Raw genomic sequence first — 454,020 nt, 5'->3', positions numbered from 1 at the left:
CTCCAGGCTTCCATTGCTCACACAGGAAATTCTGAGAAGCCTGCTCAGTGCACTAGCGCTGAGTGGTTAATGAAGGTTGTTAGTTACAGTTCACTGAAACTCTTCAGCTGAATTTCTTTTTTATGAATTCTGCAGTTTTGCTTCTCCTGCACAAGTCTTGAAAGATTGCTAATAGCCACACTTTGTCTTTGGGGTATTTAAATCTACAAGACATCAAAGAAATGTGCCTTTGATGGAGAAATTCAGTGCATAAGGCAAGAGGAAATGTTACACATACCTCTGCCAAGGTCTTTGAATTAGGCATTGCTGTTGATCTCAGACATCTGTTAGGAGAACCCAGAAGTCTTACTGTCTCAAGATACTAGCAAAGCCTGAAGATCTTAGGGAAATGGTAAACTGCAAGAAAGCCTGAACATCCTCCTTACCTCATTTCACTTGCAGGGAGCAATACCTTGAGCTGTAACTCCTTGAAAACTTTCTAGTACTATCATTTTCACCTCATGTGATAACTAGTGTTGGGTTCATAGGGCCACAACCTATGCAGAACAGTTATCTGATATATACAACATCAGCCTTCACTTCATAGAATGGGAAAAGACACACAAAGGATGAATTACTAATATGAACCTTCTTTCCTCTAAAAGCAGCAAGAAGGTTACTCAGGCCTCAAAAATCTTAACTTCAGTTCGATATTGTAATTGTGCCTTACTTATCGGTTATTAACATTGGAAAATTAAGTGGTGTTTTTGGCCTGGAAACCTACGATGTTGAGATGCCTGATAAAACAGGGGATTCCTTTGACTACGTGCACATCTCTGGCCCAGCTTATATCCCCCAAGAGATACAGGAGGGACACAAGGCCATGCAGGGCATCTTCCCTGACACATAAGCATCTAAACTAGGTCAAGAAAGGATAACAGAGACGAACAAGCGATCCTTTGGCAAGATCATCCAACAGCCCAGTTCAGTGCAAGTGCCATGGCTGAGCCATTCCAGGTTCAGTTCCTAATACATACAGCTAATTAGCAAGTAGTACCACAAGGAGTAGGGACTGGTGGTACACAGAAAGAGCAGCTCATACAAGGTAATACAGAAGGGATAGTTTAAATATTGCTTTTGTTGAAGATTGAAGGCTGGTGCCAGTAGATATATTTGTAGTCGGAAAGTTGAATAATTAGACTGAGGAGTCACCAGTAACAAAACACACCACTCCCTGGGGTTTGGAGAAAGGTCATCTAGATTTACTGTTCCTACTTGATTATGTAAAGTTTAACCACCTCTTCCTTCTAACACAGTGGTTTAACATGCTATAGTTACACAGGTTTGAACTGAAATCTGATGTTAAATACAGATATATATGTTAAATATGTTGTGGATATAGCATTTATAAGACCAGAATGCAGATATACTACAATGCTTTGTAAATGGTAAGGTAAATTTAAGCACAAGCACACTATTGCATTGCACATAAATAATTTTCCTCATTGAAGAAAATGAGAGATACAATGCTATTTATTCACACTGCCTATTCCAAGACTGCATTTTTCACCTATATTGACTACGATGATTACATCACCCGTGGCCTCATGCTAAAATCTGGTGAAACCAAAAATAAATGATAGATCACTGCAAAGCCCTCTCCCCTGTCTATTGGCAAACAATACTTTCTGTTCACTTCCCAGTGATGACTGAATGGGAGGATGCAATATAACAAAAAGTAATGAAAAATGCAGAAAATGTAAACTTCCTGTCTATGAATTCCAAACTGTTAGGACAAGCTGAAGCAATGGGTAGTTACAAAGTACATTCCAACTAATAACAGGAAGACTAAGCTCCCGTAAAAAAATTATTACAAGAGAATATACAAGTGGCTGGGAAACCTACCCAACATTGTTTGGAATTTAGCTGAAATGGATGGAGTGATGCAGAGAAAACTATACCAGCTCATCTTTCCTTCGGAATGGACGGCAGATGGATTTATCATGCTTGTAGAGTATTAATTATTTTCAGGCATGCAATGTCATATATCATGTCATTTGTAGCATGGATCATCACAATTGTTTCTAGAGATCATTCTATAGCAAAATCTCAACTCCCAAGCTTAGTTTGGGTACACACTCAACTCACAGCTTGATATTTCTAACTGTTATTTCTAATCCAGCACAACTGTTTTGCTCCACTTTTTCAGGTCCTTCCATATCAGGCAGCGTTCAGAAGCATGATTTCATTTCACTCCCATCTCCATAATTTTTTTTACCCCATTGGATTCAAAAGTTAACTGATTCTGGTCCACAAAGAAACAGTTATTCTTTCTGTTGTAGTCCTGCTGATTATTTTACATTAGAACTTGAATACAAGAAAGATATTTTGATTAAATGACAGGGCAAACCTCTCTGTGCAATTCAGAACAGCCATGCTTCACCTAAACCGAAGTTTTTAGCTTGTGCTGAGTATTTATTTATATACATCAATGTGATATCATCACGAGCTAGAAAAGCATTCTAAGTACCTGTATCCAAAAATGAATACAAATCAGTGTTTCAGTTTTCCCAGCTTTCCTGATGTGTGATATTAGTTGGAAAAATAATGAAACTTAGAAACCGTTGTGATACCCTCCCCACAAATATTTATATTCTGTAGAGGTTTTCCTAAGAGGTTGAAGATAAGATCTTACCCCAAATCATTTGTCTAAGAAAACCAGCTGAATTTTAAACGGATTCATTTCCAACCTGTGTACAGCAAGGGACTTCAAGCCCTGATCACACCTACTGTCCCTGCAGTGACCTTGCTCGGTCAAAACTCATTGGCCTTGGCCAATGCTCACTCATGAGCAATGGGTGCCAATAAGACCAATAAAAACTGCTGAAAAAGGCTAAACTTCAGAGCACTCAGGGAAGCTGTAGGTATTGCAGTGTAACGACAGAAAGCTAGCACTCACAAAGTTTGTTGTTTTTTGGTTTTTGTTTTTTTTATGTGACATAGAAGTTCTGATGCTGGTTTCAGAAAATTTTAAGCATATATTTATTTATGTATTTGTTTATCTGGAAGCTATCTAGTCTAGCTGATTACAAATTCCCAGTCACATTAAAAGATAAAGTGGATATTGAAAATCACCTTTGAAAATCTAAATTCCTGTAGACTCCTAATATCTTTATTTACTTAATGTTGGGCCCACTGGAGTGTGTGATGCATCACTACAACCCCCCAAAAAATAATTCAGTGGGATAGCATGGAGAGGATAGGTGATTTGAATTTGAGAAGATATTTTAGGTTGAGGGAATCCACGGTGCAGTAAGCCTGAAAGACCAAAGCTGTGATAAATGACTCCCCATGACATTCAGGTATCACAGAGGGTAGAACTGATCTTATTAGTTGAGGAATGAGTCAAGTAGCATGTTATAAATTATTGTTTTGCCTTCTCAAAAATCTCCTCTGTGCTTCTTACTGTGCTAAAGAAATTCTAGATTGCAGAGAAACAAATGCTAGAAGCCTTGCGGGAATTAAAGAGTTACTGTGGCAACTTATTTCTAGTGCTGTATTTCTTAGCAGCACTGGCAGCGTGATAGAGAAGATAGCATTGAATTTAGTGCTGCTTTCAAACTGTAGAGAAACTGGATTAATTTTGTTTTGATCCAGTAAACAGAGACAATTTCTAAACCCTAAAAACAGTTTGTGCTATGGTTTATTTCTTTAAACTTTTTTTTTAATTATACTTAAGTATCATAGGTGAGCTTAAAAATATTACCTGTGCAAATTTTGAGATGGTAAACAACATTAGCCAGAAAGCCCACTTGCAAGAACTGTTCCACAATTAGATAAAAATAGCAACATGCTTTTAATATACAGAATATGTAAAGCATCAGGGTTCTGCAGTTAAAAAGATTTTGGATTTAAGATATAGCTTTAAAGTAAAAGAGAAGTGCTGCAGGGTTAGAAGAGTCCAAAAGCTGGAAGATGAGAAGAAAATTCATCATAAAATAGAAAAGAGGTTAATTTGGGTGCTGTTCATTCTGGTTTGGTTTCACAGAGCTGAGCATGTCTAGAGGCTACAGCTTCAGTCTCTGAATCTCAAATAGACTTGTTTATAACTGAAATTCAGCAAAGCTTGTGTATAATTTAATTTCTTGAAGGTAATGAGGTTTGGTAATGTTGTCACTTTGACTCAAGACAGTCTGTGCTCCATCCAAAATGCTAAGTTCCGGTATCTTTGATATCACTCTAGTGGACATTAGTTTCTTCTGCTTCACCTCCACTGTTGTTAACACTTCCACAGTCATGCTGTGAGCTAGATTCTGGAAGTATCTGGATGAAAATTAACCAAAAAGAAAACAAATCACAATCAGCTCTTTGAACTGGTAGGAAAAGCTGGCTGAGGGAATACAGTACCACTCTGTTCCCTGACAGCAGAGTGCTATGCGTGTTCAGTTTTATATTCTTGCATTTGGAAGTAAAATCTTTATCACTTTTTTTTTTATTTTAATAATCAATTGTTTTAGCTAACTAAGCTGAAGGTTATTGTTTACTGTTTACAGAAGGAAGGAGGGAGGGAAGGAGGGAAGAAAATTAGAGGGACACAAAAAAAAAATCAATGCCTCAGAAAAGAGCTGCAACTGCATGAAATTATTCAAATTCATGGAAGTGAAATGGCACAAAGTGAGACGATTTTGAACAACTGTAAAAATCCAGCAAGCTGAAAAAAGTAAGTGTTCAGAAAATGATCAGTCTGGCCTTAATACCCTTTTGATTACAGCTTTGTGATCCGAGCAATACCACCTACCATGAGGAACAATTGCCAGACTGGGCATTAGTGTTATTAATAAGATGTGATAATTTTTATTGTTTGAGTGTTCATAGCAAAACACATAGGCATTTGAATATGTAATTAAATGTTACCTGCCACCCCTGCTGGCTGCTCTGTAAATAGTGCCAATATCTCAATAAATTTTCTTTGACTAATGCTGTGCTGCAGTCAGCAAATGATTCTTAAAGCTCTGCAGTCAGAAGAAATATGCTGTGAGTTTCCCACAGTCTTTAAAAGAGGTAGAAACCTTAACCACCTTATTAGTTGCCAAAAGCATACATTACCACTTTGGATTTTGAGGCAGGACTCTGAAAAGCTTGCCAAAGAAGAAATACTATCTGAACAACTCGTGCCAGAGCCCTCCATAGAACCTACAGGAATTTACTGCACACAGGAGGGGGTGCGTTTTATTGATGTGATTTCATTAAGAAACTTTATCGTATACAACATTACATAAATGATCTTTTTCTCACTGCACAAATCCCCATTGAGATCAATCGGGCAAGTGTCCAACTCCCAGACTTGGGATTCTCTGTAACAAACAGAATATGAAATAGCAGAAAATAGTTGTATTTCAAGCAAATTTTGATTTCTAGCTAGCGTCTGGCATTGCCTTGGGAAGGATCCTGTTTTCCCACTGAAGTTCAAAGTGACAGTTCCATAGCCCAGAAAGGCCTCTGAGTGCTCTCAGGAGTGTCTCAGGGCTCTTCCACTCAAGAACAATGCTGGGGATTGCAAAAGAAATTCTATGTCAAGCGGAAGGGAAGTTTTCAGGTTAGGAGATCCCAAGTAATAGGAAATATCTTTTCTGCTCATACTCCCTGTGAAAAAAGTAAGAAGCTGTAGTTAGATAATGCTGTTAATGGTATTGCACTGTATTGTTTTTATATGCACCCCATTATTCTTCCCATATGGTGTATTTGATGCAATATCAGTAGGTATCTAGGTAAATCCTGTTAATATCAGTGATTTAGGCTCTCTATTCAGTTCTGTAGCATTATAAGAAATTAAAATACTGTGCTTATGTTCTAATACTAAAATGACAGCTATGTGACTTATTTACTGTGATGGAGTCAGCCTTGCCCAGATGAGTAGAAGCCAAGTTCATTTAATTTTCTATATGGATGCTGCATTTTATTGAGTTTTGCCATCCCTCTAAAGATTCCTCCTGACTCCTTTCCTTTCTGAGTCTATCAAAGAGTTCTTTTTGTCACCTGCAGTTTCAGCTGCTATTAGCTCTCTATTTTATATTTTGTATAACAGCACTGCATGTATTTCTAGGTTGCATTTTGATAATCTCCTGAGGTGTCCTCTCATCAGGGCTGTACAGGAGGAGGGATAGCTCTGATGTTTGCAGGCACTCTCATTCTTACAATGGCCAAAATGAAAAACAGAGATGAGTACAGCAAAGATGGATCTTCTAAATCGCTACAGAGCATTAGATGAGAAGTTTGATAGCAACGGATGCACCTTGATCTGCAGTCAAGGAAATCAGTAAAGGACAGTTTCCATTTCTGCATTCCATTGCAGAGCACAAAGAAGGAACATATTTATTCAAATTAAATTTAGGCATGGAAGTTCAGAATCTGTGTAAACCACAGGATCCCTCTGTAGTCAACAAGGGTGAGATTCAGTTGATCAGGTGTAGATGTCTGTGACATAAGCATCCATAATCATATCAATTATAAGAATGTCCCATACATAACCAAAGGAGAGAAACAAGCAAACAGAAGTGGATTTCTACATTTACTCAGAAGATTTATGCCTCAAAAATGCCTATTTCCCTACATCAGTTTTAGCAGGATTCTTAGTATATGCACTGTAGACCTCTAACAACAGATGAGATGAATCCTACTGTAAGAGTCAAAGGTGCCACTAAGGTGGGATGAAATACCTGCTGGAGAAAGGGGTGTGTGACTGGAAGTATATTTCTCTGTTCGTGTCTTCCTTTGCTGAATTTACTAGTAAAATACCGCTTTTGCCTTAAACACCTACACCAAGTATGTGACTTTAGAAATTAGTGCATTATCTGGAGACTGTACAAGCCATAAATTTAATAAATAATATAACATTTAATCGCAAAAAATTAGCACAAGTCTATATTTAAATTATTCTTTTTTCTATTCTTTCAAAGTTACTGAGTTTACCCATCTGTGAACATTTTTCTGTGGAAAGCATATATTCCCAGAACTTATGCCTAAACTGCCTTTATTTTGTTTTTAAGAGGCCTGTTGAGGTTAAAAGTACGCAGTGCTTATGTAATCTGATACAAGTGAACAAATTATTGAAAAGGAAATAATGTAAACCAGATATGGCAGTGAATTCTCTGTAAGACTGTAAACATGGCACCTAACCCAGAGGTCAGTACTAAGGCAGTCTTGTTTAGTGTCTTCATCATTGACCTGTATGCAGAGAAAAAGTAAAACCTTAGCAAATCTGTGAATGATACTGAATAGGAGGTGGAAAAAAGTAAGGGACTGTGTAAGTGCATTAATCTCAGTCCAGAAGGACCCTGACAAGCTGAGAACTGGGTCAGCAGAAATCACGTGGAGTTCAGAAATGGGAAATGCAAATCTCTAACCCCATCCACCAGTACAAGCTGAGAAATGACTGGCTGGATAGCAGCTGTACCTAAAAGGACAGAGAGTTACTATTGGCACCAGGGTGAACGTCACCCAACTATGTGCTCTCAGAGCAAATAGCACAAACTGCATCCTGAGATACCTTAGGGTGACTGTCATCAGCAGAAGAGAAGGTGGTGTCCCCCCATATTTACCACTGATGAGGCAACACCAGGAATCCTGTGTCCAGTTTTAGCACCCCCAGCTCAAGAAAAACGTTGAGAAACTGGAGAAAGTCCAGTGGAGGACTACCAAGATGGTGAGAGACCTAGAGCTCATGGCCTGTAGGGAGAGACTGAGGAAAATGGCCTTGTTTAGTCTGGTGAAGAGGAGACTGAGGGAGAATCTAATGGTTGTCAGCTGCTGCTTGAAGGAGACTTATAGAAGCAGCAGAGCAAAACTCTTCTTGGTAACACAGATGGTATAACAAGGAGCAACAGTCACAGTTCCTGGCTTGAGACATTCTGCCTGGAGATGAGGAAAATCTGTTTCACTATTACGGCAGTGTGGCCCTGGCACAGGCTGCCCACAAATGCGGTCAGATCTCCATCCTTGGAGGCTTTCTAGACTCAGCTCAGTAAAGCCATGCAGCCATCATATAGTGTCAGCAACAGTCCTACTTTGAGCAAAAGGTTAGACCAGAAGACTCCAGAAATTCCTCCCAACCATTTAAGTGAGTCTCTAAGACTTCCATGTAGTCCTGGTACATAGGAAAAATAGGAATGACTGAGGACTTAATTTTCAGGAGATCGTTAAGTAATTTCAAAACCTTTTAAAAACTGATCAGTTATAAAAATGGTAAATGATTTGTACCCTTTCCCTCTTTTTCTACCTTCCCTCCCCTAGGACAGATCAACTGATCCGTAAAACATAATGAGTAGAGTTCAGTTGCCTGAACACTGGTGTTCAGGCCCACATTTCTCACATGCTCTGTGGTATCCGAGACACCCAGCTGGGACCAGCAGATGTGAAATGGGGCCTGCAGAGTCCCAGGCCCTACAGGGGGGACAGCTTGAAACCTATATTTAGAAGACTGCATCCCACCCTGTTAGTCAAATAATTTATTGTAGATCTGAGAAAGCACAGTGCCAGAATGGCTAGAATAAAATTTTGGTCAAACATTTTTGTTTAAGTGTTTCAGTTGTGACAAACATTTAATGCTACCAATAATTTGCTAATGCTTATTACAGCATAAAACTGTAATATCTCATTTAAAACTATTTGCAGGGTCTTATGACATTTCCTTGAGGTGTTTGTCATCGAACACAGACTAAAAAGGATTTATGAATATCCTGGAGAGCACTACTACATTTTAACCACTATTTTCCTTTAACCCTGTAATCTGTGCATTGAAGACTGAAATCAGTGATTATAAATATCAGTCACCCAAATTAATAATTGTAATACTACAGATTTGGGAGGAAAAGGAAGAGAGTATTATCTGAGCAGGGCTATAATTTGCTGGTGTACAACTCAGAATTTGAAAGAGAAATTAAACAGCCAAAGAAAACCAGAAGACAAGCATAGATCTTTATTTTCAGGATATTGTGTTGACAGTATGCTTCAGCAGTTTTGACTGTTAAGACTGGAGTTGCAACAGTTAAGACATAAAGAAAATATTTATTATGAAAACCTCAAATTCATAATGAATTAAAGAAATAGCTGGTAGTATGCCCACATTCCAGAGGGAAAAAAGATTTGAGAGTTGCCAAAGAAACAGAGGAAATATAGGGATTTAGCTAAAATGTAGGCACTGCTGGAATTTTTCATAATTAATTCCGTGTTTAAACACCTGTGCCCTTTTTTCTTCCTTTGGTTGTGGGTGGTGAGTTTTTTTATTTATTTTTCTAAAATATGAGTCATCCAGAGATCAAGAAAGACATGAAGATGTAACTCAATCACTGCTTATTATACCCAGCAGGAAGCACAAATGCAGATACGCTGGTACACATATGCACTACCTAGTTGTCAGTTGTGCTTATTTATCCTTTTTTTTTCTTCCCAGGCTGTTCTGTTTCTGAGTCTGATTTGGTTCAATTCAATAAAAGAAGATATTTTCATGAACTCGTATCTTTGGTTTGACTAAATCTTTACAGAGTATTTTATTGGACCAAAATAATGTGAGCATCGGGCCTGCTCAGTTTCATTGCCTGGACTCTGGAATGAGAAACCACAGAATGCACTACTATGAATGACAGCCAAAATACATTAAAAAGTTAGGAAAGGTAAAGACAGCAGTGTACAAAGAGAAGAGATCTCCTCAGATGGGGATACCAAAAATTAAACATCACATTTTAAACAGCAACACAAACACTTGTGGCTGCGTACAATCACCAAACCAGTGTTTGCTTTTTAAAACTTCTCTTTGAAACTGCAGCAGTAAAAAACAGCTGCTAACTTTCAGTGACCTTTAGTGACAGCACTCCCATCTTTAGGGAATTGAGATTGATTTTCCACAGCTACCAGTGTAAAGACCTTTTGCCTGGGAGCATACAATGATACCAAGGTCAGAGGATTTGAAGGCAGCAACTTTTACAGGGTTAGACTTTAGCTGTGTGGTGTTTACAGCTACCAACTAATGTCTGCTGTTTTACGCCCTGGAGTCACCTGCAGTTTCAAAACAGATTAAGCAAAGTGGTCCCCTCAAGCTCATGGGGGCAATTCTCTCAACTGAAGTATCTGAGTCAAAAGAGTCTGGCAGGGCGCAATACATAAATCAAAGCTAATAATGAATTACCAGTGCACTTAGTGCTGGATTTGAAGTCTTTGCATGGTGCAGCCAAAGTATGTGCTGTTCTCTTTGCTCCTAACACTGATGCTTTTGGGGAAAGTGGGCTTATGCAAAGGAGGAAAATAAGTTGAATTGGCTGATGGATGGGCTTTCAGAGGAGGCCCAGTTGTATTTCCTTTTTTTAAGAATTATTTAGTCTCATTTCTTTCTCTCCCTCTTTCTTTCACTCTCTCTCTCTTTTTTTTTTTTTTTTTTTTTTTAACTCATGGTCCCACACTGAAGCAATTCTTGCCCTTAGGTAGACAGTGTAAACATACCACATCCTTCCTCTCCACCACCACGTTTCCCACATATCTTTAAAATTCTGAGCTATTCTACTGTGAAACTAGAGTATCATTCAGCCAGACAGGAAGAAGATAGCAGAAGAAAAATCTTACGTTGCACTGTACAAACCAAAGCAGAGGAAGGACTACTTATACACAACATAATGAAACACACAAGAACACACAGAAGCAGTTTAGTCCAGTAACATCCCTGTCCTGAAGCATAACCCTTTGAGCCTGATATAAAGCTGATAATGTGACTACTGTAATAGAGTTTGGAAATTTAGCCCCATCTTTCCTTCACCTGCTTTCCATCCTGTGCTGCAAACCAGACGATCTGAGGGGGTACATTGTCTCTCATACCTGATAGCAAACATTGAGACCTTTCTATATACTTTTTCTGGGCTGAAGTCAAGGTAAGACTAAATATCTTCAGGGTCTCTCTGTTGTCAGTGGAAAGAAATTATATTGGAAGAGGACTGGAAAGTGATTTATTGTATTCATTCTACCACACAATGTAAACTGCTGTAGATGCAGCAGTTATGTGAATTAATATAAATTAATAAATTAATTTACATGTGAAACATGGCTTTTGTAATTTTCTGAAGAGGCTCTAACTTAATACCTTTAGTAGTCTCCTGAAGATGTTGCACTGGGTAAGATGCTTATCCAAAGTGATCAATAGCCCAGTAGAAGCCTTTGAATTCAAAAGTGTTAAAGTAGCACACAAATCCATGTAGATGTATTTTTAAAAATTAGTCTGCCAGCTGGAAAAAAAAGATGTAAATGGAGAGGCTGAGAACTGCTAATTATTTGAACCATTTAAATAGTGGGAAATGCTGGGTTGCGTATTTAACAGTTTTGCATTGTGCTAATCTCTGCTGGCAGCAGTCAATAAAAGTTCTACAGGGAGTCTGAACACAATGTGATTTTCCGAGCCAGATAAATCTTCCCCATCCCCACTATTCCTATTATCCTTCTGACAATGCATCTAACAATTGGAATAAATGTGTAGTCGAGATCTATGCTGCAGAGTGAATTTGCTCTGAAAACATTATGCAGGGAACAGCCACAAGTGAAGGCTCAAGTTTTATATGGGTGGCATGCAGTTCTTGTTGCTCTGGGGGAAGGGAGTCTCGTTTAGTGCATCAGTCAGGAACCTGTTTGACTTCCAAATGCATTTTTGATTCCAATTCAATAGCTGTAAGGCTTTCCTGAAGAAAAAAAAAATCCAAATGCTAACAGCTGTGGGATTATCTCAGGTGTTTAATGCCTATGTTCATCCTGATTGAAAACAAGAACAACAAAACCTGATCACAGGTATCACTTTGGATGAGAAGGGGAAATGAAATGGCAGAAACAAGGTAAAATAGACTGGATGAAAGAGTGATTCCCTCATAATCTTTCCACATAGGCTGCCAAATCTTGCCCCAAAGGCACTTACTAAGATTATGTCTGTAAGGATATAAACCAAAAAAAGCCTTCCTAAATCACTCAGTGCAGTTTCTTGCTGTTACATTCAGCCAAGTTATAAGTGTCGTCTTATTATCTTTGACAAACTACCTTAAACAGAGTTGGCTCTCTCTCCCTAGGTGGAGGAACTTTGGAAAGCTCTACCAAAGCTTCAGTCTTCAGATGTTCAGAAAAATGTCTTCTAAATTCTGGCCTATTTTTAGTTATGACTGACTTATACCAATTTGTTTTCCTGCCAGAAAAGTCTTAGAGTTCAAAGGACTCTTACCCACCTTGGAGAAATATCACCCCATGTTTTTACACAAGCCCACATCAGTCCTGTTTGTTTGCAACCTACCTATAAACCATCATTCTGACTTATTGAAGTTTATCACAAGCAGAGATTTCCTTTTCTATACACTGCACACACCGGTGAAGTAATTGGAGAGGATTTTTTATATCCTTCTTCAAAGTCCCAACCCTTTACAAAGGAGTCTCTTCTGGGTATCTTCTGAATATATTTCTGCTGTCAATCTCATTTCCAAGTAAGACAGCTGTCAGTTTGTGTTACTGAATCTAATACTTTAGGTATGATGATCTGTATTCAGGAAGGATGGGAATATGCAAAAAAGTCAGTGGCTCTATCAGACATCAGTGGTAGAGAAGACATATTTGTTATACCCTTCCTCTCCCTCTCCACAGTGCTCTGCATGGCTGAGACAAGTTACAGTGAGAGAAAAAGGCCTGCCCTTAAGGTAAGCCTGTTACTTATGGATATCCAAAGTCATAAGAGCTTGTCCTTTTCAGAAACTAGAAATAAACATTTTGTGAACTAGTGATGAAATTATGTACTAGACTGATCAAACATATTAGATGCTAGAAATATGCAGATCACTCACACTACCTATCCTTCATTAAGTACAATCAAACCATTACAACCCTTGCTTGGATAATGGAGAACGCCAGCTTCTGAATGAATACATCTGCACCAAAAAGCCCTTCATACCAATGGAGCAGAAGTGAAGCTTCCAGCTAGCCAGGCTGAGAACTGATCTTTGACTTATTACTGGTAGGTTTGCGCATCACTGCATCTACAGTGTTACCCATCTTGAACTCATTAGAAGACTCTGTCTCACTCAGATGAGCAGTGAGTTTGTTTTCATTATTTATTCCCATGTTACTTCCTTGCTAAACAACAGCAAAATGTGAGCATGAACTTTCAGCGTGTAGGAAATTCTAGCTAGTAGAGACCAAGGTAGTGTGTCTGTCCTGAGACCTCAAATTCTGTTGAGTTTGTCCTAACATACGTAAGTAAGTGGGAACCTGCACTTCAGAAAAGCAGATAAAAAGAAAATGTTCAGAATTACTTGAAAAGCAACACAAAACACATTATACCTTTGAATAAAACTGTTTCAACCATATCTAGACTGCCGGATGCAGCTAAGGTTCCTACAGCCCCAAAAGGATGCTGCAGAACTATTAAAAGTTCACGAGGACAATCTCGATGGCTGAAGAGTCTTCTATCCAGAAAAGATATGTTTAAGCCGGCAACTGATCCTGGGCAGCACAGCAGCACCTTTGGCCCTTCAAAATCTTGTCAGAAGAGGTCTGCTTTGGAAGAGTACTTATCAATCTTATTGCTGACCAGAAAAAAGGGGAGCTTTTTTCCTTTCCTTCTCCTTAGGCTTTGGGGGTTTAATCCTGAGTTCTTGAGTCTCTCCTCCTTTCCCTTCCCTTCCCTTCCCTTCCCTTCCCTTCCCTTCCCTTCCCTTCCCTTCCCTTCCCTTCCCTTCCCTTCCCTTCCCTTCCCTTCCCTTCCCTTCCCTTCCCTTCCCTTCCCTTCCCTTCCCTTCCCTTCCCTTCCCTTCCCTTCCCTTCCCTGCCCTTCCCTGCCCTTCCCTGCCCTTCCCTTCCCTTCCCTTCCCTTCCCTTCCCTTCCCTTCCCTTCCCTTCCCTTCCCTTCCCTTCCCTTCCCAGAACGTTCTCCAAGTTCACAACAAGAGCCACAGCACTAGCAGAACTGTGGGGATCCTGCAAGAAGGCAACTCAGATTCCTACTGACAGGACAGAAGTTGTCCAGGCGGGAGCCCGACTGCTGCTTGTGCTCGTGTCCAGTGACTTGAACACCAGCCTTTCCCTTCCACCTTGACAAAGGAGACTTTGGCACAAGTGTAGGACAATCGCCTGTGTTTAACAGTAGTTGTAAAGAGTTAAGACCCCTCTGCCCTCTCTCTCTTCTCTTTGAAGGCCAGTGCAGTGCTACAGCTGATGTCCCACGTGTTTGGGAGGTGCGAGCAGACCACCTCAGCAGAGGTGTGTCAGTAGCAGTGTGCAGATGAGCCTATCAGCCTCAAACACCTCTCCAAACACATATTTCTCTGCTGTTCATGCAGGTACTAAGGGGTACCCTCGTTCCTGTCCTAGCTGTCTGGAAAGACAGCCAATTGTTCATTAGTACTACAGGGGGGATTTCTAAATTTTTTGGTAAATGTATTCTTCTATCTGTGCCTTTTGGAAATACTACAAGTAATGGGGAAAAGGTGCAAGTAGAGATAAGTGAGTGTGAAGAAATCATGCTGGTCAGCAGAGGCAGAGGTCCTTTTCCTTGTGTGAAATAGGAATTTTTGTCTTGAATGATTTATAAACTAGGTTTCCCCACCACAAATATTGACCAGTCATACTCTAATTACTTGCTTTTGATTCCTTCAGTTGGATAAATGTCCATGTAGACAACAGGAGTAAAGAATCAAGTTTGGTCTGTACATTCCTCCTCCCAGCTGCCGGGCCCCCACTCTACTTCCAAGGTTTATGTAGGCAGATCCCGTCAATAGCACAGGTCTGCAATATTTTGGTGCACCAGCTGTAATGTTGTACCGCAAGCTATTCCATTTTGTGAAATCGCTGTATAATTAATTGCTACATTAAAATAAAATTTGCATAGGGGTACTTATGACATTCCCATTAAAATCACATTAGTTCATCATGATTAACACTCTTTTACTGAGCATGGAACAAATTAATCTGTGGACGCTTTGTTATACCTGCACCCAGAAAAGCAACTTAGAGAAGCAGTTAGGGCACATACATTGTTTCTGTTGTGGGATGACTATTCAGCATCAGTTTCAAACCAGAGCAGGTAGAAAGTGAACTTTGTCAAGGCCCTGTGTAAACAAGAATACAATAAATTAATAATTCACAAGAATGGCCAAGTGAATCAAAACCATACTTACTTTCTCTATGACCAAAAGAGTAAAAGCCAGAAACATTTCCAAAAATATTTACGAGCTTTTTTTTTTTTTTTTTTTTTTTTAAACAGTGATGCTAATTATTTGGAATTTGCTGAAAATCTTACTGTTCAGGCCAATGACAGCAGAGATCAATTGATGCTGAACACACAAATCCTTCACTTCTTCAGCCAGTGTTTAGGTGTGACCCATTGGTGTAATTTTTTCAACTAAGCTTTGCAGAGTGCAACTCTTGAAAGTGAGGGGAAATACAAAAAATAAAAGTTCTCTGCTGATTTCAGTTCCCAAAGATCACAAGTGGCCTCAGTCTATGGGGAAGGGAAGGGAAGGGAAGGGAAGGGAAGGGAAGGGAAGGGAAGGGAAGGGAAGGGAAGGGAAGGGAAGGGAAGGGAAGGGAAGGGAAGGGAAGGGAAGGGAAGGGAAGGGAAGGGAAGGGAAGGGAAGGGAAGGGAAGGGAAGGGAAGGGAAGGGAAGGGAAGGGAAGGGAAGGGAAGGGAAGGGAAGGGAAGGGAAGGGAAGGGAAGGGAAGGGAAGGGAAGGGAAGGGAAGGGAATACTGCTGTGATATTAAGGATTACTGTTACAAGGGTTTTCCTTAGTAAAAGAGACATGGACATAACAGAGTGAGTCCAGCAAATGGCCACAAAGCTGGTTTACGGCTTGGAGTATCTGTTATATAAGGAGAGGAAGAGTGAGCGTGACTTCAGCCTGGAGAGGAGATTGGAGAGCAGGGGACCTTATTGCTCTCTACAGTTACCTGATGTGAGGTATAGGGAAGGTGGAGCCAGGCTATTCTCAGACCTGGATGATATTTCATGCTGCACATAGACATTAGCTGGTTGAGCCTGAGCCCAAACTGACCCCCAAACAGTAAAAAAAGCTCTGATAGCAACTAGCCAGACCAGAAACCTGTCATCCTCTGCAGAAAATGTTTCTTTAATGCCATTTCTTTGTCCAAATTGCTTTGAAGGGAGGTAACATCTCAGTATTTTTCATTTGTTAATTTGCTTGGTGAAAAAATGTTCAAGGCTACTGGTGGGAAAGTGGTGTTTCCTAAGTAAGCTATATTGTTTACTCTCCAAACCAAAATCCTAAAATTAATTAAAAGAAAAAAAAACCCAAACAAACGCAAAACAAAAAAAAAACAACAATGCAAAAAACAAAACCAAGACCCAAACAGCTCACTATGAGGCTAAAATAAGGAGTACAGATCCCTACAGCTCAACCCTGCAGGAAATCAGTAATATTAAACAAAGAGTAGTTTGTTCACCTCCAGATTTTTTAGCTATGTTAGTATTTCCTCACAAATATACTTTACAGTAGGTTTTGAACTGGTCAGCAATTAGGATCCTGAAGATTAACTTCCTGAACATGGAGCAGAATATATTTAGACTAACATGTTGACATGTTAACAAAATGAAAGAATTAGAGACAAGATATTCGTAGATGATACAGAAGCCCATGGGAAAAAAGCAAATAGCAGCAGTAGAATAAAAAGCAAGTTTAAACTTTTCCTTGATCATGCTTTGAGATATACCACTGGGGAAATCATGCTCAATTTATTCATGGCAGGTATAAATAATTTGCATGTCTTTTTTGTATAGAATTAATTTCAACTTCTGTCTTCTTCAGTAGCAAACCAATCATAGAAACATTTTGGGTGGAAAAGACCTCTGGGATCATTGAGTCCAAGTCTTAACCCAGCGCTGCTAAGGCCACCAATAAACCATGTCCCTAAGCACCACATCTATGCCTTTTTTTAAACACCGCCAGGAATGGTGATTCCACCACCTTCCTAGGCAGCCCGTTCCGATGCTTCATCACCCTTTCAGTGATAATATCCAATCTAAACTTTCCCTGGAGCAACTTGAGGCCTTTTCTTCTTGTCCTGTCACTTGTTATCTGGGAACAGAGATAGACCCCACCTCCCTACAGCCCCCTTTCAGGTAGTTGTAGAGACCAGTAAGATCCCCCCCGGAGTCTCCTCCTATCCAGATTAAACAACCCCAGTTCCTTCAGCTGTTCCTCATAAGGCTTGTGTCATGCATTATGCAGCAAGTATCATGTTGGCTTGTAAGTGTCACACAGCTGAAGAAAAGAACCACATGCAAATGACCCATAACCTAAAATCTGCTTGAAAAAAATAATAAATTTAAGGAAATACCTTAATAAAAAATATTATTATGTTCATAGAAGTTATGAATGCAAAGTCAAATCTGAATTCCTGAAACAAAAATAATCCTTTCTTGGAAAAAAAACATGCTGTATTTAAGGTTATGAACTTGGGCAAATGATTATCATATACTCCTAATTTTTCTCAAAAAGTTGTCTTTGAACCTGGAGTTTACCATGTTTATTTCTGACAAGAGGTAAACTTGGGGAGAATTTGAGCTAAACCCCTTCAAGGTCATTAAATGGTAAAATAAAGCCTTTGTGGTTTGTGGTTGTTCTTTGTTTTGTTAAATATTAACATTTTCCATTCATATAGACCACTTTTAAAGAGATAAAACTTTCTATGCATGATGTTTCATTTGTTTCATGGTAAAAGTTTAAAAGCTATAGTCAGGTTAAATTTACAGCCGTGATAATAACCTCTTGAGTCAGCAGTAAATTCAGAAGCCCACCAGGCAGATATTGTCTCTTTCCTACACTTCCACTGAATATATATACACACACATAATTGGTATATATAATGTAACAATATATTGGTATATATAATACAACAAGATGCTCTCCTTTCTTGGTTTTCTTAGTTAGTTATTCTTGTGTACAATAAATGAGGGAGGTTTTATTATCTATGTCCTTGTGAATCCACTAATCCTTGGCCTCACTGTTCCTGCTAAAATTTTCTCATTCTCTTCCCTTGTATCACTGCGTAGTTTATGTGAGCTCTTTAAAAGCAGTTTCTAAGTTTCAGTGTGAATTCTAAAAGCTATTTTATCTATCCATCATAATAAAATCAAATCTGCAAAAATCTGCAACCTGATTCACTTCCCATTAAAAAAATGGCATCTTCTATTAATATTTCTGAAGGTATTTTGAACATTTTCCTCCATGCAGTTATATAGAAAACTAGCTGACTTTTCTCCCAAGTAATACCAAGCACATGTACAGCTATATAGTCAAGCAATGTTCAGCCTTTCATTTTATCTGGCAGCGCATTCCTAGATGATTTGGATGCTTGTGTATAGAAAGTGGAAGGACAGTTGTTCAGGACAGGTTTTTAAGGACAGGCTAAGGACTTTTTTGGCCGACACCAACATATTAGTCCTAGGGAGGGAAAACCTCCACTTCTTGGGACTGGCACACATTGCTGGGTAAGGAAATGGTGTAAAGCAAAAGGCGCAGGTGCAGATCAACTCAGAGTCTGGAGAGTGCTGCGCACTGTGATTACTGTGCATAGGTCTGCACAGGTGCTTGAGCATCCATCAGACTTCACTTTTCTTCCTGCCGCCCCCTCATTATGCACTGGCCCCTAGGAAAGTCCAGGACAGCTCAAGTGAAGCCAAGTTAACAGGGAGTTCCTGAATCACCTGCAAAGACACAGGAAAGTGTAGAGCAGCCTTCAGGTTTTTTATTCATAGGACTAGATCTAGCTCTGATACTTTCTATCCTGCTTGCATCCTCCATTATGAGGCAAAACAGTGACAACCATTGCAACGATGACAACTATCCAGTGAAATTGCTGTTTATTCCAAAGGTACAACTGATACTTAAATGCCAAGCTTCTTCTGAAATTCACTTGGAAAAAATGCCTGATTCTGGTTTGTGTGACTGAAAATATCCTCACAGAAAAGGTATTATGGTCCCAAAATATTGTGGCTGTATTGTAACTCTTGCTGCTGGTGTTTGTTTTAAACCAAGCTATAGTTACTACAACAGGCTTGTGACATTATTCTCTGTCCCCTATGGGATGTGCCATCAGACAAACACTGCACTCTAACAGATAGAGATTTGTCTCACCAACATCTACAAACAGCAGAGTGATAATATTTTACAAATAACCAGAATGGAAGAAATGTGTTTGACTGCTCATTATATCAGCATCCTTGTTAGAAATATGCCTCAGCTCTTAAAAAATCCCCCAAGGTATGCAAGATTACAAAATATGACACAGTATCAGTCTATTCTCCACAGCATAGTGTATTGCTTGACAGCTAATGTGCTTTGCTGCAGTTATTAGCTGTCTTGCTGCAATGCAGTATGTTACACAGAGTTACACTGGTGTATGTGAGTCTGCCCTGCTCAGACTATGAATTTGCAGAGGAAATGTTGATTATCTTGGAATGGTAATAACATGATTTTCCAGTACAAGCCACAACTGCGATCATATAGTTAACAAAAGCTGTGACTGTCAGCCAAATTGCATACTGAGCACAATTATTTGAGCCATTAATTGGAGTATAGCTTTTCCTCTCGAGATAACAATGATTAAAATTTATGCTGATAGATAACTTCAGGGTAGGACTGAAAACAGAGATTTTTAAATACAGATGCAAGTCACACCTTCGAGGAGGACTTGCTGATAACCCTGACCGTTTATCACCGCTGTAATAAGGAGAAACAAAAGCAGTGTCTATGTAAAACAGCAGCATCCAACACGCTGAAAACCAATACTACATTTTCTATGCAGCTCCTGCAAGATTTGTGCTGCTGTCCACCTGCAGATGGTCTGAGCACCTTTTATGTAAAATCAGCAGGCATAATGAGGCGTTATTAGACACTCAGTGGGTGACTCTGTCCTTGTTTTTCAGGGGGAAAGCTCCACTTGCTGAGCTGATGAAGCATTAGAGTACATTGGCCCAGATCTTCAGAGGTGCTCAGGTATTAACAAGTATCGATTTCAATGAGCACTGTGCATCTGGACACCAAGACACTAAATCACTGTCACTGTTTAATTGTCTGTCTGTAAGGGTCATATACCATCATCTAGTAATGAATCTGATCGTGCCCATCACGATAATGTCAGTACCATGGGCTAAGATTTTCTGACTACATAAGCTTCGTCCCTGTCAGCCACTTGTGTGAAGCAGCCCCTGCCTCTCCATAAAAGATGAGCAAAACCCAAGAATGTCACAATTTGCACTTGCTCAGCTTGCCCTTCTTTTAACCAGCCGTGAGTTTGGTTGTGCCAGTGCAAGCTCATCAGCAGAGGCCTCATCTGTGCCAGCAGTGCGCACTGCCCTGGCTGCTGGGAGCAGGTGGCCAAGCCATGGGGCTGGGGGCAGCGCGGCAGTGGCTGGATGGGCTGGCTGGGGGCCACAAAGGAGAGCCCTCCTAGTCTGAAATACTGAGATCATCATGGAAACTCCCCAAATTAACAAAGCTGCAGAATTAACAAATCACCATGCCCTGGCCAAACTGCACACGCGGGCATAAAAAACTGCAGACACGCACACAGACCCGCGCAAGTTGCAGCAGTCAGCAGTGCTCAGCGCAGTTAGTGCCCATTAGTCTGCTGCAGGATGAGGATCAGGAGATTAACCTTGGGTCACTTTTGCTAACACATTCTAACCTTCTAAACTCTCAAACATCTGGTAGATATGAGCATTCATCATGACGAAAGAAACTGCTGAAATTCAGTTCACATTCCCCTTTGAAAAAGAAGAGGGGAAAAAAAAGTGCCCAAAGACCCTGAGAGTGACATATCCTATCACATTTTTTGAGTGACATTTTGAACCCAAACCTTTATCACGTAACACAATTCTGTGTGAGTGCAAATGCCCAAGGCCCATACTTTAGATGCTGTAATCTGTATATTGTTCTGAAACTTGATGAGTAGCTGATGCAAGGAGAGAAAACAGACATCATGCTGCCAGAGCAGAGAAAGCTTTGGTGAGCCAGTCCTATGGGATGTGCATATCTTGGGAAGTCAGGGCAAGGGTTGCAGCTGGACTGTACTTTGCAACAAAGCATTCATTCTTAAGGACATTGCAGCAAAAATCGGCAGGGCGGTAATAAATTACTCTAACTTGTAAATGTTAAGGTCTATCTTATAAGGTGTAATGACTACATGAGGATACTTGGCTCCCGAGCATTTCCTTGCCTCTATGCACATAACTGTCTGAGTACTGCAGTATTGCATCACTATATGATACGATAAAGTCACCAAATGCATAAAAGACCTGCACCCCCCACACCTTTTGTATTTCTTTTTTTGTCTAAGCAACATGTGGCTTCTTCCTGAGGCAGGAAAGACAGTCCCATTTTTCCTGTGCTGCACAGAAAGCTGAAGTGCCTCTCCCAGGTGCAATATTCTACTTACCAATAAGCTGAACGTATTACTGCTTGGCCCTTGCTGCATTTGTCTTCAGGAGAATATATCAGTCAGCCCCTTCAGCCTGCTTTAGTTCATAGTTTAGACTGAAGAACAAAGGTTTCAAGACATGGGTTTCCTCCAGGCTTTGTAATTAAACGAGGTAAACCACAACAGAATAATCAGACATCATGTCTAAGGATATTGTTACAAATTTGAAAAATAGTGCTCAGGAGAGATACAGAGCAATAATTGTGAATATGGAATGTCAAAGAGATGTTGTATGATCAGGATTTTCTTACTGTAGGGGGCAGAAATTATCATTGTGTTCTACTGGAAATCTGAGGAATGTGAATATAGGGCATTATACCCACAGCACCGTGAGACCCAGAGAAACAGGAAACCATTTGACCTTTATTTTTAATATTTATTCTCACATCACTGAATTTCCACTGCCCATTAGACACCAGTTACTAAATTAAACCAGTATCCATGGACCAGATCTCACATGTAACTGCTTGCTAGCTTTTCCTGCAATCCGGCCTCACTGGAAAAGATATGGTGGGTCTTTGAACAAGCACCAAACAACGCATAAACTATGTCTATAAAATGACCTTCTTGAGCTTCTGTTTGGTGCTGGACAAAGGTTTCCTACAGAGGTGCAACCCAGCTGTCTGCTGGTTCCTGCTCTGCTTGTTATTTCTCTCTGTGTAGATTGTTCATATTCTCTGTCACTGAAGCAATCTGTCACAGCTATCCATCTTGCATGTCATTAATGCTGTTGCCATTCAGGCAGCATGACATAAGTAGAAATATGAAATATAAAATGACCCTCTTCTCTCGAGGAAAAAGGAAACTGAAAATTGGTCATTGTGCAAGTCTGTTGTTCTCAGTTCCAGGAATCATTCACTATTGTCTGGTGCAGAGGAAATTGTCACATCTGTACATCTAAGGTACAGGATAGAAAAAAACCTTTGATAAATGTCAAAGCTGCATAAAGGGTTTGACCCGAGTGTCACCCTCTAGGATTTCAGCTTTGTTTTCTAGCAATTACTGTCATTCTCAAGACAATTATTTGCACTGACTCAGGAAACAAAAGCAGAAAACACAGATAAGGAAATTACCATGACTTGGGTTTTTGATTTGTATACTAAAGACTAGAGTCAAATCAGGGTGAGGACTGCTAGCACAACCTCCTGCAGATGCACCTTATCTATGTGGGGTTCCCAGTGACTTCACTGGGAATGGCTCTGTGCTCCCACGCATGGAAACCAGGCATTTCCTTATTCACCTAAGCTGCTGGGCCTCACATCTCAACTCAGACCATACACCAGTTTGAGTCCACTGAATACCAGATTTCTTGTCTCAGTAAAAAAATGTTTAAGGACAACTTCTTCAATTTAAACTTTGATTTTATGTGAGGGGAGCAGAGTGCTGCCTTGTTATTAGCATTTACAGGCAGGTGAAGCCACACGTGATGTTAGGGGGGTTGCTAAATCCTGCAGCCCAACAGAGACACATCTACCACATCTCCATATCCCCAGGTCCAGCCAGCAGTGAGGCTAAACCAGTATTTGTAGAAGGCACACATGCACAAAGCACACATATACCTACCTCGCCACACAGATCAGCACAGTTAAAAAACACAGCACTCCAAAAGACACAACACAATCATGCAAGCTGGATCCCTCCAGCAGCTGGGCTCAGACAATCAATCTGCCCAGTAGCTTCCCCTGGATCCCAGTCTCCCCATCTGCTGGCACCTGGACATCCTAGCCCCCAGGGCTGCAACCCTGCTTCAGTTGTTGGTACAATGTCTCTTTGGTGAGGAACCATACACACACACACGCATGTGCAGGTGGGTCTCAGAGGACCCCCCGATCCCACAGTCTCTCAGGCAGTTAGTCTGGAGCCTCTGGTTCCTCCAGTCTCTCCAGTCTCTGGCACCATGGACACACGGGTCTCCAGGCCCTGGTCCCCCCCTCACATAACCCTGCACACAGGACAGAGCCCCTCACCCGGGAAAATGGCTACAAATGGGGTTTAGTGAGAGGCCAGGACAGACTGCGCTGGTCACACCCAGGGCATGGCCAGGCAGGTGCACTGACCAGCCCCCGCTTGCACATCACCGACCCTTTTTGCCCCTTTCTCCTGTTGTGTTCCATCTCTCCCCTCCCCAAAACACCTTCATCCTTCCTTTCCACATCCTCCCTGGAACATCCCATGATAAGTCCTGTGCAATCTTGAAACACCCTTCCCCTGCCCTCCCACAGTGGCCCCCACACTGCTGGCAGTGACGACCTGTCAGTCTGTGGGGTGATGGGGACCCTCCCCTGCTGGCTCATGATGGCTGTCCTCTGGCCCATGGGGGTGAGCTGGGGGTTGTGTCTGTGATGGGGTCATTGGGGGTCTCCCCATCCTTGTGCCTCAGCGTCCTTCATGGTGGGGTATGAGACTCTGGGGGGCTGGTTGCTATCCTTCAATAGCCCGAGAGCATCCAATGGGGGTGTAAGTCAAGTCCCCCACACTGATCCTAGTTGTTCCTCAGTGCATGGGGACAAGCTTCTTACCACATAACCTAACACAAAAAGCATTACATGATTTGCCTAAGGCCACACGTTTACAGTGGATCAATTACTTCACTGGAAGTTTTATGAGGTTTAGGCGTTTTTGAAGACTTACCCCATTTTTACTTACTGAAATCTTGATTGAAAGAAAAAAAATTCTATATTTGAAAATACTTATCTGAAGAAAGTAATTTCCTAAAATGTATTCTCGAGTTTAAGTGGGTTTCTTTGGAAAAATGCCACTCCAGAGGAAGTACGTTTCCTGTGATATGGCATTTCTACCTACAGGACTGATACAAAGTACCTAGTTGACTGTAAACTTCACCTGTGCATGAGCCCTCTAAAAAGCCAAACTAACTGAGAACAAGTTGGCAAAAGTGAATCCATTCTGATGTAACTGAACTCCTAAGTACACCATATCTTTATATTCTTTTAAGCTCATTTTAATAGGAAGCTATTCTTTTTGTAATAATAAAATACAACAGGGAGCTGCTAGCAGAATCATAATTTAGTTACAGAAAAAGCTTTACTGCAATGATCCAGTAAGGAAAGCTTTTTATTTAAACTTAAATGCTGTGCTCCAGAGCTCATATCATAGTACATAATGCTACCAGAGAGAAATTAAACGCATCTTAGCTTTGCAAAGAAGAATGATTACAATGTGTGAATTGGTCATTTAAAAAGTGATAGGCTCCCTATGGTCTGAGGAACTTCAGTTGCTTTGCAGAACAGCTAAGCTATTTTTAGAAACTAAGATACATTATTTATAATGTAAAGAATAATTCTGAACAGTTACGGGTCCAAGACTTAGATCTAAGTCAGAGACGAGAAATCACAATTTGGTAAGGCAGTATGACTGTAAAAAACACTTGGTCTTCGGAGTTTGTTTAGCTAATGAAATGTCCATAGCTCAGGCATAAAAAAGGAACATTACTTTCACATACTTCACTTGTTCTTTTTCTTTTTTGGGGGGTTGTTTCTTTTTTTTTTTTTTTTTTTTTTTTTTCATTGGAAGTTCTTTTACCCTATGCTTTGATCCTGGCAGTTTCTATAATTACACAAAGTTAGACTGTTGTAATATTTAGGCAAAGAACTATTACAAGCTCCAAGAAGACCCTCAGTTATTAAGCGCTATCTCCTCTGTTCTGCCCTGTGCCTTGAATTTTTCCTGTCACTATCATATTTTTCTTTCACCTTTCTTAACATTTCTGAAATTACTCCACACAGCTTATGGGAAGATGATCCTCTTACCTTCTGCTATGTTCAGAACTTCACTATGGGCAGAAAGGAGAGAACACCTTACATGTGAAGACAAGAATTACATAGTTAGTAGAGTTAATGTTTTAACAGGCTAATAATCCCATGTATTAGCTTAATAACACCACTGTACGCTAACAACCCAAATTAACACAGAAAACCCTCAATATCTGTTCAAGATTTTATACAGAAAAACCTTCTTAGTGTGTCTTCCTTTTCCTTGGTGTTATGCTCTCCCTGCCAGTGCTGTTCTGGGTGTGAACACTGACAGCCACTATCTGGGGGTGTCAGCATCCTGGGAGCTTTGCATGGAGGAGGGCTGGGAGCAGAGATGTCTCTTCCTCCTCTTCTCCAGGAAAGGCTGAACAGTTATCTTGATTGTCTTGGGATCCACATGGGGTTATTTTTATATATTTTCTTATCCTTTTCTCTTAATTAATTCCAAGTATTTAGGTTTTTTATGTTCTCTTTGTGACCTCAAAAACTACTTTTTCCTGAACAAGACCGTTAGAGCAAGCCAGAATTTTTCCTCACTTCGTGTTGTCCATAGGATAAATTGTCCAGATGTTACCTTTTTTAGATAAACCACATACATTTACACTAGGGTAAACCTTTACACTTACCTTTGTGAAAGAGTATGGAATGGGGGATGTGTGCTTTCTTTCCAGCCCCAAATCATCACTGGAGCTGTTACATTTACGTTCAGATCTCACGTCCTCTGCCCTTTTCCTTTCCCCGCCTCAGTTTTCTTAATTTAATCAGAGAATAAATTAAACCATAGTCTCATTAAACTACTGGATGTACATGAATTTAAGTAAATTATTATCATGTTGTTTGACACTGAATAAAACACTTGGGCAATGCAATGTTCCAGTACTAGGAACTCGCAATGCACTATACAATTTGCAATTGGCAACCACACTTCATAGAAGCAAGATATGAGGGTTGGGGCAGGAAGGGTAACAGCCATTGCTTTTAAGTATACTTAAATTTTAATATTATTTTTAAATTTAAAGTTGCAGTTGATTTTAAATCAATAAGGATAAATGTTCCTTTTCTGTGTTGTTGAAGGATACATAAAGAGCTCTACAGTACAGTGCCCTCATTGTTTAAAACAAAAGTAATTGTTACCCAGCCTTTTCATTTGCATTCTAGTATCTATTTAAGCACCTGTGCCTCCATGCTAGAACATTTTAACAGGCCTGTACAGGAGTAAAATAGGTAATCAGACATCCATTGTATATGGTCAGCAGGCTACACAATCTTGGCTTAACTGGAAGGTGTCTGGGTCAGAGTTTGTTTTACATCATGTCTATGCAGTGGAAACATGATTCCTGGCTAACTAACATGGCTGCAAAATACACCACGTCATCTAGTACAGTGTCATTTCATGAATTTTGCACATGCCAAAGAAGCTGCAGATATTTATGTTATGAAAGTTTAAGGATGTTTAAAATTTATTTCGACTGGCCTTCACATCCTTCTGGTATTAATGTCATGTGTCCTCATCACAAGTACAATAAAGCCAGACTCAGAGGGAGCTATAAAACTTGCTGTAAATGATATGAAATACCTTTGGTTCCACAAAATGTCATCTTTTAGTGCCCTGATACTTAGGCTAGAAATAAAGCACGTGTATATCTCATAGAAAAGTGGGAATCACTCCTACCATTTCATGAAATTTCTGGGTTTAGCTGCATAAAAATGGGAACTGCAGGACCTTTACATCACAATTTTTTTATACTCTGGTTGTTACCATAGGACTGAATTTCATCCATCTTGCATCTCAGACAGTTAATATGTTTGTAAAGATAACAACACCATGGAGGGGGCAAGCACCTGCCATCTTTCTCCTTGCTTATTATTTTACACTGATATGAAGATTTGTCACTAGTTATGTGGTGACCACAACCTTTCTATATGAAGCATGCTACAAACACAGAATGGAGCAACCACTCCTACTAATTACCTACCCAATATATCTCTTCTGGTGAAAAAAAAAAAGAGGCACAGGCCTAAGCCCTGCTCTGCAGCCAGCCAGGATTTGATCACAAGCATGTTCCCTGGAACAGTTTTGGCTCAGACCTGCTAGTCCCCTGCCTGGCAATGTTCAGGCACATTTTGGAGGTGGTAAGTGCCAGGAAGTGTTTCTCAATGGGTGGATGGATGGATGGATGGATGGATGGATGGATGGATGGATGGATGGATGGATGGATGGATGAGGCCACCCTGTTCTGACAGGGGAGAGAGTTTAGCTATGCGGAGATGAACCACGCCATGTCCTATGTCCTGTGGTCAAAGAACAGTCCCTGGCCCATTTCATTCAGTAGCATAAAGACAGCCAGAGAGTTTGATCCCTCTTTTATTTAAATAAATAGTAGACTTTAACCACTTAACATAGTTGAAAACATTATTTCATGATTCTGTTCCACATAATATGTATTGCTAGTAGATACAGTCAGTCCAGACCCACACACATGCCGGCCTTTTCATGCCCCCCTTCTGTGTCTCCCCCATCCCCAGCATGCCAACATTACTTCTGTCCTCCTCCCACCATCCTGCACGCAAGACATAGCTGCACAGGGGTTCCCAGAGCTGGGGCGCAGCAGGAGCATGCTGTGACGGGTGCCATCCGAAAGCCGTCCTGGGCAGCAGCCTGCACCTGCCAGCCCTGCCCGCGACCTGGCCTAGCTTCAGCCTCCCAGAAAGCCGTCGGTCTGGGGAAATGCTGACTTGCTCACTTTGCACCAATGAGTAGTGACTGAGATGGTTCAGGGAGAGTATCCTGCACTACTTTCCCTTGTTTGTCATGAAGATGTGTACATTCAGAGTGATTTCCTACAAAGGTTGTACACCACAGATGCATCTGTGTGCCGAGGTAATGTATGTGATATCAGATTTGTTACAGTCTAATTCAGTAGAAAACCATTCTCTGTATTTAGGTTATCCCCATATATTTTTGTCAAGACCAATTCTCAATCTGAGTCTTCCAACAGGTTACATGCATCTATGTATGTGCTTTCAATAACTATCATGCCTACAGTGTCTCATAATCATTAAAAGACTGTAACTTGATGGCATTCTTTAAAACAGTGAGGCACTGTTATCCATATTTTATAAATGAGGAAATGTGATGCAGTAGCTGACACAGGCCACTTAGGATGTCCATAATGAAGCTGTAAAATGATGCAGGTCCTCTGAGTCCCAGCTTGCATCCCAGGCCCTGAAAACGCTCACTCCACCAGCCCTACGTTGTCCACCCTTGTGAGGATACAGGGAACAGCCTAGAGTGAAAAATACTGCTATCAGCATTTTAATTTGTATCAGAGCAATAAGCAAAACAGAGGTAAAGTGTTCTCTTTTGGCAAAAACTGTACATGTCAGAACATGCACTAGGCTTGGCAAAATTTGCCTTAAATCCACTCTCAAATTTATATTGATTTATATTGATTTATTTTGATTCTGTTGACTCGTTCTTTTTAAGGAACAAATCTTGCTTTTTTCATTGCTTGCCTGCGTTTTGAGCTGTCATCACTCCGCTGCCACACAAGCTTTGAAGCATGGCCTCTGTGAACCCAGAATGGATTCAGCAAAGCTTTTAAATACTTGCCTGAAGTCAGTGGGATAACTTGAGGTGCAAAGCTGGTCAAGGTGAATACCTTGAGGAGTTGTAGGTTTCAGGATCACCCTCCAGCAACCACTGAAATTGGCAAGAATCCATTCACTGACTGCAGTGGAATTTGCTTCAAGTTCATTTTCACTTTAACTTGCAAAAGACATGAAATACAAGCAGTAGTAAACAAGGGAAATAGTTCAACCTTTTTTGCTCAAGCCAGTCAGCTCAGAAGGTCCATACTTGCAGTGGATGGATATCCATTACTCCATGGAGCCACTCCTGTGCTAAGGGGGGAGTCCCCGCTCTCTGAGAAGTCGTGAAAACTCATGGACCAGAAGTTAAGTTCAGGGACTGCCAGCAGCTGCAGAGGCAGCAAAGGTGCTGCAGAGTCTGGAGCGCTGTGGCAGAGGTCTGTGAGCTCAGCCAGGCTACCAGGAGGCTTAAGGGGCTTGGAATGACAAAGTGACCTGTCATTTAAGAAGATGTATCATATCAATTATAGTAGAGCAAAAAGCTTGGCCCAGAAGTGAAGGAAGAAAAACACATATCTGGTTCAAAGAAATATGAATGACCCAATAAAGACAGCTGCCACTTTACATCTCCCAGACTCATACTAATCCATCAGAAATTAACTCAGGTGTTCTGGTTTTGACTGGGATAGTTAATTTTCTTTACAGTATGGGGTTATGTTTTGGATTTGTGCTGGAAACAGTGTTGATAACACAGGGATATATTCATTATTGCTGAGCAGTGCTTGCACAGAGCCAAGGCCTTTTCTGCCTCTCACATCATCCCGCCAGCGAGTGGGCTGGGGGGGCACAAGGAGCTGGGAGGTGACATGTCTGGGACAGCTGATGCTGACTGATGGAGGGAATATTCCATACTATATGATGTCACGCCCAACAACAAAAGCTGGGGGAAGAAGGAGGAAGGGGGGATGTTTGGAGTGATGGCATTTTATCTTCCCAAGTCACCGTTACCCGTGATGGAGCCCTGCTGCCCTGGGGATGGCTGAGCACCTGCCTGCCCGTGGGAGGTGGTGAATTAATGCCTTGTTTTCTTTTGCTTGTGTGTTCGGCTTTTGTTTTACTTATTAAACCATCTTTATTTCAGCCCACAAGTTGAAACACTTTTACCCTTCTGATTCTCTTCCCCATCCCACTGGTGTGTGTGTGTGTGTGTGTGTCTGTGGGTGTGTGTGACAGAGAGAGAGCAGCTGTGTGGGGCTTGGTTGCTAGCTGGGGTTAAACCATAACATCAGGCAACACAGTTAACAAGATCTCTTTCTCTTCATCACACATGCATCTTGCTTTGCTCATAGAAGTGTGAAAGAGAAAAAAGGAAAGCCTAGTAAAGTTTTCATTTGCTTAACTAAAAATAAAGGTCTGTTAACCAGGGGAGTGGTTGAGTCACCGTCCCTGGGGGTATTTAAAAGACAAGTAGATGTGGTGCTCAGGGATGTGACTTAGTGGTGGATTTGGCAGTGGTAGGTTAATATTGGACTTGATGGTCTTAAGGGTCTTTTCCAACCCTTTTCCAATCCACCTTTCTGTGATCTTAGGAAGCGCTCACCCTTCAGTTGCTGCTGGTACACTTTCTCATGCTGCTCCATGCTGAGCAGGTGGCTCTGCAGCAGGACAGTGGCCCACGTCAGTGGCAGAGCACGGAGGGGAAGCTGCGGAGACAAGGGAAGCAGCACAGACAGTGTTAGTCATGCTGGGAGGCAGGCAGAGGAAATGAAGCAGGAACAGAAACAAACAAGCAAACCCAGCTCAAGGCTGAACTGTGCCCAGAACAAAGGCCCAACTACAAAACAATTTATTGGGCTGTAAACAAGAAAGGCAAACATTCTGTGCATGGAATGAGGAAAACAGCTGTGTCCATTGCTGTGTTCTCACACCCTCCCAGGCAGCGACATCCCTTTGGTGGCGTTTCACAAGCATGCACTGAATTCCCCTAGGAGGGAGGTAGTGACTGGGACCAAGGCTGCGTTACTTCCCAGGACCTGTGCAAAACCTGATGCAGGTCAGCATGCACTGATGCACTTGACATGTATTTCAGCACCCATGCCAGGCTGGCTTGGGTGTCCACATCCTTTGTATTTCCCATTCCAACTCACATGCTAAATGCTAAATGGAAAGAAGCAAACTTCATAGCACTCTGCGTATCCTGTGAGTTTTGGTGACGAGTCATTGGGGTTTGGAAGGCAAAAAACTTTAGCTCAGAAGGCATATGGTAGTTTCAATCATGAAAAAATGTATTCCCCTGCAAAGAGAGCACAATGTATCACCTGAATCCCAGTGAAAAAGAGACTGAAATGTAAAATTGTTTTGTCTCCAAGGCTGAGGACATGGCTTTTCTATATCTGAAGAATCCATGTAAAAATCCATGTAATGAAATAAGCACATATATATATATATATATATAAAGAATCTAAAACCATGGTAAAGGACAAAAAGCAATGACAATATCTTGGGTACTAGACACTGCCCTAGGAATTGAGTATTTTACACTTTGCATATTCTTCCAAAGTACCTGTAACTCAGCACTGCCAGAGATTCATCAGCAGAGAGGACAACCAGTAGACCTGATCCCACTCACTGGTTCCCATATTTGAGGCTGCTCGCCCACTGGGGTCACTGGCGTTTTCCCACTGGTTCTACAGCAGCCAGGAATCACCACAGACCACAGACAGTGCTGCTTTGCTACAAAACCCCCCTCAGGTCCAAGAATAAACCTGTAACATGTAGATTCATGCAACCTTCACACCACCAACAAAGTTCTTTGTAAGACCTACTTAGCTACTGTCTTCCAGTGCTTTAAAAAAGGAAAAGAAAAAAAAAAAAAAGAGGTCATTTCAACTTCTTGCATCAATGTAAATCCTCCTTCTTCCTCAAATGATACAGATTTCTTTTTGCTCTAGAAAATTTTGGCTCAGTTCTGGGAAACCACACACTCGTACCATGGCAGACAGGTTTCAGGTCTCTCTGGAGACATATTGGACTGCCTAAGCACTATTTCAGTCCTCAAGTCCTCCTCCCAGCTACTAACTAACTTTAAAAGCCTAATTTACAGTAGCCTAGAGCCTAAACAGACAGCAACACCCATCAGGTGCTTATGGACATGCCTGTGCAGTTGTTCCAACCCACCAGTGATGTGTCCCTGCTGAGCTGCTCAGAGTTCACATCACAGGCTCAATTGCCTGTTGCTGACCCTATTTGAGGCTAAACATTGCCAGTGCCCTTCCTGCCCTCACAAAATGCAGCCAAGTAAATCCCTTGGAGCAGGTTCAATCCAAGATCTCAGCAACTTGAGGCAATATCATAGTAGGAATGTACCTCTGCTTTCCTTCTCTCTGGAAGGAAATATGGGAGCACAGGCAAAAAGCAAGGTGTAGATTATTCAAGTATGCCCCAGCAGAGAGGATGGGAAAGGAGAGAGAGTACAGACCTCATCTATCAGCCACATTGGCAATAGCCTTTGAGGTCCTTTATGGTAAAATGTTGACTGCATCAAACTCCTGCAGCCAAAGAGGATGCATTGACTAGGAATGTCAAGTGCAGCTGGGTATCTACTACTTTTAAATGGCAGGGATTCCTGAGGAGTCCTCTCCTATTACACATATCATGTTTAACTCGTTGTCTCTGAAAATTCCCACCTTATATGCCTGTATACCTCCTTGCATTACACAGAGGAGTCAGCAAGTTGTACTGAAGGTAGAGGGTTTTCATGGCTGTCAGTAATAAGTGGTCACTGCAGCAGCTAAGGTCCCAATTGATTCTGTCAAAGGAAATACACTAGAAATTAATTTAACCCAAAAGGCTCAAAAGTCAAGAAAAAGACAACTAAGTCTCAGAAGTGCAAGAGCAACAGTGCTGATAATTGTAAGAATACTTTGCATTAATTTGGAGGGGTACGAAGAGAAAAAAAGGGGGAAAACAGACTGAATCTCAACTTGATGCTTTAGTGTGATTTTCTTTGTAGTGAGGTCTGCCGGACTGTGAAAAGCCTCCCAGGGGAAGTGATGGCAGTGATGGCAGCTCCATCAATCAAGTAATATAGCTACTGCATTTTGTGCGTTTGGTAAAGCCTGAAAACCTGTCTCTGAACTGAGTACAATCCTGAGCACGCATTTTTAAAGGAAGCAAAACACTTGATAAAGCTGCCAGAATATTTGCTTAATTTTTGCAGATTTAATGCCTCTATGTTGAACAAGCATTCCATATACTTGTAAGCCAAAGCACCCCTTTTATGTTTTTAACTAGAGCTATTCCTTGAAGTATGGGCAAACTTGTAAAACCCTGTCTTTATTTTCATCCCCAATAGCTGTTTTATTCTTCCTCTCTCCAGACCCTCATTTAATTAGATGTTGGACTTCTAAGTAAATCTTTGCTACACTTACTCTTCCCACATCTGGGATCATGGCAGCCAGTGCTCATCACTCAGCTTTTGATTTCTACATTCAAGGGGGGGATGAATCAAATAATGCACAATAATTGCTAATTGTGATCATACAAATATTGTAGTCAACATCTAGCACCTGCCTATTCACATGTGCACACAGGAAAATTAAGTCAAAAACATTCAAAAGTAATCTACAGAGTAATTTCAGCAAACCTCTTGGGTGATTAAAGAATAACAGTGAGAATAATCATGCCTGGATCTTAGCTAGCATATTTCATCCATAGAGCTTAGAGTTTTATAAAGGAGGTATCAGAAGCTCACAATTTAAAATGGAGAAACAAATGTATAGACTCTTCTGTGATGTGATGTGAAAAAGGTATACTGTGGGCCCTTGTGGAAAAGTTGCTCATGTGAAAACAGGTTTTATATTTAGGATCTATTTTTCAGATCTCCTTTTCTAGAAATCAGCAATTTCCACCAGCTCTAGTAAACTATGAGCAAAATGGCTTTACCATTCCCACTCAAGACAGCATTGACTCACTAATTTTGAGCATCAGCCAGCTTGTAGGAGTCCGGATTTATCAGCTTCCAGGTGGCTGTGGAAACCTGCTTCTGAGCTGTTAGACCTGTCTCACTACAAGCTGACGTTCAAAGCAAAAGCCTGTTCCGCATCCACTATCACACAGGAATCCTGGAGGTCCCGATGATAGCTGCAAGCCTGGTGTAGCCCCACTGCTCTGTGACCCCAACCTTCTGGTGAGCACAGGGGAATCCACAATCATCATAACTTCAGCCAGGCACCTCATACATGAAAATGGCAGGTTACATGTAGCTGGATACACTGCAAAATTTGAGGATGGTGAGTTGCTGTCAACACTCCGCTCACTTCATTATAAACTCCGAATTAAATTCTGCTACTGGTATGTGCTTTGACTTGCTGCTGCTACCTGGATGTGCTGTCGGTTGAGATGGAAACAGTGGTGAAAAAAACATTTGTGTCTTTGAGTGCTTTGAGACCTCTCCTGCTTAGGGCTTGTGAAAGCTTTTGTGATTCAAAGCAGGACAATTCACTGAAGGGCACACCTGAGGACTCTGCAGCATGCCCCAGCACAGAAGTCCTAGCAACTGGCATTGTGAGAAGAGTGCAAGCATGAAGGCAATTGAGAAGAGTTTGAGTGGTGTGTGGCTTGCAAGCTTGAACAGTTCTGCCTGGGCGAGGCTAATGCATGTCTTAAAGTACGGTTTTTAAATGGAACCTTTCTGTGAATGAATACACCACATTTCATCTTCAGGCATACTGCACATCCTGGCCTAATATTGTTCTCTGTGTTGAGTCCAAGATCTACCTCACATTCAGGGTTGCTTTTTTTTCCCTGTTATATCTCCTACAGAATCAATTTAGACTAGTCAGGGTTAAGTACAGGACACTCCCAGTACTTTGCAAACTACATTTCTGTTTACCTGCCTGGCTCACCCTGGGGTATGTCTCTGTGTAACTATGGGTGGAATCATTTCTACAAACAACATACAATCAAAAAAGCCCATTCTGCCCATATTTGTATTTTGATGACAAATTTTGGTACCTCTTTGACTGGCAAGCTTCTGGCGTGCTTTGTGTTACTAAAGACAGGACTTGGCTAATTTAATGAATCTTGAATTGGATGTCTAGTCAAAGCTGGTTGTCTGAGCTCCTTTATAGTCAGTGGAAGAATGTAAGTACATCCATGGAGCAATTTGTAGTCTTTGGAATGGTCTTCCATCTCTATCTCTACAGTGACTCCAAAAGAAACTAAGATAACCTGAAACAAGATGCTTTGGACACCTGGAGTTAAAGGATCTGAATTCCACCCACCTAGCTGACTGCCAACAGTCTGTTCATACCTGCCCAGTTCTTTGCTTGTTACCAGATCTAGGCTGAGAAAGCTCCTTACATTTCCCAGCTTATTTTTCTTTTCCAGAGCAAACCCTCAAAACTTCAAATATTTCTGAACAACAGGAGGGGCACTTGGTTCCTGTACCATGTTTGGTTCATTGCCCCACAACCACGCAAGCTGAAGCTTGCTTACTGCATTTGATCCAGGCAGGATCTTGCCCACTCTGGTTAGGTTTTTGAAGGTGTTCCAGTTCATTCCAAAATGATGAGGGAGAAAATTAATTTATTTAACTATTAGCATTCCAAATCCTCATCTCTGTCACCTGACCTCTAGTTAAATTATTCCCCAGATGATAGCAGGTGACCACACTATGTCAAGAGCACAGCTCTTCACAGGTGAAGTCTAGCTCTACTTTGGGAAAATCACAGTCTTTGTGTATTATTGTTCCTCCCCAGCCATTTCTTCCTCACTGCCATTAAATGCCCAGATTCTGCTTACATAAATGGTCTGTGATCTGAGCTATCTTGACCTTATCTCTGCTTCTGTGTAAATAAACATGAATATGATCAGAACTGAAGAGGGAAACCGAACAGGGGAATCAAATATTGTTTCTTGTGGTATCTTTTAATACTTGGGAGAGTTTACAATTCTTTTTTCTAATTAACACTATCGGACCAAGCTATAATTTTGCTGTATCAATGCTTCTTCACTTACTGCACTGCATTTCTTTGTGTTTACTTAGACACCCACCCAAAAGTAATAAATTATTCTATCTCTGAGAACTACAGCAGCTCAGGATGTAAGAAATGGTCCAGCAATTCGTGTCAATGGTCCAGCATTACGTGTCAATAGAGTGTTTAAAAGGTAAACATTGGGACCTGGATCTAGGGGACAGGAGAACAAAGGAGTTCCAAAATGACTGTTAACTATTGCACGGGATGCTACACAAGTCTCTGAGATCCAGCCAAGAGATTACCAAAGGAAGAAAAGGAAACTGAAGGACGACTGGAGGACAAAGCCTGGGAGGAAGACTGCGAGCCTTCAGCCCAAAGACCCCCATAGAGACCACCGAGAACTGGTACGCATGCGCCAGTGAAAGGGGTCGAATTCCGGAAACTAATTGTAATAACCCTGCCTTTCTTAGAAGTAGTGATGAATATGTATTACCTTAGGAACATAAAAAAACAGCCGTCCAATGTAACGCGTGTTAGAGGAGCCTGGACTCCTCACGCACCCAGAGCTGTTTACTTCCCTTTTATTAAATCATATAAAACTGAAAATTGACTCGGAATTTATAACAAGGACAACTGATTTAATCACAGCTCTTGCTTCTTACGGTGTTACTCTGGCTCTACGCCACCAGTCCTGTGCTGATGACTTAGATACAAGCTTTCTACATCCCCAACCTGTTTTGGGGTTTGAGTTAATTTACTATTCGATGTACAGTTATGACAAAGACAAATACATGGCTGTGCTCATAGTTGGCTGTGTCTGCACTAAGCTATTAATTTGAAGCAATATACTTTGTATGCAGAAACTATTCTGTTTACCTGATTTTGTTTACTGTTATGTTACCTCTTAACCAACCTCAAAATGTTTTTCTCCATTTTTACATCACTGGTATTTCAGGTCCTTCTACATACCTGTTCTTTCCCTAGGTAAATACAATTCTGAATGCTGGATGTGCCCGTTTGAATGGAAGCAGAATCACTTTTAATGCACTTTTTTCAAGTGCCCAGCCTTAGTTCCTCCATAAAACATACCTAGTTAATTACATGCAGTATAAATTCCCTCAACACTGATTATATTGAAAAAAGGCCTTCAGAGCTGGCAATCGCTTATAATGTAAGAGGCAACTACATGGCATTTTTAAAAGCTTTCCTGTTTTGCTAATTTTCAGATGCCAGAAACATCCAGATGCTGAAGAAACAGTTTCAATGGAGAGAATGCCCCCCCTCTGGGAGGAATGGGGAGTGATCAGGAGGACACATTAAAAAGACAAACAAAATGAAAGAAAGTGCAAATGACTGAGAATGCATAGGTCCAGCAGCAGCATGCAGAAATGGTCTTGCAATTCACTGATGGCCACATGAGCTGGAAGAGCAGCCAGCAAAGATAAATGAAAAAATAGGATTCAGCTAGCATTCACATTGCTGAAGAGATTGGCTTGTCTTAGGTGCACTCACATATTACAATTTAGGTCAGCACGGATCAGCAAGTGTTAGCATAAAGAATATTTTATTCTGCTTTTAAATGGTAAAACTTTTGGATCATGCTTTTGCCTGTGTTAGTACAGACCCTGGCACTGCAGCATGTTGATGTACGGCAGGTATTCTCTGAAGTTACTGCAGTAACAGGAATTACAATAGCAATGGTATGTTAGACTTCATGGACTGAGTGCCTACTTCTGGTGGTCGTGGTAGACTACAAGTCAGTCCTTTCTCCATGGACTATATCAATAAACACTTTTACCACACAATTTCTCCTGCCCCTCTTGCAGGACAAAAAGGAACAACGACTGCCTGCTTTCCTTCCTGCTTACAGCAAAAGTAGCAAGAAATTTTCTAACTATATGTAACCTTCATCAAGAAGAAGCCCTCTTTTTTTTTTTTTTTTTTTTAAATGTTCTAGGAGTACATCACTTGTTTTTAGGTATCTGTGAATTTAGAATCTAATGTAAGTTAATGACCTAGGACCCCTGTAAGAGACAGGAAGAACTTCATCCTTTAAATGAACTATCACCAGACTTGATATTGACTTACTTAACGGGTTGTTCCACAATACTACAAGGTTCCCAGATCATCCCCAGATCAGGGATCTATGGGGGTCCAAATGCACAAGTTGCAAAGGAAAATCATGCTTGTATATGATCTTGTAAAGTGCAGATAGTTTGTAATTAACACAGTTTAACATGTATAAGGTATCCTGTGTTAAATAAATTTGATTTCACAACATTCTCTTACCAAGTTTATTTGCCAAATGTCACATGTACAGGCAGAATGGAAACTTTAAAACAAGCAGGAAAGTGACTTGTTGGACTAAGATTATAAATAGGTACTTATTTATGATGTACTGAGTTAATGGGTCTTAGATTTTGCTATTTGGTCATTCAAGAAAAAATCTGATTATAAAAATACCATCTTGCTGTTTCTGAATAGTGACAAGTTTCCCTGGTATTGAGATCGTCCCACTAATTACTGTAAGAATGCTTAGTGCTGCTCACCTCCAGACATTAATTTGCTTTATACCTTTGTGCTTTTACAGATCTTGGAACTGGAGATGCCATGGGGCCTGTCCATACACTGAGACCCTGATGAAGCTGTGACCTGAAGTAATCTGTTCCTCCCATGGCGGGCTGCCTCTGCTACCCACACTGTGGCTCTGCTAGAGGCGACAAAAGTAGCTGCTGCAGTGTTGCCCACCTCCATGCTCGCAGCGTGGTGCAGTGCTGTCATGCAGTGCCCCATCAATGTCACAACTGCATTCACGCTGCACTTCCCCAGCTATGTAATTTCAATGCGATATGGGTATCCCTCAGCTAGAATCACCTCATGTATGCCTGACTTAGCAATGCTTTCCAAAAATTTGTATCTTATTGCCCCTTTAACAAAAATAATGCACTCAAAATCATCTTTCACAAAAATTTTGCTTACCAGCCTTTCATTGACTTAGATGGTCAGGAACTTTGTTCTCTCCTTTGCTTTCATTACTCTTGCATAATCACATTTTGACAGTAGGACTGACAAGAACAACAGTCCCTAATGAGAGTGTGAAGAGGCATGTGCAGATCCCAGCTATGCAGCTGTGGATAGCACTCCTTATTGCCAAAGCCACCTGGAGCTGGGTGAGCCAGGGTGACAGTCTACTCCAGCCTGAAGGTTATGGAGGGACCTGACTCATTAATGCACCAGGTTAGCACACATGGTGCACATGTATCAGTGAATTACACGTGCCCAGGGTCTTTCTTTGGCCTTGAGACCAAGACACCTGGACTAGCTTGGATCTATAGAGCAACCTCTCAGAGCTTCCAACGTCAGTTGGCTGCACCCAGGCAGATCCTTTGAAATAACCCTTGTGCCATATCCAGGAACAGCATGAGTGAGGGTAAACTGGCACAAATGAAAAGCGTATCAGGGTCCCTACTAACAAGTGAATTAAGATCCTGTGCCCACAAACACTTTTTCATCTCTGTTTAATTCACAGTCAACTGTGGCGAAGGAAGAGGCATCTGCTAAATTTTTGCACTTCCCATTGCACTGAAGCTTCCTTTATCTTTACCCTGGCAGCAGCAAGCCTTGCAGTGTCTTTGCAACAGATATTTCCCTGTGAAAGCTGTTAAGGAGAGGGGAATGCCTACACATAGCTTAGCTACACTGAAAAATGCTGAAAGCCGTTTCCGTCCCCACCTGCTCCTTCTCTTAGTCCTCTGAGTTAAATCATACCGTGAGTTAAATCATAAATGTGTTAGCCAGTACTGCATTAATCCTCCCTGTGTCTGTGGAGGAGACTGCAAACCCATGTATGAGACATGACATTCCCAGCAACAGTAAGCTCTGGTGGTGTGGGTCTGCCTGTGCCTAGGAACAGGTTTGGCAATATTCATTTTTAGAGGCAGCTGCCTGACTTTGACTCACAGCAAATCATGCGTGTCCCTAAAAATCATGTTGAAGAATTATGTATAGTCCATAATAATGAGCATTATCCCTTTCTATTTACCTCTAGTGTGCAGGGAATGAGACTTTCTTTCTAATCTGTGTCAGTCTCACCTTTTTGCCTTCTGTTTCAGTCTGGAAGGGTGCACTGCTGGTCTTTAATCCCTGAAGGAAACATAAATAGGCAATATTTAACATTTTGCAATCATAATAAGACTTTTCTTTATTGTTGAGATTCTGTGAACAAATCTGGAAGGACCTGAGGATCTAACTCCCCAAAACACTTGCTACACAACAGAGGTGAAACAGTTTCCAGGCTCCAGGAGCCTGTGCAGACTAATCCACTGTTTTGTGCATTTCTCACAAATAAAGCCTCTTTTTACCCCTCTCCCCTCAGAGCCTTTAAATTAGGCTTCTACATAGGAAAAGCTTTCCTGGTTCCTGTAATTTGTATGAGATTCATGCAGTGGGATTGTTTTTTCCTGTCTTTAATTACTTCCTCATCAGCTCAGTTCACAGTGCTCCAAAAACACAGCAATAGTATCCTTCAGCATTTTACTTTATCTTCCTGTAACAAGAAAAGCTCTGATCTGATTCTACCCATGTCTGAAAAAGATAGTGGTTTATTTTACTGCTGCAGAATGACAGCGTATGAATATAGAGACTTATCAAATAGTATTCACACATGAACAAGCAATTGCAAGTATTGGCACTGTCAAAGGAAAGCTGTCAGGGAAATATCACATTGTCATAAACCAAGAGAAGCTACAAATCAAGTTAGGTGCTGAGCATATTGAACACACAACCAAGAACCAAATGGTTCTTTTCTTTTAAGAAACCTGAAATCTTTATTTTTCTTATGCTAAAATACACACATCTTTCAAATATTACATTTATATATGATTTAGAATTATTTATAGTGTTGAGAGCATGCTACAGGTGTAAGCTGAATTGTACCAGAAGGTTTTAAGTACATCATGTACGTAAGTACCATGATAATGGGCAAACTGTTGACCTGATGAGGTCTATAATATTTTTTTATTTATTGAAATATCTATTAATCTTCCTTTAAGGCCTTATACACTATATATGAAGGTTTGATAAAAAGGATGAAAAAATGCCTCCTTTCCTACTCAAGCAGTAACGACTCAGAACATAGTTTACAATGCTATTTAATAACATTTACTATGGAGCAATGTAGTACATGTTATGAGATGATCTGGAAAGAATATAATAATAAGTATTTCTATTGAAGAGCTGAAAAGGAAAACACAATATGGTGGTTTTCGTGTTGATTTTTCCTTACTAAGAACTACACCGTGAAACTGGAGGAAAACTAGAAAGTAGAAAAGACAGACTTTGTCCTTCATGGGCAATTCTATCACCCACTAGCAGAAATAACACAAGGTCTGGTCACCTCGTTGTTCCTCACACTTGTACAAGGAACTTTAAAGCAATAAATACTCCGGGAAATCACAAATAGAAATGTGTATTTGGAGACACTATGCAGTCTCCAGCAGGGTTCTTTCCCTTACATGTTTTGACATACCATTCAACTTTAGAGCCATCATAATAATTTCTGTTTGCTAGGTACCTTTTATTCCAGAAGCTCAAAGCCCGTTACAAACAGAACTACCCTTTCACAGTAGGCTGGATGATTATATATTGACATTACTAGTTCACAGGCTGGCAAAGAAAACTAGCACCTTGCTCAAAGTCACAGAGAAGGGCCTCCCCAGGTATTCTGAGCACTGATTCAGAGCAAAGCTTCAGCAGATCCTTCAGCTGCCAAAGTGCTTCATGCAAATGAAGATGGGTAAAGATGCACCCCCACTCGCTGAGCCTACCAAGCAGGCTCCTGCCCAGCCTCAGGACTGTTATGCCTCCTTCTTTTCTCAGATGTGATGCAGATGTCAAAAGAAAGCGGTTTCATCTCTCAGCTGCTGCTCCTGCTGTATATTATTCCCCTTAATAATGTCAGGCACAGTTACATCTTGAGGTCCCCAGACAACAGCCGGCATGCCACTCACAGCCACACAGAAGAGGGAGAAATGCTACGTGTCTGCAGATAGACAGACAGCTAACTACTATAATTTACATTTCACCCCTACACCCAACAGGCTACATATAAGATAATGTAATTTAAAAATACTTTTGCATGTTTTAAGAAAAAGCAAATATGCAAGAACTGCCTAATTAGGCAAGGAGCTAGGGCTGTGCAGATGTTTTCATCTGTTCTCATGCCATCAAGAAACACTGAAGAACCCCGTCACAGAAACTGGGAGGTCATTTTTTTAGTGTTCTTTATAATTATATAACAGCTTTTTGGAAAACAGCCCCTATTAACGAACCATAAATAAATACCTCCCTGAGGACATGTTAAAGCACGTTGTACTCATTGTGAATAGGACACTGGTCAGACGGGGATTCAAAAATTTTCAGATAAGCTTTTAAAAAAAGATCATAAAATGCATGTTTATGATTCAGTCTTTATTATAGCAATGTTTATGATGCATTGAGATATTAAGTAAACCTGTACTCTAGACCTGTACAAGATTCTATTCTAGATTCTGTGCAAGACAATGGGTCTGCAAAATGCAAGTGAGAGACAGATGTAAATAATGTGCTTTTTTTAAAGTTTTGTATTAGTCCAGGTAAGCTCTTATTTTTATTTTTGTCGAACTTCAGGTTAATATTATTTATTCACATCTTTTGGAAGTATGTTACAATAGGATACTACAGGCACTGTATCCTTTGTAGTTCCATGGTTACAGCTTTGATGGATTCTTAGTTCTGCTTTTAGACACACACAGGCCAAAACAGCCGAATAATAGTTTCCATTGTCAAAAGGCCAGTAAGCTGCCCAAGTCTTTCTGAAAGCCCTGGATTCCTGCATCAGTTCTAAATATGGCCACTTAATTTCTCTCATCCCAGATAGCTATATTTGTTTTAGAAATGCTACATATTCTTGTCACCCAGACTCTGTCTTCAGTGCCCAAAATTACTTCTTAAACCTCTCCTTTGTTTGACTATTAGAGACTTTGGCTAACAAGTCCCATTGCATGGTAAAGGAGCTTTAGGTGCTTGGCATATTTCAAAATGTCACGCTGCTTTTACCTAAATACTAATTAGATACTTCAGACTAGATAATTGAAACTCACATCACTGAAAAATATGGTTATCCTTATTTTCAGTTACTAAGCAATATCCAAAGACAAGCAAATAGTATAGTTAGCTGACAGTTTTCTCAAACATATAGCTAAAAATTACATTTGCATCTTTTCCTTAACGGCTCTTCCAGACAGTCCTTCTCACAACCTTGTCAGTCAAACCCAATCCATCTATCACTCTGAAAGACCAGTGTTATACGCTGTGTAGGAGGCTTGTGTGTCTGCTGGACATATTCATACTGAATATGACTTTTCTCTACTCTAAGCAGTAGAACAAATTCTCTGCTGACAATATATACCAAGGGACTAATAAGTCATCTGAGTAAATGCCAATATCTTGAATTCAGATATGTAATGGCCTTAGACTCTTCTCGTAATCAGTGAAGAAATTAGCATCTCTAGTGTTTCTGTGATGGATTTCATCCTGAGTGGATGTCTAGAATGGACCAGCTGATGCACACCACAGATTACCATTTCCCTCCAGTCATTATGAACACACTAGAGGGACTAACTCAGCTATAGCTGTTAATAGTAGAGAAGTCTACAGCTAGGTAAGATGAATCCCTCCTGTACTTCTGATGAATGATGTAGAAAAGCTCAGGCAACCCTACTAGAATGAATCGAAGCTTTGCAAGAGGGAACTCAAGTTGTCTAAGAAGGAGCTTCTTTGATCTTCTGCCTTTTAATAGATAGTGAATATTCAGATAAAAGAAGGCAGAAGACTTTATGTATGGCAAAGTTATAAATATATGCAAGAATATGCTGAAGCACTGCAAAATAGGAAGACTATCAGCAGCACATATTTTGGGTAGTAGTGCAGGCTTTATTGAAAATTATGATGATCATCGCAGACACACTTGACTAAGTAATCTACCTCTTACTCAATACAATCACCCTTAATCACAAAATATGTACAATGAGGATGAAAATGGGTTAACACAGGAGTTCCTGCGTTAAGTAGTCTGGGAACTGCAAGTCAGCTAAATGTTTTGTATGATCCTTTCTAATAGTCTCAAACACCCTGGTGTTTAAAAAGCATAACTTAAGCCTACATGCTCTGACGGAACTCTTTGAAGAAATAAATGTATCTCTTGAGTATTTGAGACTACATTTGACTTTTGCATTTATATCTTTGTAGTAACAAAATCTAAGTTAAATTTAAAATGAAAAATTAAATTAATATGCAATCACTTGATTCCATCAGCTGGTTCTTTTTACAACAATGCAGAATTATTTTGAATCCTCAGGTCTAAATAGCTGAACAACTTCTTTTGCCTTGGAATCAGAAAGACCATGAACTCAGGCATTTTGGAAAGCACCTAATACACTTTTTGGTGCTATAAGATCATAAATGTAACATTGCAACACCAAGAGAGCAGCCAAGTCAGGAAATTTGTAAGATATTTTTTGTAGGAACCTTTTTTATTATATTCATATAAACATTATTTTTTGGTAACCGCAACCTTTCTGCAATATGAGAACCACTTCTGATTATTTTCAAGCTGGTGGGAAGCTTAGTCAATGAATTGACAGGCAATGGCAATATAAGAACATTCCACCGACCCTGAAGACATCTCAAAAACTAGCCTTTACCTTGTTATGACTACAGCAGGATCTTGACATATTTAGCAATATGATATAAATAAACATAATGCAGATGAAAATCTTCTTATATAATAAACTGGTAAGGTCTTGTCAATATCTATGCTGGAGGCAAAGTTTTGGAATATGTTATCCATTAATGTGTATGAAGCTTACACAATTGATTCCCAAGCAAGTAATCTATATTTATTCTAAGGAGGCCTTCCTTGAAAAAAATCCTTAGGTGTACAGATTTTACTTGCTGGTAGTGACTGAAACAAAGGTAGCAACAGAATTTCAAAACTCAGTGTGGTTTACAGGCTTTAATTAGAGTGCCTGATGTGGCTTGCTGAAATAATCAAAACTATCTCCTGAGCTAAACATCAAAAAAGCTGTCAGTGTTGTGTAAGAGCCAATGCGGACTCAAAACAATTGTAACAAAACCCAAGAAAATAGAGAAAGGATTTTGAGCACTCTCAAACTGGATTTTAGTACTAGAAAACAATCCACAATAATTTGTATATCTTCACATAATGAACTGAATTTTAATTTTAATTACTGTTGAGTTATTAGTATACTGCAAAAGATCTGTTTCATATATATAACCACAGAGCTGTCTATCTCACGACTGAACAAAGTTTTCTTGACTAGGATAGTCTTACCATGATGCTCTGAAATTCAGGTTGGCTCACTGTGTCAAATGTTATAATGAAATCCATAAAAAATGCTCAGATCTTTAGACATTGCCTTGGGTACACTTCCAGGAGTTTTCAAACCATAAAATGGTGCTTGTTTTTCTGCACTTTATCCAGTGTGACATTATGATTCTAGAAGTTTCTTTTCCACAAGAACACCACTCAGCCCAAGACTTCTAAGAGAGGACCAAGGCAGCTACTGTCAGGTTCTCCTTTCCCTTAAAGTTTTTGATGCGACTTACAGCTTATGAAGTCAGACATGGCATTCACCAAGATCAAATAGCTAGAGAAGTCAATGCAGCCACATAGTTGGGAGGTTGCTGCCTGAATCAAATATCCAGCCATCTTTCCAGGTTATCATGAAGATGCTGAACCCCATTTGCCCTAGCTTGTCTAGCACCAAACTCCTCAAATCATGCACTTGTTTTGCAATCACATCAACACAAAGATACTGGACATGTAAATCTAAGAATTGACTTATGTCTTCATGGTCTTTGATCTTGACTACTCTTGACCATGGTCTTGACTAGTTCCTTATAACCAGTGCTTTTCCAGAAACTGCCTCCACCTGTGCTTTATGGTTGTCAGGCTATACATACAATTCATCAGCCTTGACACAAAACTACATTTCATACAAAGTAACCCGATTCAGGCTCAACAACAAACTTCTGTAAGAGCCATCTTGCCACTGATTGAGTCTATGATACTTAACACAACCTATGCTTCTTATTTAAGCATCTGTTGACCAAAACAACTTTTGTATCACTTAAACTAGGAATTTGAGCAGGGCAAGGGGAGATTATCATATAATGTTTGCTGTTCTTCCTAATATAATCATTCTTGGAAAGAGTTTCAGAAGCAGAGGCAGCAGCTGTCAGCTTCAGACCAGCTCTTTATGATTTCCTGCCATGTAACTTTTTCCAAAACTAGCCTCAACATTTGCTTTGCAGCTGTTAGGCAATAGTTAGGTTGACTTTTTGGATGCAGCTTTGTGTTAAGTCCTGCAGTGACTCATCTAACAGTAACAATCACACATGCCAGAGGTTTTTCTAATGTAGCTTATATTGCTAAGGTAGCTTTGAAAAAAACTTAGATGCGTTGAAGATCCTTTTTTAGTGTTCAACTGTTGGAAAATATAATCAAGTTCACAAAGGACCATATAGTGCTGCTGTTGGTACTGTCCATCCCATGAGGTCAGGGAGTTGTATCCTGATTTATACGTGCATCCAAATATAGAAGTATAACAAGATTGCAGGAAACAGCTGATGAGGTCACTGAGCTTAGGGTAGTAGTAGCTTTCCATTTCCTCTGAGAGGTCAATCACAGATGACATCTAAATGCTTATGATGATTTCACAATGTTCTTGTAGAAAGAAGGAGACACACACATCAAGCAATTATTTCTGCTTCTCGGTAGGTCACCCAGTTTAGCAGGAATCTCAGTATGTATGACAAAGCTAACAACTACTGGATGCCATTTTCAGCAGAACAGATTATTCATGAGATAGTTATATACCACAGTACACTACACCACACTATACTGTACTCAACTTTTTGTCCTTTTGAGTATATAGTCTGTCAAAAGTTCTTTTATTTTTTCTGCTCCCAATTCTATTCCGTCTTTACAGCACATTTTAAATTATCCTTCATTCTCCTACTCATAAAAAAAGAAGGAATGCAGGTTTTTTATTAAAGGTCTATAAGCAAGGAAGCTTTTTTTTAAAAAATGGGATGTATATAAGTTCATGATATTTGAGAAGACTTTTTGAATGAGTATGGCTTACTGCAATCTTCAACCAAGATATATTTTATCCATAAAGTCATGTGATTTTTTTTTGCAAGGAATAATCCATGAAATAAACACAGTGAAAGAAAAGGAAAATTGCAAGATGTGTATCAGTGAAATTTAAGACTACAAAGATCACCGAAGAAAAACGGAAAACAGTGGAATGAGAAATAAACAGCTGGAGATTCAGAGCAGCATCAACTGATAGAGACAAACTAATAAAGAAGAGTAGTAGTGACCAATAATGGAATGTTAATCAAGAAAATTTCCGAATGAAGTTTCACCAAGAGCTCTCAGATGAACTTAAAATCAGTAGTGCAGGGCAAAGGGTCAGTAGCTGACCTTGCATGACATTTTTAGAATGAAATGGAATAGGGTTAAAGTAAAAATAGGACAGGACAGGACAGAACAGTAGAATAGAATAGAATAGAATAGAATAGAATAGAATAGAATAGAATAGAATAGAATAGAATAGAATAGAATAGAATAATTTCAGTTGGAAGGGTCCTACAACGATCATTTAGCACAACTGCCTGGCCACAAGCTAAAGTATGTTACCAAGGGCATTGTCCAAATGCCTCCTAAACACTGACAACACTGACAGGCTTGGGGCACCGATCACCTCTCTAGGAAGCCTGTCCCAGTGTTTGATCACACTCTCTGTAAAGAAATGCTTCCTAATGTCAAGTCTGAACCTTCCCTTCTTTTGGGGGGGGTTTGTGGCTTGCATTTTTTGTTGTTTTTGTTTTTTGTTTTTTTTTTTTTTTTAAATATAAATAAGGTTCAATAATATGCTTAATTTTTAAGGATTTCAAGTTAATTTGCATAATGATGACATTGATTATGAAGGTTTACTGATGCAGAAATTCTGGAAACAGCAGTGTGCGGTACAAACAAAACAACATGCACATATTTTCAGGCGAGAAAGCTGTCACTTTCTACATGTTTCTCAACATATCAGCGAAAGAGGTTTAGATACCAAAATTCCTGCTTTAAGTCCAATTTGATACTTCCAGGCTCTCAGATACAAGGTAGAGAAAAGATATATTGGGACAGGTACAGAAAATTATAATCTCACATAAGAGATAATGGATGAGACTGTTTACAGAATATATAGGGGCATGCTCAACATAGGTTGATGTTCCAGCAAGCCTTATTGACTTAACCTGGGTTGTAGAAGATGCCTGTAAGCAGCATGTTTCCTAGTTTCTGCAGGCACATTAGACTTCCTTTGGGTGAAGGATAAAGAAGGGTCTGTGTTAATGGAATGCAAGTTTAACTTCTGATGCTTAAGACTTTCTAGCTACAGCCTCCTTTTGAAACATCACTGCAGGTATTAGCCAGTCAACAGTTTTCATTTGCATTGATCAGTTGACACAGTCTATTCTCAGGAGTATTAAACATTAAATTACATCCAAAGAGATACAGGAACAGCAAGCTCTGTGTTAATTTTATGCCATTCTTAATTTTTCATATCTCCTAGGTGCTGCACACTGTGCACATGAGAGTATTCATGCATAACTTAGTAATGAGACCTATTTCAGTTGCAGAAATTTCTTTCTCATTTTCTGTATTCAGGTAGTGTGAAGGCTGCAAAATGCCAGATGATTGCTGCACAGCAAATGCTGCCTATGAATATATAAGCACATCCTACCAAAATCAAAGAAAATCTCCTTGGTTCATAAAAACTTTGGGGTCATTCTGAATTTCCTTTCTTACCAGTTTAAACTGAGAGTAGTACCAGTGAAATCATCATACCAAAAACCCAAAATTCATACCCTAAAAGACAATGTCAATAATAATAAATAAACATAATAATCATTCACTGTCAGTTTAATACTGAAACAGATATCAAGCTTTAGCAGCTGTAGACACCCATGAGCAAGGTCTGAATGGAGGAACAACACTACCAGCACGTTATGGTTACTGTAAAAACAAACTTTGAGTACTCGTAGTGGGTGACTCTGGTAAGAGGCACATGAGATATGCTCCTTCTGGGAGCTAAGGTCCAAGACGTTGCTGAGAGGGTGCCACAATTTGTCAAGAACATGGACTGTTATCCTCTGGTTTTATTTCATGTGGGCATAAATGACACCACAAACCAGAACCTGGGCAGAATCAAGGAAGACTATAAAGCCCTGAGGATGCAAGGGAAAAATTTGGTGTCCAGGTTACTTTTTCTTCAGTTTTACCAGTAAAAGGAAAGGGTGCAGCCAGAAGTAGCCATAAAATGCACATCAACTTCTGGCTTTGTGACTTATGCTGCCATAAGAGCTTTGACTTCTGTGGCAACAGGATATTGACTGTAGCCTGTTAGGGAGGGATGGGATCCAACTCTCCAGAAACACAGGGGAATCTTTGGCAGCAGGCTGGCTGGTTTTGTAAGGTCTGCTTTAAACTGAAGGACTTGGGGGCTGGGGTCCACAGTGACCACACTCACACCATCACATCTAACTGGGGGATAAGCCAGGCCAACCAGAGCAGCGATACGTGTTCCTTAGCTGCCTCCCAAGATGAGAACCAGAAGGCCAGCCACCTCAGTGGGGTGTGTGGCTATTGTGGATCCTCTTGCATCCCTCCTGGGAAACCTGCGCACTCAACTACCTCTCTGAAATGCCCGTACACCAACACACCCAGCGTGGGGAACAGGAAGAATCAGAGCTGTGTGTGGTCACAGGGCTGTGATCTCATGGCAGTTAGAGAGAGATGGTGGGACAGCTCGCATGACTGGAAGGCTGTCATGGATGCCTGTGTTCCTTTTAGGAAAGACAGGCCAGCAAGGTGAGGTGGTGGAATTGCTCTTTCTGTGAGGGAGCTCTTTATGTGTATCGAGCTCTGCCTAAGGGTGGATGCAGAATGAGTCCAGAGCTTATGAGTAAGGATTAAGGGATGGGCCAACATGGGTGACACTGTTGTGGGTGTTTATTAAGGCCACCTGATCAGGAAGAGAAAGTCAATGAGACCTTCTGCAGACAACTGGAGGTAGCGTGCCAGTCACAGGCCCAGGTTTTCATGAGGGACTTCAACCATCCTGATATCTGCTGGAAGAACAACATGGCAAGTCATACAGTCCAGGAGGTTCCTGCAGAGCACTGGTGATAACTTTTTGCCACAGGTGGTGGAGAAAGGAATGAGGTGCAGTGCACTGCTGGACCTTGTACTCACAAACAAAGAAGGACTGGTTGGGGATGTGAAGGTTGGGGGCAGTTTTGACTGCAGTGACCATGAGTTGGTGGAGCTCATGATCCTGCGTGGAGGAAGCAGGGCAGTGAGTAGGATTGCAACCCTGGACTTCAGCAGAGCTAACTTTGGCCTCTTGAAGGACCTACTTGAAGAAAGCCCATGTGCTAGAGCTCTAGCAGTTAGGGTGGTCCTGGAAAGCTGGTTAATATTCAAGCATCACTCCCTCCAAGATCAATAGGTGCATCTCTATGGGATCCTATGGGAAATCCAGCAAAGAGGGAAGAGGACCTGCATGGATGAGCAAGAAGCTTCTGGCAAACCTCAAACCAAAGAAGAAAATTTACAGGATATGGAAAAAGTGACAGGCCGCTTGGGAGGAGTAGAGGAATGTTGTCAGAACATGCAGAGAGGCAGCAAGGACAGCTGACTAAGCTCTTTCTATCAAGCTAGTTGGGTACTTCAACTCAAACCCATTAAATAACAGGTGGAGTGTTCATCACATGGCCGAAGTATGAGAGTTCACATTTTACCCATGTCTGAGGGCTTCTGAAGAAAAAGGGCATGAGGGAACATGCTTATGCAGACAATTTTTTCTGGAAGGCTGGATCCAGTGTCCTAAACAAAGGTTGACAGCTCCTCTACGCAATAAATTTTTCAACAATGGCTTTGTGGGTACAGTTTTGTGGGTGCTCTCTATTAAAATGTTTGAAATTATTTGAGACCACTAGATATAAGTATGAAATATATAAGAGAGACTATAAATGTCAAAATGTAGCATTAGCATTCTTGCTCTTTCCTGATTAGCCCAGTGATAATTTATTATGGCTTCCTTTGTAAGCAGCCAACACAAAGATCAGAGGCAGAGGAACACAAATTATTCAAAGCCTGAAGTAATGTCCTTTCATGCAAAAATTCCATGGTTACAAATACATTTTTAAATAAGCAACTGAAGGTGAGGAATTGTCTAAAAACGCACATTTAAAGCTAAGCCCAACCAGCTCACCTCCCCTGCTTTGCCAGCTCCACTTTTGCAGATTCATGGCTTACGGCAGTTCTCTGTTGCAAAATTGTGTTTGTACCTTCAAGTTTTGAGCTGTCAGAGCACAACAGATTAGCCTGGGCAAAGGAATAACCTTGTTATTTTTTTAATAGACTTTGTTTCTGTTTGATAAGTTCCCAGGAAGCATATGGCTGCAACTTTTGCCCTTCTTAGCTTTCCTTGCTGTAAATAACTCTGCATAATCTTAGCATGCTCAGGCACAGTTTAAAGTGGGTTAGTGGTGCTGTGTAAATCCTAAAGGTATATATGCCAGTTAAAGAATATTCAGTTGTAGCTAGCTTGGCTATTAATTAAAAGTCAATTAACAGTTTCCACAGTATCCAAACAAAACAAAAGAGTAATAATTATGTTCTGAAGTCAGAGAAAAAAGCTACAATAATTATTTCTCCTGATAGGTCTCTTTCACATTTCAGCAAAAAGGGACAATACAAAATGAGCAGAGAAAAAAGTTCTGAACAATCTGCAGGGCAGGGGGTATAACTCACTGGAAGAATGAGTTCCAGGTGAATATCTTAGCAGAATGAATGAGAAAAAAAGTGTTAAAATGTTGTCTGCAAAAGCTGCTTTGGAAAAGCTATATTAACTCTTTGGGCATTTTCCAACCTCCAGTGTGGAGGAAATTTAAGTGGGGCAGCTCTAGTTAGTTAAGGGGCATTTTTTCATTCTCAGTTTTAAATTTATCCTCACATTTTCTAATAACAAGAGCTGTTCAAAAGTTTCATTATCCACTTGACAAGTTGTTCAGTCATCCTGAAAGACCTACTGAAGAGTGAGCCAGCCAGCCATTCTGGTATCATCTCTTCAGGCTTTCTGACCTCAGCCATCAGCCTGAAGTCAAGCCATCACGTGAATATAAGAAAAAGTGATAGACTGTCTCAGAAGTAAGCACTTAATTAGCCTAAATGGTATTTTTAATTGTTAAGGGGCTTAGAGATAGTACAGGTTCTGCCATAATTCTAACATTGTTTTTTTCCCACTGAAGAGGAGGGTCTCCAGCCCATTTTTTGTTACTGTACAGGCTCACTTAGACTGGGGGAGAGACATAGACCTCAGAGCCAACATCGGCATAGATTTGCTGATATCATAAGACAAGGCTTTCAGGTGACTAGTATTAATGGAAAACCTAAAGGTCACAGTTATTACGGCGAGAATACCTCAGAAAAATAACCTGCAAAACCCAGGTAGTGAGCAGAAGCCACACATTAAGTAATAGGAGTTGTTTCACACAGGATCATATCTGAAATCCCCTATTTCTTTAGGGCTACAAGACAAGTATCTCTTCATATAGGGTCCAATACCCAAAACTCATTTCTACATTAAGCACTTGAACATTGTATTTTAATAGTTGTAATGGCTCCCACAGTTTTCTAAAAATAGCTGGCAGGAGGTAGGAGTTATGATGGCTGCCTATATGTACATGTGTAGTGATTAGAAAGCTTAGGAAACTAATTCAAAGGAAAAGATGTAGCAAGTCCAGGTGGATCATGGGCAAAATTCTTAGTACCCTGTCCTGGATGTCAGGAACTAAGATCCACCCCAGTCCCAGTGGATTGGTCTATTTTGGTTGCATACCTAGACTCTCACCCCTAGAACAAGGGGCAACCAGAACCCAGTGTCCAACTCCACAGAGAGAAACTCTTCCACTGAGTGGCCAGAAGCAAATTTCTTTTAGTCCTTACAGGTCCCCATTACTTTTTTTTGTGGACTTTGCTACAGTTTCTGCTGAGTCAGCTGTGCAATTATAATGGCTGAACAAATTTTAATTCATAAATGAGCCATAGTTCCTTTGAAACTGAATGACACCTAAGTAACTGCTAAAGGTGCCTGGCACACAGCTGGTGATGTCTAAATGACAGCAAGTTTGGCCATTAATGGTGTCGGTTCCTATTGACAGTGACAGAGCTGAAAAGATGCATAAAAGCTGCTCAGTGACTCACTGAAAGGAGTCCTATGGCTTTACCTTACAGAAGCCACCACTAAAATTAGTCTTTACTGGAAAACTAACTGCAAGTCTTGACATAAAGAACTGGTCAAGGAGCTTCTCAGAAATGTTCACAGTAGGATAGAGGGATTTCCACTGGTGCTCCTTATGCTGTTTTATGGCTAGCAAGTCGCTCTTGTCTTGAAGTTGCCAACAGGCAAGCAAGTCCAACTGATGCTTAATTCACGTACAAATGAGAATAAAAGGTGCAAAGAACATTTGTTTGTTCTTTGGCCAAGCGGAGGCAATGCTATGGTCTTTACCTAGGAAGGAAAGTAAACTGGTATTGTCCCCCTGCGACACCAAAGCTTCAGGGTACAAACCTCATCTGGCTGCATGACCTGCGGTCTTCAGACATCACCTGCACCCACTGAGCCAAAGGCAAATAGTTTGATTTACATTCACCAGCAGGATAGATAAGTTGAGAAGAAAAAATGTGGACAAAACGCATCAAAACAAAAATTTCTTTGGATATATTTTAGTAACAAGGAAAGTTGCTTTGGGACAGTCTTTTGCTTTGCAGTTAGCATTTGTTGTATCTGTTTACCAAAACCATTCATTTCTGCACCAACCGCAGGGAGCTGTATTTAAAGGTAGTGGATTTACATGGAGTACTGAAGGAGCTTCAGCTGCTTCATCAACTTGTCTTGTGGCACAAGATAGACTGTATTTACAGAGTGAGAAATTCAAAACTGATTAAAAAGGTTACTTTTGTTTCCCATAAAACACATATTTATGGAATTTATAGCTATGAGGAGTTTCTAAAGCCAAGAATTATGAAGAATTATGAAGGCAATTGAGTTAGCAGAACATTTAGTAGGACACATGGATTTTCACACTCCAGAGGCTAGAATAAGACCTCATTCTTTATGCTGTTTGTCTTGTATTCCTCTGCTAAAGATTCTTCAGACATGTCTCTGAAACACATGCTATTACCGGTCCATTGCCAGTACTGAACATACTGAAAATGCAAACATGGACTTGGAAATGTAAGTTTGAAAATTTCTTGCAGTTCCCCAGGTTATAGGCATCAAAATGAAAAGATTCTCTTTGTCTAATCTGCTCTTATCTCGCATTGGCTTCAAAGTTTTCTTCTTTCAGATTTTTGGCTGTTTCTTTTGGTTTCTGATATATAAAATTTAACATAAAGTGAGTTTTATAGGCAGTTCCAGCAGAAGCAAATAAGGCACATACTAACTTGAAATGATTGTCAAAGCTCAAGAAGACTGAAGAAAAGACAAAAAGACTATTCTCAACATCAAGTGCCAATTAGAGCTTCTACAACATGAACTATATTTCTGTGACTCACCGTGGAAACAAAATTTACAGATTAGAAGTACAAAGTCAGCACGCAGATCTGGGAAGGGAACAAATTGCTAATACTTGTTCACAGACACAGATATCTCTTGGTGTAAAAACATTGTATTACAGCGTTAAGTGTATTCTGTAAGCACTTGTTAATCGCATTGGTTTAGAGTTGCTTCTCTTGAAAGAAATAAAATTTTGCCATTCCCCCTCTAACTTTTTGTATAGGCAAATAAAATACTCTGAGTGCATCTTACTCAAGGAAATCTCTTGCTGAAGTCAAGTTTTGTCTGTGTAAGCAGTTCTGAACTGAAACCTTGATAGTGTTCCAGAAGGACCTTGGAAGGCACCTTGGTGTAACAAAATTTGCATACAAGTGAACATACAGAACAACAGGACAGAACAAATAGAGGCTCCATAAACTACAGCCAAACAGAGTGTTGATGAAATTTTGAAGTCTTTGGTTCATTTACATATTATCCAGTTTATAGGACAAAGAAGCGCCTGACTACTAAGCATGCCATTCATGACTCATAGGTGCTTTGTGCAAATTTGTAATTCATGGCAAAGTGTGCTACTGAATGAAAGAATGGAATTGATCAGAATACTCCATTTGAACCTAAAAAATGCATATAGAAGTCTCTCACAAAGTAAATCAGACCATAATTTTCTACCTACCTGGTTTGCCTCTCATTTTCCTTTCTTTTAGCTTACTTCTCTGTACATGAGAAATAAAAATCAACTCCACTGGAGTTAATTTCAGCCTCACTTAATAAACCAAACCATTGCAATGCCAGGCACTGATCTCTGTTAGTTTTCTGCTAATGTGAAATGTTTTGTGCATGAGGCCTGGGGAACATTTAGTTTAAACAGGTTCAGATGTTTAAAAGGCAGATGAAAAAACTTAATTTCTTTCCAATCATACCTTGTAGATTAGGACTCAAGAGAACAGGGGAATTGGATGAGAGAAGAGAGAAACTTCCTTTTTTTTATTTTTTCCCAGGCATTTGAAAGATAGAAGCAGAGGATTTGAGGCTGATTGACATGTTTATTCAGACACAGGAAGCTAGGAAACAAACCAAATAAGTGATTTTACAGTTTCAGGTCTTTTTTTGAAATTCAACATAAAAAAGGGAGGAAACACTGATAAAACAAAGGTAGCCTTTGGCTACTTCCCATATTCCAAACCAAGAAACATTCCGTGACACTTTTGCCTTTGTGAAGAATCCATGCATTGTGAACTAGGGAGTACAAGAACCAAGATTAAAAATCAACCACACAGAAAATGTCTCCCTCCTTGACACTTTTTTCTATCATTATAAGCAAGATTCACAGAAAGACTTACATAGAAAAAAGCAAATGCAGAAGTTTTAGGACACAATAATATTTCTGTGGCATTAAATCAACCTGAGGAACAGCCACAAAAAAATCACCAGAATCAAGAGTTTAAAAAGATTATTTTATTTTAATTTTTTTTTAGTAGCAGGTAGAATGAATAAAAAAAAATAATCCCTGAGTTGCACTAGGATAGTGTAAAAATTATGGGGGGACATAAACTTCCATACTTCAAATATAAAATACAATCTCAGGTTAGAAAACACATTCCTTTGTGCAATGACTATCCTATTATTCTTTATTATAGGCTTGTGGCTTCCCGTGAAGTATCTGGCTCTGGTCAATGGCGATGAAAGAAAGAAATCATTTTGCTTCATGTCTTCCAGCCCAAATACCTGTGAGTATTCATGAGCCTCTTCCCAAATATTGTTAGCACTCACTGACCTCCTGTGGCACACCCCATAACATCTCTGTAAGTTTCCTGTCCTCTGTTGTTTCTATGAAACCCTTGACCATCTCAGGTGGGAGAGGATGAGACAGACCATATAACACAGAAAATGCTGCAGTAGGGAGTGTTACTTTACAATACCTGCACTTGCCTGGGGCACCTACAATAACAGAAATAAAAATCTTACCAAACTTTTCAGAAATACCATGAGGCCTTTCAAGATCTAAGGTAGGTATGACCATTAATATTGCTGCAGGCTGCCCTCCCCTCCTGGCTGTATTGCAGGCAGATGTAGCTTGACAATAAGAATTCATAAATGCAGAAAGGTCTCTAAGCTGGTTTGTTTAAGTTTGGAGCGTGAGCTTTTATAGAAGAAAAAGGAGCCATTTTACTTCCCTCAACTACATCACACTGTATTATAGAAAACCTCAGAAACAGCAAGGATGATGCTTAGAACTTTCCGTTGAGACTTCAGGTGCCTGAGCTACTGTAGTAGCTGCTAGCAGTACTCTGAGGTGTAGTTTCTGCAGCCCAGTATGAACTGTGAGACTGCTGTCAATCTCCCACACCCAGCTGAACACACTGGCTGCATCCCTACTCCAAACTCTTGTCAGGCACAGACATGCAATGGTTTCCCTTCCTCATGTTCTTGCATGTTGGTCTCCACAGAAAGGAAACCCAAGCACTCAGTACATGCAGCATACTCTCACCAACCTGAGAAACAACAAAATAGGTCCTCAGCATGCTGCAGGGTATACATTATAGCTTAATTTAAACACAACCTATATCAAAAAGTGTAAGAGAAGATGAGAAACAAGCTTCCTAACAGGTTTCACACATTTCTGTTGATAGCTGAGATTTGTATATTCACCAGATCTGTGCTCCATTTCTCACATGGAGTGAGAAATGGAGCTTTTCCCACAAAGTTTGATTCACTTTCATTTCTTCCATATCCTCATTCCAATCTCCTCCCTTGACAAGCGTGTGCTAGGTTTCACTTCTCAGGCTGCCCATCCTCAGCTTGGCTCTTTACCTGACCAATTCCAGTTACTGCTAACTCATTTCACAGTTTGTTAATACCTACTGATGCTCAACAATTTTCATATGCTTCAGGCTTGCCTGCCTGTTCTTTTCCCAACCAAAGTATCCATTTTTTACACACTGAAAATGGTACCATTGTTTTCTCTTTGCTCCCAGTTCCCTGTGCCACTACTGACGTTTTCCTCCAGCAAAACTTAGAGCTGTGCAGCTTCTTTCATAATGTGTCAGTACTCCACTGATGTCCACACTGGTGCACCATTTTTGTAACCATTGAGTAAACAGAAAGTTATCCCAATTATATGACCCACAGCTTAAGCTTCACAAATAAGGTTTCCACTCTGAGAGTGATCTGAGGTTACTTACACCAAATTATTTCTTTTCTTCTCTCCTTGTCTCACTTGTGTCCTGCTCTTTTTGAGACTGATGAATTCTTCTTTACACCACCCAAACATAAGCTGGAAGTCTGATGAATTCTTCTTTACACCACCCAAACGTAAGCTGGAAGTCATTAACTGTACATTTATAGAAGTAGGTAAAAGATGGATAGGAAGTAATATCTTGATCTTGAGCTGGGTGGCATAGAATGAGAAAAGATTAAGTTGGGAGGGGTTTGCAGAGACCACATGGTCCAAACTCCTGTTCAAGGCAGGGCTGACTTCAGATTAGGCTGCTCAGGGTCTTCTCCAGAGCAGTTTTGAACATTTCCAGAGCTGGAGATCTCACAGCCTCTGTGGGCTTTGTCACACTTAGTCTAAATACTTTTTCCCTTGTGCCTAGTGGGAATTTCCTTTATTATGACTTACAGCTGTTGGTTCTTGTCCTTTCAGTGTGCACCACTGAGAAAAGTCTAGCTCCATCTTTTCTATAATTCTTTTCAGCAGATAAAGAGAGCATCAGATCCTGTCCCTAGTAATTTCTCCAGGCTGAACAAACCCAGCCTCCTCTTTTCATACATCTTGTGGTCCAGGTCCCTGAACATGTAGTGGGGTTCCAAAACCAGACATATGTGAAACAGAGGGCAAAAAGATATCTAATAATTATTTTCTCTTGAGTTTTGTTGTTGCTGAAGGAGCCCAATATAGGGCTGGCATTCATCACTGCAAGAATCACTGCAAATCTTCCTTGGTAGCCTGTTCCCACTTCTACCTCCTGGCAAAGCTTCCACCCAAGCTTCCTTTTTGTATTTGGATTTCATCAGGAACCCCTGTTCAGCCAAGCTGACCTCCTGCAGTGCCTGCCTGTTTTCCTGCTGATCAGGACAGAGGAAAGTCTTTAAGGAGAGAGGCTGTATCCAGTCTTCTACTGGCAGTACAGAGTTGTCACATCCATACTACATAGTACTTTGTTTGGGGTCTCCTCTGGACCGCCTGTGGCTGTACAAGAGAATTATTGTTTTGTGTTTAAGTTTAGATTCTTTTTTTTTCTTCCCTAGTTCAAATGATTTGAAATAATGTGAGTTCTGTAAATAACAGTGGGTGGATTTTGCTTGAAATTTAGAGTACATACAGCATTTACTGGGTGACAGTATTCTTCATGGGATTTGAGAGAGCAAAGTCTTTTGGGACACTCTTGGAAGACAGGAAGGCCTAGTAGAGACCCATTCCTACTACCTTATAGAAGCAGTCCCTGAAATGAGCAGCCTACTGAACTGCCCAGGCTATTACCTTGGAATACGTTAAACAGAGCCATCTAAAACAGAGGCAGCAGAATTTACAGTAAAGCAATGTGAATGATCAAAGCTATAGGGCTCAAATTCACTCTCTGAGACTTAGTTTGCAGAAAAATGCAGAAAAGTGTTTCTTGGGTTGTTCTAGTATATAGCAGCACCCTGGCACAGAGCAAAAGGGAGGAGCAGTAATGAGAAGGTCCAGCTTTGCTCCTGAAGTATATTTAGGGGTGATAACAGCTTCATCATCTAGAGAAACAAAGTGGATGAAGGATGTTCAGTTTCCTGGAATGCACTGAGAGTACAGCTGCTGAAAGGCATCAGGTCACTGGGGAGCGTGTGGGAGCTGAATGTTTTGTGAAGGCATGTAATTCTGCCACCACTGAAACAATGTCCACAGAAGTAGAAGAGTCATCTCTGGCATAAATACTGTACCTGACAAACGTAAAGCCTTTTCTCCAAAACAAGGGGGTTAATTTCAAGGAATTGATGAAGTTCTAAATAAAAGAAGAATGATGCTTTTTTTACCTGTGTCAAGGCAACTGCTTATCTTGGATTAATCAGAAAATTTTGGTAAAAACATTTAGAATTTAGCTTTGCTCTAATTTTGCTTTGGCTTTGCCAAATTCTTCTTATAGTAAGTTTCTGGACATGCTTATTTTGCCAAGTACATTTTGCCATGAGTCATATTTCCTATAATTGCATTTCTTTTGTGATTATTGTCTCTTTTCCAGTAAGCAGAGTCCCAGAAAGTATGGATACACAGAAATTAATAAAGAAAATAAATCAAAAAGTAATGGTAAAGTCCACACATAAATACAAATTATGGTGAAATATTTAGTATTATTACACACATGAAGCACATTTCCTGACTAGCTGAAGCCAGCTGAAACTGTCTGTGTTCTTTCAGCTCATGAGTAACAGTCAATAATAGGTACTGGAAATACATTTTCCCAGTAATTATACTTCACTCAAACCTAATTCACAACAGTGAACTTTATCAACAGTAACTTATTGCTGACTTTACAGAAGAGAAGTGTAATTTTTGGTCTTTCTATGGTTTTTATTTCAACTCTTCTTTAGAATTTTCATTTAGAAAAATAAGTAAAATGACTCATTAATTCAGTTAGGAAGTCCAAATCAGATGCATCAACACAGAAATATGAGTATGGTGATCATTATATGTAGCAAGGCACAACTGAGCAGATTTTACATTTAAATACACACAAATATAATGGATTTCAGTGATAGCTGCACATATACCAGGGCAAAACTTCCATTTTCACTTCTTGTTTTGGTGCATAGCAAGATATATTGCTCCTTAATATTTGCATTGATTTTGAAGTTATCAGTATTTAATTTCTTACTTAATATATATTGATTTTTGACAACAGAGATCAACTTCTGCTTCTTACTTGATATCTGGATTCAAATTTGGGTTTCCAAAAAAGGAAAGAGCAAGCCAAAAATATAATAGGTACAAAATTTTTGCAGTGTAAAATTAAATAGGAGAAACTTTTCACAGTACATCCCTGGAGAAAGAGAAGCTTGTATAAGTCTTATGAAGAGAACGACAATCCACTAAGATTGTGTAAAGCACTGTACAGAAGAAAACAGAAGACATCACACCTTGGTTTTAAATTTTATTATTTTGGGAATCTGGAATATTCACTTTCTGCAAGGTTTACTTAAGAAGATGATGTCACTAATGACAACTGAGCTGAAGTAGGAAGGCTCTGGTTAGAATTCATCTCCTGTATCCACACATCCATCTGAGACACTTAAGGGATGAAACACTGTTTTATGGTGCCCACTTTCTCAACATCAACCATAGAAGGAAAATAGTTTGAAATTAGTTGCCTGTAGTTAGCTGGAATTAATTTAAATCTGTGGTTACCCAGGCAGTAAATTTTAATTAAAAAAAATAAATGTAAGAAAGAATGGAACCCAACGAGTTTGTGCTATGTGTGTTATGCACGTGTACATATACGTATGCACACATACTCACTTTATCTTTAAATTGCTTTGAACTGGCAGTGAGTGACTCGTTGCCTCATTTTCAAAAGAATCCATGCCTGTAATGACAAAAAAAACCCAACACCAAACCATAAAAAAAAATCATGCTGATTTCATCTTCCTGCTCTTAATTTTTAGCCAGGATGGTAGGCTGAGGATGGCTGTCAAATGACTGATCACTATCAGACCCTGAAAAGCCTAATTATGCCTTCTATGGGCAGTGAATTGCAAAAATATAGGCAAAAGGGTCCTATACCAATACTTGTTCAGCTGCAGCCAAAGTGGAAGCATTATATAAGATTTTGCACCCTCTTAAATGATTAGAAGAAAGAACTACCCTATCATTTGTGAGTGATGGCTGTGGCTAGTACTGACTACTGAATATTGATCATTGCATAGAAGCTTTGCAGTTTCACACAGTGCCAAGAAGCAGAGGTTTAATTCCCATAACTGTGCTGTGCTCTATTTCCCTTGTGCAGTCCAGAAGAGGCCTTTTTGGAAATGATGCTCTTCAGTGCAGACACAAGCAAGTTCACAAGGACTGACTTGAAGTTTTCTGGTTTGTATTTATTACCATGCCATCGAGTCTTTCATGAATCACCATTTCCTGACTTAGGCTCTCTAGTTGCAGATAAATAAGAAAGTACAGCCCAGAAGAAGCAGACAAGAAATACTAAGAAGATGAATACGAGGTAAATCCAAATGAATCAAAGCAATAACAACCCCCCAAATCAACCTGGCTGTTCACAGATGGGTTGCTGGGTTGACATAATGCAATCATAGTCAGCTAAAATGACAATACACTGGGGGTTTCTGCCACATAACAGATATCCACAATGGGAAGATTTCATAGAATCATAGTCATCTTGGGTTTAAGGAACATGGTGAGACCACCTAGTCCAATGTCTCACTCAAAGTGGGTCTGTTGCCAACATGTCAGTCAGGGCTATGTCAAGCCTACACTTCTAAACCTCCAAGGATGGAAATTGTGCAGTCTTCCTGGGTAATTCATGGTGGTGTTATGCTATCTTCCTAATAAAAATATTTCCCTATGATTTCCTAAAAGCAGAAGATTTGATTTGTTAGATTTACTTAGTCTTAACAAGCCAGCTCCAGAAAAGGCTAGTAATACTGTATGTGGGATGTGGGTGAATTTTATCTATCTAAATCCAGAACTATGCTTACTCTGGCAAGAGAACTAACAGTGAAAAGAAGGGCAGTGTTATCTCGCTGTGCCTGCATTTAAAAGTAGATTTCAAAGGAAGGTGCAGGCCTGTTTTCCAGGACAAACTTAGAACTATGAATCCCACATGGAGACGATATGTCCTGCACCTTTAAAGAAGGGGCTTAAGAAGCAAGCTATCGAGATTCATTCTTTTGCCTCAGTATTTCCTGGAATTATTTTTGGTTGTTCCATATTCAGGATGTTTTTACTGAGTCCTAAAATACGGTTTGAGATTCCATTCCAGGGGCCACCACACCTAAAAAGTTTATCAGCCTTTATTGACTGTCATGTAATCACTTCACTAAGGTATAACCAAGGAAAACAAGCTTTATACCAAATTCAGCTCAGTGTTTTCCATGGGAAGGCAACGGTAAAAAGGGATGCCAAGATTTTAATGAATATAATAAAAGTTTAAATTACAACCCTAGGCTTCTCTTCCACAGGGACAGGTCATGAAATTTAATTAACAGTCATATGCTTTGAGATCCTTTGATACCAAGCACTGTGTAACTGCAAATTAGAATGATTTCTTTACAAAACGTAATCAGTGAAATTCATTCCTTATCTAATTTTGGTAGGGTTATTAAGGGAATAAATTCTGCTGAATGTAAACCTGAATAATTATTTCATTGGCATTAGAAGATAAATAAAATTTCACTTGCAAGCTTCAAACAATATTACAGTCTAAGTACCCTTGTCACTGTACAAGAATTATCACCCATAATTCTTACATGTTATTAGCTATGCACAGATTTTCCACCTTAAAATACATGATAAATAAATTTGCATTACATTTAGAAGATTTTTTCCCCATTTGTTAGTATCCTTTCCATAGCGTTCAAACAGCTGAGAAGGAACATAGCACACGGATACCTGTAAAGTACACTGAATTTTTTTGAGTAATCTTCTGTCTTGATCCTATTTGTATTAGTTATAACTTTCTTACTGTCTTAAACAGGTATCCTAAGCATATGCTATATATTGTTAAATCTGGGATGGGGTTAGGGGTGTGGGGAGGGGTCGATTTGAGGTGGATAGAGTAAGTAAGAATTAATGCATATGAGTTTCGAATTTTCTTTTGAAAATATCTAGTAGTTTACTTGGAGTTTTGTTGAATGCTGTTCCTGTAAAATCCTTTTGCCGTGAAAGACTTCTGATCAGAATAAGCAAGAGTGTATTTGTTGTTTCTGCTAAAGTGAATATTTAAAGACATTCTGAGAGAACAAAAATACACAAGAACTATGAGCACAAGGAAAAAAGTCACTAATGATTATACTGAACGTGGTTTGTAAATACAGAAAATTATAGAATCTTCAGTTATGGATGTGTCTTTACCTGAGGCAGTGACTACCTTTCTGTTCTTTTCCATTCTCCCTTCCTTCCAACTCTACAAGTACCAACTGCTCTTTGATTTGAATACTACTCATCTAATGCATATCTCAGTAAACTCTGAGCAATATTTTTAAAATTCCCTGTTTCTACTGCATATCCGGAAAGGGACTTTTCCATCTGAAAGTCTGTCACATTCTTCCAGCTATACAAGATTGTCTAATAAGTCTATTACCTCTGCCTACAAATACTGTTATGATATTTTCCTGAGTATCTGTAGAGATGCAAATGTATGTGCTTGCATATTCAACAAATGCATAAGAAGATCCTTATTTCTGGCAAACACCACAACTCTGTGTACCACTTTAACTTAATAAAGTAATAGTGAAAAAAAGAAATCTATCAGAAACCTTTAAAATAAAGTTAAGCATTGTGTTACATTGAAGCAAGGACCAAGGGTTAACTGTGTAAATCCCTTATTGAATAGGAACCTTGAAACTCCATCTTATTGCATAGCAGAGAGTAAGGGAAGCAAGTTACATTATTTTTATTTCTGTAATTAATAATTTGTAAGAGTTACTTACACGTAGTAGATTCTCATTAAGTGAATCTTAACTCTTGTCCAACACTGGTGAATAATTGTTAATTCCATACTTTTGTTAATCCATCAGCTCATTGATTACACTTCAGTTATCTTAGTCTGGAGGAAGGCATTATTCAAATTTAGTTAGTTTACTTACGGTTATAGAATTTGAATCTGATTTTGATAGATTTTGGGTTTTTTTTATTTAGCTATTAAACCCATAAAAAGGAAAAGAGGTTCTGTGGGGTTTTTTTCCATTCCAAATTGTAATAAGGATGACCAAACCAAGAAAACAAAACATGATGCTAGACAATAATTTTTCACTCTCCTTTGTTTTGTTTCAAAGCTTCCATACTCATATGCCAGAAATGAAAAATTATATCCTTAGATAAAGAAATCATATGTGAATAATCAAGAATTAATATAAAATCATCTTGTTTACTACTTGAATTTAAAAAAAAAAAACAACAAACACTCTAGAACATGTAAATACCCATGATTGGATTCATCACAATTAATTCCTTTTGGCTAAGAGTTAAATCTCTAATGGAGGTTATCATCTAAGATATCAGCAAAGAGAAATAAGAAACATCATATAGCATTTTATTTTATACTATGAAAGCTGTCTTACATAGGCAAAGGTCTCCATTCTAACATGATGATGTCCTTGTCTCCATTAGCTTTCAAGGGAGGCCACAGAATGAGTTCAGACTAGGCATTTAATGTTTCACAGAAGGTGAGCAAAGTGGAGTCCACACCTAATATATATAATTCTCTAGAATTTTTAAGCTTTGTATATTCAAGGGAATTGGTTTGAAATCTTAGAAAAGCAGTCTTTTAAGTTATCAGTATTTCTAGTTTCAACACCAGATCAAAATCTTCCTAGATAATGAAAATAAATGCCTATTTCTACACATCTGTTAGAAGAAAAATACAAGGCACTTCAAAAACAGTCACCAAGCAGCATGAGCAATATTAAGATAGCAGTTCAGTGGGAGCTAAGACCTGACTGAAAACAGAAAACCCTGATCCTTGAGCTGAACTTTTGATTAACACCGCTGTCACATGCATATGGTACAAACACTTTCCGATGTGAATTTCCACATTGCAGAAACACCTAGGACTGCCAATAAATGGAACAAAGCACTGTTCACCATGGCTGGTCCAAGTCACAATAAGGCTCAGGACTCCCAGAGATTACAGTGGGAGCAGGAACCCACCGCAGTTACTGTGTTCCCTTGCCCAGGACTGGAGACATTTCACGGATTCCTCTTTGTGGATTTTGTAGTGAGCTATAAAATGCAACCCTAACCACACATCCAAAACCAAAAGAAACTGCAAAACAGAATAAAAAGTTACCTGGATTTGTTTTAAAACTTTGGGTTAGGACAAAGGTACAGGCAGTTTCATCTGGGCTTCTTTATATGCAAGCAAATGAAAACTTATTACTAGCCAAATTCTTCTTGATATTCTATAAATAACCCCTGTTCAGAGGCAGTTTCCTTGAATAAAGTAACTTATATTATTTCTTCCTAGTAAGAAAGTGTCTTCTTAACCAAAAATCTTGAGCAGAGCTTTTGCTATGTGCAAATATTAACATGCATTTACATTTGTTTGTAAAGGATTAGGGTCACCTATTGAAGTCATGTGGGGGGAAAGATCAAATGCAAATTGGTTGAAATACATAAACTGCAAACAAAACTGTAGTATATGCTAGTTACAAAGAATATTTAACTGTGGCAGAAGTCTAACTAATACATTAACTTACAAGTCAGAATACAAATTCATGGCATCTGTGATTACAGTTAGGAGCAACAACGGAGCAGTATTTCACTATCTGACAGCTTATGCTAAATATACACCTTGCATTTAACTGCTGTTGCTGCTTGCCTGCCTGTTCTTCCCTCCCTGTCAGGATGCAGGTAACTTTTCCTGACAAGCAACAGTGATGATAAAGGCTATGGACCACAGTGAGCCATTTTAAGAAACCTCCTCCAGCTATTAAGCTGCGATGCTCAGACTGGCTTAGACGATGGTCTTTCCTCATTTACCAGTTCCAATCCACTTCTTTCCTGCAGGCGTGTAGCAGAGAGCAGCTTCTGTCTTCATCTTAGTCTGGTGACAGTGAATACTTCCTTCTGGATTGTATTTAATCTGTCACTGATCTATCTATCTAAGAGAGAGAAATCCTGCCTACATCCCAGGCCATCTTTGCACCGGTAGATCATACTAGCAGAAACCACAGGGATGGACTATATTGTACTTTTTAATAAGTCTTGAAAGCAGTCAGACAGATGAAGGTGCAGAATCAATTTTTTATGCTTGTCAGATAATGCAACCCTTTTGTCTGGCATGTAGATCACCAGAAGACCTATATTTTTAACAGCTTTCACAGTGCCAGTGAGACTTCTATGAAATTCTTGGTAGCGCTATTAGTTTGGAAAAGATCACCACAAACTGACAGTCATTGAAGGGAGTCCCCAGATGGGCTTTGATATCCAATGAGGCTCTGGACCATTATACCTCCAGACACATATTATCTTGTGGAGATTACCCCTTGGGTCCAGTTATGGATATCTCTGGAAGCAGGTGTGTGTATAACAGCTGCTATTGCATCTGAGGTACCGATACCTTCACAACTAAAATACAGCTGCCTTTAACATGCACCACTGGGGGCTGTGACCCTCAAGTTATCTGTGGATCTGGCACTGAAGAGAGAGCACAGCACACTGACTAGGAAGCTGAATTTTGTGATATAAGAAGTAAGTTAGTATTAGGGAAATGTTAGGACAAAAGCTACATAAAATGAACAGAGCAACTAAATGCCTGTGAAATGTTAGTTACTTTTCACCTTCTTTGGGTGAGGGGTTTACATTTAGGTTTCTAACTTTCACTGGATTTAGGATTTAAGCTGGCTGATAGGCAGTTTCCCCTCATTTTCAGCAGCCTCTGTCATCCTAATCCAAAGTATTTTGAAATCAGCTTCAGACTTTCTTGAAATTCAAATTCAAAACACTGGTTTTCTGATTCCTTTCATCTGCGAAGGCATTGAAAATGTCACCAATCAGTACAACCATAACAAGCAAAGCAGCAGCAGAAGGCACTGATACAAGAGTCAAAAACATTTCCTTGCATGAGTATATATCAAAACCACTCTTGAACCACCCCTGCCTTTCCATCTCCACCCCCTAACCTCCAGTCCATGTTTCCTCAGGCTACAAATCCTCCAAGAACTCCTTTCCCACCTCCACCCACAGCTAAGCCCTGATGCTTTCCTTTCTTCTCCCTACCCCTTTCCCCAAAGGTAGATCCTTCTTCTACTGCAAAGTGCCATTTAACCACGATGCATGCAGGAATCATGGGTTGAGGATAATCCACAAGCCACCTTGGCTGTTACCTCTGTCCTTCCAGTCTAAGTGGGCTAAGTAGGTCTGTGCCTCTACAAGGGATGGAGCACAATTCTGTGACAGAGGACCTGCAGCCTACAATTACACTAGAGAGATTATCAAGCTTTAAAAGTCAATAAACATAGTTATTATGGGATTAATTTGCAACTGTAGAGTAGTTTGGGTTCACGTGAATAAGTTCTGTAAAACATATTCCAAGTGGGTTTCTTCAAGGTTTCTTGTAGGCTTCTGCAGATATAAAGGAGAGTGACTTAAAGAAAACAGCACCACTAAAGTAAAAACTAAACTATAAGACAAATCCATGATAAATAAATAAATATATACACATGTATATTCATATATGCAAAATAAATGAAAGTAAAAAAGAAAGGAATACATATGTAACCTGTACAGCTAATTGCAATATGTATTTTCCCTCTGATGGATGAACTGTCAAGACTTCAGTGAAAGGGATGAGTGTCTTCAATTGAAAACATAATTTGTCCCTCAGGGTAATAGCTGTTGTATGGAGACAGAATCAGCCAGCACTCTGATTAGATGTATTTCAAATTGGCCATGTCTGTAGCCATTAACAGCTAGAGAAAGAAGGGAGTCCTAATTAGGAAGAGTGTTGGAAGTTTTTAAAAATAAATGTTTGAAAACTTAGTGTCTGCCTGAAGAAATTACAAATTAAAATCATTTTGTGTTCTACTACTGTCTATTTGTGAATAACCTATGTCATAGGAAAGACACTAAAAGACCCCTGTAGAAGAGCTAGCATTTGGACAGTGATTAAGTATAAACTAGAGCATTCCCTTCCCCAGTCCCTTCCCCAGCTCCCATGAGAATTGACCCCAAATACTGGGAATACCACAAAAGCAGATAAAATTATCAGATGAATGTTGTCTTGAGTGTCAGGAACCTTCAAGATATGGAACTTGGAAAATTGCCTCTAACAGGTGCAGAAACTACACAATAATTGAGTTCCCATGAGATTTTTAGCAGCATCCAAGTTGTGGTACTTCTTCCTGCTTGGGGTTCAACTCAGAGAAAACACAGTGGCCATGCGGCTGGATCAGTAGACAAAAATACAACCTCCTTCTTCCCGCAAGGTTTAAGGCCAAAAATAGCTCATTGTAGACTACTAGGTACCCAAAATGCAGAAAGACAATCAAGACTTTAAAAAGACAGAGGAAGAACTGTTAAAAGATTTACAAAATTTTGTCCTGGTGACACCCACTTCTCTATCACATTTTCTCCCAATTACATTCTAAAAAAGGGCTCTAAAACTCTGCCTTTTATTTATAACCTTATCAAAGTAGGTAGAGTTAGAATGCTTCCCTAATAACATTCTAATTAATTTCTTGATTACCTGCAAGTCTCCTGTTCTAGAAGATACTCAGGCTTGAGTGGTGATCTAAGCAGTAAGACCTTCCAACTTCAGGTATTGGCAACTTCAGAGTAAAAGCAAAGTGCCTTTTCTTCTGTTTCAGAACAGTTCTTCTATAAAAATGTCATGCCTCAGGTAGATCAAAGTTTATTTTAATGCATTTCATAGCAGATGGGAGTTTAGATATTTACTGAGAGCAGAAACAGGAAGCTTAGTCCAAGATACAAAGCATATAAAGAGGGCATAGCAATGTAACCCTTCTGGCCTACCACGAAGCAAAAGTATCTTCGGTGCCAGTTAAATTAATTTGGAGCAATACAGTTGAAGCTCACAATTGCTCATAATACAACAGAATAACTTCCATTAATTTTTCCAGGAATAGGAGAGGATGAAACATCAGCTTTTCTCAGGATCAAGTGTGATGTACAACAGAGAGGGGAAAGTCAACCTAGCTTAAACAGAAGCTGCCCTTTCTGTTCTTAATGTCTCTACAAAGCTGTATTTCCTTTGCTTTGAAATTCCAGTTTTCAGTAAGTGCCTTTTTTTTTTTTTTTTTTTTTTTTTTTAATGTGCTATGATCTAGGAGGGAAAAAAACCCAGAAAACCTGTCCAGAAATGTTGCTAGACAGGCTACTTACCCCATACAGCTTCCAAGTAAGCCATGCCAGAGAGGATTGCCTAGCTTGTAATACAGTCAATTTGAATTTAGGTAAGTCAGTGTCTTATAGGTTTGCATTTTAAGCAGCTTTGTACTTCTGCAAAAAAACTCCTTTACTTACAAGAGCTCTAAATTTGTGAAACAGTTTCACTCTTTGTGCTGTTATTGAGCTAAGACTTAAGTGCACTTTCATCAGACTTGCAATGAAAATTTGAGAAAAGACAAGGGCACAATTTGGTATTTCTTATGTTAGACAGCACCTATTTATGCAAGTGGTCCAGTCAAGAATTATCCAGAAAGAGTGTTGTACATTTTGAAATTTCACCTATACATTCAATGAGTGACATACCAACCCTTAGAAAGAAAACTTTCCAGCTTACTTTGTACTGGAGATGAGGTTTGCATCCCATTTCCCACATGACAATTTAAAGACCATATAAATGAAATGCAGATCTGGCATATAGAGGAAGACATAAAGAAGATGTTCAGAAACCTACATGGAAAGTTTAGATCTGCTTCTGGCAACAGTCCAGGTATCTTAGAACATCTTCCAGAAGAACAAGCAGTACTCCAATGCTGCTTTAAGGAGGACCAGTAAGATTAATCTTCAGCAAAGCAGTTAAGAGTTAGAAAGTTTCTTTAACATCAGTTTAAGACTGGATAAACAGTAGAGCAGGCTAATCAAGAAAGATGGAAAATTCCATTCTTTGGATTAAAAAGAAACAATTAAAATTAAACAACACCATAGATATCTATTAGGAATTATCTATACACATTTATAATTCTTCACTGCAGACAAATGTCCTAAGTCAGCTTTTCTGCCATCCTATGATCACAGTGTTGTTGAGGTCTGATTGTTTACATGGTCATTACTGTCAGGTTGCGTGATTTAATATTCATCCTCACACACGAAGGAACAGAGGGGCACATTGGCAGGTGGGGGAGCCCCAGTCGCCCCCTCAGACCAATGGAAACCGCTCACTGTGGAAGGAATCACTGCCTACAGGTGTGGCCTCATTATGGGATGCAGGGGAAGAACATTTCTGGATTGTACATGAGTTATAATACATCTGCTGAATACTTCAGAATTTAGCATCAGATCGAGGGCATGCACCTATCTAGAAGAGACAAGGGAATCTTTGGCAGCAGGCTGGCTGGTTTTGTAAGGTCTGCTTTAAACTGAAGGACTTGGGGGCTGGGGTCCACAGTGACCACACTCACACCATCACATCTAACTGGGGGATAAGCCAGGCCAACCAGAGCAGCGATACGTGTTCCTTAGCTGCCTCCCAAGATGAGAACCAGAAGGCCAGCCACCTCAGCGGGGTGTGTGGCTATTGTGGATCCTCTTGCATCCCTCCTGGGAAACCTGCGCACTCAACTACCTCTCTGAAATGCCCGTACACCAACACACCCAGCGTGGGGAACAGGAAGAATCAGAGCTGTGTGTGGTCACAGGGCTGTGATCTCATGGCAGTTAGAGAGAGATGGTGGGACAGCTCGCATGACTGGAAGGCTGTCATGGATGCCTGTGTTCTTTTTAGGAAAGACAGGCCAGCAAGGTGAGGTGGTGGAATTGCTCTTTCTGTGAGGGAGCTCTTTATGTGTATCGAGCTCTGCCTAAGGGTGGATGCAGAATGAGTCCAGAGCTTATGAGTAAGGATTAAGGGATGGGCCAACATGGGTGACACTGTTGTGGGTGTTTATTAAGGCCACCTGATCAGGAAGAGAAAGTCAATGAGACCTTCTGCAGACAACTGGAGGCAGCGTGCCAGTCACAGGCCCAGGTTTTCATGAGGGACTTCAACCATCCTGATATCTGCTGGAAGAACAACATGGCAAGTCATACAGTCCAGGAGGTTCCTGCAGAGCACTGATGATAACTTTTTGACACAGGTGGTGGAGAAAGGAATGAGGTGCAGTGCACTGCTGGACCTTGTACTCACAAACAAAGAAGGACTGGTTGGGGATGTGAAGGTTGGGGGCAGTTTTGACTGCAGTGACCATGAGTTGGTGGAGCTCATGATCCTGCGTGGAGGAAGCAGGGCAGTGAGTAGGATTGCAACCCTGGACTTCAGCAGAGCTAACTTTGGCCTCTTGAAGGACCTACTTGAAGAAAGGTAGGGGGTCCCGGAGAGCTGGTTAATATTCAAGCATCACTCCCTCCAAGATCAAGATAGGTGCATCCTTATGGGTAAGAAATCCAGCAAAGATGTCTGGTGGACAGCACGTTGCCCATGAGCCAGCAGTGCGCCCTTGTGGCCGAGAAGGCCAATAGGATCCCGGAGTGTCTAAGGAGGAGCATGGCCAGCAAGTGGAGGGAGGTTATCCTCCCCTCTGCTCTGTCCTGGTGAGGCCACATGTGGAGTGCTGTGTCCTGTTCTGGGCTACAAAGATGACTGGGGGCTGAAGCATTTCCCTTTTGAGGAAAGGCTGAGAGAGCTGGGCCTGTTTAGCCTGGAGAAGAGAAGACTAAGAGGGAATCTTATCCACGTCTACAAATATCTTCAGGGTGAGTGTCAAATGGATGGGGCCAGGCTCTTTTCAGTAGTGCCCAGTGACAAGACAATAGGCAATGTCACAAAATTCAACACAGGAATTCCCATCTGAATATGAAGAACAGCTTTATTACCTTGAGGATGACAAGCGAGCACTGGAACAGGCTGCCCAGAGAGGTTGTGAAGTCTCCTCTGAAGACATTTAAAGCCAGCTTGGACGCAATTTCTGTGCGACCTGCTCTAGGTGAACCTGCTTTAGCAGGGGGTTAGACTAGATGATCTCCAGAGGTCCCTTCCAAGCCTGATCATTCTGTGATCCTGTGATCTGCATTAAAACTGGCTCCTAACACCCTGAATTTTTTGATGTGTCTTCTCCCTGGAATTTGTTAAGCAATTCACTTTGTTGCTAGCTCTCAAGATCTTACCTCAGACATTCTGCAGTTTAATGTTTTTATTTGAACTGAGCTACACACTTATAGCAGAAACTCAGGTTTTGGTTAAAAATATATAAAGTTAGTTTCACCTTTCAAGCCTGAAAATATGAGTGAAAAATTACAGAACTCAGAAAACAAAGGAAAGTCCTGAGGATATTTAATACCTTCTGAAAACTTAGAACTTAATATTCCAAAGTCACCCATGAGCTTGGCACATGTGGGGCTGGTGATTATCTACCTCTTAATTTTAAGTGTTGAACCTTTTCTGAACACCTGACCATTTTTTTTCCCAAAATTGCCAAGAGCTTGTAACCCCTGTCCTGCTGCGAATTGATTCCTCAGTGAAAATCTCCAGTTCTGCATAATGAAAATAGGACAACACTGGAAACCATGGAAGGAGATTGCAGGGTTTATAAACCTATTATTTAGGACTGTTATTCTTTGTGATTGATAGTCTATTTACTTAATTAAATAGGCCTGCAGTCTTTAGCTCACTTAACCTTACTCTGACACACTGTAGTGCTAACTTCCGTCGCTTCCTCACAGTAATGACCTTGCTGGTTTTGCTATTCAAAGCAGCAGTGCTCTGTCTTACATGAGTTTTCACATGGGATTCATCCCTGCCTTTAAGGCTTTACAAAAATTTGCTACCCAGGAGGGCTCATTGGAGCTGTGTGCCTTTTAAACGTCTGCAGTTAGGCTGTCCTAAGGAAAGCATCTCTAGGTAGTCAGAATTATTTCCACATGGCATGTACGGTAGAGATCTAGGCAAGGGATTTTCAAAGGCACTAAAGACAAGCCAGGGGCCTAAAACTTTCCCAAAGAAAAGTCACTGACAATTAGATGTCTGACAGACACAGCAGGCATTGAAAATCCTCTTCAGTCCTGTCTTAAATTGTCTTCTAATTTTCCACTTCAGAAGTTCAAAGTATGGCAAAAGTCTGTTTCCTTGTGAGTCAAACTAGGTTCAATTGAAGCAGCTTTTTTATTATTCTTCAGATGGAAATATTTGTCACTGTTTGCTTCTAAAAATAGACACACCCACCACAGTGTCTCTAGGAACAAGTATACAGAACGAATACACAAAAAATTGTTAAGATAATGAACAGCGGCATAAAAGGAGATGCGTCCTGCTACTGAACCTTCAAGCCAGAGATCAAGTGTACAAGTAGGAAAAACTGAAAACTAAAGACTAATCCTCAGAGTAAAGCGGGAATTGAAATGTTACAAAACTTCTGGTTTAGGCACCATAAGGAAGGACAGGTGACTTCAGTTCATTGATGTGACAAAGGGTAAGTACAAACTGAGCCCCAGAAGTTCCCTGACACTGAGAATTAAACCTAAAAATTAAGAAGCCAGGCATGCATTTCAGATTTTAAGGAATATTTCTCTTTGTGTGTCCTCGCACATTTTATAAAACAAAACAGGCCCCAAGTGTTAGGCAAGAGTCTTTCTGCCAAGGTTGTATGGTAAATACATAGGTTTATCATGGACATATATCTGATATATCCTGAAGTCTGAAAAATAATCTAAAATCCCATTATCTTTTCCCAGCTGAAGCACAGAAGCCAAAGGCAAACTGAAGCCGAGTGAATTTCCACTGTAGCTCACTTAGGGCTGGTGGTCTTGCATGACAGGTCTGCCACATTCCTGCTGTTTTCAAAGTATGTCTCCCTTTGTCAAATCTCCATTGCCCAGAGCAGGAGCTTTATTATTTATAACAACTATTGGTGTCAGAATTATACTGCTTCCCATACTGCTTTACATGGGGTAAAGCTTCCTGTAAGAACGACTGTAGCGAGTCTCACTCTTGAGCAAGGCACATGTGCCATTTCAGTACATCAGAGCAAGGCCCAGCAGGGGCAAGTTCAGTTGTTTTCCCTCTGTTTAGCATGTAGGGAATGTTGGGGACCATTGTTTTAATTAACTATGTAACATCGCTGACTGAGCTATCACATAACTCAGCTCTTGGTCTCATTATTGGAAAAAATTGCTGGGTTACTAGACAGCTCTTGCTGACAACAGCACAAAAAGGTGCATTTGGCTATTCTTACCCCCACGAGCCCTGCAGAGTCTGAACCTCTATGAATATGTATGTTGTGGTTCCTGTTCCTCCTTTTACATCACTGAGAGGAGCCCTACAGTACCCTATAACTGGAAGGTAATGAACCTGTCACTCACACCTATAAGACTTACTGACAGCAGGGTTATTGCAGAAAGCACAGCCTGAGCTGCTGAGCCCCACAGAGGTACCACCAGGAGGGAGCCTACCTCAGCTCTGCCTGTGTGGTTTGCAGCCAGGAAGGCACTTCTTTCTCTGAAACTGAGACATGATAATACTGAGACTCGATGGAAAACAGACACCAGAATTAGGTGTCTATATGAGATGTTTGTCCAGCAGAGCCACACGCTCTGTTACAGAAAGCAGAGAAGCAATCAGTACAGCCAAGGGGGTCTCAAAGCACTTCAGCACATCATTTCCAAATTTCCTTGGAGAAAAGTATCAAGTGTAAGCAAGCATGTCACGTTCATGGGAGCTTTGCTGGTGTGATCTGGTGATAACCTTTGTAGCTCAGCTTTTGCCAAACAAGGTAAACAGGGGTGGGGGTGGGGTTTCTACACAGCCATTTTAAGGCATCATTTACAATCAGAGTGTAACAGAGGACTTTTGATTGAATAGAATGGTTGCAACAGGGACAGGTAGCCTGTTCGCTAGACAGGCAGCCAACTCAAAACCCTACTCACACGACCACATATGTAATTCAGGGTGTTGTGGTTTAACCCCAGCAGGCAACTAAGCACCACACAGCTGCCTGGCTGCTTGCTCACTCCTCCTGTGGTGGGATGCAGAAAAGAATCAGAAAGGTAACAGTGAGAAAACTCCTGGGTTGAGATAAAGACAGTTTAATGTAAAGCAAAAGCCAAGCACGCAAGCAAAGCAAAATAAGGAATTCATTCACCACTTCTCATCACTGGGCAGGTGTTCAGCCATTTCCAGGAAAACAGGGCTCTGTCATCTTTGATGGTTACTTAGGAAGACAAATGCCATTGCTCCAAATGACCCCACTTCTTCCTCCAGCTTTATGGTATGGGATGTCCCTTTGGTTAGCTGGGGTCAGCTGTCCCAGCTGTGTCTTATCCCAACTTCTTGTGCACCATGTCATGGATGGAGTGACGCACTTCACTCATAAGAGAGAAGCAGCAATATGTTTATTGGTATAAAAAAGTAATTTACCAAAGTTTGATAGTAAATGCAACAGTGACTAACAAAATCTGATGGCAAGGTACACCCAATTATTTACTGCACAGAGGACAGGGTCAGAAAAAAACTGTCAGGGAGACCCTCCTGTTGAGTTATGAGGTTCGGAAAGGACACCCTTGTGTTCTAAAGTCCTCCCCAGAGGGGAATTTAGCTGCTTCAAGTTCCAAATGTAGTCTTATACTTGGTCAATGGTTTGTATCTAAAGGATTACACATGCACAATCAGCCCTTTATACCACTTAGCTAAGATTTCAAAGTTTAGCACGCTATTATTCATTTACTCAGAATCTGTTTTGGCAAGGAATCTCTCAGCCTCCAGGAGTAACCTCGAGAGGTGTCCCTGCTCAAGGGGAGACCCTGACATGCAGCCCGCTGCTGTGCAGGAGAGCTCAGTGGGCTCTGGGCTGTCCACTATTTATGGAGTGAGATGATTGACTCGTAGTCATATTTGCACACTGACTACAGAAGTTAGTTTCTTTCACACTTAGCTTGAGTCAGACCTTGACCAGCATGGTTAGGTGGGCACATTGTTCAAAGTAGCCCTTGGCTATAATGATGTTATCTGTCTTCCCTGAATCTACTTTGAGTGGGACACAGCAAATCACCACCAGATGCAGGCATGCTGATCCCCACTGGTGGTTATCACTTGAGCACTGTAATGAAAAAAGGTCAGGATCTGTAGGGGTGTGGGGGAACACCCGGCCACACACACACAGCCCATTCACTGGTGGGGTGGGGTGATGAGCACAAAAGGCCTTGACTCTGTGCAAGCACTGCTGGGCAATAACAAATAGATCTCTGTGTTTTCAATACTGTTTCCAGCACAAATCCAAAAAACAGCCCCATAGTAGCTACTGTGAAGAAAATTAACTCTATCTCAGCCAAAACCAGCATGCAGGCTCATTCTCACCCTTACCACAATTGAGGCAGTTGTGCCCATACTAACAAATCACCTCATTTACACAGACACTAGTCAATTTGTTACCCTAGGTGCCCTGAAACAGATGTAAACCTGAGTGACATTTAAACTGCTTCTGTCCAGTCCACAGCTCTAAAGATGCCAATTAAAAAGACAGCAGGGCATTAAAAAGATGTTGCTTTAGGCTGGTTGCAGTGAGAATTTGCTATTTGTTATTAAAGCTTTCCAACTGGTTGCTGGAAATGATTCCCCAACAAAATGCCAGAAGTTTCTTGAAATTATATTATAAGCCATAGATGACCAGGACTTTTCACGTGACACACAGGTACATTTTGTACCTAAGTCTTTTTGGGTTTCCTTTGCATTTAAATTTAGATTCCATTGTACCTTTGTATGTATTTCAATGGCTACGCAGATTTTCTAACAGCTTTCTCAGAATCACAAGCCAGGGGTTAAATACACAAATTTGCTTCGAATAACCATACTGTAACAGACTATGGAGATGAAAAAGACCTATTAGTTCACCTACTCCATTTTTCTGGCCACTACAGAATTGTTCCCTAAAGTGTATTTTGCAATACTTTGCCCAGACTACTTTATTTGCCCGAAGCGCTGAGCAGCTGACCACTGCTACTCTTGGGACATTTTACCACAGCTTAATGAACTTCACATTTAGGAAATGTTTTTCCAGACATTCAGTCTTGTAGGATTTTTTTCCCCTTTTTTAATGTTGTCTGTTTATAACATACCTCCCATAACTAATTGAAAAGTTTACCTAAATTATATTCTTACTAAATGTGAAAAGCATTCCCAACTAGATAAACAGTATATTTCCTTCTGCCACAGACTCACCAAAAATCACATTTCCCTTTTCAGTGGCTGGTCAATTTTAAATATAAGAATCTACTGTTACCAGAAATTCTTGGGCAATTCTTTTGGCTGATAGTGCATGAGTTTTTCAGATATATTAGATGGCCAGAAACTCAAAAAAAAGGTCTCTGGTACCTAAGTAGCATTTAGGGAGAATGCACTTGGGAAAGTCCTAAAAGGAAATCCTGAAAGCTTCTGGCTCAGCTGCTGTGTAAACCTGAAGCCACAATCTTTGTAGCAGTGTCTCATCCAGCCTAAAATGTCTCTTCCTGAACGAAAAAATCTTAAAGTAGGTCTGTCAATTTAATTTCAGGTCTGAATTGTCTCAAAATGGAAGTGTTTGAATCTAGGATTTTAGTTCATATCTATCTGTAAAGTTAGAGAAAAGTTTTATAGTTTGTCTACATTTTCATCAGGGAAGTCTCTGCATTTCTTAAACTCTCACCTAAAGTTGCTCTGTCACTTCAGACCTGGCACACCAAAAATGATAAATAAGGGAGGGAGGGAGTGGGGACAATCCCTTCCACTTTGGCAAAATTCGTTGTGTGATATTCTCCAGTGGAACACACGTTTTAAGCCAACAGTGCAGGAAACAATACTGAAATATATATGACATGTGAAAAGCAAACCAAACACAAATAACAGTGATCCCCAGGAAACTGAAATAAAAGGAAAAACAACAACAAAAAACCAACAACAAACTCACGTGTCTGAGTGGTATGTTACCCTAGAACCCTAATAACTGCAGCTGCTGCTGCCCACCCTGTGTGTGCCCACTGTGGTTGAAGGTTTTGCTTAGTCCCAGATCAAGCACCATATTTTCCCTCAAGTTTTTACTTCCCATGTGTTCTTAGAAAGCCGTATCCTGTTAAACTAGAACTGCAACTTTACATTCATCTAGAGCTAAAATTCAGATGCTTTAAAAAGGCAGGCATTACACAGCTGTTCTTTGCAACTTGCACTTCCCTTGTTACTTTTTATTTACTCACTTTTCTCCCTGTGTCACTGTGATAATACTCTCTTCGGGTTTTTTTTATCATTTTGCCAAATTTGGATCTTACTTTCCCTTCATCCCATACTGACTTGTCTGTAATTGATTGTTTAGTAGCACCGTGCACAAAGTGGCTCCTGAGCTCAGGTAGAGAAGTTAAACTAATTTGTGCTTTTAGGAAGAGATTGTTTGCATCTAAAGGATTTATACAATACCTCCAAGGGGTGCTTTTCTACAGCAGAAAAGTTTTTACACTGAATTTTTTCAAACAGATATCATAAGGCACAAAATGAAATACTATTTTTCTGGTGCACAAAGTACACACAAGACTGTATTCATGCTGGTGTTCAGCTTGCTTTCATTTTTTTTTTTTTTTTTATTTATTTCATTAGAAACAGGATTTAATCATGGGATTTCCACACAGGACCACACTTGAGTCCCGTGAAAGAGCCATAAAAGAACTGATGGCAATTGAATTAGGATAAATATGTGCTGCAGAAGTCACAGCTGTGGAAGTGTCTTGCAACTGGAGTCTATTGGGCTGCACAATACAGAACTATGTGTTGGGTTGCCCCTGTTCACACCACAGCCTGGAGTAGGCAGGAGGACAGCTAGAGCCATAGATTTCTACACTAACATCTGAAGGTGATCCCAAACCATCAGTATCAAAGGCAGTACCACCATTTTCAGGCTGCATTAACAGGTATGGCTTTTCACCTGAGCTGTGCTGGAGGGAAGTTCAGCATCCCCTGCACAGATGATTTCTGTGCACAGAGGGAGCAGCAGTCATTGAGGGTTTGCTCCACAGCATACAGTGGAAAACACAGTGAAATCCTCAAGAATTTTTTTTCTTTAGCTTGTCTGTCCGAGGTAAACTACAGTATCCTCAAGAACTGTTAACCTCTGACAGAAAAGAGAAAGGTTACACAGTGAGCCGTCCTTTTTTATTTTTAGTAGACTTACTCATAGATGGAGAAAAGAGATGTCTGTATGTGGTATTGAGTCTTGCGGGCCTGGAAGCTTATCTGTATTTTTAGCTGCATCTAGTAGGCCTGATAAAAGCTATAACCACTCTCCCCAGACCTTGCACTGTTTACATCCTTAGATCTTCATGGCTATAGGACTGCTGCTACATCAACAACGTTATTATTGTCATTGCCAGATCACAGTTGGAGTAGCTTGAAAATAAGTTCCACATCGATCTCACAAGCACCATGAAGACTGTCATTGCTCCTAATCAGGTTATATGTGAAACAACTGGAGAGGGCAAGTAATTGTACTAATCTCATGGCTGGTGTGCCATCATCAGTTACTGAAGTTGTTAAAAGTGGATCAGATGTGTAGGTAGATGAACAAAGAATTCACAGTGCTAAATAGATTGGCTCTGCCTCTCCTGACAGAGAGAGATGTCTAATTGAAAATGCCCACATTGCTTGGTGGCCCCGCATGCATGGTTTCTGAGTACAGTTTGGTACTGGGGGAGCAGGGATGGTGGCACGGGGAGGGGTCAGTGGCTGCTGCTCAGCTTTTCTCCCCCCAGTGCTGCCTACCCTGCACTCACCCAGCTAACAGCACCACAGGATTTCCTACAGGCTCACTTGAACTCCCTGTCCAGTGGTAGGTATTAAATGCCGGCTGAAGAGGTTAAGTTAGGACAAGGGTTGCAGCCCCCTTTGATACTACCTACATACTACCCACACAGATGCTGAAAGACTTGTCTTTGTCAGCAAATGCTTATTTTGAAGATGTCCCTGTCATTGCAAAGCATTGCTTAATTCATCCTTTCGAAAGGGAAAAATATTTAGAGCAAAGTTGAAATGCCATAAAAAGCCTGCACAGATGGAAACTGCCTCTTTTTTCAGCTGTCCTCAGCTGAGCTTAAGTCTGCCTTGGGGACTGTCAGCATCTCCCAGAAACGTGATGCCGTAACTCAGGGGAAGTCCAAGGGAAGCTGATTTACAGAGAAAACGATGCAGGGGATTTTCTTGTTAAACAAAACATGTCCTCTTTAATAAGCACTCACCAGTGCAGGGTGAGGATGCAGATGAAGGGCCATCCAGCAGCTCAACACGCAGGGTCTGGGCAAGGGTGTAGAAGATCTGCATAGACTGTGTCACCTCTGTCTCTCTCACTTCAAGAAACATTTGGCCCTTGAAACAATGACTTTGATATGAGTGTTTCGCAATTCCACAAGAATCTGTATGTCCCATTGTGTTTTGCGCAATCAAGGAATGTTGCCTCTTTATGTTACTTTCCAGGTATTTTGCAGAAGACATGGAAATCCCCATTGTGACACATTAGTTCAGCAGCCAGCGTGGGGAATGTGATTTGTGCCTCATTTTTCCTAAATTGTTCTCAGATAGTGAACATTTTTATAGGTAAACCACTTCCACCATTTCTTAATATATGTGAACAGAGCTGCCCAGAAGAATGTTTTGGCACATGTAGTAGCCCCTGATTTGTCTTCCTTAAAAGTCACTAACATTTCGGGAAGATGCTGCAGCTGAGCACACAAACTTCTACCCATTTGGCTAGCATATGATTTTATGGACAAGTACATGAAGTTACCTATTTTCCATTTTTCCCTTCAGATGCCATATCAGTGGAAGATTATGCCATATTTCACCTCAATGCTGCCATGGTGAACCTGTACATTCAACAGATTGCCAAGAAATTTCATAAAGTGGTTCAGTTTGCCAAAATAAACCTCAAACCTCCAAACAACACACAGCCAGGAAGTGCGAGTTTCTCATTGACCTTCAAAGAGAAATTTGTGTAAGCCTAAATCCTTTCAAAAGTCTTGCATTTGAACATGTCTTGGAGCGTGGGCCTCTACTCTTGTCCCATTGTCTTCTTGTCCCAACATACTTTCCATGAGTTTTTACTAAGAATGGGGCACTGATGCACATATTTATAGTCATCCAGAGCTACACCAGCCACATTTAGATTTACTGATTCAGAAATTCTGCCTTTGATGGCTTCTTTGGAAGTACTTGACCCTGTGGTAGGAAAGTAAAAAAACCCAAACAACCAAAACAGACAGGCTAGCCTAAAACCCAGTATTGCCCAGTAATTAACCAGCAGTCTATATTCATCCTTTCTCTGATATTGAGTCACTAGGTAATGCCATGTATTTTATCTGCTTAGAACCTATGTCCTCCATTTTAGAGAATAAGTGCAGGGAGCAGGACCTCCAGTATCCTTGTTTGTACAGTGCAATAAAGTCTCCAGATGCAAAATGCAACATGATTATTAAAAAAGACTATCTGGATTTCCTACTTATTAAGCATTCACAAAAACCTGACTTCTGGGAAACATCTGTCTACATTGACTTCAAGCTGTAATAAAATTGGTTCTGTACTAAAACTGGTTCTGTACTACTCACTAAGGCAATAGCCCCGCTGACCAACTGGACTGACTCATTTAAAAAACAGGTCCATATCATCTCATTAAGACTTTACATCACATAGGCCCTCTGTTACTCTCTGGGAAAACAGAGTGCAAAACTTAACTAAACCAGAACAGCTCCTGTAAACAACTGTTTTCCTTGTTTAAATTAAAGCCAATTGCATTTTTAAATATACAATTGAAAATTCATCCAAATTCTAACAAATGCCCCAATGTCTTGTATTCATACATAAATTATTTGGAACTAGCCAATCTGGCTGCTTCTAAGGAAAAAGTGCAGATCTAAAATTCATGTACTATGTTAGAGCAGCAAGTGAATTTTTATGACTGAAAACAGAGGTTTGTACTGGAAACTGCAACTCATTCTTTACTATGCCAGTGTGAGCATGCTGTTCTAATATGCACAGTAAAATGTTATAAAATAACAAGACTGAAAAGTTTATTGCAGCAACTGTGCATTAACAGGCAATAAAGCACACATCATTTATAGCAAATTCAGTCAGTTATAAATTTCAACACTTACTGGTATTTTATAGTACCTATAATGAACACAGAGCTGTGATTTGCATTCAGATTATGCATGTAAGAAGCAATTCAGGAAGCCATGCCGTGCTTTCATGAACACAAAGCATGGTTCTCTGTCGGCTGCTGTGTAGAAGTTGTACAAAGGGATGAGACAGAGTTCTTCCAGCACTTCCAGTAAAGCATAATTCCTCTCTCTGTTAACAGAATGCGTTGTACACCCTCACATTCATAACAGTTGTATCACAGCTGCTGCTGGAACAGCTTCTTGAAATAAAAAGTCAGTGCAAGTGAACGCAGATCTGCAGAACTGCTAATGAAAGGTAAGGTTGTGTCAAGCTATAGAGAAAGTATTAAACAAGATCTCAGCATACTACATTGACTCATCAATTCTCTGAATCTCCTGTTCCTTTCCCTGTGTACAAACTTGGAATTATACTTTGGTTCAGCTACAGGCTACTGTCAATACTTGACTTTAGGTCGCTCAAAGTATTTGGGTGGTTGCTGTGGATGAGACTGTCCTCCAGCTCTGAGTCTACCATAGGATGTCGGCTCATTGCCAGTCTCAGAGGAAATAAAGGGTTTTTTGGACTACATCTGTACCACAAAACCAAGAAATGTCTTTTTATTTCCTGGAATCAAGCACACAGCACAGCTGTGTTCTAACCTCACCACGTGTGGAGGCTTGAGCACAAAACAGCTCCTGCTTCTTCTCTCCTGCTCCCAGGACACACATGCTATTCTCCATAGGCAAGGAGCCTGCCAGGAGGTGCTGGTCACTCTGAGTGGTTGTCGTCTACATAATTAGTAGAAAAATAGCAACCTATAGTCATGGTCTCCAAGAAATATGCAGTACTTCCTTTTGTAAGATTAATTTCTGCCTTTCATTCACTAAATGGATTTAAGTCTAATTCCAATAAATTAGGCACTAAGCTCTCTGTTTACTTGTACTAGAGCTGGCATGGATGGAGTTATTAAGTTCTGTGTTTTGGAACTGTTCCTTCACTTTTAGACTGTTTTTATCTTGACCTACCAGTTTTCTTACTCTTGCTCTTGCTATACTCTCCCCCAAGACATGGTGGGGTGGGCAGTCAGCAAGTAGCTGTGTAGTTGCTTAGCTGCTGGCCAGGGTTAACCTACTGCACTGTACCCTGCATGACAGTAAAACTGGTTCTGAATTGATAAGCTGTGTTAGAGCTATAGCTGACCACTAACAACTACAGATTTTGCTGTATGTTGTCATCCATCTGGCTCATTTGAAAGACTTTGTGGTATGTGGACCCATTTTTCTTTAGCTTACATTAGCACAAATAATCAACAGAACCATGAAGAGCAGAGAAAATATGAATCCAGCATAAAAGCCGTTATTAACAATTATTGAACAGACTACTATGTTATACCATTCTTGATTTCATACACATTCTGGAGTCTGGTTGTCTTTTTGGTTAAATAGTATCAGATGGTACAAAACTGTTATGGAGAACCAGGAGGATTGAATGTAGAAGGCTAGTAAGATTACCTGTACGTTGATACAGCAATTCTACACTTTACTTGTACAGACGACCTGTAGTGCATAAAAAAGTGAATCACATTTCCAAATTACATATACAAAAAGAAGGTATGCTGATGTATAATTAAATTTGTGCCAGTTTCCAGTGCTCTAAGAAGTCTTGGTGTACTGCCTAGATAGAGTAAGAGCAATGACAATCACTAACAAACACTCCTTATACCTTATTCTCAGTACTCAAACAGCTTAACATAAACCTGGGAGGTGTTACTGAAGATAATGAAGGCTTCAGGGATGTAGAAATGTAACATTATAATATATAAAGTGAAGTTTCCTTACTGGAGTGGTGTTCGTTTGCATAGGAAATGGGAAAATATGGTGGGAGAAAGAAAACATTTCAGAAATAGTGCAGAAAAAACCCTCATCTAAGCTTGACAGATTTCTGACCAGCTCAGGACCACTGCTTTTGCCACTGCCAAATCTAAGAGCCAGTCAGAGGTTTTGGACTCTGACACATCACTTGTGAATATCTGTTAAAGTCTTAACAAGTTACCACCTGATAAGTGAATTTCTGCAACTGAGCATGTGCACGCTGTTCTAGTAGCAATGTGGAATGCATTTTTTAATTTCTATGTAAAAGAGAATATATAAATGGTGTCTGAAATGTATGCAAAACATGATTTCAGTGATTCTGACTTCAGTATAGGAATTTAATCTTCTCTTCTTACTAGACACTTGTAAGTGAGCTTGCCGGAAAATTAATAGTAAAAAAAAAGATTAAGGTTTTGTGGAAAGATGGGTCAGCTGAAACTTGTGTACACCCAGAGGAAATTGATGGCAATAATCAGAATTCAAGTAAACTAAGTTTACAATAAAAATGTGTGCACATAAGTCCCTACCTGTTTTATTAGAAAGTATAATCAAACTTTTGAAGTTCAACAAAACTTTCACATGATTAAGATAAAACACTGACAGAGCATGGACTAGTGGAGAAAAACAGTGATGAAATTGTCTTTCATTTTGACATATGAACACATTTTGTTTAGTGCTTCACTCCCCTCCATAGCTGTAAAGAACTAGGTTCTTTTGGATTTGTTCTGATATGCACATCCTAATAAAACTAAGAACATTTACTGGACTGAAGAGGTGAAACAATTGCAAATAATGAATACTTGACTATTATTTTTTCCCTGTTAGAACTGCCTAATGGATAGCCTGGCTGACCAACATAGTCCTGTAAATAGACTCTCCTCTTGTTGCTAGAATTAAAATTATTTCCCCATGATTTCATGTTTTCTGTGGAGCAGGGTCACTGAGACATCACACATTATTGTCTGGCTGCAATCTATCATCATTTGCAATGATTCCAACATTTTAAATAAACACTATCAACTGTTCAGTTTCTTGAGTTTGCAATTATATGTAACTAATCCCTGGCTGTTGGTGTATTTAGATGACAGCATTGCCAGCTCAACCACGCACACAACGTATATGAGAGTACTCAGGGCTCTCTGCTGTGGATCAGGCTGCCCCACATCATTTAACCCGGAGCAGTGTGATACAAATCATGAAATCCCTGATCTTCCCTGGCCAGGCACTGGGCATAGGTTAAATGCAAGAAGTACTGACAGAGCTATTGAAGAGGGGTAAAAATCTCATTTAACATCCAACAACTGAACTTTAGTACAATCATTTGGTTGGAAGGACAGAATTTGACTCATCATGAGGGATTTGACTTCTCAGCCACATGTGCACAGTGAACAGGTATTTGCTTTTCACAATCAGCCTGCTTCTCTTACCTTCTCTGAATAGTCTGGAAGTACTTCTAAGGAGCATTTCATAATATTTTCAGTTTTCTGTCTTCATTAGGAGACCAACTGAATTTCCAAACCTGGAAAGGAAAAATGGCTTTGCAATGTAATGCCAAAGGGAATTGCTGCACATTGAAGATGTAGAGAAAAGATGGACACTGCCATACATACTGGGATCAGTGACTCATACAGTTTACAGGATAATACATATTGCTAGGTGTAAGCGCTAGTTAAAGCTGTTCCAGCTTGATGCAATGCTAACAATACAGATGCAGGAACCACTGGTTAAAATCACAGGCACATGTATAAAAGATGATAAAGCGGAGGTGACTTGAATAGATGATATCTACTGGTCATGGACCTTCATATATTTTATGGACTGCTGGTTTCAGTTCCTTCAGGAACCTTTTAGTGCTTGGACCAGTGTTAAGAGGGTCATAGGGATTTGGCTAACCCAGCTTTACACCAGCTGCTGGAATGACTCATTGCAGATTTTCCCTTTTGGAGAAAATAAATGTCTCAAACTAAAAATAGTTGTTTCATTTTGATAATGCTTTTGGTCATTTTTTTCTCTCAGAGCTGAAAAACCCTATTTTTCTCTATAAACACACATTTTTAAGAAACTATGTGTAAGGTTAAAGATTTCAAGATTCTTGCTAAATCACTTATTTTCTTCAGGCATGTGTCATTTAACTTCACTACAACAGTCTTACTCCATGCCATTAAATATTATCTCAAGGTTTTCACTATAATAGGATTTGGCAAGTTGATGTTCAGCATCCTAAGTCCCAGTCTGAACTGAATATCAATATTCAGAACTTTGGGAAAACTTATGGAGCACATCAGCCTTTAAGGGGTGCTTTTAAAGAAAAGAGCACAAACATTTTATGTGCACATTTTCAACCTTTATGGATCTAAAAATATCATGCAGAAAGACAAAAACAATTATGGTCATTGTATGCAGGTCAGCGTTGGTAAGAGTCGAATCACAGTCTAATTGCTCTAATTTGTTTCCTTTGAGCTAGGTTTGTAGGGTTGTTACAGTAAGGTCAGGTTATATTCCATACTGGAGAGCTTCAGCCAGTTTTTCTCCAGAAATGGCAACACAGGGATTGAGCAAACCGCACACCTTTCATATTTTGTAAGAAACAGCAACTCTTGCCTCCATATGTAATGTTCAGCCCATTATTGTTATGCCATGAAACTGTAATATTTTAATGGAAACTGGAGATAGGTTTGAAGTCTCATGTATTTTTCAACATATTGAAATGTGTCTCAGCATATTTTACTAGCATATGGCATTGTCATGCTCCATCAGGTGAAGAACAAGAAGCAAGGGGACATACTTTCCTCCTACAAGCACTGTAGTAACAACTGCTAAAATCGGAATGAGAGGCACTAATTGCATTGAGACTAGCCCTATTTATCAATGCTTGATTTGCTGCAGAATCACACTACCCCTCTCTCCCCAAAATCCAGTTATTCATTCTAAAATGCCGTTTAAAACCTAGTCATGTACTAAGCATGGTCAGACCTTTAACTTCAGTGTGAGTGAGAATTGCACCAAGATACTCAGTACAATTTTTTCCTACATGCTACCATATGACTTGTGTTGATTTCTTTTTTATTCCTCAAACACAGAAGCATGAGACATCATGTCATGTTTAATATTTATAGGTAATTATAAAAGCTCTTTTCTATCACCAGGGAAGACTTACCTAGGTCAATTGATCTAAACCATCATTTTAATCAGATTTTGCCTCTTCAGCATAGCCTCTAAAATATATTTATTTGCCATCTAGTGCAACTTCAATGACATATTTTATATTTTTTGCTGAGTAAAATGGTATATTGTCTTCATATATATTTATTTGTGAAAGTGAGTAAGTTGACATACATTGTTAGAAACTTGATTTTTCTACTGATATTCTAGAGACTGAAGAGTGGTGCATTCCTTGCTCATGATTCAATTTGAAAGTCGTCCTCACACTCCATTAGGCTGAAAACTGCAACTGAACTGAAAACAACCAAAACAGAGTTGTTGCATTTTTTAAAATTAATTTATGGGGTTTTTTCCTCTGCCATACCCATCACATCTGAAAACATATTTAGAATATCACATATATCCATGCTTGAATAACAGTTATCAGAATTAACAGAATTTAAAAAGTTTTGGCCAGTCATCCTTGGCCAGAATTTCAATATAGTTAGATGCTCAGATATGCATATATACATTTATGTAGCCATACTGAACAGCTAACTATATATTTGGATATCTAAACAAGTTTGAAAACATAACCCTATGACCTTTCAGTCTTTGTAATGAGGACTTCACAATCTTTCTAACTTCTTTTTTCCCCCACAAGGTAGGAAAAAAGTAAACTTTAAATGTTTCAGTTACAGCTTGGTCTTTTTATTTCAAATGAAAAGCTATAAATGAATTAATCACTTTCATTGTGGCAGAGAGCTAGACTGATAGAACATGTAAATAAACAAAGAACTTCCTTTCATAGCACAAACAGACTGAGCTTTGGAAAAAATTAATACTAGCAGCATGATTCTAAAAATTTGCAAAGGGGTCAGTTGACCTTTAGAAAATTGAGATGTTTCCCAGTTCTTCACAAAAATAGAAGCAGGAACACTCTTGGATTCATTAAATTTTGAGATTGCTATGATACAGCATTAAAAGAATACAAGTATGACAAGTATCTATTAGAACAATGCAACCCTTAGTATAGTTTAACTTCAAGTTTCATTTGCAGAACTGTAGTTCTACAAACTGTATTAAATAAGATGGATTTGTTTTATTGTTAACCAAGGACACATCTGAAAACTTCAAGGGAAAATTTCTGGTATTGTCCTAGAAACAGGACATTTCAATAGGGTGGGACAACTCCCAGTGTCAGTACAGGCTGGCAGAAAATGGATTGAGAGCAACCCTGAGGACAACGACTTGGAGGTGCCGGTAGATGAGAAGGTCAACATGGCCTGACAATGTGCGCTTATAGCCCAGAAGGACAACAGAATCCTGGACTGCATCAAAAGAAGCATGGCCAGCAGGCCAAGGGAGGTGATCCTGCCCCTCGGCTCCACTCTCGTGACGCCCCACCTGGAGTGCTGCATTCAGCTCTGGGGCTCTCAACTTAAGAAAAACATGGACCTCTTGGAGTGAGTCCAGAGAAGGGCCACAAAGATGGTCAGAGGCTGGAGCACCTCTCCTATGAAGATAGGCTGAGAGAGTTGGAGTTGTTCAGCCTGCAGAAGAGAAGGGAGACCTTAGATCAGCCTGACAGTACCTAAAGGGGCTTACAGGAAAGCTGGAGAGGGACTTTTTACAAGGGTGTATAGTGATAGGACAAGGGACAATGGCTTTAAACTGAAAGAGGGTGGGTTTAGATTAGATACGAGGAAGAAATTATTTACTGTGAGGGCAGTGAGGCACTGGCACAGGTTGCCCAGAGAAGCCATGTGAATACTTAAGTGATTGTGAAGTGTTTAACTCATCTGTTAGCAGGAAGGTTTTAACATAACATTCCCCTGAACTGACTGATGACTTCAACTGCTATTGAGAAAAATAGTGTCATTCTTCCATGTTTCACTCCTAGAGCTCTTACAGAACCGTGTACAGGACTGACGTTCTTGGTTATGTTAGCTGGATTTACTATCCACCTAAAGTATAAAACTAATATATTATATCTTATGTTAAAAAAGGCCATTTATTGTTTTTACCATATAAATAAATGATTTAGCACTTTCTCAGAGCCATCAGGCAAGCTGAATCACTTGCTATGATGGGTAATGCAAAATTGAATCTCTAAAGGCAGGTTTTTGTTTGTTTTTTCTTGAACGCAAGCAGGTTAGAATGGTGAGATGAAATTTAGGGTGCATAAAAAATGAATAATAACAAAACCCTCTTATTTCATAACAAAAATAAGTTGGTTTTTATTAACAGAATTCAGAACATTTCTCCCATAGGTTTATTTAATTTTTATGATGTTAATGTATTTCTATTTAATTTTGCATAGTTTCTTTTCTCATGTTTACCACTACAGATCCTCAATGTCTTCAGTCTGTTATATCATTACATATTATTTGTTATTCATATTCTCCTCCTCCAAAGAGCACTTGTAATTTTGCTTGGCTGGTGATTAGGCTACTGCCTAAGATACTGGTATGCATTTCTGTATGAGAAGACAAACCAAAATACATACACCTTTATTCTGATGCAAAAAGACAATAAGACTCCTGACAGTTCATGAAGAATACCTCACAGTACCGACACCCACTTCCCTTGTAGGACTGTCTTCCCTATTATTCTCCATTGTGCCAGAAAAAATTAGCTACTGGCCAGAGCCATCATCTCTGTTCTTTGACTCCCTTTTCCTTTAACCCACAGACAGACCACTAGCTCCACCACAAGCCAATTCTGAAAGAACATACATTCTAGTGTTGCAATAGCCTTTCTTTGAGTGTGACGTTGGACTAGGTAACCCTTAATGGTCCTTTCCAACTATATTTGGAAGGCATGGAGCTGTTGGAGTGGGTCCAGAGAAGGGCCATGAAGATTATCAGAGGGATGGAACACCTCTCCTATGAAGAAAGTCTGAGACAGCTGGGGTTGTTTAGATTGCAGAAAAGAAGGCTCTGGGGAGACCTTACTATGCCCTTTCAATACTTAAAGGGGGCTTATAGGAAAGATGGAGACAGACTTTATAATTGGGCCTGTAACATTAGGACATGAGGTAATGGTGTAGATTCAGACTAGATATAAGAAATAAATTTTTTGCAACGAGAGTGATACAACACTGGGGCAGGTTGCCCAGAGAGGTTGTTGATGCTCCATCCCCAGAAACATTCAGGGTCAGGTTGGATGGGACTTTAAGCAATCTGATCTAGTTGAAGGTGTTCCTGTGAATTGCCAGGTGGCTGGACTAGATGACCTTTAGAGGTCACTTCCAACTCAAACCATGCCGTGATTCTATATTTCCATGATTGTATATATTACATGTATAAGGAGATTAAGTATCATTGAGAGATGTGCTCGAGTGCTCTATGCTGGATCATATTGAGTGGCATGCAATGGAGCTATTTATTTAGCTAGCTAAAAGTGACAGAAATTTAGATACAAGTGCTACTTTGGGGGAATTTAACATTAAGAAGAAAATTAAGACTGTTCCCTGACTACAGATTTTTTCGTCAGCCGTAGGGCCCTGTCCTCAGCCAATGACTGCAGCTCATTTAACATGCACTCTGGTTTATCAGGTTCATCTCCTACAGCCTGTTTTTCATCTCCAAACTGGTATGTCTTTGATAATCACAATAGAAATAAGACCACATGTAATGGACAGGTGCAAATTAAAGATCAACATAGTGCAGGTAGCATAATTATGTAGATCATTCAGAACTGAAAAGTCAAAAGACAAAGAGGCTACTGCTCAAATCCAGAAAGCGCTATATATGTGTATGTAGGCTGAGAAACAAAACATTTTTGTCTTTGCAATTTTCACTCCATTCTTTTGTAGCAAAGCATTAGAGTCTTATGCTGAAGCAGTAACATGTACAAGCTGTGTGTGTAACTCTGCAAGTCATCAAATATCAAAGATGCTAATTATTCACACAAATTTATCCCACCAGCAAAAGACGTATTGACACAAAAACTTTAAAACTGTATCAGAGACAAATCATTTTACTTGTGTACAGGCTTATCCATGAACAATTTTATTATACTATAGATCTCCAGTTTTGAAAATTTTCAAAAATCTGCTCCATCCTATCTCATTAAACACAACTGATATAATAAAAAAACCCAACCCAAGTCAAGTAGCATTATGAATGTCCTTTTCATTTATGCCTCATCCTCACCAAAGAATCGTTGAGCAATTATTCCTGAAGCTGAAACAGAACAAGGTCTTAAAATAAAAGATTAGTCAGGATGAGTTTGGTACAATGCTCTGGGTGATGCTCTGTTTAGAAAGGAATGTACTCTGAATAATTAGAAAAGATAAGGTGGGCACCTAAGGAGACCATCAAGTCAGGAAATAGTTGAACAAAGAAAATTGAAAGGTCTACTCCACCTAGATCCCACCTATTGTGAATGGAATGATTAGGTGTCAAAATCAAATGAGTATGTATGTAAAGATGCTGTGTAACCTCTCAGGAAAACTGTATAAAATACCTAACTTTTCACTGAAAACTTTGGAGCTTGTTTGTCCAGTGCGAACCGGCTAGCTCCCCAACGTTGCACAAAATAAATACCTTTGCTGCTTAAAGACAAAATTAGTCTCTGAGCAGTTACTCTGTGCCATTTTGGCATCAAAGTGATCAACCAATCAGTCTCAGAACAGCATTTTTACAAGCATGAGTAACATTTATCAGGACAAGCAACTTTGCTCAGTAAACTTTCTCATGTTGTGTAAAAGTATTGGTGTTGGATACTTGATGGTCTTTTAAAACAATTCATAAAAGCTTAAGGACAATTGCACTCTGAAGGAGTGTTCCCATAGGTCTTATAGAAACAAGAACTGGAATAATACACACCTATTAAAATGTAATTTGCTGACACCCTTTCAAGCAACGGTGCTGCATTTACATACAGAAACTTTCCAGAGGGCTCCCGAGACTTCAGAAGAATGTTGTCTCTACTGACATTTTTATGTAGTATCAGAAACCAAATTCACCTGCAAACTCATCATTTGAGAATCCTGAGGCTGTAAGGTGGGCTCCAGATGCCAGATTAATTGCTTAGGGTAGCTTGAGGGCAGTTCAGTTATAACTGCATGTCATGGGCTAGGTGGCCCTGCCCGGGGACTCATTTTGGCCTCAGCAGCACCAGACTGGCAATACTTCCTCAAGGTAAGGCTCACTATTTCAGAGTTCCAATGACTCTAGCAGAGATTTTACTGTTTTATGATTTTCACACTAAAGGGTACAAATACTGTACAAATAATGGGTACAAATAATGGGTACAAATACATTGTAATCCTTAATTAGTGTCTCGGAAATCCAAATTCTATTAGACTAGAGAGTCAAAGACTGCTGCTAATGCAAAAAGCATAAAATGTATATGAAGCATGCTAAAGAGGATGTGGAAATGCTAATACACTTAGACTTTTTTAAAAGGCTGCCACAGTTAAGATAAACAGCTAAAATTGTGTCCTAGCACCTGCTCAAAAAAGAAAGAAAAGGATGCCAAAAGAAGAATGAAAGGAAATGGCCATATGTGGCAAAGGGTTGAATTTGTGCTTGCACATCTAGAATAAACCACAAAAGAAGATTAAATGGGCTAGAGAACCACTGAAGACAAAATTTGGGTTGAAGGTCAAATTTAGTTTGTCAAGAGACAGATGATTAGTACATTCACTTATCACATTTGTAATAATGATCTTTTCTGTCAGTGATTAGACCATAAAAATTCCAATCTGCAGCTGTAATGAGATACTCACTTCTGTCTTAACAGCTGAAATTTGGACCAGATAAAGCCTTCATAAGCAGACCACCCATAAGTGTTTCTTAATTTTTAAACCTTATAGGAAGAACCTTATTAAAACTCTGTGTATTTACACAATTTCAAGGTTTATAGGTTTCTTTCATGAAGCATTTGTATTACTTATTTGACTCATTTAATGTTTCCGTAATTAGTACTTTCAGAAAAATCCTTGACCTTCAGAAAACCTTCACATGAATTTCCTAAGCAAAATTTGAGTCCTGTAGCTGAGTGAAAAATGAATTTGCTATTACTGGTAAGAGGCCACAGATTTTGTATTAACCCAAGGATACAGATTCTCTGGACTTGTCTGCAATTCTCTTGGCTTGAGCTGATTTTAGCATGTCAGAGCTGTGACAGCAATTGTCTAGAGGTCAGATAGCTATATCCTAAATTGTTTTAGCTTTAGTTTAGCTGTGTGCAATTATACAGTGCAATGCTTACTGCTGATAGGTAATGATAACAAGTAGTTACCCTGTGTAGAGTGAATTGCCTATGATCCTAGTATAAAAATGTAGTGTAGTATAACAACAGATACCAAAAACCCCAGGACTGTAAACACAAATGGCAGTGGTCAATTACTGGGCACTGTAGGAATGCAATCATGTGTGTCTGGTAAAATGTTTTAAAGGATAATAAAAGAGAATAGAAAAGCAACCAAAATATGAAATTGGGAATCACTGGAGATAAGAGAAGCAAGCATATTGTTTTAGATCATGTATAAAAATAATCCAAGCAGATCCCAGGTTGAGAAATGCCAGTGTCACACTCCTCCCTGCAAAGAACTTGGAACACTGCTCACTTCTTGAAAACGTCCACCATCACCCGGAGGGGACTGTGGCAAGGGGGAAGGGGGAGAAGGTGGGTGTGAGGAACAGCAGGGAAAAAGGGTAGGTACCAGAAAGTTTGCATACATCAACCCTAACTGTATTGTTAACAGTGTTAGTACTATTGTAACTGAACCAAGAAGAACTTTAGGTTGTTCAGATTTTAATTAGACTAATGATGGATTCTCAGCTTCACCTAGGAAGCTTAGTCCTCGTCAATATTTTCAGTGTAACAGGATTAATTTTGGACAATTTGCTTTTCTTCTGTACTTCAGATTTCATCCTCTCCTTCTCTCTTCCATCTTTTCCCTTCAAAGTGTACAAAACTGAATACAAAACTTCGTAGAATATTCTCTTAATTCCTTTAGATAGTTTTTATTGTTTTCCAGTTATGCAAAGTTGAAAAATGTTGAGAATACAGTAACATAGGTTTTAATGTTTGCTAAAAAATAACCCACAATACCCTAATAAACTGAAATCTTCAATTTCTTGTAGCATATTTTTGGAAAATAATTGTACCAACTTGACTGTTCCCCAAGCAGTTCCATAGTGTGTTGCATGACAAAAAGAATTACCGAAAGTGTAATTTAATCAGTTCATCATTTTATAAAAGCTAGTGTGATATGACTCTGTTTACCAACAAGCACATTGTTTGCATTCATGAGGAAGGCAATTAAATCACTGAAATGTCTGGCATATTGTTCCATTAAAATCTATGGAGTCAGAAGAAGGAATTCTGTAAAGTATCTCCATTTGTCCCATGGAGAATACACTGACACAGAGGCTGTCTCACCATGCCAAGAGAACACGACAGTTCTCTGCTGGTGGGCAGCCAAGAGCAGAGGGACTTCTCCCATGGCTAGACGCCAACCCGATGTCTCCTACATTGTGCTGTGGCTGTTAATACTAGACGGAAAGTCAAGGCCAGGGCAGCCCTGTGTCAAAAAGTACTCGCGTCACTGCAGCTGCTGGCAGTGGTGAAGGAGGATGGAGAGAAGTCAGGCTATACAGACCTGTGCTAAGGACCAGCCTGGAGAGCAGCTAAACCAGAAACCAGATGTTGCGAAGGGAGCTTGCAGCCAGCTCTACACTCCTCCACAAAGTCTTAGTATCGTCCCCAGAGGTGCAGTCAAGAACTGAGTCCGAAGTCTGCTGCAGTGTGTTTCCTTGCCCAGGATATCAGCTCTTTCAGTTTGCGTAGTACCTTTTTTTCCCAAAACTACAAACACAGATTTCCTTAGGAGTCATGCTCAATAGGCGTTCTTGTTTGTATTATGCTGCACATGCATGGGACAGGAAGCCACAGCACTTCCAATGCATTGATAACAAAAAATAATAAAAAGATACATTTTGTGCAATGAGGTGTAATTTCGTACGTCAATGAGCAATTGTTACTAGACAAAAGCTTCACTTGACTCAAAAATTTTTACCATTCTTTGTACTTATGGGAAATAAATGTAATTTCCCTTACTTGAAACGGGTCTGTAAACACTGGGGGCATATTTGTAATGCCCAAACACAGGCTTAAACACTACCTGAGTTGCCCTGATGTGCTGTGGCCTCCAGACGCTGCCTGTACGCCTTACATTATGCCTGCAGCGTACCTGCCGGGCCTGTGAAAGGGTCACAGACACCGTAAAGTATCTCATCTGGAAAGAGATGGGTTTCCATGGTTGGGAATGGCATCCTGCCCCACAGTCTGCCAACACCTTGCTCAGTGCAAAGAGAGGTCTCCTCTGTACTGTGATTTTCAGGTATATGAGAGCTATTTGGATTACCTGCCCCAGAAAAGTCTTGTGTGGAGTTAAGTAGTCCTTGCCTCCCCGTTGGAGGTTTCTTCCCATGCCATTACCTCACACAGGACACCAGTGTAAAGGAAAGATGTTGCCAAAAGATCTGTGTCAGTTTAGTTCCTTTGCTAATAACAGGAAGGATGAGGACTTGAGCCAACTACCGCTGAGTCAGAGTCTGGCCCACCCTGCTCCATGCTGTGCTCCTGCCCTTATCCATGCTGGAATCAAGGGAAACTTCTGTGTTCTGGGGCAAACAATTTAGTGACTGACGAAGTAACTCTGGGTTAATAGCTTCATCCCCAGTCCATGACTGTGAAGACCTATGGGGTACCCATTACTACTGAAGTCAGATCACTCCCAAAGCTCCCAGTGCCAGCCATCCTGTGGGTGACAGGACTGCATCCTCCTGAGACAACTCCAGGCCTTTAAGAAGCCAGAAGTGAATGACCACAATGAAGCAGAAGATGAGCAAAATCTTTATTAGAAGTGGGAGTGTAGAGAATTTTTATTCTGAGCAGTAAATACACAGAGAACAGAGAGCTAGCCAGTGAGGAACAGGACAGCTATTGCAAGGGTCGTAGGCTGTACAGAAAAAGGTCTGGAAACTTTGGAGAGAACAGCACAGGGGAGAAGATGGACAAACATACAAGGAGGGAGGAATGGAGTGAGAGGGGGGGAAAGAAGCTGTCCAGAGACAGCTATTAAACTACTTCAAGGTGACACCAAAGGTGTCCACCCAAACCCAAAGGTTCTTTCATCAAAGTTCCTCTCTTATTTTATGTTTTTTAAGCTAATGCCCCACACTGGTAGCACTGAGTCAGACACCTTAAACAGAGAAGTCAGTGTCTGTTGAACTATGTGATTATTTGATCTTCATAATGGAAGATTTTATCTGAAAAATAAAGTGGCTGAGTCTTTTTCTCTCCAAGTGTACCTGCACAGGACTGTACAAGTTTTGGCTTGCCTTCTGCCTCTCAGAAAATATTTTCTTTGACATACTTTAAGATCCAAAGACTCTATCTGTAACTGAACAAGTAACTGAACAAAACTTTTATTAAAACATTGTTCAACCAAACTTCCTGCTATTTAACTCTGATCAGAGTTTTAGGAATCATCATCCTTATATCTGAAGCAAAAAAAGACAAGAACATTGCTTAAAACACTGGGCTGTAATTTCCCAAAACGAGTTGTATAGGAGAAGGTTTATTCCGCAAAACAAAATGACTTGTGGTTCGGAAAGCTAGGTCATAGCAACTAACAGAAGAGATACTGAGCACTGTTAATATATGTAATTAATGTCTAACTAATTTCAAAATAATATTATATGAAACCTGAAATACATATACAAGTCCCATCTTTTCCATCTACCCCTCAGCTGTAATTTTTTAAAGACAAGATTTGTCTCCGTATATTGCTCCTAACAAATTTTGGCAGCTGCTGTAATATAATCTATCATTACACAATGGAATATATAGAAAGGTGGGCAAGAAGACAAAGGAAAAATGGTCGGGTACTGAGATAGGATTGGAGATTAGGGGTGGTGAGGAATTAATCTCACCCAATATTCACTACATACAATGGAGATGTCTCCATTTGAGCGTGTCACTCAGTGTTGCCTCTACAGGCAAAAGAGAGGAAGAGACACTCCAAGAAAGGTTAATCTCACTGCAATGAAAGCATTTATTGTAGGCAAATCTGAAAAACGGTTAATCTGACCTAATTTTCTACACTGACTACAAAAGGAGCCATCCCTGCAGGTGACTTCAGATTGAGAGGACTGTGGTTTAGACACCTAAAAGAGATCTCAGTCATGGTGACAATCCCCAACAGCTTTATGGCTAAATTTAGGTTAAAATTCTCATTAGTCTTCACTCACTTTTTGCAACACATTAATATCCCATAATAAAAATCCAGTGGCATTCTCACCTGATCATTCACATTCATTCATACCCTTTCCTATGCAGATCATTGTTATTAACCATAATTAGTATACAGGAAACAAAATGTTTGATGAGTTGTTTATAGATCAGCTTGTTTTCACATTTTTTTTTGCTTTGCCAGAGTAAAACAGACAAATGCTTCTAGCTTTTGAAGGAGTTCCCACGGAATCAGAGAGCACATTAATGGAAAATCATATGGCCTGTGTTACCAGTGAACATCAAAGTGAAATGCAGGAAGGGACATACTCCCAAGGTCACATGGAGGTACAAGAAGCCAAAGTCAGCAGGACAGTCCCCACTTCTTAGCAAAGTACATCTACCCCTCCCATTGTGCAACAAACAGCATTTGACATGTTTATTACTTCAGGAGTTTTCCCTTCCCTGACTTCTTTAGAAAGTGGTCAGACTTAGGAAAAAGTTATCCATCCCTTGGTTTTATGCCCGCTGCTTATGTGACTGAATGACCCAGTACTTCACAGAGAAACCCACATTTTTTCTACCGTGACAGTTTAATAATTATTCTTTTCAAAACAGGATGTTCTGCTCATTACCGCTCTGTGTGCTTAGACTGACTAAACCCAGCAGTGAGTTTCTGACTCACTGAGAGCTCTGCGAGACATTACTGTTTGGTTTAGTACAATGGAGCACCGTGCCACCAAAAAAGAGACCACCAGTTACTTGGTAAGCATTTGCCACTAAACTAAAGGCAAATATTTTCTGGATTAGTCTTTCAACAAATGTCACTGCCAGAAGAAAAGGGATAAAGTGGGAGGAACCTTTCTCCTTTGGGTGCTCAGGTACTCCAGATAGTTCAAATTGGAAGATCTTTCTTAAACACCAGTGCCCATTTACCACTTAAGAGAATTCAAAGTAATTAAGCAAACAATAAAAATATTCTTAATTTATATGATGATACCATTTAATCTCATCTGGGACTTGAATTGCTCTGTGCTAAGCTTTATACAGATGTATATATATACAGGTGTATATAAGACAAGACAGAGGAAGTCTGGCCTGCAGGCTGGATATTGTCCATGGCACTGGCTTATTTGGCCCTTGGCCTGCCTCTGACATATTTTCTTCCAAGCTCCAAGTGTAGTATAGTCATAAAGGTAGGTTCCATCACATGACATACTCTTTCATGGGACCAGAAATAGTTAAGAAGACATGCTACCTATGAGAAACTTCAGATGAAACCAAAATCAAGCTTTTTGCCAGGCTGTCACGTAAAACCAACCTGAGACATTGCATTGCTGCTTGTGCAGAGGATCATACCTCAGCAGTGTGTCCTTCCAGAGCAGGCCTGCAACCTCCTTGGTGACTGGTAGAGTGGTCCGCTCCATCCTCCGACTGCCTTGTCAGGGTAAATCTAACCTTGCATCCCTTGTGTGGGATTTGAAGAGAATGGAACTTGTTCTCTCACTTGGTGTTCTCTTCCGTCTCCCTTCCTCTTCTTTCATTGGGCCTGGTGTCAATGGCTAAATTTCAGTTTCCTTGATTATGGGTCAGTTTACATGGCACCAGGCCTGCTGGCAACAGATGGAGTCACCTGTCTCAAAGCAGGAAAAGGATCCTAGGTCAGGAGTTAGCAGGGCTTATTGAGAGAGCTTTAAACCAGACTTGAAGGTGGAGGGGAATAAAACCAAGTTTGTTAGAGATGAGCTTGGGAGTGGCGTGCCAGCACTGGAAGAGAGATCAATTGTACAACTGAAGTGCATCTATGCCAATGCCTGAAGCACGGGCAACAAACAGAAGGACCTGGAAGCCATCCTGCAGCAGGAAAATTTATTGTGCTTATTGTTCTCTACAACTACCTGACAGGAGGCCAGATAACCAGCCACAGGACAAGAGCAAATGGCCTCAAGTTGTGCCAGGGGAGGTTTAGATTGGGTATTAGGAAACATTTCTTCACTGAAAGGGTGGTGAAGCATTGGAAGAGGCTGCCCAGGGAGGGGGTGGAATCACCATCCCTGGAGGTGTTTAAAAAAAGGCATAGATGCGGTGCTTAGGGACATGGTTTATTGGTGGACTTGGTAGTTAATGGTTAGGCTTGATGATCTCAAAGGTCTTTTCCAACCTAAATGATTCTATGAATCTGTGATTCTATGTGCCTACGAGTCTGATGCATTTAACAGAAATCCAACCTGAGGAACAGCACTGATTCCAGCTACCCTGATTCACACTTCCCAAATCCCCAACACTTTGCTGAGTTCCTTTTCACTCTATGGGAGTTCCTCAGGTTTACATGCCTGCCATAGTCCTTATAGAGGACTTACAAGTACTTCTGGCTACAGGCTTTTTTTTTCAGATCACAACTTATCCATGACTGTTATAGCAATTTATAAGCAATTTATTGGAAATAATACCAATGTGCTTATGTTCTACTCAGTTTATAATCTCCATCTTGATAGAGGCTTCTCATAGAGATCACACATGCATATTAGTAAAATAAATGGAAGACTTGGCCCCTGAATTACTTTTCTAAACTGCTTTTCTATTGTCTCTCATCCCTCTTAAGCAGGGGATGATTGACTTTGGTGAATCCAGCCATTTCAGGCAGATCTACCCCTGGCCACATATATAAAGATGATGGCAGGGTATACTTCCAGAGTGCCAGATAGACTACATAGCCTGTCATTCATAAATCCTCATGAACAATGCTTTTAATTAGGTTCTTTCATGATAAAATAAAAGAAAAAATGAAGGCAAAGGAAAAAAAAGCTAAGTAGCTTTTCAGTCGTGCTTTGTCACCTGTTAGACATAGGCTAGACTTCTAGACTTTGCAGACTGTGTTTCTATGTGCACTGTTCCTGCTCAGAGTTGTGCAAGTTGACTATATTTTCCTGACAGAAGTGTCCTAGTGTACACTTGTTGTAGAGCTAAGCCTTCTCTGCAGCTCATCTTCCTCATACCACCTCTTATTTATTTCACCCTGCACTGCCAAAGTGGTAGGTATTTAGTGGATTTTGAGAATTTTTCCATGAATACAAGTCAGTCTCAAAAACTGAAGCTTCTGCTCTAATAATGGACAACATAAAACCCACAAATCATTCCTCACTTTAAAAATCTTCTGTTTTAAAACCCACTTTCTCAAACCCATTATTTTTATAGTTACAAGCTCAGGTAAGATGCTCAGGTAAAAAGTTCAGGACCACTCTAGTCCTGCATGCTTTAAAATACTCTTTTCAAATACCTTATAGTTATTAGTAGGGGATATTTTTTAGCCAGACATAACTTAATGTTTTAATGTTTTCACCTGATTACATCTTTATCAAGCTTTAAAGATCCAGATTGATATTTTCTGTTTCAGAATGAATGGATCTGTCAGTGTCCACAAAACATTGCCATTTCTTAGAGGACAAAGTCAAAGTCTTGTTCTGATCAATGCAGTTTCACCCCAAGATTTCTGATATTTTGTGTTAGACTTTTTGAAATGACAGTGTTAGGTAGGACAGGATTAATTGCCTCAGTTTTAAGAATGCATATTTTACAAATCTGGGGATGTAAAGGAAGGTGTAAAGACCGATGCATAGGGTGCTGAAGAACAAAATCAGCCAGTGCAGCATTATTCTTTCTCTGAAGTCTCTGTCCTTTATCCTTCCAATTTTCCTCTGCTGACCAGGTTGTGGCCTTTGTATGAATGCTCAGTGACCAAATGGGTTCAGCCAAAGGCCACCCTGGCTCAGGCACTGTCCCTCAGTATCAGTCCCTAGCTGACAGTGCTTTTGGGTGAGGTGGAGTCTCTGTCTGTTCCCCACTGTCACTTCTTCAGCCAAATTCCAGCCCTTCTACTTGTCCCAAAGAGGTGATGAAGCTATTTAATTCATACATAGAGCTCTTAGGAAAAAGAAGAAAAGGAAGCTAAAAATTTGGGCATGAACTGAAAGTGAAGAGGGGAAGAAGAAAGGGAACTTCTAGGTAGGAACTGAGAAGGTAGAAGAAAATCTAGGCAGAAGCAGGGAGGAAAGATGCAAAAGTATTTAACTGCTGCAAAACTTGTCATTGAACTTGTAATTTTCAAATCTCCACACTCTCTTCTGTGCTCGAAGATTGTCAGCAATTTCACGGTAATATGCCTCTGTGGCAGACAGCCAAAACACTAGAAAATCACAGAAGGCTATTTCAATCTGCCAAAGTCAACCTTGCTGATACCTCATCTATGGTCAGCATTATCCCATGTGAGATTTTCTTTTTCTCTTTTTCCTTTTTTCTTTTACCTTTTTTTTTTTTTAAGGTAATTGCATTCAAAAAACATGAAAGCATTGCAAAGGGAGCCATTCAAATGTAAAATCTGAGTTCAGTCCTCATGCAGGCATTCAGACAGAAGACAGAAGAGAGTTGCAGGTTTCATAATCATAGTTCCCCCTGCAATATCCCTAACTGACTTTGTGCCTAGAATGAACTGTGCTGCCTGAATAGCAACTATGCATAATTTATCACATGCTTCCTCAGGAAAAGGTACACTGAATTCTTTACTGTAGAACTACCCAAAAATATATCTACAGTGGGGCTATTGCTACAGCATCTTAAACATGCAGCACTACATGTACCTTTGTCCACACAGAAAACTGTGTATGACTAAAGCTGAGTGAAACAAGAGAACAGAAATGGGGTGAGGGAAGAGCTTTTTTTATTCAACAACAGTGTATGATTTGTAGGTACAAAGTTTCTTCAGAAGTGATATTTTACAAATTTCAAAGGTTACAATGAGATTAATTTCTCACAAACGAACAATTCCCAGGTCATTACAAGAGTGGACATTATTATTAAACTCCCAACCTACTGAAACTTTTTATTCTTACCCAGGCAGACACCAGAATATAACTCTGTTTTAAAGGGGGTACAGAGGAATTCCATGTCCCTCTGACAGCACTAGATGAGAGGGAAGATCATGATCCCATGGTCTCCTGTCTCCTTTCTGAGTATTTTATGAGCAGAAGTTATAAACATTTTGCAGCGTCTCTGAAACAAGGATGACACAAAGCAGAAGTAATGTAATGAATGAATCAACACAGCTAGGATGTAAAAATGTTTAACCTAAATGGCTATAAAAGTTTTAACGACAATCAACACACAGTCAGCGTTGGGTGGTTTATCTAGGTTGCTGAGGACTAGCAGAAATATTTAGCCCAGCTCTCTAGAGCATAGCTGGAGACAAGGAACTGCAAGGACTTGCTACCTCTTATTTTCTTGTTAATGATGTTGAGTAAATATGTGCAAAATATTCTTTCCATATATTAGAAATTTGTGTTTGATTCCGCACAAAATAAAATACAGATAAAAAAACCATACAAACTTGAACAAGCTCCACCTAGATCTAGAAGAGGCAACTTGGTACCATGCGGGGCAAACACTAGAATAGATCTGCAGAAAGTAAGTGTGGGACCAGCATGACCTGTGAAAGCCAGACCTGTGCTGGTGCTGGACTTGCACCGTGTGCAGAGCAGCTTAGTGCACTTCAGCACCTCCTTCATGGAAACGCTGATGTTTGTCACACAGGGTGGATGTTTAACAGCTAAAGGTAGTAGCCAAGAAATCAGGCAGAAGGCAAGGTTAAATAAGGAAAATTAAAATCTAATTAAACATGTAAAATTAGAGCAGAGGTTAAGTTATTGTCACCTATTAAAGACAGAGGTGGAGCAATATGTATTGTCCTGAGGTCCTGACGTATACACTCCAGGACCAGAAAGGAGGTTTTGCCTTGGACTGGCTGTGGTCTGGTGCTGTGGACTGAAAGTCCCCACATATGATTGCCCCAGCTGTGTCTCAGGCATGCACCACCCTGTTCTGCCTCATCTCTGAGGGTTACAGGTCATCTCTCCACAACCGCTCTGCCCAGGGAGCCAAAGCATCAGTAATGGGCACAATCAGGAGGTTTTTACTTCAGAATCCAAACACACATGGTGACACAAGTATGTCTTTAAAAGGCTTCCTCAATGATGCCGGAAAAAAAGAATCCCCCAGAGCTGTAACTGTTTATCAGCAGCCTCTGTCACCCATTCAGGTTTCCTTACAAGAGACTATAAAGTACTACAGACACTGCTTGTGTGTATCACTTCTTGAATTGTCTTGGTTCAGCTCAGCAGTAACAATTATTAGCAAATATTTACTACCAAGATCAGTGATTTATTTACTAATTCAAAACATTCCATCAGCTTTTCCGCTAAGGAATTTTAAATGGATACCAAATCCTGCTCAATCACACCATCTTGAACTCCAAAAACCTGATTAATTATTATAATTAATACAAATTACAGGTTAAGTGATAGCCATCTGTCTTCACTCCCATTTTTTGTAAGCATTTCAGATCTGTAAATATCAGGCAGGGAAAACAACTGTTTAAGCTAAAGGCCATGCTGACACAAGGACAAATGGGTATAAATTGGCTATGAATAAATTTAGGCTGGAGATTGGGAAAAAAAAGTTAGGCATTACAGCACTGGGGATCTAAATGAGAATTTTTATTGGAGCAATGCAGGACTAGAAAAACCTAATTTTTAAGGCCAAGCCAGATAAATTTAAGAAATGTACAAAGCTATATGGAACTTGTTAGAGCATGGAAAAATATGTAACCCCTTCAGAGAATCTCTTCTGAAGCCATGTACACGACAGTGCAGCTACAGCCGGATCTCCATATGACCCAGGAGCAGGGAGACATCAAGCTCCAGATAACATTGAAGGTTTCTCAAATCAGACACCATTACTTGCTTCACTTTACCTGGCCTAGGTAAGATGACCTAGAATATACATCCACAATATTTTGTTAGAAGTTCAAAATATGTAAGCTTTGCTTGAAGCAGCAAACATATTTTTAAAATCTAGAAGGAAATGTTAGTGCAGGTGAGAGTATTTGTAACTTAGGTAAATCAAAACTAACTATTGCAGCTTTTGATGTTGAAATACTTCTTTTCTGTTGTTACCACTTTGGGGTTTCACTTTTTATCAGATTATTTATATTATATAGAGAGGCTAATATTATGCTGCACAATCCTTCCCATAACTTTATGGTACCTACTGAGATCTAAGAAGAAATTCAGTACACAAGGCACCAAGGAAAGGAAATCTTTCATGGGCCAGTGACAGATGAAAATATATACCCAATTCTGGAAAGCAAAAATTCCATTACATGGTTTAATTTAGGCAATGACTAGTGAAACAATGTAAGTTTTAAATATATTTGTGAAACTATTTCTTATGCTTTCCACAGCTTTTGTACATATCACAAATTCATAATAAAGATTATGTGGTTTACGGAGCATATATATTAAATTACCTCCAGTTCCAGCCTCCCCTGCAATCTTTTCAGTCCCCATCTTTTTTTCTCTATTTGTATAATACATCTGTAATCTCCTATTTGCATTGCAATTTACTATTCAGCATAAGTAAAAGGATTGGACTTTCAACTTAAAAATGTTTAAATTACTTACTCCAAAAGAATTAGAATAACAGTTTTTAACTGCTAGAAGCTTATTGAAAATAAATAAAATATTTTTTAATTAAAAAAATACATGAAGTTGCAGTTTGTCCTAGGGGATACAATACCAGTAAAGAAACTGAAGGATCATTTAGCTTAAGAACAGCTAGAAGAGAGCAGCTTTATTTGAATAGAACCTACTTTTTATTTTTGGGTGGCTGCAATTTCATTTTTGTCTAGTTTGCACACATTCAGGAGAATTCAAATTACTGATTCCAGTCTCCAATACCTGCAAAAAAGAATACTTTTCAACGGGTGAAAAAGAGGGAAATATGATAGCCTGAACACTAACAGCATTTTCCAGAACTGTGAAACATACCCCAAAACACCAAACAAAGCAGAAGTGCAGATGCTTAGAGGCTATCTCCATTAATTTATTAACTCTTTAATGTTGAAGGCAAGAATATGGCTTTGTGAATCTATAATATAAGCAGTCAGCCTCAAAGTATGGGCCAGTTATACTTCATAGATTTGCTAAGAAATTTCATCAGCTTTACTAAAATAAATAAATAAATAAATAAAAATTGTGGGGCTTATCTCACCTAATATTCCTCCAATTGGAAATGCTAGCTACATCTGAAACCTGTGTGCTGAGTAAGACTGAGCCATACACCTCCTCTCCTACTCTCTGAAGCTGACCTTGTGTCCCAGCTCCCCAGGGGATCTGGATGGCTGCCGTGCACTTCTGAGTCAGATGCCTTTTCTGGTGCAGTCCTGTGCGTGATCATCCGTTAGCTCCAGACAGCTCACTGCTCAATGTGTAAGAGTGCCGAATTGCTCCACTGAAGTACAAAGGCTCCCAGTGCAGTCAGCAGAGGCAAGTAAATGCTCCGCTCTGACCGCTACTGAGAGACCTTCAGGAGTGCCTGTGCCTCTCCAGGCTATGCAGGGAGTCTGGGCACGTACCTAAGTGCTTTGCATCACACCGGCAGGCTGTGAACTTGCTTGTAGGATATTGTAATGCCTGACTGACTTACAAACTTTATAACTATGGAACCACAGGCACAACGGTTTTGAACTGGGACTTCAAGATTGTGACCTTTGGGTCCATGGGAAGACTACTGAAAGCCAGCCATCAGGAGCACACGGCCTGTGAGAAAATGTTGAGAGACACAGGTTTGTTTAGTCTGTAAAGAGGTGGTCTGCAGCAAACATGCACATGGGAATTATGTATGCTCGAGGCATGCTCTTCTTGATCATGGTACATGTTACACATATACAAGGAGCAACAGACACATTTTGTGGCTTAAGAGGTTCATCTTCTGCTTTAAGGAAAACTTTTTCACTGGTGGGTGATACAGCACTGAAACATGTTATCCAGAATGGTGGTGGTTCCTCATTACAGGCTCTACTGACCTTGTCTGGTGTTGGTGACAGTGACACTCTGAGTGGGAGGAGGGAAAAGTTGACCACTGATGTCCCTTCCAACCAGTACTAGAGGGGTTTTGTGTTCCCATCTGCACCTTTGAACTTGGCTTGTAAAAGCAACCCTTGGTTCACGCTAATAGCCATCAGAAAAATGTAAGGACTCCAGTGGTATGAAGTAAGTTCCCAAAAAAATGGGAAGACCCTGTATCTTATGAATTCTATCATCATATGTTCAGAGTTCTTTCCATTCCCTGGTTGAAACAAGTAGAGGATCTCAAGGCTTGTGCTGTGTGTGATTGCAGTAACCATAATGCTAAGGACAACCCACACCACAGTGTTCTGAAGAGTTATTTCCTGGGAAGCGGAGGGCATTGGAGCTTGTTAAATGCTTAACCTGTAAAGGACATGGTGCTGGATGCAAGATACAAACCAATATTTCTTACAGTGCTGATTTCCCTACAGCAATAGTTTTCATGTTGCTCTGAACTAATTACAGAAACTCAGTTGATATTCAAAAGCAGGAGTAAGTGGATTTTCTTTTTAGAAAAAACAAAGGAGGAATTGGCAACAGGACAGCCGTGCTGTAAGAGAGTAAGAACATCCACTGAGATAACCGTATCAAGCAAAAGATTCTTTTTTCCATCAACTGTGTAGGCTTAAAACATACACAAATGCAAAAAGAAAGTTAAAATCAGCTTTTAACAAGCATTTCCATTCGGGTGAAAGATGGAAGGATTTTGAAACATTCAAAAACTGAAATATATTAGAACTTTGGAGAGGAGAAAAGGTAATTCTTGGGTTTTTTTTTGACAGAATGATGATGGGAGGAAAAGTGATTAAAATCACTTAGAAGGCTTTAAAATCACTAATTGGAGTCCAGATTTCTCTTTCTTCCCTCAAATACACAGATTTTGTGAGACCTAAGAACTCAGAGAACTTGAAACACTGCCTGCAATCTCTCCAGTTAATAGCTATAGATGAGCAGCAGTTACGGAGAGCTATATTTTTAAAGTCAGCTCCAACACAGGGATGCTCAAACCAATAGAGATGTGAGAGTCACTGTTGATTTAGGTTTAAATTTGGAGCTTTAATCTAACCACATTGGTTCTGTTATGACCATGTTAATGTACATTCCTGCATTCAGTCTGGCTCCCATCCTTCCCCAATTCTCTGTTTGGTGTGACATCACTTCTGAGATCCATGCAAGTATGCTGAGCTCAAAACTTCTGGGCTGCGTGGCATAGATATGCCCAGCATTTGCAAGAAATAGAATTAACACTATCATCCTTACTAGTGCATCTTGTTTTGCAAACGTATGAACAAAGGTACACTGGTAGAAATCATTCAGTCCAAAACCTTTTTGTTCACAGAAGAAAAGCAGATCCCAACTCAGATCTGAGGGGCTAATTCTGAAATAGACTTATGCTACGATGAAAGAATCTTTTATTGTTAAAGGTATTTATTGATGACAGAAAGTTTCTGATATTCATATCTTTTCACTTCTTAGTGCAGCAAATCAGTTAATGTAATTATAAGTGATGCAAACATAAAAATAAAAACTGATTCAGATGTTACAGTACTGAAATGTTCAAGATTAATTTGATTTAGTGTTAACATCAAATTAAGAGAAAATCAGTCAGCCCCAAAAAATTGTAATTGCATTACATGTTTTAGGAAGTTTTGAGGTCACAGCAAAGAGCACTTGCCTACTGCTGCCAGCAGTTGCTACATAAGCAAAATGACTTTTCATTAATTTTCCAAAGCTGTTTTCAGAAAAACATACAATAGAGCACTGTAACGTTCTAAAAAGACATGAAGCTCACAAATATAGCATTATGTTTTGCTACTGGGTAAAAGAAAGTGGTTAAGAACAAATAAGCAGGGAATAACTTCTTGTTATGAATTACATGTGTAAGAAGTGATATGGTTCAAATTCCACACTTAAGTAATGGTAAGCCTGGGTCCAGCATCTGGGAGTAGCTTACAGGGAATAAAGAGCTATTAAATGTGAAAGAGGAGGGTAATTAATAGATCTTTATGGCAAGCAGCAGTGTATTTCTTTTTCTTCCAGACTTTAAATGTCAGCATTTGATATTTAGATTACAGATCACTAGAGGCTTCTCAAAGTTTCTGAAAATGTAGCAAAAAATACAGGCTAAGAGCTAACTGCACACACCACCAATATGAATTAAGATTATTTTGGACTGTGATCAAGTACCACCTCATTCATTATCCCAATATTCAGCTGAAATTAAATTTGAACCAGAAAACAAGATCAATCTTGTGAAGGTGCAGTAACAGAAATTGATTATTTACATTCAGAAATCAATTATTTACATCAGCCCCTAAGTTTTCATCAAAATTTGAAACCTTTGTAAAGTCTGGGCACTTAAAATCTGGCATTGAAATTCCACTGCCCACCTTTAACACCCCCTGGTGAAGTTTCTCACAAGCAGTTTCTGCATCTTCAGTTCTCTTCCCTAGAGACTGTGTCCATCAACATTGATGACCTCTTTATGGGCACGTTCTGCACTGGCAAGAGCTGTGCGTTACCTGGGAATGTCAAGGAAGGCATTGTCTGCTGTGCCTAGGTAGGAGAGCCGAAGCGATCTTCAAAACACCTGAACATGACCCTATTGAAGTCCTGTACAAAACTTTACCTCATTCATAATGTATCATGAAAAGGTGACTCCGTTCCCAGAAGACTGTATCGCATGCAGCAGCAGGTCTTTGGGCAGCCTGGTTGAACACGCTTCCTAACACTAAGACATCAATATAACATTGCTAAGGGATGAACAGGAACCTCCAGGGCTTTGTCTCACTTAGCATAAAGTGAGGGGAGACCCTGGGTCCTTTTAGATTAGACCAGGTGGGAGTTTCCATGGAAGTCACGGAAAGACCCGAGCATTTAAAATTTGACTGCAAAGTACACTATAGCAGATAATTCTGCAGCAAGGGGCAGAGTTATGACTAAATGGACTTTGAATTTGTAATAAAGCACTGTATGTGGTACACAGGTGTCGAACAAGGAAAAATAAAATCAGAACGTCAACATCTGCTGTACTGGAAAAGTGGCAGATTCTTAACAAATGCAAATTGTTTCATTCTTTCATGCATTTATCTGACTATATTTACTACAATAAGGATCTATCCAGTTGAGTCTGATGTAGAAGAAGTTACAAATGAGCCAGAAATAGATTCCCAGGGGAGTATCTCCTTTAATAGCAACACAATGCAAATTCAGCCAAAACCCCAGCCAGGACCCAGATGAGCATTTCAGTAACAAGTATTAGAAACAAGGAAGGGCTGTGTATAGCAGCACACTAGGGACTAGTTAAAGATCTGTGACTGAGAGAAAGAAGTCACCACCATACTGTGGATGGTTTTTATTACATGCTTCTCGTTATTCATCAGAAGGCACTTAATAAAACAGATCAGCAAATAAAACAACAGAGTTTAAAGTCAGTATAAAACCAAATAAGCAGTAAAAAGTTGATGCTAAATGATAAATTTTTTCAGCCCTGGTACTGCAAATGCAATAGATGGAGCCCTGCACATTGCAGGCAGAAATATTTCAGAGGAAGTCTGAAGCCACATGCTGTCTGCAGGCTCTTCTGTCATTCTTATGGATGAGACCAGGAGCAGCTATGCATCTTGGCTTAACAAATACTTGTCGAAAAGCTGCTGTGAACATAGCAAACCAAATTTTGCTTTTAGCCATGCTCTCTAAGACCCCACTGGTTATAGCAAACAAGCTGGTGTGTTAATGGGAGCAAATTTTACTCAAAGGGATAGCAATTTCTTCCAAAAGGCAGAATGAAAATCAAGCTGCAGTTGCATTTCTGTTATTCTTTCTATCCCAACTACCTAGGGGCAAAACTGTAGCTGAAATCTTATCACCCAAACCAACTGATTAAGAATAACTTTAGTCTAAGCTAAACTATGTATGTATGTATGTATGTATGATGTAACTATGTATGGCTAATGACTGCATTTCAAAATATCATTGGAGGAAAATAAAAGCAGAGGCAAAATTGACTGAGTGATGTGGCACTGCTCTCGTTGCATTACCTTAGTTCTGTACCAAAACAGAGGATGTTTTAGGCAAGTGAAATAATAATTTCTCAAGGTCCTTTCTGGTTCTCCTTATTTCTGCCTCCATGGAAGTGAGATCATGCAAACTCCATGAAGTAAAGCACCTCATGGTCTTCAGATGAAAAGTATTTTGGAGAGGGGGTTATTATTTTAGACAAATAAATGCCATAATTTACTGTGAGGCAAGGATGATTTGACTGCTATTGACAGAAATGTATAGCAGCAAGAAAAAGACTACCAGGTGATTTAGGAAGGCGAAGACTCATGCCCTTTGATTTAAAAAATTCAGATTTGTCAAATATAATAATGTTAACAGATTATGGTCCATATGCTTTAACAGCAAAGGGTAGAGTTCCTCTTGCTGACAGTGATTGGCCTATAGTTGGGTTAGTGGAGGAATATAGCTGATTTAATGAAGTGCAACAAAAGATAAGGAAAGCCTAAGATATATTCCAGTAAGAACGAAGCAGAATAATTTTTTTGCATAGCTACAATATCATACAAACAGGCAAGTCTTCTAGAGTAAAATCATCAGTTTAGCTGTAACAATTAATATGACATGTATTAATGATTACCCAGCTTCCTGCTTCCCTTGAAATTAAAAGGGAGATGAAGTACTGTAGACAGAATATGTTAAATTCAGACAGAGGTCTGCTGAATCTAGGGACAAGCTTTAATGTAATTTACATCACCTTCCAGGCCATTTACCAAAAAAATTATACTAATAGATTCTGACTCTGTTACTGAATAGAACCGTAAGTATCTGTATTACTGTATAGTCTTATGTGCATCTGTCCTGGTTTTGGCTGGGATAGAGTTAGTTTTCTTCTCAGTAGCTGGTGCAGTGCTGTGTTTTGGATTTAGTATAATAATAATGTTGATAACACACTGCTGTTTTTAATTGTTGCTAAATAGTGTTTACACTAAGTCAAGGACTATTCAGTTTCTTAGGATCTGCCAGCGAGAGGGCTTGAGGGGCATGGGAAATTGGGAGAGGACACAGCCAGGGCAGCTGACCCAAACTGGCCAAAAGTGCCAGATGGGGCTAAACCACAACAGCATCTAAAAATTATTTGTGCTGTACTTCTAGATATTTTATTAGTTTAACAAAAGAATGTCAACGAAGAGCAGGTTTTCCAGTTCACTGAAAATTTCAGTCTTTCGGAATCTGTTTTCAGTCCAATTCAGACAACACTTTGTTCCAAATTCTTTCCAGAAAGCAATCATCTAAAGTGGGGACACACTGCCCTAGGTAGTACTAGTTGCTGGGAATGGTAGAAGGAGTACTGTCATCCCTGAATCCCTTTGAGTCCATCACCAGTTCTCAAAATAAAGAAGTTCCTTCTGCTTTTCCAAAAGACCTGTCCTGGAGTGCCAGGCCCTGGAGGTGGTTCACAGGAGCAGCAGCTCCCAAGCTGGCTCCACTCACTGCCTGCTGATGAGATGGGGCTTAGACACCTATTTCCATAGCACAAAGCACGGCAAGGCTCTGCCTCCACAGATGAAGGACAGGAAGCTATAAAACCATGGAGTCAACTCAGATCCTTGCAGGAGAAATATGGGTCTTGAAACATCATGTTAGGGATAAGGAAAATTGAGACAAATACCTGAAGAGCATTTCCATAGACTTGGTTAACTTGCTTTGTAATGAGAAAGTCTGCAAAGATCACTTCAGGCACAATGTGATATTCTCACATATCAGCACTCTGAGAAATTCTGCCTTGTTGAAACAAGGAAAACTTCCTTCATGTAAAAATGACATAATTTAAAGAAAATCACAATTTTGTATTTCTGGCAGCAAATTCCAGGAAAAAATACCAAAAGAGAAAAATAATTTCATGTCAATAGGTAATTTACTGACACACATTGCTGGTCCAAGGGGGCGAGGATTTATACATTTTAATATGAGAAGATTTCTGGGAGTGACAGGAGTTAATGTAGGTGCCTTCAAGTAGTAAACAGAGATCCATGGATTCAGCTAATCTTTCTTTTAACTACAGACAAGTCCTGGCCCCACTGAACACTTGTTCTACCTGTGAACACTTTGAGCACGTCAGCCCAGAAAGAGGTTTACAGCCAAGCTCCAGCCCCACACAGCAAAGACACCATGGGCACAATCTATTTTGCCAGATTTTAAGGGCTTGCTACAGTTGCCCATGTCTAGGTGTCTTGTGACATTAGGATGATACCCTACCTGGCCTTCAGCTGCTGATCTTGAAGGATATGGGCATCTGTGTACACTGTAAATACCCGTGGGCACCTCAAAGCCACAAGGCATATGTAAATATCCCCATCACAGATTTCTCAAGCTGATAAAATGAATGCCATAAATAGACAGGTCAGCAGTGAGCTATCAGAGCATCTTTGATTGATGTACCCACAGCTATAAAAGTTTTATGTCTGAGTCCTCTCGCTTTGCTGAGGAGTCTGACAAATAAAGCACTGACTAGAGGTGCATAAAAAAAATAGTAGAGAGTAAGGCTAGTAGGAGATCTTTGTCACCACAAATTTAAAGCCAGCTTTCATTAAATGTTCTTTTGTTTTCATTCATTTATTTAACCATATAGTCAGTTAATATCTAGCACATGTACAGGCTATAGCCATCATTTCCTCTGAAAGCATTCAGGGTGAAAGATGGGGGGACAAGTCCTTCTTCTCAGTGACATAATTCTAAAACCCTCCTGTGAAATTATTTTTCCCTTGTCAGCAAAGAGCAGCAAACTAATAGCTATGTTAAAGCAGTAGCTGCATGTTTCTGACAAAATTAAATAGCCAGCCCTCAAACTGACAAAATAGGTTAGTGATGTACTACAGAAGGTGTTTGTCAATAAGACCAAACAGCAGCAGAGGCAACTCTCAGAGACTGAGTCTTAGTGTTACGATGGGAACAGGAAAACATGACAATATCTTTCCATCTTTCCCCTTTTAGTCCTCAAAGCTTTTATTTCCCGGGGGGGAAGGGGGGGGGGGATTAAAATCTCATATTAATGTATATTTGTTAAATATGACCTTAGCTAAAAAATTCCCCAAAGGCTACAGCTTCTTTCTTGCTGCAGCAGTAATAACAGCAGCACCTGCCCCAGGCCCTCCACCTTGACAAAGCACCAGGCTGAATACGTGGAGTTGCTGTGCCTTTGCTCCAGCTGTCATTGCTATGTTCATTGAAACCGCAATGGACCGTGGGGGTCATTGCAGTATCACTCAGACCCTCCCGTGCTGAGGATACCCCCACCAGGTGGCTCTTCCCAAGGGACCTTCTCCAGTGGCAGCACAGGTGGCAAACATAATGTCACCACCTGCTCCGAGCAGCTATGTCGGATGTCCCACGTCCTCTGTGGAGTCTCGTGTGTCACCCCATCAGGCGTGTAAACCCCAGGTTCTGTCCCTGTTTCACACCCAGCTCAGTGTGTCACACAGAGCTCGTCACAGCCTGGGGCTGGATTCCGGGCGCCTGTTTGCAGCACCCCTGTGCTCTGCCTAAGGCAAAGCCAGCAAGAGAGACTGAAGTGCCCGTGCTGGTGTCGGACAGCCCTACGGAGAGGGGACATGTGGAGCCAGTGGAGAAACAAGGACATGGGGACATCCTTTGTGGAGGAAATTATTACTAAAAGCAAGGGGGTGTGTGGGGTGTGTAAGAAAGAGATAGCAGGACAAAAATCAGTCTTTTCCTTATTCCAGTGTTTTCCTTGTTTTCTTCCTGCCCTGATTACCACTGTTTCCCCCTCCCTGTCTCTGATTACCTCTATCTGTCCACAGAGCATAACTAACAGGTAAGATAACCCAACCCAGTGCAGCATGTGTCAGCAACGCGGGGGCACTTGCTGTTTATTTCGTACCTAGCTTCACCAGCACCACTTTGGCATTCAGGCATTAGCCTAACTCTGCCTGGAGACCTGAGAAAAAGCTGCAGGTTGATCTGGCAGGCAATATCAGCTCATCAGCATCCTACTTTAGTTGGATTTGAATGCTAGAGGAATAGCCATGATCACAGACGAGCTTCCCAGCAGTATGCTTTTTTCCGTGCTTTCTGCCTTAGCAGATTTTATAGACCTGCCAGTGGCCTGGGCTTTGTTCATGGAAAAGGGACTCCAGGACCACGGCTGGAGTTACTAAACCAAATTATTTTCCGTAACAAGATGCCATTCATTTCAGACAAAGGCAGATGTAATTTGTAAAGTTTGGATCTACTCAGTAAGGGACAAACCCAAGACCCTGGGACTGCCAATGAACTTAGAAGGAAAACTGCTTTGAATTAACAGATCGGGATCTAAGGAAAAATCTGAGTAGTTTGAAAGCAGACAACAGACTGACATCTCATTATAATTTTAGTTATTTAATTGAAATATTGGCAAATATTCTTATACAGTGGTTGTATTTGTAGCTGTGGACATCTCAGATGGGATCACCTAGCATCAATTTCATCCATCGCCAAAGGTAAAGCTTTCCCAGATTCTTGTGTCTCCTGCACCCTTACTTCCAGAGGCTTATATGCTTCTGCATTTGTAAGTGCTTCCTATCCAAGCCCTGTTTGTGATGACCCTGGACAAGCTCTGACACTCTGGCTCCTGCTCACACAACGCAGTGTGAAAGTCAGAAAGTGGGGTGCAGCAGAAATAGCATGGAGGTTCTCATCTGGGAAAAGTATAATGCCCAGTAAAGACAGAAGACTTACATAAAAAGTCCTAGAGCCCAGACACCCACCTTTTAAATATCTGAAAAATTATTTTAAAATATTTTTAAAAGATAGCTAGAAAATCTCCCATATTGTGGAAACATGAGAGAATGCAGCTTTCTGGAAGCCAGGCACTGTGGGATGACTGCCAGGGGTGCTCAGACACAAACCCACTTTTGCTGAATATTTTTCATGGACACACATACATATGCATGGGTGAATTTAGGAAAGAAAGAGTGTAGAGGAGATGCAATTCAACACTTCATTATGTAATTAGCAGCTGACCAATCCTGAAACCTCCTACACTAAGGTACTCCTACACATTGCATCTGCTGAATGCACACATATCACAGAAAGCAGAATAAAGAGCAAATAAATGTACCATGAATAGAGAAAGTGTCCTCCTATACGGGAGTCGACGTTGTCACCAGAGGGATCAGTGGGGCAACAATTTATATTCATTTTTATTTTTATTTTTACTTTAACCTTTATATTTACATTAGTTTTAGTTCAATTGAACATAGGAAAGAAACTGACATGACTTTTTAACCTGTGAAACTGCAAAAAAAAAGTCAGTGGGTAAGATTTATAGAGAAAGATCAATAACAACGTACACAATAATGAAGTGACTTAGTATAGCAATTAAAGTTCATCAAGTTGAATAATCGTTGTTAATGGATTTTATTAACAACAGAAAGATCTTAAAACTCCATAGTAAAAATCTCTTGTCAAAACACAATACTCCTCAACTTCCTGAGAATTTCAGGAGGAATGCAAGAACGCAGTCCCAGTTTTCTTACTCAGGCTGATCTCACTGCAATAATACCTTTAGTCAAAATACCCAGCTGGAAACCCAATGGCTTTAGAAATACAGATATTTTTCAATGACAGCTACTAATCTCCCACAGGTATGTCACTATAACAGACAAAATGCAGTCCTGTCCTAATTAAAGGTCATTTCAGGGTTAATGTTATATTCTAAGCCTTGCATGCAGTAGCAAGGCCAAAGAGAAACAGATTATGAACCCTTTGTGCATGCGGGAAAGTCTTATGAGAGACTCTGTTTATGTTTTATGCATAGTTTTTATATCATTAGCTCTCTAATCTTTTTACAAACAAACATTCCTAACACAATTTGTTCTCACAAAACAGAAGTATTTAATAATACAGGCTATTTCTATCCTGGTCTCGCACCTGAGATACTAACCTTTCTTTAATTATGTCATTTCCTATATTGAAATAGTTTAAGTAGCGTGACTGTGGGTACACTCAACCTTGAAAAGCAGATTCTTCCCATACCTTGAGCACAGCTATTGTGGCACTGGTACAGCGTGATGCCTATAATGTATATAAGGCAGGAATACTGCAGAATATACTCTAAGTGCATGTGTTTGAAATCCCAATAGTAAGGATACGGAGAAAACTGGCCTAGTTACTCCTAACACTATTTGTACTTGCAAGAGATACCATAAAAATGTACTGCCTCTTAAATCATAGCAAAGTCCATACAAAAAGGGCTACCTAGCCTGGCACTGTGCCTTTGAGACGGGCTGGCAGGACAGGAATATAAGGGCAAAACAACTACTAAGTTGCCCTACCTCCAGTACATCCTCCCACTTCCAGTGGACTCCAGCTTGGAGACTTCCAGAGCCAGAGGTTTCCTCTGCTCCTTTGTGCTTCAGAGCAGGGAGTGAGGGGCTACATTCATTCCCAAGGATTTTTTTCACCCCAAATCCCAATCACTTCTCATTTTTTTTATGTCATTTATGTTTTTATGTATCTACATAAATTGTGTCTTTGCCAAACCAAAAAGTCCTTGTCAATTCAATCTCTCTTTACAGCCATGCTATTTTAAAGCCCTCATCATACTTGCCATCCTTCTCTGATTAGCTTACACTGGCATATGTGGAAGCAAATTATGCTTTTGATAGCCTTGTGGTCAGCACGCTTCGCTAAGGATGCCCACAATTGGAAAATCAGCTCCTCCCACACCTCATAAACTCCACGTGGCTTCCCAGGCAAAGATTTGCAGACACTCATGTAAGAGCAATGGGAACAAAAAACCTCCTTAATTTCATTCTTGCTAAGTCCTTCCCTCCTAAAAAGACATGTCTAAGATCCATGATCATGTCGAGTCCTTGACCCCTCCTTCACCCAAGATGTCCAACTATGGAAAATTTTACTCTTAATGGTCAGAATTGCCAAAACTGTAAGACTTGAGAAAGAAACTCATAAAATCAGCAGCATGAGCGAAAGGCACTGCTGTGAGCTCTGCCTAGTGTCAGTTTTGGCAACCAGTGTGCCATCCTGCTAGCAGGATGCACTGTTTGTAAGCAGAGATCAGTACTAATTTGCTTAATTTCAAAGGCTCGGTGATATTTCCTTTCTTGTCAAAGTGCACATTTTTGTGCCTGACCAGTCTATTCATAGCTTGTGTTATGTAAACAGTGGGCAAATCCTGAAGTCCTCTCTGTGCAATTGCCTGGATCCATTGTCCCATCCATGTGCTGTGTCTCTGGAAAAAGAGACGTGCTGGGAAACCATGGCAGCATCCAATTCCTGAGGGCACATAAAATGGCAACAATGATTACTGGTTTAAATAAATATAGCAACAGTGGTGGCAATGCAATCTATTCCTACAGTGAATATAATTTAACATCCATGTTCAGACGCTTCATGTTATCCATCAATTACTGGATCAGCAAGAAATAGCATACCCAGACAGAGCCACCTGGGTAACTGGGCTGCAGATAGCAGTTATGGCTATTTAAAGAGTGGATGAGTCAGATGGTTAAAAACTCACAGGAAAGCAAACGATTTCTGTTTGAAAATATTAGATTTTCATCTTTTACAGTAAGGACTAAATTAGTAAAAATTTTACAAACTCGTTTCTGCTTCACGGTCAGTGTTTCTACAGCACATACCTGGCAGCTGCATGACAACAGGGTGCAGAAAGATCAGCTGAACCTGTTTTGTCAGTGCCAGTGTCAGGCCCATATCAACAGACCTTTTAACAAAGCACAACACCCAGTCAGGATAGTGATGGTGTTCACAACACAAAGCAATGGTGTTCCCATCACTTCCCTTTAGCAGCTGTCCCTCAAGCAATCCCTGATATTAAGTTTTGTCCTGTCACTGTATGGACTTTTTTAATCGCTTACTTTAACCATCTTAAATATTCTTTCCGATTCCTATTGTATGAGAAAAAAAATATGTATTTCAACCAGAGCCTGAAACTAGTTCTTTGCTGTGCAATTCTGTAGTTATTTATTTAGTGACATCCACTAGCTGACAGACTTAGCTGAATAAAGTTCCCAGTGGGCATCAAGCTAGTAAGAACTTTATTGAGCCGCTATGTTCTTCTCATTCAATATAAAGAGGGGAAAAAAATAAATAAAAGGAAAGAGAAATCTAAGAGAGAGAGAGAAAAAACAATACAAATTTGAGAAAGCAAAACTAAGAGACAAGTAGCAATCTCCTTTTCAATAAAATGATTGTCATTGCAGCTAGAAGAGGAAGGTGTGAAGGGTTCTTGCTGCACAGGTTGCTCAAGAGAAATACCTAGAGAAACTGGTATCATATCCGGACATCAAATATACTGGTCTCTCCCAAACAATCTTTAAGTGTGCCAACAATGCTGTTATTGCCAAAGAAGTCAAAGAATTGCTACAAGACCCTGCTTTCTAGAACATGTCCTCTTCTGCCAAGCCCCACGTGACTGCAGCTCTGACTTGGTGAATTCAATTTTGGCTTAATTTGTAGCAAACTACAGTTTCAAATGAAGTTCTGTACTTATTGTACTTGTTATAACAGTGCAGCAGGGAGTCCTCACTCTGGGGCAAAAACATTGCAGAGAGAAAAAGAGAGGAAATGGAAATGTAAGATCAAAATTCAAATCGTAAGCAACAAAGGCACATTCCTGGCCCCCATCACATTCCCTGTCCTATGTCTGCTGTTCATTACAGAAAATTAGTTATGAAAACTTCTTACAAAATTTCATATGTGTATTTTAAAATAGGAATTGTTAGGCATCTTAAAGAAATCACTGCCCGACTTCCTTACATTAAAGTAATAACAATACTTTGCATTAGTTGTAATTTATATATATTTTACCCAGAATTGTCATTCTTTCTAGCATGATAATTTTCCACAAGTTACTCGCTTTGCTGTTTCCTTTTCTGAGGTTTCCTTCTCTATTTTCACTTGAGTTTTAAAAGCTGTGTAGTCCATCGACTTCAGGCTGTACACAGCAGCAAAACCCTTAGTTAGTCTTCCACAGTTATGGCCAGGTAACATCTTCTGAGCTTTTAGATCATATTTTCATACTAGCAATGTTAATATGTTTTGCTATAGCTGTGTTTTTCCTTCATGGATATGAAATGAATGCTCAGAATTTCCTATTGAGGGTAGGTCTGAGGACATTAATCTCACTTAAAAGCCGTATCACAGAGAGTATGCACATAGCACAACGCAGCCAAAGGGACCCAAGACCCTGACAGCAGCACTTGGTTCGGTACTGAGGGGGTATATTATGGCTTTATTTACCAAAACTCCAGCAGCCGCATCAGTGTTTGAGGTAGTGCCCTGCATTGTTTAAGCACAGAGCGCTTTTGCACTATTTTATGCTTTTAAATAGTGAAAGAAAAAAAGAAAAAGAGTAGATCTTGCTTGACATTCTTGAAGCTGCTTGTTTTGAAGCACACGCTGCAATTGCTTGTTTTGGCCAGGAGCCCTCCCTTGTAGCTCTGCCAGCTCTCTACATCTCCTGCATCAGTCCCCTCACACACAATCCATCTGGCAATAGCTGGTGTAAGCATGCGACACCAGCCACCATGTTGTGGATATGAAACTGAGTCAAACACAAAACTTTCTTTATAAAAAAAATAAGCATTCCTTCTGCTTCCCAAACAGCAGCTGATTTTTTGGGATGGCTTGGATCACTCCATGGTGCATGCTGCTAAATGCAGAGGTCAGTTTCAGGAACACCCAAACTCAGTTACGGAGGTGTTGACCCACACAATAACCTCAGCAACCCAGCATAGTCTCTCCATATAGTTTCTTATCTGAGCAGATCCAAAGCTTCCTTGTAATTGTGCCTAAGCACCTAATGGTTGAAGCCACACAGCTGCAGATACTAACACTCTCTGTGGCGAAGTGTGTTGATTTTCTGTACATCAGCCTGGGCTTCAGTTATGTTTTGGGTTTTGCTGGTTTAACACAGCTTTGGCTGAATGGAAGTACTGTAGTTTGGCTCTGCTTTCAAATAGGAAAGCATCCTCCAGAGCCTGACAAGGTAAGACAGACTAGAAGGCCATCACTGGACTGACACAAAAGAGCTACTTTGGAATTCCTGCCCCTGGGGAATTGCAGCTACCCGAGCTTTCCTTCATCATGAACTTTGCTTCTTCAGCACTGAGTTTTGCTACTGTTCATAAAGGACAGGAAAGAGACCAGGAGTGTTTGTAGCATGAAACCCAGAATGGCTTCATGCAATCAGTTCAAGAGGGAGCCTGGACACTCTCAGCTTGCTCACAAAGAGGGAGATATTCTTAGGAGCTTGAATGGGGAAATAAATTAAGTAGAAGAGAACAGAAGATAGAAAAGAAAGGACTTTGCCTGGGATAGGTTATGAGACATTGTCTCTGAGAATCCAAGCAGCACCCCTCTTACTGGCCAAGGTTTGGAGGAACGGTGTCAAGCCCACAGGGATACCCCATTGCACACGTTGGATATGACATAGCATGTGGCTGAAAAGGGTTGAAGATACAAACACAAACCGGCAAGTGTAAAACTTCTAAGTAGGGCTACAAGTGCCAGGAGGAAGGAATCCCAGAACCCTTTAACTGTTCTGTTTGGATATATTTCAGCTACTTTTATAATTGTAAATTAAACAATGCCAGGGAAGGTGCCAGGCCCTGGCACCTGAGAATTTACACTACTGAACTGTATTACAGCACACTGCACATTTTGGCCCAGGCTGATTAGCACTCTCCCAAAGAATTCATAGGCACAATTTGGGTGTTAGAACAGGCCAAGGGCCATTCTCTACAGGCAAGTTAGATACCCTCATGGCGTAGGGAAGTATGAGAGGTTAATAGTACAGGTCCAGGCTATTCCACACCACTTGGCTCTAGTGTCAAAGAGCAACACCAGGCAAACCGCATTTGTCAGTGTCGACATGTCCTCCTTTTTGTTCCTTTTTTCAGGTCTCTCTTCCTTACCTTCAGCCCACAGCTGAGCTCATGTAGTTTGTAAAGTCTGTTCAGTGTTTGGCTTTCCAAAAATAAAAGATTTTAAATTTTTATTGTTTCACACATTGTTTCTCACACTCATAAGGGATTTGTTGTTTGGATTATTTCTTTCCTAATTATGTTCTTTGTATATAAACAAAGTGTTCTTGGTTTCCATGGTATAATACAATATGACAATCCTTCCCCTAAAAATAATGCGTATTAATCATATTGTATTTTTAAAAGGCAGACAGATACATGAGTTAAAGCTCTGCCTAGGGCAAACCTGGTTAAAAACTGAATATTTACATTTGTGTTTTTCCAGTAATGATTCTACTTTTTGGAGGAGTAAAGAAAGCAGAACTGCCCATTGCTATCCTGAAGGTAGCTGGGGAGGTGGTGGTGGTGCAGGAGGAGACAGATGGAGCAGACAGGAGAGTAAGACTGCAGTAACAAATGGGTCAGCAGAAAACCCTTGTTCCAGTATGGAGTCCAGGATTTCACCTTCAGTGTTGTGTTTGTTTATTAGAGCCTCCCAGGTGTGCACTAGTAGCATCAAACACTTATGCTCTGATATTTCAGAATCCCAGGTGCCGTCAATACAAGAATGGATCTGCCTGTGCAAATGATGTAGATCAGAGCACATTAGAAACTGTCTTGTTTGAAGTCCACATTTTAGATGATTTGCTATGAACTTTTACTGATCCACCTCTTTCTGCTTCCCTAACATCCCTTTTTGCACTGAACACTTAAAATGAGAAATAACTATTACCATAACTACTTGCATGACTTGTTTTTGCTTGGTCTTGATGTGTTTTCACCATGTAAAGACATTTTAAGGTGAAGGCAATTGTGTTACCCATTTTAAATCCTCCCCTCCCTCACACAGGAAAAAGTATCCCAGTAGGAGATAATCTGTCCCAGAGTGAAATTATGGCCCAAGCAATGCCAATGACAAAACCTCATCACATTCAATCAGACACATGGTTCTATTCTGCACTTGAAATACATGTTAAATAGGAATCTAATTATACCTTTTTGCATGCTATAATGCAGTATTTATTTGCTCTGAACTATTGACCTTCCCCTGCCACATCTCAAGCATCAAGGCGCTGTTTGTTCGATTTAATTGCCTGTGGGCAAGTGAGTCTGATGCCTTGATGCAAGTGTCATTAATTGAGAGTAGCTGATTACAACACAAGGCACGTTGCTGTGGGAGATGGAAAAGTCGGGCCAATATGCGCAATCCTGGGGGATGATGAGCATCTTTAAGTTTTTAAGGAATCAATACAAGCTGAAAAGCCGAAAGGCATGGCTACAGTCAGGAAGGGAGCAGGTGCATGCAATGACCACACTCCTGGAGGGGGGCAAGGAGATGTCCTTCATGTCTAGCTGTACATGTCCTTCATGTCCTTCCCTGAAGACATGTTTTTTCCCCATAATACCCTTATTAAGGAGTGAAGAGGTAGGGGTTTTCTCAGATGAATGCAGACATCAGCATACTCCTTAATTTCTCAATTTTATCAGGTTACAAGTAATTACCATGCATCGCATCACCTGGAGTGCCATTATGCAAATTTGCATATGGCTTGAATGCTCTGCTTAGACAAATATTTATCATCCCTTAAAGCTTCTCTTGGAAAAGACTATCATACCTTCTGTTCTCTCTTATCACTTCACATGTACCATGATTTAAACAGAAGCCGCAGCTGAAGGGAAGGTCTGAGGAGAAAAGGTCTGGTGCCTGCAGAGATATTACTTTCAGAATTGTGCAAAAATAAGACACAGGGAAAAATCATAAATAAATACCATATAAAAAGAAACATATAGTTTAATGGTCCACTTTGTTCAGAATGAATTTAAAGTCTCTTCTCCCAGCTTCTACTCTGTGTACTCTAGGGCTGCTCCTGAGCCCAAAAAAGAGAGTGTAGTAATGACTGCAGGAATGTTATTACAGAGCAAGACTTTCCCATCAAGGTTGCTGGAACATTTGCTACCATCCCAAAAAAGCTAGGTGTTATCCTTGCCTCTACCCATTCATAAACTCTCGCAGTGAATGCTGATAGAATAAAATATGCAGTGGAAAGTCTGTAAGAATAACAAGCAAGAAAGATATGGTTTTAATCAGGTTTCCTTTGGAAATACTAGGGATTATCTGCCTAAGAAGTGAATGAGGACTAGCAATAATGCTTCTGCCCAAAAGCTAAGCAGCCAGTACACAGTTGGCATCTTTAAGTTTCCGGAGCACAATTCATGTAGAGAACCATGCAAGCCACACACTGACATGCACATGTTTTTGGTGGAAAGAGAAGGAGCAAAAAGAGAGGGTTCTTTTTTATTAAAACTTTGGGTTTAGGCAAGTATCAAACTTCACTTGAAAACCAGGCATGGCTTGAAAGTGCTGTCATTTGTTACCTCCCAATCTTGTCTTCTTCTGACTGGCCAAGCTGAGGAGGAGGCTGTGCAGGGAGAGAGCAGAGGCAGCAGACACCTGCTTGGTGTTCCCTGTCCATGCATGGTGCTTGTGGGGTCTGTGGGGGGTCAGCAAAGCTCTCCATACCGCAGTGATGAGCTGCTACATCTGGAACTGGAGTCTTGTAAACATTTCTGTTGATTAGGCAGATAAGTATCAAATGTTGGTGGATGTAAGAAATTCACCCAACTAGAAGTCATTTCACCCATCCAGAATAACCAAATTGCCATGGGCCTTGTCTACTGCTCTTTTTGCTGGTGTTGGTACTTCTCATGGGTCTCAGAGGTCAGCACAGCACCATCACACCAGTTGAGCACCACACCTTCTCTTGGCATTGGAGGATCCCACTGCCATTTTGGATCTGAAATTCCTGTGCTGTTTACCTGCACAGACTGAATGGAAACCAGAATAGCAGATTTTTTTCCCCCCAGTTCATGCTTCCTCTGTTCTAGAGAGCGCTGTAAAAGATACATGGTGTGTTCCCAAAGACACAACATAATGCAGATTCTGATTAATGCAGGACCAGCACCCAAGAAACAGAGGAAGAAAAAGCAGATTTTTCTGAATTATAACAAAAACTAGCTTAATTTTATGTAAGCAGGCTGATCTGATACAAAAATAGGTAGATAAATCAGGGAAGGATATTTAATATCTCAAGAAGGGAACTTAAAATCACTTTTTGATTCTATTAGTCGAAGCAAGAGTTAGGAAGACATATACATTCAGATGGCAATGTAAGATGCCTTGAAAGAGTCTTCAGCCAAAAAAGGGGTGGTGGAGAAACCTTTGCTAACTAGAAATTAGCAAAATAACGATTTGTTCATTTTCTTACCTGTTTTTCCTTAATTGACTTCTTTGTCATGTGAAATTTACAACCCAACTTGAACCAGATCACAATAGTACGTTGTTAATGGTTCACATAAATCAGGTAAATTAGCTATTTTTACCATTTTTCTTCTTGAAAGCTTTAAGATCAATTTGTGTTGTCTGCCCAGTTGGAATTAAAATGTGTGTGCCTTTGTGTGTTGATAATGTGGGAGCTGCAGGAACTGTTGTATTAACCCGGCTGTTTCTAAACATAATGATTTTCCTAAAAGTGTTGTGATCACCTGCTCTAGAGCTACCTGACCCTGCTTTCTCATAGTACTGGGATGTGCTCAGAGCTATGCAGTGGGTATAAAATAACTTGAAAACATTGTAGTTCTCTTAAGTCTCGGAGGAAACACTGCACAAGACTTTCAAACATGGCAAAGTGTTACTGCTTCTTTCATCTTGGAGGTGCCTTGTTTCAGGATCCTTAAAAAGCCCCTGATTTTCAGAAGGAAGATGCTGACCTTGCTGTCACCTTGGACACTGGTTCCTTTGCAGTTAGTTGCTAGGTGATTTGACCATGACCACAGAAAGCAAATCCATATTCTGTTTCAGATTAGTGAATGTCCATGATCAAACCAGGAACTGAACCCTGATTAGGGGGGAATGACAGGTAACTATTATAATCACTGATCAGCCTTTCTTTTTACACTGGAATTAAACTGTTCCACCTTTGTTAAACCAAATCCTGCTCTGCTCTTTATACTTCATGTGCCTCACGTACATCATGTACTTCACCTGGCATGAAAGTCTATTTGGTAAGCAATGCTCTGAGGAACGGTCTGTCCATCTCTACTGCTTCCATCACCAGTGGTGGAGGGCATGTCATGATTTTGGGGTAAGTACTGTCAGCTTCCTCAAGTCCATAACGTGGTGTCTGTCCGCAAATGCATGGTGTCTGTGCCCAAGTTTCTCCCTGGGAAGAAGCTACCTTTTCCAGCCCAAAAGTAACTAACATATGTATGTAGTATGGACCATCAGGGCGTTGCACTTGTGGGACGGCCTGGTTATTCCTGCATACAATAAACCCTGCCATATTTTCCCACTTATTGCTTCAAAGCATGTATTATTTTTGTTTCACTAAACACTCCTCATGTTATCCTGATAACGCCAAAAAAACTTGAGCAACAAGGAGGAAATCTTAGAGACGTATTAAATCCAGCCAGCAGAATCTTCTGCTTTCCCAGTAAAGACAGCAGTGGTGTTTGTGATACAGCTGAAGAGCAAATGCTGTCCACAGGGTTGGTGCCACTGTGAGTGAGCAGGACTTCAGCCATCCCTGCAGCCAAAGAGAAAGGGCTCATGCTGCGGAGTCTCACCGACCCGCTGACCCATTGATAGGCTAGACCTACCCACTATAAACTGCATGAATCACTGATGAACAACTAGAATGGATAGCTAGGGTTGTTAACCTATGAATTTACTGCAGGAGGTTTAAATACAACATATATAGGAAAAAAGACAGCCTCTGCAGGCCACTGAGGTCGATATTCATATAGCATTCTTTCTTCAGTAGCATGAGGGCAATCATGGAACTGGAAGGCAAACTTATTGTACTGTCACACTGCATGCCACCCAGCAGAGACAAAGGTACCATACATTTCCTGTGTTGGCATCAGTTTATTGTGTTAGCACTCTTCGGGAGTTGGCTGCTGTTACAGATGCTGCTTCTCTTGACAGAGAGAAACACAGTTATAAAACACCAGACATCTCTACCATATACTGCTGCTAAGGAGAACAGTATTTGGGGGCAATAGTATGTCCGGAATTATTTCAAAATTTCATTTGACTCAAACAGTAAAGATTTTTTTCTGCGATTCTCTTGTTTTTCATGAAAATGTGGATTTTCATGTGAAAATTATGAGAATAAAGAACATAATATTTGTCATATGATCAATTTCATGGGATAAAACTTCATTGTGAATTCATCCTTGTGTTCATTCTATTGTGACCATGTTTGCGCTCCTACATTTCAGGATGCTGGTGGTCATTTCTGTTGGGACTGCATTAGATAGCATAAACTTAATAACTAAATTTCCATAAACTTAAATTCCTTGTTTCATTCAACCCTCTAACTTCATTTCTGCTGAACAATTTTAACTCTTGTTCATACAAGCAAAAGTGGATGTAAAGCCCATAGCATGTTTATGAGACCATGCAGAACATATTCAAAGCTCTTCCTTCCCTGTCTCCTTCCTCCTCTCCACACAATTGGTTCAGGAAGAGAAAAAAATGCTCGGCCTCAGAAGATGTTGGAAGGCTAGAAACATTAAAGGGAAAATATGTATGTACATGCAACTGTGAGATAAAATCTGGTTTAGATTCACCATCAAGCTGCGATCTAGGACTACCCCACCTTGCCAGATCTCTCCCCATCTCTCTGGACTCTGGAGAAGACTTCACCTTCAAGCTTTCCCTAATAGTCAATAAAGAGACACCATCTTCAAAGGTCTAATATCTAAACATAAGAGACTAATACCAATGTTTCTTTCCATCCATTGACTTTCAGCGGCACCCTAAACATCTGCTAGATTGTTGAGGTGGTGGTTAGTTAGAAAGAGGTAGCTTCCTTAACAATGAAAAGTGGCCATTTATCATCAATTATAACATTTAATATGAATGCATGTAAAAATAATATAATTAATGCCTTCAGAAGACAAGAAAGATTCTTGTCAATATCTGGCTATCAAAATAGTCTCCAGCCTTATGCATGGGCAAAACACCGGAGTGGGATGGTGCTGCCGACAGCTCTGTCTTTGCATAATGCAAATGTGTAGAAACATGTTCTGAGGGGCAACACACAGGCCCATGACCAATTCTGGAGGCTCTCAGATGCAGAGGTGTTTGGGGATCACAGGTCTGCACCATGGGATCTTGCTGGCTTATTTTGAAAACAACAGCAGATAGCGCAGATATTTCTTGCCAAGCATTTCTGTTGGTATGTCAGCTATTTGTATGTTTACTGGAAAGTGCGCACCATTACACATGTCCTCACATCCACCGTATTCCCACCTACCTTTCCTGTATTGCAAGCTGCCCAGAGCTGGTCTTTGATATGTCTCAGCCAGGCCCCCTTCCCTCTCCTCTTTGCCTTGGGACATCCTCTGAGCTGGTATGGGGCAACTGTCTGGCATTTGTCCTTGATGTAGGAAAACTGAAAATGGGACACAAAAAACTGGCTAATGCAAACAGCAGGAAAGAGATTGTGGGTTTTTTAACTCAGTTTGAACCTTGTAAGAAATTCAGGTTTCTTCTTTCTTTTGTAAGTCAACAGGAATTTCCAGAGAACAGTGATAAGTGGTTCTGGGGGCACTTCTTAGAAAGGGCACTTAAGCCTTGCACCAGACAAGGCATTTCTAATCTGCAACCACAGGAAAATATTTCTCATCCTGCAAAACCCAGGAAAAAAATTTAGCACCAAGGATGGCTCAGAGAAATAAGGTTTTCATTGTGTGAGAAATGGCAGCATTCTGAAATGAGTTTCTGCTCTGAATTAGATTGTTTATGAAGAATGTTAAAATCTATGGAAAGAAGAATGCCTCTGCTAAAAATAGGAGATGCCAGTTAAAAATGTTGGCATTTTCAATGCAAGTGAAAGTATTCCATTTGCTGAAAGAAAATCAATTTGAACCTGACAAATGGATGGTGAGTTCCTGTGTCTTACTCATTTTTGAAATGTTGGCTCCAATTTTCCCCTTTCTGTTTTCATCATCAGATTTGTATATATATAATGGAAATTAAGATTTGGTCAGAGAAATTATTTATCTATGTTACAAAATCATGTTTGCTGAAAGGAATTTTCCTGTGTCAATAGCTTCAAGAAGCCTCAACCACAGCATGTGACACATGCTTGGTGCATACCTGCACGCCTCCACACACATGGACCTCATTCTTTCCTGGAGGACTCATATGACATCTCTGATTCTTAAAAAACGGCTTTGTCTTCCATTGTGTCAGGCTCCCAGCAGCATCTCTCCACCTCACTGAAGCAGATTTACTGCTCGTATTAAGCTTCGCTGCTCTGCAGTATGTATGCACTTGCAAAATTAATTCTGGCTACTGAGATACTACTGGAGCACCAGTTTAAGCATGGGAAATATAGCTAGAATTGGAAATGCTTCTGAAACAACAGTGAACTCCTGACGTGTGCCTACTGTTTTTGTAAATTACATCTGCCTGGGAAATGTAACGGTATACGCTTTGGGATTTATTTGGCTTGTTGTTTATATAAGGCTAAGACCATAAGCAAAATAAAATCTAAGTAACTGTAAAGTTTGACTGTGAAATAAAAAGCAAAGGAGACACATTTCTTTCTTTTAGTCTCCAGGTGGAAGGTTATTGCAATCAAGATAGTTATTTTCCTAGCTTCTTGATCATTCTTTGGAAAAAGCTAGCAAGTACAGACTTCCCAAGATACAAGCTCTCTTCTGCCCCCCAGAAAAATATAAAAATAAAAGAAAGAAACTCCCTTTCCTCTAAACCCCAAAGCTACAGGAAGCACCTTGGATTCAGATTTGTCCTCAGCTTTTTCAAAGGTTTTGTCAAATTAAATTCCCTTCATGCCCCTCAATAGTTAGCTTTCTCCTGTTTGCACAAGCTATCCACTCGCCATTAGCATGATGTGAATTTTTTTCAGATGTCAGCCTCTACTCTGAGTCACTGTGCTGCTAAAGCATCTTGACTAGGGCGTTGGATGCAGAACACAGAGTGATTTGATTAGGTTCCATTTTAAAAATCTGATATGGGCAACAGTTTTTACATTATCTCATAATGTGAAAACAAAATGAAAGCCTGAAATTAATAGGCTATGGAGAATTGCAGCAGCTGCATGAGAGATAGGCTAGCACTGCAGTGTGCTATATTTAACCTTCAGACTCTGGAAGCCTTAAGAGCATGCTGACCACATAGAGCAGGGCTAATGGTTATTATCAGGCTGGTGTTTATCAACAAGGCTCACAGTGTTTAGGCACAATAGTTTATAATACATCAAAGGCTGAAGTTGAGTGAGTGGATTAGCAAACCAGGAAGTAGGAGCAAATAGCCTGGAGAGCTATGGCAAAACAGCAAAAATGCTCAGTGCATGCCTGTTCTTCCTCCACCCGACTGACTGGCTGTGCTCCCAAGTAGTGTCAGCTCCAAGATACAGTGCGTCTCAAATGCACATCCTAGGGGTGACAGAGGAACACATTGCTTTTTTCAAACAGTGTCTGAGCAAAAAGTGATAGAGGTTTGTCAAGAGCCATGAGGAGGCAGAACACTGTCGAGGAGATTATATGGATTACTGTCAATACCATCTGAAGCACATAACGTGCTACTTGCCACTGAACAGACACCGTGTTGTGAAGCCAAAAGAAAGAAAAAATAACAGCCATCTCAGACCCACAGAAGTCATTTGGTGCTGTGATGCACATATGATGGGCCTTGGAGGGGTGATTGCAGCATGAAAAGTACCATTAACAAAACAAAACTAACATAAATTGTATTAAAAATAGACTTTTTTAGGTCACATCAGCAAGAGAGAGCATGCCAAAGGTCAATGGTTAAGCATATCTCTCTATAAAAGATAACTGCAGAAGTTCATAGATGTAGCTTTGGCACAAATTACAAGATGGATCCCATGAAATATGACCCTTGTCAATGTTGGGGACCTAAGGATGTTTAATAAAGACAATTCATTTCTGCTTTATACTTCTTAAATTTTCAGACCAAAGCCATCTTCCTAGGGAACATTACTGCTAAACATATTGATTAATTCCAGTTTTCTCACTCAACCTCCTGACATGATAAACAAGGTTCATTGGTTTGAAAAATCTTTTTATGAAAAACAAAAAAACTCATCTTATAAATCCCTCAGGAGCTGGAGCCTCACATTTGACAACTGACCTCACAGAATCTTAAAACCACAGAATCACACAGGCTGGAAAGGAGGCCTAGAAGTCATCTGGTCCAACCCTTCCATGCAAACCAGGGCTAACTGCAATGCAGATTAGATTGCTTGAGGTCTTGGCCAGCCAAGGTCTGAGTATCTCCAAGGATGGAGATTCACAGCCTCTCTGGGCAACCTGTGCAAGTACTTTACTATTATTGCTCTAAAGATTTTCTTTTCTCCTTAATGCAACTCGTATCTGTTGCTCATTGTCTTTTATAGAACACCTCTGCAGTCTGGTTTCTGCGCATCCCCTGATCAGGTATTTGTAGACACTAAATAAGATCCCTCTGAAGCTTTTCTTCCCCAGGCTAAAGAGTCTTAGCTCTCACAGCTTCTCCCCCCATGTGAGATGCTCCAGGCCCTTCATCATCTTCATGGCCCCTTCCTGGACTTGCTTCAGTATGCCCATGTCTTTCTTGTACTGGACAGCCCAGCATGGACCCAGCACTCCAGATGTGTCTCACCAGGGCTGAGCAGAGGGGAAGGATCACCTTCCGTGGCCTGCTGGCAACACTTTTGTCGATATAGCTCAGTACATGGAAGCTTCCAGGGCACATTGCTGACTCCTGTTCTGTTTGTGATGCCTCAGGTCCTTCTCTGCAGAGCTGTTTCCCAGCTGGTCAGCCCCAGTATGTCTTGGTGCCTAGAGCTGCTCTTTCCCGGGGGCAGGACTTGACATTTGCCCTGGATGAGCTTCATAAAGCTCCTTTCAGACCATTTCTCCAGCCTTTCCATGTCCCTCTGAATGGCAGATCTGCCCTGCAACTGGTTGACTGTTGCTACCAGTCAGGCAAACCATGTATTTGTACTCATTCCCAGAAAAAAAAACCCAAAACTCTCTCTGAGAGCAGATCCTAAGAAAAAAATAAGCAAAAGAACCCACAAAACCAACCCAAAACCCACCACACATCTCCCACACTTGTGCATCACCTGAAAAATACATTCCTGGAAGAAAAGTCTCTGCATAAAAGGGGTACATCCAGAAATTACCCCATATGCACAACACCTCAAATCCAATACCATCACCTGAAGGTCTCTCAAGACCTTCAGTTGTTATCACTGGCAAAGAGTGGGAACACATTCTGAAGCGGCACTAAGTGCTGAGCACTGGCTTTGCCTTTGTCATTCCCTGGTGTCCCGAGCTTCAGTTCAGCTGGGACAGGGAGCAGCCTGCACCCGTGTGTGCACCCTTGTCCTGACCTTGCTGCCTACTGGTGTTTCTCAGTAGGTCTGTGCTGATCCAGTTGTGGGCTGTGATGTAAGAGAGCTACTGAGCGGTATTTTTATACATCCAGGATGACTGTGCTTTGTGAATACCGATTTCTTTCTCATTGCATTTCTCTTTTCTTTTCCTAAGGTGTATCTGAGCAAATTCACTTTCCTGACAAATTGCTATCAGCCACTCAGCATTAAAAGTGGTAGCTTTTAGGTGACAATCAGCATATTTTTCCAAATGAATAGAACAATCAAGGTAATATAAAAAGAAAGTCATTTTTACTTACAGTACATTTACAAGCGAAGTGGGGGGTAGACATATTGAAGACCATGAAGGTTAACAATACCTGATTTTGCACTACTGGCAGAATATTTGTACTGAGGGGGGAAAATGAACATTTTTCAGCATAATGGTACTGTGATTGTGATTCAATAAAACCAAGAAAGTCATGGAACAGGGAGATAATGCTGGTTTAATCTATGACTAGCAGAGACTGATTTCCATTGAGAGCAAAAGCAGGAAAAAGGCTAATGTAATTACTTTTCTTTGGAACAATACAGTCTAAATGAAATAGCATATCTTTATTTTCCATAGTTTTTTTATGTACAACAGAATAATGTTGGAAAGCAAAATATTTTGATGGTAGGAATACGCAGATTGTATTTTATGATACAGGAGAAACCCTGCACAATGCAGAAACCTCTTTTCTACATACTGCACTTCTGAAGCTAAGGTCTGACCGCCTGCAAAGCATGGTTTTCTTGTCCCTTACAGTTTAAATACTGACCTGTGTAAGGTCTGTTACAATTCTGAGGCTCTTAATGGTGTTCCCACTTCCTACAGAAGACATAGATTTACGGGGAGAACAGATATTGTAAGAAGCAACAGCCTTAAATCAATTATTTTAACATACTGTAAATTAATTGTCATCATTTTTGTATAGTTTAGAGGTCACAAGAGAGATCCGATGAGTTAGGATGATTTGCTGCATAGCACAGGCCACAGCTCACAACCTAAAGCTGACTTCCAGACCACAGTGAGTTACATACTGAGATAAAAAATGCCCTGAATTTTCACTGGTGGTGCTCAATGTTTATTCATAGAGACAGACTTTGCAGGATTGTTTAGAAAAAAAAGATTTCACAAAATATCAGAATTTGGGAATTTACTGAGATTAGGTGCTCCATGGCAATAATGTAAGAGCAGCCGAGAAGTGCTGAAGCTGCCGGGGCCACCTGGCTTGCTGTCTCACCCCCATCTTTCAGGCCTTCCGAAACTTTCAGGTATTTTCTCAGCTAAATGGGGCAGTCCCCTTGAGCCCTGCCAGCAACTGGCACCGGGACTAGCAATGGCACTGGCAATCATCAGGCCCATTTAGGGATAGCCTCCAGATGTATGGAAATGTCAAGCTCCCCGGCAGCCCTCCAAGTGAACCAGGAATCCTACCCATGGTTTCAACACCTGAAGCCAAAGTGAACTCAATTGGATTTTGGAGTCTGTAATTTTCCATGTTTATATTTTTGAGCAAACAAGTTTAATGCACATGGGAGCGTGAACAGGCTAATATAAATAATTTACATTTGAAAACATCTTTTCAGCAGAAAAAATTCAAAGCACAGGTATTTTATCTTGGTGAGATCTTCATGGAAACAAACAGCGTAAGTCACCTGTAAGACTGCTGGCCTTGCAAGAAAATATTAACTGACTTTTCTAGCAGGGAACAGTTTTCTGATACCGAGTTTCATGCAATCTGTTGGCACAGAATGCTTCACTTTACAAATTTAAGCATCTACAGTCACATGCTTTTTTCTTCCAGCACAGCAAGAACAATGCTGTACTGCACATCAAAGGCTCTTTTGCATGCACTGTCTCATTATTTTACACCTGCTGAGCCCTCCAACGTTTTGCTTACTGTATCGAAGTTGAAAAGGCTTTTACTAGGTCTGTAAAAAGGAATATCCTCAGGCACACACCTTTTGGAGATAAAGGGAGATGTGTACCACATGATCTGCCTTTGATAATGGTAGATGAAGGTCTTAGTTAATTTTTCAAAGTGTTGATAGCAAGAAACTTTTGTTTAAAGCTCTACATGACATAGATTGAATAATGAAATACATGTTTTCTCTGTCTTCCTCATTGGTAATGATTCTAAATGTCAATTTGGTCAAAAAAAAAAAAAAAGTATTAATACAGGATTTCACTGGCAATTAATCTTCAAACAATGTACCTACATGAGTCAATCTTGTAAGACAGGGTGGACCAGAAAAGCTGAAAGAACTGTTCTGTAGCGGACTGTTAAGTAATTCCTCCCAAGTCGTACGGTGTAATGGGTTCAGTCTGGTAATGGCTCCTTCTGGATCAATGCTTAGAGCTAAATAATGCAACGGGTGGATTTACATGTGGTTATTGAGCAGGCTCAGGACTGATGAAGCTGATGCTTTGAGGGCTGGGCAAGAGGAAGACTGCAATTAACAGTGTGGGAAGCACCTGAACAAATAAAACCTGGGGCCTGACAAGGGTCCCTGCTTTGACTTGGGACTACATATGACAATAATCACAAAGTCAGGATGTTTCCTGAAAGGGCAGGCGGGTGGCACCAAGGGCAAGAGGTGGCAGAGCCACCCAGAGACGACAGGTTCTGGCTCACAGGGGCCAGCGGCTGGGCTGGAGGCAGGCCTGCCGGGCTTGCATGGCAGGAAAAGGCGGTGGAGAGGGGAGCGGTGGAGTACCTGCCCGGGAAAACACTCAGGGCAGCAGACACCCTCCCATGGACAATATTGTATTTCCAGGAACAATGTCCTCAGGAATGTGATCCTTGAAAAGTAACTGAGTTGTGTTCCCTCTCCCTTTCCTTTAATTTTTCCTTGCTTTCTGTATGTTCCCTCTGACTGGTCTCCCTGGAGAAGCAAGTTCACTTTACTCACAAAGGCTTTATAAAACACAAATGGCTTCTTTATACAAGTTAGAGGCCACAGACGTGCTTCTCCAAGGCTTTTAACCCTTGGAGCAAAGGGAAGCAGTGTTTACCCCCTACACAAAGCTTTTCCTAGATTGATGATTTCAATATAATGGAGCCTTAACTGAAATGCAGTAAGGCTTATTACACTTTTAAAGGTAAAAGCCAGTATTGAATTATAGAAGAAATAACAATTACCCACTCAAAAAATGATGGCCCCCAATGTATTTAGATTATTGTGCTTTTTTATTTAGTTCAAATTTTAGCATCGGTATTTGACAGTTTACACATTTTGTTGTATGGTGAAACTTCTTCATTGTTCTATTTTTCCTTTAATATAGGCCAGTTCTGAAAGGATGATGTCAACATCAGACATGAATGCTGATTGTCTATGAGATAATTAAACAATTGAGTAAAATGGGAAACGTAAACATTTTAAGAAGAAAAAAAATCATCTCGCTATACTCCAAAGTTAGAAAGGAAATCAGAACAATCCACAGCTTCTCAGTTTAATCTAACACCAAGCAGGTGGTAGGACTACAGACTGTCTGCATTATCTTTCAATCTGTATGATGTGCAATTCTATAATGACAGAAAAAACCCAGGGCTCAAATATTGTCCCAGAGTAATCTATAGGCTAAGATGATGGATGCAGATGATGGATGCAACACAGGCTGCCCTAAGTGGTAGCACACAGAAGGTATGACCTCCCCGTACAGGTGGGAAATATCTGGTGGCTCACCATTGGCACACCTTGCTGCTCCACCACTTTTCTTAGAGGTTTATCTTTTTTTAGCAGTGTTCTGCTACACTCCTGCTACGTATGATGGCCAACAGTCCAAGCTGCCAGGCTGAGCGATCACTGGAAACACAGGCCAGCTATGAAATACATATTCAGGCCAGCATATCTCTCTCAGATACCACACGCATGCTTGGCTAACCTGCACAGCACATGGGACTAGTGAGAAGTCTCTGTGGCTGTGCAAGGTGAATTCTCGCTCCTGATGACTCCTGGGCAGCCTCTTTTTACCATGCCAGAGGAAAACATCACTAGACTATCCTTGGGCTGAAGTGTGGTTTTATCCACACTGGGTCCATACATGCTCTGTTCATTTGCTCAATTTCACATTGTGCAGGTCAGGCTTAAAGGTCATCCATGCAATATTTATGAAGAACTGAGGAAGGCTTTGCTGTGGCTTGTCTGCTGCAGATCTGATGTCCTGATGCACTGCACAGTGTTAAAGCTTGATCTTCCCCAGGAAGAAGCCCTGGAGCTCTCCTAACACTGCCCTGGGGCACAGGAAAGCAGTGTGCATAGTTCAAAGTTAAAAAGAGGTTCAGAGCCACATTTACATGATAGCATAAGGATGAACAGGAATACAGATGGCTCCTGTGGTGGGTTGACCTTGGCTGGATACCAGGTGCCCACCAAGTTGCTCTATCACTCCCCCTCCTCAGCAGAACAGCAGGGGAGAAAGTAAGATGGAAAAGTAAGTTGTGGGTCATGATGAAGGCAGTTTAAAGAAACAATAGCAAAAGTTACACATGCGGAAGCAAAGGAAAACAAAAGATGTTTTTCTTTACTTCCCATCAGCAGGCAGTGTTGGGCTACATCCTGGGAAGCAGGGCTTCAGTATGCGTACTGGTTGCTCCGGAAGACAAATATTGTAAATATCAAATGACCCTCCTTCCTTCTTCTTTTGTTTGGCTTTTATAACTGAGCAGATGCCATATGATATGGAATATCCCATTGGTCACTTTGGGTCAGCTGTCCTGTCTATGTCTCCTCCCAAGATGTTGCCCACCCCCAGCCTGCTGGTGACAGGTGGAGAAGGTTGGAGACACAGCTGATGCCATGGGAGCCCTGCTCAGCGGTAGCCAAAACACCAGTGTGTTATCACCCCCTTTCTAGCTAACAATGTAAAGCACAGCACTGGGAGGGCTGCTGTGGGGCTCAGACAGACCCGATACAGCTCCTCATGTACTGTCCTTGAGATCTGCTTCCAGACTGGTCCCTGCTTTTTGGGCCAAGCAGCATGGGGTGGCTTGTGTCCACACTGCCATCAAAGGCAGGCTGACTGCACCATCCTGCAGCGCATCTGAGAGATGCTCAATGCATATCCACACTCAACACTGTGCTGCATACCTATGACACTGTGAAAAGCATGTCACCGCATGCTTTATCTGATCAGGGTAGTTTCTCCCATGGACAGTCCTTTTTACGTGTCAAGCAGCACAGCTTGGGGCTATGCTTGAACCTTTCAGTATGAGACCACCTGCCTGTGTCCCAAGGTGGCCATGAAAGTCCCAGACACCATGAGCTCCAGCTATAATTGAGGGCACTTTTCATCCCTTTTGAGGCCCTTTGATTCAAGGACAGTTTGCCATTTAAAATGCTTTTGGAGGTCACATTGTGTTATGAAACAACGAGAGGACCAACTCTGCGGCAAACTGCTGTGTTTGTTACCACTATAACATAACACATGGGTGAAATGCCAACAGAGCATGAAGGCATGCTGAAAGGAAAGGCATCCCGGAACAGTCATAGAATCATAGAATGGTTTGGGTTGGAAGGGACCTTAAAGACCATCTGGTCCCAACCCCCTGCCATGGGCAGGGACACCTCCCACTAGACCAGGTTGCCCAAAGCCCCATCCAGCCTGGCCTTGAGCACTGCCAGGGATGGGGCAGCCACAGCTTCTCTGTCCACCGCCTCACCACCCTCACAGTAAATAATTTCTTCCTCATATCTGATCTAAACCCACCCTCTTTCAGTTTAAAGCCATTGTCCCTTGTCCTGTCACTACAGGTCCTGGTAATAACTCCCTCTCCAGCTTTCCTGTAGGCCCCCTTTACGTACTGTCAAGCTGATCTAAGGTCTCCCTGGAGCCTTCTCTTCTCCAGGCTGAACATCCCCAACTCTCTCAGTCTGGCTTCATAGGAGAGGTGCTCCAGCCTCTGATCATCTTTGTGGCCCTTCTCTGGACTCATTCCAACAGACCAATGTCTTTCTTATGTTGGGAGCCCCAGAGCTGAATGCAGTATGCCATCCAGGTGGGGTCTCATGAGAGTGGAGTAGAGGGGCAGAATCACCTCCCTTGACCTGCTGGCCATGCTTCTTTTGATGCAGCCCAGTTTTCAAGGACCACTTTGAGCCAAGGCATCAGGATGTGGTGCAGTCCCATCCACCCTGCCAGGTGGAGCAGTCTCTGGACCCATCCAGCTACCAAGCTATCCACAGCTTTAACTACCTATTTCTTCCACACTCTACGAATTTTTTGGGGGTAATACAGCATGCAGGCCATGGTCAATCAGGAAAACAAGGTCTTAGGTGAAAGGAGGAGCAGTTCAAGCCAACCATGTAAACATAGCCAACGGTTGCAACACTGGTAAAAATTTTTTCATTGATGAAATAAACTTTGAAATTCTGGAATAGCTTTCTGAACATGAAGTATGACAGGGCTGGTGATGATCCACATACAATTGTTTCAAGCATGGTCTGAGGGCTTTATGGTTTCTGTCTTGCTGCTCAGACCAGCTCTCCTGACTGATACATGAAGTATCCTAACTCATGCCCCAGTCCATGGCTAACTAAACACAGATCATTTATTATAGAACAATATATATGGGTTCCACCAAAATTCTAGCAGAGCACAGACAGCAATAGAACCTCTCCTCCTCCCCTTTCCTAAGTTGGTTCTTTAACCTAAGGCTAAAGAAGTCTGAAAGATTACTTCTGGATGAATTTAATTTCCCTGTTCACTAGTTTTACTTGTATTAATTAAAAGCAAATTCTCAGTCACATCTTATTTGGCTGGGAGAAAATACCTTAGCATAAAAACCTTTCTGAATGAAATATTCTTTCTGGTTTGAATAAGTTCCTCCTCAAAAAACTCCAGTTAAGCTATCTAGCAATGTACATTTAATGAGCCCATCCCATTAGTATATCAGTCGATAACCTAAAATCCAGAATAAAGTGTACTTCTTGCTGAGTTTAGCAAGATTCCTGTTCCAAGGAAATGTGATCATCCTTTCCTGAGATTTTACTGTATGGGAATACATTTTAAGTGGATCTTTTGTTGCTTGCCCTAAAGGCACCTGCGAATTGCATTTTGATTTGTGGTTGTAGAGCATGACAATGTCATGGACACCTGGGATCTTCCTCCTGGTCAGTCTCAGGAGTCCTAACAAAGGAAGACAGGATCTCACAAGGAATTCAAACCTGGATTTGTCATTGTGAAAAATTCCAGTTTTACATGTTCATTTCTGGCAGTCCCTTTCATGAGGAATTCTATTTGATGAGAAAGAATGGGCCATTTTAACATGATCTTCTCTTAAAACTAACACTGTAATACACCAGACAGGACCAGTCAGACTATACTTTTTTACTAAAAAATAATTTTTTACTAAAATTTCGCATAGGGGAGTACATTTGTGTAATCACAAATTGAATCTCTTCTTAAACAGAACACAATGCCTGAGCAGCAGAAAGCTAAAAGCTCTGTACAGTTCGTTCAGACTTTGCTAAACAGCCACTGAATTTGCAAGTGTTACAGAAGCACTTAGTGACAAGCGTGGAATTTAATTTTCGTTGCAGGACTTGCTTAACACACAAATCATAAGCACAGGCAGCCTTTCAGGTGCAGACTGGAAGCCCATCAGAAGGTATACACCCCAGAGAGGTGTACTGAGCTTCTTATCATTAATACAGTCATGGTGCTCACTCTGTTGTTTTTTAGCTCATCTTTCTACCACAACAATGTGTTTTCACACAATTGGGACCATGGTATGGACAGATTCATAGCCCCAGCTAGGTCCCTACTCTTACACCTCTCTCCCAAGTTGACAAAAATCCGTACGTTCCGTAGTGTGTCCTTATAGTCCTATTTGTCTTTTGCCAGAATAGTTAAGTTTCCATAATTGGTAACATGTCTTAACAATTTTTATTGGAAACTTTTCTGGTCATGTCAGCTCTGGTAGGAGGTATCATGGGTTTAGTCCTCCTTGCTCCCTGCAGGGGTACTTCTTGGGTGTTCAGAGGTATTTTAAATTCAGTTCACAGCTCTGTGTTCAAGATGTCGATGCCCTGAGCAGAAGGCATTGCCATCCCATACTGTGCAGATAGCGGTCATTCTCAGATTCTGTGGATTTACATACCCTGCCAAGCAACTACTACCATAAACTCGACATGGCTGGTGAACTTTTATTATGGCAGCATGTTCAACTTGTAGAAAGGCTGCCTTTGTAGTTAAATGGCTGGGGTGCTTGTTAAAGGCATCTGTCTTACTGAGAATGCCTTTCTTCCCTCCAGGACAACACTGCCAAAGTCTTTGAACATTTATTATCCAGTAAGTGAGTTATTATCATAAAATATTGTGGAAACTATCGACTGAAGAAAACTAAATCTTTCTTAACATATAATGAAGAGTCCAGAACAGCAAAAATAATTCAATAATTATGAATGGACAGAAGAGGTAATGTGCATTATATCAGTTCTCTAGTAGATACTGATCACAAAGCTTATCAGATTGAAATTCTCTTGTGTGTATAACACACCAGGACTGCAGTAGTCTCTGAGACAAGTACAGCTGAATAATCCAAGCTGACATCTGTTTGGGTGCGCTATCACAACTTGTTCCTTAAATTCCTAGATGCTGGTCTAAGATGTTTATTCACATCTGTGAGCACTGAATGAACAATTCCCTCCCAAGACAGGTGGCCATTAGCGAAATGGCATGCATCGTTTGGCCTTAAGCATGGGTGACAGCTAATAAAAGCATATGAACATGTGTTATGCATATATATGCCATAAGGCATAATCCTCTTTGCTCCATGCAGAAATATTTCCTATTGCCCCGATTATTGAGTGTTGGGAAGTATTTCAGCATGGATGATTATGTCCGTAACATCTGTGTCCAGGCTGGAAACAAGCAAATATTGCAGAGTGCTATTCACAAACATCCATTTAGAGGTTATTCAGTTCCTGCCATCTATTGACAAATACCAGCCATATAAAGACAATTCACTGACACATGTTGCTTTCCTGCCAGCTGTCACAGTAGCTGCTGCTGGTCCCTGGCAGTGAGCTAGGGCTGACAAGTGGCACAGGCAAAAGCTGATGCCCCTTCCTGGTGCAAAGTTATAGTCCAGGAAGCAGAAGTTGTTTCTCTGGGCTACTTTCTGAAGCAAGTCATAAATGGAGCATCTACCCAGTAAACCACCAAGTAGGTTTCAGCATTTGTGTCCAATTTCTTTCACAATGCTGTCAAAGGAGATGTGCAAACACCTTCTAATATCCTCCCTGGTAGGAAAGATAAATTTTGGTTTAGTTTTAAATTTTTTGTTTTACATTTTTTGTTTTAAATCTTTTATGTGACACTATGTTTCACCAAGTAGATCATAAAAATTTAAATTACTTAAGAGGAGGAAAGAAGATATGCAAGTGCTACGAAGCTTACTGAGAGCTTATACAAATGCAGCAGACTTTTCACTTTGGCAATTGCTTTCTGTCTCCCAGAGAAGAACTCTTCTACCTCAGAAAGGTTCCAGCAGCGGACATTGATTTCAGCTGCATCTCTGCAATACAGCTGACTGTGATGAACGTGTCAAAACTGATATCCCCGTTGTATCTGAAAGCAAGCTGTCTCAAAGCAGCAATTGTGGACCTCCCGCTAGATGAGTTTTCCGTTACTAAGTAAGGAACTCTGTTATATAAAGCAACAAATTATTTTCTTCACAGCTGGCCAAATTAAGAAGTCTGTGGGAGTGTCTATCTTACATACTTCGACACCAAACAATTACTATTACTATAGGACACCAGCTCAGTAGGAAAAAGAAAAGCATGAGAAAACATCCTTCATATCACGAATCTGGTTAATGCACCTGACAGCCCAAGTTAACAGCCACTGAATCTCAGCTGTAAGATTTTCTAATAATCACCGTCAAGCTTCCTCCAAATATATCCTCAAAATTATGAAAAAGTTCCCTTAACCAGTCATGAATGCTCTGCGGCATTGACTTCCCACAAGTTCTTTATAGATGAATGATTACAGAAAATAAATATCCCAGCCATGCCTATGTAGTGTTCATGATGATAAATATTCTTTCACAACTTCTTCATACTCCTTATCTGTATGCAACACTATTATACATTGCACTTTGATTGTACAGGCAGATCATCATTGCCTTCTGGGTTTGTGTGCAGCACTTATCAAAATGGTAAATTAACTCACAAAGTCTTGCCAGATGAGGATTCAATAGCAGGGTGCTGCAGCTTGTATGGCTGTTAGATTGACAGATTCATAGCATCATTTAGGTTGGAAAAGACCTTTGAAATCAAGTCCAACTGTTAACCCAGCACTGCCAAGTCCACCAATAAACCATGTCCCTAAGCACCGCATCTATGTGTTTTTTAAACACCTCCAGGGATGGTGATTCCACCCCCTCCCTGGGCAGCCTCTTCCAATGCTTCACCACCCTTTCAGTGAAGAAATGTTTCCTAATACCCAATCTAAACCTCCCCTGGCACAACTTGAGGCCATTTGCTCTTGTCCTGTGGCTGGTTATCTGGGAGCAGAGATGGACCCCACCTGCCTGCAGCCTCCTGTCAGGTAGTTGTAAAGAACAATAAGCACTCCCCCACCAACCCCACCTCCCCTGAGTCTCCTCCTTCCAGACTAAACAACCCCAGTTCCCTCAGCCACTTGTTCTTCTTCTCTAGACCCTTCACCATCTTTGTTGCCCTTCTCTGGACATGCCCCAGCACCTCCATATCTTTCCTGAAGTGAAGAGCCGAAAACTAAACACAGTATTCAAGGCACAGCCTCACCAGTGCCCAGTACAGGGGGCGGTCACTGCCCTGGCCCTGCTGGCCACACTGTTTCTGACACCAGCCAGGACGCTGCTGGCCCCTTGGCCACCTGGGCACACTGGGGGCTCATGCCCAGCCGGCTGTCAGCCAGCACCCCCAGGCCCTTTCCCACCGGGCAGTTCCCAGCCCCCTGCCCCAGCCTGTAGCGCTGCCTGGGGCTGGTGTGACCCACGGGCAGGAGCCAGCACTGAGCCTGGTTGAACCTCATACAACTGGTCTCATCCTATTGATCCAGCTTGCCCAGATACCTTTACAGAGCCTTCCTACTCTCAACTTGGTGTTGTCAGCAAACTTACTTACTGGTGGTGTACTTGATCCCCTTGTCCAGATCATTGATAAAGATATTAAACAGGACTGGCCCCAATACTGAGCCCTGGGGAACACCACTTGTGACCAGTTGCCAGCCAGATGTAACTCCATTCACCACCACTCTTTGGACAACCAGCCACCTTTTTACCCAGCATAAAGTACACCTGCCCAAGACCTCCAGTCTTCTGGGACCCCTCGTGTTAGCCAGGACTGTTGATAAATGATGGACAGTGGCTTGGTGAGCTCCTCTACCAGCTGACTCAGTACCCTTGGGTGGATCCCATCCTGTCCCATAGACTTGTGCGTGTCTGAGTGGAGCAGCAGGTCACTGATTGTTTCTTCCTGGACTCTGGAGACTTCATGCTGCTCCTTATCCCTCTTTTCCAGTTCAGGAGGCTCAGTACCCAGAGGTACGCTAGTCTTGCTATTAAAAACTGAGGCAAAGAAAGCTTTAAGTACCTCAGCCTTTTCCTTGTGGAAACATATTTTGGACATACAAAGAGGCAGCTGATGACCAGCTCCTCCATCAGGGCTTCACAAATATGTCAAGGTCAGTGTTTCACAGCATAGTGCCCTTGAGCATATTGTAGGCCTTACTCCTTGTGCATATTGTAGGCCTTATTCCTTGTGCTGTCTTAGCTGCAGTCTTTTCCTCAGCACCTTTGTGTGCTTCTTACTTCTCTCATTTTTCATTGTTGTTTTGTTTTCTTGATCCTTGGTTTAGCTTCCAGCCATCTTTTTACCCTGCTGTGTAGACCACCGCCTACCTTGATGCCCTGATCTCAGCCTATAACCTTACATAATAAAGGAAAAGGGGAACCGAGAAGTTATTTGCACTCACTTAGTACAAGGAGATTCACAAGTGAGTATTCACAGGAAGACCAGGACTAGCCATCAGCTTGGGAGCAGAGGTCACGCTGGTCATGGTGACAACAAGGAGGTCACTGAAAAAGAGGAAGCACCAAGAAGTGCTGCCAGGAAGCTCCTCTGCCTGCAGCCAAAACACGCACAGGTGGGTGACTGGGGATGCCTGGAGGGGACCATGTGTGGTACAAGGAGCTGGTGGTTCTAGTCTCCCAGGCCCTCACCAACACGGAAGGCAGAGCCAAGCAATGGGACCCAGCCAGACAGCAAGACTAGTGCATGCAATCTGCTGAGCAGACAACCTCTTTCCAGGAGATCATGCAGCTATATGCATATATCTCTCTGAAACTGAGGCACAGACCAGACCAGAAGTGTGTTTGTTTAGAGCACAGAAAATATAACCACCAGTATTGCGATTTGGAAGGCTTTCAAAACTGTTCTCTGAGCTGGAGGCAGATGCTGCAAACCACAGAGTTTAATAAAGCAGTCCTGACCTAAGGTTTGCAGCACTAAACTGCACACTTGAGGCCAGATTAGTAAAAACAGATGGGCAAAATATAAAGCTGCATAGACTAATTGGGCGCCCTGTTGGTGGACATTTCCAGTAATCAGGGGAGTTTTGAATGACATATGTTTATCTTTTCCCCCTCCTTGGGATACTGTTTCATTATACACAGTAATGAGACACCTGGCCCAGTGATTGCTGGGCTGAAAAGCCTTAAGAGGATTTTCACCTGCTGTGTGCAAGCTTTTCTGCTGGTAAAGCATAGATTCTCTACCCTGACCACTCCCTGGGGCCTGGCAAAGGACCGGCTGTCTGGAAATCACTGTGACTGGAGTTAGTAGCATTTGGGATGCAGCTCTGCCTTGGCTGAGAAAGGCAGCTGGAGGTCACTTTTTAGCCTCAGCGAGGAAAGGTAGAGTGGGAAAAGGAAGAAATGAAGTGGAAATAATTTCAGACACATCACAGGCAGGAGAGAGAGAGCAGCAGTGAGCGATGGGGTTCACAAGACTCCAGCTATCACCCTTGTTCAGAGGTAAGAATTCTGCCTGGTGCCTGAGCTGGCTTCAGCTGGGACAGAATTAATGTTCTTAGTAGCTGGTGCAGTGCTGTGTTTTGGATTTGGTGTGAGCACAATGTTGATAGCACACTGATGGCTTTGGTTGTTGCTGGGTGGTGTTTATACTGAGCCAAGGACCTTTCAGTTTTGCAGTTCCTGCCAGCGAGAGGGCTGGAGGGGCACAAGAAATTGGGAGGGGACACAGCCAGGACAGCTGACCTGAACTGGCCAAAGGGATATTCCATACCATATGAGATCATGCTGCATATAGATAAGCTGGGGGAAGAAGAAGGAGGGGGGGATGTTTGGCATTATGATGTTTGTCTTCCCAAGTAACCATTACATGTGATAGAACCCGGCTGTCCTGGGGATGGCTGAACCTGCCTGCCCACGGGAAATGGTGAATGAATTCCTTGCTTTGCTTGTGTGTGCAGCTTTTGCTTTACTAGTTAAACTGTCTTTATCTCAACCCATGAGTTTTTCCACTTTTACCTGTCTGATCCTCTCCCTGATCCCGCTGGGGGAGGAGTAAGTAAGCAGCTGCATGGGGCTTGGTTGCTGGCTGGGGTTAAACCACAACAGTGCCCTACAGCCCTTTGGGTGGCCCACCACTGCTTGGGGCAGCCACAACACTGAACCAAACCCCCACCGTAATCTACATGCAAACAGCAAAGCTCTTCCTCCAAGAAGGCTGCGTGCGCTGAAGCCTTGGTGTGGAGGTTTTTGATTTCTTAGTGATGCCCAGACCTTTCTGTTCATAGCCCCTGTTCTAGCAAGGGACCCTGTGATGGACATTTACAGAACTAAGTGGCCATTTCCAATACTTTAAAGGACATTTCTTTCTTCCTGTGGTACAACATCCATCCCACCAAACATCTGATGTTTTTGTATGGCAAGAAGTACAAGACAAGTCCATTTATGCTCCTGTTCATTCTACTTCTACATACATATTCATTGCACCTGGTGGACACAAGATACTGCCACCTGCCCTGGGATGTGTGTCAAAGCTGGAGCAGAGCAGGTCTGTATTGGTTCCCACCCCTGAACACCAGTGAGATTGCTGGTATCAGGCTCCAGAGGGGAGCTGGCTCTGGCCACAACAGCTAAACAAAGCTCAACACTAGCTGAGTTACTGGAGACAGCCACTGAGTAATCATGTTCCTACCTGTATAAACTGGAATCAAATGTGAGTTATTCAGTCAGTGGAAATAAATGGATTTTTCCAGCTGGTGTGGCTGGTGTGTACTGTGTATATCACATTTATATATCTTTCTTCCCCCAACCAGCTCCCCTTTCAATAATCAAGCTCTATAGCTATAACAATTCTACTGACTGGAAAGAAATGTGTGTTCACAACATGCACCAAGAGATAAATCCTGATATAGCATTGGGAACACATTCCGTGCATTACATGTGCCAAAGGAGTAGGATTTATTCGGGTCATTTATGCTCCACTGGAGTGGAAAAAGGAAAAAAAAATAGGCCTTGCTATAATGAATTGGACTCTCTGAGTCCTGCAGAGAATAATCCCTATGCATCGGCTAACAGGGATTGCCATCCATCGAGGCAGCAAAGGTGGCTTTGTAGGACAGGTCTGTTCTGGACCCACAGCCATGTGTATATATTATCTCCTTCAGGCTCCAGCTGGTGCCTACATAGACCCTGCTTCCTGCGCTGCCAGTCCCTGCCGCACACCCCCATACAACCACGGTCAGGACCATTCCCATGCTTCACAGGACCACCTCCCGCAGCCCTGTCCCACATGAAAGCCCTTGTTTCAGCTCTCTGCCCTTTCTGGACAGGCCACTCTGAGACAGTTCAATATTGCACAAGTTATTGTTCATCCTGCAAAACTGCCTGGTGCCTGCAGAGTAGCCATTGTCCCATTCTGTAGAATTATAAAGGAATAAAGGCAGGTTAATTAACAATGATAATATACAGCTGTGGGCTGGCTTCAGGGGTGGTGCGTTGGCTGATGTAGATAAGGTGCAGCTGTGGCTGGTTCTGTGTTAAGTAGTTAAATAGCTCTAAGGGTTACAAAAGAGGAGCACTGGATGAAGCAGCAGAGGCAGGAGAGAGTGTGCCTGCCTGCCCTCCCTGGATACAGGAGAGACAAAGAGAGGCCCCAGAAGAAGGGGGCTGAAGAGGAGCCCTGGATGAAGAGAGAATCTGGGCACAGCAGAGGCAAGAAGCAGGGTGGACTGGCCTGAAGAGGATGAAGAAACAGCACAGACAACAGATGAACTGTTGAAACCTTGTGGGGGGTTGGTGGCCATGTTGGGGCAAGGCGTGGGAACTACTTATTGAAGTTAACCTGGTATGGGATGGTAAAAACCTTGTTGCAGCTGGCTAGTTTTGATACTGCTGTGACACTATTCAGCTGGGGAGCCACAGAGCCACAGGCTCTTGTGGTCTAAATAGAGCAACAAGGAGAGAAAAGGGCAGAGGAAGGGGACACAGCAGGTCAGAGCTACAGCCAAGAACAGAGTTGCCTTCAGATCCACCACCACCCCCTCTTAAGAAGAAAGAGAGACTAAATTATAAACTTCTGAGGGTTACTGCTTCCTCTTCCATCTATCCCTATAGCCATGAGCCCTCAGACCAGAAAACACCTCTTCTTTGGTGTTAAGAAAACAGCTAGCACATTGCAGCTAGTGCTGAAACTACAGGGTAACTGGGTACACACCTGCAGGCACCTTGTTGGTATTTCACAGCTGCTATGCATGCTTATGCACCAGCATGTTTTGCTTCTTCATCACACTTAAAACGTTGGTACTGGGAAGAGGAGGCCAAGGGAGAAGAACAAAGCAGGAAAAAAAGGCCAAAGTTGTGTATTTGTGCTTCATCATCAAACAAAATAGACCTGTCAGGACATCATGGGCTGCCTATCCCCACACTGGGAGAAGGGGCAGTAACTTCACCTCCTCTCTGATGGGAATAGCATCAATGGTGCTTTAACCCTTACTAGCTTCTGCTTTCCACAGGAGACACTGAATGAAGACAAAACAGCAAAAAACTATCAGGGAATGCAAATATACAGGTGGAGTGTTGTGTTCATGGGAAGTTCAAACTGCTCTGTAGTGTTTGAAAGTGAAAATTGAATGCATTTTTCTGGGTTACTATCAATGTAGTTATGTATGTACAAATCCAAAAGTACATGCTCTTTAGTGTATCATCATGATGGTATTCTAGCTAGGAAACCCTACACTAGAGTGTAGACATTTCCAGTTTTTGCGTAAAAAAACCCCTGCAGGCTTCCAGAATGACACATGTCAAAAAACTTCAGGCTACACAGGAAATCATCAGTTATGTATTTGCCATTCCAGCTGCCTACTCTACATCTGTACCAAAACGGGTAGGAAGAAACAAGAACTATTATACTGTGATTAAAACAGTCCGCTCCTGGGAAGGGACAGTGCCTTTCAAAGAGTGAGGGACATGGTTGCACAGATCCTGTGTGTCTGTGACACTAAACTTCCTGGTTAGTAAACTTTCCAGATTACAGCATTTCATACACGTGTTCTTTGCACTGAGTTCCTATGCTGCCATAACATAAGAAGTGCTGGGGAAGGGTGACCGGGTACATAGCGCCCCGCTAGGCAGAGAGAATTTTAAAACTCCTCGACTGATAAGCCAGCCCAGACCTAGTCTGGCTTGTTCTTCCATCATCCCATCAGCTTCAGTGGTCTGGCCAACTGAAATGAACAACAGATACATGGGTATGCAGAAGTGAATGGGAGGGGGAACTGTAAAAAATTTCCTTTTCTCTGCCATTTTCTCTAAAGAATGGAAGCAAGAAACCTATCTGAGAATGACATACTTTAGAAGATGTAGCACAGTATTTAGGCCACGTGATGGAGAAGGATAGTAGATGGCAGAGGATCAGCAAAGGAAGGGTGAAATACATAAGTAGCTCAGGACTTGGGGCAACCTTCTGGGTCACTGACTCTAGCTGGCAACAGTCCCTGGGGTCTACATCATGTAATCCCAGTCCTTATGTGACCACACTCCATCTTGAAATACTGAAGGATGCTCCCATTGGAGAGAAAAGGTGTCCCAGAGACCCCTTGCTCTTGCAGTCAGAAACCCACCAGTTATTCTGTCCGATCTTACCCACAACCATGTAGGTTGTTGTTTGTTCATACAGACCTTCTCTGCTCTTGTTTAAACCTCTCTTCTACTGCCCCTAAGAAATATCAGTCCTAAGACTGTTTTCTGAAAAAAATCCTACCCTGACATGCTCTATTACTGCAAGTTTCATTTTATGCTATTTCATCCTTACCTCCATGTGTTCAGTCTTTTTCTCATTCAAAAGTGGGTTTATGTTTTTAATTTGCAGGTTACTGATGTGTGTGTGTAGTTGATGGGATATGGATGCTTAGGCCACGCTTTCCCCTTTTCTTAAATGGGAACGCTGTGGGTTTTTAGTTCCTGAGAAGATACATGAAAGCAAAATGTTGTAGGAGGAAGAGAGATGAACACAGCATGATACAGTTTTGGGGTGGGAAATGCAGTTGTGTCTTTCACATGGAGGCATACATTGAACTGCAGCTCATGTTCAAATATGTATAACGTATATGTTTACCTGTAGGTGCACTCTATAACCAATGTTTTTAGAGACACAATTAGGTAAACTGTTTAGAAACACAAGGGATCTGAAATGTCTTTTCCTTCTGAAGAGAATTGGAACTCGACCTTAACGTTGAATCTGCAAAACCACACAAAAGGCAAACTGATTCACATTTTTGGGGTTGCGTGTTTATCCCTAGGACAGTAAACATATTACCCAAAACAACCTACAATGAAAATAATTAACGCAGATATTCTGAATATTTGTGAATGTCCTGGTACTTCTGCCTTGCTGAAATCGGTAGGAAAGGCAGAGCATGAACCTGGAGCTGCAGTACAGCAGTAGCTCCAGTACAGTCGGTAGAATCCAGGTGCAATGCTGGAACAGATGGCCCAAAATAAAGAGTTGTCAGCATCTTCAGATAGACAGATCTGAACAAGCAGTCCCTGATGTTTTTCTCACAACTCCCCTCCAAACCATGGTAAAACTTATAAATACGCCACTGGTGAAGTAACTGCTCTGTTCTTAATTCAGTCCCAGGCACAATGGCTTTTACAGCAATCCAGACCTCTTTCCCAAGGCATTGCAATGAACGCAAAGAACCAAGAACATGCACAGGCTGGCAGGAGATCTCTGAAGTTTTCAATGGGTAACTTGTGTCCAGGCCTATATCCCACCAGGCAGTTCAAGCTCTGCTCTTAGCATGGCTGTCTCCACAGGCTGGGCTAACTTAGAAGTTTCAATGTCACTGAGTAGAGCCCAAAAAGGAGTGATAAGGCTACCACTGCTCATGCTTTGAGATCCTCCTGACAGAAAAGCAGGGCTTTCGCAGGTGAATTTTGTAATAGGATCAATAGTGAGCCACTGTAGTTTCTCTTCTGCCATATCCCTATGCATAGATTACCTAGAAAAACTATCACAGAAACAGAAGACTAACGGTGCTAATCAGGATAGCATATTAAATATTCTTGATGCTTGGGGGGTGGGGGTGGGTGTCAAAGGTAAATGTCCTGAGAAGAACATATTTCCATAACAATGAAACCTCAAAATCAGTCTCCTGTTCATTTCAGCAAAGGAAAAATTTGCATACCTCCAGATATTTTGGGTCAGTGGGGATACCATTATAACCTTCCAAATCTGCAAGAGCCGTTTCAAGCTGTATTGTTTTATGATGACACTGTCACTGCAGTGTGACAAAATGGCATGGTTCTTAGTTTAGACCAGTAGATGGGGATTAATCAAGCTGTTATTCTTGCTGTTGTATACCACCAGTGGAGGCTTTTAACTAACCAGCTGAGAGACTTATGAGTGTGGAAATTGGGGTTTTTGCATATTCATTAAGAAGGAGAATTGTTCTCCCTTAGCAGAGCAGTCTGCACAAGAGCAGAGGACCAAAACTTCCAGTGGAGTCAGGCGAACAGCCTGCTTACAACTAAACCACATGTCTGGCATTGGGAATGAGGGGTTTGAGTGCCCTGGGAATTTGGAGTACTCTGTAAATAAGAGGGGCTTTTCCTTGCAGACAAAACCCCTGCAGAGTTCAAAGGGGCAGCAGGAAGCACTACATTTTCTCCTGAAGCCATATAAAAATTAGGTAGAAATAGAAGAATTTACTGTGCAGTCCTCTCAGCTGCACTGTCAGAGACCATTACCTGGAGACAATAAATTTGAAAGAGGCACAAACCCCCCTAATTCATCAATCTCTAGGATAACACTCAGGGAAGAAACTTTAAGCTGCTGCTGGGAATCTCTGATTGGGTTTGGGAGCAGAAGAGGGGGAGTCTGTGTCTCTAAAGGAGACAGCCTGGTAGACACAAAGTCTGGACATCTGAACCAATCACCTGAGATAGTTATCTTCATAGTCAGCCAAGGAACAGGCATCGCCAAACACAGGTCAAATCATCAAGAAGTACATCTGACACATCAGATGAACTATGCCCCAGATCAGTCTGTGTCTCTCTACCACCCCTAGCTCCCGAATGCTGCCTCCTAGCGCTGGTGGGGGGCCCCACTTTGTTAAGGTCTAAAATTTGGTGAGATAAACACCACTTTACATTTAAATCCAAAATGAGCCTTGAGATCCTCAGGCAGATGGACTTCTTGTGGTCTTTTTGCAGCCTCCTCCAAGACACTGCAAAGCCATGTGCTACATGTGCCCATAGCACACAGTGTTCCTGGGGTGAGGCGCAAACAGAAATTAGATGCCCTGGACCAAACTCTGCACAGTATTTAGACAACCATTGAATTCGGAGATAATTGATGATGAAGACAAGCTTACCGCATTTGGTAGGATTATATTTTTATAAGTCATGGCTCAGACTGGGCCTTGAGAATCTATTTTTCAATGTCAAATCCCCTAGGAGTATAATTTCCAGAAATGTTTAACGACTATTTAATAACAACTGCATAAAATACCTCAGATCATATTTTAATATTCTCCATGATAGAATTGTTCAGTGCTGAAGTATTTTATGGTTATAAAAAATACATCACTCCTTTTTCAGAGAGCTGCCCTTAAACCTTGGCCATGCAGCGTGACCCTCTCCTCCTGGCTGGAAAGGCAGCCTGGGTATGAGCTACATGAAACGGAGGGAGGAGATGCTCTGTCTGTTCATAGAGCTCTCCATGGCAAAACCTCTGACTGGCTTTTTAGAAAGGCTAGAAATTCTTATCATGTAAACATTTGCAAGCAGGCAGGTGAAGACAAAACATGGGTAATGAGTTTCCTTGCTTGAGGGCACCAGCTGATCACCTCTGGGGTGCAAGGCAATAATTTGCCTCCCCGACAGCTGCCTGAAGAGCCCAGAGCAGATGCTGATACCAGTTACTGGAGTGCTTGTTTTTTTCCTTGAAACATAAGTTGCTGCCCAAAGGTGGGATACAAGCTCTGCAGGAGGTTTCCACACCCCAACTGCACCTAACCTCTCCCTTGTGAGCAGCCAAGGCTGAGCAGGCACAGAAGGTGCCACCAACACCTCCTGTCTGGTTTATCTGAGCCTGCCAGGGGTAAATGGGGCTCCCTGTTGTGTCTGCCAGGGTTGCTGCTGTCCTCCCAGCTCCGTCTGGCTGTCTTTCCCTTTGCTTTTGGTCGGGGAGCCAGAGCCTGCTAGCACCTTGTGGTGAAGAGCTCCCCCCCGACCTCCCCACTTAAGCCCTAACGCCCAGCAGAGTTGTGATGGCTGCATACAACTTTGGAGTCTGGGGGATGGATGGCAATGCAGTAGCCAAGGGCTGTATGAAATGGTGACCCAGACATCTTCCTGGTATGCAAATATGACTACGAGTCAATCATCTCACTCCATAAATAGTGGACAGCCCAGAGCCCACTGAGCTCTCCTGCACGGCAGCGGGCTGCACGTCAGGGTCTCCCCTTGAGCAGGGACACCTCTCAAGGTTGCTCCTGGAGGCTGAGAGATTCCTTGCCAAAACAGATTCTGAGTAAATGAATAATAGCGTGCTAAACCTTGAAATCTTAGCTAAGTGGTATAAAGGGCTGATTGTGCATATATAATCTGTTAGACAAAAACTGATGACTGAATCTGGGACTAGGCCTGGATCCAGCCACACCCAGAGTCCCCTCTGAGGGATTTAGAGCACAAGGGGGACCTTTCTGAATGATTCAGCAGGAGGGTCTCCCTGACAGTTCCATCTGACCCTGCTCTCCATGCAGTAAATAATCGTGTACTTGCCACTGAATCTTGTCACACCACTGTCGTATTTAGCACTGAACTGTGTTAACTCACTTTTCTATAGCAACAGGGTATACGGTTGCTTCTCATGAGTGAAGCACATGATTCCATCCACCACACACCTACACCTGTGAGTTAACTTGCCTTGTGAGATGTGTGCCATGTTCACGTGAACCGAGCTGCTTGCTCATGGAGATGTGATGATATGGTAATGTCTTCAGGGCTAGATCTGCCTCATTTAGCAGTTCTTATTCTTCCATAGCTGGATATCACCTGGAGACAGCTGATGACAGCTCCCTGCTCCCAGGCTCGGAAAGGTTTGGGTATCACTACTGACCATGTACCCCATTTTGTGCAGTGGCTGTTGGGGCCCACAATTACTCATAGGGACATCTGTAATAATCCTAAATAGTCTCTGGTCCTAAACAGGACTACCTGCAGGTCAAGCATGCGAGGATGTTTGCAGCTTCAGGTGGATGAAGGAAATGCATTAAAGCAATTCCCTTGGAGTGAAATGTGTAGGTGTGTGTTTGTGTGTGCGTGTGTGTATGAAATAAACCAGAAAGGAACAGAAAATTTACATGAGTTTTCAGACCATTAAAAGCCAGTTTCTAGTAATCAGATTATCAGCCCAGTTTACTCGGATTCTCAGCTTCTGTAATTTTTTGCCAGTTTTAACAGCTTCTGCTCTTCTCACAATCAGGTTCCCGTGAGCTAGGGAAGCAAAATACATTCATAAAGCACTTAGCATTCCTAAAGGGGACTGAAGTAATCCTAGACCTTGTTACATTTCCATTTTTAACCGAATTAGTGATCCTGTTAATATGTGCAGCAATTAGACTTTTCCTTGCAAATAGAGATGATTCCAGAAAAATATTTTTTTTAATATATCTATCCTCATCTCTACAAGGAAACCATTGTATCTACATTAATTACATGTGCATTTAAATTCCATTTTGAATAGGTTTCACCAGTCTGAGACGCTTGAAGCGCAGCTACCTCTTTGGACAAAGCACCCATAAAAACTATTCAGTTCATTGCAGAGGATTCATAGAGAAAATTCTGCTGAGGGTCTTGAGTGTTTATGCCTGTTCTTGCAAGAATTCTTATAGGATATTTATGTGTATTTGGAATTGACATTTTCTAAGGCTGTCTATAAAAGAACATTCCATGGCAACCTGGAGGTTTTAGTTTATCTGTTCTGGCTGCTTTCTAAAAGGGAACCATTTCTCTTTATAATTCTAGCATTTACAGTAAATCTGAGCTTATATACAAAAAAACATTGTGAAGTTCATTGATTAGGTATAGATCATCTTATTTTTACCAAAGGAAAATGCAGAATTTCCTGTATGTAAAATATTTCTTTGTGCACTGTGTTTTTAGTCCAAGTTACATATCCATTCCAGAGAATTTACCTGTACCATTCTTTTGAGTGAGGCGAGTGACTGATGCGACTGATGCATCACATGTAATCTAGACTTCTTCCTTGCTGTGTTGCATTAAGCAACAGGGCATAGAATCCTCTCGTTTCTGCATGTGGAGATGCTTGGTCAGCCAGCTGTACAAGAAAGCTATTTTATAGATTCTTACAGTACCTTGATCTATCATCCTTTTCTAATAGCTGTCTGACGGCTTACACTTAATGAGTCTTACAGGGCAATACCGAAATGAGTACGGCTGCTGTGTCATCCTTTGAACAGCATCCAGATCACTATGAACAAGTGTTGCAGTTTAACCCCAGTAGGCAGCTAAGCCCCAAGCAGCCACTCTCTCATTCCTCCCCAGTGGGAGGGGGGAGAGAACTGGAAGGGTAAAAGTGAGAACACTCCTGAGCTGAGATAAAGACAGTTTAATGGGTAAAGCAAAAGCAGCGCATGGAAGCAAAGCAAACCCAGGAATTCATTCACCACTTCCCATGGGCAGGCAGGTGCTCAGCCATCCCCAGGAGAGCAGGGCTCCGTCACGCATTAACAGTTACTTGGGAAGACAAACACAGTAACTCCAAACACCCCGCTTCCTTCCTCTTCCCCCAGCTTTTATTGCTGAGCACAACACATGGTATGGGATATTCTTTTGGTCAGTTGGAGTCAGCTGTCATGGCTGTCCCCCCTCTCAATTTCTTGTGCACCCCCAGCCTACCTGCAGGGGCAGCATGAGAAGCAGAAAAGTCCTTGACTCTGCAAACACTGCTCAGCAATAGTTAAAACACCCGTGCTATCAACACTGTTTTCAATATAAATCCAAAACATAGCACCACACAAGCTACTATGAGGAAAATTAACTCTATCCCAGCCCAAACCAGTACAATAAGAACATTCAAACACAGCTGCAAAGAAGGATCATCACTGCCTGAATGGATGCAAGCTGGCTCTGCTTCTGTAACTGAAGAGCAAAGCCTGTCTAAACTGACCTGGCTATTGTGAGATATAAGATTAGATAAGACCAAGAGTATAAGCACACCACTTGCTTATTGATACTCCCTTTCCTTCAACATGGTGTTTCAAATGCTAAAGAAAAATATTCATTGGTTTGGAAAATAAGTAGAATTCTGTGGTCTCAAAATTGAAAATACGAAGCCTTGCAAGACCCCTAGAGCAACAAGGACTTACAGTCTACAGATGCCGAAAAGGAAGCAGTCCCGTAAGCCTCAGGAAGCCAGAGTGGTGCTTTATTCTTGCTGTTTATGTAGAGAAATCTCTTACGTACCTTTTTGGTGGCAGAGTTAAAAACTCAAGAGAGTCTGTACAGGTATGGAGAGAAAAGGATCTCTGAAGCAAATTTGAGACAGGTCAGGCTGTATGACCAAACACTTGACTCATGACTAGTCAGAGACCAGAAAGGGAACGAGATGAAACAGTCTTTAGTACTTTGATATATCCACCACCAGATACACAAATGTAATCTTTCTTCTCCACTCCAAAAAAAAACCCCGCTAAACAACTCCAGTGATTTACTTTTTTTAAAAAAAATAATTGTATAAATTTACTATCTTGGAACACTTTACAAATTTCCAGCGGAGAGATCATAGAATCATGGAAGGGTTTGGGTTGGAAGGGACTTTTAAATATTATTTAGACCAACACCCCTGCCATGGGCGGGGACATCTTTCACTACACCAGGTTGCTCAAAGCCCCATCCAGCCTGGCCTTGGACACTTCCACCGACAGGGCATCCACAGCTTCTCTGGGAAACCTGTTCCAGTGTCCTTCTGACCTCTTCATGAAAACTTTTTTCCTTATGTCCAACTTAAATCTACCCTCTTTCAGCTTAAAACTATTCTCCCTTGTTAGGCCCTGGTAAAAAGTCTCTTTCCATCTTTCTTAAAAGCCCCCTTTATGTATTGAAAGGTCACAATAAGGTGTCCCCAGAGCCGGTGGGTCTGTATCCATGCTGTGGAGAAATGGGGCATGATGCTGTCTTTGCAGACAGAGACATTAAGAGTTTTGCCTAGGGAAGCAAAATGAATGGGCAGGGGGGTTTCACATTCTGAGCAAGACAGGCCGCCTTGCTTCTGTGCAGAGCCTAGTGCCGGGATCCCTAGGGGATCTCTTCTCCCACCCCAGACACTGGTGCTATGCTGAAGGAGACTGCTTGACCTCTTACATAGATACACTGTGGCACTGTCCCAGGCAACACACCCCTTAATGGCTGGCTACAAACCCAGATCAAAACATCTGCATCCATCCAGAACATGCCCAGCATCAGCTACACGAGGCACACAAACGTGGGGAGATGATTGTTCGGCTGTTGCTTCCTTGTGGCACTGGGAAGTGCACAGTGACTCCCTTCAAGATACCTTGTTAGGACAGAAAGAGCATTTTTGAACAGATATTTGTGAGCCAGCCCTCCTTTGGTCTGTTTGCATGAGAGACACATGGCTGTTTTGAAAGGACTCTGAAAAGGATTTATTTATTCATGGGATGTCTGAGAGGACTGGTAGGTATCTCCTGCATTGAGCCGCTGAGGACTTGTCCTGTCACATTGTCTGAATCAAAACACAGCTCCTAAACCTGCATGACTTCAATAACCTTAGTGGAGCCTTGTTGGCTTTGATGGAACAAGTGGATGTGACATCAGATGCCAAGGACTTGCTTGTCATCTCCATTGTACCTTCACTTTGGGATGCTTGCTGGGCTACAGAAATCTGTCACAGACTAATCTGCCTGGGATGTCAAGGAAGCCGGAGCTGAAGCCTTGATGTATGAATCTTCTGTGCTGATAACTCTCCGCTGAGCTTTGATGAATGCATAAAGAGTTGGCAGATGAGTGGAGTTTTTGATTAACTGTGCTAGTCTATGCACACTCAAGCTTCAGTGAGACTGTATATTGTCAGCCCGCTGTCTCCTGTGTGCTGAATTCTCATTTAATCTTTTGTATTTAACTGGAAATTCTGATTTCTCTTTCACTATGGAGTTTAAAATGAAGTTCAAATCAGACACAATTTACAGCATTATAAAGACTGTGTAATATTTTCTGTCTCTGTAAGTAGCTTTGAGATGGAATTACCTTTAATGTTGGTAACTTCTTGTATTCACATTTGCATTAATGCATTTTCTCTAACAAGATAAAAATATTTCTCCATGGAGCACATCTGTTTGGAGTTGTGCTCATGAATAATTTTGTCCCAGGTATCAAGTTCCTCCATTTCTGAAAATAAAGAAGTTAACTTCTGCTTTTTAAAGGGCAACTTGAATGTAATTGAATCATCCAGACACAGCTGAAGACTTAATGATTGCTAGGAAGATCAAAATTTAGATCACAACACGCAAAGATGAATAGATGCATCCTGAGCAAGGCAAACAAATATACAGCAAATTACGTATTCCCAAACCTATAAGCAGGAGACAAACAGTGCATCCTGCTCTTGTAATAACACTGTTGACTAAAGCAGTGCCTAGACAGCCATCGAGATGGGGAACCATTATCATAATCACAAACAAACGTAACAGGTTATACAGTTTCTGTTCTGCTTTGCTTGTGTACTAAAAGCGAAGTGAGGCTGTAGCCTACAGAAATAGCCAACATTGCAAGGTGCAAATACGTCTCCAAGGTGCCTTGCTGGGTTTTATGTTCTTATTTCATCATTTGCAGTTTTGCTATCCTAAATATTGGATCTGTTCTTACAGTCCTTAGTTTTCATCAAGTTTCCATCTGGTCAGTGTGTCAAACTATCTGCTGGTGAAAACCAGCCTGTCTTAACTACAGTGTTTTACTGATTCATATTAGCTGGAGTACCCCCCAATACATTGCACAGAAACCTTTCCGAACCAGAACCAGATCTTACTTTTGTAGCATAACTGTGTTGACTATAGGAATTAATCCAATTTACAACCATGTAGAGGGTACCCTGCTCCTGACCCATGAACTTGTACCTCTTTATACTTGACCTCAGCTTGTCCCTATGACTGCAGTAAAGCATCTGTCTGATGAAGAACTATACGGCTTCATCTGCTGTGTTTGTATGTACAGTCTCCCTAGCTGCTACACATTTTCTCCGATAAAATCACTATGGAGCATTAACCCAGCAGTATGTGTTATTTAATAATTATTATATATTACACTTACTTAATAACTGTAATATATAGTCTCACTGCTCTGTCTTGAGACCTCTGTCTGTTGGTATTAGGCGTAACCTATTTGTAGGAATGCCATCTCTTTCAATTTTTATTTGTGTACAGGAATCCTCTAACCTATTATTTCAGTTCAGTTAAACTGAGCATAAAATCTAACTCAATACAACTTAAAACATCATAACAGAGCAATCTGTTAAGGTAAGTCATCTTCGTGGTATGATACTCCTGGAAAGGAAGGGAAAAGAAAGGAATAGCATGCACTGGGTTTTACCTGCCGTGTTTTGCATTCCTGAGTGCACGTTTCAGAGAAGCCTCTCAGCCTTTTTTCACTCCTTTTCATTATGATGGGTAATGGTAGCACTTATTGCCTCTGCCCTCTACTGCTTCTGAGCCATGTAGGACTCCAGTCAAAATTTATGATCTGGGTGTGCTACTGGGCTTTTGCTGCTGGTGTGGTTATGCAGCCTGATGCATTGACAATGTTTAAATGTGAGTGTTTACAACCTCTGTACATCCCACCAGCTGTTCTTTCTGCAGAAACCCCCAAGAGGTCTTTAGGGAGGTCACAACTGAAGAGGTTTGAAAACAGAATTTCCACTGGCCTTTGTAGGAATGGTGCCATTTACAACTGTTTCTGGCAGAATGCCCCTCTGAGCCCAACAGAACCAGGAGAAAGCAATGAAGTGTGGCTGAAATCTTTCTTTCATTGCAGTGGGGATCACCCAAGTTTTCAGCTAGAGATGAGGAATTAAAGAAAATACATTCCAAAGCCAGTTCATTTCATCTATGTTGGGATTAAAAAGGTATTAAAAGGTCTGTCTCCTACTACCAAAGCTTGATATGCATGATCCATTTGCTTTTAACAGTCAGCCTGTCTATACTGAAAGGTGTCTGAACCATTAAATGGTGCAGAAAAGAGAGTGAAAAAAGGACAACGAGTAAAAATCCCACACACTTCAAGGTAACAAAGGCTCTCATTTGCTGCTGTTGAACACCATCTAACATTTCCAGCACGCCAGAATGCAGTGATTTTTTAGGTGTATTTCAAAGTGACTGAGCCTATTTCAGGGTGCACCCTCCAATGCTTGGGGACCCTGAACTCTGGTAACAGCTTTCTTAACTGGAGATCATCCTTTCCTACCTTACTCTTTTTAAGTTATACCATCTAGTTGAAATTTCATCACTTTTTAAAGTTTTAAATAATTTAAGTATTTGTCTACTTAGAGTTTCTCTGCAAAGTCTGTGATTTTATACTCTAAATACCTATTTTAAAAAGAAAAAAAAACACATTTGAAGACTGCATTTTCTACAGTTCCCAATACTTTGGTTACTTTGCTCAACGCACTTTGAAGAGATTGATTTTCATAAACACTTTCTTGGAGCAGCAGTCCCCTCAAAAATATCCGTCGAATTAGTAAATGACATTGAACACCATGGATGCATGCATTTTACATAAAATCTTGCTCTGAAAGTAAGGTGTCAAGACATCAAGACATCATAGCTGGCCATTTAGACTTTATCTAAAGCACTTGGAAAGAAAGAGGCATCTCTTTTCAGATTGAGAAAAAGGCCTTTAGTGAAGACTTTGTAGAGGAAAATATTGATACATTCAAAAGGTGGTGCATTCCACCTGCCTTACATACTAATGTTAGCCTAATATGAAAGGACTGCTTCCCCTTCACTTAAAATAAAATAATAATAAAAAAAAAAAAAGGCTGCAAAGCAAAGGTGAGTGAAACCCAGTCACAGAGAGTGTTTTGTGATAGCTGGTGCCAACACAAGCCGCCCTGCCACCGCTCCCAGGAGGCCAGGTCAACTGGGGCAAGACTCTCAGGGCTGACAGCTACAGAGGGATTTTAGGTCACTTTTTGACAGCTGACAGTGACTTACTAGCCCACGTGAAAGCCATATCTGGTCCAAGTTTGGACTGGTTAACTTGGCTGGAAAACACTCAGATACAGAGGAGAGTAATTTTGTGTCGAAAAAAAATGCCCTGGAAATACTCCTGAGTAAAAGCTTGTGTCAACATTGCAGTAAAACCATGGGAGATCCAAGGTTTGCTAAGTATCCAATCCTCATGAAATCCTTCAAAGCACAAGACAGGATTTCTCATAAGGTTCATAATTCCAAAGGATTAGTGAGCCTGAGGCACTTCTCAAGCCCTGTTCATAATTATCAAAATATCACATCCCATATTCTGAATTCTGAAAGGAAATGTTAGTGTCTGTGGTTTCAGAATTGTTTTCTGTACATTGTACTGTGGGACACAGTCATTTTACTAACTGAATTTGAAATTTTAGTACTCTTATTTGTCTTAAAATATATAATTTTTTATATTTCTGTTCCAGCACCCAGAACAAACACAAAATATCGCAGTAATCTGTATGAACAAAATATATTGAAAAACCAGAGCCTAACAAATAGAATCATAGAATCATTTAGGTTAGAAAAATCCTTTAAGATCATCTAGTCCAACCGTTAACCCAGCACTGCCAAGTCCACCACTGAGCCACGTCCCTAAGTGCTACATCTACACTTCTTTTAAATACTTCCAGGGATGGTGACTCAACCACTTCCCTGTGCAGCCTGTTCCAATGCTTAACACACCTTTCAGTGAAGAAATTTTTCATAATATCCAACCTAAAACTCCCCTGGCACAGCCTGAGGCCATTTCCTTTTGTCCTGTTGTCTGTTACATGAAAAAAAGAGACCCACCTTGATACAATCTCCTCTCAGTCAGTTGTAGAGAGCAATAAGGTCTCCCTTGAGCCTTCTTTTCTCCAGACTAAACAACCCCAGTTCTCTCAGTCTCTCCTCATAAGACTTGTTACATACATACATACATAAATACAGTGAATACAACCTATATCCTATCATAAAGCCTGTTTCGCTGTACTGTATTACTCATGCTAGTACAGTCTGGGCAAAACTGTTTCAAGCACCACATGCTTTAGAGTCATAAACAGGTAGACAATTAATTCACAAGGGATCTAAAATTGTGGTCATATTTTGGAGGAAAGGCTATGATATGTACATTCAGTGTCCAGACTCTTGAAAACCAAATTCTCTAATGACAGGAATGGGTCCCTGAAGTCCACAAAAAATGTACTTATGTATCTTGGGTTAAATCAGATCTCTGTTTACAAAGCAAATAAATTATCTTGACATATAATTTTAGTGTTAAGTGCTTGAAGGCACTTTGTTTTGTGACTGGATAATATGTAAAAGAAACCAAATTAGACTCATCCTAGATGTTTAGTTTAATTTATTTTGGTATCCTTTTAGATGTGAAGAAATATGTTTAGATTTCAAAACAGAAAATTCCTTTGAGCTGAGGAATATGATCTTTTGTATTGCAGCTATCTGAGAGGGAGACACTACAGTCTTAAAAACTTCTTTTTAAATCTTTTCTTTAGGACTGGTTTCAATGTACTTTCTTTCTCTGGAACATTCTGCTTCTAATGAATCATCATTTTCCAATGGAAAAAAGAATCAGCGTTAATTTCTTAATCAGCTCCATGAAAAAACCCTAGCCAATAAGTTCCGCTGCTCACAACAGCCATGGCCCCCACTGCACACGTTGTTTAAGGTCAGATTAATTCAGTGAGGCATTTCATCACCTGGCCTGAACCAGCAGAGTTTCCCTGCAGACAACAGGGACATACTGACTTACAGTTGCTGAGAGTGTCCATGTAAATTTTCCAAGTTTTCCATGGCACTTTTCTAGCTCCACCCCTTCTGATGATTTATGTGAATGATGCTCCCCTAGACAGGTCTTCATTGTGGTCAGAATGGAATACAAGTAACAAATAATTTCTGCGATATGAGACCCACCGTAAAATCTCACATGGATTAAACAACTCACACAATGGGTCAGACCAAAGATCTGCTTCCCAGTCCTCCCCTACCTCCAGCAACAACCCACAGCAGATGCTTTGAGCTGAGGGCAAAGATTGTCATTCAACAGATATGTATCTCCCTTCCTGGCTTTCCAAGAAAACCACCACGAGGCCTTTCTTGTGCTTTGGAAATTCCTTCCATAATGTTAAAAGCAGATGATGCATAATATGCTAAGGAAACAGATAAAATGTCTTTGCAGTTCTGACAGAAAGTGTATCTCCTGCCTGCCTTTAGTCTTTGTTTATTTCTGTTCTGTTAAAAGGCTGGAGCTTGGCAGCTGTGGCAAAAAAGTGTCTGCCTGCTCTGGGCAGCTGGAACCCCTGGGAATGGAGGGGATCTTCCACCTTGGAAACAGCCAGACCTTTGTAGCTGGAGGAACCGTTTGGAGAGTGGGGCAGAGAAAGCAGACAGAGGGCAGGGACCCTGATACACCACCAGAAACTAGGCAGCCTCTGTAAAGAGCAAAGAGCAAAGCCCAGGTCTCCAGATTTGAAGGAAAGTCAATTTTCTTGACAGGTCCAGAGAAGACTGTGTGTTACTATTGCAAAATAATTGAGAATTTAAAGTTTCTTTTACCCTGAGCATTTTTGCAGAGAAAATAAGAATTTCTCTGCAAAACACCTACCTCTGAAGCAGTTCCATCTGTAGGTGGGAATGAAATGTGATCTGTTTAAAAATAACTTTAAAATGAAAAGGTATTTTAAAGGTAGATTTGAAGCCAATGTTGCTTTAAAGTAAAATTGCAAAAATAAGAAAGTATTGGCTTAATGGAACTTGGCTAACTCCCTTCATCTAATGAAAGGTGATGGGCAACCTCTAATGTTACAATATTTGGCTTATCTCGTCAATGAAGGAGCACCGGGATAGTGCTGTTCAACAGCATGTGAACCTTCTGGGAAGCAATTCACTTGAGTATGTGGACACCAACTGAAAATAAAAGATGATATGGTGGTACCTGAAACATTTTGACCACTTGATCATAAAAAAAAAAATCCAAAAAGAAAAAAAAAAAGGAAAAATATACTTCAGAATAAAAGAAAACTTAGCAAAATTAGTTTAAAATTATTAGATGGAAAATAGCTATTTCTTTTCTAAACCCCTCTGAAATTTTGTTTTGTTCAGGAAGAAATTATTAAGAGGGGATATCTTAAACATGTATGAAGTAAAGAATCTAGAAAGAAAATTCCAGTTCCTCACAAGCATCTCTTGGGCTCAAAATTTCAGACGACTCAAAGGTTTGTACATACATATATATGCATTACAGGAGCATTCACGGATATACTACTTAACACAGGATCCCCTGGAAAGGGAATTAAATCTTTGGAAAAACTAAGACAACCTTTAGTTTGTAGGAAAGAGAAGGAAACTTAAACAGCTTTACTGTATTCCTTTTGCCTATTGCTGGGTACACTACCATATTTTAATAATATTTCATAGTGGGCACTGGTCAACAGTGGTGTCATATGGATCGGTTGGCATAGTCCTGATCTAAACCAGCAGTTTTCACCTTCCATTCAAGACCTGATCGGGAGCTTCCTAAATTTGACTCATCTTTGCATAATTCTACTGCTTAAATATTTTCTGTATTGGAAGACAATTCTTCATCAAGTTGATATTTTTATTCTGTGGATTAAATTCTACTCTTCAAGGCAGCTGGCATGATGCCAGCGGCTGACTGGGTCTTCAGACTGCAATTGCATCACATTCGAGTAGTGAAGCACTCCCTATCATTCCTCAACAAGCACGGCACAGTCATTATTTGGGATTCCGCAAAATACGTTTTTTCTTCCATTTAATTTTTAGCTTTCTTTTTATTTATTTTTTTCTGGTTTATGAACAACTTTTTACTGGTTCCCACATTTCACTTCAATATTTGAAGTCTGCATCAGGTTTCTTGTACTTCAGTTTAGACTGGTTTCTGGTTTCACCAGTTTGGACCTTTTCATTTCCATCCAATGAAAGAGAATGAATTCAATGAATAGTAGAATAAAATACACTTCAGACATGTAGTTTGAACTATTTAAAAATGAGCTTTACATGGATTAATTACATTGGCTTCACAGACACATGACAGTATTTTTTACTCGCCTGTAGCAAAACAAATTTCACATCTCATCAGCTCATCCCCAGATGCAGCTTCATGCTAGGAAGTGATCAGCCTGAAGCCTTCAGGTCTGTTCATTGTTACTTCAGGAGTCCATCAGGAAGTGCAGGCAGGGCACTTTTATTCAGATTCATTCCTATGATTATGTTGTTGCTGCTCCAGGTGATTCAGGTGTGATACAGTCCGTTCTTTTATATGCGCTGGATCATAAGTGCCAAGATAAAAGATTCTTCATTCTCTCCTAACACTTCTTTAAGTTAATTTTCCCCTCATTTTAACTTACCTTAATGGCCAACCAGATGTCAAACGAGTAGGGAGGGAGGGAGGGAGGAAGGACACGTAGATCTCTCTTCTTACTTTAATGTATCTTGGCACCAATTATTTGACAAAACAGCAGTATCTGAAAAGTAAAAATTGGTTGTTTACCTCTTCACCACGTTTCAGTATGATCAATTATTTAACATCTGAGAGAGAGGCACAGAGGGTACACAGGTTAAGAGATAACCTACCCTTGGGGACAGCATGCCTGAATATAGTAAAAGCAGTAAAATTAACACAAACTTCTCCCTGAAGAAGTATGCTGTTGTACTGAAAAGTGACAGCAAATATCCTGGCCTGGGATTCCTGCTCTGGTGAAGATCATGAAGATAGGAAACTGAGATCCTCAGCTGCTGTAAAATAGCACAATACTACTCACTGTCTCCGTCTCTCTTGCTCTCAAGCTTTCTGTTCTACCAATTAATTACTTTTTCCCAACATTCTCCCAAATTCTCCCTGTACACTGTATCAAATCATTTTCCTGACTACACCAATAAGTTTAAAGCTCTTTTAAAAGTTAGTAAATTGTTCCTTGTAAAATAAGACTTGAAATCCATACTTTTAAAATAGTTGACTATCAAATTTTATTGGTTTACAATTTCAGTAAGTTTTGCAAACATAGAAAAAAGTTTTATGGAGGACTGTTAAAAAAAAAGTGAACTTTTTATTCCCCTAGAACCACAGCCCACTTAAACGGTGGGTTAGATGTCATACTGAGTAGTAAGGCAACATTATGCTTGACTTCCTTGAGTTCCTTTAAGACTCTTCGATGGGGACTATCTGCCCTGACAACTTGTGATTTACTAGTAATTTTCTCAGTTCCTTCTAAAACTTCTTATTTGGATGGGTGAATTTAAGATGATCCCTAAGGTTTCATCCCTTAATTAAGAAAAGGAGAGAGAGAGAGAGAAATCAGTGTGGGAACATCCCTCAGCTTTTCTGAAACAAATACTGATGTAAAGAATTTACGTTTGTGTTGTGGTCTTATCTTCCCCAAGTACTCCTTTTACACTCCAGTCATCCAATAACCCAATACTCTCCTTGGCAGGCATCCTGCTTCTGATGTGTTCAGAACATTTATTTTTGGTTTTATTGCCTTAAGTGAGGTTCTTCTAAATTGTTTTTGGCCTGCCTTATTATGGTTTTACATTTAATTCATCCATTTATTCTGTGAACTACTTCATTTTCCATTGACTTATCCCTGAACTTACTGATAGCTTATGAGGCAGCAGTAAAACCGAAGGACTTGCAGGTCATTTCTATATGCACAAAGTAGAAAAAGCAGAGTGACATTATTTTCTTACTGTAATTTATACACTTTGCTTGGAACAATAAACATGTAACTAATCTGTCATCCTTTTGTTCAGAGATAGAAGCATAGTATAATTCATCTTAGAGGAGACCCTGGGAGGTCCCCAACAGCAGGGTCAGCACTGAGGTCAGAACAGTCTGCTCAGGATTTTTGTTCAGTCAAGTTTTCAAAACTCCAAGCATGGCAACTGCACAACCTCTCTGGGCAACCTGTGCTGCTGCCTGACTGTCCTCATGATGAAAATATTTTTCCCTCTATACAGTTACAACATCCCCTGTCCCCTGTCCTCCTGTCATGGAACTTGATAACCTCCTTGTAGTCAATGGCAAGCTGCTAATATGTCCCTCCCAGCAAAACTGTCGCTTCTCCAGGCTGAATGAGTCCAGTTCCTTAAGCCTCTTCCCCTAAGGCATGTGGTCTAGCCCTTTGAGCATCTTGGTGGCCTCCACTGAACTGTCTCAAGGTTTCCAATATCTTTCTTATATTGGACAACTCAGAACTGTCCAGTCATTCTTGAACTAAGCATTCCTCTCTTGCCTCTGCAAACTGCTGGCTTCTGCCACTCTCTTTCAACAGTCAACCACAATTTTTGGTGTCTGAATGCTGTTCCCTTTCTCCCAATGCAGCTTCTAAGTATTCCACAATCTTAGCCAAAAAGAGCCATGGAATTTATGGCTATGTCTAAACTATGGGAGCTACTAGTGTGTCCAAGTTATGTTGTCAACATTCCTTTTTAATGAGAGAGATGGATTGTGCATCAGGCACTCTCTCTCATCCTGATTTCTGCAGGAAAAAGCAAGGAACACGTGGACAGTGAGTTGCTATATGATGTAGTTCAGTGGATTAGTGTAGGTACTACCCATATGATGTGAAAGGGAGTGGGGACTGTTATTCCCCCTGTGTGCAGCTGCTGAAAGTACAACTCCAAAAGGTCTAAAGAATAAAAACGTCAAAACAGGACGTTAACTACTTACTAACATCCCTGTAAAGCTTTGCAAAGCAGTCATGGCATTGTTTCCTGGTTTTATTTCAAAATTTTAATCATAGCTTTAAGGTGTGACCGCCAAAAGTGAAGTGCCTTCCCCAGACAATCCTACTGATGAGTCTGTTTCCCTTTTATTGTGAAGGGCACAAAAGCAATGATCACACTTTCTTAGGAGCTCACATGTTCCTGCTAATTCTTCACAGAACTCTGACTACAAGAGGAATTATTCGTGCAAGAGGATCTTTCTTTAGTGCAAATGTCATTTTCAACAACAAAGAACTAATTAGGGCATTTAATCTGATGCCAAAAGCAAAAGTGTAATCTCTCCTTCCCATGTTGTTTTGTGAGGATGGTGTTTCAGGAAGTCCAGTGAAGTCACTCCTAGAGAAAGGGCCTGAGGGAAAAGTTCCTAGGTCCTCTACAAAGAGGAGAAAGAAAAACTGGAAGCAAAAGATTAGAAAAGAGTAAGAGGTGATTTCATGTAGATGATACTGGAACGGAATTGGCCAGTGTCTGTTTTCATTTAAACTCCATTGAATCAGTAACAGATCACTGTGCTCTTTATGATACATACGACTTTTGCTCCTTCGTGTCCTTGCATCCCATCCCCTCCTTAACTCATCAGGACATTCTTCCCAGTGTTGATGTAACCATGAGTGAAGCTCCTCTTTCACAGGACGTAGGCTACATGTCCTAGTGCTTTACATTGTGTTCAAAGTGATGAACAAAAGCTGTTTCTGGATAGATGAAAGTCAAATATGTGCTTACAAGGGACATTTTGTGTTGTCCAAATGCCTGACAGTTCCTTCCAATAAGGAAAGTTCACACTGAAAAAATCTCATCTACAAACATTTTTTTCTTGAGTATACTTTGAAAATGCTGAAATTAGAGTAAATATTGGTTGGCTTTTGACTTCCAGTTTTCTGGCTTTTTCTCTGACATTTTTCTCGTGATTTGTAGAAGTTATTTTTATAGATGCCAACTATTAGAGCAAGTCACGCAAACTGTATATATAACTAAAGTGCTGTCTTCACAGTATCAGTGAGATGTTTGCTGTATCTTTATTATGTTGGAAATGTACTGGAGTCCAAACATCCTTTTAAATTCCAATTTACTAAGTTTTTTTCCAATTTTTTATATGCAATTTTCTTACAAAAATCAGAAGAAAAGTATTTCAAAGCCAAATCACTAAGAACAAGATGGAGTGGACAGGGCAGTATCAGCAAATGATACTGGGATTTTCACTCATTTCATCCTTATTGGAACCCAAAGGATAGAAACATCACCTCCGAGACCCACCTACAATGAACTTGAAGGCTCAGTTATTTACTGGACGCTTGTCTTCCCTAAAATGGGTTTCCTGTTCTCACATCACAGTGTTCCTGATACTAGTAGCTTAAACGGCTCCTCTTTGCTTCCAGCCATTCCACAGGATTACACAAACACAGAACAGCTGAGGCTGGAAAGCACCCCTGGAGATCATCTAGTCTTACCCCACTTCTCAAAGCATAGTCATCTAGAGCACACTGCTAAGGACTGTGTCCAGTTGGGTTTTGAATATCTCCAATGATGAGACTTCACAACTTCTCTGGGCAGCGAGTGCCCATGCTTGGTCACCCTTAAGAGAAAAGAAAAAATTTATTATATTTAAATGAAATTTCACGCGTTTCAGTTTGTGCCCATCATCTCTTTTTCTTTCACTGAGCAACACTGAGAAGAGTCTGACTCCATTTTCTTTACTCCCCCTCATCAAATATTTATAGACACTGATATAACCCCCCTGAAGCTTCTCTTCTGCATGCTGAACAGTCCCTGCTCTCACACCATCTCCTTGCGTGTCAGATGCTCCAGTCCCTTCATGGTCCTTCTCTGGACTTGCTCCAGTATGCCCAGGTCTCTCTTGTACTGGGTAGCCCAGCACTGGACAGTGAAGTCCAGATGTGTCTCACCAATACCGAGCAGAGAAGGGTCACCTGCTTTGACCTGCTGGCCACGCTCTGCCTGATGCAGGCCAGGAAGCTGTTGGCCTTCCATGATGCAAGGGTATACTCCTCCTCACTGTTCCTTCCTCCCGTGCAGACACTGAAGATGTACAAAAATAACTGCAAACAGGCCAAAGTGGTGAGTCAATACCTCACCTACTTCTAGAACCAAGGCATGTCCAAGTACTGAGACATCCACTTGGTGAATCACTTATTTCTAAAAAGAACTACGTCACAAGGAACTGTAAGCATTTTTTAAAGACATAGCTGCTTATTCAGCACTGCTGATAAGAAAATTTCCTTCGGAACTGGCAGTTGATGCAATGTTACAGACACTATAAATTACCTTTACCTCCCAAACCCCCCTAGCTTTCGGTGCCAGTCTCTCACGCGGGTCTAGCCCACAGTGCCATCTAGTGGCAGAGCTGGATATGACCATGTCCATCACAAAAGCGCCCCTAGCCATCCACACTGCTCAGCAATCTCAGTAGAGATAAAATTGTATGAAACACCCTCTTATGCTTGGAAATAGTACCATGTAGGACAGCATGAGAAGAACTCACCTTGTCAGGGCCTGAGAGGAGTTAGACAGCCCTGACGATGAAATTGCCTATCCAGTATGCTTCATAAGGATGATTACTAATTACTTTTCCCAAAGATGACCCGTTCTCTGCTGCTCTGGAAAAAATAAGTGAATCTAACCGGGCAGAGTTACAAGAAACATTTCTTAAACACTTTTTGAAGACAACCAGGAGAGCCTGCTTTCTTACAAGATGCAAAACCAGCAGTAATTCTGACACAGTCTTCTTTAGAAACTGTTTCCAGAATATCTGACATTCATCTCGGGCATCTGATTATTGCTGTTTAGGTAAATTTACAGGATCACCAAACCAGAATGAACACTGGACAGTATATTCACACTGTACTCAAATTATATGTGCTCCCAGTTAATTTATGTGTTGAACAAGAACACAGTAATGTGGATGGTTTTGATGACAAAAAAGTAGAATAGTAACGTAACACAGAATGAATACCCAAATTCTTGCATTGACTAGCTTCACATATCTACAATGTCAATCTAGAATCAGCCTGTGCAAAGATTTTTGGATATTCTATTGTGATTCTTTATACATTATAAAGTGGTCAAATAAATTAAAACACATGAATTTAAATTTAAAGAAAGGAAAAAACCCACCCCAACTTCCACAAAGATCATACCCACGAACTATTCCTCAGGCAAACTGCAGTCCATATTAACAGCAATTACTGTTGTGAAGCTGTTCAAATAAGTAACACCGACTTTATTCTTTGACTTTCTAAAACACGTTAGTGAAATGTCTTTCTGATTGTATCAAACCTACTGAAAGTGAAAAAAACCCTGTCCTATTGCTTTCTAGGCATCTTACATTGAAGGTCATGAGAACTAGAAATAAGAAATCTAGATTGCAGAGAGGCATTTCTTGAAACATGTCAATTTAGTGAGCTCTGCTATAAGCAGCTTCAGTGGTTGAAATGAAAAGAATCTACAGGGAATGGTGCTGAGTTATGCAGCCTCACACTCAGAAGGCAACGTGCTGCGTTGAAGGAGGATGGCCTCTCAAGCAGCACAGTTTCCAAAGAAGCTTCTAATATGTGAAGAACTCAAGTGCACTCATGAAGTTGTACACCTTCGCAGGAGAATGCAGCATAAGGACTCACAACTTGTTTTCTCAGATGTGAACTACTCTTTATATGTCTTCAGACTCTTCTACGTCTAGTTGCTTATTCACACCTTTTGCTTTCAAAGGATTAAAAAATGTAAAAATTGAAAGTATTAAAATGTTTATGTAAACTTTCATACAAGAATTTCTAGCCCTAGTCAAGCCTGCATATTTTTAGTATGGTAATTGATATTAAGTATAATTTACGTAAACTCATTTTTGTTGGCAAAAGACAGTCAGCTTAAGAGGTCTTATAATGATTTAAATCTGATGCTTTTGAGCATGGAGTTCAGTTTTTTTACCCCCTTCAGCTCTAACAATTATCTAGCTGTTTTGGAGAGATCACTGCTCTTCTAAGTAATGTTCTCTGAAAGCTGAAATAAAGAAATGGAGGAGGAAAGACTAAATCTGCATAACCAGTTCCATTTGTACTCAGCATAACTTAGATCCCTTCCACTGCAGCATTTGGATTTCAGTGAAATTGTAAAAATATTCTGGAAAAAAACCCAACTTAAACAATTTGAGGTATTCTATCACAATCATAGGTTATGTTTCTGAAATGTAGTTTATCTCAAATGACAACTAAAAGTGAGTCTGACTCTTCAACAAACATGTGTTCTTCTGTTTTGGAACGCAGTACACTTGCCCTGTGACAGTACACTTGCTGTGAACTTGCTACATGCACCAAACAGCACATCTTTGGGACAAGAGATGACAGCATCAATAGTTGGCAAGTACTTGACTGCTATAAAGTGTAAAAGGAAGAAATTGTTACTTTTTAATTATAAAGTAAAGGCATTTGTAAAAAAAATAATACTATTTTAAACACTCAAGATATTACTGCACAAAGGTAATTATTTTCAAAGGTTTTGTTATTCTTTAAAGCTTTTTCACTTTGTATTCTTTCACTTTGATTTCTATTGATAACAATTTGCACTTGATCAATATTTCTCAAGCCTTCAAAAGAGGGGGTTTACAGGGTAGTAATGTGTGTTTTCTGAGATCTCTTTATAAAATATATAATTTATATATATATATATATATATGTATATATATTATTTTTTTCCAAGTTCCTATGCCCTTGAAACTGAATTGCAGAACAGACTTGTTAAAATGCTAGTTAGACCATTAAGGTGTTTTTGATGTTTTTATTTCTTATGTTTCCTGATTCATAGTTCTGAATGGCCTATGCTTGTGATACAGCTGCACTTTGGTGGTAATAAACACTACAGTTCTGTCTTTTACTACCAAAAATATAATTCCTATGATATACAGTAGTAGTTACCTATAGTATCTTTCATTTAGATTACAACACTGTGTAGAAAGAAAGCATACTCTACAATGAATACAGCCAATAAATATCAATAAAAACATGACAAGTAATCTCTTTTTCCTCTTTAGGTCACCTGGGAGCCTTCTAAAATATCAGGGTTATGACTAGAGTCATGAGAAGGAAAGATCAGTGAATCACTTATTTTGACTAAGTATCAAACACACTGCTTAATACACTGGGAACACAACGTACAGCTCTCAAGTTTTTTATGATGATAATATTATGTCATTAAAAATCTACTGGATTTCAAGCTCTCAAACTACCTTGAGATTTACTTCAATCATTTTTTTATCCCATGCTAAAAAAAATGAGCACATCAAAGCCACCTAGGAAGAGAGCACCTTCTACATTTGTAATGTAGAACAGTCTAGATGAGCTCCCAAAGGACTTCTGCCCAAACAAAATTACAATTCAATGCTCTAGTTATAGCTAAACATTAAGAAGTTGGTTTTTTTCTTATCATTCATGGAAGGACTCAGAAAGAGCAGAAGCAAGCAGACAAGTTTGGTAATGTGGAAGGGCTCTAAACCAAGAGGTGAACCAAACAAAAGGGGATTTAATCAACGTGGCTAACAGTACTTTCTACTCACAAAAAGAAGGCTCCCTGACAGGAATACATGAATCCATGTCCTGAAGGCAAAACTCTTGATGGTGAGAGCTGAGAAATATTCTGCAATTCTGTATGTGAGGCAGTAGGAGGTGACAGATACAAGAGGTAATAAACCTCCAGAGCAGAGACAGGCCAGTTCTGATTTAAGATTAGGATATAGAGAAGTTATTAGTAAGAAATCGAATCAGTTCCTGACCCTGAAATAGAAATAAAGATAGTGTGGTAGGTCTGGAGGAGTCTGTTATATCTGCATTTTGTGATAAAGTCAGTATCTGTATATGAATAGAACCAGTAAAGACTTCCTGACTAAATATATAAAAAGAAGAGACTTGAAACCAGTGGCTCTAAATAATATTCATATTTACACTTGGCAGGATGGAAGGCATCTTTGAAGCTTACAATCAGGACAGGAAAAAAACCCTATCCATATCAAAACATGAAAATCCTTACAACATTCTACTAGTGTTTTATGTCAGGGTTTCTACAACCCATTACAGTAGATTTTTATTTCCCGTAACAAGCAAGACCGGTCAAACCCTCCTGCTACCTTTCTGGTTTCTACTTTCTATGCAAGATAGGTTAAAACATGATATCTATTTTCCAGACATTTTTCCCCTAAGGTAGTTATCTGAATATCTGTATTTCTCTACCTGTCCGCAAAAAAGAAGCTGGAATAGTAGTAGCCAGTAGATCCCTCAGTTGTGAGAAATACAGAAGCTAAAAGGCAATCTGCTTTATGGAAGCATGCTGGATCCGAAAGGGAAGGTTGCAACATGGTCTTTAAAATGTGGCTAAGGGAATTGAAAGCACAGTTGCCCTCAGTAAAACTTGTTTCCTCTTCCAGTGTTGTCTTAACAAGAAAACCTAGTATGACAGATTACTTTCTCTGGAAAAGTCATGCTTTTTATCCTCACAGAACTTGTACATGCATTTATACGAATGCTTTCTGTTCTGTTGAAACTTTGCCATTTTCTTCCGAAATTTCTTCACAGACAACTGTTTTCCAAATTTGCTACATTTTTATTCTTCATGTATCAAGAAAGATGAGACAATTATCTGAAAAGTATCCAGTATCTCTATTCTGCTTTTAGATAGGATTCAATTTGAAAAATGTACGTGCATTCGTATCAATTATTTTAGAACATCTTTCTATTACAAGAAAAACTGAAATGGGAAACCTTCCAAATAGAAGACATAAGACTAGGTTTAAGGGATGAACAATATAGTGGAACAGAGGAAAAGACTTCCTTCAGGATGCTAACCTGGAGATGTGGTTAATCTTTTCTCTGCTTTCCTTCTCCCTCCCTCAAACCACCCGTGAAAAATAGCAAGCAAGTGAAATATAGCCTTAATTTAAATACTACTTTAAAATAAACATAAAATCTATCCAAGATATCACAGCCAAGACATTTATTTTGCTTTCTAAGCACACCAAGAAAGTGTTTTTATTCTTTAGGCTTTTAAAAATATCTCAATGAGGTGACTCTGTAATTGCTGTTCAAAATTAAACATTTTCAGTTCTTATGCTGAGACTTCGTTATTCTTCAGTAATGATGCTTCCTGCTGGATTTTCGGTTTCCTGCTTCTTTTGGGAGTCTTAACTGCACGCCAAAGCTACAGCAGCATCCCAACATGATACATCATGAATCAGTGAAATCTAACTTGAGTATCCTGCACTAAGAATAAGACTCCAGGGGTCATTTCACATCACAGACCAAAAGCATTGTTATATCCCGTTGTTAATCACTTAACAACTGGGTGAAACCCATTTACGTTTGTTTAAAGAATTGTCTATCTCCGGCATTTATGTGCACATTCTTACTGGAATTCAGTACAGTTTCAAAAAATTTTTTTGTCAGGAACTTCTAGATAACAGCCATGATGGTAGTCTATCTGAACTTGTAACTCCACATTAAGTTTATGAAGCTCCTATTATTGAAAAGAAATACAAAGAAATATGATTACAAGTAAGACATCATTAAAACAGACTGAAATATTTATCATGATTTTTATATTCAAGTAAAACACTCCATTTCAATTACAACAGGTAAGTTTTATCATTTTATTTTATTAAGTAATAGAGGCATAAGAACAACAGTTCAAAAAGGATAATGAAACTAACCGATTAAAGAAAAAGCACTGACTTTGATTTTATATTCAATATTTATGGGCAAAACAGAAGAGATTTCAGCAATTTTGAGAAAGAAATACAGCACTTTACAATCTAAAGCAACAGTTTGCTGAATAGTGCCATGTTAACTTTTACAATATCCCACAAAGATACTATGAAGGTCTATTCAAATAGAATTAATTTTATATATCTTAAAAAAATAAATGGGAATTTATAAACTGTTTTTTTTAAAAACGTTTAAGGAAAGAATCTAAAGTTTTCTTTTAATAAGAAACAACCGAGATGTTGAAATGGTTAACTTCAAGAGTTAATTTAATGCAGTTTCAAGTTACTGATTTTTTAAAAATAAAGCAGCACCACATTGGATCCACTGGTCTTGGTTTCCTCCACAAGGTACATCAATATTTGTCACCACACGATCTCTCTCCATGCTAGCGTAGACTGGTAACGATATGCATTCCTCTGGAGAATATGGACCATATGCGCTCTGCCAACAAACAAGTACTTCGTTATCACTTAAGCAGAAAATGAAGCATGAGGAAGGAATAATCTCCAGTGATACGGTATCTGAAGGTAGATCCTAAGACACAGTTTAGACACCGCATGCTTGAACAGGTAACTCTTGGCCCAGGCTACAAAGAAGACGGATTACTAACAAAGCAGACTTCAGAAAATTTGTTATATTACTCCATAAGTAAGCCTCTACTTTTTCCCTCCAGTTTGTTAAACTGAAAACACAAGACACTATATAATAGGGGTGATCCTATGAACTACACACCAAAACCTTCATTCAGCTAAAACCCCCCAAAACTACATGTCGAAAGCTTCTGCAAACCAGGGGCAAGGGAAGTGCTGAACAGTTCCCAGAGAGGAGAAGTGACCTGTACCGCAGGGGCAGGCTGGAGCCCTGGGGCAGGCAGTGCTCAGCATGCCCTCCCTGCCGCACGACCCTGCTGCTCCTCCTGTGCCGCAGCCCCAGCTGCAACCTGCGTCTGGGATACTGGCAAGTGGGGTACTGCAGGAACCACGCCAAAGAAAAAAATCTTACCCCACACTTACCAGGCTACTTTATGGATTTAAACAGTGATTTCTAACGTAGGTGACTCCAAATATTAAAATTGTTCTCTGATACAGAGAAAGCTACTATACCGTACATTAGAGCCTCACAGGGTCCCCCCTTAATGCAGGATATTAAGAGGAACTCAGCATTAACCACAATTTAGTTAGACCAGGACTTAAAAAGCCCCAGTTCCCTAATACTTCCCATATACTTCTAGCACTTCAAGACATGCAATCATATGTAAAAAGCTATATTATTAGTAAACAAATAAGTAGGTTTGATGACTTTTTTATGTTTGGTTTTTTTTAATTATTGTTTTTATATGCCTTTTATACTAATACTGATCACAGTCCCAATTGGGTTTCTTTGCCCCTTCTGGAAAACAGGACATTTCCATTAAGTGCTTAAATAGGAAATTCTCAAGTTAACTTTAAGGATTCAGATTTGAACTGAGTGCTTTGAACTTCCAGCTGAATTAATTTAGTTTGTATTTTTCTACACATGTACCTTTCTACTGCACAGTATTAGCAGTACTACTACTACAAATTACAATTGCATTGTAAACGCTGCTCAGGGAAGGCCCTTGGTTGGAACCATGGTTTTACCTCTCAGTCCGTATCCTGATGGGCAAGCAATGCTCTAGCCTGAGCACAGTAATCGCTCCTCTCTGTACTACAGTGTGTGCCTTGGACGTAGCTCCCTTCTAGGGCTTTGCACAGGGCATTGTCCCTATGTATGGCTATAGAACTGAGCTCAGACTCAGTCTAGACTCCTTAGAGCAGGTAATTTGGGTTTCAACCCATGATGTATTTATTGCGTGTAAATAATCTGGGGTTTGATTCAATTGATTTATTTTAAGCATGTTTTCTGTCACACTCAAAATATCCCTTTCTCTCAAGAGGAAAATGTCAGAAGATTTTCATGAAACAACAAACCAGCTCACTTGTCAGAAAGGAATTTGAAACAAAAACAGGGGTCTTTTTAATGCAAATCACATCAAATGTGAGTTAGGGAAGCTTCAATATTAGAAAATAACTGAAAACAGGAAAAAGGGAACATGCAAACAATAACTGTTTCAAGCACTTTGCCTTGTAATATCAAGTGTAAGCCATTTCTGAAGAATTTTGTTGTTCCTTTTGAAAATCAGCTTCCCATGTCTTTTGACCATCAGTGTTTAAATCCTTGCAGAAGGCCTGTGCACTCTACAAGTTGTATAGAACAACTTAATAATCACAAGTATGTCATCAGAACTCAGCTGTTCTCAGAAGGATTATATTTATTATCCCTTGGTTAACCCTACTGAAGAAGACAAAATGCTGGCCAATCTGTAAGGGAACTGTCAGTCAGAGAATTTAAGTTTTGCCAAAGCTGAGAGGCCAAAAGTTGGCCAGTTTGCTTTCAAGGACCTCTTTTTACACCTTTTTGGGTCAAATTAGCTGTTCTCACATCTTTCCCAACCCCACTGATGCTTTAAGGAATCACATTATTTCAGGGTTAAAACCATTCTGTGGAAGTCTTTTTGAACCACAAATCCTTATGTCCTTGGCTTGCGTACAGTCCAAAAACTCTCTTTGCCTAGACTGCCTCACACACAGCTCCACCCCCCTTAGTGACATCCTTCACAGCTTGGGATCTATCAGTGGATCAAAACTGTAAAGGATCTTCACAGGTTAATGAGAATAAGCATCATGTTAGTAGCTCAAAATACTCCAATTTGAGCACTGCAGCATTTTGAGGGGGTTCTCAGAGAAATCCTACATTTTTTGGGTTGGCTTCCCCCTGCACGCACACACAGACTCATAGACAGACAGACACACACACACACAAGAATTCATTTTATTTTACTTTGGTTGAAAATGACGTCAAAGCATTACATTATAAATATACAGATTTTTGCTCACTAGATTTCCTAAGAGATATTTGTGGGGAAAAGAAAACAAATTAAAAACCTGAGAATCATAAGATAATATGTTCTACTTGATGCACTCTTCTCCTAAGGAGAGGAGAATGAGATAAGGGAAGTGCATAATGTCCCGACTCTGCCTTGCTTTCTGAGTACAGCGTTTGATTTTGGTCAATTTTTACAGTGAAGCTCATAGCAAAACAACTTAAGAGCAGAAAAATTCAGAAATGCTCTCCTTAGAGATACTATATATTTTAAATCGGGGCAGCTGACAAGTTTTAGTTTGCATTTGAAAATAATTATATTTTTTCCAACACAAAGATTTCAGTTGCTATTCATTTCGAATATGAAGTTAATTGGAAGAAGTTTAATTCCCTGATCATTGAACTATCTCACTTCTATGTTTTATAAAGCTCTCTGCTGATGTCACATATAACTTGCCAATCTTACCTTTGAAATGTAAAGAACATAGACTCATTCAGAAAAAACACTTAAGAATCTGTTTTGTCTCTAACACATGATGAATGTTTTTCAGGGCAAAGAGAGGATTACTTAGCAGTCCTGATTTTCAGTGTGTGTAAGATAAGCATTTGGTGCTACCATGTAAAACTGTGTATATTACCATCCTTCCCCACCCACCACTGAGTCTATATATTAAAGATGTTTGGCAATTCAGTGTTTATCGCATGCATCACTTTTCAAGTAAACTAGAAATTATTTCTCTGAACAAAACAAATCTTGTAAAATACTAAAGAGCTGGAAAAAAAATCTCACTGGTCAACTTTGTAATACATTTTGCAGTGGTTTGGTGGTGGGGTTTATTTATTTATTTATTTGCAGTATTTTCTTAACTATCAAAGCTGGGAGCAGTAGTACAGATGCCAGCTAGTATTTACTTGAGTGTTCAAAGCCTTAATCTTGACCACTATACTCCTAATGCTGCACTATAATATAATGCTATACTTCCAGTGCTACAAATAAAAATGGGGGGGGGGGGGGGGGGGGAAGAGTGATACAGTAGTGTGTTAGCAATCCTTGCACAACATCTATCACAATATACCACAGATCTCATGATTGCCATAATTTATTATAACAAATAAACTCAATTCTAACTGAAATTTCAACTACTTGGGTCCAGTGAATGTTTTAACATTCTTCGAACCAAATCTAGCCTTCTCAAAAGAACTCTGCAGAGTTCTCTACGTTGCCAAATCACAAACTCCTCCAGTTAATAAATTCATTTTCTTGATGAGTTAATGTCTACAGGACAGGATAAAAGGTGACATTATTTTTCATTTTTTATAAACCGATAATTTGAGATTTATTGTGATAAAGAAGTGGGAAAAACTGCATCCACACCTGTTTCTCATTGTCTACATTCACATTTGATTTTTGGTGTAAAATCTGTATGTGGGGGCTTTCTCACCTGTCTGTCCCAGAGTTAGAGGTCTAGGCTTTCTCTAGAGCCACATCTAGACAGACATTTATCCCAGTTAACCTTATGATGGGGTGGACTTCCTGAGATGCCTATCTTTTACTGAGACCAAAGAAGGAGCTAAGGCAACTAAGTCATACCAGGTAAAACTTTTAGACAGCTAAATTTAGATGAGATGAACTCTACCATAACCTTTCTTTTAGCTATAAGACTGTAAGCATATGAATTTGTAATTCATACACACTCTTGGATAAGTTCTATGCAACTTTTTCCTTTATTTTTCAGAGATTGCTATTATAATTTGAGAGAAGCAGTAAGAACTTGTACTGTTCAGATTACTTCACTTTCATCTTACATAGTTCTGCAAGCATTGGCATTTTTTTAAATTAGTGTAAGTAGGGGAAAGGCCTCCTTTGTGTACAGATCACATTATGTTTGCTATCCTTTTATTGCTGTTGCATTTAAATTTAATGTTTAAAATGCGAAAAAAATATATTCTAGGAAGAAACTCCCAAACTCATGTATATATTTACTAAATAAACTTTTGAAAATACGTTAATGTTTTTTAAAAGACAGGGAAGGAAAAGTATGAGTGAAATAAAGCCCTTGTTTTAATCTAAACAATAGTAGCTAACAAATATTGAGAAAATGATAGTAAGTTTGTTTTGCATAAAAGTAGTAACTGCTTTTCCTATTAAAGACAGGGGTTTTTATTTTGAAATGAGGAGGAAAACAGGTCAGCAATATCATACTGAAATGCTACTACACAGAAAAAAGCAAATTAAGGGTCTTGAAAGTTTAGGGCTTTTAATAATTTAGTACCTGTGGAATCCAGGCCATGTAACAAGGGAGAACAGATGACACACTGGGAGAATCATGCAGATTTTCTGAAAGTCGATTTCCATCAAAACTGCAACCTTCCAGTTGTAAGCCACTGATCTGCCATGGAAATATAAAATATTCAAACATATATAACAGACTTGAAATGTCAGTAATGATTACACTATGCTTTAATAAACACTGATCCTTTTACTGTGACCAAATTTTAAAAGAACAGGAAACTAATTATTGTAATGTTCTGTGTGAGAATAGGAAACATGATTTAAAAGCAAGATCTGGACCATGATTCAATGTGAACTTCCTCTGATTTGGATTCACATTATTTTAACTGTTAGAGAAAAATACCTGTAAATGTCATCATTTATGAAACTGCAGTTGCCTGGCATTAGACTAATGGAAATACAATAGCAACAGCCAAGTACACAATCATTACAATGTCAGAAGAGAACAATCACTGAAAATAAGCATGACTTTCTGCTTGGAAGTCTCAGCACAGCTTTCAAAGAATGGAATGCACAATTACACAGCTTCTGCAGTGGCAAACAAAATATATTGAAATAATACGAAAGAAGATTTTATTTAACATAACTCAAGACTTCTTACCTAAACTATTGTTTGGAAACATTAAATAAGAATCCCATATGCTTCTATATGTAACTACACAATGCTTATATGTAACGTGGTTTAAGTGCTTTTTTTTTTTAATTAAGTACTTTCAGCCTCAGAAATCAACATTCCTTTTTTTTCTTCACTGAAGATCTGCATATATTAATGACAATGATATCTGTTCTGGATTTCTTCCAAGTAAAATTTTCAGTATCTGTTGATCATTTTATTTTCCCAGTACAAATAATTATAGTTTGCCAGTATAAATAATAATAACGATAATAATAGTCAGTTTGGCCTGCTGCAGTGAGAACTTCAATTTCAGCAATAATAAAACTGAACTCAGTAATAACTTTCATGCACCTTTTCAAAAGGCTAAATCTTAAGCTGGAGAAGATGTCTAACAAGTTACAATCTGCAAATCATGTGCCTATTATATTATCATACTAAAGCCCTGAATTAAACACCTAATAACAGCCTAGGCTTTCACCAAACACAATGTTCATAAAGCAGCACTGGAACTAGGAAATGCAATGCTGTTGGAAACTGGATGAGTGACCACAAAACCAAAATGGAGAAAAGTACCATTTTCGAATACATTATCTCTTGCAAGAAATTTCTAAAAGTGTACTAAATTTTAAAAAGTGGTTAAAGTATGATGTTACAATGAAGACTGGTATCACAGAAGATGTAATGGAAATAAATTGTTCTAGGTAATTACAGTATTCTAAAATTATTTATTTGACAAGAAAAGTTGCAATTAAGCAGTAACACAAGGGAGGTTACTGTCATGCTCGAAAAGCAATGCTTTCTTCCAAAGTGTTGAGGTCTTTTTGTTAATACTCTACTAACTGTACAGTAGCTAAGTTTACATTTTGCATTTTTATTAACTAATTATTCCTTTGATTGTAGGCAGGCATTGCAATCTTCAAAAATTTGCTTCTCTGAAGTCATATTTCTGTTCTTACCCTGAGCTGAGGACTCTTAAAATGTGCAAGATGCGTATATACGTATCCTAACATGAAAAAAAGGTTATAAAAGATTGCATTTTAAAAAGCTACAGAAAACAGCTGTGTTTCTCCTTGAACAGACAATGACCAGAGAAGTGGCAACATTCTTCAAAGCAATATGTGCTCCATACAGACTAGGACTCACAGTAGAGCCTCCAAAACTGTGGATAACCTGAACCAAAACAACCCGAAATGGAAAGCTTAGAGTGGTATAACTTTAACTTCCACAAATTTTTATAACAAGGCCTCAGTGAAATGAATAGATTAAATTTTTCAGACTTTTGATTTGGAACTGCAAAAACTTTTTTTCTGCTTCAACCTCTTGTCAAAAGCTTAAGGTCTTTTCCTCATTATGAAAGTGTGACACTCCTCTCCCTACTCCTATTCCTTCTCCTGCCAAGTTTATTGTGATCTTTCCTTTAAATCTTCCCTAAGATTTTCAGGTCTGTTGCTTTTCAGGTACAGTGTTGACATTTGATATTTTATAGTGTTTCTTTTCAAACTCAAAATCTCTCCACATAGAGATATCTTGGAAAAAGATGGCTTTATCTAGTAAAAGAGAAGTTTGTGTGCCAGTCTTTAATGACAGCCTATACATATTCCAGTGCCACTTCTTCTGTCTTGCAAGAACAAAGAATATGAAGAAAAAAAATCATAAAAGGAACAAAGTCTTAATAATGATTATACTGAGGCTTCCCCACACACTCCTTCCTACTGCTCTCTGTTGTTAACATTGATACTTAAGACCTCAATTTATTATGTGCACAGGTCCTATATTACACTTTACCTCACTACACTTTTGATTGAATGCTTTCAAAGCTCTTACTTATCCCTATCACACAAATATTAGAAAGATTAATCTCATGTTCTTCTTTCTGCCCTTCCTGCACTCTACAGGGATTTTGCTATGGAGTTTAGTTTGATAAATATGAGAGTTTGGCAAAGTTATTAAGGAAAGACTGGTCTGATGAAAAGGTTTTAAATTTTATTGTTAGGGTGTTCAAAGGCCATCTTGAACATCTCTAAAAGAAGTGGGTTGCTATTGAAAAACCTCTTTTTCCTGCACCCACATTTCTTCTTTTGATAATGGTAGTTCCTTTGACATTATAGTTATGTAAAATAAGAACATCTGATCTTCTGGAAAACTTCAACCAATCACAGAAACTCCTTTAAAGATGAAGACCAAAATTTTTACTTTGATCCAGTATTAAAAGACACTGAAAAAAATAAAACACCAGAACAATGTACTTTCAGATACTGCTTGGCTGAGTACTCCCACAGCCATGTTCTCATTTCTCTGACAAACAGTGTAAAGAAATTACAACTAATACGAAGGCCACGGATTTCACAGTATGTATAATTAGCATGCATAGCATTTTTGCAACTCAGCTCAGACTAATGGCTGGAGTTAACCATGATATTTAGAAGTTTAATTCTTACAAGGTGTTTGGCATTTTGCAACTATTGTAATAGTTTAATTTCAAAAAAGCTATTGTTACACATTACAGATTATGTTTCTTTAAAATATATTTGTAGAAAGTGTGCTGATACCATGGTCCAAAGCATCTCTGTTTCCAAAATTTCAAATTCTCTGCAATTAATTTTTCCTTACTATTTAATGTCATAATTTCCCATGATATTATATAAACTATAGCAGACTTCAGGAAGTCATATTTTCACTTCATTACCTCAACAGGCCTCCCCCATTTATTTCTTTATATATCATGATGGAAGTATATTGTAAAAAAAGACCGCTTAGGATGCCTTATAATAGTATTTCTGTCAATTGCTGAGAGCATATCAATGTTGATATTATGTATTTGAATACAGTCATGCGATAAATTTTTGTTTTTCACTATTTATATAAAGCTCTACCAAAGCTCATAGCACTTACTACCCAGAAAGTTTCTTGCCATGTCTGTTCCTTTCTTTCACTCTTTTCTACAATAACCGAAAATGGCACGTGAAGAGGAATGACTACCTGCTTTTGTACTAAAGTACAATCAGTGCACAAAGCAAAGAGTTCTATGTGCATATCAGTATGTGATTATATTGCAACAGCCATACATTTTCAGTACCTTTCACTAAAGCAATCTGAAGCTGTATTAAAGAAGGTGTAATTTTATACAGACTGATTCTAAATTAAATATTCATCGCATCAGCCTAGGAGAGACCTACTTCACATCATATAACTAAACTATCACCTGAATTAACACCGATAATTTAACATTGGATTTGATAACCCACCCAGATTAAGGTATATTGTTGGCCTGATTGAGAGCTCCTCTGCCTACTTTGTAGTTACCTTGACAGTTCTAGCATTTCGTACTTCTGATTTACAGATGATCACGGGGTATATTATTTGAAATTTTTGGCACACAGATCATTCCAACTGTCTACAATTGCTGAAGCATGATGCCATTTTTTAAAAATACAGGAAGACTGAAAAAGCATTTTCATCATACAGATCATAATGAGATTTCCACCTTCTTTTTCTTATCAGAACAAATTCTAAGCCAGGAAAAACTTCTAAAATTAAAGGTAAGAAAAAAAAAATCTCAAAGAACATGTCTTCAAAACAGTCACTAACTGATAGTGTAACTAAGAAAGTTATAAAGTATGTGGTGAATCTTAGGTGTAAATTTAATGTTCATACATATTCCTAATTGTTCCAATCCTTCAATAAAGATATTCCATTTGAATAATTAAATATCCATTGATTCAGGGACTTGAGGACAACTCTGCCATATCCAAAAAAAGTGTCTCCCAATCATGTGAGTACAGAATCCAGTCTCTCAGTGGAAATAGTCACACAAAGTGAAATAGCACCATTAGCATAAATTCAGATAGATAAACATCAGAATACCATGATCTGGTTCTTGCAGGGGATGTGAGAAATCCAATTTTAAACCTGTAGTCTGAATCATGTGAAGAAGGACTATGCAGTATCAACAAATCAAATCTTCTGACAAAAATAAATCATATTTACCACTTCTACCAATTATTTTATCACAAATTGATAGTTTGAAGATCTATCTTATGTAAGAAGAGGGTGACTTAGCAAAGAGAAATGGATGCAGGTTCATGCCACTTTGATAATATAATCTGAAAACTGGAAGTCGCCAAGGAGGGGGAAAACAGTGGGATTGGGTATATCTCAGTGTATATTATAGACAAAGATGTATGATCGGGTAGGTTCTAAGCTGAAACATGATATATCATAATGAAAAGAAAATTTCCAAGGGAACTCAAAAACCTGTGACATACAGAAGTTATGTCTATGCATATATACTATTAAATAAATACATCAATAGATGCATACACAATAGGATGCCAAGAAACATTTTACATTTTTTTTTATTTATCATATTCTGCACACATCTGAAATGGAAACGGTTCTACTTTCATTTATGAACTGAATTTTTAAATGGGAAAAAATTCTTAGTAGCCTTATCTGTAGACAGAAGTATATTCAGCGAGGAAGTTACAGTTAAGCATAAGGCTGAGATACACGTCACACTTGTAGTGGCCCAGTTCACTGAGGATTGTATGTACTTAACTGGATTACGTGTAACCTAAGCCAGCAAAAGCAGACTTTTTTGCTACCACTTTCCACCTTTGTTTTACAACATCCTGTAGTGATCATACTTTGTTTTCTTCTATTTTACTCCTATGTAAGATTTTCTGTTCATGGATTAGACTTTCTATAAAAGAGATCTTCTTATAAGCACTGGTGCTTTTACACAATGATGACATAATCCTTAAGCAAGTATATAACTGGTGTTCTTCATAATAGCACTATATAATCTTAACATATTACTTGCATATATTCTGGAAAATCTTTAAATAACTCTTTCCCTGAGCCCTACAGCTCCACGACACCTGTTTATTTAAACTTCCAAAATGTGAGAGGTTTTAAAAAAAACAAAACCTTTTCCCTTTGGGTAATTGAGCAAAACTACTATGGCAGGACCATACCAATTGTAGATTTCCTCCTGTCAGTGGAGAAAGACAGATAACTCCTGAAAGCTGCTTAATGATGATTAGATGTTGAAATTAAATGAATAAGTATGTAAAGATGTTGTAACCTCTCATGAAAACTGTATAAATTACCTGACTTTTTCACTGAAAACTTCAGAGCTAGTTTGCCTGGTGCAAACCAGCTAGCTCCCCAATGTTGCACAAAATAAATACCTTTGCTGCTTAAAGCCAACAATTGGTCTCTGAGCAGTTACTTTGTGCCCTTTTGGCATCATTAACTCATTTTTACTCATTTAAGATCTGAATTGGTGCATGCCTTTCTTCATTGACAAAATGAGGCTGGTAAACTCCAGTTTCTAATTTGGGTATCTGAAGTCAAGCGGGATAAAACAGGGTCTCAGCTATCTCACCACAGAATGTGTTTAAGGAGTTATCTATTCTGCTGATTGATTTTTTTTTTTGAGACCCCTCTCAAAAGAGCTTTTCATTCTATAAGATTAGCCTGAATTCTTGAAACTGAACATACAATATTAACCTTACCAGTATTAAAATTCATATTGTTCATGTGAACCAAGCTTAACGTGAAATCCAGAGGATCTTTATCAAACAAGACATATTTTAGACGATGATTTTTCTGAATCACTGACATTTTTATGCTCTAGTTACAGTCCATGTGGTATTTAGCTTTACTAATGTGAAAGTTTCTCCCCCGTTCTCCATGAGCATGAGGAAGGAATCATGGAAAGGAATATAAATATTCAGCATGGCAAAGCATTCTACAGCCTTTCTGTACATCAAAGATTTAAAGGAGCAGGGAAGATGCTGATGAATACTTACTAATGCAGAATCACTGAATATTGTTTTTACTGAGGAAAGGATAATATTCAAATCAGGTGAGTAAACTTGTCAGGATTCTCACCTTTTGTTAAAAACAACCACTCACCTAACTGCTTCTACTACTCCTGTGGCAGAGAATAAATATGCTTTTCAAACAAAATTGTCCTTTTATTTTTGATTCCTCTTGGAACATAGGACTCATTCTTGTGAAGTAATAGAGAATATGTTAACCTTTTGGCCTACATATAACAGCGAGTGCTAACTAATATTACCAAAAATTACCACATAAATTTGCACATAACAAAGAATTGTAAGTTTCAATACACCTAACTGGAGTGTTGTTATAAAACTCTTTCCTCTAATAACCCTTTGTTTCTTTAGTTTCCAAGCAGCTATTTCAGTCTAGCAACTGTAAAATATTGTAATATTTTTTAGCACATGACAGTACCTACATGATTTTATTCATGCATGAAGTTCAGGTATTTCACATTAACTTCTGACATTTTTCAAAGACAGTAGGACGGTTTTGAAGAAGTCCAGGCTTCTAGGATCTGCAGCTGATAGTTAGCCTGCTAGAATGAGTGGTTTGAGATGTGAAACTCAATTTTGGCTCACTGCTATGAACATAGAATTCTTGGCTGAATTTGGAAGCTCAGAACATATGATTTACAGGCTCCAAGGTTTTTATCATATCTCAGGTTTAACCCAGGGAATCAAAGTGCCCTGAAAGTCCCTTGGTTTATTTATCTCCAGGTTCTAGACTCCCATCTGCTTGTCGTTAAATGAAGTAGGCAACCATTACTCTTATTTAAATATAAAGATTGAATAATTTTTTAAATATATTCTCTAGCTCCAACATGAATTAATTCAACAAAGTTCAAAAGACTGTATTGTGTAAAGGTCAGATTGGATTATTACAGTTCTCTTGTCTGGCTTTACAATCTATTAATATTTTAGAAATATGAATTCTTACACATTCTCTATTAATAATTTTAGATAGTGTCAGCAGCCAACCCAGAACCCTAGTAAATCTCACAGCCTTGCGTCTGCCTGCGTTATCAGCCTAGAGAAGGTGCCATGCCACTTGCTTTCCCGTTTCTAGGCTGGCAATCTTTCTGCTTTAGCTGCACATCAGTATACAGTTGCATGGGGAGTGCCCTGCATTATTCACCCGTGTTTCTCTAAGAATGCAGTCTTAAGTGCCACGCTCTGTGCTGAGCACAGCGCTGTGAGCTGTGCGGTATCATCATGGGACCAACGTACCTGTTGAAAGGCATGAGCATAGAGAACTTACTTTGCGAATTCCCTACAAAATTAAGTATGAAAAGGCTGCAAAGAGATCTGGATTCAGCCAAAGTGACAGTGCCAACTGAAATGTTAAGAAGCTAAACTAAACCATTTGAAGATTTATTTCTACTTTGCTGTCTAAGCACTCATTAGTTACTTTATGGCTGCTGGCTGTAGCCCTAAGTGCCTATTAAAAAATTGTTAGGTCTTTAGCATATCAAAAGCTAGTCATAGTATAGTTTACTTTGGCTTGCTTACTTGTTAGAAGTCTCTTTTCAGAGAGAAATTTTCTCACAAATACTAACACATGGCATTAGACTTACAGATTTACATGTGTATTTCTTCTTGCTACACGCCACAAGTCTTTCTGAACTACTTTCTGGACAACAGTTAGGTATTAACTAATCAAATTGCAGCTTCACTTTTTATCTAAGAGGTGGTTGAAGAGAATGGAGCAAGAATAATTTTAAATAAGCACTATGACTAGGGAGGGGTAAAAAGATAACTGCTTTCCTTCTCCCATTTCTGTGCAATTTTTGCACTATTGTTTTTGTAGCTATATACCATTAATCAGCCTTTATATCTCATGTACGCCGATGTATTTATAGCTCAGTTTTCCATAATGCTTATGGACAGATGACTTGGACTGTACTTATAAAACATCCTCGTAAGATTCTAGTAAAACATCCTAGAAAAATACCTTAACTTGGAGTTTGCCTTCCTCTATTCGCCCTTTCCATGATGCTGTAAATTTAAGGCTGTCCACTGAACAGCTCATTACTCTGCAAGGGAAACATACACACAGTCTATCTTAGAGACATATAACAGTAGGAAATGAAAAACAAAACCAAAGCCAATGTATTTTCAATGTGCACCATATCATACTAAGTCTTACTTTGAAGAAGCATAAATTTTAAATTTCATCTATTAAAAAAATAATCATCAGCATTTAAACAAGTAACTCACAGCTATTCTACTTCAGTGCAAGTAATAAAAATGAGATGACTAATGACAGCAATTGACATAATTTGTCAAATCTGTGTCCTGAAAATGAAATAACCATCTTCATGAATAGGGAACAATGGCATATTAGCACAAATAGGTAGATTATTTTTCTCTCACCTTGCAGTCTCCTGGCGTAAGGCATTGAGAAATGTGTCTGGATGAAATAGCTCTGAAAGGTCAAGGGTGTCTGACAACAGTTTCTGTTTTTCAGCTTTTTCTACCCAGTTCTAAAAGAGGAAAAAAAAAAAAAAAAAAAAAAAAAAAGAAGAAGAAGAAGAAATAAACCAACCAAAGAATCTTGGAGTTCTTGCCTGATTTTTCAACATTTTGAGATAATGTGGGTTTTTTAATTATTATGATTAATGAAAAAAAATGTTTGTGTAAATATACTGTAAAAGATTAATATTAATTTCAACTATTTCAAACTGGTCAACAGAAAATAAACACCATATAAAAGTATAAAAAACCCGAGCAGTTTGTGTGTAATGTGACGCGTCCATCCTAAATAAACATCTGTTCCATTCTTTGTACGGTGCAGCTCACTTTGTACCATGGAACTTTTATCAAGTTTCTAACATTCTGTTGCAACGGTTTCCTTTACTAACAGGAAAGTTTATGTTTTCCATCAAAACGGTTGTCATTACTGTCTTTGCTTTACCAAGTTCAGGCAAATAACTGCATTCCTTCTGAGTATGTTTTAAGATCATTCTTTTATGTAACCTGCATATTAAATTCATGAAACACTTGACTTTCAATCTGCAGTAAGAGTTTTTATAAGTACTTATCAACAATTGTTTTTTTTAAAATACCTCTTAGTATTACGTTGATGCTGTCATTTTTAGTGCATTAGTTTGAGACCTGAATTCACAGAATTTCTGATAAAAACTGGCCTCTGTTATATTTGGTAATAAATGAAACTAAAAGAGGTTGGGAGAATAGCCGGCCTCAATTATCCTCACAGAACACATGCCCCAACCTACTTCTTACACCTTGTCCTACATGTAGCTATGAAGCCTGTTACTAGGAGTAGCAAGCTTGGACTTTCCTATCAACACAACACATTATGTGCCAACATGAGAAGTGAGACACACCTTGCACCATGTGTCTTAAGTAATGAAATCTGAGTTTGATACTCAAAAACACTAACAAACTCAGACTAAGGAATTTATTATTTTCCAACAAGTTATTTAGGTAACTGAGTGGTTATGTGACAGTTCACACTTAGAACCCTTTGTTTTGAAACTTTCATACTGCACTTCTGTGGTAAAATTTCTTTACACGGTATAGTCACAATCTTGACTATGGTACTGTCTTATAAACATTAAATTACTGTACAACCTACTTTATAAGTAGTTGCAAGGCATATGCTTCTGCACAGAAAGATTAGCATTAAATACTACACCAGAAAATAATCAGAGACTAAGATTCTACAAGCTATCACTAAACAGAGAAAGACAAATCATGCTCCTTTCTAAATACCAACTACTAGAAGAATATTAAATTACTCTAGTCACGGAATAAAAAACCTTGGAAGCTACACTCTCATTAAACAAAGCACCTGCCAGACATCCATACCTGTTTAAAAAGTACTTTACTGTATTCTTTGAACTGCTGACAGAGCAATAATTCCATAAGAAGCATCTTGAAAGTGACAAAATTATCCAAGATACAAGCAATTACCACTCAGTTTATTTTATTTCATCTGTGTGTCAGACATATCTCCACAATGTTTCCACCATGTTCAAACATTTAATGGGTGACCTTTCTATCTGCCACATCACTGGTTATGAGCCCTCAACCCAAATGATTATGAATCAGTTAGGAGATCTTTGCTTTCCATTTTCATTAGGAAAATGTACATAGTTAATGACTCTTGTCTGCATGATTCTTTCAATGATTTTATGTAACAATCTCTTTTATCATATAGCAGTAACTGCATCCTGGTTAGGACAGATTTTATAAATTATTTTGTGTAATAAAAGTAGACACAATCATTTCAACTTGTATTTAATGTAATTATTCCATTGCTGTCATCAAATAAACTTTTAATGTAGCTGCTAAAGAGAAACACTGTCAGGAACACAGATGCTTATATTCCACCCAATTAAAAGACCAGTATGGGTGATACTAATTCTGAACTCATATAGTTAAGCAGCACTAAGAAATACACAATAACAAAAACTGTCATTAGATCACAGAAGCAAAGTTTGTAATTGCTTGCACTGCTCTACATCAAGCTGAAGACATAGCTCATTCACAACTGTTTAATAAATACTTTCAGAAATAAATGCAATAAAAATGATCATAAAACGTATTTTACAACAGAAGTGTAAAAACTATTATTATGCTTATTCTCTTTTTCATCTTATATGATGCAAGTCAGTGAAGCACTCTCTCAAAAGACGAGACCACTCTATTAACTGGATCATTTGTCACTAGTACATTCACTGCCACTGCCATAATGCTTGGAAGAGATCAGATCTTGAAGGGAAGGAAGTTTAAGGTAAGCTGTAGAAAGATGGGAGTGAGGTTTCTTGAAGAAATTTCTGGAAAAATTGAAGAAAATTTCTGGAGAATTGAAGAAATTTTCTAGAGAAATCCTGTAACAGATTAGCTATAATATCTTCATTTTCCTCCCCTATCCCAACTCCAGTAACATACAATGACTTCATTTGTCAAAGTGATGCAAAGTTGTTTTACTACTTACTGATCTTGGATGGCCAAAGCCATCACCAACTCAATAGAAAACTTTATCTTTCCTGCCTGGCAGGCCAAAATAATCCATGCATTTGTCACTTGCCAGCTGGATTACAGTGAGAAGACAACCATCAGCTCCAGGATGGTATAAAATCTACCTACTTGTCTCTTCGTGGCTCAGGCCAACACCCACGCTTTCCCAACTGTTGCCTCCCTCCTACCCCCCATAACATGGTCTTTAACATGCTTCCTGCAATTAGGATTGATTTTTCTTCTCCAAAACAGCTAATAGTCAAGATCTAAACTCGCTAAAAGCAGCTTTCAGTGTATGAATTAATGACACAGCTTTAGTTAGATATGGCAGTTATAACAACTGGGAAAACACATATGAAAGCTGAAATGGTGTATGACATTAAAAAAAAAAATCACACTATATCAATAATTTATATTATACCAATAATGTAGTCTACAAGTCCAAATACCCTAACCCAGAAAAGATTAATATTACAAAATAAAATTAAAAATTACTCATACACTCTTTGTAACTTTAGTTCAATATTTCAATATTTCCTGAATCTTTCTTATTACAATGAAACTAGAAATCTAAGTTTGAACTATCCATGACAGATTAATTTAGCATATGATGATTATATAATATCAAAACCTATCAGCAATATCCAAAATGCTTGCAAAGCAATTCCTAGCAGGATATTTCAAAACTTCAATTAATGTCAGGTTTTGTTTGGTATAATAAAAGGATTTTTTTCTATTACAAAAATAAATCTCTAAGTGCAGTCTCAGGTGGTTCAAATACTGTTTTTTCATGTATCTTAACATCCAAGAAGCATCTATTCCATTTTCAGAAAAAAGCCTTCCTTATTTTCTATAACCCCAAAGCAAACTAAGCACCTTGTATTGAACTGTGGAAGGAATAAAGAGGCTGCCAGATTTTCTCATTACCATTTATACAACTTTAGGATCACAGAACCCCTCTAGAATGAAGCAAGTACTTTTCCTTCACATGTTTTAATTAATTCCAAATGTATTCTCTTCTACTGTGTTTTTCTGATGGTGTGGTCCCAGAAGAGAACTTATAATCGAAAGAGAAAATCATATAAATCACTACAGAAGTGATTTCATTTCTGTGCCTAGATGGAATATTGTATTCAGTGATATATGAATATGCATAGCCAGAAACCATAGAGTACAATTCTGGTTTTCCACTAGCTTTAGAGGGATTCAAAGTTACCAGGGAAAAAAAAAATAAAGGCAGGACATAGGATAAGTCTGAGAGCAAATGATGGTAAGTAGCACTGCTAGGGAGTAAGCATTTAGTTAACCAGATTTCAGATCAAGCAAAAGTCAATCAAGCAGTTATGCTAAAGTCCTATTTCCCTCACAGTGCAGCAGCTGTTCCATAGGTCTGCTCCTAAGTCTCAGCATTCAGTGGTAAATGCCAGCAGGAGTAATAGTATTGCTCTCCAAAGAAATGAAATAGAGGTAGTTTTTTTCTGGGACTGAGCACAGAGGGGGTAACTTGTAGCTTCTAAGGAGCAACTGGTGTACAACAACTCTCTCGTGGTAATTTTTTTTTTGTATGTGAAACCCTTGAGCTATTATTCTTTAGCTAGTTTATCCTTTATTAAATGAACATGTGAATACTGCAGTATTTCAGGTATATGATAAAGTGTTGGCACATACTATCTGTCAAATGGTAAACCACACAGTAATTCAATTTTGAGTCTTATTTTTGTTTTAAAATGTCTCCCCCTGCCCCAGCATGCAGACCAAAACTGCTGGTTAGTGCTTTAAATAAAATAGTATTATTTATTTCTTTCAGTTTGAAATGCCTCAGAAACACTCATTTATTCAGGAAGTCTGAATACTAACACAATAGCACGGTGTTGGAGCATAAAAATTCCGAGCCCATTAGCATAAACATGCTAGCTAACAATGTGCCAGAAGCAGAAGTGCAGTAAGGAATAGCTGAAGGAAGCATTAGCAAATGTGATCTAATTCCAGTTACTGTATTAATTTATTTTTAACAAAACAGGAACTTAACTTTCCATGTTTTGCTGTTTCCTACATTTAATAAGGACACCAGAATGATACTACTGCATAAGAACTGTAACATCATACTGACAAGTTCATGATTGACGTATGCCAAAAATAACCTACTTTCAGATATCTCTTACATGATCACTAAACACAGATTCTAGTTAGACAATACCCTTATGCTTCATGCCTTCTAGACTTTTCTTTCTGCACAACTAAATACAGACACTAGGTGCTAGATTGCATTTGCAGTCATGCAGCATATAACTGGGCAAGGAGGTATAAGAGCTGGTAGAACCAGAAACTACAAAATATGCAGAGCAAAGGGGACAAACGTTCAAAGATACTTCAGTGTCCTCTTCTTCTGAAAGAGATTATGGTCCTGCTTCCCACCTCCACTGGTAAAAAGTTGCAGGGGAGGGAAAAGAGTGATATGTAATATTCATTTGCAGGTAATGGACAAGACTGACTGCTGTATCCTTGGATAAAGGCAGGGCTACATCAGGCATAATTCCTTTGCAGAGCTCTGGAGCAGGGATGCTGAATTCTATGTTGTGATGATGGTGTGACTAAACAAGGGTACAGAATACTCACTATATTAGGCACTAGTAACGATGGGGTGCACTGCAGTAATTTGTTTTATAGTACCAGCTTGAAGGCTACGTTACAATAAGGAGAGCCAACAGAAAACTGCTGTGGTTCATTTTCTCTGGTCAACATCCAATGAGATCCAGATTTTCCATTAAGCATCTCCCACACAGTCCTTGTTTCTCTTCTGAAACAATGACCCCTTGGACTGCAGTCACCAGTCTCTCCAGTCTTTCTCTTTTCCCCTTTTTCTTTATTCTTCTTCTTTTAACTGTTTACCAGTAATTTATTTTCTGCTAAAACCCTCTCTGGAGGCTGTCAAAATTCAGATAAAATCTCTCAGCCATGCCTGTGTCACAGAACACTCCTCTATGAGCAACTATTAAGGCTTAACACACATGCAATGTTTATGAAACACACTAAAGCAATCTAATGAGAAATTGTTTAACTCTGTGAGGTATATATCCCCAAATACAACACAGTGAAAAGGCAAAGAAGGAAATCTATTTTTCTATAAGGAAAAAGAGGTCACAGAATGGGAACAGTGGCCGATGCAACCCCAGTCTAAACAAAGGAACTATGTGATTGCATGGCCACGTCTGTGTCATGGCATCTTGGGACACACAACGCTAGCTCCTACTAAAGCTCCTTACACTCCATTGAACAGAACACTGCAACATGGGATTACTGCTCAGACTATCAAACGGTTTGTTCAACAAAGCATAACTTTGTGTAGACACAGAAATTAGTTTTTTTTTATTTGCTGTAATAAGCTGCTATGGATTCTTGCTTGCTCCTACACGGTAAAGCCAAGGCATTTAGAGCGAAGATACCTCAAGTACAGTAGATGAGCTATTTGAAGCCCACAAAATGTTTCTTTAAACAAAAAAGAAAATTTTTTTATTGTGGCCAACCCCAACAGAACAGTTTATCATTAAGGCCGTAGGTCTCTTTCAGATGGCCTGTCACACTTGAGGGTTAAGAGAATGGTGAGGAGCATTGCATGGCATGAGTCTTCATTCAAATCTGTTCTCATGAAGTAACCCAGAGAAACAGATATTATGGAGTAATTTGGGGAAAAAATATTGCGCATTTTATTAAACAGCAGACTTTTTCTTTTGTTTTGTATTTAAATTCATTTTCTTTTCTTTTTCTAGATACAGCAGGTTTAGTTTTAAACTTATTTGTTATAGAAATAATTTGTTAATAAAATTAAACGTTTGCCAGCAATAATACCTACTGCATGAAAATTTAAAGTATCCTACACTATTATGGAATCATAGAATAATTAGAGTAGGAATTTCTGTTCTGGAGAACTTCTAGTCCAATCCCCTACCCTCAAAGAAGGGTCAGCCTACAGCAGGTTGCTCAGGGGCTTGTGCAATGGTATTTTCAATATCTCCAGTGACAAAGATTCCACAACCTTCTCTGGGCCACCTGTCTGACCACCCACAACATGATTTCTTCCTTCCAAATGCCTAATCAGAGTTTCCCTTCTTGCAACTTGTGTCTGTTTTCTCTTGGCTGATCTTCATAAGTGCCATTATGTATACCTAAGCAATACATGAAACATTTTAAACTTTCAGGGCATATAACTACATATATCATTACTCAGTTTTTAACTTCTCAGAGAGAAGTACTATGCTGAAGTGGTAAAAATCAAGTCCATATCCATTAGAGAAGATTTGACCCAATAGGTATAGTGGAGAAGTTCTAAATTACATTTGATCCCATTGCAGCTCAAAGTAGGGCCAAATTCAATGTCAGTTTAGGTTGCTCAGGGCAGTGTCTACTGTAGTTCGATGCATCTCCAAGAGTGGAGATCCCACAAACCTCTATGGGCAAACTGGGCAATGTTTTTTTTTGACCAAACAGCCAAAAACTGGTCAAATGGTTCAGATATGGCCTCAAAAGTGCAGAATAGAAATAAATAACAACTCCCTTTGTACTTTAATAAGCTCATTAAGAATTCTGTGTTTCTATAGTATCATGATATCATGGGCGACACATTTTTTTTTACAAATTCATAGCTAAGAAGAAACACAATTTCATTTTTATTAACCTAGTAATATCTTACTGTATTTTTTACTTGATGGATGCTTCTGTTGATATATTCAAATCATCAGTTTTGACTTTCTCAGTCTGATGAGAATAAAATAAATGAATACACATGACTGAATATATCTTTCTTCTAGCTTCATAATCTACATATCTGAATAAAGAACAATATTTCATTTAGTTCTAAATTATTTACTGCATTTTACCTGATATGTAGGTAATTTTAGCTGGTCAGATTTTCATATAGGATCACGAAATATCAGAATTACACTGAAAATGATAATTATAAAGCACCTATAAAAAAATACATTGTATATATAAGAAAAAGCATACACAACACTATACAACGGTACATACCTGATGGGGATTTCAAAACTCAAGATCAGATATAGAGAATTGGATGATAACTCTCTTTAGTTCTGGCTGACTATGTGGAATTAACAATATAAAAATATCACTGCCTCCAAATGTGCTCTTTCACATTCTCCTCCATGTAAGGGCACATATTTCAATTAAGTTGTTATTTACAGCACTGGGTAACGTATTATAGAGCAGAAGGATATTTACCCTCCCTGCCTCTAAGCATCCCTTTGTCATCCTAATGCCTTTAAGGGCATTAACATGCCCAAAACAAGGATCTTAAGCTTCCTACCACTCTTAAGAATGCTTCACCTTTGACTCAAGATTTTGGTTTTTTTTCTCAATTATTTACCTTGCTAAACATTTAGAGACAAAGACCACACCAAAAAGAACTCACTAAGACCAAAAAAACCCACCACAAACACCAAACCCGCATGCCTCTGTGTTTACTCCAGTTTTAAAATAGTTATGATAACAGAGTTGGTGAATGCACTTGCATCCTGCACTGATTGCTTTATTTGAATGTGACTTCCCAAGGGTAAAACTACTGCAGATACAACAGATAAACAGGATTTAGTCAAGAATTACTCTCATGAAGCTTTTCCCTCACAAACTAAATTTAAGATGACAGCTCTGAAACTTTAAATCTTTTTTTTATATTTGTACTGGAGTACAATATGAAACTATGTTATCATTTCAAATTCAGCTATATGGAATCTCCTTCAAAGACAGAAAGATATGTCAACATGCAGCTACATTTCTGCCTTCCCCCAAAGAAATAACAAAAATATTGCTAATTATGGATGACGCTTGCTTGTGGAATAGAAAATGGGCTTACTTTTTTAACATATATCTGCAAATGCTATTTGTGGAATATCGTATTACCATTGATCTTGACCAACTAAAACTCAAATCAAGATATGAAATATTTTGTAAACTATTTCACCAAGCCAGTTCCCACCAAAACATCTACAGTTCAAAACAGAACCATGATCACATCTAGTTACTTTTTTAGTTACAAAGTTGTTTTATTACTCTAAGAAATTCATTTGTATGTATGCACATGACTATGAAATCAGAATTATAAATTAAACAATAAAGGATTTTGAATAGATTGCTTAGTATTAGCAGACACAGTATTTGTGTCGGTATAACGATGATCAGAACAGCAAGTTACTGTAGCCAACGTGTCTAGAAAAAAGCAAAGCAGATTGATGGAATGTATCTGCAAACTGGTGTATTAGCAATTTCTAATTCCAAAAGTTCTCATTTATTAAGGGCTGAAATTTAAAATTACCAAAGTCGTTGACAGTTTACCATAAGGAGATTCACTTTCATATGCAAATGATAGCAACTCCCTTTCTACCATTTGTACTAAAATTAATCTTTTTTCGCTTGAGCTTTTGTCAGACAAGCTATCCATTTTACTCTTCTTGCTTTTGCAGAAACCTTTGTCCATGCTAGACACAATGAAAACCAAGTTATTAGAAACCAATCTACACTTTACATTTTAACAATTTAAATGCATACAGTTTATTAATATTTTATCATTGTATCTTTTCAGATTTCTTCCTTTATTGTGAAAATGTATCTTGTAGCTTACTGAGAAAAATCAATGAATGGTGATTATTTTATTACACTAAATAAAGAAATCAACTACAGCTTTAAATCTTACATAAAACATGATACAATTTCTTGTAATTTATGGAGCATATAAATACTAACTTGCATCCATACAAGAAACACAGAGCACTAAGCCTAATTCTTATAAAAATCTTTTCATGAGTGATCATCTTCTGCAATCAGCATTCTACAATCAGAGCTGAACAACTGGTTAGTGGTATGATAAAGGATGCTGCTCAAACTCCTGCTTACAAGGTAGTATATAATAATTTAAATAGAAAAGCCATTCTCACAAAACATGCTTAGAAGTCTGAGAGTTTAATCAACAGGAATTGAATTCTGTTGAAACAGATTACTTTTGAAAACATTTATAGAAAAGCCCATATCTTACGGATGCCTCTATTTAAGACAGCATCTAAACTTCATTGGGATTAAACTACAAAAACTCACAACAAAACCAAAAAAAAAAAAACCCCAACGCCAAGTAGAGATATCTTTCCTTTTCCAATGCTGCTTCTTAAAAAACCTTTTTTTCCATGCATAAAACATATTGTTTTCCCAAAACTTGAGAGAATCCTTGCTCATTGACAACCAAAAATATTTCCATTGAAAACAGCAAAGTCTGCAGATTTAGTAGGAAAACGTACTGTATTCAAGGAAAAGTTATTTCAATACAAGAAATAGTGATTTCAGTAACTCTGGAAAGTAAAGTCTAGAATTGGTACACAAAACAGAAAAGAAAATTTAAGGTATCCTTCCACTTCAGGCAACCATGCATGAATGCAGCTTTCTGAAAGTCACAAAGAGCACACAAACTTTCTGAGTATATAAAACACTTCAGCTTGTGCTTTACCTTCCTTGGAAACCAGACCTTATTTCAGTGGATGACTCTATGACCCATAAAGTCCAATACTTTCACCTTACACTCTGGGTGGCCTCCTGTTTGGATGGTGTATCTATTTATAAAGCACTATTACTCTATAAGGGCCACTATTTAATCAATGCAATCTAAATGAAACAGTGATTAAAAAGGGGCATGATACAACACCTGGATCTATCAGAGCTTCAAATATTCCTATTACATGCCAGACACTGAAAAAAAATCTACATTTTTATAGCAGTACTTGCAAATTTCCAATTCTTACAAAGCAGTTATCACTTAGATAAAAGGTTTTGAAAGATGTATCCTGGCTGATAAATTCTGAACAAAGTGAAATCATGCTGCAACACGGTGAGAGTTGTGGGAGCCAACTGAGGCTCTGTCTCTTAGCAGATAATGTTAGGCTACAGTTATATTTTTGTTTTGATATTCGTGACAGCTGAAGAGGAGAAGCCAAGAAAAGCATCAGAAAATCAGTAATTCTTCAGAATAAGGTGGAAATTTGAATTAAAATAAAGGAATAGGTGGATTTAAACCATAGGATTTTTTTTTTTATTTTTGTGCTTTGATATTAGAATACTAAATCTGAAGTACTCTGCAGTATACAGATACCTAGGTAACAGCTGTTCAAATAGAGTGCTGAAAAGAACAATGTCTAAGGTGGGGAATGCAGCCAGCCTAATCCCTCTGAATCAGCTGCTCCTAAAACCACAACAGATAAACCATTAAACTAGTGTCCCTGCTGCAAAATCTGCTAAAGCAATCTATTAGAAAAAACTCTGAAATGCTATGCAGACTAAGTGGGATTCCTTAAAGGGGTACAGGCCTTGTTATGGAGTGCCCAGACAGGTGATTTGGGAACTCAACATGACAATTCTGGGATTGTACAAGACTTATTATGGGTTATTTAGGGGAAGGACCAAGGGAGGGGAAGGACCAAAGGTGAGGAAGGGTGGGTGGGGGATGAACAAAAAAAGAGATATAAAAGGGCAGGTCACACATAGGGAGGCTGCTGGTCAGTACACTTTGGCCAACCTTGAATCTGATCCCCAGAGTTTATCCTCTCCTCCTCTTAAGCTGTATTTTTAGGGTTTTTTTTTTGGCAAGTGTGTTTTCTATGTGGGGGAAGGAATCCACTAGCAAAATTCTAGCTGTACCAGCCACCAAGAGGATGAGAAGTCTGGGAGCTGTGTGCTGCAGATTGAGCCACTGGAAGCAAGACAGTGAATAGACCAAAAATCCGTGAGACTGGTGAAGGGTGTTTTCCTTGAGCAATGAACCACAGAAAGAGGATAGAACTATTCGTGCTGTGTTTGTGCAGCTGCCTGTAAAGGTACTGACCTCTGTTAGCCTGTGTGTGGTTTGCTGTGTCTGTACAGAGTATGTATGCATGCCCATTTTTAGATTCATGCTCTGCCTCTATTTTGCAGATTTTATGTGCATTTCATGTACTGTTGCATTAAGACTGATTTATAGGCTGGTCCTCAAGAGTTCTTTAACTCAGTGAAAAGTCAGAGGACTAGACTTCCTTAGCTTTCTAAGAGCAGACTTTCTGCCTGTTATCAGTGAATGAAACTTGAACTTCTTTGCCTAGATGCTTCGTGTGTGAAGGAAGAAGCCTGTGTCTTCTATTCCCAGAATGTTTTCTAGGAGCTTCAGCAGGCAATTTCCAAGAGTTCAAACCTCTTATACCTTGAGTGTCCAATCTAAATTTCTGGAGACCCAATTGTTGAAACAGAGGAATAGCAATGATTCCAAAACAGAAACAGTCATTCTACCTCAAATAGTAAAAAAGTAGTAAAATAGTAAAAATCTTATTGTAGGGGGTTAAACTGGTATTGAAATTAAATATTACTAGCCTAGATTGCACTCAGGATGGGAGGGGACAAGAGATAACAGCATCCCAGACAGATACATACAAGTCTTTTGCTAAAATATGAAATACAACTTTTTTTATCTAGTATTAGGAGTACTTTATAGATAAACACATTGTCAACAACAAACTTTCATAACTTATGCAAATAAAAACTTTCAGAATTCATAAACATTTTCTTGATCAGAACTCTGAAAGTACTGTTTATGCTTCTGAGGTTAGTCTTGATTTTCAGTGTACACTACAAGCCTTTTAGCAGCTGCCTGACGAACCAGCTATCCAACGCAGAACTGTTTTTACAGATGACTTAAAAGCAGGCGAGTCCAAAAGAATGAAATAAATGTTTTCATTTAAAAGATAAGGTCTTGTTGGAATAAGAGGGTTTTGGGGGTTTATGGAAGAAGTGGAATTAGAGCTCTTTACTTGGTTCTTGTGGAAACAAAAAGTAAATTCCAGTTTGTTGACCTCAACATTTTTTTCGATATTGATATTCATCTGACATGTGCCTGGGCTGCTGTTTTGCCTCTTAACAGTTCTTAAAAACAGTTCTGGGTCTCTTTCTCTCCTGCTAGTATCTATAGCCATCAGAAGACAACAACATCCCAGAAGACTGGGATGGACTTACATTTCATTATACACTGCTGTATTTTATTACTGAGCTGTAATCATGTACCACAAGAGAGGGAAACCACAGAACACATTTAAGATGCCACCATGAGGAAACTGAGAGTATAAAGACCAAGAATTACAACCACCAAAGATCTATCATGATTCATAAGCTTCATATCTTAATGTTGATAGCAAATAAATCACTGTAGATGGATAAACTGAACCATGATATTGTAAAGTTCAATGTCAGCATTGCTAATTGAAAGCATTCAGAACTTTCTATCTTAGAAGAACGTTCGATACACAGAATTTTTGTTTTAATTTAATGCAAAAGTTAACTTCCAAATATCAGAACTTCCACCTGGGAAGAAATATATTTCCATCAGCTCTGTTACCACAACATAATACACAGCAAAACATGGTTCTATTCCATATACTGATTTCTTCGCACTTTAAGTAGGCAGATTTAATTTTTTTATTGTGCTTTTACTGAGTCAATTCAGACCTGAGAAATGCAACACCTGTTGGTTTTCTGTCTATTGTTTTGTAATGCTCTCAGAAAATCTTTACACTTCTATAAATTCTGCTATTATTATTCTACCATCTGGCCTATATTCTGGATTCCTCCCTATCCCCATTAAATGTTTGTAACAAAACAGTTAATTTTATTATTTTCTGCACTGGCAGCAAACATTCTGACAAGTCAGCTTTTAACTAATAACCTAAGTAGAGACTTACTACATCCTTAATAGATGCAATCTTTCAGTACAATTTTGATGTTTCAATGTCAAAATATCTAAATCAAACCTGTCTCAAAAGAGAGTATCTTACAATGAATGAGAGAGAGGGAGGTATGAGTAACTATCAAGAAATCAGGATGATTGAGTCGGGCATGTAAAATAAACCAATCCAAAACATGGCCTTTATTGAAATATAAATCTGAAGGTAATTTAAAGAGTTGAGAGAAAATCTTTATTGAAGCCTTTAATCAATTTGTGAATACTAGATCTAGAATTAACCGTTGATAAATTATGTTTATAAAATCAATAATGAAGTCATTAAAAAAAGAAAGTTAATTAAAAATTATAAAGGCTAATCAAAATATTGGTGTAATATGCAAAAACATGAATTGGAATAACTTTTAAGAAAAAAATTATTCAACTGAAATGGATTATTAGGAATAATCAAAGTTTTTCTGGTAAAGTACATACAAACCCCAAAATATATAAATTGTATTTCAGACGTGATCTGACTAGAAGCTTGAGAACCAAAACAGACTGATAATGTATTATTAAGAATTCCCACAAGTAATTCAACTCCCCCCCCCGCCCTCGTATTACATATTTGACATTAAAAAACATATAAAAGATATAAGAAGCAGTATTTGGTCATCTGTTGCTACTTTCTATTGTGACTAACAAAAAATTAACACAATTTACTGCTTATGGATACAGTTAAATATCTACTGTAAAGCTTCACCTTAATAATCTGTCCTTCTCTTACAGTAAGTATTTAAAATTATAAATTATTTCTTCATAATACTTCATAAAATTTCATAAAAATTACTAATCCAAATGTACAATTTTGTCAGCAGTCTGAACAATGAGAAAGGAAGATTACTATGATGGTAATAAAACACCGCACATTTGTCAATAGTTGACTGGGATAATATATGGAAATAAAAACTCTTTGAATATTCTTGGTTGAAAAACATCTATTATTGTTAATACTAATTTCATCCTGTTACACTCTGCCACATTATCTCCATTTTGTATGGAGGTACATCTGCACAGAAGCTTGAAATCAAATTTCAGGCTTGCATCTAAAAAAAAAAATTGCATAAGAAAGGGAAATTGCATGCAGTTTGGTCACAACCAAATAAAGGTAGAAGTCACAAACTGCAAGGTACTCTTGAAGATTATGAACACTACTGAATCAGCCACAAATAATGCTTTTTAAATAATAATGACTATAATAGTCATAAGAGAGAAGGGACTAGGTTCAACTCTGGTTATATGACCAAACAATATCTGAACATGCATTATCACTTGTTGCTATACATATCTTTACACTTTATTGTCCATAATTTAAGCCTTTTTGTGAAGGAAAAGATAAAGAAATATTAAGCATTAGCGAAAAGAAATGGTTTGCATAACAAGGATCTTATTAACTCTGGAAATATCCATTTGACAGCTTCTTTAAAAAAGTAATGCCTAGAAGTCATGTACCACTCAAATCTTCTTTTTGAATTTGACAGAACACTAATGTTCACAGAAATCGTATCCTACTGGACGAGACTGTGTTAATCAAGGTCAAAACTAGCAGCTTTCTATTTATTGCCCGGAGGCAACAGATCTAGCCCTCTTAAAGGAACCTTCCTCTATGGAAGGTTCTCGCAGTTTCCTCTCTATGTATCCAGCATGATGAAATTTGTTTCCTTAAATACTAATTGATTTAGATAAATGACATTTTAATTTGTCTGCCTATTATCTTAAATATATTTCTTCTGTCAAACAAAGTATAGACAGATTTACACTAACTAAAAATTATCTTCTATAACAGACAGAGCTGTTGTTGGACTCTGCACCTTGTAAACCTGTAGAACGCAAATGTTTTCTTTATTTTCTTCAAAGACTAGTCTTCTATGAATTTCTACATTACCTTTATTAGAATTGATTCACTTTACCTCTTTATATGTATCTCTCTACCAGATTAAAGAGTGTGTCTTGACTTAGACGTAAAGAATCATCTGAGTAAATAAATCTTTTTTCCATACAGTTCATCAGAAAGACTAATGAGTAAAAGCTAAGAAGTAAATCTATTGTGAAGTAACATTACTGTATTTAAAGTTACTGACTTCAAATTGCTCAGTCTGCTGTCTTCGTGTTTCTCATCCATCTTTACATTTTTACATACCTTTTCACACATTTAAAGCTCTTTGGGACTTTGGTTTGGAAAGGCCTACTGCAGTGCAATTCACATAATATACATGTGACACCAGCATACTGAAGTAAAGTGACTTTAAATTTACCTGTATAGCAAGTGCTCGAGCTACAAGACTTCTAAGGTATTGTAAAGGATCTTCTGGACCTTCCCACTTGCTTTGCCATGTGACAGGACACTGAAACAAAAATATATTTACTGAAAGTATCTATTTCAAAATCATCATAATGACATGTTAAGCTAGGAATTTGAATGAAATTAAATAATCTGGAGATCAAATGTATATACAAAGGAAAAAGGCAATACGAGCTATATAATGATCAAAGCATACAATAAGGATAAAACCATTAATTGTACCTACTCCACAGGAATCTGTGAAGCACACTGAAATTGACTCTGCAAGATTCTCCTACTTACGGGAAAGAGAATACATGTAAATCATTACCTGTGAAATATTGCGTAACACTGAAGATGCTGAGCAAAATAAATAGTTCATACTGTTTAACATTTACAGTTGCATTTTTAAGGAACTTAACAATCAAGTAGCGCATGGGCTGAACAGATTTTCAAAATCTGCTCACAGAAGCTCATAAGAAAAACTATCTTTCAGAGTAAATACTCTATGTGTACCTTTTGTAGATAAAAACCTGAAAATATCTGGATTCAGGAACACGAATTAATAATGAATTTAATAAACTAAAATATATACAAGATGATAAAGCACATTTACCTGCATGCTTTTTGCATAATTATGATTTTTTTGAAAACTTCTTGTATTTGAAAGTATTTTCCTTGCATTTTTTCAGACTCTTTTGCTCAATATGCATTTACAGGCAGCTCACCAATCATTTATAAGTCATTCACGTAATGTTGCTAATATATCTCTATTTATCGCTAAAACTCTATATTACTCTAAGTTGAAAATAATAGCTTAGCTAATTGTTAGTATGAAAGCATATTTCAGATGTATACTAACATACCAATTTTGCATAAATAAGGCACATTGAAACCATTAGAAGTCATACATTTATTGAGTTTTACATTTCTTTTGGTAACCTAGCAGCTTCTGCAGGTGCTATAATCTTAAAAGAACTATAATCTTGGTGTTTTTAAAACCAGTTCTTTGTTACATATTGTGTGACTACACTAAACTAAAGAAGAACTCTGTATAGAAAATACATGAAACAAATCACTTCAAGATGATAAATATAGAGAGGTTTAGCTGCCAGCAGATTTAGCTGCCATGCCAAGAGCATGGCGTTAGCCTCTCTGGAGGGCTGCTGAAAAGATTGCTTTATGGTCACAATCCAATAAAGTCATCTAAGTAAGATTCTAGGTAAGTAGGTAAGTAAGCAGACGAAATGCCAGAAACACTTTGTTCAGTACATCAGCAAGCACCGAACTGATGTCTGTGAGAGATAAAAATGCACAGAATCTTTAAGTAAATTTTTTGTGATGGTGATCAGCTTCATATTTTGGAAGCTGCTGCTTCCAATTTAAGAGTGCAGCTTAAGTGCACAAGCAAGCCATACTCTCTTGCTCAGTAACAAGAAATATAACTATAAATACTAAAAAACGGCCATTACATGTATCATTTGCATTCACTATGACTTGTACTTAGCACCAATTCCTACCACACAGTCAAAACTTGTTTAAAAAAGCAGTAAGATTGCTAACACGAAAATGTTAATTTATTCTAATTGTACTGCAATTTTGTTAACAAATGCTGCCTGTGAATCTGAAAAGACAAGAAATTTAATCATTGTTTTAATTAGCAATATGATAGATGAATAGACGCATAACAATCTTAACAGTACTTGTTCCTCACATGAAGATAAACAAGAAGTTAATAGGAATTATAGTTCATTGCAGGGCTAATCTCAGTATCTATGCATTAGCACCATTAAAATTTATCAGCTTCTGCAGGTGAAAAAACCCCACAGTTTCATGTCAATGTTTGACTATCTTTGGAATCCAATTATCTATTAATGACAGCATGTAAATTTGCAGTCACTAATGGTACCAATTTATCAAAATGCCCAGTTTACTGCTAGAAAACATGGAGAAAGTGCTTGTATAAATTCTGGTTGCTTTTTTCGTATATTAAGAATACAGGGTGAGATGATATGTTGATATGATAGGCACAGCTTGTGTGGTATGATATGGCAATAATCCATACTGGATAAATGCAGAGAGCAAATTGTGATTACAACTGCAGCAAAACTTAAATCTTAAGAAACTGTAAAAACTAAGAAAAGGGACAGATGTACATGTTCTACTGGCTAATATATTTGACTTTTCTAGCATGATTTGGCATTTGAAATGGAAATAGTATTCCACAACTTCTAATCTTATTGGATTTGTCCTTAAAGGAAAGCTTGATAAAAGTATAATATACTCAGAAGCTTCTGAAAGTACTTGAAGCAACCTTTTCCTGTGTTTTCATTTCCAGAACATGGTTCTGTTTTAGAGTCACTATCAACAAAATAACTCCATTTTAGCATCTCTATCAATAAAAGAACTTAGAACAAATGATGACTTGAAAATATGTATCAGAATTTTGTTCAGTATCCTTGGGTGTTTTCATTGTTTACAATGTAAATTTATGACAAAATCATTTACCTTCTGACTTAGCAGAGCGCTTGCTAGTCTTTGTACTTCAGAAGTCAGTAATGAGGTACCTCTGATGACTTTACTTAAAGAAGCAAGTGACTGATGGACACTTTGCACAAGGCGAATGGCACTGAATTGTTCCAGAGTAATGAATGATAAGACTGGAGATCCCTGCTGCTCCACAGGAGGAGACACCTTCTGATGAATCAGGTTAGAATTCTAAAAAAGAACATGTGATGTCCAGTTAATAAACTCAGGGAATCTATTATGTTATACAATGTATTATTTGTTTAATTCTTAATACTCCATATGAACTTATTAGCTTTTAAGTAATTCAGATATCCCCCCTTTTCTGACATGGGATTAAAACTATAATGACACTTTCAACATTGTCTGTGAGGTTTTCAATAAAGGCATCATTCTTCTGAGACAACTCTCTACCCAATTACTTCAAAAGTACTGGAATTTCTGAAAAATCTTCACTTAGCTGAATCACTACTTTTAGTATTTGTGTTAATGTGTTAGTATAAAAAGCAGTAGTCTAACTCAGCATAACAAGATTGTACTGGGTACTATAAACCATGCTGCCATATATAGCCCTTGCTTTGATAAGACTAGTTCAACCTAGCAGCAGATTAAATACAAATAAATAAAAAGTAAATATAATACTATGTGTAAATACTGAGTAACTCGGACTCTGAGAGGTACTGCTCTTCTCTCACTGGTATTTTTATTACATACTTCCATTCTGTTACTGCCATTGAAAATCCAAATTTATTCAGTAATTTCAAGAGATGGTACCATTTTTTCAAATCTTAATTCATATGCAGCTTATTACATAAATATATTTTAGCATGTGCTATGAAACTACCAATCTGACATGTGACAAGATGCTGCACTGAATTCCAGTTATGAAATTTAAACCTTTACTGGAAAATTCTGCAAGGCACAAATGCAAAAAGAAGACCCTAGCCTTTGGGGAAAAAAATGTTTTGCTATTTCAATTTGTAGTAATTTATTACGGTAAAGTCAGATTTTACTCCTTCTGAAGTATCTCTTCTGAAAATATAAGTTGTTTTGACCTTTTTTTTCACATTAAATAAACTTCTAAATTGTCACATGGCATCTTGCTTCCCAGGATGTCTGGCACATCTGTCTTGCATACAGAATGTCTGCCACCACAATCATTCCCGGGCACTGTAGGTTTGTCAGAACTTTCATGTGTTTTGCATTTCAAGCTCATACTGCACTCAACTACTAGGCAAAAGTATGAAAAAAACTAACTGAAAGAGTATACTTTGGTTTATGACAAACAAAAAAGTGAAGGATAAGGTCTTCCTTCCCACGTTATTAAAAAGGTATACAACAAAGTTACTGTTGAAAGTGTAAGAAACACATAGTATTTAGACATTTTATGTTTTGTATTTTGTCTTTGCATGTATCCTGAAATCACAGTACCAGTTTCACTTTAGTATTTCTGGACTATAGTTTGTGGAGTATATATAAAATATAATGTAAAACTAGCATAAGCTAGTTGATAATTTCTTATTGGAGTGTTTAATTACACAAAAAATAAAGAACAAAGACATTGCAAAGTGCGGGCTTTGCTCAGTTTGTCACATACACAGTCTTAATTAATGAAAAACTTCTGAAAGAGAAGGCCTCCAAGTTCCTCAATACTGTCCTTTACATAACAGTCTTGTAAGAATTGCATATTCATTTCATCACTCTTTCTAATGCTTTCTCCTGAGAATTTGTTAAAACAACCCATCTGTCATTCTTATAGGAAAATTAAACATGAATACCAGTATCAGCTTATACATTTAAAGTTCTATTACATTCCCTTAAAATCCATTATGCATATAATTCACATCAGCTTTAAAAATATCCTCATGACCTGCTTGGGAATTCAGATGAAGAACTGCTGAAGTACTGAGTGTTTTTCCAAATTGTAAGAAACTGAAGCTAGGTTATAATCTTTAATATTGAACACTATATTATGCTACCAATATTAAATTAGGTGTATTTTGAGACTTTGATAATTTTCCCTCTATCGCTTCTATACTTTTTATTATCTCAGTACAATACAAGACTTCATGTAGTCTCGCCTAAGATGCTCCAGATATTTCCTTTATTACCTTCCTAAACTCAAATGTGTTCCTAAACTTCAATATGTTGTGAAAATTGCCCCATCAGAAATGCAACAAATATAATGAAAACAAACTCATATGCCTCCACTAGTTATGCATTTTATTAAAAAATCAGGTTTGGTGGTGGTGGTGGGTTTTGGAAACCTCCATTGCCCTTTTGATGTACCTATTCTGCCTTGCCCTTCGAGTCTCTCTGCCTTTTCTTTTAGATATTAGCCTCTCTGTTTATTACATACATTATTTACTGCTGAAAATATAAGAAAGAATGACCTTATATTTCTGTTTCACTGATTTTACTTGGTGAAAAAAACACTGTTCTTTCATTAAAACTGAGGTTCCTAATGTTTTAGATAAAAAAGCAGCAACCTGTTAATTTTCAAAACTAATTTTGCAATTGTCTTGCAGCATCATGCAACTTTATGAAAATAGTTAGCCTTCAGTTTACAAACACAGCAAAAGATAAGGTAGAAGGCATCATGACAGCATATGATCATATACTCAGGAAACATAATTTTGAAGCAGTTGCTTCCGAATTTTCATTATGGGTCGGCTTTCTAACTTTCATAGAGGTACTAAAGGGTGTCTTTGAAACAAGGCAGAAAACGCATCCTACTTACAAGAAAAATACAGCACTGATTCCTGTCTCTTTCTGCTCATGACAGATAGCCATTTGGACATGATGAAACAGTTATGCAGCCCCACTGCATCCTGCCATTTTTGTGCTTCTCTGAAAACTATCATATGATGAGCAATGGCTGAGTTCTGTTGGACAGTAATTTCCAACTGATCTAGTTATGTGACAATTAAGTGCTTATATAGGTCTTGTTCTACATTCTGTCCAGGCAGAAGGCTATGTGGGAAGAGAACGGACATCAGGACAGAGGCTGGTTCAATTATGCTGATGACCCAGCCCTGGCCATCCTTTTTTAATTTCCACATTAAGAAATATCTTTTTTTTAAATTTGTATAACCCTTGTTTGACAAGTTATTCAGTGATGGCTTCACTTTTTCAGTAAACAGTCTTTCACGAAAACTTATACTGGGCATCTGAGTATTTGGGGTTTTTTATAACTTAATGGCAGGTTCATGAGAGTTTAATTAATTTGATTAGTGTTAAGTTGTTATTAAATCATGCTGAAAGACACTGCAGAAGCAGTCTTAGGACAGTATTCATTACAAGAGTGTTTTCAAATGTCAAGAATTAAAATGTATTTTTTCAAATGAAGTTAGATAGATGAAAATGTCAAGACATTCTGTACTAGTCCAGAAGAGCTAAATAAAGAGGAAGTTTGCTTGTGTAACTTTCAACACAGGAGTGCACTGATTTGAACCAGACTTTAAGTATCTATTTCATTTAAATTAAAATTCAATTAAAAATTCTGGAGCCTGCATTCTGGCTAGACCAGGGGTCCTCAAACTTTTTAAACAGGGGGCCGGCGCGCAGATGAAGTGGCAGGCAGTCATCTGCGGCTGCTTGGTTTCCCCCCCCAAACCCCGGCGGGGGGGTTTGGGGGGGTTCTGTAAATACCACGGGCCGGATTGAGGACCCTGGGGGGCCATATCCGGCCCGTGGGCCGTAGTTTGAGGACCCCTGAGTTAGACTAATAAACCGTGGATGAAGGAGAGGCAGTTTCCATGATTCTATTGTTATGGATAGACAAAGAATAATAAACTCTCCAGCTCAACAATTTCAAAATGTCTGAATAATTGGTAGCAACATTTAACAGAGCTTTGCAAAATGTATGCCACTGAGAAGAAAAATAAGTTCTACACATTTCCAGAAATATTTCTTAAAAAGTAATAACATGTAAGTTCTCAGTACTGTATTAATGTATAAGAAATATTTCCCATTTCAAAATGTCAAAAATGAAAAAGCTAAAATTTCCAATATGTATCTGCCGTTCGGCCACAAAGACTGTGATAGCTCTAAAAACTGAGCACAAAGGACTACTATTCACAGAGCCACCAAACAGTTGAGGTTGGAAGGAACCTCTGGAGACTGTCCAGTCCAACTCTGGTCAAAGCTACAGCAGGTTCCCACAACTGTATCCAGTCAGGTTTTCAGTATCTCCAAGGATGGAGACTCTACAGCCTCTCTGGGCAACCTGTTTCAGTGTTTGATCATCCTCACAGTAAAAATAAAAAAGTTTTGTCCTGTGTTTAAATTGCATTTTCAGTATTTCAGTTTGTGCCCATGGCCTCTTGTCTTGTCACAGGACACCACTGAGAAGAGCCTGGCTCTGTCTCCTTCACTCCTTCCCATCAGCTGACACACAATGATAAGATACCCCTAAGCCTTCTCCTCCCCTGGACGAACAGTGCCTGTTCTCTCATCCTCCCCTTGTATGACAGATGCTCTTGTCCCCTAATTATCTTAATGACCTTTGGAAATCCTTGGAAATAATTTCCAGGATGATTTGCTCAATTACCTTTCCAGGTGAAGCTAACTGATCCATCATTCTCTGGATCCTCCTTTTTGCCCTTCTAAAAGAGTGACATTTGCTTTCTTTGATCCTCAGGAATCTCCCCCAACCACATGTACCTTTTAAAGATAACTGAGAGTGGTGTCACTACGGCAGCAGCTAGCTCCCTCAGCATTTAAGGGTGCATCCCGTAAGGTCCTGTGGATTTGTCTATATTGTTTAAACACTCCTTAACCTGATCCTCTTCCAAGAGTAGTCTTCCTTGCTCTGTACTTTCCTACCACTTTTGGGACCTGGGACTGGTGAAGGCCAGACTTACCAGTATGGAGAGGCAAAGAAAGCATCTAGTACTTCAGCCTGCTCCTCATCCTTTGTGGACAAGTCCTCATGTCCATTCAGTAGTGGGCCTACACTCTTCCTGGTCTTCATTTCATTGCTGATGTACCTTTAAGTTCCCGCCAAAATACCAGGTTTTGAAAAAGTGAGGCTTCTTCCAGTTGTGTCAAGAAGGTCTCATCTACTTCACAATGTTGGCCAATATTAGGTAAAATTTTTGTTTTATCACTGATTTCTGAAATTCACTGACTACATAAATTCTATAGACATTCTGACAATTTAGCTTCTTTATATACTCTAAATTATTTAGACTGATTTTTGTAGGATGAAACACTGATGTTCAATCCAGAGAAATACCCTGTCAAATGCGTCTATTATTTTATCTAAACTTGGACACTAGATTACAGAATACAAAAGTGATCATCATACAGTATTGAAAGTGTACAAATAAAAATATGTCCACACTTAAATATTATGATCAATTATTCCAGTGTAAATTCTACAGCACAAACCTATGTCAAGTGGCAAATTTTGTTATGCTTCAGAAGCATCTGCGTATTTTTTTAAACATTTTTATTCCAATGCTGAGTATGTGAATCAAGGATTAATTCAAAAAGAACTATTTTACAAATATCTTGAAAATAGTTATTGTACATCTTGTTTAGCTGCAGACTGTTTATTATAGAATCATAGAATGGTTTGGGTTGGAAGGGACCTTAAAGACCATCTAGTTCCAACCCCCCTGCCACGGGCAGGGACACCTTCCACCAGACCAGGTTGCTCACAGCCCCATCCAGCCTGGCCTTGAGCACTGCCAGGGATGGGGCAGCCACAGCTGCTCTGGGCAACCTGTGCCAGCGCCTCACCACCCTCACGGTAAAGAATTTCTCCCTCATATCTAATCTAAACCCACCCTCTTTCAGTTTCAGTTATTTTGTATCAAAAGATTATTTTGACAAACCCACAATGTGTCATACATCTATTTATATGGATTAAATGAGAATTTAATGAGGGATTTCAAATTCCAGCATGCACCTCATGTCTCTTCTTTGTATGTAGTTATTTGAGTTAGGGAAACATTTTTCTCATTCCAGTGCTGTTGTGTACAAGATGTGTTTTTAGGACATGCTGTCTGTTATCTGTTACTTATCGCTAAGGGGAAATAATAATGCTAAATTATCTAAGTAGGCTCCTAGTGTGAGGTGAGAGGGGTCCTTCCCAAGTATGTGTAGCATCTGCTTTCAGAGAGAATTTGCACACATTACAACTGAACAGACAGTCACAAGAAGAATTCAATGGTTGGAAATCAAGCTCTACAATATATGTAAAAAAACCCCAAAAAACGTGAAACTGAACCAACCCAGAACAAGAAAGAAACAAAAAGTAAGTGAAATTGGATATTGCAAGCATTGTAGCAAGGATTTTAATAAACCTCAATTTAAAGCTAGCACCGTATTTCATTACAGGAAAAACTTAATTTAACTTTTATTATCACTCAATATTGCCTTGTGAATATTAGAGAAATTAAGAGACTAAATTCAAATCTAAAATAATTAGTGGTGTTCTTGGAAACACACACAAGATGTTAGTCTCATGTCTTGTGAGTGTGGTATCATCTCCATATGAAAAAAAAAAAGTGACAGCCTGTTATCGTACATACAGACTTCATAGCTAATCACACACATGTAAAATTGTGCATACCACCTCAAATGCATTTAATTTACTTTTTTACTTCTTATGTATCAATATGCAAGATAATTCATTAGACCTTACATTTAATAAAGTTACCTGGGAAAAAGTTATCTTTTCAAATTAGCTACATTCCTACCTGATTAAGTTTCTTCCATAGGTTGAGAACAGGAGAAAGTTCAGTAGACCATATTTCTCTGTCAAATTTGCAGCCAGCAGTTACTGACCTGCTCAGGATCCGAAGCTGTGAAATGACCTGAGTGATGAGAATACAAATGCAGTCTTGAAGAAGGATAAACAAACTTCTTCTAGCACAAAAATGCAATACAATAGCAAATACTCTCAGATATAGATATATCTATGGACTTAACTTTTCGGCATACTTAATTACTAATCATGATCTATCCAAAACATAAAAAAATAACCATATCCAAATACAGAATATTTGAGCTTCATTCATATTAAGCCCCAAAAACCCAAACAAATACATATTTTCTTATCAGAGTAAAAGTCTTTGTTCCACTATAATTGAAAAACTAATGAGGTGTATAATTAATTAAAAAGCCTCTTTTCCACAAAATTTAAAGACAAAATTCAAGTTCTGCCTTTAACTAGGCCCCACCTGTAATTAAAAAACAAACACAAACAAATAAATAAAAAAAACCCAAAAAACAAAACCCCTGGAATATGCTACTAAATACACAGTACATATCAGGCATCAAAACTCCAAGACAACTATAATATATTCATTCTGATCTTCCACAGATCTCTTACGTGCTTAGATATACGTGCCACCACAAATTTATTAGTTTAAAGAAAGACAGAAAGCAATTAAAAGAATAATTGTAAAATTTTTAGAAAAAAAAAATGGAACTACCTGTTCATTAGATCCAACTGCCTTTGATTGTTAGTAACCCTGGTAACTCCACACATAAACCGATCAAATATATTTATACATTTACAAAGAAAGAATACCGAATTTCAAATTCTTCAGTGATATTGCAGTCTGTCCCTTAAATTGCGTATAAAACCCCTAGTATTTTTAGGTATTTTAGCTAAATTTTAGTTACTTTTCACAGTGCATTTTTTGCAAGACTTGTTAGACAACAATTTACTAATTCTCTCCTCTTTTACTTGACTATAAAGAATTAAACTTGATAATAAAAAAATTATTAATTGTTCAGAAGGACTTTATATTATTGTTAGATGGAATGAGGCAGGAAGTCAAGTTGTTTCTGCTGGGTTTTGACTTATTTTCTATTCTTGAAAGATTTGCAATAATGTAGTGTTTTCTGTTTTGTTTCTCATTTTCTTTTGCTGAAGCAAACAGCAGCTTCTTATTTATCAGCTTTGATCAGGTCTATGAAGCACTACAAGGTGACTGTATGCTGAACCATTATTTTAACTTCTATAACATTTACTATATGTTTATTCTTATATTTTTACAAGATATAAACCAATAAAGTATAAATATATAAAATATCTCTGTATATAATAAAATCATAGAATCATCTAGGTTGGAAAAGACCCTTAAGATCATTAAGTCCAACTGTTAACCCAGCTTTGCCAACTCCATCACTAAACCATGTCCCTAAGTGTCACATCCACACATCTTTAAATGCCTCCAGGGATGGTGACTCAATGCCCTCCCTGGGCAACCCTTTCAGTGAAGAATTTTTTCCAAATACCCAATCTAAACCTCTCTTGGCACAACTTAAGGCCATTTATTCTTGTCCTGTGGCTTGTTATTTAGGAGAAGATATCAACATGCACCTCGCTACAACCTCCTTTTGAGTAGCTGTAGAAAGCAGTAAGCTCTCCCCTGAGCCTCCTTTTCTTAAGGTTAAACAACCCCAGTTCCCTCAGGTGCTCCCCATAAGACCTGTGCTCCAGACCAGCTGCACTGCCTGTCTCTGGACACACTCTAGTGTGACACACTTTGGTGCCACATGGATCTCCATCCCCTACCTCCACTGAGACAGATGACCGAAGGACCTCACTAGTAAACCATCCCTCAAACACTGGTGTGTTGCCTCCAGGCTTATCTCTAATGAGCCTCATTTTATCCCCTTCCCCCTTCAAATCAAGTTTAAAGCTCTTTCAATGAGCCCTGCTAACTTCTACATCAAGATCCTTTTCCCCATTCGAGACGGGTGTCTCCTGTCCTGTCTGTTGCCAGCAGGCCTTGTGTCCTGTAGACTGACCCATGATCAAAAACCCAAAAATTCTGCTGGCAACACCATGCTTGGAGCCAGGTATTCATCTGCTGGCTCTTCCTCTTTCTTTATCAACATCCCCTGCAGCTGGAAGGCTGGAGGAGAACACTACTTGTGCTCCTGATCCCTTAACCTGTTGTCCCAAGGCCCTGAAGTCTCTCTTGATTGGCCTTGATCTTCTTGTTGCAACTTCATTGCTGTCTACCTGAGAAATCAATAATGGATAATAATATGAGGGCTAATAATGGATAATAACCTGGGGGCTGTACCAGGGTAGGAAGCTTTCTCTTCATATCTTTAATCTGGGCCACAGGGAGGCAACAGACTTCCCTAAGGAGCGGGTCCGATCTGCACATCGCGCCTTCTGTTCTGGTCAGAAGGAAGCCTCCTATGACAATGACCCGTCTTTTTGCCTCCATAGAAGCAGTTCTGATGCGAGGCTAACAACCTCTGCGACACCTCCGAGCCAGATGAACCATCGCCCTCGATATCGTTCAGTTCCGCTTGCACGGCCTCACACCTATCATGCACGGGCACCTGGGCAGGTGGGGTGCTCAAGAGGAGACGCGCCTGCTGTGCCAGGCAGGAACTTGTCACCATTGCCCCCGATCCCTCAAGTCACTGTGCTCAGCCAGGCAGAGGGAGGATAGAGAATCCTCCGTCCCACGTGTCCTGTTTGCCTGTTGGGCCTGTCTCAGGGAAGGCACAGTGCGATTGCAGCGGTCTGCCTCTCTCTTGCACTCCCCGATACTGCTCAGCCTACCCACCCCTCCCAGAGCCCTGTCACGCAGCGGACGAGCCCCCCTACCCGGGTGCACCTCCCACAGGTGTGCTCACCGCCGCCGCCCAGGACTGGCATGAGAGCAGGGCACGGCCGGCAGCCCGGCACCGGGGTGGCAGCACGTTCCCACCAGAGCTCTGCCTGGGCAGCTGCCTCAGGCCTGGTGGGTGCAGAGCTTGGAGGCCACGGCTTTCTGCTGGGTGGGGACCACTGCCCCCTGGTCGAGCTGGCAGAGCTTCAGTGCCCTTTCTGCACGACTTTCCATGCAAACTGCCACGCAACACCCCTGCCGATGCCCCATGCCCTGTTCGCCCGCCCTGCTGGCAGCGCTCCTGGTTGCTAGCGCTCCCTCAGAGCTTCTCTTATAGGTGTGGGGGCTTGGCTGCCATTGCTCCTGGCCCCGCACAGGTCCCATCAGCCACTGTCATGCAGCTGACCTATAAACCTATATTTAGGGAAAAACGTATAAAGGTACTTTTAATTAAGCTAAAATAGTATTCTTTTTCATTAAAAGCTGACTTCTTAATATAATCTTAATTCTGAAAAAAAATCTTTTTTAGTTCCCTCAGAAATGATGCTATTATAATCTGTTGTCCTAGAGAATTATGCATAGTCTGTGATTCCAGATCTCAAACACGATGAAAATAGAGATTTGTATTTCTCTGTTATATTTAGGGAATTAAAGGTAAATTAATTCCAAGTCCTAAAAAACAGTATTAGTTGCCCACAGTCATAGCCTATTATAATAAAGTACTTTAGCCATGACCCTGCAACTTGGTTTGCCAAGAGGAACTGCATGCATACCTAATTAATATCTGGAAGAAGCATCTTACTGTATTGAACCTTTACTTTTGTCTAGTCTGAAGTAAACTGCCAGAAAGGAAAGCAAAGAGAAGTTGCAGTTCAAGGCAAAGGGGTAGCTGGAGTGAACAGAGCTTTGCCTAGGACCAGGTTATGAGCCAGCTAAGAGCTTACAGGCATAGATCAGACGACAGACCAACACATGTTGTGCTTCAGTAGGTGTGCGCTACCAACTCCTTGATCAAGAAAGCAAAGGAAGTTAGCTGTCTTCTGACAGCTTGAAGGAGCCCAAAAATCTCAGGCCTTCCTACTCATGAGAGACTTCAACCAACCCAGTATCTACTATGAGGACAATATGACAGTGCAAGGAATGCAGATTTCTAGAATTTTTTGAAGACAATTTCTTCATAGAGGCAATCGATTAGCCATCCAGTGGAAACACTCTACTGAATCTGTTGCTAATGAGCAATGAAGAACTGGTGGAAGACGTGAAGGTTGAGGGCAGCCTTGGCTGCACAAACCATGAAATTGTGGTGTTTAAACGTTGATAAGAGCAAGGCAGGCAGTAGAACAATAACCCTGGACCTCAGGAGAGCACAGATTTTAGCTTAGTCAGGGATCTTCTTGGCAGGACCCAATGGGCAACTGCCCTGAAGGGCAAAGGCGGCCAGGAGGGTTGTTTAACTTGAAGAAAAAACTCAAAGCACAAGAACAGCCCTTTCTGATGTGTAGGAAGCAAGCATGATAAGGAAGCCAAAAAACAAGCATGGCAGAAGATCAGTATGGATGAAGAGGAAGCTAGTGATCTCAAATGTAAAAAGGTAATCCACAGAATACGGGAGAAGGGATGGACAGATTTAAAGACATTGCTCAATTGTGTTAGGATGGAGTGAGGAAAGCCAAACCTCAGCTGGGTTTGAAACTAGCAATAGATGCAAAGGCCTACAAGAAGGGCTTCTGCAAGCATTCTGGTAGCTAAAGGGAGGAAAAGAAAATACGAGCCATTTCTCAGTATAGCTTCTGTTACGGAAAATACCATTTAATCCTGTCATTCTCAAAACTTAGTTGTAAACCTTAATAATTCTTTGTGTGCTTTAGCTATTGTGTATAGCAGAAAAGATTCTTGTTTAATCTAGCAAAAATTTATTTTCTCTGATTAATGTTTTGATCATAGTATCTTTATCATTCCTGTTATTCTTCCTCCTTTTTACTCTGCACACATGCAAATGTTCTGACAAACAATACAGATGACAAACACACATTTGTGCCTTCCAGATATCATTCTTTTAGCTATAGTTCTGGCTCTTACAATTTGTTTTTTGATAGTTGCTTATCATCATTTGCAAAGAAAGAAAACATTTATAGCAAATACACTTTAACTGGTAATTCAGTAAGCAGTACTTTATATATACTTGCATATTTACACTATAAAGCTGCAAAAAGTTTCTATGATTGCTTTGTGGATATGGGGGATTGAAAATATTAAGTATTGTATTCTTTTTTAAACTGCCTTCATAGGTATATATGCTTAGCTCCATAAAGCCGAAATGAGTTTGAGAAGTAGTGACTGCAAGATTAAGTAATTAAAGCATTTTATAACTCTAGTATAGGTTTAGCTGTCTATTTCTAATTATCTAATTATAGAATTTGTGAATATAATTTAAATAGAAATGCACTATCTATCCATTTTTTCAATCTCTTTTTCTTCAGTGCTCCTATATCTGTTTCTGCTTTGTGTATTTTACCAAAGTAGGTCAAAAATACTGGGATGTTTTTTATCAAAGTTAAGCATTAAAATTAAAAGTATTGAATAAAAAAAAAAAATCAAGTTTTAACTCTCAGTGTTCTAGAGTACTGTTACATACTTTATCAAATATTCATGGAAATTATTTACCTCTTTCCAGTTCATCCCATTTCCTCTCTAAAGTATAACAGGTATGATGGTAGCATAACTTACTACTAAAGTTTTTATGGCAGCACACTGTTTCCAATTGACTGTAATTTTTTTAAAATAATGGGTTGGGCTGAAACTGTGTAATGGGTGGCTGTTTCGGCCTGGATACTTTTTGAAAATTTTAGCCTAGAAGAGTCATCCACCTACAATAAACACAGGAAAATACATTTAAGTCATGTTAAAATACTCAGGTTAACCTCATTTTTTAACTGCTTCAGCATTCTAAACTTTTGCTGAGGGACTGCAAATTTGGTAGACATTTTTTTGTGTGCCATTTTTTTACACCCATTAAATCTGTCCATATTTAGGAAAGAATTAGAGTGTAAACCAGTAACTTATATTACTGCTTAAGTATGATGACAAGTTTGATTTTAGAATTTAAATGGCATAAACATTTTATTCTCACAAATCACAGAGAAGTTTCTTACAGTGCTGACCAGTCTATGCTACTCCAAATCAGCTAAAGCCTAAGAAAAGGTTTACTCAGTACTCTCAAACCAGTCTCTTTCTGAATGTTATTCAAATGAAAAGGGAAACTGTTCTTTTTTAATAGGATCATAGAACAATTCAGGTTACAAAGGACCTCAGGAAGTCTCTCGTCTAACCTCCTGGTTGAAGCATGGTGAGCTCTGAGATCAGACCAGGTTGCTCAGGACTTTATCCAGCCTGGTCTTGAAAAATCCCAAGTATAGAGACTGCACAACTTCTCTGGATGACCTGTTCCACTACCTTACCATCCTAACGATGAAAAACTTTCCCCTAATATCTAGTCTGGGCCTTTCTCATTTCAGTTTACGTCCTGTAAAAACAAGAGAGTCAAATGCACAGACTGGAACAAAGAATGTGTTAAGATTGGGAATTACCTGAATAAAACCATGAATGGGATATATTTCTCTATTAGAATTACCAGGTGTATCATAAATGCCTCCCAGGTTATGTGATATGTTTGCAGTCACTCCGTGGAAGTGTTTTCACCTCCAGGCAGGAGAAACAAGTTTGAAGTTGGAAGGGAAATTGGATTTAAAAGAATGAGGAGTATCAGGAATACATTCCCAGGGGCCATATGAAAGACAAAAATGGCCCCGTAAAGGCAGTAGGGCAAGAACAAGCACACAGATGGAATGAGTACCTAGGAGACCTTGACTCAGCTGAGAAAGAGAATATGGTTCGGGATCTGTATCTAAGGAGACAAAATAACTCTTGGGTTGAGAGGGGGAACTGTACATAGTCACTTAAATCAAACTTAATACAGACAAGCACAAATTCACTCTATCTACACTTCGGCACTTACTTAAAGCTTACTTAAAACTTACCTAAATAACCAAGATTACAACCTTAGCCTCCCTACATAATCAATAGACAGATCTTGAGCGGGCTCATTTGTCACGTGGAAGGCTCTCCTATCGAGTACATAGGAAAAATAAGTTTCTTACATTAAGTACCCCAGATAGATGCGTTTCTGTTGTGGAAATTAGTATAAGGATTTTCATTTCCTGCAAATTTAACTTCAAAACACAAGAAAAATTCAGCTTCTCTCACTGCATTATATGTATATGCTACCATCATGTCAACGTACAATTGACTTCACATATTTACTCTAGAATGAGATTAATTTTGTCTTAAACATGATAGTTCTATGACCACAAAGAGAGATTAGAAGTGCCTAGCACAGATGTAGACATCTAGGTCTGTTGAACCATATTCTTTGAACTCCACTTTGGAAAGGTACCAAGTAATGTACTTATAATACTAAGGAGACTGAAAATCTAATCATAGCTGTGTAACACAGGGTACTCAAAATAAGACTACTTTTATAATACCTAACCTTTGAATGTTCACCTTTGCTATTGCAACATATTCTTTTAACATTATACACTAACGCTCTTATATGTTGTCCTTGCCCAGTCCAAATACAAGTGTAAATATTTTGAATAATGATGAGTGAAAAAAATCTACTATATAGCAGGAAAACAGTACCATCACTGAAAATATGAGAGGGAAGGAAAGAAAGGCAATCAAAATATAAAAGCAATCAATCACTAATAATGGTATGTTTAAAACAGGGTGAGAAGATTATTCAGAACCGTAAGTCTTTGTAGAAGCTGACTGTTTTAAGTAAGGTCAACTAATTATAACAGCATTTGTATTTAAAATTCAACAGATTAATTTATTTGTGAACAGTGCATCTAATAAAAGCATACAGGAACTGCTACTGAATATTTTTTCCATTCTTAGTGGAAAATTTGTACACTATGTTTCTTTTGCATGGCAGCACAGAAAAGTATAAATTGCATATATTAATAAAGGTGAGGTAGTTAAACTGTCAATACTTATTTACCTAATTATTTATTTAATTGTGCATCTCAGCTTTTTAATCTATTGTTAACTTTATGAGTTTCTGTGGATATATGGTGCTATGATATTGACCAACACATTATAGTAAAATCCCAAGCATTTAAAGAAGTTAAGAGATAATGAGCAGAATGGAAAGCAATAAAGACAATGAATGATCCCATGTGGCTTCATCTGGAACTACTAGAAATTCATGTTTGACCTGAAAAATCAAAATAAAAATTAATGGGGAAGAAAAAAATAAGGAAATCTTAATATTTTAATTTTTCCTTCTCTGGAACTTACATAAAACCAGATTTCTAGGAACATAAAATCTATTTCTATTCTTTACTCATGAACAAGATGAGGAAAAAGTCATTCCTTTCAGTCATTCACAGCTACTTCAAAAACTGCTACTTCACAAATACAATATATAATAAACACAGGCTTATATCCAAGTACTGTATTTACTTCAGAAGCAATCTAGCCTACAAGTCATACAACAAAATAAAATTTTACACACAGTTTTACAATTTGAAAAAGAGAAAAGCAATGAAGTCAAAAATATATTGTGAAATTTAAAAAAAAATAAAAATCTAAGATCAATCATTTCTGAACTAAGTAAGATTACTGTTCAAAGAATATAAACCAGAAAAGATATGCTAGTCACAAAACTGCTATTTTTTTTCCAAGCTTATGGAACAGATAAAAGGAATTTTATTTTTGTACAAGCAGGTAACACGCTCCTCTTAGTAAATCTACAGACAATGCTAAAGCAGATACTCTATTGCCATCTACCGGTTTTAAAAAGGATGTGGTCTTAGCACAGAAACCACTTCTATGCTTCATTTCTCTGAATAAAACAATACATCCGTTTCACACAGCTGTTCAAGAAGATATTTCTGGTTTTATAAGAATTTACAGCTCAAGCTAAAAGATGAAGTTATAAAATAGTCACTTTAGTAAATATTGGGAAAGTAGTTACTCAGTGTAATGCAACTATGTGTTCATTGTGTCAAGAGAGGGCACAGGTTTAAGTTTGATATGCCTTCTGACAGAAATACATGCTTCCATACTGTTCCTCATAGTTCGGTTTCACATGCTGTGAAAGTAGTCTAAGACTGAGCTGTCCATCAGACTTCCCTGACTTTCAATCACTCCGTGTCCCTCACCTTCTCTGCAAGAATAGGGTCCCATGGAGGTTGTTACAACGAAGGTACTTTTAATGGCATTCATAACAAAATCATGCAGACTGCATGTGGATGAGTACCAAACAATTTAAGTCTGTGCTTGCTCTTTTGTTGTTCCCTCAAGCCCACATAAAGCGGCGCTCTCACCTGATAAGGATGTGAAGTAGGACTGGACTCAATACAGAGATATATGCCTTCTGTCAAAGTGCAAAGCAAATGAGGGAAAGGCGTTGACACCACCTCTATCTTCCTCTATACAGAAGAGGATCATATACCTTTGACACCAGTGAGATCCTTTGTAGAGCACATGTTCAGTGGATTAGGAAAGAAAAACTGCAGGATGCTGCAGATAGCTCAAGACCACTACTGACCCAGCCAGTATTCTAGTTGCATCTTCTCCCAAAGAATAATGAAAGGTTTTACTTCCTGGAGATCTCCAGGATACATATTACCTAGAGAACATAATGCTAAAAGGAAGGCCAGAAGAGGTGGCTGACCTTAGCTAATTATGCAATACAACAAAATTTAAGAAAACCAGAAAATTGCAGCCTGTTTTTAGAAGAAAACAAACTTCTCGTAGGTAGAGCACCAACTTATTCTCATACACATAGCACCAATCCTATGGGAATTAATAAGGCTCCCTGAAGCACTGCACTGATTCACTGCAATGGTAAAGAGCTGTGTTTTCTGTTTGAGCACAGTACTGTGGCTTCCACTCCACTGTGCCGCACAACACATTTCCTTCATGCAACACCACCAGTATATACAAAACACTCCCCACATTTTAGAAGTTCTTGTTAAGCACTCAGATCGCTCAGCTGCAGGGTAATATTAAATACAGTTTGGCATAACTCATCAGTTTCTGCTAAAGCCTATTAGTCATGTATTTGTGATGTCGGATGCATTTAATGTCAGTAATTATATGCTCTGCATAGCTGATACAAGGGTTATATAGACGCTAAATTATTTTAAGAAAATAGATTTATGTTCATCTTGATATATATAGCAATAACATAACAAGTTAAAGAATAATTTCAATTGCATGCTTTTCAATAATTATACCCTTATTACTTTATGTTGCATGATTAGAATCATGGAGGAGCAGTAGATATAAAATTAGGTACAGTGCTCAGAGTCCTGTTGAGCTAGATTTTGAAAAAATAAAAAATAAAAATTAGTCTGTTGACAAACATGTAAGAAGCTACAGCTGTCATTATATTACAATCGCACCTTGAAATTTAACCACAAACTGAAGTCCCACTATTCTATATACAGCAGAAACACTGCAGGCAGATGTATGACTGTAAGTAATATCAGGTATACTTACCCTAATTTTTCTTTATCTGAATTGAGTGATAACAGCAGTGGAGACTTGGTGTATAATCTCAAGCATGATCTAGCAATCAAGTTCCAGGTGTCTTTGTACACCCTCCCCTACACATGCTCTCTCTGTCATTCAAGGTAAAAACCACCAACTGGAACTGTACTACAATCATACATCTGACTACAGATACGGGAAGACAGAGCAGTTTTAACCTAAGTAAACAAGATATGCAAGGAATGGTGGGAGGAATCAGCCAGTGAGTTGCTGAAAATAAGAGCAGCTCAGCAACTAAGTTTAAAAAAAACGCTGAAGGATAAAATACTGTTTACTGAAGTCAATGATATTATTGCCATTACATTTGATGAGGCAAAACTCACTTCATGTTTCCTGATGTATGTTCGTGCTGTGTTTGCCTTATTAGATTGTCCTGCACTGTTTTCCGGTATTAGTTTACTGTTAATTTTGACTCAACAAGTATTCATCACAAAATAAAAAACAGCTATTAAAAAAAAGATAATTGCGTTTTTCTACAACATTTCTAAGTTTCAAGCACAGACAGAAGAGCAACAGTAATTATTTTAAGTGCTATATTTAGCAGCTACACTAAGGTATGATGAGCTACTCCTGTTTGACTTCTAATAGATTTCATTAAAGAAATTATTGTTTCTCTTTAAGCAACCACATCTATAAAAAGCATGCATTCAGTGTGACATTTCTGTGCTAGTATCATTTCTGTATTGTTAGATAACATGCTTTTTGCCTGATTTTGTAGACCTGACTTTGTTCAGATATTATAATTTACTTAAATCATCCTGATATAATGTGTAAATATTATTTCTGCATGTTGAGTTCCTGCTAGAACAAACTCTTAAGTTTTAAAATTACTCAGCTGCCATTCATGACGAGTATGAAATGTTACAGTATGAATACATGAAAATAAGTATAACAGACACAGGACATTTCTATACACACTTAAAAATTCTCTATAACAATGTGCATTCTAGTCCTCTACACATCAAAATTGATATTTATAGCAGCGATCTGCAAGACTAGATTTTTACTCAGTATGACAAAAAAAACAGATAAGCGTTATACTATGTCAAAGAACTGCATCAACAAATTTTTCATGGGAATTATATCTTAAAAGCTTGAACAAAATTCATGAGACCTGCAAGCTTATAAATTTTTAAGAGTTACCTTTCAGTCACAGAAGCCCTTTTAATACCATTACTTGTAGCTGTATATCTTTATATTTCAAAATGTATATGAAAAAGCTGTATTATTAACGTAAACATTACTGAAGGAAATTTCTAAAGTGCTGGGTTAACAGCCAACATTGCAAATGCAGGCAGGAATTATAATTTATGTTTATATATACGTTGAGGATAAGCATGAGGTAAACTGCAGAGTTAAAATTTTGGACTTTAGGAACACAGACGGTGTCTATTTAGGGAACCATCAGCAGAATCCCATGAGAAGTAGGCATAATGGAGAGGGAAAGTTTGAGACAGTGTAGTGGACAGCACATTATTTTCAGCTAATTAAAAAGAACAGGGAAATAAAGGAGTATTTTTGAGTGATCTTCAGAACAAATCACCTCATTGTGCAGAAAGACCAGGATTTTCAGCAGAATGGCTGTGTAAGCAGGGAGTGCCTCAATGGGTTGAAAAGACAAAAAAAGGAACATACAAGAAGCAAAATCAAGGACAGAGAAAGAAAAAAAGATAAAAGCACTGCTTAGGCATTTCAGGCTGAAACTGGAAAAGTCACAGCCCAAATGGAGATAAGACTAGCAGGGAACATAAAGGCTGAGATGGGTTTCAACACATGCAAAAGGTCAAAGAAAACATGGGACATTTGACAAAAGCACGAGAATAGAAGTGAGGGATGGTGCATAAAATCCTGAAGTACTCAGTGGCCTCTGTGCATGGTTTAGGAAGGAAAGGAGCAGCTAATAATGGAGAAGAAACAGTCTGCTTAGACAGCACGAACATACTCATCCATGAACATGGAGTTAAACCCAGCTGGCAACCAGTCACAAGTGGTGTTCCCCAGGGCTCTCAGTACTGGGACCAGTTCTGTTTATCTCTTTGTCAATGATCTGGACGAGGTGATTGAGCGCACCCTCAGTAAGTTTGCAGATGCACCAAGTTTGGCAGGAGTGTTGATCTGCTTAGGATAGGAAGGCTCTGCAGAGGGATCTGAACAGGCTGGACTGATGGGCTGAGGCCAGTTGTATGAGGTTCACAAGAAGAAGTTCTGGGTCCTGCACTTGGGCCACAACAACCCCACGCAACACCACAGACTTGGGGCAGAGTGCCTGGAAAGCTGCCTGGTGGAAAAGGACCTTGGCGTCTGGCTGACAGCCAGCTGAACGTGAGCCAGCCGTGTGCCCAGGTGGCCAAGAAGGCCAACAGCATCCTGGCTTGTATCAGAAACAGAGTGGCCAGCAGTACAAGGACAGGGATTGTCCCCCTGTACTCAGCACTGGTGAGGCTGCACCTCAAATCCTGGGGTCAGTTTTGGGCCCCTCACTGCAAGAAAGACATTGAGGTGCTGGAGCGTGTCCAGGGAAGGGCAACGGGGCTGGTGAAGGGTCTGGAGCACAAGTCTGATGGGGAGCAGCTGAGGGAGCTGGGGGTGTTTAGCCTAAAGAAAAGGAGGCTCAGGGGAGACCTTATCGCTCTCTACAACTACACAAAAGGAGGTGGTAATGAGGTGGTTGTTGAGCTCTTCTCCCAAGTAACAAGCAATAGGACAAGAGGAAACAGCCTCAAGTTGTACTAAGAGAGATTTAGATTGGATATTCGGAAAAATTTCTTCACTGAAAGGACGGTGAAGCATTGGAGCTGGCTGCTTAAGGAAGTGGTTGAGTCATCATCCCTGGAGGTATTTAAAAGACATGTAGATGTGGCATTTAGGTACATGGTGTAGTGGTAGGCTTGGCAGTGTTAGGTTTACAGTTGGACTCTGTGATCTTAAGGGTCTTTTCCAACATAAATGATTCTTTGATTCTATGATTCCATTCAAATCAATGAAATCCAGAGAAGTTCACCTGTGGCTACTAGTCAATATGATGGCAAGGCCGCTCTGTACTGCATATGAAAATTCATGGCAACAGAGAAAATCCTTACTGCTGGTAAGGGTGACACTTATACCTGCCTTAAGAAATGGAGGGAGGATTCATGGAATGATAGACTTCCCACTGAATCTCTGTCACTGGAGACATCATGGAACACATAGACATGGAATCCACTTTCAAGCATTAGAAGGAAAAAGAAGGCAATTGTAAACATCCAAAATGGCTTTATCAAATGCAAAAAATGCTTGACCAATCTGATTGCCTTCTGTGACTGAACAACTAGTGGAAAGAGAGAAGAAGAGGGGATACTGCTAATAGGGGTTTTGAACACCATGTTTGATTGCTTTCCTATTTTGAAAGCTTAGGAAGTAAGGACTTGAAGCATGATCTTGAAGAATCGGCTGGTGTCCTGGTTTCAGCTGGGATGGAGTAAATTTTCTTCTTAGTAACTGGTGCAGTGCTGTGTTTTGGCTCTTGTGAGAACAATATTGATCAAGTACTGATGTTTTTAGTTGTTGCTGGGTGAGGTGATGTTTATACTAAATCAAGGATTTTCCAGTTCCTTGGGCCCTGCCAGCCAGAGGGCTGGAGGGGCACAGGAAACTGGGAGGGGACACGGCCAGGACAGGTGACCCAAGCTGGCCAAAGAGGTATTCCATACCATATGACATCATGTTGAGTATATAAACTGGGGGAAGAAGACGGAAGAGGGGACATCTGGCATTATGGCATTTGTCTTCCTGAGTAACTGTTACCCGTGCTGGAGCCCTGCTCTCCTGGGGATGGCTGAGCACCTGCCTGCCTGTGGGAGGTGGGGAATGAATTCCTTGTTTTGCTTTCCTTGTGTGCACAGCTTTTGCTTTACCTATTAAATTGTTCTTATTTCAAACCTCGCGTTTTACATCCCTTTCGATTCTCCTCTGGGTGAGGGGGAGTGAGCGAGCGGCTGCCTGGTGCTTGGTTGCCAGCCAGGGTTAAACCACGACAGCTGGTAGAAAAACTGCCTGCATTCCTGGGCTCAACTGGTAGTGAACCAGGTCTGGACATATGGCTGGCAGCTACTGAGAAGAGAAAGAAATCGGGGTTTGATACTGGGGCCCACATAGTTCCAAGAATAAGTTGGATGATGGCACACTGCACACAGACAAAGCCACAAACAGTGTTGGCAACAGTTCCACTTAGAGAAGAAGGCTGGACTACATAAACCATTGAGTTCCCTTCTAGCCAACATTTCCATAACTATGTGATCTAAGAAAACTTTCTAACCAGGATTCTAGTCTTCATGCTACCTCATATTGGTGTGCATGGCTTTCCTTCTGTTTCTCATGTGTTAAAATTAACTTAAGATGGCATTTACATTTTTAATTTGTTTTAAATTTTTTTTCTTAATCTCAAGCTGCAATCTTGAAAAGTTCCAGTCAGTGAACAAGAAACAGGTCAATCTCACAAGACATCATTAATGTGAACGATGGCCTTGCCTAAAGATGCACAATTAGTTGTAGAAACCATTCACTTGCTTTAGCAGTTGTAACATAAAACTGTAACAAACAAATTAAATTTGAAATGTGTTGGTCTTTCACTGCCCTGGAAAACAAACAAACAAATATGTTTACTAATTAATAAAATCCCTTTTTCACTTCTTGGCATTTCTAAGAAAATTATGAACATTTTTGAGAGAAAGCAATGCTTTAAGATGCTTGAATTTTCACTTTGTATCATTACAACGCTCAATGCAGAAATGGGAGAAACAACTATGTTTCAATTCCTGTCCCAATGAATACCTCATTTTTCAAATACTCCAGCTTCCAGTAGAAAAGATACCCTCCTATTCCTGCGTGACCAACCACCTGGTAGTTATGGCAATTTTCTTTCATCTCCTAAATAGTCATTAAAATGTTCAATATACAATTTTTAGAAATACCGTTGATATTATTTCAGAGCTTGACCCAAAGTTCAATGGGAAGAAATAGGTACTTCCAATTGATGATTCACCCCCCCCTTTATTTCAGATGCCTAGCTAAGAATGGCACAAATTGTTCCCTGTAGCTGCTTGCCTTTCTTTAGTAACAAAAAAATGGATAATTAGTTGAGGTGGCTAATATTCCTGTCTTTCAAGTTAGATAAGAGGAATTACACTGGGGCTTTTTTTTTAAAATCCAATTGGCTTTGAATTGGCCTTATATTTTTCTTTCCCAGTACCTAGACATTTAAAAGAAATACAAATTCACATGAGATTATTCTAATATTGATCAGGGGAATTTGAAGTGGTTTCAATCATTAAATACATCACAAGTCTTTTCTAGTAGTATTTAAACAAAATATCCTTTAAGAGTTGAACTACAAATCTGACAGAACCCCTCTGTGTATTACAAAGATACACTTTCATTTCACAAAATACAATTTTTGAAATACCATTGCCTCATGGAAAATGTATTAAAGAATAACATGTAAATAAAGTATTTGGTATTAACACAGGAGATATTTTAAGAAATACTAAAATATTAACTGCAGATAGTATTAATGAAGAAAACAGGATTTCACAGGTCTATATAATTCACTCTGTGGCCGGTATGAATGTGTTATTCTTTGGAGATGGACTGTAACATACAGGAAGCCTAGATAACCATAAGATTAGGCACCTAATTCTGAGAAAAATAAAGCTTTCTTAGATTAATAGCATCCTTAGTATAGAAAATGTTTTTTTGTGTTATGTTAGTTTATCTGCCATCCTGTATTGAGCACCTGAAAGATTATGTCCATACTGGTAAATAAAAGAAGGTTGTGACTTCCAGCAAGAAGGAAAAGGCTCTTTCTCCACCTGCAGATGTGCAATTGCAGAATGAGTAGAAACAGGTGAAGAAGAAAAATTCTGCCAGGGAGGCATGTGGGCTACCTGAGTCTGACTCATGGATCAGAACCAGTGCCATTCAGAGGAAGTGGTAGATGACCCTGGCCATGGGGACTCAGGTGGTGTTCTCCCCAGTTCTGCTTGTGAAGGGAATGGGACACAAATGGATGCATATGACCATGGAACCAGGTCACAACACTTAGTTGCAGAGCTGGGCTGCTGCAGACATGACTTTGGCTGTCATGGCTGTTACACCTTGTCTGAGAGAGACTGACAAGCCAGGGGCAGACAACATCATCCATTTGACAAAATGTAAAAAGAGTATCTGCCGACAGGCTTGCTACTGGCAAGCAGAGCTTTAAACTAGGTTTGTTCAGGTCATGATGACCAAAGTCCAAAGAGAAATGGAGGGACAGAAGGTCAGAAGAGAGCACCTAGAGTATACCATGATGGGAAAGGCATTCATTTAAATATGTCAAAGAGCAAGCCAGTTCTCTTGTTAACAATAATAATAAAAAAAGCATGTTAATGTTACAGGAATTGTTTCACTCTTTATGGTTTTATGGTGCCTTCATGAATACCAGCTAGATTCAATGAAGATATTTTGAGAGTAGTTAAATGGGACAGAAAAGCAGAATCAATTACTATCAAAGAAGCTGAGATAAATATCTAGGATTAAAAGAAAAAGGAGTATTGCAAGGAACCATCCTTCTGCAATTCCTTTCAGATAATAAAAATAACGGACTTGCTAACTGGGAGAAGTGAGAGGGATTCCCATCACTCTGAGACAAAACAGGTGGAGACAAGCATGCAACTGTGTTTGAGAGAAATGTATCTGGGAAAATTAAATTGCCCTATATCCTCTACTCTGCCACAGAAAATACTAGTCTGATTTAGATTATATTCGAGACTACAAAATTTGTCTGAAACAGGTTATTAAAGCAAGTAATGCTGCAAAATCTGAACCATCAGAAGTGCGGAGTATCACTGGTTCGGTTCAAAATCAAATAAAATTACAAAGGACAAAATATAGGAGAAATACTCCCAGCAACTTCAGTTGAAATGAATTGGAATCCACTTATTTGAAGTTATGAGTATTCACAGTTCAACATTTTAATTGGTATATAAAATCGATAATTAAATAATTTTATATTATTTCATTTAAAAATTGGTAAGTATAGTCTGTGGGCTCTTCAATCTGAAGCCCAAAGGATTATTTTACATCTGTGATGCTTTTAAGCACTTGAAGATGCGGTGGGTTGACCTTGCCTGGCTGTCAGGTGCTCACCAAAGCCACTGTTTCATTCCTCCTCAGCAGGATGGTGGTGGGAGAAAATATAGCAAAAGGCTTGTAGGTCGAGTTAAGGACATGGAGATGACTCAGCAATTACTGTCACAGGAAAAACAAACTTGGCCTGGGAAATTAATTTAATTTAGTACCAATCAAATCAGAGCAGGATAATGAGAAATAAAACTAAATCTTAAAACACTGTGCCCCCATCCCTCCTTTCTTCCTGGGCTCATTTGCATTCCCAACTTTTCTGTCTCTTCCACCTGAGTGGTACAAAGGGATGGGGAATGAGGGTTGCGGTCAGTTCGTGACATGTTGTCTCTGCCACTCCTTCCTCCTCATTCTCTTCTCCTGCTCCAGTGTGGGGTCCCAGTCATAGGAGACAGTCCTCCACACAAAGTTTAAAATGCGGGTTTCAATTAGGTATGCACAATCACCCACAAGAGGTCCTAAAACGTGAACTGTAAGTCTACAGGCTTGCCTTCCACTTGCCATTACTGGCATGGTGGACACAGAAGAATCAAGATGCTGTACTAGTATGCAGAGAGACTGTAACTATCCTTTATCCTTGCGTGATATGTGTGAGAAAGCGTATTCATTTGTCCATGAAAATACCAAAAAACCACATTCTCTAACCTTACTGAGACTTACCTGTGTCATACAATAGTCTCTGTGAGGCTTTATGAATCTGTATGTGTAAAAGAACACCGAGTTCCTGATGCAAGATATTATTAATTATAGACAGTATTCTATATAGAAATTAGCATTAAGCAAACTCACTGCTAGCCATACTGATTATCATCGGCAGTCATATTGAAAGAGTCTTGGATAACTTGGCAGTTACTGAATGGCTTTTTTCACAAAATGTTTACTATATTATTGGAGAATGTTTCATTTAACCAGTCAACTGATCATACATAGCTACTAGTTACAGGCTGTAGTCATTTGCAGGCATAGCCATTTGACAGGGTTTGATGGGATCACACAGCGCTAACAGAAGGCTTCAAATGTTACACTCTCTAAGGAGTGCCTGTAATGACTAAGTCTGCTGTGCAAAGAAAGGAGGGAGACAAAGCAATGGCCCTGAGTTCTCATTTCACCTTCCTAGGGTGGTTACTGGCAGTAAGACATATTAGTTGCAAGTATAATCCTGCACAGAACAAGATAGCTCTTACTGCTTATCTAAGTGTAAAAATACATACGCAGGCCTGTCTGTTTCAGTCTGTAAAAAAATCTATTTATCACATATGATAAATGTTATTTTGACTAAGACACTTTATGTATGGTTCTATTAAAAATTATAATAAAGGATGAAATTGGTTCATAGGAATTCATGAAAGAACAGAAATATGGTCCCAAGAATAAGAGACAAGTACATCAAAGCCAAAAGCCTGCTTTGCAAGAAGGTGACTGGGGAGAGATCTAAATTACAGACCCTTCTCATCCATCTGCAACCTAAAGCAAACCTCCACATATTCTGACTGCTCTTCTCATTGGTTATAGGTTAGACTGGGAGATTAAACCACCTGAACACAGGCCAGTATGCAGGCAAAAATACAGTGTTTATCAGACCAGAAGAAAGGAGCATGACTGCAACCAAATGGTGAGACCTCTTGCTGAGTGTGAGTAAACTTGGGTTGCAGCTGTACAGAAAATCTCTACCTGGTGTAAAATAGACAGGACGAGCTATGTCGACTCCGGCAGCTGCACTGTCAGCTGAGTTCTTTTCTATTTTAACTGCACTGTTCGGCAGAGAGAACAAAGCAAGAGACGGAAGGCTATTCATGACTATATTCAACCTAAGGGATGATGTATCAAAGGCTCGTTGTGAGAGTAGGTAAGGCAGAACCAAAGAGCCACAGTGAAATCTAGAAATACGACCTCTAAAAATTTACCTAGCTCTACTTACATAAAGCAACTTAGGACAAAATATAGAAAAAAACGTTGCCATGTTTCTGAAAAGATCACATTTATTCAAGTCTAATATTTCCTTAAAAACAAAACGGCTTTTACCCATATGCACGCAGCATTAATCCTCTCTGAATGACACTACAGAATATCGTAAGATGAAATTTCTATTAATTGAATTCTAGTAATTGCCAATATTAAAATAATACAGCTAGTGATATTCAGCTTTTAAATTAGAATTTAAGTTCTCTGCTGGAAAACAGAAAAGCTGTGAATATAATCAATATTTGCAAGGTTACTGAAAAAAAGTCCATTTCTTTTTAGTGCTGTTTTAGGTTTAGCCAGACATCAGCAATGCAGTAGGTTACAGAAGAAATCTCTGCATGACTGCAAATTGCTGCAGTGTGCTGCAGCAAATTTCTGCTACAGCAAAGTGTTGCTGCATCAATACAAACTACCATTTCTATACATCAAATGTAAATAAAATTAATAGCAAGTCTATATAAAAATCTACATTTCTATTATCCAATTCTATCTTGTGTAGTGAAACAATGTAATAAAATATTATCAGATTTCTTTTAACAGAATTACATTAGTTTAACTCTGTGGTTAATAGAATAGATCATAGTGCTACCTGTTTCAATATTTAGGTAAAAAAATTTTGAACTGATAAAAAGATTGTTAATTAGAATTTATTTAAAGTCAATGTATATCCGAATGATTATTTTAAATCTCTGAGCCCAAACATATGACTAAAGTCAAAATTGCTATCAGTTGGTTTAGACAAGTAACTTCCAAGTATGTAAGTTTCAGAGAAAAACTACTTCCCCTAATTCTGTGTTCAGTGGTGAGGAAGATACAGTTCTGTGTATATCTGCACAAGGAAAAAGATGCTAGTAAAAATACAGACAGAGGAATGACAACAGCTAGTAGATGAGAAACTACATGGGACAGTAGACATGAATTGTAAGAGAATATACCACATACTTAGCACAGAATCAGTGAAGTAGAAGACACCGTATTAAATTTCACCTTTCTGGTGTTAGTGACACGGCGACTGAGCTGGTAGCAATTTATTTCTCACTACCTTATTCATTCAGCTTTTCTCTGCTTTAGCTTGACAATGGATTTATGAGAAACACTTCTGTTAGAAGGCAATCATTCCATTTCAGATTGTGAACCATGGCATGGGATCACCTATGGATCTAAGACAGCTGCCAAACTGTTACGAAATGGGATTCATAGCTCAGAAATAAGAAAGTAGGATTCATGGTTGGTAGAAAGACAATTTAAGAAAAATCTCCCATTTCAGTTACCTAAATTGCCTAAAGCTTAAAGAAGTACCAAAACTATTACTGGAAGGATAAGGAAATCTCTCATATGACAAAGAAGCATCTCACAAACCTGTAACTACAACAGTCTCATATTTTCAAGTTTATAATCCGTAGTTCATAGGTTATAATCAACGCTATGATGAACCAGTTCAGTAGAGTGTGAGTCTGCATGTAACTGCATTCATTACCTATTTCCTTTCACAAAGGAACTATGAATCTATTCTGATTGCATGGAGGTTAACTAAGGACTTATTTTCAAATACTAACATTTTTAACAACTGCAGCTCTTAACAAGTTATGTGAGCGTACCTGAAATAAATAAAATAATCAGCAGTCTACAGTGCATCTGACAGAAACAAAAGTGTTTAAAGTTAATGTTTACATAAAAGATATTAAGATAAAATCAGAGAGGTACATTGAGTCCTGCTGCAATTTTTGTCTTTGGAATAGAGGAGTTCTCAAGCTCAGTGTATTACCCATGCACCCTCATCCTACTGATTTGTCTTTATATAGCTTTACAGTTTTGTGTGCTACTAATAAAACAAATAAATCCATAGCTGTATTGTCAAGTTAAGTGAACAGATGTATTTAAACAGATTTACCAGTACTATATTTGATATTCAACAAAGCCAATATTTTTTTTTTAACAGAGCAAAGGTCTATACCAACAAATTTCTGCATGAAGCCCTTGTTAGGCGAATGTGAGCAAACAAATAGATACCTTTTTTAAAACTGTAATTCTAAGTCTTGAAATTATAGGGAATTCCAATTATAGGGAACTTCCATTTGATTTTGCCAAGAAAGGTTGGACCAGACAGTCCTTGAGGTTCCTTCCAATCTGGTATTCTATGCTTCGATTTTTTTGTTGTTTTTTTTTTTTTTTCCCCCACGTAATTTGTACTTATATAAGACACTATGCTAGGGCTGTGCAGAAAATTAAAGAAAGCCTTAATATAAAGACCAGTTCACTTCACAGCTCTGATATAAAATTCTTAATTTCATGTTATCTGATGCAATTTACCAATCCAATAAACTATGCTGATCACTAATTAAAGATTTATGTTTAATTGCATTTATACAGTTATCGTGTGCTCTCACCCAGACTTAACTAAAAAGCAATGGGAAAAAAATGAAATACAGAATTTAAGCTTTGCCTCAAAGTCCTGAACTTGCTCCATATTTGAGCTAAAAGGTATTAGAATGCCCAGCAAACCTGAATAAACAAAAGGTGGACTTTAACTTGCCTGTGAGCATTACCAAATTTTAACTCAAGCTGAGATACAGCCACTTCTCAGTCAAACTCCTCCCTGGACTCTAGGCCTTAATGGTTCAATTCAGTTGTTACACATAATGCCATTTGAGAGTCTGTATGTTATCCAAGAAAATGTTAAGGATAGGCAGATATTACACAGGACCTACAGATCCATGCTTTTCCTGGATCAGGGTACACAAGCTGTGGGAACCAGTTATTTAAACACTGGCTTCTAGTGCCATTTTGCCCCTGCCTTCCAGTTGCTAGCCCGACAAGAAAAATTATTCACTTGGGTCCTGTATCATATGTGGCAACTGCTAGTAGGTATATTAAATACACTAGGGCATTTCCATATGATGCAAGATACCAATTTTTAGGCAACTGAATTGACACCTAAGGGAAGTGGTAAAGTATTGACTATGAAAAGCTTTGTCCAACAAACCAAACACCATATTGATGATGAAGCCATTCAGAGTTCAAATCACTTCATCTTTTCCCTTCTTAAATTGACAAAATAGAAATTATGAGGAGAATAATAGAGACACTCAGTATTTTCTGGCTACACAAATGGTGAGAAGAATAGCTTCCCAGCTGTGCCTTTAATAGTACCCGTCATAATGGGCGACCCACGTCACTTACCCAAGTCTGAGGTTTATACATACAACTCTAAAACAAGGAGGTGAAATTTTTTTTATTATTGCCTATTACTCCAGCACTAAAAGAATTGCATTCTCACATATTAAACATATATTCAAATCTGGCACTAGACTGCAATTAAATGAGAGTTGAGAATTTTTGACTATAATATAGCCATCTGCCGTATCTTACGGCTAAAGCAATAATGAAAATATTTAAATTTTTAAACTAAGATCTACATAACCCCTGGAACATACTTTTCATTATGTTGAGAATTTCATTATGACATGCCTAAGTAGTTATATGCTATTCTCCAGTAAGAAGACTTTTTTTTCTTTTTTTTTTTCCCCAGAAGAAAATTTCACATTTTAATAGTAAAGATAGAATTCTGATTACTGGGGAATTTCTTCAGAATTTCTCCTTCAGAAAAAGCATAAAATGTTACTCATATACTAGCTGTCAAACTACTGTATTAGAATTTGATGACCAAAACTAAAACCATAACTTGCAGTGAACAGCAGCTGTAAGAACTATACCATTAATGGGAGTTAGATCAACAGTATAAATAGAACTAGTGATACTACTTATATACATAGATACTATTCAATATGAACTGAATTATATTGCTGTAAACTTTCTGAATAATTCTTTGTTTATTTAAATCCTAAACAAATATACTTGTAACTAAATACAACTGTTATTATATTAATATATTCTACAGATAAAAGCAACATATTCCAAAACCCCCTCCATTTACTCTGACTTTCTTAAGGAAATTCATATCTATGAACAGGTGGTTGGGTTCTCTAGCTTATATTGGATGCAGAAAAGATTCAGAGGTCAATGAAAAATGAAACTTTACCTGGGAACTGATTATACGTTGTGATGAACGAGCAATATTAGCAGGCAGGCCAAAAAAGTCAGGTTTATCATCCTCTGGAAGGCTTTCAATAATATTACGATAATCCTGCATTAAAAGCAAAGAATAAATGTAATCGAGGGAACTTTTTTTTCAGCTCAAGAAATTAACAGTGTATGCTGAAAAGAATTTCATTAAGTGCACTGCATAACACAAAGATTAAAGCAAGTATATAACACATGACATATCTTGGTAATCTTATTTATAAATTTCTCAATTTTATTTAATAAAAAACTATCTTCTTTTATACAGAGTTTCCACTCTAAAAAAGCAAAAAGTAATTCTCATTACAGTGATGCTATCAACTGAAAAGAAAAATATGCTGACTGACTCTGAAAAGTATTTACAATACTTCTGTTGAAAACTTAAAAGTAAGATCAATATAACAATATAAAAAAAGATTCTGACATTTGGAATTCAAATAATAGAGTATAATACATATTTATAAAATGAAGAGCATTCACTTCTATTTAAATCTATGAATATATTACCACTCAAAGAAAGGGAAATAATTCAGGTAAAAATAGGTTTGTGTGATCACGGGAGATGCAGAATAGCATCAATAGTTGTTATAGTGTAATAGTCACTAGTGATGTCACTCTTGTACAAAACAGAAAGAGGCCTTGCAGACTAAGGTAGACTAATGGTGCTGAATGTCTCTTTTATGTGGCTTTGAAGGCAAAAATATTTATTTGAAAGTATGGCTCTTCCCTATTGCATTGTATCATGTGCCTTTTGTCCTTGGCTTGCAGGAGCATGTCCTAGGTGTGCACAATTTACTTTGACAGGGAATCTCACTTCAGAGATAACAATAGTAGCAGACTTCTACACCAAACACCAAGGGAACGCTATTTAGTAAGAGATATTATTCCAATTAACTTTGGTAATAAAAACTTAGCTTTATTATTAGTGTTCTACTAATCAAAACTAGTTGCAGAAAATTATTTAAGACATAAAAGTACGAACTCTCACATAAATAATCATATAACTAAAGGAAATATATTAAATGCATTGCAGGCAAGAAGAAAGGTTCATCTATTTGACCGTATTATCTACAAGAATAGAGACCAACTTGATTCGTTTATTCCTTCTCTCTTTATGGTATTAACTCAGCACAACTATAGAAAACAATTGTCATATTTAAAGTAAAAAAATAAAGCACCCCCAAACCTAAACACTCAGAATCCAGGTAGAGAATGCCAAACAACAGCAATTTATTTTAACTGGTATAATTCCATTTACATCAACTCGTATTGAAGATCTAGCATGGAGGCCTACATTAAAATGCAAATGAATCGTAATAGTAACAACTGTATGTGAAAGGATAGGGAGAAATCAGTTCTTTAGACTGTCGAATTCTCTCTTGTTTACACTAGAGGAATACTAAAGGAGAATCAGAATGCATATTCATCTCGAAATAAAATGTCATCCACCCTTCAGGGCATGTTAGCAGATTCTGTCAGAATGTTGATATATTTTGCAAATAAGGAGATATATTTAGATTTTCCCATATAATCTGGAAGTTATAAGAATGCTTAGTAGTCTGTACAAAAGTGCTATTATGTTAACATATTAAGTTATATATAAATGTAATGATATCTGTCTTTGCCATAAATTGACCCTATTTCTTTTACTCAGCTCTTCATAACTATGCTGCTCTGCACCGTAGTCCAATCAGGTATCATAAAATAGGAGACTGATTGAACAGACTAGCAGAACAGTTCTGGCAACTTAAAAATTAGTGCTCCACACAAAAGAAGTCTTAAATAAATGGAGGCATCCTTTGGATTGTAACGCTGGTTTTCTTTGTGGGAATACTTTCAAGAATAATCCCTGTAAATACCTTATTTTGGTTTTTCTATATTAGGTGATAGAAGATGTATACCTACCAAAATACTGCAGGAATTCGGTAAGGAGATTGCATACGGGAAACTAGTCATCTTCTTGCCTCTAGCATTTAAACTGCCAATGACTCGTGAATTGAAAAGCTGCTCCAAGTAGGACCGAAGAACCCTCATATCGAAGTAATTATCTACACGGCCTCCATAAATTGCATTTTCAAACAAACCATGCACAAATTCCCACTGAAAATCTTTGGAACCTATAAATTAATTAATTAATATTAGTTTTGCATCAATGGATAGCATTGCATCATAAGCATTTCTTCTTGTCATTGCAGTTCTTCAATGAAAAATATAAAGACATTAAATAATTAAATTCAAATTGTTTTAATTCTATAGTACCAAATAGTACCAAATAGTAAGAGTTGAAGAAACTTCAACAGGTTTGTAAATACATGTCATTGATAAAACAAATGCTTACTGTATTTCAAAATGAGTTATTAGAAATATTAATTAGGTCTTGAAGTGCTTTTTATTGGAGATAAACCAATTGGTTATATGCATTTCAGAACTGATGCTATTAGCATTTTGTGTTCCTCTGTCATAAATAAAAACAATTTCCCTTGTTCAAAATTTTGTACACTATTTTGTGTCAAAGTACCATCTGATCTCATAAAAAACTGATTGACTGAACCAAAATGAGGTCATGCTCAAAATAGATAACATTACTGGAAATGTCATATCTTTCACACACAAAGAGGTCCAGGACAGGTACTCTGTAAATCATTATAAATCACACAACATAGCACATAAAACTAAGACGTTACTATTAGTTTCCTGGCCAGACTGATGTTGCAATTACATTACTCTGGCTTAGTTATATCCCACAAGTTCAAATTAACTTATTTTCCCTCCCTTCTATCACAGTTTTCCAAAATAACAACATGGGACAATGATCTACTTATACTCCATAGCTTTCACACGCAGGTAAAGCTTGAGCAAAAAGGTATTTCTTAAAGTCCCTTGAAAAAATGAAGCAGTAATTACTTTGGGGGGGGGGGGGGGGGGCATTTATTGGTGGTAACTATTGTTTCCAAACACCTCAATCATTGCTTTCAAAGAAGAGTTATCTTCACAGCAACAGTTAATGATTAGATTAATGATTATCATTGATGGTTAATGCTCGAACTTCTTTACATGACTGCGTTTCAAGTCTGTATAACTAAGGTGCAATTCCAGAAGTATTAATCATCCATAAATCTAATTTAAGTCAATGATCATACACCATCTCTAAACATCAGTTCCTAACTTTACTTTGAAATTATATAAAATGCAAAGATTTTTTTTAATTATCTATTTCATATTAACTAGCATTAACAGACTACACTACTTAACAGAACAATGAAGTAGGCTCTATCTAACAGTGAGTTTCGTTATGAAGATTTCATTGATATTCAATTAATTTTCAATTCATTTATTCAAAATATGGGGGACAGAAGACTTCATCTTCCAGGCACTTCTGCATTTCCTGTTTATTACTCTGGACTCAAGCTCAGCAGAACAGTTCTTGGCACAAAGAAACTATTAGTTTATCCAACCTCCCAAAAATGGAATTATGATTCACCCTGTGTTTCTAACTTTGCTTACTGGTGATGAGCCTTGCAGCATCTTCACTGTTACCCAAGTGTTGTAGAAAGATCAAGCTCTTCCTGCAAGTTCTCTACTAATGGTAAAACGGACAGGTCCTATTTGCAAGGTCAGATGGCACAAGGTGGCTTGCATCCATACATCTAAACTCTCTTTTGCCCTGAAATAAGGTAACATCCTACCTGCTGCCTATTGGAGAGTCCCCAGGCTCTGCTATCTGACAAACCATGCCTTGTTGCTGCCTACAAAAATACCAGTCTGTATAAGCAAATATAGGAAAAAAATAACCTGATCATGGAATAGTTTTTGAGTCTGTGTTCAGCCCTTACTCATTTACTAAAACAGCCATATCCCTCAGAGTCTGGATCTACATCCAGAAAAGTCTAATAAGCCTAAATGCAGCTGTTTGAGGGTCAGACTATTTCCCATACTGAAGTAATTACCTACCTACCTCGTCATATGTTTATATTTGTGAAAATGTTCCAATGAAGATTCAAATGCAAAATGTTCAAAGCAGCCTTTAAACAGAATGGCCCCACAGTCCAAACTCAAAACAAAACAATCAGGCAAGGAAACCAGTTTATAAAAATTACTGTGAATTTTTTTAATATTCTAAGAATTTTAAAGGATAGACATTCAGAGGGGTAACATTACAGAGGTGAGAAATCTTTCCTTAAGAAGTGGCTTACCCTCAAAGAGTCTATCAATAATGTCAAAACCAGCACGGAGATCAGACAAAGAAAATTCATAAAACTTGGTCCAACCCTACCATTAAAAGAAATCCAAAGAATTTAATTAGTCACATGATGATGATGATGAAGTAAAATACAAATATTATGTAATTACTGAATACTGTAAAATACTTAATGAAAGAAGAGACAACCTATGTCCTCTAAAGTGCATCTTTGAAAACATTCAATTGAGGCAGTATAAAAAAAAAAAAATTCAGCTCATTCAGTACGTATAAATTTACATGATTACACAAACTAGAATCCATTCAGTATGAGGAATGTAAACTTAAGATTATATTATTTCCTAACAGTATTCACTTCAACTAAAACTGGCTGACATCTGTGATTAGGTCACGCATTAAATTAAGATTTTATTACTGAGGGCTTTTTTGTATTTCAGTTTCCTTTGGATTTTCATAAATAGGTACGATTCTTCAAGCACAGTCTACATTATACTTTCATTATCTTATTCCTTAATTCATGTCACTTCTCTACTGACTTAAAAAATTATAATAAGAAAAGCAATGACTGCTACTATTACAGCACAAATGCTGACCACCACTTACATATTTTAATCACTCTCAATTTGTACCTCCCTTCTGTTCTTGGTGGCATTATTCTTTATATAGCATTCATGTGTAATGTGTGCGTAATTCTAGCAAAAAACTTTACATGTAAATGGATAAGTATAAATAAATATTGATATTGATATATGATACAGAACTCAGGAAATTCAGATCTCAAAGGTACCTCCTGTTGCTGTATCTTCTTACAGCTGTACCTTGGCATATGCACCATATTATAGGAACAGGTGTATATGATTCATGATGAAAACCATGTAAATGTTCCAGATAATAGGCACATATCCAGTGAGATGGATACAGTCTCAGGTCAAGACTGCAGCTGCTTCAAAGATCACAATCAAACTATCACCAGTCACCCTGAAGGTCACAAATTGGAAAGATGCCGCAGTCTCCCAACAGTGTATGTTTTTTAGACAGGTTTGTACATGGACTCCAGACAACCTGAAATTCATTATAAAATACAAGAGCTTCTAGTTCAGATTAAACTGCAGTCCAGCAATGCTGGAAACTGGTAATCTTAAGTAAAATATAAAACCATCACTAAGCATGCACAGGAGACAAACAGTCACACTGGAATTATGGAGAAAGCAGTAATCCTAGTTTGCGTCACTTGGAAAGCTGGTGGTAAATGAAATTGAATTTGAAGAAAGCCAAATGAGAGTTCATGTGACAAAGAAGTACTTTCAATATTTTCACCTAGTTTACTTCTTGAACACCATATTCAAAGTCTGTTACTGGAAGAGGCAAACAACCTTATAAACCACAAAGTCAAAACTAGCAAAACACTCCCAAACATTCCAGGCTCTATGAGATGATATTCAGATATTCAGTCTTTCAGATGACAGGTTAATTTCACCCCTAGTCTGAATAAAATAAACAAGACATAGAATAGTTTGTTGGCTGGGGTTTTCTTCTGTTTAATTTAAGCATCTGCAGCCAGAAAGAAATGTTTGCTTTAAAGAAAAATTTATCTAAGAAAAAAACACATTCTCTGAAACCCATTATAATCCTCACAAGAAATGAGTTCCCTCGTTCTTCTCTCCTTGAACAGGGTTTGTGTGCAGAAAGAGTAGACAAAGTCATCTCCTTCCCACCAAAATGTCTCTTTTCTCATATCTTCCATTCAATCATGTACGTTTCCAGACTATTCTTTCCTGTTCTAAACAAACTGGATTCACAGAATCTTTTCCATGGGACCTCACTCTTGCATCAGTATCAGTTAGGACACAAATCACAACATAATCCCATGTAGGCAGTAGCAGTTTTCAGAGGGACAGAATTTAGGGCACCAAGATCTTATTTTGCAATTAATTCAGAGACAATAATGAAAGCAGGCGCTAGAAGTATACAAATTTTCTCACCTCTGAACATGACCCAACACATACCTGACGAAAAATACTTCCAAATATAAAACCTAAGAAATGGGGTAAATTTTAAAAAAAGGTAGCAAAAAATTTATTACCTGAGGAATATAATTTCTTCTTTCTTGGCATATAGCGTGAAACCATGCTAAACAAAAGAGAGAATGTGCTCGAGACAAGTTTCCCTTTTTATTAATTTGCTCTGGTGTCCAGGATTCATAGGTTCGCAAGAGATTCTTTTTGAGGCCTGGAGGTGCCTGCATTGGAAAGAAAAAACACTGTTCTAAACAGAAAACTCAATACTTTTACGTACAGCTTTCTTAAATTCTAACTTACAATTTTTAAGTTAATGATATGACAAACAGTACTTCATAGAATTTAAGGAGAAAAAAAATCTGCTTGTAATAAATGGCCTAACAACAGAATGATATTATACTGAAAATAACTTAAACATACTGAAGGAAATTGTAACCAGGACTAACTGACAGGACTGACTACAGAAGAAGAACTTAGTAAAAGAACATATCAAAATATGTAAGCATAAAAGTAAATTCAATGTATTCAAGAACAAGAACCTTTCTTCTGATTTTACAAGCTCAACTACCAATTATCATTTCTTTGATCAGAGCCAACTGACCTTATGTCATCACTGCACTCTATTAGCTAGCATATAAATATGGTATATATGTACAATAATATGCCAGTTCCCTGATCTAGTGGTAGAAATGTGACAATCCTACACAGTGTTGCAGTTTCTGTACCATTGAAAACCTCAGTATAAGCAAGAAGGTACCTCAGAAGTTTAAAAACAGCTGCAGTCAATATAGAAGTGTAACAATTTTAGCTTCTTGAAAGTCAGAAGTCAGCAACGTTTGACTATAAAAGGTCAAAGCTTCTTGGTTTAGCTGTAGGCAAAATCTTCATGCTCCATAACCAATGGAAGAGTTAGTAGCACTCCTGTTCATGATTTCCATAATGAATATTAATGCATATGGATATTAATGGTTAGAGCACTTTTCAACAAGTTGGAAGAGCATGGTCGCACCTATTCCTTAGGCTGAGCCATTTTGAAAGCAAGGCTCTCAATTTCTAGTAAAGGCCTTTAACAGTATGTTCTGATGTATGGGAGAAGAGACATTTTTGTTGAAAGGGCCCAGTGAATATAAAGGTAGGGGAGTAGGCAGGGGGGTGGTGTGTGTGTGTGTAAAAGGAAAGAAAGTGTGATTCCGTGATATTCAGATGAAGATATTCATCAAGAAAGAGAAAATCCTTGTTTTTCATCCACGTTCCAGTACCTGTGTAGGTTTTTTCTTTTAAGAAAAGCTGAGTAAAGGCATAAAAGAATTTGGAGCACAAAACAGAAGAAACACTTCCCCCAGGTAAATTTATTTTCAGTTCAGACTTGTAACTGGAAAAAAATCTGCAAATAAGTTTTACAAATCTTCCCTTTAAATCACGGCTTCTGTAGATATCCACATAAAAATTAAAAATGGTCATCAAAAAATCTTTCAAGATAAATAGCAATTTTTGTATTACTTCTAATTGAAATATAAGGCAAAACCAGTTATGTAAACAATCCATCATTACCCAAATATTCTATCTAAATATATAGTTTACTATACATACAAGTTCATTCATTGTAAACATATAATAAAAGCTATCCAAACAAATCTTACCTCATAAGTGATTTTCAGACTTGATTGAAGCAAAATCGGAGTAAATTTGGGATGAACTTCAGTAGTAAGCCAAAGGCGAAAGTTTGGTTGAGGCTGTAATGCATTCAGTTCCTATTAAAGACATGTCATATAGTGAAGTAGTTTTGGGTTGTTTGTTTTTTTAAATACAGAACAGTATTTACAAAATTATAATATCCTAAATTAGAAAGTTAGGATTGTCAAAAATTTCTTCAGTAGTTTTTTTACAAGTAAGGTTATTCAAAAGGCTATATAGTTCAAGACATGTTGTCTCCACGCATTCTATATGGTCACTGTGCTCAAGTTCAAAGTTCACCCTAGCCGTGTCAAAATATTTGCACCTCAGCCCCAGATCCTAAATTCAAAACATAAAAATATATAGCAGTTCTTTACTTTACATTAAGTAAAAAAAAAACCCAACAACAAAAAAAAACCCTGAAAAGGCTACATCTCAAAAAAATGAAAGCTTGGAATGTGGGCTGCATATCAACATCAGATCTCAATGACTTTCAACTGTATACCTATATTAATTTCTTCAAGTGTTTGTTGTATGCACATTTCATGTACCATGATTCCTTAAAAAAAATGAAGATAGGAAAAAGGAGTTCTAAGAAAATAAATACTGTCAAATGCTGTATAAATTATAAAGGCTTCACAAAAAATATGTAATTACTGAATGTAAGAAAACATATTGCTGGTTCTTTATGTGCATCTGAAACAGACGTATTTTCCACTGAAAATACAAAAGTTCTTTGAACATTGACTTGAAAACGATGTCAGCAGTTTTGTGTATGTGTCTTGGAAGAAACATAGAGCTCAAAAATCTCTTAACAGATTTTCTCACAATCCTTTCATTTTGATAATCTCTAAAACATAGTAATTTTGTTTTCAGTGGTTTTAGAGAAGAAGAAAATTCTGTCAACCCATTAATTGTTCTGCTCTTTAGGCAAAATGACAGCTGTATCTGGTACCTAGGATCACAGAACACAGAGGCTGGAAGGAACCTCTGTCCAGTCCAACTCTGGTCAAAGCTACAGCAGGTTGCCCACAACTGTATCCAGTCAGGTTTTCAGTATCTCCAAAGATGGAGACTCTACAGCCTCTCTGGACAACCTGTTCCAGCGTTTGATCATCCTCACAGTAAAAAAAGTTTTGTCTTATGTTTAAATGGCATTTTCTGTATTTGAAATTCTGCCCATGGCCTCTTGTCCTGTCACAGGACACCACCGAGAAGAGCCTGGCTCTGTCTCCCTTACACCTTTCTATCTGCTGACACATGTTGATAAGATACCCCCTAAGCCTCCTCTTTCCCTGGCTGAACAGTGCCTGTTCTCTCATGCTCTTATGTCAGATGCTCCAGTCCCCTCATCACCTCTGTGGCCCTTTACTGGACTGGCTCCAGCATGCCCCTGTCTCTCTTGTACTGGGTAGCCCAGCAGACACAGCACTCTAGATGTGTCTTACCAGGGCTGACCAGAGAAGGATCACCTCCCTTGACCTGCTGGCAATGTTCTGCCTAAAGCAGCCCAGGAGGCTGGTAGCCACCTTTGCTGCAAGGGCACAGCTGTCTCATACTCAGCTTCTTACCCACCAGGACTCCCATTTTTTTTCCTGCCAAGCTGTTTTTCAGTTATTTAGCTCCCAGACTGTCTGGTTGCCTGGAGTTATGTCTTTCCATGGGAAGCACTTGGTATTCCCTTAGCTGAACTTCATGAGGATCTTGTCAGCCTACTTCTCCAGCCTATCAAAGCCCTTCTGAATGAAAGCACACCAATCTGTTGTATCAATCATTTCTCCCAGGTTTGTATCATCTGTACTTGCTGAGGATGCACGCTGTCCCATTATTCACATAATTAATTAAGATGCTAAACAATGTTGGCCACAGTATCAATGCTTAGAGCACACCACTGATGATGGTCCTCCAGCTGGATTTTTTGCCACTGACAAAACCCCTTTGAGACACAGTTACACCAGTTTTCAATCTACTTCACTGTGGTACAATCATGTCTGTTATTTCATCATTTTGTCTATGAGGATGTTACGGGAGACAAACTAAGACATAAAAATGATCCATAGCCTTGGAGATTTAACTAAAAATAACAAAAGAATTTACACGCTGGTTCAAGCACAATCACCTACAGCATGCATGCTCTGATACATTGTGTTTGGCTAGAATACAGCTAAGGGCAGTCAGCTGAAAGATGATACCTTCACATCTTACTATTGGTAAAGTTCACATTGACCAGAAGGCATATTTCATCTTCTCAAATGGAAAGACTGTGAGAACTAAATGTATATACCTGGATGGAATTGAGTTGTAACTATGCAGGTCTCTCTTAAGAGGATGTTCAAACATATGAACTGTATAGCCTCACACTGGCTAATGGTATGCTAAACAGACAAGGGGATGTGCTGAGTCAAACATCAGCAAATTTCAGTCTCTATTAAGCTCAGCAGAAGTTTAGCACATTCAGTATTATGTTCTTGTGGAAACAATAAGAAACTTCTGATACATATCCACATTTTAATATTTGCAAGATCTGGAAATTTATAATTGCTATGAGGCTTACAAACACTCCTTTACAGTTCATTACGACATTCAGAGTAGATGACACATGTCAATGTTATCTCCTTTTGCCTCTCCATTTTTTCAAAATGGTTTAGAAGAATGTTAAAGGTACTTAAATGCCACATAGCCATTACCAGACAGAAGACAGACTGCAAGCTTATGTGCATGGAGTATAGTTTATGAACAATCCCTCAATCATTAGAAACTGGAAAATTAAGACTGTAGTAACTGTTTATAGGAATTCCCCACCTTTTTTATTTTTTAGTTTGTTTGTTTTATGGATTTCAGAGTGATATACCTGTAAAGGCACTTTGATTTAGTTAGCAAGTTAACGATTTTACATGCTCTAAGTGCATTTCTATAAAACATCAGACATTTCATTTCAAATTAGCAAAAACCTCTTAGTGACTCAGACACAAGTTACACTTATCAAAAAAGAACTACTAAAAATAAAGTCCTAGAACTGAAACAAAAAAAGAACAAATTTAAGCATATATAGATGCAGAGTTCAGCAAACATGGGCACTATCCCATAAAGTATCAGAAATCCTAATGGGAACATTTGTTCACTCATTTTTCAGAAATACTCTACACTTCATGAAAATTAAAGTGCTCACACAAAGGAAGGAGCTGCTTAGGTATGAAGCATTTCACCTTATTCATGACTGAGAAACCCGCAGAAGTTTATTTTTAAATTACTGGAATTTTAAACATCACCATGGAAAAGCCTGAAATGCTTCAGAAATGGTGCATGCTAATTTTGTCAGGTTTCCAATACATTCTTCTCTAGTCACCCTCACCTTTTCCAATACAGGAAGCCAAGATGTAACAAGATGCAGGTTCTTTAAACACAGCCATTCTCCATTGTGTGCACATTCTTTTAAAGTTTGAATAGCCAGGTCAGCTTGGCCTTGGCCCATTGCAATCTGAAATGACAGACACAGTTGTATCACAAACTTATCATACCTCATTTAACAGTATAATACAAAATTGTTATTTCCAAGTTAGAGCACATATGTAAAAAAGAAGGTGTGCTAAAAGTAACCAGAATTTTCTCTAATGCGATAGGCTACTAAAGTAGGGGGGAAATTAAGGAAAACTTAGTTTTTTCTTTGCAACCTAACCAGTCTGTTAAGAAACAATATTACCTAGTCTTTTTTATGGAAAAAACATGCATCACATGGTGACAGTGATGGCACTCCCTTAGAACTCAAAAAGTAATTTCAGTATCAGTCACTAAACTGTATTACTGCAGAACTGCTGATACAACAAAAACAAGAGATAAATGAGAACAAAGTTTATTTTGACTGCAAGTTAGGAGTACTTCCTTTGAACAGAAACACTCAATTTCATACTAAGATGAGTGAAAAACTAAGGCTGCTCTTTTTCCAACTGGGAAATACGAATAGCTTAACCAACAGACTTTTCTTCATTTTTTTTATAGTACCATATTGCTGCTAAAATAAACTTGGATCTTCAAATGGATCCAAACCCACAAAGATCCAAAACTGGATTTTCAGACAAATTAGTGAAAACTGAAAATAAAGGACTTGTTCTGTGACACAATTACTGCAATACAGACTACCTGTAGAGTACATTCACCTTAGTTCTCCCTTAGAAACTCATTGGAAGCTGTATGTAACAAAAAACCCTGAACCAAACAAGTTGAAAAGAAAGTGGTTTGAGTCCATCAGAAAAGTCTTGTCTTGGCATTACTGCTACAGCAAAATAAAATATTGTGATTATTATGACTTCATCAACTATCCCCCAAGAGGAAATCCATCCTGGTTTTTTTATCCTAAAACTGTACTGAATCAAAGAAACTTGGGCCCTTAGCTTTATATGATGAGACAAAGATATCATCTGCCTAAATAAAATTGAGCATATCATCTTGAAATTACTTAAAACAGCAAAAATAAGATAACTGAAAGTCACCAGACAATATGGTAGTACACTGCACAAATTCAGTGGTCAGTACTTTATCCCATATGAGAAATAATTCAACAATGAAGCAAAATTTGACCTATGTTCTCTTCAAATTACATGAGAAAGTGCAGGGAAAAAGTAACAGCCAAGTATTCTCATTAGTAGCACAATTTTCAGATGATTCAGCTTTGAGTAGCACTCCTTAATCAAATACCATGTCATGTTACATTTTAAAAGTCCAACTTTTAAAGGATATTTTAGATAAACACAAAAAGCCATGTGGCAGAGTAGGAAATATGCGTTCTGAAACGTTCCCTGCTAGATAAGCTGGCAGTAGGATTTAAATCTTCACAATTTGATAGGAAAAATATACTACATCAGTGCACATTCCAGGAAAGGAACAATTTCAAGGACTATTTAAAAGCAACATTAAACTTGACATTTTCCATTTCTATGCTAACCAGTGATCACCTAGGCAGTAATTCCCCTCCCCTGAATGTTTGAAATGACAAAGGAAATAATGTTTTACAGAGAGATATAAAGTGTACTGGTACTGTGTATTAGGAATATTAGGAAATCACTTGTTTCATAGAACAATTTGAGTTGGAATGGATCTTGGAAGGTCTCTAGTCCCATCTCCTGCTCAAAGTAGGGTCAGCTGTGAAAGATCAGACTACGAGCTGAGGGCTTTGTCCAGTGGACTCTTGAGAACCACCAAGGATGGAGACTGCACTGGGAAATCTGACTGTTCTCATGGTGAAAAAGTTCCTCCTTACATCCAGTCATAACTTATCCTGTTACCATTTATACCCATTGCTTCTTTCCACCATGCCTGACTGCAAAGAGTCTGGGTCCATTTTCTCAATCACCTTCTTGTAGGTCTTGTATTGACCTGTTATTAGGTCATCACCTATAATAATTATTATATTGGCTGTTATTAGGTCATCACAAAGACTTCTCTGCTGACAGGGCACAAGGTTGACTCATGCCGTTTGTCATCTACAGAAACCCTCCAGTCCTTTTCAGCAGAGGTTCTCCCCAGACAGTCTATCTATGGCCTGCATCATTGCAAGGGTTTCTCCTTTCACAGGGAGAGGACTTCACATTTCTTGAATTATATAAGGTTCCTGTCAGCCAAGGAAAGCCAAGGACAGTTGCAAGCCCACTGCTTGGTGGGGCATGGCATATAATGACAAAACACATGGAAAAGGCTGAGGTACTCAATGCCCTTTCAGTCTGAGGTTTCACTGCTAAGGCTTATTCTCAGGCCTCCCAGGTCTCATACACCTACAAGCAGGAGTGAAGCAATACCCACAGTAGAGACAGAGATTTAGGAATCACTCAACACACTTAGAAATAAAAAAGTCCACAGGACAAGATGGGATGCATCCAAGAATGCTGGGGGATCAGCTAACGTCACTCCCTGCTCTCATCTTCAAAAGGTTATGTTGATGTGGGGTGTTTACTCATAGAAAAGGAAAATGTCACATTTATCTTCAAGAAGGACAAGGAGAAAGATCTCGTTGATTACAGGCTAGCCAGCCTCCACTCAGTCCCTGCAAAAGTTATGGAGCAAGCACTCTTAGAAGCCATTTTTAAACACATGAAGAACACAGAGGTGGTAAAGAGTAGCCAATACAGATTTGCCAAAGGCAACTCATGCCTGATTGACTTCATTGCTTTCTATGATAAGGTGACTGCCACTGTGGACAAGGACATGCCAGTGAATACTGTATTCCTTGACTTTAGTAAAGCTTTTGACAGTCTCCCATATCCTCTTTATCACCGAATCAGAGACATATGGGCCGGAGAAGTGTAAAATAAGTTATGCAGAAAAATGGCGGGACTGCTGGGCTCACAGGATGGTCCTTGGTGCAAAGTCCAGCTGGCAGCCAGTAACTAGCAGTATCCCTCAGAGATCAGTACCAGGACAAATACTGTTTAATATCTTCATCAGTGACATGGGTAATGTGACTGAGTGCACTCATGGATAACACCAAAGAGGTGTAAGAAGGGTGAGCAATCCATACGCTGGAAGTCAGGGTTACTACTCAGACCTGAACAACCTGGAGAAACAGGCTGGCAGTTCATGAAGTTCAACAAGGTAAATGCAAAGTCCTGCAGCTGGAATGGAATTATCCCATGCAATAGTAGAAGCTAGGGTCTGCCTAGAAGCAGCTTTGGGGAAAAGGAAACCTTAGTGGACTAGTTGGATATGAGTCAACAACAAGGCCTTGCAACAAAGGCCAATCCCATAACGGACTGTATTAGTAAAAACATTCAGCAAGTCCAGGGAAGTGATCCTTTCCCTCTCTTTGGAACTTGCGAGACCACATCTGCAGTACTGTGTCCAGTTTTGGGCTCCCCAGTACAAGACAGACGTGGTCATATTGAAGTAACTAACTCCAGAGCAGACCACCAACATGATCAGGGCACGCTTAGCAGGTTTTGTTTAGCCAAGCAATCAGGAGACCTTCTTGCTGTCTACAACTAACTTACTGAAGACTGCACAGAAGATAGAGCCAGACTCTTTCAGAGGCACGTGGTAATAGGACATGAGTCAATGCAAACAAGCTGGAACATGGGAAATACTGATGTGATATTAGGAAAAACATTCTCCTGTGAGAGCTGTCAAATACTGGAACAAGTTGCCCAGAGATATTGTGGGATGATCCCCACCCTTGGAGGAAGGATCTCCCTGCTCTGAGCACAGAATTGAGACAGATGATATCCAGAAGTCCCTTCCAACCTAGGTTATTCTATGAATTTAACAGCTACAGTAAATTCCTTCTTAGAAAAAGAAAAGTTGTTTTCAACACCTCTGCATAGATCTAATTTTGAAACAGACATAGAAAATATAAAGTGATCTCTTAGCACTACAATTCTTGATTAAAGTGACTTATTTTCACCCAGTTCAGTTTTGTGTCAAATGCAAAACTGGGAACAAGCTGTATACCATGACAAAAAACAATTGTTATATTGGCTGGGCAAATATTTTTAATGTTGCATGCCTATTCCTGAAATCTGAGAGCCTTCCTGCATGGTTGATCTTAAACACTTTTTTAAAAAGACTTGAAATATAACAGTTCTGTTCAAGGACTCCCATCAGCAATTAATTGGTTAACACTTACTTGTAAAACTTCTTAAACTATCTTACAGAATTTCACAAAATACCGAAGTGTTCACAAACAGTGAACATCTGATTTTATGTTTTCTGTTGAATAAAGAAATATGTAAGTCCTACAAGCAGAGAAAATTATGCAGTCTAGTTGTTGGTGGGTTTTGTTCATATTTCAATTACTCCACACTAAAACTGATAATGTTTCAGCATGTATGACAATTCTTAGTCTCTTTTGTTCTCCTCCATCTACTCATTTTTCCTTTCTCCAAGTTGGAGGAATACCTCTCGTGCTGATTCTACTTCTGTGAGGATCGTTGTGTCTCTCCAACCCATTTTGCCAATGATATCAGAAGTTCATGGCAAGATAGGTGGGAACAACAAACACATAGACACCCATGCTTTCACATACTAACTTCATTAAAAACCAAGGTACAACAGATATTACTACTGTAAAATTTTACACATTGTGGTTTTTAATCATTATGCTTATCTAAGACTGACCTGATGGTAGCACTCAGTATTTCTTTCAACACTGGCAAGTTCTTGCAACTCTTGAGAAGGATCGGCACCAGGAGAAATAATTATTAAGATGGGCTCAATTGCCAGAGTCTCTTTATACAGACGTTTCAAATGCAGAGGCGATGGAGATAATTCTTTTATTCCTAGAATTAGAATTATCATGGAAATAAAAGTGATTACACAGGATCGAGTGCATCATTAAGCACTTTAGAAATCATCTGGCTGTCAAAGTTATGTTTAATGGAGATCATAAGACTGGTCCTATAAGAAAAAAATTCTTACAGTATGCAGGTAGAAGGTACCCTATATTGTTAAGAAAAAGACACAAGCATCAAAATGGCGCCTGGCCTTCCAGCTTGATGAATATAAACTGCAGTCTTTACAGTAAAGTCTTCAAGAAAACATACAAAAAGAGAAGAGCTGGAATATAAGAATATGAGAGAAGCTATATGCAGCCAGGACTATGTTTAGAGAACTGAAAAAAAGGAGTCCAGTGTTTTCAGGGTAAATAAATAAGCACTCATATTCCAGATAATAACTATGCAATCAGAGTGGGAATTCCTGACATACTTTTCTGCCTCCATGTTAAATTCTGACAGAATTTCTTAAATCTTAACTATCTAAACTGACATCTGGACATGAGAAGAAAAAGCATATGTGAGAGCAAGTAACTTTTCAGAAAATGTCTGAAGTGGGAAACGGAAAACAAAGGGGAAGACAGACAGACCTGACATATAAATACAAAGTTTGGCAGAGGGTGCAAACTTCACATTTTTCATAAACAGATGAAGCTTCCAGCAACTCAATGAACAACTTTTCACAGAACTTGTCTACTAAAGACAATGCAATTAAACCAATTTACAGCAGCTGGAACTTGAACTCAAAATGCTTGTTAAAATTCCTTTAGTTGGTGATCTGTACATAGAAAAACAATGTGCAAAAATAACCGTAGATGTATTATTACCATTAACAATGCCAATAGAGAAAGCAGGAAATATTTTTATCATTATTATTTTGCAAGCAATTTTATTTTGGCTTAGATGCAATGTGACCATGAGAACTCTGATCTACTTTATAGAAAATGGTGTGTGAGAATAAAATACTTGCTTAGCCTGCACTGATATTCTTTCTGTGTATCTTTATTGCTTTTTTTAAGAATATGAACATGTAGGTAATTAAAATTAAGCTTCCTTAAATACTACTTCTGATGTAGCCAGACTCAAAAACTAGGTTAAAGCAGATATGAAAAAAACCCAAAACAACTCAATGATCAATATGGAATGATTTGGAAGTATATTGTCAATATGATTTTTGCTAACATAGTGCATTTCAGTATAGCATGCAAAATAAAAAAACAAGCATGCTTCGGGTGCCCACAAAACACGTTTATAGAAAATTCTTATGAACTTTATCTTCAAAAGAAATTATTTTAATTTCCCTTCACCCATAAATTTAAAAATGTATGTAAAAGATGAAAAAAGGAAAAAGCCATATCTGGATGGAACAGAAGTGGAAGGTTTTCTCATAGGCTATTACAACTCTTTCGGAACTCTTTTTTTCTCACAGGAAAACAGCCAAAGGAGATTGGAAACTTAATAGTTCCCTTTTGAACTAAGTGAAACAGTTTGTTTAAGAAGTTTCAGAGCAAGGACCCTGAAAAAGACATGGCAGAAAAAAATATGAAAAAAAATATTCGTACAGGCATGAACCCTTTTATTAGTTGGAAAGTGTTAGTCATGATTTATGACATGATCTCAAAATAAGATCTCACTGGTATGCACGAAAAAAATCTGTGGATGAAACTTTGCCTACAAATGGTGTGTGCCTTCCTCAGTGAGGCTGTAGTTTCATTTACCAAAAAAACATTCCCTTGTAGAATGCTTCCAAGGAACTGGTATCAAGATAGACCTAGCCAATTACATAATACAGTGCGGTCTGGAAGACAGTAAGTAGTTAATCTTCTTTTTTAATCTCACTTCTGTCCCAACACTGTACCACATTAAAACCAAAAATTTCTGCCTTGTCCCTACGTAATGCAGGGGTGACTCTTAAAACTATAGTGTCCACCCCAGTAAGGCACTCATCATTCACTATTCATCTTCCATACGCATATTGTCATTAACTGTTAAAAGCTTAAAGAAGGCTTTGGTGTGGTATATTGCAATATTAAGATTATTTGGAATTTTAAGTCCCAAACTTTGAATACAATAGACCTCAGAGAGAAAACAGACAGGCTAGAACAGGCAGACAATCACAGTATTGAAACACTCTAAATTATGTGTATTTCTAAACAGACAGTAAGAATTGTATTACAGTCCAAGAGACTGACAAAAAATTACTGCAAATATGAAACAATCTTTTGAGATTCAATTTACAAAATCTCACACCTAATGTTTTTTAAATGGTAAATTACATTAGATGAAAGTATCTTTTTGGAAAATTTTTGTCTTGAGGAAAATGATGCAGTGTAAAACTTCTAGAAAAACAGCTATCCTCCTTTCTTAATCACTTCAGTGTTCAACAATTCATTAAAATAAAGTAATAGATCTTTTATTATATTTCAAATCACTATGCAGCATAAACCAAACCATTTTAAAAGCACTTCCATGCACAGCATAAGATCAAACCCTAAAACTTAGGGATTTCATAAGAAGTATAAAATAAAAGAGAAAACATAAAACCAAAAAACAAAACATTATTGTGTAGAAACACCTGGTAAAAAATTAACTTACCTAGGGTTTTACATGCAAAAAGAGCCAAGGCACTCTGTAGCCTGTCTGGTCGGACAGCCTGGACCACAAGTACCTTAAAATAAAACATATTCAGGGGAGATGAGTTTACAAAAGTATATTGTGACAATTTAAAAAGCAACGCTCTTCTAAGAAGGCTGAATTCTTTAAACTTCTTCTCAAAACAAAGTTATTTTCTCTAAAAATATAAAGCTATCTCATCATTCTCTTCCAAAATAATCTAATGTAATTGTTCTTTTGTAAGTAGCTCATCCTACTAATAGAATCAGAAGATAGATCTACATCTAATATCTATTTGTAAGCTGGAACATTTTCTACAATGTTTTCGAAAAAAGGTAGCTATATGGGTAGCAAGAATGACAGAAAGCAAACAGTTTTATACAGGCAATCTAAATTCTATACCTGTATTTAGGCAGTAATGTCCTCACTGGAATACTGATGTTTCTGATTTCAGTGCAGTACTACAGCAAAATAATCAGTTATGAAAGAATTTCCTTTGTTTAAGCACATTTTAGAGTTTTACATCTAACTTCTTTTTCTGAGGCATTCTGACTTTCAAAAATCCTATTTCTACAGATGCTTTTACTGTTCTTCAAAAGACTACAGAACATGAAGAGCTAATCAATTCAGATACAAATTAAATTAGCAGTTCCCCGACCAGCTACCTCTTTGTCAGTTAACTTCTTGCAAGTGTTCACTGCAGGCAACTGCAGGCAACTAATTCAATTTCAGTAGAAAGGATTTGTTAAAATTGCCACCCTTTCTTCTACTCCCTTACTTGCTGACCTGCAAACCACAATACTGAACCTATCGCCACATTCTGGTTTCCAAGTCTGGAATATCTGGTTTTAGTTTTGGAGGAAAAATTGAACTTCATTAAATTTTTAAGAAAGCACTACTTTTTAAGCTTGGGATTACACTAAGTGCTACTGCACTATTTTTAAGTTTAACATACAGTTTGAAAGAAATGAAATTATGAGTGACATAAATGTAACCATGTAGTTTCAGTATATTCCATCAACAGAAACATTCTTAATACTTTCTACACAAGGAACTAGATAATATGCTGATCATTCCAGATTTACTTTCCTAGAAAAGCAGAATTTTTGACAACCCATTGCACACTTAAGAATTGCTCTTCTGCATTTCATCAAATCAAATATGACTCAGACAAATTTCTTTCCAAAATAGTTTGTTCCTAATTCCATGCATGCTATTTTAGAAATTCTCCTCCTCCACAAAAACTCCAAATAGAGAGCCCTTAAGTGCTAAATGGCATGGAATTACATTGTCTTATACCCCATCCCTTCTTTGGACAGGCCTTCATTTTATCTGAAGTGACTTCAATGGAAAATCACTGCATCATCTGAACATAAGTGAAGTTCCATAATCACAAAAGGAATAACTTTTTTCTCTTCCAGAGGAGAAGGTTCCCTCCGTGGAGGAAGGAACTTCCCTCTCCAATAGTTCTGGCGAGTTCTTTAATCATCAGGCTTTCAGGAAGAGCAGTATTTCCTGACTATTATCCTAAAAAACAGTGGCTGCTACCGCATTTTGTGGCTTTCAGTCAGATGTGTGAGTCTGCACATTTAACAATGAACTAAACTGATGATGCTCAACAAGCTGACAAATTCTGCAGTAACAAAGCAACCAAGAAAGAATTTTAATACTTATTCATAAAATTAAATCTGTGAATATTAATAAAAAGCTTGTTTCCTTACAGGGTATACTCAGTTGCAGCCAATACACCAATACAAAAAAGACAGATAAGAGAGAACTAAATAAGCATTATAGAAAAAATATAAAATAAATAAATATTAAAAAAAATATAAATCCTTAAACTAAATAGTTAAGCTGTAAGACAATGTAGATACTGTCACTGCTTATAAATCAACCAGGCCTGCCTGAAACCTATATTCTTCAGATATAAAACTTGTTTTCAATGCTGAACTCATAATTATTTAAAAGAATTTAATATGAAAAGATTACCTGCTGAAACAATGAAATTCTTTTCACAATAGTAGATGGAAAGTCTTGTTCACACACAGAGCTCTGAGAAAAAGTGCGCCACAGACCTTCATCTTCAAAGCAAAGTGTCTGATACAGACCTGGGAGAGAAATCTACGAAACAAATAATGCATATTTAAAAATAAAGAATAGCCATTTGGACATTGTGTAATTTATTTAGTTTCCAAATATCACTGTGACCCTAAACCTGTAAATATTTGTGCATATCACATAATTCAATTTTACCCTCAGAGTTAAAGAAGAAAGGGGTAGGTATTAAAAGTAACCATTTGTTTACCTATTCCCTGCAAATGCTAAGTCTGTATTTGCTCTATTTTTTTTTTTTAAACTTCTAGGTTCTTCACTTTTATTTTTTTTCCTTTAATCATAACCAGGCTCTTTTTCTATCAGTACATGCTACTGATTCACCCAGTTACTCTCTGTTTGTTTGTTTAATCTCCTAACAATCATGCTTGCCACACCATTATTGCAATTGTTCGTGATTCTTGGTGAAGAGAAATGAAAAATAATGAACTCTGGATTCAGCAGCAAAAGTCCTTGCCAAAAGCTGGTCAAGGTCTTCCTTCTTGCCGCTGAGCTACATGCAGAAGAAGAGCCTAGGACAGAATTTCAAGGACTAGTATTTTCATTTTGTTCCCTTCAGGATCAGAGGGCTTCAACATTGATTCTTGCAAGGTAAACCAAACAAAGTCATTTTTGTTTTAGTTTGAAATTACTTGATCTGAGCAGTAACAAACTGTGAAACACCTTTAAAGATCTGCATGGAAATCTGGTAAGTAGAAAACTAGTTCCCCAGTTAACAGTTTATGGTTTTTAATACAATACGAAGCAGTTTGCAAAAGTCATTACATAGGAGATACTTGCAACTATTTAAATATTCTTTGCAATTTTTCCTCTATATATTTTTCTTTCTATAGAAATGGCACTACCTTGGGCAAGCTTACAGTATTTTCTAATCTCAGTAAGATGACATGTTCATTCACGTGCACAGAAATTCACGTTAGATGGAGTAGAGAAGAAGAAATGAAAAGGCTCAGAAAAAAAAGATTAAGAAAAAAAAAGTGTTTTTTTTTTTAAGTGTGTATATATTAAGGCATGGTTTCTGAAAGATAGAATAAACAATTTAAAATAACAAAATATTTCCATCTGACAAATACATATTTGAATATTCAAGTCCAAATTAGTATTTGCTAAAACGAAAGGCCTTTTAAGTTAAATTCAACCCGCCACATGACGCATACCTTCAAAGATGCTACTGCCCAGACTTGGTCCTGTTCTATCCAAGAGGGAATCTGGTCACGAACACTTCTTTGTGAATCCTTATTGAAGCAAGTTACGTTAAACACATAAGTTATGCAAACTTTTTTTTGCAAACACTATAGTCGCTTATAAGACTGTGAAACCCATGTTCTTAACAAAAATAGCATTCACAACAGCAATCTTTCTGTGGTCTTTTGATAAGTTCATAAATGGCATAACAAAAGCTACCAATGATTTAAATCTGAGATATACTGTTCACATTAACATTTGCTTAACAACCTGAGCCTGAGAATACTTTATCTTTTAGAGTATCTGTACAAGATACTCAACTCTTAAGTAGTTTCCTTTTTTATTAAAAACAAATGACCCAAATGACTGGCTATCTGCATATGCACTTTGAGCAACTGACTTCAAAAAGTAACTCCACTGCACATATTTGTAGTCATGAAGACGACAGTTCTTCACACCAAAGTCAAATCTGTGGTAATTCATAGGCAAAGCATTGCTTCTGGACGTCTCTGTACTGGTAAAGTTTGACCACAGTTCTATTTTTCTGCTCCTTCAATGCTGGAGATGGAGGAAATTCTAAGGATGAACAACATAGCTTAAGCTCCAGTAGAATCTCTGTATTCACTGTATCATTTCTATAAAAAAATCTTACAGTACCCATTAACCACTCTGATAATCTTTGTATGGAAATGTACTTGGATCTCTCAACCACTGAACAACTTCAAGAGTAATCTTAAATGTTCAGTAGAAAAAAGGAAAGCTTTCTTGTGAAAGGATGTCTCAGCCATGAGTTATGAAGTTTGAGAAAGAACAAAAGTAGGAAACCTGGAAGCAATTCCAAAAAATAGGAATAAACTTGAGATGGGTCTGCAATATACATTCCAGTTAGAAATGGGGTTGAATCACGTATGTCCACAATATTTCCAAAATTTATGGTTGTGTGTTAGGTGAGGTAGAGGTAGGACTGGCGTTAAATTCCATTCTACAATCAGATCTCACATAGCTTGAAATGGCCTACAGCAAGAAAATACTTAACGATCACCAAGTTCACTAACATTTAATTGAATTACAAAGACTCCACAAAGGTGAAGAGGGGACTTCTATATTCACACTGAATTGCAAAACACCATAGAGTCAGCTAAGGGCTACAGAAAGGGAGAATTTAAGGATCTTTTAAGCAAACGACTGCCTAAGTAAGAAAATTATTGTGTTTTTTTAAGTGACTTGCCACTTCCAGCAGCATGCATGTGAACATGGTGTCATGGATATTCTAAAAACAAGGTACTCACACTGTTCCTTGTCTTGTACCAGGGGTGTACGAGATACCTTGATAGATATCTAAACAAGGCTAAAGGTTTAAAGTAATTCTGAATGATGAAAACTGCAGCTAAGCCTGATGGAAATGAGCTAGCATGACACTGAATGAAGGAGGAGATTAGCAAAAGAATAGGCAAAGACTGAGCTCATGATTCCTGATCAGGCTCGTGTTTCCTAAAAGCACCTTTCAAACCCTTTGTCAAAATATTTGGTTCAAAGAGGAGCTATAATGGGTAAGACTACAGAAATCTTAGCTTTCTCTAACTTTTTTTACCAGAAGTTTATTTTCAAAGCATACAGATTCAACAGAATGGAGGGACACTTGGTAAACTACAGCATGATTGGTCAAAAATACAACTGAAGCTTTTTAAGCTAGCTCTGTCACCTAGGAAAATATAACAATACATCTCCAGATGTAGAGCTCTGAGGCTGGGGAAAAAAGCATGTCAAAGTTAGCAAAGTGTGTGGACAATCCCATCAATCCATACAAAAAGCACAACTCATATATGATACCAGGAGAGAAAGATACTCAGAAACGCTGATTTTAGTTGCAGAAGAGGGCTTAAAACCTCCTCAAACATACCACCAAAAACACAAATTGTAATCCTGGTAACAGAAACAGGAAGAAAAAAAAGCAAGAAAGGCAAAAAGCTATGCAAATTAGAAAATGAGTGGGTACATTCAAAAAGCTCAAAAAATTTTAATGTTTTTATATTACTACAAGAGAAGGTTTTTTTGTTCCTTTAAGGTATGTATACAATTAATTAAACAATATAGTAAGAATAAAACTTTCACTTTCCAGGATTTATCTAAATGTTCCTTATTTCAAAATACACACATAAACGTAACTTACTGATTTTCTTATGGTATCTCCAATCATCACCCCTGTAAAAGTCTCCCATTCCTAAGGGGAATAAATGAACAACTTGCATAAGTCACAAGACATCTTTAAGAATGAAGACTAATATGTAGTAGCATGTGGGCAAAGCAGGAACAAATTAAAGCCTAGATTCTGAAAGAGTTATAAGACATTTTTAAAACTCTAGGTAACACTACCAGTATACAATTCCTTTTGTTGAATCCAATCTAAATGACTGCAGTGCTTTATAAGAAGACGAAACAAAAGCAGAAGCCCTATCCTTTCTTAGCACCCACAGCTCCCACCCAGATTGCCCAACTATAAGCCAGCAAGAAGTAATGTGCGTGGCTGGCAAGGACACACGTACTGCCTGATAGGGCACCAGCAGCCCACATAGAACAGGTAACTACAGAATCCATGTGTTGATAGTGTTTCATGTTACAGTATCCAACAGGTGCAATTATTAGAACAGGAGGAATGCTTGATATAATAGATTGCTATTAGGAATACTTTGGTTGCATTAAGAAAGGGAAATTTAAGTTGCATTTATGTATGATTAAATCTTTTAGACTTGGTATTTATATCCAGGAAGACATCTTTTAATCATTTTAAGACAAATTAGGTAAGTATTTAAAAACATACTAGAAACGGCATAATCCTGTATTTGAATGTGGTAAAAAATACACTAAAAAGTCTTCATAAGTGTTTAAATTTAACATAATCAGTATCTGTAGTTCTAATATAAACATTTTTATTATTATTAAAGAGCACAGTAACATTCCAAATGAAAAAGTCAATCAATTAGTACTACTCTGATATAGACCACAGCATAGCTTTTTGCTCCCATCTAGCTAAGTCCTGAAACCACTGTCTCCTTCAATTACAAACTGATGCTCCTCTCCCAATTGCAAAGAAAATGCTCATGCACAGAATAATATACATGAAGGCTTCTCAGTTTTTAAACTAGAAATCATGTAATATTGTTGTGAAGAAAAGCAGAAGTACCATATGTAGAGACATGTAAAATTACCTCAGTAAAATCTATATGTATTGATTCAGAAAGAGAATGTCTCTACTAAGAGCCAAGGTATTTGATAGTGTAATGTTGAAGTTCTACTATAAATTTCTCATCACTACACAAAAAATTTCCAAGTGCAGAAGGTTGAACTCTTGGGACAGGGACTGAGAATACTAAATTCTCTAGCAGCATAATAAGTAACTTCTAGCCTCATCAGATTAAAAGCTTTAAAAGAAATAACTTTAAAAGAAAAAACACTTCAGCTTCATTTTCCCCAATAAATATTTTGTACAAGCACTCTTTTCTTAACAATTTAATTAAAATAACTTCTACCTTTCAGAGAAGTAAGAAAATTATTGATATTGTTTGCCTGTTTTAATTCTAGAGTACACAGATACCGCAGGAAAGTGCATTATATTTAACCTAGATTAAGCTGGTTAAGAGCTCCAATAGCTGACAGAAATGCATGCTAAACAATAGGAACCAACACATAAAGTGGTACTTAAAAAAAACTTTAGAAGCCTAGGCAGACAGGCTTTAATTTAGTCAGAAAACTATTTGCAAGTTGCTGCCTTCACCACTTTATAAACACAAAGACTAGAAATATGTTTTCAGAAGCTGAAAAGAAATAATAAAGATGAATTAGGGAGGTTCTCATAATGAAGAGTAGCCAGGGTATGCCTCTACCAACATGATTAATTTCAGTTATTTTTATTAGGCAGCTTCATTGCTGAAAGACTGTGGGGTTTCACTTGGTCAGTTCCATATGTCTGCAATAAAACTGCACTGCATTCATGATATCAAGAAGTTTCAACCAACCTTTCTCAAACCTTGTACCTTAAACCCACATCTTTCATATAATCAAGTTACATTATTTCCTTCAAATGTATTATCTGATTTTTACCTTTTACCCTATAACGGACTCTCCTCTAGTGAACTGACATCTACTATCACTTGATACTCCTTCTGGTCTCCAGCTTCTAGTACAGAAAGCCATATCTTAGTCTCCTCATTCCATGTAGGTATTTTAGATAATTAAATGTGTCTTGATTCCTGCTAATCAGCCATGTTGAAGCAATATTTAGTCAATAGTGCATATTGTTCTACTGCAGGCAGACATTAATTTCACTACAATATAGACAAGTACAACTTCAGCGTCTACATCTCAGCCAGCTAGTCTAGTCTACCTGTAAGGGCAATGGAGAGCAGTAATCAATTTTAGTGGTAAACTATATAACCTATTTTATAAAATTCATTTATGATCAAACTAATTACTACTTTGACAGATCTGGTTTTTTCCTGTTTCCTACAAGGACAGCCTAGGATAACCTGCTCAGATTAATTTCAACAGGTGTTTAAATTTTAGTTACCAATTCAATCACTACTGAAATTAGCATTTTACCAGAAAAGTGTAAATGAACTATGAAACTCCACATTGGGCAAAAACCTAACACCCAGAGAGGAACATGCTATAACCAAGACATGTGCTGCCCTATGGAAATAAGGATTAGCAGTACTAAAGCTCTGCTGCATTTTTGTTAGGAATAGGTTAGCATCTAAACAAGAGGTAAATTCCCCATAAATTAGACATTTGCAGATTAGGCCTCGTTCAGACCACTGTCAAAAATAACACGACACCTCTCAATTTTTTGTGAATATACCAATAATGCAGTGCTTGCCCGAAAACGGAATGGACAGCCATTTTTATTACGTTTGAACCTGTATCAGCTGCATGCCACTACGCTATAAAAAATATAAACCATTTCAGGCTGAGTTCATCATTCCTCTCAAAAACAGGCCATTATGGTGCAAAGAATCCAATACTTATGCAGCCGGAGAAAAATATACAAGGACACTCTTTATACAGTGCACTCTTGAAGACAGTGCTGCAAATAAGGACATTAATGATCAATGGTCCAGGGATTTCTTAAGACACTGAAGAACCAATGGCTGATATGCACAAAAGGTATATTCATTATTTCACCTTTCAGAAAGATACTTTGCTTTAAGTGTCTTCAACTGCAGGTTGCAGAACCAGACTTTTATTTAATTTCTCCCTAGGTCTTGCACTCTTTTTCTGCATTTCAATATAAAGACATGATCTGCAAGAAACCCTTGGTCAGTGTGAAACAGGTCTGTATCCATCACTTTACTTATAAAGGAATATCTGTATTTAACTGAAAGGATGGATAAATGTCTAGAAACATGGTGGCAGGAAACACTGATACAGTGCCTTCAAGAAACTGGAAGAACTCTCTATAAACTTTTTCAGATCCTAGAAAATTTAAAAGGCAACTATTTACCTACCTTTCTCATGGTAATCTTCACTTTGAATCTAATAAACATAATGTTGACATCCAAAAGTAACTATCACAGAAAAATAGTAGCATATAAATCTAAAATTCTGAGTCCCACGCTTACCGGCAAAACCTTTTTATCTACTTATTTACTCTTCATATTAAGTTTAAGCAAATCACTTGGGGATTTTCTCCTTTAGCACTTACATTCTCTTGAAAAAGTTCAGGGTGCATTCCTCGTACAAAATGCAGAGCAAACATTAGCTGATCTGCCTGAAATAAAATCAGTGAAAATGTATTTATACATTCATCAAAAGTCACCTTTCTGCTTTTTTTTTATAAGTAACAACATTTCATTAATAAAATACCTCTAATTCCATAGCAATGACTTCATGACATATATCCTAAATCACCCCAATAATGTTCAAAATTGCTACATACCTCTGCAACACAAACACTAACCCCAGCCCTGTATCTAAGTGCATCTAAATTCAAGTGAAAAAGAAAAAACAGGTACTTGCAATAAAGCAAACATACTAAATAGAATCCATTATTTTTTAAACTGTGCATAGGAAATGCTTGAAATCTTCTTACAGCCAATTTTTGAAACAGAATTTGGGGGGGGGGGGGAAGACAACTGTAACCTCCTTGCTTTTTCCTAGGTCTGTTGCATCACCTGAATTTCAAACAGTCTCTAAGCACTGGAGCAATAAACCAGGAATAAGGATTTAATGGAGCCATGTACTAAGGCATGCAAACATTCAAGACAATATTTTTTTAAAAGAATATTAGCTTGTTAAAACTGGGATTTGCATATTATAGATGCATTTTACCAAAGCTGTGCTGGAAAGCACAGATTACTAATGAAGTCAATGTCAAAAACTGGAAGGTGGTACTCTAGAAAACCAGGATCACTCAGAAACCTAGACTGAGGCCTCCAATTTTCAAAGTCTGGCTGGAATCTGGAAGATTCATTTTACTGTACAATAGAAGATAAGCACATATTTTCTCTCATATAAAATTTTAAGTAAGCATAAGGAAGGTAGTACCTCTTCTTTTGCTTTCAAAAAAGTGAAACAACTAAATAGCATAAAGCAGAGGTGAAAAGGAAGACTAAGAAAAATCAGTGATGTACGGGATTGGATTAAATCTGCAAAGCACAGGCATCTCAGCTACCTGATAAACACAACACACCTGCACTTCTGTAAATATCAATTCTATTCTTGACAATGTTGTTTGAATTTCCCATGGTGTATTTCCCACATACATCCTTATGTATACCTCAAAATGACAGCCTGATTGTCCTTAGCGTCAGAGAAATACCAGATCTGAGGAATATTAAATTACCAAGAATATTACTGAAAAATTAATTGCATGGGACTTCTCAGAGGAGACAGGACCAAATATGAGGAAGCATACTCTAGGAAATACTATGCACACGTTATAAGTTATAAGATGAACAGTTTGACTAATAATCGGCTTTCTTATCTGAATATATATTATATTTTTAAGGTCAAATTCCATGAGGGCCAAATTACTTTTTTTTATTATTACTGCTTTCTCAAACAGATGCCTTTTTACAAGCCTGACACATCAGCCAAGAAACAGATACAAGAACAAAAACATGGAGTATGGGTGTTCAAGACGTTCATCATCTTTGGGAAGTTTGCTCATGTGCAGTAAAAATAACAATTGCATCTGCATGTGTATTTTGATTAATACAGATGTATTATTTAATAGTTTACCTCGTTGATTAGGTTCCAGAATTATGACTGACTGACTAAAGGGACATATGTGACTTAGAGATCATACCCTTATTAGTTGTAATCGCCCTTGGAATGACCAACCTTGGAAACTACCAAGAAGTTAAATATAACTTGATTCATATGAGCCACAGCTGCTTTACACTGGATTTGGGTAACTGCAGAAATGCATGATGACAGCCACAACAAACTCTTGGCATAATTTGTATCTCTATGGATACCAATATATAAAGTTGTTGCTTGCTGCTTTAAACAGTTCTGTTTTATTAATACTTTCAATTACAAAACCGTATGGTACAAAGTATCCCCAAGGATACAATTAAAAAAAATAAAAGGACATCATATTTTATTTTTGCATGCATTTACTATTGATTTTGTTACAGGGGTAGGACTCGAGGGCAACAGGCCCCAACCAGGAATCAGGGTCAAACCATGCAAAGCACTAAAGTCCTCTTTGTATCGATAAATAAAATACATCCATGAACATCATATGACACTGAGAACAATTCCACAACATTCAATTCTTCCATCCTCTCAGACAAGGTCTGCAAGCAAATCCAAATGCAAACTGCTCCCTGGATGATTTGGTATCCAAAACTCAAAAGGGAATTGTTTGGAAGAATGCTAATTGGCCCAAGCCAAATCTATGACAGCAACGATCTTGACAAATTAAGAGTACAGGTGGGCCATTTCCAGTGCTTAGGAAATTTATTGGCACCACTCCACTTACTAGCATACATGAAGTCTATGTACACACAAACATAAATATAAACCACAGATAGACAAAACCATCCTTCCTAATTCTAACATGTTTAAAAAGGCATAAACTTGTATCAGCTATACCACTTATGAAGGCACTAATAAAGCCTCAATGTCACAGCAATCTTTAAAATTTACCAGATGGACCATTAGTCTGAAGCTGCACAGTAACACCTTTCAGTATATTCCAAACTCCAATCTGATAATTCACAGTGAAAATCTTTCCTACTAGAAATTTCTCCTCTGTGCCTTGCTTTTGAAATTTTTAATCTTTTCTGATACATAAAAAGAGCTGCCTTCCAATATTCAAAAGATGCGAAGACTTATTAGAAGGCTTCACATACTCATGACTTCAAACACAGACATTAAATTATTATAAGAATATTTCATGAAAATCCACTTGGAATTCAATAAACCAAAATCCTTAGAAATATCTGCTACCTCTGCATCCTCAATATAGTGTTGCTAGACTGGGGGGAGAGGGGAGGAAGTGTTGTAAAATATTCCAAGATCTCTCCATTCCGACTGATCAAACTCCAGACATGCATGATTTGTACTACTGCTCAAATCATCTATGCCAACCTACTATGCATTCTTCAGCTGGGTACTGTGAGACAAACACCTCCTGTTATGACAGTTTCATGTGAAAGTAAAAACTAAAATTGAATGTGAAAGGCATATCTGTTCTAGGTTTCCACCAAGAAAGCAAGAAGAGAAAAGCCACCTGATTCAAATACAAAGCAAACAAAAAATACATTAAGAACATTATATGGAGGAACAGGGGAACAGATAGAAACAAAGAAGCTAGCAGGTAGAGATTTGGGGCAGGATGTGAAAAGAGAAAAAAGAATATTACAATGGGTGTGTGTGTGTGTTTGCTTTTAAAAACAAAACCAAATAATACAAACCACCATATAAAACCTTATCATGACAGCTAGGTCAAACACTCATACCTAGGAATGCTAGAAATAAGAGTGAACAGAATAAGAGTGCTCAGAAGACTGCAAAGCCTGGGACTGGCCATGAGGCCAGAAAGAGGCAGAGATGAGGAGCCAGAGTTAAAGCAGAAGCAGGACTAGACTGAGAATAACTTTGTCCATCAGAAAAATGATCCGTGGAGAAATGTGCATAATCAATCTTAATTCTGTCATATCCTAATTTTCAGTCCTCCTCATTTTGCAAGTTAAATATTGCAAGTATAAATTTTTGCATGTATTATATATGTACTGCCACAATACCACTTACTTGAAGTAGATCAAGTGTTGGTTGCTGAAAGAATACTTTCAAACCCAGTGGATCAAGTGTTGGTTGCTGAAAGAATACTTTCAAACCCAGTGAACATAAAAGCCAGAATAAATACAATCTTACCTTAAACAAACAACGACAAACATATTCATACACTGTATGTTTCAATGAGCAAATAAACGACTTGATTCTTTCTTCAGTATTACTTGAATCCTATAAAGAAAATTTGGATTTCAAAAATTCATGTGGAAGTAAAAATCTTTTTATGTACCTTGTGAATTTCAGCAGAATGACAGAAATAATCTGGACTCTATGTGTCACATACTAGTTCTAAAAACACATAAAACTTGGCTGCAGCTATCAATGGGTAGATGATAAAATGAGAAGTTCATGCTGAAACATTAAGACATGAATATTTTGGCCTTGAATATTTTGACAGTGAACATTATAAAACATTATATATCAGGTAAATATGTTAAGAATGACAGAACAGTTTCTTTTAACATTAATATCCTTGAAATCTCATAGGAAGGAAGAAAGCAAAGAAGGCAAAATCAGAAGCTGAGCATGAAATAGGTAACATAATAGGCAGGAAGAAAAGAAATTATGAAAGAGTGTGAACGTAAGAACAAGAAGTTAGAAGCTCATGTTATGGAAAAGAAGTAATATGTACAGAACTTTAAAAGAGGGCAAGTTCGCATACTCAAAACCATTTCTGGTAATGATTGGAGCTGAAGAGAAGTTGTAAGGACAGATGCCAGAATAAAGAGGAATCCAAAAGCAACATGATGAAAGGCTGGTGAATGCCTTTTTAAGGTGGAAACAAAAGAGAAATAAGATAAATTTTGGAGATGCTGAATAAAAAGAAAATGCATCGTTACTCAGTGTGGGCTTTTAGATCTGAAGAGCCAGGTGACAAGGGATAAATCCATAATTCTGTGCTTCAGTAACAAAATTATATCACCATTAGAATACAGAAAAGTAAAAATTACATTTTCAACAAGACAGTCTGCATGTATGCTTACAAACTGTATAAAAGTAGACAACGTGTTGATCTTCCTTTAGGAAACTGAACCATGTAGAAATATAGGTCTTTTCTTATTCTATCCCTTGTTGATACAATTAAGAGTTATTTGCAGATCAAATCATTAATGTATTTAAATAAAGCCTTCAGTAAAGTTATAATCAACCCTGGTTTTCATAATTCACCTTAGACAAAGAGCAAGCCTGAAATCACAAATAAGAGGGTTGTGTTTTTTTCAGATGGCACGGCAATTTTACAATTCATATGTAACGTAAGATCATTAAAAATTCCCTGTGTCTGTATTCTGAATATCTAAAGTACAACAGTTCAGCATCACTACTTGTTATACATTTTACCATCACTGATTGTACATTATTTTCTAAAAATCTCGAGAGCAACTAAAAAATTCTAAGGATGAAAGCAGATTGATTCTTCCGCAGCATTAATAGCTTCAGGAAAAGAGAAAATACCTGTTCGCTTTGCAGAGCCCTTTGGAAAAGCCGCAGGAAAGATGCCAAACTAAAACGGTACATATTATTAATTTTGGACAAGTCAGAGATAATAAAGTACATCTTGCTAGCACTCTTAGCTAAGGGGAGGTAAGCATCCCTCTCCTGTGGATAAAAAAAAATATATATTAAAAAACCAGTACATTACTGCCATCTACTGATTATTGCACAAACATTTATTCAACCCTTTTAAAAAACATTTGGATGAGCTCCCACTGCTTTAGAAAACTGAATCCTTCCCCAGTCTTCAAATTGAGGGGCATGCACTCAAGACTTCAACACTATTTTTAGTTTTCAAAATTGGAAGAAACCATTTTTAGTAATTTTTTTCTTAAAATTTATGAAGAACATTTTGGGAATTAAACCCTAGGGCACTGAGGTCTCTTCGCACCACAGAACACATCCCAAAATTCAGTAGAACATTTTAAATTAAACAAATAAGAACACAGAGATAAAGCTCTGTAACGTGTTACAAAAACAGTATGCCAGATGAATAGCATCACCAACGACCTAAATTTTTGCAAACACAAGGGATATATTAAGTAAGAACATCATACAAGCCATACTGTTTGCAACCAGAGATAGCAAAAATAAAGGCAAACCCCATTACTTGCCAATAAGTCCTTGGGGAAAATTGCACTAATTCAAACTGGTAGAATTAGAACTGTGTAGCTATAAAGCATGTGTAAAACAAATTAATTTTATTACTGAAAATACTTTCTGTACTTGCATATCCCAAATATCTTTTACTCAAAAAAAATTATTTAGTGTGTTACCAATCTTATACTCCTTAGGATGTATATAACCTCTCTATATAGAGAAATTCCCTTTTAGTAGGGAAAAAACCAGCAATAAAAGATTAAGATATTATCCTACCTTATCAAGGAAACTCTGAAGTTTGTGAGATTCAGCAAGCGATTCTTGGATCAGTGCACTACTTGCTTTAGTCTGATTCAAAGATTCAATCAGATCCTTATTTTCTAGAATATTGCCTTGTGATGTTGCAAGCGTCTGTTAAAAAAAAGTAATCTATGTTAGATTGAAAAAACCCAAACATGTAAATAACCATTTGGAAGTTTTGGAAGTTGTCCTTCTTTCTGACCTGTATGTATTTCTGAAACACTGAATGCATCAAGAGTACTAGAAAGCAGGTGGTTACTCCGAAAACTGGGATGTTCCTTTAAAGAAGCATACAAACCCAAGCACAAACTCCAAAAATGCAGACTGCCAGGTTATGAAACTTATTGTCAGAAAGCTTTTGACAATGATTTCTATGACCAGAGTCTTACGCACTAACATCCCTGTGATAAGTATAAATTAGGTTAATTTTTTCTTCTGTTTAACTACCAATTTAAAATGAAATTGGTCACTTGTAATGAATTCCTGTACCCAGTAATTCATAAATTCATTTTCCTTCAAAAACATCCCAATATTCCCTACAGAATTCAGTTCTTATTTAAAAGTGAGATGAATATTCACAATTGCAACAATTTCAGTTTTGTAATTAGAGATCCCTTTAAAATCTCTGAGATCACCCCACATTTTCCCTGAGTTCTACTATGCAAACAATGTCACTTCTAATAAGAAGTGAGAAAAGCTTGAATGATTATTTAAGGGGGTTTACTAACCTTCAATAAATACACTTCAATACAATTTTTTAGCCAAACACCACAAAATTGGCTTCTTATCAGTTAAGTCAGTTCCGAACAAATACCTGTAGGACAGCGTTTCAGGATATTTGGAGGCAAAGGTTCACCAGTTGGAATAGTAGAATATACTTAGATCTCTAGTTGAAAAGAGTTTAGGACAAGGACAAGATCACCTGTTTTTTCAAGGAGTCCAGTTTTGCTATGAGGAATCATAGTGTGAGCTATGAGATAGCCACAGCATGTATGTCTTTACTCCAAGGCTTTCAGAAGAAAATCAGTACATACTTCAGATGGAATGCTAACGTTGCTTTAGGATCGACTTGAATTTAGCTAGACCACCTCCGGCAGTGACAACTTTGTTGACAAAGTCCATGTAGCACCTGTCAATTTCCACTGAGCTTTAGGTTTCTTCAGGTCAAAGTAGATTCTGATTTCAGTGCTAACAAGACCAAAGTTTAAACCAACCTTGGTGTTAATACTTGGCCACTTTGTTGCAGGTATCTTCGTCATCAATTATTTGAAATTTTTTACTTGACAATTCAGATTGGACAGATGTGTAAGATTTTGGAGTTCCAAGATCACACAAAAAGTCTGTTCTAAATAGTGGATATTTTTGTGTTGCATTTCTGAAGTCTGAGCTTTTGGTAGACATTAAGATGCTAAACAATGATCAACTTTGAATATTTTTGCAATTTTTTTAGAAAACAAGTTTCCCTCTGTCTGTCAGAGAAATCTGCACCATCACAGTTTTATAAAAGGTTTGAGCTTAGCATTCAAGATTTAATAGGGACAGTAAACATGGAAATGCAAATCACAATAGATAATTATGTGCAAAATTCTAAAATTCAGCTATTAATGGCCAGATAATAAAGTTCAGTTTATTACTTTTGGAGGAATCTGTAAAAACTATTAATTTCTGCTCAAGTCCATTGTGCTGGATACTGCAAAGTTCTATGTCTCAGCTATGAACTGAGGGTTTTGAGGCAGCAGGTCAGTCCTCTTCCTTGGAAGCTACCTTTACTTACAGGTGTACAACTGTTTCTGAGCATGATTACTTTCATTAAAAGGTGAACTGAAAATTGAGTATATCAATTTTAAATATGAGAAAGGAAAATTTTAATTATGAAGACTATTACAGTTCATTCTTAATAAGAAACAACTGAGGAAGTATAAAGTTTTAAATGTCTCTCAACAAATCTTTCCATTTTCTACTGAGAATTTTTCTCTCTTTTTTTTTCCTTTCACAACACAGAATCATTTCTCAACTTGAGAAAGTATCATTTGACATGAGTCACAAGCTTAGAACTGTGGCTTTCTTTAAAACTCTATTTGAAAAAGAAATAGTATAATTTTAAACAAAGTTTTCTCTTTTTTTAATGGATTAAAATTAATGAAATTTCTAATCAATCTAAACCAGTCTATATCTAGCCAACAATTCATACACTTAACTTTGATAATGCTTAATCTATTGAAATACTACCATTTCATGACAGATGTACATTATTTATCTACTTTACTCTCCCAACAGCCCCCAGGCAAAAAATGCTTTTATTCTCAAATCAAAAATTCTGAGGGCTCATTCCAACACTTTCACCATCTTTGTTCAAATACCTAACAATATGAATGTTATCTTATTGATAAATATAAAACAGTTAAGTTTATTTCACCTCCAAAAGAGACTCCTCAAGCTTAGCTAACTGTATCTTCTTCTCTTCTTCTTGTTGTAACAGTTTTGTCTTCTGCTCTTCCAAATCAGGCTTTTCATGCTGAATTGTTAAAGCCAAAAGCTAAAAAGAAAGAAGATTATTCAACAGGATAAAAAAATACTCTAATATTTCATAATATATATCCATTATTTATATAGCATAATATATATTCATTAATAATACTTTTTTTCAAGTAGATTTCTGAGGGTTTACTCAATTGCACCACACATCCAAGAGCTTTAAATCTATGTAGACATCCAGGATATCCTGCAGTGGCAAGTATAACTCAGGAACCACTGTGAACCATGCCCTTGTGTATAACAACAGATGCAAGCCAGGGGAGACATTTAAGGACATCCCAAAAGGCACTGGATCACTTTATTAAGGACAGTGATTCATACCCTTTTTATGCTGAGACCTAAACCTTTGCACCTCAATCTGAATCACATCTGTATTTAAATGATTGGCAGTCTGCATTAGTGTATATATTGTTATCAGATATTAAAAAAAGTAGGTGATAAAAAGCACAAACTGGCAAGAATGGCAGCAAATTTCTTTCCAGCAAACCTACAAAAAGTCAAACCCCCCTCCCATCAACAAAGAGAGGAAACAAAAAAACAAAACTATTTTTTCTGTATTTCCACTTAAAGAAGGAGTAATTCACTTGGCTACATTGTATGATGTATGATGTCAATTCCCTATCTCCAGTGGAGAGAGGAAATCCATATAGTTATTGCGCATTTTGCATTATATCTTACTTATCAACAACTTATTTACATCCCATTCTAAGCCTCTTATTTGTTTGGAAAAACTTCTTTCATACCAAATAAAGAGGGTTTTTTCTTCCCTTAATTTATCTCTTTTTTTTTTTTTCCTCTCTTCCATCTGCACCCTATATTTTGATCATAGAAAAAAACTCAAAAGCTGCTAGCATTTTGGGGGAAGTAAAATATACAGCTGTTTGGTTTCCTTATTTTTTTCCTGTACACAAAGTATCTCGATGCTAGGATTACTCTCTAACTAGAACAATAACAAAAATGTTTCCACTATACCATAAAGGCATCTTGAACATAAAACAGAAGCTTATGAATTAATCTGATGCAAATGAATTCAGTAAGACAGTTTCCATTTTCTCTATTGGACTCACTACTTGGTTTCAAACTGCATAAAACCAAGATTTTAAAATTTAAATTTAGTTTCAGCATCAATTTTACAATTTATATTTGTGTGCTAGAAAATATCTCTGTGACCATTAATGCAAACTGGGCTTCTTCCAGAAGCTGAATGTAGCTATGAATGTCTGTTATACATACATTGGTTTTATTCTAAATGCCTACCTGTCCTCTTAACCCACTTGCTGTTGTGGTAAAGTTTACTTCTGTAACAATAGAAGAAGCATCAGGTGGAATGAAGGGATCCGGGTTCCTTGTTGATAGAAAAAGACGGAACTCTTCATTATAATCTATCATTTTTTCACCTATTTGTATAGCATAACGGGGTCCTGTAAATAATAAATAGACATTATATTTACTCTGATTAGAACATTGTAGAATTATCTGAAAATAATGGTATTTGCATAATACTTTATGACCAACAGATTCAAATATATTTTATAAAATTTATTTACAATTTTTTAGAAGGAAAAATAAATTTTAACAAATTTAAGGAAGATAACCTATCCTGCATTGTTAGACCAAAAAAAAGCAATAGCATAGCACCAGCATAAGAAAGTTACATAGTGAGAATATTTATTATAACAGGGTAGTTTAATTATCCTTACCCAGTACAAAAAGCATAAATGGGAAAAGAATACACTTGAAGTAAAAGTAAATACTAATGAAACTTTGAAATCTTCAATCAATAAATAGGAGAGCAAACACCACAGAAGATGCACTGGAGAATTTCCCTTTTTGTGTAAGAATCCCATCATAATTTAAACATACTAATTCACATTTCCACATAGGTATACCATTCTACTGAAACACACTAGTAATTAGTGGCTTACTAAGATGGCTCAACGTTTTCTGAATGTGATCCAAAACCATTAGATTTCATCTCTGGATCTCTTACATTTATTTGCAAACAGTTGATGTTGCTGTATAATCATTGCTACTTTCTATGATAATTGTTACAGAGAAAGTCTATGAAATGAAAGATGCTGGAATATCTAGTCATTAGATTGAAAGTAAAAAATCCATTAAGAAATACCCCATCAATTTGTCTTATTATAAATACATTTAATTTAATAACAGTATGAAAGAAACAATAATTAAAGTTCTGCTGTCATGTTTTCAATCTCTGTTTATATTCCAATTAATCTGACATTTCTCAATGTGCCTTTCACAGAATGAAACTGAATGTATTGGCCTATCACCACTATCCTTCCGACACAGGTTTCCATTCTAGGAGGGTCAGAAAATAGACTCAGTCAATCACATGACTAGAGCAAGATTTTGCCTCCTGATGCTAAAAAAAAAAGGAAGAACAGAATTGTATGATGAAGAGTTTCAAAGTGAAAATACCCTTTCCACAGAAATTTCTGAGGTGACATAGTTAGATGCTTCTCTATTTTTAGCACTAGAAGCAGATCAGAAATGCTCGAAGTATAAATCTCTTGCTAAAACACTGGTAGAGATGAAAATCACATAACAATTTTGCTTCTGTGCCAAGGATCAGAATAAATTTTAGGCTTATGCTGTAAAAACATCAAACAGAAAATGGAAGCTGTACAAAGACAAATTTATTGCAGTATATATATTCACATTTTTCTTAACGTTTCATTCCAAGTAATGAAAAGACGTACAGCCATTGCAAGCAAAGTAATGCAGACAGGCCCCAACCTTAATGTTTTGACAAAGAGGTGTGCGTGCTTGCTTATGAAGTGACTGAAAGGACTCAAATAGTGGTTCTCCCTTTTCAAAAAGCAGCTCCCTAGTTTGGACTTGCACAAACCTAGCATTAACATAGCTCATTAACATGCAAAAGAGAATTCCTGAGTGTTATGAGCAGTTTCCCTGAACAAACTGGTATATTTTAATTTGTCTACTTTCTCCACAGTTATGCAGACATATTCATGTCTTAATCTGATTCCTTGAGTAAAATCAGTTAAGATGCCTGAATACCATATCTCTGCTTTCCAAAGTTCAGCAGAAGCTAGTGAAAACAAAAAAGTTGTTAAGAGGTTCTACCTAGACTTCGGCAGACCCCTGAAGTCACCACTTTGGTGGTGCTCTCAACTTTTACTGAAGATAAAAAAGCAAGTGCATCTGTAATGGAAGAATGATTTAAGCTAACATTTTCTTTTCACTAAACAGACCTTTACGATATAGGAGATAAATGTATAGAAGAACTCTACAACATTTGCATTTATTTTCACCATGTATTTACATTTAAAGAATTACTGCTACCTCACCGACTACTAGATCTCAATATTAGATCAAATGACAGCAAAAGGAGTCTTGAGCTGTTTTCAGTGCCCAAAGTTCATACTGCGAATTACATGAACAGGCTGTGGTACATGCTGAGGGATTAAAACTTGAGGCAGAAATATAATTACTAAGGATAATGTAAATATACTTTAATAACTTAGAAAGTATTTACAACATACATTGTTATATTTTTTTTAATCCACTCGGTTCTTTTGATATAATTTCAAAATACGCAACACAATTCAACATAATATGTGCTGAGATACTCATATAATTACTATTTACCCTTGGCAAACTTTCAACATATCACTCTTTTTAAAGCAACTAAATCCAAAGCAGTTACAAATAGTTATATAGAGTATATTATCTCTCCAAAGCAGAGATAGTGTAAAATGTTTCTTTTTTTTCTCTCCTTTCATTGCATCAGTTAGGGAGACTCACTGAATTCCACCATTTTGCTGATGTCTATGCCCCCTCCATCCAAAGTCACACCAGGGACAGACCTGTGTGCCTTCTGTAGTTTCAGACAAATAAAAGAGAAACAGCAACACCACCGTTCTAAAAGTGATTTCTAACTGCACAACCAGTTGTATAATTTCTGGTCTGTTTAAGGTCCAAGTTCCTAAGTAAAACTATGCGTTTAATATTACCACTAGAAATTAATTTAACATTTAAATTGTGAAGAGTTGATAAAAACACTTTATTCTAATTCCATATTTTTTAAAAATTAAATACTTTTCAATATTTTCCCACTTACTAAACAGGAACGTATCTCCAATGTATTGCATGCACTGAAGTGTTAGCAGCAGGTTAAAGAGGAAAAATATACACAATAGCCATGTATTCAGAAAAATCAAGTTTTATGTGATTTATATATAAATCTAACCTACAAAAGTTTTGAGCAAGTGTTTGTAAGGATCTTGGTCATTTACCTTGAGCAACAAGATCTTTTCTCAGCAAAGGGTAAAGTACAGGCTCCACTCCATCCATTTCCTGTATAATAAGTGTTTTCCCAAATCTCACTGCCAGCTCAAGAGCTGTTAAGAAGTTGGTGTCCTGGGCAAATAAAACCAAAATCCTTTGATTTGTGTTTTTTTGACGTATTAACACTTTGTAATGAACATGAAGGCACTATCCCAGAAGTCTAAATCTAAAAATCGGTAGTATGGCTGAAAAATTCCATTACAAGCATCATATGATATTTCAGAGTTTAGCCACAAGTGTTTAAGTTTGATCTATTCAGCTACTGACAAACAGGCAACTTATTTAATACACCTAGCCCCCCAAGTGCTGCACCAGAAGAAAGCAGATCTACCATAGGTTTTGTGTCATGTCTGTCAGGTGTACTTGGAAGTCTTGGCATCAGGAAATCTCAACATAACACATATCAAATGTTAGTAGGTAGCTATGTCTCAAAACTGAATGAAGATCTAAGGTCAGAATTCACATTCATATTAAGATAACTAAATACAGTCTTTCACGTGTAGATGTCTAAACATGCACACCGTGTTTAAGATTCCGTTACAGTCAACGGAGATACTAGACAATGCAAACAGAGCCTAAAAGTTAATCAAGGCAATCCGCTAGCAGGGAAAGCATTCAGTCACCCAAAGATATGTATCTAGTGGCACAGAGAGTATCTAAAAGGCCTGCGCAGAGCTAGCAGGGATCTGTGAAAGACCTACATTCTGTTGAAGCCATATCTTGAAGCCAGGTGGGGTTCCATAAAGGACTTCTGAATGGCACTAGATGCCTGCCTATGTGTGTCTGCCACTGAGCCACACCTCACCACCCATGTAAACAGTGACGCGTAGCAGTTAATCTTAGATACCTTAATCTCAAACTGAAATCCAACTTCCAATGTAGATAATACAACACAAAAATCACAGGGAAGAAGTGTATAGATACCCCCTGAAATCCAGTGAACTGCAACCAAAAATACAAAAGACCTCTCTGTTTACAAATCTTTTACTACTTCCCTCTCAGCAGGAAATACTGATATTCTTGGAGAGGGCAGCATGAAGAGGCAAAATGTACAAGTAACACCAGATGTTTACTCTCCAACTTTAAATACTCTGATCTCCTCCCTGAGTAAACAAACTTTCAGTACCATTTAAGAAGCATTGTAACCTAGAACTATGTAAGAAATTATATATATCATGTAATATCACCCAATTTTGGTGAGTGCTATTATACCCCTTTAAAAATTGCTCTCTAAATTCTAGAACACAGTGAGCTCAGGCAGAGCAGATTTGTAAGACCAAGAGTAAATACTGCACCTGTTGGTTAATAACTTCCAAACGTGAGTCCTTCAAATGTGTCTTCAACCACTCAGTAGCCCGGAAAGAAGGGTCTATCAAAAATGGGCAAACTTTACTCTAGGGGAAAAAGATAATTTTTAATATTATTTACTGAAATCTGTCTTGTTAAAGAATAAAGTCCTTTTTTATCTCCCCAAACTAATGGTATAGTAATTTTAAAATATTTTTCATTAACAAACTCTTTAAAGAAAAAATAAGAGCCTAAGAACAAAATGACAAAAAACCCAAACAACCAGTAGAAAGAATTTTCTTCAGTTTTACTTCTTCAGTTTTTTTAAATAAAAGAAGAAAAAACCCAAACAACTAAACCTAAGATTCTCAGATGTTTATCCTGCTAAAGTTAGGCAGTTCTTCACCTTCTCTTAAAAACAGGACTCTATTCAGTAACACACAGCTTTTTGTTATTCATAACTGCTTTGAAACTTAGAAAAGGTATTTATTATTTTTCCTTTTTCTTCCTGTGGTGGGCAAAGGAACAGCACTTCTGGTTTTTGACCTCAGTGCATTTTAGAAAGAGTAGTGAATGTAAGTATTTTGCCAGCATAAAGATACAAGTATTGTTTTACTTATAATGGCAAACAAATATAGATCTCAAACTTGCAAACACTACAATGTAGAATATTTTGGTGATATTGCCTAGTAACATGTATACTGACGAGACAGCAGGTTTTCATTTTAATAAAACCTTTATTAATGTGTGGTTCCCATATTGGTACTATGCAAAGCTTTACTATTTTATTATATAAGATACGTTATGCTATACATATTGCTTTCCAAACGCTGAGATTTTAACCATCAATATACTAATTATGTCAGTGCTCAGAACTTACGCAATGGTCACAACAAAGAGTGACCACAGAGATAACAGTAAGTGAGGCAAGTGAAAAGAGACCTATTCACAGTTGACATGTGCATTTAAGATTTCACAGAATCACAGAATGGTTGAGATTCGAAGGGAACTCTGGAGGTCATCTTGCCAACACCCCCACTTGAGCAGGGCCACTATAGCCAATGGCCCAGGACCATGTCCAGATGGCTTTTGAGTATCTCCAGGGATCGAGACTGCACCACTTCCATGGGCAAACTATGCCAGCGTTCAGTCATACTTGCTGCAAACAAGTGCTTCCCGATGTTCAGACGGAGCCTCCTGTGTGTCAGTTTGTGCCTCTTGCCTCTGGCTCTGTCACTAGGTACCAGTGAAAACAGCCTGGCTCCGCTGCCTTTGCACCCTCCATTCAGGTACAGAAATTGAGAAGCTCCCCCTGAGCCTTCTCTTCTCCAAGCTACACAATCCCAGCTCTTCCAGCCCTTCCTCACAGGAGAGATGCTCCACTGCCTTCATCGTATTTGTGTCCCTTCATTGGACTGTCTCCAGTACATCTATGTCTCCCTTGGGCTGAGGAGCCCAGAGCTGGACACAATTCTCCAGGTGTGGCCTTACCAGTGTTGAGTAGAGGGAGGGGAAGAGTCAGCTCCCTTCACCCGCTACCAATACTTTGCCTAATGCAGCCCAGGATAGCATTGGCCTTCTACTCAGCAAGGGCCCATCACCAGCTCAGGTACAATCTGCTGTCCACTAGGACTCCCAGGTCCTCTTCTGCAAAGCTGCTTTGCAGCTGGGTGGCCCCCAGCATACATTGGTACATGGGGTTATTCTTCCCCAGGAGCAGAACTTTGCAATCCCCCTTGTTGAACTTCATGAGATTACTGTCATCCCATTTCTCCAGCCTGTCAAGAACCCTCTGGGAGACAGCTTGACCCTCTGGTGTTATCAGCCACTCTTCCCGATTTTGTGTCATCAGCAAACTTGCTGTGAGTTTAAATGTGTATTTTCAGCAATCCTCCGGTTCAGTCTGATAGAATCTAAAAAAAAACCCAAACCCTGAAACTGTTCTGAGTCCTACTATTCAAGACTGACTGGCTACACAGATCTCAAACTGAACAACAGGGAAACACAGACAATATCCAAGAATCAAAAGCTGATGAGCACAAAAGCTTGAGAACTGTACTGTAGATGACATCGGTAAAATACCATGTCCAATTCCAGTTTTAAAAGGATGTGGGGAAAAAAACCTGTGTACAAAGAAAATCATTTGAGCAGAGGGAGGGCTTGAAAAAGCTCTTCATACACAGTAAGATTGTTAAGAGCTCAATCTATTCAACTAAGGAAAGAGATGAAAATAAGATTTGATTATAGCATGTAAGTAGCTTTAAGTGTACAAGTTCATATTTATTGGAGAGCTTTCCAATCAAACTGAGAAAGGAATAACTAGATCTAGTATAAAGATGATAAATTTTAATTGGAGAAATGGCTGTAAATCATTTGACAGAAACATCAATCATCAAAGCAAACTACCTGTGGCAAAAGCAAATTCTCCTCATGGCATTACATCTTTACTTTCTAGCAGATCTAGTAACTACCTACATTATAACTACAATATTATGTACATAACTGTGCAGTTGTGTATGTATATTTATTATATGTTATATATCTTTATATAATTATATGATAGAACTGAATCATGATTATAAGCATAGTATTATCATTCTTTTCCCAAATATTAGTAGCTACTGACCTTAAGTGAATGGCATTTTGTATCCTATATGACAGAGCTAACCTGATGAAATTCGAACGTTTAAAATCTAGATGTTTTGAAAGGTATCTGTATATAGACTTTTCTTTTTACTGACAAAAAAAGTATTAGAAATGATAAGTCAAAATGAACATAGATGGGACATCATCTTCCACTGATTATACCGGTGTTAATGATGATTCACACTTCAAGCCTCAATAGACTGACATCAGGTTTTGTCTGTTTGACGTCTGGAAGAAAACTTTAAAGCAAAAAAGGAAAACATGTATTTTGTTTAACTGCTTTTTTCCTTTTGCTACAGAATACCCAGAGTTACATAAGTATATTTTTCTCTGTGTGTGTTCTGTGCTGCTAATAAAATAACACAAATGAAATAGTTCAAAATTCCAGAAAGATGCTATATTACTGAAATCTGTAGAAGTTTAAATACTTCCAAGACAAGACAAAACCCCCAAAATTTACCTGCAAGATGACAAGAGCATTTTCGATTGAAAGATCATCTGAAGGTAAACCTTCACTTTTCCAGACTAACTCCTCACTTTCTGTACACAGGAACCGATGCAAATCGAACTCTGATAAACGAAAGGGAGTAAGTTCGTGCTAGTATTTATAGTCTTCATAATTTTTATGGACTTACCACCCTATACACAGTGCAAATCTATAGATTTCCCTGAAATTTATTATTTTATTGCTTAAACTTATTACTATTAACTAGCTGATGTTATAAAAATATTTAATGGCGTTATTAGCATACTTAAATAAAAATCATTACTGAAAAAGCAGACCAATTCAGAATGCATTGGCAAATTTACAACAGTTAATGTGAATACATTCATTCATGTAAACTGTTCTTTTTTAAACAAGGACTATGGAGCTAAATCATAAAAATTTAGAAGTATTTATAATCTTAATAATTAATAGAATAATCCCAAGAAATAGTCTGTCTGTACATGCAAATATTTCTTGAGTATGAAAATGTTGCTACTTTTCATTTGGGAACACCAAGACAATTGAGACTGTTCACTGGAATTCACTGGCATTTTTCATTTCCTCAATCAAGCTGAATTACTTACACACAAACACACACACACAAAATTACTTTCAAGGCCTGCTGATTTGGTCCATTCATCCAAGCTGGTTTTCCTCTGATCCTCAGGAGCAGCAGAAAGATAGGTAATAAATGCAGCTGCTAACTGAGCCCTTTTAGGTAACGTAGCCAGTTCATCTGTTATCTCCGACACCTTCAAAAAAAAAAAAAAAGTGTATTGCACAGAAAAACTATGTTAATATTTCGCATCAGTTACTAAAAAGTCAGAATTAAATTTGCCTGTTGTTAAAACTACAGTTGGGACAGTCTCTCTTTTGCATTTTGGGTATCTATACCTAGCTAACCCACAGCAACACACATGAAAATATAGGAGAAGTTCTTTCTATCTCTGGGCTAGAGCATGGACAGATGTTTCTGAGAATTTAGCCACTAAAATCTATGAATTTGACTAACAGTTCACCTTGTTACTTATAAGTAGCTGGATATATAGTATTTATAGTAAGAAAAATAAGAAATACATGACCCTAGTCACATTCAGCTAGTGAGCAACACTTACAATATGCATACATATACCAAATACTACATGCACCTATTACACTTAAAAATGTGATTCACTACACACATGATAAAATACATAGATCATACATCTTCAAATAATTTATCTGAACTACATCATCTCTGCTTTGAAATGTTCTGGTGTTTTGGAGAAAATATCTCTGTTTAAAAGTATTGTCAGTTTTTTACTTTAATCAAACTGACATTACCAAAAAACCCCCAACTTTTTATTACTTCCTCCTTAATTTAAAGAGAGAGGAATACTTCTTTTTCACTGTTTTCAATATGGGATGACTTCCTGACTAATGTATCTACATTATTCCAGACTAATGTGTCTACAGCATACCATTAACAGATAGTTCGAACTTTCTAAAGACGAGGATAATGTACCAGAGTGAAAAACTGTCAAGAATCACTTTTAGAAGCGTTTAAACTCTGAGGTTAAAATATACCAAATCCTTATTACAGCAGATAGAATAGCTGTAAAGCTACTTTCAGAGGAAAATCTTCCTTGTTTTTTCATTATGCTGGTCAACCTACAGAAGGATTCATCTAACGCTAACTTTGGTTCTTCAAAATGCAGGCAATTAGTCTAATTATTTAGTCTTTTTTCAGTGTCAATGGAGAGACAGGACTATGTCTCTAACCAAGAGGAGTTTTTCCATTTTAAGATACCCAAGAAAGTTTGGTATTGCTTTCTGGAGGTGACAGCTATTTTCAGCTTGTCTATATCTTGAAATTTTCCTTTCTTTTTCAGACTGAAGAAGGGCCTGCATGTCCAAAGGCTTGCCAGCTTCTTCCAAATGTACCACTTGAGCAAGTAAGATATGTTCACTTCCCTACTTTAGAATCAAAAAAATTTCAAATACGTAAGTGAAGACTTCAATAGCAACCCAACATTTTGGGTAGGTCGACATTTGCATTTCCAGTATTGATCCCACAAAGGAGATATGGTTTAAGACTGTGATTGCGTAATGCTTTCCCAAAATCTGTCCCTTTTGATTGTATCTCAACTTGGAGGGTCCAACTGCTGACATGTTCAGCCATCACAGCAATTACATTATTATTGTGATTGAAAAACATCCATCAAAGAACACTGTATGTTCTGTATTAAATGGGGGGCAGAGCAGGAGCTTACACATTCTGTAGCTATGTGATATAGGTAAGGTAACTTGTACAGTGAAGTAAATGTAAGTTTCAGAAGGAAGAAAAGCTTTTATTTCTAATGAGAAATCAGATAAATGTACACTTAGTAGACATGCAGAATGGCAATAACTCACATTCTCCTAACAGTGCAAAACCTGTATTTTCAAATTATCAGCTAGAAAAGGTATTAATGAAAATTTTCACTAACCTGCGTGCTCCATCTTTTGTGTTCCCTATCGAGTTGATTTATCAGTACCTCTGCAGCTTTCAATGTTTTCTGAGCTTTACTTAGTTCTGCTTCAAGTTTTGCTGCTTCTGTTGTTCTGCTCTGGAATCTGTAAAATAACTACTGTTTGTAATTGCTATCATGAACTACTAAACTTATGGACAGTTATTTTCAAGGCAGCTTAACTGCCTGAATTTATAATTAATTCCTTCCTTATGGTTTGTTCATGAAGAACACAACTGCATATTTTTTTTTATACCTTCTGGTTCTAACTGACAGATGAGCTTATTAGACTTTTAACTAACAAAATTTAGATAGATGCACACATGAGATTTAAAAATACATTTGCAATATAGACTATAATGTCTGAAAATCATTCCTTCTTCTACTTAAACAGTATGACTTGATCTTAGTGATTGTGTTGAGTCTTGTTCCACACCTAGTCAGGACAATAGCAGGCTCAACACCATGCTATCTGTTTGTAACTTTTTGGTAAATTTAATCTATGAAACCTTAAAAGGAGAATATTGCTAATTCACTCAGATGACACCAGTTCAATGCACGGTACTCTTATTTCCTAAACTACTTCAAAGTAACAGCATGCCCTAAATAACAGGCAAGGTTTAGGTATTATTTTGTAATGTTTAATAACTAAATAGCTTATATTTTATTAAAATAATGTATTTAATAATCCACCTTTAAAAGGTAATATATTTAACTGTAATACATAGTATATAATATAAAGTTAAGCTAAAACATCACTATATAGCTGAATGACAAGAAGAATACTCCAATTATTTTTTTTTTGCAGACTACAAAACACACCTTTTAGTAATATGCACATATGTCAGGTTGTAATGTATCTCCTATACTAACTACATAATAGAAACATCAGGCTAAAAGACTTGGATTAAACTGAATTTGGAGAAAGTTTAAAGGTTCACTACAGCAATTTTTATGCCATTGTGAGTCACGTACATGATGAGATGCTAAGAAAAAAGGAGATGGCTAACTGTCAGAAAAGTAGGCCATCCTAAAAGAAACAGAACTGCTGTTATTCAAGTTGTAATCAATAGAAGTCTTGTATAGGAATGTTTCCAAAGTCTTAAGCAGACAGTAAAGTCCTCTTGGATTTAAAAAGTGAGACACATACTGCTATACTGCTTATCTTTGACATCTACAATGTCTGCACTGAAGGCTTCCAACACAGTCAGTAGTGATAAGCAGGTACTTTTAAGGAGCATTTAATCTGATCGATGAGATGAACTGTATTCTAACAGTATTTATTTACCTCCACCGAGTGTATAGACAGCCTAATTATCACTACTTCTGATGTAAATGTTTTTCAGACTAGGGAATTACATTTGGTTAGATAAATTTCATTATTCATACTATAAAACCATCAATATTTTTATTTATATCTTGAAATAAACAAACCCAACTTACTTATCTTTCAGTTCTGATACTCTTTGACCAACAGAATTCAGAAGATCTTCTAACTTCTGTCTTCTACTTTCAGTTTTCTTGAGATTACTACAAAAATGTAATATTTATTTTAAGACTATGGATCCAAAGGGAAAAAAACAGTAAAAGTAATAAAAAAGTCATTTACATAGAGATAGTTCAGAGACAGTTCTTTATTGTGATTTATATTAATAAAAATCTGGGTTTCTATGTAAAAGTTTTGACTATTTCTCATGATATAGCTTTAAAAATGGAAACCAAACACACCATTCAAATGTATTCCTAAAGATCAGAACAAATTCTTCCAATACAGAATTTTAAGACCTGGCAAAACAATTATTACAGATTCCTCAGGCTATGGAAGGTCCTGAAACTATGTCATATCTTTTTGATCCTAAGTAGAAACTGATTATGCTTGGTAGATGACCAAGAAAAGTCAAACAATTCATCTCAAAACAGCATGGGTTTCACTGACAGGATACATTTTAAGCATAACTGTGATGTTCATTCCTCCCTGATACATTTCAGCTAGGACAGGTAACTTGTGACAGGCCAAAAATTATCCAAGACACACCTTCCAGGGGAAACAACATATTGCACACTTACTTCTTCTGTCTAAGCATGAACATTTTATCACCTATGGATGAGATACAGTTCCTTGTATCTTTTGTTTTTAATAAACCTCAATTCCTCCTTGACAACTTTAGTTTCACCTATCACCATTGGAATTAAGAACATTTACTTTGTAACAGTGTGTAACTTACACTTCCAAGCCAGCCTTTTCTTTTTCCAAAGGCTGAATTCGTTCTAGGACGTGGGAATACTGGACATTGGCATTCACCCAAGCCGCTAATGGAGCAGCTGCAGCACTAGCTCGTTTAGCATTCTGAAAAAATCAGAAACGGTTACAAGAAAGTCCTTGAAGTATAATGTAGATAAGATTAATACAGGATAAATAAAAAACTGCAACAGATTTATGAGTTATCAACTCAAATATGCCAGTTAGCCACCTAACTGGCACTACTAAGGACTGCTCCTCTGAATTGTTACCAAGAGACTATATTATAGGTCATCAACCTATGTTAAAAAAAAAAAAAAAAAAAGGGTGTCTTTAGAACTATGAAGCTTCACTGAAGTTAAGAAGTTTTAAATTAATGCATAATTTATCAGTGCTCCTTCTCAGGGAGCTACCACCTTCCTTTTAAAAATAAGGAACTAGTATACAAGAATTCTTTTTTATAGCTGCTGCAAAATCAGTTCTCAAAGATCACCCATACATTTAATCATCATTAATCCTCCTTTTTCTAATTAAGTGTGCTGTTAAGACTCTTAGTGCTACAAGGAGGCCAAAAAGGAGCCAGTTAAAATTGCTTGATCTGAGTTCTAATTTATACCAGTGACAAAAACCTCTGAGGACTCGACTCCGTAGCGACTTATCATCCCACCACTCCTCAGTCACCCACAAAATTTTCACTGCTGGAGGCAGTACGCAACAGAGTAATCTCTGCTACACAAAGATCTCTTATACTGACAAATTCATCAATTTTTCTCTAATTTAAGTTAATTCTAAAAATTATGTTGGCAAATTAGACCATCATGGAGGTTTTCTTTCTTTTTTTTCCTTTTTGTCTTTTTTTCATTTTATATAATGCAATCAGGAATTACCTTTGGATCAAAAGATGTTCTGTTTTTAGAAAGAAGTTCTTCAACACTCTCTCGTATTTCTTTTGGAATATTACGGGCATCAAAGGTTGCTATGTCCTCCCTCACACCCCTTTTTGCCAGGAAACTGTAAAAAGAATTAAATAAGAAACAAATGTTAAAGAGGTTATTTCCATATGAAACAAAAGAATCCTTCACACATGCTTTTCCTGAATATAACAGAAAGTATTTGATATTATAAATTACTGTTTAAGTTTAAAGCTTTATTTAAAAAAATCCTCACCTCTTCATGCTCACCCATGATGTATCAAAAATCCCCATCAGCCGTAACACTCCTTCTAGTATGTCTCTGATTATGTCAGGGGGCATCCGTAGTGACCGGATTTCTGACAAAGACTCTGGCTTTATATTTCCAACTGCTAATTTAGCTTCATTAACCAATGGCTTAAAACATAAAAACACATTAAAGGAGAGGTGATGATACAAGAAACTGAATATTTGCCATTTCAGTTTTAATACAATTCCTTGTTCTTTTTACATATTTTATTAACTAACCATCATTGATGCATATTCATGTGCACAAATAATTAAAAAATTGCCATGTGTTTAAGTGACAATAAATATATTTCCATATAAAACAGCATATTATAATCCTGACATTCCCTAACTCTTCATTCAGCACATAATTATTTAGATAGTATCAATCATGTTTGTTTGCTCTTTCATTGCTTAGAAGTTCATTGTGATAAAGATATGTTCTAATAATGATGCTAATTACTATTTATAGGCATGCTTGAGGATATCTTTGTAAAGATATGTGGAAGCAGAGGTCACAAAACCTTTCTATTTTCAGTAGCTAAAAAAATCCAGACAGACTTTGCCCTTATCAACAAAGCAACAAAATTATAAGAAAACAGAAGAAAGTTAAAGATTATCATTAAAAACTGTGCACCCTTGCACATCCTTCATATTTGTCAAAGACCACAGAGAGGGATGTACCCTAATCCTGTAGTTCTATCACTTTCGATACAGTGATATAATTCCTTGGCACCTATGATATTTAAAAGGATAAAAATTAAGTTACTTGCTTCCTCCTTAGTACAATTTTAAAATGGATGAGATGAAAAATAGAGATTAAAAGCAATGTTTGAACACACATATCTCCCCAAAAAATCATGGTTAATAGCTTGAAGTTTCTTGAACAAGCAGTTTGCTATGGCACCATTAGGATATATAATTTTCAGGATTTACTAATAAATGGAAATGTATCTCCTAATAAACTATTTCCATTCAGCTCATAGAACGAAGCCCTATGATATTACCAGCTTGACAAAGGCAGAGGAATGTAGTTGGTCTATATAAGATATTAGTAATTGAAAAACATTCCGTAATATTTGCAGAACTCAGCTGCAGACCATGGCAGAATAGAAATAGCAACTGGAGGTAAGATTTGGCCTGAAAATTCTTTCTGTAATTAAGGTCTAACAGAATATAAATGCCAAAATGACAATCTAAATCTGGCAAATAGAATACTGTTTTCTAACGCATAAAAGTTTTAATATCAAGATAAATCAGAGCAAAATTTAAGAAATACAGGGATAAATTTTGCACAACCATTTTGCATGGCAGGACTTAAGTCAAATAAAATCAGACTGAAATATATTACATTTCCTTATCAGCTCTTACCTGAACCTCTTTTAGTTCATCTTCAATTTTTCTTTTTCTTTCTTCTATTTCTGCAGCCTCTTCTGCTATCCGGTGTTTTATTTTTTCCATTTCTGTTTTTTGCTCACTAGCACTCTGTAAAAAAATACCTTTAGTTTTCAAATTTACACAGGTTTTATACCTTTAGTTCTCTTATTTATTTTAATCTTGATTATAACACAATTCGCACAATATCATATGATAAAATATCTGAGACTTTTTGATACTAGACAGGTTGACTAGGTAACTAAATTATATGAAATAAACATCTTTCGCTTTTACTGTGTCTCCTTCCCTTTCTTTGCCACAGACAAGACCTGTACCTCTATTTTTGAGGCACATTATGATTTCTTTTGTCCTTGCCTTTGATTTTCCATTCCTTATCAAGATGTTAGTCCCCCTCTAAAAGGGTAAGAGTGACAGCCCCTATAACATTCTTACTACATTTGAAAGTAGTATCTTCCTGTCATTGTCTTTGTAGCTGCTCACTTTTCTGTTTCTTTCATGACACCATTAAAACACTCCTTTTCTATAACGTTCATAAAAGCGCCAGTTGTGTTGGAACTACAACCTATTAGCCTAAAAACATTAATACATTATTTACTTCTAAATTTGCTCCCATCTGTCGGTAAAGATACCTGTCCTACAGATACACTGTAAGCTGTTTGGGTTTACAGCTTTTTTTCCCCTGGATTTGTATTGTGCCTACCATATAGCAGACAGTAGCTACCAAGTACCTCCAGGACTCCTAAGCACTTCAGTACAACAAAAAATACCTAGTATATAAAATGACAATAAAAAGGACCTTACATATCCTGAAGTTAACAAAAACAATCCCAAACAAAACAGGGACTACTAATACCATTACAAAAGCAAGTAATTGAGGATAAATGCATAAAATGTATAACATAAAAGAAGACTAATTTCTAGACTCGGTTCAACTAAAAGATACAAGATAACAAAGCCCAGAGTTTCCATTTTGCCAGTACAAAACGCATTATTGCAACCAGCAGATGGAGCTGCGTTGAATTTGTAGCAGAAGATAACATGTATATAAGCAGAGAAAACTTTGAGATTAACAATCTTCCTAAGCACTTAACCCAAGCTAAAGACCAGCATGTCATTGAAGATTACATTCAAATTCATAAAACGTTAGCCACATAAAACTAGATTAGACATTTCATGCAAATGTACATGTACTGAGTGATAGCTCTGAATAAGAAAACCTTAAAATTCAGTTGTAGGTCAAAAGCCTTGTTCTGTAAGAAGATTAAAAGAGCCTGTATGTATTAGAGTCATCTCTCTTACATGAACTAGAACATTTGAAGTGACATTAAAATGTTAGAGGGCACCTATACTTTATGCTAATGGAAATAATCAAGAGTTCTACTGAAATTTTTCTGATATCAGTGGCCCCATCATGTTTCATTACTTTTGGCCTATTTGACTTTGTCCTACAGTGTAGTATGTGCTGGCCACACAATCTGTAACTCTACTGGACAACAGCAGACACACATTGAAAACAGAAATCAGGGAAAATGTCAAAATATATTCTTTGAGGCCAGCAGTGAACACACCAAGCCGATCATTACTCAAATCCATGTACAGTAGGCAGATAGCGCCTAATAAGTATAAAAAATTGCCAACAGAAGTAGACTTACAAAAATGAGAAGTAATGCTCCTTTAAAGCACTGTGAACCAAACTCTTTGAAAGAGCAGGCACCTACTTTAAGCATGCAGGAAATGTCTTTGACGTTGAGCTTCTTTACTGAAGTTTACTTCAGACTGACCAGACTACACCAGTGACAAAACAAAGAGTGTAATGACAGCAGACTCATTACAGCTTATCTACATTTATGATTCCTGGAAGTATCAATGTAGAGATGTATTTTCTGCGCAATTATTTTACTTAACTGAGAAAACACTACTAAAGAAAATGACCTCCTCAAAAAAAACCCCATCCATCCACCTCTGAGCTGAAGAATAAAAATTCAAGGAGTGATGAGCACAGAAGCACTATTTAACCTTCTTTGAGGTTAGCTTCAGAGGATCGGACCTCATGAAATACAACCTTTCAGTAGTCCACAAATTTAATTCCTGGTATCTGTTACTCAAAATAGTTCTACTTGTCAGTATTTTGTTTAAAGTTCCTCTCTGTAATAAATGTTAGAAAATGGATCAGTTTGGATTTATGAAGTTCTAGGAAAACCTTCAGACTTAACTACAACAGTAAATACTACTCAGGTGCAAAACTTGCACTGGTCTCTTCCTACTCAATCAGTTCAAATATGATTTAAATTACATAGTCCTCTGCTGGTTGCACACTTATTCAAACCTCAGGGCTCATGCATTCCTTTAAGTAAATTCTTGTAAAAGCATCAGGTTTTGTATCCCTTGAAAGGAATACAAAGCACAGACAGTGATGGAGACCAAAACTAGAAAAACATCTCTTTCCCCCCACCCCACCCCACTTTTGATGCAATTGTATACAACACCTGCATGGATACTGTAATTTCTTGAAGGGCAGCATCAGCCTCATCCTGCTTTGTTTTGAGTAAAATGCTTTGTTCTCCAGCTTTTCTGTTCAGTTCATCTACCAGGGCTTTAGCTTCATTCAGCTTTGAAACACCTGCCTATAAAAGTTTACAAGAAGCAGTTATTTAGCAATTAATTTTAAATGGATTTAAATGAAGTTTAGCTACAAAAAGTATGCACAAACTAAGAATGATGTAGACTAATACTGTTGTATATTCCACATATGCTCGATATTATTTAATTTTCTTAGTATTATTTAACATAAAAATGAGATTTGACACTTCTAGATGTGTCACTGCAAGATTTATTACTACATAAAAAACCTGAAAACAAAAATCTCAAAATAATAAACTTTTAATGGAACAGCAGCTAGTACATAGTATTTTCCTCGTTGATTCAATAGCATTTTAGTTAACTGATACCAACTCCACATATTCTCATCTAAAAGCAAGTCTACAAAAATTAAACAAATTGAAAGATTATCCTATTTCTACATATTTTTACATTCTCTAAAGAATATAGATGTACACAATACAAAGCCTCGATTATGTTTAAGATTATTTTCCTTATTCACATTTTTTAAATTATTTATTTTACAATACTCAGATTATCAGAATTATTTCAAGATATATTTGAAAAAAAATACTACCTGGAAGATGATTTCGATTTAGCGTAAACATCTTTAACTTTCATGTAAATTATGACTTTTATTTAACCAGAGCATTTAACAAGTAAATGAGTGTTTGTCACAAACAAACCACAACTACTTTCTAAATAAATAAAAAGGCAATTTCTATCATTACAAACTTAAATCTTCTTAAATTGCTTACTACAGTGATAGAAAACGATTCACTGGCAGAATAAAAACAGTGTAGAATACAAGGCAAGGAAGCAATGTGGTTTTGACAGATGCTTTAAGAAGAAATACAGCTTTGCAAATGTGGTCTCAGATTAGCAGCAACAGTCACTGGGAAAAGGAACTGAAAGGGGAGATAGAAGGGTAAAGACAAAAGTTACATGTCCTAAAGGATCATACAGATCTTTCCAGAAATATTCTGGGGGTTGTGGAGAGGGGAGGAACTGGAAAGATAACAAATAGGTTTCAAAAATAAGCATGTTATGCATACGTAACAGGAGTAAAGTGAATCTGTGAGATTAATTGGATTTGGTCTAGAACCATGTAAAGGCTTGATGTGTGGAAAACGAATTCAAAATCAATTCCAAACACAAAATGAGAGAAAATCACAACAAAGGGAATCTTGGCCAAAGCTCTACAAGACTTGACACGTGTCCTGTCACTTAAAGATAACAGCTTAAACTAGAAGGACACAAGGATCACACAAAGAAGGAAGTTATTGCAGAAATACAAAGAAAAGGACAGAATACCAAGCCACATGGGGAAAATTTATACAAGCAGAGGCAGGACTTAAATTGATGGAAAGATGATGGGTTGTTCGCCATACAATTCCAATACATATGGGTGAAAAAATTTAAAGCACTTTGAAGTAACTTACTCTTCGAAGAGAACATACCCAGTCCTATATATTCTTGAGGAAAAATACTAATGAAAACAAGAAACCGCTATTCACTCTTTGAGGCATCTGAACAGAGCCTCAACGTGCATTAAGATTCACCCTGTTCCTCTCCTGAAACCGCAGCATGAGCATATGTCAACAGAGGACCTCACACTGCCATGTTAGCAGCTACTGCCCATTAATGCACAAGGCATTTCCAAATGTGAGAGTATTTTGAAAAGCCGTATGTTAAAAATGTTTTAAATACATACCTGCAAGTGGTTTTGCCGTTTTATTAGCTCTCTTCTTTTACTGTTATTGATGGTACTGTACATATGAAGGAATGTCATATATCGGCTAGGTGTTGCTCCATACATTTTACATGATTCATGGATTGCCAGAAATGACTTCAGAAAATCAGAATCACCTGTACAGTATAATTCGTTACACAGATAATAATATACTCATTCTTATCTCACATTAAAATAACTAAGGAAGAGCAACAGAACACATTTTTTGAGATATGAATTAAGGACATTCAAAATATCAAAACGAATGTTTTTTCCAAAGTACTGTCAGGGAAACAACATATAATTTGAAAAACATTTGAAATACATATTCCTCAAAAAGAAATATACTGAAATTGTTCCAAAGCTGTTAAATATGTAATTGTTTCAAAAAGGAAGCAACATTAACTGCACATTACTGAGCACTAACCATAAAAGAAACTTTACTTCCACAGAAATTAAATTTGAAAATACTTGGGACTTTTTTAGAAAGGAACCCCATGTGGTTTTGTCTTCTTCCTTGTCTCGGATGACAGGTAGACTAAATGGTTTTTCTGAACAGTCCAGGTCCTTCAGTTTGTTGAACAGTTTCTCAAAAGAAACCAAATAATACTGTAAAATAAATTGCATTACCCTACAAAATGAAAAATTGCTAAAACATATCTACATATAAATGGATGCCTTTAATAGGTACTGAGGCATAGATTCCATACCATGATCTAGGATGAAGATAGATGGTAGCAAGAACACTAAATCCTAAATTTGGCCATTATTCTTATGGGCCGGAATGTCTATTTAAAAAGCAATACAAAACAAGAAACCCCAAATGAACCACGTGGCACGTTATATTCAGTTGGCTCCATGACTTCTAAGTGCTACTTAGACTAATGCTTTACACAAAGCAACTAAAAGCAGTACTATGCAAATGAGTGCTGGCACTGGTCTCCAAGATTATGTCTGACACCCTATTTTTAAAACGCTTAAATTTGAAGTTTTATTACAAAAACAAACTATTCTGAAAAAGGGGCATTACTTACAAGGAATTAGTTATTGGAGATAAAGAATTACTAAAATAAAATGAACAAGCCTAGGACAAAAATAATGAAAAAATATAGACTGAAAAATTCTCAAAATATCAGATTTTGAGGTTGTGAAATAACATCCACATAGAAGGAAGACAAAGAGCAAACCAAACCAAGATGCAGCTTTATCAGTCTATGAAACTGTATATAAGTAGTGATTGCTTGTGGTAGAAGAGATGGGGTTTGATCAGCCAGGGTGTATGTTCCAGACCAATGTTCCCTTCTGCAAAATGCCTGCCAAGTGAACAACACTAAAGTCTGTGAATATGCTGGCGAAAACATACTCAAAGTATACATCTATGCTTTTATCTATGCCCAACAGAGGACTGAATAAATGTTTAATAGTAAGCAATAATAACTCGTGGTCCATCTAAGAATTACCTGAATGTTTTTTCTTAAGTTCTTTATGTGATTTTCCAGTCTTTTCCTGTTCATCTGAATCATACAGAAGCATTTCAGGTATCTAAAAAAATGAACATGATTTTTTGTATAAAACTTACAAAAAATGAAAATTTGAGTTTAAAATGAAAGAAACCCTTCAGTCTATATTCTCATTTGAAAAGACTGAATATGATAGCTTTATTCAGAATAAAGTATTCACAAAATATGTATAGCATTAAAAAGATCAGATTTGCCTTTCCCTGTCACTGAAACTTCCTGTTCTTTCAAGCAGAGGAGCTTTTGCTGGCTGTAAGAAAGAGCAACTTATTCTCAAAGGACTCTTACAATAAAACAAAAGTCAAAGATATAAAAAGATATACAACTCAACAGGAAATCAGACAGTCTTAAGTACAACCGTTGCAGATACAACACTGGAATGAAACAATACCTAAGTAAATCTTTGACGTCTTTTTCATGGTATAAGAGTGGGCTTACCTTTATATGTTATCAACTCTACAACGTACAGTGGTAAAAATAAAGTATTTTCAAAGGTTCTGGCATACAACCAAATGATAAGACTCCACTTAAAAAGAAATAATCCCTACTGAAGTGAATGTGAAAATACTGTGAAAAACATTTTTTTAAGGTGTGGACAGAGCTGGTCCAAACGTTTTTGCCAAAAGAAACTTCCAATACAACCTGCTGTTGAAACTGAAACACAGTGGCCAGTGGAAGAGCCCCAGTAACCCAGGCAGAAATGGATACTCTGCACCATCTGCTCCCATGGCTTTCCCAGGAGAGCGACCAAGCCCGTGGCCCAGGTGTGAAACACATCATGAGGCAACAGGACAGGACAGACCACCTTACAGACCAGACTGAGGGAGTTACTGCATAGAGGTCTTGGGACACGCTATGGGATGCAGTAGAAGAGCATTTCAAATTGCACAAGACTTACCATGGTTTGGTGAGGCACCCACAGGAGCTCACTGAAGAGGGACTAGAGGGTCTAGGCCAACTCCTGAGACACAGGGGAAGAGGACGATGCCAACGGTGCTGTTAGTGTTTGTGCAGAGGGTTTCTGTTTGTGCTGTTCTGTGTGGCCCACCACATGTACATGTGTGCTATATATGTGTGTTTGTGTGTGTGCCTACTGGGAATACACGCTCAGCTTCACCACTGCTTCAAGTTGGGGCCATGAAGCTGTGGCAGCCTTGCATCTATCAGGGTACTGGGTTTGGCAATCTCTTAACATATAGCAGTGCAGGTGGATGGGGAATGGGGGCTGCGGTCAGTTCATCACACACTGTCTCTGCCCCTCCTTCCTCCTCAGGGGGAAGCTCCTCACACTCCTCCTGCTCCACTGTGGGGTCTCTTCCACAGGAAACAGTCCTCAGTGAACTTCCCCAATGTGGGTCCTTCCCACGGGCTGCAGTTCTTCATGAACTGTTCCAGTGTGGGTCCCTTCCATGGGGTGCAGTCCTTCAGGAACAGACTGCTCCAGCATGGGTCCCCCACAGGGTCACAAGTCTTGCCAGGAGCCTGCTCCAGCCTGGGTTACTCCCTCCACAGGGCTACAGGTTCTGCCAGGAGTCTGCTCCAGCACGGAGCAATCCACAAGGTCACAGCCTCTTTCAGGCATCCCCCTCCTCTGGCATTGGGTCCTCCATGGCCTGCAGGTGGTTGCAGGGGGACAGCCTGCCTCACCATGGTCTTCACTACAGGCTGCAATGGAATCTGTGCTCCAGAACCTGGAGCATCTCCTGCCCCTCCTTCTGCACCGACCTGGGGGTCTGCGGAGTTGTTTCTCTCACATATTCTCACTTCTCTCTTTGGCTGCACTTGCTGTCGTGTAGTAACCTTTTCTCCTCCTTAATTACGTTACCCCAGAGATGCTACCACCATTGCTGGTGGGCTTGGGCTTGGCCTGGGCCTTGGCCTTGGCCAGCAGTACGTCCGTCTTGGAGCTGGCTGGCATTGGCTCTGTTGGACACCAGGGAAGCTGCTAGCAGCTGCTCACAGAAGCCATCCCTTGTAGCCCCCCCGCTACAAAAATCTTGCCACACAAACCCAATACAGTTGGCTTTAACATTCTGTTTGCAATCTATTTCTATTTTGTTCTTAAATTCTGTGTTTGTTGAGAGCCATAATAGTCAGCATTTTGTTCAAGTCAGCCCACAGAGAAAGCAAAATATAATGTTACTGGTAAAATAACAATGCTAACTGTTCTGCAGAATTTTCTGTCTTTGTACAACTACACTAATGTACTAAATAAGCACAGTGACAATAACTCCTTCACAACTTTAAATATTTTGCTCTTATTCACCAAAACTCAGTTATTTTTGGAGGTACTAGTTTAAACAAATCAGTTTTTAATTAATGCAATTTACCTTTTTCATACTGTTTTCTGACCAGGTTTCCATCCACAAAACCTGACACTTCTTATACAGTGCTGGATTACTTTCACAGTTTATTGTGAAATTTAAATTGGTAGAATCCATGATCAAGACAACATGCAGATTTTGTTGGATCCCTAAGAAAATGAAACATATTAAATATTTAGTAGATAACAATCTGACTACATGACAGTAGATTTATTGCAAATCCAACATAATTTACTTCAAATGTCATAAGTAATTTCTGAAAAAAAGATACTATTACACCACATCACACTATGGCAGGAATGTTTATAAACAGGACTTAAACAAATTGTGTATTTTTTTAATTTAGAAGAGCTGACAGTATTTAAATAGATATCATGAGTTCTCATTCTAATCAATACAGAACCATAGAACCAATTAGAAGTAGTTCCAAGGCCCATAAGTATGACTGCCAACATCTGTTTTCTCTCAGTCACATTCTTCTATTTATTTGTAAACTATCTAATCTTCTTGTTGGCCCAAGGGAGAAACACAAATAATTAAGAAACCTATCTGTAAACTTGCTTATGATTACTCAGAATCCAAAGTGATTTATAGGTATAATTAAAAAATAGAAGGAAACTTCTATTACTAGATACATAAGCTAAACAAACCAGAAAACAATGGGGACAAAACCTTTCTCCATTCTAATTACTTTCAACAGCAGATTTCATAACAGCTTTGTAGAACGTTCATCAATACAAAATTTCAGCTAGAAGAAAGAATTTTAAGTTGAGGGTTCTGTGACCTCAAATATCACACACTATAATCATTATTCCTGCCTGGTTTTAACTAATTGTTAAAAATACAGACAAAACAAGGACCATGTTAGAAATTATTTTTCCATTATTGTACCACTTTTGCAACAAATTATAATTTATAATTCTCTTCACATACGGTATGTGAAATAGTTGAAAATTGGTCCTGTAAATCCATCCTGTGAAGCTTGATCCTTCAGAGGAGATAGCAGTGGTTCTAATTCTTCTATTTTATATAGCCCAGGAACCTCTCCTATTTCAAGAATGAAATTAAAATGTTAGATCAAATATACTACAATTCTTCCAATTCCTTTGAAGTGCTCCCTTGCATCCCCTGTATAGAGAATTTGAATATGGCAGTGTTTACCTCCATACTTTCATGAGTATCATGCCATGCACTTCGTAATTCTTTTCATGATATAGAAACTACAAACCAAATTATAGTGATTGAATTTACCTTAAACAGCCTACTTTGTTTTTATTACTAAAATAAACTTCAAAATCTCATTCAAATCTACCCAAATACAGAGATGCAATACTGCATACAAAATAAATCAAACCAGACTGTTATACACCAGAAAACAGAAACATCAAAGAGTAGTATCTTGGTCCTCAGACACTGAGGTTAAACACTGGATGACAAGAATCTTGAACTGTAAAGAGACTTTGCACCTAGGAGACAGGTAAATCTGGTGCTCTTATCAATCAGCTCTTAAACTACTGCAGTTCCAAAAAAAAAAAAAAATCTAGTAAGTTAGACTCAGTCCTTCAATAATCTCTCTGATTGAGGAACAAAGCTAGATAACAAGTGAAGTCACTTTATTTTTTGTTATTATACATCACCTCATTACTTTCAGAAAACTGGGCTTTTCTGGTGTTCACTTAAGTAAAGGACTCCGTCTACACAATCTAGTAAAACATTAGGACACCTCTCAATTTTGAATTTTATTAGAAAAGGGAAGCTGTAGAGTAGAATACATTATCATTTTGTTGTTACACTGTTATAAAGAACTCCTTTGAAGTAAGTTACTTAACTTGCAACTTCGAAGAACTGAAAGCACCCATATTGTAGGGCAGGTTAAGAGATAGCTAAATGAACTTCAAGTCAATTTCTCACGTACAAGCACTTCAGCTACAACAGTGTAGAAATCTAACTCACTCTTCTGGTATGGATATAAAGTTAGAAAACATCATCCAATTCTGCCTCATTGAGTTAAGTCTGTGTGGTAAAAGTAATGCTATAATCTTTTTGGACTTGTCTCACCTGAAGACAGTAAACTGTTGATCATTTCAAGGAATGTGGAATGAACAAACTGATAGTCTTCAAGCAGCAATACCACCTGCTGTGCTTCAATGCCTGCAAGCTCCATCACCTAGAAGCAGGGAAGACACTTAAATCTCAATATATGGAATACATGTATTGTTCATAAGAGAATGACAATCTTTTCTTGATTATATTTTACCTACATTTTTTCTTCACAGCATCTACACTACTATATATTTACAAAAGATTACTAGGTGATTCAGTAATATGAGATATATAGAAATATAAAGAACATTCTACCTAGGTGTAGAGCTTGGTAATGAAAATTACCAATATTACATAATTAAATAAATTAATTAAATAAATAATTTAACCAGACTCTTTCATAAAGTATATTTATGTTCCAGATGTGACTCAACTATAGAATTATATTGCTCTTTTTTATGGGCTCTAGGTCTAGAATTTTCTTTAGAATTTGAAGGTACTAGGAAACTCCTGATTCAAGTTTTGCATTTGTTTTTAAATAAATGTACACATCACTAAATCACTAAAATTTTACTTGATTCAGCTACTATTCTATTAACTGGCAGACCACAGAAGAGACAGAAAATAAAAATATATACAAATATGAAAATATACACATGAAAACCACCTTTCCAATATTCACAAACTCAGAATTTATGAAGTCCACAACACTCATAAAAACAGGTCTGGTATTCAAAAAAGTAGAGTTTCAGGTAATTACTATAAAGAACAGCATAACACACATCTAAACACTGAGAATTTCTAAAAGTCTACTTGTTTCATTGAGACTGTTGACATTTTGCTTTTCTTAAAATACCTCTTCACGCAACACTCTGTTGTCCTTCAAAATTCCCCATATTCTTTTTTTTAATACACATCTACAACACTGAAAAATGGAAGACACTGAGTGACTTACATATTTAAGATCATTTTTGAACTGCTTCATCTCATAGCCTCTGGAAATTTTGGGAGTAATCAGAACAGCTCCATGCATATGACTAACTAAAGAGGTAACTGTTCGACGACCTATACCACTCCGTCCTGCCAAAAGAAGTGATCCTCCAGGAAAGCTTAGTACTCTGTCCACTTTAGACATATAACTGAGGACTTCTTGGAACAGTAAAATCTCTATCTGTTTTTTGTCTCTGCCATAATGAATAATGCCCTTTAAAAAAACCAAAAAGAAATGTTTTCAGCAATAATCAATAATAAATAAAAGTAGTAAGATATGAAAACATCCAACATTTAAGTTTAGAAAAGAAGGGCTTGAAAGCTTAAGAGACCATGTTGGTATTCATTATAAATAAATTATTTATATGACAGAATTTAAATACCTTGCATACCTTTTCCCAGTAATGAACAGATCCCATTATCCCCAGCACCAGGATGCTCTAGAATTTTTGATATATTGAAATAGAAATCTACCACTGAATAAATTAAAATTAAACAATGGACTAGAACAAAGTCTGAGCTGCGTCTCTGACTACAGATAATTAATACATAACTTAGAAGAGTGGTTTAGGCAGCTAATTGCTGCATAATTGCAGATTATGGAATTTCCTAGTGAAACACACATAACAACAGATCCTAAGATCAAATTCTGGCCTTGTTGTATTTAATAAAACCTCATCTTTGAAGCCTACTGTAATTGTGTAGTCAGGAAAAAAACTGATTACTATGGCTACTGAACTTCATCATTTCCCATGTTGTCTCTTGTTCACAAATTGACAGTTAAGGAAAGGGAGTAGATTCACATCTACAACAGCAGTCCATCAAACACTACTAATAAAGGGAGATGATCTCAAAGCTCTCATCCTGAAGATCAGTCAGCCTAGCAGAGTTAACATATTTGCATTTCCTCATTAGGTTCATTTTTGTACTTTACTGTTTAAAGCATGCCAGATCTCCAAACAATCCATTTGTATTTCTTGAAATAAAAATTACATTAGACAATTACAAATTCAGAAGATAAATGTCTAATAAAACACTTTGGTACTCAAACAATACACAGACATATATGCACATCAATGTTTCTTAAAATGTTGTTCATCAAACTCTTATAAATCACCAGGAAATGTGACTGATGCCCTTTCATTAAAATAACCTTGCTGCATGATACTTCCTACTGCCTGCCACATAGCACCACAAATCTTCCCTCACTTGAGCAAATGCAAAAGATCATTCCTTGAACAAGCAGCAGATCTCACCCTAAACCTGGTGCTAGCCTGTTACTTCCTGCAAAGAATGTCTACAATAATTGCTGTGAATCCTTGCTGTGTTTATTCCTTAATCTCGTCTCACTTTTTGAATAATATCTTTCAGGTCTGTCGAGTTTAGTCTGCCAAGTGGCCGCCCATGTGGTGGTAGTGCTTGTCCTGAGGTGATGAAGGCCTCTTGACTAGCTCCCCAAGTTACGTAGAAAATATCTGTGAAAATAAAAGGAAACATTCAAAAGTTCAGGTTCTCAGTTCACATGCTATCTGACTTGATCAGACTGATTTGATTAGGCAGTTAAAAAAAATATTTCAAATTTGTGTAGTATGCCTGAAGTGGTTTACCTGCCATATTGTCCAGAACATCTGAGCCCCAATCACCTTGAAACACTTTTATCAAAACATTATCAAATACATTAAGTTCTTTGACGCCAACAATTTTGTCACGGAACAAACGATGTGCTTCATAAACAACAATTTCCAAAATATAGTCTGCAGTTTGGATCGATGATCCTACAAAATTTTAGGAGAGATGTAACTTTATATATTTATAATAAATCTTACATTTCTCAAATTTTCCATTTCAAATTATGAAATTGAAAATGAGTAAGTGAAATTACATACCAGCAGGACAGCACCAGTAAGGAAGAAATAAAAAAAAAAGTAAACATTATGAAGTGTTTTTTTAATAATATCTTTATGAATCATTACAAGATAAAATGAAACATATTATATTAAAACATTCTATTCTCCAGTTTAGTGTCAGCATTCTAATGAAAATGAAGAAGGTGTTGCACACAAAAATTAGAAGCAAAATTCCAGGCAATGAACCCAAAAAAATCCAGAAGACTGTTTTAAAGGGGAAGACTGGTAACAAATACTAAAATAACAACGAATACTCTAAACAGTCTGTATTACAAAATGCTAGAGAATACAAAGCTTCAATATTGTTCACAAAAGTAAGAAGGAAGATGAGTAAATGACATGCCATATTGTTCACCACTGAAAAAGCATATGCGTATGTCATCCTCAAATACAGCAATGGAGTACTTAAATGGGTGGATATCACCCATTCATTGATGGTCAGTGTAGCTTTTCTGACCTCATTCCAGCTGCATTTATACTATCTGATGATGCCAGAAAACAAATGGAAAGTGAGCACAACATTCTTATCTCTTTTATACTCTTTAAGCAGCCCTCTAAGTGACCCTTTAATTAATGTAAGAGCTAAAACACAATAAGGAGTAATTGCTAATGATCTAGTAATAATAGCAATTTCAGAGACAAAAACAAGAGTAAAGAGAAGTCTATGCTGTCTATTTGGAAAAGCACACAAAACTGAATACCATTACAAATTTCACCACTTCCAAATTCGGAAGAGGGAAAGTGAGAAAACTCATGGGTTGAGATAAAGAGGGTTTAAAGCCGAGCACACAAACAAAGCAGAACAAGGAATTCATTCACCACTTCCCATTAGCAGGCAGGTGCTCAGCCATCCCCAGGGCAGCAGGGCTCCCTCCATCACACACAATGGTTACTTGGGAAGACAAACACCATAACTCTGAACGTATTTCCCCCCCCGCCCCCCCCCCCCCCCTTTCTTCTTCCCCCAGCTTACATACTTAGCATGATGTTCAATGGTATGGAAAACCCTTCTGGCTAGTTTGGGTAAGTACCAGCTGTGTCCCTCCCAATTTCTTGTGCCCCTGCAGCCTTCTTGCTGGCAGGGCCTGAGAAACTGAAAAGTCTTTGACTCAATATAAACATTACATAGCAACAACCAAATAGTGTGCTATCAGCCTTGTTCTCACACCAAATCCAAACCACAGCACTACACCAGCTACTATGAAAATTAACTCTGTCCCAGCTGAAAACAGGACAACTAATTATCACGCATTCCCCAATTGTGAGAATACTTAGACTGTTATATAGATATTTGTAAACTTTTACACAGATGAGACAGAAATCACCTAGAAAACTATGTGTTTAAGGGTAGTCATATTCTTCTTTTGTTAAGTAGGTCGTAGATAATGTGGATCAGTTGTAGTTCCACAATCACCTGACTGGGTTTATACAACCACGTATAAAAAGACAAGCATGAGAGGCAAGTCTCTGGGAATTGAGAAAAAAAGGCTTACGCTCAAGAAAAGCCCAACCCAAAACCTAAAAACCCAGAAAAAAAAATTGCAGAAACTATGGGGTATACTTCAAGTTCCCATAGTAGAGAATGCAGTCCCAACCTACTAACTTCTCTTAATCTATAAATAGCTCCCACACATATTTTAAAACATCATTGGAATTCTTTAAACTTGTTTACTATAAGTTATGGAATAAACTGTCAGGCATTTGTTACAGACATTTGACAGTTTAGGAAGAGTACCATAGGTGAATTAGTTGCATGTGGAGTCGACAGTAAGACTGATATCAATAATAATTCAGGACATTTTAGAACTGCTTTATCAATGAAAATCAAGTTTAAGTGACTTACCACCTGCTAATTCATATCTGAATAAACCAAGAACCCACTGAGTAAGAATACGTGGTGTAAAAAGATAATGACTGTGATCATCAACTGTGAATTTCATTCGTACCTAAAAATGGAAGTTGGGAGGGAAGGAAAATGATGTTTTAAAATGGAAAGCACTTGGGAATGTATCTTTAAATTTTTCTACAAGAACAGATAAATTAGTGTTCTATTTGGTCTATATATTTAGATATTTTATTAATGCACTCTTTAGTTTGTTTGCAAAGTACAGAGCTGAATTGTTTAAAACTTGTTTCTGACCCCAAAAGATTTTCTCATAATTAGAACATTTCCTTTATACATTTTTGATGCAAACAACTGCACATCACCTAGGTCTCTTAGTACAGTATTATTAGACAAAACATATATTTTAAAGCAATAACAAATTTAAAATGCAAAGGAAATACAAAAGTATCATAAAAATCTACCTAAATCAGTAACACTTAATCACTACAAGACTCACAGAAACGCTAACTCTCTTTAATTCAAAGAATAACTGCCTTACATCAGTCACTTGGCCCTAGTGTGATGAAATTTAAACTTAGATTTCCTAGAATAAATTTATAATATCATATGAAACTCCTGCTAACCAGCACATGCTAGCCAGTGACTATACCCACATCCCAGTCATAAAGACCAGGTTTACATCATGGTTCTACCTAGATGGGGACATGCACATATTCTTGGAACATACATTGAGCACTTACATCCCCACAGTACCTGCCTCTGTAAGGCTATTTACATGATTAAGAAAAGCAAGTACTTGTTTTGCTACATAGAAGTTAGTAAAATCGTAACTGGGAGAATAAAATAAACTTTTGTGTCTAAACACCTATTTTTAATAGTGTAAAATTTTAATAGGTAGTCCTTGATGTAAAGGACTATACTCTCATATATCTCTCTTCTCTATTCATAACAGCATCCATAACATTTAAGCACATAACAATCTTTAAAGTACACGGTTTCCTCATCCATTAGGTAGGAAAACACTAGTATCCACATTTTATAAATCAGCAACTGAAAGCATAGATGGGTTAAGATACTTGTCAAAATCATAAAATAAGCCCGTGGGAAAGCAAGAGCATTTACCACTTCCTAAGTTTGCCTCTAATACGTAGGATTCTCTGCAAATAAGTAGCTCTAAAATTGATATCAACATTACGAAAAGGATATAAACCTGGTTTTTAAAACTGATAAACCCTTTTATTATCTTAATATCAAAAGCTATTTATTTAAAAAAATAAAATCTGAATTCTCCATCTCCTTCAAACAAGAAATTAAATTTCCATACCTGTTCATATACATGAACCATAGATCCTGCTAGCTGATGTATTTTTGGTAAAGAACCCCAAACAGGGTGATTCTTTAGGGTTTTTTGTAATACAGGTTCCAAGTAGGCACTATAAATAGTTTGCAGTTGGTCTCTTTCTGGATAGCTACAATAGAAAAAAGAAGTAATCGCTATGGACTATTATTGTTAGGTTTTTTATTGAAAAAAGATTCAAAGTTATATACACAACTACTGAGAAATTTCAATGAATAGTATCTACATCTAGCAGCTAACTAAAATTATAATTTTATTACAATAGGCCACCCTCAGAAATTTTCTAAATTCATCTGTAAATGTGTTCAAACTTAAAAACAAACAAACAATCTTCTTTCCAATTTATCTAATTTTGTAACCAAACAGCACCTTAATATAAAGCTACAGAATACAGTTTAATGAAAGCAAAATCATCTAACAGGAAACATATTTCCAACACTACACTATCAAGTGGTTGCTCCTTAGCTGGTTTCTCTTGCCAAGAGGCACCAAACAGTACCAAATCTTAAGATCTCAAGCTGTTACAAAACATGAAACACTAGAACAGCAACATCTTCATAAAGACTGAATTGATCAAGGGCCCTATAAACACAGGCTAAATCGGAGTTCTGACAGTCAAAACAATTTCCACATACTTACTCAATTGCACAGAGACGAACAATAGAAGTAAATCTGGAGCTAAGTTTATGTCTTCCTAATGTTCCTCCAGCAGACATGGAAGCCACAATTTGGATGTTTTCTAAACCAACCCATTCTAGATTTTCATCATAAAATCCTTGATATGTAAGAACCTTTAATAATTAAATAAAAAAATCATTAAAAGAAAGCCAACAGAATATTGTACAAAAAAAAAAAAATAGTAAGAAGTATACCATTATTACTGTTATCTTAATTGCAAGAGGTATACTACTACCCCCAGTTTGGTATCAGCTGCAAACTGACTGAAGGTACACCCTGCCCCATTGTCCAGATCATTATGAAGATGTTAAACTTGTACTGCCTTCCAGCTAGGCTTTGTGCCACTGATCTGGGCCTGGCTGTTCAGCTAGTTTTCAACCCACCTCACTATCTGCTTACCCAGCCTGCACGTCAACAGCTTTTCTGTGAGGATCTTTTGCGAAACAGCATCAACAGCCTTAGAGAAGTCCAGGTAGACTATATCCACTGCTCTCCCCTCAACTACCAGCTCCTTCACTTCATCATAAAGTTTATCAAGTTGGTCAAACATGACTTGCCCTTGTTGAATCCATGCTGACTACTCCTGATGATTCGTGTAACTAATTATATTTATATAACTAATAACATTATAACTGAGGTGAGCACCGTCTTTATTTACTTATGCATATACACCAAATAAAACCAGTATCTTATTTTTGGCTGACACCTACATATTCTATCAAAATACAAACAAAACTCATGTCAATACAGGTGCAGGATTTTAATTCTGAAAATAATCAATACAGGTATTTACTACTTACGCAAAATTATTTCCATTATACATAAGTCTCTCTATAGTTAACAGACATAAGTGTTCACCTGCTGCAGAAAAGCCACAAGAGTGCTTGTTCCCCATTTATCAGGTTTGGGTAGATTGATGTCCTTTAAGTACAAAACAAGCCTTTCACAGTCCTTTGGTCTGTATACTCGTCCAGTGTTTGTACTGATTACAATGCAAGTTTGACTTAATTTTTGTAGAAGATGTTGAGAAGTAGTTTGTGCACTGCAGTGAATGGTAGCAATCTGAGTGGATCGGAGTTGAGAAAACGCATAATGAAGCAGCATCCTAGAAAAGCAAATGTGTACATACATATATGCACAAGTAATACATAAATGCATTAAAATACTGTGTATCCAAAGATACTGTATAGCTTTTGAATGAAAAAGCATATACTACATCCTGTATTAATGTAATAAGTGATGCATGAGGTTTGCTGAATTATAACATCCTTATGTTTAAAATTATAACATTTTTCCGTTCAAAAAGTTCAACAGAAGTGCAGTATACAGCTACACAAAACAAACACCTGTCCTAAGTGGAGCAGCAGGAAACTGTCAGTGACCTGTTGCTCCACTTTGACATGCACAAATGGGATCCACCCAAGGGTACTGAGGCAGCTGGCAGAGGAGCTTGCCAAGCAACTCTCCATCATTTATCAATAGTCCTGGCTAACTGAGGAGGTCCCAGAAGACTGGAGGTTAGCCAGTGTGATGACCATCTACAAGCAGGGCTTAAAGCAGAATCTGGGGAATTAGAGGCCTGTCAGCCTGACCCCGGTGCCAGGGAAGGTTACAGAGCAGATCATCCTGAGTGCCATCCTGTAGCGTGTACAGGACAACCAGTGGACCAGACACAGCCAGCATGGTTCTGCTTGATGAACCTGATCTCTTTCTATGACAAGATGACCTGCCTAGTGAACAAGGGAAAGGCTATGGATGATATCTATCTGCACCTTAGTAAATCCTTTGACTCTCTCTCCCACAGCATTCTCTTGGAGAAAGTGGCTGCTCATGGCTTGGACAGGTGTGCTCCATAATGGATAAAAAGCCAGTTGGATGGCAAGCCCAAAGAGTGGTGGTGAAGCAAGTTACATCCAGCTGGCAGTTGGTCACAAGTGGTGTTCCCAAACACTCAGTATTGGGACCAGTCCTGTTTAATACATTTAACGATGATCTGGACAAGGGGATTGAGTGCACCCTCAGTCAGTTTGCAGACGACACCAAGCTGGGCAGGAATGTTGATCCACTTGAGCGCAGGAAGGCTCTGCAGAGGGATCTGGACAGGCTGGACTGTTGGGCCGAGGTCAATTGTTTGAGGCTCAACAAAGCTCAGTGCCAGGTCCTGCACTTGGGTCACACCAGCTCCACACAACGCTACAGGCCTGGGGAAGGGTGGCTGGAAAGCTGCCTGGTGGAAAAGGACCTAGAAGTGTTGGTTGACAACCAGCTGAACATGAGCCAGCAGTGTGCCCAGGTGGCCAAGAAGGCCAACAGCATCCTGGCTTGCAAACAAAATAGTGTGGGCAGCAGGACAAGGGGAGTGATCACCTCCCCATACTCAGCACTGGTGAGGCCGCACCTCGAATCCTGTGTTCAGTTTTGGGCCCCTCACTGCAAGAGTGGTATTGAGGTGCTGGAGCATGTCCAGGGAAGGGCAACGGAGCTGGTGAAGGGTCTGGAGCACAAGTCTTATGAGGAGTGACTAAGGCAACTGGGGGTGTTTAGTCTGGAGGGGAGGAAACTCAGAGGGGACCTTATTGCTCTCTACAACTACCTGAAAGGAGGTTGTAAACAGGTGGCAGTCAGTCTCTTCTCCCAGATAACAAGTGGCAGAACTAGATGAAACGGCCTCAATTTGTGCCAGGGGAGGTTTACATTGGATATTGGGAAACATTTCTTCACTGAAAGGGTGGTGAAACATTGGAAGAGGCTGCCCAGGGAGGGGGTGGAATCACCATTCCAGGAGGTATTTGAAAAATGCATAGATGTGGTGCTTAGGGACATCTCTACTGACGAACTTGGCAGTGCTGGGTTAACAATGGGACCTGATGATCTTCAAGGTCTTTTTCAACCTAAATGACTCTATGAATCTAAATACCTCATGCAATATGATCCAACCTTCTAAATAAGGACCCTAAGACAGGCAACAGGATGAGGTAAATTCAGTTGCCTGCACACAGGCACATAGTGCCTCTTGAGATGATATCAGATACCTCATGTGCCTTTCAGCTGTTGCTCCATGACAACACAGGTTTTCCAAAGGTCCCATTTCATATGTAAAAGACTCATTCAGATGTCTTAAATGCATAGTGGAAGCCTGAACTTTCCCTGTAGATCTTCATAAGTATTTACTTATTTACCACTACAGAAAGTTTGTTTCATTAGTAGCCTAAACAAGTGATATTCTAGCAGAAAGTTGTATGATAAAATCATTATAACAAACTTTATCAAATAGCTAGAAGTATATTTTGCTTAAAATAGGAAATACTCTTTACCCCTTTCCACATCCTTCAGGACCCACAAGAAGAAATGGCTGTTTTTTGTTAAAGTCTAGCCAGGGTCTAAAGTAATCTAAACCTCTCTGCATGTCAGGGGTTTGGATGACGGGAAGTGTTTGGAGATTATTGAAGTCCTCAGCTGTCAGATTTTCAGGTTTTTTCAGCTGATATAGCATTAGCTGTCCAGTGTTTGTGTCATAATATGTGTCCAGGGGCTTCCTCGGATCTGGTGGAGATTCTCCTGCCCAACTGAAGATCTTTAAAAAAAATAAAGCTTCAGTTAAATCCATACTCCTAATGACAAGATCTACAATTCTGAGATAATCTAAAGGATGCTCAAAGAATAATTCTTTAAATTTAAACATTCAGTTCTTTGATTTGATAGTTTTAATGCTGTCTTTGAAAATTCAATCATTATGTATACACTTTATGATTAAGTCCGTAACTAAACAATAACATATTACTCTTCTACATATTACTGTTTCGTAATATAAAGTGCATAAAATAAATTGTATTTAGCAAAGCTTTATATAAACTGTCTTTCATATTAGGCAATGTACATAAAAATTATCATGAGAACGAGATAACTCTTTCACATGCATCAATAGCTAATTCCAGAAGCTGAATCTAAACCTTTACCATCTGCTCTGTATATATGGTTTAGCTTCAGGCTGTGTTTTGGAAGGAACTATTTCCTTCTCTCCAACACAAAACTCAAGTGTGATTGTGGAGATAATTATCTCCAGGGACAGACTTTTGTAGACACTATGGACAAGTATACCCACAGTTTTCCAACACTAACCCCTAGTCCTTATGCCCTCAAGTATCTACACAAAGATAGAACCACATCCCAGTGCATACAATACCTAACTTCAAAATAATGCTTTAAGAACACCTCCCTGATGAGGTGCAACAAAGCCCTCACATTACTATTTCAAGCATTCTGAAGAGGAAAAAACACACAAAATAAATCTGTATTACATATACAGACTCAGAAACTGCTATAGTGGGTCCTTGCATAAAAGAGTGTGGACAGAGGCCATTCCGTATCTCTTGGTGCATCACCAAAGGATTGCTGTCTGGGCTGGATGCACTTAGCAGCCTATCACTGAAATAAGAAACATTCCTCTACTTCTCAGCTATTTCCCTACAGACAACACAGATTGCAAATAAATTAGAGCACAGATATTCCATTACTGTAAATCTGCATTGGTTAGAAGACAGAAAATCACTACTCCTATTACATATATTGAGAAGTTCTTAAAAAACTTGCTGAAAAAGATTATTACCTCTTTTGCAAATTCTTGTCGTGATTTCATGTTGAGATTGCCACCAAGACCACGTAACAAGTTAATAATAAACTCTCCACGATCTGTACACCCATGAAGATGAGACAGTCCATTCATCACAGTTCCAACTAAACTTGTTTCTACCACAAAGTCATTCTGTAAATTGCAAGTTGTAAGTTGTAGTAGATGTAAATATATTCCTAAAAATAAATGTGATTTATTGCTAGCAGCCTATCACTCATTGCTCTTTGACACTTCCGCAAACAATTAAAGATCTCAGCACTGAAGTTGTTCTACAAAATTCACTTAACAAGCAATCATTTTTAAGCATTGATTTGGAAGTTTTAATTCCAGACCAAGTATTGATGCATTTTAGGATAAGCAATCAGAACTTTCCTTATAGATTTTCAGAATCTATAAGAAATCAGCATAACTGTACACTGAAAACCCCTCTCCTGTACAGATTCTTTATGGATTTTGCCCTTCAGCACCAAAGGGGATTTGCAGCCTCAGGATCAGTGTCATGGTTTTTCCTCTGCATCTCCCTGAAGATACTTTTAAAAGTCTAAAAAATCTCCATGGGTGAAAGAACCAAGAGAGGAAATAATATTAAAAACACAACGCGACCATATACGTTCCCCAAGGGGAAGTAATGCAAGTCTCCCAAACACTAGCTCACTAGCCACAGCAGTGGGGATGTCTCCTAAATAATGTTTTGTGCATCACAAGCCATTTGTTCAATGCAAATGCAACTCCAGAAGCAGAAGTGGAGGTAGGGAAACATGTAGAATCCTTAAGAAAATCTAGCACATGCAGAACAATTATCTTGATGTAGACCCCAGAATCACAGAATTCAGATAATGTATAAGGTTTTGGACTATGCTTTTTTAATATTGTAATTACACATTACCTTTTGTCTATTAAAACATCTTTCAGTTAAGGTTTTGAGTAGAAACCTAAAGAGCTAAAGTTATATATTAAATCCAGGACAGATTAGTGGAAGCCATTAATATTTAGCATTCTGAACAATCAGACTACTTTTTTAGATATGCCTTTACCAATCATTTTAGGTTTCTAGCATTACATTTCTCCCCAACCTTTTACAAGCTTCAGTCTACATTGTGCATCTTTTCAAATTTTAGGGTTGGTTGTTTGGGGTTTTTTTGTTATAGACAATAACTTATATCTAGAAAAACAATTTCTTTACTTTTCCATTTTTTAGTTTAGACATTTGTACCTTTCAGATCTTTGAAAACATATAGAAAAATGTCTGGTATGGAACATTAGAGACAGATCTCAAGTTTCATAGAAATATATGCAGTTAATTAATTAAAACTCTATTAAATGTTTCAAAAATTTCAGTACAGCAATTAGGTTTTGGAAATTATTAGAATAGTTCCAGTATTAATCTTATTAAGAAAACAGCTATCAAAAAAGCACTGAGGTTTGTTGTTTGGGTTTTTTTACTTAAAATTTAAAAATATTAATAATCTCTTCAGTGTTACACTAGAAAAATGGATCATTGCTAACAGAAGCTGAAACTTGATTAAATATTCAGTTACTAACCTTCTTCACAACCCAGTTTAAAGCCTTTTCAAAACAGTCCCCAATCCAGTTTTCAAGGTTGTATCTGCATTTTTCAGGCTGACTTCTTAGCCAAGATTTTATCAGAGAATTAAGATCTGTATCTTCATCACTAAGTCAAAACAAAACAAGATTCAGACAAATACAAGGCATCCACATCTGCACATAGACAGGTTCAAAGGAACAACAAAATTCCACGAAAAGTTCAGGAAAATACCTTAGCAAGAATTTCTAACCAATATTTGGGCTCTCTAAGGGTCAAACACAGACAAAGAATCCACCATGTCTTTTTCAAAAAATCTGATATATATTAGCCAAAAGATTATAATATGACAGAGCAGAGGGGACATGCAACCTAAAGCAAACTTCCCTAGTGATTTGTTTTCTAAGTGTAAGCAAGTAATTAAATTGCTCCATCTACTTCAGACTACCTTTCAAGAAAAGTAAGTACATTTGCTTACTTTAAAAGTACATAATACTCCTGTGACTTACCTCAGAAAGATCATTCCCATTCGAGATATTGTAGCAGGAGAGGCACAGCTAAGGTCATGGGTTTCAAATATAAAATTGACATTTGAGCCAAATTGAATTCTTTCTCCACTGGGCATAGTCAACAATCTGTTGTCATCCAAAACGGAATTCAAAGATTCAATCCATTCAGGATCAATATCACCATCACAAATTATCCATGAAGTAACGTCTATTTCCAGACACAAAAATAAAATATCAAATCCTAGAAAAACACTGAGAACATCGTCTCTTGCTATTTTAACACTAGTTAATACTCTTCCTTCATTATAACTTAAACGTAAGTTCTATGAAGATATTCCTTACATGCTTTACCTGCTGCTCTTTTTGCTTTCTTATCATAAAATTTGGAATGTATATATCAGTGTTCTTGAATATGATTGTCACCAAAAGTTTTTCTTACCTTATGCTGTCCACAAACAATAACATAATATAAAAATGTATCTCAAAATCAACAATTTCAGTAATTTAAGCATAATGATGTATAACTCCCTCACAGACATACCTCGAGGCTCTCGTACCACCTGTCGAGCACTATTTGTAAGCACACCATCAGACCATTCTCTGGTATCCATGTCAATATGGCCTAGTAACTGATGTCGAGGCATAGCTTTAGGATTCATAGTATACTGTTTCACTACTTTCCCAGTTTTACCAAGTGCTGTCTTTAACATCCGCCAGAGCGTTGATTTACCTCCACCACTTGGACCTACAATAACTACACCCGTTCTTTGACGTAATTGTTCATATAATTCCAAAGCCTTCTTGATCTAGATAATAAAAGAGATAATGGCTATGTGAAGTTGCAAAGCAAAAAAAATCAATCATGTTTTTTTAATGTTTTTCCAATTTACTTTACATGCAGTCATTTTGTTTCTAGAGTTTTATTTTTTTAAACACTACACTAGATATTTGCTTAAGTCATTAAAGTTATGATACTAAAGAATATCAAGAAATTTAATTTTGCATGTTAGAAGCCTTTCACTAAATTACTGATACAAAAATATTAGCCCCCTTTAAGCACATTTTTAATGAGAAATTAATGAAAATTTAGTCACAAAAGTTTATCCAGCTCTACATTAAATAAATATGAGAGACAAAATTGACTGATAAAAACAAGTTTTCACATGTTTAATTCTTTCACTGTCCAAAACATTCATTGGTGTTTGTACCTGGCTTGAACGAAACTGTGTCACATGTTCACATCTTACATCTTAATTTTCCTTGCACTATTTTTCTTTCAGTTATACAACTGATCTACCATTCTTCAAACACACACATCTGTTTTTTATATACATGCAATTAGAATCTAACTATCAGTTATTCTTGCTTTTTTATAAAAGATTTGTTTCAAAAGTAAACTGAAATGAGTCAAATGAATGCAATATTAATCAGGTCTAAATCAGACTAACTCATATATCTTTTGTTGCTGTAGTTGATGTTTACCTGGGTGCTTATAATTTCCAAGTTTGCTTCTTCAAAGACTTGTTGTAAAGCTGTAGTTAACTCAGCATACTCTACATCTTTAAAGTCAATGCCAGGAAATACATCTTTAACCAGTGCATCAAAACGGGCGCAGTCCGCAAAGGTAAGCTTTGACATGGTATTAAGCCGCAAAGCTTGAACCACCATGTGACTTTCATTAACTGGAAATAAAAGCAAAGAAGTCAGATCAATTTTAAGCCGTTTGATGGGATTTTTTTTCCATGGAATGTATCAGCACTTGAGCCCATAGTGCTAAGACACTGAAGGTGGAATCAGGGAGCAGACTATATTCTAGTTCATGTACTGCTCTACTTGGAAGCTAGACGAGTGCCTTACTATAAGTATCACATATGTTTACAAATGCATTCTATACAGATATGAGATGGTTATGATGCTGGCCAGATAGTGCATAATAACCTATACATTAAAGTGGGCTGAAGAGTAGCAGTGCACAATATCTTACTTGTTAAAGGCACTCATAAAAGAAATTAAGGACCCGGATTCTAGACCTTAACTGTCAGAGGCGGAGTTGAAGTCCCATCTAAAGTGCATCCTAATTAGCTAAGAATATTCCAGAAGTCAACACTCCACAACTCCTCTTGAATCTGAATTACCATGGAAATGTAAGTGTTTTGGGACCAGAATGAAAACAGCCACAAGAAAGCCTTACTCTGCCAGAAAAATAAAGATGCTCATAATGGGAAAGGCACAGGGAAATTTGGAAAAAGTTCAAGGATTTTAGTCCTGAACAATGTCTTAAATGCAAATGCTTCTACAGACAAATTTTTTAAACACCATGATAAATGATTAAGAGGAAATACATTGACATTGAGGAACCTGATTTAGAATGGTTGAACTGCTTTACTAAAAGAAGCAATATACAGTTTAAGGAACATTTAAGAACACAGCCAATACACCAAAGGATTTTGATTCAAGACAAGCAAAATAAAATCCAGGCAAACGTAAGGGAACAGGAAACCATATTTGTTGGGAATATCTTGAACTTCCCAAGCTAAGAGATTAAAAAAAAAAAAACAAAAAACATCACACACACAAAGAAAAAATGGGTTTAAAACATAGGTAAATCCATCCACCATGCCTTTCACAGGGTTATTGAAAAATATATTTTAAACCAGACCACACAAATTTCAGCAAATTTCACATATCTAAATATGAAGCTAAAATGGCATAGCAAGAAACAGTGATACTAATGTGCCCTAAAACACAGCACTGGTAATCCTTCTTTGGCAAATCCAAACTCAAGTCACTAACAAATTCTTTAAAGTTGTTATGCCAAGATTTGTAAACCAAGCCTGTCTCTAAAAACTTTCAGATATATGCTATTTAAGTGAGCAAGAAGCAGCAGTATCCTAAAGATGTAAAACGCTCATTCATCCCACACTTTTAATTCCTACTCGTTTACCATCTAAACAACAATTTCAAAAATCTTGAAAAAAATAGTGACCCAGTCTAGTCCAATACATTTCTATCATTTCTACCTGTCCTCATATTTGTCTCTGTCTACCAATTTGAATCTAATGCCATGTGACAATTTTAGCAAACCTCAAATAGAATCAAAATGATCTGATCTCTCATGAATAATGACAGCATCAAAGGATCAACTTTCCTGCCCTAAGCCAAGTGAAAACAAAGAATCTTTGAGAACCCCTCAAACCCAACCCAAAATAAAGCCCTATATCTATATTCTTGTCATATAAAAGCTCAATCTAGAATATGACAACAGTCTTTTGTGATCTCCTAATAAAAGAGGACTTTCACAGGTACTTTTTTCTTTTCTAAATTGCCTCCAGATACAAGCCATAGCTTCTTGAAATTCCAGCGAACAAGAAAGCTGTAATGAATGATACCTGTACGATATGCTAAACAATCAGAAGTTTAGCATGGTTAACCTTACTTTCTTGCTTTGCTTCACTTTTCTTCAGCTGATGAAGAAGACTGCCACAGCCTCTCAAAACAGTCTTCAATGCTCGTAAACCCCAATCATAGTGCTGCTGTGGTGTCAGAAGCTCCCTAAATTAAAAACAGCAATACTGTAATAAGCTTTAGGCAACAGCACCTGAAGTTTTTGTTTGGTGAATGAATACGCTCATAATATAGTTTTGGACAAAAGAGAAACTGGTGAGTAGCACCATCTGAAATTCATTTGAAAGATATAAGCAATGACACTCTGAAATTTTCAGAGGGAGTATACTCAATAGGCAATGTATTTATTATTGCCCCTAACAGCATTAATTACAACCTCTGAACTTTGTTCTTCCTAATATGCATACTTATAACCAAAAAGCCGTTTGAGTCTAAATTCAACACAATCCTTGTGAGTATTCATATACTCACATTCATATTTAGTAAGTGTGATGGGGGGCAATACTTTGCCACCTTGAGATTATAACTGCATTCCAGGTATTTTCACACCTGAACCTCCCAATATATTCCAATATTTTTATTTTATAATTTAAATTAGTATCTACAGAGATTTAAGAGCTGTATTGAATGTAAAATTTTGGATGACTGAGTACCGGCAGTTTCATGTCTAGTTTTGTTTCCGACACATAGCTTTCTGCAATACCCAAATCATAAAATATTACAGAAAAATAACAAAAAGTATGCATAAATTGTATCCCTACAGTCATGCTTTGGCATGGACTAGACGGAGAAGAAACAAGATGGCAGTGAGATAAATAAAAAGATCAATGCTGAAATAAAAGCAGGAGGGGAGAGAATTACAAAGGTAACATGACAAGGGGGACAAAAAAAAATAAGCAAGCTCACCTTGCCAGACTGAAAATAGCCACTAATTTTCTACCAAGTATTTTGGCATCCTTAAAGCCTTCTGAATACAAAATCACTTCTGCAATAAGTTCGTTGTCTGGATGAGTCATAGCAACTGGCCTGAAAAGTTGTTTGAGGTTATCAGGAAGCTTTTGTCTTCCTCCATAACCTTTTCCAGCAGGATTCAGAGTGATAAAAATTCCAGAATTATGATCCATTTCAACCTAGCATTAGAAGTGCATTGTAATAGTATATTGTCATATGAAGCAGTATTGAGAAAAGTGGGGTAGACTACGTTTAGTTACAGTAGTCAAGTTTTTAAGCTTGACGCTGTCATTTATGGAGTATTTTATAGGAAAAAGATAAGTAAGTTTTGCTGTACCTTTTTGCCAAGCATCTCACATACAGGACTATGATTCTTCAATGCATGTTGAATTGTCTGAATCTGCATGGATACTGCAGACAATACAGCTTCCTCAAGTCTATTGAATTCATCAAAACAGCCCCAGGCACCACACTTCACTAGGCCCACAAATATGCGCCCCATCGACTGCACATCAATGCCCTTAAAGTTAAAAAGAATACTATCAAAATAAGAAAATAATAAAAGACTGCCTTCCCATCTATTAAAAAACATGCCATTGGAAAGAGCCATAAATTCTAATGGAAATTGACAAATTATCAAAAGTATTTCCAGAATATAAAATTGTTTTATGATATGTGAGCATAGACATCCAATTCCTGAATTATACAGAAACATTCACCTCATCACAATTAAAGACTAATACTTGTCTTCCAAGAAGTCCACCCAAGGCCTTTACTGATTCTGTCTTTCCAGTTCCAGCTGGGCCATAGGGATTTCCTCCAAGGCCCATCTTCATAGCCTGAGTAAGAGTTAGGTAACACTTATCTGTCAAAGGTGTATAAACAAGTTTAGGGGAATTACCCTGCAGAAACAAAAAAAAATTATATTGATTGGTAGACAGAAATCATTGATGATGTAATTTCATTAATTTCATTCAGAAGTCATTAACTTGAAAATATAACACAATGGTCAAGATTACTGTCTTATTAAGTCTACGCATTTGTTTACAGCTATGAAGTTTTCCTGATTTTATAATCAAGTTTCAAAGCATTGTGCAATTTTTTTTTAAAATTACAGAAAAGGGGACAACATAGATGAAACTGCACTCTCATATAAAAAAGTAGAAAATATTTATGTGATGTTACTGCTTTCCATCTAACTTATATTTACCCCATCAATATCACAAGAATGAAAACAACTACCCTAACTTTTAGCATTTTCTGTGAAACAGCATTCTAAGGACACAAGAAACTTGAAAAAAATGGTAACAGTTGGGAGGCAACCAGCATCATGTATGAAATGGGAAAGTGTTTGACACATTTATGAAAGCCACCATGTAGAAATTAAAGATATCACACCTGATATTCGTATGTATACTGGAGTTCAGCATCTACCATCTGAATGTAACATTTTTGGTCTTTCATATAAAATCTCAGCTGCTTCTTCCAAGCCCAGTCTTCAGCATTGTGAACCTGAGCTTGATTCAGTTGCTTCACCACATCAATGTTATGAATGATATCAAGAATCAAAGCTTTAAGCTTGAGCTCAAGGATTCCTGATTCTGCAAATAACCACACACCCCCCCCAAAAAAAAAAAGAAACAAAAACAAAACACAACAGTGTAGTAAGGTACATTACCCATTTTCAAGTTCATTGTGCTGCTTTCTATTTACCAGCAGACTTTATTCAGATCACATTTCAATTAAGTATAGAAATATTTATTATCTAAAGCAAGCAGCATAAAATGAGATCCTGACAGAGAATGTGAATCATATGTAAATTCAGTCCATTAGAACTGATTTTGTCTGCCTCTACAGTCAACAGAGAGATAGAGGTTTTTCTGGAAAGCATTTTATTCCAGGAGTATTTACAGCTATGTCGACTTCAGTACTTAGCGCGGGACAATCTGTTAATTGATCTGCTAAGGATCTGAAAAACATACTATGCGCTCTCTGGAAATTTTACTCAAGACTAATTAGGGCGATGTGCAATTAATGTTCATTAGCAGATTGAGTGCATTAGGTGTACTCTGAGAACATATTGTTTAATCTAGTTCAATTTGAAAGAAATCCAGTTTATGTGCTATAGTATACCATTCCACGATGGGAATTAAACCAAAGCAAGTGGGGATAATCAGGCAACTCCCTTCAAAAATTACACTTATTACCCAAATGAAAAAGTTACTGTGGAATGAACACTTTTCTATATCTGATGACATTTCTCCAATGGCTACATAAAGAGCACAGAAAGGGAGCTTTGATAAAGAACAACACTAACAGACTGCTGAAGGTAGGTGATACGAAACTTATTCCTAATTAATATATCAGATGTTAACAGTTCATAAATTCTAAAGTAGAATTTAATACAGTAAGCAGCTATATAAATGTGGTAGAAGACTGTCAACTACATGTCAAATTGAGTCTTTTTATACACATAGGGTAAGGGCCATCTCACCTAACCTACACTACAGAATTTCACATCTTAGGTAGTCAATTCAAAGCCCCCCTTCTGGTCAAAACAGAGGAATAAGCACTCAAAGGCATAACTATTCTGACCCAGTTGGACTACGTAGGATTCAGAACAATCATGTCTTGAGAATAACTAGTTTATTGGTTTTGCTACAGAAGTACTCAAGAATTATTAGTTCAACTGCAGGTGTATACATCTAAGATAGAAAAAGAATCACATACAGAATATAGGCATGACATAATGTACCTCAACTGCTGTTTGGCCATTTCCTGTGAAACATAACACTAGTGCACAGTTCAGTAGCTCAGGACCAGTTATTAGCAAATAAATAAACCAAAAAAATATTAGAAGATATTAAAAAATAATTAAATATGTTTTAAAATATGTAAGTGCTCCAAGACAATTTTTAATTAAATAAAAATCCATTGTACAATCTGAAATAGTAAATACACTAATCTTGGCAGTAATAGGTGGGTAACACTATGTAACAACTTCATGAACTCAAATCGGGACAGATTTATATAATATCCTGTTTAAACAGGGTTCAATACTACACAACTACATAGTCATTATGAAGAATTACATATTAATTATAATTTTTATACCTGTACTCCCAGAATCTTCCATACGACTATCAATACTAGTATAATGTTCCAGTTTAGCCATGAGTTCTAATTCTAACTGTTGCAGATTATGGTCTTTAATAGCACTTTCAACATCTTCAGTGAACTTAATTTGTTCTGCTAAGGAAAGAATCTTTAGAAGAAAAAGTTCAAATTACATTTTATAAATACAGAAGACATAAAGAAAAGAAGGTTTTCAATTAATTTGTAATTTCTTATTATGTTTGATATTTAAAATATATTACTGTATCTTTTTTATACAAAGCCACATATTTGCTACGCTTTTACGAACAAATGTAGCCACCTTAAAATCTGACAAAATTTCGCAAAAACTTGCAATGTAATACAGCAAACGCTTTAGTTGTTCTACAGCATGTCATAACAAAACTTCTAAAGCACCTTTTCCCATTAAATGATATGTCAGATGAAAACTACCATACTGTAGGCATCCTGAGCCCATACTCAACAGGCTCAGGAAAACCTCTGCCTTTTTGCGTCACTGATCTGCTAATACAGTATTTTGCATTCAGGTTTCTAACAGTCCACTTATGTTCTAATTACTTTACGTTCACTAGAAAAGCCCTGTCTAAGCTATGAAGGTTTAGTCAAACTTGGAACTGCAAAGATCAGTAACAAAAAAATTCCACCAATTATGCCAGTCTGAAGATTTGTAACGGTAACTACACTCTGGTGGAAGGAAAGAGTAACCCACAGTCCTGTGCGGGAGTGACAGGATCACTGAGCAAAGGGCACGAGGTGATGCGACAGGAAGGGACCACAAAAAACAACAACATGGTGCTTAAGCAGGGTCACCTCCAGCACTTGCACAGCAGCAAGGAAGCGCCTGCAAGGCACCACTATGGACAAATTCCCCAGACCCTCTCCAGAAACTCAACATGCTGGGGTGCCTCTCTGAAGTGCCTGTACACTAGTGCAAGCACTACGGGTAATAAACATAATGAACTGGAGATCTGTGTGCAGCTGGGGTGGCTCCCGTGACTGCAGTGCTGCTGTGGAGAGATACAGGCATGTTAGGAAGAACAGGCAGGGAAGATGAGGAGGGGGAGTTGCACTTTACATAGAAGAGCAGCTGGAGTGCATGGAGCTCTGCCTAGGGATGGATAAGGAGCCAGTTGAGAGCTTACAGGTTAGGATTAAAGAGAGGACAGGTCAAGGTGCCATTATAGTGGGTGCCTCTTTCGGGCCATCTGACTAAGAAGAACGAGTGGATCAGGCCCTCTTGACAGATAGGAGCAGCCTCACATTCACTGGGTCCTGGGTCCCCACAGGGGACTTCCACCACTCCAATAATATCTGGAAGGGCAACACAGCAGGACATAAGCAATCCAGGATGTTCCTGGAGTCCATGTATGACAACCTGCTCTTCCAAGTGACAGAGGAGCCAACGAGGACACGTGTTTTATTGGACACAGTCCCGCGAAGGCTCACAAAGCTGATTAAGGGACTGAAGCATCTCTCCTGTGAGAACAGGCTAAGAGAGCTGGGACTGTTCAGCCTAGAGAAGGCCCAGGAGGGCATCTTATCACTTTCTACAAAATTCTGAAGAGATGGTGCTAGGAAGACAGAGCCAGGCTCTTTTTGGAGGTGCCCAGGACAAGAGGCAAAGGGCATAAACTGAAACAAAGGAGGCTCTGTCTGAACATCAGGAAACACTTTTGTACTGTGAGAGCGACCGAGCACTGGAACAGGCTGCCCAGGGAGGCGGTGGAGTCTCCATTCCTGGCAAGATTCAAAAGCTGTCCAGACATGGCCCTAGGAGAACCAGCTACAGGCAGACCTGCTTGAGCAGGGGTGTTGGACTAGATGACCCCTAGAGGTCTCCTCCCACCACAACCATTCATTTTGTGATTCTGTGTGATTCTCTGTGCTACTGGTCAAAATTGCGTAAAAGAATTTCATGTTCATGACTGTTTCTGCTTATACAGCTAAACTTTACAAACTATATTTTAATCAGATTCAAAAAGGGCTTTTTTATGTTACTAAGTCTTAGCAGCCCTGCATGTAACATTCACTAAGATCAAGATTTATATAAAATTCAATAAATAGATGAATGTTAAGTCAGGTGCCATGTAAAAGACTTGAGTATTTAAAATGTTTACAAAACAATTATAAGAACACCTATTTTTAAGAATTTCTCTATACTATAAACGAATAAAATGGATTTGTTTGGGTTATTTTCTTCCAAATCCATAGGTATACTTCTTTATGAGACTTCAAATAATAACTTATTTGTTAAATCTAGGACTACACAGTGACATTACTGGATTGACTACTACCTGGGAAGGAAAGAGTGATGGATCAATTGAACCTTGTGATTTTTTTCCAGCATCAACACAGTCAATTAACATTTTTTTCAGGGTCTCCTTCATCTCCAAAGCCAAACTGTTTAGCCACACCTGACAAAGAGATGAGAAAACCTCAAAAGTTACAGTACAAAATAATTTCTCAAAGATACTTGAACATACTTGGATGTGATTTTCCTACCTCTACATCATTTGACAGAAGAACTTTATTTCTAAGTGGCACAGTTTCTCCTTCTACAGACTTCATGGCAACTATGTATTTAAATTCTTCATCAAAGTTCACGCTATTAATGCCTATTAATCAGAAAATGTCAATGAAGTTACATATTGTTAAACTCAAACATTAATTCTTTAGTGTCTAGTAGTGGAAAGAAAAAAAGTCTGCAACATATTACTTAGCTTTGAAGAACCCAATTTCTAAATAAGTACATTTCACAAATGAAGATTAATACATTACCAGCAAAAAGCTTCTTCAGATGAGACTGGATAACCATAGGATTTGTCGACTGTCCTAAAATTTCTAGTAAGTCATCATCTCCAATGAAATAAAGTCTTGGAAATGCTGAGCGTTTTTCCTATATAAAAAAAATAAATAAATCAGTTTTGTTGATTTAAATTCAAACTTACTTCCTTTCTTTTTAGAAAACTATATTAATGTCAACTGTACCTCCAAAAACTCATTCAAAGATCTCTGACATCTCTGAAGCTGGTCAAGTATAGTAGTTAAGGTACTTCTTATTCCTGTCCGGGCATTCAGTGACGTTATCCTATTGTCACTCTTGATATCCAACATAATGGATCTTGACAGAAAAAATATGGAATCATTCATAAAAAAAAACCACAATTGTAATCTGAGTATGATATACAAGTAGTTACGTAAATAAAAATTAAAGGACAGGGAAGTCATATAAATATCTGATATATAACTTTCAGTTTTCAGTATTAATGATGAAACATTTCAGAATTTGTATCAATGTCTCTCCAATTTAATTTTATAACAACTGTTTGATAAAATTTCTCTACCCAAAACCAAGACAATGCCATTCTTTACTTTTATTTCCTTTTAAGAAGTTATTTTAACTGAAATTAAGACAGATAATGGTACATATCTTTCTACAGTTCAAAAAACCCATCCTTTTTTATCTCCTTGACTTGTTTGAATCAAATAAACTATCTAATTCTCCCAAAAGTCCATCTGTGCACCTTCTTAGTGAACAAAGTGCTTGTCTTCAACAAGAAATGATTCTTGAAAACACAATTTCATCACCTCAGCTTCTGTTGACAAGATTGATCTTGTGTTTGCCTGCCTTGTGATCTTTGACATTTCATGTGATTCACATGTACTCCATAAAATACCCCTTATTCACATGTACTCCATTAAATGAAACCTACATTACCACCTTTATTCAGACATATGTCACTGCCACACATCTCTGTCTATTGAATTTCTGCTGCTGACCTTCATCATACTTAAATTGTTCCATACATTTTCACCCTGAAGAATGTTCTAGCTTATATGGCTCAAAGCTATTACAAAAAATAAGTCGCATTCCATAACACTAACCTAAAGTCTTCATCAACCCTGTTAAAACGAGCCTGTTCTTTGGGCAGAGCTCCACGACCAAATATTGGTTCCAAGTAGACCCATTTCCTCTGAATTTGGTTTAAATTCTGCAGATACTCATCCAACTCAGCTAGCTTTTTCTCCCAGATGGACACTTTATCTTCAAAACCTTTGTAATAGGGAGAGTCCTTGAGGGACTGTAGAAGACAGCGATGATCTCCAACTTGGTTGACTATGTCCTTCCAGTCTTTAATAAGCCTGTGTGTCTTGCCCTGGCTGTCTTCATAATCTGTTAATGTAAAGACAGCTCCAACTCCCCAGAGTTCAAGCTCACGTAATGCTTCTCTGATTGTGACTTCACCTTGGGCCCGACAATTCAAATCCTATTTAAAAACATAAATAGATTTAACTTGAAACTACAGAGCTTGCAATAAAATTTCCATTCAAAAATATGACATAAATTCTATTTCTATAGTGATAAAAATATAAAAATGCATTCAGAACAAAACATACTACAAAAAATACACCACAAAATAAAATATAGTACCTTTATTTTAAATGATTCATACCTTAAGTTCCATTGCTTTTTCTATAATGGCATCTGACACTTTTAGCAGATCTCCAAATAACAAACCCTCAAGTGTAGTGCCTCGGGGAAGACCCAGAAGACGAAAGAGATCCAGCCAATGGTCTGAAGAAAGATGTTCTCCTCTAATATATTTTAGGAGTGGGATTATCATCTATAGGAAAAACGCATATGTGAATCCATCTAGTCTTTATGAAAACTGTACTGTTTGAGCATAGAGCGACATGCTATTCAAACAAAACAAAAATTTACATTCTTAAACTACAGCACGTATTTTTCAATGGCTGCATTTAATATTTAGGAATATAACTCTGAGGAAAATTCTTTGCTAAATGTGTGTCTGTGTAAACTGTAATGACCCTCCTGTTCACTGTAAGGAACTAAAAGGTTCTCAGTAGTGAAATGTTCCAAACAGTATCAGAAGATATTTTGTTAAATCATAACTGATTTTATTACAAGAATTGAACAATGAGTTACAGAATGAAGTATATTACCCAGTAATACCAAAATATTTTTTGTTTTGTACCGTTCTTTGTAGCTAGCATCTTACTTTATATTTGTCCACTTCTTTTTGCAACTTTACTGTCATTACAGTATGTTCTTCCATCTTCCTTATTTTGTCATGCCAGTTAAACAAAAATTCTTCAAATAGGTATGTTTTACTCCTACATGAAAATCAAATATAAAAAGGTCACAATAACACAGTACTACAACCTCACATATACGTTGATGAAAAATAAAATAATAAAATCATACCTAAAAGTAATCCAGTCTTCTTTGGCTTTTTCCTGAAAACCTTGATGAAACTCTTCATACAATGCCCAGACTTCTGCACAACTCTTAATATCCTGACGTACAACTTCAGACAATGAGAAGTCAGGCTCTTCCAATTTAAAATGAAGGCATTCTTCACTGAATAAAAAGATCACTGTATTATACATTACATTATTATGCTTTTATGGTTTAAAAGATGTTATCACATGGAAATAATTATATTTTTTTAAGAAAAGCCATTAGTTTCATTAAAAAACATTACTGCCAAATGCTATTTCCTTATAGCATCCTTCTTGAATAGAAATAATAAAGGAATATGACAAATAACTCTCCTACACAGCAATCTTCTCCAATATTCATAACTATTTTCCATAAACTTTCATTTCTTTCTCATTTATGAGAAAAGTGCATTACTTTATGCCCCCAAAAACAAAACGTGAAAGAAAATATTTTTTAATTGATTGTTTCTTCCTGTTAGTGGAAAGAATATGCTGATTTTATTTACTATCATATTTAAGTGCCAAGCTAAGAATTTAAACAGAAAATTTTGTCCACTCAAGATTTACAATAAACTGAAAATAGGCACACAGAGCAAAAATCCTTTTCTTTTGCACAACAGTCCATCATAGGGAACACTTACTCAAGAAATGGCAGACCTCAGCTCTTGCCCTCTTAAGTTACAAGAGGATTGAAGTAATAACTCCCTCTTCTTGGACAAGTATTCTCAAACCTTCTGTTAGTGAGAATTTCAGAAGTGAGAATCAAGCCAAGCCCTTAGCGTACAGACTCCCTTTACATGAAAGTCTAAGAGATTTCTCCAGTTTTTCATTCCAAGAAATTATAGAAAAACTTCACTATAGAAATTCGTGTTACGTAAAATCAATAAAAAGGACATGAAAAACATATAATATGAATAAAATGAAATTTCTTATATTATCTGTCGTGATAAAAAATAGTTAACATTTTCTGAGACACTGTTGCTGCAAAAGATCAATACATTAATTAAAAGTGTATACAGGGAAATAAACATGCATACATGAGCTTTTCTTTCACCGTTTCAAGTTCATCAAATTCTTTCTTTTTTTCCTTTATGATCTGAGCACTTTTCTCAAGCACATCTTGATCATCTGTTTCAATGACATCATCACTTGGCTTTAGCTGATCCCAACGAGCTTTAAACTTTTCCAGGTCTTGAAGATATATATTAATACGTGAAATCACATTCCCCTTCATCATTTCAATCTGTAAAGTAAGACTTAAAATTAAATCCTTTCAACGGTTTGTAACTACAACTATGATCGAAATCAAAGTAGCAACTTAAAACTTGATCAGAACTTGGTAACTACAACTTGATCAAAATCAAACTCAAAAAACTTCTTGTGTAATACCCTAAAAACCAGTTCATCTTTATTCTGTTGTTCTTGTTTTTTTTAAAAGGGGCACTTTGGGTTTTTTAAATATGCTGGTATTTAAGACCTGTTCATTTGGCACATGCTACTCATTTAGCCTGCACCTTATGGCACATAGAAAAATTGTTATATCTATGTAGCATACTGATATCTTCAGTAGAACTGCAAATTAGTTCAGCAATTTGCCTATGGACTGGAATTACAGGACTGCACATAGTTCAATAAAGTTCTATGAAAAGAAAACAAACATCAATACTAAAAATATGATAAAGTAATAAAAATGCTACTTTTTAACTGTTACCCTGTTTTCCTCAGTTAACCACTGCATTCATTAAGCTATCTCTCACCAAGAAATTGTTTGAGACAAAAGTACAATAACGTAACATTCACTTCAGCATCAGTTCAACTGAAGTTTCACCTAGTTACCCTCTAAACAGTTCAAGTATTCTTCCTTTAAGGGACCTCCCTCAACTCAGTATCATTGGTGTTAACACTGAACTAAGAACACTTAGGAATCTATTTAATCTAAGGAAAACGTATTTCTCCAGACCTATTCAAAATAATCTCAAAATTTTTAGGTAAAGTATTAAGCTTTCATTGTTACCTGTTCTGTAATCATAAGCTGATGGCTTTCCATCATTAATTCAAATTTATCCCATGTAGCTTTTAGGTTACTGATAGTGTCCAAGCCTGCACCAGCCACAGTTCGCAAAAGCTTGTTTTTATCTTCAGCCTCTTGAAACAGGAGGAAAATCTAAATTCAAACAGATTAAAGATATGTGTATGTAAAAATTCAGCAAATCCTGTTTACCCAAACTACAAACAAATACATTAGAATCAACTCTGTATGCACAGCTTATATGCTTATATACAGCTGCTTTTTTAATACTGTTTAATATTAAAACACTAGAAAAAATAATATCTGAGGTATTTAAAGAAATTCTAAATCTTGATCCTGACAAGTGAATGTTTACTATGAAACAGATAAGTGTCTCTTTATATATTGCAGAAATCCACAATCAGAATCAAGAACAGCAGCAGAACTGAATTAAGGAAATATGTATGTATGTGTGCTGGGTCTGGCTGGGATGGACTTAATTTTCTTCATAGCAGCTCATATGGTGCTATGTTTTGGATCTGTGACAAAACCAATACTGACAACACACTAATGTTTCACCTGTTGCTGAACAGTGTTTGCACAGCATCAGTGCTTCCCCCCGCCCATCCTCAGTGAATAGATTGGGGGTGTGCATGAAGTTGAAAGGGGACACAGCCAGGTAGATATATTCCATGCCACATAATGACATGCTTAGCAATAAAATGGGGTAGAGTGGGGTTTCGGTAGATTAGACATCTTTTCTTCAGGAACAGCCAGGGTATCAGTCAATCCATGTTCTATATTTTCTTTCTCTCTTTCTTCACTTATTGAACTACTTTGATATCAATCCATGAAGTTTCTCGCTTTCACGCTTCCCCTCCTCTTCTCCTGTCCCATCAGGGGTGGGGGAGGCTGTTCAAATGAGTGAGGAAGTGAGCAAACAGCTGTGCGATACTTAGCTGCCTACCAGGGTTAACCCACAAAAATACAGAATAACAAAAAGTAGGAATAGAGACACTTCAAATAAACAGAAATTTTATTCACATGAAAGAGCACTTTTTTTTTTACCTGATAATGGGGAAAAAATCCAGGTTTTTTCCCACATACCAAATCAACCTATTTTTTTTAAAAAACAACTCTTTTAAACTCTGTAAGTCAGAAGAAACTGAAATAAACACATACAGTTTTACACATTTACCAAAATGTCCTGTTATGTATGTTTTCCTTTAAAAATTAAGAGGTGAAAACAGGCACTAATGCTAAGGCGAGATACTGTTCAGTAAGTTATAGAGAATTAACTCTCTTCAACATCTAACAATTCTCCAAGAGTTGCTACAAAATGTACTTATACCCAAACTAACACAGTCCTTCCTGAGTCAGCAGCCAAACAGTGAAACTGTTTGATAAATGACATGAAAGATAAAGATAAAACTAGATGTCTGTACATGGGCTTATCAAGTAGGCATCTAAAACTCCATTATCACCAAAGAGGATCGTTGAAACCAAGGTCTCAGTCATTTAATGACAGAGGCTTCCATCATTACTTGAGATCCCCTACTCTATCCCATCTGCCTTATATCCACCGTCCCAAAAGAGTGGGTGTTACACGTGTCCTGTGTCATAGCAGCCAGCTCTTGTATGGAGCTCTCAGACATGCCAGGACACCCCCAAAACAGCAGACACCTATGTATAAACAACTACAGTAAGCTCTTAACTGAGCTAAGAAATCAGCTCAGGAGAATCAGCCACAAGGTATCTACTTTAGGGTGAAACGGACTGCTCTAGGCGACAGTTGATTGCATTCACTCAGAACTGGATTCAGTTTCTCACAAACCCTGTCTAGGGTCATTTGAGATGCCCTAGAGCACTTGCCTGGCCTCCAGTTGCAACTGGAAAGGTCGAGGCCTCCCAGAACTTCTCTGTTAGGTCTGCCAGTTTTCTGTGGATGTTGAATATACATCTCTGGGACTCTAGAACTGCATCTGTGAGCAACTGAACCAGACTTCTACTGAGTGTATTAACAGCACACACACTGCAGATGTGCACATATACACCCAAACTCAGATGCATTCGTTTACAACTGAATTCTTTTCTGCATAAATAGTGTCTGGTTGGGAGGAGTTAATAGGGCTTTTGTAGAATTCCACAATTCTGTAGAATCAGAGTTCTTTAAAGGCATCAGTAAGGGTATGGATGAAGGAAATTAAAATTATATATTCCAATTTGGATTCCAAAAAGCTTTTAAAACAAACCCTCACCAAAGGCTTTTAACGAAATCTAGTAACCTTGAGATAAGAACAAAGGTCCTTGCAGAAATAATTAATGAGATACAAAATAGAAAACAGAGATAGGAGGAAATTACCAGTTCCTGCAATAGGAAAAGGTCACCCATGGAGTTCTGTAGGTACCATGCTGAACTGCTCAAGGTGTTTATGAAAGAGTTGGAAATGGAGAGTAAGCTGTGAGATGACAAAGTTTACTGATGATACTGTTATTCCAGGCATTAAAACAGTTCACCTATGAAGAACTGCAGAATGAACTTAGAAGAAATAGTGACTGACAATACTGGTGACAAACAAAATTCAAGTAGATAACCATGAAGTGACATCTATGTGAAAAAATAAATTTCACACATACAAGTTGAGTTCTGAGGTAACAGCTGGAGCTCAGGACTGATAGCTTGGGGTTACGACAGCCAGTTTTACAAAAATGCCGGCTTAACGTGAGCAGTAGAAAGTAAATCAAATGTTAGAAGTCACAAGGATCAAAAAGAGAATAAAAGAGATAATACTGATATTTCATCATATAAATCAATGGTTTGTTTGTATCTTAAAAATTGTACAAAATTCCGTTCGTCCCACCGCAAAAGATTATTACAAAACTAGAAAAGACTTACTTAAGAGCAACAAGGATGATCACAGTTCTGAGTGGGCTTATGTACAAGGAAATATTAGGTGAAGTAAAACTCCTCAATTTAGAAAAGAGATGGCTGATACAGGACCCACCTAAGAAGAATAGGGGCTGATTGGTCCATATCTCTTCCAATGTAAGACTTAAATGGTATAAAGTTAACAGATGGTGTGTAAGAGGTGAAAAAATAAAAGGAGGGAGTCCTTCATGTAATATGAAATCAATCTACACTTTACCAGAAGATATTCTGCATGTCAAATGTATTTGCTTTCAAGAGGAAACAAGGTAAGATTGTGGAAGAGAAATCCACCAAGTGTTACTATAGGCTCAGGAACGACATAAAACTCAAAAACATTCTGGTTGGAGGCTAGAAGTGTGGGAAAGCATCAGATATGCTACTCTGATTTTATATTTTCCCCTAGACACCCACTTTATTCTACTGCTGGATACAAAACACTGTGCTAACCCTATATGGCCACTGCATGTTCTAAACTAGTTATATTAAATATCAGTTTCCATACTAAAAAGGAATTACATTTTTTGATAGCTGTTTTTCTGGATATGATGAAATAGTATCTTACCCCTTCTTTTCGTTCATGTAGGTTTAAATATTTTACATTGTCTTCTGCTATTTCCTCCACAGTCTGGGGCCTAATCACTAATGTTTCCATGGCATCAGTGAGAAATGAAGAAACATCACTTAGGTGAGCTATATAAAGATGGAAAACAAAGTTATCATGGAGAAAATATTTGAATAAATGTACAAATCACAAATGTACTGCGATACAACATTGTCATAACATATGACAATATGCACAAAGCATTTGCTTAAAAAATTGCAGACCCCAATCTTATATGCTGCTTCAAAAAAACCTGCACATTTGTATTTACATGTAGCTTTTTTCATGTAATTCACTCTATTCAGTGTATGATTTAGACTACAAGTATAAGAGCCCCTTCTGAGAATTAAACATAAATACTCAAGGTATTTATTTATACACTTTCAAAATCTGTATATGTAGGTCTTTTTTGGGTAAATGGAGAAAACCAAGATGTTAAAATTGCTTTGGGGGTTTGGGTATGAAGTTTCTTTTGTTGGTTTTGTTTGGTTTTTTTTAAGAAACTGACTAACTAAAGCCACCTTGCTTTAAATATTGAAAAGATTCCCAAACAAAAGCCTGATTAAGGTATAATGATGTATTTTGCTACCAAGGTACATCTTTTTGGTACTGAGAAAGGAGCTGTACAATTCCAGGGAATAATACATCTTCCAGGAAACAATCTTTCAGGCTATGGAAATAATTCACTTCCTGCACAATTCCTGTTCTGTGTTTCCTGTGCTGATCATTACATTTAAAGCACAAAGCACTGGTACTTCTCATCATCTACACCTTACTCCATTTTGCCTACCTGCTCCAGATACAGAAATATATACACCCAAAAATAGGGAAATAATTTGCACTCTTTAATACTCTGCATTTTGACAATCTAAGTGACAAGTAACTCTATGGAATAACTCTAAATTATTTAAGACTCTTCATGAAGTATTTCAATTTGTGAAATAAAAACCAAATAATATTTTTAAATTATATTTCATGATGCCTCCTTCCATTACCCTCAAATGCCCAAGACATTTGCCTCCCTCAAACATTAAAGGAATTTTCCTCCCTGAAATAATAAAGTATTTTTATTTCAGACAAAAGAAAAAAGATTAATGTTCATATGTATTCTACAACTGGAACAGATGTGGCCAGAATAAGTGAATGGGAAAGATGCATATGGACATCAAGGGATCTTAGGTTAGGCCTGTTGTGAAAAATAGTAATAGATTACTTTCTCTGCATGGTGATTTCTGCAGCTCACTGTGCCCAAGAGTAAAACATTTCTTAAAAGGAGTATTTACATTAACAGAAATGTCCCCAACTACAACAGAAACAAAAAAATAATACTCATTAAAATTATTTACCTTGAATAGATTTTCTCAAAGAAATGACAAGAACGTCATACAACTTCTGGATGAAATCATCAACTACATTTTTCACAGGATTGCAATTAACAGTTATACAATCTATCTTGATGGTGCTTCAAGACAAAAGATTAAAAAGTAGCAAATATTCAGTAGTACACTTAGGTGTCAATATCTCCAAGGTCTACATATATCTATAGGCTACAAAATCAGGGTAAACTAGTAAGACACAAACCCCCTCATAATGCTACAAATAAAAGTAAGGTTTTATTGGGAAAATTACTCACAGTATTGAAATAATTATAACCACTGCATACATATGCAGTTTTGTGGAGACTAAGGTCTCTGCTCTGCTCCTTCAAATAATTAGAAAATTGCTTGATTTTATATAACCAATGTCACTGAATTCAAAAGGAGTATTTCTATACTTAAGTAGAAAATATTTTAATTCTTTGTACAGTCATGTCTTTAAATCTCTAATTTCCATGAGTATTTAGCAATCCAAGCTTCAATAGCCCTAAGAAGATAAGAAAAGCTATAGTGAGTCGTTTCAAGGCCCCATATCTAATATCTCACAGTGACCATAAGTAGATACCTAAAGAACACCAAAAAAAGGGCTACCTTATTTGATACTTTCCTGAGTATCCTCCCTCAACACCAATTATTTTCACCTCCTGGCCACTTCATAGCCACGTGTGATTCCTGGCTATAAGACACGTCAGCCAATTTCTATTCACCCCAGCCTGTCCCTGAACTCACGAAAATCTGTAGTTCTCAGAACATCACTTAGCCAACAAGCTCTACCAGTCCATCCTCCTGCATGAAATGTCACCTCTTCCTTGTTCTGAACATTGATTCCTATCAGTTTCATTTGAGAACTCTAACCACACAATATACTAAATTTCATGTGAATATCTGTAAGAATTAAAGCTAAGGTAGCATATCTTAAACTATAAGTTGTAAGAAGTAATCAAATATTTCAATACAGGAATTATTTAATGTATGAATATTTACTAAATCTGTTCCTAAATGCCACATATACTCCAGATATACAGGACTTAGCTAAAAGAATTGTTAAAATATCACCGTGTTTTGTAGTATTTCAGAATCAGCCCTAAATTTTGAGGGGGTTTCCCATCATATAAAAAGGAAGAAATGAAGTTTTCAGAGAAGGCTGTGCAGATGAAAGGGAATAAGTATCTAGAAATAAAACTGAAAAACAAAAATCTAAACATTTAAAAAGTACATCAATAGTTTAAAACCACTTCAAATTCTATCTGTATCTCCACATAAAAGTATTTCTTTGAGTATTTCTATTTTACTTTTACCTTTAAAGTATCAGGTAGAATACATTATTCAAACAAAAGAATAGAATTACACTATACCTTGGAAGACGTTCTGCTTCTTTCCCTCTCATTTTTAATGCTTTGAAGTTTTTTTCCCAGTCCTGTTTGCTAGAAAGATTTGTCTTCACCAGAGTATCAACATCTACTTGGCCAATTACGATCCATTCCTTTTCAACATTATTTTTGATTTCATGGAAAAGAAATATTTTCCAGACTAAAAAACTATAATAATGTCTTCAAGCTATATTCTCTAACTTTTGTGCTCCTACTTGTGCTCCTACAATTACCTACAGATTATCTTAGTGCAAAAATCAGGAGATATAAAATGATTTGACATATTCATACATTTAAGGATAATCAAAACAGATATTGAATAAGAGTAAAAAAACAGCTCTAATACTGTAGTTTAGATTCTAAGTTTCAATGGGAACTGTACATATGATTCAAGTTAGGTATGTGCTTAAGTGGTTGGCTTAATGTGAATGGACTTACTAAGCTTTTGCTTATATGCCTTGCAAAAAAGGACAATAAAGCACAAATGTCACTGTTTAGTTACTTCTAGAATGTCTGAAGCCTAAACTGATACAAATCTATGGGGGGAAAAAAAAAGCATGAGTCAAGTATTGAAAATACCTTGAACAGATTAGAAACGTCTGTCAGCCTTCTGAACAAATCCTCTGCTTTACTGAAAGCAGTCAGAAATCCATTTGCATTTCTTTCAGTCATATGAGTGAATATAGACTCTTCCTCTGCTTCACTTACACCCCTAAACTGATTTGGAATGGAAATGAATCTCTTCATTTCTCTGTAATATCTAGCTCGTACTTCTTCAAAAGGAGGTCTGAATTGCAACCGGCCTTGCCTAAAAAGTGAAACAAATCATACAAAACCTATTATTTGAATGTAATCTGAGCCAGAATATTTTCTTAATAGGAAAAAAGAAAATATCTTACTTGAATGTTAGATCAATATTTATTTCTGGTAAATTTTCATTGAGTGCTTCTAAGCCCATTTGATATTGATGCTCCAGAGCTTTGTAAAGTTGATGGTTCCAGTGCTGTCTCCAAGCTTTCATATCACATGATTTGAAACCCTAAAATTTAACAATGTTTATTTTTATTTTATTTTATTCCTCAAACTATAAGCTGGAACTGAGCACAGTACAATGCCTGAAAACCAGGATTTTAGTAAAGTTCAAAGAAGTACCACACATCGCTGGAACAGGTTCCACAAGGAAGTGGTCAAGGCACCAAGCCTGCCAGAGTTCAAGGAGCATCTGGACAACGCTCTTAGTCATATGGTTTAGTTTTAAGTAGTCCTGTGAGAAGCAACAAGTTGGACTTGATGATCCTTTTGGGTCCCTCCTAACTCAAGATATTCTGTGATTCTATGACCAGTTTGAATATTAAGAAGATCTAGAGCTATTATTTATTTCAAATGAATATAGGAATAAAAGAAAAATATTCAAATCAACCCAGTCTCTATGGCAGTTCAGCATAAGAAATTCACTGAAATTCATTACCTATTGATTTACTATGAGATTCTTCAAGGTTACTTTGCAATGCACGAGACTCTGCTAGAAATAAGATACAGAGCTGGCTGAATGACAGATCTAAACCTGTATCATACCCTTTGTTTTCTTATAATATATAAGCTACCTTTTAAAAGAGTATTTCAGAAAATTCTTGTGTGTTTCCACAGATCAACATTAACTAATAAGTAGATATAAGATTTTATCTTAAGGAATTCAGCTTTTCATTGGAATCTGCTACATTGCGCTGTAAGAATATGTAAAGCCGTATCATAACACTCAAGCCTGTAAATGGTCACTTCTAAGCCATCCAGGGATTTCCAAAAGGGCAACAAAAGATAAAGAAATTGGAAACTTCCAGCTTATTAGGCTCTCATCTTATGTAATTGGATAGAGATTTTTCAGCCAGAGATTTGGAGGTGGTCCAGGGTTGCTTCAGGAAGCTACACAGTTCAAGGTCTGCCCTACAATTCAAGGCTCGCCAGAGGAACTCTTTCAACAGAAAGATTCCAGAGATGAAGAAAACCTGAAATTGTCTCAATTAAGCCTTAAGACAATTATAAATAGGGTTCTTAAAGAAATATGTAAAATCTTGATAACAGTAGCAGTAAGACTACACCATCTTGTAATTTTGGATGGTAAAAACAGGATACACTTGGTTAAGTTTTATCTCTTTTATTCAAGGGTAAAAAAAAAAAAAGTGACTGAATAGAATTTAGTTAATTTTCCTCATAAAATATTCTGTAGTACCAAAACAATTTTCAAACAGATGTTAAAGCTAATATAGACTATTAATTTTGACAAAGTATACTGACTTCAAGATAAAAATTTGCAGACTACATTTCAAAAGAAATTACAAACCTAAAGCTAAATCTATGCACTTATTTATTATCCATATTATCTTCAGAAAATGGAAAAAATTGCAAGAAAAATACAGAAAAAATACTGCATTTATTTGACTGTTTATTTGACCATTATTGCTGAAGGCTATAGAAAAAATTAAACTGACTTGAATGCTAACTCAAAATAGCTTAGGTGATAGCAAGATCACCTAGTTAATTCAATAAGATGATATTTTTAATCAAAATCTTTTTCATCTTACCCAATGATCTTAAGAGTCTTTTCCAACTTAAACAATTCTGTGATACTATTCTAAAAGTTGACAGTAAAAAAGTGAACAAATAAAAATGTGGCTTTTAAATTACTTTAGGCAGAAATGCATCTTAATTCTAGATTTTATACGTATGTTCTATTCTGCCTGGGGATCACTCACGTCTGTACCAATTCCTTTATTCTACCTTGCATTAATGGCTCAGACACAACTGATATACATGACCTACGGTTTTCCCATTTCTTCATCTAACCCCTGTCATCTGACCAACTGTTGTTCCCCCATTACTACTATGTCATTAAAAAAATTATCCTTTTTATCCTCATCTGAGGTTTTACCTCACATCTGGCATCATCTAGTACACAGTCAGTTCTCCTGAGCTACCTAGTAATTCCTTAATGAAAATTAATTCAATCGTGCTATGTTTCAGTCTCAAATCTTGATTACTGTTGAAAAGTCAAATGTACACAGTCTGCAATATGATCGTGAAAACCTGCCTGTGACTCGAGGCTCGCAAAACCAGTTCTGAGCTCCTGGAGTCCATCCTTCCAACGCTGCTGCTGTCGAAGTAGATCAATATTCATGAGCGATACAACCTGTCAGAAGAATTTTAAAGGATAATAAACATATTTATCACCACTTAAATGAAAGAAAGGGTAAAGTAAGCTATAAGAGACATGATTTCAGTTTCACCTGGAAAACATACCTTTTCGATGAAATTTGTGTGCCACTTCCTTAGTTTTCTATTTTCAGTGGAAAGCCGTTCAGCAGCAGCTTGGAGTTTTTGGATATAAGCTTCCAGTTCTCTAGGATTCTCCCATGTTATTTGAGCTTTTCCTCCAGGACCAGATTTTGAATGCTTGAAAAAGATACAAACTTTGTAAGATTTTATGACAAATACAGCCCACCGGCTAGCATACAGGACACAATAATAGGAGAAATATGGTTTTACTCCTAGTAAAAATAGAGTACCTGCCTCTCACTACCGCACTAGAGACATAATAATGTGGCAAGTCACAGATGGCATATTATAGCTACAGCGACACACTGGGAAAGGATTAATGCCAGACTCTTAACAGAGCTTGAAATAAATTCACTGACGTTGAGACTCCTGCCCCACACACATAAAAAGATACCTCAAGCTAGGATGACACCTTAAACTCCTCCCTTCCTCTTTGGCCTGCACAGACCAAAACCCAAAATGTGACGCTTACAATTGCTATCCAACTTCACCTGTTTAAAATGAAATAATTTTTTCTTAATTATACTGTGAAATATTGACTCATCAGCAACTTCGGGCAGTTCCATTTCTCTGAGCTTTTTATCAAGATTCTGGGGGGTTTATGCATTTTGCTAAGTTTACAGCAGAAAATCAGAAGGCAAAAGCATCTGAAGTTCCACAGCTGGACCTATTCTAAAAGATGTAGGGCAGAAATCATATCAAATAGGAGATTACGTTGTGGTTTTGAACATTTCTGCACCATCACTGTCTTAGAGTCTGCACACTAAAGGAACCTGTGGCATAATCTGCAGCCAGCCCAAGAAAAATTTAAAAGACAATTTGGGAACTTTTGCCAGGACATTTTTGAACCTACAGTTTGGTCTTGAGTCTCCACCATTCTGTTTGAAGTAATCCCAACCCCAAACATCCCTTTCTTTCAGCCCTGCTCCTATATTCCATCTTGCAAAATGGTTCTCAGGAGTGAATTTCCAATTGTTTCTGTAATGCTTGCTCTGGAGGCATCATTTTATTGCCCAGTACAGATTTTATAGACATGTTATGATTCTCACATTGTAAGGGTGTTGGAAGAGGATGGAGTGCTTCAAACTGATCGAAACCAATAAACTGAAATTCATTATATAAATGTTTCTCCAGACAGAAAAAGAGATAAAGTATTAAAAAACTGTAGATAGTACTATCATTTTTAAGTTCATATTGCCCCTTCAAAGGAGAAAAATGAAAATAAATTGCTCTAAATTCCTTAAAAGACTCTAAAATTTCTATAAGTATAATGAAATTCCTAGCAATTGCAAAAAAAAAAAACCCAAAACAACTCTTCTCAGAGCAACTATATTATGTCTGATCATCAACCCTCTGTAACAAACTGCAGACATAGACCAATAATCAGGTAGATCCACAGATTCTTTGTTCTTAACCTAAAACAGAAACAATCTGCTTTCAACCTGCCCAAAACATGAATTAGAAGTATTCAAGATAATTATAAAATCCATAGCAAAACAGTGAAACCATTCCTTAATACTAATTTATCTCCAGAATAAAGTATATGATATTTTTACTAAAATAGACCAAAATAATACTATTTAGAACCATTGATACAGGAGTTATTTTCCCAACTATTAAAGAATTGACCATGCTGTGGTTCAAGTTTCAGTTCAAAGACTAAAAATAATCCCTGAGAGAGCATATTACTCTAATATCCAAAGTAAAAATGAGTAAGCAGCTGTTTAGATGACAACATATTAAAAAAAAAAAGCAAGCCTATGGATTTCATTAGATGCTAATTAAACAGATGCTATTACTTGTACGGGAAGGCTGCAGGTAAAAAGTTCAGCAATAAATACAGAAAAAGCAGCACAGAATATGCACAAGTATCCTTAGAACTCAAAATACAAAGAGAAGGGAATTCTTTCACCTTAATTATCTGTTCAAATGCTAAAGCAGATTGTAACATCATTGGTTTCTGACTTTCAATCATTTGTTGATCGATAGAATTATAAAAATGCGCCACCTGTAAAAGTGGAGAGATTAAAGTAACAGATAAAAATATTTATAGGCCAATAAATGTAATGCAGGATATTTCTGAAAGTATTGCCCAATCAATACCATTAAGAAATGAGAATTAACTACACTAGTAAAATGTTTACAAAGATAAAGTACCTATGTAACGCTAACGTGATCCCATTTTCTTGTAGTGATGAATACTAATGGCAAAACAGATGGCTACTTACACATTTCAGGTGATTATACTTCACCTTAAGTGAATTAGGTTCAGTCAATAATTTATTATAAGTGGAACACTTTCACTATTTTATGCAAATGTAGACATCTAGTGCCATTTCAGAGGCCTTCAAGTATCTACGACATCCACCAGGATATGACACAAGATCTAAAAAAACATCTGCCTACTTCCAGATTGGCAGCTGGTGTAAAAGGGATACCCTACAACTCTGTTTAGTTGTCCATATATAGACATCTAGTGCCTTTTGAGATAAGTAAGGTTTCCACTTTGGCACCTGTCAATGATCCAGATGCATGGCTATCTTGTAGGTCTTGTGTCATCTCTGCCTTAGCTGTGCAGATATCCGAGATACCAATGACACCTCAATGTGAAACTGAATTAAGCCTGTGTATCTACATAAGAATTTTTATCAATATAAACATATCTATTGTTGCATCTTAGACTAACAGAAGAAAACTTGACATTGTCTTTCACCTGAAATATAAGCCAAATAAAAACTTATGCAGCATTAAGTCCTATCTAAAAGTAATCCCCAAATAACCAAAACCACACTTCCATTAAAATACTTATTATTCTAAATTGAAAACTAGCAAAGGTGAAAAAAAGCTGGTCCGTTTTATGACATTTTCATTCAGTTATAATAATCAGAAACTGAGACTAAAACCAGGAATCAATCAATTAATTGTCTTATTTTTGTATATTCATACAATACCTTCACATGGCTTTAATACCACAATTCATTTGGTTTCAAAAGACACCTTCCAAAATTGCAAAGCATTTCTTTACTTCTGTTTTAAGGACTTAGCTAATTTGTTCAAGAAACAAGTCACTTTCGTACAGACAAACACAGCAAAAAGCTTAACCACACAGTCAGAAAAGATAACAGTCTAGAAAAGTTCTACTACTAAAACTGCTAAGTCAGAACAGGAAGTTATCATGGCATTTAATCTTATACCTGTTTGAGGATGACCGCCTGCTTACAGAACTTTTGTGCCGTGTTTGCAACATGCTGTATTTTAGCTGGTATAGCAAAACCAAGCGCTGATAGCTGGCGTACTTCTCTTAGGAGAGTCACTAAACGATCTGAATAAAGTATGTTCAATGTTCCAGAAATGTGATCCAACTCCATTACAGGACTATTATCTTGGATGCTAAACCAAAATCAAATAAAACATATTAATTAATATAATTTGATATTGATCCTTTCTTTAGGTGCATTTTATAATACTATAATAAACACTTGTAAAAACCTCATTGTCCTTCTATTAAGTTTTTCTATGTTCATTAATGTTTTAATTTACTCAGAAATTATTCCAGTAACCTTTTACTTAATTCAAAGCCAGTGACAACGAGAAGAAATGAATAATGCCTACTGGTTTTCTCACAAAGTGTTTTCTGGCTCGTTACAACAGTTAACATGTAACTCACAGCTAGGCAGTATTTCTCAAATACGCTGAATCCATCATACTCTCTCACGCAGGCACTTTACAGGCCCTAGCCTTCAGCACTGCAAAGGGAAGAAATTCTCTGAGGGAATCAGTCCAAGAACTAGGACTCGGAACAGTGGAACATTTTGGTATACACAATCAGATGCTAACGAAAACATCAGCCTATCTTTTAGATTTTACTCCAATATTTTTTCCCTACTGTAGTAATGCTTCTACCACCATCCTTCTAGGCTTCTTTCATAAAAACTTCAGCTTTACTCATTTTTTCACTTTTTTCTCATCTTTTTCTAGTTCCCATATCCATTGCATTGCCCTTTGCAGTGAACTACCTATTTTATTTTCCTATTAATTACTCTCTTCACATCTTTTAAATGATAAATGATAAAATTTTATGGTACTAAGAAATTAGATGCCTATTGTATATTGGAGTGCCGAATCTGCTTATTTCTTACAGTCTAGTGTTTTTCACAAAATAAAAGCTTACACATAACTATCAACTCCTGCAACCTCTAAAACTCGGACAAACTTTTTTCCAAAGAAAGTTTGCAACATTCGGAGATGCAGACTGAAGCTATGTGGCCATTAAATTAGGAAAAATAATTCTTAAGATATATTTTAATAGCCCTTAAAGTAATTTCATTATTTTGGGGAACACAATTCATGAGGTTTAAATTGGTTTTCTTAGCCTTCTTTCACCTGCTTTATTTAGACTGCAGCATTTCTTATAATTAACAGTTCATTTGTTACTCTACATGTCCCATCTGTATACCACAGCTGTACTCTAATCTCAACTGGTTTCTAGACATTATGACTATTACAATGGATAACAACTAGTGAAAACATGCAAACCAAACATGTCTTTCATTCCAGGTGTTAATAGAAACTGCAAGATGACTTACTAACACTGTCCTGTACACCTCACCTTATCAACCAAGCCTGGCAGGATGATGAAATTATACTAAACTCTTCCATTTTGTTTCTCCACTCAGTCTCAACTCTGTAAATTTTTTTCTTTCGTCAAATTCTATTCAATAACACACTACAGATTTCAGCGTAAACATTACTTAAACAAGAATGTACTTACCAAAGTCCTGACTTGGGATTTGATAATTCTGACTGGATATTCCTAGACCAATCATCAAATTGGTCTTGTTCATATATTTTCAACTGTTCCAGAAAAGAATCTGCACTTCGATGAAAAGTTTGAAATCCAGGCAAGTCAGACAAAAGAGCCTCTGCCAGCTTGACAGCATCATCCACCTTAAACACAATCACAAAGAAAAGCTTAACTTCCCCGTATTCAATCAGAGAAGAAAAATCACCACAATAAAAATCAGTATTACAAAACATCCAAGCAGGATTAAAAAATGGGGGGGGGGGGAGAAGTTAATCCAGATGTCCAACTTCGTATTATAGTAAATTGAGTCTGAATAAGTTGTCCACCAGTATTATGATACCCCAGAGCATCCCACCTGGTCTTTAATCTCCATAAAGATACAGATCTCCCATGTGCCCGTTGTTATATCTATAAGATCCAATGCCAACACTCAAAGGCATTTCAAATGGGATTTCACACCCACATGTGGACAAATTAATCAAAATCCTAGTCAATACAATCAGTGGAGATTTGAGAGCAATTAAAAATTTAGCACAGTCTTAAGGAGACACCTAACTGACACACAACAGCTGAACTGAACTGCTCTCTAAGCCTTCAGCAGACCCAGCAGAAGAAAGAATTGTGAAACCTGCGCTGCAGCTGTTCTCTCTGCAGGACACGTTAACACCGCCACACTCCCTCACATTCAGCTGAAATGGGCCCTTGAGATTTCTGCAAATCACAGGTGAATGCAGATAAAAAAATACTGGGCTAACAGTTATTCTGGGAAAGTACCTTCTATTCTCATTCAAATCTACAGTTATTGTAAATGGCGCTTATGTTTACAGAAAACATTTTACTTTTCACTAGTCAATACTTTCCAAAAAGAATTCCAGGGTTTCCAACTGAAGCATAAATGCAAACTAAAGCAACTAACATAAGTTAAAATAGAGTCAAATATGTTTTAAACTCATTCTGTTGTAAAAGAACTCAAAATTGTTTGACATTAACTATTACTACAGTCTCTGTAGTAAATTCCCTGGCAGACACTGACTCAAAAAAGTACTGCCAGAGTCCCTTTAATGTCAAGGGCATACTACACAGCTCAGTAATAACAAGCGAGAATTAGGATGTCAGAATCTGGCTATCTTTAAATCTTAAATACAATTTAAGAAGCCCAGAGGAGGGCTAATAAGATGATCAGAGGCTGGAGCACCTCTCCTATGAAGCCAGGCTGAGAGAGTTGGGGTTGTTCAGCCTGGAGAAGAGAAGGCTCCGGGGAGACCTTACAGCAGCCTGACAGTGCCTAACGGGGATTTATAAGACAGGTGGGGACAGGCTTTGTAGTAAAGTATGTTGCAATAGGACAAGGGGTAATGGTTTTAATCTAAAAGAGAATAGATTTAGCTTAGATATGCGGAAAAAATTCTTTACTGTGAGGGTTGCAAAACACTGGCACAGGTTGCCCAGAGCAGCTGTGGCTGCCCCATCCCTGGCAGTGCTCAAGGCCAGGCTGGATGGGGCTGTGAGCAACCTGGTCTGGTGGAAGGTGTCCCTGCCCGTGGCAGGGAGGTTGGAATTAGGATGATCTTTAATGTCCCTTCCAACCCAAACCATTCTATGCGTTCATAATTTTGAAATGCAAACTGGAAGGTAAAATTTATTAAAACATCCTCTCAGAATTCTGGTGTTTTGTTTGTTTGCTTTTTTAAAAAAAATTAATTCATACAAGCAAGCAGTTCAGTGTATTACAAAAAGACTGTCTTCTGGGTCAGTTAATAAAATTCAACTTAGCAAGAGGCACCACTGACAAGGAATCTTGCTTATAGGACTCTTGGGAAGTCCACTATTTTTCTGTGGAGAACTGCCCACAAAAATCTCGAGTACCATGTTTTACATTCCATGATTATACTGTGTCTAAACAGTAACAAAATCCGTTACCTTCAGCTCCAGCTGCCGTACCCATACAATATTATTGACAACTTCAGAAAGGTTTTTGGCTGCCAGCGGTCCAGAAACATCACCAGGAACACCATGGCATCGAGTTTCAAAGTCTGTCCGATTGTCTAACAAAAGCAAAAGATTCATGTTAGACCAGAAATCTAGTAGAACAAGCTTAAAATCATTATTGTACTTATAAGAATATACTAGGAATATTAACATAATTCTAAAAGTAAATAAAGAATTCTAATACAAAATAATATTCTAATATAAAAAAATTAATTAAATACTTCTAAATCCATTTTTACCTTTGACATAATCTTGAAGTCTTGCTAGCAGTGTTTCCCTTTCAAAAAGCAATTCTTTGCTTATATTTGGATGCTTTATCAGTTCCTTATACTTCTGGAATGTTTGAAGAAGCTGGAATTTGAAGTTTAAAAAGTTATCTCTTTTTCCTGAAAAAAAATTAAACATGTTCTGACACTGCTTGTTAGTGCTGTTCAGAAGTGCTGTCTTTGGCCCCAAGTAGTTATTCCTGTGTTCTAAACCAACTACTTAAAATTCTTTACTTAAAATTCTTTAGGAAAGCTTTCAGACTACAAAAATATCCATACCTGCTGAGGATTGTCGTGAATTTCTGAAATAAATTTCTTCATTTTGCTTGCTATTTTTTGTTCCGCTGGTGCAATAATTCTTTCATACTGAGAGACTGCTGCTTTCCATAATGGCTAGAAATAATGAGTCCGTATGTTAGTTTAGGACTATCCATACAAACCATAAAAAGTCACAGAAAGAATGAATAAATTAAAAATAAACATTATACCTCTGTGTAAGGATTATAGTGTACAGGATTTAGGCCAGCAAAGGGTTCAAACACTTGGGCAAGATGTAAAGCATTTTGTTCTCCAGCTGGCAAAAAGAATGTAAGTTTTTCATGCAGTGTTCTAACAGTTAACACCTATAACAGAAAAAAATATGTTATATATCCAACATATTTTTTACATAAAACTTATATATAGAAGCAAAAAGCACAAGTGGCACATCCCATTCCTCCCCTTTTTACAATAAACTTTTGAAAGGCTCAAGCAAACATGGATTATGGAACACTATTTGACTCTATAAAAGGCTATGAAAGTGTTTTAATTCCCTTTTTTACCTTAAAACGATGCAGTTTAATTCTGTGTCTAATGAAATAAAAACTTACAATTCAAATCTCTACCTCATCAAGACGTTTGCCAAGTCTGGCTAACGATTCGGGGAAATATTTTTCATTTTTCCATGGATGTAGAGTATAATGTTGCCACAGTTGTCCAGTTAGGTATTCACAAGCTGACACCCATTGCTCACAAATCAAGATGCCAGCCTTTAGATTTTCTTTAACACTGTGAAAAGCATCTTCCCACAGATTCAAAGCTGCTAATTTTCTCTGAACATATCTACCTAATGAACCACCTAGAACACAAAAAAGTATCCAAAAGCAGTATGTTATGTTTGTTTAAAATAACTCCTTTAAACAATACACCATATTCCAAACACATTTTTAAAAAATTAGTGTAATGTCTTGATTTCAAACCGCACAAATGTATCAGTAACTGATGATTTTGTTTCAGATTCAACAAATCTCTTAAACATCTCCAAGTTAAACTGAGGTTGGTCTAACATCAGAAGCTGATGGATTTGGATTCTGGCATCCACACAAAAGCACCAGCAATAATAGCAGTAGCTGGCTGCTCCCAGCAATCCTTCCCCTCATGCACAGCCACATCTGGCAGCAGCAGATAAACTCACTGCTTGATGCCTGTCCCAGAACGTGGGACTGCTGTTGAGAGAACGAGAAGCAACCTCTCCGCATCTCCTGCTCTCGCTTCCACATAGATTGAATCAACCTTCAAGTGGGGGGTTATGTAAATAAATTTTCTTCTGCCAGAGAAAGACAAGGAGTCAAACAGAAGCTAGACAAATCCAGACCACAGACTGAAAGGTCCATCTTAGTGTTATTAATTATCATCTTCCCAAGTAAAGCACGTGTGCAGGCATCTACCAGAACTGACTGAATTATTGGATACTATAAGGGAAATAATACTGATGGAACATAATTACAAGAGGAAAGCATCTTAATGCTTTAGGTTATCACTGGTGCCTTTAGGAGGAAGAAGATCTCTGCTCAAGGATCATTCTACTTTTTCTCAACTGTTTATTTCATAAAAACTGCATAAAGGTTTACCTATTACATCCAAGAGATTATGCATGCGTGGCTGTGAATAAGGATCATGTTCTGTTTGTCTCCACACACCATCAACAGTATCCTTAGTAGTCTCCACCAAATCCACAACTTCAAATAATGAGAGACTATCCAAGTTGTAATAATCCTAGGAAAAAAATATCCTTAATACAGTAACTTTGCAACTAGTATTGTAGAAACATTTATACTTTTCTGAAGCTGGCAATTGCTATAGTTTCCTAAACTTTCCTAAGTTTCTTGCTTAACAGAATGTGGCATAATCCTTTCAAAAAACAAGCATTTGCATACGTTTATTCATGTCAAGGATGCATTGATATCTGAAGTGCTATTAAAGCAAGAACTTTACAGGTGCCAAAAATTTTGCATGATAGCATTCGTTATTATCCATCTTCATTTTCAGTTTTCCTTTATATGATTTTATGAGTCAATTTCTAGTTCACAAACTGTAGCATACTGTTGTATTTCTGCAGCAGCTCTTAGTATTCAATGATTAAATCTGCTCCCAATTAAATGCTGGCATTCACCTCCACCATTGTCACTAGAAACTACATGAATGTCATTTAAAGTAAAATTCTGCCTAAAAAAAACCACCCTAAATATTTAAATATTTGAAAAAAGTGTACATATGCTGACATATATTTCATGAGTATTTTTACTAGTTTACAAATACATCACTAATCACACAAAAGAAAACATACTTTTGCAATGTCCTCAAATAGGTCTTTAAAATGAGCAGCTCTCTCTTTACTACACCATTTACTTCCATGATGAGCACATTCTATCCAGAACTGAAATTCATCTGTTGGTGTAAGTATAGCTGCAAATAATAATGGGAAATGTTTAAATATGAAATACACAAATGGTCACAAAATATTTTCAGTCAGAACATACCTCCTAAAGAAAATTTTTACTATATCATTATGCAACTATCCTTCAACTTCTGAGTCTGCCTAGATGGAGGACCAAGTTCATACCAAGAGACCACAGTTTAGCATCACTGATTCCAATCTACTCACCACAACCTGTTCAGTTTCACACTCTGCAGTCACTGGAATAATGAAGACTGAAAACGTGGAAACAAATTATTTATTCCTAATTTAAAATTAACTGTGAAAGATGTAACTGCAAAACAAACCTCGTACATCATCTTCACTGAATTTTGTTCCTGTGTAATTAGGATCTGATCTTCTGAGAACAGTACTCAAGCCAGCTTCAAGCTCACTTAAAAGTTTCTGGAGTTTGGGATCCAATGTTTTACTCCATCTCTCATCCTGCAATGAAAGTTTCAAAAACTGTCAGTCACAGGATAGAAAGACTATCGTTTTCCTCCCACTAATCTTAAAAAAACAAAAAATTATTTAGATTAGTGGCAGTAACCAACCACACAGCGGGACAACGTAACAATTTTTCTTGAAGTCAAGGAAAAGGACTTCATTTTTTTTTTACTTAATTCAGAATAATACTGTAAAAAAAATTTAGCACGAACTCAAAAGTCCGTTGTTTGGTCTATAAAGGCACTCTGAAAATGTGTTCAAAATTCTTTATTAATGAATTCTTTTAAGTTAAATTTGAAATCTACTTCTAAAGTAGAATCTGGAAATTGTTGGAATCAAATATTAGAAGTGATCATGTTTTTCTGAAATTATTTTATTGATATTATGACATAAAAGATACTAAAAATACTTAAAATGCTGAAACCCTGCTTTTTCAGTTTATGTAATACAGCCATAGTTGTTGGTTTTGACAACAAAACCCACAAGGGAAATATATTCTTTAACAGAACAGACTCAGAACATTGAAAAAAAGCAAACCTATGAAAAATGTAGCTGTATAAATAAATCTAGAGTCTAGCACATCCATCTGCCACACATTAAAGAATCAAAGTTTTCATTGTACAGACCTATGCATATATCAATGTGTATATATATATGTGTGTGTAAAATAAAAATATCTAAAATAAGAAAACCACTCAAGATGGGAATTACTGGTGGAAAGGAGGTAAGGAGATGGTGTCTCCATTAACCACCACTGCCCAGTGGTGTATTCCACATTTCTAGTTCAGACATATGTATGACTAGATTCCTCGTCCCATCCTTAATGATAGGAGGTGAAGTACCTTCTTTAACTTAGAAATTAGAACTACCATCTATTATTTAAGCTCTTAAAATATTTTATTTTAAAAACATAAAATATTTATCTCAGAATAGTTAACACACTATAGAATTTCAGTGTTTCAATATAAAACTACAGAACATTTAAACCGGTATATTGCTCACCTTCAGTAATACTGGTGCAAAAACTTGTCGTACAGCTTGATAAAGGGTGTTAATTGGTGAATCTAGCATAGATGACACAAGAATATTACTATGAAGATTATCTTCAGTAATTACATCAGGTCGCAGCTTAAAGAACACCAACACATTATTCTTTGATTCAGTAGCTTCAATCACTTCAATCTGTAATAATCAAGAAGACAGGATTTGTTTAGAAAACTTCATTGACTGAATATTATACTGAATTTATGTACACCATTTACACAAATTATTTTCATAAAAAAAAAATAAAATATGTCACTCCCTATGGGCTCTGATAAAATTCTGGTAGTATCTAATTTGCACAGAAAATGAAAACATTTATTATACTCATTCCTAAGTTCATAGGAACCTGAATTCCAACATCAAATATGTAATGGCTTTTTCATTATAAATATCTGTACACACCATAACTACTTGCACTGTTTTGATTTTGAAAACTTCACTTACCACTTTCTGGGGACAAACCAGAAACTCCATCTTGTGCCTAGAGAAAATTAAGCATGAAGTCTCTCTTTTTTTATTGCATTTTTATGCTACATAACCTTGGGAATATTTTTCCAAATATTCATTATTGTTCTCCTGAGTCTGTAAATACATAACTCTACTGCAATTCGTAAATTTCTCAAGCACAGAGAAAGGCATGCTGCTTCATCACTGAAATCATAAGTTGTAACACGACTCTTGTTTTCTTCAAAGTCCAACTTATGGGTAAATTTCCAAAAACTGACATTAAATCAATCATATAATTTAAACTATTTGTGGCTGAGGAGAATTCATAAAACAGGAGAACATTATTAAACATTTGATAAAATAACAGCAAAAAGATACACTAGCTGAAATCCCAAATTAGGTGCAATTGTAAACATCTGTGATCTTTTTTTCCCTATTAAAAGGAACAGAGGGCTAGTAAAGAAAGCTTTCAGTTTCACTGGATGGTATCAGAATTACTTTTTTATCCAGACTTTAGCCCAATGCCTACATTGTTTCACTGAGACAACAGGTACACATTATAGCCCCCATATGCATTTTTCCCACAGCTGCTGATGGTGGCTTTGCATGTTAGAGAGTGGCTTAGCAGCACACCCCAAAAAACCGGTACACACAAATATTCACTCTTGCATGAATATAGCACGCGCTAGGACTTCACCGAGCACCCAGAGGATTACACAAGGAGGTATGTAAGTTTCTGGTCGCCATAGCAGTTTGTATGGTAAGGACCCATCAGGTTCGTATGGTAAGGACCCATTCAGCGTGGAAACAAAAGGTAACTGACACAAGACAGCAGAAGGATGCCAAGGCGCAGGCTTTGCCTGTACACTCCGTGTAGCAGGCGCCGCGCCACGTCCTGGTGGCCTGGTGGCATTCAGTGGCGAGTCACTTGCTGAACACACTCAGAGCAGGACACGGCACGCAACGAACTCTGATTATGGCTGGACACATCAGTCTGCGAAATACATGATACGGCTAAGCGCCCACCCTGGGACTTGCCAAACCAGCCGATGTGCCACATCTCGGGAACAACCCGAACGTGGCTCCACCTGGCACCTGCGGCCAGGTAGCACGCCATTCCCCAGCCTGCATCGCACTCGCACAGCGACAATACGCAGCACTGAAACCACCCGCCTGCCCGGGCACAGCCCGCTAACGGCGCCGCACAGCTGGCCCTGGTGGCCCTCGCAACGCGCCTGGGCCAGTAATTTCCGTGGCAGGCACCGGGAGCAGCACGGGTGGGAAGCAGCCGTGGGAAGACGCCTCCCAAACCAGGCACCGGCCCTTTATGACCACTGAACCCGGGCTCTGCGCCCCAAGGCGTGCACCGGGAGGCGGTGGGCACGCCGGAGCCCCCGGCCGTACCCTGTTGGATGCGGTGAGCTGGGCGCCCGCGAGCTGCACGGCGAGCAGGAACTCATTCCCGTCGTCCAGGAAGCTGGCCAGCTCCGGGCGGGCATGGAGCCCCGCGGCCAGCGCCTCGCCGCCCGCAGCCGGCGCCAGGCCGAAGTAGTTCGCAGCCGTGGCCGAAATAAAGCGCTTCCTCTTGTCTCCCTCCCCGGCCATGCTGGCAGGCGGCGCCCCCCGCCCGCAGGAACAAGGCGGGGATGGATCCCGAGCCCCGCGGGAGCGCGCGGAGGGGTGGCGGAGGCAGAGCCGCTGGGCGGGCGGGACGGCGGCTCGCGCCGGGGTGCACGCCGAGGCCCGAGGGCTCCCGGCGTCCCCGCGTTGCCAGGCCCCGTCGCTGTGGCGACCGAAAATGGCGGCGCCGGCACGCTTGCGAGCTTGGTCCGCGTCGCGACGGGCAAACGCCGCGCCGCTGCGCCAGCGGGGCGAAAGGGGGAGGTCTTCGCGCTCGGCAATCGGCAGGTAGGCCGGGCTGGGGGCGGGGCGGCGGTGGCCGGGGCGCCCCCAGGCCGCCTGAGGCGGGCCGGCGTCCCTCGCTCTCCGCACGGCCGCAGCCGGGCTCGCCTCCGGGAGTCACCGAAGCGTTTCTCCCGCCGCCAGCCGCGTTACGGTGTCACGGGCACCGCCGTGCTTCCTGTGATGTAAAGAATCAGTCACCACTATTCAAGTGAGCGGAGGTTATCTTTATTCGGCAGCGCTGGGTGCATGGGGGATCGCTCCACCAAAGTCAAGCGCACCGAGAGGATTTTTCAGTCCCCTCTTTATACAAGCTACTCATACCTATTCATTAACTTTCCAGGAAATCGTTTACATATTCATTACAATTTCAGGAACTCATTTACATATCTCACTAAACTAGTGACCATGATTTAAGTCCTTGTCTTTGCCACGTTGTATAAACAACAGGAACTTAGGACCAGATAGCCTTTGTAAAGATGACAGATCCAAGGACTTAGCAATTAGTACATCCGTCATGTTAGCAATAAGGGTCCTTGGACGTTTCCCAACTTTTAGCTAAACATAAGTACATCATCCTATAGATAAGTGGTACATCATTCATCATTCACCTGCCCGCTTCCGTTACCGCTCAGTTTCCGCTAACGAACCTGCGGGCTGGTTCATTACCACAAAGCGGCGAGGGGCGGCAGCCCCCCGGCAGGCCTGGCCCCAGGGGGCGGCGGGTGCGTGACCGGGGCTCCCTGACACCGGCCAGCAGCAGCGGGGAACCGCGGAGGAACGCGGTCCCGCCAGCGATACCCTCCCGCCTGAGGGACACCCTCCCCGCCGCCCCCGGCTTCCTGAGCCACACCGGGCTTGGAGGGCGGCAGGCGGCGGGCCAGGAGCGTGCGGTGGCGATACCAACAGCCAACGCTGCAGGGGAGTCGGGGTAGAAAAACACCGCTTCCTCCCCCAGCAGCTGCTCTTTAACTCGGCCCCCAGCCACGCCGCCGCCCGCTACCCGCACCTGCGGCTCCCGCAAGCGGCCGCCCCACCTCACGCCGGCCCCCAGCACTGCCGCCCGGCCCGGCGTTCGCGCTTCCCTGGTTTTATTTTACTGTGAACACCCACCGTAACCACCATGCGGCCTCAGTGCTCTGCTACCGCCCCACTCCCCCCCCGCCGCCCATTAAGCGCCCTCGGAGCCGCCGGTCACGCAGCGGGTCGGCCCGTGCCCCGGTGGCGCAGAGGGGCCGAGAAAGGCACGTGGGTGAGGCGAAGGCGGGGCGCGGCCGCACGGCGGGAAGGGCACGTGCCTGGCTCCCCCCCTGCGGGGCGGGGCCATAGCGGCGGGCCCGCCCCGGCGGCGCTCTCACTTCCTGTTCGGCGGTGTCTGTGTCCGGGTCGCTCGCCGTTCCCTGAGCAGCTGTTACCGGCCGGTCCCGCGCCCCCGCCCCGGGCGCGACACCCACTTCTGGCACCGGCGTGGCGGCGGGGCCTACCCGCGCGGCGAGCGGGTGGGTGGCAGGGCCCGGCCGGGACGGGGAGGAGCAGGGCGGGACGGGGCTCCTCTCGTCTCCTCGCCACCGGTCTCGGGAAGCGGCAGCGGCGGCGGCAGGGGCCGGGGGGGCGGTGAGGCCGAGGGGGCCTCGGCTGCGGGCCCCGGCAGTGGGGCGGCGCCCACCCCGAGGCAGGACGATGCCGGTGAAGAAGAAGAGGAAGTCCTCGGGGTCGGCGGGTGCAGCGCCGGAGGACGCCGGCCCCAGGAAGCGTAAACTCGGCAGGTACCGTTTCGCGGCGCGGTGCTGCCCGGCGGGCACGGTGTGCGGGGCGGGCCGGGCAGGGCCCGCGGCGGCGGTTGCTGCCGGCTGTCAACGTCCCCGGGCGGGCGGGCGCGGCGCGGGCCGCTTGTCCGCCGGCGGGGGGGCCGGAGGCGGCCCCGCTCCGCACCGCGGGGCCCGGGGTGCCGGGGGTTCGCACCGGGGGCGGTGGGCGCGATGAGGCGGTGCGGGGCCCGGCCGGCTTTGCGCAGCGCCTGGGTCCTGCCGGCGGGCACGTCCCGGTGGCGGGGGTGCTGGTGCGGGCGCCCGCCGTGCAGGGCACACCTTGGGGAACAGGGGATCTGCGCCCGCTCCTCCCGGCTTTGGCTTTCCCTGCACCAGCGGGGCCTGTTCCAGAGTCTGTCCCCGTGTTCGTTCTAACCTCTGACCTGCCCCACGTAGCTCCCTTAATTTTAAGGTTGCCAGTGCTCAGGGTGTCTGCGTTAAATCGTCTCTTTTCTGGTTTGTTTTGGTTTGTTGGTGGGGTTTTTTTTAGTGAAACGGAGGGAATGGTCAGCACACTCCAAAACAAAATCAGGGAATCTGTAATAAATTCAGGAGTCTGAATCATCCTGTTCATTAACAGCCATAAAAAGACCACTTATACCATGATACCCAAAAATTACCATTAGAATGATAAACCATGGTGTAGAGCTTCCAGTGTGGCTTCCCTAAAGTAACTGTATGCCGCCTTCATCTATTACAGCTTGTTAAGTATGTCGCTAAACCAGTAGTTATGACAGTCGTGACTTACGAAATCAATGCTACTGGAATGGCTATTGCAAGAAACTGACATACAGTCGTCCCCATAGGTTGACCAAGCTTAAGCTTAGAAGTACCTAGGCTTTTATTTTGTTATGACCATTCATTTCGGATAACTGTTCCACAGCTTCCTTTTCTGCAGTCATTTATGATCTTTTAGATTCAGTCTAAATTTCTTCATAACCAGTTAATAATTGTTCTTGTGCTTGCATTATATTTTATATAACACTCCTCCCTTATGGTCCTGCCTCATAGTGTGTTTGGAGTGAGCACTTATGTTTTCTCATATTTCATTTTGTTAAATTAAACACGCTAAATTTTTCTGGATTGTAATACTGATTTTCATTCTCCTTGCTCATCATAGCTCATCTCAGCATTTGTTCCAGTTTCAGTTCATCTTTCTTGAACACTGCTGACCAAAATTTTGTGGTCTTAATTTCTTTAAAAAACCTCAATCTTTTGAAAGCTCCTTAAAAAACAGCCCAATATACCAGACTCTATAGGGAGCTGGTAGCCGTTAGGCAAAAACTATGATGTAAATGAGAATTCATGCTAGCTAGTCACTAAGTGTTTGATACATGAGCATATTTGACACAGCATTCTTTATATAGCAATATATTGGTGATATTCTTTAATAAAACCAGTAATTACAAATGGATATATGTTAAACTAGATAAAGCTGGCAAGTAATAGCATACTGTAGGGCTCTGTTTCATTCTGGTGACTTGAATTTTTAATGGCACTTTGATGGATATTTGTATGTAGTACATCTTTAATTCTAGCTTTCAGCACATATGGCTTCATCTTGGAGAGCATTGCTTTCTTTTCCAGTGAAGCTTAAAGTGATATATGGGAGATAAAAGTTGTTCAACACCTCTCAGAATTGAAGTATTCTTTTCCTGCTTGACGTTTTCATTTTAAAATTGCAATGTAGGAGCTGCATAATTTCAAATCCTCTCATGTGATTAATTTTCACCTCATTCTTAGAAATAATCTTAGCTCGTTCGAAGAGTCTGTAACTTGTATTTGAAAGGAGTGTGCATTGAAAAGGTGCTGCAATTCCTTACTACTAAAGATGCTTTCAAATGGTTAGTGATTTTGCTGGAAGAAATCAGTTATTTTATGTGTTCTTTTAAAGAATGATAAATTATGAAAATTCACTTCCTAGGCAAATTGAGTTGTGTGCCACATAATGAAGACAATGGTGTGGGGTGGGGTGAGCTGTGTGTGCATAGATTGCATATTACTATTCTGGTATGTGTACCAAACATCTGTAGAAATTACAGATATGTAGTTACATGTTTAATGTAAACAAATTGACCAAGTTTTCTTCCCAAATTTGGCTGCTACACTATAAATAGCCTGACTTTTAAATATGTCAAACTCTGCAGCTCCTGTTGACCTAAATGGGATCTGTGCATATTCAGCACTCCTGAAGATCATACTGCTTATTAGAGACCTAACTTTAAATGCCTATATGTATAAATATAAGTAGATAATAAGGCATTTGAATTACTGAGTAGTGTTACTTTGACCATCTGTGTGTGGGTTTTTTGGTTTCATATCTGCACAAGATAACAGTACTTTTGCATTTCAGGATAAATAATAGTTGTAATAAATTGGGCTATGAGAGGGTTGTATTTCAAGGTAATTTTATGTTCCAACAGCTGCTGAAGTAGGATGACAGTTGCCCATTAACAAATTCAGCTTCACTGTTGATGTATATTGACTTCATGAAACAGTTTATATAGTTTGAACTAATAATTAACAATTTGGAATTAAATTTTAAAGTATTTCTCATTTCTCTTATTTTAATAACACTTATCCTTGTATTACTATAACCTATTGCAGATCACAAGCCTCTGGTAAAGTACTAAGTGGAGAGGAACATTTTTCAAGCAAAAGGTGCCTGGCTTGGTTTTATGAATATGCAGGTAATACACAATGGATTCATCTTTAAAACTATACAGTTTTGTTTAAAATAAACGCATATATCAAATATCATTTGCATTATGCTGAGGCAGACATAAAAAATATGTCCATAGTTGCTTCCTTATAACATGCACATGAATTAGTATAGCTTTTACTACCACTTTTTCAGTATTTGTTTTTTGATTTTTTTTTTCTTCTTTACTCTGTGCTTTGTAACTTACTATGGCATTCTTTAAAGTGAAATGAATGAGTTGGACAGTGCAGTGTTGAATCAGGATATACTTCTTATTTTGAAATGGACAAGTAGAAGCCAGGAAATTGAGAGACAGTGGAAGTTTATTTAATCTAACTAGACCTTGTTTATGATCAAATTGGAACAATAATGAAATAGTACATAATTTAAGCCTTTGGGTTTCTCTTTTACAAAGCAAAATAATAGATACTTACACAGTTTTTCGTATCTGGGAATCTGTCCTAACATTTTTGATATTCTAAATAACGATTGTTGCATTCAGAAGTGTTAAAAGTAGCCTCTTTCAAATAAATCAAAATTGCTATCCAAGTAACAGTTGCTTTCAGTGAATATGCAGTGTATCTTAGAGAATTTCTTAGACTGTTGCTGCCATTTGTTTACCAATTATGTTTAGAACCTCAGGATCTGTAAACTATTACTGATTTCTTGTCTAGTCACTGCTTTAAGTCCATCATAACTAGTTGATTAAAACTCATTAATTCCCATTTCTTGGTACAAAATAAGCTGATGATTTACCTGCCAGCAATTGCTTTGAGTATATTTATCAGAACTGGTGTTTTCCTTGCAGTCTTTCCACAGTAATGAACTATTCCTGATTCTAGTAGTCTGCTTTCTAATTTAGGTTTGAGACATACTGTTTTGGAGTATTTTCTGAGGAAAATAATAATTCTCAGTTAATTTTCTTCTGATAAATGCGCCTGCACACAAGGCCTGTAAATTTTGTTTCTGTTGTTAAGTCTGAGTGTAGGTTATACTTTGTTAGTTAACCCGTAATCAAAATATGCCATGTTTCTAGCATAAAAAAGAATTCCAGTGAAATTATACAGTGTAGGAAATTAAATGTTTCCATTAAAGAGAAAAGTACACACATATATGTGAATTGTACGTATGAAATCTGGGCGAAAAACACTGATTCAAGTTTATACTTGTCATTACCAGTGAACCCTTGTATCTGTTTCTCTTCGTAACTTAGAATGTGCTAAAAAAATTGCAAGTTTATGTACAGGCTTCCCAAAACCTGACGGCAGTGTTTTGCCTTGCTTACCTAGGTGAGCTGTTCTTTGCAACATTTTTCAAGAGGTGGGAGTTCATGGTCTTAAATGCCAGTTGCATTTTATTTTCCTGTAAAGTAGCCATTCTCAGGTTTTGGCTATGTTCTTATCTCACAGTGAGTATTCGAAGTACATAATCCAAACTCTTAAAAAGACTTCTGCTGCAGTAACAGCAGCAGATACAGATGAAGTGGAGACAGGTATCATCAGGGCAGGGGGACGGGGAAGGGACTCTCTGCCTATGTACAAATAGCAAAATTTGCAAAAAAAAAAAAAAGGCTAAAATGGCATGTTGCTTTGGAAGATAAAGCCTTTACCTTTTACATGGGTTCATATTAACTAAAGCAATGTTAACATAATGATCCAAGACACATCAGAATAGTGTTATCAACAGGCCTTCTAAGAATATTTGGTTACCTAGTAGGAGTAGTTTTTGGAACAGGCTTACTAGAAGTAACTGAAACTAGAGGGATATTCAGAGAAACAAAGTGTTGTAGAGTGTGTCTGTATGTGTTCTTTAAATATGCTATTTTGCTGCTTTTTAGAGGCTTTTGTTGTGTTGAAAAGTGACAGCGTAACACTAACTTTTGTGGTCCTGATCAACTTATTTTCATTGCAGTCATAAACGTTTTTCTGCTTTCTACATGCCTAACACTCTTAGCATTTTTCTGATTTATTATTATCACTCTCATATTACTCAGCATCACAAAACTAACCTTACATTATTTGAAGACTCATCTTCATCGTTGGTGCAAACCCACAAAGTTAACAACATTGAAATAGTAATATCTGTAATAGTAGCTCAGGTGGAACTAATTTTTTCATTGTTGATAAAAACTCTTTGAAGAATGTTTTTCATAGAGTAACTTCAGCGCAGAGTAACAGTACACAAAGTTATCTTTAAAAACAATTGACTGCCACAATTACTGGAGTTGAGCTATGTAAATGGGAAACTCTGTGGAGACTTTTGAAAACTCACAGATGCAAACTGAAATAGCTTGTCTGCTGTTGTAGGGAGGCAGTGCACAACATGAAAGTTCTGGTTTAGTTTTACTTTTAGTTTGTAGTGTTACTTTGTATGTAATATACATGTCTCCTCACTGGAATTGATAGAATGGTTCTAACATAAAAGCTACTTAATAGTGTTTCTAAAGATAGCTTGTATGCAATATAGTCTAATTATTGTTGTGTCTAACCCTTGTGAAAAGAGAATGTTAGATTTTAGTCTGGTTTCTTTTTGGTTTTGAAGGTCCCGATGAAGTTGTGGGGCCCGAAGGAATGGAAAAGTTCTGTGAAGACATCGGTGTTGAGCCTGAAAATGTAGGTTTCTTGCACAATACTAACACTTTAAAAGCAGGTATTGGATAAGATTAGGTTCTGTGTAAAACTTAAATTCAGTAGGCAAGGAGTTGTTTATCCTCCTGATTTTAGGGACTGTTCTAGATATTTCATCAATTTTGTGTGGCTGGTGTGAGGTTTGTTTTATTATAGTAATACTTCATTTTCAGAAATAGGAATTAAGGGAAAGATTGCACATAGCTGAATTATTAAATGGTAACACATACAAAGTACAAGCGTGTACAACAATTGCAAGAATGTTTGAATGCTTGGAGTTTCTTGGACATCCAGAAATCAGTCTTTCCTTACATACTTATTGCTTTTTCTCCCTTGTTTTTTTCCCCATAGATTATTATGTTAGTTTTGGCCTGGAAACTAGAGGCTGAAAGCATGGGATTTTTTACCAAGGAAGAATGGTTAAAAGGAATGACCTCTTTACAGTAAGAGTGTTTTCACATATATAAGAGAATGTTCCAATTTTATGTTTTTACCAGTAGCTTAATCATTCTTGCCCTCCATTTCTTGTACATTGGCAATAAGAAACATAAACTCTTGCTTTTAGGTCTGGTCTCGGGCAACAACTGGAAGTAGCTACTGTTGTTCAGGTTGTGAATTTGTTGAGTTCACTCCAGTTACATAGTTTTGTCTAAAAAGTCACGTTTTGGTGGCTTCTTTTTCTTACCAAAAACATGTTAAAATACCATTCCAGTTAGCAGACATCAATAAGTAGATCAGGAGATACCAATTAGCATATCTCAGCTCTGGTATTCTAGAAAGTTTTTACTGATTTCTAAGCTGTGTAGGTGAGGCCTACGTTGATAATAATTTAGGTTATTAGTGTTACTTATTAGGTGTGGATCAGAAGCCATCCTTAATGCTTAGATTAAATAATTTTTCAATTTATAAACTTCTCACTCCTGTTTGTAAGACTTTTTTGGTGAGATAATGCTCTGCCTAAAGGGATTGTTTGTTTCATGAAACTAATCAGCTTTTTGTGAGGCTTAGTTCACTTGTCACTTTTTGTTCTTCATGAAACTACTTCCAGTACATGGATGTTTTAAGTGTGACTTGTTATGGTGCTGCATTCAATATTAAAAATGTCAGGGAGCTACTGTTGCAGCATGGTGGGAAGGAGGGGCTGATTTGACCCTTGGAGTTGGCACAGTCGCCGTATCAGCTGTGATTTGGTTTGGGAAATTGTATTGGGCAGATACCCTCTGGTTATTCAAAACTATGACCTGACTGTCTTGTGCAAATCTTATTTGATTTGGGATCATGCTTCCAACAGATGCCTTGATTGTTTTGTGACTATCACAGGCTCTTAAATTTAGTAAGAGCTGCAATGATTAAATAGCCTGAAATTCAGGATGGCAAAGATTAAGTTCCGGGTGCATAAATTTTTAGATGCAGTGAATGGGTATAATTTGGTCACTTCTCTGAAGTACTTAATTTTTGTGTCCAAGTGGAGGCTCTCAAGAGTTAGCCAGTCTAGCAGTACACAAGCACAAAGATGTATGAAATCAGACACCTCTTCAGAGGCAATATTCTGGAGTTTGTTTCTAATAATCTTCTGTGATTAGGAGTCTTCTGGTTCTTTTAAGAATAGAGCTGGTCATGCTGTAGGCTATATGTGTTGAAAACAGAAAATATGGTACTGCTGGTATTTTTATATAAAGAGACTTGTGATTGGACCACTTGCCTAAGCCTAAACCAGTTAACCTGTATGTTCTGCTTCCCTTGGGTGTGCTCTGATAGCAGGCTGTAGGCTAAGCAGCAGGGTGAAGCAGTGACACTCGCATAAAGGAATTCAAGATTTGTTAGCTTATAAAGATGTGCTAGTTTTGGCTGGGAGTGGAGTGAACAAGCGACTGATTGGTGCTTAGTTGCTGGCTGGGGTTAAAACACAACAAAAGATAATATAAATCTGTAGACTTGTGCTGTTTGTGGGAAGGAAGAATCATATTATGGGGATTCCCTTTGGAATGGGGGAATCTAGTTTCTCTTGAAAGATTAGACGAAAGTTTTGAAGGATTTTACACTCTTAAAGCAATAGAATATTATTAAATTCTTGCACAGCATTTTTTGCATGAAGAAATGACATTAAAATGCATTAAAACCCCAGAGTGTATTCTAAGTCAGAGTTATATTACAGAATCCTTTTTTCAAAATATGAGAAATGTCACATACGGTAATTGCATGAACAGGGTTGAGTGGAGTTCAGCTCCATAGTAAGACACCTAAATGTGTGGTTTACATGCAAGAGCTGGATTTCTTTAATTGTTACTGCAATCTCCGGAGATCTAGCCAATGTAGTGGAGCCTGAGGAGGTATTCAGTTTGCCCTAAGACCTAGTGGCTGATCACCTGAATTGCTCTTACACGTTGGTTGGCTAGACCTCTGATGGGCAACACCTAAAGCTAATACTCAGTTAGATGCCAACGTTTGAGTGCCTGAATCTTGGAGTCACATTCTTTTTGTGTGGTTTTGTGATATGCTGATGAAGAGATTGTGATTTGCTCGTCAGAGAGGAGAACAATAAATATGTGATAAGGTATACACTTCAAAAATTTAGGTGAGTTAAGCATTAAGTAGCAGCTTATGAGACTTAAACAACTTAAGCTGTGAAAGCGAATGTTTGTAGTATATCGTGATGGAGGGGTAAATTCTGCCCTATATATTTGTGTATGTGTGTATATATGTATGCATGTATATATATATATATATATGAAAGCTGGGTGCCTGAATCTAAAATAATCACTGGAAGTTCTTTTCATAGTCAGCAGAGAGAAACGGTTCTCTCTGCTGGGCCATTCATTTCAGCTATTTTAAACACCTCCTTAGGATGAAATGAATAGCCCTCAGGAAGTGACTGTTCAGCTGCATTTGCTTCAAAGCCACTAGGGGGTGGATAACTTAGCGTTGGGCATTTAACTTCATATATCTGAGTTACAGAAGAAGCATACTCATATATTTGTCAATTGTGGGCTTTACAGACCTATAAATAAACAAAAAAATCTAGTCAAAAAATCAAGGTGAAGAAAAAAGGTTTACAAAATCATTAATTGTAATACTCCATAGAAGTAATTGTTTCAACTAGGTAAGTAAATACAAACAATTTTGTTTTTAAGGAAGTGAGGCATAAGCAGCTGTATTGTCTGAGTACTTCCCTCTGGCTGTTTTTTTAACGTTAGAATCTGAGCCAAATTTTGCATTAAAGTTGAGCTTTTGAAAATGAGTGGCCGGGTAATGGGGGAAGAGTCAGATTAGATTCTGAGGGAAAGATAAGGTAATGATCTCTCTAGGTACAAAAGAAGCCACATGGGAGAGAGGGAGAGGCAGGAAAGGCCAGGTAACTTCTTGCTGTTTGCAGAATTGTTAGTAAAGCCAACTTATTTGTGTTGGATTTAATGATAGCCTAATATCAGCTGCTTTTCCAGTGAACTTTTTGCTCATTGTTATTGTCTCTCTGCTAATGTTTGTGAGGCAAACGCAAAGCATAGTGTAAATATATTTTTTTATGGCCATATAGCATTCAATCTGTACTGGAATCTAAACAATTTCTGGTCTCCAGACCAGTAAATAGTTGACATAGTGAAACTATAGCATTGTCAAGTTAAGGAAAAAATGTCCCTTTGCTCTCTTAAGATATTACTTCCTTGGACCTCTGTATTGCTCCAGTTAAAACATTGAACCTAAATCTCAAAAGATCCTATTTCAGTGTTTGAAGAGAGTGGATGGGCTAGACGGATATAATTTCCTTTTGTCCATCTAGAGGGCATCCTACTCATATGTAGATTAAAAGACCATCAAAGTACTTCATATACTACTATTAAATGCTTTTGGTTTAATGTTTGTATACATCCTACTGATCTTTGTTTTTTGTAAAAGACAAGCATGTGTGACTAATTATGAAGTATGAAACACTGCAATATATGGGTAGGAGTTACTTTGTCCCTGTTAGCTATGCTTCAAATGAACTCTCTGCCTCAGTAGAAATTAAAGTACGACTGCTTTGTGATGCTAATTTAAGTTTTGTTATAAATATGATGTAGGGGTGTGAAGAGAATGCCGAAAGATAACATTCTGTTCTGTTGATCTTGAGGTAACCTCATTTAATGCTGTCTTTCAGTAAAGGCAATTCAAGAAATCACATTTTCTTTTCTAGCCTTTGCATGGGAGTTTGGTGTTAATTCAGCTGTGCTAATCAGAAGGTTGTTCTGACTGTTAGGAAGATTATTCTAAGTGTGGGTGACCTCAGTCATCTTGTGTATCCTGTAGCCACACAAGCAGCTGTATCGCTATAAAAGAGGAGTCTGACAGCTCCTTACCTCACTAGCGTGAAGAAAATCGTTGCCCCGGTGTGGAAATGCCTAAAATGGCTTTAACAGAGATGTGTCCCTGCATCAGTCTTCAGAGGGTGGTGCCTGTCTGTTTCAGTGTGATCCATTTGACAGTTTGGTTTTAAATTGGTTGACAGTAATTCTGAAGTCTTGAGGTGTAATAATTGCACATTTTCATACTCATTTTCAAGAGAATCACTTCTGCATTAAAATATGTATAGCCAGTAGTACAGTAGACAATAACAGCAATTTTACTTTGTACTTAAATTTGTGATTACTTGAACAATTTTAACAAGATGTTTTGTAAGAAATTTAAACATGGTGTAATTTGTGTTTATCCATGGTATGGTAAATAATCTCAATCAAATTATATTTAACAAAATGTGTGGTAAACCCGCTTTAAGTAGTTTCTATATAGTGTCATTAGTACACTAACAACATGAGCATTTAATTACGTGTTAAATGGTTAGGTTTGTCCTCAAATGTAGAGGACAGTATTATTGCAGTGTGAAGGTTCGAATATAGAAAGAAGAGTTATAAATATAAAATGAGATGGCTTTGTAGCATAGCATAATCCTGTTTTAAGGATTAAACAATAGAATACATAGGCCAGTTAGATGGCTGAAGACCAAAGTAATTTTATCTTTAAATTTACCAAAGTTTGTTGTTTTTTTTTTTTAACAGAACTTGTTTTCAACTTAATGCGTGGTTTATTGCAAAATATATTAGTTCTAGTCATCTCAGTATGCAAACTGATTAGCTAACAGTTTTATTTATTTAGCATTGGTCTTGACTGGGACTTAGTGCTGCTTTGGGTAGATGCTGTTAGAGACAAAAAATAACAAAAGGCTCCAGCAGCTGAAATTGCTACATTTCTGCTGTGGCAGCCTGAGAGGGGCAGACGGGCAGGCTAGCAAACATGAGGAACAGAAGTATGGGCTGGGGGCAAAGAACAGTATCAAAGCACAGCATCTCAGCAACCTGCTGCAGTACTCCGGAAGGGCCCTTGCTCAGGGGTGCTGTGGCAAGTCCGTAAGGAGCGGTTAAAGATACAAACGTATTATCTGAGAGGCAGGCTGCCAGAAGGGGGACACGTTATGAAGGGAAGTATTTATGTACATCTGCATTTCTGAAAGTATTTCTCTCACATAGGATACAGGGCAAGGTGGATGTTTTTGTTTTGGTTTGTTGTTTTTTGTTTTTTTTTATCAAGGCAGTTGTTCTTTTGTAAGAATACTATACAATATAATATAACAACTGTTCTTTTGAGTGCATCTTTCCTGGAGGTTTACCATGTGTAAATTACATTCTCCTCTGCCATTGTTGGTGAATCTAATCCTTTTTCTATTTGGAAACAAAAGTCCTTGCTAAGTAAAATACATGGAGATCATCTTTTCTGCCAAAGGGGGTTTTTTGCCAAAGGGTTATCCTGTCAAGTGTCACACCTGTACATTCTTGTACAGCCTGTGAGTTTCAGTTGAATAGCTGCTGACTAATCCAGGTGTAACACTTATCAGAGCTTGCATGTATCAGTCATAAAACATGAGCAGACTAGTGTGTTTCGCAAAGTACCTGCTTAATCCTGCCACTCGTAAATATGCAGTTGTGAAGTGTGTGTTCAGGGTTTTGTTTTTTTCCAAAGAAATACGGCGTAAAGCCCTTATTTACAGCTGGGTTTTAGTACCTTAATGCACACTGTTTTCTCCAAACTTTCGTAGTGATTGAAAGATAAAGTAGTGCTGGGTATGAATGTAAATTGCAGAGTATGGCATAAGAAGACTACTATTTGAGAAGTAAAGCAGAAACTGTATATTATGTTGCTGATAAGTTTTTTAAAAACTGGCTTACAGAAGCCAGATGTTCATCATTTCAATATGCTGCAAATGTTGAGCATGTTCAGCCTTAAGTCACTTTCATAGTATTACACCTGTACATCTGATGATTGAATTTTGGTGATTTTAATTTTTTATGTTTGCTGGCATTTTTTTCATTGTCCAAATGTTTTGTTTTGAACTTCTAACGTCATTTGGTTTTCTTTATTTTAAGGTGTGACTGTACAGAAAAATTACAGAGTAAATTTGACTTCTTGCAGTCACAATTGAATGACTTTTCATCCTTTAAGAATATCTACAGATATGCCTTTGATTTTGCAAGGGTAAGACTACTGGAATGTTAGAGAAGTTCTTATTTTAATTATTCAATGAGCTTGTACTTGAGTGTTTTTTATGCTTTCTTTATTCAACCTTAGGATAAAGACCAGCGAAGTCTTGATATTGATACTGCAAAATCCATGTTAGCTCTTCTGCTTGGAAGAACTTGGCCACTGTTTTCAGTATTTTATCAATACTTGGAGGTACAAGTTTCCTTGACTTTCTGAATGATGGCATAGTAGTTGGGCTGTTCTGTGAAAAGATTTCAGGGTTTGTGTTGTTTTGCTCAAGACTGTACATGGTGGAATCACCATCCCTGGAGGTATTTAAAAGGTGTGAAGATGTGGTGCTTAGGGACATGGTTTAGTGGTGGAGCTGGCAGTCCTGGGTTAACAGTTGGACTTGATGATCTTAAAGGTCTTTTCCAACCTAAATGGTTCTTTGATGCTAAGATTCTGTGTTGCTCCTCTTCCCTTGCTCGATGTGCTTATGAAACAGAGATGTTCTTGTATACATTACAGATCCTTTTCTCCATTCCTGTGTCCCACCCCCCTTCTCTTATCAAAGTAAATTAAAATTCAGTCTTGATTAGACTATAAAGGTAAATTTAAAATTAAATAATAGAGCCCCAGTAGTCTTTTCAGCTTCATCGGTGCTGAATTCCAAGTGTGCTTTGTGTGGATACAGTGTGTAGGTACCTAGAGCTCTGGCTGTCTGTGGAAGATTTTGGTCAGCTCAGCTATGACTTAGTAATGTGGACGTGTGTAGGCCGTGGAGCATACTAGGCTGAAGACTATTCACTGGCTTCAAATCAGTACTAACGTTGCAAAGTAGATGTCCTTATGATGATACTGTGTTGTACCCAGGAGAGAACAAGATCTTTGTAATTGTTCATTCTGGAAATATATCTGAGCTAGATACGCCACGCCTCAGGGCAAGATGAAAATTTACCACTTTTTGAAGCTCAAGAGTGATGACTTCCTGATTCCCTGGTATTCTGATTTTGCTCTGATCTTTCAAGAAACCAGTTTATGTAGTTTCAGAACTACGAAATATGTACATGTATAGTATTCTAAAAACTGGAAAAACAAGGAAATAGTAGACACTGATACCAGTTAAATTGTTTGTTAGGAACTGATTTAAGATAAAATGAGATAAATGAGATGCGGCATTACCAAATATCACTTGACATTTTAATGTTCTGAAATATTTTCCCTAGCAATCGAAGTACAGAGTTATGAACAAGGATCAGTGGTACAATGTGCTCGAGTTTAGCAGAACTGTCCATGCAGATCTTAGCAACTATGATGAAGATGGTGCATGTAAGTATTCATAACTTTTTGCTTATTCAACTATTACTTCAGTATTTTCAACTTGCATGAAAAAAGTTTCTGTAATGGAAACAATACTGTGAGGTATAAAATATTTCTTTTCCAGCAATGCATAGAAAAACTATCCTGATAACCATCCCTCTTCAAACTGCAGATATTAATTGTAGTAGTATGTCAGGGGTATGATGGTGTACTTGATCTAACTTATATTCAGTTGAGGATCTAATGAAGCTGCTTGCTACATGAAACTATGGATTTGCAAATAAAGTTATGAACAGCAAACTCTCATTTTGTACTAATATATAATAAACTCTAGTTTATAAAATAGCCTAGCTGCTGATTCAGCTGGGACTGAACTGTATGCCTGGCTGATAGTCAATCATGCCATGACTGAATTGCATTAGGCATCCCATTTTGATCTCTAATTACGTGCAATTTTGAAAACTCTAGGAGAAGGACCTAGTTGTGCCTATTTCCAATATAACCTTATTTTTATGCTTTCTCTTTAGTTCAGTGTTCCTGTCAGATGTCAGCAATGCTTTTTTAACATAGTTCAGTGTAGTGTTATTTGTGCACTTTTTGCTACACCTGGATTGAAATGATTGTGGTCGTCTCTGAGCCTTAATCAATATTTGACTGTAGGATTGGCATGGGTGTTGCCTAGACTAATAGTTTTAACTCCATATGTTAAGAGAAAGTGTTTGAAAGACCGTGGCAAATATAACTCCAAGTTTCATCCATTTGCAGGGCCTGTGCTTCTGGATGAATTTGTTGAATGGCAAAAAGTTCGTCAAGCGTCCTAGCAAGAATTCAAAAGAAAATGCAAAAGTTGTTTTGATGCCCACCTCTACACAAGCTAATGAGAAAAACAAAGGATTGCATTTTCATTCTTAAGAAAGACTTTAAGATTTTTTTTTTCCTTTTTTAAGGAAACTTTGTTACATGTGATATGGGCATTGAACCACACCTCTTCTGAGACTGAAAGCTGGAGTTCTTGTTTTGAGTCTTATGTTTATAGCCTTTATTTCAGAACAATAAAGATTCAGATTTGTGACAAAAGCCTAAAAGTGAAGAATGTCCCTTGAATGTGAGTGTGGTGTCTATTTTTAAAACCAAATCTTTAAGATTATCTTTCTCAGAAGTGCCCTTTGCTATGAATTTTTTAAGACCTTAAAATTGCTTAACTGGCACTGTTGCTTGCTGATGGTATGATTGTCTTGTGTGACAAACATTAGAAAGAATGACTGCTTTTTTTGGAGCCCTGGGTGGGAGTGTGCTAATTTTATATTAAGTATTGGTCATGGGTTGTGCCACAGTTTTCAGCTCCTTTTGGAGATAAAGGCCTTAAACTCTTTTTTTCATTTGTTTTTGGGGTTTTTTGTTTTGTTTTGTTTTTGTTCAAAACCCACCCAGTGGCATGGCATTTAATGGCAAGCCCTTTTAAAGCAGAAAGGTGTAGACCATATGGCTCTATATGCGGAACGGCTGAAAACTATTTGCCTCACTTCGGATGGTGAGCACAGATACTCTTTGGTACAGTAAGGCAGCTTCAAATTTTTACTACAATTTAGACTTTGGATTGCTTTGTATAAAAAGTGCAATTTATATTTTAAAAGGGAAAGCTGGAAAGACCTGGTTTCAAGCTTTGCTTCTTACATGTTTTAGACTGGAAGCATTCACAACATGACTCTTTTTTTTTTTTTTTTTTTTTTTTTTTTTATCTCTTTGGATCCTTTTCATAGTGTAATTAAGGAAGAGACTATTACATCACCTACCTTTGACCTGTATATAACAGACGATTAATTTTTACCCTGTTACTCTGTGTATTGAGTCCAATAACTACTGCAGTTGCCCTTTTAGGCGCTCAGTGTTCGTGGCAGTGTTTAAATAAAGTAGAAGTTTGTCACTCTACCTTCCTGCCCATGAGGCCCAATGCCACTCTTGAGAAGGAAAGGGACTGTAATGAGTAAATGTGAGAAACCAAAACAGAATGAGAGAATGAAGCATTTGCAACTTCTACTTTATTCTATAAATATATTATGTGGACTGTGATAATGCCATGAGACTCAGTCAATGATCAAGGCCTCGTGCCAAATATTTCAACAGCTTGAAATAAGAATAGACAATTGTAAGCTAGGCATGACTTGAAGATCTTTGCCTCAGGGAAATGACTTCTGTTTTGCACATCCCTTATTCAGACTAACAAGCATGAGTTTTCCTATCCTTAAGGAAGGCTTTATTCCCAAGATTAATTTTTTTTTTTTTTTTTTACAAGGAGAGGGTGGAAGAAAAAACTTATGAAGAGAAAGAGTAAGTGGGACAGACAAGTAGTGTGTGCCTGTGCTCTTGTCCTACTACAGAGGAACACTCTTGCAGCTTACTTTCCAGACCTGCTTGCTGTGGGCTGCAGGAAGCAATGTAGTGGTGGTCCATGGGCTTTTCTGCAAGTCACGTCGTAGTCTGGTTGAATCTTAGAAACTTGGTTCTGCCCAAGTGAAAAAAAGCATTGGGGGGAACCAAACCAAACAACAGTTGAGATACTTGGAAAATCTCTGCTTACACAGTGACTAGTGTCTGTGCACATGCAAACACATGCACTACAGCTGTTCTAAGTATTTCTACACCCTTAAGGGAAGTACTTAATTTTAGACCTCATGCAGGCTACAGCAGTCCTCTTCAATATATTACAAGGTGTCCATTTGCATTGCTGGTAATTCTGATTTCACTCATAAGAGTGTCTTTCATTTGGAAATTACCCTTCCCCACAGAAGGTTAGTGCCATAATGAGATTAACTTCGAGAGACCCAGAATCTACTGGTAGAGTAAGGTCCTGAGATGTGCAGATGAACATACATCTATTAACTTACGTCAAGGGAAGTACTGCTGTGTACTAAATCTCTGCAGGGGCACTGATTCTGAAATTGCTTTCTTAAATTCACTACAATGATTCTCCTTGCTTAGTATGTTTAGTCCCCATTATAACTGGGAAATTCTCTTTCCAGAAGTTTTGAAATATTGGTTAGAAGATTAATATTTTATAGTGTGATTAAAAAAAAAAAAAAGGCATCTTTTTTAGGTAACTGCGAACTGTTGTGAATTCAGTTTAAACCTAGAGGATGGTATTAGAGTATAACGGTAGGAGTGAAGCATCTACCAATCCAAGGTGATCAAGTACTTACCGTTAAGGTGTGAGACACTATGTGATGTATCATTTGTATCTCTGTTAAGGTTTTATCAGTATTCCTATAATAAATCCATGTTTCAGGGATTTATAACTTGGTTGTGCGTGTGATTGAAAACCATCAGTTGCTGTAAAACTTTGACTAGGAATGAATGTATTTAATCTACTTAAAATCAATATAGTTTTTCAAATTTGAATAAAATAGGATTTTAAGTTATGTTTTTGTGCTCAAAACTGCAATCAGATTTATTATTTAAATGTGAACTAATGGCTTGTACAGTTTCATTGTGAGCTGATCACTTTTTATTAGCTGTCTTTTATTAAATCACCTTACTGCTTACTGTGGAGAAGTGCCAAAAGCTGTTTATTTATTTTACTTTTTTAATTTTGTGCATGTCCACAAGCCAAAACTGAATTCAGCTAAATGGTTTCTTTAGTCTTTGAACTTTAATTTTGCTTTGCTCAGGTGCATTTCAGTCTATTGAATTAATAAAAAAGACACCTTCTTTTTCAGTATTCTGAGATGAAAGTTCAGAGGTCAATTATGTGCCACAGTTGTGACAAATAGTAAAATCGAAGGTAAAATGTCTTCCAAAACTAAATCATAGTGATGTCTATCTTGATGTTCTAAACTTCACTCTACTCTCACTTTCATTTCTTGATATTAATTCTTCCTAAGATAACTAACTTTTTCTAGTTCTCTTAGACTAATAGTTTTGGGTTTTAAATCTGAAAACGCCCACCTGTTCATGGAAAAAGCCATACTGGTCGATTGGAATGTAATATTTCACCTATGTAAAAATGTGATCTTGAATTAAACAGTTATGTATATTTACCTATGTCTTTAACTGTATATGTAGTTTTGATCCAGTTTATCTTCACTGTTTAAACGTCTAATTCTTTACTAATGGCTGTAATCTCACATTTCTATATAGCAGAATTTGAATTTTGCCTTTGAGATTACTGGGGACAGGAGCCTGGTGCCAATCCCAGATGGTCCGCCAGGGGGCGCTGCGGTCCGCGCGGCCGTCAGTCAGGGGCTTTCGCGCTGGTACATGGATGCTGACTGCACAAAAATTGCAAAGGGGACCAGAAGTTTGTGTCTGATGTTTTGTTCATTTCTTAAGCCAGTGAACAGTTCTTTCAATGCAATATGTACAAACTTGTACAGGTTAGCCTTGTTAAGTATGATGAATAAAATGGTATGTAACAGGCCAGAAACCTTTTCTTTTTGTCATGCTGCCTCTTAGTTTCTTTTGCGTATGTGTAACTGTTCTTAAAATCACTGAGAGACTTGATTCCAGCAAGATGGATCAGTCTAATTTCTAACTTAACCTTACTGAATGATGGTTTTGCTCCTGTGTGCACATACAGAAAACAGAACTTGATCTCAACTGGGATCTCAACTCAAATCAAACACCATTCTTGATTATATCCAACATTATTAGGTGCTGACAGAACATAATGGTCCTGGTAATTAGGAACTATTCATCGGAGGAACACTGTTCCAACAACCTGTTGCAATGCATTTGAATGAAAAGAGAACGAGCTTTTCTGTCTTCCCTGAATACTTCCCTCACCCTGCCCCTGCCACCACCCCAGTTGCCCCTCCACATATGTCTCGGGTCACTCGTCTGTTTTTAGGAAAGGACTTGGTGTTTTCTACTGTACTTTTCCATAAGGTCTTCCAGAACCTGTTCCAGAAAGGGCCAAAGCCAGCATCCTGTCAAGCATTGGCATTAGTGATACTGCTTTCCTTGCAGATACAGTTTGTTCCACTCTTGACACTTTGTAGTTGTTGAGGTCTGATGCTGTACCTGGCTCAGGACCACCTTCTCTCCCAAAGACCAGCAGTCTCTCTCAGACTTAAGGCAATGCCCATTTGTTGTCTCCACGGTTCCAGTTCTATCTTCTTTTGATAATCAATTTCCCAGTGTCTTTCCTGAGTCAGTAGGATGCTCAGAGGTGCGCAAACCAGGCATCTCGTGTCTTAGCAATGGCAACAGTTCTGTTACTTCTCTTTATGCTTGTCTTCTATGTTATTCTGTGTTTCTTTCTGTCTCTGGGAGAGGACACTGTAATGCTAAGTAGGCATATTAAAGACTGAATGTGTACTGCAAGATGCTGCTGCCTAGTGTTACCTTAAATTTTATTTTTAAACCACAGCTAGGATTCTCACAGAAATGGAATTAGTTTCTTAGATTTGTATAATCACTTCATCCAGACTCTAAACTTTAATCTTGCCTCTATTTTTATCTTAGCTAATCAGAATATGGCATTCCCGATATATTGGGACCTTCTTAGCCTTTTTTTCCTGAATAGTAATCATAACATACAAACAATCATAATCATAACATGACCATAATAACAGTAACAGAAGATGCAAGTTCCTGACTTTGTCTGTTTTATAGGACTTAAGAGTAGACAGATTTTTATCTTAATGAGCCAAGTACTATTTCTTAATCTGTTAATTCCGACATAATTCTATTTAATACCGTAATACTTTATAAGTTATTAAAATGTTACGGTTGTGTCCTGTCCTGTTCTCTAAAAACTATGCCTATTGATAAAGATGCTTCTCAAATTAAATTTCTTCCCTAATTCCAACAATTTAAGGAAAAAAAAATCACTCCATGTTTCAGGGGTTTTGTTCATGTAATTTTTTCAGCTCAGTATTGTATTACTGCTGATTATAAAATGATGTAAAGGCATTTTTGGTTGAATTAAATGCTAGCTAATATACAACTTAGGTTTTTTTCTTATTGTTTTCTGAATTACTTTACTTTCACTAAACATTTTATTATAGCGAGCATAGTATTTCCAGCTAGTCTGATTTTTCCTGGTAATAGCACGGAGGTGATTCCTTTTAATCTTTTAAATACTAGAATATTTGGGGAAGACTTACTATACCTATTGTAGTAACTTAAATTACAATAAAATGAAATTGTAGATGTGATTTGTGGCTTGCTAACTATTATAGGCTTAATGTGAAATTATTTTTTGCATTCAAAATCAGTTAACTCTAAATCAATTTTTCTAATGAAAGAGGAGAGATTATCCTGTGATGTAATGCCTCTCAATTAAAACTTAAGAAAATATGATTAACTTCAACAGCTAATACTACATCCTCTTCTAGCTGCTCAATGTACTTCAATTTGAACATAGAAAAGTGTTAGTCAGGACACCTGAGTGAATGAATTGGAACACATCTGAAATAAATCACATTTAATACATGAGAAATGTAATCACTTTAATTTTTTGCAGATTACGGCAACAGTGGGAAGAAGAGCATTAGTTATATAAATAGTAGGTCCTCTGGGTATCTGGCACTTGCTTCTGAGTTGTGCTTTTGTGTAGTAATTTGGGTTATTGGTTCTGCGTGCATAGATCTACAAAACAAACACTTTATTCTCATACGTGTTTGATTTTTATATCAGGGCTTGAGTTGTAATACAGTTTGCTGAGTATTTGTATGAGCAGTGCTGGCATTCCAAGGGCTGGGCATGGATCGTGACACTGTGATTTTGCCATGATGTGAAACAGAAATATTCATGGCACATAGGGGAAAGAACAGGAAATATATCTGCAAATAAAAAAGCCATATCCTACCATTTTTCCCTTTATTTCTATGCTTATTTGTTTTACCAGGGGAATATTCTGTCTATTTCAGACTTGTAGTCTGTATACACGCACACACTTTTTTTATATATAAAAACAAATCTATAGATGTTTACAGTCTGATGTTCAACCTAGTGGAAACTGCCCAGAAAGACTTTGAAGGTGAAAGGAGAATTATGAAAGGACTTTAGTTCTCCTTTAGCTTTCCTATAACATATGTAAATTTGTGGGGCTGTGGAGGTAGGCGGTACGAAAATCTCCCTCAGTGGTGTTTTTTCTGTATTTGAATAGGTCTGTCTTAGGTGCCAGTTTAAAGTTTTAACAGTGAAATGCTGTTCCCTTCCTGAATCTTCGGTAGGCTTATTCAAGACCCATTGACTGTAATTGTATGTTTGGGGGTTGTTTTGTTTTGTTGGGTTCCGCTACCGCCACCACCCCACCCCCAATATGGTGATTACTCACAGAATGAATCCTCAGCTGTGGAAAAATCATGGTAGAATTGCAGGAGCCAAACCTAACAATGTTCATGGGAAGACAATAATTATTACTGATACTTGGGTGAACCACCAGCATATGTGTGTGCCAAGTGTGCCCTTTGCCAGTGCCTCTGACTTTTTTTGCTTTGCTTATGGAACTGTGATTTTAGGTCTTGTATTAAATCACACAAGGATATTGCTGTTCCTGTGCAATACAATTGAGTTCATTACAATGTGTAAATCTTAAATGCTTATGACTTTAATGCTGTAGGTTGTTACAGTATGTGGAGCTTCTTCATGTATTTTTGCAACATAATGAATATGATGTATAGCTGAATGGAAAACCACTGGTTTCTGAAGTCATGGGGAAGCATCTTAAGTGTCAGTAGCTATTTGTAAGCAGCAAATAATAAGCTTCAAAACACAATTTTATTTGCTATTTTATTTTTTATGCTTATTTTAATTTCCTAAAGGATCCTATTTATCAGGGTACATGTTCATATCTTTGTTTAATAACAGAAATAATATAATTTTTCTATTAATTTGAGGGGGGGGCAGCTAGTGTACTAGCATGTAAGGCTTCAGTTTCATTGTACTAGGTACTGTGTTGTTAATAAGAATTTTGTCCCAACCTAATGGTGTTACTGTCCTACAAATAAGTACTGTGCTTACGCTTTGCATAGTGCTTGTCTCTTAACTAGAATATTCCTACAATCGATACTATTTTTCCATTCAACTGCATCATCTATAGTTGCTCAGAATTCCTTAAAAATACTAGAAACCAAAAACTTGTTTTCTAGTATTATGTTTACCAATGCAAGATAGAAAAATCACCCTATATCCATTTATTACTTTGTTAATATGTTTGATGAATTTTTTGACCTCCTTCACCTCAAAGATTTGATTTGTGTTAGCATAGTTTGAGTTCACCAATGATTCTCATCAAGTTATACAATTATTTTGGTTAAATTTTGCCTTTTGGAAGGAAGTAACAGGGGCCCAGTTCACCAAACATCATTAAGATTTCATCCTTACAGAAATTAGGTTCCTAATGATTGACAAGGCATTTATTTTAGGCTCTTTGAGCTTAGATTTTATAATGGTTCATCCCTGAAATTTCTGCCATCCCTAAAATAGTGGCTGTCTCAAGTACAACAGAAGCAGTAAATGCTAATTGCTAAGCTTCTGCTGCTTTGAAATGCCAGGTGGAAGACAGAGGAAGCATTTAGGTTGGATTGCAGGCTGGGTGAATGTCACTAGGGCTACAGTTTGAAACAGATGTGAAGGTGGCTATGTTTCTTTTAAGTACGTTCTTTTTGTTATATTGCAGTGAGAAATAAGTATCACCATGCTACATTGTAAACATCTTCATAGGTGTAGGAATGATAGGGCACAGTAAGGCACAGAGAAACAGAAGGAAGCATCAGGCAGTGTCTGAGATACATACTTGGCTTCTGGTTGGTACAGTGCATTACACAAACAAATCTGTCTGGTCTGAATTTTCAGGTTTTTGGATGTTTCCTTATGCAGATGCCTAACATGCAACGCAGAGGGCCTGTTTTTAAGAAGCTTTGAATATCCCAAAATTTTGGCACTTTTCCTTTGCAACAATGTAACCCCTTGATAGTATTCTGGTGGCTGCTAGGAAGAGGAAATCATTGGATTACTGGATGTTTCCTAACTGTAAGAGAGTCCACAGGAGACATAGGACCAGTGGACTCCTATTCCTCTCTTGTACGTTGGTTAGAGATGTCATACTGGACATCAGGAGCAGATGCACTTTGGCTGTCCCCAGCCATATGTGATGCCACCACCCCTACCTGACGATCAGCTTCTGACAGATTTCATCTGGAGTACAGAACTGGTAAGCAGTGCTCCCAACAGAAGTTTCCTGAATATCCATGTGTTACGGAAATGTGACACATCACTGCTTGGTAGCTAATTTGAAAGGAAAAACATTACAACAGCCATTTCAAATCTAAGCAAAGCAGGACTAGATTTAACCAGCTTTAATAGATTTAATTTGTGGGCTGAAATTGCCTTTATGCAGTTCAGAAAGCCCCAAGTTACTTTGGTTTTGCTGAGTTAGCTCTATGGGGTTTCAGCTGAAATTATTTCCATGCAATATACAACACATTTTGTAAACAAGGAAGTGATTGTGGTTTTACATGACAATGTAGTGCCAGTAAAATATGGTTAGGAATAGGTAGAATTTCTGGACATAAAAATGTATCATTTTTTATCAGAGGATGGCTTACATGGTTGCTTTATTTAACATTGCTAATCTGGTTTTAGAAGGACTTCTTGCATTACTGTGTTGAATTTTGCAAGTGCTCATCAGCATGGACAAGAGTTGCACAGGTGTGTCCTTTGAAATGAGTTGATCTTTTATGTCCCACCAACACAGAGGGGGAGCAACTGGTATTGACTGAAATGTTAGAGCATCAGTGTATAAATGGACACAGAAATTTGCATGTAACTATTTTCTTCTGCTCTTCCATTGCTGGTGGTAAAGCTGGCAGTACTGTTGATGCCCGTGGCAGCACTGCACTAGGAATGCAGCAGTGAAAAGCTCACTGCTGGCTCGGCCAACGTTGTTCTTCTAGCCGCTTGCACAGGCTTCACAGTATGCACAGAGGTGGAGACCATCACAGCCAAACAGCTGGAGAACTCTGTCATGGGAGCTGTGTGATGGAAGATAGTTTAAGTCTGCCTGCACTATCCGTCAGTCACAGTGACTGCAGCCTAGAGATGCCGTACCAGTTCTGGGAACAGCTTTCTGGTGCATGTGGTTTCCATTTCAAAAGCAATTATGAATTGGTTCCTGCTAAAACATGATTAGATAATATTATCTCATTGTTTTCTTCTTATTCTAAAGATATTAGATAGATGTTTTGAATGTTTTTACTTGCTAATACAAATGCTAAGCACATCAATACTAGAAGATACTCAGAATACCTCACACTAAACAAAGTAAGTTACTAATTCCATCCAAACAAGAAGTCTGATAAATCTACGACAAACTGTGAGGTATGATGTGTTTCATCATTTAAATGCATATTTTCTGTTTGTATAAAATAGAACTTTATAGACACAGAAGAAAATAAACAGATTTCTGCCAAAGGTTACTATATTTTGAATTTAGATGAGCACTTACAGAATGCCTTCATGTACTTATCTAAAAGCACTTTATTAATGAGTGAAACTTCACTGTGCTCATTGTTTGTATTTATTTATATATATATAAAAATATATATATATATAACAATATGGCTACAGTATTGTAGCTACAAAATTATTTTCCATTTAACAGACTGATGTGCCAGAGGTTACAGGGCAAGTGACTGGCATATCAGGAAACTGTACTGCTGACCTGTTTTACTAACCTTTACAGTCCCGCCAAAGCTGCGGGGTTTATGCCTGCAGGAAGGAGAAATTAATGGGCTTTGATCCAGTTGTACGGTTGGAATTAGTGGTGCACGTGTATCTGCTACTCTCTAGCCCTCATCACCCTTCAGCATGATTTTACCTAAGTACAGAGTAGCAATTTTTGCTAGGAATTTGTTTATTTGCTTACCTTTTCAACAAGCAGAGGAGAGCTTTACATCTTGCGTATTTGCCAGTGCATTTTGCCCCCAGATTGTATGTGCTTACTGTTGTTACTAAATATTCCTTATGTAACACGTTGCCACTGTTTGCTCTGTATGGCCAAACTATAGTGAATTAGCAATATGTTAAAAAAGTAAATTTATAGTTTTATACAAACACGACTTTATACAAATTTGTAGACAAAGGTTAGAAATTACACCCGCAAATAAGAAATCTATGGTCCCTCTGTCCCTTCCAACCCGGCTTCCCTCCTCTGTAATTGTGTATCTTTCCAGTATATGAATGGAAAAATCCTGAAGAAAAATTTCAGAAGAATGAAATTAAGAGAAACTATGACTAGAGGCAAGAGAGTTTTATTTTAATTATCATTTTATTGAATAACTTGGTTTGAAAATTATGTAGTTGGATGCTAAGCTTCAGAAAAAAAGTGCAATGAAATAAAGCTACAGTATTGCTCTGCATAGTATTGTTGAGTGTTGTAAACATCTTGGAGAAGTTATGCTTGCATAGTTAAAATATTTTTTTTTTTCTTCCTAGTTTCAATAAAAGACATTAAAGGTTCAACTGTCTTTCAAGGAAATACTTGAATTTGACTGCTATCAAAGTCAAATGTTTCTGTTTCAGCAGAACTACACCTTGGATCTAATCTTTCTCCATCTTAGTCTACATAAAGAATTGAATGGAGAAAAGGTTGTACAAAACAAGTTTCTCACCTAGGTAATATGAAGGAACCTAACTGGAAATCTGCTAGATCTACTTCAAGCAAAATTATCTGGTGCAAGAAACTGAGAGCAGAGAGAGTACTAATAATCCAGTATTTGGAAGAATATTGAAACAATTGCTTTCTAGCTACAACATTTTTAAATAAAGAAAAAATCCCACAAAAAATTTTGAACTAAAACTCCACATTATAAATGCGTTTAAAGTATTTCATGCTTCCACTAGTGGCATTAACTTGAAACAGTCTTTTCAAAATTACTTTTAAAAAATGAAATGAGGTATGTTAAGCTGACCCAAAATGGAATGTTTTCTTTTGAAATAATGGCTTTCCCTCTTTTTAAACTATGAACTGAAAGTATGCTTCTGGGCAAAATATGGGAGGAATCCCAGATTATACGTCATTGTATGAGCCACACGCAAAAGACAGTCCTGAAAAGAGATACTGGTCTTCCTTTTGTCCAGTAACCTTGTAAGCTTACAGGACTTTCAGGAAAACTCAGATAAATGTTATAAACTTGAATATTCATTTCAGTAGGGATTGTATTTCTGATAAGTACCTGCTCCACCAAATAAGGTGTAGGCACAGTCTAAATCAACTCTTTGGAAATTTTCTTAAAATCACTTTTGACTTTGACTCATAAGTGCGGTTCAACAGAAGAAATGAGGTTTATAACTGAATATATTTAGTGTAGCCTGTCAGCTGAGTAAACAGGTTGGATGTAAATCAGAGACACTGAATGAGTTCATCAGACTGCTGGAAGCTGGAGCAGATGGGTCACTGGCCATTTCCTGTGGGAGATGGCATCGCTAGCTATCTTGCAACCAAATCTAAGCAGGGGATACAGCATCAGCTCTGCTACAGAAGAGTGAGCTGCTAAAACTGCTCTGTTCAGCACTTGGAATTTCCTTGGAGATCTGGCCCAGTCCATCTCGGTTTAATGTTTATGAAATAAATGTCCAAGGTCTGCAGAAATTCAGTAACTGTAATACAAATTGCATAAATAGATTAAAGGAACTGTCACAGGTAGGAGAATGAACTGAGAAGCTAAGCCATCAGGGAGAAAGACACGATGCTTTTAACAACAGTAAAGAGAGTATGATCAAACACATTTCCATTCATTTTTGTATTCTCTTGCATTTTTTTTTTGTCTATTTTAGGAGACCTACAGACATAGAAACTTTTAATAACATGTTGGGGTTTTTTTCCTATGGTTTGTAGAAAAACAGAGTATAATAAAAGCAGGGGAATTGAAGAATCGGATCAGCCCACTTCTGCTACTCAGACTAGCCTATTTTGGGTTAAGTTGGGTTTCTTAATACTGCTGCAGAGTGAATATTGCTTGGGTGTGATTTTTACTTGCCATCTATGTAGGACAAAGTGTTAAATGCTCCTGTGGCTTCATCTGATATCTGTAAAAAGCTGATTTCAAAGAAAATTGGAACTTTACTTTGATTGCTTCTCCATCTATAATTTGAAAAGTTTAAGAAGTATTTAACTTGTTTCCCAATAAATAAAAAATACAAATAGTTTGTCCTCTACAATAGTAGTAGTTCCTTTATCTTGTGCAGATTTTTCTTTCTGAAGTAAACTCATTATTAGAAAGGTTCTTACTTTTCTGTTCAGAAGGCGTTTTTCCACTGTTAAAGGGACCGCTGCATGGACTAGGTAGGTAGGTCAGCATCCCTGCACAGACTCTTTGGGCCAGAGTTATTGTTCGAGCTATAAGGGTAAAGGGAAACCATGGAAGTTTTGTTCTTGAGGTCTATGGCATGTTCTGGAGGGAATTTCTTCCCCTCTGTTTCTATATCCTTTTGTTCCTCTAGAAACCACCTTTACAACTTCAGACTTCATCTGAAGTGGACTTGATGCCAGAAAGGTCATAAAAGTTATCAGTTGTTTATTAGATTTTAAGTAAGGAATGCAGTCCTGTTTGAAATTCATAACTCATTTGGAAATGCTTGCTGACAAACGTTTAATATTTTTCCCAGCCTTGATGTGTCACTGGCATACTGCATCAGTCTTTGTTTTGACTAAGCATTATGTAATGGTAAGTGTTTGTAGTACATCAGCTCTATAATAGGCAAGCCCAGAAAACTCAGAAGGCTGCGGTTCTTTGGGGATTTTTGAAAGGAGACTTCTAGAGCAAATACTGCAAAATTTGTTTCATTTACCAATGTACTCTATCTATTTCCTAATGTGTGTTCTTTATTACCAAATATGCACATCTCCTGGAAAAAAGGCACTCCTCTCTTTTTTTTTTTTTTTGTAACTGAGGCTTTGATGCAGAAGTCACAGTGTAACATCATGGGGCCCAGGCAATGTAGAAATAAACTGGAACAACATTAGTCCCACCCTGTCTTAAAAAACCCCGTATCTATGAATGCAGTACTACCATGGTTTTGACCTACATGGGTGCTGCACAGTTTTATTTATTCTTGTGGTAGCTGCCAACTCCTTCACTTCAGGAGTGGGTGATGTCTGTATACAACTTGGTTTACAAGAGCATTGGTTTAAGAAAGCCCAGTTACTCATGTCAAATTACTATCGGTAGCAAGGCTGTGATTTGATATTCAGCATTATCCCGTACTGGATCATAAGTATTTGTTTTGTTTTAAGAATGAATATAGTTGCAAGCTTAACCAAATACAGAAATATTTTATATCTTTGTGGTGGTTTTGTTTCAGGAACAAGTTGATATATGGCACTTGATGCCATCAAACTTTGACCTTACCTGTTCTACACTGATCCATTTTCTCCACCAGAGAAGGGCCTGCGGCCTCCTTTCTGTCCAGCTTTTGTCTGCTGTTCCATCCCTCTTCTAATCCATACTTACTTTGAGTCCAGCAGTTGAGACCCAGGTAGATTCATCTATCAGCAGCGCCCCTTGTCTTTATTTAAACCTCGTATGAAATTCTTCCATCGCTCCCAGAGAGTTCAGGCTGCTGTAGTGAGTTTGTAAGCTTGTACAACTTCAGGGCCATGTTTAACCATAGAAATAGCCATACCTTGTCTGTGGCACTGGGAAACACAGAAGCTCTGCTGTCCTTTGCTAAATATTGTCTGCCTGAAAAGCATGAACTTTATGGTTGGGTTTTGGGGTGTGGGGGTGCCTTTTCTTTGTGTGTGTGTGTGTGTGATTTCTTCATTTGTTCATGTAATTTGCTTCTGTGAGTGGGTCACATATTTTAAGGACAGGAGCAACCAAAATAACTACCTAGTTTTAATCTCTGGGTAATGCTGACCATAGAGTTTTACCTAGTGATTCTAGCTATGGAGATAGATGTTCTTTTACCTAGTTCTCCAACAGCAGTATCTGATGCTGAACAGATTAATTTTTTATATATTGGCACAGCATTGAAGTGCTGTAAACCTTCTCAACAAATTCATTTTTCCATTGTAAAAACAATAAGATTGTCATAACAGCGGAAAGAAACCGAAGCACCCTCCCTCCTCCCCGACCTAACGAGCAGTAGCGGCGGGGGTGGCACTGAGCCGTAAGGCGGAGGGCGAGCGGCCATGCCGGGGGGCCACCGCCGCCGCTAGGGGTCGCCCTGCCGTCGCCGCCCGGGTCCCACTGGCCGAGCGCCCGGCACGGCCCCGGGGAGGCGGCGCGGGCGCTGCCGGCAGAGGGCGCCAGCGAGACGATCGCCCCCGGCGTCCGTCCGAGCTGCGGGTTCTCCCCGCGCGGGGTCCAGCCTGATCAGGAACGGGCGCAGCAAAGCTGGGCACGGCGGGGCTGCCCGTGGGTCGACTTCTGCCTGTGTTTGGTGTGGTATTTATTTCGGCACAAGGACAAAGTGAACCAGAAGAGCCCTCTAAGTAACGTTTCTGTGTAGGGCAAGCCTTGCTCCCTCACTTAGGTGAGTTACTGGATTAGGTCTCATTTTGGAATGTGGACTAGGGACATGGCATTCGCAACCATGTGAAAGCATCTGATTCTGATAAACCTCATCAGATAACCCAGTTTTATGGTTTCTTTGAGTTACTGAAGGATACATATTACACGAATCTATCATTTTTGCTGTTTCCAGTGTATAGCCTTGACTGAAAGTCAACAGAAAGCAGTCTCCTGTGACCCAAAATATTTAGAAAACAGGACACAGAAGTGGAGGTTTCACAAAGCATCTTGGGTGCGTAACTCTTTAAACACAAATCTGACCCTGAAAACCAAAAGTTGAAAATACAGTTTAGAATGGAAGTCAATATCCACTTTACCTATAACTGAATGATGACCAGATAAGAAGGAATAAAACTTACAGTTCCTTATCTGGAGACAAATAATAGGGTCTTGTCCCATGGAACTGGGATTTGCTTCATACCAGTACCTAGAAATGCCGAGAATGCAACAAGAAAAAACAAAAAAAAAAACCCAAAAAAAACCCCAACCAACCAAAAAAACATACCAAAACCATACCAAAAGTGGTTTATTACTCTTGCACTTTTTTTCATGTGGAATATCAATGTGCACTAGGCTTTTATAACAAAACAAAGTATAAAAAAATACTTAATGATCTTAAATATCTAATGTTAAGGTCCTATGATTCTTGTAGAACTCCACCACGGCTGCTAAAATAAAATAATAATTCAAAACAATTGGAAATTTGAACACTTTACACACACACTGCATTCTTGCATATAGTAGGCTAACTGTGCCACTGTACTGTAGGGACTGAAATAAACCATAAATCCAGCTTGACAGGCCCGTTAAACCACTTTTCTGTTCCTATCCATGTAGCCAAATTTTCCTGTTGACTTCCATCCTACATATTTTAATATGGCATGGCTGATGCAAGAATATCATCAAAATATAGTCAACAATCATCTGGGTACTTTAAAACTCTAGCACCTCTGCAAACTTCCTTGCAGAGTAGGGATGACATTTAAGGATTTTATTGTTTTAGAAAACACTTCATAATATACTGAATTGTGAACTGATTTAAGTGGTCAAACCATGCTGCAGTAGACAGAATTTCAAAGGAAATGGAATATATTTCTTTCCCTTGCTGATGCTGTGCAGCTTCCGATAAATATGCAACTGATTCCCAATGGAAATGAGAAACAGATAGGAAATCTACGTAGATTTGTGCTTTAGGGATGTTTCTGAAAAATAATCAAAACATCCAACTTGTATCTGGCTAGAGCTTGGGTGATGATTGTGATTGAGCAGGATTGAGAGCAGCCCTGAAAAGAAAGACTTGAGGATCTTGATGGATGAAAAACTGAATATAACCTGCCAGTGCGCGCTTGCAACCCAGAAAGCCAACCATACCCTAGGCTGCATCAAAAGAAGCATGACCAGAAGGTCAAAGGAGGTGATTTTCTCCCTCTACTCCACTCTCATGAGACCCCACCTGGAGTACTGCATCCAGCTCAGGGGGTCCCAGCACAAGACAGACCAGACGTGGACCTGTTGGAACAAGTCCAGAGAAAGGCCACAAAGATGATCAGAGGGCTGGAGCACCTTGCATACGAGGACAAGCTGAAAGAGTTGGGGTAATTCAGCCTAGAGAAAAGAAAGCTCCAGAGAGACCTTATTGTGGCCTTTCAATAATTAAAAGGAGACCTAGAGGAAAGATGGGAACAACTCTTTATCAGGAAGTACAGTGATAAGATGAGGTAATGGTTTTAAACTGAAAGAGGGTAGATGTAGATGAGATATGAGGAAGAAATTTACTGTGAGGGCGGTGAGGCACTGGCACAGGTTGCCCAGAGCAGCTGTGGCTGCCCCATCCCTGGCAGTGCTCAAGGCCAGGCTGGATGGGGCTGTGAGCAACCTGGTCTAGTGGGAGGTGCCCCTGCCCGTGGCAGCAGGTGTGACTAGATGATCTCTAAGAGTCCCTTCCAACACAAAACATTCTATGATAACAAAGAAAAGGCCCAGGAGGTTTCCCCCAAAAGACTGCACAAAGGAGAAGAAACAGCCAATAGCTCAGGAATCAGAAAAATAATTCCAAGGTCAGTTTCAGAGAGAGAGGGCAGGTGGTGCAGAACTCCCCTCGTCCACGGCTGTGAGGAGCCTCCAGCAGGCTGTGGGACCACGCGTGGTGCAGACTGTGTGTGTGTGCTTCCTGGGCCTTGGTCAATGGCTTGTTGAAAGCTGCAGACAACTCTGGCTGAATGGCTGCAGAGAGAGGGGATGGGAGTGTGCCATGGTCTGGTCCTGGGCCTGCAACTGTAAAACGCATGATTACAAACAAAGGAGCAGCCACCCTTGCTCCCCATGGGCAAGCCTGGCCCAGGGCTCTGCCAGACAATTGGTGCCTTAACTTAGTGTCAACATCCCTGTACAAGGTAGCAAACCTCTCTGGCTGAGTGGCTGTGGAGGGAAGGTGTGGGAGTGCACCATGCTCTGGTCCTGTCCTGGTGCGAGCCTCCAGCTCAGGAAAAGAAGAAGCAGCCACCACGTCATGCCATGGGCAACCCCTTCCTGCCAGCCCAGGCCCAGCAGCCCTGCGCTCCGCTCCCTGCCCGCCTCGCTGCCCTCCCACCTCAGCCCTGGCTCACCCGCCTGCTCGCCTCCAGCTGCCTCACCGCGCAGCCCTTTCCGTGCCTGTCCTGGGATGCCCTGACACCAGCCCCCTGTGACATGGCCACCACATCACCGCGTGAGCCAGGGCTGATGGAAGGCCCAGCCCTGGGCTGCTCGGGGAAAAACGGGCTGTAGCTCTTCAGCCATGTTAAATGCAGTGGGATGGACAAACCCCACAACTCAGGCCCATGGGGAAAATGGCCGACACGCAGAGCTGGCTGTCACTCCTGTCTGCACGGGGACAGCCTCCTGACCCAGGGCTGTGGCCACCTCAGAGCCCCTCACCGTCCTGTCCCACCCCACGTGCCCTGGGCCTCAGCCTTGCTGCCAGGGCCGGGGCAGGGCGAGGTGGAGCTCAGCATGAGGGTGCACACAGACAAAGGGGATGTCTCAACACCCGGGAGCAATTCAGTGTTTAACAGACTGGCCTAGGGCCACTTGGGCTGTCTTACAGCCTGGTGTCGTATGGATACACGTGAAACTGGCAGATAGGACAAGGGACCTGGGGAAAATACACTAAATGCTTACTTCAATAAGCACCTAGAAGGCGGCTGTCCCCATGCACGGACAGTCAGCTCACAGCCGGCCGCACAGAGCAGGGCCCAGGTGCCTGGGAACAGGCCCCGCAATGTCACCTCAGGCGCTGCCAGGAGCCTCCCCTGGCCTGTACCCGCTGCGCCAGGGCCGGGCAGGGCTGGTGTAAACGGCACCGTGCGGCTCAGCTCGGCTCGGCTCTGCCCGGGGGTCTCGGGCACTATGGAGGCCTCCCAAATGGCACTGGGCATTTATCTTTTAGGAACTGAACACCCTGTACAGATACAGAATAGTTCAGGTGTATAAAGCTGCTCAGGTGGATTTTATAATCAGGCACATTTTTTCTCTTTTTCCTCAGACATCATCCGTGTCTACTGTCACCTAAAAATCTAACCCTCACCTTGGTTACTCGTGAGGCTAGCATAACGTCTCAAAGAACATACTGCTACAACTGTTCATGATCAAACTGGTAAAACGCAGAGATTCATTGAGGGATATTCTCACCCAAAAGAGCAGGCTGATGCAGTTGATTAGACCTGAGTCTAAACCCCAGAGTTCATTAATCCTGATGTTGGCTTTCCAGAGGATAATTTCCTTTCCCTAGCTATAGCAAAAAACACTTTAGATTTATATGTGTATGTATGTTTGGAAAGTGTTTGGATAACGTATATGCATAGCATAACAGAACAATACCATAATTATTTTTCCCTGACAATTCTAGATTTGGTCCACTAAGAATTTTAGCATGGGTATAGCTTTATGTACATATAACCTCACTATACATATATGAAGTGTTTTCAGACTTGAGGCTTAAGAAAAGACGGAACACGTTTACAAGAGTTTAGGTGATTGAAAAACCTTAGTATAGAGAATAAATATTCTATTAATAACTCGAAGTGCAAAACTAGCTGTAATGAAGAGTTCTTAATTATCATAAGAACCACAAATTAAAACTATATTATTTTAAGGCATATTAGAAAATAAGTTCCAAATGTGAGATTTGTTTTACTGATAAATAGTCTCCCAAGGGGAGTCACAGAAGCAACCTTAAAACATTTAAAAATAGACTGAATAAAGGTTAATTAAAAAATCACACTAAGAAATCCTAATGACCTGATAATAAAAGGGACCAGAAATTTAATAATGTGTCTTACAATTCTCACTACATTCTATCTTCATAGATAGCTATCTACTGTCAGGCAACTGTCATGTCTACTTACTAATTTGTGCTCATACGCCTAGATTTATTTTATTAAAACCAAATTTCTAAAATAATCTATTTTCATATCAGTTGCATTTTCTCTGTTATTGTCATAGCAATATGACAGTATTGTCTGGGAGACTTATTCTTACACAAAAATAGACAACTAAGTTAGGTAAGTATAAAGACCATGGAAAGTTACAAGTCAGTATACCAGGGGACTCTTACACTAACAGGGTATTCAGGTAGCAAGAAAGGCATAATGTGGAGCTGGTTGCTAGTGAAGTCACTAGCAGTTAAGGTAGTCTTTCAGATGTAAGAAATATTATTGCAGACTTTCAGAGCTGTTTTAATTCCATATAGACATTCCAGCCACAAACATCAGTCTTTCCTGGAAGTTTCTGTTCAGTATTTGACTTAATTTGATAGTTGAACATGACTGGTCTTAAAAATATGCCAGTGGTTACCTTGCAGCTTGGAGTCAAATACATAAAGAACGTGAGTACCCAGCTCCCATTGCTGCCTCCACATTTTTTAAAATCCAGTTATATGCATGCCTGAATTGTTAGATACCTTTGACAAGGTGGGTCCTTATCCTGTATTAGAAAAAAAAATAGAAAATTGATCTGTGTGCAGGAAGTCCTATAATTCCCAATGAACCAAAGTTCTTAGCCTATATGTCACTGCTCAGTAATTCTTACCATGTCTGTCTTGAGGCTTGGAGCATCCAACCAAGAGCACAAGTTTTGGTCAGAGCTGGCTAATCAGCTTATTTTCATGCCATCAAGAACAATGAGAGTATTTGGACATTTTACAGGTGATCAGCGTAGGCATAATTAACAGTGACATTACACAGTTGAAAATTTAAGCACAAAAGGAAAATAAATATGGTGCTTTTCCAGAGAAATTTCTACAAAGCACAGGCTTCCTAAAAACTACTCGGCACAAAGCTCTAATCTGGGCATGGTAGGTAATAATTGTGTGTTGGCAGGGAGGATTATCAGCTAACTCATGACAATAGCCCTCCCCATCTCTTATTTTTATGATTTCCATTATGATTCTAGCAGAGGGCTACCTCTTTGATGGCAGACAAGAGCATTGACTCAAGTGCAGCTTATCACAGTTTCTGTATCTCTAGGTACTCTTTAGGAACAAAAGGGATTGGCAAAAGCAAAGTGAAGTAAAACCACTTGCCCCTTCTTGGCAGGCAGCTGGGCTGGGCTCTGATTTGCAGCCAGGGAATTTCTGTCTAGTCCCATGTTTGCTATTCACAATCACTCAACCATGAGCTCTCCTAAACTGCAACCACTGTAGTTCATGTTTTCTTTTTGCTTTTAGAGCCAAGGGTAATCTGGAGCACAAATCAGAGCAATGAGCAGACAAAATTAGCTCTATATTGTAAAAGAACTACAGTTGTATTATTCTGTTACATTTCTGTGCTAAGTAATGGGCACTAATCGATGCTGGAGGTTAAAAGAGTTCCTGTTCAATTCAGCACAGAGCTATGTGACAAACCCCCAATTTCCATGTCGGTTGGTGCTTGGCAGCCCATTCCAGAACGGTTATAGCAGTGTTTCATGACTGGTTTGGCTCTCCATCTCTAATTGGAAAAATCCTTTTCTTCTGAATTCCAAGAAACAGCAAAGTCACAGCTCTGTTCGGGGATAAACAGTCAGGATCCAAGATTGACTCCTCATTTTACTACTCATTCCCTTTTTTTGTAGGATGTATCATCACTTTTCTTAATACCTGAATGGAATAGATAAAGTAACTACTTCTATTATCACTTCTACTACTTTTTATTACACCCTATCTCCTCATCCTTTGCTTGTTTGTTCTTTTGGGACCTGGAACTGCAAATGATGTCAATATGGGTACACAAAATACTGTGAAGGACTTTGAATTTGTGAAGCTCATAGAGAAGGATTGCACCCTCTTGCATGATTGTATAGCTGTGATGACACTCAATTTTCTCCTAGAAACACATTCATAATATTTATTATTTTTCAGATGTTGGCATTGCATCAAGGTCTACCAAACTTACCCAAAATAAGCTAATTCTGGGAACAGCCAAGAACAAAATTCTCTTGTTTCCATCTAGAAGTATTAAAGCCAAAGTGGATCCTGCAAATAGAACAACACATTAGATCCTTCTTGGCTCCCATTGATGGTTTCCCAAAGCAGAGCAGACTTAATTAATAGCAGAACCACGAGGCAGCTCAAAAGACAGAGGTAAACACAAATTTTAAGATTTTTTTACAGTTATTCTTACATCGTAATTTAGTGAAGGTTTGTTTTTTTAATATAATGCCTGAACTTGCTTTGAAAGTAAGTATGTGATGGGAAAAGATTCCAAGAAAAGAGCACAGTGGATGCTTTCAGCCCCGATGGGCTAAAGCTAAGGTAAAATCTATGTGCAATACCCACTGCTAAGAAATTAAGTGTTTGGCATGACTCTCATTTATCAAATAATGTTATAGGTTGATAACTGAGGAGAAAAACATTCCATTCTGTGCTTCTGCCCTTTGTATTAACTAGTTGAATCACAGTGCATTTAGGAAGGTGGTTTAAGGATTGACCATTGGACCTACATTATATCCTATATACAGTATTCATCATCAAGTACACCACAAGGATAAAAGGCAAAGCTACTGCACAAAACTGTGAGCCTTATCAGTCCTTCCTCTGAGCAGCATGGTTGTCAGCTTCATTATCTCACAACTCTGAATCAGTCTGTGTATTATGAGGGGCAAATGATCTGAAATCCTAGGAAGTCCAAAGATATTTTTTTTTTACTTATATATTTTTGACCCGAAACCATTGACATGATCAGATTGTTAGTGTTACTAGTTTGATTCATATAAATATTTGCATTTTCTGTGCCACCTGGGCAAAGACGTTTATTCTCAAATGAAGTAGCAGTACTTCTTGCTGCTATATTAGCTGTACTGCGGTATATATATAACTAAAAAAGAAAACTAAGCACCAGTGGCTTCCATAGCACATTGAGAGAATGCTGAAATCATCAATAATAGAGCTGACTTGCAAGTACTACTCAGCACGCCAGAAAACAGAAGCTAATAGCTCTTTTTTACAAGTACAAAGGCCCTGGATCCAAAACGGCTTCATTTGACTATGACTGGGAGTTTCTGAGAATAATCATTTCATGTAGTCATTAGTTTATTCTGGCACAATAAGTAACTGCATTTTTCTAAGTGAAGTGAGAGCTTGTGATCTTAGAGGTGATGTAAGCAATCTGGACCAGTATAGATGTAAGAAATCCAATAAATCAAAGTTCACCTCTACATTATTTCATAAAACAAAACCCTCAAAATGCCTTTTTGAATATTTATAAATTGCAACATAAGGGAATTTTTACCATCTGTAATACACAGGAGAGGAAGCAGCAGCTGCTCACAAGTTGAAAGTCTTCCTAGCAAGAAGACACACAGCTCATCTCTCCTTTGCCTGTGACTCCAACTTTGACTTCAGAGCTGTGGTGGAAGAAGTGTCCAGAGGCCTGTGGTCACCCTTTCAGTATTCCAGTATTGTCACTAACTTGAGTCACCTACTACAGGCCTGCTTTCAGTTCAACAGCTCTGTACTATGGATCTAGCTCATTCTATCTCATCTGAATGCACATATTTTATGAGCCTGACTGAGAGTAACTGGTATTTGAAGCATACAGTCACTGGTAAAATTAAAACTTGCTTGTTGATTGCTTTTCTCATTAGTTATGTGATGCTATTTATCAGCCAGAGATCTATAGTGCCTTACTCATGTTTACATTCATATTAATTAAAATTGTACCAACTGTGGTTTAGGTTCTATCAGAGAAAAACAAAGACAGCATTTTCCAGGAGTAGCTGAAACAACATGGATGGTACTGTAGCCTGCTCATCTTTGCTTAGTTACTGTATGTTGCAAAATGCAGAAGCTTAGACACAAACGTGCTCATCAGTTTGCCAAATCCTGCAGCACGTCAACTATTTACTATGCACTGGCTTCTGCACCTTTAACAGCAAAGACACACACCTAAAAAAAGAAGTTTTAAAAAGAAAAAACAACAAAAAACAAACAACAGAAAAAGATGGTCAAGTTACTTGATAAAGAAAGCTGTCCAGGACACGTGTAAGCACATGTGGTAACACATTCTGTCATACTCTCCATTCACCCATCCAGCCTTTGGAGAAAATGTTGAATAACACCAGATCCAGGAGGTAGGCTACTGCATGAACTTTGTAGTCTCACTGAGAACCCATTGTGCTCCCACCTGATGATGTTCACACACTGATGATCCACTTCCCCACCTGGCTCCTTCACCTGCTAAGCAACAAAGCCGTTTCCTTTGTCTTTCTTTTATTTCTAATCTTACTGTATGGCCTACACTTGTTGCTTTATGTTACCTTCAACAATCAAAAGTGATTTATTGTCTTAATCTTTCTCACTTTGTGCCCACATGCTACTGTCATTACTTTATGTTCATACTTAATAGTGTTTCCACATTTTATTCAGTTCCCTCCTATTCTCAGGTATCTTCAAGTATAATGGTATCTTCCTTTGACCTTTCTCTTGCTTCAGAAGAGTTTGCCTTTACACAGTTTATGCACTTTATTTGGTTCTCTTATTCTGTCCTACACTCGGGGGTTATTTTCTTAGACTATTTTCTCAAAAGATTGCACCTACCACTTCCCTGATTTTCTTGTGGTCTGCATTCCTGAAACCAATCATTCTTATTCCAACTGCTCTTATCCCTTCTTCCTTTCCAAAAGCAAGCATTATCTATAAAGCAAAGAGAAAAGCTGTGGCAAACAATATACAGTAGCTACAGTTGCTAGGTAATGACCTAGATGGGTGATAAGATCTGTGAGTAATTTTGTAGCTTTATTTTAATCTGAAGCTTTTGTTTCTTATTAATTTTCATTTGCATATAAGTGGATGAGACAGTACATTATCATTAATTTCTCTTGACACTTATAATCATGGTCTTTTATTTTCACTTCCAAGGGTCTCGAAAACATTTAAAGGTAAACAGAAGATCCTTGTAAAATTTAGCAGGGAAGAAACCATGAGAGTTCTATGAAAATAATACAACTGAGACGTAGATAAATAATTATTTACTCAAATCTGTATGAAAAAACACAGAGGGATATTTTCTACTTCATTTGAAAAACAACCAGTGATTTACATTAAATAACTGAATTCCTTTTATAGAATGCTAATGCTTCTATAGGATGCTAAACAGCAGATTAAAATTATGAAAGGGATGAAGTTTATACACTAAAGATTTATTGGAATTTAACAGTCAAATGAAGTGTCTGAGTGATACACACTAAAAGAGAAGAAGGAAATATGTTGAGCAAGAAAGCCAAAAGTAATCTGTGTTCTCATGAAGGTTTTCGTGGGATTTTTAAGGATCAGAGGCAACTTCAGTTCTGAAGAGCTCAAGTAAACGAAGAAAAGAAGAAAGAAACTGCAGAGGATGTACTTTATATGTCATGGAAAACTGAAGGGCTAAAAATGTGCTTTGCTGATTAAGCAATATAAAGGTGCTGGATCCTTTGGCTTTAATACAATGGGTGAAGAAACAGTTATGGTTGACTTGAAGTCAGTCTCTCCAGCATGGTCAGAGAGTTGTTGCAAGCACAGCGCTCAGCTCTGAAGTGAAGAATGCTGTGGCCCTGCTCCTAGCATCTGCAGGAGGTCTATTGGCACTCTGCAAGCTCTGCTGCTCAGCACCATGGCAGGATTGAACCCGAAACAAAGTGTTTCTACAAATCTGCTTTCTCCCCAGCAGTATTGTGCATCTTAAACACGAACAGATAATCACACAAATTTGAAGAAATGTTTAGAGGCATGTGCTGGTTCCTCCTGCCTGCTTTTTAATGCTTTGTGTGTTGGCATGTTTTTCCACATTCCCACAAAGCTGATTTCTTTGTTATTGGTTCAGATTACTGTCAGTAGCTACTGTCAGTTCTCCTGTTTGTAATCACTATGATGATCAAACTGGGCAAAGTTTATCTGGAGAAGGGAGGTGTATTTTTTGTTTAAACGTTAGTGTGTAACAACAAAAAAGAGCCAAGAAATGCTCTGTTCTGTAGCACTCTGCAGTCCTTACTGGCAACAGCAAAACCACTGCTAGTGTCATGTTCCTTGTGGTGGATTCTTCCCACGCCAGCTCAGATGGCCAGTCACCTCCCCGCTAAGGTAACCTGAGGCCTCAAGCTTCTTTTCCTCTCTACTCTGACAAGAGGGAGACTTGCTGTCTGCTGCCTCTGAATTTGTGATGTAAACAACAATTTTTGTGGTTACCATTCTTGGCAAAAGTGGTGCTTCTAGGAATGAAAACCCCTTTGCTTGGTAAACAGGAAAAAGCAGTGTGAGCCACTCAGAAGTTTGTATTACAGCACCCATCCTGTGTGGACTTGAAACCAATGAAGAACTGCCATTACAAAAAAGTCTGCTGATTACCCAATACTTAAGAATGAGAAAAAAATTTAAATGGCCTAATGTCAGGTCTCTGCCCCAACCCCTCTTTGCCACCCCAGCATGCAAACTGAGTTTTTAGCTACCTTATACAGATTAGGAATTGATCTTGCAGCAAGCTAGTGGGACAAGATTTTGAGATGTCAGTTAGCAGTGAAACAGGGAAGAGCACGTGAAGGGATTATTGCAATTTATTTTGTGGAGGGGTGCCACCCTGCCTCAGGGCTGCCAGGTGAGTTACAACAGGATGGGCAGCTCCAGAGAGAGCAGATCATGAAAGTTTCCAATTTAATGGTTGGTGTCAAGCCAGAGTATGCTGGCATTGTATTTCTTCCCATCCCATGCTGTGGTCTCCGAGCCAGCCTTCTCAAACTTACAGTCATGACTGTTTCCTCTGCCTCTCTCAATCTTTTCTGATGTACCCCCATAGGTCTGTACAGAAAACATGATTCCAGACCATACCCCTGCTATATGTCTGCTGTGCAGCCTTAGGTACAAGACTGATCCCAAAGGATCATTCCCACAGAAAACGCAGGAGAGCCATACTGCTGCATTAACGCAGCCTAGAACGGCACGTCTGCTGCTCTGCACTGAGCAGCGCGCAACACAGGTGTGCCCACATGGCAATGGAGCTTCACCCGTCCTACCCTCGTGCTCCAGTACCTCCCTTTCGCTTCACTTTGCTTTACTTGGCTTCACATCAGTTCACTTCAACACCACATGATTATGTTCAGGTCTTTGCTAAGGCTTATTCCACAGCCTGCAGGGCCTAACTGTAACTGTGATTCTGGGGCTGTGAGAGCCCTCCAAGGCAATTTTTATGACTGATTTATTCAAATCAGTTGTTTGGCAAGATGCATAATCAGAAGTCCAGTTGGACTATCCAGATATTACTATTGACAAAAAAATCAGGCCTGAAAGACACAAACTGGAGCAGAGGTCTCAGCAAAAGCATGATATCCTCCAAGAAGATTGGAGATAGCCCCAGAAGAGATTGGAGATGCCCTCAGAGGAGGTTGGAGAAAGAAGGCTATGTTCAACAGTAGAAGATGATGAAGAAAAAAAACCCTCTAGAGAAAATTAAACACTCCATGGGAATTTAACTTCCCTTGTTTAGGACATTTTCCATGGTCCTTTACAAGAAAAATTGGTGTACATGGTTTTATGTTTTTATTTTGCATGGCTTTCACTGCATTCGGGTAGTAGAGTTCATGTTTTATTATACCACATGATCAAACCTGCAGACAATACAGCTGATAACGCTTCATGTCAAAATTTATCCCTGACTAGTGCAATGACTCTACTATGCAAACCAGAACAATTAGCTATCATTAAAGAAATGTGTATTTGCCGATTTCCTTCTAAGACAACATCTTAGATAATAAATAATAATTTATTTCTTAATAATAAATGTCTTAATAATAAAACAAGGTTAAGCTTCCATTCTGCTCCCTTCCCTGAGCTCACCCTCAGGGGCACCGCAGGTGCCCGGTGGCCGCAGTGGAAATTCCTGTTAGCACATGGGGCTTTGTTGGAACCCTTGGCACTGTCCCCCCATCTCCAGGTTTCCCTCTCCATCACAGGCTCTCCAGGAGCAGGCTGTCTCTCACTCCTCTGGGTGTGAGAAGAAAAACACTGAGGCATCCCATAAAGAAATCCTGCCAGACCCTGCTGCAGGAAGCTGGGTAATTTAGAAAGCCTCTTATTGTCTAGGGGGAAGTGCCAGGGAGAGAAGTGTATGAATACAAATATCATAGTGCATTTAGATGAGTGATTGGATTATATCCCCTTCACCTTTAATTGTGAGAAATCTGGCTTTTCTGCTTACATTCTCTCTGAGATGGAGTTCAGCCCAGCTGGGAAGGAACAGGGACGTACAAACTGGTCATCAGGCCAGCCAGCACGAGAGAGGAAAGAAAAGGGGAAATCAAGTTGGAAATATTAAGAAATGATTCTTGGAAGTTAATCCAGAGTTCAGGTAGGGAGGTATGTTTATGTGCTGGGATGTGGCAAGAAGTAGGTCACAGACTTCCATACAGGCTGGCCGGGAAGTCATTCTAATAGCTGTGGTTTGGCTCAGGTTTGCAGATGCACTGTGATGTGTCCCAGGGATTGCAGCACCTTCTGGAAACTTCTGCCAGCCTGTGCTGGGCCTGACGGGGGCTGAGCCACCCTGACCCTCCTTGCTGTAGGGCCCAAGCCACCCCAACCCTCCTCGCTGTGGGGCTGACTTTGCCTACAGCTGGCCATAACTTTAGCCCTGTTTTTCTGCTAAGATTGCATAGCTCCCAAATTGTCTCACTCCTCTCACAAGATGAATAATTTTTATTGAACTGGCTGAATTATTTCAAGGCAAATATTTTATTTACAACTGACTTGGTAAAACTTCTATAATTTCCACTTCCCAAGGACAATGCAGGGGGAAGGCCGGGATGTTCAGTGACAATGACTTTCTCAATCATTACAGTTCTTCCTGAGTAGTTTTATCAACAAAAATGTAGCAAATCAAGTTAGAATAAAGGAAAGGTTTACTAACGTGCCTAATGACATCCCCTTCCTCCTTTGACCCTGCAGAGAAACACAATAAAATTTGCTGATACCTCAATGAAGACTGAATTAATGGAAAAGCCACATATTGGCTTCTCATTCTTGTCACACTCCACAATTGCACGTAGCAACATCAGCAGCAGACAGGCAGAAACCCACAGTGGTGCCGTTCTGCAGCAACTGCTGGAATTACACCGGGAATTAACATGCCCTAAAAATCTTATGATCTCTTTGTTCAGTGCTCATGATCATAGTCTTCCCCTTTGTTCCAGAAAAATAAGTCACCAGTATGTGATGGGGAAGATATTATCCTGATAGGACTCTAAAGTGGTTACTGCAAATAGATTTGTGGCATTACAAACAGATTGATGGAATTCTTCTGTTTTATTTCAGCAGACTACAATAACAAGTTTGTAATTCATCTGTTCTTTTTCTAATATTTTTTTCCAAGATACAGATCTGAAAATGTAGTTCTAAATCCCACTTCAAATATTTTAATAGCAAATGGGAGATTAAAGACAAAAAGACTAACAAACCATGTTAGTCAAGAAAGATTATATGTATCTAACGGCTCTTTGTTGGTTGCTTACAGAAGTGAGCTGTGATATGACAGAAATATAAGATCATATATGTACAAAATATATTTTTAAATCCAACAGACCAAGTACTGATCTAAAGAGAGATTATTTAATACTTAATAAAGGTTCTCCTGTGCAGCTTTTGATGCTAATTCTCTGTAGAATTTCATCACTCTGAAAAACCTCCCTCCTATTTCAGACTATCACCTTTTTCCACTTCCAGGTTTTCACATGATACCCATTGAAACCATCCAGAGCTTTGCCCTGTAACTCACATATATAGGGGTAGCAGTGGTGACACTGGGTATCTTAAATTCTTTGTGGGCTTCCATTCAGGACTGATTTAGAACAACACAAATATTAGTAATAGTATGTGCAAGTATTATCTTTTGCTGAAAAGAAATATCACCTCCAATACCCAGAACAATTAAATGTCCTCCATAACTATCATTAATTAAGCCCAGGGACTCAAAACATAGCCTATATTTTTAAAATAATCTGGTAATCAAATAGAAAAATAATCTTTGAAATCTCTGTTGTTGCTCGTATCATTAGTTCAAAAGCATTGTCAAAGGTACTAGTACTTAATGCAGTTTTTCAACTCCATCATGTTTCAGCTTCTGCATTACAGAGTGGAAGCTTGAGACATCATTCCCTTGATTTGGTGAATGCCTATAAGGACCCATCCTGGAACATTTGTAACTTCTGGCAAGAACTTCTGACTTAGCTAGTGACCACTTCTATTATCCAAAGAAACTGCGGGATAATTAACCTATATTTGTGGCCAAGCTACCACAGGCTGAGGACAGCATACCATCCTGACTCAGTAATTTTACATTCCCTTTGGTCACAAAAGCTCATCCTTGATGTCAGTATTTATGCTGCTCAAGTCCCTATATTTATAGGTAAATATTTTTCAACAGGCATTGATTCTTGCACACTTGGATTTTAACTATGGGCTTTATATAATAAACATGGATCCGCAGTTCTGATGTTTTTCAGTCTTCTTCATAAGCTATAGACCTGGAGAGAGCACTTCGTGCACTTACAACACATGCCTCAGTAAGTACATCTCTAGCCTGACAATGTAGGAACTGCCATGTACTGTTTAACAGCTGCTGTGCTGCTATATTCGGCTGTTATGCTTCCTTTCTTTATCAATAATTTGTGATGACGAGTGCTGTATATGAGATAAGGGCTTTTCATATCCAATGGTTTTGAATATCTTTGTTTTGCAATAGGCAATAAACATTTCCTCCTTGGAATGCAAAAACTCATTCCAGTGGAGAACAAAACAAAGCAAGTTCAAGGTACCTAATAAATCAGGGTTTGCTGTTTTCATTTTTGCTTATTCTACTTATTCCTAGGCATTTTGAGTTCAGTACTAGGATATGAATCATGTGTTGTGTTTACCAGAGTTTTTATTTCATTTTGTGACATAATATAGACCATCAGCTCCAGGACACCTGGGATTACAGATGTTTCACCTTTCCAAACTTTGGACTATAGTTTCCTCCACTCCCTTACTTTGCTTACTCTTTAATTTTAATAGTTACACACTAATACGACTATTATTTGTTCTTGATAGAAGCTTCAAATAAAGGACACAGTTGCACTGTGTTTTGTTATGATTGTTTTATTTATGTCTATGTAGAAGTTGGGGTTTTTTTATCAAGAACAGGTTAATTGTGAAGCTACCTCCAGACGTTTAACTAAGCAAATTTTCTTAAGCCATATTTTTCTCAAAGAAAGTTCCATTTTTAACATGCTTCTCCACAGTGAATTGCAACTAGAATGTACATAATTTCACATAACTAAAGCTAGTCCTTCAAGAGAAATGGAGAGGGGAAAACATGAATATGTGAGGAAAAAGTCTGAACCCATAAATCAGCTTTTCTTCTATGTTTCCTTTTCATGTGAAAAATAAATACATCCACTAGCAAGACTGCTGCTTGATCAGCTTTGCTTGAGTCTGTGACTATACTTGGGACAACTTGCAGCATCTTTTACGTGAGGAGGATAAAGAACTAATCCCATCAAATCTTTTCTGCTTGGTTTCATGACAATCTTCCTCCCAAATGAATCGGCCTACTCACCTTTATGAAAGGCTTACACTGTTATCCTGCCTTTTTTTTCACTGCTTCATCTGAATGCCCTGTGCTTTTAATGCCTAAATCATAGGATATTTTCTAGTTTGCAAATATGGTCTCTCTTATTGCATCTTTGTACATTTTTCAGACCCCAGGCCTGTCTAGAATCCAAGTTCATGTAAAGTGGGGTAATCTTGAAAATTTTTGTTCTACATTAGAGGATTTCATATATTTGTAAATACAGTGTGGAGGGCAGATCAATATATATTAGGAAAGTTCCTTGTACTCCCATTTAGTTGGATGTTACAGTCTAAGGACTGTAATCACTGTTCTGTTCATAACCGTTGCATAACTGGCTTTTATTAAAAAGAATGTTTGACTGACCTCTCGAATACCGCCGTCAAAATTTTCATTAACTCAGGATGAGTAGGAGTAAATAATTCCAGTTTATATTATGCATTCTCTGTGCCATGACCATTCTAAAAGTATGTGGATCTGTTCTAGCATCTCAGGTTTGGGATTTAGCCTAGAGCTGTAGGGGTTCAACATTTTACCACTGGAAGTCTGCCCCTTGTTAATCAAGATAAGGGTCATTACATTGGAATTTCACCACCTACTCCTACAAAGATGACTGTCAAGTAAGGTTACCCCTTGTGATGTCTTGGTTTGGTTTGGTGTGGTTTGGTTTCAGTCTGAGTCAGACAATACTCAAACTTTTCTTGACGAAGAGCCCCTGATACTTAGCAGCTACTCAGGGAGATCAACAACTCTGTAGCTTCATTGCTATCAGCAAAGAATGTCCGTTTAAGGTATTCTGCAGTTTATGCGATCAATAATGTCAGGGCTGAATCACCAGATTCTGTTGTAGAAACAGAAAACGCTTACTCTAAACAGAATGTCCAAGAAATTTTTTGGAGCAATCTGAGCAGGCTTCTCCCTATGACACATTTTCAATTTCTGCATAGCCTGGTCTAATGACAGGGAGAGGTATCCAAGTCCTTAACAAGAAAGTTCTGAATAAATGTCTGAATATCTGAATATTTGAATAAATATTATATTAGTATTACTGTCCACATAGGATTGTATTTAAACAAAAAATATTTTATTTAATCAGAAAGATCTTCAACTTATCAGGATCCTAGCACTCTGGAGCAATTTTGATAGTGAGAAAATTGCTTGCATTTATAGATTGTTAATAAATTAACTGTAAATTTCGGACATTTTTAACACAGTTTTTTGACTCTGCAGAGATTTAGAAGTTGTTTGGAGTAGTGTCTGTCCTTGAAAAAGAGGACTAACATAAAGTAGTATGTCAAATGAATCTTTTGCCTAAAGGAGTTGAGAAAATGACAACACACTCTTGTACCTGGGCAACGTTTAGCTCTGTATTTCTTCAAACAGAAAGACTTAGCATATAGAAGAGATTAATTTGAGTCTTCCTTAACATGCAGCACATTTAAGAATCCATCTATTTGTTGTTATGCTTCTAGTTATTTAATAGCAGTTGTGGAAAATCCGCTAGTGATTCACGGGAAAGACCTCTACTTTCAAATGTCTGTGAAACACCTTACTCTACTCCCTAGGTAAACAAGACAGAGGAGTTCCCTGCTTCAATTGTCTCTTCATTTTTTAATAACCTAAAAATACTGTCTGAGTTTCAGACTCAGACTTGAGTCATAGTTTTATGTGACTCAGATAACCATCAACCAAGTCTTATCAAATCACAGGTGAACAGCTTCAGTTCTCTGAGGTTAAAGTGGGCACAATAATAATTAATCTTGCCTGACTGCATGCTAGCTTTGGCAACTGAACTACTCATTTTATGTTCCCAGGCATTTTGTAACCCTCATATACACGGTGCTCACTCACATGTCTAAACTCCATAATGAAAGAATTAAGAACAGTCTATTTTGAACACTTAGTCCTCTTACAAAGCGTTTGTAGACAGCATTTTTGTGAAATTTTTATCCAGCCACTTTGACATTTTATTTTCCTTCTCAAATGAATGGGCTAAGCTTATGAATCAATAGAGAGCCTGACACAGAATTTAAAGGGAGAAATCTACCAAAGTTCTATGTAGTTTTGGGTTGTCAACTTGATTTCTTTTTTGAAGTTGAATACCAACAGACTGATTACATGGAGACTGGACTGGGAAACCATTAGCAGTGGATACACTTTTGTTGGAATTATTGGTTGAAGAATTAATTTGCAAACCTCATTTTAGCATCATGCACTAGAATTTGGACTTTCAAATCTGCAACCACCTTTAATGAGTTTCTGATATTACTTGTCTGTAAATTAATATTTATTGATGATTTAACCACTATTTTTAGGATCCTCCTCTATATGCATACTACTAATTTTTCATTTTTTAAATTAATTTTTCATTTCAATCAAAGAGTCCTCATGATTTGAGGACTAAAATTAGATGCTTAACAAACTGCCAGAAATAAATGCAATTAATTTGGCAGACACTGTTTAAGTTTGCGACCAATCTTTCTCAATTTAATGTACACCTTGCAAGAAACTGCTTAGTTAGGTAATAGGTACATATGATGGTTAATCACCTATTGCTTGTGAAAGACTTTGAAGCTAGAAGACTGATTTTCAGAATTTTATTGTTGACTTACTACTATTAAATCTGAGAAAACTCAGAGCTAAAAAAACCCCAACATTTTAGACAAATATTTTGTTCACCAAAAAAAATGCCATTTCAAAGCCCCTGAAAATGTTCACAAATCTGAACTAGGTGGAAAAAACATCATTCAGACTTAGGACCACAAAAATCAACAAACCAAGAGCAGTGTGCAGAGTATCGTTTCTCAGCAGCTCAGGTCTTAAATTACTTGGGTTCCTTCTGAAAGACCTTCCAGTGACCTACTGGATCAAGAACAGCCTTCATTCAAAGAACTAAATAAACATAGATTAATTTAGGTTGGAAGGGACCTTCAGAGGTCACATGGGAACCTTTGCTTGTGTTTAATTAGACCACGTTGCTTAGGGACTTGACTATTTGAGTTTTGAACACCTGCAAGGATGAAGATCCAAAATATCTCTGGGCATCCCATTCAAATGTTTTACCCCCCTCATGATAAAAAAAAATATCCTAATATTTAAGTGGAATTTCTGATGTTCCAGTTGGTGTTCATTGCCTCTTGTCCATTCTTTGTGCATGTCCAAGAAAAGTCTGTCTCCATCTCCTCTGCATTTTCTTGTCAGCTACTTGTAGATAACAGTAAAGTTTCCCCTTTGCCTTCTCTTCTCCAGAAAGAACAAACCCAACTTTACCAGCCTGTCCTCCTATGCCCTGTGTTCCAGCCCCTGACTGTCTTAGTAGCCTTTTCTGTGTATCAGGGAGTCCAAACCTGGACACACCACTCCAGATGTGGTCTCACAAGTGCCAAACAAAGGGGGTGATCACTTCCCTGGATCTTACGGCTGTACTTGCTAATACTACCCATGGGTTTTAAACAGGTTTTGCTTAAGCCTTAGCTCTCATTAAATATACATTAAATGTGTTTTATTTTTTCCTTCTGACAAGAAAGACAAACACAAAAAACTTCAGATCAAATAAATCTTCTTATAAAATGAATTTTGTCTTCTCCTGACTGAACAAAAATATCAGCTATTCACACAGCTTTAGAAAAAAACCCACACATTTATCTGCTGCACAGCACATTGTATATCCTATAATTTAACTTACATTTTGTTTAGCCACATGAGGGTTTTTTGTCATGTCAGCTTTGAATGGGAAATTGATCTTTTCTTACTGTTATTCTTTTCCTGTAAATGATAATGAAGGAATGCAGCTAAAATTGCACAATAAGATAAAATAATTCTTACGTTTTGATAATGTTAGAGCACAGTGTGCACTTCTAGAGTTGTTTTGGGTTTGGGGGTTTTTTTGCTACCACTAAGACAGTAGTAGCAAAAACTCTACAGTCATGTCAACTTTTATTCTTTAAAGTTGGTTGACATTCTTTCTGCCTTCTGGATTTGGAAGGTAAAGAGCCTGCTGTATAAGAGCAAAAGTGAAAACTCCAGAAGAATAAATCTTCACTCAGTAATCAATGGCTTAATATTCTGTGGCAGCCAAAAGTAGTCAACAAAGTGCTCAGCATCACCAGTATAAGGGCTGAGAAAGTGAATGATGGAGAGCGTAATTTTGCCACTATAGAAGACCTTCCTGTGTCCAGTCCTTGAGTACTTTGTGCAGTTTTGGTCTCCAAATCTCAGAAAGGATATACTGACAGTGACAAAAGTACCCAGAAAGGCATTTTAAATTATTAAGTGAATGGACAAGCTACCAAGTTAGCAGTTTGGAGAAGAGATCGAGAACTTGATATAACTAAGATTTGTAAAATCGTAAGATAATCCTAGGCTGAATGTAAAGTTTTTATGTTCCAGATTCTACAGTATTAGAACTAGAGGGCTTTACATCAGGCTTGCAGGAGTCTGATTTCAGACAGAGAAATGAAAACATCTCTTACAGAGTGGTAAGTGAATATCTGGAACTTGCTATTACAGAAAACCATGAAAGCAGCCAGCATCAGTCAAAAACTCATCAGACTCATGTTCTCCCTAGATACTGTCTCTTATTACAATTGCTGAGACAGAATACTGACTTAGATGGATCATATAGTCATCTGCATGTTACATGGAGAAATTGAAGCAATTCAGCAAAACCGAATGAAGGTATTTGTATTTAATGGTACAATCAGAGTTTTGTGCTCTGGGAATTAGGTGCTCCAAGAAACAGGATTAAAAACTGGATTGATCCCTTTGCACACAAAGGCAGGAGGAACTGATTCAGCCCTTTAGTACAGCAACAAAGGCATTCATCTGGGATGTAGGTGAACCTGAAGTTCCTCCTTTGCTAGGTGCACGGATGTGAAATTTTGTCTCCTAGTCAAATTCCCTAATAACCAAAAGTAGATCTGTCATGTTGTAACATCCTCTTCAAGTCTGAAGTCTTCCATTACTGGAAGTCAACTGGATTAATTTTGTTGTAAGTCAGTAGTTGATACATGTGATGTTTCCTAAACAGAAGTGGTAAAAAAATTTTCAGTTATTCCAATACTTTCAAATAATTCTTTATAGAAAAGCAAGCTTCAGAGAAAATCTTGGCGTGTCATAATATTTTGCTGGGTTTTAGACAAAGCTAAAATATATTGCTTCAATGCTCCTCTTTCCTCATCCAGAACTAAAGAAAAACAAAAATACACAGACCTTATTTCTAACCATTTATCTAAGGCTGAAATGTAAATAGTCTTGTTATTTGCTAGTAATGGAAGCATTTTTAGTAGTCAGTTTTCCATGTCAGTTTTGAGCAAATTTTATAAATTATTTTGCACTGAAAAGAAATAAAGCAATAGCAAAACTTAATGCATAAGCTCTTTGAAACTTCCAATGAACATTTTTCATGGTTTGCTTTTAGTCGGGGATTTCCACATTATGTGCTAAGGGAACCAAAAGGCACATGGTGCCAGATTTTTTATTAACTTGAAAGATTCTGGTACAACTATGGGCAGATACTTCCTAACCTGTGTATATGATAAACTACATTTCACATCTGGCTAGTGAAAAGTGGACTAAACAGACTGGAAGATAATTAAACTTTGGGAGTACGTGACTTGAAATCTTCCCAAGACCTTGATGTGACTGTCTCATGGGTGTGATAATATCATGATTGTTTTCAGCACAAAAGCTGGTGAAGAGAAGATGCTCTAACCATTTTAAAATAGACAGGGATAGAATCTATTCTGTCTTAAACCTTGTATCATTTTAGTGATGCTTTTAATAGTTATGAAACTGCAAGTATGAACTATCACACAGTATTTCACATTTATGACACACATGAATATTGCTTGCATTTTGTGTATTCTTTACACAGGTAACATTTCTTTCTTTTTCTAGATCTCCCAATAAATGGAACCATGCTTGCCCACCTGGAGAAAATACATACTGGTGACTCCCAGCAGCCTCTAGTCTCCCACTGGTGCACCCTCAATTGCTGGGAAAGACAGTAGGAAATTTAGGTTGATTAAACAACTCTGAGCCTTTATTGGGAGGTTAATCACTGGTTTAAGTCATGGAATGGTAACTACCTGGTAAGATGCATACATACTTAACAGTGGGAGTGATTCCTAGCAGCTGTTTCATATGCCTAGTCCTTGTGAAACATCAGAACTTAGTTAACTATAGAGATGGGGGAAAAGTAGACATCTGTACTGGATTTGAGACAAAAAAATCCAATTGGTTTAGCACTTTGGTAACAAGTATGACTGCCTTCAGATAATATTCATTAGGGCAATGAAATAAACCCAATAAGCCACTGTATGCAGTTGTTGGACAGCTGAAGTCTACATGGAAATCAACAGCGATGAGCCACAGAAAATGTCTGACCAACTATTATCTGTAACAAGCAATTTTTTGTTGTGATGTTTTAGGTCTAGCTGAACTAGCTAAAGCAGTGACTTCTCTGCTGTATTTTCCTTAGGTGTTTTACAGATATAAACTCCTGTATGTTTCCTTACGCAGGTATTGACTAATAACCAGAGAAGTTCATTTTTTCCCTCTAGTGCTCTTTAGCAAAAGAAGGACTTGCTTATTTTATTGTGTCTATAAGGTGTCCAAAACTTCTAATGGTTAGCCTTTCTTTTGGTAAAGGGCAGATTTCAATATGCATCTAGCTGAAAACTAACTGTGGAATAGTATGTCGGGTTTTGGCATGTATTGACAATTAAAAAGAATTATTTTTTATTAAGAGATTTGGCAGCAGTTCTAAAAAGCACTGTGACAGATAAACACAGAGAGGGAATGCAGGAAATAACTTAAATCACTAAAAAAAACCCTTAACTCTGTGAAATAGGAAGCTCCATTGGAAGCTAATAGGATTATTCAACACTGGTGGGGCTACACCTGCTGTATTGTGTCCAGTTCTGGGCTTCCCAATACAAGGGGGACATGGACATACTGGAGAGAGCACAACGGTGTCATGATGGTGATGAAGGGACTGAAGCATCTTTCCTGTGAGGAAAGTCTGAGACAGCTGGGACTGTTCAGCCTGGAGAAGAGAAGGTTCAGGGGAATCTTATGTATATAAAGACCTGATGGAAGGGTGCAAAGAGGATGGGGCCAGGCTCTTTTCAGTGGTGCCCCAGGACAGGACCAGAGGCAATGGGCACAAACTGAAATACAGGAGGTTCAGGATAATCAGGAAAGACTTTTTTTTTTCCTGTGAAGATGACTGAGCAGTGGCACAGGTTGCCCAGGGAGGTGGTAGAGTCTCTACCCTTGGAAATATTTAAAAGATGTCTGGAGATGGTAATAGAACCATAGAATCATAGAACAGTTTGGGTTGGAAGGGACTTTTAGAGGTCATCTATTTCAGTCCCCTGCAATGAGCAGGACATCTTCAACTGGATCACGTTGCTCAGAGCCCTGTCCAACCTGACTTTGAATGTTTCCAGGGGTGAGGCATCTACAGCCTCCCTGGGCAACCTATCCCAGTGTTTCACTACCCTCATTGTAAAAATAATCTTCCTTATATCTAGTCTAAATCTACCCTCTTCTAGTTTAAAACCACTGCCCCTTGTCCTATTGCAACAGGCCCTGCAAAATGTCCCCATTAAGTACTTGAAAGATCACAATAAAGCCTCCCCGGAGCCTCCTCTTCTCCAGTCTGAACAACCCAACCCTCTCAGCCTGTCCTCATAGTAGAGGTATTCCATCCCTCTGATCATTTTTGGTCTGGGTAACTGGCTGTAGCAAGGGAGTTGAATAAGATGACCTCCAGAGGTCTGTTCCAGCCTCTAAGCTATTGAAGTTCAGTTTTTCAGCATGAATATGAACAAGCATTTCTAACAGAAGTCACAGCCTTGGCAAGTCTTCTGTTAACCAATAATATTCCTAATTTTACTTTTTTATAATCCTTTAACCCACTAACCTGTTTGAATTACTAGTAGATGGTCTTTACCACTGCAGTGAATCAGAGCACACTGCCTGCTGAGGAAAGAAGAAAAAGTAAGTAGAAAATACCACTTTATATTTGCTGGTACAGAAAAGAAAATGGTGAATGTCAAGGCTAGGAAACACACGATTGGAACTTTTCAGCAGATATAAGAACAGAGATATTGTGATGAGGAATTAATTTCTAAGGACTTGGAAAAACACTGCAGAAATTCCTTCTTTTCATTCTCATTTCATCCCACAGCTACCGTGTTCCAAGTGCTCAGTGTTTAGAGCCACATGACAAGGAGACTGAATACGTTTTACCAGGGACTCTGTGTGAGAAAACATCATCATCTCTTCCCCATCCTGTGTACTTGCAATTGAATGCTGGTCATTTTATGCTAAGTCTTGTGAAAAAGAGGAATGGAAGCTGTTATCTTTTTTTTGAAAGTGGATATAGAAGGGTATCTATATAGCAGAGGATGGGGTGAAAATGGTAGAATATTAGAGAATGGCTGAAAGAGAAATGAGGAAATCTGTAGTAATGGTTGAAAATGCTCTGTTAACATGATTCATATAGAGCACTGTTAGCTTGTAGGGTATTTTGTGGCATTAGATAGGCTAATAAGATGTTCAAAATATCGAAATTACATATCTGGAGAACTACCTTTGAATCACATTAGAGTTAATCTGCATTTGCAAACTATATTGGGTAGTTAATTTTTCTGTATCAGTATATAATGGTGGACTTGGCAGTCCTGGGTTAACTGGGTTGAAATGATTTTATGATTCTATACATCCGACCAGTATTTTGCAGTAACTGAAGACCCACTAATATCAGGAAGACATTAATAAATAAATTTGAACATGATAACCCTTTAAAGATAGTTTTCAAATGACAGCCAGCATTTGCAAGCCTGTTTTTGTGGGTTTTTTTTTACCAAGACTAATTCGTTCTCAAAAATCTGTGATGTATGGAATTTGAGTATGTCTTCAGTGTCACATATCAGTATATCCACTGAAATGTTTTCAAAATATCTAATTTTGATATTTGGTTACTGATATTAAGGTATAGAATCACAGAGTAACTCAGCCTGGAAGAGACCTCAGAAGGCCTCTGGTCCAACCTCCTGCTCACAGCAGGTCAGCTCTGAGGCCAGACTACTCAAGGCTCAGGACCTCACTCAGTCGGGGTTGAAACCCTCAAAGAACAGAGACTGTTTAATCTCCCTGGGCATAATCTCTCTGTCCTCATTGCAAAACCTGTCCTCATGGCGAAAAGTCTTCTCCTTATATCCAGGATGAACCTGTCTTGTTTCAGTTAATGCCCACTGTCTCTCATCCTCCTGCCCTCCACCACAGTGACATGCCCAGCTCCAGCTCCTCGAAGACCTCCCCATAGGCAGTGGGAGCTGCTGTTAGGTCCCCCGAAGCCATATCTGCATCTTCATAGGGCAGGTGCTCCAGCCCCCACCATCTCAGTGGCCTCCCCTGAATTTGATCCATATGGGGGAGTGATTTTTTTAATTAAATGTACAGCCACTTTTCTATTATATTTCTTTGTAAGGGAGAAAGAGGAGGCATTTATTTCTGTGCCATTTATCTTTATAGTTGAAAACATGCACTTTACTAGGTATCACGAGGAATTTTCTTAAATCCTCCGTTAGTAATCTCTTACCAGTAATTCAGACCTTAATTTTAAACTTACTACTTGCTTGTGGTACTTCCTATAAAACTGTATGCATCAGACATCTAGTTTTTTTCCCCCTTATTCTCAAAAGCTTTTGCAATAGAGTTGAGAAACTGGTTTTTAAAGAGCCCAGCTGTATAAACAACATGAATGTGGTTGGCAAGCAAAAGCCAAGGCTTTAAAAATTATACTTCCTTTCATAAATGTTTTTAAAATGTATGGTCTTACTCCTAAAAGTCCTTACAAATCAAAAATTTACAGTAAGCTTCACTTAAAGAGGTTTTTTTCTATGCATTTCTGTGAAGGACAAGCACCTGTCCTTAGGGTTTGTGATGATACCTCTTTTCAGTAATTTCAGTGCTACTTTTTAAATTGATGTTATTCTGAACAATTTGTGTGCATATATGGGAGGCTTTGATCCTGAAAAGAAATCTGAGGTAGACACACAGGTGGAAATTCCAGTAGGTATTGACTCGGAAAAAGAAAAGTCATCAGGCATACAGTTCAATTAGGCTGTACTTTTAATGATTGACGCATCTGGAAAGTGTCAGGTAGTACCTAATTCACTATAGATCATTATCTTGTGAACAGTGGCCACAACTCTCATATTTTTCACTGGTGCTGAAGAGAGGATTTCTCTCCACTCCTCTATTCCTCTGCTGCATTTCTTCTTACAATACCTGGACTACCTAATACCTACAAAGCATTCATGGGGTTAGGTACTAGAGCCAGCAGTGGTTCGAAATGTCTGGATTCAGTAATAGTACTTGTTCTGGTTTGTTATTACTTAAGAGGTATAGAAGATATAGTGCTCTTAAGTAGCGATCATTAGAAAGCTGAGTCAGAAGTTATGAGGGTCTTCATTACTAATAGTAACTGTTAACATACATCAGAGAAAAGAGCTTGTGAGGACAGGAGAAGGATGTTATGTGTTTCTGTTAGGGTCTTAGCTCCAATTTTCATAAATAATAAATAGTCTGAACCAAAACATTTCAGAAGACATTATACCACTTTTTATTTCACATTCCTAAAGGGGCTATTTGTCCTTCCTGAAGGTGTGTAATGCACTAATTTAAAGTTGAAACTCCACTTAGGCATTTAACATGCAAAATTTGTTTCACCCAAACAATTTCTTTAAAACCTTGACTGTCTAAACTTTTAGAAGGAGATGTTGAATCATTATATAAATAAACCTGGAAATATTTTTTTCTTCTTAATGTTGAGGGTTTTTATGTCTACAATGAACTATGTCTTTCTATGAACAATGGCTATTCATTCATAGTGGAGGTCTTAAGATTTGAGAATAAAGCTGTTATAGCATATTATTAAAGCAAATTGGCAGACAGCAAACATATTTTTCCATGGTGGAAGAGCTAAAATTAAAATGGTTTAAAGATATATGTATTTTTGAGTTGACGTGAGAAATAGAATACATCAAAACATACCAAGACCTAATTATGAGTGTCCAAGAGCCACAGCGCTACTGAGGTAGTCTTTAAATATATTTTTGTAAGTGTTTGCAAACATAAACATCAGCATTTAAAAAATAGAAACATAAGGTGCTGGATGTCTCAAAAAACAAAGTTAAAAAATTAAGTTTTTACTTAATTGGATTTTTATTTAATTAATTAATTAAATTTAATTTACTTAACTGGATTTCTGGGTTTCATTTTCTATTCTTTGTACTGTTGACCAGCTTCTTCCCATTAAGAGCAAAATTATGTTGGCTAGACACAAACTCATCATTTACCTACAGTTTGCTAGCAATAGAGATAACAGGTTATTTTGTACTTGATTTGAACAATCAATGAACCCTTACAGTGGAAGAAGGCTCTGAGGACATGGATAAGGGTGACGTTCTCATAAATCTTGGGGAAGAATATAAGGAGGGACTGTCCATGGGTGTTGCAAAGAAAGCTGAAATTGTCTCAACACAAATGGGACTGAAGGCTACATCTACTGGGTGAATCAGCCAGCTGTGTAAGTGTTCATCCCTGAGTCAATCAAGAGTTGAAAATATATTCCTGAGTTAGCCAGAGCAGCACGGGCAGTGTATGTGTGGGGGCAGTGTATATGTGGCTCAGGCCCACACTGAATATAAAAACCAGCCAAAGACCTCTGAAGAAGGAAAGAGTCTTGAGCTGGGTTCTTTCCAGGGATTGTGGACACCTAGTGTCATTACAGTGAGCATATAATAGAGACTGGTAATCACATTTGTATTGTGATTCAGCTGTATGTTGCAATTGCTATATTTTGCCAGATGTAATTTTACTTATATTGTGAGTTATGTACATTGCTGCATCACTGTGCTAATTCAAAATCCCATGTCACTTCAAATAACTTCAAGTAAGTAAACTTTGTACTAAGCATTAAACCCTACGCATGTGGAATATCTGAAAAAGCCCAGTCAAGAGAGTACTGGACTTTGACAGTTGGGTACCACATTTTACAAAGTAATAAAGTAACTGTAATGAAAGAATAAAACATGTCTACAATCTCAGAATATAATGGCTACAGTCAGTCTTCAAATAATTATAATTTTTTTTTAGTTCCATCTATTTCTTTCAAGAATCAATAAAATTCAGTTACCAAAAAAAAAAAAAAAAGACACAATAAATATCTACCTCAAAAGGTTAGTGCGGCCTGGATACAGAGGCACTATCCTGATTGCAATATGAAGCACAACAAATAAGCAGGTCTTGAGCAGATTAGCATTGGTACATACCACTGCAGATGTAAAAAAATTGCCATTAAAAAGGCAACAACTGCCACATGATAACAGATAGTTTAGCATCGTATGTTTATCCTGAAGCAGAAAAAGTTGTGGGTGGCTCATATAGAATGGCTAGACCAAAACTGGAAGCCAGTGACAGTCCTTGGGAGCATTTAGAGTAGTAAGGAGAAGAAAAGCACGGTCTGACCTCCACAGGACTTTACAGCTGATGCTTTGCATGGAGCAGCTGACTGGGGCACACTCACTTCTCTGGAGCAGTTTTCCTGAATCTGACAAGGAGTTGTTTGGACAGAGAAAACCTGTATTCTCACATCTCTTTGAGGCATTTTTCTCTATTTCAGTTTGGCTGTCAGCATGAGGTAGGAACCCCTCCTTTCCCCAAGGCCAGATGTAGCTGTGAGCAGGAGCACTGTTCTGACAGGAGGTGCACGGCATCCCACTGCCTTCCAGCTGCAAAGCTGCCACCTTGCACAGCGACACAAGAAACTCTGCAACATCATGGCCGCTGGCTTGTTCAGGCATCAGCAGAAAACAGGCCTGAAGTTCAGCTCTAGGGTAGGTCACCTAAATTGAAGTGTCTCTGTGTGCACCAGATGGTGGGGCTCTGTAGAGGAGTTATAGAGGACTGTATGAAAAATTTATTTGTATAAAGGTTGTAATGATTGTTAAAAACATTTAAAAAAAAAGGGAAGTGTAGTGGAATGAAGCTGGGTTAATTATCATTGATTATATACAGCTGTGGGCTGGCTTCAGGGGCGGTGGGTTGGCTGATGTAGATAAGGTGCAGCTGTGGCTGGTTCTGTTAAAGGGTTGAGAGCCAATGAAGGGAGAGCAGCCCAGGAAGATGTGGAGAGAGGGAGAAGCAAGAGAAACAGAACACGCACCCTGGGTGAGGTGGGATGAGAAGGTGGCAGCAGAGGGACTGTATGAAGAATATGTTGGTATGAGGTGGTGAAAGACCTTGTTGCAGCTTGATAGTTTGGAGAGTGCTGTGACAGGTCTCCGCTGCAGTCAGCTGCCTTCGTCAGCGCAGCACGGCTCTGAGGGACTCGCACAGCAGCCTGGAGAAAGGCATCTAGTGCCATTTGAGATACAGGAGGGAAATGTCTCAGATATGACATAGGACTGATAAGAGCTCTCTGTCCTTCAAACAACATCAGATATCTATATGTAGGGTGCTGAAATAATCTGAAGGTGTCCACCTCAGTATAAACTGAACTGCTGTCTAGGGTTTAGTAAGTGTATTGGCTTCGTTACATACAATGACAGTTTAGACACGCAGCACCCAGGAAGGTGCCCAGATTTAGTTCTTTTAATCTACAGTTGAACCTTACCTTGGAACTCGGTGAGTCCAGAAGAAAGGTACTGCTGATCAGCAGCTCCTAGTGTGGCAGCAGCCCCCACCCAGGTCCTGCCAGGCTTCTGCAGGTGCTGCACTGCAAGCTGTCTCATTCTACAGGCAGACAGCCACTCCACGGTGCCTTAGCCTCTGTATGACCTAGTGGTCCACAGGATCTGCAGAGACTCATTCTAACAAGAGGCATTACCTCTTCGAGACTTGTTTATATATTTCTTGCTTCTGGCACTGGAACCTGCTGAACACCTCTGGGCACCCCAATTGCATCTTTTTTTTCCCAGAAAATGCCACAGGGATGCTGCTGTTTAATATAAAAAGGAGTCAGGTTGGTGTAAAATTCTTTGCTATCCCAGCTTAAGAGCTGCTTGTGGAAACCATTCTTAGTTGTCTTTTGACTCTTTTCTTGCGAAAGGTCCCACAGATAGAGTCCCACTCTGGAGAGGCAGAGCCAGAGTGTGTGTTTTTAGCTATTTTGGGACTCCATTTACCCACTTGCACAACGGGTCTCAGAATATTGTCTTTCTTCCTAGAGGAACCTGATCTAAATGTGATGGTATAGGAGGCCTAGGCACTGGAGGTGTTCCACTGGAAATCCAGCTTGCAGTAAAAGACACTAATAAACAGACCCATTGACTTTCGTTTATTTGTCCTAAGTGAGGTGTCTGCTGTTTCAGGGTCACAAAGCATTCACCACGTTCACTGTATGGTGCTATTAAGGGCACCAACACAGAATGTAAATCAAAACATGACACCTTTTAATTATTTGTGGTAGCAAAATGTCTGTTGAAACCATATGGTTGGCATAATTCTTGTTTTCAAGTAATTAGTACCTAAATGCTGCTTTAAGGCACTTCATTTCTTCTTGTTGCATCCCTCTTTATCCGTTCTTCCTGGGTGCGGGGGAGAAACCCCCATGATCATTCCAGTCTCTGCTGTGCCTGTGAAAATTAACCATCAGTCCAGCTAACTACCCACACCCACAAGATGCCAGAACTGCAGAAATTTTGCAGTGCTTGTTGAAATCTCACAATTCAGCAGTTTTGTGGGTTTCAGTGCTTTTAAACTGTAACTTTCCATGCTTGCTTCTTTGCACTGGGGTCAGCACAAGGTCTATGAACCACTGCTGACTGCTTTTACCTTTATTTACATTTCACTTCATAGTTGTAACTTTTTTTTTTTTTTTTTTTTTTTAACTCAGACAGTGGTATCACTTGAACCTGAGCCATAGATTTTACATCTTACAATGCACAGCACTGGCAGCCTTTGACATCGTCATTCATCATTCCCAACTTTAAAAACTTCACTTTCTTGAGGCTTTAAAGAGTCAAGCTATTAAGGTAATTGATAGCAACTTCACAGGTCTGTACTTAGCTCTGTCAAGGCTTTTTGTCTCCCCTTAAAAAAAAAAAAAAAGTTACACACTGTGTCTGTGTTGCTGTTTCAGAAAAAGGGAATACTGCTCATTTTCACTGGCCCTTTTATGTGCTTGTTTGCACAGCGCTTCACCAGTGTTTCTTCAGTTTGTATACAGAGGACATAAAAATCCATACCTCAATATAGGCTTCTAGCCACTGGTGTAATATAAATAGCAATAAAACGGGCAAGAAAACATATTGGAATATGTATATTTACGTGACCAGGGCTCCCAAAGGAATCAACTGAATGTGCAGAAAACACGATACAGCCATATCTGCTCTCAGATGGTTCATTACACACAATCATTCAGAGATCAATTTCTGGTTTAGCATTTTGATTTATTCCCTATGACAAAATTTTTACAGAATTCCTACCTTTTTTCTCTTGGTATGTTTTTACTCACAGCACCTGTGCAAAACAGTGAACTGTCTTTTCACTCATTACTTTCATTGTCTTATAATAGCAAAAGACCGAGCTTTACGCATCTCTTAGACAAATCTAAGAAGAGAGGTTGTTTTCAGAAAAGCTGCTTCGTTTAGTTTTTTGCTATGATTACTTTGCCCAGTTTTTCAAATATTACTTGGAAATGCCTCAGGGCAGCTCCGTAAAGGGTACCAAAGGCAAAGTTTTTGAACAAGTTTTCATTGTGAACATCAAAGGACTTCACAGCACCTGTGTAAAAAAAACCACAGAGAGTAGAAAGTGAAAAATCATTATTCCCTGCCTAATCTATCATTCTCTTCATGCAAGACAATTCTCTACTACTGCTTTGACTACTGCACCTTAAGTGTTTTGAACAACAGGGCTCCACAACTCCTTGGAGCATTATTCAACAGGCTAACATAATTCTTAATTTTACTTTTGTGCCTACCTAAATAACTTTTCTGTTCTACATTTGTATCATTGAAATATTGTCCCTGATTAATTGGTTTTACCTTTATTTACCAATTAGCTAAACTATATTTATTAAGGCAACCCTGAAACCATTTGGGAATAATTTGGGATCATTCTCTCATAAAGTGTGATGAGCTGATCACATTTTTGCATTAACAGTTGGTTAGGAAATTAATTTCTCCTATTTCAGAAGCAAAGATTCCAACATCAGAGCTGAGAAAAAATAGTGATATAATGGCCTGGAAATAATAAAAAAACTTTTAGTTAAGTCTGGCAGTGATATACAAATGGTGGTATCTAATTCTCCTCCCTTAGGTACAAGAAAGCTAATTTCAGAGAATGTTACCTGTGGAGTTTTAAGGTGTTCGTTTTACTCAGACTTCTGAGATACATCAAGTACTATTCTGCAGAGCAGTGATAGAGCTTCGTGGTCTCAAGAAATTATTCCTTATAGCCATGAAAACCATGACAAGGCAGCACCACTGCTCCTAAGCTCCACACAAAGCAGGAAAAATTCACTGTAAACTCTGCTTACCACATAACCAAGTATCACAACATTAATGAAAGGAATGCTGCAAATATTAATATAGAAGTGTTGGAAGGAGAGAAATGAGACACGTACATCATGTGACAGTCTGCATGAGCAAGGAATGCAGCGCAGTGAGAACATCGGCAATATGATTCAGTGCTCATCCTGAAGCACTCCAGGGGAGAGCACTTCTTAAGAAGGTGGGATAATTAACAATCTTTATGCTACTGTTGTTCAGTAAAAAAGTCTTAGTGCTGGTGATGGACAATGTAAAGAAGAATATACAAATTGACTGAACAGATGTTGTCTGTCCCTAATTGGTATTGGCTGAGATGGGCAGTGAGGCAGAAATAGCCTACATAACAAATTCCTCTCAGCTTTATTTGCTTTTGCTGTTTGTCATCATTAGACACAAGGCTGATATTGTTTGAGTAACAAATAGAGCTTTTACACATTCAGCTTCACTGATTTTTGTCTTTTTCCTGTTTTGTCAACAAGGCAACATCCACGGCAGGGTAGTGTATTACAAAAGTGTACCAGTGTCTACCAGAAATCTACTTGAGGTTTTCATTACAGGAACACCCTCCATGAAAGAGGAAGGTGGATTCAGCAGAAACAGTACCTCCCCTCAGACCCACGCTCCTGGGCATGCAATATGATACAAGTCTTAGCAGCGGTTGAGATTGGAGTGACGCTGGGGAGACAAAACTTCAGGCTTTGAAGTATAATAATACCCATATCTGCCATAATGCCAGATTTATCTTATTACTCACCTCGTAAGTCAAAATCACATATTACTGTCATTCTAGACACACAGGTACATTGCCTGCCTGTAGCTGGTAGATTGCCTCTCTCAGAGTAGTAGCTGTCTTACTGATCTCTGGCTGTGCTTTACTCATGAAGCAAATTAAGTTCATATTTTTGGAGGAAGATAAATTGTATGAACCAGTCACTTTGCGTGACCTGCTTTAGTACTAATAAAAACCAGTTTAAAATACTCAAAAATATTGCCTGATATTTAGCATTTCTGGTTTTGAGTACATCTTAAGCAGTAAATCATTCTGAAAGACAGATGGGAAGTCACTTTAAGGATCTCTGAAGTAAAATTTCTGTTAATACTTTGGAGTTATATTTCTTTACAGAAACAAGGAAATGTAATATCCTGTTGTATACTTTATAATGTTATTTCTTATCAGCCAAGGCAACATTTATGAACGATTGAAGTGTGTATGATCTATTACAACTGTTAAAAATTGCTGTTGAACTAGTGTAACTACTGAAAAATTGCAGAATTTGTTTTAAAAACCATGCAGCTTGTTACATATTTTTATTGTCTAACGAACAGTAGAAAGGCAATTTTTCTAGCAGAGAAGAGTAAGTTATTGCAAAGTTATTGCCAGTTATCGTCAGTGTAAGTTATTGCAAAATAATCAAAAAGTGCAGTTTGCTTCTGCCTGTTTCTTCCCACAACCTATGTCAATATTCAGAAACCGTGTTTATATGAGGATACAATTTCAGAGCCCTCAGTGGGACAACAGATGCCTAAACCACAGTGTTGGGGAGGAGAGAAAAAGTAGCCATCTAAGCATGTTTACTTTCAGCGACAAGGAAGTTCTAACTTGTCCCTAAGTGGTGACTCACTGGGTTGGGACTATAAAAGTAAAGGTAACTGCTCTCTAAAACATCACGGCTTCAGACTTCACAAATCCAACATGATGCAGGCAAGACTTTCAGCTGTCTTCTTTTTCTTGTTGGGTTTGTCATTTTGCCTGACAATCCCTATTCCCCTTGAAGACAGCCATGAATTCACAGAGAAAGACCTTCAGTTTGCAGAGGTACAGTATAAAATAATTAATTTGCATATTTTATAAATAGTAAGTTGTGTAGTTACAACTGTTTCAAAACTAGGCTCATTACTTCTTTTCCCCTTTTTAGCGCTATCTCAGGACTCACTATGATCTCCGTCCAAATCTTGGTGGCCTAATGAGGAAGAGTGCCAATACAATGGCATCTAAACTTCGAGAAATGCAAGCTTTTTTTGGTTTGGAGGTGACAGGCAAATTAGATGAAGAAACATATGAACTGATGCAGAAACCAAGATGCGGTGTCCCAGATGTGGGGGAATATAACTTTTTCCCTAGAAAACTCAAATGGTCAAAAACTAATTTGACATACAGGTAAATGCATGGCATATTGAGTGTTACTACCGTTATTACCTTCTTTCAGGTACCTTGTCCGATAGGTTGCTCAGTTGGGTTGTTGGGAGAAGGATGCATTTGAGTTTGACAAAATTCATGTTGCAGTTTAAAATCTCACAGCCCCATTTTTGGAAAGGTCCCCTGAGCCCATCTTACAGCCCAAGGAAGTAAATATGATTTTTTTCCATTGCACTTTGTTGTGGAGGAAGGCTGGTGTGGTGTAAGCTAGTAACTCCTCATCTGGCCTCCATGTAAACACTCTGGTCACATCCATGGTGCCCAGTGAAAGAGGGGTAAGGACTACAACCGTGCACCTCACCACTGATCCTCATAGCACTTAACCTCTAGGTCACTCCTTAGCTCTTAGTGCTTTGGACCTGGTTTAGTGTCTGCTTCGTATAGGTCCTGTCCTGGACAAAGCACTGTAGAGGCAAACCGATCTGTGTAATGTGGCTCTGAGATCAGGGACTGATCCTTGTCTCTCTTTCACAGTCCATTTCACAGTCCCATTTCACAGTCCAGATGTCTATGCTTGGTCTGACAAATTTCACACCATAACCTCAGGAAGCTGACCTCGGGAAGCTACGGTGCTTAAAGGTCACACAGCAGCTCCTTCTCCCTTAACACAACAACGTCATCAGCAGGGGGTTTTGACCAGCTGCAACCCAAGTTTCTTTAGAGGACTCCAGATATGAAATCACCAAACTATCATTTCAGTATCTAGGGATAAATATTACTTTTATATGAGTGATTCTAGCTTATAAAAAGCCTTGAATCTTGTTTGCTCCTCCAGGTAGTGAGGGTCATGAAATATTTTATATGGCATAAGAAAAAGTTTGAAATTACTGATATGATTTGACATAATACAGTATACAACTGTCATTTTCTGTTTCTTCTGGTGCATATAAAATCAATTACAGAAAGCTGTTGGATCATTTCAGATGTCTCTGAATGATTTTAATGAAAATAGAAATGGTTATTTTTACTTTTTTGAATACTGTATGCATCTGCCAAGCTCTTTGTTTTTAGGTAAGAACATAAGGAGGAAAAAAGCAAAAATTTTAGTGAGGTGTACAGTTAGATAAAAGTTTGTTACACATTTTCTTCAATTCACACAATTAACTGGAGATATTAATCTGTTTGATAGGATTATGAATTACACTTCAGATCTGAGACGTGCTGACGTAGACAGAGCTTTCAAAAAAGCATTCAAAGTTTGGTCTGATGTGACACCCCTTAACTTCACCAGAATACGAAGTGGTATAGCTGACATCATGATCTCCTTTGGCACTAAAGGTAACGCAGAATGAATTATTTTTAATTATAGTTATATTGCTGCCAATAAGACAGGATAGTTGATTTAAATGTTTTGAATGTTGTTTTATAGAACATGGTGACTTTTACCCCTTCGATGGACCCTCTGGATTATTGGCTCATGCTTTTCCCCCGGGTCCAGACTATGGAGGAGATGCCCATTTTGACGATGATGAAACTTGGTCAGATGATTCTAGAGGTAACAGAAGTTCCTGAGATTATTTGAAATGGTGATATATGGACAATTTTGTCCTGTTTGATAACTGTAAACTGTTTTGCCTGTGTACTGTTCATTACGTTCACTGGTAACTCATAGGAAGTTGGGTTTAACCTCCAATCATAAATAGAAGTAGAATATATGCCTAGCATAAATTTTAAGGTACACACCTCCTAAACAAAGTGATAGTAAAAATGCCACAAAGAAGGTGTTTTTTCATCTTGGCATTTCACTGAGCAAAAGGGCAGCTAGTTCTGATCACAGATTGATGGGAATTACATACTGAATCCTATAGATAACACATATAATTTAATTTGCTGCAAATTGTCTACTTGCATTGAATTTGAAAATTCTTCACCTTGCCTGTTGGGGACAGAGCTTTAATAGAACAAAACACTATGGGTTTTTTCAGCACTATGTTATTTCACCCTCCTGGCATTAAAGCTAATTTTTGCAATACTGAAAACAATATAGACTCCCTGCTAGACGTGAATTCCTGACAAAAGATGAAAAATTTTATTGATTTGAGTAAGGCTGACTTTGCCCTAGAGCTTTCCGGTGTTACTAAGAAATTTTAAGAAATCTAAATCTGCCTACAGAGCAACACTGTCAAAAAAAAAGATTTAGTTTGAATCCAGCTATAGCTATGAGATTCTCAATCGATTAGGCCCTTAACAAAACAAAACCCATGGTACTTCAAAAAAGGCAAGCAATGTACATCATTTTCCCATTTATTCAGGTGTCTGCTTCATTGCCCCATATGTTAAAACATAAGTGTTAAGATCAGTTGATTAGTCTAAGTACACTTTGGTGATACAGGGAGCTATGCAGTTACTTTCACTGTGGTTTGTTATAGGGTATAACTTGTTCCTTGTTGCTGCCCATGAATTTGGTCATTCTCTGGGACTTGAACATTCTAGAGACCCTGGAGCTCTGATGTTTCCAATTTACACGTACACTGGAAAAACTGGCTTTGTGTTGCCTGATGACGATGTTCAAGGGATCCAAGAGCTCTACGGTAAGTCTGTATAACATACATACCCTGTGCTGTTATAACCTGTTACAGATGCACTACACAGTTACCACAGAACTACAGATCTTCAATAGCAACAGTCATGACTGATTCAGACCAATTCACTGGATACTTGGCAACTAGACTTCAGGAACAGAAGATGCTTAGATTTAATAGTTCAGATTAAAAAAAAAAAAAGAATAAAAAGGAAATAACACTGCAGAGGACAGTTTGTCACTCTGCTGCCTCCTTTCGTGGGGGGCAGAATCTTTATACTTTTTGAACTGCCTCAAAAGAGAAGGGAAAACAGAGCTGAAAGGAAAAAAACAGAAATATCCATTTTTCATCATGGAAAGAAGAAAACTTTTGGGGGACTTTCACAACTTGGGTTAAAGAAAGCAAGTCTGTTTAACATCTTTGCAACACTGCTGAACTGTGAAGTCCATGAATGTATTTGGCTAAAGAAGAGAAAGAGAGAACAGACTTTCCCCAGTACAAATAGATTGCTCATTATGCTTGTATTCATCATGCTGTTTGGGAATTCTTCCATGTCCTCCTGTTCAATACCATGATCATATAACCATAAACTTATAGAATGGTTTGGGTTGGAAGGGACCTTAAAGATCATCTGGTTCCAGCCCCCCTGCCACGGGCAGGGACACCTCCCACTAGACCAGGTTGCTCACAGCCCCATCCAACCTGGCCTTGAGCACTGCCAGGGATGGGGCATCACCACCCTCACAGTATCCACAGAAAAGAAATGAATGTTGTCAAACTTAGATCATATGATATGATTCCAGGTGCTGGAGATAGAGATCCCAACCCAAAACATCCCAAAACGCCAGAGAAATGTGATGTAGATTTGTCACTTGATGCAATAACTGAACTGCGTGGAGAAATGCTGATCTTCAAGGACAGGTAAAGCGATTGCCATGTCACAGATGATGGGTGCTGGATAAAATTTGAGCAAGAGAAAACACCATCTCAGATTTTTACTAAAGATTTGAGTAATCATACGTTTAAAAAATCACAAATCAATACAGATGTCTTTAAGAAACTGCATCATGTATCTTTTTAGGGAGGATTTATAATACAGTTACAGACTTGACTGCCTAGTAATATGAAGATAATATGGCTAAAGACTGACAGTATTTGTACACATTTTTAATTTCACGGGGCTTTCTTCTACACACACATATCTACTAACATTTATCTGAGTGAAGTTATACTACATTCAGAAGCCTTACATGGGACAGCAGCGTTTCTTTTATTCTAAATGAAAAAAAGATTCAAGTTTGGGGTTTTTTGTGATGATCACTGTGTGAGTGACATAAATGGTCTGCAGCTAGGTGACTATGAGGAAAGGAAAGGTCTACAAGGAGCTCTATGTATTGAAAATTCTATGTTATATAAAAAAATAATTCTCCATTAACTACTTTTTAATATAGCACATCAAAGTTACTGGTATTCTGTAGTATGAAAAAAAACCATAAAATATGTTTTCTTTTTATGACTAGGTTTTTCTGGAGACTGCACCCTCAGATGGTTGAGGCAGAACTGGTGTTACTTAAGTCTTTTTGGCCAGAGCTTCCAAATAAAATAGATGCAGCTTATGAAAACCCCATCAAAGATCTTGTGTTCATGTTTAAGGGTGAGTTTTCAATTTTGTTGTTGGCAGAAAAATATACATAGTCAAGCTCAGTAAGTGATGTAAAGGTAATCAAGAGAAGAACAAAACATCCTACCTTCCTTGCTCAAAAAGCAAACTCTGTTGGTTTCACCCTGTGAAAATCTATGCAATTTCCAGTGACATTCCAGTGATTAAGCTCAGACTACAATTAGGCTCAGATGACTAGGATCATACTTAGCATAAATAGTTTAATAACTGCTGAGTATGTGACCTAAGAATCTGTTGCTTGTATTAAAACAAGGATCATGGTATCCTCATTTTATTCTGTTTCTAAGTTGAGCCTTTACAAAAGACTCATGCATACTTTGTTCTTATTTTCAGGAAAGAAAGTCTGGGCTTTGAACGGTTACGACATAGTTGAAGACTTTCCTAAAAAGATATATGAAATGGGGTTCCCAAAAGAAATGAAAAGAATAGATGCAGCTGTCCATATTCAAGACACTGGCAAGACTCTCTTTTTTACTGGAAATAAGTACTGGAGGTAAGCTGGTGACAGACTGGTGTGTCCCTGGTCATAACCTGTCCAGAAGTATCAAAACATCAGTTTTTTTCAAACCAGCCACTTGATTGTAGCTCATGTTTCCAGTCTGTGCTTTTCATTAGTGCTGTAGCTGTGTAGAAGAAATATGTCATAAAGATGTATGCAAGACTTTTATAAACATATGGGCACAGCCTTTAAAAGCTGAAAGAGTGCGAGAAAGGAAAGGAGAATAACAATGCCTTAGTCCAGGAGAGTTTGTAACATCAGCATGTCTCCTAGAAAAAATTCCCTTCTTGCTTCTTTGAGTTGCTTGTGTGACACAAAATGGTATCAGTGCTGTGAGAGTAAGAAATCTATCCCACCCTAGGATGGCTGCTTTTTGCTGCCCATGAGTGGGACTTACAGCCAGGTCTGATGCATAATTAAGACATTACCATCCCTTCCCAGTATCTTTGTGCTAAGCAGCCTCAGGATAGGCTTGTAGTGCAAATACATCCAGGTACAGTCATCTCCATATAAGATGTACCTTCTAGATCAGTTCTGAAAATATAGCTTTGTTACTTTAGTGTTTATTGAGCTTGTACTTGCGGTGGAAGAGTGCCCTGGTTATTGTCCTGAGTTTCATTAGACATAAAGTCCCCAAAGTACCTGGTGCTTAGGGACATGGTTTAGTGATGGACTTGGCAGTGCTGGGTTAACAGTTGGAGCTGATGATCTTAAAGTTCTTTTCCAGCCTAGATGATTCTATGATTCTAAAGGCTGCTGGTTACTTCTGATGTGGGTAACTTCAAAGCATATAAAGGGCACAAGACCAAAGTCCCAGGCTGTTTAAATCTGAATTATTTTTTTTGTGTGTGTTTAATATAGTTACGATGAAGAGGCAGAGGTTATGGAAGCAGGCTACCCCAGGCCAATAGAGGAAGAATTCGCAGGAATTGGTGATAGAGTGGATGCAGTCTATCACAGAAATGGTACATAATCTGATAATGAAACTTTATTAAAATTAGTTGTTATTGAAACCTGAGATTAAAGTCCTGTGGGAAATTCTGTTATTTGCAGTTTTGATTTTTTCACATCAATACTTCGGTTCTTGGCTGAATCAAGTTGCTGTTCTAAATTGCCCTCTAGTCAAGGTGCTCTTACAAACTGTGTACATACATATTTCAGGAGCCAAAAAAGATCCGCCTCCTTACTTAAGGAACCTAAAGTGATATGCTTAATATAGAAGTGTTATAATGTGTCCATTCCTCCAAATGGAGCCCATTCCTATCCGACTCTTCAAGGAGTGTTTCCAAGTCAGAGCCTTAAACATTAACTGGCAAATCCTGTATTTTTCTAAGCAAGTGCTGTATAGGAATAAAACACAGAGCTTGACTCTAGATTAAAATATCAGTTATTTTGAAATACCAATCCAAGCCTGGCAAATGGAATAAGGACCTTTGAAAATTTAGCTCAGCATTCTAAATACTAAAAAAGTGCATTAAAAAGAGTTATTAAAAATGAAAATAAACAGCATAGTTTTTATTTGAAGGGTAATTTAAACATGCAATGCAGTTTTCTCAGGGTTAATTAATTTTAACTTTTCTTTTCCTTAGGTTATCTCTACTTCTTCAATGGACCACTGCAGTTTGAATACAGCATCTGGAGCAAAAGAATTGTCCGTGTCCTGCATACTAACTCCATATTTTGGTGCTAATTACATCTGAGTGCCATGTCATAGGCTGCAGAGCAGCTAGTAGTACAAGGAAATAATAATATGGGCATATAGATTTATTAGAGGAGAGGACAGCAAGGTTCTGTGAACAAGCACTGGCTACCTATCACCAAATGTATACTGTATATATTGAACTATATAGCTGCATGTCAGTCTGGGACTGAATTAACTTAATAGGAAAGAAGAAAAGAAATCATTAGCATTTCAAGGGGCATTACACCATTTAGAGTTTGTCTAGTATTGAAGTGAGAAGCTGGATACATCCTACATGATCATGAGTACTATTGATTCCCGGTAATCTGAGCGTGTCTAATACCTTTCAAGGATCTCCTACCACGTCCCAAGAAATAGACCTGATAAACCCAGGAGTGTTATATTTTTAAACTAATCCTTCAGCAATTTGTGAAATTCTCATTAATGTACTGGGAATTCAGATGTGTAATGGATGAGTCAGGACTGAACGGTGGCTGCCTGAGCAGGATACACCCAGCTGCAACAATGAAGTTAGGGAATTCAAAGGTATTTGAATGTATCCCCATTTGAATAGGAATGTCCCCCTGGAAATGGATGCCCATGTCATGTTTGCAACAAGTAGAAGGTATAGAAGCACCGAGGTGTCATTCCAAAGCAGACAGAAAAGCAGGAAAAGGGAAGAGTATTCCAAGCAGAAATCATCAGCCTGTGTGATACCGGGGAAACCTGAAAGAAGTGGCAACAAGAGCATCATGCAGGTTGAAACCTTGCATGAAGCTACATCTGGTATCACAGCCCACGTTTTCAGCTGCTGTAAAGTGGAGCAGTTCAAGTGACATTTATAGAGGTTATGCCTAGCTGTGCCAGCAGAGAGCCTGCACATCCAAATCAAAATATTCAAAAGAATATCTTTTTTCATGTTGGTCATTCTTTTAATATCTATATCAATTGTTTCAGTACCATCTAAGGGGGTTTGGGGGGGTTGTTTTGTTTTATTTTAGTTTGGGTTTTTTTTGTTTTGTAATCATTGCAGGTGATGTGAGATTGGGATTATTTATCAATTTGAAAAAATAATATTAAATAAAATGGATAAATAAAATGACATTGTGAAATTGCTTAAATTTTAATTTCCTACGCTACATATCATAAAACCAAGACAGAACTATTGGATAAAAGAAATCAGGAACGCTACCTGTGCATTTTATTCATTAAAATTTTCACCTCTATTTAAAAATCTGTTTTGCTTTTTTTTCCCTTTGAGTAAATGACTTTTTTAGAAAAGAGAGGAGGAGAGAAAGACAGAAAGAGAAGAAAAAGGAAGGAGCCCTCAGATTTGCAGAATAAGAACTAAGTTGGAATTAGTCCTTATCATTACTGAAGGTATGAGAAATTAAGAAATACTGTGAAATTCAGTTCCACATTAATTTGAATGCTAAACATAACTAATAACTAATTGAACTACATTGTCCTCTTCTGCCTCCTCAAAATCAACCCCTAAGTCAATCAATCAGCCAGGCCTGCCAGACAAAGCCCATCAACAATGAACATGTTTAAACAGGCATTAACTGCCAGGCTCACCCTCCAATGAGCCAGATGATTTTGACTCTGTAACTTATGCAACATAAACAGTCAGTCAAGGTAACCTAATAGATTTATTGGTCTCTTCTGACTGTAAAACTCTGAATTAATGAATTTCAGACCTTAGTATGCTTAAAACAAATGCAAGGAATTAGAGCTGAAAGAAAAAACATTACAAATGGAAAAAAACAGACTAGAATGAAAGTTCATTGTATCATCTGTTATATGATAAAATGTTCATAAAAGTGGTAGGGAAAGAGGCAGTACAATTCTTTATGCATAGCAAACAGAATCTGGCTCATTTATATGTAAAAATCATTTTTGACAGACACGGTCTGCCTGAAAAAATAATGCTTGAATTGGGCTGCAGTTTATCTTAATTACTCTGCAGTGAAATAAGGGTCTCTAGATGTAACCCTAGTCCTCATTATTCTCAGTATGAAGACTTGGTGGAAAATTGCGTCAAAATAATAAATTGCTTTCCTTAAGGGCTAGTTGTTGAGTCTGAGTGTTCTGAATTTCAAAGGTCTGACCTGAGCCTCACTGGAGCAGGGAATGCAAAGGTGGACAGGGAAGCAAGGAGATATCAATGAATGTCTTTCATACGTACATGAATTTCTGTTAACATTGAACATTTGGCAAGGGAAAAAGCTATTGCATAGAAAGCTGAATCTTCCAGAGGCTTCAGCATGATCACATTCAGCTGCTCCCCAGTCCAAACAGTCAGATTCCTGTTTGCCACTGGGCTGACTGGAAGCAGCCTTTGGTACAAGTCCAAGCACAGCTCCAGCTCATGTGCCTGCATTCCCAGTAAGAGGCGAGCGCTGCTCTGTGCTTAGCCCTACCTCAGCTGCGAGAAGTACCAGGCTGTCAGTTCTTGGCACTTTGTTAAGAAAAAATGGAAAACAAAATGCCTGTGCTGCGGATGTGGAAGGCTGAGGACAGAGCCAGAGAAGCCCTGGTGGTGCCAGCAGCCACAAAGCAAAACTGTCCACAGGGCCTAGTGCCCTGTGGGACCTGCTGCCACCTCAGGAGAGTAACATTGCGTGAGTGCCTGGTGGGAACCCGTATGGGATATCACCCAAGTGCTGAAAAGAAATGAGCCCTTTTCTTGAGACAGAGGCTGAACTGACTCTTTTCCTTGACATGTGAGTGAGGAAAGGACCACAAAAGGCTGAGACGTCTGTGCCCCAGGATGTAATATAAGCAGAACTAATAACTTCCCACCTGGTTTCTAGTTTTCACAGAACTACACAAACCCGCCTAACGATACATGAACTGTTGCTGATTAATACATCTTTTATATCCATTTTGGTCTCGGCTAAAAATTATCTTTTGGAGGGGGAAAAAGAATAAGGCAGGAAAAGCAATCTGTCATATGCTCCTTAGGACTACTTTCTGTGCTGGTTACATGATCCTGAGCAAGCAGGATGGAAATAGATATTCCAGGAGAGAAAGAAGTGAGCAAACATCATTTAACCTTTACAAACTGAGAAACTAGACAGCTGTCTTCTAAATTCATTAATACTTTGAAAAGGCAGCAAACACTCTGAGAGGTACTGTGAGCCCCATGAGATTTACTACGAGCTGAGAAACTGGTGAGAGAATTCATTCTTATCATGAAAATGCCTTTTTTTCTCAGCATGATCTCCAGAAACCTACTATGAGGACACTAGATGGCAGTGACAGCTTTGCCCCTTAGAGGATTTGCTCAGAACCGAACATGATGCGGTGGCTGAGGAAGCTGCAGCTCATTACAGCAAATTCTTACATTTGGTGAAGATATAAAAAAGCCAGCACTAATAAGTAGAATTTAATTATTATATTCTGTTGAAATGTGGATCTCTGAGTAACAAATTAAGATATTAAAATATTAGGAATTTCTTCTAGATATAGTAATTTTCAGGGCCACTAATTTTTCAGTCTATTGATCGTCCTTTTCTGAACACCAGTGCAATACGCTTAAAACAGTATACTCTGTGGGTAGTCCTAGGAATAATGCAATCCCTTAGTGTAACTCCATTCGTTGGAGAATTACACATGCACACACATACATAGACGTACTCCAGCTCCTCAGGAGCACGAGTGCCTTCCAGAAAACAACTTGATTTCTGAAAAAAATGACACTGCAGAATACGGAAGTAAGGCGAAAGTGGAGAAAAATATCAGTTTCAAAGAGCCTAAGTAAAATAGTAAAAATCTACTCAAAAGTGTCTGAAATGTCAAGTATGCGGTCACATCTGCTTGGAAGAACTAAGGGCGATTTCTAAACTTTTCACAGTTCATTCTGAGCTAGTATTTCCAGACATGTGAATATTTTACAGATGAAGAATATGGTCTTGATCTTTGAATCCCTAATACTACCCAGATCAGTAAGACTACTGTGCATTTTGAGCCAGGCAGGAATTGACTTTCCTAACCTGAAAATATTTCTGAGACTTTCAAACATCTTTTCTGTTTGCAATAGAAAGAAACAAGAAATTTTGGGAATTTTTAATGGAAAAACATTTGTCCTCTGGCATAGTCTGTAACTATATTGTCAATCAGCATAGTTACTGGGTCTGGAAGAATATACTGTTTCAGGTTTTTGCTCATACTGATTTAAACAAGGGTCTAGGCCTCAATCTTCAGTCTTCTAGGTGAAATAATTGTACGTTCACTTAGGTTAAGGTGAGTTTCTTTCCATTTGCCCTGCTGATAGATGTTCCCTCTTTACACAAATACAATTAAACAGTACTCTCTGGAAAGACTGGCTACCCATTAATCAGAAAGTTTATTTGGCATGTAGGATCAAGCCCTTCTGTCAATTATGTTTGGGGGTTTTCATACCAAGTGGGGTGTCTATACACGCTGGGAGTCCACACCAATTTTTGGTTTTGATGGTTCTGCTGTTCCTAATGAAAAACATTTCCAGAGAAGACCTCACCAGTTCTCCCTAATATGGTGCTAAGGGTACAAATTCTACAGAGACTCTGTCTGGCCTGGGATCTTCCTCTTTCCTACTTAACACAATCTTGTGGTTGACACATCCTTTTTAGTCACAGCCTTTTGATTACACGCTGCAGTTTGAATTTCCAGCCAGTGCTGTTCAGGTGTCTCTCTGGCACTCACTTCAGCTGTCCCTTCAACTTCATACACCGTTATCTCCCACGCACTGTGCTACAGGCAGTGCACTCTGCCTCTGGCTTTGTCATAGAAAACGGATGAGGAAGCATTTTGCTCTAAGAAAATTCTTTCTGGGCAGTAGAGAATCAGGTATCGCTTTCTTCCTTACATTGTATAACAAATATCCTACTGCCATAATAATACAGGATAATGCAGTTCTGTGTGTACCTGAGTGAGCCACCTGAGTTGTATCTTCACTTTTTGCACAGATTACACCACAGTCCTACCACCAGGCAGTAGGAAGCTCATGGAGCAGTGTCCTGGGGATGGTCATGTCCGTACTGCACAGTCCCTGCTGGACCTTGCATGAGCCTTTTCTGCTCTTCTTAAAAGAGGCAGATGGGCCATTTCCAGAATGAAGTGCTGCTTTCTCTGGCCCAGATGACATTATTATGGCACTCTGTAAGTTTACCACTACAGGGATTGCCACCCTAGGAAGAGAATAAAAAAAATTCCTTTTATCTCTGCGTGACTCGTGTTGTGTGAATGTATTCTTCACAGGAACATCAAATGACGTAGCCCTTTTCAGAGCCTGCCATCCTAAGAGGGACCTGCAGGAGTCTGTTGAGAACCAGTTGTGTCTCGAGTTCACAGTGTCCTTCCCATGAACTGTTTATCTAACATCCTTTTGAGGCTCAGCATGGGCTGTGTCCCAAGCCACATCCCCCATTGTGCCCCATCCTGAGAGGGGTAAGTAGTTCAAGCGCTGTAAATGCGTGCTACACTGGAACAACCCTGCACTATCCTAGTGAGCATTAGGGAGGGAGCACATGTAGGTGTAGTTGGGAGGAGGGGTCCATTTCAGAGGGTGCTTTTGCCTGTGCTGTTTGCTGGTGTCGCCCAGGTGGTCCACGCAGGCAGTCCAGTCTCAGGCAGGAAGGACATGGGCAACTGTACCTGTGGCTGGTGGAGTCAGTGCTGGTAGAAGGACCAGGATAATTTAGGTGGACTTCATAGACAACCATGACTTCAGGATCCCAGCAGTCAAGGCATACCATGCATATACATTAAATTAATGATTCCAGACTGTTTCCAGGTGAATCAGCAGATCAAGTCCTCCCTGACCATGGTCCCGGCTGCTGTTGAGGGACAAAAAAGTGCAGAAAGTGTCCCTCCTTAGGGCCAACTAAGGGTTATTAATGATAAAATAGTATTTAAAATTGTTAATGTTAAAAAAAATTACACTGACACAGATTTGTTACTGTCAGGGCTGGAATGAATATCATTTGATGCATGCTTCTTGCATTATGAATACTGATTCAGGGAAGGATTTAGCTGCAAAAGGCTTCCCTTCTTCTCCATTCACGCCATCCAGAGAATTATCTCTCCTCCCATATTTACCACTGGCTATGGCTCTGGGTGCTCTTGAGGTCACTTGATTCTGGTCTGGGTCTGTAGGGTACCTCAATAAAAGAAGGTATGCAGGTGTGTGAGCAGGTATCACAGAAGCCTTGGGACATACTGTGAAGCCTTGGTCACAGAATACTGGGGAGGAGATGTCACCACTCACAGGAGCCATGCATGAGAGGTTTGAAGTCAGATATTTAACCCTCCGCAGGCCTCCAGGTTCTGGCACAGATGTATCTTGGCCATAGAAAGTTGATAAATCATAAATCTTACATATGGTTCAAAATTTTGTGTTCTTTTACTTTAAGTATGTGGCTGGATAACAGTAAGTACATCATGCAGAGATGCATGATGGGGTCAAAGGGCATGAGTGGTGCAGAGAAGTCAAGGTTAGACATATGTCGGAAAAATTTGGTCATGGAAAGCTACAAGGACCCATAGTATAAGATGTCATGTTTGAGGTCCCCTGAAGCAAACTGCAGTGCCAGTACCCCAGGACAATTAGAAGTTGCCTGCAGTGCCATGGAGTACAGCTTCAACAAGGGACAGCCTGATGAAGTGACTCACCAGGGCAGTGAGGATGTGGCCAGACAACTGGAATAACTGAGCTTGGGAAAATGTATGCTCTCCTTCTAGCTACATATTTTGATCTATTAGTCTCAGTCTATTAGATTAGACCCTGCAGGCAAAAGCCATAAAGGAAAACAGGTTTTATGATTCTGACAGAGCCTAGACGCAAAGTTGGTTTATGCTCCAAAGTACCCCATATCAGAGACTTAGCTGATGGCTGGGTTATCCGGCTGTAATTTCCAGGAATCATCCAAGGACCCCTTCTCATGGAAAATTTGGCTGTCTTGCACTAATAACTTAGCAGAGTGGTTTATTGACAAAATGCTTTGGGAACATTTTTGTAGTTCCAGTGTGGAGGTTCTGCTCCAAAACAAAGGGAAAGAAGCTCCAATATGATCATCAGTCCAAAAATTAGCTTGCATATGAGAATAGCTTTCCAAATGTCAATTCCAAATTAAGAGAAGCAAATATTAAATGAAGCTCTCATAAGTTACACAGAAGTGTCCTGTCTAGAACTCTGTTGGAAATCACGGTGCAGATAACCTTTGGGGAAAATCATGGTGCAAATAAACTTTCTTGGAAATAAAATGTAACCAGATCTACAGTGGCACAAAACAGCAAAAGGGCAGCATAGTAATGTAACAGGGAGATACGGAGTTATAACAGGAGAATCAGGATGTAGTGGGAAAAATAAAGCGAGTGATAACATCAGTTTATTTCCAATTACTGAATTTGTGTAACTATTATGAGCATCTGAAGTATGAGAACTAAGAAAGAAATAATCAATGAGAAACACTGCTAGGATCTGAACCAAAATTCAGACAAAATAGAAATCTCAACATTGACCTCACTCATCTTTTCAGAAAGTAATTGCCCAGATGACAGCTGCTTTGCAGAGGGCTTGGGTAACTTGCTCCTCCTGTACAAGCAGGCTCAAGTTTAGTAATAACTTGAGAGAAGATGCTATCAACGTATGCGCATTGTTTTGGAAGAGCACCTGGAACCTTTCAAGTGTTTCCACCAAAGGACAGTAGCAGCCCTTTGGCAGCTTTCTGCTGTGTGCCAAGGAGGAAACACAGAGCTCACAGCCTTGAATTTGGGAATTTTCTGCGTTATGTTCATGAGACTTAGAGTATGAGTTACGCTTTCTGAAACTGAGTCACTTGATGCACAAAGTAAATACTGGATGTGGGCTCACTATCTCTGCGTGAGGCTGCACAAGCATCAGCTCCGGGGGGAAAATACGTGTTGAAAGTTCAGGCTTAAACAAACGAGTACTGTGCATGCAACCTTAAATAAACACTGGAAATTTTAATTTTTATGTTCCTCTTGCTCCATTCACAGCATTGGATCTTTCATGGCACTCCAAGGAATGACTTGCATCATACTGACACATGTTTAAAGTGTGAAGTTTCTCCTTGGGTCTAATAATTACAGTTGCAAAACATCAGAATTGCCCAGCTGACCAAATCAAAGGCCATCTCAGACTGTCATATTCCTCTCTATCTTTAATAGAAATGAGGACTAAACAAGAACCTGTCGTGGAATATTTCAAGAGCTGCTGAATTTTGCATTGTTTTTCTTCAGCTCTTTCTTGCATAGATAGAGGTGTTCTTAATATCTACATTCTTACTTGAATCTCAGGTTTAAAATAATACAGGAAACTCCAGATTTTTTTTGTGCTCTTTTTGAAACGATACTTCCCTATTATCTTTTCAAACTATTGTCCTGTTCACTGAATGAGTCATTGAGTCATTGTGTTGAGAAAGAGAGTAAATAAGAGCACCTACTTTCTGTAAGTCCCTTGCTTATATAATTTTAGCAGATGTCTTATTTGTTTTAATCTTAAAACTGATGTTACAATTTTTTGCCCTTTAACGTGAGCAATATTTTTTAATTCCCCTGACAGTTTTGGCAGTCTTTTATTCTTGTTGTCTGCTTTGTAAGACTGTGCGACCAGAACTAGACACAATATTCACGTCAGACTGAATCAGGTCATTATGTTCCTAGAATTATCATCAGTCTCTTTCTCTATACTTTATGACTTTATTTCTTGTAGACAGCTGTATTCTAAGATGTTTACTCTAACCTCTATTATCAGTAATGCCATCTAATAACGGAAGCCAAGCCAAGGGAACACAAACTTAAGAATTCCTCCAAAATTATAGAAAAATAAGCAGGAGCCAAGGACATAATCAGTATTACTTCATTGATCAATTATCTACCATTTACCATTTTCTCTGTGTTTATTGAAAGCCAGAGATTTACAGGCTCTATATGTGTTATTAACTGCCAAGACTGAATCACACAAAAGCCCAGCCATCCTGTTATAATGAAACTACTTGGGACTAAAATAATAGATATTAGTACTGGACAAAGACAGAGGGCTGTGTGAAGCTATGACTTGTTTTACTTCCTTGGATGTATCTTACTACAGGGTGCTTACTGCTCACATTACTGTGCCAATTTTGTGGTGCCAGGTTTGAGAGAATGGGTTTAAGAAACAGCCAGAAGGAAAGAAATCCAGACTGAAAATACAATTCTCAGAAGTAAAGAATTTGGGAAAACAAGCTACTTTATGACAGTGTAGAAGCTTAATGGATGTATGGAATGCACATACTGCAGGGCAGGAGAGGAAAAAAATGGGGCAACAGGAAAAGGGGAAGTTTGTCATTACCAGTGAACTCCACCAGTCCTGTTATCTTGAAAAGGCAGGATACATAAAAGCAGAACTCCCAGGAGCAAGAAATGTCAAACCAACTTTGACAAATATGTGAGACCCATGGATATGATCCTATGTGGAAAGACATGGGTGGATTAAATCACCCATTGTTGCAGATCAGGCTACAAGGTTACAGAGGTGTAATTCCACCCCCTTACACACACACACTTTACAACGACAGCTGTGTAGGTGGCACAGATGTGTTTAGGCTCGGAACGTGTAGACTAAATTTTAGTGAGATGATGTAATCAAAACAATTCTTAGTATTATTTCCAGCAATACAATTTGTTACTGAAAATAGTGCACATGTAAAATATCTATTTTTAAAGATATCACAATGACATAATTAGCCTCACTTCCTCTGTGTCTGATGATTAAACGCTACCACATTGTATGTCTGTGTCGTCAAGGTAGAAACTGCAAGTCTAAATGATATGAGAATTACTGTATCATTAGTGACTTACACTGAGAATGACCAAAAGGGACTCTCTCTTCTGAAATACTGGGGCAGAAACAGAGGCAGGCTTTAGGGGCCATGCAACTCAAGATAAAATGCTTTCTGCTTTGGCATGGGCATGCTGTTTCTTGTGGACCAGGTAAAAGCAGTCTTCATTACTCAAATTTGGGATGAGTCAATTGCTCCTCCAAAAAGTTTGGGCTCCAGGTAGATGTAGCACGCAGTGAGGCGGCAGGTATAACTGCAGTAGCCTGTGAGCAGAGCTCCAGCTTGCAGGATCTGGAGCCCATCTGTGGTTTATTTGTTCTCTGTGTGTTTGGATGACATGCTGTTGGATGAAGAAGCCACTAGGCAGGATAGCAAAGAGAGAGAAGGACCACCATGAAGAGGGCCTGTCAGAGAGCAGGGAAAGGGAGGAGGTGAGTGATGGACAGGAGAGGTGGGAAGGACAGCTGACTATCTCAGACCGTCCCTGGCCTGAGGGGCAGGGCAACGCTGCAACGCAGCCTGCTCGTATGGTCGGCTGCAATGGGGACACACTGGAGTGAGCCCTTTCCAGCTCAGTTTCCTTTCTGTGGGGGAGATGGTAGTTTGATGTGTTTGGTTTGATTCCCAGAGGGAAATGAAACATAGCCAGGGACCTGCAAGCTGGGAATTGCTCCCAAATCCCTTTGCTTAGATGTAGGGAAGATGCTTAAATGCCCTGGCTTTCTTATAGATCACAGAAAATGGCATAATTCAACACTTTGTCTTAAAATGTTTATATTAATGGTGCTTGGTAACTGAGCTTTTTTTAAATTTGAGGATGGTCTATACTGGATCTTTGCTAAGAGCAGGCTCATATGCACAGTGGGATAAAGAAAAGGTTTCCAAGCCCACCTGTTTATTCTCTTAGGAGTGTTTTTGGAGTCAGGCTGAACTCTTCCTGTTTGAAGTTTCAGAGGAAGTAGGATGAGATATTTTTATGTAAACAGTAAACATTTTGCGTGAGCTGGTTTAACAGACCCTATGTTCCCTATCTCCACAAAAGGAGACATTTACTGGGACTTGGTGTTAAGTTTGAATGACGTATCTTTCTGCAAAAAATTTTGTTGCTACTCAACACAAATAATGCCAAGGAAAGCCTTGTAACCCCATGTGTGAGATTAACTAAGAAGCAGCTTTGGGTTGTCATGTTGTCTTTGTTCCTTCCCGCTACGATGATAAGAGACCAAAGAGCAAATGTGTAAGCTGGTGGTAGAGTGATAGTCACAGGCAGAGTCACTGCAATCACTCCCATAGCTATTAACACAAAGATGTCAATATTTGTTACATTTCTTAAGCATCTGGGACTACGTTTAAGTGTCACTTACACAGCTAAGTGCCTCTTTCAGTGGCCTACTGGCACATTTGCACACACACACACACATGCACCCAACTCCGTAAGTCCATAAGACACCTAATATTTCCGACGCCAAGCACGGCCAGAACTGTGTAAGAGGTTAGACATGCAGCCAGCCTGCAGCACGTTACGAAGCACAGCAGCTGAATATACATTCTTCAACCTAATTGTCCCAGCCGCTTTATGTGGCAGTTGTGGTCTAAGCAAGTCAGTCCCCACAGAAAACCCTTGAAAGCTGATGAGGGCGCAAAGCCGTTTGTCTGACTTGATTTTTGTTAGATCACTTGTGCAGAATACGAGACATCCAGGTTCAAAATCCTTCTTTTCCTAAGAGATAGGAATACCTACCACCTACTTCCTAGAGAGACCTGTAATCACCAGATTACTGAGCTTCTCAAAGGCTTGGGCCCTTCCACTGAAGCTGTTCTTGTGTAAACAACCATATTAAGCCAGTGAGGAGACAGTGATACTGGATCCCAGGTTCAGGGAGACCACCTGGAAGCAGGGCACTGTAGCCCCGTTCCTAGTTGCACTGAACTCATTCAAATTCAAACAATTTTTCTGTGGAGGTCTGAGAAAGTGACTCTACTCCATACTGCCCGGCAGTATTTTCGGTTATTTCTGATACTTGAAATCATCATAAGCAACTGTTGGGGCTTTTTTTTTTTTTTATTGGGGGGGGAACATCCCAGATTTAGTGTGTGGGTGTAGTACTTGTCTAGCATGATCCAGTTGACTAGTCTGCTTCCTCACTTTGAATCATTAGATATTTCCATCAAGCAGCTTGCACGGATTTAATTTTCTTTCAGCTCTCAGGTGCCACAGATCTTTTCTCATTTGCTGTGTCAGGCATTCTTGCTTCAGGTGGTTTGGAGTAAATAGCAAAGACCTGGAGGGCCTTTTCTGCACCCAGCAAAAGAACAAACCCACGAGGCTCTGGTGTATCATGCAACAGGAAATAAAGCTTGCTAGGACTTGTGTGAAGATTAATATAGTTTGGATTAGTGTTGAAAGAGCAACAAAGTCCCTAGCCTGTTCATGTGCTTATATGCAATTTCCATAGCAGTGTCTGCATTTGGATGTTATCAAAGCAAGCAGGGCCACCATTCTAATTGGATCCCCTGGGCACTGCTGTCACATAAATGACATGAATAGGCATCTCATTAGGCATCTCATTTGTCACCCCCCCAGTGCCTTAAAATCTTGTGTGTTTTTCAGTTTCAAAGGGTTCAGAATTCAATTACCATCCAGCTGAAAATACCCTGCAGGTAAGGAGGTGTAATACAAATGCCCTGAGAATTTATCAAACACTTCTCAGCTAGTCTTGTCCCCAGACCACCTGACAGTGAACAGGTTATAACACTTGATGGCAGATGATGGAACATAAGGGACTCATTTCTCAGAATGAACAATTGCAAAACAGAGTTATTCAGAGAAGGAAGGTACAGGAGAACCTTCAGGGCTAGAAGAGAAATTCTAAACCCTGAAAATAACATGCACTTGCATAAGATTTGTTTCCACAGACCAGATAAAATACTTCACAATGGTACAGAAAAATGAAGAAAATACACTAAGTATATAACAGAAATAAGCAAATCATTTTGTGCCACAGAACTACAGGATGAATTGTAAAACTCCTTTTTTCATACTTAGCTGTGAGACAGCAATGGCAGAGGCAGCACGCTGGAGTAATTACTTCCTTTTTAATAGTGAATAGTTCTGGGTTAGTATAATTTCTTTTCTTTGCATTCATTGAACCAGGGTTCATGTAAAGTCCAGTAACAGACATCACGCAGCTAATTTGGTTTGAGCTTAAGGAAGAGATGATGTATCTTGCAAGTAGAACTGATTGTCTGTGAGAAAAAAAATAAACTCTTTTGGAAAGATAGAAATCATTCTGGCTAAAGAATGGGTTGGTTTATAGTAATTATTTATTGATCAGGGGGGGAGATCCAGTGGCTTTGCGATTAGTTTCCTGACATAGAGGCTAGCTGGATTGTTAGGAAGGGAAGTTCACATTCCACCTACCCCAGACATATCATTTTGAGTTCTATGTAACTTCTTTATGAGAACAGTTTGACTAGAGCTAATATTTCTGTTCAATCGATGATGCAGAAAAACAGCAATTAACTATATTTGATTCACAGATCATGGTTCTGTGATGATTTATACTAAATCTGTGAAATGCCAGGTTGACCAAAGCTACAATGATGTCCAGATGGTTAGACAATTACATTTCTGGTGAACAAGATAGAGCCAGTGATAAAGAATCTTTTGTGGGTATTAGCTAGTTTATATGGTGGCCAAGAGAATAGACAATGCCAAAGCAGTATGACGGCTGCCCACACCCTCACCCTTTTAACCCTTCAGAACTTTTGAATTAGTGGGAATTGGTGAAGACAGCTTCTATCATTTTAGAATCGTAGAATATTGCAAGTTGGAAGGGACCCATAAGTATCATCGAGTCCAACGCCCTGCTCCTTGCAGGACTACCTAAAATTAAACCATATTACCAAGACTGTTGTCCAGATGCTCCTTGAACTCTGGACTACTTCCCTAGGGAGCCTGTTATAGTCACTGACCACCCTCTCAGCAAAGAAACTTTTCCTAATGTCCAGTCTTTACTTCCCCTGACGCAGCTTCATCATTCCATTTCCTTGTGTCCTATTGCTGGTCATACTGGCACCATGAGTTAATGTAAATGAAACAATTTTCACTTTTAGCACAGAAACAAACAAACCAACCCCACCCCACCCCCACCCCACCCCTCACCCCCCGAAGATTCATTTTATGGCCAAATGCATAAAGAAAGTAGAAAGCTTTGGTTGGTACTGAAGGGTAGATTAACACTTTAAATAAGGATAATACACTGAAGTACTTGTGCATAATGCAAAATGCAGAACTGCTTCATTTCGTAAACTAAACCTGACCTACATTACCTAAGGCACTCTGGTTATTTTTCAGTCTTGTTCTCTCTCTGCCTTATCCTGGGGCATCCCTGTAGTTGTACAATTTGCCTAATCATCTCCATTGATCAACAGATTTCTTCCTTTCAGCTCACTTTTCCACAGATTGAGGATCAAGCCATAGCAGAGATGGGCTGAAGCCATCAGGATCTATTGAATGTGTTGATAATAAGAGGCATCTTCCTCACATCTTCTTTTTAGTATCTTAGTGAGTGCAGTGTTAGTGGCTTACAGCCACCAATTTCAGAACCAATTTTCCCATCTGTATTTGAGAAAGTATTATTTGATCTAGTCCTGCTGACTTCAGTGCAATTCTTAACCTCGAAACTGAGTGTCAATACCACTGTCCTCCAGGAACAGCAGACCGATAAAACATCCTCCTTTGCCACTTCATGCATTATGTCATTTTTAATCCGGATAGATTGGAGAATGAAGCTGTGTGCAGAGCTGACACCCAGCTGGGTAGTTAGCACAGTGCAGCTGGTGGTGGCTGGTGAGTAGCTGGGGCAAGCAGGAACGGTGAGCGCCTTTCCTGTATGTTGGAATAGCCGTGGTAGCAGACTTTACCCTAGTAAATCTTAATCTAGACAAATTTTGATGGTTGCACTCAAAATTTTACTCTGAGCAAAACCGGAACACACCATCTATACACATCTAACAATTTCATGTTAGTCCCCTTTGTGTTAGGAGGGGGGCCAAATCCAGGAGCCTGATAGAGGTGAGTGTGGCACAGACAGCTCCATGCTCCCAGATCCAACCAGTAGCGAGGATGGGTTCGTATTCCCAGTAAGCATACATCAGCCTTTGGGAGGCTGGTCACACTCCTGTGATGCCATGGGTGCAGTCTGATCAGTGTATTATTGGGGTCCCCACCACTGATCTCGGGGTTCCTCTGTGCGCGGAGACCAGCTCCTTACCGCGTAACCTAACTTACTTAACATTTTGCCAGTGTAACAAACAACATGACTAGACTACTCTTTGCAGTGATATTCACTCATTGCCCAATACAAAAAAAAAAAAAAAAAAGCTTGAACTCTGCTATTGAAACTGTTACACTGAGAAACAACTTTCTGAGCACCTACCTCTTCTCTTTTGTGCTACAGTCTGGGACCTGTGTCTGCACTTTCCCACACCACAATTTAGTCCATGCAGAATAACTCCTCACTGTTGCTACAAATGAAAGCTAAGCTGAAAAAAATTTAGGCAGTAACAGTCTAAACAACTGCTATCACAGCTGAAACAAGCTAGAATCTGTTCATGCTGAAGCAAGTCTAGAGAAATCCTATCACATCAGCACAAAGGCTATGGACTTTTTGTAATGGCAAAAACTTGACTTACTGGGCTACACAGTGCTAAGAATTTTGACAGAGTAAAAGAACTCAAAATTTTATTTTCTGAAAGTATTGATTATAATGGTGTATATTCACTTTGTATAATCATAGCTCTCTATTGTAGCATTTCTTCAGGAAGCTTGTTCAGAATAGCTACACAGGACTTAGAAAATACTGTTGCACCACAGTGCAAGACATACTGTACAAAATGATAGGAAATTATTTTGATTTGAGTGATGCTTGTGGAGCTGTTTTCTGTGGCTGGATTTAGTCAGGACTCCCTCCTGCTCTCTTGCCTGTGTTGCAGAACACCATAAGAAGATGTCTGTTTATGACCTTTGCCAAGACTGATAATTCAGATACTTTGTTGAGGATGTTGACTATTAAAAGAATAGTGCTTTTTTCCTGCCTATTCTGAAATTGTAGAACTGACCCAGCTGAAAAATTATTAGAGGAAAGCATAGGTGAAAGACAGAGGTGTTTGTTTTTCCATTCCATACTGAGATCACTAACTGCAAACTCCTGTTCCACCTGCAACAAGGTGGTTCCTCGCATCTTCATGTTCATGCCAGAGAAGGGGCTTGCAGAGCCCTCACATAGGATTTTAGCCCAGACTGCGGGTCACGGCTCAGGGCCCTTCTCAGCAGCCCGTCCTGGTGTCACCCTCCTTCTCTGTCCCTGCTCTGCATCGTGGGTCCCATCCTGCTGCAGCTCCCACCAGCTCTGCCCCACTCCCTGTCCTCTCCCACCTGCGGTCTGCAAAATTTGTCCTCCTGCCCGAACACCAGCAGACATTTGTATCACCACAAATTCCTCATAATAAACTGCCCAAAGACAGTTTTATTAGGAGTTATAAACAAGTCCTTTGCACAGCTGCAGAGTGCAGTGCAGGCTGATTGAGATCTACTGATGCCTATTATTCTGCCTCAGTATCTTGTCTCACAAACTTAACCTTTTTGTTGCAGTGCTGCTAAATATTGTCATGTCATGAACTTTTATGGAGGGGCTAGTTAACTCTGCAGATGAGGAGCAATAACAGCAGAAGCTTTCATGAATAGGGACTGGCAGTTGTAATGAAGTCTGCTCTTACTCCTACTCTATGACTTGCTTCCACCAGAAAGCAAATGATAGGTATATCAATGTTTCAAGTGAAAGTCGCTATTTAAAAAGGCATTTCTATTAAAAACAATACATTTTCTACCATTTCAATAGCAATTTCACCTTTTTTTGATACAAGGTATCGTAAAAATTATACAATGCTAATGTATGTGGTTGCATTAAAGATGTGCTAGAGAACCTTGTTGAATTTTGTGTTTTACTTGTGATTTTGATCCTACAATTAATTCTTGCTTTTTTCTCTGTTTTTTTTTTTCTTTTGTTTGTTTGCTTGTTTGTTTTGTAAAAAGCTGAAGTAATGAGGAAAAGGGATAAAAAGAGAGGGAAAGGCAAGGATTGATCGGTTTAAATTTTTTAGAGACATAAACATAAATGAGGGAGAATCTTGACTGACTGAAGAGAAGAAACTGAAGTTACACCAAAGACAGCTATCTGAAACAGCCTCTGAAATATCATATATTTTAGATTATTATTTCTGGGACCTTTAGGGTAGGACTAACTTTTACTTGATTTTAATTATCTAAAGGTGAAATTGTCTAGACCTTCTTTATAGTCAAAGGGAGATAAATTTATGCATCCAGATGTGACTCACCTATCCTAATATAGTTAAAAAGACAATAAAATTAGCTGAATATAATAAGCAAAAAGAGAGATGATGAAGATATTGATTTTCTCATGCATATCCCTGATGTTTTCTAATTGATATGTAATAAAAATAACTGTTCATTTTTTAACATGCTTGCCTAGGAGATAAGGGATATTGTGGGAGACCCACATCAAGGGCTATATAATATTTTAACAATCACTTCTAGCGAGTACTGTCTGACAGGATGCCCATCAGGATACGGAATTGTCTGTCTGATTTGCTTAAGGGTATACATAATGAGCCAAGGTTTCAGAAGAGACTGTGAGCAACAGACTCAAAATATCAGCTAGAAAGGAGTGGCTATGGTTTACTACTGTATCTTTCATAAGTTCATTTGATAGTTGCTTTTTTCTTATCTTTAATATGAAGCATTCAGGTCTGGGCACCAAGTGTGTTGTCTAGGTGGAGTTGACTTGTACTGCACAAACTCTTTTCTCACGAGAACAAAAAAGCAGACAGGCATACCGTACAGGTGTCTTGCACCTAGTGTAACACAGAGAAGATTTCTAGAGCTCCAATATGTATGTTGTGTTGTACTGCATCTGATGCACTGGGAAATCTCAATCCGGACAGGTAATGAAAACACCTTTTTGGCAAGGTGTCTAACGGTATTAGAAGTATTATGACTAAGGAATCACATCAGCCTCCTGACAGTCTTCAATTCTGAATTTTGCAGTTTCACAGTATTTATTTTATATGAGTTCTCAGGTTCATCCTGCATCATTCTCTTGTGTACTGACAGTGCCTTCAAGTTGTTCTTTTCTGCCCAGCTCTTCGGTTAAATTACTAAAGAAGAAAGATCCCTTGACCCAGCCAGACCCTGAAGCCCTGCAGTTCTTCTTTTACCATAACCTGTAGTGGTCTTCTTTATAGTTAGCTCTTTGTTCTCCCTGAAGTTCTACTTCTAATCATCATGCTCTCTGTTTTAGCTAGTTTTCCTTTGGTATTGCTTCAAATGCTTTACTGAAGCTCAGGGAAGTGTGGTCTAACACATTTACATTGTCTATGAAAACATTTGCATTAGTCAAAGGAAGATACGAAGTTCCTTTATCTCATTCCCTTATCTCGTATTATGTTAGCTTCCATGTTTAGTTATCCTTACCTTCAAGTTCATTTAATGCTTTGCATACTGTTATGGTTGGATTAACAGACTTTCTTTCGCCTGGATCACTGTTCCACCATGTCCAATATGGGTACTATATTTAATAAAATCTAGTAATTCTATGTCACTCCTCAACAAACCTTTTCTAATATTTGCTTGCTGACTTTTTTCAGAGTTTTCAGTTCACATACTTCGCTCTGAATTATGCTTCAACTTAAAAATATTGCTTTCTATCCCATGCCCACATCCTCTTACTCATCTGGTGTTCGGTCCTGTGTTCAGTGCCTGTATTCCTGCTGAAAAGTGGAATGACAAATTTTGCTTTCAAGCCATACCTAGAATATCTTAAACTTCTACCCCACTTTACCTATATCATCTTTTTACCTTCTTTCCTTCTATTTTTAATATCTCTACATTACTGACATTTTCCTGGCAAATTAATTTTTGTTTCAAGGCCTGATTTGGGCTAACAGTTTGACTTTATCCCTACATTTCCTAACATCTAAATTAAAGCCTTCTTTGAATGCCTACATTCTTCCACTTAACTTCAGGCCTCTAAAGAAGATGCTAAGCAAGTTGTAAAATTACTCTCTGCTTCCCATATAGTCGATGGAGAGAGATAGATAGAAAAGTGATGGAACCCACTAATATCTCATCTTCTTTCTAAAGACATCTTATTTTGTTCATTGACTGTAATAAGGAAACCAGATTACTATGTTCCTAACCTAGACAAATCTATGAAGCATCTACATTTATGGGAGATTTATCTTAGCTTAGCCAGTTTTCTGTCCCCTACATATATCACCTCTGCTTTCTTTTAAAAATCAAATTATTAGTATTCTGATATGATGAAGTACTTTCCTAAGATTGTATTTTTTTGACACCCAGTTTCTTTTCAGATTTGACCCACAGATAATTAGGGTCTCCTCTCATTCATGTACCTAAACGTTTTACTCCAGTTGACTTCCGATTGATTCCTTGATTTTGCCCAATGAAAGTCAAATGCTATTACTAGCCAGTCAGTGCAGTCACATATTTTGTAGTCAGCGGTTCCTTAATAGCCTTGGTACTTAGCAAAGCCCAAACCAAAATAGAAATACTTCATAATGAGAGCAACAATCACTGCTACGCACTGTGTTGACTATAATACCAGGTTTCATCTGGACCCTGCAGCTGTTATTATTATTTGTTAGGAAGCTAGAGTGAGATTCTTCCCGTGAAACACAAATGTTTAAACCCTTGCAAATCATCTTTAGTCTCATAATTAAAGCAAAAAAATAAACTTCTTATAAAGCTCTGTTCATGTATTTTAAGTGTGTACTTTGGGGTGAGATGAATCACATAGTCGGTATGCATATCTTTCAAAGGGAGACATCCAACATTAAGGGAAATTAATTTCACCTTTGAAGATTACTTTCATAGCTTTTATTTCTCTAAAAACATTCCAAATGATTTGTTCAGAATCTACCCAGGAGTCTTAATCAGATACTCAACTGCACATAATTTTGATCCAGATAAATTACTTTTCCTTTGAAGTGACTTACTTGGTTCTATTCCATCACATTGTAACACTTAAGGCTAATTATCTTCCCTTTCTTCCTTCTCATCTTATGTTCCACTCACACTTGTTGCTCTGTCGTGTTATTTCTAACTCTGTCCTTGGATTCTTGTTCTGAGATACCACCTAATACGTTTGGTAGCCTTCAGCATTTAAATGTTTGCTGTCTCTGCTTACGGTCAAAAATAAAAGATAAGTTGAGTTAAAAAAATTGGAGTTAAAATTCAGGAATATTCTGGAAAAAAAAAATGAATAAGGATTGTTGAGAAAGTATAAATCAAATAACGTAAAATAACAAAATGGAAGAAAAGTGATTTATCTGCTTGTAAGCAATTGTTCTGAATAAGTTAACAGCCATTGTACATATGTTTTCAAACTACACTTGAGGACATAAAAGGCTGATGATGCAGAAAGATCCGGGAAGCCTCTGTGGTCAATAATGCTTTTGGACAAATAATGTAGAAGTGTGGGAAAAGACAGAAAGAAACCAAACCCTTGCTGTTGTTGATAACAGGGAAGGGAAGAAGGAAAGGCGGATCTCTGGAGAGGGATTACTGGATTCCACCTCTTTCAGTTTTATGTCTCTTTTCACATAGCTTTTGCTATGACAAAGCAATGAAACAGCACAGACTGATCAACATTGTACAAGTAATAAATTCAGACTTACAGATGGGTAAATGGCAGCTTTTACTTGTAACATCAGTTGGCTTTAGGATTTGTATTTCTTCTGCAAAGGTGCCTGGTACATGCAAAGGTGTCCAAATCCACCAGTTAAATATTCTAGTGAGACATCACCAAACTCCAGCTTAGCTTCTAAGCCTATCTCCTATGCTCTGGCAGGGCTTGGGGAGAAGAGGAATGTGGTGGCAACTCTGCCAAGCGCAACAAGACTCTGTGAGGTGTGGCACCTGCCCCACGAGCAGGCTGTCCTCCTGGGATGGCGACCCAGTTGCATGGCCTCCAGCATGGCACTGGGGGAAGGAGGGAAGGCAGTCTTTTTCTGACTTCATTCAGTCCCTAGCTCCGGCAGCTATACGCCTTGTAGGGGAAATGCTACCTGCGACAGCCCATAGAAACTACGCTTACACTGCTGAGCTGGCAGGGACCGGGATCCAGCAGCGGTGGGTGACTGACCGTGCCATTGGCTTTTCATCCCATTCCCAGTACCAGTCAGTACCCTGCAGGCGATGCCTCTGGAACCCCAGTTTGTAGGAAAGACGCCTGTTTTGAAGCAGGGAGGGCAAGAAAGCTTGGCTGCAGGAGGGCATGAGGCACACCATGCTTTCCAGGACCAGTTTGTGGTTCTCTATTTACCTGGGTGGGTGTCACCAGGAGGCTGTCATCACCCTCCCCTGTGGGTGCGCAGAGTTTACCTACATGACACACAGTGTGGATTTCTGTAGTAAGGTCTGTGCTGCCTCACCTACACTGGTACCAATGTCACTATTTAAAGACATAGCGTGCCTCAGACTCGAGGCAACACGTTCAATTCTGTCATTGAATGTCTATCCTCAAGGAAATTCTCGGCACAACTATTGGCCTTAGCTACTGCTTGGGAAGAGTCAGGGCCTGGGCTTCTGTTAAAGCAGACGTGATTTTCAGAATATTCTCCTGTCCTAGCTGTGTTTCCTCACCCCCATAGACCTGTGACTTCTGGGAATTTGTTCAGTGCCCATCAGAATAGTTCTGCCAGGTGTGGAAGTGGGTACATGACTGTTGCAGCAAAATGCAAATACTTTCCAGTAGTCTTTGTTCAAGAACAGAGCCTCGAGCAGACACTAACAATTGAATCACTCTGCTGAACAAATTGTAAGCACCTGAGTCATGCATCATTTTAATGCTCTTAAGAAAGAATTAGCTTAATGAAAACTGATATGGATTATTGAGTCAAAATAATTTTCCAGCAATACAATCTAGGTTAAATATAACCTTCCCAAAATGCCTGCTGGGAGGAATTGAGATATATTGACACATTCTACTTAATTCCACAACTGGAGTATGGCAGCAATATTCACAGAATCATAGAACAGTTTGGATTGGAAGGGATTTTAAAGACCATCTAGTCCCAACCCCCCTGCCATGGGCAGGGACACCTCCCACTAGACCAGGTTGCTCACAGCCCCGTCCAGCCTGGCCTTGAGCACTGCCAGGGATGGGGCAGCCACAGCTTCTCCGGCAATCTGTTCCTGTGTTTCACCACCTTTACAGTAAAGAATTTCTTCCTAATATCTCATCTAAATCTACCCTCTTTTAGTTTAAACCTATTACACTTGTTCTATCACTACAGGCCCTACTAAAAGGTCTGTCCCCGTCTGTTTTATAATCCCCCTTTAGGCACTGGCAGGCTGCTGCAAGGTCTCCCTGCAGCCTTCTCTTCTCCAGGCTGAACTACCCCAACTCTCTCAGCCTGGCTTCATAGGAGAGGGAGATTTTTTCCTAGAAAACTCCTGTTGCACTTTTTGCATAATTCTTTGTTTAACAGCAAACATGAGGGTTTTGCCTTTTCATTATCCTTCTTGTACCAATAACAAATACTGTTATCTTTAATTGACCAGATCAAGTCTCCTATAAGTTGCTTGTGAGCAGAACAGATTCTTGTCCACGTTTGCCATTCTCTGTGCTAATGGTTCAGTAGTTAACATGACAGCCAGATGGTTTTGGTGCTATCTTTTTTACTAAAAGGAAAATTACAGAATTATTTATACAGCTGCACCAAAATGTGGGATGTCTTTTGTGGAAGGATTTATCTCACTGTTGTTATAAAAGCCTCTTTATGGTCAATGGACAAACAGAGGAAACTCTTTTAAGAGCTTGTTCAGCCCATCCTAAAGGAATTATTTCAGGCAGTTTGAGTGAATTATGTTCCCCAGATGCCTCTTACACAATCTTGAGAGTAATGAGAACTACATTAATAACAAACTACATCCCTGACTTTACACAAAAAGAACTAGTTGAAGTGAACTCTACCCTTAATATGCTGGAGGCTTAGTACTAATGAAGGGCATGGCTGCAATCATTTTTTCATTTTTTCCCGTCCTCTAAAGCAGTTTGTCAGTGTGTACCAAGACATCTCTTCACTTCCTTCCTCTTTCAGGCTCTGCTACTGCAGTGGAGGAATGTGCTGCCTCTGATCCCTTTAACTATAAATTAACTTCTCTCCAAGGTCAACTGTGCATCCAGCAATGTTATTAATATTTTTAAAGAAAGGTTTAGGGAAAATGGAGCAAGCCAAGGTATATAACCAGCTACTGTAGTTGTCCACTTCTCCTTGCTCTCTGTGTGCCTTTGGGCATACAGATTGTGTTTAAGTTTTCCTCATTAGCTGTGACAGATGAAATGACAAGTACTGCTTTGAACATTGGTGCCTCCCTGCTCTGATGGATGCGGTTATTTCATCTTGGAAGTTACAAGGTAATTTTTATCAAAAATGGCTGCTTTCATTTTCTTTTAGTTAAAAACATGTTTCAGACTTTTTGTGTGTGTGATCATTCATCGGCGTTATGATCCTTTGATAGGAAGGTGATGTACCAATAAGGGAACATACCATAATTCTCCAGAAACATTCTCTAAGTGTGAAGTTCAAACAAATAGTCCAAAGGAAAATGTATCTAACGTCCTTACAAAACAGAGTTCTGGAGATAAGAAAAGTCATGTGAAAGGGCAAGAACTTCAAGAGTTAATGAATAAAGAGGAAGCAATGAAGCTTCTTGCTAAGAAAATAAAAGGTGCCACACTTAATGAGAGGGAGACCTATGTCTCCTCATGTTCCATCTCCAGACTGTGTCCTGTAGACTCTTGTGGAAAATAGTACAAAACCAGGGTACGTGAAATGTGCATCTTCTGTGACTGTCCTCTCCCACCATCTCACAGACTCTGATTAAATGCACAATCACAGAATAGTTTGAGTTGGAAGGGACTTTTAAAGGTCATGTAGTCCAACCCCCTTGCAATGATTAGGGATATCTTCAACTAGACCAGGTGTTCCATCCCCCTGATCATTTTCTTGGCCTCTGGACCCGCTCCAACAGGTCCAGGTCTTTCCTGTGCTGAGGACCCCAGAGCTGGATGCAGTACTCCAGTGGGGTCTCACCAGAGCAGAGTAGAGGGGCAGAATCAACCCCCTCAGCCTGCTGGCCATGCTTCTTTTGGTGCAGCCCAGGACATAGTTGGCTTTCTGGGCTCTGAGCACAGATTGTTGGCTCATGTCCAATTTCTCGTCCACCAAGTACCCCAAGGCCTTTTTTGCAGGGCTTTCTCAATCCCTTCGTTCCCCAGCCTGTATTGATGCCAGAGGTTGCCCTGACCCAGGTGCAGGCAAGACAGCCTGTGAGAGAGAAGCACCTGAGCTTGGCATTTTATTCTTTCATCATAATTACCCATCTATGTGCCTGTGTTTACATTCACTGCATTGCTCTGTATATGAGGAAGGTTCATAGGTAAACAGCACGGATGGATGCATGTACCATCTGGGCACCACTGGAAGTTTTACGGCTAGGTGTCTCCATTTCCATGTACTTAGCTGGACATTAGGTACTCTTTTATACGTTTTAAGAAAAAATAAATTAATTTTTTCTGTTAAATGCAGAATGTATTTTACAAGCAATATATACCTGATAGGATTACATGCCTTAATTCTAATGGTGTTAAAGAAAAAAAAAAAAGTGTAGAACTAGAAATCAAACCTTGCCAAGTTCAGGAGAAAAACTAAGCTTAAATGTTTCCAGTGCTCTTGGCACTCAGCACCCTCTGATGCAAATAAGATCTTTTCCTTTATTTGTCAGCTTTGGGCAAGAAACTTTTTTAAATATATGAAGTAATAGGTGGTGTAGAATTTTGGAAGATATAAAAGATAATCTGGGAAAATTTGGGTGTATTTGACTAGTTTATTTTCTAAAGGAAAGAGAAACTTTCTTGGTGGTGGAAAGAAAAACTAGGAGTTGCTAAGCATATTATGGTTGAGAAATAATGACAAATTCTCTATTGACAGTTTAACAGACTTGTATGATTACTTTTAACACATATTCAGTGACTAATTCACATTACGTGGCATTTCTCAAGTGTATAGCAATTTATTATATTATCGGCCTAACTATGATTTATATTAAAATTGAATCATGTTTGAGCCATTATTGCAATAACAAAACTTATGGGAATTTTTTGATTCTTCCACCTGTGAAATTCCTATTAACACCAAAGGGAATTCAGACCAGATTCTCACTCTACATAAAATGATCAGTCTTTTATGTCAATTAAACTTCTCTTAATTTTACCGCACAGTAACATGTGAATATGTTCTCAAATATTCATCAAAGGAGAAAAGAAGTCCTTTCTTTGCAAGATGCAGGAACAAACAATACACAATACCTGTTCTCAGAAGAAATAAATCAGGAAAATATTTACCGGATGTTTCATTAGAAGTTGGTTTCAGATGCATTAAGATGAGCTGTTCTTTGAACAAATTGGTTTTTTTCCTCACCTGTATTATTTCCAGACTATAAAGGAAGACACACCTGTTTCTTGCAGGATTTTGGCATGTCAAAAGAATAAGGTCTTTCAGATGAAAAATAGAAAGAAATCAAGTTTTTAAGTAATCCTGCTCTCCTTTCACTGCATGTCTGCAAATAACAATAATGCCTGAACAACAAAGAAAATACTCACTTTATTCTTCTTCCATATGGCGTGAATAGAAGAACACCTCTCTCTATGCTGTTGCATTTTTAATTGCTTCACAAATATTACTTGTGTTCTCAGGTAGAATGAGGAGACAATATATGGCACAGATCTTAGAGGAATGAACTAATGACCTGTTTTACACAGCATCCAGGCTCTAACAGAACAAAATTCGGATACTGCAAAGACAAATTCTCAACAGTGAGCTCCTTCGAGAATACCAGTGTCTGAAAGGATGTGCCTGTGTCACCTGAGGCAATTCTAACCCTGTATTTTGCAGTGTATATGCATTGCATTTGCTAAATAGCAGAGATAAAAGAAGCTCTATTATTAGATAAATGTTCACACTAACAAAATTTCTTTGGGTGCAAAAGAGGAGCAGATGGTTTCAGAATCAAATACTGTGTGAGATTACTGACTGCGAGTTTAATTACAAGTGTATCAAGTAATCATCTCTATAGGAAAAGACAGTTGGCATATGTGGGGCTGAGAAGCTATTACTGACAGACAGGTAAAGCTAACCAAAATTTCCCTGAGGAAATAAAAACTTCTCTAGTTATCTCCTAAAGAAAAAGAAAGACAAATTTTGACCTGTAAACAATAGGGAGATTAGTGACTGAGACGGATGTCATGGTGTGCCCTAACTGTGTGTGTTGGTGCTGGTTTTGGTACTCAGCATAGCCATGTGATTTAGTTTCCAGCTCATCTTTGGAAGGCATTGTCCAAGTCTCCCTTAGTTTATCCTACACAGCTAGCAAGACAGTATATGGTGCACTGGGTAAAGTGTCTTCCACTGCAAATTCATGAATGTTCTGGAGATCATAATGGTTTTATGATGAGGTGTTTACAGTAAGGACAGAGGAGATGGTTTGACAAGCTTTATGTGTCTTGTAAATGCATGATCTAGTGAAAAATCTGTCATGAATTACACAGCTGCCTATTATTTCATTCCTCAAGCTCCCTGACAACCTGCAGCACTTCCTTCTGTTCCGTATTCACCTGAACTACTTCCCATAGCGCTGGGAACAGTTTACTGGGTCTTTAGCATGTGAAGCATTATGCTAAGGGAATTTGGAGATAAAAGGCTGTGATCAACTCTTACACAACTATAGTGAAGCAACATCCTGATGAGCCTGCCTTGTGCTTTTTGAATTAGCTGGAGGCCACTAGATAATAATTTCCAGCCAAGTCATGTGAATCCAATTCCTTGAGAACATTGTGATCATGAAAAAATAATTTAAATTAACATCTGAAACCTAATCCCTGTCCTTGCTCGTGACTGTGCATACAAGCTTGGCTCACGTGCCATCCTCAGCAGTGCCAGCTGGAGAAGCTGCTGTTCACCACTCCCTCTCCCTGCTCTAGAGCAGAGCTGACATCTCCCTGTCATCCTTCACTCACAACACTTGAATTTGATTAAAAAATCAAAGATACAAAAGTTTAATAGTCCAATCTGTTTCAGGTGAGGTAACGTGAATTCATTTGAGTATCTCAGTCAGATGTTCTGAGGACAGTAACCTCTGTGTGGGCAGGTAGTGATGAGCTGGAGGAAGCCACTGCTGGGAAGTGGTGCATTAATAAGGTCTTGTCATCATTTTGCTTTGACTTGACTCTGCGTTCTTGAGATCACAGGTGGTTCTCTGTTAACTACAAGAATTATACGCTCAAAGCAATTTTCATATAAATGAAATAGATGATGACTTTAATATTTGCAGTATTTATTAAAAACCATGCTTTTGTTATAGTCAAGAAACATTCTTGGAATTGTGTTCCAAGGCAGTTTAATGTGTCCACTGTGGTGTTTCATTATTTGAACTGCTATTCAAAATAAGCATTTTCTTTGGTATTCAGGTTTAAGAGAGATGTGAAAAGCTGATTGTTTCCTTTTAGCTTAGCATTGCCACAGATGCACAATGACAGCACCTTCATGTAGTGAGCATCTTTAAAGAAGTGGTTTGAAAAACTGACCAGCTTTTTTTTTAACAAGAGTTTAAACTAAACAAATATTTTCCTTCTTTTAGATGTACAGTAAATATTCAATTGTTTTGGCTACTCTGCTTATGTCTGGCAATTTTCCTGTGGCCTGTGGCTTCGTGTCTAAGAAGTACATTTCTAAAACCTTTAATTGCCCATAGTATTACAAAGCTGATAAATTTTACCCTTGACAGCCTGTGGTAACATCTAAAGATTTCCCTCTTCAACACTTTGTTCAAAGACATTCTTCTGCCAAGTGAAACGTTTGCGGATGCAGGGCTGCTTGGAGAAGACAGGGGTTTAAGATGGCTATTGGCACTTCTGAGCAGGTGAGCAGCTCCACAGGAGCTACTACCTCTTTGTGACTTTTGTACCATCTGAAAGAAAAGAAGCCATTTGATTTAGAAGTATGGGCCATTTGAAAAATATCTGGTTTTGTCAGTGGTGGGAGCACCAGAAATTTTGAACCAAATCTTGGTGTCTTTTATTATCTTATGTATTTCCCTGCCACCTCTAGCTCTCTTTGGTAAAGGCCCAAATGCATGAAGTCAGGGTCAGTGCGTGAGGCATGTACAGGGGTGACAAGATGAAGAACTGAGTGGCTGTTACATGCATACCAGTACCTCCTAAATATCTGCAATGTATCTCTTCCACACATAGACGTTTTTACAGGAGGAGCGTTAGAATACTATACACTCTCTAACATAAATTCTTCGAAGTAAAGACATGATTGATTACACAAATGATGTTAATCTCCAGCTAAAGATGATAAGTAATGAAGGTAAAATTCACGTTTGGTACTCATGGTCTACTGGCAGGTATTTAAGGATTATTGTAGACCACTGTACAAAGCGGTGATCATATCCAGATCAGAAAAACATCAAGGAAATATGAAGATGTTAAAGAATTCCAACTATAAACAAGTCTCCTTCAGAAAATGGACCCCTGCCCCACAGAGCTTAAGACTACACCAATCAGTGGTCAAGTTCATTATCCAATATTTAAAACCATTGTTCTAATCTCTGCACCTCAATAAATAAATCTGTTGCATCTATCACACATCATCTGTATCCAGAAGACTTTCTTCTTAAGAACCACACATGAAAGATAGCAGATATTGTATGAGATTCCAATATTAAAATACACAACATGAAGACCAAGATTTCCAGTAGCTGATTGTCTAAATTTTCAAATTATAACCATTATATATAACAGCAGGATGACAAATACTTCCCTAGAGAGCTTCCCTGCTCTCCCTACTCATGTCTGAAGGAAGCAGAGAACTCAGGCTTCTTAAGGAGGCATCCTGAGTGTCACGTTTCTTATAGCATCTTGGATGAATACCTTAGTCAGGCCTTCCATGTCAAATCATCAAAGCTGTAAGCTTTTCCCAGTCCACATCAAAAGTAATTCCAGAAAAGTCTGGAGACGCTTTGAATGGCAAAGCTTCCTGTATCTTCCCAATACTCAGTCCAAAGCATTGCAATCAAGATCATATAACATTACATATAACATATTAACAATATGGCTTATGGAACTAGGTCAATTGCTTAAGCACTTGTTAAGAGATGGAATGACCAACTGCACATAGGAGAGCATTTTCTGTGGACTTTTTTTCTGCCCTACCAAGAAACCACATCAAATCCTCTTGAGGCTAAATGACCATCACCTTAACTACCAACCCAGAGATCTGGAAGCTTATTGATACCCTTTATAATGGAATAAAAATCTTACAGGTTTAGGTCATTGACCATTAAAGTCTGTGCCTGGGAGAAGAGGGGAGGGCAATGTTTTACTGATTATTCCTCTTCAGAAGGAAAGGTGGGATCTTGCCCACATTTCAGTTTCTTCAGTGATTTGGTGTTTTGAGACAGTGACATAGTCTGAATCTAGAAGGGGCATAGATGGCAAAGAGGGAACAGTGAATTAAGTGTGTCTCACAAGCACAGTGCTTCCCTCCTCATCTATGTATTCCTCAGGGTCATGTCTAAACCCAGAGTATGGCCCCCATATATTGCCACTTATGAAATAAGGGGTCATAAGTAGGGTGCCAAAATGTCACAATTTTGTATTCCAGTTTAATTCCTGTTAACCTCAAAATTCTTGGGCATTGGATTCTGACCTACGTCTTGTTCATTGATGGATGATATAACACCAATGGACTGCAAACACTTTCTGATCACGTGTTCTTAAGCTACTAAGCCAGACGTTGCTGAGAGGAAATGACATGCAACTTATGAAACTTGTTTATACACTAAATAGAAGTGTGGAAGTGATTTCAGCTTTATTGCTGTTGATAATACTCAAGAAAAGGATACAGACATCAAAAAAATATCCAAATTCCTGTTTAATTAAGATCAGCCAATGAGAATATCTCTACATGCCATCTCTCAGTTTGCAATGGAACCTGGACAAAATGCTCAGTTGAAGTAGAAATGACTAACATAATTATCACCAGCAGCTCTGTATTATAAAACTAGGATGAAGAGATCCCACTGGTGAATGGAAGTATATAG

At 38.5% G+C, this 454,020-nt stretch overlaps 3 protein-coding genes and 2 long non-coding RNA genes across 7 annotated transcripts; 2 read left to right on the top strand and 3 right to left on the bottom strand.

Annotated features, from left to right (window-relative positions):
* Nucleotides 1-57,848: 57,848 nt before the first annotated feature.
* Nucleotides 57,849-75,640, bottom strand: LOC130145185 (uncharacterized). Its single transcript, XR_008820399.1, has 3 exons — nucleotides 75,528-75,640; nucleotides 75,313-75,401; nucleotides 57,849-67,836 (listed from the first exon to the last, which is right to left on the bottom strand). It is a non-coding gene; the product is annotated as an uncharacterized LOC130145185 (long non-coding RNA).
* A 99,770-nt stretch (nucleotides 75,641-175,410) lies between these two features.
* On the bottom strand, nucleotides 175,411-353,434 carry DYNC2H1 (dynein cytoplasmic 2 heavy chain 1). Of its 2 annotated transcripts, none has more exons than XM_056327288.1 (89): nucleotides 351,722-353,434; nucleotides 349,829-350,008; nucleotides 348,688-348,823; nucleotides 348,251-348,369; nucleotides 347,535-347,679; nucleotides 346,530-346,762; nucleotides 346,134-346,268; nucleotides 345,925-346,038; nucleotides 345,619-345,730; nucleotides 345,311-345,435; nucleotides 343,358-343,533; nucleotides 341,781-341,976; nucleotides 340,499-340,594; nucleotides 338,551-338,703; nucleotides 338,342-338,440; nucleotides 336,156-336,295; nucleotides 335,836-336,064; nucleotides 335,242-335,369; nucleotides 333,857-333,972; nucleotides 332,472-332,599; nucleotides 328,987-329,136; nucleotides 328,010-328,215; nucleotides 326,956-327,111; nucleotides 326,750-326,864; nucleotides 326,183-326,353; nucleotides 325,614-325,996; nucleotides 324,717-324,849; nucleotides 324,507-324,624; nucleotides 324,231-324,343; nucleotides 324,023-324,142; nucleotides 321,708-321,858; nucleotides 319,992-320,194; nucleotides 319,313-319,495; nucleotides 318,931-319,113; nucleotides 318,549-318,772; nucleotides 317,674-317,789; nucleotides 315,720-315,919; nucleotides 314,779-315,043; nucleotides 314,238-314,445; nucleotides 313,728-313,857; nucleotides 312,162-312,317; nucleotides 310,870-311,129; nucleotides 308,414-308,660; nucleotides 307,517-307,668; nucleotides 306,845-306,989; nucleotides 305,518-305,620; nucleotides 303,375-303,542; nucleotides 303,118-303,242; nucleotides 301,733-301,981; nucleotides 300,793-300,901; nucleotides 299,668-299,781; nucleotides 298,741-298,883; nucleotides 296,354-296,435; nucleotides 294,876-295,030; nucleotides 293,050-293,187; nucleotides 290,537-290,650; nucleotides 289,134-289,294; nucleotides 288,854-288,977; nucleotides 287,953-288,074; nucleotides 287,171-287,257; nucleotides 285,707-285,833; nucleotides 283,849-283,990; nucleotides 283,212-283,321; nucleotides 280,114-280,212; nucleotides 278,767-278,890; nucleotides 275,744-275,907; nucleotides 274,368-274,487; nucleotides 271,928-272,062; nucleotides 271,013-271,156; nucleotides 269,642-269,731; nucleotides 265,959-266,024; nucleotides 262,431-262,481; nucleotides 260,233-260,310; nucleotides 258,953-259,084; nucleotides 256,946-257,018; nucleotides 254,196-254,356; nucleotides 249,448-249,573; nucleotides 246,062-246,172; nucleotides 244,487-244,642; nucleotides 242,399-242,474; nucleotides 240,111-240,322; nucleotides 238,165-238,269; nucleotides 214,494-214,610; nucleotides 207,766-207,975; nucleotides 205,232-205,321; nucleotides 189,575-189,684; nucleotides 189,153-189,234; nucleotides 180,714-180,830; nucleotides 175,411-175,980 (listed from the first exon to the last, which is right to left on the bottom strand). In XM_056327288.1, the coding sequence occupies exons 1-89, from the start codon at nucleotides 351,920-351,922 to the stop codon at nucleotides 175,822-175,824; spliced, it is 12,930 nt and encodes a 4,309-aa protein (XP_056183263.1). In that variant the 5' UTR covers nucleotides 351,923-353,434; the 3' UTR covers nucleotides 175,411-175,821. The 2 variants fall into 2 exon arrangements, with proteins under 2 accessions (XP_056183263.1, XP_056183264.1); XM_056327289.1 differs by having other exon boundaries at nucleotides 303,375-303,521.
* Nucleotides 353,435-353,592: 158 nt separating this feature from the next.
* DCUN1D5 (defective in cullin neddylation 1 domain containing 5) lies at nucleotides 353,593-368,265 on the top strand. 2 transcript variants are annotated; one of them, XM_056327291.1, is made up of 8 exons: nucleotides 353,593-353,718; nucleotides 356,635-356,717; nucleotides 359,270-359,340; nucleotides 359,707-359,798; nucleotides 365,745-365,853; nucleotides 365,947-366,051; nucleotides 367,068-367,170; nucleotides 367,927-368,265. In XM_056327291.1, the coding sequence occupies exons 3-8, from the start codon at nucleotides 359,299-359,301 to the stop codon at nucleotides 367,980-367,982; spliced, it is 507 nt and encodes a 168-aa protein (XP_056183266.1). In that variant the 5' UTR covers nucleotides 353,593-353,718; nucleotides 356,635-356,717; nucleotides 359,270-359,298; the 3' UTR covers nucleotides 367,983-368,265. The 2 variants fall into 2 exon arrangements, with proteins under 2 accessions (XP_056183266.1, XP_056183265.1); XM_056327290.1 differs by having other exon boundaries at nucleotides 353,608-353,985.
* Nucleotides 368,266-383,126: 14,861 nt separating this feature from the next.
* On the bottom strand, nucleotides 383,127-389,176 carry LOC130145007 (uncharacterized). The gene is made up of 3 exons (XR_008820342.1): nucleotides 389,093-389,176; nucleotides 387,516-387,644; nucleotides 383,127-384,956 (listed from the first exon to the last, which is right to left on the bottom strand). It is a non-coding gene; the product is annotated as an uncharacterized LOC130145007 (long non-coding RNA).
* Nucleotides 389,177-416,996: 27,820 nt separating this feature from the next.
* On the top strand, nucleotides 416,997-425,052 carry LOC130145151 (collagenase 3-like). The gene is made up of 10 exons (XM_056329718.1): nucleotides 416,997-417,157; nucleotides 417,258-417,499; nucleotides 418,668-418,816; nucleotides 418,908-419,033; nucleotides 419,908-420,069; nucleotides 420,864-420,981; nucleotides 421,581-421,714; nucleotides 422,075-422,234; nucleotides 423,102-423,205; nucleotides 423,830-425,052. Exons 1-10 carry the CDS (start codon nucleotides 417,035-417,037, stop codon nucleotides 423,928-423,930), a joined length of 1,419 nt encoding a protein of 472 aa, XP_056185693.1. The 5' UTR covers nucleotides 416,997-417,034; the 3' UTR covers nucleotides 423,931-425,052.
* The last annotated feature ends 28,968 nt before the right edge of the window (nucleotides 425,053-454,020 follow it).

The sequence above is a fragment of the Falco biarmicus genome, chromosome 2 (assembly GCF_023638135.1).
Source record: "Falco biarmicus isolate bFalBia1 chromosome 2, bFalBia1.pri, whole genome shotgun sequence".
NCBI lineage: Eukaryota > Metazoa > Chordata > Aves > Falconiformes > Falconidae > Falco > Falco biarmicus.
Note: the sequence above shows the minus strand (reverse complement) of the source record. Positions and strands in the feature narration are given on the sequence as shown.

Excerpts from the sequence above, each read along its gene's own strand:
- DYNC2H1 (XM_056327288.1), bottom strand. The coding sequence starts at position 351,922 with ATGGCCGGGGAGGGAGACAAGAGGAAGCGCTTTATTTCGGCCACGGCT. Across the intron at positions 320,195-321,707 it reads GGAAGATTCTGGGAGTACAG|AATCAGGAATCCTTGAGCTC; the intron begins GTATAAAAATTA and ends GGTTATTTGCAG. Across the intron at positions 313,858-314,237 it reads ATGGGAATGATCTTTCTGAG|TGATGAAGATACAGATCTTA; the intron begins GTAAGTCACAGG and ends GTTTTGACTTAG.
- DCUN1D5 (XM_056327290.1), top strand. The coding sequence starts at position 353,900 with ATGCCGGTGAAGAAGAAGAGGAAGTCCTCGGGGTCGGCGGGTGCAGCG. Across the intron at positions 353,986-356,634 it reads AGGAAGCGTAAACTCGGCAG|ATCACAAGCCTCTGGTAAAG; the intron begins GTACCGTTTCGC and ends AACCTATTGCAG. Across the intron at positions 359,799-365,744 it reads AAAGGAATGACCTCTTTACA|GTGTGACTGTACAGAAAAAT; the intron begins GTAAGAGTGTTT and ends CTTTATTTTAAG.
- LOC130145151 (XM_056329718.1), top strand. The coding sequence starts at position 417,035 with ATGATGCAGGCAAGACTTTCAGCTGTCTTCTTTTTCTTGTTGGGTTTG. Across the intron at positions 419,034-419,907 it reads TTGGTCAGATGATTCTAGAG|GGTATAACTTGTTCCTTGTT; the intron begins GTAACAGAAGTT and ends GGTTTGTTATAG. Across the intron at positions 421,715-422,074 it reads TCTTGTGTTCATGTTTAAGG|GAAAGAAAGTCTGGGCTTTG; the intron begins GTGAGTTTTCAA and ends TCTTATTTTCAG.